Below are 504,174 nucleotides of genomic sequence, written 5' to 3'. Positions count from 1 at the left end.
TTCCTTAATTTACACTTGCTTGACATAAACCGGTTTACAACTGGTTATTTCTCTAAAAAACTGGTTCTATATCAATTTCCCAAACAACCAGTATTTTCAAATATTAGTTTTCACAATCAGTTAGATATTGTCCAGTAAACAATGTTCACTAATCTCAGTTTTAAAGATAGAAGAATACATTTAATTGTCCAGTTTATTTCAAATAATATGAGTACGAAAATGAGCAAAATTTAATCCAAATGAGTTTGATAGATGGTAAATTATTGGCTTAAGAGAAGCGTGACGTTCATTTGTGGAAATTGCCAATCGCAAAAACCGTAGTCGTAGCGCAGGAGTTATTAGAGCGCGGCCTGAAAAAAGTCTTGAACGATGTGTGAGAAGTTCACCAACCAGTGGTTTACAGAAGCAGGTTTCTTACTATGCAAAATGTTTGCCACAGAATCCGTTGGGTTTGAGAATGATAGTCTTGCGTTGTGGAATGGAATGAGGTCGTCTTCTGCTTCTGCAGTTGGTCTGGGATGTAATTGTGTGTGGTGATACATCTAGGAAATTGAGGAATCTCATTATACTACGATCTTTCAAAATCTAGTTTTCCAATAGGATATCTACCTCATATTCAGGAGGTTACTATGGAGTGCCTAGAACGTTCCAATTTAAATTTATTACCACTGCTAATAATGTCTCCGGTCTTAACATCGATGTAATATACTACAGACTTCGAAATGTAGCCCTCCTCCAAATACTTTTATGGAACTTCCACGTGAAATAAAGGCAGCATAGAATAAGATACCTCGATAAGTTAATCAATAATTTATTTATTCAAAAGAAGTAAATTTTTTACAAAGTTGTTATTTTTATTCTGTATATATTGATTTTAAAATACAATATTTTCTTATGCCATTTATTTAAAGTAAGTAACCCAATTGATTTTTCCAGATAATTTGTTATAAAAAGTTTATAGTATGCTATCATTATAAAAATCGAGTTTAGTTGCAGTGGTTTTTCTTGAGTGGTTCACTTCTTATAACATGATTGAATCATGTACAATTTATTTAATCAATAATTACAGAAAAAGTTTGGGATTAATTAGTAATTAACTAATTAATTAAATAATATGAATTTGAAAATTTTTATATATTAAATAATTCAGGGTAAAAAGGTTTTCATACATACACTAAAAAATAAAATAGTTTTACTTTTAATTAACTTTATTATTAATCGTAATATAAAATCTCTAAATTTTTCATGTCAATAAAAACTTAATGTTGGCAATTAAAACATATTTATCATTTATTTTATATTTGATAACTAATCCCAACTACTAAGTTGCTTTATATTTAAATTGAAAGAATTATTATTGAGGTGAATGGAATAAAACTTTATTTGCTTTCGTAAGGTTCAGAGATTTCGTTTAACATTAATTCAAGTCTGTTTTGTTCAATACCTGCCAAGTAGTATTTCATTCCATATCTCGTTTAAGCAAAGAAAATCATACAACGAATGATTCAAATAACTTTTAATTTAGAGTTCATTTCAAATAACAACTTTATAAATGATTTATATAGTTTTTGAATTTAATTTTAATTCAACATATACACCCATATTCTTTGCAACTTAGCTATATCCACAAATTCCGATGAAACGTTTACAAATTACTAAAAATATTATAAACCTATTTTCAATATGAAGTAATATTACTTTTTTGAATAAATTATATACTTTACTCAGATTGTTACAAGTCTCTTTGTAACTAAAGGTATCGGAAAAAGTAATTTACGTAATATTTGAATATATATTTGAAATTATATTTTAATTTTTTTATTATTATTATTAATATATTTGTATTAAATAGTAATGAAGTCGCTACGAATCAAAAAGACTTTATGCAATGAATTTCACAGAAAAGTTGAAAAATATGGAAACGATATTGCCACTTCTCTCCTTTAACGCAACACATATGAGTCTATTAGTAATTGTATTATTATATGCCACGAAAAATAGGTTGCTTACATTAATTCTTGCCGGCCTATATAATGAGTCGAAACTAGTAACCCTGGTGGAAGAGCAGTTTCAACTGAAGAAATATTTTGGTGACTGTATGGTGGACTGTACTTCAAATTTTGCTTATAGACTACCTTCCATGAAATCAAACTCTCAACACAACTGTCTACGGCTCGTCAGTTGCCGAAATTCATAAGAAATTTACTCAAAGACGCGCTTTTTAGTAGAAAGGAAATGCTATCTGCTTCTTCATTGGACATTAAAGGTCGAAGGAAGCTTCAAAATGCTAAATAAGAAGTTCTGTTTCACCTCTCACATAGACCGAAGATTTATTTTTGTTTTTACTCCGTTTGTTTCGGTTTGGTTTTGAGAAAGATGTTAGTTAGATCTGAGATTAATCTTTTCTATAATTCCAATAATCCATAATTCTTTTCTCATGGCATGAATTTTCTTGCAGACGGTTTGCAAATAATTTTTGATAACTAGCTGTACTCGCGACTTCGTCCGATAGCGTGTTGAATACGATCGTTTTCTAGACCTCTGGGGGTCTACCACGAACCCGAGTGAGATATCTCACCCGGTGAGTTAACTCACTTCTGAAATCAACGTGGCAACAGCGCATTTCGTGTTTATATTTGGTAAATTTTAGGGGAATTCAAATTTTAGGTTAATATATATTTACAAATTTAAAATTTGACATCCAAACAAAATTCATACAAGTGCAAAAAATAATGTTTAATTAACTTGAAATGGTTAAAGAAAGGTTTGTGTATATTTTAATCATTAAAATATAATTTGTGAACTATCAATTTGTTTATTAGGTGAGCAAGTTTGAAATGTTTTCAACATCAAGAGTCCGTACATAAAACATATTGAAGCAAAAGATAATCGCAAACAACTGCTTTGTTGGTAGGACACCCCGCTACAATACAACATATTCATTTAGTTCTTTATGAATTAATAAGATATTTTTTTTCGTGGTAAACATGACGAATGTTGAGCCAAATAAACAGCATTTGTGGTCTGTGATATTTTTTTTGTTTAATCAAAGAGAAAGGCATAGAAAAGTGATTAAATACTTATCAAGACTTACGGCAATCGTGCTGTAACCATTAAGTGGCGATTTCAATGTTATTGTCAAAAAATACGAAACTCGACCAAAGAAGTTTCAAAATGAATTACAAGTATTATTGGACAAACATGATATACAAATACAACAAATGATGGTGGAGGAGTTGAATGTTACCTGGTAAACCATTTCCGATCGCCTGAAAGCCATAGGAAAGATTCAAAAGGTTGGAAAATGGATTTCACACAAACTGAAGGAATAACGAAAAACTACGTGACATGATACTTTTACGCCATAACGAAAGGGTATCACAATCAAAAATTAATATATTTTGAAATTTTCAAAGGTAAAAAATAATGGGTAATGGGTAACGCCATCAACATTGATGCGAGATCGGATAGGTTTGGGTAGATGAAGATGTAATGTGTGCGTCCGTTCCCGACAACAAATGATCAATGAACAAGATGAAGTTCTTGTTTGGAATGGTACTCATAAATTTCTTGAGAGATGAGCTAAATATATAGAAAAAGAGCGCCGATACTTTGATTAAAATCCAATCTTGTCATTGTTCTCTCGTCCCAATCCAACGTATGTGCCCAAATACATTTTCAATGCAATTTAATTTTCCAGGATGTATGGTGACATTTGAAATATCTAGAGTTGTTCCACATATCTGCAATTTTGTCAATAATTGATGATGTCTTTAATAAGTAAGCATAATTACTGAAGGATTGATATCTTTTCAATTCGTACAAATGCTACATGTGTGCAAACAGTACGTTTTGTGATTTCTGGGAAATTATATTTTTCAGAAAAAACAAGAATATATACATTATAATGTTGTACTTACAATTAAGTTTTACTATTTATCTTTTTTTATAAATGTTTAACCCTTCAACATTTTGAAGATATCCTTCTTATCTTGAGTGTTAATAACTTAAGCTGACGTATCTATCATATCAATGTATTTTTTACTTTTTGAAGCAATTACTAATGGGAAACTTATAAACTAATTACATATGATTTCTACTTGAAAACTAACTAAGATATAAAAACACAAAGCTGCAAGTAGCTACAATTTTCAAATTATATATTAACAAATGAAGCATAAAATTAAATTTACCTTACACAGGTAAACCTTTGGTGTTGAGCTAAGGATTTATAAAAAGATGGAATATTTCAACAATATATGAAAGATATCTATTAGTACCCCACACAACTTAATAAACTCTACCTCACTTAATTATATGATACATTGTACAGTATAAATTAAATTTTATTCGTTAAGGTTTGACAATCTTAATTGAAAACATAATCAAATCATTTGTTTTATTAATACCTAATAAACAACGGAATTATTTTATATTAAATATTTTTTATTGCTACTGACGTAACATGGTCATAATAGATCCAAAAAATATATAATATCAACAAAACATTCAACTTGAACTCACGACAAATTAACCTAAATTTAAAACTTTATATATTCCTAATTGATGTAAATAAATATAATAATGTCTTTAAAACACTCAAGGTATCAATATATATCAAGAAATCCACATAATCCGAACTCACGCAAAATGTGACAAATCTCACTCACTCAACACCAACCGTGTAAAGTCACCGGTTTTGGGTGAGATATCTCACCTGTAATACAAGTCACCGGCATTGTAAAAGGCGTTTGGACACCCCTACAAGAATAACGTCATTCGAACCGAATAAAATATCTCAGAGATTTTCGTAGAAGTTCTCCTGGACTTTTTTTATTACCAAGTAATAATTATTAATACAATGATTCAATTATTTTTATTATTTTGGACTTTATAGTGGAGAAAATATTGTAAACAAAGACGAAATGCGCTGTTGCCACATTGATGTCATAAGTGAGTTAACTCACCGGGTGAGATATCTCACTCGGGTTAGTGGTAGACCCCCTGTCTCGAGATTCCAAAGATTTTTGAGCCCTTAACAATGAATGGCGCGTTAAATTGTAATCGTTCATTCCTCTCAGAACTACTCTCATTCGACCTAGACATGGACATCCGTAATCTACAATTTGTAAGACAACTTTCCCTATCTTGTTCAGATTCATTTTCACGTCGCAATTTTTGGCTTTTGGCCTTTCTCATGTTTTTAGAGAGATTTGACTTTCTTTTAGACATAACTAAATATTAGAAAAAAAAAACAACTATCTACGCTACTAACTAAATAAAATAACCTATAAATAATTTATCAATTTCAATGTAAATCTGAATATTGAACACAAATGTACTTAATTTATAATTATTTATAATTATTACTTAAAGATAAAAAAGGAAAGCAGTAAAAATGTAACAAATTATTTTGAATGAAGATAAGATAAGATAAGAAGAACGGATCGGTAGAATTATAAAAGATCGATCAAAACAAACTATCAATCAATCGTTGGTGGGAGAAGTGGAGGGAGGCGCCCGACGTGACGGCCCACTGGTGCCATGCGCGTGAGCTGCGCGTGGTACTGGACAGTACTTGGACATTGCAACATTACTTTATTTTTCTAAAATAAAAGAATTTTTCTAAAATAAAAGTAGCCTAAGTTACTCCTTATTACATCAGCTACCTGCCTATAAAAGTCCTGTCAAAATCGGTCCATCTATTTCAGAGAACAAACAGACAGATAGACAGAGAGACAAAAATTGTAAAAAATGTTATTTTGGTGTATGTACCGTATTTATATTCATATGCATGTAATAAAAAACGGTTATTTCAATATTACAAACAGACACTCCAATTTTATTTATATGTATAGATAACGTTGATTATTTTGTTACATAAAAGTTATTTTAAAAAATGTTATGTTATTTCAAAGTTAAACGTTAGAAACGTAAATTACATTTTCCTATATCAAATAACTATTATTTAGATAAACGTATTTTTACAAACGGGTTGAGAGGATGCAAAATTCTAAGCAAATAATGTCTCCTCAAGCGACTCGAAATCGAATACTCGGTATTGTGAGCATAAAAAATATTGTAATCACAATGGCATTTCCTTTGAACGACATTACCGGATCGTATCGATAACAATAGAAATTGTGGAATAGACCTGTAAAGGAGCAACGTTGAAAGAAACGCAACATAATTTCTGTCTATCTCCGGGGTTCTTTCGGAAACGGTGCACATCACAGAACACCACATTATAATAAATGAATTGCACCCTGCAAGTTGTAGACTGGAATATTACCTAGAATCTTCGCGCGCGATCAACCACGCGCGAGATATACGTTTTTTTTCCACGTACACGTCGCTACATATTGAACTCCGTTGCACGTCGACAATGATTAAACAAAATTCTGGTGAATTATAATTTATTAACGATTTTTCCCTTTTAATATCTCACTTACTGTGTTGGGGGAGAATTGGGTGAAAGGAAAATAAACTTTTAATCAATTTTTAGGTCGATTATATCTGATCAAAAACGATTCAACAACAAAAAGTTACTTTCCGAGATGTGTTATCAATAACACACTCCATTTCCTGACATCGTTTGAAATGTTGGAAAACTCTGTATTGTAAAAGTGGCACATGCGTTATGACTCAGCTCATTTATTTATAATTGACAATAAATATTGTTATGTACACTCCTGGATAAAAGTTTGGAAACCTTAGGATATAATTGTTTAAAATAGCAAATAAACAATAATTATTAAAATATAAAATAATAATAATACAAAGTGTATAGTGCATTTTATTTTGGGGTTATAAGAAATAGACAAAGACCCAGTTTTTTACAAAGACATAAGTTTGGAAACCTCTTAAATTTCATTTATTTTGACCATCTAAACAGTAATTGTTTAGCTTCTCATTTTAGTCTGTTTAATATTAAAAATATTAGTTTTAATCATACCAGAGCGAAAGCAAATCCCAATGGCCTTACGAAAACAGATTGTAGACTTTAGAAATGAATCGTAGAATCGAAATTCTGAAATTATGCACGTCTATAAAGGGACCATATCCAAAATTGTGAATAAATTTGACACTCATGAATCTGTTGCGGATCGTCCTAGACAATCCTCGAAGTACAAATACAATTCTTCATAGGTGCATACAATGTATCCCTAAAAAATCCCAGATTGATATCCATCAAGAATTACTGCAGGATAATGTACAAAATTTATCAGTCAAGGCTGGACAAAGAAGATTGCGGGACATTTCCGGGAACTGTTTGGAAGAAAGCCCACAAAGAAATCTCTTATGCCAAAGATAAGTAGAAAGAACAGACTTAGTTTTGCAAGAGAGTATCTTTCATGTTCCAACGAAAAGTGGGGATTGGTGTAATTTAGCGATGAAAATAAGTTTAATATATTTGGAAATGATGGAAAGTGGTTTGTAAGGCGAATAATAGGCAATTGGTTACATAAAAAATACCAATTACCGACAGTTAAACACTGATTGGACAATGTTATGTTTCAATTGATACGGCGTTGGTCCATATTATCGAATAAATGGATCGATTTGTTTATGGAAACATATTAAAGGACCACATGCTACCTTTTGCGGAGGATATGTCACTAAGGTCGTTATTTCAACAGGATGCAAAGCATTCTTCCAAGTACATCAAAGACTATATAAGGAAATTGTTCTTAATCAATAGTTACTAGAATACATTCCTCCTAATTTAGGAGCTAAAAATGATGAAGTAGTTTTCACCAAAATTTAGTTCCATAGATATAAGGTATCAAGATTATTGTTGTGAATATCAACAGTTTTCTCAGCACAAAAAGTGAAAATAACTGACATCAGTTTGCTCTATAATATTTTAAATTGAAATTAAAAATTGTATAATAATAATAGTAAGGCTCAGTTGTGGCTCATCTACGAAAAACCCTATAATACGTTTTTTGGTTAAATGGACGTATTTATTGAATGCATGATACTAGATGTGTTAAAAACTGGCATTAACTCTAGAAAACTATTAATTTTCGAATTTCATGAAAATTTCACTAGTATTATGCAATAAAAAATCAAAAATATCTTGGAATGTATGACTATAATCATAAACTCTGAAAACTAATGGATCAAGTCAGAGATATCTGATATTCTGAGATTCTGGTTAATCAGGCTAATAATATGATTTTTTCTGATTAAGTACGAAGAATACTAAATTCAGTGGGGAACTAATTTTCTCATATTTTGATTGTAGAAAATGATGACATATAATTACAAAATATTCTGTTAAGGCAAGGTGAATTACATTCCAAAAATTAGTATTTACCAACTGTCGCAATTTAAATTTTAGTTCTATCTGCTACTTCATTCATAGTGTATTATTTAACAAGCACATAATGAGGTCTATTGAGTATTCTCTGTTCAGAAACTTTCTTAAAAATCCTTAGAAAATAAAAGAAAACTTTAAATTCAAATTTTCTAACTAACAAGTTTTATAGTACAGTAAATTGAGCTATAGATAGACACTGACGGTCAAATGAATCAAAATTTACGAAATGTTTGTAAGAAAAATAAAATAAAATTAATATTGTGTTTTGTTACTTTGATAATAATAATAATAATAATAATAATAATAATAATTATTATTATTATTATTATTATTATTATTATTATAATTATTATTATTATAAGATAAGAAAAAATTTAGCACAGTAGTTTATTATAGAAAATGTCGTACCGTTTGGAATGTCCTTAAGATAAATAAATAAATTATTAAAAAAATTTATCATAGATAAATTTCATCACAATTGCTTGTTAGCTCCCTTAATAAGCGGCACATTTTGGATGAACTACACTTATTAAGACGCAAATTACATGCGTTCCTTTGTGGTCATTATTCTAGTCCCTTGGATTCAGTGATATAAAGGCGAGCAGATGACAGTCCATTTGAACACTGTTGTTTATAGTTTTAATTAAAGACGTGCTGTTAATTTTACGTGTGCCGTAAACCGAAAGATATCACTTTATATTATGCACTTTACACTGTGTATTTGGCGACAGTAATTTTAATAAACCGGCTTGTACCTGTTGGGGATTTTAATTTGACGTATTTGGGTCGAAAATGGATAGTTTGTATGTTGGAAAATGACCTAAACAATAACAGTATTATCCATGTACTAAAATTTGTTATGCAGAAGATATTCCATGAGCGCTTTGTGATTAATTTTATGTCAAAAGAGTATTTATTAATTTAAAAATCTTTTACAAGTATAAATAGTGTAATAAAATATCCACAAGATGAAAGTAACGAGAACGGTAATAAACTTTGAACTGTAATATTGGGGAAACAAGAAATTATTATCACGCATAACAAAATGTCTAGTAAATTGATTAAACTAATGTCTGTTTCAATGTTTTTAAATTAAAAACTGGGATAATTCTGTTATTGTGATTATATTTAATCATTTTTGTCGTCTGCACCTTAAACCAATTAAGAAAGATGACAAGTTGAAAATTACCTTATGAAATAACTTGGAGCTCTATCTGTTCAATATCATAATTAATTATGATGTGGGATAATTTGTGGAACATTCAACTAAATTTTCACTTTTAAATAAATGTTTTTAATTAATTCTAAATGAGTTCTTAATATTAATATTAACTTCTCGAAATAAACATTATTAAACGTATATTCAAACACTCCATTATTAATTATTTTGCTGAAATAGTAATCTAAAATTGAAACTTCTTTTAATATGGCATACTCGTATCTGGTTAACATTTAATCTGTTGCCTTGACAAGATTATTTTGCATCGCTGTTTTATCTCGGTTAGACATAATTGTAAGTCGTTTGACTAATTATAAATGCATTACCCAGTGGCACCATTTTTCTAATAAGTCTCATTTTAGTAATCTTTTATGATTCCTAATTTCACTTTAGTTTATCTGAAGAAGATTATTCTAAAAATAATGGGTTTTTTAAAAACTTCAAGGATTCGTTAATTGTCTTTGATAAACTGCAGCAAATTTTGTGTATTTCTATTTAAATTAACAATTCCGCTACATAAAATACCTCTTTTGATATCATATTGCCACATTTTTTTATCTATAAAATCTATAAAATCTGTAAAATCTATAAAATCTATAAAATCTACAAAATCTATAAAATCTATAAAATCTATAAAATCTATAAAATCTATAAAATCTATAAAATCTATAAAATCTATAAAATCTATAAAATCTATAAAATCTATAAAATCTATAAAATCTATAAAATCTATAAAATCTATAAAATCTATAAAATCTATAAAATCTATAAAATCTATAAAATCTATAAAATCTATAAAATCTATAAAATCTATAAAATCTATAAAATCTATAAAATCTATAAAATCTATAAAATCTATAAAATCTATAAAATCTATAAAATCTATAAAATCTATAAAATCTATAAAATCTATAAAATCTATAAAATCTATAAAATCTATAAAATCTATAAAATCTATAAAATCTATAAAATCTATAAAATCTATAAAATCTATAAAATCTATAAAATCTATAAAATCTATAAAATCTATAAAATCTATAAAATCTATAAAATCTATAAAATCTATAAAATCTATAAAATCTATAAAATCTATAAAATCTATAAAATCTATAAAATCTATAAAATCTATAAAATCTATAAAATCTATAAAATCTATAAAATCTATAAAATCTATAAAATCTATAAAATCTATAAAATCTATAAAATCTATAAAATCTATAAAATCTATAAAATCTATAAAATCTATAAAATCTATAAAATCTATAAAATCTATAAAATCTATAAATCTATAAAATCTATAAAATCTATAAAATCTATAAAATCTATAAAATCTATAAAATCTATAAAATCTATAAAATCTATAAAATCTATAAAATCTATAAAATCTATAAAATCTATAAAATCTATAAAATCTATAAAATCTATAAAATCTATAAAATCTATAAAATCTATAAAATCTATAAAATCTATAAAATCTATAAAATCTATAAAATCTATAAAATCTATAAAATCTATAAAATCTATAAAATCTATAAAATCTATAAAAACGTCGACCTATAAATACGAAAAAATGCACATATTCATAGAATAGGCCACAAAAGCTTTAACCTTTACTTCTATGAATCAGTAAGATAAAACTTATCAAATTATCTCATCTTATTATCGTAATTTTATATGGATTAGAGCAGTGTTTTTCAACAATTTTTCATGGCGTGATCCCTATACTCTACTGTTTCTTATCTACTATACTTGAATAATTAATGGAATCAACTAATTTGTTAATTTCTGTTAAATAAGTTCTAACCCAACTTATAAATGTTTTTTCCTATAAACATTTTGAACTGGAGTGCATATTGCTTTATTTTAAAAGTTATTTTAAGGAAATCACGCTAATTAAATTTTAAATTAACTGCGATCCACTGAATTTGAAATATGCATGTTGAAAAACACTGGTTTAGAATATGAAATAAAATTGTGGACAATATGTTAAAATTGAGATTGTCTAAAACAGATAGCAATTGCAATTCGTTTGGAAACAAAATTATCTGGTAATTTAAAATCTTACATTTCAGTATTAAACATTTCCTTTTAAGAAATGGTAATATTAAATAATAATTAAATTAATTAATAACCGGTCAAATTGTTATACAATAATAAAATAATCTTTAATTGAAATAATATAAAATGTCTACAAATATCAAACATTTTATATATATTAAGACGAACTGAATCAGATTATATGTAAGAAAATTATCGAACATGGACACATATTTATGTAAATCTATAAGATGTAATTAATAAGTATTTTAATGTCTATTCGAACACAAATATTAAATACTAAAACAGTATTAAAAGCAATAAACAAAATAAAACCAAATTTAACGAATACCATAAAATCCAAAATTTAAATTCCACTGTAAACGTGACACATTGAAATAAAGCAAAATCAACGAAGAAATATAACATGTGATGAATCAACTAGCAAGGCACATATTAAAGTGTCCAATATTTAAAAAAATAAAATAATGCTTTTCATAAACAATATAAACGTGTAACAGAGACTTGTTGTCTGGAAAAGAATATGTAAATTAAAACAACTACACGATGGAAGGTATTGCAGAAAAAAGTAAGAGCTTCGCGAGGTGGCCATCTTCAAAATATAATGATATACCAGAAATACAATTAACATGCGAAGACAAAGTGTTTGAATACTGCTGTATTCCGCTTCAAGTCTTTGATATATGCATCAAATTTTTGAATGTGTGTGTTCGTACAGCCAGGTAAATGATCTCCTATATAAATTAGAGGAGGCTTTTACCATTGTGCGAGATAGAAGTCGGCATTTTAGAATTAGATTAAGTGGCGAACTAAATATATATTCTTTGAGAGATTCCAGTTTTAAATTCATTTTAATTTATATTGTAAATTCCTTCTATCTATCTTCAGTTTTTAACGAATCAACCAAAATTCAGAGTGCTTTAACAATGTGATTTCTGATAAGAATACTTTTCATAGTTGGTAATTAGGTCAGTTAATTTATTTGTCCAGCAGCAGTTCATTATTAATATTTTGGGCCGTCATCATTAGCGTTAACAATTAATGTATATTTTGTATACACTTAATTTAACTATAAACTATAACTCGAACCATAGAAATTTATAAATGTGTATTTATCATGTAAGTATGATTTAAGCTAGATGTTACAAAAGATACTACTAAAGTACACTACTTATCAAAAATAACATTTTGAAACCTATAAAATATGTAATACATAATACAATTAATATTATAATAATAATTATTATTATGTATTAGTATGTAAAGTTTTTATTTTAATGCAAAAAATGAGTTATTCGTGTTTTACAAATGTATTTATTTATTTATTTTCATTTTCAAAAAAAACAGCGACTAAACAATTACAGAATAGCTTAGTCAACATTTTCATATATAGGTTTTCTTACATGAAGCCTAGTAGCGATATATAAGCATTACCAGTAGGGGTGGTCTTTATGACATTTAATTGGAAAAATCCTTAGTAACATGTACTTCCCTTTAGAATTTAATATGTTGTAATCATGTACAACATCATAAAGTAAATTGTGGGGGTTTTCAGCATTATTCTAATCAAATCAATCAATCTCAAAAACCTTGAGGAGTTTACCTGAAACAGGAGAAATTTGATTTATCGAAGGTTGTGCCAAATATTTAGTTCGAATTATCAAGATATTCAAGTAAAAATTACAAATAATTTTAACCCTGGACGCCATTGTTAACCAATTTGCTTTGACTATATTAAAAAATAAACAAAAATAAAAAATAGAAATATTCAGAATTTAAATTTATAAAAATATGTCATGACCTTTTTTACTTTTGACATTCTATCAGTAATAATGGACAGGAAACATCTATAGTAGAGTATTAAAAGCATGTTCAAATTTTAAAATTGTAAATAAATTGGTATAAAACATTATAGAGATTTCGCATAAATTTTAAGAGCCTGATGTATCTGAATAATTCAAAAGTTACAAGTTATGCTCCATGTCTCGAATTTAAGGAAGTAAGTAAATTGTTGTAAGCACTAATATTTTTTTGACCATATAACAAATATAAATACCTACATATTTTAATTTACACTTCTTTATATAATAATAACCGTAATAAATTTTCTTGATTACATACAGGACAATTACAAATAACAATTCAAGTTTAATGGGAACGGCCCTTGGATTTTAATCTAGTTTATGATGATCCTATCAGAAAACTTCTCCAATACTTTTCTCCTTTTTTGCCATCATATCACCATCATTTTCTGGCTGTCTCTTCCGCAACGTCCTGTTAGTTTTTATTATCCTCTGGACTTTATTGTATTTTTGGGCAATAGATCATCCATTATCATCCGTTACACATGTTTTATTATATTTACAATGTTGGATGTGGGAACGATTCCTCAGGGAGCTATCGACGCGTGTTGAGACCTAGAACTTTCAACGTCGGACCCTTAGATCTGTAAATTGTCATGGTGACAGGTTCGGTTTTAACTGAGTTTATTCCCGTAGGCTACGGGATAATTCGATGTTAATAATTAATCTCTCACTTTTATCTAATCCATTATATAATGTTATTATTATTATATTGTATATTCGGTTGTGTCAATTATTATTATTATGATTTATTAATATGTATACACACTTTTATGCTCGTGTAATTATTAACAATATACGTTTCATATATCACATATAAATGCAATTACTTCAAATTTAATGAATACTAAGTAACGCTTATTAACCTTGCCGAGTAAGAGCCATGACACATTAAGTTTAAAATAAATATTTGAATTGCTCAAGATAATTACTATTACGGTGTTATCTGAATTGGATATCCCGAAAATTCCACACCGGGGTTTTTTTTAATTGCAGGGGTAATGTCGCGTGAAAATATCTCCGACTCTTTTGTTGGCGAAATTTATGAATGTGAAAATTCTTCTGCAGAAACTTTCGTGTATCAGATAGCGGGAACGAAAAATATTATAAATCTTGAAGAGGAAATGTTATTAAAATTTTAACGTAAAAATTTAAAAAAGAAATCGATAATGTTCAAATATTCACATTTTAAATCAAAGAAGTACGTGAATTAACATGAATTTAATTAAGATCACTATAAATTGTCACTAGATATTAATATTTCAGTTTTAAAAATGCTGGTTTTACTTTTTTAACTTTCTGTAAAGTGCTACAGTTACTATTTTGCATCAGGAAGCGATGCATAAAGTAATCACCGATTATGGAAACTGCATTTGCTAAAGCTGAAGTAAATTAATTAGTATAACTTTTTAGTTAATTTTTATCAAAGTTTTTAAAAATACCTTTTAAATTTGTGTCAATTTCTTTTTTAGAATAAAAAGTTCACTGAAAAATTTATATCCATCATGCAATATATTTAAATAATATGCTAATATTTATAATTATTTTTGTAAATTATGTAAGTATTAAGTATTTATTAACTCGTAATCTCTTATAATTATTTTTTTATATTCTTATTTGTATTTGTCATACTAGGTAATAAACTAAAATTATAATATTAAATTATTATTATAACAATATAAAAATTAAAAGGAATGTAATTAAAAATATATACTTACATCGATTGGTAAGTAATTGGAGGTTAGTTAAATCCTTATATGTATGTGGTCACTGTATATCTCTTTTTTATAATATACAGGGTGATTTTTTTAATTTGGAAATTTTTAAGTTTATTGAGTAGTAAGTATGTAAATTACCCATAATTAAAATTTAACAATTTTGTGGGTGAAATATACTAGTGTTTAAATTACTACTTCTGCTCCTCAACTCGATATTGGTTATTTATAATGAAAGAGTAGTATTTTTTTATTACATGTTGCAGAATCGTATGTGTATATTCTCAGTAGGAGAAATTGAAGAAAATAAATAAATTTTGTCAAATACAGCTCTACCACAAATAGAAAAAGGGTTTCAGACAAATCCTACGTATTTTTAACCGTAAAACTCAAATCTGCGATAAAAAATAAGAGTGCCTAGTTAAGATCTGAAAATTACTTAGTTCACTTAGGAGAGGTAGAAGTGGTACAAAATTAACACTAATTTATTTCAGCAGAGAATGATTAATTTATTATATATGTTTCATAGAGTGTTTATATTTTGCGATATTAGAAAAAAATCAATCTGGGTGTGTAATGTACCAGGATAATTTTTAATGACTACCATTTTGATTAAAAATTAATTATTATATACTTATTGACGTAGACTTACTTTGCCAGATTTAATTTCTTTACTCCTTGATACTACAGTTTTTATGTCTCAAGTTAATAACAAAAGTATTTGTAATATATCACACTTTTATAAGTTTTTAATAAAGACATATTTTAATAAAAGTATCTTATTCAATTCCCATTTCTAACTGCATTCGCACAAAATGTTAAAAAACTTGCCTCCTTGAAATATGAAATTAAATATTTAGATTTAAAAGATGAGAATAAATATTTAATAAATATGTATTGCATTCTATGTTGAGTAAAATAAATTTAAATGTAACTATTATTTATAATTTTTTTTACGAGGAAGATGTGTGTAATAATATATTACAAATGCGATTTAATTATTACATTGAATTTAATGTTAAAATTTTTATTTTTATTTATGGAGAGTTTTAAATCATTAACTGAATTTTGAAATTGAATTAGACATGTTCTTGTTACAAATATTGTTTTAGAATATTATATTAATAATGTTAAATTTGGTAAACCTATCAAATGGTGAAGTGAAAATTGACATAAAATTAAAAAAAAAGATTCAAAATCGACAAAGTTGTGTCATAAAAAAATAATTTAATAACAATTTATTTAAAAATTCGAAAAATATTTATTATAAAATTATAATAATATTTATTATAAAATTATAATAATATTTATTATAAAATTCGAAAAATATAAAAAATATCAAAAGATTATTTGAAATTTAAAATTTGATAAATATTTATAATAATGAAATATGGAAAATTAACAAACATCTAAAAGACTTCAAATATTGTTATAAAATTTGAAATATACAAAAAATTTTCAAATTTGATAAACATGAAAATATAACAACCACATAAGAGACTAAAAATAGTTGAGTGGTTATGTCATAAAATACGAAAATTACAAAAAAAAAATAATAATAATAATAAGAAAAGGAAATTTTACAAACGTAGAAAATTTCAAAAGCTAAAATTAAGAGCATAATAAAAAAATTTAATTGAGCAAGAATATGTAAAATGAAATGAAAAATAAACGTTACATGAAAATGCCAAAATTAGTAAAAAATTAAATTAAATTTTTTATTTTAAAATGACGATATGGTATAGGATAGGTAGATAAAAGGGCTGTCAATTTCATACGCCTATAAAAAATGTCCGATCTAAAAAAGAACAAAATTGAATGTTTATAAAAACATAAATTTCTATATGTGTGAGTAAAAAACATGCGAGAATGATTAATCACAATATGGAGAGAGCGATTAGTCCATAGGGACCGGTATTTAAATTTGACACAGTTGATTTCAATAATAATTATGACCATCCAGAACATATGTAATTGGCTGGTATCACGGCACGCTAATCCTTCCGAAGATATCCTTACACAAATGACCACTGGGCTCGACAACGACCGAGTCGCGGTCGACAGTGTACGAGAGCGCGAAAACGTTCTTATTATCAAAACGAAGCTTAGCTCGCGTTTCAGTCTGTGTCGAGGCTCCACTTTTGCAGTTTCAGAGGCTTTTCAGTGGAACCCTCAACTCGCAGGCGCGCGCTTTTCGTACACCAAACGCCGACTAAATCGCGGAGCCTTTGGTTTAACTCCCGGCTCATTGACTTGGTCCCTATGGTTTACTAGTTATTTTCATCGCTTTATCTGTGTGTAGTAGTTTAATGGACGGACGGTAGAATTTCGAATTGTTGCAGCGTTGTTTAGATTGTTTTTGCTGTTTGAAGGTAAGCAACAGTTTCTTTTTGTTGCCCCCGACATGCTGCTCGATAGGAGTGTTTATGTTCATTTGAATAATTTACTTAACACGGGTTATTCCACACGTAACATCCATTTAATTTTTATTTTACTGAATTTAATTTTTCAAAAAATAATATTATTTACGAATAATAATAATAATAATCAAAGAAAATGTTATATTATATATTTTTTAAATAATATTCACACTTATATAACAATAACAGAATATAATAATATTGAATCGTTATAATAAAACTTGGCCGTGAAGGTGTGAGGTTGAGCTCTTGCAAAACTGATGCAGTTTGAACTTGACACGCATAAGAAATTATTTTCTCATAATATCACTAAATTTTATTATTTATCGATTTTATTGTTTTAAATATTTTAACGTTTTTACCTTCCAATTAAAAAATCTTTCCCACAAGAACTAATAATATTAAAAATCATTCGTGATTAAATTTATTTACAAAATTGAAAAATGAAATCATAAATTATTCTTGCGATATGCGAATACATAATAAATAATTAACAACTAATAGTTTATGGTAATTAAAAAATATATTGATTTTATTGATTTAAATATCATGTTGGATTTTATCGTTTAATAATAGCAAATTTAGGGATAAAAATCAACATTTAATTAACTACATTTTTAATTTTGATTATTTTTTCTAATATATTTTATTCTAAACTATATAATTGTATATAAGGTGACCCATTTGATATGGACATATTTCCTGATTTTTATGTATAATTCAATTTTATGGTCAAAATAAGAAGCTACGTACATTTCATGAAAAATTTTTCTCGCATCATAATGATATTTTTGTAGTCATAAAATAAGAAACTTGATTAGAGCATTTATTTTAAAAAATTATCATTAAAATTCAAATTATTGTAGATTGGTATAATTGTGGTAAAATTAAAATTTACGTTCTTCTAATATGTGAAAAATATCTCAGACAGAAACTGAACGTATTAGTTCTCACAATCACTTTAATGTCAACAATCTGCACAAGTTCAATTTTATCTGTTACACTACATTCAATAATGACACCACTTAATTAAACGTATAAATATATTTTAATAGACATTAAAGTGATTATAATGAATAATTCTTCATGTTCTCAAATATTTTCACATTTTATTTCATGATTTAGATAAATTGGTTGAATAGAGGACATAATTTCGTCAGAAAAATGTGACTTTAAATTGCAGACGTTAACGTGCGTTATATTTTTTATGAAATTTGGTATAAAAGGCTAAATTTAATGGGGAACGTATTTTCTTTCGTAAAAAAGCACTGGTCAATTTTTCTGTAACAAACTAATATATAATATAATAACTGTCCATTTTCTGAGCCATAATTCATAAAAATGGTGTTATAAATAAAAAAGTTACACAGGTGTTTCCATGTTAAATGGACCACTCTGTGTATAAATCTATCTGCAATTAACAACGTGAATAAATTGTTTAATAACTTGGGCCGCAAAATAAAAAGGTAATTTCGAGATTGGAAAAGACATTTCGCAACTGTCGTGTTAACAATATTTTATGTGAAAGCGGGACAACCATATTATTTTAGGAAATACTATCCTTCGAAATTGAAGTTGTATTACATTATTATTATTTTAAAATACGGTCGAAATTGAATATATTATTTTTAATATATCACTTGTGAATTTCATTAAAAGGCCAAGGTCGAAAAAGTGACATTTCACCGTCTCCGGATGGACGAAAACGGTTCTGTTATTATTATTATTATTATTATTATTATTATTATTATTATTATTATTATTATTATTCAGCAAATAATGCATTATTATTGTAGTGGAATCACCCGTGTTAAATGCAAACCCCGATATAATGTTAAAGATTTAATCAAGAGAGAATTGAGCAATTTCCTCATTGTCAAGTTTTGTGTTGTCGCTGTCTTATTTTGTTTGTCTAGAAGATTTATGGCCAAGATCCAGTTTATTGTATAGATAGACTTCTTGCATTGTGATAGCGAATTAACGGATAGATAAAACGAAATGAATCAGTTTTATGATTTTGTCATGTTCGTGTAAAATGTTTTGCTGAACGTTATTTTAACGTCTGTAAAATAATTGCTTTTCTAAAAAGGAAACGGACTCCACGTTGGCATTTCACACTGGTTTTAATCTAAAGAATATATACACATTAAGTAAATACTGCATTCCAAATGTTCCACGTTATTTTTACCTTAACCTAGGCCAACTTTAAATTTTACGTAACAATATTTAAAAATTCATTAACATTCGCTTAAAATTCAAGACATTAATTTTAGTTCTGCATAATATTTAGTTGAGCCGCACTTATAAATAAACGTATACACACACAACCTGTTTAAATGTTTAATGTTTTCGAATACTTAAATTGCCATTGAATTAAAAATATTGGAGAATTATGTAAATGTGTGAGAAAATTACCTTTGTGATTGTTGTTTCTCTTATGAATAAGGTTAATCGAAATTAAAATTATATCCAATTAAAAGATTTTTTAAAATAAAAACAAATTATTGTTGGAGTGTATATTTAGATGTAAAAATTAAATTAAATCATGTGGCAAACAATAATATTAGGAGATTTGTTTATTTTTTCTGCCGTCAATGATCTATTTATACTTTGTAGATCACAATTGAATTGTCAAAATATAACAGTGTTCACGATTCCAGAACAAAAGTTTCTTAACCAATTTCGTTCATTTACGAAGTTTCTAACACTGTGACAATATAAACCATTTATGGCTTAATTGTGGGTCAAAAGTTTTTCGAATTAAGACTTTCATGAACTGTCACATGAAAGAATTAAGAACTTGTACAGAAAAAAAGTTTTTTTTTTCAAAGGATTTATAATTTATTAATATTTTCAGAATAAAGTTTGCACCTTACGATTCAACAAACTAATTAATTCCTGAATATATTTAAATAAAACAATCCATATATTAATTAGAGAGAACAAGGAAGGTAAAGATAAACATGTTGACTGTGAATTTAAAACAACCTTCAAATCTACATGCAATTTTACTTGACATTGAAAATATGTATTGTATTATAATATTTTGCAATTGAATCAGAGAAATTAGTACATAAAATATTTTTAAAATATGTTAATTTGATGTAATTAAAAGAGACAAATTTAGAAAATGCAAACCTGTTTTACTTACACAATATAATCATACTCGTCTGTTTGTGCATATGCAAGAAATGTTCTTATATGTCTTCCAAGCAAAAGCAACGAAGACGATGTAAAAATGTCGCTTGTAAACTTTTATAATGACAACAACAAATTTGATTAAATCAACTGGAGTCATATTTATTTAGTTAATATTGACAAAATTTTAAAGCTTCTCGAATTATAAAAAAAATGTTTTAAATTTATGACATTCTCCGACGAGTCTTTATTTCAAACATTTTAACATACGCGAATAAACAGAAACAGGAGAAGATTGCAAGGAAAATGTATGTTTTATTTACTGTAACAATTTCCATATTAATGAAATGTACTCGTTTATTTTTCTCTGGTTTTACACAAAACAAAGCGGAATCAAAATCTGTGTATGTACGTACGTTAAATGACAATGTGAATTAATATTTGTTATAAAAATTACATTTCAACCTATTTTATTTTAATGTATATATTAAAATATAAACAAATTATTTGGCAAATAAGTAAATATTTTCCAATAATTGATGAGAAATATAATCCCGTTAGGGACCATTACTATTTTGTTTTTTGTAAATACCCGCTTGTATTCTGAATTGTGTCAATGAATCAAGTAATTGTTGCCTATACATAATAAATTATTCCATCGTTATTTATAATAATTGAGATTCAGTTCCGGTATAAAGTTTCACTTTATTTATTTGCCATAATAATTAACTGTGTGCCAACTGTATGATACGACAATCAATTTATTTGTCATTATGTGTTTAATTTGTGAGCAACATGTGACTATTACCAACACTATGGGATAACAAGAATATATATCTAAAACAAACAGTTTTTGTTTAGTCAAAATCGTGTGGAAAAAATTGTTAATTTCGTATTGTATTGTCTCATTAGCATAGTTTTTATCTTTTAAAATCTCGACGAATCTTCAGCTTTTAAAATAATCAATAAGATTAACATCTTAATTTAATACGATAAACATTAATCACTGGATAATGAACAGACACTTAATTGTTTCATACAATTTAATTTGCCAAAAGGTTAATGCACGTCAAGGATTGACACGGAACTTGAATTTGCTTACAACAAAGAATTAATTAAACAAACACAGTACCATCGACTGTTCAAGTTTAAGGTCAAAATTGAAATAATTTGGAAATCGATTTGAAATCAAATTGACGTAATACATTGGAAATCATGAGTATGGTGTTTGTAATGATCAATTGCACAATTTTCAGCTTAAAACTAAGGTTAAATCAATTCTTACAAATTTCAATACATTAACCGAAAAAATGATGATAATTACTTAAGTATATTTATGTGAATAAAAAATTTCACTTCAATATCACTTACCAAACATAATTTCCATTGTGTATGTTTGTTGAATAGGCATTTACGAGATTACAGTACGGTTTTGATTTAACTTAATGGAAAAAACACATTTGATACTGTGCTGGGTTAATGTTTTTTATATTTTCTTGTACGAATCTGCTGTTACATTTGAGAGCTCCTTTAATCACACAAACGTTTGGGTTTTTCACTACAATATGATATTCAAAATTAATATTAATTATAAAGTTAATGCTTTTAATTAAATTTGAAACAGGATACATTTCATAAAAGAAAGTTCACACACAAATAGGGATGTGTACAATGAATGAGCTCGTGTCTAGGTTCATAGGTAGACAATTGAAGTTTATTATTGTTACTTCCTGGTCCCTTGTCAATAGCACTCTTCGAACAAAAGTTCTCTGTTAATTAACTTAACCCTCGCAAGCATAAATTTTCTCGAGCACAATTTCTTAACGAATGCGGACACTAATAAGAAGGAAGGGTGAAATATGTTTTCGGCACGTATATAATTTCGTTTACATTAAAATCAGTTATTAATGAATTTCGACTTGGTGCTTTTTTGAACGCTACGTGTCCGAAGTAATTTTAACAGTTCATACGTTATTATACAATATTTGTGTGATATTCTATTTTAAATAATCGTAATAAAATGTGTGTATTTGCTGTAGTTATAAATTCATAAAGTATACTTTCAGTAACAAATATGTAATTACAAATGACAGAATCAATAATGCGATTGTACATACGAATGTAATCGGATATTATTAGTTTTTATTATTGTTATAAATATGAATTCACAACTTTGTAATGCTAGTTTTTATAACAATAGAAGTTCCATGTTTATATTGTTAAAAACCTACACCTCATTAATTTTAATATTACATTTGTTATAGACAGAGTTTAATATTACTTTGTTCTTGTTTAACAATTGATTTAAAAATAATATTTATTTTTAATATTTTATTTTAAACTAATGAGGGAATTGATATTTTCGTTTTATTTTATTGGTTACATTTTAATTAAATTTATATTTTAAATAAAAAATTTACACGCATTGATAAAATTATCTTGATATTTTTAATGTATGAGGCAGAATCAATATTTCAATTGTTTTATATTTATGTACTTGCAAATTATTAAATTTATATTTTTAATAAATATATTTTGTTTCTTTAATTGCACTGTATGTTTTATTTTATATAAATGTTTTATTATTGTTACACTTTGATTCACAAACTAATAAAATGATTTTAATAATATATGTATTTTTACTTTAAATTATGATTAAATTTAATATCTAATAAATTAGTTTTTCCTGTTTAAAGGAACTTTTTAGATTTTTCCAAATTTCGTCAGTAAACAACCTAAATACACGAAAACTCTAAAGTAGTAAAGTGTTCTACGAATCTGTATAAAATTACATAATAATAAGATTTTCATTAAAATTAATTACAAAATTTATTAAAATAATTATTGATTGATTATCGGCTTAAAAAAATTTAATCAAAATGTACATTTAAGGAAAATATAAAATATATTTTATATAACATATTACTTTAAAAGTGAGACAAATTTTATAATTTTATAAACAGATATACAAGATGTTTCTAAAATATCTGGTTAAAATTCAAGAACAATTACAATACGTTTATTAGTGAAGAAAACCTAAATAGAAATTTTTCTAAAATTTCTCCTGTATAAAATTTAGCCTTTCAAATTTAAATGTTAAAAATTGTTTCTTTCTCATATTTCAGTAACCTTTGGTCCAATCGTGTTTAAATTTGATATGCATTATCCTAAAATTTATGCCTTCAATTCAATGAAGTAAACTCTATCCACAATGATACAGTGACGTAGATTCAGGGTTATTTTTTTCACCCTGTTTTCTACGCCGTGGAACCATTTTTAACTATTAAGCTTTTCATAATCTTTTCACAATTTATTAAATTTATATATTTTTAAATATAAATTTGAGAAAAAAAAATATTTAGGTTTTCTTCATTATTGAACGTGTTACAAGTAACTTTTTCTGTTCCATTTTAATCACATCTTGTATGTGAAAATTATGCACACATTTTTATTTAATTTTGTATTTAATTTTATAATAAAATTCGAACTGTGTTTTAATTTATTATACAACTCACATAAATTCTGTTGTCATTGATTTTTTTTGTGAAAAATATTTCGTACAATAAATCGAATTTAACCGGCTGTTAAATATGGACGATACGCAATTTAATTTTTAGAACATTCTGGCAAATTTCACGATTTACAAAATAAAAAATGCCTTTGTTGAAACAATCGTGTTTGAACTCGTTCACATGAAAAATAACACATATTGCTCTCAAATACAAGTGCATGGTTGTTATATTCATTACGTATAATACGTATGTTGTACGACCATTCTGCAAACAATCAACCTCATTAAGTGCCAACATAGTACATGGAGACGCTTACGGCATATTGGTGTTTGCCGAAGACAATAAAAGTTCCAATCCTTTTTGTCTACCACTATGATAAATACGGTAATAATTATTCTTACCCCGGGATATCGTAAATGGATATTTACGTATATGGTTTTACATTTCTAATATTTAACTTTTGATTAGTTCAAGATATGTCTTGATAATGTTAAAGAAAATTAAAGTAATGCATATATTTTTTTTTGCCAAATCACATTCAAACAAAAGTGAAATCACTTGCAAGTTGGCACACACTCATTCAATCAATTACTTTCATTGTATTATTAAACCATTTACTATACGCTGCATCTACCATTACACAAGAACCGTCGAAACCGTTTTCTTTTTTCAATTGTCGATTAGCAACGTAAAATCTATATTCCGTCAACAATGACAGATTTTTTTTGTTTTTGTAATTGCTAGTCAAGGTGACCGTATTTTCTACACCTACCTAGTACAACAGCGTGTAATAGCACTAAAGTATTTTTGCATTACGTAACCAGGCACCTGTATTTACTGTTTTATTAACTACTAATATCATTTGAAATATTTTATTATTAAAATTTGCATTAGTCATTGTATCTGAAATAGTTTTGGAATTTTATTAAAATAACCATACCTTATTAATTTCAACAAAATAAAATCTGGACAGGTGAACAATTTCATCATTAAACTATAAACACACTGCATTAAAATACTTTATTAATTAAATTAAAAACATATTGTGCATTATTTTATTTCGTATACTAAAAACTTAAAAAGTCAATATATATTCACATAGTGAACAATTAAGTAATAGCATTTTAAACAAATGCATAATTATTCAATTAAGCAGCGCGATCAACTATTTTTAATCATACAGATTGTATAATATCTGCAAAAAAATAATATTTTTAAATTTATAATTTATTATAAATATATATAAAACAAATATACAATTAAAATGTAAATAAGATTATTAGTTAAAAATGTTTTTATTGTTGCTACTATTGTCTGACATTGGCCATATGCAAGTGGGTAATATAGGTTTCTATACCAATATCTTCCTTGTAAAAATTTTAATTTTTTATCATTTAGAAGCAACTAAGTAGCAAATTATTATTATTTCCAATTGTCAAAATAATAATAGTATTTACAGTTCCATTTTCTTGTTCTTAATGTGTTTCAATTAGTTGAATCATTATTATTAAATAATAACCTGAGGGATATCTTAAAATGTTGAATAGCAGCATGATTTCTTAATGAAATTTCAGTCCATTTTTTTATCTTATAGAAGTAGTTCTGCTATTCAGCTTATTACTCTTTATACAAATGTCAAAACAATAAAATACCAGTGTAAAGTTCACATTCAAATTAATACAATAAAAGGCGGTCTTTATTAATGTAAATAAACGGATATATATTTTTTGCCCGTTATTACAATATATCACTATTTTAATACCAATTTCTGTAATAGTTATCTTGACAATCATGATCAACTTGTAATGAGCTTATAAAAGTATCTAATCTGCAAGTTTTGGTACTATGTATTTTTTCAGATAATATATATTAATTATATTTATTAAATTAGCAAATCTAACTTTTATAAATTTTCTATCCAACGTTAAAATCTTAATTAAGGGTCATTAAATATTATTAGATATAAATCTGTTCATGAGTCAAGTACAGTTAGCCTCTCAATGCAATTTTCATGATTAATGGCGTATTTAATAGCGCTTGCTAATTCGTACGTATGCAACGATATTAATGTTGATTAAATATTAATTATGTCATTCCAATATGGAATTTGTTAATGAATCAGTGGTATATGGGAAGGTGTGCAAAATCGTCACTCTACTTAATTGGTATTGTTTATTAATAACATGACAATTAACTATACTGGTTGCGTTTCATATTGTAACATACAATTTAGTGTTTTATTATTATATTTAATAGTTATATACGACTGAGGCATAAAAATAATTGTTTTTTTATATGCACTAAAACCTTGAATATGATATTACTGGAGAGAAAAAAACACTACTGTTTTTCCTTCATCACTAAATTTTACGTTAGTTATATGTGAAATCGACAAAGTTGCTAATTAAAATTTTTAAATAAAAAAAGCAGTTTGTATTATAAAAATTATAATTATTACATTATTCTTATTATTGAGAGCAGTCTTTAGATCTGCAATTCAACAAAAATACGGATTTATAAAACTGGAAATTTACGTCGAAATGAAATTATTAAACAACCAGTTTATAAAACTGTGAATCCATAAAATTGTGAATTTATGAAACTGTGAATTTATGAAGGCAAAATATCACTTTGTTTCTGTTTGCTTTCTTGCAATTCCTTTATTTCTCTATGGCAAAAAAATAATATAAAACCGGTAGCTGGAATATATCATTTGTGCCCTGAAGGGCCCTTTAAACGCTGCTTTGATGCAAATTGTGTGGCAAATCTATATTCAAATTTTATAACACTGGAAATAGAAATAAACAATAAAATCTAATTTAGATTTTTCATATTCAAACGAGAAAGGAAATAAATTCATATATTTTTGGTGAATATTAGTTTTTTTAAATTAATATGTTAGACGGCGGAACACTCGCATTAAACATTTTATAAACTCATTGAATCATTAAATTCATTTTTCCTTCATTAAAAAGTAATTACTGTTGGCTGATTAAATATATATTTTTTTGGTAATGGTTAAAGGTGAAAAATATTCCGTTCAGAATCACCATGAAAAACTGCCTCATTACTGCAAAACAATTTTGTTCTTAAGACTCCTACTCATCGGTATATATACGGTTTAAAAACCTCGTTTTAAAACAAGTTCCCTTCTTTTGTTGAAAAATGATATCTACTCTCTATTCGCTAATGTGTGAGCTTGAAAGAGCCTTAAGATAAGAAGTTGAAATTTGTGCGAGCTCCAAGGACTAGATAAACGCGAAGCACCCCGTTTTCAGTGTTAAAAACTGCACCCAAAACGAATATAAAAAAAGTTGCAGGGCGTGTAAAGTTAATAATGTTAATAAATAAATTTAATTGAATCTTTATTTAATATTTGGCCTGAGGCTTGGGGATGTTTAATCCATTTCTTTTGTTAACGATTAATTAATTTTTTAAATTTACTTGTATATTGGAATTGTTTTAATACAAAATAAATTTTAAATAATAAAAGACTATTAAACGATTTACAGTTTTTGAGGTAATTAATGTCATATTTTGATATTTTAATTTTTTGTTCGTCTACAATTAAAAATTGAATAAATTAGCTAGCTACAAGGGGCTTTTTAATTAAAGTCGTTTATTTTCAATTAATTGGAATTATTTAAATTGCAAATATACCATTCAAAATTTGTCTTCCAAAACAAATAGTCGTTTTGTTGTATTGTTTGAAGTTGGTTGGAGTTAATTAATAATATTTATTTCTTTCACTTATTTATTTAAATTATGGTTAAAGCTGGATAATTTTGTAAATGCTATATCCAACGCTGAGTGTTATTTACTTACAGGGTTTTATTTACGAAAAAACATGAAAATATGCAGTTTGAAAAATAAAAACAAAATTAATCAATAGTACTAAAACTAAAATTTTTGTGCGGATATACTTTTTAATTTATATCCTAATTAAAAACAAACATTAGCATCGACAATAATGCGTTTAATCAATGTTATAACGAATAAATAAATACGTTGTTCAAATTTGACCCACAAAAATTATTTGAAACTTCACTAAATTCAATTATTGGAAATATGTGAATTACATCAATTTTAATTCTCAAATAAAATATTTTCGATATTTTGTATACGACCTATTCTAATGCTTTTTTGTGAACTTTCAGAAGAAATTTGTTTGATTCTTTAGTTTTTTATATGTGTTCGAACTTTATGCGAAACATTAAACAGACGGTGGAACATCACATTAAAAAAATAAAAGAAAAGAACTTTGAGAGATTTGAATTATTGATATATTTAAGTTTGAATTATTTTGCTACAATTTTTTTTTTAATTATTTAATGTATTTTTAAAACTATGCAGTAAGTATCACACCCAATTAATTTGAAATCAAACGTTTAAACGAAAATAGAAATTGATTTCAATTTTAATACACGTTTTCAATGTAAAAAAATACTTTTTCTTTTATATTAGCTTTGTTTAACAGTATATTTTATATATTGAAAATTAGCCTAATTCCTTTATGCAACTTCAAGCCATTATTTTGTCCATTTTATTGTATAAAAACATATAATAACACTGTTGCTGACATTGTTTAATCTGAAGACTGGCTTAAGTAATACTGGTGTGCAAGTAAGGTCAAGTTTTTTAATTATTTTAATGCATTTACGATTTCGCTTCTGTGACCACAAATCACATAAATTTAAAAAACGCAGGTGTTACAAGGTTATATCAATATTTCCAGTCTAATGACTGTCCAATTAGCGAGTTCATGCCTATTTTTTAGTATGAAGGAAATGTCATTACATAAAACATTGCATAAAAATGTTATTTTTTTAAATAAAAAATTGATGATATTTACAATAACAAATAACGTCGAAAGTAAATAGTAAAAATGAAATAAGCTTTAGCATCATATTTCATTTCCTTTTCAAGTACCAGGTAATAAACAAATTCATGCAGTGGTATTTTACTTAATATCCGCGTATATATTTGATGTACAATAAATTGTGGAGAGATATTGCTGGTAATTAAAAAGTCAATATGCTACTGGAATGTTTGTACTAAACAGTTAAAAATTAAAGTCAACGGTAATACTTTCAAATTAAATGCAAACGTAATTTCGCAGCGTAACATATGCAGACAAATTGCAACCAATTCAGATATAAAGTGGGTAATTCGTGTAATCTACTAAAAGTTTCTGCAATAAGAGCCGCTTTTAGTTTTAAATACGGTGGTAACAATACCCATTTTCCCTTTAATATAATAGGAAAAACAGCTTATTCTTCCTCTTGAACGCCCCAGAAATGCAAACCGTCTCGCACTCAACTTGCTTTTATTATTTCGATTGCAAAACTCAAAATTTATACCGTGAACTGCAGTTTCGCAAGGCATTTGCATAATTGAGCGAAATATTTTTGTTGATGCGGTCAGGGAATTTGTCAGAAATCACCTCAAAATAAATAATGCAAAAGTGAAAATTACTTGACGGAATATCAGAACGGTGTAAACTTTGTATGTAGTGAAAGTAAGAACAGAGGGACGATTAGATATGAGAATAAGTTATTTATAGTGTAATGTAACCATCTTACAAGGCTGGATATTTTATGAGGAGTGATGATATAAGAACACCTAAAATGCAATAAAAATATACATGTATTTGGGTACATTTGACGACCATAAACCCTTGACAACCATAAATAAGGTATAAGAAATCTTTCACTTAAATAAATATTTATTATTGACCATAAATCATACCATATCTAAGTGAGAAAAAATTAGTATATTTTTCATATTTAGCTAAATTATAAGTGTGCAAAAGAAACTACTAATGTTTTTTAAAAAAAAATGGATAAAATGCTGGTTCTAATTGTAAAATCTAAAATAGAAGGAAAAATTGGCATACGATGAGATTTCTTGAATTAAAGGCAGGGAAGAATGAATGAATGTTTAAATGTTTCATTTGTAAAAAAGAGAAAAAATGAAAAAATGAAAATGACAATATTTAAAACATTGATAATTATTTTTTTTCTGGAACATAATTTTAAAAAAAGTTAGTAAAAAGTAGATATTTTTATTGTTCTTGTAAAGTATATTAAAAAATAAGTTACTTGAGAGTTATTTGATGAATTTTTGAAGGAAGAATAAGAAAAATGAACAACGTGTTTTCGAACAAACCATATGTTTTTGCTTGAATAAAAAAATTCAATTTGCTAGGGTTTTATAACACAATAATAAAGAGATAAATAAAATGAGAAGCTCTATGAGTGCAATAAACACTGTTTTTAGTTGTAGGAATCTCTTATTACATCATTTGTAATAATAAACAAAATGATTAAAATATTGAAAAAAGTAATAGTAAGGTTATGTTAGTTGATTTTGCATCCTTTAATGTGAGTGTATAAATAAATAAAAAAAATATACGTGGGTCACATTGTGCACGTACATATGTATAAATTTTATTAAAAAAAATTAAATTATTTTATTTTAAAAAACATAATTTTTATGGCGAAAGTCAATCACAACGGGTAGCATCAAGTAAACAACTCAATTAGCTGTGTCAAAGTCCATGGATTGAATTGTAATTTGCGGGCTTTACGAGTAAATATTTTTTAATTCATTCAAAATATCCCGGTGAGATCTGATTTAAAACACCAATTAAAAAAAATATTGACGGGATGTTTTAAGTCAAGACAAACATTATTTAAATAAATAAATAATTTGATTTGAAATATTTAGAAATTAAAAATGGACAAAGAATAAATCATGTATGCAAAGAAAATATTACAGTTTGTAAATATTCAAATGCCTGCTGCAGTATTTATTGCAGCCTAAATTTAAAAGTTAAGAATTAAGATTTAATGTAAATAATGTATATTATATATAATATATAAGATATTTTTTATAAATATTATTTTTCGAAAATCATTCAGAAATATTTATTTACTGAGAAAATGTCAACACTCAATTTTAAAAAATTGATCTCTGGACAGTTAAATCATTTGTTCTTTTGGCTTGGAATTACTTGCAACAGTAAAAACCAATTAATTTGGGACATGCTATTGTTATTTTAAAATATATAATTAATATATATGCAAAATCATAAATTTCAAAAATATGTGTGTGTTAAAATTTAATGTACTTTATTTGTATTTTATATTACTTTCAGTTTTAATTTATAAAATTTGCAATAGAGTAATTGACAAACTTTCAATCAACATTTGAATACTTATTAGGAGTGTCATAATAAATAAATATATATCGCTTTTAAATCTGTTAATTATTTTGATTTATTTAAAACGACAAACACGTTCATCATTTTATTGCACCTAACTAATTATAGCTCTTCGGAACTTTCTTATAGGAAGCATTAGTACTGTTTAATCTTCTGTATTCTAATCAGTAAAATAAAATTACCATTCAGTTGTAACACATTAGGTTAGTGAGGCAATAAATAGTTTACGTACATTACAACAATGAAACGCATTCTTCCGCAGTTTTTACTTACACTTAACCTACATACAAGTAATTTTTGCTCGCCCTCAGTGCGTACAATTAATGGACTATTTCAAAACTAAATATACATTAGGTACGTTTATTTGGTACACTTTGGGTAAACTAGAAAGTATAACAAAAGGAAACACGCGTTTACAACAATATAAATGAGTCTTACGAAAGTCGCTTTGTTTATGGTTAAAATGTTTAGCAACGATTATCAATGATATTGACTATTTCATTAACACCTTATGTAAATATTATGCAAAAATTCAAACTGGTTTTATTGGGTATAAAAGATTTGTAATAGTGCTTATTATTCTTTCTATATGGTAAATATTCAGTTAATTCATTGTAAGTTATGACTTTGAATTTCATTTGCGGTTTAATATTTTATTAGTAAAGTCCTACTAAATAAAGTCATTTTTTGACCTTGCTTATGATATTCTATGTTGGAATAATTTGTCAATGTTTTGTAATTTTCACGACCTAAATCAATAACACTCAATTAATTGTGGTGGTAGTCTGGCACCGCAGACTGGCACTACATTGAACATTAACTATTAAAATATAAATGTTTTAATGCATTGAAAATATACAGGGTTTGCTTATTTGTCGTTTATTTTCAAAACAAAAATATACAATATTTGAGACCTCATCATCATTCTAAAGATCACTTATTACCAATTTTGTTAAAATTGAATATATTATATATTATATATTATATATTATATATTATATATTATATATTATATATTATATATTATATATTATATATTATATATTATATATTATATATTATATATTATATATTATATATTATATATTATATATTATATATTATATATTATATATTATATATTATATATTATATATTATATATTATATATTATATATTATATATTATATATTATATATTATATATTATATATTATATATTATATATTATATATTATATATTATATATTATATATTATATATTATATATTATATATTATATATTATATATTATATATTATATATTATATATTATATATTATATATTATATATTATATATTATATATTATATATTATATATTATATATTATATATTATATATTATATATTATATATTATATATTATATATTATATATTATATATTATATATTATATATTATATATTATATATTATATATTATATATTATATATTATATATTATATATTATATATTATATATTATATATTATATATTATATATTATATATTATATATTATATATTATATATTATTATATATTAATCACCTTTTCAATTTCAAGGATTCATTAAAAGTTAATATAAGTTCTCATCTCATCTGAATTTTATTGTCTTGAAAATTACATAATTTTGACCTATTATTTTAAGTAGAAAACATTATTTTTCTGAAAACAGGTTTGTGTTGAATATCTTATTTTTTCTAACGAAATTAATAGTTTTTTTAAATATTAGGAAGATACCCTGTATATTGTGTGTAATTGTTAAGTCAAAGAGGAATTATTAACCATAATATAATACTGTTTGTTTATCTTCTTAATTTTTCGCCAGGAATTGCAGCTTAAAATTTTTAAATTTAAACAGTAACATGATTCAAATACAAGATGTTTACAAATAATAGGAATTTGCATATTATGACGGTATTTTAAAAATTCAAAACAGAAAAGCAAGAATTCTTTCACAATTTTAAAACAAATTTTTGTCACATAGTTTCTACTGGCCAACAGGTAATATTTTTGAAACGTTAAATATAAAACAAAATCTTATATAATTATACTATATAAAGTTCTTATTGCGGAATAAGAAATTTTTTTTCGAAAAAAAGTCTAAAAATTTTCCAGTACCAAATTCTTAATGTGTTACAATTGAAATTATTGGTATATTGTTCTGAAAATTGGACAGCTTTCTTTTAAAAGGAAACGTTTTTGGAAACAAGTTTGAATTAAATATCTCCTTATTTTTTCTCAACTAATAATTGTATAAAATTTTTTTATTATATTTGGAATGCACTCCCATTGTAGTACTGATAATTTGGATAATATTTAAGTTAATCTTTTAAATGGATATAAATTTAAACCAAATATCTCTTTTTTTCTCAATAAATGACTGCTTAAATTATTTGGGCAATTTTAAGGATATATAAGGACACCCTCTATTTTTTTTCTGAAGGAACGGTAACATAATTCAAATACAAGATGTTTTCATAAACAATAGTAATTTGCATATTGCGACAGTGTTTTAACAAATCAAAACAGAAACGCAAGAATTCGTCTACAATTTTAATATTAATTTTATTGTGATATGATAATTTCTACTGGCAAACCCAAACACGACTAGAAACAAAACAAAGGAAGGTGTACAACCAGCGCTCATGCAATGTCAATTCCAAGGTCGACTGGATGGTCTAATATTATTATCAGGGATCCCGAAGGCAGTAATTAGTAATCGGTGATGTTACGGCATCTAATTAATATGTAATAAAGTGAATGTAACTTTGCTGGCATCATTTTACTTCATGACGTGCATGCATCTTCGAGCGTTCTGTAAATAAGTAAATAAATAAACAATTGCAGTTTTTCTATTTGTGGATTACGGGAAGTAATTCTTAATACTTGTTGTTTTTATCGCCTACTAGAAACTGGACGAACATAATTAAAAAAAGATATTTCAAATATTGTTATCTGAGTTAAAATATTTGTGTTAATGTTAAATATGCAAATGCGTTAAGTAATAATGTGAACAAGTTAGAGAAGCAGCTACCGCAAATCAAAACCTAACTAGTTAAAAAATTTGCCTAATTAGTTGTGAAAAAAATAATTTGCAGCTCATTTTTTACGTAAAACTTTCCCATAAAAATAGCTTTAATTAACACCGATTTTCTTCGCTGGGTTCATAATTTACCATTAATTAGTTGTGCAAAATTAATGTTTTGTCAAATTTTAAGTACTTTGCTATCTCCATAGGAACAATTTTGTTTCAACGTATTTGTGTGTATTTACTCATTTTAACTTTATCCTAACCAAAAATCTTATTTTAACAATTCTAACATAAAAGAAAAGATTTTTTTTGGGTGTTAATGTCATAAATTTTATTTCTATATAATGATTTTACTTGTCTCTTCACAATCTCCAGTTTCTATCAATTTTAAAAAAAAATTGACTAAAATTAGCATTTGACAACTCTATGAATGTTTTTATCCCTCATATTCTCAGTTTTCTGCCCATTTTTAACGAACTGTAATAGTATCCTTTATTTTTCTCTATAAAAAAATATTTAATATTAAAATTATCCAAACATACTTATTCTTTTCCAAAAATTCCTGTTTTAATTTTTCTAAGAAATTAATTAATGAAAACAACTCTTCTTCCTTTCTTTATTCAACATAAATAATTTAAACATTCAACATAATAATTAGTTAAAATTGGAACTTACGACAATGACGGATTAAGAATCTTTTCTTCTTTCCAACCTTCATTTTCTGTCAATCTTAAATAAACTCATATATTTCTTCGTTTTCTTTTTCAGTGATTTTTTAGCGAATATTTATATGTATATAAAATTTTACATTACATTTATTGAATAATTTTTAGGTATTGTATAATTTGTCTTCTAAGATTTCCTGGATAGTGTTGGGTATGTTGTTATCTGTTTTTTCTTCTCTGAATTGTTCACATTCGGTCAGTATATATTTTACAGTAAGTCGACTATGGCAGTTCTCGCAAAATGGTGGTTCTTCGGCGCTTAGAAGGTATCCATGTGTGCGTTTTGTATGACCGATTCTAAGACGGGTTATTATAATCTGTTCTTTTCTTGTCATCGGTTCTTTAGGAATGCTAAGTACGTGGCGTTTAATTTCATTTAATTTCGTTGAAAGGTTTTCCCAATTTGTTTGTCATAGATATAGAGCTGCATTTTTAATTCTGTTTTTTGTATCTGCCAGGGTTACCTTGGTTTCTTGTTGAGCTTCTCCTGAGGTAATGGCATTTTTGGATGTATTGTCAGCGATTTCGTTACCGACGATGCCTATGTGAGAAGGGACTCAGTTGAAACAAACTATTTTATTTTTTTATTGAATTTCATACAGACGGTTTTTAGAAGTCGATCTTTGCTATAAAGTTGTTTTATACCCATAATTGAACTTAGTGAATCTGTCACGATTAATGCTTTGCTCATTGTGTCGTTGTTATTTATGCATTGTATTGCCTTTAATATGGCGTATAGCTCTGTGATGTATATAGAGGCGTCAGGTGATAGCTTAAAAAGATGTTGAGTATCTTTTCAAATAAATGCGGCGCCAACGCCTTCTGGAGTCTTTAGTAGATCGGTGTATACATGAATGTAATTATACTGTTTGGCTGTGATAGACTTAAACTCATTTATGATTCCCATTTTGTAAGACTTGAATCGTATGAAGGAGACCCGAATATCCAAGGTGGTTGTTGGTTGTTTAAAATTTTGTGTTAGTTTTTTCAAGTCTAGCGCATTTTTATACTTAGATATTTTCTTTCCAAAGTCTTGGTTTGTTGGTAAAAGATTTGTAGAATTTTGTGGTAGTTGCTGTTATAGAATTTGGGTGGTCTTTCGCCGATGTAACTGTAGCAGTATATTTAAGTGATTCGTTGGCTTGACTAAGAATACTTTCGATGGGGCTTGTATAAAAAGCTCCTATCACTATCCTCAAAGCCTCATTCTATATATTTTGTATTGTTCGAAGGATGCAATCCTTGGTTGAGAAAATTTTTGATGAAAGCTGGCAGGTTTCCATTATAGTTCCATTTTTGTAGTTTTTAATGATTAGATGTTTCCACACTGCGTCATAGGCTTTTTTATGTCAAAGAATACAGCTACACACATTTGATTGTTTGCGAAGGATTCGTTAAGAAAGCCTTCTAACTTTAATATATTGTCTATGGTGGACCTTCCTTGACGAAAACCACTTTGTTAGTTGATTGTTTATTTCTAGGGACCACATTAGTCTTTGACCATTTTTTTAGTAATTTGCACATTGTTGATGTTAAAGCAATTGGTCTGTAAGATTAAGGATCACATTGGTTTTTTCCTGGTTTTAGAATTGGAATTATGTGTGCTTCGTTTAGAAAATTATAGTCAACATATTATTATATATGTCAAGCAAACATAGTAATGCTGATTAGGGTAAGTTTTGGAGAAATAGAAAAGGTATGTTGTCTGCTCCTGGACTGTTATTTTTTGAGTTTCAGTAAATTGTTTTTAAAAATTTGTTTTGTATTTTTGAAAATTAATTTAATATTTAATATTCATATTGCTAACATCAAATAACAATTTTTATTTTAACATTTGCGGGCATAAATTAATCAAACCAATTCTAATGGCACCCTTCTTTCTTCCTTTCTTCTATCAACAAAATGTAAATTGTTGTTTAAAATGATATTTGTCTGAAATTAGAAATTAATAAAATTAGTTGTATACTTTTTATTAATTATTTTTATTTTATTTAATGTTTGTATTGAGTTAAATCAAACTTATTCTTTTACAGACATTTTTATTTTAACTTTTACGAGACGTAAAGGCAACTGTACAAAAAAAGTTATTTTTACAAGTGGCTTTGCTGAAGCAAAATTGATAGAATAAAAAAAGTAATTGATCAACACAATTTATTTTTTCATAATTAATTAACGACTAATTAATTAAGGGCAAACGTTCTCTCGGTGGTTGCTTCGCTGTTCATGATAATAATTGCTGGTATTTGAAACCTCATTGATTATTTTCGAATAAGAATTTCATTTGGTAAACTCGCTAATACGGCGACTCTTAATCAATGGCATCAAAGTCGAGATCTGCAGTCCTTATCAGCGTTCCAATAAGAAGTAAAAAATAAGAACTAAGAAATAAACTAACGCGATAATTCACTTGCCTTCAGTGGACAAGATTAAACAATTAATTTTCAGCCATAGTATATTACTTTTATGCTAATTTTTGCGACAAGTTGTTTAATTAAGGGAAATAATTTCCTTTTCTTAAAACAATACAACAGATAGAAGAAAATAAATTAAACATGCTAATTCAAAGATAATTGCGTGTCTAGTTATTGGATTTTAAAATTTAAAATGCAATTTCAGTATTCTGCGGTTTGTAAATCAATAAATTTTCCCATAATTATAATTAGAAACAAGTAAAAATTTCCACAAAAACTTTACGACTATAAATACGACTTCGACCTGACTGTATTCTGCTGTGTTCAAATTGTTTTTTTCTCCTTTTAGGAAAGGGTTTTATTAAAATTTCAAAAGGAAAATCAAAATCAAGGTAGAGTTATAAATTTATTTATTTTTTTTAACCAAAACGCACCATTAATCAATAAAAAAACAAAACCTAATCAATTTAATTACAATTATAATAATCATTGAAATGGAACCTCATTAGTATTTAAATTTGTGATTCCACATATCGTGTACATGTATAATTTTCATTCTCTATATTTTATTTCATTATATTTATATAAATTAGTAGTGTAATACATTCAATATAATTAAAATTTATTTATTAGCATCTCTAACTCTTTATATTGCAATCATGATTTCAGTGATGCAATAATATTCATCCTTCATGTTTTTTACCATTCATTTTTAATAGTATAATAGAATTGTTTACGAAAGCTGCGGCAAATTGTATCAATTGATTATTCCTCACAATCACTTATTTAAATTAAATGTTTTCATTCTGTGCAATATTGAGCAACAATAATTACTTAATAATTAACTATTTATTCTAATACCTTGAAATCATCTTTGTATTCAAGTACATAAAAGCACATGTATGTAGTAAAAACAATAGAATATCTATTATTATGATTATTATTATTATTATTATTGTTATTAGTGTGAAGAAAAATTAAACATGATTTGTTGTTTTTTTCTGTTCATGTTCTGCTTTATAAACTTTAGGTTTGCCAAGGAAGAAAGGTTTATTGAACTATTTTTTGTATCTGTATGATTGTATTAACAATCATCTCGTCAAGGTTATGAATAATAGCGTACGCTATCTTAAAAGATTAATAGTAATCATCGGTGCCAAGTTCAACGATTCGTTGAATAAATAAATTTAAATATTTTGTTTTGAAAATAAATTCGAATAACTTTGATAAAGTTATTATTTTTATTACTGGGTAATCAACATTTTAAACAATTCGAATAACATAATTTCGCGTATTTTCCCAATTGGTGTTAAGACTAAAAGTCGTATAGGCAGAGTTTATGAAAACTTGGATAACAGCAGGGTGTTAAATTAATTAGGGGCTTAAAATTTTGTCGGTATCAACTATGAGAGTTCTCTGCTAACATAATATTTACGAATTTATAATTATTAAAATACGAAAAGTTTCCCAGTTTTAAGGCGTTATGCAAATGAGACTTTATCCTTTTTAAATAGCAACGTTTTTAGAAAGTTATATAGTTTTTCTCGCCTAAAAGTTTGCTCAACTGAATTAAAAGGATTCTGATTAGTAAACGAGTTTTATTTGTATAAAATATGCTAAATATTTTAACACGGTTGCAAGTGATTTTTTAAGTGCATTTATAATTTTAGAGTTTTAAGCTATGAACGTATTTTATTTATTTTATTATGATACAGCAAATACTCTTACTACGAATGAAATAAAAACTTATGTAATATGGTTTAGTTCAAGGTTTAACTTTTTTCCACTTTTATTGTTTAAAAATACTAAGAGTTATTGAATTTCAAATTAAATGAAAGCAAATGTATTTTTGTGTTCATTTCCCAAATACAAAACAATCTGGAATACCGTATATTTTAATGTGCTTTTATGCAAAATACTTTTCAACATTTAGTAATACTGGTTGAGGCAGGAAAAATGCATCACGTGGAAATGAACATTTATTTGGTAAAATTTTACGTAGAATTGGAAAATGTTAATGGTTTTTAAGTCAGCTACCGTTTTTGAAATATCACAAACATATTTTTACTAATGTTTTTAGAAACGGTATTTCTATGATATTTTAGTCAGATTTTTTTAAAAATTGCTATCATTTATAGGACTCCATAACCTTAGTATTTCGGTAAATATGTGTAACTGAATAAGAGAGACTAATAATTTTCCATTACAGAAAAGAGATCAAAACCTATACGTTTTTACTTGCTTTTACTGAGATCTCTTTTACGACCACTTTGAGCCCTTAGACATGTATCTAATATCTCACATATGTTCAAATCGGACATTTTACTGAAACAGTGTGTTATACTATTTTTCGTACATTTTCTATTTTCATTAAAATAAAACTTGATTATTTCCTTATTTTTTATATTTTCATGCAATAATTATGGTTTGCATGATACATTCACCCAGATTATTATCTCAATAAGCAAGATTATGTACACTCAATATGTCTGTAAGAAAAGAACTCAAAGTAAGCTCATGAATGTTGTTCATGCAGCTTTTATCTGAGAAAATAAAGTTATATTAAATTCTCTCTATATAAATCTCGATTGCTGTCGATAATTTTTTGAAAACAATACATTAATAATTATGTAAAAATTTTTAAGAATTTATTGTGAAAATAAAGCATCAGGTTTGTTGGATCGAGAGAAAAGTACAAAAAAATCAGTTCACATACTTTCCTTGATTAAATTTTATTTATGGCACAACGTCTACAAAACGTATTATAATATAGAATATAATACTTTTTTTGTATTTATCGACCGTCAGATTTTAGATATTGGCCACAGTCAAGATATTCGTAACTTATACCATTAAATTGTGAAAGTTTTTTGTTTTTTTCTGTGATTCTAAATTTTTGAAAATTAGAAAATACGAAAGAAAAAACGATAAAATAATTTTATGTATTTTAAGTTCAATTTATTATGGTTATAAAGTGGTTTGATTGTTTAAAATGTTCTTTTTTACTTCGTCTATAACTTTTAGAAAACTAAAAAATATTCTCATAAAAGATACCGATTTTACGGATCAATATGCTACTTAACTCTAAAGCACCTTAAATTTCTCGAATTCTAATTTTTACACCAAAAATTATTAAAATAAATTAGTGTAAATAAATATTAGGAACTTTACTAAAATTTCCGTTGTATTAATTAGATTTTTTCTAACTTGAAACATAATAAAATATATGATTTTACATAATGATTACAATTATTGTAGTTATATTTATTACATCATTTATATTTACACTTTTATTGGCAATTTATGATTTACCTATAAATTTTACTGAAATTTCGCTCTAATTAGTGTGAAGAAACAACATAATTGCAATAATAATTATAATAACAGAGTAATTTCAACGCTGCTAGACTATAAATAAATAGAGCACGTGGTTATAGATCAAAATGAATACGAGAACACCGAATATGTTAGCATTATACATTAATAAAGCGTTATTTTTAATAAACAAACACACAAAAACAGCCAATGTGTTATAATAATAAAGGACAGTCAAATTAAAACGTATTTTATTATTTTAAAATATTTATAGGTTTAAAACAGGGAATTGCCATTTCCACTATTATGTGCAAACATCCCACTAACTGTTAATCAATATTTTACGCCATAATTAGTGTCCGTCGGAATTTTCGCATTTGAATTTTATGGGCCAATAAACGTTTTTCGGGAAAAGTCGACTGTGATTGCAAATACAGGCCGGTGTTCATATGCGAAAGTGTTATTATTATTCAACAAATATTTAAATATTTGCCTTCGATTTTCTATTTTATTCCATTTGATATTTTTGATAAAAAACTGCACCGTTGTAGAGGAGTACACACCGATTTAATTTATCATGTACCATTGTTTAACATTTAAAGTACACACCAATGTAATTAACTGGTTAGTAGTATGGGATTTAATTTTCCTAGTCTAATTTTATTTTTATTTTAATTATATTGTGTGTATGTGCTTTTAACACACACGTATTAAATTTAATTAGACTATTTTAAAGCAGATACATCAACGAAAAGCTGAGCGTATTTCTTTTGGTAAAACTCTGATATCTGAGCTTAAAATATCCAAAGGTATTTTCTCAAGTCCTTTTCATGAAAATACTGATTTTTGTCAATTTTCTACTTTTACTCATTTATCTGTCATCACTTGAAGTTGAACTCTTTGATTATAAAATTTCAGTAGGACTTTAAGCGATGCCAGATAAACGAGTGCACTTGTCGTTAAATGTAGATTTTTCTGGTGCGATAAGTAGATATTTTTAAGGAAACATTTCTGTACACTTACAATCAGTTGATTTGCAGAAGTATTAAGAAGATAATTAATTTTATGTAAAACTGTTAGGAATTTAAACATTTAAAATTAAAGAAACTAAGATCTTCTGAATTAAAATATTATATTTTTTATTCTAATTCAGTAAGGAAAAATCAAATAATGTGTTATGGTTGATAAGATACAAAAATTTTTTGATTAATTCGGTTATGTTTGCTTTTGAAAAAAGTATATTTTAAATTTAAATTGAAGATAGTTTGAAGCTTTTAAAAATATTTTACGTAAAATATGTAATTGATCATACATTTTTAATAATTATAATCAATATGTTTTAAATAAGTTAAATATTTGATATAATCCAGTATTAGCCAAGAGGGCGTCCTATAAATATCAGCATTGAAATATTATTTATATATTTTGAGTTAAAATAACACTAAAAATGCTTCTAAATATTTTTTTATTTATTTAATTAATATTTGGTAGGTCTACTTTTTCTTTAGGAAGGCTTCTTACAAGTCTACCGTTCTGCAAAAATATATAATTGACTTATTCCATCAGCTGCCACGCAGTGTCATATCATAATATTAATTACGACTATAGATATTGTTTAAAACTTTATATAAATGTAAAATAAAATTTTCATGAAAATGAGGCTTGTTAGATCACGCAATGTTTAACCAATCTCTTCTCTAAAATACTTTAAATCTATTGTAAACAAGACTTCACATTGATCTTAGTTCTCTACAAACCAACTTCACCAAATCTTCCTCTAATGGTCCTCTTTGGCCCATCAACTTTAACTGACTTTTTCTACGATTTGTTGTTCAATCGCAAATTAAAATACAATCATCACGGGCCGAAGTAATTTTTTTCTTCTGTTTTTTTTCCTAATATCGTGTCCCTGTTTGCACAAAACGTTTAATAACAGTTTGCACTGCTTGGCGAGATTGGTTCGTAGTTTTGACAGTTTCAATTTGAGATTCGTATAATAATTGCATACGTGTTCGTCCATTTTTTGTTAATTTAGGTCTTTTTAAAAATTTCAAAATATTATTCTATTCTAAAAGTCAAAAATGTACTGGTTGAATTATAATTCAATTTAAAAGTCACGCACATATTAACTCATATAAAAAAAAACAACAATGATACAGAAATTAAATAATCGCACTTTAAAATTGCCAAAGACAATAGCAGATTAATGTTTTTAAATAATATAGCAAGCATTTATTGATTTCTCAGATTCTCGTTTATGGGCATGTATGATTCGTTTGGATTAACTTTTTTAATAGTCAAAGAAACAGTAAATTCCATTAAACGAAGTTCGAGAGAATCGTTATTAAATTACTTGAAAAATCGAAGGGTGCTTCATTCTTTTAGGCTTTAGCTGTATTTTAAAGTTCATAAAAAGTGTTTATTAAAAATCGATAATATTTGAATATATATTAAAATACTTTTTATGTTTTTATTGTATTTCCTTATACCATAATTCAAGTATTAATGTAGATTCAAATGAAATAAGCTATTAATTTATGATACAACATTTACTAAAACTGAAATATAAATATTAAATATCCAATTCCCAATAGTTATATAATTTGAATTAGACGACAAAAAAAGTATTATTGTTATAATACATTATTAAGTATAAACTATGTTTATTTGACGGTCGAAATAATTTTTAACGTTTGAAAACAAAAATACAAAATTGTCGAAGTTGCAGAAAAAATATCTGATAGTAATTTGTTGCAATTAGTAGTTATAAAGATAAAAACACACTGTGACCGCAAATCTGCCATTTTTACTGCGTCTAGATAAAAATTTAATTTATTTCATTGACCATAACAGCCCTATTTTGGTTTGACTTAAACTATAGTTACTAAATCATTTCTTTTTCAGATAATATTTAAATTATAGAACTATATCATGTGGAAATGGCGAATTTTAGATCGAAATGTGATACATATGACGAATGCGAATATGCGAATCCTCGAAATAAAGGGGCGCGAACAAATTACAACTTGCATGATAGTTTTGAAACGTTTTTCCCCTCTTTGACATTAAAATAAAGGTCGATAATTTAATTTAATCGATAGATGGAGGAAAAATGGCACCAGAGAACAACGCGACCTACTTTTTATTTATAAAATCTGTGTGAAATTTTAAGTATAATAATTTAAATTTGCATAAATGAATTTTAAAAATTAAATTTTACCTGAAATTAAAAAAAATTGTTAATTTCCAAATCGTATTTCTAAAGTTTTATTTTTATAAGGGTTTTAACTGAGTATGACAAATTGGTTTTTGCACTTTTTTCATGAAACGGCAGAAAAAAAAAAATAAAATATTGATTATGTCATTAAAAATTAACTATGAAAGAATTTTCCAAATGAAATATTAAAGAAAAAAAGTAAATTGGAGGGCGTGCTAAATGTGCTAAATGGAAGCAACAGACGCGCCTCTCAATTCTACTTGTTTAAATGATCATTTTAATGCGAACAATTTAAATATCTGGGTGAAATGCAACCTTGCACTTCCAATATTGCAACAATCAGGCAGATCGTGCAAAATAACAGACCAGGCCATGCCATTTAATAATCTTTAATAGTCAGATTGCATTTGCTATGACTATCATAACCTTCTGTGATGAATTTGTTTGCTGAAAGCGATAATCCGGTACACGGCTCTTGTAAACAATATGAGTTTTGTACAACTGTGTCAATTATTATTTTTTTAATGACCATTGAAATTGGTTTTATTATAAGCAGGAAGCACGAATGCTTTAAATAGAAGGAGAACTAGATTTTTTTGTCTTATTTCTAATTAGTTTTTATTCAAAGTGTATACCATTAATTTTTTTGCGTATAAATAAAATTTTAATAATTTAATCATTAATGCAAAATAAATATTTTGTTGTGTAGTGTTTGTTCCTTATTCTAGTTTATTTTTAAACAATTTAATATATTATATATATATTAGTAGTTTTAAAGGAATATTTAAAAAGGTAATAAATTAATCATTTATAATTGACTTAAGTTTATGCAAAAAATAATAATGGGTTTTTACTTTTGGCTAGCTAAAGTTAAATTTACTTAGTTATTACTGATAAAAATTAAAACTACTGATCCATATCGGTCCAAATTTATTCCGTAAATCATGTTTGCTAAATATTTGCGAATAACGACATGACACAGCCTTTCAACTACACTTATGAACATTTTAAATAATTTTATTGAACTTAATCTGCTGTGTTTACTCACTAAACAAATTCAATTATGTCCAATATAGTTGCTACTTCCCCTTAGACACTTGCATATTGCCAAGTCAACGAATGAAGAATATACAATTTGTATACGATTTTATACCTGAACATATTCTTTACAATTTGTCATACTAAAATTGTAGCAATTTAAAAAATAAGGATGTTAATTTATGTATATTAACAAAATAAATGTATCGTTATTGTTATTTTTTCAATTTTATTTTTATATTCAAACATATGGTATGTTTTTTGTTAAACTGTGGGACAATTAAGGCACAATTTTAACAGAAGATTTTATTGTAACACATTAAACATTTTAATTATTTTATTATAATTTACTATATATCTACTTAAATATTGTAAATTATAATAAAGTAAGTTATAACTACACATGTTAATCTTTTATATTATTTTTCTTTTCCATAATTTTGCACATGTTCATAAAATATATTAGGTAAAATTTTGTTAGATTATTCATTTCAACGAGAGGAAACTTTATTCCAAACAATTTGGAAAGTGTACTGGTCGACTTGTAATTCAACTTTAAAGGAAGAGATATTTTAAAACACTTATTTTCTATTTTTGTACTTCTCATAGCATTCTTGAAAGGCGTATTAATCGAATTCTAATCCAACTTAAATAGGATACACATATTTTAATAGTTTTATTTGCCATTTTATACCTACAGACATCATAAATTTATGACTTAATCTCTTGTATTATATTTATTAAATCTTTTTTTGTTTCTTATATTTTATTTTAATAATTTTGAATTTATTTACAAAATGAAAATGAAAAGTTTTTCGTTATATTATACGTCAGTACTCAATTTTAACGAAAAAAGATTTCATCTCAAACGCTCTAGAAAGAATTGTAATTCAACTTAAAAGGGACTTTATTCGACTTTATTTTTATAATTTTTAACTTGTTCACAAAATAAATATGAAATGTTTTTTTGTTAGATTATGGAAAAATATGACACAGTGATCTTATTCCAAACGCTTTTAGAAAGTATACTAGATATATTCTAATTTAGGAGCATAAAAATTGTGACACTTGATTGATTTTCATTTACAGTTCGAACATTTTTAATATTTGTATAAAGTAAATTTAAGAATAATAAAATAATAGTAAGTAGTAGTAAATAATAAATAATATAATTATTACACATTTAATTGGAAGATTTGATGATTTTGCCAATGACGTAATGAGGACAAAATAAATTAAAAAAAATTACAATAGTGCCACATATTTGTTGGCCAATAGTAAAGCTACAATTTAGCAAGTATTGTAATTCAAGTCAATATTAAATATTATGTTATAATATCAATAAACATTCAGGAAGGGCAAAAACCAAAAACGTAATAAGGACGAAATAAATTAAAAAAAACTACAATAGTGCCACATATATGTTGGCCAGTAGTAGCTACAATTTAGCAAGTACTATAATTCAAGTCAATATTAAATATTATATTATAAATCAATAAACATTTACGAAGGCCAAAAACCAAAAAATATATATTATATTATTTAATTAATTTACCCATTTAATAAACCGCAATGTTTATTTTATCTTTACATTAATTTAAAAATATCATTAAATTGTTAAAATTAATTGAAATTCAATATATTCAATTTGTTTAATTTTATTATTAATTATATTTAAAATGCCTTATTAACATTTTGATTATTTGGATTCTGCGGCCAATTTTATATTTGTTTTGAGGGATGTTTTGTTACTAATCAATATATTTTCGAAATAACTCTTCTTGTTTTAATTCATTCTCCGTGAGTTAAAAATACTATAAATTGTGAATTAAATATTATTTTGTTACACGTAGAATTTTTTGTTAATATTCAAGTTCTTATGGTTTAATATAAGGAAGAAAAGGTTGCATTTTTCCAATTCAGTTAAAAAAGCATAAAGAAGTGGTGCGTGTTAAATGCTTATTTGTCAAAATGATTGTTCCATAATTTTCCAATAACCTGATGGCAGTAAATGAACGATTTAATAATGGTCTCTGTATATGTGACGTGCCGATCGCGATGGATTTCCTGCTCGTTTCGTAATGTGTAACAGCTGAATAGAATATCGCCAAGGACAAAATGTGCCTCTTTCATTAAAACACAACAACGTTTGTTAATTAAGGTGTGTACACAATTTTTGCCCCAGCTACCATTGTACCGAACGGAGTCGGTCTGAAAGAAACGGGCCGTCACGAAATCACAGTGCACGCCACACTCCGCATTATGCTAATGCCACTGAATTATTTGGTGATGCACGACTTTAAAGTGGTCTTGTATCGCTTCACGAGACAGGCTATTAGGATAAGTCGCAGTTTTTATTAGCCTGATGTATGTTCAAATGCTCGTGTACATCAGCTGCCAACATTTACGTGTATAAATGTTAAATCGTCTTAGGTGGTTACTTAAATGTTCGGAAAATGTAAGCAACATGGGTTGGGTTATTTATTTCACTAGCTTTAAAGGTATTATTTATAATGCTCTTGATTTATTCTGAACATAATATATTTATTCAACTGCGTTTACATTTTATTCAATATAAAATTATATTTTATGTTGATATTAAAAATTATAAATATTAATGGCATACTTAATAGTAATTTTTTATTTGTTTTAACGATGACAAAAAATTAACAGTGTTTCTTATATCACCAACATAGGTTTATTATAAGATTTTTTTGACAAAAAAGAAGAAACATAAATTGAACACTTTTTGTGATAAAATCATGGCATTTATCATCCTTGTTTATCATTTCAATTAATAACTCTATTTTGACTATAAGATATGTACTTCAAAAAACAAATAAACAGAAAAATCTTAATAGACACTGGTTTTCAAGTCAACAGTTTAGGTGATATGGAAGATTATTTATTTTTATAACACGTTTTTTAATTTGCAAAAGTTTGTAATTTTTATCTCAGTTGGATGCACAACTTTTCGTCTCTAACTCAGAATTAACCGACATTAATGAGACTGCCATTAAAGCACGACATCTTTATGGTGAAGCTTATTGATATCACCAACTTGCTCCACGTCGTATCTTTGGAAGAATTCCAAGACCGGTTAATTAGTCAAATAGTGCTGTTTATCTGGAAGTGCAAAGTCTGTATCTATTCCAAGAGCAGAAAAAGAAATTCTATCACAGGTAGAATATAATATATAAACGAGTGAGTGGGAAATATGAGTAGAAACTACTCCTCCTCTTGTGAATAGAATCCTTCATAAGCAGCTGCTTTGTTTTTGCCATGCACAAAGAACACAACTCTTAAAACCACTTGATAATCAAACACGATAACATTTTTAACATTTAGATGAGTATTTTAGGTGACATTCAGCTGGTACAGCTTACCAATACAATAGGTAATCTGTTTGCATAATATTTCTTTGAAAAGACAACAAATGTGGTTCCAGAATGATTTGCAAGTAGATGGATAAACAGGGAAGGAATAATATTATGTACTTCAAGTTCGTCTGTTTCTAATTCTTTAGATTTCTTATTTGGTAATCACGAGGTGGTGCATTTATGACCTAAGACAAGTATTCGTACTTAAACCTATTTGACACACCTCATATGTTTTATGGGTTGTTTAAAAAACACGGTAGTACCTTTATACAATTTAATATTTCAAGGTTGACTCCAACCGTAATTTACTGAAATAACAATAGTAAGTCACATTCATTACACAAAAATATAAATATAACGTCATACCTTTCATTTTTTAAATATTTAATATTTTTTATTTTAATTTGATTTTTATGTCGAAGATTAAATCCGGTAAGAAGTTTATATACATTTAAGGTGTATTTTTGTATTTCTAAAAGGTCGCAAATTTAAGTAACAACAAAAAAAGAGGAGCACAAAATATTACTTAGAATTTAAATTCCAATTTAATGAAAAGTGCCAAAGTCGGTATATATTTTTTAACGTAATTGGTATTCCATTATATTTAAAATGCAATTTTATTATAGAATATTTTACACTAAGAAATTTAAAAGGATTTCTTATCTATATGGGAACAAAAGAAGGATAAAATAAAACTGTATCTGAATCATTTGTTGAGCATATTATTATCGTAGGTTGAAGATTCACACAGAATTTAAATAAAAAAGGAATTGTACTCAATTTTTGTGTTCCCATAATAAAAACTTATGAATTTTTTAAATTAAGTAAAATTCATCAAACAAAATAGAATAATAAAATGTCTTAAAGGCATTTAAAAGGTAGCATTTGTTTACCGGAAATATGAAACTGGGTTAAACAAAATTAACAGGTTCGCATTAGTTTTATGCAAACAACTTTTTTATTCTTTTTTGCTTTTCTGACAAACTCGACTTTAGTTGAATATAACGTTTGTTTTAGAAAATTAATATTTGCCTTACAACTATGGAATAAATTTTAGTTGGGAATTTTCCAAGTAGATATACAGAGTGGTGGTTAAGAGAAAACCGTCACATAACTTTCCATATAACTTAATTTTAATCACCAATGGCTGGCAGATTTCTTCGTAATAAATCGAACTTGAAAATAAGTTACAATAAAAAAATAATGCTTCAATCCAATTCGCTTGAAATGTTTTTGAAACTATTTTTTTTAAATCAGCCTTTCGAGTAGAATAGAATTACTTCTTAAAACACTTCTAAATTAATGATTTATTTCATTATTCGTATATAGGGAGGAGCACCCTGTATATAAATCCAATTTTGATGAAAATCATATGATTGAAGATACTCGCCATTTAGAAATTAAATCAATAACAGGAGTGCATCAAGCAAATGAAATTTGTAATTCGACATTATTAACATAAAATCAAAAACACTAATAAATTTATATTACACATAAAATACATGTGAACTAACATAAAATCATTATCATATACAAATTTAATAGACATTAAATATTTATTACACAATCAATATTAACAAACGTTGCACTTTGAATACAAAGCATAATATATTCATTGATAATATGCATGTCTTTTAACACAATTTGGAAAATTATAGAAATTTATTAACATGGTTAAAACAAAAAAAAGGAAATAAAATCACAATAACTAAATACAGAAATGGAACTAATGGGAAACAAAAACGTAAAATCCTATTCAGTCGTTTTAGTGTTATAACCAATGTTTTAACAAATTCATTTGAAGTCCTAAATGACATAACATTAAATATTCATACTTGCTAATTGAGTGCAAAAGCTCAATTTTGTCTTCAAATATTGGATAAATTCCCTTTGTCTGTGGATTTCCATACTGATTGTGGGGGAGACTTTTCCATTATTTAGTACGTTGTTACTCTAACATCAATGGAAAACAAACAAGTTTTCCCTTTCTGCTTTCATTTAGCATGCACAAGTTTTAGTGACACTTCATGGGGGAAACGTGGGGGTCATTATTTATCCATGTTGTCATATGTGCATATTTTTAGTATAATATTCATGTAATATTTGACAACACGTTTATATTCACATAAAATTAATCGATCAATAATTGTGTTTTAGATTTCGCTGTCTGCATTTTGCTGATTATAAATTAGAATGTTGAGTTTGGTTTAAATGTGAATGTATGTTTTTGTTTAATTATGCAGCTAACATTTAAATTTATATTGCATTAAGCAAATTTGAAAAAATCTTCTCCAAATCATCAGTTAAGGTTTAAGTCACACCACGAAAAACATTAAAATAATTGAATTTAGCTAACAAACATCACATGTTTTGTCTACGGTTTTAAATGAAATTACAAAACAAATTTATTTCATTCGGTTTCATCATGCGACGCGACAAAATTTTACGCGGCCGCAAGAGTACACCGATTGTTCACTTAAAATTTCTATTACTATATGTAAAAACGAGTTGAAGTATTACAATGGAAATTTAATAATAACCACGTAACAATATCAATTTACGTAAGCATTTCACGACTGAACAAGTGTAAACATTAGTTTTGCAATATGCAGTTAGCTGTAATGCAAATGCTGACCTTAGCATCAAATTCCAAGCTATGTAGGTCTAGTCCAGTTTCACGTCGCTAATTACTCATTTCTGAGATATATGTATGTACATTCTTATAATTACAAGGCACAATTAGTATCTATTTCAATTATGATAAAATGAAAAATATATTTATTTTGTCATCTTTATTTCTTCTTCTTTTTTTCTAGGTCTTTTAAAACTAATTTTATTGGTTGTAAATATTATTTTAATATATCTAATTACATATAGTATATGAACCGCTACATTTTTCTAATCAGTACTTTGTCGGTCCTTCTTTGGCATATTCAAAATTAGTGAAGGAATAAATTCTTGATCCATAACTTGTGATTTGTCCCAAGACCATTAGCAAGCTCCTCTAAATTTGGAATCTGGTGGTTCCGAGTGTAAATTTGTCTTTGAAGACGGTCCTATACTTGTTCAATTGGATTGCAGTCTGGAAGACGCATCCGAGTAATGCCATGATTTTGTAACGCCAAATTTATGTCTCTCACAGTTAGGTTGGGCACTGTCGTCTACAAAAACGAAATTTGGTCCTATTTCTTCTGCAACTGAAATAATAATTGGATGAATAATCAAGTCGTGATATGGACGAGCATTCGTAGTTTCTAGGTTTAATATGAGCATTTCGTGTGATAGAGTGCATACCGGAACTCATCTGTGAACAAACAATTATGCCATTCGGCTGCAATCCTCAGGCTATGATCGTTGGCCCATACTCTACGGGCAACCCGATATTCCCTGTTTAACTTCTGGCTTGAAGACTAGCTTGATGTATCCCTTTTCTCATGATAGACAGACTTATCGTGATTCTGTTCGAAGCTCCTTGACGACCATCACCACATCGTATAAATATACTGCCAGTTAACGATTTCAAATGCGATTTACTACACTTTGTTATCATACATCTGGACTACTTGTTATTGACTCAGATTGCTATGTTCCAAAATTGTAATTATAGTCGTAAAAATATTCAGAAAAAAAATCTTTGAGGTATTTTACGATGTTTAACAACATATAAATTAAGAATTATCCGAATAAAATGGGTTTTTTGGAAATAATAATTTTAATAAAATGGAATGTTGTTTATTTTAATGTGAAAATATAAAAAATAGTAAATTTATAATAATGACAGTTAAACATAATGAAAATTTTTGTGAATCTATTTGATTTAGGAAATTCAAAATTTTATTATTTTATTTACTATTTTTTTTGAATTAAGTCATTCACTTATATATATAGGATATATTTCTATTTTTCAAATTATAAACTAGCGTCCAGAGTAAAGGGTAATGTCGATCGAGATAAATGATGAATTTTATTGTAAAGGTAATTCAATTACTCGTACAACGGTACTAAAATTGTATCGATCGAATGAGAAATAGCTGAGTTTTTTAATCGATTGAAAAATAAAGATATACCGTTTTCTAGGTCCAACTGAGAAATAATATGCTTTTCGTATTCACCAAATTATCTTAAAATGTGTAAAAGAAAGATCATGTTTGTTTTGTAAAAATGGAAAACTCGTACCTTAATAAATGATTTTGTTCTATTTTTTTTTTGCAAAATTCATTAACAAAAATTACTTGAAAAAAGCGTGTTATTTGCTATTTTTTTATCTAGTTATAGTTATTTGTAGGAATAAACGTCGTGTTCTAAAATAATTCAAAATTTTTAGTTCCATAAAAAATTGATATATGTGGCAGAGATGTATTTAATAGGGTATTATAAAATAGAATTTTAGCCAAGTCTAAAGAACTCAGGTTTAAAAGTTTGGCATATAATGAAAAGAATATTAATTTGTTAAGGTAAAAATTAACATTGGGCATAGTATTTTTTACTAGCATTTATGTGTTGAGTGTGCATTTCCAGGTCACATTAAAAAAACTTAATTAATCAACGAAACACTAAAACGAACATTTCAAAATAAATTAAACAATCGATAGTCGTACAAACAAGCAATAAAAGCCAATTATAATAAACAATGAACTAGAACCAACGGTTATTTGCTTTCGGGATAATCAGTATAAATAAAATGTGTTATCTAAATGATTCCTATCATCACAATATTTCTTGGTTAAATTAGATCCCTTTTATGTCCCTAGAAATTGGGGTGCTTACACTTAATTTATTTTTGGGCAGAGTCCCTCGGCCAGTCCACCCCTAGCATTGACGAATTGCTATGTAAACAGTAAAATAAATAAATCCCATTTCCTTCTCATACTCATAAAATTCCTTATATAACAGATTCTATCTAAACTTACAAAACCGACAAGTTTGTGGATCATCTTCACTTTATGATGCTCGTTCAATTTATTGATTGGAGCTCGTATCACATTTGTCGGTGTTAAATCTTATTTTAACTTTTATTAGTTGTTCAGTTTGGAAATTTTATTTGTTTGGATTTTATCGTTTTAATTGAAAATCCAGAAAGATATTCAGTAATTTACAAAAAAGGTTGTAACATATGTTGCATAACTCCAGAATTCTAAATACGAATCTCACACCAAAAATAATTTTATGAATTTATTTTTAAAATTAAGCAATTTCAGTTTGATTTTTTGCTACAATTTAATGTCTTGAGTATAACACCATTTGGATATTGCCGTTTTTGTCATACAAGCTATCAAATTAAAAGTAATCGTATCGCTCACAAATTTCTTGGACATTGTTTCTCAATCGGATTACTCAACTCACAAATGGTCGAGAATGAGAGAAAAAATACTTTTTAGATTGAAATCTAGACAGCAAATTTATTTAAAGACTAGGGAATTTTTTATATAAAAATAGATATTGTCAATTTATGTCTTTTTCCATGAATTTGATACTTAAATGAATAAAAAAATCTATGAATAAATAAAAAAGTTTTAAAAAATCACGTTTATTTCTCTGTTTTTATATTTATTTCTTAAATTTATATATATATATATATATATTCATATATATATATATATATATATATATATAATTTCATATAATTAAGAAATAGTTTGAGGCAATCTAAAATTAAATTTAAAACCCCTAGGAAAATATTTCATTTTGTTTTCCATGTTTAGAGGCTGTAAACTGACTTTTTATCATAAATACGCAATATTTAAAACTAAATGTGTTTTATTTATAATAATATTTTACATACTATTAAGTTTATGAATAATAATTTAAAATAAAGTTCAAAATTGTGATCTTATCTGAACTTTTGAGTATTCATATATCTACTAGTTTTCAGAAGTTGCACATTATTTCTTTTATGTATCAAGTTTGTTTACGTTATCTTGTAAAATTGTGCCGCCTAACTTTTTTTATTCCACTGGCAAAATTTATATTTAAAAGTTAAGCTATAAAATTCAAGCCATTACTTTTAAGACGATTAACAAGTTAGATAAGGATGTTGTTGAGTGCATTTAAGATAATAATTTGGATCGTGTTGAGTGTATATACTTTCTGGTAAGTAAATAAACTTGTTAATTATTATTATTGAATTTGTTATTGATTGCAATATATAAATTTTGGTACGCAAATGGTATATACTTTTTCTCAAAAACTGCTTTTATCGATGTCAAATAAAAGAGTATATTTTTTATTTTATAGTAAGAAGTTGATAAAAAAATAATATTGTGCTTTTAAAATAGGTGTCAAAAATAAGACTTAACTTAAAGAAAAATCATTTTTGACAATGTGCTTTAGGGATCCATATCGCTTAGGGTGGATTAATTAATGTATTTACAATTAAAAACAATGTATATTTATTTATTTGAAATCACGTATCAATTGTATTTTTAATATTAAATTAATTTAATACATTGTTTTTAATTGTAAATACATACCTAATTTTCATAATTTTGGCGAATGCGCAGCGAATTTATTGATAAATAAATTAAAATTTTATTAGAAACTATATCTATTAATTTGAACCATTTAATTCATTTATTTACTTGTATAATTTTTGTGTATAACAAATACATAATCTTTGCTATTATTTATACTTTTATTTCAACTAAATTTTATTAATGAAATTTGGGTAAATATAATATTATTTTTAATATAATGATCGACAATGAAATGTACGAAACAATATAAACATTTTATGTGAAATGATCAATCTGATGAAATCACACGCTCATTGTGTTGTTTGTATTTTGATGACCGGAAACCCGTTCAAAATCCGGAAAAAAATGACCACAAACGGTTCTCCATTATTAACTTTAATTATGGCGGATCCACAATTTACAATGATTTCCGAAATTGAATAATGCAGTAAGTCACAATTAACATTTATGCGCCACGAATTGTTTTCAGAGTTTTTGGTTTGTTTTCATGTAGCCAACTTTATATGAATGTGCCACAAAGTTTTGATTTTTACTAGTTAAAAATTTTAATTAACGCAATTTTTAATTGTTGACTTCTATTCCACCGTGTATTTTTATTTACAGAAGGTAATTTGTTTTAATAAAGTAGAAAACTATATTTGCCACTTTATTATATTTTGTACTTACTGTTGGATTAAACACAGTCTACATTTTACAACTTCTAATAATAAACACACATACATTTACTTGGTTTATACAGATAGGTAATCCAACCTGCTATAACACTACAACTTGTTTGTAGATGCTTGATTCTAATTAGTAAGCAGTGTTTACTAGAATATTAATAGAGTACACATTATTGGATTGATTGCTTTGCTAATCTACAAATTAAGCATGTGCATCTAGCACAACATTACAGATTATATACAGATTATTAACTTGTCATATTGATCATATATTTATAAAACATGCAGTATCAAGCTTATGTAAATCAGTTCCCGGCCACAAGGATAAAATCAATTTGAATTTATTGCCAACGTCACTAAATAAAGCAAGAAGGAACTGACAAAATACAATAATGGACGAAGGATGGCAAAGAAAAGTAAAAAGTGCTCGTTCAGCCTCTTTTTATACAAGACAATGTCGGTTAAAAGATGGCTAAATATAAGCTTCCTACCAAGTTGCTGTTAAGATTATATTAGATTTAAATATAGTCGTCGTGCTGTTTTCTTTTTGCATCTCTTGTGTGTTGGACAAAAGAGGGTACAGTTCTGTACTTTATTGCGTGAAAGATAAAATTAATTACAATCATTTTTTTCTTTAGGAGTGACCTTTTATTAAAAAAAAGTCTGTTAAAAAGGAGGTTTACTCTATTGTTTCATGAGTGATGAGCATTACTTACACGGATAACGTTATACTTTTATCAGTTTCGGGGATATTAATAGGGTATAATAAATATTTTGATCGAGAAAATTAATTGAACATTTTATGTTTCAGAAATTGTTTAATCCACATAGGAGGTGAGTAAATATCCGATTTACATGTTATTTTAATTTAAAAAAATGTGTTTTTTTAATTTTAATTAAATGACATATATTTCAAAACACGAAATATATTTTAAAGGATTTACATTTAGCTTTTATGAAATTACTAAAGAATGGTATCAATTTTTCTTAATTTATGGGTTTACTTAAGCTTCTGTTTTGAAACGGGTATTTAATTAATCAGTAAAATAAATTAAATTATATATTTTTTAAACAAAAACATACATTTTTGACTGAAGGTGGTGTATAGGAAGAGTATCTATAAGGTTCCTTTCTACATTAATGAAAATTAAACAAGTTTTGTTCTAAATCTTCTTACAAATTATTATATATGTACCTTAAAATAAATGATTAAATATAACATAAAACATAGCATAACACAAAAATAATAAAATTATAGTAAACTTTATTTCATACCTTAAAATAGAAAGTAATTTGATTAAAATTAGGTTTATAAATATTTGTAAATAAGTAACTAATAACTAATAGAATAATTATCAAATTCATATAACAATAAATTTTCTTTTCTTTCTTCATTATAAATTTTCTTATAAATTTATTTTTCTTATATATTTTTGAAGGAAACACATTATTTTAATTTATTCGTCAATATTTATTTAATATTTCTATTTTACTAAAATTAACATTAAATACCAGAAAAAGTAATTTACGTTTTTCTATTTATTTGAATAATTTTTTATATTATATTTTAATATTTTTGTATTACTCTGTATACATTCTTTCAAAGCTTTATGCTCTTTCTTTCAATACCATTTATTTTTCTCCTAGATTGCATTTAAAACATTTTGTGATATTCAAGTGGAATAATTCGTACGAATTTGCTTTATATGTTCAAAAATCACCTTAAGAGCAACTGAAGAGGCACATTCCATTCATACTGCGTTTAGAGAGGAAAATGTCATATGATTTTGGTTTCATTGATTTAAAAAAGCCAATGAATGCATTGAAAATGAACAGCGTAAAGGACGTCTTGTATCCTGTATGAACGATGCAATGAAAGTTTGGAAATTACCCAGTAATGAAACTGCGATGATTCAAGCATTAGATATAATTCTTGTAATGAATTTCATAAAAAAAATGAACAAATTGATTTCACATAAATTAAATCAGGATATAACAATATTAGACGTTTGACAATTATCTCCTTGCAAGCTTGCAAATTGACAAACTTCATGAAAAATTTACTCAAAATTGACACACAAGACTCAAAGGAAGCATTTACCATTTAGCCGACATATTTTTCCATGGGACTATTTATTTTTTGTCAATGTTTAATTTTTTACGGAATAAACAATTGAATTCTGAAGAGGTCAGAACTGTAGTTGATCTTTTAATGAGTTCCAACAACCAAGAATTTTTTTATTATGGTAATTGTTGATTATGATGACAATTATTTGGTTGAATAAAAACTATTTTAGTCATACGTTAAAAACGTACGTTTTCCGGTACCTAATAAATTCAGAAAGATTTCATGAAAAATACGTATGCAAATTATTAAGAAATTACTAATTTTTTGACAGCACATGAATTTTTTATTAAAACAAAGAATTTTCAGCAGTGTGTATTTTTAATTTCTTTTACGAAGGCACTCACATATGAATTCCGGCGGTTGCGTTAAAAAAACTCGCAAATATGCTTATGCGACTTTATGCGCGGCGGAAAGCGTTCGAGGGCTTTTTTGCAAACCTCTAGCCACATTCATTGGGGTTGGTTAAATGCGTCCATTCTATATTAACAACGGCATAAAACTTGTGGAGTGGTTATATAAATTATGCAGTGTTTACGTTGGAATTTTGAGATTTTTAAATAGCTTTTAAATAGAACTTTTACACTGACAACGAAAGATCAACATATTTAAAATGTTTTAATTATATTTACATACTCCATTACCATCTGAGTAGTTGTAAAATGTACTTTTTGCGTTTTTTTCGTTTTTTGATTTAATGAGAATCTGACTTCTGCTGCGTGTTAGCAAATAATATTTTGGCTGATACTATTTAAACGATTATGACTAATAATGTGTGTCAAATTTGAATAGAACCAATTAAAAAGTTAAATCGGGCGGGATCAAACCCCAGATCGCCCGACAATCAGCCGGGTAGCTTGTCCATTAGTCGACCAAGACCAATCGATAGGGAATGAATCTATCTGAACCGCTTTCGAAAATTTTTAGGTTGGTTAGTAAATAAAAAATGTGTGTAAATATATAACTATCTAATTTAATGTATAAACATTTTTTTCCTTAATTCATAAAGTAAGTTGCTAAATTACATTGTTTTTTTTTTCAATTTTGTCATTGATCTTCAATAAACTTTATTAGTCAATAATTTTAATATCTGTTAAACCCTCTCCTTTCCAACTTTAAGAGGAGTATAGGAGTAGGACAGAAGGAAAGGTATTCCTTTCTTATCTTATTAGATAATAATTATATACAGGGAGTCAAAATAGCATTTTGATATTTTTGGCAGTTTCTGAAAACTTTTATCAGATTGTCAGTGGTTTATTTATTATTTTTTAACAAATGTAGCAATTTTGTTCAGACTATTTTCGGGATAACTTTTTTTATTTTAAGTGGAACCTATAATTGCCATTAAGATGACGAAAAAAAATTTTCAGAAATATATAACTCGTAGTACATTAATTTATCTGTACCTAAGATACAACAATATTTCTAGTAAATTTTCAGATATTTAAAACCTCTTTAACGAAAAAGGCGTAACCTATTTTTATGATTCTAAAAGTCAAATTTTATATTCACAGATACTCAGAGAAAAATTGTGAGAAAATTACTAATTTTGAAATAATTAATAGTTGGTCAACCATATTTGGAAGTTTTAAACATTAAATATATCGAAATCAGAAATATTGTCCTCAGTTGAAGGTAATTTAATATAACATAAATGATATATTTTTAACATTTTAAAAGTAAATTCAATTATGCATTTTATTTGAAATAACAAGTGCCACATATTATCTTTAAAGTTTAGTCAATCATTTGTTAAATAAGTAATTAAATGTCATTACATTCAAAAATCAATTTTCGTAGAAAACAAAATGGATTTTGTGGCAAAAAAATGGGCTCATTTAAGTCACTTTTGTGCCTGTTATAGAAAGACTCGTAACAGCCAAAGACAAAATATCTGGGATACCCTGTATTTAGTTTTCTCTTCTTTATATAAAGTTGTAGAAACTATTTTAAAACCCAGAATATTTTCAATATTACAAAATATTTTTTATTTTCCATTTATTAATGAATACTTTTTAATATTATAAATAAATGAATATTTATGTAAAATATATTTAAAAATATGTTTCCCATCCGTCGAAAATGACTGGACAATAGAATTTACTTTCGATGTAGAACCATTTTAAAATAACTGTTCCCAATATACAGGGTGAATCGTAACTTATTCGAAAAATTTTAACCATATACTTACTGTTTATGATAAATCGACTACTTATGCAACAGTGAGTATGTGGTTAAAATTTGTGCGAAGTTGCGAATTATCCTGTATAGAAGGTAAAAAAAGCGGAACAATTTCGAACAGCTTTTATAGATGGGGATGAATTATTTTTTATTTCGTTTCTTGTTGCCTTGTTACATTTTTTTAAATGGACTTCTTACGTAATAGTAACAGGTTACAATTTTTCGGATAAGTTATGAAACACCTTGTAAATTAATATTATAAAATATTTTTTAATTTAAATATTCTTTTATATTTTAAATAAATAAATATTTAGATAAACTCTTCGAAATATTTATAACATATACTATGATTTCTTCATACATATTTTGTAGTCGAAAATAAAAGGTGCAATACCATACTTTTATTTTACCATCGTTTAAGATTTTGGTAAATTTTATAATGTAGGATTACTCCTTGTTGAATGTAATATTCACTAGTGATACTAAATTTCGACATTTAAAATTTTAAGGCGTTGCAACTGGTTTTTTGATCACGTCCCTCTCTTCTAAAAACCTTGTTCGTCTCAATATCCTAAGTACTTACTTGACTTGACAATACACTATAAATTTCTTTGTGATTTAATCACAAAATGTGACAAACGATAATCGTGTGAAGTGTTGTTCTGTTCAATCATGAGATCAGATCAAGAGTGACATATGCGTATTCAGAGATCACTTAAATGCTTTAGAGAATTGTCTCATGCACCACTTGATTAGGCAACACGTATTTTGAATAATACCCAGGGATTCCTTGACACATATTCCATGTACCGATAAAGACAAATCGACATATTGACCTAGGCATATTATTACGTATTACCATGTGCAAATAAACGAAGACAATCCTTTTCCAACGGATATCGTCTCTTAAATCGATTGTTTTGATTTGAGCATGACAATGACATTATTTTGAATGAACCTTTCCTTTTGCACAATTATGTCATGCCAGTTAATAACAGATTCATTATATTCCTCTCTAGCTATCCGTTTTAAAATGACTAGAAATTTATTGAATCAATTTTTAAATTTAGTGTTTCGTTTATTGTCGGTGAAGTAGGATCTTAAATTGGGAAAATAGAATATTTATATTCTATCTCCTCCTTTAAAATGTATACAGAAATGTACAAGTCTTGTATGGAAAATGAATAAAATTACCCATAAATTTAGTCGTGTATCTAGGGTGGTGGTTTAAGGATCACTTTGATGCAAACATAAAAGTTTTATGTTTACTTGAAATTCTTTGTATGAGCTTGGAATCTGCCTAAACAATAGAGAGAAATCTTTATTAACTAAATTTGTCTCTTATTTATATTGTTATTTATGAGTCGTAAATGTAATAACATCAAAATTTTATGTATCTAATATTATTGTCATTTCAAAATGCAGTTTTTTATGATCATTAATTAGCTAAACGCGCGATTCAATAAAAATAGGTACAAAACTCAAACGAATTTATCCACTAAAATAAGCAAAGTAACAGGCATTCGTTCGGTTCAGTTATACGTTCAATTTGGTATTTTTGTTCGAATAAATTCAATTTACCCCACGCTATAAAGGACATTTGTATTTGTTACTTTTTCATTTCATTTTATGACTCACTTTAATGCATTTAAATGGCCCATAATTATTTTCTCTTGATTATGTAACAATTAAAAGTACCGACACATAGTTTACGGTATGGAGAAGGATATTTATTACAATCAGTAAATTCAATTAGGCTGGAGTTCAAACAAGCAATTTATTTTTAAAACATTCGATGAAATTAAAAATGATCTAATAGTAATCATCTTTTCTGAACGTTTCAATTCGGTTATATAATATTTTAAATATCAATGTAAAGTTTAAGGATTTAATTTATAACGTTTTCAGAGACCAGTAATCAACAAAGGTCAATGTAGCAGTAATTGTTCGATTATATCTTTAACATTGACCATCTTATTGAACAGAATTTGAAGTATTTAATTTATAAATAAGTAAGGTCATGGTATTTTTGATTAGTCATTTTTCCGTATTTTTGTTATTTGATTTATTTAACATTCGAATAATTTACAGTGTTCAACGATTTGATTATTAATGCGTTCCATTATTTTAATTGTTTTTATAATAGAATTGATTTTGTGTGCCGAGTTCAATTAGTGGAAGAGAATTTTTAATAATGAAACAAAAATAATTGCTTTACCTACATTTTGTTTTATGCTTTCAGCAAATAATTAAATTCCAAACGCTTTCAGTTCTGTAAATTTTTCACAGAAATTCGTTATCACAGAAAATATAATAGGGCATATTTTGTGCAGTGGAACTCGAGAAGAAATGTTGTTATTGACTTGCACATTCATAAAAGTGCAATAAAAATTTACTACAATGACTTTAAAATTATATATACACACAATAAAATTTGTGCATAATTTTACGTACCCATTCAATTCTCTTTGATCCATTGAAATCAAGATCAAATTCAAATAAAAGTGCTTCGCGACAGTGAGTGCGTAATGAACTTTTCCATTTAGTGCTAGTTTCAAATGAGAAATCCAATTAAATTTCTGCAAAGCTACACACCATGCCCGCACAAAAAAAGATTTTTAACGCTCTCTGAACCAAATTGGCCGAAATTTCCGGACGAAGCCTTGGTGATTACTCACCGAAATTGAAACTGTATTCGCATTTTAATTCAAATATTTGCCGATTCTGTTATTAACTAAAGTTGACGCCAAACTGCATACAACCGTATTGTTTTGTTTTGTGTATTTTGTTTATAAACACCGAAGCCGCCCGAAATCCTCGTATTTTGCTTTTTAGTATCTCAGCGTCGGTATATTATGAAAATATATATGTATTTTTATGCTTTTATTCTACTGTGTGCTTTAATTAAAACAACCCGGTGGTCGTTTTCGTTGAACTTTAAAACGGAAACGTGAATATGTACTTTAAAGACTGTTCAATAGTTAAATTGTTGACGCCGTACAATATTGTTGATAATGGTAAAGTTAATTATCTTTATTATCGATTGCTTTTTATTTAAATAATTAACATTACTCGTTACTATAACTAATGATTAAGCAAGCAAGCAGTGTTGCTTTTTTATACTTCATAAACATTAGTATAGTTTGGAACGTAGCACTAATGTATAACACTACTTTCCAACAAAAGTATGGAAACTTTCTTTTACATATTTTTGGGATAATTCGTGAGTGCCGAACACGAAAATCATATTCATTTTATTTCCATTTGGGCCATTCACCTAGATAATGGCAAATTTGTGTTTTACGGTTCATCATTGTACTTAATGCGTCGTCCAGAATAAACGGCAAGCCCGATAGAGATGAGAGAAAGGTGAGTAAATTATGCATCCAACGGTACCTAATTTGTTCCGATCGGAAGAAAAATAACTTAGTTACAGCTGTAGAAGTTTCAAATTTCATGCAATTTGTGAACATTTTTAGGCACTTCCTCGATTTGAGTATTTTTATCAATATCTCAAGTTTTACGTTTTAATCGTTAGTTTATTCAATTATAAGTATTTTAAACCTCGGTGGAGATTGCATTGAGAAATTAAAATGAAATGATGAATTTGTTCATCTGAAGCCTGGATATCTTGATTGTATTTCAGTCACGTGTTGGTTAAACTTTTCACCTTGTCTATTGCTTTGACCACTTGATTGAATGGAAAATGAATTTTAATTATCTTATTTAATACATTAATAAGAATTAATTAAAACAATTTGTTTCGTCCCAAAAATTTGTTAATGATTCTCTGGAATTTTTCTAAGTCTTTCAAAACATTCATTAAATACATTCTCATTAAACAATGTAATGATACTCAATAAAGAAGATTTTCAAATATCGACTTTCACTGAAATTTGTTTTTCAGGAATCAGATACTAATTAAATAGGGTAATTGAAATTACAGGGAATTTCAATTACCACTTCTTCATAAGTTTACACAGATTATATGAATGAAAAATATCGCCATTTTTTATTCAAACTTGCTCTGTTATTGGTGGAAATGCTTGAAAACTTGAAAATTTAAATTACTTATTGTCAAATTACTACTACTGGAAGTGACTGAAAATTGTCAAGAACTAAATAAAAATTGGAATTTTCTACAGTCAGCTATTTTCTTTCCGATAGAAACGAATTTATGTACAGTTGGATCTCAATCGTCGTTAATTCTAGATGACGTTTTAAGTAAAATGATAAACTGAAAAACACGAAATTGCCGTTATCTAGGCGGATGGCTCAAAGGAAACAGAAATTAATTTTCGTGTTCAGTGCACCTGAATTATTCTAAAAAATATAAAAGAAAATTTATATATTTCAAAAATAAAAATTTGTATAGCAGTATAATTACATACACACATTTTTTTTTATAAATTTTAAGTGAGCATTTAAGATATTTTATTATTTATTTATCTTCAGAATATTTAAACACAATTGAAAAAAATTGCTTTTTTTGAAGAATTTTTAAGCACTATAATTATAAAAAGTAAAAATGATGATATTTAATGAGAAAATGTAAGTTTTGAATGGTACACTTATGTTATAAGTGTGGGAAGTTCTCTACATACTTCGTATTAGAAATTAATTGTATTTTGCAAGATTAATTTATTATTATTGGTTATATTTAAATGAAACATGTGCTGAAGATGTATGTGTAAGAAATTAACACATGTGCATACATACATACATACAAAAAATATATAATTATATTACAGTTCTTTTATAAACAATCAAACACATACATACAATCGTAATTTATAAAATTATAAAATATTGCTTGTTTAAAAATAAAAAGTAATATTCAAAAAAATAATTAATAATATACATTATTGAAAAACAAAATATAATAAAAAAGTATTAAAAATAAAAGGATATAAACTCATACATATAGATTAAAGTTTTAGGGTCCCCTTGTTTTTTATTACGAATTGTGAAAAGTTCTTTTGAATAGTTCAATTTATAAAAAGACAGTGGTAAAAAGTAGGAAGGTGGAATGCAGAAAACGTCAATATAATATGAACCTCCGCATTTTTAACAGCAGACGACAAAAGTCTGAGATTTCCACATGTTACGTCGAGAGTGAGACGGGAGAGCCGCTCTTACTGCATAATTTTTTCATTTCGTCGAAACTACTTTTTAGTGTCCGGTGATATCGCAATACGAATTTATGAACCGACGGTATATTTTATATATTTATTTTACGGTCTCGGTTTATTCCATTATTTTTAAATTAAGCATTTTCATTACTGTTTACAATCCTGAAATACCGGATAAAGTTAAAAGTACCTATTTAAGCATATTTTTATAATAAAATTCAACTACTAACTTTTTGATAGAAGCGTCTAATATTTTTAGTATGTTAAGGTAATTATTTCCTTCATTTTATAAAAATGCTTAATTTTGTAATGGAAAAAGTTTTCATACATGCTTTATATTAATCTAAGCAGTTTGTGATAAATTGTCACTTTATTTCACATACAATAAATAAATAAAAAAGATTATAAATAAAAATTTATAATTAATTGATAAATATTTGATAATGTGAGAGAAAAAAATTAACTTATGTGTACTTTATGAGTTTGTACATTTTTTACTTTTAATTCAATTTTGATACATGTAAGTAATAATAATAATAAAAACAAATAATTTTGTGCAATTTTTATAAATAAATTGTGTTTTATAGCGTCAGATCAAGTTCATAATCAAAAAATGAGGAAAATTGATTAACGGAATATTTATGATAAAAATACGTCACTGAATTTCTTATTATTCAAAATTAACAAAAGTACATATTAACTAATCTGTACTAAAACTAAGAAGCACATTATTATTAGGAATTTGATTTTATTATTTTGATACTTGATCAAACTACTTACTTAAACTATGGAACAAAATGTTAAAATTATCTCAAAACTGTTGCAATTCCAAATAATTGATTATAATATTACAAATTGGTTTCACCACTAAATTAAAACATTTATTCAAATTTTGTCTAATGCTATTCCAAACTGACAGTACTTAATTATTAAAGTTATGTCAAAATGTTAACTTTTACCTCAACAGGTTTCTTTGCGTTTGAACAACTGTAGCTATTTAGTTTTTATATCTTAAATAGAGGAAATGTGTTTTCATTATAAAGTGGATATATTCTAAATATACTTTACATAAAACATATGTAAACATTTTAAATATGGCCTATTAGTAGAACTTGTGGAACATACCTTTGAATTTTTGAGTTTCTAAAATGACCTCCAGGACATCTAATTCCACTGATTTATCAGCAATATTAATTTTTCTTATAATTTACCAACTAAATATGCATATTTCATTATCTTTAAAATATTTACCATTGTCATTTTTTTGTATACTTTACTTTGTTTCAACGAATGTCAATTAATTAATTTTTTTGTTACTGTGTTACATCAGTCGTTGTAGATACTAATTTGACAAAAAATTTATTTCTATAATATCAACTGGAGTGGCATATATTCTACAAGTAAATTATAAAAAACTAAGGAAGTTGGTGAAAGCAATTTGCTATATTCTTTAGACACTCATCTATAAATGACATATAACAGATGGTATGGCACTCCTAAACTATCTAACATTACAATAAATCTACAGACTATATAGAAAGTATTGAAAACTCACACATCTTAAATAATATAATTTTATTACAGTGGTAGTTTACGTATCCAGACTTACAATTAAAGAACACATTGTGCAACAACTAAACAATACCATCACCCGTATTACTACTGTATCATTAATCATTATGAAATAAGTAATAATAATTGTTAGAATTGAAACTGTTTACAGTGATTTTGTGCCCCCTAGTAACATTTTAGAAATTTGAAAATATTTTTTCAAGTCTTTGAATTCATGGTTCCTGAGATATGGCCGTCGGTTTCCACATTCAGCCATCCGGTACATTTAACAGTGAGGCACCATATGTATAGTACACCGGACACTGTATGCTTTAAATAAGTACCAAATGACATAATGGTGACAGATTACCTCAACTCAATAATAATTTACCTTAAAACAACAATTATAGTCATAATATTTCAAAACAGTCGTTAAAACAAACCTGTAAATTCCAAACTTTCTTAAAGCATTGCGATTTGGAATAGCTACTGACATTACAAAACTTTAACTTAAAGTAAATATCGATACTATAACATTAAAGCAAGCCGGAATCACGACAAACATCAGAGAGTCAGTTAACGCATCAGTTCTCACAAATGCGAAATTCTATGGATTTTTTGCCTTAAAAAAGTACCCCAATATTTTTTTCCGGTTTTTATCTATAATAAATAATAAAAAAATAATAGAGTTCAGTAATATAAAATGACATTTTTATTGTATTATTTATATTATTTGTTAAAATAGAGCTAATGAGAAATGAGTTACAATGTGTTTTACTCAGTATTTTAAACACTATTTTGTATGTTTAATTTAACTCAAACTGGAAAATAATAGATTAAAATCAGCTCAGCTATACTCTTTGTCTAACAGACAAAGAAGTCGATCAGGTGCAGTCTTAACAATATTACTGGCAATTTCCTCTCTTGGCTTGATTGCACCTTAAGGGCATATAAATAATATCAACAAGTTTACCTTGTATGCGGTCAATCCTACTTTATGTACATATGTTCATCACCTAAAGACAATTTCTATGCAGCGTTGTCAGGTTTATAGTTTCATATGTAATTAGATAAACTTATTAAATTGATATAATAATGTTAGATTTTAAATAATTATACGACCTTATTAAAAAAGTGAACATAATGTGAGTTAACTTAACACATTATACACTAATTTCCCGTTTTTAACTTTTAAAATTTATTTTAACTGTGAATGGTGTATTCATATGTAAATGCTATGTGCATCAGCCATTGTCAAAAACTGAATTATTTCGTTTTATTTTTTTTTTTTTAAATTCTATTACTGAAAACGTTCACATGGATTCGGATGATACGATTTATACGTTAAATAAAACAAATATTTTCCGTGCCGTGATTCTCGGGAGGCAAGCGGCAAAGTTGTCGAATATTCCCTTTTGACTGTTTCCGCTGTGGATATCGGAAGAGTAAACAACCAAGACTGGGCCATTACATCATGGTAAATAAGATTTCCGACCGGTATTGGGCCGTCGGAAAGGAAAAAAACTGCCTTTATTTGAGACTGAAATTACAGGGATTATCGATAAGTTACGATTACTACCTTGATACAACACAACTTTCAAGCATTGAAGTTTTCAGACGAATCTTCGGCCCCTTTTTCCCAATCGACGAGGGTCGACTGGATTTATTGGTAGAGGGGTGTTTTAAGGATGTACCAATTCGGACAATGGTTGCTAAAAATTAGGCATTGCCCATCATTATGACCAGAAGGGAACAAAGAAATCTTATTAATACACTAGTTACAGCAAAAATAGAAAGCTCTTTTTAACATATTTCTAGACAATCATTTTTCATTAAAAATGTGTGTTAAAGATACAGTTGTTACAGTTGTGGAAAGTTCATATGTTCAACAATTCCAATATCCCAAGTTTTACATTTTTAATCGTTATAAGCTTTTTAAGCTCTGGTAGACCAGAAATAAAAATGTTATGATGCAATGAAAAATAAACGAATATTTAAATTTACTTATATATTTATAGGAAATGTGTAAATAGCTTCGATTTGAACTTTAACCATTTGCCGTATAAAAAAACCAGCGATAGTCCGCCGTCATTAGCTCGTCCTTGAAGATTTGGTATCTTCTTTATGTTATAGTCATGAGTTAGTAAAACCTATCGCTTGACTGAAGAGAAAATGAACCGTAATTGTCTTATTTGAACTTGGAAGTCGAAATTGGATATTTTGGTATGAATATGTCTTAGAATGAATGAGAATTAATTAAAACGTTCCGACTCGTGCGTACCAATTTCGTTGTACTTTTGTAACAAGACTTTGATCTTTTTGATGTAATTGGAACATTCTAATTGTCCCAAAAACTTGTTAGCAACTCCCTAAAATATTCGTAAGTGAAAATCGGAAATTTATTTTTTAGAAAGCAGTTATTATTTCGATATATTCATACTATTGGAATTGAAATTACCAATTAAATTATTATCTGCTTTTGGTCCTCTAGAACTTGAAATATTTACTGAACTGAATAAGGTACCGATTAAAAATTTGCTATATTGATTTTTATTGAAAAATTTATGAAAGTGAGTTATATATATATATATATATATATTGTAAAAAAGGTGACTGAATTGTAAGCTACGTTAAACATATGTATGTAAATGATCCAAACAAAAAAAAAATACAATCAATATGATTTTCGCATTCAGCCCGAATTACCTAAAAAATGTAAAAGAAAAAATTTCTTTATTTCAAAAGTTCGAAATTTATAAACGAATGTCGTACATATAACAATTAACCGTTAAATTAAAGCGAATAAGTAACGATTTAGGGCTACGTTGAGAAGTGTAACGACTCCGGACGTGAATTTACACGATCCGGTTAAAATATACCTTTGGCAAATACTTGTTATTATCATTGTATCAGCACGTGTCTCTGAAACTTTCGCAGCACTTTAGTTCCTGATTAAAGTTTATGTTTGTGTTTCAAGTCTTTAGATCCGGAACGACTAGCCGCAATACAAACAGAGCCGGTAGTCTTCCCGGATCCGACGCAATCCTGAGACATTGTCGCTTAATCAGGTGTGTGTCTGTTGCTGCGGTGTCGTCAAACTGTTAAATGTTGTTTGACGCTTAAATTTCATAATTTCTCTTTGTTCGATATTACAAAGTAAGTCATCTATTTTGGGTATATTAATTTCAATTATCATGTCAATATAAACTTTATTGAATACTTTTTTATTTACTATACTATTATATCTAAAGAAATAACATATTTTTCATTATGCTACTGCGCAATTCATAAACGTTGTGTAAAACTACATTTCTAATCAGTCACTTTTGGTAAAGAACAATTATTTTTTCAGTAAATTAGAAATATTGATTCTTTTAACTTTCATAGAGACGATTTAATTAACACTATACTTACAAAGTGGCATGAATGTTAGAGCTCTGCATAAATGTATGACAACAACTTTCTTGTTTTATGTATTGTCATTAGATTATGTTTAGAGTTTCTCTTTGTTGTTTGTTTGGAGAACACATCGTTACTCGCTTCAAAATAGACGGATTTGAAGTTTTCATGCTCTACATTTTTATTTTATTAAATCACAACACTCCTATAAAATAAAATGGCTGATATTTTACGACTTTCAATTGATTAAAATAAAACACTTATTCTTTGTTTATGAAATATAAACATAATAAATTATAATACCACTATAAACCTATACTTATATAATAAGACAAACATTTTAGTTTTTTACTACTAAATTATTATTTTCCAAAGCAATTGTCTTATATGAAAAATTTATTAATTCATTAACAGCATTCATGGCGATTACTTAGAGATTTTCAAAGAATTTAAAGAAATGAAATTTAAATATAATTAATTTTTTAATTATACATAATAATCTTTATTATTTGTGTTCCTTTTTTTATTTGACATGAAAATTATAATTTTTAAAATGTTGTTTCCAAATAAATATAAATCACTTTTTTATTTTAAATGGAAATCGAAATTGAATTTGCTTTTAAAATATCGCAAACAAGTTTTCGAAAAAAAATAAAATTTATCTGTAGCTGAGACACATAAGTCAGTTTTCTATTTGATCAGAAAATATTCGTAATAGTAAAATGCATTTAGAATACCCTGTACAAAAATATGTAAAAATACGAAATTCTTCTTATATAAAAATTATTTATTTATTATTTACTATACTATTTCGTGGCAAAACACTTATGTCAACTATGAACAATACGAAGTTAAATATCAATAGGTGTAGTTTAATTCTCTTTATTTATCTTATTTTGGATGAAACATTAACACATCAATTAATCCACATTATAATGAAAATATTGTAGACAAATCTTAAAAAGAAAGAATAATATTTACATTTTGCACTTTAATACTTTCACATCAAAAATATTATTTTGTAAACGAAAAATAATTATGTTGTTAAGACGTTATGTACAACATTTTATCAGGCTTGCTCCGACACAGATTTGAAATCCCACTAAAAGCTTTCCAATCGCCTCAATGTCGATATCGAGAAATTCCTCCCTTTATTCACTTTTCACGACCGTAATTCCCTGCAAATTTAAAAAGCGTAACGACGCTACCTAAGGGTAAATAACTTTAAAAGGGGACCGTCACGAATGTCCTGCATACCGCAGATTTACATTTGATCGATGTAGAAGGGTAACCCCTGGTTATAACTTACGTCGGCTTCGAAATGTCTCCAAGGATAAGTGAAAACATCGTTTAATTGAAATACCGCCAGCCGTTCGGGATTCCCTCATGCATTAAATTTGCATCCGACTTGCAATACGGATTTAAATTACAAGATTTAGGATGTCTGTACATGTGTAACACAACTTTTGCTTAATGTTTTGGGACACAATAGATATTATTTGATAAATTATTCCGGTCTATATTGTTAAACTTTCTAACCATTTTCTTACATAATTTGGAAATCTACTCCAGAATATGTAATTTCGGTAATCTAACTAATTCGAAGCGCCAGAAAGGATAATCGATATCTTTGGAACATATAAAACTAAAAACAAAGAATAATTTACTTGCATTTCAGGATTAAGCTAGACAAAACGGGATACTCTTACCATCTCCTGCTCTTAATCCCTCTTTTCTTTTTAATCCTCCATTGTTTAAGATCTTAAGAAGAGTATGTTCTCGCCAATTCCTTACGAAGTACTTAGTAGTCAGGTAAATTATATTGGACGTTGACAGATAATAAAGTACTTAATTAATGTTTTAATAAATTAGTTTTATGAAATAACATTAGCATTTTAAATGATTATAAGAACTTAAGTTCAGTAGAATGTATGCTATTTTACGTTTAGACTCAGGAATATTAATAGGATGGGTGAAAAATCGGTTAAGTACCAACGGTATTGGTAAAAAAATCCATATTTAATCGATAAAAAAAATTATGATAATAAATGATCTTACTCAAAAAAAATCATTTAGGTTTTGTGTAAAGAATATTTTTTTAATTTTTAGCAATCAATTATATAGTTTTTTTTAAAGTGTCTAAAAAGTGGTAAAAAGTTCATCTGACTGGAAGTTGTTGTAGTTATTTTTTATTTTTATTATAATTTTTTGATTATCGTTATTAATGAAAATTTAGTTGGTTTATTTCCATAAAATATACACTAATAAAAAATTAATACCAAAAATTACAAAACTAATTTGATCAGTAGTTACAATTTGAATATAATAAGGAACATAATTATAACTGATACATAGTTTCGCTCTAAAATAGTCGGCTTACAGGGGCAAGTATTAATCTGTATTAATGTTGTTAACCCAGGCGGTAAACAATTTGCACACCTACCTTTATCAGGTTAAATACGTAAATTATATTTACCCAGTCAATATATAAATACTAGAAACGACGCAGTAAATCTGTCCAATGGATTTAAACTCTGGCTCGGGTAATTTCCTTGTAAAATCTAAACACTAAATAGAGTCAATGGTCCTTGTAAAATCGCCCTCGGCCAGAATGATTACCTCGGGCAGTGGGCTCTACTAATGCGGAAAACTACGCCAACCTTTTCATATATTAGGTGCACTTTTTATGGGTCTCCGTCGGCGAGCTTTCCCTAAGCTGTCTCTTTGAAAAACCCGGGCCTTTTCGAAGACCACCTCGGATTCAATGATAGAAAAGAATATTTTATGAGGCTCCCAGTACATTTTAAATTCGTATGGGACTGTTCGTTCTTTTCTATGTGCTCATTGTTGGCTGAGAATCACTTTATGAATGGATTAGAGGTGAATTGCTTTTCACCAAAGAAGTACATGTCGGATGGATAAGATTGAAATTGTAAAAACTTTAATTGAATCAATTACGGACTTTTTTATAATTTCTATAATGGATCTTATAAATTACAAACTCTTCTGTAACTTTAACATTAAGATTACTTTTGTAAAAATTTTTATTATTGAGTAAATATTTTATGTTAAATCTGATATAATAAAACTGAATTTATTGATTTTTTTGTGTTTTAGTTAAGGGCATATGTATATTGATTATTGTGTATAACGTAATTTAATAAAATAAGTATATAACAATAAAACAGAATTTTGATGCAAATCTCTGACAAAAAAAATATCAACTTGCTTTTCGCCAAAATATTTGCATTATTTTCTTACGTACAGTGGCCCGTTTGAAAACCCTATAAAATTTGTATTTTTCATCCGTTTTTGTTAATCTTTTTTTCAATTGCAAAGTATGAATTTATGTATTCATAGATAAAATCTCCACTTATTTGGCATAAATATATTATTTGAACAAAATTGAAGGATATATACCAAATTTCATAAAAAATATAGATTCTGTATAAAAAATAAAAAACTATTTTTGTATGAATTTACATTTTTAAACACGAAAACTGTCAAACTAGGACATACAGTATACTAAAACTCGTAGTACTCATTTTATTTGCTTCAATTGTTCTGGGATAATTACCTCACATGTTTCATTAATTCTTCCAAGAAATGAAAAAGATATGATAAAAGTATTTGGACCACGGTTTGGTGGCATAATATTTGTTAAAAAATGAGAGTCTATTCCCTAGTCTACTTGATTAAAAAAATCACAAGAAGAATATGATTTTTAACTTTTCCACAAAATTAATAAAAATTATGCATTTTTTTATGAAATTTGATATATATCTACTACTCAGTACGTTTTATTATTTAATATTTTATTCCAGAAAACATGACAAACATTTTGTTGATAAATACATATTTTCATGTTTTACGATTACTTTACGAAGTCAAAATCAGTTTCATGAATTTCAAATGAATCCATTCCATTTGAAATTTTTGAAAATATATTGTCATCTTTCATTAAGTCAGACAGGAATTAAATTTTTTAATGTCTAACATCCTCCCCCTTTTTTGTTTCGAAAGGCGTAGTAAAAAGTAATAGAGTAAAAAAAATTGAAAAATTTTATTTTGATACACGAAATGCACTGTTATTGGCAAATTAGCATGAGGATTGAATTCTTTCAGTAAATTACTGGTACTGATATGGGGAACACTTATTAATATTATTTTTATATTTAATTTTATGTATATAAACGTATCTTACTAAGATACTGTTGACGATCTCTACAACTTGTAAACCTGGTACATAATATTATAAAAATTAATTTTTTACATTTAATTTCCTTATAATTACATATAATGAAAAAATATAAAATTTCTAAATAAATGTTTGTTTACTTTTCTGACAAATGGGAAAAGTTGTTTAATATTACATTTTATGATTTAATTAAATGTATATAAAATAAGTTATTTATTAATTAATTTTATTAATAATTAATAACACAAAACATAGAGAGATAATTTTATCTCCATAATTTTCAGTAGATTTCATATATTTTTAATAATGGAATTTATCAATTAGTTTTAAAAGGTTCTGTGTTTTAAAACATTGTGGTTTCATTTTGTAGTATTGTTTAAAATTATCATGTATTTCTATTTTAATTTTCAAATTCCCTATTGTGATTCAATGCATAACTTTAAAGTGATTTAATCATAAAATATGTAGGTTCCATAGCATTGAGCAATAAAAAAGTGTCATATTCGGATTTTTAAAAGTAACAATTCCACTTTTGCCGTAACCACATTACCTGGTAATATCGATAAAATTTAAGGACATTTAACATTGTAGTTGCATCCGAACTTCTCCCTATAATAACCCATAAAAATCTTACGTCTTTGGTCTATTAAAGATAACAAACCTATTACAATATAAACCCTATAGTTGGGCATAAAGGAAAATTTCCTTTATTCTTCTGCATAACAAAAATGGTGGTGTACGTCTCAGAAACCCGGTAATATGAAAATTGAATTTTCCCAACTTTTTCTCTTTTTTTTCACTTTTTCCCGTGTAAATTGCATTTCCAGATGTAATGAAAAACCGGTCTGTTTACTCAATGAAGTTGTTCTTTCTTTTTGCACATTGGTTATGTTATCAGCGTATTCACTTCCGCAATAATTTACAGTTGAGGAACAATAATACAGATTTAATGGATTTATCATGAGAATTTCGTTCGCATTCGGCATATTTTTAAATAATATATAGTAACTATTTCCATTAATATTACATTAAGTCGGATTAAATTTGCCTCTCATTCCAAACATTTTGTTTTATTACATCACATTACAATTATTTTTATGAAATTTTAGATTGTGTTAGTTTTAAATTTACAGTTATAATTTTGAATTTGCTTTTATAATATGCTATAGTTTACGTATGTAAATTATGTTACTATAAAGTGATAGCACGTATTATGGATTGGTAGCTGGTCTGACACATAATAACATAACTTCTATCCATGGATGTGAATTTCTATATTCAAGCCCTTTTTTACTAAAAATATATTCAGATTTTTTACAGAGCTGTAGGGGATATTTTATGTGAATAATGAAGGACTGTGATTGTGTTAAGGTTTATAGCCAATGAAAAGGGGCATTAAGTGATGCTGCAGAATGATTGATGATTATCAAGCTCTGGGAGTGCAACTCGTAAAAGTCTGATAAATTATTCAATTTTATTATTATTTTCGGCACATTTTATTGGTAGTTACTCATTTTAGTTAAACGTGGTTAATCTTTAATTAACAAATTAATTACATGATGATACTTTTTATTATCATAATCGATAAAATAATGTATTGTGCAACGAGAAAAAATTAAGATTAACGCTTACACTAATACGAAATAACGAATTTGAGTGAATAAAATATACATTTCATTTAATTGTTCATTTTATTACTGTCTTCGGCATCGGAAACAGACCCGAGTACATCTGAAATAAAGAGCTTGTAAATTTAACTATTTCACACGTTTTATGACTTTAATTATGTTGCTTTTTATTTTTAGACATTCGTTGAAGTTTTTAAGCCATAATTAAATAGCTCAAGTGCTCCAAAGTCGGTGTAATTTACCAAGTTGAAAATTTGCTAATTGTGCTGTTGTGACAGGACCCTTTAAACTGTTATCATGCGAGGCATGCATCAACCGGCAGCGAAGAGCAATTTACGAGGACTTACTCTATAATGCGGGAAAGTAATGCGTAAATTAATTGAATTAAAATTCTAAAGTTCATTAATTTCCTCCACATAAACTTTCTAAGGCTCTATTAAACGTCAAATTATCAATCATATCTCCCTTTTCATTTCCTGTGGGCCTGAACGAATTCAAGTGGAAGTTCATGGTTAATCCTGAAAAAATTTTAAAATGCGTTCGCTTTTTAGCAATGGGAATTGTTTTAGCTTTAGTATAAAAAGTATTAGTTAGTAATTATAATAGAGTTCATTTGGACTAATTCAGTGTAATTAATTGTGGTTTTTGGCCCATATAAATTGCATAAAATTAGTACGTAAAGGTCTATTAGTCCCAACCGAGATAATCATTCGGGCAACTTAAGGACATATCTCGTTGAGTGTAGATGCAAAATTGCCCGTTGAAAGGAATTCGGGTTATTCAAATACCCTTCAGAGATCCTAATCATGGATTATGAGAACGTTTGGGGATATTAATTCCTCTGCGGGATACGCGTAAATTCGGGCAAATACCTGAACTTCATAAATATCTTTTTTCTATCCCATCAAAAGTATTAAATCGCATGTAAACAAACAATGTTTGTTTTTTTTATTTTAATCTGTGAAACTGACATTCAGTCACGTAGAACAAATGTTCGCATAAATGAGCAATTCAGTAATTTAGTCATACCTTTCCAGAAAACTCACTCTACCGTTCTAATGAAATTAATGCAAAGGGCAGCGTAGTCTCATTTAAAATTCTGTTAGCATTTAATTCATTCTTCTTTTAAAATATGGTCCGCAATTGACTTTGCTACGGGCGTTGGTTATTTGTCAAATAAGTAAGACAAAAGAATCTTAATTTCAGCTTACTAGGCGTTCTGTTTAAGTGCAAGTGTCTGCAGTTGAAATTTTTCCTGAAAATATTACTGAAAATTTTTGCAGTGCTTGCTGTTATAAGCGGCTTTGGGGTGCATTTTTAACACCACGCCACTTCATCATTCCGGAGTGAAACCAAATATTGAAGAATTTGTCTGTGCCTGACCGATTTTAACTATAATTTATGGTGGTAAAAAATATTTTGCCCGAAATAAAAATTATTGTCCATGTCCAATCGCAATAATGCTGTTTTTATTTCTTTTTTACTTCAATTAAAACATTTATTTTTATCGTTTAATATTGGCTAAATTTTTCTTCACACTACTAGTGAAATATATTTAAAATTAATTATATATAAAAATAAAATTAATTTGATGTATTACTGCTTGTTAGTTTTGCCGAATATTCCAAATCGTCGCTTTCAAATTGTTAAGTCCAACGTAAATTAAAAACGGGAAACGACAGAAAACCGCTTATGGAAGTCCTCTATTGATAATTTCCATTGTATAAAATTATTTTCATGTAAATCCCCCACACATAACTTTCCACATTTTAATTTTATTTAAAATTAATTTTATCTCGTTATATAGCAACGTAACGTCTCTGTGGGTCTTTTTAAAAAGATCAAACAAAACTTTTCATATTTCTTATTTCTTTAATTGGAAACGACTGAACCTCGAACAGATTTTTGTTTACGTAAACTTTCCAGTAATTGAAGTTCTTTCCTTTTAAATTGATACGCGGTTGTTGCACCTTTCAAATTATATTCCTTACTTTATACACACAAAATAACTGATTATAACTTTGAAGACTAAATTATTAAATTATTGGTACAGGCATTGCTTTTTTATAGTTATCAGACAACAATAAAAAATCTTTTTACAAGATTAAGTACAAAAAGCTGATTTTCAGAATACTCTTCACATTGCCTTTCGTAATTAACATATTCAGTAATTTGCACCAGTTGATCAGTTGTAACATCAATATATCAATATACCAATTCACGAATGTGTAAGACTACTGAATTATGAAAAAATATGTTTAACTTACTGAAATTGTTTACTTAAGAATCACTATACTGATGACTGACCAGAAAAAGTTCTGTTATCGTTTAAATTCCTAGTATTGACGTGTGGCTTGTACTCATAAATTCACATTAATTAATGATCATTCTTACGTTAATCCAATTATTAGTTTAACACCACTTAACTTAAGAATTCATTTAATTAAGAATTGGCAAACCTCTTGAGAAAACTGTAATTAGCAATTAAAATATGATATCATAAATAACGTCATTAAAATTCTAATAAATGACAAAAAGTTGAAAGTAATACTAATAACAATTACCGACCTACCGTGATTTTAAATACAATCATTTTTGATTGCTCTGTATATTAGTATTATATTTCCTAACAATTTAATATAACAAACGTTGAAATTTTTAGTTTGAGTTTAGTTTTATTAGAGACTTCCTTAAAATTTACTAATGTGACACGTGAATCAGAATATGCCGATATTTAAGTCCCTCCAAAGGAATCCAAAACAAATTAGGAAGTTTCTCTCACATTAATTCTGATAAGAAGGTTTTTAGGAGTTTCCTGTATTTCGGATTTTTTTTATAAATACAATTAGGTTCTTACTACTAATTTTTATTACAATAGTACTACAATTTTGAGTTATATTTTATTTATTTTGTAAACGATTGATTTCATTTGTAAAAATTTTCAATTTACAATTTTATTAATATTTTCAGTTACGTTTATTACAAGTATTTTTGTATTATATTAATATGTAAATATGTAATTAATTTTGTACATTTTATATTCAAAATATTTACGCTATTACAGTTTGTTGGTTAATTCTGTTGCGTATACATTTAACTCCAAATCGTCGCATTCAAATTCTTATGTTCAACGTAAATTAAAAACGGGAAACAACAGAAAACCGCTTATAAAATTCCCCTATTTATAATTTTCATTGTATAAAATTAATTTCATGTAAATCCCACACTCATAACTTTTCACATTTTAATTTTATTTAATACCTTAAAAAAGTTAATTTCATCTCGCTGAACAGAAACTTAACGACCGTGGGGCCTTTTAAAAAGATCAAATAAAACTTTTCATATTTCTTATTTCTTTAATTGGTAACGAATGAACCTCGAACAGATTTTTGTTTAGGTAAACTTTTCGGTAATTGAAGTTCTTTCCATCGAATCGATATGCGGTTGTTGCACGATTCACATTATACTTCGCATTTTTTACAAAACAACCGATTTTAAATCAGTATAATTAAAATAGATTTAAAAATGTAAGATGGAAGTTTTGTTATATTTTTAGTTAATTATTGTTCTATCAGTTGATTTATGCATAATTATGCCGTTGAAATTATTCAAAAATTAAATAAATTTTATGGAATCCAATTAGTATTTCTAGTATGTTTCTATGTTTAAGAAATTAAAATTAAACAACTGAATTTTAAAAATTTTAAAATTAATGATTTATGTTTATTAAAAACAAGCTGTTTGTTAAACAAAGTTGAAAGTAAAATTAATAATTTAAACATATAAAATTTAAATAAAATGGATTTAAAAAAATTAACGTTAATCAATTAGAAAAATAAATTAAGCAATTAATTAAAAAAAATCGTGATCAAATGCCTCTACTATTTGGCTACCAAGTACAATCATTTATTATTTATATTTATTTTAACAAACTTTACTTTACAGATATTTATGGGCTTGATAAATTGACAAATATGACTGCTGAAAATTATAATAATCGTTGATTTGATGTACGAAAATTTAATTAAACTGTTACGGAAATTCTTTTTGAGAAGTTTTTATTAAAATATAAAAGTGACACCAAATTTATTAGTAAACTAAAAACAAAATTTAATTTGTAAAGAAAAAAATCGTGATTTCTGTCTTGGCCCAGCCAAAAATTAACTCCGTAAATCAATCGTCTTGTACACAACAGCGGGTCGTGAAATGTTAAAAACCACAAAAATACCGGGACCAGCCACAAAAATTAGTTTTTAAATTTCCACCTAGTTCGTTGGTAGTCTCTAGTTTACCCCGAGCGGTTGACGCAGTCGCCGCGATCAACACTGGCGGGTTAAAAGTTTAACGGGGACCCGCACCAACTTTACAAATAAAATATTAGATTTAATTTCATGAAAATGTTACTCACCTAATTTATTAGCAGTTTATATTAAACTTTTCGTGTAATTAATCGTTTGAGCGGCGGCATTTTTCATTTAAAGAGTTTTGATGGAATTCCGTAATGGACGGTACGTTTAAGCAGGAATTGCCATTAACATCATATTTTATGGAAAACGCTCGGTAGACATGAAATGATATATCAAAACCTTTATGACATTCTGTTTATTGATAAAAACATTTCATATATTAATAGAAACATTAAAATGTAACATGTAGTAAAGGCGTAAAATTTCTGTACGGTTTAACACAGAAAAACAAATTTATTATTATTCACAAACACGCGACGGTAGTAAAAAAAGAGAGACCTAATTGCCTTGTTTGCCCAAGTGTGTCTGATGCCGATAAGGGCCATTCAGCTGAAAGACAAATAGACACCTCAAGAAACGGGCTCAGAGAAATATTGGAAAAATATCAGAAGTCACGCAAAATTACAGTAAACCTCTTTACAAGGGCCCTCTTGTGTAAAAATGTTTTGTGCAACTGTCTTGTTGGGTGAAAGGTGCGTGAAGAGATATATTTTTATGGTATACAATTAATATTGATGCTTTTAACAATTATTTGTAAAAAAAAAGCAAGAGTTTTGATGATGTTTTTATATTGTATTATACATATTTTTAATATATGATGTTTGTTTTAGGGTCCGCAAAGTGACAAAGAAGGTAAAAATTTATTTAGTATTAATATTTCAACCAATTTTTTTAGTAAATGAAACATAAGTTAGCAATTTTTATTTTTAATTAAATCATAGAATTTAGTACATTGTATGTCCCCCATGACAACCTTCTGTGTTTACCTTCTATCAGGTTACTCTTCTTAGGATCCCTTGCATATATCCTGCATACTGGCTAGAAAATATGTATGGCCATTATAACATATTCCACCCCATATTCAATGGATCTCCCTTGAAATGGGTAAAACTCTTAACGATTCAGTGGAACGCTTTGTCTAGACCACAAGCAAAATCGAAGATCATCATTGTCTAGTCCAATTAAACTTTTATCTGTGAAAAGTATAGTTCTTCCGTCCAGTGAACAAAGTACCTTCCATCATTGTTGGGTAAAGTACTGGAACGATACATACTACTGTAACTTTTTCTAGCTGACCAGCCAGTTGCGAGGACGACGCTGTAGGGTCTCGCTCTCAATGGCAAATATTGGTCTTTAATTACGGCTGTTTTCCTTGGTCTACCACTCCTTGGTCTTTCTGAAGTAGAGTCAGTTTGATAAAAATCAAGTATACAAAATCACAATTTGTACAACATTGAGTCTACCATCTAACATTCTCTCCAACTTCTCTAGCCCTCTCATTAGGGTATTCAGTTTATTGTAATCAAATATAAACTAAATGTATATTGTAATGACTTCTTTAAAAACGCAAGTTTTTCTTGTCTTATTAAAATATATTCAAAATATAACCACTTGAATTTGATGCCAGTTCATATAATGTTTATTATTTCTTTTATTATTGTTGTGTTTGCTTATTATAATTCAGGATTACCAAGTCCAAAAGAAACAAGAAGAAGTGGTTAAGAGTTTACGGCTAAATAAGTCAATCGTTTGTCTTAAGTGATAGCTAAGACAAAATTTTTGTTAAAAAAAACTAATTCGAATGTTAAAAAATAATCCAATCTTATCGACAACTAAAATTAAAGTCAACCGGAAGAAATAAGACTTGTTGACATTAGTTTAAGAACTGTGAGAAAATGGTAAGTGATTGGGTGTTCGTTTTCGCAAGGAAACGCTGATTTCTACTCAAAATGTGAATGTCTAATTTTACTGGATCACAGAACAGTGAGACGAGAATTCTAGTCTAAATTTAATTCAATTATTTTTGGGGATTCGTCAATTCTCCTGGCGTAGAACTCCTTAGACTGATTTATGTACAGGAATATATGAAACAACAATTTGCTTTTTTATACTGAATAAATTATTCTCTTAATAAATGTGTTTCAACATGAAAACGATCCCAAACAAATCTAAAATTTGTCATGGATTGATTAAAAGAGAAAAGCATTGACGTTTTGTCTTGCCCGTCTCTATCTCCAGACATCAACCCTCTAGAATACATAGGGGATGATGTTTATAACCAAATTCGACATAAATATTTTATAAATTTTAATGATCTCTTCACAACATTTCTTGAAGCTTGAAAAAATATAGACTTATATATACTGAAAATAGTCGAGTCTATATCACGGAGACGGGCCAAAATTATTAAACAAAAATGATATTATACAAAGTGTTAATGTTAAATTAAATCAGTAACATTCCCTTTCAAAATTAAAGTTGCTATATTTATGTCCAATTCAGTTAAATATATATATATATATATAACATTTTACAGAATAAGTATAAAAAATAATATAAAATAAGACAATAAGACTATTATAATAGTTCACATTAAATAAAAAAGTTATTTTTATTCAAAACAGTTTATTCCCAACTTTAGAACAAGAGTTTATATAACTGAATGATCGATTCAATGACAATGAAAACAATTTTTATGACAAACCAAGTTTTTATTAGTGTCTCTGTTTTAAGCTATTTTTATTAAAATCGAATTATATTATAAATTTAAAAAAAAAATCATAGAGCTGTTATTATTTAAAATGAACCTCACTTAATGTATAAAATTATCCTATTACTTGTTAAATAAAGGTAATAATACATATAGTACAAGACAATAATTTTATGAAATTAATGTGAAATGAATAAACATCATATTTTACATAAAGATAAACACAATAAAAGGCAAAACAAATACATTTTCAACATCTTACGAAACAAAGTATCTAAAGCAAGAAAACAAAATAAATTTCCAGAGACGATTTTATTTAGATCCCAAACAAGCGTAGTGGGTTTTCTACTGGTCCTGCGGTTTCTTTTTTACACATAATTTTATATGACAACTTAAGCTCCAGCTTACTGAATATACGTATACATAAAACGTTGGACGTAGTACATTATTACATCAAGGATTTTATTGTTCACGTCCTATTATTTTATAATGTTTAAGTATTGCATCAATTACCATACAAAGAGATCATTAGAAGATTTTAGCCTTGATAATTATCTTATTTTAAGTACGAATTCAGTTTAGCTCTATGTTATTTGAATAAATAATACCTAATAGCATCCATTCATTTATTCATTATTTTACATTTACGTTTTAAAATCCCATAGAACGAACTTTTTACCAAATCGTTCTTTTATCTATAGAAATGGTTTAGCAAGTATGGCAAAAGTTGCGGAGTTGATTAAATTACATTTAATGAACAGTCTAATTTAATAAATTTTCTTTTAATCTTTCTCTTGAAAAACGCTTTAATATCGAGTTTAATTCAATCTTAAACCTTTTAGTTTTGATACGGTTTAAAGATTGGATTTAATCATTTAAGAACCTTAGAGTGAATCTCGGACGGTATTGCAGTCAGTTATATTAAAAGAATTAGCTAATGCCACCAAATTGGAATTTAATTTCTTTTTAAAAATTTAACGTTTTATGGGTGTTTATAAAAGTTCCTGAAAGTTTAATAATATTTTTAATTTACTAAAATTTAATATCGTTTAAAACAAAAATAAATTGAATTTATAGTTTATTGAATAAATACATATATTATATTATTTATATGCGCAACCCTCTTTTGCATATCTTTATTTTGCATATTTGTGTCATTGTTTTCAAAATTATTTTTCCAATAATTTTTACTAATTGAATCTATGCCTCAGAATTGACAATGATGCTTTCTGTCACTATAATACCAAGTGCACTGTGCGTATCTAAATAAATGAAGTCCCTGTTAAACTAAATGACGATGGTGCAGCGGAGGAGAGCTTTGTTCCACATTTCAATCGAGGAGGTTGACGCTAATTGACATGCCAAAGGCAAATTTACTAGTATTACTTTGAATAAAGAATTATTCTGAACTCATGTCATATGATAATAATTTCAAATAACAAAGCTTAGACTAATTTGCATAAATGATAATTAACGAAATTTAAATTTATACTGCTCCTATTAAATCAATTGTTCCCTTAATCGTCTGAGAATACATCATAGGAAACATTTCGTTTTGTTTCTTGATTTTGATTAGTTCAGATATTCCAGAAATTGAAACAATGAATAAAATTAAAGATGTAATAGGCAGAACAACTACATTTTGTTGTATATGAAATTAACTACCCTTTTAGCAATTTAATAATGGGAAGTTTAAATGAAATTTACGGCAGCAAATCATATTTACAAGTGGCTTATAAAAACAGTGCAACTACCTCGAAATTTATAAACAATACTTGATATTTTAACTACTAAAAATTTATATTTTTTATAATAATTTAATCCGTTATGTGAGTGCAAGATGAATCATACCAGGATAAGGGAAGGATTTCTGAAGTTTGAACAATTTTGCCAAAAACAAAAAGAAAAACTTACCACTGCACCGCTAAGAATTTTAGTTATTATAAAGATAAACTAAACCTCTTCCACCGTAACTCGACATTACAAGACGGGGTACATAGCTTCATCCGGTTCCTTTTTATGTAGACAATTTGGAAGAGCTTAAAAGAAATTGTGAACAATTCGAAACTGGCAAATTATGTTAAATAACATTACGACTCAGCCTCAAGATTTAGCTTTTCTTAAAGCAAATTAATTGGTGAATTACTAACGAAACTGAAAACACAAGGTTTTCAACACTCTGAGTCTGTAGAATTCATTGAAAACTTAGAACAAGTAGCAACTACGGTAAATTAAAGAAAGTTTTAAGAAAAAATAAAGGGATTTAATCTACTTGCGAAAATGTTTAATATCAAAAATATTCAAATATATACCTCAATTATCAGTAAATTTAAATTTGCACTGATCAGTTGATATGGTAAAAATTTATTCATCCGACAAACATGCATTATGGAATCCCAGACATCTTTTTTAAGAAAGAAATTAGAAAAAAAATTAATTGTAATTTTTGTGTTATATTGGGTTTAATATAAGAATGTATCTAGTAATTTTATTATAAATTTTTGGTCATAATTAACAACATCTCTTTCAAATATATGTGTGTCAAATTTAATTAATCATAATTAACAATTCTGTTAATAATAGGCCTTAACAATAGGAAGTTTAAATGGATTGTTTGTTGACTTCTGAGTTATAAATAAGAAAAAAACTCATTTCATGTAATTATTCAAGTAATTATGACGTGAGTGAATTTTAGTGTGAATAATTATAATTTAAATCATCTTGTACACACAATCTAACGCAGTGAAGACAAAAAAAAAACAGGTGGTTAAAAATATTCTTATTGTATTTCCTCTTACGTCAACATTGCATTTAAATTTTGATAAATGTCCATATGTCATGTTGTATTCATTGTTGAATTAAATGGGATTGATGCTAACATAAAAATGTATATACATTAATGTCGCAATTTATCACAGTTTTCATCACATTTCAACATAAAATTCGCTTTAAACAGGACACATTTTAATTTAAAATGTTTTACAGTGTCTAGTGCTTATAAAGTATATAAATACTACAATTTAAAAAAACATACATTAATTAAGAATATATTCGCACTTATAGAGTTACAAAAATTATCAGAAATAAATCGTAGACACTACCATCAAAATCAGTTTTTTAACTTGTAACTAAAACTAAATGTATAATATTTTTTTCAAAATTAATTTTATATAATTATACATAAAATAAAATCTATGTTCCATAAAAATTATAAAGGAAAAAATAACCCTTTCTAAATATTACTACTTTCCAGAGGTAAAATTAAATGTTCAGTGAATATTATTAAAAAGGATCCGGAATATTTGCATTTTAATAGATTTTATTAAACATCAGATACTTCTGCCAACTTTGAAATACACCATGTCTTTAATTATGAATTTCAAAAATGTATCTTGTGTTCAGTTACTACTAAATTTAGTAGATATATATTATTAATGAAAACTAAGTGACGTAGATTATTATATAGTATATCAGACAATTTCTTTTGTAATTATATTTTTAGGTTTTATTAACACACTATAGGCGGGTAGCAAAATAGTCCAAACTAAGTTTTTGAATGATAACAAAAAATAAGAGATAATTGTTTCAGTTCCGTATGTAAACCAATAGAGTAAAATTATCTCACCCCGCTTTTAAAGTAAATACATTCAAAAAGTTAAAAATTACCCGGCCGGCTAACAATCAACAGTTCTCGAGACGGGTATTTTTACCCGACCCGCTTATAGTGTGTTAATAATTCTTAAAAAGGCATCAAAATAATATCTATTTTTTAATCTTTTAATTTTTTATCCTAGAATAAAGAAAATAATACAAGATACTGTTAAGATTTGATTATATACACATCTTTTGAACAAATATATTATATAAATAAATTTTAATAAACACTAATCTGTAAAGCAGAATATTAAACACTACATTTTTCCCATTAGCAAGCTCTTCCAAATTTTGAGGTTGATGGTTTTGAGTGTAAATATATCTATGAAGGCGGTCCTATTCATGCTCAATTGTATTGCAGTCTGGTGAACGCGTGGCTCAGAGCGTCCGAGTAATGTTAATAGTCTCCACGGTGAAGTTGAGTATAGTCATGAAATCTGATCCAAATTCTTGAACAAATGGCTTCCAGAACCATGTCCAAAAGCAACAGTTGTAGCCATGTTTTACTTATATTTCTCACCGTCCTCACGGCCAAATATGGCAACCGAATGGTATAACCTGGACCACGACTGATCTGTGATCGTTTGTTGCTCCTTGTTTAACGGAGGCTGTCAAAAATTGCTCTAATACCATGCAATATTCTTCTGATGGTAGACAAACTTACGGTTATTCCAATGACTGCCAAAACGAACGTTGGATTTGGTTCAGTAGAATTAATCAGAAAACGATTCTGTCTTCTGGTCTTAGCTCGTTATCGACCACCATCAAGTCGTATATTGGCATTATTAGTTTGCGAGATTACAAGCTCAACTTATAACACTTTGTGAAATATTAAACATTTGTTATATGTTACGGATGCAGATTATATGTTCCAAAATTGCATTTATAATTTAAAAATATTCAAAAGAAAATCTTCTTTGAGGCATTTGAGCTAAACAATAGATAACTTAAGAATGAATCGAATATTCAAATCCACAAAATGCTTTTTTTATCTATATGTAATTATATAAGAAGTAAAATAAATTTGAAGTACTAAAGCTGCCCATATATACTATATATTATTTCTATATAACACTAACCTGGGATACATTTTCAACATTAAGGAACACATAATTTTTTTAGAACAAAATTTTCATAGATCATATTAGATTTTTAAAATAAAATGTATAACCATTAATGCTAATTCAGGGATATATAAAATCAATCTACATTGACTCTTATTCTATATATACACTGCGAATTTTAATTGAGATTTAATTTTAAAATAGTATTTTATTAAATTGGAAAACATTGGTCAGGATCCAAAGTAAATATTGGAATTTTAAATTCTAGTGTTCTGTGTATTTAATGTGCACAGACTGTAATGAATGTATACGTTTAAATGACAGATTTCGGTCTGGGCAAAAATTTTCTGTTAAAAATCTTGGTCGATTGACAGCAGTCAATTAACCTGAGACAACCCTATATATAATTGAATGTCAACTGAACAAGAGCGATATGCGAAAGCAATTAAAATAATCTGTCAATATAATATTAACAAAATACAATACTATATATGTCATAACTCTGTCAACATTTTATTTTTACTTCTTTTATCTTTTAACATCAAAAAAAGAACAATGTTATCGTTATAAATTATAAATTTAATAACGATATATCCTTTTAGTAAATATTAACAGACTTTTTGTGTAATATTACGTTTATTCAAAAATCGTAAATCTATGTCAAAACAACATTAGTATAGCTGTATTTTTAATTTAAAATTCCATATTAACAAAACCATACGCATCTAGTATCACATAAACCGTACATGGAAAAATATACATAAATTTCAATAATTAATGAACTATGTAGAGATAGTACATCAGCGGTACACATCTCGTATTTAAATGAAACCGAAATTCATAACAGTAAACTGAAAACGAGTGCTATTGATCTTGAAAATTTGCATATTTTTTTATAAACAATATTAACGAATATATATTCTCCGGTTCGTTGACATCATATTTAAAACATGTATTGGTATTTTTTAGATGATCTAAAGTCGCCAACAATTTACCGTTTAAAACTTGATTTTTAATCGGGTTGGTTTTTTTTGTAACCACTCGGTGGATCATTTAGTACAAACGGTGATTTTGTTAATGTAAGTGTGCACGTTAACTAGTGTGATCTTATCCCTGGAACAACAGAGGATCAGTTTAAAATAGGTATGTGCACAAAATATAAATTCAAATAATTATTACTCAAAAGCTTTCATTTAAAATGAAAAATACATCAATGTCCAATTAACCTTTTCCCAATTATTTCCGTTAATCAGTCGGTTTCCGTTTACCAGAAAAGTTTTCTCATACTCGATTTGTTCTCTGGCGTTGTCACGTCACATCCGGCTTCTATTGTAAGGAAACATTCCTTCCATTCGTTAAGGACTACTTGACATCCTTTACACCAATTACACCACTAGGGGTTAGAACGATCCAACTTGTACCTAGTCTTCCGTAAGGGGTGCAGTCTGATCCGCTATGAATGTGACTTAATAAGGTTATTAGGAATTAGATAAACTGTCTTCCTTTATTATATACGTTGATTAAATAAGATAATTCAAATTCTCATAGGTTTTTGGGGAAATTGTTTTAACCATTATTCAAATTGTTGCCTTCAACATTATAGTATAATATAAACCGATAAAACCGTGACAGTTTAGGTAGTAAATCGATCACTGTCCAGTAGATATAAAACGTAGTCTCTTATTTAGCTAATGCTTGGAAGTCGGGACCTTAAAAAGGCTCCTTCATCGGATTATCCTTGTTAGCTGTCAGAATAAAGTCTTTTTATTGGGTATAAGTGTCTCTATAAGCATTTTAAATGCATGTATATGTATTTGTAGATTCTCCCGCAGTGATACTCTTTGTTTAGCAGTGATTTAAGTAATTAACTACGAAAATAATTCGTTGTAAGTTTCAGTAACGAAGAAAATAAATTTAACGAACAATAGACCTATAAAAAATCCACATAAAATAGTAATTGTGCTGCACCCGAGAGAGTTTATAAGTTGTAACCACTATATTTTACATTGCACAATCGACTCTTCTTGTATCAGACATGAACATATTTTTTTATTATACAGTGATAAAATAGAACATCACAACTTCCTTATTATAGCTCTTCTTTTTATCGTTTCAGTAAGATGTCATTAAATGGGAAAATGGTGCGTGTATCTGAAAGTATGGTGGTTTAATGGGAGTTAAACTTATAAGTTACTGCCATATGTGTATGTTATAGGGCGCTACTTTGATAAATAACATCATAAAACAAATTGCTATTTGATAATATACATTAATATACTAACTTATCTTATTCTTTTAAGTCTCCTTATAACTTGGAAATTTGAAAAAATATGTTTTTTTTTTCTTTAAATGGTAAATAAAATTAATATTTCTCGTTATTATTAAAATAAGAATTTCATTGTATAATCAATATAATATATATATATATATATATATATACAGTCAGCGTCAGATCTGCAGTTACACCTCGAATTCAAAATCGCTTGCGGTGCATTGTCGGCCCCCACCACATACTTCCCGCTCACTCCGCGTGTTTATGATAACTGATTAAAAACAATTAATCTTGCACTGTCGAAAGGTAAAGATGCCTCGAAACATTTCTGGTGAAACGCGAATGCGAATTATATTTTTACACGAACAAGGGAACAATAATATAGAGATATGTCTAAATTTAAAACTGTTATTAAATTTAAAATTCTAATTATCACTAATAACTACTAGTTTGTTTTTCATTTTTTGAGAATCTTGTATATGAGAAACAGCTCATAATTATTTGATGGAATTCAATTTTAGTTATAATTTTAATGTGGATCATAATATTTATAACATGCATTTTTGGGTGGTATTTAAACTTTTAAACAATAGTAGATTTGAATTATTTATTAAATTAATTTATTTACAATATATTTCATGTATCTTGATCAACAAAAATAAACGATATAAAATAAAAAAAATAAAAAAGTAGAACTAAACCAATAATAAAAAACCAACATTAGTTATTTCAAAATATTTTCAATACTTCTATGACTTGTGAGACTGTAGTTTTTTAATTCAAAATAGCTTGTCTTAATGGAATATTTTATTTAGTATATCCAACATCCAACCTCACTAAAATGTAAGATTTCTTTTTAATATTAAACAATACCAATTATATTTTATAATTTTGTATTTAAATATTATGTTTCATTTTAGTTGTTATTTATAGAAGTATTATACAATATATTTTGTTCAAATAGACATTTAATACTAATAATTTGTTTTATTAAATATATTCTTATTTTTGAATTTAGTTGTGTACTTTAATTATACATTTAACTTTTAATACGAATACGATATGGTAAAAACTTTCGTATGATAGAGTATAATTCTTAATTTCCAACATATTATATGATAATTGAGTAAAATACATTTTAGAATAAATATATTAGAATTAGGACAACAATTATTATACGAATTAAACAATAATAACTGTAACTATAAAACATAACGTGAATAAGCAATATTCTTAATTTGTCAAAAATTAATGATGAGAATCTGTCGCAATAACACATCTGAAAACATTTATTTACTGTGTCACAATTGAACACTCACACAATTTTTACTACTATCCCCTCCAATCTCACACACCCGCCGCAAGCGAATATAGCCTTTAAGGTGTAACTGCAGATCTGACGCCGACCGTGTATATATAATTAAATTACATTAATTTGTTATTATTACGTATTATGTAAATTTCTATTTGATGTATGTAGTTCAATATACAATAAGGATAACGTGTGTAAAATGGTTTGTATTAAGTAATTTTGTACCAACTTTAAATTTAAATCAAAGAAACAACAACGTATAAACATTTCCTGGCATACTAGAATCGGATGGTAAAATAATGAATCACACCTTTTTAGTTTTCTTTCCTTAATTATAAATATTATAAAAATAATCACTGTTGCTTAAGTAGTCGATTTCTCATATTTTTTTTTTTTTTTAAAAAAAGACCTCTTGATCTTAATCTCTATAACTTGTCGTATCATTTTGAAAATATTTAGTCTCGCATTAAACAAAGTGGAAGTTAAAATTTATATTAATAATATTTTATTTAAGAGTATTTTCAAAAATCAAAAGACAAAAACAATATTTATTGAAAATAATCCTAGTGTATAATAATCCTTGAACTAGGGCGCCTCGACGTCGCACGCAGACGACAAAATCTAACGCTCTCTATAAAAAAATTGTTCTAAATTATTATTGATTTTAACACCTGACTCGACGATCGAATGAATAGTGAACCCTATAACACAAATACATACAGGAACTCGATCAGTACAAAGATAATTTAATTGATCCAGTTAAATTAATATGAATAAAGAACAGACGGATAACATTTGTCTTAATTGAAATGTAAATAACTCTTTGGCTTCCTTAATATGATTAAATAATATATTTCAATCAGATATATGAAGTTGTATTATAAATGGGTGCTGCATATATTAAAAATTTCCCACTATTTTACTCTACGTTGAAAAGAAGACTTTTTCAGTCAATCATTCATGATCGCATTATAAATCAGTATCAGGATTTGTGAAGACAAAACGCCAAAAAAATATTCACATGAAGAATAGGCAACGCGAACCCGATAAATTATGGTAATGCGGTGGCTGAAATAATAAATCAACAGCGATATTAGTACAAGACACATAAATAAATACATTCAGCGTATACACGAAATACAAAACCTAAAACTAAACTGTATCTGTCACTTAAAAACATATAAATTCACCGAACCGCCCAAAAAATTCTTTAATTCAAGACCCTTAATACATTTTAATACACTGTAAATCTTAGACGGCGACAAAAGTAAATAGGGGCGAGCGGATAAAAACGATTTGTCGCAAGGCATAGCGGGGTGCCTCCATCAAATTTGCGTGGTAAATTCAGTGCGGAGCAAAGGTCCTCCTACCCTCTCATTATCTTAGTTCGAACACCCCCCACAACTGCGCGACCGACTCTTATCTATAAAGCTTTGATTAAAGGTCCTAAACGCGGTGAAAATGTTAAGTAAAATTCAGACATTAAGATTATAACTTTGTAATGAGTTATGGCGTTATTCTAATAATTCCCAGATTAAAGAGAACAGTATGTAAATGGATCAGATTAATAATAATGCATTGTATCAGCTATTTTATCGATGTATGAGGGGGAGCGTTTACGGTGTGCTTTTCGTTAATTAGTTCGTGAAAATTTAATACCTCGGTGTTGTACTTTAAATAACCGTAACAATAGATATTGTATCAATTTAACATATTAATCGAACTCCCTTATGTAACCTATATTATATGTTTTTAAATTGCGTTAAATTCAAACAACAATAAAGCTTAATCCTGTAGCAAAAAAGGCACTTAATTAAATTAAATTTTGTTTATGGTTATAGAATTACAATATTTTTTGTGATGATGAGTGACCTCGACATTAAGTCGAAAGAGAAGTGATCAAATAGAGGATGTGTATTCCAAATTCAAATTATCCACCTCAATGGATTGAGGTGGATAATTTGAATTTCCTAGATTAAATAGTTGTAAAAATATTTTATTTTTATCACTAATATCATTTGAATATTTGCAGTTGTATATGGTCAATGTATTGTATTACTTTTTATATACTTAATAGTCATAAAAAATAAACAAACATGCCATTTCAAAAATGCGTTTTGTGAATTTGATTTTATTCGGCTTATTCTTAATTTATGTGCCTCAAAGTAAACTTTCCAAACACCTATAATTGCAATTTTGGAGCATGACAATCTAAATTAACAACAGTAAGCCGAAATATAGTAATACCAATATACGACATGGTCGAGAATCGTTTTTTAATTATTTCTACTAGATGAATGATGTTCTTATTTTTTTTTTAATTTTATTAATGATATTTACAAAAAATTAAAACAAAACAATAAACTATGAAATTTGTATAATCAGTTTGGCACATCTATGGAGTAATATTATTCAATGGAACTCCTGCTACTATTTTATGGACAGATATTATACATGTTAGAACTAATTTTCAGTATATAATAATGTTTTCTTCTCCAACTTGCAGCTTGGAAACGGATATGACAATAAAATGTCAATATAAAAGAAATATAATTCTATTGAACAGTATTTACTTTTATGTACTTCACAATAATAAAGAATAATATTATCATAAATACATTATTTAATGGTTATAAATTTCATTATTATTTTTCTTTGTTTCTAAACCACCATTTCCAACAACATACTTTATTACATAATTTTTTACAGGTTTATGCATATATTACCAATAGTTTTCACTAGAATTTATTACAATACATACAAACTAAAAACAATAAAAGTTAATATAATCTATTTCTCTTCCACACAATTAGACTTTTATTACTTTTGTTATGTTTTTATTTTATTAAATGAATTACATTAATTTATTGAAAGTATTATGTAAATAAATACTGTAATAGATTCATCTTTGTACTTTTTAAATAGTTTTAAAGAAATGTCACGTAAAAGATCTCGTAAAATATTTCACAAAAAGAATAGTATAAGATTAGTAAAAATGTCTACCCCTTCATCTCTCGTGAAAACTGCCTAGACATCCACTAGCTAATTAAAATCAAATGAAACCAATGAATTATTACCTACGAAGTAAAATCGTTTTGAAACGACACGCCAGACTTGGCTTTAATTTAAACTAATTAAATTAGTTTTAAATTTAGGCAATTGTTTTTCCAGCAGCAATTAAGGAATTACGAAGTTTCTCGGATTGTTCGAAATGCTAACACTACACTAGGTTTGTAATGCACGAGTAGCCCTTAGAACTTGTTTTAAATTCATTTGTTAAAGAAAAAGAAAGGTTTTTGTCTTACTATAATTCTTGTCAAGTCACGTGTTACGATAAGGATTAAATTATTGCACGAGAAAATTAGTTTGTCCTGTCAAGAAATCGAATAAAGTAACAAATTATTGAAGGATTCGATGTTGAGAATTCGGTATAACAGAGAAAGGAAAATCGTTCCTTTTTCAGTTGATTTGGCTTGAATATGGTCCATTTCCATGAGACCAACGACGTAGCAGGATGTTTTGAGCTGTTGAGACACATAATTGGCCAACATTTCCTGCTTGCCTCGTTTCATTTTCTTTCCGCTGACACTTCACGACATCCGACTATACAATATACAACATAAGTAACAGTGTTACATCATTATATTCTTTTTACTCGTTTAATATAAAAATATGGCAATATTTAGATGCATTATTGCACTTTGATTATAAAAATCAAATATTTCCTAGAGTTTATTAAAGTTTTATAGGTTTCAATTTTGAATTGGTAATGAGTAATAATGTCATGGTTGTAAAATTTTACATGTACGTTAACAATTTAAAATTAACGATGTCGAAGTATTGATTTAATCTTTAATAACGTACAATTTGCGGTTTAATACGTCAACCTATAAATTCCAAATATCCCGACAAAAGTTCTATGGGGTAATTTAGTTTGCAAACAATAGCTTGGTTATATTGTAACATAAAATATTAAACATAATGTAAGTGAAAATTATATTAAATATATTTTATCTAAATTAAATATATAACCATGAAATCTGTCACATTTTTTTTTTTTTTTTGTTTTTTTTGTTTCTCTAATTCTTAAATTTAAACCTTTTTTAATTATATTATATATAAACCGTTTGATTAAAAATGATTTACTGTGTTGTTAAGATTGTTTTTAAGATAAAAACAGCAGTAACAACTTAAATGTCAAAATGTTAGATCATAAATTACTTTAGCTTACTTGAAAAAATAGAATGATTACCCTATATAGAAATTTATCAGGATTTTAAATAACGGTGTATGTCGATAGCATTTGTTTTTTCCCGCACTATATATTCTAGTAGATTAAAAGCATATCGAGTATAGAGAGAACGTAATGTCCAGTTACAGGAAATGAAATTATGATTCAAATATGGCTGGTTTTTAATTAGATTAGATAAAAGCTTCGTCAGCAGGTTGAATCCTATGGGAAACTGAATCAATTGCATTAATTGTCTCAAAATCCATCCGTTTATGTGAACATCTCGAGCGGGAAAACTTGCCTAAATAAAATTCGTAAACTATATATAAGTTCGTTATCTGGGGTGGTGTATTTCACGACTAACTGAAGAGCCATTCAGTTGGCCAATCCTCAAAGTAATTCGGTCTCCCGGCAGTAGTTTTGCGAGACGATATCCGTCCCATAAATCAAGATAGGCTTTGATTTCAGCACGCAACGCTGATGGAGTTATTTGAATAAGGAATACGTGTCTGCTCAAGTTCCTGGTTGCTGGGTTGCTGCTCGTGGCCGACGTAATGCGGCTCAGATTTATATTTGACTTTAATATCTCCCCCATGACGGATTAAATGCGGACTCTATTGGAATTTCTAATAAATTACCCGAATATATCAATCACATTACTCATTTTTAATTTCATCGGTTTTCTGAACTTGTTTTTTTTTTTTTGGTGCTGAATTCGAATTCTATAAAAAGGAATAATTCGAATATATAAATACATATTCGGAAATTTGCATATTCGAATTTCCGAATACTGTGTGGTAAAATTATACTACTATACCCAATAAATTCCAGACATCAAAAAAAAAAAATTAATATTTATTAATGAAACTTAGTATACATGTTAATAGTGGCCAAAATAATATTTTATTAAAAATTGAGATTTATAGGTATTACGTAATAGTCAATTCGATCAAACAAATTTATACACTCAGTTACTCGTCTAGAAACTAGATCAGGTTGGTAATTTGTTACTCAAATAAACTGTCTCATATTACTCGAAATTCATGTCCCAATGCTTCTAGAGTCTTCGGGTCACTGGAATCACCAAATGCGCAGACCAAAAGCCCTTGAAAAAACCACCTTGTCGGAACCTTCAACATTTTCTGACTCTAAAATTACATTCATTTTCAATTTTGAAAATGTTTAATAAAATCATGTAACTAATTAAACATATAACCTACGGATTGATAATATTTGAATAGTTTAATGTGCAAATGGTATTTGAATATTTAAATTATTTATTGTTGAATTAAATGTATTCCTCAAAAAAACATACAAATTTTCATGCAGATTTATTTATTTTAAAGCTCATTATGATTTTAAGTTACATTTGACACAAATACAATTACATTATTTATTCAGATAAATAAAATTATTCTGTCACAAAATCCTCGCTTAAATAAATAGTTATAGAGATTTTTATCGGTTAAATAAAAATCTGTAAATTTAAATAAATTGGTGGCAAAATATCCAACAATATAATAAAAATAGTCGAAATAGAGCAATTTTAAAACATTATTTTTAAATAATTGTAAAATTTTGCAAATTTTACTATAATGAATAAACAATGGGTTATTTGGAGAAGATTTATATGACGCATCTATTACAATTATGACATGGATAAATTTTATTATTTTACATTATATAAACGTCAATAATATATAAAACACGGTGTAATAATTAAAAAAACGAGAAAACTATCGTAAAATATAAAATGTTAAGAAATGAAGAAAAGTTAAATAGGATTCATATTTCTGTTTCTAATAAAAATAGTTTTTTTTTAATACGTTTATAATGTCGCTGGCAAAATTCATTCACCCAACATATTTTCGAGTGAGATATAATTTAAACTTTATTTTATGGGAGAAAAATCCAGAAGTTTGATTTCCAATTTTATTGTAATTTGTTTTTATTTTTATGCCCGTTATATTTTCACGTGCATGAAATAAACTATAAACTTATATGAAAATGTAATTTTTAGAGAGAACAGAAAAATTTTATTACCTTATATACTAAAAGTTGATCTAAATTTTAAATTTAATTTATATTTACAAATATTGGATGTGAAATACATAAATATACTGGTTAATAAATTTATTAAAATTGCTATTATTTATAATTTCGGGTTAATTTTAAAACAAGCAATTTTAATTAATTAATGAAATACATAGGTGGTTAAAAATTTGAGTTAAACTTGCCGATCTTCCTGTATTAAGTTACAATTCAGTATTTAGAGTTAAGACTGATTGGAATTAATTTTAACTGACACTCCAGTCAGAATTAAACTAGTGGTTTACGTTAACTTTTAATATACAAACATTCTTAATTTAAAATTAACATTAAAGATAAGCTATGACACATATATGGCAGCTGTAATAAAATATAAATTAAAATTTTAATTTTTCGAATCCACCGTCTTGGAAGCCCTCCATTCAATGTTTATTTGAACCGACAGAGCTTCAGTGTCTGGGGACCCATTAATAATTCAATTAGACCTCTAACTTTTATTAATTAATTTTGCATACAATATCTGTTTTCCTACTCAGATAATCCCTTGTCACGAATTCAATTACTTTTTGTCCTTAAACACGGTAACAATTGTTTAGATAATAAACAATTTTTATTGCTATGAAACTTTTCAAAAGTGTATTTTTGAACAACATTCCCGCATAGTCATTAAAGAATTTCATTAGCTCGATAACAATTTTCATAATTTAGTCGAATAGAGTAGTTAGCATTTCTTATTTTTTAATGACGAAGCCAAACGTAAAAAGACCATTAAAATGTCGTTTATGAACACAAAGTTTAAAAATAACATTTTTCATGAAACTCGAATATTTTTGCCTAATGGTTTAAATATTATCCAAAATTTACATAACTCATTAAAGTGTGTTTTAGACTTCTTCTCGTATTTTAAAAATGTGACAATTGTGAAGCATAAAAAAGAATGTAAAGACACCACATTTAACTGCAGTAATTGTTTTCTAACAAACACCTTAGAGAATAAATAATTGGCTCATAATATAACTATTGGTATAAAATGGTTTTTGTTTACAGAACTTTGTAAAGAAACGTCATCAAGTCAAAATCTTCTGATTACCAGCGGAAATTTCACTGATTTATGTTAAAGGAAAAAAAAATGAAAAATAAAACAAATATTTACTAATCTCTTCAGTAAAGATTTTTGACAGTAAAGAAAAATGAGAGTAGAAAAATTATGCAAATTAAATTGATCAGCTCACAGACAATGAAGTACCTGTCAAATTCCCAAAAATAATATGACAAGATTACTATTGTAATAAAATAATACAAAAAGATATTAAGACTTTATCTAAGTAAACAAATAAGTTATATCTCAGAGATAATTAAAGTATCTGACAAATTCCCAAAAACAGTATGACAAGATTACCATTGTAATAAAATAATACAAAAAAATATTAAGACTCGTATCTAACTAAAAGAATAAGTTATAGCCATAACAGTCTAAATTACGCTTACATTTATGTTATAGGTGTCTTAAATATGGCATATTTTTAGTATCTTAATTTATCACTTAACGATACTCTTTAAGTCGATCGATCCAAACGGTCGTTACTGTTACATAAGATGTGTTGCATCATATATACAAATAAATTAATTCTTTTAAGTATATTCCAATACCAATCAATTCCTTAAATTATTGTATTTTACTGTTCATTATTTGAGGTCGCAGTTAATTGATTTGTTTTTTATATGTAAATAAATGATATTGATTGGAATTTTTTCGTTAAATAAATATATGAATGACTTTACCTTAATTTTGAAGAATTTATTTCTTTACATTGTCTCGTCTACATTGTTCGCGAAATGTGCGAAGCATTTACCCTCTCAAGACAAAGCCAAGTTTGCGTTAAGTAAAAACACAAAATGTTCACCATTTGTATAATGAGTTTTTGCGAGATGAATGCAAATTTCCCTGGTCGTAATGTTAAGCACACTTTCCGACTTTGCTGAGGTCTTTCAGATGGTGGTCCGCAGACTGAAACACACCCGGAGAGTTTTAGCCGGTTTAACGTTTGTAGCTCGTAGAGACGATCCCGACGTGGAAAATGATGGAAGTGTGAATAAGACAGACCTTTATCGTCTGGAGTAACGATGGCGTCAAGTCGTATATTGTCATAACCCGTTTCTTTATGCAATTTAGATTTAGTTCTTACTTATACTTGAACGTATACTACATATTTTCAGTTTAATGTTTTTAAGTAAGAAATTTTAAAGCTTATTAGTTCGGTAATAAAAAGTTTAATTTATTTTATATATGCAGTAAATAACAGTCCAAACTCCCGTGTTGACTGTTGATAACTTGAGATATGTTTCTAAAGGATACCATACAGTTCTAACTAACATTTTAGAAAGTAAATATAAATAATGTAATGTATAATAATATAATGTAATATCAACATTTTATACTACATTATAACAAACATTTAAATAATTATCTTATAAATTCCGATGTCGTCTTAGAGAGGGTTGTGTTCTACATGAATCCGGGAGGTTGTCCACGTATTGTGTGACACCTTGTATATGTATGTTTGCTATAAGGAAACCACTGCAATGTATCTTTGTTATTGAACAGTTGAGAACAAAACATCCCAAAAGTGATTTGTTGTGTTTTTGATGGGTTATATACGTATTAAATCAAAATTCAGGTAGATAATAAACTTTGTTCGTTATAATGGAAAAACTGAAAATGTTTCAAATTTTTCATAACTTGTATCTGGTTTACTTTAAAAGCCACGTAAAAAGTTTGTACATTAAATTTAATGGCGAAACTAAGATCTGTTGTCACATGAAAAACAGATTTTAAATATTTCATGTGCATATCTTTATATAAGTTGACAAAAATTATTTTTATTCATACCTACACATCAATAAAATTTATAATAGCGTCAAAAGCTTAAATTTAAAAAGTTTTTGATTAGTTTCCTCATAAGGTTTTTGGTACTGCTGATATTACTTACATTTTAAAAATACTTTTATGACAACTATACAATTTTAAATTTGTTAGAATTATGGTATTAACTCTTACTTTGTTAACTTTCTATATTTTAGTTAATTTAATTAATGTTATTTTTAAATTTAATAATAAAATAAATAAATAAAACAAAGAAAAAGAGCCAATTTTAAAAAGCTGTACAACTTTTATTATAAACTATATGGCAGTTACGATAAATTTGAGATTTTTTCAATTTCTCCATTATAACGGACATAACTGATTATTTATTTGAAATCTGTTATAACAGGTTTTCTGGAAATTTCGTTCTAAACAGTTCAGAACAAAGATATATTAAAGTGACAGACACTCTAGATATTTAAAAAATAATGCACTCCTTTAATTATAAAAAATATGAACAAATAGGAGATTGAAAGCATTTGGTAAGCGAAATTCCGATGATGTGTTTGTAATTTGAACTTTTCAAGTTTCTCAAACAGTTATCAACAACACGACAAACTTATTCGCTGCTTCCACCTCATTCACTGAAAAAGTTTAACTGAATTTAAAGACCTCAAGTAATTTTTATTTGCAGACCCACATACCTTCATGATTATAGATAACTAGAAATACAGTTTCTAAATCACAAAATGAATCGCCATCTTTTTTTAAAACTTTGTTAAAGTTTTTATGAAAGCTTTAAAGGATGATCCCAATATTTTTATGTTTGGGAAAAATATTGTAAATATTTAATTTAATATTATATTATTTATTTACGATAATATTAAATTAATTAAAATCTCTTTATTTTCTTTCTAATAGATTATTATGTTTTAAAATTCATTAAAGAAATCTGTAAAAATTAAGAGGATGAAAGACTAACTTCATTTCATAACTTTCAACTTTAATTGAACGTGTAATTTTAGCTGACAATCAAATATCAAGGCTTCAAAAATTGTTTGAAACTTGTAAACTTCCAGTTTGGTTTTATTATTAAACAGTTAATAGGTAATTAATTAAATAAATCCTATATATTCTACTAAATAAATTTTTCGTAAATATATATTTAAATTTCGTAATATGTAATATTAATATTTTTTTTTAATTAAGTTTCTAATAAAAACTTATCTAATATTAAGTTAAAAGTGCTAAATAAATATTTAATAAGAAACCAATTTCCATTTAAAATGTAAATTAAGTTTTCTCACTTTTAAAATTATTTGTTTACTCTCTTTAATATCCAGTTAAGTTCTATTTTTTAATATTATTATCTTATTTCTTTATTCATATTCCTAAGTGCTAAAGAAGTTTTTAATTAGTTTGGCGTAAATTGGTATCTAAATTTAGAGTTCGAAGGGAGCTGTATTTTATGTAAGTTTGATATAAATGTCAGTTGTAAAATTTCCCGTCATTGTTAAAATTTATATTCAAGGAACACAACTTAATAAACCTAAAATGAGATTCACACCTACCTAGTTAACAGCAGAAAAGGCTAATTTTATTTAAATATTAGATTTATTGTTTCCTAGTTTTTCATTGATCCATTCATACATATTAAATAAGTCCCGATGTGAACAATTTTTGAAAAATAAACAAACTGATGAGACGTTTTAGGACATTCCGTAATAATAAAGTAGTAAACACAGACATTAATGAAAAATGCATGCCTTATTACACAAATTATTCACAAAATTATGTTTGCCTGTAGGATTATGCAAATGAATCGTGCTCTGTAAGGCAATAATCCAAATAAATCATCCATATTGCCGCCGCGAGATTCAACAGATTGCTGGAGTGATTCTTGAAACGTAAATTTCTGCAATTCGTTGCGATATTTAAAATGTTCGCTAAGAGAGAATTCCAGTCATCATATTACCCGCAGCTTTGACGACATTAGAAACATTTTTTGTTTAATTAAATGGTTGAGATCAATTTTTTCACAAGGATTTTTTTTAATTGACGAAAACCATTACCATGGACACAATAATTGAAAAAAATAAATTTATTTAATTTATTTTTTTGAAAAATTGCACATTTGGCAATAATTCGAGCGTAATAACTTTTAACTTAACCCTAATTGCCAAAAGGTAGAAAGAAATATGCAAAAGGGCACAAAAGCCAGTTAACCAGAGCAATTATAAGACTTAGAAACCTTAGAATTTTTAAAGAAATTAAATCCTCCACCTTTCCTTTTGGTTATTTTGCGACAAAGATTTATACTTTCAGAAAGTCATTAAAAATTAAGAGTCGTCGTGAATTTTTATTATGCCTTAATTAGTGCAATGAAATCACAGGCAGTAAAATGGGGCTTTAAAAGTCCTGGTTAATTGCCAATTACACAAAATTTCATTTATCTGTTATAACGCTCCATATTATTGCAAATAATTAATATGAACGAGCTAGAAGTCGTCTCCTCCTGTGTGTATTTATTTAACTTTGTAAAGTATTTCGAATAACTAGAATGTGCTCCTCTTTCAGTTTTATAAATTAACAGTAGTCCCGCGCCTCCTTTTACGGCCCAAACCAAATAATTTTAATTATCATATTGCTGTTTTTTGCCACACTAAAATACACTGGCATTCTCTTTGTACATTTACACAGTTTTTCGTACGTACTGATGCTGAATTTAATTCTGACTATAAAAAATTTGTAACATATTGTGTCTAATGTACATACATAAAAACATTAAAATTATTCAAATAGAATCAAATCACGTTATTTAAAGTGCTTCACTGTTCTGTTTTTCATTTCATATTTTCCATAGAAGTTTTGTTGGGAATTAGCCAGTAAAAATCTGCATTCATTGCTTTTAACCATTTGGCGTTGTATTATTACACTTTTTACTGCTGTTTTATTTAAATTGAAATATTAACATATTCCACTTGTTTAAATTTAGTCTGAAACTTAACAAAAGTAACCTATTACAAAGGCACAAAGACTTGAAACCACGAAGACCGTTTTCTTTTTGGAACCATACTTTCTATGTCTGTACGGCATGAAGTCATAAAATTATCTGCTCGTGTAAAACCAAAGAATTAATTTGGTTTTATAAGAGTAACTATCGAAATGTTTGAAATTAACTGGTGTATTCAATTTTATCAATAACATAATCTTTTTAAAAAGGAGATACTTCTTAAATAATGAATGTAGATTTGCTGAAAATTTGTACCATTATAAGGTATCATTGCAAACTAGTTAGCATAGTTAATACCCATTTTTGTGATGCCGTAAAACGGTAATTTTTATAGCATTTTACTTTGATTAATTTTTTAATTGTAAACAAAAAACGGATGAACTTTTTTACCCATTATATGATTCCATAACTATGGGAATTCAATAATTATAAATAATCGAATTAAAAAATGTAATTTTTATCTTCTTTTACATATTTTCTTTCACTTTCTGGCTTTAACAATCACACAAAGCAGATAAAAGCCAATGCTTTCTTTACTTGATTATATAGAGAGTTCTTTTACATTTTGAGTCCATAAATATGCACATAGTATCTCAGGTAGGATAATTAAATTTTTCTGAAACAGTATTTTATACTGCCTTTCGTACATTTTTCTTATTTTGTGCTGTAACAGAAACTAATTTTATTTTTTATATATGTCAATTTCTCCTGGTGTTCATGCAATTATTTGGTTTCAAGGTTTACTAAATTCTTTTACCTCTGACTGGAAAATCTTAATGAGAGATCAGAGTATTATTATATACGTTTAATTTGTCGAGTTCGAAATAAGTTCATGAAAGTTATTAACTTAGTTCTTATCGAAGCCACTAGAGTTATATCCATATTCTCCAAATAAATTTCGACCTAATAAAGAAACAAAAGTCTTTAAATGTTAGTAACCCTGCATTTCAGTATTTTAGCATTGTCTTGCCGAAACTGCCTTCCTAAAACATTAAGAAATGTTTCTTCAAAAACTCTCAAATCGCTCAGCTCATACAGGTAAATGAATTTGTGCACAAATTAAATGAAACTGACTCTCGACCTTAGTTGTCATTTAGTGTTAGGTTATTAGTTATTATTAAAACTATTATGCTATACATGTCAAAATATCTTTAAATAATACATAATAAATACATTTCCTGCACTCCTATGTAGATTAGTTTGCTCTTAATTTAGGAACTGAAAATGATGATCAAGGTGATCATTTTCACCAAAATTTAATTACTATGGAAATAAGGTATCAGGATTATTGGATAGAGTGCACGCTAGATGATTATTGGCGTTATACGAGAAAATCATTATAAACAGTACAAAAATAAAATTCAGCACACACTTTTTTCAGTACATAATAGTGAATATAGTATAATACAATTTTTTGGGTAAATATCCATAAAAGAGCCTTTTGTATAATGAATTTGTGAAAGATGTTCATTAAAATAATTTTAATTTAATTATACTTATCATTTCAATATTTTAAAATATTCATTTATATATGTTTCATGTTGTAATTCAATAGAAAGTAGAGCAAATTCTCATAAAAAATACCACTTTACAAAACGTATCCTTAATGATAAATAAATTAAGGGATTAAATATAAAAATTAAAATCAGTAGTAACTTAAATTACGATGGATTTAATTACACTGAACCCCATTTCTGTATATACCAGTTAACTATAAGAGTTACAAATTGAAATAAAAGTTTGTATTAAATTGAAATGCAATATTGTGACAAAACTAATGAATACAGTTTCCAGCTGAGTCACTTGACGTCACTGTCGTAAGTACAGAATGCGACTTAATTATCTTGGTTGTTGGAGGCCGCAACGTGACGACTGGCATTTATTTTCACCCCTTAGGACCATTTTAACCCGTGTCTTGAGGGGCTCAACTAAACATTTGTCAGACAGTTTAGAGCATTACATTCTTGTGAGCTTGCTAACTGTTATGTGCATACATACCTAGCACAAGAATTTAGAAATGCTCGCTACATAAATTCAATTTCGACCTAATTATATTTTGATAAGATGATAATTAAATGTTTGAATTATAATTGCATCCAGTTTTCGTATGTCATTTAATTTGAAATAATAAATCATTTTGAAACAAAACCGACTCTTTAAATTTCCCACAAAATAAACATTTACTTCTTTAATATATTCAGATACACCCACTTTAGAAAATAAAGATGCAACGTTCGCTTGGACTGCGGAGCATTAAATTGCGGCACAACTATAAATTTTCCTTTACTTACAAGGAAATCGCGGATCTTAAATACAATAATGCGAACCGTCGTATCGTCGTAATTTTGTTTCTCTTCACACTTAAATGATTAAATTCCACATACACAATGCATTACATTGTTTATTTATAAGATTTGCAGAATGCGAGAAATGGGTTTATTTAGTTTTATTCACAATTCAATAACGAGACTTTATGTGTGCATTTGATTTTGTAGGTGCGCTGTATTTATTTAGATCCGTTTAACTGTATTATTGTGTAAATGAAAAATAAAATATTTATTTACGAATTTTGTGTTACTTTTTTTATAAACGTATTACAAAAGTTTAAATTTAAAAAAAAATGGAAAATCTTTCAGTATTAATCGTATTAACTTAATTTAAATTTAATTAGATTTTTCTATATTAATACAGCTGGTCTAGTCCGTTTTAAGTCGAACCGGTGGATTCCGTTCATTATTTTATATTTTGATGGAATTGAAATACGTTGCTCCATGAGGATTTTCATTAGACGCAGCATAAATTGATTTTTTTTTTCATTGATTTTTTCAGACGCACATAATTTCATTAAAAACTAACGAATCGTATATTTAACAAAATCTCTAAAGTAACTCATTATTTGACTACAAACTTTCAAAAATTTGTCGAAAGACTTATTACCTATAAATAAAAAATAATTAAATTTCACAACTTTAAATATTTTTTAATAAATTTAATTTTAATTTTTAATTAACTTATACACAGTTTTTCAGTTATTAATATTTTTTGTTAATTTTTGGAATCTCGAAATATTGTTTCCAAATTTTGGCTTTTTCATTAACAGTCAAGTCAATGAAATTTATAGGTGAAATCAAGTACACTTTTTATTATTAAACTTTAAAAAATCTAAACTCGAAAAATACATTGACTGACTGTTTGTCATTTAGTGATTCATTCTATACATTTTACAAGTAGACAATAAAACTTTATCAATAAAATTTTTATTTATCATTTTATTATTATTCTTCCATGATTCATAACTCGGAAAATATTTTGGCTATTTGTCATTTAGTCATATTGTTATTCAAATTATCTCATATAAGGAGGAACATTTTTATTTAAAAAAATCATACATTTTGAATTTTTATTCAAATTATCTCATATAAGAATAAACATTTTTATTTTAAAAAAATAATTCAAATTGAGGGTTTTGATTACAAATATTTTACAAAAAGTCTATGAAAATTTATGTATGAATTTGTTAGGCGAAAATCAATAATTGTTTGTTTATTATTGTCCTTCAAAGAATAATAATTCACAAAATATTTTGGCTATTTGTCCTTCGTATTCAAATCATTTTATTATACGAAGAAACATTTTTATTCAAAAAAATCATGCAATTTTAATTTTAGAGTATTTTTATTTATTTCTAAATAACACTTTTCAATCCATTGTTGCATAAACAGAGTTATCCATTCTGGCCATTTTACAAAAAGTTAATCAAAATGTTTCAGTGAAATTTATGGATAAAAATTAATATTTATTTATTATTATTATTATTCAAAGAATTATAATTTTGAAAATTTTAATTTCAAAGAATTTTTATTTATTTGTAAATAACAGTTTTCAACTCATTGGTGACACTGGCATTAACAGAGCGATCTACCGTGCACAGTTTACAAAAAGCCAAAAAAAAATATAGACGAAAATCAATTATTATTCAGAATCTTAACCTGAAAAATATTTTGGCTGTTTGATATTTAGTCACATTATTTCTTATTCAAAAGATCTAAGCTAAGACCTAATAAAGAGCAACGTTTTTATATAAAGCTTGAGAATTTTAATTGTGTTTTTATGTAGCAATAAGAAACAATTTTGGACAAATTGTTGACACATCCATTAATAGAAAGATCCACTCTACACATTTTATAAGAAATACAATAAAATTTTTTCAATGAATTTTATGGGTGAAATTAAATAACATATTAGCTATTTGTTATTTAATCTTTTTCAAATTATATAGTATAAGGAGAAAAATTTTATTAAAAAAAAAACATGCTTTTTGAGAATATTAATTGCACTGTTTTTTTATTTATTATTAAATAACAATTTTCGACTAACACTGACGTTTGCACTAACAGAGTGATCATAAATGCATTTTACAAAAAGCCAATGAAAATTTATTAATATAATTTATGGATGAAATTCAATAATTCAGGGAAATGATGTTTTTAAAATATTTAAATTTCAGAATAATTTCCAAATAATATGTGTAGATGAAATTATAGAATCAAGAGTATAAAGTTATTATGTTTAATTATTTCCACTATTAAATAATTAATTATTACTCATTTACTCTGATATTTTAATTAAATTATAGATTCGTTAATATTTTGTTAATTTTAATTGTAATAATGTGTTATTAAAATATAATAATGTTTAGTTAATTCTCAAAATATGTTGTAATTTGTATTTTCAGTTTACTGGCATATCATTAGGCTTATAAATAAACAAATAGTAGAATACAAACTCAACAATTTGGCAAAAAAAGAAGTGGAGATACCCACATATTCGATGCATTTGCGAAGAGAATACTATTTTGCGGAAATAAAAGTACCACAATAAAATTCTCATATTACATAAAGTGCAGTATACTGTTTACAGCAATAACCATTATTTTTCCTTCTTGATTTATTTTGTTGATATTAAAGCTTCTCAAGCCTTGGAAATTGTCTGATATCAGTGTGTTATCGTCCGTAAATATATTTATTCTTTCATCTGCTACCTTTGTCCTCTCACTGTTTGCAAGACATATGTGTTCTGGAATGTCTCTCTATATTGTCTTTTATTTTCAACAAACACATTCACAGTGAGATACATTTAGATGCTTTTTACGAAACTGGTAATTTTAAATTAAATTTTAGATACTTTAAATATGAGCGCCAAATGTTTGAGTTGCAATTGTCCTAATATATCACAAATTTTACATCACAACTACGGTTTTTCCTTTAATATAACACCTATGCTGACTGCATAATATACAGTGCATATGCATTTTCTCATCCTGAGTAAAGAGCCATTCCTGTTTGCGTTCGTGGTGCAGTGCAGACGTACAGAAAATTGTAGAAAACAGTCAGGATCTGTCGTTTCCACAGCTTGAGTTCGGAATCGTAACGGGGAGCATTGGACTTTTATAAATCCCAATAAAATTTGCATGAAAGAATTTATTTTTCCTTGGAATGATGTTTATGTGCCCTGCGAATAATGGTCACATTTGCATATTTTTAAGTTTGTATCAATACAGGCTTGTCAATGCGAAAATGTTAGGATATAATCGCATAAACTTCGTTTTTTCATTTTCCAATATAAATCTAACAGTATTTGTGCTAATAATGTAAATTTTTGATATTCAAGGAAATAACTGAACTTTTAAATCAGCATTAAATCACTGATATCCTCGAAATTAATAAAAGAAAATTAATTAAAATTAAAAAAAAACGAAATATTAACCGCCACATTTTTGTACTTGATCGGTACCCCTTGATTTACAAACAGCATCCTTCTTGGCATAGTCAAAATTAGTGAGCGAATAAATTCTTGATCTATACCTCGGCATTATTTCCTAAGAGCATTAGAAAGCTTCCTCAAATTTTGTGACTGGTGGTTTTGAGTGCAAATTTGTCTTTGAAGATGCTCCCATGCGTGTTCAATTATTGTAGATTGCAGTTTGGTGAATGCGGGCTCCACTGTATCCGAGTAATATGATGGTGTTGCAATGACAAATTTAAATTCTCACATGGTGATGTCTGTCATAATCCTCTACAAAAATGAAATCAGGACCTAATTCTTGAGCAAAGGAAATAATATTTGGTTATGATATCGTCGAGAATTCATAGTTTCTCGGTTTAATATGAACGTGTTCCACCTCACATTGTTATAGCACCACTTCCAAAAGCGACAGTTGAAGTCGTGATATCTCTACGAAGTTCACGCCATGTCCAAATGCGGCTCTCCCTGTGATATAATGTGTACTTAGACGTCTATGAGCAATCAATTACGCTATTCGGTTGCATTCCATAAGCGATGATCATTGACCAATACTCTGCGAGCAACCCGATGCTCTCTATTTAATAGAGAGTATTGGAAACGGTTTCGAACCCTAAGGCTAGTTCCATGCAATATTCTTTTGGTGGCAGACATACTTACAGTGATTAAAACATTTGCAAGAAGCAGGGATGTAGAAGGTGTGCGATATTAGGTGCCAGAAAAAGTAGCTTTTCACAAAATAATCAACAATTTTTATCGACGTTTTGAAAGCAAATTCATAACACTAGAAAAAAAATATGGATTCTTAGAACCAATTTTAAAGATCAGTTGTCACCTCTTCTTTAAAATTAAACCTTTACGTAATGATGGATAAAAACAAAAATAAATAAAAGTACAACGAAAAAATATCTAGTCAATGTGGTAGATGAGGTGTTACCATAAATTCCCACTTATCATTTTGAGTCTCTAAAAAGATATGTAGTCTTGCATTATCATGAAAACGCAGGACGCCTTTTCTATTGATTAAAAAAAATCTTTGAGTAGGTTATTCATGAATTTGATCAATTTGGTTGTTATTCCAATTCCACGCGCAGTCTACCACCAGGATCTTGGTTTAAGATTTTTTATACAGTTCCACCAAGTTTACCAGATTCAACCCATTGACCAAAACTGTCGCAATCAACCCATTTCTCATTGCATATAACAATACGATTAATGAAAGACTCATTTGAGTTGCGTGCCATGAGACAATTGGCAATTATCAAACTCTTAATTTGGTTGTCTTCACTTAATTTATGTGGAATCAATTTGTTCAACTTCTTTGTCTGTGAATTAACCATTTCAGCGCAATTTATTGACTAGCCTATTTCCAAACATGTTGCACGAGGATTTTGCACAACATATTGCTTAATTTCTTCGATGGTACAGGTTTGAGGACGACCTTGACGTCGTTCATCTTCAATGCATTCATTGCCACCTTTTAACCGACGAAACCAAAATCGTGCGACATCATTTCACTTACAACATCTTCAACCACGTTCCAAATTCGAATTGCAGAACTGGAATACACCATATATATCATTACATAGAATTATAAAGTGTTTTCAAAAATAATATGTATTTTTATACAAAACTGTGATAATTATTTAAATTTTATAAAAAACATTTTTTTAAACAACCTTTTTCCGGTGCCTGTAATAGTTGTACTGAGTTATATAAACAGAAAATAGAAAACCATTGAATTGAAGTGATTGAATAATATTGAGTTACACTTTTAATTCATGTCATTTTTTATTTCAATGTGAACAATATACAAAACATAAAAATATAATAATTGACATATTTTATATTATAAATAATATTTATATTTTGTATAAAAAAATGTGGATAAAATAGTAAACAAAATAAACTTTTAGTAATAAAAATAAATATTTAATTTTCAATTTTGTAAAAAATAAAAGTAGCATATAAAAATATATTTTAATTGTAACAGTATAAAATATTTCATCATCAGGAGCATGCATTTAAATATTTTGGACTAATTTTAAACTTTAGATTTATTGTATTTTTTTATATCTTTTTCAATTCAGTATTTTTCTCATATGAATAAACTTTTTAGTTTAATATACATTATTTTAAATTAGTTCACCGTCAAATAATAATAGTATTAAATTATTTAGAAAGACCCACAATTAATAATACCTAAATTCATAAAATCATAACCGGGGGATTTGTTTTTGTGTTTGTGCATACCGCCGACCGCAACCAAAATATATCAATTAGAGTGGCTTAGGGCAGAAGAAACAATTTTTTAAAATGTTGACACAGCAGTAGACAGACCCATTTTGCATGTGCGCATTCATTTTTCATGTGCAAGGCGCTTTGTGTCTAAGGTGACGACCCGTAAAGCCGGATGGAGGTCCGCTACCGTGTATTTCAACACTAGACATCTCCTGGGCATAAACATAACGAGTATTTGCGAAACACCCTTGCACGTAAACACGCGGCATAAGAAGGTAACGTCGGAGTATTAGATTATTCAAAAATTTAAATTGGATATGAATAAAAATGAAGAGGAAATCAGCATTTTCCCGATTTCATCAGAAAATAGCTTTTAAACGGAATTATTAATTCATACTTGAGTTTTAAGTTTGACGTTCAAGCCATTAATTATTCTCCGTTTAAGAACAACATAGAAGCAAATAAGATTAAGTGTGCGTAAAATCAGGTCTTTATGTCTTAAATGTGTACTTTAAATTTTTTACGAAAATTTGGTACTTGGTACGCGTTAGTGCTTCACAATAGATTTATATACGAATAATATTATCGCAAAATTTTATTAGGCCATCTCAATTTATTTTACGGTTGTATCATTTCAGAATGGCTATTGAAATGTATCCAGTTACATAAATTATAATATAAATTTGTACATCTCCCTCTTTCCATGCAATATTAAAATCGGTTAAGTTCGCCCTGGCAAAAAGGACTATCTTTTAAATAATGCATCTAATAAGGGAAATCCCTCCCGCTGATTTGAATAACCATTGTCAAACAACTTCTAAATTATCGATGACTGTTCTCGGGGAGTCATGACAATGGCATAAGATGCCTTCATTTCCAAGACATATCCTTTGTGAATTCCTATAATAAATCCTCGAAAGGAATATTAAAACGGGTTTCTTATTAAGGAAATTATCTTATACATTTATATTGGTTTCTTGGCGAAAGCAATACGTGGATGAAATTTTATCGCTCAGTCGTTCCATTGGTATTTTATTTTAATTTTGCAATTTCCATGCACTAATTTATTTTCTTTCTGTTTCCAGATCATATGATCAAAAACTTTGTTTGATGGTAAGTACAATAAAATTAAATAATTAAGTTACAATAAAGAATCCCAAAAATTGTGTGAGATCCTACTGAACATAAGTAATGATATATCAAATTAAATAAATTTATCGATGCAGTAGTTCGTTAAGACAAATGATACCAATTAGAATGGTAGAACTAGATAGAGAACAATTCAATTTCGAACATCGTTTTCGGATAAGGATAAAAACAAAGTAATAATGTCTAAGATAAATCTCCGAACTATCTAAGAAGCAACTACATTAAATTAAATTTAACTTTTTAATAGTAAAAGTTTTTATTAGATACTAGCTTTTCATAATTTTGTGTTATCACAACAAATTTAATAAAATTCTTATCTTTCTTTTTAGCTGTTGTTACTTTAATAAGTACTTTTGTATATATTTACTTACCACATTTATTCTATGTTATAATAACTTCAAAAGCAAAAACAAACATTCAATCTAATTTGTTCATAAGCAAAAAGGAAATTTATTACGTGTTACAGTCACAAGTTATTTTAAAATGCTGTATTAAACAATTTCGAAGTGCATTCGGAAAAGAAATTTAGGAGACTTATTTCCGTGCTCAGTTGAATGTATAAACAAAGGAACATGGAGATTGTGAGATAGAATTGCAAGAGCTGAACAGAACCGAAGTTTAGCTTTGGGCCAAGGGTGAATTGCATACACGGCACGTTGGGTTTTTGTTTTATTCGTTTTCCTTCTTACACTTTAAATATTGCAACACAAAAGAATAATGGTAATCTGACTGTGGATTTCAAGTACCTCAACTCTTGAAATAAATTGTGGTTCGTTTAGTTTGTTATTCATCACAGTGTTCATTGACGGATTGTTTTAAATTGTTAAGTTTGTAGTTTAAGTAAGCTTTGATAATTACTAATAATATTTCGGTCAGTCTGCAACAACATGCACAATATTACTTCAAAATGAAACTTTCAGCTAACCGACGGCAAAACATGGCCCTTGTCTTAGATGTTTTATTGTCTTCTTTTATTGCCCTTTCCACACTATTCTCTGATGAGTTTCATGAAAATTAATTTTTGACGGCCAAGGACCAAAGTGTCCGTGAGATTTATTATTTTATGCCGCCACCTTATTCCACAAATCGCCTTACCCTTGACAGTATTTTTATTGTAATTTATTACGTGTAATAATTGTTACAATCTTCATACATAAGCATACGTATTTAATCACAAATTTAAGTATCTCTAGACCAGAAAGGGAAAAATTTACTTATTTGCCCAATTTATTTAAAACGTTGATAACCGCAAATCCGAGTTTCATATTGCGAATATTTTTTAAAATAATCCCAAAAACTGACTCCTGAATTATTTCGTAAAAGTAGTAAGTAAAAGTTTTTCTATTTATGTTTCATAAAATGTATATCTTAAAAATTTTGAGACAATATGTACAACTTTTTATAACAAATGGAATAAATGTTTTACAAAAATATATATTTTGTGCCCTTAAATTATCTTTGGCTAAGATATTTCTGATAAATTTAGAAATACTTATTATGTTTTTGAAAAACAAATTTTATATTCACACAAACTATGGAAAAATTGTGATAATTACTAAGTTTCAAACAAATTATTGATGATTAAGATACGTTAACAAACTAAATATTATTTTCCCTATGTTCCATGATCTGTAATATTAAATATCTTGATATTTACAAAAATAATGAAGATATTTAAAATTAACTTAATATTTTCCGATATTTTAAAGGCAAATTCAGTTTTGGTTTCCAGTAATATATCTTAAGTAAAATGGCCCTGTACAAATTGATCTCTGATTAAGTTAGTTTTTCTCCATTTGATCTGAAAATATTCGGAATAGTTTATTTCTACCAGTTTGTGACACAATGTATACTTGCCTAGGTCTCTAAATTTAATTCAATTAATTCGAACATTCAAATATTTGAATATTGGACGCATATTAAAATATTTTAATTAAATGTAAACTCATTTTAATAACTAATTAATAATGTTAAATGGTATGTAAAATTCAATTTGATTGACATAAATATTATAAATTCGATTTGTAATACAATAATTCACATGTTAATTCTTATATTTGAAAATTAAGACATTTGAATGTGAAGAGTGTGTGTGTGTGTGTTCTAATGAATAATATTAAATATTATGCAAAATTCAATTTGATTATCATGCATATTATAAATTCGATTTATAATACAATAATTCAAATGTTAATTCTTTAATTTGAAAATTAAGATATTTGAATGTGAAGAGTCTGTGTGTGTTCTAATGAATAATGTTTTATATTATGCGACATTTAATTTGATTAACATGAATATTATAAATTCGATTTGTACATAAAATAATTCTTATTTTTGAAAATTGAATGTGAAATGTATGTACATTAAAAATGTTAAATAATATGCAATATATTAATTAATTAAAATTAAGGTATTTGAATCTTTCTATTTTAGAATGAATTTTATAAAATTTTGAACAAAATCAACTGCAATTCTCTCGTGACACATTTTACTACCTTCTAAATTGTATCACTATAATCTAAATACGAATATTTGAGTAGTTGAAATTCAAATGTTGAATACTCAAATTTAGTTGAATGAACCCTATTTTCAAACTTTTTAAACCTGCAATACACACGAAATCTGCATCCATATTTTGCAATGTAATAAAAGGTTGATTATAGCATGAGGAAATCGTATTGAAAATATGTAGTATTAAATATTGGAAACCAGTTCACACTGATTTTGAGAACTATTATCTGAATTAAACGCACTTTACCGATGTGCGCTGTATATTTGTTGCATGATCGTTTAAATAATTTTAATAATAGCCCAAAATGCATTCAAGCTGGTCTCTATCCATTCAGCAGGTGTTATATTAAATTCTAAATTAAATTCCATTGTGCAAAATTCGTGCTAACATGTCATAAATACAATAAAACGTTCATTTCATTTGTTAAAATAAAATGTTCGATATTTATCACTTGATTGTTTATTTTTTTATATATAAAGATATAAAAGTGAAATGATTAATACACATACAAATGTTAATTTAAATTTATTAAAACGAAATATATAGTTGTCTGTATAACAGTGTTAATTGTGTTGCAACTGGTGGTAAAAATTATTTAATGATTTAAAAGCAATTCGTTTTATTTTGCCGATACTTTTCTTTAATGGTTATACAAACAAGGAGAAGTATATTGTGTATATTACCAAGCAAAATACAGTTATTAAATGGTTCGGAATTAATTTAGTAAAAGAAAAACAAACATTAATAGAAGTAAGTATTACCAACTCCACCGAGACAATCTCTTAAAAGAACCGTCGTATAATAGAAAGTCTAGCAAGTAGTTTTCTATTTTCTTGTCAATGTATGGCAGGTAGAATGGATCTGTTTTCCAGATATCTCTGAAATGTTTCGTTTTCGATAAAAACATCAATTTAACTAAATGGTTTCCAATGGTGTCTTTCACAATAGTTCGCCCTTATTTTCTCTATTACACCAACAATTAAAACGACTTTCAAACAAGTAAACTTCAAAAATATTCTCCGGAGATTTCTTATCCTCTATGAAGCCATAAATCAATTTTATCGTTGCCGATCGTAGATTTGCTCTTCCAATATTGAATTAAAATTCTGATGCAATTATGGATGTAGACGAAAATTTAAACGATAAGTGGATTACATTGCTAATGTGATTTTCTCAATATTTCAATATCATTAATAGGATCGTCCACCCTATAATTTATTAAACCATATTGGGGGCAAAAGACCTTGACGTTCATCATTAATTATTTCGGGAATCACTTACCTCTACGTTTTATTGATCTAATATTTCTATACCTGGTTCTATTATAAATATAAAATCATTATTTCTATAGTTTTTTTACAATTAATATATAATGTATCTGCTAGTAATAGTTTTTAATTCATTAATAATAGTAGTATTGTGATTTGAATAACAAATAAGGAATGATATTATTAAATTTATGAGAGATATAATAGATAATCAAAATAAAAGATTAATTAGTACGATTAAATTTGCCTCTAAGAACTATTTTGTAAAGTTGTAAATAAACAATACTTTTAATAAGTCTAGTAATGATCATTTATTTTAAAAGCAGAAAATTAAAAAATGAAGTCTTATTAATAATTGACAATTGTCGTCTTAAGTTTTAATAATATGTATGTATCTGTTTGTAATAATCAAATTGATACAACATGAGATTCTGGACAAATTTAACTCTCCACAGTTTGCTAACAATAATAGGGTTTGTATTTAATGTATTTTATTTTAAAAAATTAAAAAAAAACAATTTTATTTCACCATGCGATTTAGATTAACCACATTCAATACTTTCTTCATTATTAGGTTTAGTTTAAAACCTGTATTTTTGCACAAGAATATTTTTACTATATCCAGACTTTGCCAGACTCAGCTCATCTTAATTAATGTCTTCAAAATTTTACAATATGGTGTCTTATCCCTTTCATAATTGCTTTCTTAGGAATAAATTTAAACTTATTTTTACTGCTAGTACATTCAGATAAAAGAAAGTTACTTTCTGAGTTTATTGATATTTGCAATCATCGATTATGATAACATGTATGTTCATTGCGGAATACGTCACGTAATTTATAATTTCAAAGTTTGTCAATATCTTAGCGTTACTGAATAATAAATCAATTCTATCGAGTTGGATTTATGGATACATTTTAAAACAAAATTTAACAAAAATTAAGGCTTATCACCATCCCTGGTGGGGATCGAACCCACGACCTTTGGATTAGAAGTCCAACGCGCTATCCGCTGCGCTACAGGGACAACTACTAAGAGTATCTTTAAAACATTTCTATTCTAATAATTTATAATATTGCTATTATTAACATGTATTTCCAATTCCATATGATAATTTATATTATACAACCTATAACATCAAATTCTCAATGCTAAAATATTACATTTCATTTCTATTGTGTTACATAATTATAGAGAGAGAGATTGTCAAAAATATATTATACATCATTTTTAATTTGTCTTAATTATTGTCTAGAATAATAGCACAATTTTTTGCATTTGGCATTCAGTGATTTTTGACAGTACTGAATTTAACTATGTGGCAAAATATTTATTATATTATTTAATAATTCTTTTCATATCAACTCTATATGTGGAAAGGAATCAGTTTAACTCCACTTACTATTAAGTTTAAATTTATTGTTAACTATCCAGTTATACAGTAAAATTTTAGTGTCTCAGATGAGGTGTTCTCTAATAGAATCGGAGAGGTTCCATATTTTATTGTTTACTAGTTTTTGAAAAGCTGTATTATTAATTTTTTTTTAAATAATTTCATTTGTGTCGATTTTGTTCCATACATTATGAATAAAGTACCTAATTGTATCGCGTTTCGAAATGGATGTTTATTAAATTATTTGAGAAAGTATGAAAATATTTTTGCTAATTAAATTCTAATCATAACTAAACCAAATGTTCAATAATTATTATATATACAGGAGAAACAATTTTAATAAAAGCACAATCACAAATTAATAATTAATTAAACGCACAATCTATTATTCTGTTCAACAATTTACATTGGAATTCCTTCCTCGCACCCAAGTATGACAAGTTAAATTCTTCAGCTAAGTTGTGCAAATTAGTCTTGTGGATCGAAAACTTACAAAAAAGCATAACTGCAGGGGAAGAGATTTTGTTGAGAAAAAAATTGTTTTTGAACAAAAAACTTTATCCCCCTGTCATTCCTCAAATTTTTCAAACGGGTATAGTGATGCTGCATTGAACAGGGATTTTGATTCCCCATACATTGCCACAGTGTGTTTGAAATTCGGTCAACTGTAAAAATGCCAAAATAAAACTGAAATTGAACTGAAATAGTTATAAAATTAAAGAATTATTTTCAACATTTACATCAATAATATGTTTAGTGGTAAAATGTAAAAGCCGAAGTTTTTATAGTAGAATTTTTTAATCAATACAAAATTATGTAAAATGTAACAAAGTCTGTAGACCAGGGTAATTAATAAAGTGATAAAAGTTATTCATAACATTGTGTCTCTCATAATTTGTGAACATGTATACAAATAAAGGCACTCCCTGTGGACATGGACGTATTAAAATATTTCATATGTGAGATATATATGTGATAAGTTCTCGACAATTGTTATATAAAATATATTTTGTTATGTGTAATTAACAATCCTTTCATTTTTAAATGACTATTACAAACTATTAAAATATTCATTCGTTACAGGTATGTGAAACGGAGTTTTTTTATCTTATTTGCAAACCTACAAACTATGAAAATATTCATTGCTCAATTAAACTATTATTTCAAAAAACGTTGCAGTCAAAAACTAACATAGTTCAGTTATAGTTTATAGTGTCTATATATTGCTCCATTATGTATAAATTGCTCATGGTGATCAGTTTCCAGTTTCAATTTATTGCATGCAATATTATCAGTTCCTATTTTGTTAACGGTACGTAATAACATTGGCAATTTAATTAGTAAATAATTTATTCATTGCTGTCAAAGATATCACAATTATCAAATAATTGACAGGATGCCAATTATTCCCTGCTAATTACAGACGCACCTAATATTAATTTGGCACATAATATCGAAGTACATTTTCAGTAGTCAATAAATTCAGAATAATTAATGAACAATCAATGTGCAAAATGCTAGTTTTATTAGACTAATCAAATGCAGGAATGTGATTTAAGCTATTAAATATTTCTAGTAGTGCATGAAAAAGATATATACAGTTATACATTAAATTAAAAGTGTTCTACTATATTTGTTGATCACTTAATTATTATTATTATATTAAAAAATAAATTAAAATATTATAAATACATAATATCAATAATACTTAATTTCTATTTAATTTTATATAATTTTAGTGGTTTCTAATGTGATTATTGGCTCCATATGAAGCATATAATATGGTTATACATGTGGAATTTATCGATCTCGCTGAATTTACAGAATGGGTAATTGTTGCATCGCAACAATTCTATTCTGCATAGTTCTCTATTTGATCAAATTCCTCATGGTGTAATTCTCTTACTGAATTCTCTAATTAAGTTTAAAGATAATTTTCAGTAAATGACACGATTAAAATATGTACAGAAATCCAAGAGGAAATCTTATTCGTGAATTCTGTTCGTCTTGGCAAAAATATAGAAAATAAATTGGATTTTTCCTTCAATTCCAACCACTAAGCACATCAAATATCTAGCAGATCGGACCAGAAATGTGCATATAAACAAAGAGACTCGTTATAACAAAAATTATTGAATCTTTAAAGGGGGAAACTAAAACTGAAAGGGGCCCATTTACACTCGTCACACCAACAATTTCGTATGAAAAGGACAAGTCATTTATTATGTTTCGTGCGAATACAGATAGTCCTGTATAGGACAAATAAAGCGAACTCTGGACACCACAATTAAAGTACATATAACACATTCGAAGGAAAAATTGATAAATGAAGTTTAATAGATCACGCAATATTAAAAGAGTTAATTAATTTACATTAAATGATTTTTTTATGGACGGAAAACTAAATATTTAGCAGCCCTAGAGGTCTCTGTGGAATCTCATTAATCATGCGAAAGAAAATTTATTATGACCTGAGAACAACTAGAGACCACTAGTATAAACATCGTTAAGATCATTAAAATCTAAGATGCCCATGGACAAAGTAGTAAGTAAAATGTGAGTTGGAGATTTTTTTAATATTGAGAAATGCGTGATCCGTCAACCTGAAATAATGTTATTATGTTAATATTGGCGTGGACTATCCTATACACTTTCCATATGGATTGGGAGGAAACACACATACAGCATAAATCTGTGTCAAACATCGTGCGAAAGCAATTTCGCCAAAATTTTAATACCACATATTTCTTGAGATCAATAATTGAATTATTTAAGCTTTCAGCGATTCTTAAAGGTGTTTAGATGTTTAAACACATAACGATTTGACTAATGGTTTAATAAATTACGTTAGATACGTGAAATTGGCAACGTTCTCTTGAATTCGGAAACCACTCAAATTGGTCATCGGGATTCTTATTTTCGGAATGACATCCGTTGGAAATTCTTATCGCCGATCAAACGTGGTTATCATACAAGTATAATCATAATCTCTGGGCGGTATATTATGGAGATCTCAAATACAAATTACCCATCATATCAAGTGCATGCCTCGACATCAATATACTCCCGGAACGAATGAAGGCGTCGAGCGAGGCGGGCGTCCGGGGACGGGGTACGAAATTGGGATCATCTCCCGGCTCCTGTGTTTGGCATTACGTATGACATTTTCGAACTGCTTCAGTCTACAATAACCGTTTAACAGTACATTGGCTTTACTCACTAGAATAAACGGTTATGCTTAATATCTCTATTGCGAAATAGTGGCCATTATTAGGAACACGTGCTTTATACATGGGATACGATTTCCATGTTAATGGACGGAACATTTAGGTGTGTTCCAAAGCGTGAATATTAAACTACTGTGAATTTTATATACTTCGACTCAATCCTTCATTTTCAGGTTTATTTACTCTGCATAAGTGTAATAAAATTATCTTTATTTATTAAATTTATTTTAAGCAATTTACATTTTATTTGAAATAGAATTAAACAAAAAAATAAAATTTGTTTTGTTTTGATTATTCACAATTATTTTATAAGATTTCTTCCAAAATATATATGTTTTTAATTTTATGTGTAATCTGAGATACCACAATTTAAAATGTATAAAAAATGACTCAACATACTAATTTTATTGATATTATATTTTTTTATGGTATAATTTACGTTTGAAAATGATAATTGTTCCAGTTGTTCCTTGTCTGCTATTTAAAGCTTTGATCATCAACAATAATATCCTAAATATTAAAATCATTAAGCTGGAAATACAATTAGTACAAATCAAAATCTTACATTCCATTAATTAATGCTTATTTGTTGCCAATAAGCTGATAATATTGCAATTTTGTCCCTCTTACAGTTTTCGAATTAATCTCATGTTCTGCTAATTTAATGTTAACTCGACTAAACACCGTAAAAAAATATAAAAAAGATTAAACTTGCCAAAATATTTTGTTATTGGTCTTGAAAGAACTTAGTAAAATATATAATAAAATAGCTTATGAATAGTTTAAATCCACATAAAGCAATAATTACCATAGTTTAAAGGGAATAAATTAATTATTAGAAAATTTACCTCACAAATAATCAAATAATGACGTTTAAATTAATTCTGCACGAAAACAACAAATTTTATTGTTGTGAAACGACCCTCAAATTAATTATATAACTATAACAAATCAAATTGTTCGGACCCAATTATTAAGATAGTTTTAGTGACGTAATAAATTAGTTTGTTGTTATACTGGTAATGGAAAAAGTTACGTTGTTAACGTATGTAATCAAAATAATATAAATATTGTCAGATAAAATAATCAATTAATAATTTGTGCCAAGTCAAGTCAGACAAAGCCAAGTCAAGTGGCTATAATGGTAAATTTTTAAAAATTAAATTGAGAATTTTTAAGAGTTGGATTGATCCTTTAAACATTTGATAGATAATTATTATGCAGTTCATCAAACAGCGATCAAAACCTTTCTTGGGTTAAAACTTTCTTAAAGTACTATTTTACCAGATATATCAGCATTATCCCATGACCTAGATTAGCGAGAACTATCATAATCAACCCATTTTCACCACATGTAACAGTATAATTAATAAAAGGGTCATTTGCTTTGCGTGCAAGAGGAGTTAATTTTTGACATTGCCAATGCGATGTGCCGGCTCTGTTGCTTTAAGCTATTTCTTGAACTTGCAAACCAAAGTTGCGCTTGAATATAACATTTTTAAAATTGTTTTAAAAACAATCTATGGAAAGCATAAATACCATAGTTGCAAAGCAGATAAAACGCTTTCAAATAAAATATACAGTTTAATGTGTTTATAAACGCCCATTATAATTCTTGCTTATAGGAAAAAAATTAAATGGTTGGGTACTTTTTTAACTTAATTTGTTGCTATAATGTAGAATTATTTTAAGGGTAATTTAACAATAAAATAATTTGACTTCCGTGAGTATACAAATTTTTTAAAAGCACCTGGTAAATTTGTTTCCCATGTGTATTTTATAGTTCGTTTAACAACGATTTAATGACATTTTTATGCGAATCATTCGGGTCACTTCGATCGGTGCTGCCCTTTATGTGCCAAATCTTGAATTTAGTGTTTTTGCAATTTTCTTGTGAATGCAAAATTTAAAAATTATTTCAAAAGCAACTAATTGACTGACAATAAATAATTTTGTCAAATTTGGTGTTTTCCTAATTTAAAATTAAACTACAGGAACAACAAAATGTGATATTATCAATTAATTGACACCAATTAGTTCAATAGTGATATTAGATCAATAGAGTATATGATATTTTGATTTTTGATGACCTCACATGTCTAGTTATATGAATATATTATAAACAACATTTGACTAGATAATATTTAAATATATTACTTTAATTAAGGCGAAACGTCTTTACTATCATCTCTTTAAAGGAAATAGCACGTTAAATTTTTTTGATCACACATTAATTTGTGGAATGGTGGACGTTGAAACATTTTCTTTCACATTAATCAGAATCTGGTTATCAGAGTACTTTTAGAAACCATTAATTGCAAAATCTTTTCAATACATAATCGTCGAAAATATCTTTTCTTTTTTTTTCAGATGATCGGGCTCATTCAACCAACTTATTTACGTGACTTCCATACCTATGGATGATTTTGTAACTTCTCCTGTCGAGTGCCACTTAAAATGTAGTTCACGCAGTTTAAACTTTTATAGTTGCATAACTAAAACTGCAAATTTCTCCATCAACTTTTAGGAATTTTTAAATATTTAAATATAAAGTAAATTTTAATATCACTATGGCAAGTTACATTAGTATAATGGTATAAACAAAAAGTCGCATATGTATAATTGATAGGGATAATAAGAACATTAATTAACAACTGTCAATATATAAGTTCTTCAAAGCAATTTGTGGCTAACAAACAAATGTTGGTTTATTGGATTGTTTACTACGTAAGAGTCATTTAATACTAATAATATCATAAATCTATTTAATGGTTCAAGTAATGATAATTATGTATTAATTATTATTTGTATTTCTGGAATTCTGTTTAATTACAAACAATTTTCCTTTGAATTGTGCATGTTGTACGCTGTTGGAAATATTAACAGAAATTGCAGTAATCTAAAATTCAAAGGTATATTATCCATGTTATATTGTGTAATACTCATAGAATTCTTGATATGAAATACAAAAAGACTAAAAATATAAGCAAACGATAAAACAATGTTAGACAATTTTGTTAGACGATCTTGTTGTCTTAATAAAATAATATTTTTGTGAATACTTCTTTTTAATATTATTAAAATATTATAACGAAAATTATTTAAAATACGTATATTATATACTATTCATACTTTGGAAATACGAAGTAGAGAATCTCGTTGATTTCAAATTAAGATCTGAAAATTTACAGAAATTTTTAAAATATCAAGTAAAATTAAGAAATTTAATTACATTTTATTATTTCGATAAAAACAGTAGCTATTTATAGGATAATGCTTTCGAAAAGTTTTCGAAACAGGCGAAAAATTTTGTTAAAACTTGACAGGACAAAATTGCAAGTTTTTAAGGTCGGTATATGCAGCTGTAAAAGTTTAAACTGCGTGAACTAAATTTCAAGTGGCACTCGACAGTGTGTCATAAAGGAGAAGTTACCAAATCGGCAATTGCGATGGAAGTCACGTAAGTAAGTTTGCTGAATGAGTCAGATTACCTGAATAGAGCCTCAATAGACATTTCCGACAGTTATATATCGCACAGGATAGTTTTATATTAATAACATTATTTGGTTTTATGTTGTTACTGAGTGAAATTCTAATGTTTTATACAGGATGTAATAAGATTAACGGAAAATATGTCCCAGAAGTGAAAAAGAAGAAATATTTCATTACACGAATTTGCATTTAATTAAGAAAGTACCAAATTTTATACATTTTACTATTGTTTCTTTTTGCGTTAACTAATTTTCTCTTACAAGAACTTGTTTTGTAATTCCTCGAGGAATAATTTTGGCCATTAAAGCCGTACAAATTGAACAATGTACACGAAGATTTGATTTTTCAAGTTTTCCCTTGTAAACTTTGAAATTATATCGTGAACTTACTGCTGCCATTTACTGACCGGCGAAAAAATATAAATACGTAAGTTGAAAGATAAATTTAGAAAGTCATTAAGAAGTTTCTTATTACTTTTTCAGTTTATTATTACTTATCCTAAAGTGAATTTCTTGGAAATATTATCCTGGCGTACTTTTGATAAGATGTAATACTTTCAGCGTTTTAAAAAGTGCACTCAAAATAATCATATTACCACAAGATTGTTTTACAACTTTGTTACTTTTATTTTAATATTAAGTTATTTAAAGTCCACAACTAGAAACTAAACCCTAATTGTCACACTACAATTTATTAATACAGACTATTTTTAATTATTATATTTAACTAAATATTCTTCTATTCTCCTCATGTTTAATTTAAATAATAAGATAGGATGTTTGTTAAAATATGGTAGGCTTTAATAAGATCAACGCAAACCTAAATTTAGACATTTAATGATGTCGTGTACGAACATGCACATTTAAGTAAGACGTAAAATACAGGTTATGTCGCGTACATTTTAAACACCACGTTTTTATCTCCTTTATTTTTTACCTTATTCCACCCAAAAATAAAATATGAGTCTATTACGAGAATCTATTACAGTAAATAACTTTTTCTTGGCAATATTTACCACCCTAGTACTTTATCATCATCTTTCCTAATATCAGCTTTAGCCGAAGTAACAAGTTTATTCTTATTTTATTAGCCGGTTTAAGATTGATTCTCCGTAAATCAATCTTTTTGTTTACACAATGTAACTAATAATATTTTTGCGTTCATACCTATATTGTATTTTTATTTGAATGTAATAGAATAATTTGCATAATTTATTATATTAATATTAAATGTAATTTTAAATATATACATATAATTAATTATTGATAAATTTGTATAGTACATATTCATTTATTTATTGCATGATTCATAAATGATTCAATAAAAGGGAATAAAACAATTTAACATTGTTGAATGCCTATAGTTTTGTTGTCCAGTAGGTAAGCCTGTCTTAAAATTGATTTATTAACTTAAAAAAGCAAGGAAATTAGACAAGAATTTTTTAATTTTATTTAAAAATTGGTTGCATAAAGGATATATTTTTTATATTTCTAAAAGTAAAAAGTTAAAAAACTAAAAGGTTACACTTTTATAATGTCTTTTTATTTTTTATTAATAAAAAGAAATAATCGTTTATATATTTAAACATTATTCAGATTTTATTTTATGTTTATTTTTGTAATAAATTTAAAATAAAATAAATGTGCTTTTTTATTCATTTTTTATAAAGATTTTTACCATAAATATAAATATAATAATCATGATTTTATTTATTTTCACCGTCAATTTTTACATTAAATTTGAAAACAATAACCGATAATGAAGAGACCTTGAAGTAATAATTTTTTTCTTTTTGTACAATGTCATTTTTCAGAATCTAAAATTGACATCTACGAAGACTAACATTAGGCACAAATTGACGTGTTTCGGGATTTTTTATAAAAGATGCCCAATAACTAATAAAAATAACTCTTTCATATTTTTTATTGATTATTTTAGTTGTTGTAATTATGTTTAGTTTTTTAATTGCAGAAAATTTATAAGGGTTTCAATAAACAATGATCAATATTATTTATTTAATAAAGTAAGGAACCTATATCATATAAATTTAAACAAGATTTTTTTCAAAAAATCATGTAATAGAATAATTATTTTTTAATTTCTACTATTTGTACAATACAATTAATACATTATTTTTAATGTTGTATAGCTGAGAACAGATGCATTTTTTGCATATCATGTTTTTTACTTTTTGATTTTTACTATTAACTGATTTTCTATTTCAAATATCAAACATTTTTTATATTTCATAAAATATATTTTATTAAATCTGCGTGAGTTGCTGTTTTTTATGATTCTCGAAGCTAATATTCAGACTTCCTTTTCGCATCCAACAGTTAAAATATTGTATACAAATTCCTTACACAATATTTAACACAGTTTAATTTGAATATTATTTCGAACATTCAAGAGTATTCAACGTACATTATACGTCCAATCATAATTAAATGTGGTTACAAATCTAGTCTAACGAAACTGTTTTATTCTCGTTGAAGACTTATTGTAAGAACGTTCATGTAACAGAATTCATTAATTTCACAAATACATCTAAACCAAAGTCTAGTTTCTAGTCGGAAGTAGTTCCATTTGATTCGTCATAAAACGTAAAGCCTCTAAATCTCTGTCTGCAAACATCTTTAAAGCTTTCAGAACCACATGTGAGGCTTAGATAACGGCGCTAAACAATGACAACAGATGACTTGTTCCATTGTTGAATGAAAAAATGGCTGGCACAGGCACTGTACGAATTCCACATTATCCTCCAATCCTGACGTTTTGGAACGTAAAAGATAAGTTAAATTGGCGAAAATTATTGGACACAATAAATTTTCACAAATTCTTTAGTTTGTACGAAAAAATATTATAATAAAATAAGACTATTATAAATGGTATTGTACTATATTAAAGGATTTTTTATTTATATTTTATGTGTCAATCATAATGCATTGCAATACTAACCACATTTTTTACGATATTTCAACGAAATTTAAGATTCTAATTTATAAAAGAAATAATTAATGTTTTTAAATTAATTTTTTAAAATATCTGAATTATTTTTTGGAAAGCTTTAATGTGTTGTGGCAATATTTTACGAACTACCTAGCTTGTATTATTTCCCCAAATTACAAAACCAATAACTAAATCATCTTGTTTATAACTTATGTAAAAAAAATTAGAAATACTAAAATAAGCATGTAACTGATAAACATATTTTTCAGGAACAACCAAGGCGATCAGAACTCAAGATGGCTGCGTTGATAAAACGCAGCGTGCCTTTCCTTCTGTTGTGGGCAGCAACATTAGGTGTAACTTCTGGTAAGTTTTATTATTTAAATTGCATTTGTTTCTTTCAAGCATTTAACATGTCAATTAATGTTTTTGTAAGTTTTTAAACTTTTGAATGTTTAATCAGTCCGTTAATTACTTCGCTAAACTAATAAAAATCTCTTTGATGTATAAATAAAGTTGCTAAAAGAATAATATTAAGTTTTCTTTTATTTTTTTTATACAACTAGAAGTTCCGTGAAAATCTAAATTTATAAATTTTTAAAGCATGTCTTTTTAATTATAAAAATAAAACTAGACCTTTTATTTATAAGTTAGTTAGTATTCCAACAAATTTTATAAAACAAGTCTTTAATTGATCTACTTACGTTTTAAAACATACGTGTATAAAATGTATATTATTCCATTGTTAATTATAATTATTCGAAAATTGATTGAACGACAAATTGAATTAAACTATGTTATTTAACAAAACAATTTTTTGTAATTACTTTATTCAAATTAGCTATTTAAATATCATAATTTATTAAATAAACTATTTTAATATGTTCAGACAATTATTTTAAACAAATATTGATTTAAACAAATAATTGGATTGCGTCAAATTATTTTTTAATTCATTTAATTATGCAAATACGTACCAATGCGTAAGTATATATTTTGTTGCATTATTGCTTCTTTTCTATACTGGAATTCTCTCTAACATTTTTATCTATAACAATAATATTCTAAATATTAAATTCCAAAACTCAACATAAAATTGTATTATAAGCTAAATATATTATATTAATGTAAATAATTTTTAGGAATTTAATCATCATTAATATTTTATTTTAACCTACCGTAGTTTAATTATTATTTATTATTATATGAATTTATTTCTACTTTATATTAATTATGTTTTCCTAAATTTAATATGTTTGTTAACTTTCGAAATAATTACTTTTTTATCTACTCATTGAATACCCGCAAATTTATGTGGTTGTTTAATAATATATTATTATCCTCACTGTTGAATAATGTTTCTAATAGACCAAGTTTTGATGTACCAGTGTACTATTCATAACTTATATCAATTAAGTAACGAGTCCATTACTCGATCGATTTGTGAAATTTGAATATAAATTTCACACTGATATTCTACAGTATCGTACGGTCAGAAATAATTTCAACACTCGTCATCGACTCTAATATCATTAATAGACCTTACAATCTCTCTCATCATCTACTTGTTAAGAGTTGTTAAATAATAAACCATAACTTTAGTTCTCTTTATGATTTAATCGCGGAGTTTCTATTTGTTTACTTCTACTGATTTAATTTATTTTTCTATAAAATACACATGTCAATATGTTACATACATTATATATTTTGATATTATAGATTTGTGGAGTTACATTACTTTTACTACCTATTGAAAAGGTATAATAAAATTTATGTAATCTTCAATATTTCAATACATTAAAATTTGATATATTTGTTTCTAAAACGTGAACAGCTGTCAATAAATTATTTTTTACATTATATTAATGAGTATGGACAACTAACTAACATATACAGGTTACTTGTAAATGAGACTAATTCATAATTTTGTCTTAAACTGCCGAGAATTCAATCCAGGCGAAAATTCAATCTATATTTTCTTCGCCGATAGCAAAATAAAATGCCAAAAGAGACTTTAATGTTATATTTAACAGGATAATAAAAGGCCTTAAAGGACGGAGTGAGTGTGGCTCAAGGGTAGTCGACTGAGAAATACGCAATCATTTTTCCACATTTTTACCTATACGATATAGAAACATGTCAAAGAATAAATCGGAAAATTGTCTCGCATTGCCGTACACGAAACGAGCTTTCCATTTTCCCTTGACGTCAAAGAATACAATTATGTAAATTACGTCAAGTTTAATATTTATATTTTCGCTAGGTAACTTGATTATTATAAACAATGAATTTACATGAATTAATAAAACAATTTTAAACGTGAATCCGTTTGGATAAATAGGTTAAGGGTAAACGAATAAATTATAAAAATTTATCCAATTAACTATTTCAATTTTACATTTTTGATGTATTCAAACCCTGGAAGCGAATTATATAAAAAAAGAAAATAAATAGCATCATTAATGTTCTGGACGTAATAAAATGAAAATACCTTCTTACGTTCCGATCAAAGTCTTGTTAATATTTAAAATACTGTTCAAGTTGATGTTAAGTGAGTGGGGCAAATATATAAAATACTTTAAATATTTTATAACTACGTCTCTCAGTTTTTATCTATGTGCCGATCTAACTTTGCTCATGAATAATCTAGTCCTTTGGGGTGCATTTACATTTAACTAAAATATTTATGTTCAAAGGGTCCAATTAACAAGTTATCCATAACATAGAGCTCCATTAATTTTTAATTTTCCTAACTAAAGAGCAAATATTTTTAGTTCGATTTATTTACTTATATAAATCCACTTTTATAAAATTTGCAAATTATGAATAATTAAAATTAATATTTGTTTATTATTATTTTTTTCTGATATTTTCACGTATCGTTTGATTGGACATTTGAAAGTTTGGAACTTAAAAAATAAAATATTAAATATTGTTGAGTGATATAGAAAATAATTTTTATGTTACGAATACATTTTTTAATATCTTTCGAGCAATTATTCATTAAAAGATTTTAATTATATTGCATTTCTATATCTCTTAAATAATTACGAAAACTAAAAAATGTGTAATAGCCTTTATAATATTATAGTTTGACAAATGGTAAAAGCTTTCTTAAAATTTCAGGTACATATTATAACCTTTTTATTTCAAATGGATGGTCTTTTATTAGAATTAGAATTAAATCTGTATCTGTATAATATCGTATACATAGTAATTTTCAAACAAATCTTATCAAATTTACCAAACGTATCTAAAAAAACTTAATATATTTTTAAAAATCTTGATTTTTCTTTTGACACTTTAAACAAATCTTAATTTTATTCAATAATATATTGTTATCAACAACCGTTTGACATCGAGTGTGCAAATTTTCAATCTCCGATATCATCCAAATTTTCAAATATGTTGCCATTAAGTAAATGTTGTAGGAATCAGAATAAATGGAAATCTGAGAGTGCAATATTGGGTGGCTATGGTGACTGAGGCAATACTTCACATAAATCATTAATTTTTTCAAGTGATAGTCTTGCATAGAGTGTACTCAATCCAATTGTTCACAATAAAGGTCTTTGATTATCATATAAGACACATTTTTCGTTTCCAGTGATCAGACGATCAAAAAAGGGTTCTGTATGACGTCGTTAAAGCAATACGTTGCATGTGATGGATCAGTTGGCTTTGTCCACTTCAGGCAGATTATAAGGGACCCAAATACCTCTTCTGCTTATTTTTCCAATCTGCTGTAACTGTTCCTGGATGGTCAACCAAGGTTGATCAACCATGTTTCACAGGTCTTCTATTGTTTGAACTGGATTTACTTCCACTTCTGCCCTTAGCATGTCGTTGGTCTTTCTGATCGATAGGACTCAAGGAGATCAAAATTACCGGAACTGAACATGGAAAACCATCTTTGGCATTTACGTACGTCTAATGTACTTAAATAAACATCGCATATGTTTTTATAACTGTGTTACTACCCTTGCGATACTCGAAATACTCTTCTAGTATTTGGCTGGTCATTTCATCCCAAATAGGAAAAAATAGTTTAATATTGAATTATTTAGAAATGAACAAGTCACAATTACTTTAAAATGACTTTGGCACGCCTTCGAGATACACTGAGATGACAAATGACAATCAAATATGCATAAACATTACTTTCCGGTCCCTTATATATTATCTCAAAGTTTTAAAAAGATGCATTTTTTAAGTCAATAATTCAATATATTTTTTTCGAAATTTATCAAATCTTACTTTTCACAGATACGGTTTGCTGCGGTACAATACAATGCAAGACACTTAGTCACTTTTTCTCTGCTTTGGAAATACTCAAATACATAAAATAAACTAATTTTATAATGTAACACATTTAACATATTATGTTTTAGTGTTTTTAAATTTTATTTTATTAAACAACCACTTCATACGTCTTATATGTTCAACAATATTTTCATATCCTATTAACATTTTTTTATAGCGTCGGCATTGACCATAAAGCGCACTGAGAAAATATATCATACACTTTCACGGTTATTACGCCCAGTGTTTTTGGTAGCGGGTTTGTATTCTTCAAACATCAATATTTAATATACTTTATAAAACACATTTCGTATATAAAATCATCTCTTTCCTTGGCGCGGCTTATTTACCCGCATGCATGCAAATATCGGGAATAACAGAGATCCCGAACTTTATGTTAAAAACGAAGAACTAAGGCAGCTCTTTCTGGATTATCTCACCTGAAAATTCCGGTGTATGCTTTGAATATTTTACTTTAATCAAGACAGTCGGAAACTGTGCTATCCCGTGGCGTTAAACCAAGAACTAGCGTTGTTGGCTTCATAGCTTTATTATCAGAAAACGTTATTTGCTTTACAACTTGGTAACAATTGATGTTACGGTACAAGTTTAAGTACTTCCCTAGCAAACTTTAAATTGAGTCATAATTTATATCAAGCAAATTATGCATGGAAACGTGAAAAGTAAATTTTCATTAGTTTAAAATTTCAAAAAGAAAACAAATCCATTTGTGGCAGTACAATAAAACATTCCATTTTGTCGTCTACGACAAAACAATTACTATCTAACATTAAATACTTGATGGTAATCCTCTTTAGCTTATGTTAAAAGCAGTGAAGAGTGCATGGTTGGAAAACGCAAATCCACCACCCATCTGCTACAGTGTGCAAGAAGTGCGAGCTTTCAGTTAATGAGACAAAGTAATAAGTTGCCGAGGCGTTTGAACTTTGATAAAGTTTTAATAAGTGTGTAACATACTAAACTTGTTTTATACAGGTTTGAGCATTTTAGAATTTAACTTCCTTAATAACCCCTTGGATACCTACACAATTATAATAATAAATTCATGGTTTCTTGGAGACTCAAATTTAGAACCACTTTTATTTATTTTTAAATCTATTAGATTTTACAGTGCAAAGCCAAATAAAAGAGAGAGTGTATAAACAATTGTAACAAAGAATTTTCAATGCATTTAATTAAATTACCGAAGTACAAGGACTGGACCTAATAGTATTTTTATTTCAAAAGGGCAAACATTTATGCATTAGTGAAAATATAAGGCTTTTTGAAATTATGAATGTGAGTGAAATATATGTTTATTAATTTAATAAAAAGATAAAGTAAATTTTTCTCTATATTCTTTAATTATCAAAACTAATCAAAATCTCTAAAAGGGCTGTGATATGGAATACGAATAGTTTTTAAAAATAATCAGTGACATAATCTACACAATTGTATCATTATGGAAAAAGTTTATTACATTAAATTGTAAGCATGCATTTTAGGATAATATATATCAAATTTAAACACGATTGGACCAAGGGTTATAGAAATATGAAAAAAAAAAACGAAATTTTGAAATTTAAATTTAAGGGACTATCTTTACTTCAGGAAAAATTTATTTTAAATTATTTAAATTTTTCTCGTTATTAGACTTGGATTCTAAATTTCCCCACTTATTTTAGAAACACATTATCAATTAATATTTGATATTTTTGAAAAGAATTTAAAAAATATATATGTATTTCTTAATAATAAAGTTAGAAAGAGTTTATTCCCAGAAGAAAAATGACTTTAGAGCTTTCACACTTTATTGACCATAATGGTCACTCTTTTACAGACCAGTCTCTTGTCGATGGAGAGACTAATTGAATCAAACAAGAATCAATATGGTATGGGGATAGCTTTCTTCTCCACATTATTGCCAATTTATTTGAAATGCATCGTGTAATAAAGAAACTAGTTTAAAAATAATAAATAACTCATACAAACAGGGGAATTCAATTGTCTAATAAAAAAAAATATGTTACAGTATGTAGAGAAGCTGTTCAATTTAAAGTGTGACCCACGTACGGCTGTAAAATACATAATTTTTCACTATAATTTGATAAACCAATAAATAAAATAAATAAACACTCGTCAAATTACTGATCACATAAAATTAGAGCCATAGATCTATTCATTATCTTTTATAGTTTTCAAGATACTACCCTGAGAAATTTTGTCATTCATTTGCATTTCTATATAAATTTGATTAAGTTAAGTATATTCTAAATATTTTGAAATTACAAAATAGTTTATATAAAAAATAACAATCAGTATGTTTAATTTAAATGAAATAAATTGTCTTTCGTCTTAATCAATTGCGATATGTGACGACTAAACTAAATTTCGTGTTAAATCCTCCCAAGCCAACAAAATAAGTTAAATCATTGTGTCCTTAATTAGACTACACACTAAACCAAAAGTGACAGTGTTAAGTCAACAGGAAGCGATCGGCCTGGAATAACATGAGACTTTAATCGCTAAAAGTGGCCTCTGAATAAAGTTTGAATTTGTGCAGCCATTCCCAGTTGGTATTTAGATTATTCAAAGTGACATCTGTCTGGCTTGTGTCGCCAAGACAGATTACTACAACACCAAACTGGCATTAGCACCCCCTAATCATCGGTCAGTGCAGTACAATACTGTTACACAACTCAATCAATATGTGACTGCGAGTTGCTGACCAAAATTAATCATTGTCAGTACACCGGTCTTTTGGCACCTATGGTTTACATTATTTAACACAATATCAATGTTGTTTGAATATATAAATTTTTAAACGTGGCAATGATGATATATTGCTTTTAATTGTTCGGACGCGTCTATCGATTTTTTTATTTACATGGTCCCTACTATGTCAAATGCATTTTAATTCTGACAGGATAATTTGGTATGTAAGAGGCTACAAAGCCTCGCCAGATTTATGTGTAAATTTATTAAGAAGACTTTATTACAACAATAAATTAAGTACGTGTGCCGTATTATTCTAGTTAAGTCGGAAATGAATGGAAATTGCTGTTTGTTGGGTGCCAGGGAAGAGCCCAGGGAATGAAGGTAGAAACTGCTGCTTCTAATGTAATTGTAAATAGAATGATTAAGTGGCGAATTAGTTGCGGTATGGCGAATGAATAATTCTTCCTTGATTAATTTCTGGATTAATAAATGAGATTTCATTTTCCAAAATAATATGTCATTGGGATTCTTGTTGAGGTTGCAAGTACAGCATCTGTCGGGAGTTCTCCGACGAATTCAACGAGTAAATTTAATTTGCAATTTGCGAACGAATCCGTGACGTCAGTCCCAGAAAGTGCAAACATTTAAAGAGGTTATGTTTGCACTTTATTTACGTTGGGTTTGGTGTTCCTAATTTATTTGATTTGGTCTTGAAAACATTACGACCGCTCTGTAACAATGAGATCCAAACTCTATTCAGAGATGATGTAACAAACTGAATTTTTAGAAAAAATATTTATTATATGAATCGTGAAAATTGAAATCACTCACTCAAAGTACAACAATATTAAAACTGTCAAGTTTTTCTGAGTATGGACGAGCATTTTAGGAAGATCATTTTTATCTTTGTTTATAGAATATTCACAAAAAAACTAAAAGTAATTTCAAAGGAAACAAACTCCGATGCCTAATATTATTTATAACTAAACCTAGGGTCAATGACCAAAAATATTAAAAATATTTTCCCAATTTTATTTTAAATATTTTGCATATTTTACATTTTATCAGCATGTTGTTTTAAAAACTGCATATATCGATCGCTACATTTGTATATATTTATTTATATTTATTTTTATATTATATTATTTTATTATGTTTATTTTAAATAATGTTTGATAAGAAAATCTGCAAACAGTCGCGAAAACTAAGGCTAATTCTGTCTGCTGCTATAACCCAGAGTGCAGTGCTTTCTTCCACGCTTCGTGATAGTTGACACTAATTGACATGCATAAGGTAAATTCGATATTACTGTCGATAGAGAATTTGTTTTCAACAATAACATTGTATTTCTAAATATTCTAGAAATTTGTCTACGATTTTTATTATTATTATTATTCTTTTTGTTTATTACTATCAAGCAATAAAAAATTCAGATAACTCATCTTACTTTAAATCAGGATTTCTTACTTAAGTTCATATTCGAAAATGACCCCTGACTTCAGCTAGTATTCTATATTCTCTTAATGAGTTCACTGTGTAGGTCAAAACATAAAGTTTTATAAATAAAAATTTGGAAAACTGTACTAATTTTTGGCGTTCAAAACCTTATCTGATCTTCTTTCTGATAAACTGACTACTTGCTTATGTGATAGTGGAATAATTAAGATTAATATTAGCGAAATTCTCCGGTAATCAACTCCATTTGCAACACAAATCGAGGCTAATAGAAATAGCATGGCTGTTGCTATTTTGTATTTCTTACCTTATTTGTACATTTATAATCAGTTTTTTAAAGAGGTTCACTGTTTCTATTAGGGGTATGTGGAATTATAAGTTTCAGAAACCTTTAAAATTAACGTCTAAAACAAGGGAATTTTAACTTGTCCATTGACTTACCTAGCCCACTTACTGAAACTTTCGATACTTAGTTCAAATGTTAATTCCTAAAAGAACTACTTTTCATAAGAAAAAAATTCACACAGTGTTTGATAAAATGAGTACAGTTAAAGAAACAGTAGGCAACGAGAGTGACACTTGTTTCCTATGTATTCTCAACTTATTAATCGGAATTTTTACTGAATTACACAAAACAAATAATACAACGCTCACATGTTCTGCCAGAAAGTTCTTCCAAAAGAAGTATTTTTTACAATAATCTAAACCATCTTTGTAGTTAACAATATAGCGGAAGATGTACATAATGAATTTCAAGACAGATTGATAAATATTTTTATTTATACGGAAACTATCTATGGAGGATTTCGAAACGACAATATTGCAACACTTCCCAAGATTTATCTTTCATCGAAGCAAATTATGGTTCTACTTACGTAACTAGTAACGCAAGTTTTAGAACTTTCTGAATCTATAGAACTGATTGAAAACTTTAAATTGAGGAAAGAAAAAATAAACTGTCTAATCTAGTTCAGATAACTTTTCATCTCAATAACAAATATTGTCGGATCTCAGATAATCTTTTTTAATGCATAATTTACAAATTGCTATTATAATATTTATGATTTTGGTTTTGGTAAAATCTCTGTTAATATCTATTTTGTGTTAAAGGAATACTTACACCAATCGGAAGGTTTTCTAATATTCTATTTAATTATGCTAAAACCTACATAATGTTCCATTAAAAATAGCAAAGTTATTAATCATTTAGGGTGGATAAAATTAAACGATCATTATGAACACCCTGTATAAAATTTAGAAATACTATAATAAAGGCTCCTTATAGACTGGTCCTTAAAAGTGTATGCCAAAAATGAATTTTCCAATATCAAAATTCATGATTTTACATACATTTTAGTTAGACCTTCAATCTATCAAAAATTTTTTGAAATAAATATCTAAAAACTATTATTTTTAAATACAAGACACGGGTAGCTATTTGCTATTGCATGTAAAATGTTTTATCAAAAATAAAAAGTTAATGTCACTCGAAACCGAAAATAACTTTTTACTTCTAAAACATTTTTTTATTTGATTTTGTTTAGATAATTGAGCTTACCCCCCAGAATCTATACGAATAACGAATTATACAATTATACCAATTATATTGATAATATTAAATGCAATGAGTATATGTATGATTAAAATCCGTGCATACATATTAGTATAATTGCGTATGTGCGTAATTTTGAGTGCATATATCATCATATTAACCGTTTAGTAGTATGTACCCACAAATACGTATATAGTACTTGTCCTAAGGGAAGACCATTGAGAAAATCTTAATCCAGATATGCAGTTAGTTACAAACACGTTAATTATTCCACAAGTTGGTTTAGTGAATTCAATGTTAGCGCACGGTCTTCACATTGTACTAATGATAATTAACGAATAGTCCCGGTCCTTGGGTCTCCAAAGCGATTTCTTTAATCACAGTCTCGCGCCGCCGAAAGGAATTAGGGCCGTTTGATCAGTTTTTATTAAACTTATTGTTAGAGCAATTGCACGCTCGTTTGGGAACCAACTAATTGTAAAACGCTCCCGCCTGGCCATTATTAATCGACCTCGGTTGTTTCGCGTTTTGTGGACCCCAAATACTGTAATGTGCCGCCTTTAATTAAACCCCAGAATTGAATAATATAATGCAATAATTATACCTGGATTATTAATGCTGGCGTCGCGGGAATTATAATTCCGATTTATATGTTCATTAAGTACCGAAATAAAATTGTAAATTTTGTTGTGATTAATTTAACTACACCACATAATTATACATGGCTGGTAAAGATTTAAATAGAATTACAGGTTTTAATTGACACAAATTACCAATAATAATATTGTTATTTTGTATTAAATTTAATTAGTTTTTAGTAAAAAAAATATTGAAATAGTGGTCACACTAAGTGGATTTAAAGACTAACACATTATTATTAAATGAGCTTACTTTAACATGTATCAAAAACTTATTAAAACTTTTCCTATTTCCTATTTCCTTCATAAACTATCGTTCGGCACTAACAATCTACTAATTTATCTCTATAGATAAAATTTTCAAACTTGCACATTTCCTATTGTTAAACAACATGCAATTATACAAATTCCAAATTCTTGTCTCACAAATTAGCCACTATAACTACTCTTCTGCGTTTTCTATAAATTTCCTGAAAATGTATAAACCTGTAGCTTACGAGTGGTCTGTAACCTCGGAAGTTACAAAACGCTTAAAATTACAATTATGTGCACCCTCCTGTAAGACTCGGTTTTACAGGGTTACATTTGAACAACTACAACCTCAGCTTTATTTATTTAAGTACTTGCTTTATAATTTATAGGTTTAGGTATTGTTAGTACGCACGAAAAATACAAATTAATGATATAAGTCGTATGTATTTTTTAAAATAGTTATTGTTTATTATAGAAATTGAATCATTATTTCTCTTATGAATATGGGGTAATATGTTATATATTAAATTTATTGTTAATTGTTAGTTATAAAATAATAATATTAATAAAAAATAATAATATTAATAAAAATTTCTAATAATAAGCGTATTGTATATAAATTTAATCAAGTATAGTAGAATAAACTGTCAAAAGTAGTATAGTATTATTAGTATAATATTCCAATATTCTTGAAAAATAAGATAATTTGTACTTTTTTGACAGATTGTTCCATAGCCTAGTTGATTAAAAAAAATAAATACATAAAAATAATTAATAATAATAATGATTTTCAGAATAATGCTCATTTCAGAAGATGCTTAAACCAGTCGTGTATTTAGATCTTTTATAAAAAAAATTTGCTAGTATGATTTCTCCAATTTTCATACTTAAAAATTACCCTGTAGGTTTTGATTCTGAGCCAGAAAACAGTTTTGTTTATAACTACATATTTTCATGATTTACAATTGAAAATCAAGTTTGTCAAAATCGAACAAAAAATACAAATTGTATAATGGTGTCCCGCTTTCAAATTTCTGTATCATTAATACCAAAAACAAATTATACTTATTATTATTATAGCTTTTTCTAGTATTGTTACTTATAAACTAAAAATCATATAACAGAAATTATCAAAATCAAATATGTTATTATCTGATTATGTCATATATAAAAAAATGAAAATAAATTAATATAAAATTTATATTAAAAATCATTTTATATTTTAAATCATATATATTTACAAATTTACAGTTTCCCAGATACTACAGAAAAGCAAGAATTGCAACTTGTATATTATTTTATAGAAATGTATAGTTTTGCTTACAGATAAAGAATAACAAATAACGAGTTGTTAAAACAACCAATTAAATATATTTTGTGAACATATGGTAAATGATTGCAAATAGGTTCTGTTTATAAAATTTGACCCCTTAGAACATGGTGGAATCCAATATTTGGAAAGGATGTGATCGATCTAGAAAACTACATGTAAGCGATATGACAATGAAAAAGATAAAAGATAAATAAAAGAAAAGTTAGCCGGTTCCACCATTATCCCAATGTACACAGCATTTGACGTCAAATAATAGTTATAATGTCCACAAAAAATGAGAGCAGGTTCATCCTAACTAAACTAGGTACACATAGATTATAAGAAAATAGAGATCGCTAAAGTGACTACGGATCCCCTAATTCGGTATTAAGTTACTGTTATAAAATTCAAATGTATTGGCTTTTACTTTCATTGTTGGTACAAAAATATATAAATTTAAAAAACCAAAATATATTATCTCCACTGTACATTGAATCTTTTTGTTATAAACTTTTTACAGTATCTATTAAAACACGGTAGTGGGGCGATGTTAGACATTAGGCAAGATAAAACTTGATAACTCCGATTCAGTATAACGAAATTTGACAAAGTTGATATCTCTAGAAAGAACTTGCTTTGCTCTTTCTTTCATACTTTACGTGAAGTTTGTAAGTGGCCGCTAGAGGGACTGTGATTGTTCAACTTACTGTTTTTATATTCAAAATACTACGGTATATATAATTTATATTACATGAATTTTAATTTTTTAAATTTATTACAAGGAAGCTAATTATTTATGAATATAACTGAGATTTAGATAGTTTAATTTTAATAATATCCAATATTGAACTAAACTGAAGAACTCTACTCACCGAATATATTATTTCATACTAGAGGCTTTTCTTAAACCGGTCGCCTATTTATGCAAAATCTCGTATAAACTTTAATTTTAAGTTCGACATATATTTTACCTGTGTATTCAGTCTTAGTCGCAACTATGTATACGTATCCAAATCCATCTGTGTATATTTTCACTTTATTACTGTCTCATTTATTTCTGCACTCGAATTTTCAAGCGAACAAATATGAAAATTCTCTTTATTGTCCATAAATTGATCATTATCGTGATAATGTTCGACGAAACGTATATTTTTTTACTTTATCTAGCTAACGTAAAAATAACGTTTTAATCTGTAAATATTCAACATCATTCAATATCTAGATATTCACCGTACAGAAAATTTTTAATTACACTAATTCATACGAATAAACGGATCACATGGAAAAATATAGTACATTGTATATAAAATTTGAAAAGTACTTGGTGGCATATACTAGACTATAAAATTTGTATTTTTTTATTGTATTTTAGTCAGTTTAATTAAAAAGACAAATAAATCAAAGTATTATTTGGCTCTATAATCACAGTAATTGGATTATTGTGAGTTATTGAATGTAAAAAGTCAGTTTTGTTTTCGGTATTTCCTAATTCTCAAGCATTAAGAATCATAGATAATATGTCAAAACCAATCCTTTCTTTGCTTGATTGTATACAGGAGTGTTTATGAACATTTTGAGCCCAAAATCGTTTAACACCGTATAGGATAAAAAAGATCATTTTATTGAAACAGTTTCTCATACTATAGTATGTACTGTAACTAAATCAATTCAAATTATACATATTAATTTTTCCTTATTTTATTACATTTTCCTATATTTGCGAATTCTTCTTATTTCGATGTCATTGGGTTTGTTCATACGGAAGTAAAATCATGAATCACAAACAGAAATAATTTGTGCAAAAATCAAAATAGAAATGACCTACAATCTTGGTTGTTACTTAAGACTGTTTTCATGTTTTCTTCGTAAACAAGAGAGTAGACATTTGTGTAAAAATTGTAATCCTGTAGTTTCATCTAAAGTAATTTTTCCTAACTTAAGAATTGACAATCACGAACAAATTAAAAATATCCACCAAAATTACTATATAAATAAAATACCAAAATTAAAGAAAAGAGGATTAAGTGGTTATTGCTGTAGAAACATTTTTACAAGAAACTGATTATGATCAGAACGGAAAACCATTAAAATGTAAAAAATAAAGACTAGTCCTTAAAATTTAAATTTTTGCAATTTTTTTAATCACCACAACACGTGCCTGAAATCGATCTAAGTTATTTTTTTTTTTTTTTGAAAATATCTTAGTAACTATGTAATTGACAATAGAACTCGTTATCATTATTATGATTTTACAATAAAAATATCACTTTGAATATCTTTTGTTTTTTATTTAGATATTCTGTTTTTATTTATTTGTATTCTTAAATTGTAAATTAGAAAAAAATTCACATTACGTCTTTCATTAAAAAAAATTCCCAGTGTTTTCTCATTAAAAGAAAGCTTTTTTGGGGGCGTCGCAAGAAATTTAATTTTTACGAGCAGTCTAATGTCAATGAGCTAAATATGTTATCAGATTTCGACTGTTTTTTTTCACGGTTTCAATATTGTATAATACTAAAATGCTAAAAGAAAAAATTATATTTTTACCTTCAATTACTCACACAACTAAAATAGTTATGAAGTCGTATAATGATTGAAAATGTTCGTCTTTTTTCTGTACAATTAAAAAAGAATTAGTAGCCACAAAAAATACCGCTTCGACAAACCAATACGAGACTTTCAGTACTGCAATTTGCATATATATATATATATATATATATATATATATATATATATATATATATATATATATATATATATATATATTACTTTCTGCGTATGTTTTAAAACCCAGAATAATTTTATAAAAAATACATAAAATTTCTCAAAATCTGTAAATTAGTTTTACCCTTCCACAGATACTGTTGGACGTAACATGGGGTAATTAAAATAGAACGTTCTTGTAACTAATTTTCACCACTACGCCCCCAAAATTTAAACTATATAAATCTATTCCATAAATACAGGGTATTTCGGGGCGCATATTATAAATTTCACAAATACCTGACCAGACTCTGCTCCACATCCTGCGTTACCGTTGCCAGTTAGTGGTTAAAATAAATACACTCCAGTGGCATTAAAAAGGTCTCACTACATCCCTGTCCTCATTAGCAATGCCGCAAATCCACGCAAAACTCCATTTCAGACTTTTGAATACATTAATGTGGATAACATTCCCTGTTTGGGTGTCTGATTTCTGTAAATATACGCCGCACCACCATGAATTGTCGTGGGCGACGGGTATTGTAACCTAGCGAACAAAAGGTTACGGACCTTTTTAATTAGGTTAGCATCTATTAAACAGGGATCTGTATGTTTGAATTAATTAGACGAAAGTTGAATAGATTTGTCATCAAACAAACGGTTTTTACAGATGAAGTTTAAACAGTATTGGAGATTTATGCAATGCATATTAATGCATTTTAAGATTTTTGAATTAATTTAGTTAGTTATGTTTAAACCTTTGCGAGGTAGGATGAAGAGTTTACAGCTGATGAAGAATAGCAAAAAAATTTTGGAAATTTTTCAAGTTATTTTTCAATATAATCAAGCTTCTCAAAATGCTCATTTATAACATTAATGAGTTCGACGTTGTCTTCAAATTTTTAATTTCGTTCCATTTTTAAAGGCTTGCTTATATTACTCAAAAATTATCTTGCTTATTATTATTCTCTTGTAGACTGACAAATTTCTGATCGAAATAATTTTTTCATACAATTTTTAGCCAAATTCGTCTCCCACCTGGTACAAATGTTTTTCGGGCACAAATGTTGATGTACAAATATTTTGTACACCTTCAGTTGATATTTCAAGCTCATTCAATTTAATTTGTTTGCGCTTTTCCACTCTCCACTTCTTCTTTGATATAAAATGGTGTAAGGCATTTCAAATAGAAGTATTTGATGAGGCTATCACAACATCTACCAACAGAGCAACTTGAAAATTGATTCACCAGCTAGTGAGGGATAGTGTCATATGATCACACAGTATATACATATATTAATTGTAAATAAAATATTACAACTGTAAACTCGTTGCTTCTGTTTGATAAATTCAACAAATATAGAAAAATTTAAAAACTAAAAAAAAGTGAAACCATTCAGAAACTCAACACATAGCTTTTCCATACATAAATATTGATATACAAATATTTTTTATACCACGATCCACTCTTCTTTGGTTGAAATGATGTTAGGCAATTCAAGTAAAAGTATTTTATTTTACAAAACATATACTAACTGGACAACTTGAAAATTGCTTCGCAAGCTGGTCAGGTTAGGTTTAACTGGTAAGGGATAGAGTAGAAAACTAGCAAAAGTCAGATTTATTTTCAATCACTATCTCTTTATCGGGACTTATAAAAGATGACAGAAAAATCAAAATCAATCATTTTTAATAATATCAATATATACGGTATAACCCATTTGAAAGCGGGACAATTGAAACTTTTTTTTCAATTGTAGAGCATATATAACTTCTAACTCGGTATATAAATGAGATCTGGTGTAAAAGTCAAATAGGCGTAAATCTTTTCTTTTTTAATGTCACAAATTGTAAAAATATGCAGAGTATTCCATTTAAAAATTCGCAAACGAAACCATTTTCGGTGAAACCTGAAGTGGCCGAAAAGTGAAAATATGCAAAAACTCTCCAAAAACCAAAATCTTCTGATTATTTTTTTAGACTTGCAAATTGAGGAAATCATACTACCAATTTTTTATGGCAATCAGACTATATTACTCAATAATAATAAGTATATAATAATTTTCATATAGTATTATTAGTATAATACTTCAATTTTATTGAAAAATAATATAATTTGTGTTATTTTTGACAATTAATTCCATAGTACACTTAATTAAAATTATATAATTTTTCCATAGAATTATGAATATGTATATTTTTTCATTCAGTGGCATATATGAAAAAATTTACTAGTATCATTTCTTCAATATTCATATCTAAAAAATTATCCAATATAGTAAGTATAAATATAGTATAATAAAGTACATATTTTCATATTTTATAATTGAAAAAAAAAATTATCAAAATCACACGAAAAATAAAAATTTTATGGGCCACTGTATATTAATGGTAAATAAATTATTGCAGTTGTAAACTCAGTGCTACTATTTGATTAATATACCAAAACAAATATAACAAAAATAAAATTTTCAAAAACTAAAGAGTCAAACCATTCTGAAAAATAATATTGATATTATTTTTATATACAATTTATGCCGTTTGCTTTATATGTATTTTTAAAAATAAAGCAACACAAATTTTTAAAAAATATTATTAAAAGGGAAGATTTGTGTTTGAGTTCAACTACACATTGTTTTTTTACTTTAGAATATGGAATAAATTTTTAAAATAATTGAATAATATTTCAATATTTCATTAATACATATATCAAATATTTCACTCCTGATTTAACAGTGGAGCCTGCATTGAATTCACAATGCAATACAATTTTATAGATTTATTATTCGGATGCATGTATGTAAGTAAAAATAAAATATTCCGGGATAATCATATTGCAAAAGTAAACTTGCCAATATTAATCAATTCAATAAATTTTAATGATTCGTTCTCATCGAGTGGAGGCGGCTGAAAATTAAATTATCAGCTTCACGTCCAGTTTAATTCTCAATTAATTTAATTCGGTTAGATGAATATCATCTGTAAATTTAATCTATCGTTATTTTACGAAGTTTATTTTAAAAGTGTATTAAACGCCCGTAATTAATTTTATTGAGTGTTTACAATTTTAAACCTTTGACGGGGACTAGCTAGCAATATTTTTTTCATCGAATCAGATAAAATCCTATGACTTTCCATGTTATGTTATGCATATTCGTTCTCTTTTTTTATACACGCACTTGTTACTCGTACTACTTCATGTCTGAAATTTAATTAATTTTTTTCCTTTAGCATACGTTGCTCGTTGACATCTAGGGGTGATATACGGCGTTATTACTATTCGTTCTAACTAATTGTTTTTTCCCTGTGTCTACGTCAACCATCGCAACAATACCCTACAATTCAAAATAAAATACGAGCTCAAATTATTGCATTATGTACTGCATGACTTTTCCGCGGATATAATTTATCCGCTTACATGAATGTAAACGACCGAATCAGACACGTCTCCAACCTAATTCCCTGTTGTATTTTAATTTGTTCGAATTGTTTTGTGACAAATGCTTTAATTATATTTTATTTGTTAAATTTCAGAAATATATGATTTTGTTGGATTCTAATAACACAAAAAAGTGAAATAGATGGACTTTTGAAAATTTGTATTTTATATTTTTATCTATAAAATTTTTTATATTATCATTTGATTTTTGTAATACATATATTACGAATTGCAAAATTTTTAAGAACTTATAAAATTGTAAAAATCCAATAATTTCTTTTTTCTAAATATGTAAAACAATGTTTTTAGAATTATTTAGTCTTATATTTCTTTTACAAAATTGTGAAAACTACATTTTGTTCAGAATTTTTAAACAATTTGCGTGATTTGTCTATTTAGTATGAAGGACAATGTTTTTACAGATACGACGTGTTTTATAGAAATTTTATTAATTAAATTTATAATTGGTAAATTTATGAAATCAACTGTTTATTTTTCTAAATAGTTAATTAACTAACAAGAACTATTTATTTGAATATGCTGAGGGAGATATTGGTTAGTCTAGCTATTGGTGACCATCTCAACGCTGTCAAATTTTAAATAAAAATACTTATGTAAAACCATCTATATGCATAGCAATAAAAAAAGAGATGCACACAAATTGTGTGCCATAACGGGCAAACGTGTAGATGTCGTTAGAGAAGCGATTTTCTAGTTCTGTATCATGAGGAAGCGACATCAATAAAATCAAACAGCACTTGTTGCAACCGGTTACTCTTTAACGATATTCAGACACGGAATCCAAACTGGCGAATTTATACCACCTACGGAAAACCATCAGGATGTATTTATTTATTTCTGAACAAAACTTTTCACCATATGTTGTTACGGATACATTGCTTCATGTATGAGTCTATTTTTGAACAGTTTTGTTGAAATGTTGTTAACACATTGTACACAACGTTTAAGGTCATAAATTAACTTTTATTCAATAGCAGTGTCCTTCGTGCTCAGACCTTTAAACTTGGAAAAACCAGCCTGCCATAAAAAAGTCAAATGTAACAGAGACATTAGTAAAGAAATCTAATCTAATGGTAGTATTAGGATGTAATTGATGAAATTACAAATCAATCATCAATAATCTAGAATCTACCAGTTTTAAAAAGGTTGCGTCGACAAATACCAAAAATAATAATGTTCTTGTCTTCCTTTGATTTTTTAATTATCAAATGTTATTACCAAATCTAAACAATCTTTCAATAACTTGTTTGTAACAGTGTTTATTCACATACGGCTAGATTGACAAAAATCCTTTTTCTCCAATTCTATTTTATATTATTTTATTTTATTTTATATTATTTTATTTTTCTTTATTATTTGCTGCAATTCTATCTGAACAAAATTAATCATATCGCAAATATTTCTAAGTAAAAACATATTTTTTCCAGAATATGAACGATGATCCAAAAAACTTGTGAAAGCAACGACGCCGCTTAAGATCAATTTTAGGGTGATAGCCACGACAAGTACTAATAACAGATTTATTTTTACCGTAATTGACGAATTTTCTCGCTTCCCTTTCGCCTTTTTATGCTCAGATGTAGGTGCCTAAACTGTGATTAAACATCTCAATAACTTATTCATGACATTCGGTGTGGCTCTCAACATACACATACACCAAGGACAATCCTTCCTTTCTACTGGATCACAAGATATCTTACTAACTCGAAGCATTGGTACAAGCTGAACGCTGTTCTACAACCCGCAAGGCACTAAACAAGGGGGAGCTTCGAAAACGAGATAAAGAATGTGACTATTTGAAAACACAAACTCACATGATACATCCGTGTTGCTGTTCAACTCTTACATTTTCCTAATAACTTTAAATAAAAGAGCATTTTTACAATACTTTTTAAGAAATTATATTAATTTAATCTCCAGAATAAGGTTAAGCATTATCATAATAATTTATGGACATACTATTTTTTTTTTCGGCTTCAGCAGATGCAAATATTATTTATATTTTAATTATTTATTGTCATTTTTTATTTAAAGGATTTTTTACCACGTTCACATTTTATTTGTTAAATTTAAAAATTAGAAGTCAAAAATTCATCTCAAAATTTTTGATTTATTTAAAAAAAAAACCTGCTTTCGACAGATCAGATCAGACCTATTAGGTGGTTTAAATTGACCATACATATATGAAATACACTTCACAACTATTCTTAGAGATCCTAACAGTGATCATAAAAAAAAAATCTGTAATGAAAGTACTTAACACGTTCTATATAAATGACTTGAGGAAATTAGACATACCGGAATCAGTTGACTGCTAGGTACTAATTTACTCCCCCTTTCTTGTACAATTTATTAAGAAATCCGTCTTTCCTCAATTGTCTGCCTCCTAAGTGTTCGTGACGTCATATATTACGTGACCTGAGGGTTTTAAAATTAAGATTCGAGCTAATCATAATTATTATAGACTTTTTTCTTGTTAAGTTTTGCTAATCTAAGGACTAGAATAACTAAAGGCAATACACTTGATATAGGTGATACATCACATGCAAATATGTTAGTGATGATGTAATAATTAAGTTTGTCTTTGTCTTTGGCGCAAAATCAAATTAAAATTCACGAAACATCACCTGAACTACTCAACAACTAGTAGATAATTGGTCTGTGAAATTCGACGCCTTAGAAATGCATCCCAGGTGGGCGTAAGCTACATACTGAAGTGTTGATAGTTGGATGCTGATCAATAATCTAAAATTTGTCTACTAATGATATACCATCATGAAAGTTCCACCTTGTGATTTGGAGAGTCTCTTAAATTCGCTTAATTATTTATAATTAATACAGGGTGTCCCATAAATTAGGCATTAGTGGTGAAACTCGTCGTTGACTTGTTTTGGAAATAATTATTTTCTAAAATTAAGACCTCAGCTTAAAAGATAAACTGTAAATAAACATAAAGAAAAAATACTAAGAGAATTGGCGATTTGTACACTAACTTTATGTAATGTTATTAGAAATAGTACTGACAAGTTTTTGAAATTTCCAATATACTACTACGCTGATATAATACTAAAGAATTTAGTGTATTTCATTTATTAAAATAAGAGATATTCGATGTTAATGTGTTGTTTACGTGTTATTATAACTCATAATATCCATATTTATCAACAATCCATACCGTAACCAATATATACATTAAACATCACAGATTTAACTTGGTACTTGCACGATGTGAATTATCCATTCATTCCGTACATAAGACGGATTAAATTAAACCTAAAGCATCTATTCAAATTGAGATTATCAACGATTCCATTCACATCAGCACCTAATGCAGGTTTATTAGAGCAAAAAGTAATCGTTTTGTCTATTTCATGCTTGCCGTAGTCAACCACGCGAATTAAACGTGGAAATAGGTTGTTTTACATGCAGAAAGCCCAACAGATATACTTAATTGGTTTTATTCAATTTTCAACTTGTTTGTACTACAACTTTGGATGACTAGAAATAAATACAGGAAATTACATTAATTTGCAAATTTAATTATGGGTACCGCCCTACAAACATTTACTACATAAACATTTGGATCATTTGATCGTATGGAACGTTAATGGATTAATAGGTGCACTTTTTGGATTTTTATTTTCCAAATCAAGTTAATTATTAGTATCGCAAATTTCAACTAGATTAAAATTAAAAAAAAAATAACATAAAAGGAAGTCACAATATTGAACCAATTAACATTTTGCCTCAGTAACGGATCCACCAAATTTAGAATTGGAATGTTTTCATCTTTCAACTTGTATGTGGTTGTGCTGGGTTAATGGTTATTATTTTTCAGGAATTCGAAGCAATTGATAATTGGCCGAAAAAAGTGTATCGGGTTGAAAGGAGAAACAAAGCCATTTTTTTCAATTTTTTATTTATTTCCTTTGTTAGCCCTCGGCTAACTTTCTCGGATACAAAATATTTCTGTTGTAGATTTTAAATCAACACTAAAAACCGACTGGAGAAACCTTTTTACGTGCCACGATATAATATATTTTATTTCCCTTTTAAATATTTACACTTTTCATTTCAACAAATCAAATTAATTATTAATATTACCGTAAATTTCAACTTGAGTGAAATTAAAAAATAAAACAACATCAACTACCAAAAAAAAAGAAATAAATACATTGCACCAATTCACATATCATCTAACACTGCCCTCAAAATCAATGAGTTGAACGAAGATCAAATTGCTTCCTCAAGTATCGCATCCACCAAATTTAGAATTGAAATATTTCTTTTTTCATCGATGAAGAGGCGGTGGTGGCGGTTAACGGTTCTTTTTGCACCATTGTCACTGTAAACAGAAATTCAAAGTAATTGATCATTGCTGGGAAAAGTCTATCGAGCTGAGAGGGGAAACAAAAGCATTTTTTTTCAAATTTTTTATTTGTTTTCTTTGTTAGCCCTCGTATTTAAATAAACAGACTTTCTCGGATACAAAATATTTTCGTAGCTTTTAAATCAACACTAAAAAACGACCGGGAAAACCTGTTTACACGCTACGAATATATATTTTATTTGCCTTTTTATAAAATTTCAATTTATATTTTATTCGTATAGACAAAACGATGGCAACAATAGATTATTTTATATTATTTTTCTTTATTTAAAATTCTTATTTACATTTTAATCACGAAAATGATAACACACAATATACAATATTTTGTTGCGACTCGAATCAAATCATATAAAACATTTAAACAGCGGTGTTTCGAGAGCTACCTGAAATTTATTGGCATATAACTGAGAACCCCCTATTTTAAAGTGGTGTCATCGCTAGGAGATCGGCTGAAATCCATACCCATCCAGACACATTCACATTGCGACGCAACACAGCGTATTGAATATGGTTCATACATTGTTATAAGAGGGGTTGGTTGGTGATGGCACGTATGCAATTATCCAATAATAAATTACCTATCGTTGTTGCCAACAGACTGTATAATATCATAGTTCACTTGATAGATGTTGCCGTTATGTGGATTAATTTCGCCAGACAGCCGAACTACGTTGTAATGCATGCAAACACAGAAGCAGTCGCTAATAAAACAAGTGTCTGAAAAATTTATAGGAAACGATCGACGAAACTATTTTCTAATATCCCTGTGTGAATGGTATTTATTGGTGTATTTATCATAAATTCAACACGCTATGTTTAATTTAGTAGATGTAATTATTCATAGATATTGGAATAGTAGAAATGAGAATCGATTTGTTATAATCAATAATGTGGATATTTAGTTTACTATTTATAATATTAATAATAAACAACTATGTTTTATACGTGCACTGGTGGCAACTATATTATAAATGTGAGCTGCCCTACTTGAATTTGATCCCAATACCTAATAATAATAATGTTTTTTATTTTTTCTATTATTGTTATGTTGACTGATCAATCTAATTTTATTCTTTAAAAAATTGCATACTTTTTTATTTTTCAATGGAGAAAATTATAGCAACTATGGTGAAACTATAAGAAAAATTGTAAGTCAAACCTAGAGAAATAAGAAGAGATAGTTACAAGTTTACGGTTAAATAAAGTAATCGCTTCTCGTATTATTAAAAAATTTAGAGAGTGCAGTCAAATGGTAACTACTAAAATTTTTGGAGGAGTTCAAAAAAAGGGAAAATCGATAACTGGATAATACGAATGTCAAAAAATAGTACAATATTATCGTCAACTGAAATTAAAGCAGTAGTTCAAGGACTGTGAGAAAATAGTTAGTGGATGGGGGTTAGTTTGTCCCAAGACCTTCAAGAAAAACTCTGATTGCTACTAAAAATGTGAACGTCCAATTTCGACTTGCTTAGGATCACATTCGCTGGACCACAGAGAAACTTTTACTGACAAGTTTAAATTTAATTTATAAAAATAGATGGTTTTACTAATGTTAGATATTCTACCGGAACAAAACCACACAAAAATATGTTATACTGACAATGAAATATAGTGGCGGTACAATTATGTAATGGGAATGCTTCAATGCTTCTGGCATAGACTGATTTAGATACAGAGAGATATATTAAACAACATTTGCGTCCATATATTGAAGAAATGATGCTCAAACAACAACTCAACTTAACATTGCTGGTCGTTTTTCTAAGTCTATATCGTGTAGGAACATTAAGTACAGATCGCTGTAGAAAAAATTTGATGGTTTTGAAAATACTAGATTTATTTAATTTCAATTGACTACAAATATCTGCTTGTTTAACTTCAGCCTTTTACTTTGATATTATAAACTACTTTAGCAGTAGATTAAATGAACCTCACGATGCATCTTTTAAAATCAAATACATTTATTATTAATATTTTGTATTTGTTTCTCTATTTTTTCTCGGTCCCAGCAGGCAATTTTCGTAAATATTTCAGAGATATTACAATTCTGTTTGCTTCAATAGATTTAAAAAAAATGAACTTAAAAACTAGATTTCGACTATATCAATATTTGCTACCCAATTTTTATTAATTAACACAGTTTTAGTTTAGTTTAATATACAGTTACACATTAATCTTAACTATATGATTGAAATTCATTTTATAATAAATATTTTTATAAAACGAAAACGAGAATGTTAATTCTCTTTTGTAACAACTCTTTGACACGTAAATAATGGAAAATGCGTTATTTATTTATTTTTTATTTTACAGTGTGAAATTTATACTTGTATTGCCAATGTGTATGATGAATATTTTACTACTTTTATAAGTAATTTACGGTTAAATATCAATATAACTATATCTAATTTATATTTAAACTAGACAATGTTTTAGTTTTTGAAAAATATCGATTGAGTCCTACTACATATACTGTAGTATAAACTTAAAAGAATCAGAGCAATATTTAAATAAATTAAGTTCAAGTAAAATTAACCTTAAAAATTTCCCATACATTGAAAATTGAAAGTGACGTGGTTTAGCACGGACTTTAGTAATTAATCCTTCTGTAGAAACCTAAATGAACTTAAATATAATGAAGGAGGGTGCCAGTAACCCTTAATATTGATACCTTTCCCCCATTAAACCACTAAATACAAATACTAACAGAAATTCGAATATTTGCCATAATATACCATAATGAAAATGTTGTGTGTATACTTTTGCATAGTATAAGTTGCACACTACCGGTTTATTCAATAGATGGTATTTGGTGGCAAGAACTATTCCATTCAGGCATTGTTTTCGAATAAACTCAATTGTAATATCTTTGTCTTATCTTTGTGGTATCTGGAAAGTCTAGGTCTATTCTAGGCAAACTTTAGACATAACTATCAGCACTGGAAACTCCAAGATAAGGGAAATCCGACCCGCCACTTTGGAAGTTCGAGGAGATGCATAAATAATATTCATTCGGTTATTTTTTTCCATTATTTTAATACAGCGCATCTAGTTTTATATTTATAAATATCATTAAACTTTAACGGTAAACAAGATAAAAATGACAGCAATTAAATATCTCAACTTGGGATTAAACTAATAGATACAATTTAATTAATTACTAAACAGATTAATCAATAGTGCATCTAATAGAGGATGACATAAATCAAATAGTGCATATTAAATTAGCTTAAACTGATTATTATGCTCAAAATCACCCTTAAAAAACTTACAGTAAATAGTTTTGTTTCACCAATATGGATGTTGAAAATGTAACATTAAATTATGAAAATTATGTCCACAAAAGCAAGTTTTAATTACTTTAATTCATTTCTTTAAAACATTTTTATTGTTCTGTGATGAAATAATATTAAACATGAAAAATCGTTTAACATTTTAAGAAATTTGACCTATTTAATCTTTTTTGTATTGCCTGAATTTTTAGCAAATCAATACTCAATACGCCCTCCGTATTTTTAATTTAAGATAAAGCATATTGATCAAAGCTTGAAAAACTGTTTCAGACAACCTAAATGATGTACCTGAGATTGCAAATTTTAATTTATTTTATGAATTTTAAAACTCGATAATAAATTGGTTTTGAATGAGGTATTTAATTGTTTTGTGTTGGCACATCCGTCATTTTTTGAATTTTGAATAATTGTAATAAAATTATTTTATCCATTTATTTCAAAAATATTAATTGAATTGCAAAAAACATTATTTTGAATTACCATTTTTTTAATTTAATTATTAATTTCCTAGGAAATAAATTAATTTTTTTTTCAATTATTTACAAGTGTGATACTTGGCGTATTAGAGAATTCTATTAATTTTTAATATTTCGTTTTTATACAATACAATTTTTTTTCTCTGGAAAACATTTAATAATTTCTTAAATTTTTTTATGATTTTGTTATACCTATATAATTTATAAAAAAATACCTTAAATATTCTATTAAAAGGTATAGTAAAGGTATAGTACAGTCCGATTTGTCACGGAATGCCCCGAATTGTTTGTTATTAATCAACTTAACTTAATGCATTAAGAAAAATTCTAAAAAGAATATTAATGATTTATAACATCGTTATCGATGTTGTGTCAGTATATATTGAATTGTATATAATTTTTTTCCAGATATTTGTCATGCTTTGTAGAAAACTCGTCAAAAGGTCTTTATCTGTAAATTTATAGAAGTGTCACCTTAAGAAACATTTATCATAATTATATTTATGGGGGCTGTTACATTTGTACAAATACTAAATGTAACTTTGTCATCAATCTTACATTTCTTTTAAAAAAGCTTTACTTTTTATTAAAAAATATCATTTATATCATTCAAACAAAAAATATACTGAAAAACTACCCCCTGCCCGATAAAAATCGTTTTGTTTTATAATTGAATCAGTTAATGCATAAAATGAATATGTCCACTTTTTACAGAAATTAAACATGTCTTGCTACTTTAAACCGTACAAGAGCGGTAGTATACAAGTAGTACAGGAACACAATACGTCCAGTTCATGTTCATTTTTTGGGTACATAACATATATGCGTAATGTTATTTCGGACCAACTGAATTAAAAAAAATTGGCATATTAATTCAAACATAGAGTGCAAAAGAAAAACAGTAAGTAAAATTTCAAAATATCAAAATTGGTCTTACCATTAAATGAGCTTGTACTGGAAAAACTATAAAATAGGTTAGTGTTTTTCAATATAATAGAATTTTTTTTAGAAAAAACTAAGAATCAATTTTAAAAAATATTTTTTTTTTCCATTTCTTCATATCTAGAACATGGTTCACTTCACATCTTTAACATCTGCAACTATTAAGAAACGTTAAATCAATAAAGTGATCATTGAAGAAATTTTTACCAACTACAATTTTAACAGTAACATAAACTAAACAATTATAACTACTAGTTATTAAGGTTTGAATTGTGTGAGCTTTGTGAATTACCTGGATTTCTGTACTTACATCAAGTTTGTCTTTGCAGGTCTGCCTTCGATGAGAGATAGTCTGACAAATCCGATACACGTTTACGAGGGCGAAGACGCCCTAGTTACGTGTGTGGTGAGAGATATTGGGAAAAATACGGTAATGTGGAAGAAAGAGGATCGCGAACGGCACAGCATGAGGGTGCTGACAGCGGGTGCGACGAGAGTGACTGCTGATAAGAGGTTCGCAGTCCTCCATGACACAGGTATGTGGGGAAAGGATTTTTCGCTTTCTTTGATTACCGCGTAGCTCACTGATAACGATGAATGCAACCGTAAAGGCGACAATAGCAAACTTAGGATTGGTGAGGAATTCTGATTTTAAATTAACGCACTTCTGAATAAATTATTAGACAATATTATAAAAAAAATTATATAGTTAATTTTAAATAAACGATTAATCTTGTAATGTACAGCTTAATCAAAAATATGAGACCCCATAAATATCTGTTTTAAAAGCCAAAATTGAACTAAAAATGCTTTTAATTGTTGTTTTTATTTATTTTTGTTAAAATTTGGTGGGTCTACCTCCCGCCTTGATTACTGTAACAATTTTTCTAAGAAAGCTTCTCACTAAAACCCAAAGATTTTCAATTGGATTGAGATCTGGCGATTGGATACACCATACTATCAACTTAATTTGATTTCTGTTAAACCATTGGTGATAGTTGACATGTGAGTTAGAGCATTATCTTATTGTAAATATGTTTTCTTCAGATTTGTGTCTCCATAGATTTTTGTTGAAATTGTTATAAATTAGTTTCCAGTACCGACATATACATTTGTTAATTACACACATTTAAAACTATATATAAATGAAAAATAGAGTCTTTGACTTTGAAATTTGACTTGTCAAACCATGCAATGTTTATCCAATGAAACTTTGCTCTTAGAAAACCATGGTGTCTTTCAGACCTTACATTCTTATATACCTCTTTTCCATGTCTTCTCCTAAGAATTGTGGCGCTCACTAGTCCATCCTATAAATAACGAATCAGCTAAATCGGTTTTTTGCTTTATTTTGTGGTCCTGTTGTTCTGATGACACAAAACGTTTTATAATACTTTAAGTAGTGAGTCCAATTATATTACTTCGTATTTTTAGTAATATCATTTAATAATTATATTGTTGAAATATAAAATTTATACCATAGTTTACGGTAGACAAAAGTCGTGCTAATACTGGACTGGGCCAAGTAAGATTCGTCCAACTTTTTTAATAGTTTAAGAAATAATATCAATCATGATATGAGGTTCTAGAGAATTATTAGATATCGTACCCATGACCATGACTTATTCAATTGATTACAAAATTTTAACACTTCTCAGCAAAAAAGTAAATTTAAATTTAAGTTATAATAATTACATCATAATCTATTTAAAAGGAATGTCAAAATAATCTACATCTCATTTTTAATGTTGCCACGTACATTAACAAGGACGTGATATCAAACTATAATCAAAATTGTAAGATAAATTACATATAAATATATATCACATAATTGAAACATTACAAAAGTAAAAAAATAACCTTCGAGCAGTATAACTAGAAAGAGATACTTTCTTTTAAGCAAAATATGTTCTTTAATATTGGAAGAAGTATCTTCATTAATTTCGAACTAATTAAAATAAAACAAATATTTCATGAATATTTATTGAAAGAAAGAAATATTTTTTCATTTGATATTTACATTTTTGAGTCTATCTGATCTGATCTAATCCGCCATTTAAGATACATCCTGTATATATTTAATATATATGTTCCTAGTTATTATAATAATAAGTTATTATTTTTTTACCATTACTTATACTAATATTAATAAAAATATATTACACAACCTGAATTTTATAAAAATAAAGGTAAATGATTAAATTTTAAATTATACTTAAAAATATAAAATTAAAACGCAGTAAATATTTAATGCATCAGTATTTAATTATTATAGCTTTCATAAAAATATCAGTTGTTAGCTCCTGGAAAATTATTTTTATTAAAATAAAGTTTGATAATTTTTTTATTCATTTAAAGTTGCCCAACTCATGAACACATTCCTTTCATATATTAATATTGACTATTTATTTACTCCTTTATTTAATGTAGAATTCGAGATTCCAAAGAATGGCCAGTGAAAATATAACGAAACAAAATGTGCCTTATTTGAATTTTAAATTGGACTCACAGTCATCTTTGTATGCAGAAATAAAGTAAGCCGAGGGCTTATATTTTCGATCAGTATATAAATGGGCAATAAACATAAAAATAATGTAAAAATTCTGAACGCAATAGCGTTGCTATTATTTTATTCAAAAATGTGTGGAAAAGTTTATATTTATGACCCTCAATATAATAATATGTTAAAAATACTGAGGTCCATGTGTGTTTATACATCCGGATATTTAATTTATAACCAATAAATAATTATAGTACTTAACTCGTCTAATTCAATAACACAGAGTGGAATATCGGAAAAAATGCCATTATATTTTACCCCCATGTAAGTGAATTAGACGAGTTCTCTGCAGTAAAATTCCAATTGCCGCCGTGTTGTTTTTTTATCACTGTGATAAACTGAGATTTAATTTTAGATAGAAAAGACGGACGGGAAAAAACTATATCGGAAAATTTGCAATTGAACTTTTAATAACGAAGTTGAGTGCAGAGAGCGATATCTTTCGTGGCGGATAGGCCATAATAATAACTTGCTGAAAAGTTTACGCTTAGTTACTCGGAATTTTTTGTGCATTAAATTAGAACATATCTGCGGCGTCTTTTAAAAAATCTTTAGACGTGTGAACGGCGTAACGACCTGTGATTTAATTTTTTACATTCAAATTTTAATTAATTTTTTTATTTACAATACATTTTTATGAACATTCTATTCAATTACGAATAAAAATAATTAACACATTTAACGTCACAACATGTTATCTTTAGAAAATACCTATTTTAAATTTACTTTTCATTTACAAGTACGTAATTAAAGACTTCTTTAATTTAAATAATGAACCTTAATTATTTTTAAAATGTATATTAAATAACAAATATAACATTTTTAACTTCCATTAAGAAGTTTGTTGTAAATGAAAATTTTTAGAGTGGAACTGGAAATTTAATGAACGTTATCAAAATTGATTTAAAAGGAATATTACAAAAGTTTTCCCAAGGAAAGTGTTTGTTATTTTGAAAATTATAATTATAATTATTATATTAATTATAAGATAAAATAATTATTAATATACTGAAGAAACTTACGTTTCATATTTTTATGAAATAAATAAAAGTTCATAAATTGCCTTCAAAATTATTCAGTATTAATCAGCAAAATTAATGAATAAAAAATTAGACAACACAAAATTAATAAACCACTTACAGCATAGAAATATTAAATCAAATTGTTCATTTCTCTTTATATCTAACTTATTAGTACATATTATTTTGTATTATTAAAACTCATTATTAGAACCTTCTGCCATTAAATCGGCCAAATTCATTTTAATTTATACGAAAGACCTAAATCTGCATTTCATTTTTAATAATCGCTAAATTAAAAAGACAATGTAAAAGTTACGTAATAACTTCGTTTTTTTATCTGTAATATCTCTTAGGAAGGCCGACAAAATGCTTTATTTGAAAACTTTCAGTAGTACGGAGGTTCATAATGGCCTGAATTCCAATATTTCAGGAATTTATATTGCATTCTATTTACTTCCGATAAATGATCTTTACATTCTTCTCTTACCATTTCTTAATAATTTATGTACACCTTTAAATTAAACATAATTCGGGTAGAACAATATTAATGACAGAAAAAATAAGATAAAACAATTGTGAATCTAATTATTAATTAAAATATAATATATAATGGAATTTTCATCGTTTATTAAAGCAATTTTCATACAAATAACCTGATTTCTTCCTGGAAAAATTAAATCCTTGGAGCCATGATTTTTACTTTTTACTACGCGGCATCCTTATAAATGTTTATTCACAATTTACATTTAGATTGCCAGTTTTGTCGTCTTAAATTAAGTTGTTAACAATAACAACTGTTTTTTAGATGGTTAAATTCGACTGGCTAAATTGAATGGAATTAAAAAGGGGTTTTTGAAATAAATAAACCCCATCAGCCTTTTGTGTAACCATTCGATAATAAACCACAATGGGTAATATAGTTTATTTTGATATATTTATTTGATATTAAATATTAAATTAAATTAAACAATCATTTTTACGAAAAAACATTATTTTATTCTTTCTATAGTGAATTGCAGTATTAAGTTTTGAGGTGGAAATAAACTCTGTAAAATAATACAGAAACGTATTTCTTATTGCAGTGAAGCACCCAACTCACGGGACGTATAAAGCACAGTAACATCGCACTGAAATTGAAATTGAATTTTTTATGCAGATGGACGTCATTATTTCAGTTTTCATCGGGTCTATATACAGAAAACTTAAATAAACAACAAGCTGGACAACATAAGTATGATATAGCTGGATCACGGATTGTGTTTGTGAAGATGTAAATAATAAATAATACGGTTTATAAAGACTACTGTTCTTGATATATATAATAAAGTTTTTTCTATAATGTCAATTTTTACTAGTAATTATTGTTTCACAAAATGTATCCAAAGAGGTTTAGATTGAAGTCTCAAATATCATATTGTTTTGCCTTTCATTTTGTTGATTTTTGTTTTCATTAATTCAATCAATAGAATCATTATTTGCTTTAATGTCGCTTCAAAATTGTCTGCATAAAGATAAGTCACATTATGGATGTAATGATGCATTGTGGTGAAAAATGGTACCTTGAAAAGTTCATAATTTATTAACTAATAAATGGAAATTGGAAATTCTTTGAATATTCATCTTGTTGAATCCATACACAGAACAAGTGATGTGAATTCAAATATATAAAAATTATTTTACATTTTTGTGTAGATGTCATAAACATTACCAAACCTGACAAATAATAGTTATGATTTGCTAACTTTGCCTGAGACAACTTCTTCAAAGTTATAAGTACCCGACCTGACGTATAGGTGGCGGTTTAAAAAAAATACTTTCAAAAATATTAACCTAAAAGAGCTTAAATCTGAAGTTTCTAGGGGCTATATTAATTAGTATAAAGTTGACAGCCACAAAATGTAATCATGCCCGGTGAATTTTGAGAACACAGTAAAACTTCCATCTTTATATTATTCAATAGATTCATTGGAAAGGTTCCAATTCAATCAATATCAAAAAAGGTTGAATTTTACGCTGGTGCAGTCTTTTAAAACAATGAAATATTAAAAAATAGGCAGTATGATCCAGAAAAGGTTAAACAATTCCACAAAATGGTATGATCGTATTGGCCTAATTTTTGTACATGAAAAAGTTGTACTCACTACTGAACTAAAACGTCTCGAGGATATTTCAGTAAAAAAATATGAGGCCACCAATTCATACATGAAACGAAAAACGAGTCAAAACAATGAATTAAAAGAGAAGAACCGCCTCCCATGAAGACAAGAACAATTACATCTTCTGGAAAGGTCTATTTTTTGGCATACACATGGGGTAATTTTAATTGATTATTTCCAATGAATTAGGGTTTAATTTGCTTCTTCATACACTATATTCACCAAATTTAGGTGTGCTAGACATTTTTCTGTAACTAGACATTGTGAAACTCAAAACGGAATAATTTCTGTTCTGTATTTAAAGACAATGAAGCAAACGATTTAAAGATTTAATACATGAAAAATATTGTTCTTAAAAACACAAAACACAATGTGATTGTTGCCTTTGGCATCTCAATTAACTAATACTATAATATAATAAAATACTATAATCGAAATATAGGACATCCACAGTTTATTTATTTAGATACGTCCACTGCACTCTGTACTACAGTGACAAAGCATCAATTTTAATTTTCAGACATACAGATTGATTTTATTAACAAATGTGGAAATAATACTGGAATAAGAATATATAATATATGGAATTTGAACACAAAATATGATTTAAAAGCTATAAATGTGCAAAATTGAATTTAAGGCAAACTAAAGTGCTTCGTTTTTAATTGATGAAGATATCTCCATTGTCACATAATATACCATGTTTAGTTATTAGTTGAGCTATTAGAACTAATAAACTAAAATAAAGATAAATAAAAAACTAGAAGTATCTTTAACTAAATTATATAACTTATATAAAATTAGCACAGTTTATATGTGTTAATTTATTAATTATTTTAAAGTATTTTTTAAAAGTATTATTTTCCTGTTGGTAAATTTGAAACTATTATCTATCATAAAATGACATTCATAACTAAGTGGGACAATTTAGCCAAATAGTTTATGACAATGAGACACTTGAACGTATATTTAAAAGTATAAATATTCAAATTGCATAAGGGAAAATCAGTTAATTAATATCAAATCAAATAATCCTTAATTAAATTTAAATTAATTAAAAGGTGATGTAGATAATTGTGGCTTTTATTTCAGATGAAAAACCGATTCCATCAGGTGGTGATGTATGGGTTCTTCTAATAAAAAGTCCGAAGCCGACGGACTCCGGAATATATGTGTGCGAAGTAAATAGCAACCCCATCGTACGGAGTTTTCATAAACTAAGTGGTAAGCATCTGTATTCCAGTGTGAAGAAGTGAGCTATAACTGTGTATATTTTATTATCGTAGTATTCTTTCAACGTAAATTTTACATTCCGATACTATAACTGTTTTTGTTGGCATTACAAACTACTCATTTCAATATTTATATATATATATATATATATATATATATATATATATATATATATATATAAATTCGTCTTATGTTACAATAAAATAAGAATATTATTAAATTCTAAATAAATTTCGTCTTATGTTAAAAAATAGTTTGTGTAAAATTGTCACTTATTAATGTGTGTATATATATATATATATATATATATATATATATATATATATATATATATATATTGGTATGAGAAATAATTTCTGAAAACAAATTTATAAATCACAATTTAACATCAAGTTTTATGCAAATATTTTTTATTATACATAATTTAAGACTTTTTCATTCAAATGAAATATAAGGCCAGCAATATTTGCTTTTTTACAGTTTTATCCAAATCAATGCTACCACCAAATAACACCACTGAGGCTCCCTTCGATGATGTCAAACCTCAAAGTTTCAATAGCAGAAATCATAATTACACAGATTGTTGTATTGCGCAAAATGTCTCTTTGCCATGCTTAGGGTTCTGCAACATTCAAAGCATATTGGAAGGTAATATAAAAGAAATATATTGAATTTGAAAAACACAAGTTGTAATAAATCTTTACAGGTAGTACTGGTCAAGATCCAGAAAACTGCGAATCGGACTTCCCATCGATAGTTAAATGTATGGCTGACGGTAGAAATCATGTTCCTTGCTGCATACAAGAAAGAGTGCCTGATATTTGCCAGGACGTGTGCAGGGGCGAATACACCGCTATCACTGATAATATTAAGACCCATTTTTCTTGTTCAGCCTATACGGAACAGACATTAGCTTGCATAGTGGAAGGCATTGGTGTGTATTTGTATTATTGTTAATGAAAATATAATCTAAATCCTATACTATTTGTTCAGAACTATTGCCCAGCGCTCCAGAGAACGTAGAAGTGGAGGCGCTGACGGAGAAGTCGCTTATTGTTTCCTGGAGCTCTCCTGAGTCCAACAGTGACTCAGTAACAGAATATTCAATTAACGCGACATCGCTGAAGACATTTGATGACCATATTTTGGAGCCGATCGTCGCCAATAATAAAACATCAACATCGCACATGATTAACGTCAAAGTTCCTGGCAGCCAGTTTTCAACTGTATTAAATAATTTAGTGCCGTTCACTATGTACGAGGTTACCGTAACGGCACGCAACAGACACGGTTCTAGTCTACCCAGTTACAAAGTAAGAGAACTCACTAATTTTGTAAATATGATCATAACACATAAAAGTGGCCCCCCATTAAAGAATATTAATTAATTCTGATCCATTCGCTTCATTCGAAGCTGACCGATGAGAAGAAAAATTAATAAAAATAACAAAGAAAGAGGATTATGGATACTCTATTACTATCATCTAGGCAAAATCTCTACTGATTTCACACACTTCGCGTAGATAACCAATTTAATATGAATATCCATTCGCTTTATTCGAAGTTGACCGATGAGAAGACAAATTTATATAAATAACAAAGAAAGAGGATTATGTATACTCTATTACTATCATCTAGGCAAAAACTCTCCTGATTTCACACATTTTGCGTAGATAACCAATTTAATATGAATTTCTTTTTAGGTAAGATCTTTAACACTGACACCAGGCAAAATGAAGCAAACCAAAGTGGGTCAAGCTCCAGAACTTCCGGACATAAAATCATGTTGTACAAACAAGGGAATCGCACATAGTACTTGCGTCAACAAACTCTGTGACCCAGCTAAAACTGATACTGTCGAAATTACGGATATGATGATTTGCGCTCCGTGGGCATCAGATACCTTTAGTTGTTTGACGAACGGATTAGACCATACACCCTGTTGTAAAGCCAGAGGTCTTCCTGATATTTGTCAGGAATTATGCACAGGGAATGTTAGCAGTATTGATTTTAATTATTTTAAGTAAGTTATTAAATTGATTACACAGATAAAATGACCGAGGTAATTCTTCCAATCGATTACATTATACTTTAACATCTTGATAGAATTAGATATAAGTAACTTCATAGAGAAAATATTAAAAAATATATATTTTACATGTAATTTTTTTCCAAAATCAAATTAAGGAATTTATTATGATATACGATTTGATATTTTTAATTATTCATCGTGGTTAAATTTTATAACTTTTAGAAATGTGTTGTATAGTGTCTTATTTAATCCACATACACTTACAGATGTTTGAGGTACATGGGAGAATACACAAACTGCCTTCTACAAGGTTATGGCGTACTTCCAAGTGCTCCAACTCAGGTTCATATAAGTAATATAGAAACAGAATATGCAATTCTCCACTGGTCTCCTCCAAAAACCTTAGGAGATACAGTAACTCATTATAATGTACACATCAGAATGTTTGATTTAGACGACGGCGAATATAAAGAGATTTCTAAAGTAAGAAATCATATCTCTTCTGTAAATGGGTTATAATCATATTTAATTTGTAGGTTCATAGTCCTTTTGTATTAGAAGATCTTGAAAGTGATACGGATTACGAAGTTTACGTGGAAGCTGTAAACACTCATGGTACTGGTACTCCCAGTAGTAGACTAACATTCAGAACGGAGAGCAAGGTATGTATCATAAAAAATGCTACACTTACTTAATTTGCTGATATAACGTTCACACCTCAAATAAAAACTATGGTAAAATGTGTCTTTAAAATGTTCGCAAAAACTTGACTTTCCAAAAATATATAATTTTGCTTTGGTAAGCTATCGCGATTAAATATTTTGGTTTAATGATATTTTTTAATTATATCAGTTTTATAAATACACATAACCTTTATAATTTGACATTATTTAAAGTTTATTTCATTGTTAACATTTTCATGTATCACATTCATCTTCAAAATTTCTGTATAAATGGAAAACCAAATAATTCCAGCGGAATCTGAAAAGGTGCTCACAGTGGTAAACGATTTTTTAGAAAAAACAGACGTAAAAAGAGAAGAATCGGTTGCAACATACATATCTACTGAAAAAAAATTGTATGAAACAAAGGTTATAACGCTTACAGAAGATGTATTTGGAGTTTTTATGGCCGAAAATGGATCTTGTCAAACTGTGAAGCGATTTACCTGGACAAATCACAACAAAATTCAAGTATCTGTTATCAATTATGGAGCTCGAATAATTTCTATAAAAATGCCTGACCGAAATGGTAAATTAGAGGATATAGTGCTTGGGTTCTCTGATCTCGCAGGTTATATGTTTTATGCACATCAATATTTTGGAGCAACTATCGGTAGAGTATCTGATGTCATCAGGCATGGTACATTTGTGCTTGATAAAAAGCAATATTGGCTTTCGCAGAACATGGAGGGTCACAATTTTAACAGTGGTTTTGACTCAATAGATCGTGCAGTTTGGTCAGTTTATGTTAAGGGAAAAAAAGTAATAATGAGTCACATCTCCCCACATTTAGACAATGGTTTTCCGGGTGATTTATTAATTAGAGTTGCTTTTGAACTTTCAAATAAAAATGAATTTAACATTAATATGGAAGCACAAACTACTAGTCCCACAATCGTGAATTTGTCAAACCTAACATACTTTAACCTTGCTGGTCATCATGCTGGTCCAGATCAAATTTATAAACATGTATTGGCACTGAATTGTAACTGTTTTACACCCAAAATTAACGACTTACCCACTGGTGAAATTCTAAATGTTGTGTACACTAATTATGATTTTCAAATGCCTAAAGTATTAGGTCGCCGTATAGGGCTTCGTGCCAAAGATGGATATAATCAAAATTTGTGTGTAAATCGGGGTGTCGAGCAAGATATATGCTTTGTTGCAAGAGTCCTCCATCCGCCAAGTGGAAGAATGTTAGAAGTTTACAGTAATCAACCTGGAGTTAATTTTTCTACTGCAAATAATTTTGGTTTTGGTGAGCGATGGAATATTTCTCAGATTATGCCGAAACCAAAATCACAAACCAAAACACCAAACGAACTAGAAGAAAAACTGTTATTATTCGCTAAAATTCATGAGGAACTGTTTGATTCGTTAAAAATAGATAGAATGAGAAATTTCGAACAACTTCTAAATCTAATAGTAAAAATTGAGGTAAACGAAAATGTCGATCGCGCTAATTCTCGATTGAATCTGACAAAATTTGAAATTACTCCTCTTCAAAAGAATTATCTTAAATCTATTTATAACTTTGTTTCTAAAGAAGAATATCCGAGTTGTAGAAAATTACAAGATACTATCGGAAAACTTCTTTCAGTGGCTCATGTGATAAATGATGATACACCCGTCACAATATCAACTGAAGATGACACTAATAAAGAAAACAGAAAAATTCAAAATTTGAAAAAGAAACAAGAACATATAAACAAAGTACGAGAAAAACTTAAAGCTCGTTTAAATCACGTACCACCATGGTATAAAAATCCTGATCACATAATAGGAAAGGACGGTGCTAAATATAAAGCACATAGTGGCATTGCACTGCAATCACAAAACTATCCGGATGCAATAAATTTTCCAAATTTTCCTAATTGTGAGTTAAATCCAGGAGAAACTTACAGGCATAACATTACGTACAAACTTTGGATAAAGGCTGGAAATCCTCATAAATGGATGAAAAGAAATTTTCGTTAACTTTTCGTTTATCTGTGAATTTGATATAAATATAAATATTTAAATATGTCCGGTATTTTATTAGCTCATTTTTGAATAGTAACTGATCGCTATATTGTTAATTTTAATTCGAATGTGTTATATGAATCTCTTTAATTTTTTTCAGTTGCTAGAGGAGAAAATCGAAGAAGCATCTACATACAATGTTACAGCTTGCTGCGTTGAAGCTCAGCTAAGTAACGTTTGTTTGCCATTATGTTCTTATGATGCAAACATGAGCGATTTGAAGCTGCTCGCAGGTGTATGTAGTGTTGAATTTCACAAGCTTCTCAGATGTGGAGCAGGAGGTCGTAACCATGGAACATGTTGTACGCGACGTGGTGTTCCACCAAATTGTTTGTCTCTATGTTCAGGTGTCATAGTAGATAGTTTATTAAGTACTGCTACAACATGCATTCCATATATAGGAAATATAGCTCAATGTTTTGAAGAAGGTAAATATAAAAAAGTTGCAATTAAAATTATATATTAATATGATATTGATCTTTTCCAAACTGTAATCACAGTATATCTTATCTAAGGGCGCTAACTTTTTAGGAACTGGAATGCTACCTGGCCCCATTTCTGAATTACACGGAACTGTAGTTGATAAAAATACTATTATGCTAGAATGGGAACCACCAGTTGAGGGCACGAATGTAACCGATTATGTGATACACTACCAAAAAGTTGATAACACATCTATGCATGAAACTTTACTAAAACTAGATAACGTAAGTACACTTAACGAAAAACCACTTGAAAACAGAGTATTCTATTAGAAGCATGATTTAGACAAATTAAATTAAATTGTAAAAAATAAAAACCATGAGATGAGTCACACAACAAGTTAAACTTATGATATATTACAGCAAACTAATACCACTATGACGACTGCCACTATCACTGGCTTGGAAGAAAACCAAATGTATCATGTATTTGTAGTATCAAGAAACGAACACGGCACTTCTCTTCCGTCATCTATAATTGTGATAAAACTAGTCAAAACCAGTAAGTAATAGAACAATCAATAAAACTATTCATACTTATGTTTTCCAAATAGTTTTATTAATTTATTTTGATTGAAGTGTCTTAATAAGTCTAAGCAACGGCCTAAATTGACTAAGAAAATTTGTCTAATTAGCCCTTTTATTTCTCACAATCACTTAAGCACCCAAACTAACCATAAACATTTTGTTTGCAGATGAATGGGTAAATGCAGTTACTTCGCCTCCTCATTCTTTAGCCGTTGCAAGTCACAGTGCTACGTGGGTAACTATTACTTGGCAACCACCTGAATTTAGCCATCCCTCTCAACAAATAACTTATAGGTTCGAGTAGTCGTATAATTGTACAAGTATCAGTCTTATATGATTATAATACTTTCAGACTATACCATAAGTCAACTCAGGAAACTACTTACCACATCACTAATACAAGCGTAACATCACATATGATATCAGATTTGAATCCAAATACCCAATACATTGTATATGTCACAGCAATTACTGAGAAGGGAATGAGTATGCCTTCAGAAACATTGATTGCATGGACTGACCCTGCTTACCCCGCTTTCGTAGAGGTAAATGAATTTAAATACTAGCGTTGGAAACATGTTACTATTTAGATAATCTCATGTTGTGACAATAAAATATGTTTCTTCCAGCCTCCAACAGTTCATCCAATAAACCTTGTAATAGAAGGTAGCAGTATGACAATTCTTTGTATTGCTATGGGTACTCCAATGCCCACAATCTCTTTGTACTTATCTGGAAGACTTGTAAGACAAGAAACAACTAGACATATGGTAACTGTTGTGCATAATGTCACTCGAGACATGGATCAAATCTCTTGCTACGCCGATAACGGTTACGGAACACCCATGCAAGCGTCCAGAAAAATTACTATTAGTCGTAAGTGTGTTTATTTATTTTTATTAAACAAATACACAATGTATATTTGTTTAAAGATGGACCACATATACAAGCCAGCGGAATAACTATGGCACATATGGGCGACTCGGTAACGTTAGAGTGTCGCGTTGATGCTGAACCTGAACCAAAAATGATTTTCTGGAGAAACCATGAAGATAGAACACCAGTAATTCAAGGCGGAAAATATGATATATCGATATCTAAAATGAGAGACGAGGAAGAAAAGTACTTAATGCATCTCTCAATAAATAAAATCACGGACATGGACGTAGGAGAATATTATTGCCATGCTGAAAATGCTTTCGGTAATCTAAATCTATGTTAATCTCTGTTTAACTGAGCTCATTATTGTGACTAATATTTTAGGCAGTGCAACCCAACCTGTATCTGTGCGTATCCGTAATATTGCAGCAACCAACAACGTTACCCAGTGTTGTTTGGAACAAAACGTAACGAATTCATGCATGGATGCTTGCTCCTTCCATTTGGATATAGATGCCGTCATTGATAAGCCCGAATGCTTAAACGATTTCGATAAGCTAATGAAATGTGCTGCGGATGGTTCAGATCATAGAAACTGCTGCGCTCAGAATAATGTTCCTAGAAGATGCTTAGACTATTGTAGAGGTGAACCGATATTAAACAACAAAATGTGCGTCTTAAGCTACACCAAGCAAATAATGAGTTGTTTCCATGAGGGAAGGTTAGTAACAGCTGTTTATATTTCAACGCGCAATCTAATATTAAATTGGAATTACTTGTTACAGAGAAAAACTTCCAGGACCACCACAGAATGTACGCGTCGAATTTGTAGATGCTCATACAATAAAAATCCTTTGGGATCCTCCAGCCAAAAATCCCCATACTGTTGAACTATATCGTGTATTCTGGCGAAATATTGATAAGGCGGGTAAAAATGGTTTTAAGGGTGACACTTCCGACAACTTTTTGATTATTGGAAATCTTACGGATGGTTCAACATATGAGGCTGTAGTTAAAGCTGGTATGTAATTATTTTTAATTCTAACTTAAATTATAAATAATGTGGATGTCAATTTATTTAACAGGAAATCACAAAGGAACTTCCACTTTAACCGACCCTATTAAGTTCACAATGGGTGAAAAATACGTAACATCGTCAGCTAGTCACGGAGATGATGGAGGCCATGCTGGTGTCGTTATAGCCATTGTTTTAGCTTTACTTGTTGTAGCTAGTATTGTATGTGGTGCAATTTGGTTTGTGAAGACGAAGAAAATGCTAGGCATTAAAAATTCCAATGGTATTGCTTTCGAAAATCCTAGTTACCTCCGAGAAGTAAATATGGATCATATTCAGGTTAATTTTATAATTAAATTAAATATACACATTCGTATAAGAGTTATTTAATATTTTATACTAATATTTTTTATATTTAGGTACCGCAAAATCAAAGTGAGAATCCGTTAGTGTCAAACGGTGCGCCAAATGGAATAGCAGTATCAACTGCTTCTGGAGGAGCAGGTTGGAAGAATGAAGCACTTCACGTTCCAGCTACTTCTACTGAAGTAAATCCCACCCTCTATGAGGAATTAAAACTTGGTCAAGATGGAGCTGGATTCAAAAGATTAAAGCCTTAGTATGAGAGTGTTCTTGACGAAGGTCATGAGTCCAGATTTTAGATAAAAAATGATGACACATTGTCATAGTGATAGTAAAGTATAAAAAATTGTTCCAAAAATTATCCAAAATTATTGGGAAGGTTGTGGGCCAACAATACTTTATTCAGTTTCAATTTGAAACTTACAAAGTTACATTAATATTAATGTAATTTAAATTATAAAATTTAGGCATTCAAGTTAAAGGATTTTTTTTAAATATCTTACCCTAATTTTCGTCAAAAAACATTTATATTGTACAAGTAATTTATAAAACGCTGATAATTTTTGGAACATCGAAATATGTTGGTTTTAATATTTTATTTAATATTATTAATTTCATAATATTAAATAAATACCTCATTTAGTTAATTTATTAGCTTAGGTTATAAAAATGTGATTTATTTAATAAAAACTACACGTTATACTTGGGATAATGGATATAGTTATAATATGTCAATCTATGAAAAACACTCTAGAATATATCACGTTGCTAGAATAGTGTAGAACAAAAAAAAACTGCAAAACTGAATATAAGAAAAACAATCAAGAAATATAAAGAAAAGTGATAAAATGGATTATTTTGTATAATAGGCCTAATATTCAATAATTGTTTAGAAACGTTTAAGCAACTAAGAAATATTCCATTCCACATTCCGTCAGAATATATTACTGATTTTTGTAGGTGCAAGAAGAATATGGTTTTTATATTTCTAGATGGAGTTTTGAAGTCTAAAAAACAATATTAGTCTAGATTATCTATTATGATTTATACATTTTATATTACAGGCGCAAATAACCCTTTCTGCCGTTATTTTTACCCCAATAGCAATACTAAACATTTGCTCTTAAATTTGAATGAATTTTAAAATGAATGTCTACGTAAAATACGACTGCAAGGGCTAATGCCGGTTAAAGCCAATATTTAACGCAGTAACCGCTTTGTATATGTCAACGAATCCCTTCAAACTTTGATAACTACTCTTATATCAACAATATCTACCTGATTTCTAGTCGTTTACATAGTAAGAGATTTTTTTGAAATAAATATAATATCAGTCTTTGCAGTCAACTGCTGACTGAAATCTTATTTCAAAGAACTCTATAAATTACTAAAACCATGTTCTTTGTTAATACATGATGTGTAAAAGGTGAATGTCTAAAACGATTACACATCTTGTTAAGCTTAGGTGTTATTTTCTGTAAAATGTATATATTATGAACAAAATATATACATGATTTGTGCCTTCCACAAAAGTAATGTATAGTATATCTGATTTTAATAAATGTGTAGAGAACTTTTTAGATGTAATTTCTTTGTACATAATTTTTAACAATTTGTAAAATATATCACAACATAGATGATCTATAACAAATAGTGATAAAAATAAATATTACATCCCATATTGTTGTTTAATTTATCATTTACCCCAAATTTTAGTTTTTTATTTAATCATACCCGAAAAATAAGACTAATTTTATTTTAAATTAATATTTTAAAATAAGTAAAAGGTAATGGTAAATAATGATATTATAGTTGTTTAAAGAAAAATATTTTGAATAATTTCTTTGGCCAGAATTAAAACAAAACCCATGTTTTACGATGGGCTTCTTGGGAATCGCTAACGGGATCTTCAATTAAAACTCTTTAAAGAGTCAACAGTCAGTATATCATTAAGTTGACATCAGATGTAAAAAAGTAAAAACGTTGTAAAACGCGCTCTTTAGAATGTTGTTGAACGGACTTTACAAAGATATGAAAGGTAAAACTTTGCAATCATTTAATTATTTTTATTCAAAATTATTGATAACCATTAATCCCAATGTGTTAGAATTATGTTTAAAAAAATTAATCATAATTTGTTAAATTTGAGTTTTTGTATAAGTGCAATATAAATTATAAAATATTGTGTATTAAATTAAATCATTAACCAGTAACCCAAATGTATATTATCCGACAAATCTATTGTCGAAACCACCAGCCTCAAAGTTTGAAGGAGCTTGGTAATGACCTTAGAGAAAAATGACGAGCTATCGATCAGGAAGGAAGGGGATCCGACATTGAACTGATTGTAAAAATGTAACGGTTAATATTCTGTTTCTTACTTTTAATTAATTTCGTATTATTAATTTCCCAGGGAAATTTGTAATATTAGTTTTATTACTTGTATAAAAGTTTTTTCAGGAATTTTTATTATATTTATTATTTATTAAATCTTATTTTGATAATATATATGCAATATAATACCATTTATGTTCTAATTTTTGAAATAATTTAAATTATCAAAAGATGAACAGTGTATACTTACTACATATGTAACTACTTAATTTAAATTTCAAACATTCGCCGTCAGCGTTTTTGCTATGGCAACCAATTTAGATTTAATAAGATTAAGAGCTATGTTACGATGATACTCAGATATTTATATAATATTCGTATCTCTGAAGTCTGAATTTCTTTAGAAAATAATGTTCCGTAGTCCCAATCCAAATCTTTCGAGGCGTTGGACACCCGAAACCGCTCGCTCTTGACGATCGGAGTCATTCGGTTACTCCGTTATCAAATGAACTATTGGGCGAGTGTGGAACACTATTGACCATCCGCGTAACTTGGTTAATCGTACACCCGAATAATCGCGATGATCGTGCACGGATTTCCTGCTTCAATTTTACAATTTTAAAAAATGTTAACTATTAAAAAATATAAATTTAAACACAGTGAATTAGTTTTTGTTAACAGAGGACCTTTGCCTGTCCCCTAATATCGAACCTAATTAAATGCACGAGCGACCAATGAATTAGGGCAGTAGAAACCCTAAACAATGCAAAAAGCAAGTTGTAAAGAATCTGCTACTGGCAACGATTAGGTTGATATCTAAATTGCTCTTCTAAATTTAATTAGACGATAGTTTTGAAGAAAGAGAAGTTCTTACCTAGATTTGGTATCATGTCCTCCTCAGTCTAATATGATGATGACTATATACGAAAAGAAGCATTTATCCTTTTTAATAAGCTTCATTAGTCTATTGGTAATTTCGGCATTGGGGTAATTGAGATAACAACTCCCCTTATCTTACTAGAAAATGTAGAATACGGTAAGATCCTTATCAACTCAGACTTTGCAATCGACTCAACTATTCTGATACTGAGTTACTTACATGATCGGGTAACATACTCCTACTGTTATGATAAAATTTATCAAAACCGTATACTTGCAGAATAATAGTTTTTTCTTCCCTAACAGCTTTTTGCTATTTACATTCAGATGAAACATGATTTCTTAAGCTAGCAACGATAGAAAAATCAAACTTTTTTTCCACGGTGGTGGAATCATATGGTGAAACAAAGTAATGGATACAGATACTCTAGGACAGCTATTCTGAACCGCTAGTCCGGCGGCGGATAAATTTTACGAGACCCCAGACAATTTTTTCTATCCGCGAAAAAAATTTACTTATCAAAAAATAATAACTAAATTTTAATTTATAAAATTATGAAATACAAATATTTTAATCTAATTTTAATTCTATGTAATTTTTTGTTGTCTTCCTATGTCCATGAGTTTGTGATTTTTTTATAATTTTCTGTGATTTTTTTTAAAGCTTTATATACTTTATTTTTATATGTATATATAATTATATATCTTTACATTTAAATATTATTGTAAGTAAATGATGTAGTAGAGTAAAATGTTACAATTAACTTATCTAGAGTAGTTCTTTAATACCTAGTAAAATTTTTTTGTTAAAAAATATCACTGGTCCGCGAATTTTTACTGGTCCGCGGGCCAAAAAAGGTTTGAGAAACGCTGTTTTAGAAGATACAGCTAGTCACCAAGATGTGATAGTGTTTCCATTCGATTCTCCATTTTAGAATGCCAACTGCCCATAAACCAAAGTTTTACTGGAAGTCTGTCTGACTATGTTTCAACGATCTTATATGTAACGAACTGTTCCGAAATCGATGACGGATGTAATCCTGAACATGTATGTGCATGATCAGATCATTACAAGCAATGTTCCAGACACATCAGTCCAATCTCCTAAAAATGGGTACTCAACATTCTTCGATATATATAAAATGTCTAAAGAGAATGGCGAATAGATTAGTCATAGACAGTTCCAAGTGAACCATCTGCTTTGTGGAGCACGTGACACAAACCAAACAGAAAAATAAGTTGACAGGCTTCTTTTTAGAGATTAATGAGTCAAATAATGTGGAAATATTATTCCTGATCAATTAGTCTAAGTGCATACGTACGATTTCCTGCCTCTGAGATTATTCATCTTAGTGACTTCCACACGCAGCTAATTTTGTCTAATAATTGAAGAATTGTTTAACGTGTATAAGATTCTATATACAAGTGCAGAAACAATATAGACTATATAATGGACAATATATACAATATCCAAAATATATAGCAGCTGGCCACCCGAAATCACCCGCGGACGAGGATCGTTCTACTTCGCATATTCTGTTATTCGGGTGTACATTTTAGCGAGTGTACGAATATAAAGTCCGTTCACTATACATTCGATTAATAACGAAGCTTACCCGAACGTAAGCGAAGTTATACTTTGGCTCAGATATATATTATGTTTATAAGCTATAGTAAAAAGATCTTAAATATTTATTTATTGCTATTGAAGAGCATATAGAAAATAATATATCCTCGACAGGAGCAATTCAAAAGCTTACACTTATGAATACATTACTTTAGTGCACACTTCACTTTTAATGTTAAAATAATGGAACAGTAAACTCTGAGGTTTTAGTGGACCTAATAAAATAATAATATAGTGTTATTATAACTGGAATTTCTATTAAAGTGTGATCAGATTTTTAATCAATAGTTAACTTAAATGCATTTTAAGCCCAAGCTGATTCATAAAAACTAACATGTATTAATAAATATTGCGATAAAATTAAAAATTACGTTGTTCTAATTAGTTTTTTCCTTCTGATGGAAATCATGGAATAAAGTATTAATAATCCCTGAAAATATCAAATAGTCTCTGTAATTCTTTAAAAAAATCACAAATCAGTTTCCTGTTCTTACACTTTATGGACTATTGCGTGAGTAATTAAAGTCTACTTAAAAATAAAAGTAAAGTAAAATGGTGTTTTTAAATACACTAAACAGATATATTTGTGGAAACAGACTTGTACACAAAACGTTATTCAGCATCAGGGAAATAATTTTTATTAACTTTAAAATTATTTAAAAAACATGGAAAATACAAAATATTTAGTAATGAATGAGTAGAGGTTATAATTGTTTTTAAGATATGCAGATTATTTGTTTATGCAACATGATGTAAAATATAAGAAGATTTTTACTTTAATTGTTATGATTTCTTTTTTCTTCTTTCTTTTAAAAACCTTTTAAAAAACAATAGTATAAATATATTGTTTTAATAAAAATTTTCAATATAGGGATAAAATTAAGTAACATAAGAACTGTCTCAAGAATAAAAACTTTTTGTTTTTATTATTAAATTATTCCAAATGTTTAGGTTTATTCTAAAAACTACTGAAAATTACCAATTGCAAATAAGTTGTTAATTAAGGGTAATATTTTATTACAACCAGAAACCACGAAATATATGTTACAATAAAGAAGAATGTAAATTATTTACTTATTTAAAGTAATAGTATGGACTAAAGCAAGCAGAAAAAATCTTAATAGGTTCGCAAACGACGGGGTTCTTCTATATCTTTTCTACTTTTTTGCTTTTTTTGGTCCATACTATTATAAGAGATATTTTTAGTTATTCTTGTAATACTCTGTAGTGAGTGAGCCACATCTCACTTGAAATTTGTAATTTTTATCTGATTGTAACTAATTTTCTTTGATTCACAATTAAACATGAAAATATGTACTTATAGACCAAATGCCACGTTTTTGGTTCAAAGCAAAATCTACACCCTATTTTTTAGCTTAAGAATTGAGGAAATCATACTGCAAATTATTTAGAATTCAGAAAATATACCAAATTTCATTAAAAAAATGCAATTAATTGTGAAATTATTAAAGATCATATATTTTTATGAATTTATTTTTTTTTTCAGATCTATGTATGGAATAAACAGGCAAAAATAGCACAAATCTTATTATACTATTTCTATAAAAAAATTGCTAGTATAATTTCCTCAATTTCTATGCCAAAAAATTATCCAGTAGATTTTGGTTTCTGGGCCAAAAACGGAAACATTTTGTCTATAAATACATGCTTTACAACAAAAAAAAAAAGTTTGTCAAAAGGGGACAGGAACTTATAAATTTTCAAATTCAAGTAACGCAAATTTAAAGTAGTGGATACTAAAAATATGCTTATTATTATCATCTGCAAACCTGCAAAAGGAAAACCATAAAAGAAATAAACGTATGAATACAATTTATGTTCAACCGGTCGCTTTAGTCAAAATCAATTAACTACATTTTCTAATACCATATTTGCCCTGTCCGAATCGGAAGCAAAATCAAGTGCAATTTTTCCCACAATCCGTTATGTTTTTGCCCATCTAAACGGTGCCGTAGTCGGCCGCATCTAGTCGAGGAAACTCGATGCTCGTATCTATCCTAGAAAGAACGCAATCTACGGTGCATTTCTTTCGTCGCTCGGATGTTCAGTACTGCTTCTCATACAGTCGCCAGGTGAGCGCCATCGCAGTACTCGATTCCGTACGTACACGTGCTGGTTGCTTTTGTTTATGTTTTGACTGTTTATCGCTGTGACTGGTTACTTCGCGAATATCGAATTCGTGTTGCATTCAAAGAACTATTGTGATTTCGTTATTTGAGTATTTAACGAAAGGTAGGAATAGTGTCTAGATGAATTTTGAAGTGTGTAACTGTTAAAATCTTGTCTTTGAATTAACAACGGCGTAACTGATGCTAGGTGATGCTAGAAAACCGCAAGGTTTGCTGCAGATCTCATGAAAGAGGATATCCGGATCCACGTTTAGTTTTTTTTTTCTTCACATTTATAATTCCGAATGTAGTTATCAGCAAATGAGTTGAACACAAATTAAACAAGTTTCTAAATTATTATATATTTTTAATTGTGATAATTATCAACCGTCCTAATTGTCTACTAACTATGCGTTACGCCAAATTTGACAAGAATATTATTCAAGATTATTCAATGCGACAATTATCGCTCGTAAGAAGCAAGATCTCTTTTGCATGTAAGTAGAGTTTTTTTTGTTGTAAATGATGAAACATGGAATGCGACCGATTGAAAGTTTTAATGATATGTATCATCATCAAAAATCACACAACAATAATATTGTTCCTGTTTATATGAGATTTTGTTTTGAATTATTCTCAAGAACAATAATTATCGTACAATAATCTGGGGCAAATCTAAAGATAAAAATAAGAATAGTAGAACTTGTTCAATTTAATGTTACAATTATATTATACTAAAAATCATGTATGGTAAAGTGATGGTCGAAAAAATGTAACAAATCCAACATTTATTTTATTAAAACATTTCATCGAGAAGATCAGAGAACAATATTTAAATTTTATTTTCCATAACATAGGAAATAAAAACCGACGTGTTTAGGCTAATGACTGTGAAGTACTACTACAACTGTTCTATTGAGTATGTCACTAGACGTAATGTACAGGGCACCCCAAATGGGTTATATTTGGCAATTACAATAATTTCCAGATTAAGTAGAAAAAAACTGATTTAAGTGTCTAACGCCTTTTAATATCTCAGAGCATTTCTTAAACTTCCTTTTAACTTATTTAATTTATTTTATTTTTGATAACCTGTAAAAATATTTACTTTTATTAGTTATATAAGCTACTTGTCATAAAAAAAATATCACTATATAATTTCGAGATAAGAAGAAGATATAACGATGTTTTTGATATATTTCGACATATTTATTACGTCTATGAAACAGAAAAAACTATCAAACATAATATTTGACAAACTTATTATTAACATATCATAACCACTGATAATTTGTTTGAGAATTAGTAAATATGTCACAATTTTTACGTGAGTGTGTGAATATAAAACTTGGTTTTTAAAAATTTAAATAAAATAAACAATCAGTTACACCTTCTTCTTTTCAAAGTGACAGACAATTTCAATTATATTTTCCATCTAAAATAAAAAAGTTGCATATATTTTTGAGGTAACCAGTTACATTAAAAATGCCTGCAAACGTCTATTACAAGTTTTCAAAACAAAATTTTGTAAATAAGTTATTTAGCAATAGGTAATTTTTGTAAATATTTCGGAAACGTAATATTTACATATGCAAATAAGAATCAACATTTAAAAAAAAATAAACTCTGAACACTTAAGTATCTATCAAGTATACTGTATTTTTCTTCAATTTATCTTTAACTAGTCCACAACTAGTTGGAGATATCAGAGAGATAATTGAGGAATAAACGCTTTGAAAAATTAAGTTTTGAACACTTAAATCAGATTTTCTCTATCCGGTCCAAAAATACGACAGTCTGTTACAGTGTGGCCCATTTGTAAAAGATGAAATATGTACTTATAGACAATTTTTTACATTTTTTGGTCCAAAACCAAAACCTACAGGGTAATCGTTTAGGTATTAACATTTAATAAATAATATTAACAATTTTTTATAGAAAATCTAACTATAAACTTCATAAAAAAATATGCATATTCAAAATTCTGCAGAAAAATTAAAAATCATTATTTTTATGAATTTATTTTTTTAATCAAGTAGTTTGTCGAATAAACTGCCAAAAATAGCACAAATTATCTTATTTTTAATTTCATCTCATTTTATTTATTGGGATATTATTATTAGTATTAATACTATAACACTATACTTAAGAGTATCAGTATAATTAGTATATTTTTGGTACTATAATATTCCAATATAGTAATTCTTAATCCTAATTTTAATATAAATAATGTAAAGCAGGATTTATGACAAGGTTTCTTTTACATCTTGTCTATAAATTCTTCACAAGTTACAACAGTCTGCAATTCCATTTTATATTTTTATTTTCTACATTTTTTATAATATAATATTGTATAATATGTTTATTTTCATTATAGGTTAAATATCGCTTTGTTTCCTTTATACTGAGACACCCCGTTTGAGTATATGGCAGATACTTGATCGGCCAGTTTATAAAATGGCTGAAATCACTAGCCAGGTTGCAAAATAATAAAAAACAAACCGTGATTTAATAATGTGTGGCTGTTATAAACTGGGTAGCCGTTTTATAAAATGGTGGAATTTACAATGTGTCTGCAACATATATGTATATGCTGTTTATGCATTTTTGTTGTACATAAAAACATTGACTGTATAGATCTAATCTTTCTATGGTCTACTTAAAAACGGTCTTTTGAACCAAACTAGTCGCAAGAAGATAAACAGGAATTTAGAAAACCTTTAATACAAAAATATGTTTTATGTACTTTCATCAATAATTTATAAAACATATATTTTGCTTGTGTAATAAAATTTATTATCAAGATATGCATTTCTTAATATACAGGGTATTATATGTATGTGTGTGAGTTGTGCGCACCAACCCCTTGTGTGTGTAAATTGAAGTAGAATAATTAGAAGCGTCGTCATTAGCAGTTTATTCAGTTTGAAGTTAGTCTCTAATACAATTTTCTAACAAAATAGCTTTTAAATAAATATCAGATGACACGTATGTTGACAGTTGGACATTCACCGCAAAAAACTTAACATTAACCACTCACTGGACATTGTTCAAAGACACTTTCCTAATAGCTGATTTGCTATTAAAGTTATAAAATTTTATTAACACCTAAATTTATTGAATTTAACATTATTTATATACTATTAAAAAATTGAAAAATAACTACACAGCATCTTTTTCGAAAAATGTGAATACCTACGTATTTTATGTTGTGTTATGCATACGAATTTAATTTTTGAAATTGTAAATACTTTTTATTCATACACATACATTTACCTAATGGACTTGAATACAGGATGGATAATAGTTTTAAAAAATGGTTTCATTTAAATTTGAAACATTACCATGAAGAAATCATTTGAACATAAATAACATGGATAATGGTTCTTTTTGAAGGTTTAATAAACACAAGGTGAATGCATAAAAAGAATATAATTAGTAAGATAATAGAAGCTGTATTTTTTACTTATATAATTATTTCCGAAAAATAATAGAAAAAATTGACCAACAATTTGTCAACATCGTAACAAAAAATTATTTTCAGCCTACTAGAACCATACAACCATACGGACGCGCGTTTGTTGAATACATTTATAAAGGAAGCGTAATTATTATCAGGATTACAGCACAAAACATTTTTTAAAATAATTATTTAATAAGTAAATTACCACCTTAGATAAATTATAAAATCACTATATGTTGTCCGAGCGAACACATTGATGATCATGAAATTATAAAGGCTAATTCGTGGATTTAAGTCTTTTTTTCACTACATCTAGCCTGGTGTAACGATCGTGCAACAATTAAAAAAACGAGTGATGATTAAAGAACCGTCCAAGATTGTTATTAAGAACATACAGTTAGCGAAAATGAATAATATAAACCCAACAGAGCAATAAAGCCATTGGCCTATAATATTGCCGAGTTAAGAATTCCGCTATTTATCTGAAAAAATACCCATCCAGTATATTTTATTTTTCTCCAATTTAACTTTAACTAGTTGTCCACAATAAGTTTCTTTTGTTAAGTATTCTGTAACCGTTATTTAATATTTCTATGCTTTGAAATATTTTAATAAATAATAAAAATATAATATAATAAATAAATATTTTTCTAAAATAATCTAATAATTTCTTTTCTTTCTTTCAGTCTGTTGTGAAATCTCGTCGAGTCCACTTTCAGGATGCTTGAGTGCTGAAGAAGTATATTGGAATAAGTAAAAATATGCCTCAAACAGTCCTACATGGACAAAATTATCAATACAACGGTCACAATGGACATCTTCCTATCCACAACCCACAACAAAATGGACACGTCAATTATATTATTCATAATGGGCATGGTCCATATTACATGCAAAACGGACACAGTAAAACAAACGGACATTTAGGTGAGAATATCTTAATGTTATTTTTTCAAGTTCCAACGACTGTCAGAACTAGAAGTGTATCTTACATAAGTACGTTTTTAGAACTACGCATCCCTACCGGTAAAAGTGCATTAAACTTTATAATCGGAAATAAGTTAGTTACAAAAATTAAATGCAATTACACGAATACGTTAATTGCTTATGGACACTTTTACATTTTGAGTTTTCAGTTATTTAAGATGCAAATTTATTCTAATTAAATTTCCATGTAAACACATGACCGACTAATTAACGGTACCCAGTAACTTAGAAATGTGGAATTACTTCTGGTAAATTTATTTACAGAGTTTAGAAATTATATATTTTTTAAAATATGATGCCTCCGCAATTTCGACATAAAAAAATCCATAATCCGAGACGAAATTGTCGCCAGATTCATTAAAAGTTCTAGATTCCAGTTAGTTTTGGTAGTGTCAGTAAAGTTATACCGGGACTATTGTATTAACTGAAACCCGGTAATATGAGTAATAATTTATAACATAAACAAGGCCAGGTTTCTATCAAGGTTACTGGGACCAACATATGTTACTAGTACTAGTATCTTACTACTGACCTGGTGTGAATGACACAGATATAAATATGCATTTAAACACATTTAATATATTAAATATATTTACTTTTTTTATTTGTTAAATATTCAGCAGATTGTTTCGGCCCATTCTCACTGTGCGCCTTTATTCAGGCCAGAGAAGCAGTATTGGAATATATATAATTCTATCTATATCTCTTGAAGATATTGCAACCCTGTATCAGTTCATAGATGATTTTCAAATTAAAACAACATTTAAAACAATACAAAAAGACTATCCAAAAAATGAACTAAAATATAATGGTCAATCTCCAATTTTTAATCAATATTTAATAATTTAATCATTAAGTAGTACTGCCACCTCATGAACAACACAATCGTGAATTCTACGAAGCATGTCTTTGTAAAGGTTATCTATTGCCTTCCCTTTAAACTTGTTGCAATCGTTAGTGTTCTGTCCGGATTGGTCTACATCTATCATGTATCACATATTAACAACACACATTCACAGCATTTCTTATTATCCCGTTTGAATGTTAGTTTGTAAATTAAAAACATGTTTCTCGTTTAAGAAAAAATAAAAAATAACGTTTCTAGTAAATTAGGAAATAAAATTTTTACGGTGCATTATATTTGACGAGTCTGGTCTCCATTCAGTTAAATTTAACATCGCAACAGACGACAATAACTATTTACAGCTTAAAACGTAGCAAGAGAATAATGGGCACTTAGTGATACACAGTTAGGAAAATCATTGACCATTAAAAAAATGTCTTTTGTCAATTTAAGTGATCAGATAATTTTTTTTATTATTTTGGGAACGCGAAGGATATTCCCCTCTGTATTATGACATAATTTGTTACACTTTTTATAAATATTCAATTCACCTATTTACATTTACTTTTTAAACCAATGGCTGATATGACAGCTTTGTCTCCGTTATTATTATTAATTTTTCTATGAAACAGGGCGGAACTCCGTGATGGTTGATTTTTTATACAGATAACAACAACAAGATTTTTTATACAAATAATTTTCAACAAAATTTGTAATTTTTTTACTTATAATTTGATTTTAATTAATAATAGTTCAAAGGATCATCCAATCGAGATGTATTATAATATAACACATATACACAAATACATATATTTTAAAATAAAAAAGATAAACAAATTTTTAAAATATCTTACAAAATATAAATTATATATAGTTCATACTAATTTCGTGTCCTTAAAAATGGAGGTACACGAAATTTAATAAAAAATAAAATTCATTCACGTTCTTCTTATGAATTAATTACATCTGATCAAGTAAACCACAGAAAAAAATGTCTAAATATCGAGTTTGAATCGGATTTTTTTTAATTGAGAAATTAATCTTATAATTTTTCGAAATAAAACAGCTGAAACAATTTATTTTTTCCCTTAAATTAGACAAAATTAAATTGTTTGTTATTGAGTTATGATTCTGAAAACTTAAAATGTGCCCTAACTAACCTGAAATAAAAGTTATATTATTTCAAACAGAACATCTTAAAAATGTTTTCAATTAAATCTATTTTTTAAAATTCTTACACTCATATGTATATAAAAAATGAAACACCACCTCCCTAACGATTATTTGTAAGTAAATCTAAATTCATCAAGTGTATAGTTAATAATGTTATGTTGAACCACTCAACTTTGAATGTTACATTGTTTATTGCATTATTGCATTTATCAATTTCGTAAATGTAAATTGGCCTCTTGGAACATTTACAAAGTACACGTATTTGAACGTAGAAATATTCTAGAGAAGTAGGTCCGATGTTATAAATTGCACCCAATATGGTAATGCACTGCATTCTTTCACTATTCCGATTATACCTTTGGTATTATTTTAAGCATAAGAATTGCCGGTATTTTAGTAACTCAACCTGTTATATTATTGTTAAATGCACATTAATTTCAATAACTGATTGTGAGAGAAAATACAAGACATATATTTGCTCACATTTAGGCATTGTTGACATGGTTAACTTATAATTTAACTACATAACATATATAATTTCAGTTTAACGATATATGAATTTTCTGAACTGAAAAAGTGTATTTTTTAAATGAAACGTTTATCGGAAGTATTTCCGATAAACAATAAAGACATTTTGTTTTGTAAAAATTGGGAATAATTGGTTGGAGTACTTTTTTGTCACTGAATTTCATATGGCTCATAAGAGATTTGTATTTCACAAAAAAAAAAAAAATTATATAATCCTTAATAAAATTAAAGTACATTCCTTTTATGAATTTGTTTCTTCTGATCAAATAAACTACCAAATCAAATATCAAATGTGACTTATAATACTGCCACAGATATTACATTTATATTTTACGACATTTCGTATGTATTCATTTTGAAGGATGTGAAATACAATGAGCTACTTAAAGATACCAAAAGTATCTTAATCAATTATTCCTGACTCTTTACCATCAAAATTGATATAGTAAACGGTTTACAATTTTTTTATTGTATTTTGAAATATTCGAATCGAATCGAATCCTAAACTTTCTTATTGGATAATTTCGGAAAAATGTTAATAAATTGTTCTAAATTTCTTAATTAAAATTAATTATAGATAGATATCTAAAAATATATTAAAATATGTTAAATTCTAATTTCATATGCGTATTTTTTATATTTTTTTGCCTGTAGAAAGTTCGTAAATCGTTAAATTATAATTTAAACCGGTCAACAAATTTTTCCTCCAAAGATCCACATATCATAATACTTCATAGAATTCTAACATTGCATCATCATTCCACTTATTGTTAATTTTCAATACGGTGATAAATTTTTGAAAGAATGCAACATTATCGTTTTTTATCTGAATTCAATTGATGCACTGCTTTTTTACAAATTCTCTAGTCTAATGACAAAACGGTACAATCTAGATATTTAACATAACGTTTCTGGAGCTACTTATTGTGTGATCTGCTCATTAAAATTATTCAAAACCCGGAGATCTAATAATGGCGTAGTTCCGTCCGTCTTTTTAAAATAATAAGACAAAGCCGCCACAAATAACTGCAAATAAAACCTACTTGTGCTGCAATAAATTATAATCTGATAAATGTGAATCGTATTGTTTTCTTGGTGTAGAATCGGTCGGAAATAAAATGCTAAGTATTATTGTATTTTATTATATACATATACATATATGCCAAATAGAGACTGGTGAATATGCTGTTATTGTCTGATGTTTATGGAATTATAATTAAGTTAGTGATAGTGTTGGAACGATTCAGTTAGAGTTTATTTATGTCTTATTGAAAATTATATCTATTACTGTAAGTAATAAAAGGTTTTAAATTGGCAGCACTATTCAGTAACTAGCTTTTCTGAATGATGTTGGAAGGTTTCTTTTGTTTTCTTTAACGTTCTTCTTTATATAATTTCCCTTTTGATTATGAAATATGAGGTTTTAGTTTGTCCTGAGTAGCAATTCGAAATAGTTATTGGGGACAATTTGTAGGTCTTGCTGTCATTATTAGATGACAACTTATCTAAAATTGTTCATCAATTACCAGCAGAGCAAGGATCGTACACTGAATTTCTAAACTTTACGTCAAAAAAGAGGTAGATGGATGGTCGAACTATGAACCGTAATCCTGCTTTGCTGAAAGTTGTGTCCTCTACTTTTCTAGTGATGATACTTGAATTGCTTTCAGCTTATTTGGTTATCTTGATAAATTTACTTATACTAACAGGACTAATTAAATGTCGTATGATCTAAAATGGCATTAAAATGGTAATTAGTCGTAAATGTAAAATATGCCTTTTTAAATTTCAATGTAAGCTTGCTATTTAGAAAATATATGTGGAATTTAAATATAGAAAATCAGGAAAAATAAAAATTTTTACATTCTTTCTTATCATGTTCATGAAACATCCAAATTTTTCGTAGTATTGCGATATCCAATTTAGGTTAGTGTCATTAGCAAGGCGTCAATGGATTCTTGCACATAAATTGGTCAGTACTCCAGTCTTTTCCTCAATGCCTATCCTAATATCATGGGCTCTTGTGCATTGCACAATAGCTACACATTTTGATAAATTTTTCATACTAGCCATATCTAATCAACAAAACTGTGCGTTAGTATTAAAGAAATAAAGATTTAATTGTTGCACCAAAAGCTAATTATTATTCCAACGAATTGTTTTAATGGTCTGTTCTGTTAAATTTGAAACACAACAAAAGTTCCCATGCTCAGCTTGCTCCGATTGTTTTTACGGTCATGGTAGATATCGAGTTCACAGCGTTCAACTGTTCATAACACATAACTGTTACTTTTATGTGTGAATTAATTAATTCGAATTATTCTAGTTTTCATAACACAATAATTATAACGCTTGAATGTAAAATTCAAATTTTAGTTCAATGAATTGTACGAGATGTTAACGAGATCACTAGAGCTCACTACTCATTTTTTTTGTTTTGTTTAAATGTTTAATAGATATCTACCTTGCTTCATCATCACAATTAATACTCCTAAAGGAGGTTCAACAAATCTACCGTCATACCTACCAATCAAATTGTGTTCACCCATTTTTAACACAACTTATATTAGCCTGTTAATAAGCCTTTACGTCGGTTTTTAATAAATCTAATAGTACATACTTAGGTTTTGTTAATCTCGGTTTATTGAAAATTCCTAATGCTGGTTAAAGATATCGTATAACTAATGTTTAGAAGGTGGTTAATATTTTTGTCAGATTGTGTATTTCAATATTATTTGCCTTTACATATTTGACGTTGGACAAAAAAGTGAAATACTTTTAAAATTTACAAATTTCGTAAATAATAAGAATTATCTGTTTTAAATATCTTGAAAAAATTTCACATGGTGAGCAATGTGAAAACATATATAAAGATGGGGTCCAACAATATCAAGATAAATTAACCAGGAAATATTCCAACAGTTCGGGACAGATATTTCTAATCTGTGAGACGTCGGTTATGTGAAGCAGAGCTATTTGGGCGCTTGGCTATGAAAAACTTTATATATCCAAACGACATCGTAAAATCCGTGTTTGCCAGAAATCATATGGACTTCCCACGTATGTGGAATTTAGTACTATGGAGTGATGAAACCATGTATAAGTAATTTGAATCAGATGGTAGGCAAATTGGAACGACACACCATTTTAAATGCCAAATAATAATCGGTGGTGGAAATACCATGATATTAGAATGTTTATCGGCACCTGATATTGGTCTCAGAGTACGAATTAAAGGCAAAATTGATCGTTTTGTCTATAAAGATATCTTGGCAAATCATAAATTACCTTTGGAGAAAACAATTTGCCTGTAGTTTAGAAGTTTCAACTAGATCACGATCCAAAAGCCACATCCAGGCTTGTAAAAAGTTGATTTTTAGATGAGTTGGCGAATGTTCGCCCATGGCCCTCACAAACTTAAATCCAACTGAACACCTATGGCAGCATCTGAAATTATTTAAAAAATCTAACAAAAAACATAACCTACAAAGAGTATTTGTGATTATACAAGAGGAATGGGTAAACATTCCTTTGGAAGTGTGCCGCAATCGTGTCCACTCGATGAACAGACGATGTCGAGATGTTATTAAACAAAACGGTTACGCTAGTTATTATTTAATGAAAAAATATATACAAATAAACCTAATTAAATAAAAACTAAATTAAAATTTATTTGACCACTACTGTAATTAATAATGTGGGATGGGCATTGAATTTTTACTTCCTAATATTTTGTGTAATAATGTGTTTTATTAATTCAGAGCATCTTCGTGGCATAGATTCAACCAATCTGGTAATATAAGAAGTCTCCAGAAGCGCCCCGAAGAGATCATTTAAATTTAGATAGATTGTATGCTTTATTAGTCACACATGTTCTCAATAGGACTGAGGTCTGGAAACTGTGCCGGTCAAGACAAAACATTTATGTTTTGTTCTCGCAACCTTTGTGTAACGGCTTTAGACTTCTGTTTTGGTCACTTATCCAGTAACTATATTTTTTGATAATTTGAAAAACAATTTGATTTATTTAAACACAACTTTTAACATGTCCACTTGTTTTTCAAACTCCTTGAATCATAATTTTTCTCAGAACTAATGAGTTTTACTAAAACTCGATCAAATTAAAATTACTAGAGAAAGAAACAGTACTAAACGAAAAGCTGCTATAATTTTGTTCAATACAAAACCAAAAAATCGTATACACACGTATTAAGGATTAGATAAAACTGGCCTAACGCATTCGGTGGGGTTTGAGTCTGGTGAGATATATTATATATAGAACAGAAAAAAACATAAACAATATTTTATTTTTATTGTCGGTTTTACAACATATTACCCTTCTACCTTTTATATTAAGTTATATTCTATTTTAAAGATTAAAAACATTGAATTGCCTCACCTAAGTAACCGCTACTGAAACTACCAACAAAAATATAAATTATTAAATATAATATACTGAATTAATAAAATTTAATTTGCAATAATTATAGACATTACTGTAATTTACATTTTTTCGATAGATAACTTAAATTAGAAAAGAATAAATCTACTAGGAAAGAAGAGAAAACGAAAAAATTTGTTTGTTTGTATTTGTAAAAAATCGTATCTGTTTAATCTAATCCCTTCATCTAAATGAAATTTTCGGTCGTCGCGATGGTCACTGTCAATCGGTATTCTATAAACGAAACGAATTCGTCGTCGTTTTCACTCGCCGCTCTCACACTTCGCTTTATGAATCGAAAATGTTATTTCGCAGTTGCATTTAATACGTGACTACAACCAACATACAATTTTTTAAAAGGATGTTAAAATATTCAAATTCGAATAAAAAATGAATATTCTATTTATATAATTTTTTAAAAGGATGTTAAAATATTCAAATTCGAATAAAAAATGAATATACTATTCGTTATAATTTTTTCAACTTTTTAAACAATGACATAGATGAATCTTTCAACTGAAAAATGTTCTGCTGGCGACAAAATACTAACACGCAATTTATACTCAGCACCTATTGTCAGCTGAAACAAATGTTTGTTTGAATACCTGATTATGGTATCAATTATTATTAACAATGTGAGGAGCCGAGGAAAACTATCATAACTTACGTAAGTCGAAGGTTACGAATAATACATAATACATGTGTGCATAGTAATTTGACATTGTACATATCAAAGGACGAATGATGTGTATATTTTAATAACTAATTATCGTAATTTTAACTATTACATAGTAGAAAACATTATTAATGCATACTTTTTACTAGTTGCATTGCGCTTCTGTTACTGATCATCTGTGTTCGAGATTCGTGTGTGTACAATGAACCTAAACAACAAAATGATGTATAATTATTCACCCACAATAATTTTGGAAAGTAAGCTCTACTCTAAATTGTTAAAACATCTTTCAGCACTGCCTAACATTTAAAATGTTTACTTCTGTTCAGGTGCAAGGAGAAATAAGAAAATTGCCGACAATGTCTGTACGATTATTAAATTTAAAAAGGATACGGAACCTCCCAAGAAACGGACATCCACACCAGTCAATCACTTAGTCCCTAATTCCGAAATTTGTAAGTTACGTAGCAATATTAATATTATTTACCAAATAACATTAGATATCACGAATTTTTTATTTATATTTATTTATTTTTGAAAATCTACAACTATTTTAATATTAATATAAAAAAATTAACTTAAATTGTGAAATTGATGAATTTATTATCGTGTAATATTTAAATATCTTAATTATTTATTATAAATCAGGTTTACAATGCATTTTAAAGAATAACAAAAATAGCGAAGTGAAATGAGTCATCTTGAATTAATTATTATTTTGATCATGAGCTATAATAAAAAATGATCCGCGAAAATAGAATGCAAAAAATCAACACTAATACATTTTATACATTCTACAAAATTTTTTATACAACAAAATATTTAAATAATTTCAAGTAGTACTTTACCTAAAACGAGTAATTTCTATCAAATATATAAAAAGATAACATTTTGGTTGTTTAAAATGGTTATATATACTTTGGATTTGATAAATATATTACTACATATATACAACATTGTTTTGAAATATAAAAGAAAAATGGAAAATTAAATATATTTATAGAATAATAAATAATTGAAGAATACTTGAAATTACATACATAGAATGACATGATAATTGTTAATAATTATCAATTATTTTTCAGCATTAAATGGAAACGGAAGGACTTGGACAAATGCTCCCAAATTAGAAGATAAACAATCCACATTATCGAGGTAAGATTAGATATAAAATTACTTGTCACTAACCTATATGTTTGTGAAATAAAAACACAGTTAATAATTCAATAATTGTACTATTTTCAAATTAACTATAAATTTACTTGATTCAGATATTGGACAACAGAAAGGCAAAAGACACAAACAAATTATGAGTCTATAAAAAGACATTGTAGGGAACGGGGTGTACTTTATGAAGACCCCGATTTTCCAGCTGGACCGAAGGCACTTTTCCAAAATAAAAGGCCATCGCTGCATCCTATAGTTTGGATGAGACCGCATGTATGTTTTTAGATATTTATGTATCGTTGTGAAATGTTGTCTTAGTAACTAAATTCGTTTAGAATTTTCTTTTTAGGAAATATGTCAAAGACCAAAATTTATAGAAGAAAATTCATTAGAATCGGGAAAATTCACGCTAGAGCCGGGTGAATTAGGTGACCAATGGCTGTTGGCTGCTGTTGTTTCTTTGGCTCTCACGCCAAGATTTTTAGACAGAGTAGTTCCACCTGATCAAGGATTTAATCCAACAAATTCATATTGCGGTTTATTTTTGTAAGATTAAAACAATTTGGTTTGTTTAATTTCTCAACAAATTAATTATTTAAGATTTCGATTTTGGCATTTCGGCGAGTGGAAAGATATTGTAATAGATGACAGACTACCCACTTTTAAAGGACGATTGGTTCATCTGCATAGTTCGAACAATACTCACTTTTGGCCGGCCTTATTAGAAAAAGCTTATGCTAAGTATAAATAGTCGATAAATTATATGAACACAAATTTATATTATTTACTGCTAGATTTTATGGATGCTATGAAAACCTGCAGCAAGGATCCATTACAAGGGCACTACAAGATATAACGGGAGGAATAGTGCAAAGTTTTGTATTAACACATCAAGATCGATTTATAACTTTTCAAGTACTTAACAGTGCAGTTCCCAGATCTAGTCTATTAATTGCGACTATTAATCAGGTATGTATCTAAATTAACTTAGACAGAATGGAGGATACTTTATGACCGATATTTCAAACTAAAGGAGAAAGAGAATAAACGTCAACTTCGATTGCGAAGTGGATTAATAACACAACATGCCTATAGTGTGACAGGACTTGCTCGAGTAAGAGGAGTTAATGGTGAAACACCATTGGTCAGATTAAGAAACCCATGGTCAAGTGCTGAGTGGACAGGTCCTTGGAGCGAGAGATCCTGGGAATGGGACGGTTTATCGACGAGAGATAAGGAATTATTGAGCGTAAGAGTTACCAATGAAGGCGAATTTTGGTAAGGTTCAATCATTATGTTAACTTAATTTTTACTTGAATTTTTTGTGATTTTTATTCCAGGATGTCTTTTGAAGATTTCGCTAGATATTTTACCCACTTAGACTTGGTCCATATTGGTCCAGATGACTGGATGATAGAAGGTGCGCTACATTCTAAACAGCCTTGGAGAGCAGTTTTAGCCCGAAGACGTTGGAGAGCTGGTTACAATGCGGGAGGTGGACCAGCTTTTATTGGTAAATTATTATTATCAATGAATTGATACGACTCGCTAATCCCTAAGTTATAAATCCTGCTTTACAATTTTATTATCCAACCAACATAATACACGCTTTCATTATGACATATCCTTTGACATAGCTCCTGAGTTTCTACTAAAAATAGTTCTCATCATTTTAGAATGATAATAAAAAATTGTCAGCTTTCAAGATGAACTCTATATAAACTAAGTTATTATAAAAAACTCATATCTCTTTCAAATATCGAAAATAACCCAACTCTTTTTTATCCCTAGCATTCTAAATGAACATTTTAGAGCACAGCGTGAACACCAATGATCAACGTTTTTCACAGAAACAACTGCCATGAATCCGCAATTTCACGTCCAGATACCGAGAACGTCGAGCAATAAATGCCACGTGGTCGTGTCAATAACACAATATTACGAGACGAATCCGCAGAAGACGAAGAAGAAACGGCCTTTGTATGCCATTGGGTTCGCGGTTTATGAAGTGCCGCATACCATGCAGAGATTGACACCGCATTTTGTTGCAGAACAGGTAAAAAATTATAATATAAAAACTAAAAAAGTGTAAATGTAAAAAATCACCGGTTAACTTTCTGTTTTAAAGAAATCTTCAATAACCTTTCCATTAATTTTAATTTAACGCAGTTTTGAAAATATTTAATGTATCAATTTGTTACATTATAAGTAATTAAGCCAAAAAGTTACTTTATGAATTATTATATTATCATATGCAAGGATATTACAAAAATGAACAGAGTTGCGTTAAGTTTTTTTTTTCAGTGGAGATTTTGATTAAGTAAATTGCTATAGGGTAAGTGCTCACATGATTGCTAAAAGTTGATTATCATCAGTGAGTAAAATTGTGGTGACAACTAAGAAAATCAGTCATATTAAAGGCTAGGAAATAGAATTGGAAACTTGGTCGAAGATAAGTATTCCATATAAAATCAACTTCATGCGGGGTCTATATAAGTTAATAGACTATAACTGTTTACTAATAAAATTAAAAGTATATACAGAAACACTGTGGCATAATAGACTAATAATAAATATTTAAATTAAATGATGATAAACAACATGGATGAAGCAAAACTTATTTTCAAGTGGCTGGAATTTATAAAAAAAATTATTAAAAACATATTGAATAGAATTGTAATATAATAGAACATACACATATATAGTAAATCTACATATACCTGAAGGGAAATGAGACAAAAGGTCAGTTAATCAAATTCTAGTAGGATATGGTGTTGTATACCAGAAGTAGAACAAATAGTAACGAAAATATGAAAGTAGAAAAACTATGATAGGTGTGCATAAGCGACGAAAATTGAATAATGTAACTTGTTAAAAAAATTTTTCCTATTTTTTATGTTTGAATCTTAACAAACTTGAATGCACATATACTATATTATATTATACAACATGACATCCCATCAATTTATTCTAAACGTACTGATTAATTGATTTTTAATTTTGCTGTTGGAATGAAATGGGAGTTGCTGAAATTAGTTCAAGAACTATGAGAAAGAGGTTAGTAGATGGGGATTTGCTTAGCTGCAGACCTACAAAAAATAGCTTACAACTAAAAATGTGAAGGCTTCATTTGGATTTGTTGAACATCAGACCCACTGGATAATATGCACAACTAGTTTTTAGTGATGAATTTAACTTATTTAAAAATAAAAATAAATCTCCTACTTATGTTAGCCATCCTATAGGGACAAAACGACACAAAAAGTTTGTTACACCTACGTGAAACATGTCTGTGGTTCCATTATGGTATTGGGATGCTCCTTTGCCTCAGAGTTAAATTAAATAAAATTTTTAGAATTCACTATAAAACAATATGAGTAAATTATTATTATTTTAAGAGTTCACATTAAATTTGTTAAACATGTTAAAAGTTGTTGTAAAAAGGAATAATTTCATTAGAAAAATGTTATTTATAATTCTGCCATAGATTTTTTGTAAAATTTGGTATATACCCATTTTGAGCATCAATAATGTTATAATAGACATCTACTAGACGTTTACTGGATATGTAAAACAATTTTTATGGCGTGTATAATTTTCCATTTAATTTTTCATTCAAATATTTTAAATAGAAAAGTTACAGCCAATAAACAGAAAGAAATTTCTACAACATCTACAACATCAGTTGTCTAAGTTGTCATTTAGTTGTCTGAAGATGCTAGCCACCCATGCTAGCGAAACGACAGGAAATAATTCCAACAAACGTAAATCTATAAACCCAAACAAATATAGATATGGAAATAATGGCCACGACAGCTTTAACCTTTACATTAAATCTATGTGTATATTTTAATGCGCTAAATAAAAATAATGTTAACAGTGTAAAATTCTTTTATATTGACCTATGTGAAAACTGCATTTCTTATCTTTTTAAAATAAACCTTTTTTCATAAGAGTCTTAATAGTAGCTTCAGTTCTCTAATGTTTGATAAGAGTTTCTTTTGTTGTTTTTAAATTTTCACTTTAATTTATTATACATTCAATTATTCAAATTCATTAAAGTGCTAATGTTTTTTCAGAAACCGCTAGATGTTACAAATCATTCTCTTGCTCGAGAAGTAGTAACATTTTTCACATTGCCTCCGGGTGATTATATTGTAGTACCTCAAACAAATATACCCAATTTAGATGGAAAGTTTTTACTTCGAATTTTTACTGATGAGCAAAGTAAAATATGGTAAAGGATAGATTAAACAAATGAATAAAAAAATCTAATTATTTTTAATATGTACTTTTTAGGGAAGTAAACGAAGATAACATGATCATACGGAATATTTCCGCAGAATTTATGGAGGAATCGGGAGTCATGGTAAAATTTAAATGTTTTCTGTAATATATCCTTGTATTTTTCCTTTCTGTTTTTAAAATACACATTTTATATATAGTAGATTAAAAGGAAAATATATTTTCGGAATATTTTGATTTAACAATATAATATCAACAAAATTGTTTATTACAGGGGGAAGGAAAATCAATTTTATCGAAAATGTTAATAAAGTATCCACCTGAAATTGATGCTAGTCAACTGCAAAAAATTTTGAAGTCGCAATGGAAGTTGATCCTCTCAGAAAAACCAAGTTTAGAATTGTGTAAAAGTTTGATTATGTTAAGAGACTTCAACATAAGTGGACGAATTGGTACAGTCGATATTCCCATTCTGGTTCATATGCTTCAATTTTGGAAAGTAGGATAAATTATGGTGTTAGTTTTTTTTTGCCTCACCAAATTTATTTGTAGTTGGCATTTCAAAAGTTTGACAAAAATCAGAATAGCGGGAAAACATCCAGTTACCACTTAAGGGCTCTGTTATGGGAAGCTGGATGTACAGTAAGCAACAAAGTATTAGAATGTTTAGTATTGCGATTTGCTAAAAATAAAATTTTGACTATGGAAAATTATATTATGGCATTAGTAAGGTTACATTTATCATATGGTAAGTTTCGTTATTAATATAGTCACACCTACTTACTTACCAATCTTATTTGAATTTCAGAAAGATATCATAATTTGGACACAAAAACTAAAAGTAATCCTTTATCTTTGGAAGAGGTAATCATAATTTTATAATTTTAAATTTTGCCAAGAAACGTTAATGATTTAATTTTCAGATGATTTTGATGACCATTTATTCATAAAATATAAAGTAAAATGTTAAGCTGGAAAACCAAAGAAATGGTGGAAAACTGTATTTTATTTAAAAAAAATATTTATATACTTTATCTATGTGTATGTAAATAATAAGTAATTTGATTCATATACAGTATATCTCATTTAAAATGGAAACACCTCCGTAATTGTTTTACTTTTAATTCAATTTTAATGAGTAAGAATGGTTTGGAGCTGTTTTTCAACCTAAAGTGGGCTGCACTGTATGTACAAATATGTGTATATTTTGATTTATGTAATTAATAGGACAAATAAAAATAATAATGTTTATTTTTTTGTTTTTAATTCTAAATATAAAACAATAATTATAATGAAATTAAAATTATTTAAATTATATATTCTTTTCTTTTGGTGGCCAAAGTAAAGAAACTTCTCCTTTAGCTGATTCAGGCAACCACATCAGGTACTCGTTAAGAAGAACTGAAATGAAAGAATTTTATATAAATATAACGTATTTCTTAAAAATGTAATACACTATAAATAAATATTAGTTTAAAATTAGAAATAATACATACATTTGGGTTCTACTAGGAAAACTTCATCCAGCAGCTTCTTAGTATAAACGCTTTTTCCCATAAGTGCTTTAACAATAGCTTCAGTCCTTGGTTGAAGTTTAGCCCAAGTCTTGACCATAATATTAGGCTGACTTAATAAAAATTGTTTATACTTTTCCAATTTTTTATACACTTTCCCTTCTAATATAAATCTTGCAAACCACTTGTAAACTTCTAAATTGTGTGGATAAGGAATTTCGATGTTGGGCAACGGCCATGCCTGAGGACCAAATGTACCGGTGACAGTGCAGTGAACTTTTCCTGTTTGGGGATTATACCGTGGTTCTGGATCGGTTAGTGGATCACTTAAGTTACACATAGAGGGAACATAGACAGCCAACCACTCCGGTTCAATAGCAGTAACACCGCGCATATACAATTTATTAGTTTCATAGACTTCTTGGTAGACGACATATTCCGGAAGAGTCTTCCTCAATACAGAACCTTGGTGCAAGAAAACCGGTTCTTCCATGTTGTTCGCGTTATATGCGTATTTGTATTTTACCTACAACAATTTATACCATACCATTTAACGTTAAACTTGAGAATAACGGACTTTTTTCAATAACCGACCATTCGACTAACAAGTCAATTGTAATTTATAAGCAGAATGTTGATTCTTTTAAAACACCTAAATAGTTTTTAATACGAGTGATTCCAAGTTATTTTAAAAAATCAATAAATAGGTTATTTATTTGTTGGCTAATCTCATCACAAATTTGTGCTGGCACAAAAAAGGAGCCTAAATTATAAACACTAACCTTGTCTTCACCATCGGGAACATTTTCAGGAGATATCTTTTTAGCGACTTGATCTCCCATGCCGCTTAAAAGAATCTGTCGCAGCAGTTTGCTCTGTAAATCATCTGGTGGTGCCATTTCTGGATCTACCGTAATATTCGCGTCAGGAACGTTTAATCCAATCTCATTGGTCAACTGAACCCGTAGTTTCCGTATTTCTGACACAGCCTTTTCGCGTAAACCGTTTGAATCGCAAAACTGCGTCAATTTGCCCTGGGAATTTGCATATTCGGCTGCACCGACCTACCGAATTAACGAATTATTGCACGTATTGTTTTTTATATTCCGCAATAGTTGCTTAAATATTTAATCTTACCGCTCTCAAAAGTACCATGTTGTCGCCAAGAAGCAAAGAGTTCCCTACTCCGGCCCACTGCCTTCTTGTAGCCGCCCACTGCTGGCGCACTTCCTTTAAGTTTTCAGGATCGGTCGGTACGAGAGGCACCTCGAGCAGTACTTCCTGCACAGAAAGTGCAGCCACCAGACACACTGTGTATGGTAACAAATCTTGTTGGTGGCTGAGAGCTAGCATTTTGCCATATCGGGGCAATACGGGAAATTTACTCACAGCACGACCCAATGGCGTCACTTGATCGTCCTTCAAGGCACCCAAAATTTGTAAACTGAAATTAGAAGTGAAAAATGTTCAAAAAGTATAAAAAATTGGATGTTATAATTACCGTCTCTGTGCAGTTTTGAGTTGAAGTAAATCAGGTGCGGTGGGGAATGGGAAATTAATAACCTTGTCAATATTCATGCACTTCATCTGGAGATACAAGTCATCGACGGGTTTTTGTTGAATTTCTGGCACTGAGAATTCTTTAAAAGTGTCATTGAATACAGCACTAGAATAGAGACGGTAACAGTGACCTGGTCCAGTCCTGCCCGCTCTACCTGCTCTTTGATTCGCTGACGCTTTGCTCGTCCAATCTACTACGTAACTCGTTACGCCTGTGACCTGTAATATGGAAAAATTAAAATACCTCATTATAAACCTGTTTTCAGAAACATAGTTTCGGCTTTTTGTATATAAAAACACAATAATGGTTAAACCAAATAATTTTAAATATTTGAACTTGTACAAACCTTGTCATATAATTTAACTTTAGATTTTCCTGTGTCCACAACATATTTAACATTAGGTATTGTAAGCGATGTTTCCGCTACATTTGTGCTCACCACACAAAGACGACAACCAGGAGGTGGTGGTTGAAAAACCTACAACATGGAAAGGAGGAACATAATTATCAAATAATTTCTAAGTTTCAATATAGATATGTATATATGTTTTTTAACGAACCTTTTGTTGTTTATGTGACGGCAATAAAGAGTATAAAGGCAAAGTCCATAATGGTTGAGCATTAGATATAGTCAAGACTTCATTATCCCAATCATTATCACTATCTGATCCAGAATCATCTTCATCAGAGTTTCTTTCATTGCTTCCCGGTAAACCAAAATCATCTAGATTTATTTGGGGAATGAATTTTTGTTTTTTGTTTTTCTTTAACGCTTTTTTCATTCCTGTAATAGAATTTTTAATTTGAACAAACAATTTTTATTATGAAAAACTACTTTATTTGAATTAACTCAATGAAACGTTCAACATCCTTGTATGTCCCAAAAAATAATTGAGATAATTAATATTTAGTTACCTTCTTCAACGTCTGAATCGGAATCTAAGTCCTTTGGTTCTGTTTTGACTCCCTGTTCCAATATTTTAGAGCTGTGTTTTAAAGGAAATGCTTTTCTTAACTTTCTTACTAACGATTTTACCTCCTGCTGGCCAGTAACAAAGATTAAAATTCCTCCTTCAGGAAGTGTTGTGTTGATTTTAACTGCCTTTTTATAAGCTTCCAACAAATAATTATCGTTCGTGCGCTTATTGAAATGAATAGTAACTGGAAATTGTCTGCTTTCCACTTTAATTACTGGTGGTGTGATTTTAAATAACCTGGTGTTCAAGGTGAAATCCTCTAATCGGAGTGTTGCGGACATTACAATTAGTTTCAGGGGATCTCCACGTTTTTGCCTAAGCGGTATTATCCTAGACAACAACCCTAAGAAGAAAACTTATTTTAGTTTGAATAATTTAAGTGCTTAAAAGCAGATTTTCATCTAATCAAATCTAAAGGAGTACGATTCCTTTTTTGAATAATTGTTAAACAATACCTATTAAAATATCAGTGTAAACAGATCGTTCGTGCGCCTCATCCAAAATAACAACAGAATAATTGGTGAGCAGAAAATCCGTATGTAACTCTTTGAGCAGCACACCATCAGTCATAAACTTAATCCTTGTGTCAGGCGTAGTGTTTCCTTCGAAACGGATCAAATATGAAACCTCCCTGGTGCTTAAGTTCATTTCGGTTGCGACGCGCTTAGACATTGAAATTGCGGCCACACGTCTTGGTTCCGTAACCGCGATCTGTTTTTTTAGTGCGTATCCAGCTTCATATAGAAACTGTGGAACCTGTGTAGTTTTGCCGCTTCCAGTCTCACCTGAGGAAAAATAAAATTTAATACATATTAAGCAAAACTTTATGTTGAATCTGTCAAATTTAATTCAACATTTAAATGGATTTTACACAAACACATACATATAAATATCTGACTAAAACTGAAAATGATTTGAAATACTATAAATTAACTACACTTTTTTATAAGTGAACAATTATAATTATTATTATTAACGTTATATTTACTACATTAGATTAAAATGAAAATATAGAAACTCCCTCTTACATATTTTTAGTGTAATGTTGGTAAGTTTAACATGAAAAATAAATTTACTTTTCCTCATTTGGACCATTCACCAAGTTATTGGCACATTTAATTAAACTAGCGTCCAGAATGAACGGTAAGCTTTATCAAGATGAGTGTAACTTTGTACCCTAAAAAAATTTAAGAGAAAATTTCCATATTTAAAAAATTGAAATGTATAAACCATTATTATAAAAACAACTTCATTACCAGCCAATATAACAACAGAGTTTTCATTAATAACTTCCATTATTTGTTGTTCTTCACCCAATATTGGTAGTTTTAATCTTGTAGCTTGTATTTCTTCACTACGGACAACATCTACATACACTGCTGGTTTTTTGGTAACACCTTTGTCAGCCTCTGTTTTTATATTTTTCACAACTTCTTCCTTAATTAAGGGTGCATTCTCTTTTTTAGGTTCTTTCCCACTGTTATTAACTAACTCACTGTCATTACTTTGTTTTTCTGTTGTCTCTTGAGGTGGGACATTTGTCTACAACAATTTATGTTCTTGTTTTTTATTTTAAGCATTAATAATTAAATTGCAAAACTGTGAGATCACTAATAACTCATTTAATTGCACAATATTTTCTGGGTATTTAATATGAACATTATAAGCTTAATTTCTGCTTACTGAATAAAGTAAATTTACCACACAATTAAAACATTTACCTGAACACATTCTTCCTTAATTTTTTCATTTTCATCACAAACATCAGATTCATCAGAGCTCTCAGAATCTGAACTACTACTATGGAAGCCAACTATATTTGGATTATCATTAACTTTATCAGGTTGAGTAGAAACCAATTTTCGTCTCTTTGCACCTGAATTCTTTAATATATTTTCAGGGGTATGTCCTTCATTTTTCAATTTTGGCTTCTTTGAGTTTGACTCATTTTGCCTCTTTAAACCTTTTGTTTGCACACTGACAAGACTAGTAAGTTGATTTAATTCCTCAGGATTAATTCTTACTTCTTCTAATGCTTTGTACAAAGCTGATCTCTGAAATTTTTACGATTGTCATTAGCAGATAAAATTATTTGCACTTCATTGCAATATTTATGGTTGTCATACTTACACCTTCCTGTTTCTGTTTCTTCTCCAAAATTTTTTCGTATTTCTTACGTTGTTTCTTCGATAATATTCGTGTAACTTTCTCATTTTCTTTTTTCACTTTAGTTTTTCTTTTCTTAGAAGGAAGCACCAATTCGTTACTTTGATCATAGTGACCTTTTACATCGATATCTAAACAAATCTGCAAGAAAAATGTGTAAATTGTTAATATACCGAATTATTAAATGTTTATGTTATGAATACATATTACCTTTTTAGAACTTGAATCATCAATGATAGTATTTACTACTTGTCTAGCCTTCCAGTTATATCCTTTTCCAGTCATATTTAATATATTTTGCTTTTATTTCATGATAAAATTAACATATAATAAAGAAACGTGACTGTTCCAGGTTATATTTGTGTTTTACAACTTTTAGGTTATGTCAAACATAGAAAACCTATGTTAACAACGTTGCCAAGTTTTTTTTTTACCTACAATGGGTACTATTAAATTAGGAGATGCTTCTTTTATTAGTGCAGAGGTCAAGGAAAATCAGGTCAACTTTTTAATTTACAAAATGTATAAAGAAACAACAATTTTAAAAAAATATCTCTCACCTGAGTGGGGAGGAACAGTATTCAAATTTAAGAAACATCAAAGATTTAATTATTTTATATTGGTTATATATTAATCTCTAGATTTTTAGTGGTCCCACTATTTTGCTAAAACCTAAAGTAAAACTAAATTTAGAATTATAATTTTTTGCGTTGTTCTAGGACAATCATTCCAAGTACCTAATAATTTGTTTAATAAGTGATTAATTTAAAAATTACTTAATTAGAAATTTTAAATGCCACCGAAGACCTAATAAATTTTTATTTTTCATCAAATTTTACATACTTAAAATTTATTACATTATATGTTCTCCTTAGGCGTCAATGACTGTTTGACACCTTTTTTACATACCCTTCATTGTTTCTAGTATATGGGCCCATATCGGCGAAATTATAAAATTATTGCTCAAGGCGCCTGAAAAGTATTCGGGCGGTGTTCACGGTTCGCCATCGTTTTAACATATCCCATGCATGCTTGATAGGATTTAGGTCAGGTGATCTCGAGGGAAGTTCGGTTCAAGCCATCCGAGCACACTCCCTGAGGGATGCGAACGAACATTCGTCAACTAAAACGAAGTTCTCGCAAATAGCAACTTGAAAATATCCCTTACGTATATCAGACTAATTATTATGTCTTGACCTATATACATTACAAACCAGTATAAATCGTCTAATTACTATATTGCAACCCCTTTGAAATATGTAAAATTCTTGAACTCTTCGACGATTTGGTACAACACCTCGCCTGTATCAAATGCATACTCCATCATCATTGTATAGCCCAATTATATTTTCATCTATGAAAAGTACTGTTTTTCATTCTTTTCGTCCTGTGAACAGTGCCCCACTCCAATTGTTGTTGCTTATGGTCATGACTCATGAGTGCTGAGCTGACAATTACGAGGAGAAAGCTGTAAGGTTTCTACTGACTCAATCTGTATAAGTCTTGTAGTTTTCATTGATTTCCTTGATCTTTTACAATACAATTAGTTAATAAAATCGAGTACATAAGGGAGAAATAACCTTTTGTGAAGCATTGAGTCTATCTGTAATTTTGATATGACTAACTCCAGATTCCAGCAATCCAATTTCTCATGTGGAATTAATTTATTTATATTATGTACAAACACTGCTGTAATCAATTATAAACTAAATGCAAATTCGGCTTATTATCAATCAAGAAGTATGACGATATTTTTATACAAAAAATGAACTGTCAAGATTCAACTTTTAAGTTTTATTTGCCTTCAAATAAGTCCTCAGATAAATTAATGAAATGTTAAAACAATTGGTAATTGTCATCGTCCATTTGATACGTTCCAAAGAAGTTGAATACCAATGATAAACCAATGGTAAAGAGGAGTTAGGTGAACAACAAAAATATCAACGTGTATACCCAACATCTAATATCAACGATATTTTGAGTAAATTTGGTAAATCCAGGACAGGATTTCATCAAATGGAAATTGTATGGACACCGTTGGATCCCTTACCATTTGTATTAAAAATTCCTCTGCAATGTTTCATACGTATAATATTCTTAGATGTTATATTTTCATCTATTCAACATGATTCCAGGAACTTCAAAATATTTTTATTTTAGTACAAACTTCAAGGTTCAGTTGAATAGATCTGAGATGGATCAAGGACGTTAATTGACAAACAAAACAAAAATTTAGGACAACGCAAAAGGTAATTTTGGCAGTTGTTTAGGCCACTAAAAATTTTCCACTACATCCTCATAAAAAATTACACCGCATATGGTTAATGCCTAATCTCTAGATTGGTAGATGCCTACAACAGAAAAATCTTTAAATATCCATTCCCTTAATAGGTTTTAAAATTTGTGAACATTCGAGGACGAAGCACTCTAAAAATAAAATTTGACACCAACTTCTATAAAATCATTCAAAATTACCCGATTTACAATAATTACTGCAACATTTTTTACAATTATTGACTTATTATCCAATTACTTCAATAAATTCAATGGAGATAGTTTAAGGGTTAAGCTGAAATTTTCCAGAGAATTTAAAAATTTAGGCTTAGAAAAAGATTCATTTTTGAATTCAATTGTTTCATTGAAGATTCTTCATGCAACCAATCATTCGGACACGTTTCCTTTTGATCAAATTTTCGTTCGAACAATTTTCTGTAGAACATATTCCCACCAAACAAATTACTTTCGAATAAACTCATATAAATGTGTTAATTTAACAATAGAAGCAGTGGTTCTTAAAAAAAGCTCCAACCATCTATATCTCATATTTTTTAAAATTACTTCTGTTAATTCTTTGCAAGGCTTATATATTATTAAATATATATTGTCAGGAAATGCTTATTTCATTTTTGAAGAGTTAATATTTGACTCCAAGGTAAAACACTTTGGTAGTGCTCTGATATTCATTAAATTTCGCTGACATTTTGTTAAACTAAAATGCCACCATTAAAATTTTTGCACTATAGAAATATCAATACCTTTCAGTGTTTTCTTTAAAACATAAATAACTCGTTATTAATTAGATAATTGAAGAAAAACTTTCTTTCATAATATTAAAGTTATAAAGAAAAATTAATTTATTACGAATTAAAAAATATTTTTATCTCTTTGTACAAAATTTATTTTAAGATACGTAATGTCTTACTTTAACCTTGAAATGAGACGAAGGAGATCAAGATTGTGTTATGAAATGCTTAATTACTTTGTCTATAATTGTCACGCAAAGGAATCTTCGTGCATTTTAGTTAAATTAGTTTTAAAGTTAACTTGATGTTATTGGCATTATGTTTCCAAAAGTAACGTTCACATTGATATGGATTTTTAATCTATTAAATTCATGTAAGTAAATAATAATTTAACAAGAATTTTATTTTTTAATGAAAACATATGTATTATCAGGAGGTTTTAAACAATTAGTGATTGTTGAGAATGACTTTTTAAATATTAACAAAAAAAATATATTTGACACTTTTACGAAGAATAATGTAAGAACAGGTAAAAATGCTATAAGCGAATGGATAAAATTAGTTTGTAATTTATTGTTATTAATATTATTTTTTTTTCAAGACGTGCTTGTTCTTTGTTCACATTATATTTTAAATATTGACATAAAACAATATCCAGAAGTTGTTGGATTTTAACGTATTGGACAAAATATAAGTATTATATACAATTTAAATTATTTTATTTTAACTTGGATAGTCGAATTTTTGTCCCTGAAGGCTACATGGCTTATTTATTGAGTGCTGTTTGTACACTGCTAACCTCCAGTGTCTACTCTTCTTCTATTTTGATGATTATTCAATAAAGCTCATCTATGTCTCATTACACTGTTAACAGGAGTAGTAATTTCATTAATAAGAAAATATTGTGTAATAATGGTTATTGAAAAACATCAATCTGAGAAAAAATTATAAATTGAGAAATGTGTAGAAATCAAAGCTGCCCAATATGCTGACCTAGTAAATTTTCTGGTTCATAATTTAAAACTATTTATATTTATTTAAAATTTATAATTATGCATTATTAAAAAATAAGTTTTAATATATTATCCAGTTTCAATTTTTATCCACAAAAAAATATATATTTATTTATAAAATTAGGAATTATGTAAAAATTAATAAAATCAATAATGTGTAGGTGCGGTTTGTTAATTTGCACACAGTTGCTCACGCTGCGGATCCAGTATTAATTTGTTCTTGAGGCAAAAAGTCCCATCATCTGAGAAGACTTGTTAGTCTTCTTCCTACCATATTCCACATATACGCAGGGTGTTTTATAACTTATCTTATCTTTTTCTCTCGCTTTCTTTTATTAGATTTTTTTAAGAAATCGACTTATTATTTAGAAGTGAATATCTGGTTAAAAAAATTCGGATAAGTTATGAAACAATCTGTATAAAAGGTGAAACCGTAATATAAGCTATAACTTGAACAAGGTACAGAGCTATTATGCCTCCATAATAAATAAAACCCCCAATTATTATCCCCCACAGCTACATGCCATATAGAACATTTTGAATTACGTTTTCCTCTCGAGGTTCCTTGATATCATTTATTCCTAAGAAAAATAGTTAGGAAAACAACTCATTCACTATCCTGATTCATTTGACATTCCAATCACTGACTTTAATGTTCGAGGGTCAGTGGAAATTCCAATTGAGGATGTTAACTAAGGAGAAAAAAGACGTGACTCGAAGGTATATGGACGATACAGCAATAGGTTGACCAAATAAGACAATTAGTCAACATATAGCAATTTCTAAAACCCTATAATCGCAAGTATCAATCTTGACTTAGTATAGTACCTCTTGGTAGTTCAAAGCCTATGGCACTACCTTCTCACGTAGTTCCAGATAATCCACACCAACAAGATTCGATCAAAATAGACATAAACCGATTAAAAATCTTTCAATCAATTTTTCTGAGGGAGTATTCTCCCTGTTTGCACTGACGAAACTGACAAGTTTTTCCTATTTATATAATTACTTCTTGGTGTTTTTATTTGTAAGTAACATATTTAAATATTTTATAAAAGCACAATTAAAAATGGAAAATGATAATTATAATAAAAAATATTGTTTTAATTTATAATCTTAATACGGTATATTATTTAATTTTTTTTAATTTTCATTATTTTAGGTGTTAGTGTCGGAATTTCGGATAAATTGGATTTTGGTGATGATAAAGCTACAATTGTAAGAAATCACAACCCAGGATTATTTACAAGCACAACAAACCGCAAAATTTTAAGAACTTATGAAAAACCTGTGGAAAATTTTGACAGAGTGCATACACGATGTGATAATGGCTGCCAAAATAATCAAAGTAGTAAAGATGACATTGAGACAGACATAGTCGTTCAAGTAAAAACGAAAGTTAATCTAAATAAATCAACAACTAGTGATACCGCAGATGTACCAGTTGTTCTTGGAACTCAAAGTTCTAATGATGAAGATTCAATAAGTAATTATAATTTAATGAATGAACAGTCTATAAAAGAAGTTAAATTAAGCAATCCTGTGTATACAACATTCACAACTAAAAGACCTTACATCGTAACAGAACAAGACAGAATAGGTTCAAATGGTTTTTATCCAGTTATTCAAAGAAAACAAAGTCAACCAGGTTTAATTTTGTATAATGCGGATAATCAATATGGAATTAATAACAGAGGAGATACTCCTTATTACCCAACAAATGATTTAATAAGAAACTTACTAAATGAAATGAACTATAAGTTTAACATGTATAATCCGACAACTTATAATAAATTTAACACTCCTTTTCGAGAACAATTTATTGGCCACAACTATAATCATGTGAACCTGGGAAATTTCTTAGGAGGAAAACATCGTCATAACACTTGGGATGATAACTCCAATTACAATCATAATCATAGAAATACTGATACCTGCACATGTAAAAATAAAGATGATAATTTAAATATTGGTGGATTCATTTCTATCAAAGATCCAGGATCTCACATTGACGACAAATTAGCACCTTTAAATTAATGGTGATATAGAAATAGATAAATTTAAATTATCTTAGTATGGAAAAAGGGTATAATAATCTTGGTATTAGTTATGTAAGAACTGTTATTTTTGTAGATAATAAAAGAATTCTAAGTAGATTTTTTTATTTCATTGCTAAAATACTATGCCATTAAATAAACTGTTAATTAGCTAAAAATAACCTAAGGATATAAACATATAATCTTAATCTTAAATGGGGATTCTTGTTTCCTCAAATGGTAATATTACAGTAAAATTATTGGTTGATCTCTGAAGCACATAATAACAAATTGTTTAAATTTCAATACCAATGCTCCTGTACTTTTGAGGATTGTCAGAGATTATCAAACTATGTTTCAAACCTTAACATTAGTTACCATTATATTTTACTATTGATATACGTAAGTCGCTGCATTAATTAAATTATCTACGATAATACACATTTGATTACAACAGAATAAGTAAAGCCGTATAAGACCCTTTCATCCCTGTTTATTCTTGGCAATAATATTTGTTATACAACAGCTGCCCATTTTTATATCGGATTGCTCGAGCTGTTAACTCGCCAAAATTGTCTATTTCACATTCTTAATAGCACTAAATTCGAATATTAGCGGTCTTAGAAGTTTAAATTATTTAATAATTGTAAAAATCGAGAATATATGTATTTATTTTGGTAGTATTCTGGATATGTATAATATATTGGATATGACATCTTATGACAGATGGAAAACTAGTTCATTATTATTATTTTGATTATTTCATGATTTATTTCTTATTTGGATTCTTGTCACCAGTTTTTTGAAAAGCAGAAACAATATAATACATCAGAGGAATTTTCACTGTTCTCCCGTCATCCATGACATTAAGCTTCGATGAAAGAAGATCTCTGCCAAGTCTTTCAGTGCTTTGTCCCGCTTCATCAGATAATACTTTTTCAGAGTTGTTGTACCCGTTCCAGGCAAGGTACTCACGAATTAATTCATTGATTAACTTGACTTCATCTGGTGCTTCAGGAGGAACAAAACTTTTTGAGTTCTTACTCAAAATTGACGTAACTGCAGCCCTAGTTTGACCTCTTAATGATCGCAAAGTGTCACCGTTCTCCAAATAATCTTTAATTGAGTCTAAAATAAATTTTTCTGTTTCTTCTACCATTTTGAGTATGTAAAAACTTGTAAAACAATTTGTATAGTATAATTTCTATGGGGATTTAATATTTGTAAAAAATATGAATGTTGTTTTCAATTATTTATAGCCATGGCACATGTTAATCACATGATGTAATAGAATAGTTTTTGTTTATTCATTCTATAGTTTTACATAACATTGTTTGTAGCAATAAACATAATGAGGAAAATGCTCATTATTTAAGTAAAGATTGTTTGCCACCTGTTTTTTTTTTATTACATGTAAATATTTTAATTTTTTAATTGACTTTATTTTTGTTTGTTGTCGGTCATGATTTAAATTTGATTAGAGTTAATTTACAATTATTTTTGACCTAATTATTTTATTTGCTTTCGGCAAATAGAATGTTTAAAACACAACTCAAATTTAAACAAAATATATTTGAATTAATGATTTCTGATAAAAATTCACAAATAAAGCAAACATGATATTAAAAACAAAACAACTAAAATAAAATGAAAAAAATGTTAAAAACAAGAATTTACTATTTACTAACTTATGTATCAATGTATTTTGTGTATTCAATAAAAATGTTTACTTTTTAGGTTTAATAAGCATAAAATTCTTGATAAATTTATTTATTGCCTTTTTAATGTTTTCAAGATACATAAAATTTTTAGACACAATCACATTTTTGTCAAGAACATGCCCAAGGAAAAGCACAGGGAGATAGATCATGAAAAAGATCCTAGAGATTTACAACAGGCAAACTGTATAGTTTAAATCATGTTACGTATTTATATTTTAGTTACATTTTTTTGTTTCCAGTAATTCATTCACATTTGCATTTTTTGTTTTAAAATAATAAATAACATTACTGGACACAATCAAATGTAATATGCAAAATCGTAATAATTAAGAAAGAACTTTATTAAAATATAATCTGATAAGAATGTTTAAAATTGTATTATTCAGCTGAAACAAAATCATTAATTTTAAAAATTCTGTGAATATCAACTGAACCCAAATAATCTACGTATTATTTTGTAATAATTAATTCTTTATACTTTATAATAATATAATAAAAATCATCTAGTTTTAAATGACCTATGTACACCCCTGGACAAAAGTTTGGAAACCCTAAAATTGAATTGTTTATTATTCGAATAATTAATAAACAATTAATGATTTAAATAAAATTACTGTTCTGTATCCTGTATAAGGAATGAATAAAAATGCTCCTAGAAATTTTATCCACTTTTATTAAGATATTATAAAGTAAAATAGAATTTTATACAAAACTAAACCTTTTTATTTGAACATATGTTTGGAAACCTTATTGCATAATTTAATTTTCGAATAATAGACCAAAAACAAATAGAAGCATTAATATGTTATTTTGTTGTACGACTGCTGCACACTATTTGTTCATCAAATCAAGCAATTTTCTGGTAACTTCTGGAGGTATTTTTTTGCCATTCCATATGAGGCCATTTCAGTATTCAGTCTTATATTTTATTGTGTGCTGTCGTATATTCTTTTATTAAATTATCCCAAAGATGTTCTATAAAGCTTAGATCCAGTGAAGGCCATAGCAAAACATTTTTTTTTTTTTCGAACCAGTTTATGTACTTGGAAGTATGCTTGGCATCGTTTTCCTGTTGAAACAACCATCTTAGTGGCATCCTCCACGAAATGTAGCATCTGGCCCATTAATATATTTTCATTAACAAATCGATCAATTTTTTGGCTAATATAGACCAACGGGCCAAAGTCATATTAATGAAAACAGCCCTATATCATAACATTGCTTCTTCCGTGTTTAACTGTCCGTAATTGGTATTTTTTATGGAACCGTTTACTTAGTGATCGCTTTACAAACCCCTTACCATCATTTGCAAATAAATTAAACATAATTTCATGGCTAAATAATCAATGCTCACTTTTCTTGTTCTTTCTTTGTTTTCAGTATAAGAATACACAGGGATACACTTTTTATACGCCTTTCTAGAATTGTGTCCTTACTGTGAGGTCTGCCTGCTCTGATCCATAAGTGTAAATATTATTATTTTGTATTTTAATATACAGAACGTTTACTTTAATATTATTTTTTATAGTTATTGTTTATTTGCTATTTTCAACAATTATACCATAGGGTTCCTAAACTTCTGTCCAGGAGTGTATTGTATTAGTACAATTTAATGTAAAATGAAATATGCTTACTTACAATTGTTTTATCTCTCATTATTACAATAAACTAATAAATTCATTATTTATAATCCATTAAAAGGAACGGCTTCTTAAATGTTTGAATAAACAATGTAAGTATAATTTCCTTTATAAACTTACGTTTTTACAACTTCACCTTGCTGATCAAACAAGTTTTTAAAATAATTAATTAATTTGTGTAAACGTATATTAAGCAACAAACAATATAACAGCTTTTCTGTAAAATGACCGGCTTTTAATTAAATTATTTAAATGTCTAAAATTTAAATTAAATCAAACGACAAATTTTAAAAATAAATCTTTACTAAACATAATAAATAAAATAATTATTAAGAAACATTTTATATCTTTTTCAACTACTTAAGACAATATGACATAAAAAATCACGGGTCATTTCAAATAAATAATAACTGAGATGTTATTTATATGGGTTAATTTGAATTCAGACGCATGCGCGTATCCGCCTAAACTACAAGGTTACCTATTATTTGTATCTACTGTATACTGGCTCTATATGCATAGAAAACCTATATATGAGTTTTACCAAATATTTTTATCGAAAAAGTGGTCTCAAACTTATTTACAAGAACTCTATAAATATAGTAATAAATATTTATGTCTTCTTGCGTGCCACAGATATTTCAAGCAATTTTGGTTGTATGTGGTTATTTGTTTGAGATATGTTGGCAATCCTGCTACAAATAAAGAATGGTCTGTGGCTACTGTGGAATGGCTTTAGGATATGTCAATATTTTTAATGTCATTTCGTAATATCTCTATGGGATTAATGGAAAACAATAATTATTAAACGGCATGTAACTAAACAATATGATAATGGATATGTATGGCTTTTTAAATATATAAATATTATTTCGGCAACAAATACTGCTTTACAATGGACGCTTCGTATTGTTTATGTGGTCAGCCTTATGATCCAAATATATTTATGATACAATGCGATGCCTGTAAAGATTGGTTCCACAGTACGTAAGTAAAGAAATATATTTTTAATAAACCAAAAGACGTCCTAATGGTTTTTACTCTGTTTTAGATGCTGCAACTTTCAGGAACATTTAGCTATAGAAATAGACAAATACCATTGCCCAAGATGTGTCTCACTTTATGGGCCATCAATATGTAAGTTTAATATAGAACTAATGTAAATCATTAAGACTATTTTAAAATTTTTTAGACAAACCATACCGAAATTGGCATAGGCATGACTTCTGGGATGAAAATGCATTAAACAAGCCAGTACAAACTGGAACAACAGTTTTCATTAAGGAGTTACGTGCTAGACACTTTGCTGGTGAAGGAGATATTGTGTTACATATGCGTGGTCAACAATTGACTGAAACAGTATTACAACAACAGGGTTTTAATTCTCCCATAGTTATTGATGGAAAAGATGGCTTAGATATGAATATACCACCTGAAAATTTTAGTTTATATGACGTTGAGTCTTATGTTGGGGGTGATAAAGAAATAGAAGTTATTGATGTTATGAGACAGAGTAACTTAAAAATGAAACTAAGAGATTATGTGGAGTATTTCAACAGTTTGAATAGAACTAGAGTTTTTAATGTAGTCAGTTTGGAATTTTCAAATACAGGGTATGTGTGCTTGCTACTTAATATAATTTTATACTAGTCACCTAGTCGCAACTTTATAATGCATCAATAAGAGAATATTGTGATTTATAAAAGTATAATCTACAATCATTTTGGGAAAAATGATTTATATATATATATGTTTTTTTTTTATTGATATAGGTTATCATCATTAGTAGATGCACCATTAATAGCAAGAAAATTAGATTGGGCTAATACAGTGTGGCCTAGTGACCAACCAGGCAGACCTCAAGTTGGAAAGTATTGTCTAATGAGTGTGAAAAACTCATATACAGATTTCCATATTGATTTTGGTGGCACAAGTGTTTGGTATCATGTCTTAAGGGGGGAGAAAATATTTTATTTTGTCAGTCCAACTCCAGCAAATTTAACTTTGTATCAGCAGTGGATGACATCAACAAACCAAAGTGAAAAATTTTTTGGCGATCAAGTCGACAAATGTTATAAATGTGTTCTCCGTCAAGGACAGACAATGTTAATCCCCACAGGATGGATTCATGCAGTATATACTCCAGTTGACTCTCTTGTGTTTGGTGGAAATTTTCTACATAGCATGAATATACCAATGCAATTAGCGTAAGCAAATTACTTATTTTACTATCTCACTATAAATCCACCTCTTATGACAAAATAAATTAACTAACTGTATATTTTAGAGTTTACGAAATTGAGAAGAAAATTAAAACTGAACCTAAATATTTGTATCCGAATTTTGAAATGATAAACTGGCTTGCAGCCGCTAAATTATTACAACAAATAAGTGAATTAAATTTAGATGAACGGAAGTGTCCAAGTTACTTATTGTTGGGTTTAAAACAGTTGTTATCAACACTTAAACACTGGAACACAGAAAAAGATGTAAGGCAACTATTAATATTTATATTTTAATTATTCAGTAATTTATTTTAGTACAACATTTCTGTGAGAGAACAAATTCCATTTACCATTAATATTACAAAATTGTTTAAAGATATTGCGAAAGAAATTAGACACGCAGAAAGATTTATTAATCATCTAAATCCTCCAAAACCAGAAAGAGAGTCTAAAAGGAGACGAAAGAAACCTGTAAACAAAGACTTTGTTGATTATTCTTTATCACCCAAAGCTAATAATGAAGTGAGTTGGATCAAAATTTAATTATTCACAGATTTAATTTTAATTACATAATATTTTTACACCTTTAGTTATTCCAAGTGACAGAATCTCCGTCCCTATATCAAAAAGAAAAACAAGCCATAAAAATGACAATTCCAAAGCCAGCCATCTTAATACCAGGTGCTGGCAATGATAACTTTTTTACCAGTTCTTCTGAAACTAACCAGTTAGACTGGGATTACAAAAGACCTGAAGAAACCATTGCCATCCATAGAGGTGGGACTATATTAAAATTTAAATTAGGGTAATGCCTGTAATATTATATTTACAAGAATTTATTATTAGTATGTAATATTTTAGAACGAAAGATGTAATACCGCCACTGGAACCAAATATTTATGATTTTCACGATGAAAGTGATAAAGACGAAGGATGCGTTAAATTCACCATTGACTTGAATCCTCCTCCTCCTGCAAAGAAACCTAAGAAACAGTCAGGAATTAAGATGAGATTACCCGTGAAATCACGAAAAGCGAAGTCAGATAACACGCAGTCTTTGCCAAAGAATGGCATAGAATCTCTCCTTAAGGCATCAGCTATGAGGTAGGATTTTGGTAAAAACATAAATTTAGTGTAAATTTGTATTTTCCTACCCTCATTGTTTTTCTTATGTTAAAATTAATTAGTTATTTATATTTTATTATAATAAACTGTTGTAGTACCAATCCTGGACGAACGTCGCCGTCTACTCAAGAAGCTATAGCTGGTATGCTTTCTATAGGTCAAACATATGTACAACCAGAAAAATCGCAAAAATCTGTGCGGTACAACGACACTTTCACCTACGAGGAAGAAAACGTTAAAAATGTACATCAGGATGATGACTTTGGTAAAAGAATTAATTAAAAATTAATATCAATAATAAATCAATCTTTTGTGTTTTTAGTATATTTGTCATTAGATAACTCTGATGATGAAGAAGTACATATATTCAAACCACGTGGTAAATCTAAAGTGGATGAAGCTTGGAACCCCAAAGCTAGAGTTGGTCCATTGCTACCTAAAATGAACAGACCTGCAAGGGAAGGCACAAAGAAGCAAGCGGTGGAAAAAGTTTTAGAAGCCGCTGCGGCTAAAAGAGCGAATGATTCTTCTGAAAAAGTAAATTTTGTTTTAATTGGCAGAATGGTTAATAAAACAATTGTGTTTTAGTCGATAAAACGTCAGTACCGTCGTAAGAACGTTAAAGTTAAACCAGAAATAAAAAGTTCCTCTGCCAGTACTACTTCTAATCCAAGTACCTCTGGAGGATCTCCAGTGTCTGCCGCTACTAAGCCTCGAAAAGGGATGAAGACTGTAAAACAACGATTAGGAAAAATATTGAAAATTCACAAAATGATTCACTGATATTCCCGATAAAAACACAGTTTTGGTTTTAATATTAGTGTAGAAAATTGTGTCTTAACAGTTTAACTGGTTAACTAATTTAAAACGGTGTTCAAAATTTTATACATTCCTGAAATTTATATTTAAGGTATAAAATTCAAATTTTACTTTCCGATAAATATTCTACATATTTACTATAAACATTTTGTGGGCCTTCAAATAGTAGCCCGCAAAGTAGATATTTAAGCTCAAAAGATGGACGAATTTAAAAAAGGAAAGGATTAGCATGCGTTGAAGTGTGGCAGGCCATATGTCTCAGTAATTCAATAGTTCTTTCTTCTTTAAATTGTATCCATAGGTTTCAATTGCCTGACTCTCAGTGCCTCAAATTGGTTTATTAATCTATTAATTAGATTAAAGTTTTTAGAAACTACGTTTTTATATTTCGGACTATATCAATAATTTCTATCTAAACTAACAATTTTTTCAGTTATAAAAACTGATTCAGTTATTTTAAAAAATTAAAAATCACAACCCGTCTCGCTAAAAGCGAGTCCAGTGTTTCTTTTTATTTTATTTTTAAAGGGTATTAGTTTGGTAAAACAGTATTTTATACCTTACAATATGATGTTCAACAATGAATGAAGAATATTTTTGTTTATCTGCATTTATTGTATAACACTTAATAAATGAACAGTTGTCAACTATTGTACTTTTTACATCTACATTCGTATATGAGTGCTAAGTAAAATTCTTTCATTTCTGTGATCTTGCAAAAATGCATTTAGTATAAATTCTTATCATAACACGTTATAGTTATATGTAAATTCGCTATTATGTACATGTTTTATTCTAAGTTTTTTTTTGTAATAATTTGTGATTGTTATGAATTAGTTCTAATTATTATTTTAAGGATAGTTTTACTAACATAAACCCACCTCTATTATTTTAAATTTTCACCTATCTAGACAATTTAAATCTAGTCAGATTTTTATATATATATTTTACTCATGCAAACGGATACTAGTATTATTTCATATTTGGAAAAACAAATATTAATTTTAGAAGAGTTATTTTGCACGATTACTTTAAAATTAAAATCGCAAAATGGGTTGGCTAGTTGGTAGGTGTATCTTCAAAAATTTGCCTTACACAATGTTAAAATACAGCCCATACTGAATTGACTCGTTTAAAAAATTCTCACCATTATAGGGAATTTAATCTGAGCAGCATATTTGTGTAAAAAAGGCAACGTTAGGTGAGTTATTTGACATAATTACTCAAAAAATAAAATTGATGTATAACTTAATATATTAAACTAAATATTTTCGAATTTAATTTGAGCAGCATGTTACATTTGCATAAAAAAGGGCATCGTTAGGTGAGTTATTTGGCACAAATATTCAAAAAATAAAATTGATCTACTACTTAATATTCCTGTTTTCTCAAAAATTTTGATTAACACAACACTAAAATTGAATTATCTGAGGAATTCAAATCTAGTCAGAGTTTTATGTATATTTTACTCCATGCAAACAGATATAAATAGCAGTTTATATCGTAGAAAAAATATCAATTTTAGTTAAGTTACTTTTCGCAATTACACAATAAGTTGAAATGATGAAAAATATTTCTTTCAATTAAAATTGCACAATCGGTTTGCTAGTTGGTAGGTGATTTAATATTTTAAAATAATTTTTTCTGATGAAACTATAAACAATTAATCTTTCTATAAAATATTTCTGGATGATTCGATAAAATAACATATAATTATTCTCTTAAAAAATAAAGATTGACCCTTTCATCAGAAAGAGTAAAAAAGTTCATATATTTATGTTAAGGGGTGCTTTTTGTATTCTAAATTGTTTGACACGCGTATAAAAGAAAATTTGTGAAATTTAAGCATCCAATGTTTATTGAAGATCACAATTGTGTTCAACTATTTCAATAACTATTCCAAAATTAATAACCATATTTTTTTTTATTTAAATTAAATTACTTATTTATTTTTATTGTCGCTGTAATAATATCCTATTAAAAACTTGATATATGAGTGCTATACACATGTTTTGTAAAGTTTGTATGTCCCGTTCAGAAATGTTTTATTGATTACTAAACGTGTGCACATATCTGATAAAGTAGGTAGTGCCATCCGACATGCTCAGAGATGACATTATCTCAGAACTAGAGAACACCATCCAATATTGTCCAGTAACATTACAGACACTGTTTGTATAATATATCGGATATCTTTATTTTGGTTGCCGTGTTATTTGATTGAATTATGAAATTATGTTTACTTTAATTATTGTTTCTTTGAATAGAATAAGTAATTTATGAAGTGTTGTCATGGAATATATCATATAATACAAAAAACACTTTTTTTTACCCTTAAGTATATAAATGTATACCACAATATATATGGAAAATTTCACCTTTTTACTACTACTTCAAAAACCAATTATTACATGTTTAGAATGTTAGTATATGATAATTGACGTAATGTTACCGTTCTTAGTATTCCAGAATACAATATGGTAAACCTAATGTACAATATAATACATCCAAAATGTGAAATTATTTGCTTAATAATATCATATAAAGGCAATTTTTAAATTTTCTATACCGGATTTAAACTAATGGAGGTGGAATGCACTAACAAAATTACTCTTGACTTGACATTATTCAAGTGGTAAAAGTTTTTATAACATAAGGTAAATTTGTATATTCTTTGTGATACTCAAGAGTTAAACCAAACTGTTTAGCTGATGATTTATTTAATTAACTCCTTTAAATTCTTACCAATAAATAAATCGAAACTGTAAGAAAATTAATAAAAATTCACATCTATTTGGAATTTGCGAATGCATCTTGATACTGCAGTTTTTATTTTCAAATAAAATAAGTTCATTTGTAATATATATATTAAATAGAACACATTATATTGTTTAATAGTGTTGCTACACTGATGTATAGTAGTTTAAGTATAAAGCACGTTACTACTCTGATAATATAGAACCAATACAGGTAAGGCTCAGTTAGACTGATTAAAATTCAATTTAATTGCCATTTATTTTTATTTCTCAAGGAAAAGTTAAGTAAAATCATTGGATACAATAAAATGTAATATTAAGTTACAATTAGGAATGATTGTTGATTAAAATGTGTAACACTATATTTACCATTATAAATTAAAAAAAGAAATTTAAACTAAATATTTTTGAATTAGGCTTGTTTCTGCATTTCGTGTGTCATCAGTTAGGACAAAATACAAAATAGTGTTTCTGTCTAAACTTCAGTTTTGAAAATCCTATAACAAGTTTATTTTACAATTAAAATGTGAGATACAAAAATTCAACTCTGTTTCTGTAACTATAGAATATTAAATGTTTTGAAGAATTTGAAGGCTAAACTTTATTTAACAATTATATATTTAATTATGAAACTTTACATTAATTTGATTTAATTAATGCTGTAAGATTAAAAAATATATATATATTTTTAAATTATTTTATTTAAATGTAAATGATTTTAAAATTAGACATTATTCCAGAAGCAACAAGACATGAATAAAAAGAAGACATGATAAAAATGTGTATTCACCATCATCCCGGTGTTAATTGCAATTATAATAAAACAGGTGATACATACGTAACGCTATACCACTTTATTTCATTTATTTATAAGTTATTTTATTTTAAATGAACGTTTTTTTTTAATTTTACAAACAATACAATAATATCTAAAACATCTTATTATGTAACTGGTTTTTATAAATATAAGTTGGTAATAATAAGATTACTAAATAAATAACAAAAGTAATTCCATATTTTCCAAATATATATTTTTAATGAGTACCAGTGACATAAACATAAAAATTAGACAACTTCAAAGGAAATTATACATATTAAAATAATAATATTTCACTTCGAATCAATAAAAGAGAAATATATATATTTGATTTGTATTACAAGGCCTTTTAGAAGTAATTTATAGAATTTTTAAATATATATTTAATTGGATTTGATTTAATTTTAAAATAATATTTAAATATTATTATTTAAAATATAGTTTATTAAAATAAAATTGTTAAAAACTTGAATAACATACTTCAACGAATCTAAAATAAATGCTACTTAATTAATAAAAAAATCTACTTCCTTTCAAATTCATAAAACATTCATTAGGGCACTGAAACTAATTGATCAAAAATCTCGCTGCACTAAACCATACTACCGAATTAATTTAAGGAAGCGAGCGTTCACCCAATCGGTCGATATGCAAATCGATAACAGACAGTTTACGGAGCGAAGCGTTGCAGGGGGTGTTCTGTATGTCACCTCATGAGCGCGAATAGTCGACGCTTCGAGTCGAGTTTATGTAATTATATGTGGAATGGATTCAACTGAAACGAATTTTTCATTAAAATATTAGATTTTATATAGGTAAATCTAAACTATTGATTATAATAATTAATTCAATATTATTATAACGATTAATTAATGTTAAAGTAAATCATATGGACAAACTATTAGTTAAAATATAATATAAAAAATAATCTTTATACTTTTGAATTTGAAGTTAAAAATTGATAAACGAAGCTCTTCAAAAAACTAAAAAAACACTGTTAGCAGCAAATTATCTGGTAATGATGAATAAAACTAATCAAAAATGTATTTCAACACATTATGAACTTCTATGATTTCATTGCGAGTGGTAGATGATGTTTATTTCTGAAAAATTTTTGAATTTTTAAATATATCCCAATTAAACCTGCAACTAATAAGTAGACAAATTTTAAGTCGAAAGTCGGGTATTAAAAAAAATTAAAGGTCAACTTCAAACACTCATTTTATTTGTACGACGGCAGATATATTGTCAGGAAGAAGGTGAAGATTCTTGGGTGAAACATGTCATTGGATTAACCCGGAATCATTAAAAAGGAAGTCTGTTGCGTTAACTTGTAGAAAAATGAAAGAAACCCATATAGCTGAGCGAGTAGACAATATTATTTTAATTACTCATGATGAATATAAAATAAAGAATATTAACTACAGTTACTAATAATGCAAGTAATTTTTGTAAAGCTTTTTAGGAATTCGGTATCGATCAAGGGAACTTAAGCGCGTCTGAAGAGGAAGGTTTAGATGAAGACGTCGAAGAATTTATTTCTTACAAAACTTCAAAAATAAATATTTACCAAAACACTTGAAATGTAGTGCACACACTCTTAATTTATGTGCAACAATTAATAAAACAATTTAAGAAGATGATGTTGTACGTATGTACTAGATTTAAGGACAATTTTTAATTTTTTAGCTCTGAGTCTATTGACGCTGAGGTTGCAGCTTAAGTCATTCTAACTTTAAGAAAATATGGTTTCAATTTATTAATGAAAACAGTCAGTCTTCTCATGTATTTTTTCACCTACTGTTGAAGAAGATTTTTTCAAAATATTTAAACAGATTGCTGCATTCTGTGTTTCAACTTCAAATTATGAAGCTGAATTCCAAATTTTAAACTTTTTAGAAAGCCTCTGTGTGGACTATGTTGAACATATACCCCTAAATAAAAAGTGTTTTTAAAATTTAATACACCTTATAAATACAACCAAAAGCAAACAAATTGCCAAGTAATAAATTCGAACATAGAGCACATATTAATATGTTAAATGTACTGCAAGTTACTTCGTTTTATAAATAAAATAAATTTGGTCAATTTATTATTCTTATATGTTCTTTTTCGTTATATATAAATGTATACCCTACAAAAGCTGTTCAAAGTTTTCTCCATTGACCTGGAGCCAACCGGGAGACGCAGATTATAGGCAGTCGTTGTGATCCGTTCATGCAATTCACCGATATTTTGTATTTCCGTACGATTGGGTTACAATAATTGAAAATATTAAGAAGTAAACACTGCGTAAAAAAGTACAACAGTAAAGTTTGTTATAAACTTTTTTTATCTCGTTTTCTGTTGGACTTGTTTGTATTAGAATTTTATTTAAGAACTTGAAAAAATTGAAAATGAAAAAATGGAAAAAATGAAAAATTGTAAAATTGGAAAAAGGAAGAAAGGAAAAAGAAAAAAGTAAACAAGGAAAAAGAAAAAAAAACGAAAAAGAAAAAAGGAAAAAAAAGAGAAAATGTAATTAATTCATCCTTTCTATATAATTTGTACATTTTTAATTATATTGGTTACTTTTTTCATGTTATTATGAAGATTCATTTATTTATAAATTACAGGAAAAGTTGACTGAAAATGAACTGAAAGTTTAAATCAATGATTTTATACATGACGTTTCATAATTTATCCGAAATTTTTTAACAGGATAATTCTAAATAATAAGTGGATTTCTTAAAAAAATCTCCAACAGAAAACGAGATAAAAAATGTTAAAGTTTGTACATTTTACGTAATTACATAATTTATTATTATAAATAATGAATATTATTCAAGTAAAGTAATCATGGTTAATGACTACACAAATAATCAATTATCATCAAGATAATTACTATTTATATTCATGATTACCACTTTATTCAACCACTGCTCCATTTTGTTTTAATGGCATATCCCACTCTATGAAAGCTATGAAATTTTAACTGGCCACTAAATATATTTTTTTTTTCATCTTGCGGTGACTAATGAGGGTGTTAGTAAATGTAGGTTAAAATATTTTGTTTCAATTTTTAGTACAATTTTAGGTGAAAGTTGAGATTTTTTGACATGTGTTGAAACATTGTCCTCCGAAATTTCAATTTTAATCGTACACAAATTGAACAAGCGTTTAGAAATTGAAATTATTTTTTTATCGATTCTGGTGACCATAATTATAGCAGTTTATTAAACTTTTTACTTTAAACTTGACTTTCATTGATCTCTGTGAATTATTACAATTATTTAATCATTGGTTGAAGTGAAACTGTATAAAAAATTAAATTTTAAAATTATAATTTAGCGTTACGAAGGCTGAAACAAATAAGAAGAGATGGTTAAGTTCATCATTAAGTCAATCGTTTTCCATGTTATTAAAAATTTTAGTCGAACTGACAAAATGGTAGCTACGAAAAAATTTGTCTGAATTCAAAAAAATTGAAAGAAAATCGATAGTTGATTAATGCGAACGTCAAAAAATAGTTTTATCGTGAACTGAAATGAATCGCAACCTGGAGAAAATGGGACTTGCTGAAATTAATTCAAAAACTGTGAGAAAATGGTTAGTGGATGGATGTGGGTTCGATTGACTCCAGATTTACAAGAAAAACTGTTAACTATTAAAAGTAATATGTTAAAATTTAATTTATGGTATGATCACTTCTGTATATTCAAATTTAAATATTGATAATTGCTTAAATTAAAACTGTAACCATAAATTATTATATAGGATTAATTAATTTATCGTTATAAATAAATTAAAGTTTAAATATTGATAATTAATCTGTAAATTCATAAAATATAAATACTGATTAAAACATTTTTTTTTGCGCATGGGCATGAGTAATTTCTTATGTCCACCTAGACTGCTAGATTACCAAGTTAATCATCATTACAGGTGGCAGCGGAACGGCAACGTTTATCTGGCAACGTCATTAAATCCAACGGATTTATCTTCCTCAAGGTCAACATCAACTGTCAAGGGCAATAGCAATTTATAAATGGCGCTCATCACCCAAGAAAATAATCAAATCTGTCGGAGCTGAGTAGAAATCTTGGCTTGGCTTGGCATAATCGTTGGGATCACTGTGTTTCCATACGACTCTGAATTGTTTCACTATTGCTTATAATCGTTGAACTTCTTGTGATGTTATTTATAAACAATATTCGAAATGGCCGATAATCCTGACCGCGCTGCGACAAACCATAATATTTTTACTTATTCTGAAATTTCAAATCATATTTTTCCTATTTTCAAAAAAGTATTAAGTATTTCAAACCATTTCAAAAGTAAAGCGTCAATATCACACATTATTTGAAGAATTACATTTCTGCTATGAGTAGGAGAGTTTGAGAAATTATGAAATTTCGCTAATAATGATGATAATAATAATAATAAACATATTTGAAAATTTTGCGCTTATGCTGCCATCTAACAAAAATCACAAATATTACCGCTGTTTCATATACACATCCTCGTTTTGACTTATCGAACAGCTGGTATTAGAGCAGGTTATGTTCATGTTTACAAATTGTATACACACTTCTTTTTACACCCCGTGTCCAGACGCGTTCGTGACCGGTTTTCGCTGATTTATAAGTGACATTCTCAAAGTTGTTAAATATTTGGTGAAGTTTAAAACTTTTTATAACCACAAATATAATGTCTTCAGGACGGAAATGTAAAAACTGTGGAAGTTCGGACATTGAAGTTGATCAAGCAAGAGGTGATGCTGTTTGTACTAACTGTGGTTCTGTCTTGGAGGACAATATTATTGTTGCTGAAATCCAATTTGAAGAAGGTGCTCATGGTACTTCGAATGCCATTGGACAGTTTGTCTCTGCTGATTCCAAAGGTGGTGCCAGCAAATTTGGAGCATGTAAGGATTATTTTATTTATGTGCATATAGTGACATCTAATTTTATGAACAATGTTATATGTTATAAATTAATTAACAATTAACAGTTAAGTAAAAATAATGTACAAGATTATGCAATGTATTAAATGATACACATATTAATAATTTAGGTTACTCAATCTGTTGTAGTCATTGAGACTTTCCTATTATATTTTATATTATTTTCAGCGTTTCATGTGGGAGGTGGTGTTGAGTCCAGGGAGCTAACATTAAAGAGAGCTCGCAATGGAATTGCACACTTGTGTAATCAGCTTAGACTGAACCAACACTGTATTGATACAGCTTGTAGTTTCTTCAAAATGGCATTATCAAGAAATTTAACCAGGGGTCGCAAGAACACACACGTTCATGCGGCTTGTGTCTACCTTACCTGCCGTACTGAGGGCACAGCTCGTATCCTTTTTAGATATTTCTTAAATCTTGTTTTTGTTGACCATTGCCTTTCTTTTTAACAGCTTATTGAGAATAATAAAAATCATCAAATAAAAATAAGTTGTTAATAAATTTGGTACAAAATCAAGTAAAACGTAAAAATAATACTATGATACTAAATATCTTTGTTTTCTGTTAGATCAGAAAACCCGTTTTAATGTTAGTGTAGTTTTAATTGCATATTGAAATTCCTTAATAAATGTTTAGATCTATTAATTGACATAAGTGATGTCTTGCAAATTTGTTGCTATGAACTTGGAAGAACCTACTTAAAATTATCACAAGCCTTATGCATAAACATACCAGCTGTTGGTGAGTATATTTTTAAATTATTGTATTAGTGTATTTAAACATACATATAAAATATATGTTGATTCTAAATATATGAGACAATCATTAATATTGATAATAAATGTTCATGTTCAAGTTAAAAAATACAGGATTATGTATAACATAATTGACTATTACATCGTTGCATTGATTGGCAAGAGCATATTATATATATTAACAATCCATGTAGAGATAGATGTTCAATTTTTACATTTAATTTTGTACGTTTCTGTGTTTTAACTGAGCATTTTTGTACATATGTCCATATAAACATTTATTATCAAAATACATATGAAATCGGCCCCTAAAGATGGTCGTCACATTTATTTGAAATAATCTTGTCTAATTCTTTATCAGAAAATTTGACAAATTAATATATTGCACGTTCAAATTAAAATGTTATATAAAAAGGGTGTTATCAACTTATGTTTGTTCACTATTCAGGTTTCATTTAAAAAATGTTAAACTATTCTATCAGGTTTGTGAATTTAGACATTTTCAAAAAATAAGTATTTGTTTTCTTGATAAAACGGATATATTTAAACTATAACTCACTAGTATATAACAAATTAAACCAATAAATAGAAAAATTGAAAAAGTTTAAACGAATTCGAACAATCATTGTTAAATCGAATATTTTTTAAAAATTCTATTTGGAATAATAAATATAGCAGTAACAGATCGAAACCACTCAAGACAGAAAATCCAAATTAAACTATGATTACTTACAATCTCGATTTCAATCAATTAAATTTCTTCATAAAAAATAAAATTGATAACATTGAGCTTATATAACTTGGTAATTTTAAAAACCACACACAATGGGAAACGATGATATCCGCAAAAATACTGTGGAAACAACATTGCCACTGACCACAGTTAATAATATTTTTATTTGGGAGTAATTTTAGTTATTTGTTTAAACCTTAACAGTCTAGTAGTGTCTTTTGGACACTCCAATTCGTAAATAATACAGACTGTTACAGTTTCACTAGGAATATCTGAAAAGAGAAATGGAATGGCATGAGTGGGGTAAGTGTAAGTGTTGATAACTTGGGCCGAACATACCGTTTGAAGAAAAGGAAACATGTTTTTAGTATCAATAAGTCTAGTGCCTGTTAAAATATTTTTAGACTTTTATAACTGAGTTCCGATAATTTTGATCAGAAGAAATAAAATCGTTAGAAAATGTGATTTTTTGTTGTTCGCGGACTTATTAAGATTTAATATTTTTATATGAAATTTGGTATACATTAATTTTTAAGTATGTCAGGTGGACGACCATGATTTTTTAAAATTGAGTTACAAATAGAAAAGTTGTGTAGGTAAATTTACTACACTTATTTTCTATTAATTTGGAAGCTGTATCGTTATATAATTTGAAAAATAAATTTAAAAGGATATTTTGTATGGTGATTTGCTGGTTGAAATTTAATATTTTTTCAAATTTTGTAGTTTTAGTTACGTTGAACCGTTAATGTCCAATGATGTTGGATTTTTTATAGTTTTTGTTATCAAATATAAATTGTTAGTCTATTGTTCTGTATTGCGTTGTCTAATATATTTAACCTTTTATTACTCCTAATAATTTCTACAAGATCTTTTAATATTGCTACTAATGCAATAATTTAGAACTTGTTGTTAAGTTGTGCACACAATGTTATAAAACAAAATAATACATAGAGTGTATATTACGTATTCAGTATGTATAATATCATCATCATCATAATATAATATTAAGAAAATCTTATTTTAAAAGATTTATTTAATTGGTTGTCTTATTACAACATAAAGTTAGACAACATGTTGTAATTAAACAAGGAATAACGACGAATTTTTGTTACAATACCTTGTATAAGTATCAGGAGGCCCCGTCAAATGACTATGCGCCAAAACATTTTAATAAAATGATTTTATATGTGACCTCACGTATTCTCGTTCGCGCAGGCGCATTAAGGGCTGGCTATCATGAGATGCTTATTGGAGCGCGCCTCACGATAATGAGGTAGTTCCAGTAGAATGTCTTAGTTCCAACTATCGAGTAAAGAAACTATGTTACCCAGTCACATTTCTTGTTCGTGGAATAAACATTTTTCTTTGTTTCGTTTATACTAATGTCGTTTTTCAAAACTTAAAAATTATTTTAATTAATCTCTTACGTTCTTCTATATAATTTCTCTCACCAGATTTAAATCTCACGAGTCGCTATTGTAAATTTTAATGGCTAAAAAATGGTGTTTGAATATCTATTTAAAAGCAAATTAACCAAACTAAAAGAAAAATATCTAAAATACCTAAAAGTCACACAGGAAACGTAATCGTAACAATGTGATTTTACTGTTTCAACGGTGTAATTCACTTATAACATAAAATTAAGCGTTCCAGTCTAAATCCAATGACTAAGCTGGAAAATGACCGTTACAAAACCAAAACTATCAAATGAGCGTTTACACACACACCCATATATATATATATATATATATATATATATATATATATATATATATATATACGGTACGAAAAGCACCATCTGAATCCTGAAAGAGATATCATGTCATCAATTTATACTTTTCTAAATATACGAAAAATGGTGTACAACATGTGTTTAAAAAATATACAACAAATACAGTGGTGTTGGGGGAGTCCGAGATGATCCAAATTAATAACCATCTAGTCAACTGCATGGGACTGTCGAGTGGATAGTTTTTGGTCTACATACTCGAGCGGATATGTTTTATCCGGAGGGTTATCATAATTCGATTTAGAAAAACAATCGAAACAACCAATTAAGTGCAATCGAACTTGTCCATCGTTAATGACTTCACGGGCTATTTAGATTTAGAATTTAAGTTGCAACGGAATAGACAAACACATAGTTTATGCACACCAAAGAAAAAAATGTTTGAAACAAATTTCACAGCCTATTTATATTTAATAGTAACAGTAGTATTTTGCTCAAAATAACTGTTACATGAGATAATAAGATTTATACCATGTCTCAAAACACTGTAAAGTTTGAATGGTGTGTTGTATGACGTTTTTATTGCAGTTCAGTATTTCCAAACCTATAAAACAGTAAATTTAATACAAAAATTATGTTCATCGTTTGTTACGTTATTTATTTAAAAGGGTGATTAAACAAAACATGTAGAAGATATATAGATATATTTATAAAATAATTTATCATAGTTTATCACAAAACAGAAACAAAAATTGACTGACATAAGCACAACAACTCCTAAAAAAACAATCTGTAATATAGATTTTTAAGCATTCATAAGGTCTAACATGCTCTTTCTATCATATCTACAGGTATTAGTAGTCCAGTAAATGTACATTTTGAGAAAAGCGGGTATATAACAGTAAATGACTTATATCATCAGAATCCAGGTACACAATTGTTATTATTTATTTATTTATTTAAGAGTATTCTAAATTGAATATATTTTAATGAATATCACCTGGAATTGTCGACTTGGAGTGGCTTACTTAAAAATTAAATTAACATTTCCGAAAAATATATTTACAATTATTTGAACACAGTGTCTTTTGGAGATATCCAGTTTAACTTTTGTCTAAGTAACATAATGAAAGGTCCAATGTATAATCACAAAAATAAACGTTTTGCTTGTTAGAATGTCCACTGTTCGACGATTTCGTACGTCCTAGTGTTCTTCATGTGAGGGTCCATAAAAAATCAGTTCAGGAATTTGTCCCCCTTGAACACCGGTCCCGTTGGTGCTTTCGCTCGAACATTGAAACTGAAACGTCACTTGTCCCACAGTCACCTCGCTCATACCTTCTTGACCAAAATAACTCAATTCGCTACCATCTAAAACCGCCGAAGCCGTGTAGAACGTTTCTGGCTCTACCTGAATTGGATTGTCAAAGTACACGTGGAATGTATTGCTCGAACCATCCGAAAAGAACATGGTGTTATTCTCGGACAGCACCCGACCCAGTCGTTTTAACTCGATCTTCACCGAGTAGTCCGCTGCTCCATTAGAAGATCCGTATAGCCCAAAGCCGACAACGAAGATACGACGGTCCACTGAAAACTGGATACTATCACAGCGACCTCTGTATCTCCACTGATTCGAACGGTATGCGCACGATTGAAACCTGTGGCACACCTATATAAACGGATATTATGCAGACGTTTAACTAAAACAAAAACCTATCTCACCTGTGATTTTAATCCGGTTCTGGCTTTGATTGGGTACTGGAGCAGTGGCTTATTGTTTGCCGTAAAATGAAAAAATATGTCTATGGTCTCTTGTTGCGTGAGTATGCCAATTTGTGCGGCACCGTTGGCGAACTCTTCAAGCGTCATCGTCGGTATACGGATGAGGTAGAGAGCGGCGCCCAGGACTGCCCTCTTATTCTGGGGCGTGGGCTCAATGTCTCTACGGTTGCACTCAGCCATCGCCCAATTTAATGCTGCCTCTAGAACGTTCATCTCTTTGCAGTTTAAGGTTTCGCGTGCTAGAACCGATTCAAGCGTCGATATATCGATATCAACGAAACCGTCCGATTTTAACGCCATTTCAGCCTAAAAATAATGGATCCGATGAAGATACACTTAGGTTAAATATTTACTATGTATTCTAATTATTTGTCAACGTTGTTATACCACGAAAATTAATATAAATCAATCGTCAATCTAAAAGAGTTAATATTGCAAAGAAAAATGGTTACTATTAGCTGTAAATTTACATAAAATTTAAAACTTAATTGTTATAAAACTGTACTCCTAATGATGTGTATAGTAAATTCCAAAAATGCTAGAAATACGCATAAATATTGAAATATTTAAAACGTGTTCTTACTTAAAAATCAATTTTTGCTAAATACAATATTGTCTTAAGTTTTCTTTATCTAAATTTCAATTAATATTACACAGTATTTACGTAAAATGTAATTGCACTTTTGTATGCAGATTGTAGGATTCAGTTGACATCATTAGTCAATTATGTGTAAATCAAGGAATAGGGGGCAAAAGGTAGACATTTGTGAAATGATAAATGAATTAAACAGTCCATAATGTTTTTATAATCCATATATTAACAACACCTATACATAATGAGTTTAGCACAGTGTCCACTTGAGACTAAACTGATCATGAGAAGGTACTAAGAGTTTGAGAGGCGAGGTTAGTTGGTCTTCGGATTTATCTCAAGTGGACAAGTATAATTACTTAATTGGTAAATATATAAAAGTCATTTACACCAAGTTATACACAACAATGCTGGAAATATTTGGATTAAAAAACAATAGACGGAAGCAGACAACAATTTTGTAAAAATTAAATAAATAATAACATACACCAACTAATCAGTCTTTATAAACAAGTAATGCATTAAATAATTTGTCATTACAATTGAGGAGTGAAGGTGCCCAATTATAAAAACTATATTGTAAAACAAACATAATTTTTATTATTGTCAATGTTTTGAGGTGTGCTATGGCAAAAATCTCTACCCCTCAATTGCGTCAATTTCAACATAAATCTTAATTACATCTAATAACAAGCTAGATTATTGTACCAGGTGGATATGTTTAGACATCTGAGCAAAATTTACAATGCCTTTTGTAGTTTTTATTATAATGTAATAATACTCATTGAGATTCTTTAGTTAGTGTATGTGTGTACTGAAACTCATGTGTCTTCTCTTTTGAAAGTCGTTGTTAATGCTGGTCAGGTCTAAGCAGGATAGAGAGTGGGTGATGCTTACCTGGGCATCAATAACCTCCCAGCATCGTTGCATTAGTTCCGGCTCCTCGAACAGTCTGGATTGACTAAGCAGCAGACATGCGTTTTTTGCCGTTAGACTAGTCTCCAGAAATGTTACGCAGGCTTTTGCCAAATGTGGAACTATGTATTTTTTTGCCACATACAGTGTGGCTAGAACGTTGTCGTCTTCCAATTGTATTTCATCACAGTACAAATATCTGTTGAGATAAAAATATTTATGAGTTAGGGGTGAAACGAGAGGGAAGTAAACATAATTACTTGAGCATGGCAAGGAATGCGGAGGGTTCCACGTCTGGGACTTCGATTTCCTCTTTACATTCGGCTAGTCCGCCGTGGAACATGGCTTGGAAGACGGAACTGCCTATGGCCAAGACGTATTTGTGCGCCGGTATAACCTGGACCTGTCCAGGTGGTCCGACGACAAATCGCACGTCTGCCATCAGATCGTTGTTGAACATGAGGGCGTTGCGTTCTCGAACGGTTGATTTGCTGGCCTGCCAGTTAGGGTCTAGGGTCGCTGACGGGCCAAGGGGTGAGACGCATGGGCTCGACGGTGGTGTGCCAGGCGCACTCACTGGTTGCATTATTTGCAGGCTTTCACGCTGCGAAATGATGTGAGGCGGCGAAGACAGACTAAGAGTCCCATTGTTTAGTGTTTCTGCTGTAAGCAAATAAGGGTATGAGTGAAAGTACTTGACTGGTCAACTACACATTTTACATATTTCAACACATTTTTTACCTGTACAATTAAATTTATTTAATGACATTAATATATTCTTAACAAACTTGTTGTAACCTAAATTTAAATATATAAAATATGATCTGCAGAGGTAGCCCGTTACTTTACATTCTCTGGTTAATAAGTAATAAGGAAATAAAATAAATGATCTTAGTACAATGGGATATAATCAATTTCCTGGAACTAAGAAACGGCGAAAACATGAAGATTTCCATCCACAAATGCACGTTTAAAAATCAATGTTAACATACTTTTGGCTGAGGCCAGATTGACGAAAAGAACGCTCATAATTACTGACTGACACTATCACCCACTGATCGTGAACGAACCTAAACAAGTAAACAAATACACGTACGGCGTTGCATCTGCGCATTGCCACCATTATTCTATTTTCATCGTAGCCAGCGAACGTTTGTTTCCTTACCGTTCATCCAGGCGTTTGTTTGGGACACCGACATTGTGTCTTGTTGACGTTTCACTGGCTTTGCGACTTTCTTCGAGTGCAGGTTCGACATGGTCTCAGTGCTGCGATACCCTGCCCTGTTTTACGAACCTGTCGCACGCACCTTAGTTTACAGCACAATCGCCATCTTCGCGGATGCAATTCGACCACCGGATTAATCGAGTGTTTGACTTGCGCCGCGCAAGTGTGACACTTCGTTCGTTCGCTGGCGGTGTTGTTCTTGGACATGATTTGTTGTTTTCGTAACTTACGAGTTGTAGATATGTAGATGCGTTCAATTAATTTCTCTTAATTTAGTGTGTAGATATATATATATAAATTAATAGTGTATTCTACAATAGGGTATTCGTCTCCATATTACAAAAAATGAATCGTATAAACCAAATCGATCTGCCCAATCAAGTAAAAGTTCCTAATGAAATATCAATTAAATTTTAACTTACCAGGCAATAGTATGTATGGATTTAATTCAAGAATATAAATAAGAGAGGACATCAATACAGTTGTTCTAACAAATGTCGATATTGATAGCACTAGTTGTTTATGATGCACTACTTGGTAACATAAAAAAATATTCCTCACTATAGTTACGGTAGTTTATATAGTCAGTGACAAAAGTATACCGTACAAATACTTAATGAACATTAAAAAAGCAAACGTAAATAAAAATATATAATGTAAAAATAATTAAAATAATATTTCATTAATGAAAAATCGAATAATGATAATGAAACTAATGTTTTTAGTTATTTATACAATAAGAATGAATTGTGTAATTAATGTTACTATAACGTCTAAAAGAAACAACTTTTAAAATCAAGTTACAACTTTTAATAATAAATAAAAATGCTTTTATTAATTTTTAAATGTAAATAGGCAAAATCGGTATCAATTAAAAAATAATGAAACATTTTTTATTTATAAATAGATTTTAACGAACAATTACTCAAAAGATGAACAACAAATAAATACGTACCAAAATGAGAAACGTTTTTATGAACAATTAATAATAATAACAAAATAAATATTGCATATAAAATGTTAAAAATGTCTGAGTATATCAAATATTGATTAGTTCTTACAACCAGATTAGTGTTAAAAAATCTTTGAAAATGTACAACTGAGGAGTGTCATTGGTGAACAAATAAAATTGAAGTTCTGGTCTGTTTGGCACTAAGAATTAAGTTGTTTGTAAAAAAGTAATTCATGCAATTTACTTGTTTCTAAATCTGTTGTATATTTTCTACTTGATTAATTTATTTTTATTTTGTTTTTTTTTTTTGTTGCATCCGGACATTTTACAGTAAACAAATAATTATTATATATTATATTATTATATGAATATTCAAGTTGTTCAAAAATCTAATTTATAAAGTATATCTTAAACTTAATACTAAAACTATCTTTTAAAATAAAAAATCATTTTATGAAATTTGATAGAGTGCTTAGTTAGAATTAGAACTTATAGTCAGGGTCGTTCAAAAATAATATGACAGAATAAAATTCTTTTATATATATATTTATATATATTTTCCCTTCACTTTATTACCTACTTCAATCCAACTATGTTATATTATTTAGCCATTGAAAAATGAATCACAGGGACTTCCAATTAACTATTTGTTTATAGTTTAGACAATAACATGCCATCGGTACCGCCCAATCACTGCACTACTTAAAATTCACTACATGATTAGTTAATTCATAAGGAATTCAACGAGAGGATGTTATTGTAGATAAACTTACATATATAGGCATATATTAATAATTGTGTAATAATTCATAATTAATTACTTTTTGATATTTGTATTGCTTCTTTTTGAGGTTAACGTACAATATTCGTATATAAAACAGCATTTTAATTATTAGATTAAATAAATAGAAATAATCTATCTCATAGGCTTTAATGTAATACTAAAATCAAAAAAATTAGGACTTAAAATCTATTTTCATGATATGTTATTTTAAGAGTATTAAATTAAAAAGTATACTAAATATTTTGTTTATTTTATAGCCTGTCTATTATTAAAATGTTGTAATACAAAATATTATAAAATAATGTGATAGATAAAATGTGCTTTGTACAGAAATGTATTTGTTTTCAAAAGAATTTATACTGGTATCAATTAAACAAAATAAAATAATGTAAAATCTCACACTATAGTAAAATACCGACAATATAAAAACGGTTGGAACTTGATACGGTTGTAAATCCTATAAATAAAAGTAACAAAACTGGTCGAATTAAAATCGATTAATAAATATTAAAATGTTTCTATTAGATTCTTTCAATAAGGATTTTTTTATTTAAAAAATGTACTATATATTAAAAGTTGTAAAACAGTGTCTTATCGTAAACATTAATTAGATAGGGCTGCGAAAATATTTTTAGCATATTTACTTAACAAGATATAATGGTAGCGCGATATAGAAGTTGTTGTAAAATCGAAAGTAGTTTCGGTATTTAAATTATGAAACCCATTGCAGCCGGTATCGACAATTATCGACAATATTTTGCCAACCTTCGGAAATAACTGAATATTTTATTGATAAATTCTTGATGATTCGGTCTCATTATAGTTTATTGTAATAAATACACATAATGAAAATGCAAAATAATCGTTTTCAATCAGAAATAAGTTTTCCAATTGGTGATTACAGAACTTCGATTTTCGATTTTTAGTCTTGTAATAACGATATACGATATACCCATAGTTATGTTATGCGTTATTTGTCAGGTCTTAAGGAGAAAATGCAGAATAGTAGACAACATGTTTACTATACAATAAACTTTTATTACCATATAAATTTAAAATTTCATTTATACGAATTTGTAGCCAAAATATGGTATGTTCGGAAATTGTTATTATTACTATTATTACTACTATTACATTATACTTATATGCTATGAACAAGATGAGACCTACCAAGCCTTGGCCCCGATCGAACTCCTTCCGTTGAATTCTGGTTGTTATAAGGGTACTCCTGATACTGATCCTCCTCCAACGTGAACAGTTGATCGAGTATGGAACAGCTAGAAGTGGTGCGGTGTTGTTCGCCACTGAAAGTGTGCCCTTTAGACACGTAGTGCGCGCACCTGTACAACAGGTACCAGACGTTGGCCTGGCCCAAAACCCAAGCAAGGGCGTACCGCCCCGCTGACAAACCGGCCTGTTCAGCGCCTAGCATGTCACCGCCTCGCGCCCAGGTTTATTGTTTTGATCATGCCACGTGACGACAGCTTGCGTGTCAGATTCCGACGTTTTAATAATGGACCTGAAAAATAAAAAACACTTATTGAATGATTATATATTGTACTACAATTTATGTATTATGTCAGTGACTATGACATCATGTAGGGATAGTTTTCAAACTATCACAACCTATTTTTAATCGGTTCTAGACCAGATAGAGAAAAACTGTGTTCAGAACTCATTTTTTTTTAAACGCTGATTGCCACAAACTTCATTTTAATCTCTCTAAAATATTTATGAGCAAGTGTAATAACTTTTTTATTTATTTCATGATTAGTTAGATCACATACATATATTCCATCCATTCATTAGAAAATTCAATTTTGCCACAGCTACATCTTATTTCAAATTGATATCCAATATATTTTATATTTTGGTTGGCCCTCATTGTATATCACTACTCATTTTTATTAATTATAATTGTTTAATATTATTAATATGATTTCATATATAATTAAATTAAATAAATATAAAGAAACATTTGCATTCATGCATTTACATACATTTGACTTATCCGTTGTTCAGTGTTCTTTGTTAATGTTTGTGTCTCGTGTCCGGCGCCATATGTGGTCACCATCTATCGCCGTTTACTTTCACTAATTTCAGAGCATATGAGCAGTGCATGTGCAAAAGGTTTCTGACCTAAATGAATATTATTTACAATATTTTAATATAAAATTTATTTGATATTTAAAATTATTGTTTTAATTTTACTGTATAGTGCTATAATTTTATAAATGACGGAATAAATAGTAATAATGATTGAGGTAATTAATTTCATCACACTATTCCGTTATGATTTTCTTAAGCGGTAGATTAACATACATATCTGAACAATCAATTCTGTCCTATATATCTTATAATGTAAACCTCTCCATGGTCTTCTGATATTCCTGAATGCATCCTATGTTTTACTTTTTTATGAAGTATGTCACTCACCATCTGCTGCAGTCTGATTTAAATGAGCCAGGCTTCTGTGTAACAAGTTGATATTACGTGTTCCACAACATCAAGTGACAAAACAAATTGTACTGAATGTTTTCGTGTAATATATGTAAACAAATGTCTCTATCTGATTTCAGGGTAGTTATTTTTGCTCTGAATCTTCCCATTGCTGATGTTGAAGTTGCCAAATTTAAATTACGTTAATGTTAAACTTCTCTCTTATATATTTAGTGGATCTTGATATATATGCCACTTGCTTCTATTGTCAATACGGTATTTGTTACCGGTCATTCCTTGTGGTAAATCCAGTAGCTGCTACCTCCTTTAATTAATTGCTCCCTTTAGATCATTTTTCCGTTGTGAACGCAAAGTGTCAAGTAAAATAATCACTACCCCGCGATTTCTGTCAATCGAACATTATATTAATATTTGATTACAAAAAAATCGTACTTTTCATTGAGAATAATCCTATAAAAAATATAGAAAATATATTTTTTGTTTTGTTTTTTCATTTTATAATTTTTAAGTATTTACAGAAAACCCTCACAAAAATCCTTTCTTTACTCAATCGAAATAGTTTGTTTACAAATAGTTTGAACTTTTATTATCTTTAAATAATGAACTGATCGATACTAATATGTAATGACACGAAATACTATTTAAAATTAGGTATATTATTACAATTTTACTAACACTTGATATATGTACTGCCAAATTTCATCAACTTTCATCTGTTCTGATCAGTCAAATATATTTATCTCATATCAGAAATCTTCTTTATGTTAGGGACACCGTACAAATAGTTTTATAAAATTATTCCTGCACTGTCGATGTACTGTTACAATAATTATTATTGCGTTGCAAAAATGAATTAATCATCGACCAGAGTATTTATTTAGACGGTGCTGCAAAAAATTTGCTGAACTGAATTCTTTATTTATAATTCGATATTAATAAATAATAGTCGAAAGGTTAGACAATAAAGAATTCTATGCACAATTTTTTCTCTATATCATCGGACTGGGCTAGCTGATGTTTTGTTAAAAATATTAAATGTGATTCTGCTTGACAAAATTAAAGACGAAATTCATTTTTCTCGAGAATTTTTATTTACTAATCAAGTGAACCATAGAATAAAGTATGGTTTAACATAATAGTCTACAATTAGTTTAATTGTTAGTGCTAGTATCACACACCCAAGTTGTCTGTTACACTATGTTTGTTATAACACCAGTCAGTCATATACTTTTTAAGATATTTTAAAATACATTAAATAGGCTGTGAAAACTAATGCTTTAAGTCAATATCTGTTAGACACTAATATACTCAGATATTTTTTACTGTTTATTCTATGATTTAGTTAGTTGCTCAAAAGGTATAATTCCATTAGAAAAATGTGATTTCTTACACATTTATTCCATGATAAATTTAGTCAGGTTGTCACATGATTTTCAATTCTGCTCCCTTGTAATAAATTTATTGGGATTAGAATACAATTAATATGTGCTTACCATCTATTCAATTTGTAGCTTTGTTGGTAGAATTATAATAAGGGTCGCTTAACGAGAAAATTGTTACTTGGGAGCTAAAGTTTCTAACCATTTAATTTATTTCTCATTAACTGAAATCATTTAAAATGTGTTTAACAAAGGTTGCGACAATATAATGATTTGCTTGCATTCAAACTGTTATTTTTATTTTATTTTTAGTCTTTATAGATATCGATTAACAACAATTACAGGAGAGTAATTATTTTAAAAGTTGTTTAGCCACTATATATTAAATAACTATATAAATTACAAGAAAATATTTGTTTTAAAGGTTGTTTAAGAACAAATTAATTTTATTTCTCTATTCGACGCATTTGCACGACTTCAGTCGGTGCAAGGCACTGGCTCCTCAAGACCTTGCTCGGATTTAAACTATTCATGCAAATTAGCAGCATATGTATTTGTCAAGTCTGTTCTTTCTCGATTTATTATTTGTTTTTTTAACCGGTAATAAAATTAAGACATTGTCATCTTATTAGCAACACTTATTTACCAATTAACCCTATATGATTTTGATTTCTTGTGACATTACATCTTAACGGATCTTTAAATCTACCTATCATGAAATTGTTGTTAATTTTTTAATACATTATGTTAGATCCTAATAGATCTTGTGATACACATTTGAATGTTATTTTCTGATCAAAATTCTTAAAAACTATTAATATAAACTTCTAAATATGCTTCAAGAGAATCAACATTAATGCTTATGCAAATTATATACAACTTATAAAGTTACCTTTAAAACTAAGCCTTCTAATAAAACATGACTAGTTGATTGCACAAAAATTTTGCAATAATCGATGATTTGTATGTGTTAAACGGAACTCGATAATTGTATAAACAATATCGAAAGTTATATTATTGTTATTATTATTATTATGCCGGCCACGTTTGTAATTGTTAAATCGGCAATGCCTTCTGTTGAAATTAACATCTTAATATAAATAACACGTCCGATACACATATACGCCTTGTTCTCTTTTGAAACATTTTGAAATTGAAATCAATAGGTCCTAACTAAGTTGAATGTGTAGCATAACATAACAATTTTACCGATATTGTGGTACTTTTATTATTTTTATTATTATTATTTTATGTGTTATTTTCAATGTTACAATTCAATTTATTCTTTGTTTATTTTTAATTTATTCTTTATTTTTTAATGGTGGATGAATTAAAATAGTTTACCAAATGTTTTTAATAAATAATTAATTTATAATAAATAAAATATAAATAGGATAATAATGTAGTAATATAGAGGGAAGAGTAAAAGATTGATTGACTTCAATTAATGTCATTTATCCTTTATGTAATATATGATACTAAAAATTGGTGAATGAAAATAACAAATATTATTAATAAAGTAAAAAAGACTTAGATTTTCCATATTTTAATATACATATATAAGATACGTGATTAAAAAAGGTAAAATGTTTACAAAAATAGATATTTCTCGACCTTGCGTCAACTCATCACGATGTCTCTTACTAAGTATTTAATAAAATATTAAAATAATGGGAAAAACGTCATGTGTGGTTGTTGTTTGGATAGGTCAGCGAATTTTGACATTGACTTACTTCCTCAGCATTTGAATTTTAAGTATACTTAGCACTGGTTTCGTATAAAATAAAGAAGTATTTATTTTTTGAATTAAAGATTGTCTTCAAAATTTTCCAAATATGATGATATGATGCGCCAGATGCTTATGAATCTTGAAAAGTATGTAGTCGTCGTTTTAAGGACGAGCTACGAGCCACTCATGTAATTGATAAAACAATGTTTACAATGACATCCACTTCATACACAAAGTAATGATCTGTAGTGTCCCATAAATAGTCACTTGCATATAAAATTGTCGTAATTTCAAATGATAAACAACTAGTTAGTACCTTATTGTTCCCCTAGCAGGACTAAGCATACAGAATCAACCCAACTGTCATAAACCACTACACTTTGGCCCGCAAAATAAAATACATCTTCAAATTCACCAATATCAATCAAATGGTCCGCGTTATTTTCAATAACTGCTGCGCGTATTGTTGTAAGCATGCACGTTTCAAGTAGGTGCGAGTGCACGTGATTCGCTAGACACGCTGGTTAGTACTGTCGGTGCGGGAAATTCTTCTGGACGAACTTACCTGATTCCGACGCGAGTTCTCGTAGAAGGTGGGTGCCGGTCACCCAAGGTTGCACACACACTCGTCGCAGAGGTCGACCGCTCGATGTTGGGTATACTCAGGGTGCAATCTTGCGTTTATGTTTGTGTTTGATGTCTTGTATTGTTTGTCAACATTTGTTGTTTGCTGAAAATTATACGGCTTATTTGATTTATATATTTTAATGGTTGTGAATATGGATGACAGAGTTTGTATAGAATGGCCAAATACTGGAAATCGTCGACCGTAGCTCAGAAACTGTCATAATTGCCGCAAGGGGGCTAAAACTGCTATGAGTATGAGGAAAATCAATTTTTCTTTATAATTTACCAAATGAATGTGTATTTAATATAATTTATTATCTAACTTTTAAATATTTTTGTTTTCATTTTTACAGTATCTCTTAAAATGAGGTGGTGGCGATAACTATAATATGAAAAAAGAGTTTACTTTGTATTTTCTACATTTTATAAAAAATGTGTTGTAATCTTTTTAGACTGTTAGTGACTTCTTATGTAGCAGTGAGTACGTGTGTGAAACACCTTGTATAATATTATGCAGAGATGAATAAAATATAAAAAAAATTAAAGAAGTTGATGAATGTCACATTTTCCTATTTTTTATATTAGATGAAAAAATATGGTACGGAATGTTTATGCATAAACTAAAAGATGGTTGGTTAGTTTTACTTCTACGGAATAAATAGAAATAATTGAAAATTCATATTTTTCTTAAATTAATGTGACATTCGATCTAATTCTTTATTTGAGGGGTAGAATGAGAACGACCATTTTCAGATCTACAATTAAAAAACAATTTTTCGAATAGCTAAAAGAAGAATTTGAAATAAATTCATGTCTAAAAGTTGACATATTCGTTATTTATAAAATGTATCGATCAAATAGGTTTAAGTTTAGACAAAGTTAATATATTTTCTGAGTTTTCGAATAGCTAAAAGAAGAATTTGAAATAAATTCATGTCTAAAAGTTGACATATTCGTTATTTATAAAATGTATCGATCAAATAGGTTTAAGTTTAGACAAAGTTAATATATTTTCTGAGTTAATTTAACTAAATAATATAATAATATTATATATTGTATATAACATACACATATATATCATCTGTGGATGATATATAATCTCCGATAATAAAAAAGATATCAAGATGTAACTTTCACCATCATCTTATGGTTTATTTATTTACATGTGTTATTAAATCTTATAGAGTAGTTAAATTAGTATTTCAAGTAGCCGACGTAAAGTAGCTGTAAAAATTTTTTAGTATAGGAAAAAGACCAAACTCTTTCATTTGATAACAAGTTATCAACTTTCGTTGAGTCAAAGTGGAGTTCTCGACTTTTACTTTCAACGAGTCATTATCAGTTGATTTTAACAGATATAATAGATTTTAATATAATAAAAAATATAAAAAAGAGTCTGAAAATAAATGATTAAATATATTTAGTTGATAAATTAAAAAAAATTTATTAATGAAAAATTTATGCAATTCTTAGCTCTCTAGCAGTTATTTTAGAAAATATTGTCCACGATTTTTTTTGCTCCACTCTTACTAACAGTATTTTCGATATCTATTCTAGTCCAATTAAGATAGAAACTTTCCTGTTACTAGTTTATTTGTAACTCGATTTGACTGAATTAATCTTCACAGTCAGATTAATGCTTGTTAAAATATCTAAAAGTGAAAGACAAAATCAAAGTTGTGGTGTTGTTGACAGTAAGAATTAAATAGTTTGTGAGAACTAATCTCTTAACTTATTATTTGATAATTTTCGATATTTTTTGTTCCATGGTTTAGATAATAAGTATAAATAAATTGAAATATTTAAATTTGGGTCAAAAATATTGAAGATCCTAAATTCAATTTTTATAAAAAAATGTATTCATAAATTTTTCTCAATTTTTTGTTCTTCGGGATGCTATTCAAAACAATTTTTATAAGGTTCACAGAGTTCTTTCTCGTCTATCTGTGGACTTAGTATACATTAAAATTTCTAAATAAATATACCGCATGTTAAGGTTGGTAAGTATCAATTATTCTTTTGATATTTGATAAATAAATAAATATGATTGTGCATAAGAGAACTTATTATCATTGATAGATTTTATGTATGAATAATATGTTCTTAGACACAGTAATATATAGTATATTTATGCTATATGGTGACGTTTTCCCTTAAATTTCAAAAGATAGGAAATATTAAAAATATACAAAATTATAATAATTATGAAAATAACTGGGTATCTGTCATCTTCAAAGCAACATGCTCTCATTCACAATCTAACCAAAAATTTCACTTGTCTATTTAATTTTTAAAATATTTTTTTTCAAAAATTCTCTTAACAATAAGATTTTTTTATTAATTATATTTATTTAATAATATTCAAAAATACAGAAGTATTTACTCTGACTATGAGATGAAGGGTCAGATTTTGATCCGGTTCTGTTTACTATTATTATTATCTACTGTAACTTGAAAACCCTGACATTTTATAGATGATTGTTTACTTAGTTAAAATTAAGAGTCGGAATAAAAATGCTAAATAATTTGTAAGCATTGTCGAGGTGATAGCTCCAAGCATTAAAAATATTGTCTTCAATAATTAGAGGGTAATAAAGCTGATTAATTTTTTGCCAAAAAGTTGCTTGGCCTATTTATCCTTTTTATGTCATTTATTTATATTTTTTTTTCGCTATATTTTGCTTCTGAACCCACGTTTTTTTTACTACAAAGTGTTTAGTTAAGTATCACATACTGCTTGTATATATATATATATATATACATATATATATATACATATATATATATATATATATATATATATATATATATATATATAATTTAAGAAAGATACAACTGGGCTTAGAACATGCATTGTGGACAGAGTGGCGGGTCGCCTCGTTATGGTCCATGGCATGCTGCGCCCCTGCGGAGTTCAATTCAGTATAAGAAAATTAAAAATGATTCCTTCCAATATGACAAATGATAAAAATAATACAGTTACTTACAACATTACACAAACGTACTTAGAATTAATCCAGAATTATTTGATAGCATTAGTTTAACGTTTTGGTTTAGAAATCTAAATAATCTCACTTACGAAAAGGCGTGTCTCTTATTTTGTCGGTACGATGGGAAAATTTTATCATTAAAACCAAAATTGCACTAATAGATGATTTTTGTACATTCATTCGACTGTGACATGACAGTCCGATGTGGGAAAAGTTATTTCTTTAAATATCATCGCCAATTAGCAGGCTGAGCGTGACCGTAGCTAAACATAAAACAAATTATGAGGATAAAGTCTACAATTATTTTCACTAAAAAAGATCGTTCAATGCCAAAAACCTATATAGATGGGCAACTTTCACCCTCTGTGGCACGGGTTAAAATTAAGAGAAGTCTCTGAAATATATTTTATTTTTCATATATATTCTGCAATAATAAGAATATCCTCTTATGTAAGTTACCGTTAGACCACGTGTTCGGTATATATGAAAACAAAAAATATTAAATGAGTTCTGTGTTTAATCTTAACGACAAAGGTTAAAAACTCGCGTTTGAAGGTTCTAAATATTTTCAGTTTAAACATTGACCCTGATGTGTTGAACATTCAATTAAAATTTTTCTAGATCTCAAACAAACCTTAGTTGGGATAAATAAATAGAAGTTATTGTGCTTGATGAAAATTGTAGTTGTTTAACGTGATTAAGAATAATTAGTTTCTAGGTGTTCCTGCACGACTACGAATAAAGACGACGAAGAACATGTAAATTTAATTCGAGTTCTTGATATTGACATTTTTATTAAACTATTTCCTGTTCTGTCGGCCATACAAGGTCAGATTTATTAGATATGACGGAAATACGATGTTTTGAAATTTACTTCCTTTAGTCGTTTATGGAGTACTCTTTGCCATGTCGACATTTTTGTATCACCTTGAAGAAGTGCATTAATTGTACTGACTAAATTATTTGAATAAATGTCTAGTTTTCCGTTGTTTTTTCACTTTATTCAATAAACGTATTCTTGATATTTTGTGACAGTAAGGGTCACGTGAAAGTACTAAATACATTGTCAATACCTTCAAAATAATTGTTTTAGTTTTCACCTTCGCAAAGAGTTCAAAAATTATGTTTATCTAAAACATACCATGACCAACAATTATACTTACTAATTAAATACGTGCGGACATGAGGTTTTTTGTTACGTATATCACTGAATGGTGCATATTGATAGTAAACCTGAACTTCTGAGTTATAGTGTTAGGTACCTCATTGAATTGGCTGTACTTATGTTTTTTTGTTAAAGGTCACTGAGACAATAATGCGGTCTTTTATGTAACCAGTTTCAGGTGATTTGTTATAAACGAGAGAGATTCAAATAGACACATCAATGTCGGTCCCAGAGTTGATTTTCATGACCTGAAATAAAAATTGCAATAAAACTGGGCCAATATTATTATATCATACACCATCTACATCTGAACGTTTTCTAAAAGCAAATAAGTTAAATTCTTGTATATTTCATAACTAAAATTGTATGGTTAATTCATGTTTTATTCATTCGATATTATCGATTAGGGTTGGTCCACTGAATTAATCAGTCTATAGAATTTTCTACCACATAAGGGAGCTGTCTCCTTATTTTCGATAGATCAAGTTGGATATTAAATATAAGTAACACTTTTTCGGAATATTTTGTCATGTGTGCTTGCTACTAATTGTAAAAATCTGAAAATACTACATACATAATAAGTTTATGGAAAGATTAAAAAAATTTGGAAAAGAAAATGATGAGAGAAAATTTAGAAAATTCTTTTTATTATTATTATTTGGAGAAATAATTTGTTATCTCTATTTACTCAAAAACTAGTGTCTGTATGTCTGAAATAGTAATTTAAAAATTTGATAATGGATTTATTATTATTAAAATATTTGTGGGAATTAGCGGTTTACCTATTACTACTATATATTAATATAATAATGCTACAATTTTATTGTCCTTTGGCTTGCTCTGCGATACAACTTTTCAAAATTTATAAATGTCTTAAAACCGATGAATAATATATTATTAATTGCATATTTGTGATACTCGTTTTTTATTTTTAACAATTGAGTTTTAGAAGAACTAAAAATTTAATTAATATGTATATGTATTTCTTATATTAAAACAATTATCGTCTCCACATAAGTAACAAATTAATGTTTTTCATATTGATAATATATTCGAAAAGTGACTTTGTTCAATTTGACATTCAAAATAGTCGAAATTGATGACTGAGCTTTGTATCAATAAAAATATGTATTTTAAAATATACTACATGTAGCAAACAATCTCTGAAAATTTCTGAAAAATATGTTGTAGTTCCATTTTAAAACTATATTAGTTTTATCAAGAAATCTTACTTCAGATGGGTGAGCACACATTTATCTCAAAAATACGTTAAAGTTAGTACCGTTTCTAACAGCAAAATTTTTTATTTGTTCTTGCGCTAAGTGTGTCATGAGGCAGCAACACTATTCTTTTGTATGGTATGTAGTCAAAGCAACGGTAATTGTTACACGACGCCTGGTATAAAGTGATTGGCATAGTTTCTCAATGTATCAGACCGATTTTAATGTCATTGAACTCGCAGATGACGTCCTTCATTGCGGTCCCACTGACTCCACTGTTTGTACCACTGCCCTTTCCAATAAAATTAAGAAACGGGGAGCTCGTAAAATTGTGTAAGACGTTGCAAAAATGAAAAACCGTTTATTGTGCACATTTCGTACCGAGCGTCAAGGTTGTGTGGAACTAGCCTAAAGGCCCTAGTCTCTAAAGCTGAAACACTTCTTGAAACCATTGGTTATCTAAATAGATTAAGGAGTCATTGTTACATCTGATAAACAGTGGCCGTAGATGTAATGTATGTCACTGCTAATGAATTTCCAATAACCAGCATCAGAAAACATCAAAAGAATATCAAAGTGAAAGTGAAAGTAAAAAGAAAACAATAAATTTTGGGTATAAATTCACAGGTCTTTAAATCTTCACTGATAATATTTTCTAATAATAATCTCCTTTTTAGGGTCATAATTTAAGGCTTCCTTCTTGATTATGAACTCCGACATGGGAGTGTCGGTGTGGGCACATGATTTCTTTGTAATAATGTTGATACGATACTGTTTAAATCAACGTTATATTTTTTCTTGTTTACATTTTACAAACAAATTTAAAAGTAAAATCCATGTTCGAAATATGTTACGAAGAAATACTTTGATATTTTTATGTATTTATTGATGAACATACGTATATGTGTATTTATGCGTGAGTTTTTTTTTTGTAAAGTTCAATGAATATAACCACAGAGTAAATAAGTAATATACACAGTAATAGCCATAATTATAGTAACTTTATAAAAATTAAAATAATTTGAGAATTAAACATTATATCACAGCATATGTATAACATATAATTTACTTCCCTTCATGTTTTATTACTCCATAAAATATTTTTAAGTGGAGGACAGTCGCCGGAGGTCTAATGTATGACACTACTACTGAATCTATAATAACAAGATTCAGAGAATATCAAAGTGAAAGTGAAATTAAAAAGTGAAAAATAAATTCTGGGTTTAGATTCACAGGTCTCAAGATCGTCACTGATAATATTTTCTATTTTCTCCGACTATGAATTCCCACATGGAGGTTTCAGAGAGGCCACGTGCTATCTTTTAATATTGTTTCTTTGTTACTACTTAAAACCTAAATAAACAAATTTTTCTTGTTTACATATTATAAATCGCGTTAATCACACCAGTTTACAAGAAAAAAATGGTGCTTTAGTAATTAAAATAATTTCAAAATGTGACGTTATTTCAGGGCATATGCTTAAAATATAACTTGCATACCTTTTGCTTCATTGTTGAATAAAGAAAATCAAATATTTATCGTTTATTTTTAAGTGGACGAGTGTTATGCATATTTAATACCGAATATCTAGGTTGTGTGGGATGTGTGCGAAGGCACGGTAAACCTAGCGCTGCAATATTTCCTAATGTACTGCCGGTTGCTCAGAACGCAACACCTAAAATCCTTGGTTACCTAAACATATTATTTAGCGTTACATCTCATAAACCGTCGCTGAAGCTGTAATGCATGACACTAATCCTGAATCTGCAACAACCAGAACGTCAAAAGAATATCAAAGTGAAAGTGAAAGTAAAGTGAAGAATAAATTCTGGGTCTAAATTCACAGGTCTCTAGATCTTCGTTTATAATATTTTCTGGCTATTTTCTCCTCCTCGGGGTCATTTAATTTCTTGATAATGAAGACGGAGTTTTAGAGCGGACACGTGCTTTCATTGTAATACTGTTGGTTCGTTACTGCTAAAACCATAATAAATAGACATTTTATTTTTTGTTTGTTTAAATCTTATAAAGCGAGTTGAACACACCAGTTTACAATGAAAAAAAGTGCTCGAAACATTTTACGCAGAAATATTTGATATGTAAGAACCATTTTTATTTTTTTATTTTTTAATTTGGGAACAAAAATTACGTATTATGGCTCAATTAAGTATAAGCACCGAATAAATAATAATAAGTAATAGAAGTATAGAATATATTGGAAATAAATACCAAAAATCTGTAGAAAATGTGTGAAATGAATTATTATACACATTTCTTAAGTACTCTTTACATATTCAAAACTGCAATCAGAAATGAGTTAGATACGAGATAAGGCTTTTCACGCCATCAAGTAAACTCATTATGAAGCCCTTTTTGAGTGTAAAGTTAATATGTGTCTATCGGTCTACAAAGAATAATCATACATATACAATCTTGAACAAAATGATAAAGAGGATTTCAAAGTCTTATTTGGGCTCTCTGTTGATGTGACATGAACATTTTTTCTAAACTGATACGTCATTTTAAATATTTCATAGGAATTATATAAAATTTTCAGATTTTATACATTTCCGGTAACACGCTACTACTACTCACTGCTAATAATGGATAGTCGGAAATTTTCCAGTAAGAACAGGAAAAATTCTGGGAACTAAAACAGGAAAAACTACATTGTTAACTAAACTGTTGGATTATCATTATGAAAATATATCATATACAAGAAGAGAGTGAATCATACTTCAAAATATACTTTATTTTAAAAATAAATTTATTTATATTTAGTTTTGACCATAAGTAAAAGTGAATTAATTTAAGTTGAAATTTGCAAAAGAATTCTTGAGAAAATATCCGAGTAATTTTCTAGTAAATCTCCCGGAAATTTACCACTTTCACTAATTGCAATAAGTAATTTAATATGAAATGAAATTTTGTTGGGGTTCTCGTAAACAATCGAAAAAAACTTACACTCTTTACCTGATTGTTCATGAACATGTTAAACTAGAATGTAAATGATACGTCTACCCAAAATAATAATAATAAAGACTAGTAAGTCGCTTTTTATTTGCAACCGCGTAATTTTATGACATAAACGGAATTTTACTACTCCACTAATAATCAATTAACAATATTAAAATTGTGTATTAAAAATAAATATATTTGTACCTCTTCAGTTGAAATTTATAATCGATTTTTTGTTAGGAACTTGAAAACATGTTTTCAACAATAAATTATTTTTAAAAGCATATAATTTAGTTTTAATCGACTTGTATCATCAGACTGGTTCGTTAATAACAAGACGAGAACTTTCCATGATAATGCTACTTCTGATCTGTTTAATGTATATTCCTTTATCATCATGTTCTTTCTGTCAATATGTACACATTACGGAAATTAGTGACAGAATTAATATTTACGGACTACAAATTGTTAAGTTTTGCACTGGTGATGAATACTTGGAAGGATTGACACAATATTATATTCAAAATTGTGGTATCCAAGTGTTGGGCACAAATCTATTCAAAAATTATAATTTAAAAATAGTTAATTTCGGCAATAATCATATAAGAGAACTGCTTTCATTTACATTTACAAATATAAGCGTATCCACCATTAATTTAAATTATAACCGCATCGAGATTATCTATAATTCAGCATTCAATGATTTAAAATCTTTGACAGAGGTTTCGTTATCATATAACATGCTTAAACAATTAAAAAGCACTTATTTTAGAAAAAGTACAGTAAGTTATTTTTCAGCTATCAATAATTACATTGCAACCTTAGAGAAACAAGACCTTAATTTTCTCAATTCACATACAAGACATTTGAATTTAGCTAACAATAAAATAAAGAATATGGACAATTTTGTTTTTGGAAACAGAACAATAAGTATTTTAAATTTGACAAACAACGAAATTAGAAATGTTATGGGGATATTTAGTCGCACGGAAGTTTGGCAATTGTATATAGAGGGGAACAATATTACTGATGAACTAGAGCTTTTCTGTGATGTGCATGCTCCCATATATGGTACGTTACAGAATAAATTTAACCCGGACCTTTGTAGGGTGTCAACTTCGGTGTGGTATTTTTATATGCTGGTTGCATTTTTCATCGTTGCTATTTCAGTTTTATCTATAACAAAATACGTGTACGTTAAAGGTAATTAAAATAAATAATTGCATACAAAATTAATATTAATTATATATATACACAGATGACTAGATCCACTTAGGTGATGACGCAAAACTATTAGATAGAAGTGTAGCGTTTATTAGAGAGTATCTTTGTGACATTTATTTAAATTAAAAAAATTATTAATTATTAAAATATATTAAACGTTTATTTTTTGCAAGATATTTCAATTTCTGGATTCTTAAATGTGAATAAAAACAAACAAAAAATTGAAAACAAATTTACAGAGTATGAGTTTATTTCAAAAAATTATATTCATGACTTAAGGAAAGAACAGTAATTTATAAAAAAATAATGGTTCTGCTTATGTTAAATGTTTTACACAACACAAAACTAAACAAAAATTGTTATACTAACAGTGAAACATGCTGACAATTTTGCGGTGGGTTGTTTTGATTCTTGTGGTGGAGTCTCCCTTTAACTGATTTATGTACAGGGTTTCTTAATAAAGGTGTTTTAACATAAAAACGATCTCAAACAAATCCAAAATTGTGACGGATTGGTTTCTCATGTACGTCCCAGACATCATCCCTATGGAAAACATGGAGGATCACGTTTATAACCAATTTCGACATAAAAATTTCAATGAACTCATCAGAATTTAAGCTTGACGGAATGTAGACTTGTCGTATGTTTGGAAAATGGTCGAATCTACACCACAGGGATGGGCCAACATTATAAAACAAAAAGGGTATTATACAAAGTGTTAATGTTAAATTAAATAACACAGATTAATCATTAAATATCCTTTCAAAATTAAAATTGTTTTATTTATGTCCAGCTCAATTCAGAAAAATATATGTAACATTTTATAAAATAAGAATAAAGTAAATGTATAGTAAATAAAGTATATGTATAGTAAATGTTCACATTAAATAAAAGCTCATATTCAGATATCGAAAGTTTAACGATTGTTAATAATTAATAATTATTTAATTTTTTAGACACTTCAATGCTATTTTCATTACTTTCTTTGATTTCCTATTCAACCGATTAGTGCACCAAATTTTCAGATTGACATATCTTTTGTCGCCAATCAGATAAAAACTTTTAAAACAAAATTTTTAAATTATTATAATTTATACTGGAAATTAAACATGAACTGCACAGACTATAAGCCATACAAATCAGTTTCAATAGTAATTTGAATATGTTTAAGTTTAAATTAATCATTTCAACTATTTTTATTGTATTCAAATGATTTATTATTTGCAATGCATTATAAAAAATGTATAAAATTTCCACATAACAAAGTAATTAATCTTGAAAATGAGTTGCCGCTTAATATCAACGGGTATTATTGTTAGGTAGGTGTCGAAACGATAAATTCATTTTCGAATCGGTAACTACCTATAATGAGTGATATATGGAAATTTCACGTAATTGATTCTCAGTAACGTGCAACGATAAAATCTCAAATGGAAAGTGTATATGTGTGCCAATTATCAAATTACCCCTGAAACGTTGTTATTAGTGGCCGTTGCTATGCATTTTATATGAAATGGTATCAATTAATTAAATGTATTTTGAAATAAAGTAAAAACAATTTTTGTATGACATAATATTGATAATTCTGAAATTCTTAAAAATGTCCAAAAAGTAAATTATTTATGTTCTTTGTGTAAATTTTACTGTTTTCATGATGTACGATATAATATAATACAATATTTCATATTATATTAATATATTAAACACTTTAATGAATGAAAATGTTCAAAAAATAAATATAATAAATTCTATGCGTGATATAAAAATTATTTTCTGTATCACATCCTTTGATAATGATTCATTATAATGTATAATAATACATAATTACAGTGCTATAACCTGAATATTACTATATTTTTTCAGATCCTTGCTTGTATATTCTACGGTTTGCTGCTAACCTAGAATTTGGTGCTAAAACGCAGCAGGTGGCGAACACAGCCCTCCGGCTTGTGCAGAGAATGAAGCGGGATTCCATCCACTCTGGTAGAAGACCTTCCGGTTTGTGTGGTGCAGGTCAGTGGAAAGTTCAATCCACGCCGCGTTTGAATCACCTTTATTTGACGAACATAAACATATAAATATAAAAGAACAAATTCTGTTTACAAGTTCAGGTTTTTCAATGTCACTTCTTTTATGTTGCAACCTCGCTGCGTATTATAATTTCCTTTTAAATGGTTCTGATTGTTGCTATTATCTAAACTTAATTTCATTTCTGGCAATCAGATTAATTTAATGTCACAAAACGTACTTTGAACTTTTCTTCATATCTCATTTATAGTTATATTTCTTCATTTATTGAATTACTGTTGCGTATTGTAAAATGAAATAAGAAAAATCCGAGTACCCTCCCTACTTGTTTTTATAATTGCACGTGCATATCCACAGCTCTGCTAATCGCCGCCCGTCTCCATGAATTCAGCCGAACAGCCCTGGATATCGTCAAGATCGTGAAGGTTCATGAGTCTACCATACGGAAGAGGTAAAGGTTTTATTTAATTGTTTCTTTTGGAAGGACACAAACAAGAAACATTTAATACATACATATATGTATTTACGTGACGTTTACATCTATTGCCATACCCAACAGAATACTCAAATTGCTTTAACATATAACCGATAATTTGGTCCCAAACTAGACTTAACATAATTGAATTAATTAAAATTTTAAGTTTTTAATAGCAAAATATGTAATTTGATTTATAATTTATAGCACAATTACTTCAAGTGGATGTTTGTGTACAGAAATCTAAATTCAGAAGCCGTTTTTATATTGAAAATTTGTCAGAACGTTCTAGTAAGGATTGCACAATAAATCAAATTTATTTCTAGATTGATAGAATTTGGGGATACGCCAAGTAGCGCCCTGACACTAGACGAATTCATGACCGTCGATCTCGAAGAAGAACAGGATCCCCCATCATTCAAGGCCGCCCGTAAAAAGGACAAGGAACTGCTACAAAAGGTAAAATATTTCGATAATATTTTTATTCCGAATTTACGTTTATGTGTGCATGTGTGTTCTTTTATTTTTTTTTTTTTGTATAAATAATAATTTAGTAGAGTTGTTAAAGTACGTCTTTACAATGGACAATAATAAACATCGAGCTTGGCTTATTGTCCATTTGTGACAATATAAATATTTTAATAAATGGCGCAGTTTTAAATAGGAATTTTTCTGTTTTACAGCTTATGGAAGAAGAGGCGGACAGTATCAGCGAGTTACAAAAACAAATAGAGAATCAATTAGAAGATGGAAGGAGAAAGAGTCGCACTAAATGTAAGCATCCATCTATAGCGATCAGAAAATAATTACTTAACTGTTATTACTAAGAGATAGGTTGTTTAAAAGTAGTACTATCTCTTTCCTGGTTTGATCACAGAAATCCGGCCTACACCACTCCTTACTCTTCCCAGTCGAATAATTCCTCTTTCTTTTCAGACATCCCTACTAAAACTGTAACAATCTGTATGTTCAAGTTTACTACTGGTAATTTAATTGTTATAATATTCATTTATCTGGAGTATCATGTTTTTAATTTACGTATAATATTTTTAGACTCGTATACATCGTCCGATCAAGAAAGTCAAGAAACTGATCGGTTCATACATGAGTCAACAATGGGCACTATAGAAAAGATCATGCAGGATCAGTCAATTCAAAAGACGGACGGGTTGCTCCCACAAAAAGGATTAGGTAAGCTTTGCTGGCGAAAATCTGATACATATCAAAGAAAAGTCTTAAGCTGTAATAGCGAGGGAAGCATTTTGACATAAGACAGAGACCGATGATGATTGCGAAGAAAAAGTCATCTGGCACATCAAACATACATGTATATGTTACAATGATTTGGTTCTAATGTTTTTTTGTTAAGCGATTTTAGACTGTAATTTTTGTCTTTTGTAACAGTTTTATTTATAAATAACTAATGCTCTCTTTAGCCATAAGTCTGATAATTCCTCCTTTAATTTTTTGGAAAATAACCATAGTTTATGGTTGGTTTCATTGATTTTATTTTGGGCTAATGGGATCCTGAAGTTATATTGATTACTGTGTCTATGAATTTGTTATTCAAAAATTAACTCAAAATAGTTTTATTTTTAATAATATGAATTGTTACAGGTCCAAACATCGAAAGCATGGGACTGGTTGCCTCCCTGGATGATACATCCAATGCAACAGCTGCGGCTCCTTCTTTGGAAATGAGTCTCACATTCGATGACCTCGACGATGCTGAACTCGATACTTACATCATGTCAGAACACGAGTTCCAGTGTAAGAAAGGGTTGTGGCACAAGCGTAATGCTGATTATCTAGAAGCTCAAAAATGTAAGATACTCAAAAAATTGTTATTATTATAAAAATTTATTATTTTTTATTACCAATTTGTGAGAAAATATTATTTTGAAAATTAATTATTGATAATATTTAACAACATCGTTGAATTTTATTTTACAGTGAAGGCAGAAAAGCTCAAAAAAGAACGGGAGGAAGGCAAACCGGAAAAGAAACGAAAACGAAACCCCAGAAAGAAAGCAATGGGTCCTGCCAATTCGGCTGGCGAAGCAATCGAAAAAATCATACAAGAGAAAAAGATATCATCCAAAATTAACTACGACGTTTTAAAGAGCCTTAATTCAAGCACTAAAAATGAACCGGAAGTAGAAGAAGAAGAAGCTGCTCCAACAACTACAGAATCAATTAAAAGGTTAGTTACAAAGATGTGTTAAGAAAGTACGATGTTTTTGCTAAATATCTTATAACGATATAATTATAATTAATTTTATTATCAGGCGTCGCATTTCTTCGGTATCAAACTATTTAGAGCAAAGTCACTTAGAGAAGAAAAGAAAGAATGCGCCGAAAACAAAAGATGTTGGTATGCCAATTATGGAAACGAATAAAGAAGAAGAAAATGCTAAGAATATTACTCAGTCAGCAGCAAACTGTAAGTAATTTTATAAAAGACATATACACATCTAATATTCCTATTTTAGTATCGGAAGAAGAACTGGATGAAGATTTTGAAGAAGAAACTACTCAGGATGAATCCGTTGATATGATGGGTGTACGTGAAATGTTGCAAATACACCGCGAAAATGAAGGTGGAGACAATATGGAATATGGCTATAGTTATGAAGAAGATTACATATAATTTTTAATATAAGTATTATCTTTCTATCTAAAAATATATTGCATTTGTTGCAATTGAGGTTTTAACTAGGTCTTATAATTATTTATTACTTTATACAATATGTAAATATATATATTAATATATAATATTCATGTCAGTTAAATTTTGTATTTGTTTGACGAAAATAAAACTTGCCACTTATTTTTTGTTTTGTAAATAAATATCTTTTTATCCTTTTCCATACACATGTTATTGTAATTTATATCCCAATTACATGTGTAATATTAATGAGATATTAATTAAAAATCGAATTGTTTATAAGTCCCTCGAATAAATGCTAATTATTAAATCTATTTTTATGTGTGCTCCTTATATAAGATGTCTAATACTTAAGACACCATTATTACACCATCTGAAAGTTAGTTATATTGGAAAAGCACAATTTTGTCACTTTCAATTGTAGTTACCAAAAATCTAAGGACAGAAGTACAAAGTAGTTGTAATGGACATAACGATTATGTTATATAAACTAACTAGTATTTACAATAATTACATTAATTATATACTAATAATTGTGGGTAGTTGGTGTTTGACCTCGATCATTAGACTGTCTGGTGTACCAGAAATCAATCAGTCTACGAGGAGTATGATGGTAACTCGTAACCTAATTTCTGACCCACTAACTTGAGGTTTTATGATGTCCAAGTTTTATTTGTAATATTCTTCAGCAGAAAGGTATTGTGGTTTTTAATAGGTTCCCTTCAGTATACAAGGTGCATACATGATTTTTTTAAATAATTCTCGTGATCTTAATACGGGTATCATGATGTAGATCATGGTATCTGGAGGCGATGCATGAACATCTAAATATTTCGCTTATGTTTTTATAGGAGACAACTATAAATATACGTTGTTCGACATATTCTGAGAAATATACAGAATGATTCATTTAATCTGAAATTTGCAAATATCTTACATGGTAAATAACTTAGTGCTAAAATTAGTCTCGCTCACCTCTTTGTGTAACTGAGGTGGTGTTTATTTTGATTGAAAATTATCCAAACACTATTCTGGGACAATCTGGAATCACGAGATATTACAGGTGTATAGGATTACCAGTCAATATACCAAACATAACGATTTGATTATCTTCTCTAGTAATTGTTGCACTACTAGTATATTTTTTTCTTTTTTTGTTAAAAGGGTTGTAAGTTGTTTTATAGTATGGTAAAATGAAGCACGTGAACGAATTCTATCCGGAAAACGGGCGTATTTACTGACAACATTGTCAAGGTCATTGCGTGCAAAAAAACACCTAGATATAATTGATTTATTCCATTTTTTTAGAAATATTTAAACCTATTACTGAATAATAATTGATTAAAAAATCTTAAAGCATAAATTGTTAGAAACTAATATCTCATCCCACATGAACTGAATCTGACGTCTTTGGTCATAAAGAGTCCGTGGAGGGCGCTGTAAATTAAGCTTCACCCCATTATATCTCATACAAGTGTGGAAAGGTCTGAAGATCTGGGTGGCCAAAACGGACGGCATTATCTTGCTGAGTTCGAGATCTATTCTTATGTGGGGAAGAAAACAAGTTTCCAAAACATCATCCCCATATGGCTGGAACGTCATATGGCCACTAATGAAAACTGAAAGTGACCTGTTACTATAAGTAATAGCACCCTATACCATTTTACCTATAGTGTTATGAATATGACTCTCCACACATTACTAAACATACATACAGTCACGTTAGCGCCTATGGTTTGCTCGTAGAAATAAGTCCAAAAAAGAACGATAAATCCGTAGGCCAAAAGCCCTTATACGGAGATAAACAGATCGAATACCTTCATCGGCAAAAAATTCATCAGCAATCTTCCGCGTTGAACTCATCCTGTCCCTTAGGGCCAATAATCTAGGACTATAGTTTTGTGGCTCTGGGTCTTCCGGAACCTCTTGCTCTACCTCTTCTACCCTCTTCACTCCATGACTGACAGCATTTCTTGTAACGAAATTTCAGCTTCAGTCAGGCCCACTGTCTTATCTCTATCAAACTCTACCTTGTGTATATTTCAGAACAAATCTAACGCATATTTATAGTTGTGGTCTTTGGAACGTTTAGTGACAGGTAAATAAAAAGCAAAAAAAAAAATGGAACAGAAATTTCTATATCTCAAAAATATTGCGTCGAAACTGGACTTTAAAGTACACAAAACCAGACTTATATGGAATCACCGAGTAATTACGAAAAACGGTGTTTCATTGGAAAAAAATTATTTCAAAATAAAAAGGTGTTTATCCAAATTAATTTTACTACAAAACTCTAGACAAAATCATTAAAACAAATTTCATATAGAACAAATAATAAAAGTTTTTTGTTAATCTAATAAACAGTGTTGCCAGTTACTGCAGCAATGCAAGCACGAATTAAATGTGGTATGCTTTCTATTAAATTATTTACATTCCCCATTCTTCTAAAGCTGCCGGTATAAGTTGTTCTGCGTTGCCTGTAAGAGTTCAATGAGATTAAGATCCGGCGAACAAGAAGGCCACTCTAATTCGGTCACATCTTCGATTTCCAAATAATTTTTGGCAATTCTGCTAGTATGTTGAGGAGCATTATCCTCCATCAATAGGAAAGAACCCCCGGAAGTACTTCTCCAGAGACCTACTGCTTCCTAATGGGAAACAAAACATTACCCTTTCTCCTTTATTTGGGCACCGATCGGGCAGCGCGGAGCGTAGCTTGTCTCCCACGACCTCTTAAAACACAGATCCAACAAACATGTGATTGTAGGCCAATCTGGTTTCATCCGAAAATAACACATTTTGCCAATCTTCAATTATCCAGTTTTCATGCTAAATACTGTCTTCTGTTAAATAATTCTCGACCGAACACCAACACACATGAAGCTTGCGCAAGTTGCGTTTAAAGCTCGGGATGGGATGTTGTGGGATTTTTTTTTGCTGTTTAAGCTAAAAACGGTCCTGGTCTTCTTTGGTGACTCTGGGCCTATTTTTAGCGTTCTTTGCTTCAGAAACCCTGAGTAAGTTTTTGAAACCAAGCCCTGTGTGACTATACCGTTGATGCAATTTCCCTCTGTGACATGCGTTGTTTTGACAGAGCAATATTTCTTTCCTTCTGGACTTCTGATAACTCGGCATAAGGCATTTTAAATAAACTTTGCGAAAATAAGTGAGTTTACTTCGCTACTACTATACATGGGAACGGTGAAATTGACACTACAGGAAGAAATCTTACCACGCCTTTACATTTTTTTATCAAAAAAACATTCATTTTTTATTGATGATTTTTATTCATGAAAAACAATTATTTCTTGTGAAAACTGGGTGATTCTCATATGAGTTTGGTTGTGTACATGTTGAGTATGTTGGCGGTGAAACGAGATCATTATCATCATCATTTTGACGGAACACATCTTAAGATATGTCTCTTCTGGAGACATTATATTTTTTTACAAATAATAAAATCATTGGTTACATAAAAATTTTCTTCAAAAACCTGCGAAATATTCGAAATACTACGAAATTAAAAATATTTAGCTGAAAGAAATTCTTTAGTCAGATTTCGGAGAAGGTAAGAAGGAAAATTATTAATGTAAATGAAGATCGTTTTGTGAGAAGATACAGATTACGGTTAGAACAGTTCGAAATCGAAGTTGATGTACTTTCTAGAAGATTAATGAGGAAAGTTTCTTTGCAGCTACACGATGAGAATAGAATTGACCTACATAATAATTCGTATTCGAATGTGGACATCGCGAAGAACATCTCGTCATTGCGCAACTTTTCATGAAATACACATTGAACGCTATTGAACATTGTTGGCAATAGTATGACTGTAAACATATACCTTAGGGATATTATAAATAGAATAATTCGACCACCAGCAATTGAATTTGAAGAGACATTTATTTTTATAGGTGCTAATGCACGACCATATAGAGAAAGATAAGTACACTAAGTTATAAGGGACGTTTAAACTCATCATTTACCGTTAGCTTTATCAACAGACCTCAATCCTATTGAATTGAGCTGTATCAACCATTCCCAACCGTTTTGAATAAATTAAATAATGTTTTATTGCATTTGAGGTATAATTTGCTTCATGAACAATTGGATAATCTCGTAATATGTACGCCACATCGTTGTGGAATCCCTTTAAAAGCAAGGAAAGGGCGTACAAGATATTAAAGGAAAATTATGAATTTGGAATTTTGTACCAATATTCTGTTGTTTTACTTAAATTATAATAAAAAAATAATTTTTTCTATATAACACAAATTGCATGTTTTTTTAACTTTCAATATCCTTTTTTCTTGAGTTTATTTAGGCATAGTGTTAAAAATATAAAATTAAGAATGACCTTCAATAAAAAAACAACGATATAATATTATAACATAATTTATAATAGTATTAGGCTCTGCAGTACCAATTTTAATTTAATTTAATTAAAACAAGAACAGTAACGTTCAGTTAGTGACCAGGCTTTCACCAATTAAATTAAAAAACTGAGATAAATAAACAGGGGCTCTTCCAACCGTATGCCCCTTATCAATGTGCTCGTTTTCAATTATTATGTGCCACAATAGTCAGGGTTATTAAAAATGTGAATTATCCGCGACTGAAATTTCATTTCAATTAAAGCGTGCTCGACTATGTGCGGTCGTCGAGTTGTTTTAAGCGTATTGCAAACTATCATAATTAGGTAAATACAATTAAAATTTCCAATAACGACTCTCCAAAATACTTGACACTACGGTTTTTGCGGGGAGTAAATGCAGAATCGCGGCTGGTTCGTAGGCTGGGCCGCGGGCTACTAATCACCCTCTTTCCGAATATATTAAAGAACTTTTGTTTGAGTTTTAATTCGAGGACTATACATTTTAATAAACCTTCTCCTGGAGAATTTTAAAATATACAAGATAGCCTATTATATTGCATAATGTTGTATGTGGCTATAATACAAGTAAAACTTTATAAAATCTTGAAATGGAATTATTATAAATTAAATTAATAATTAAATTAACACATCACAACCATCATTATTTTTTTCTTACAATGGGAAATATAAAGGTATAAAGTATTCCTATTTTTACGTAAAAATGTGATTCCTTTCTAATTATCTCAAAATAAAACTTAAAACCAAATTCTAAAAAATAGAAAATTAATAATTATTTAATATTGGGAATTCAAATTTTTGGGATGATTTTGAAAGTGGGATATTTTCGATGGAGTTAAGACATTTATCGCATGCGTATACTCATCAGTAAAAAAAGCTTGTTTCCAAACTTATTCTATCAAATTGACATAGCAAAATTTAGCCGAACTGTACGATAATCCAAAGTGAATGTTGTTCCTCGAGTAGGGTTGTAAAATATATTCTCTAATATATGGCCGAATTAATACTTATTCGATGAAGGTATTCGAATAAGTATTAATTAAAGTTTTCTAAATACCATTATAATATTCTTCTGATTACAAACCATTGTCTTAAAGTTGAAAGTTTCAAAAAACTATCTTGGACGGGAGTTGTAGCGCGATATCGTCCTCTCTTAAAAGACATGTACGAAAAAAGAGTTTATTAAATGTTTTGGTCGATCAATTTAAAAATGTTCTATGGATAGTTATCAATAAAAAATGGAAGTCTATGCACTTACTCTGATAAGGATGCTTTTCTTAGAATCCAAGTACTTCAAGTACCAATTATAGTTGGCCGATTCGAGTAGGGATATTAAAAGAGGAAAAGGGCTTTAATGGAATTAAGATCGATTTTTCTCGGTTTGGTCAGTAGTTTGAGAAATGGTACATTTTTACGAAAATTTATTTTTATTATTTTATTTGAGTTTGCTTTAAATTGACAAGAGTCTTTACCCTATTCTGTTATTCCCTCAATGTTATTACTGAAGTAAGGTTCATTCGTGTTGTAATTTTGCTCCGTCTTTAGATAATCTCTAGATTATAGTCTGTATTAGTATAAACTTCAGGATGGGTCAATCTTGTCGTGGTCCTGGAGCTCAGTATCACTTCACTAGCTAATGTCGTTGGGAAGCTAACGGATCCAACCACAATTCCAATTCCTCCCAAGAAAGATTCTCCGAATCTTTCTCATTGGTTTTGTTCTCCCGATCTCAGTCGACAGGGGGGCGGCACCTTTGCCTGTCTTTCGTCCTCTGAGTTCAGCTCATCTATATATGACCTGCATATGTCTTCTTTTCTTTTCTATCCACAGATGAGTTTCTTTATATATGCTATCTATTGATTATGATTCATCGAAGTCGGTACCATGGAGGTAAAAATCCGACACAATCTCCGATTCCACCAGGTCTTTTGAAGATTTTTCCCCTTCATTTTAAATAAACAAAAAATAGTCTAAAATTTATAAGCATCACTATCGAGGTGCCCTTTAAAATTGTAAATACTTCGTGGAAAATATTAATCAAAAACATTTCTACAGATATACAAATTAATATATACATTTCTACATTATACAAATTAGTTGTAAAAATGTGTACTAATATTCTAATTGAAGAATATGTAAAAATAATATAAGAAAAAATACTGTCAGATAGATCATTAAAACACAAACTTAATATAATTAATTAAATTGATGGTAACAACCTACTAATGTATCTCATCAAATCGCCACATTCCGCAAAATAGCAATTTCAATATTTTATTTGCAAAAAACCTTACAATCAATAACCTTATTTACATCAATTATCTTCCAATATGTTATTATTATATTTTATATGCCGATAATTCTAGGTATGAAGAAACCACTCCAGTTAATAACGCGTGCTTCCGTTAGTAAAATTAAGTTTAAAACATTTTTTCATTAATAATTTTTGTTATACATCGTGGTAGCGGGGAAGTACGTGAGAGAATTCTGTAATTTTCATGCGCTAAAACACATCGCAAACTTTTATATACACAAGGTTGCCAATTGCTCTGTCACAATAAACTCGATTAAAATTAAAGAAAAAAAATTGATGCACATTTCTTATTAAAAAATACGCTATTACCAGATTGCGATTTTGACTGTAGTCTTGCCTTCTGTAAAGAGTTCAGATATGTAGTGAGTAGCCTACTAATTTTGTCTGTGTCTTTTTTAATTTAATTTTCTGAGGTTGGTACACTAATTGTTTATAAGAGGCTAGTTGCTTAGAAGTGCAGTACCCAAAAGCGTTGTTCCTTAATTTTACCTGAAATGTTTACAACTGTGTTTGTAGGCGACTTGAATAGAAATGTTCTCAAACGAGATTTGGAGTTAGTCTTTAAAAAATATGGCAAGATTAATAGTATCATCATAAAAGACCGCTACGCGTTCATTGACTATAATTATCATCGTGATGCCTTAAAGGCAGTTGACGAACTTAATGGAAGCGAAATAATGGGAGTACGAATTAGAGTGGAGATGGCGAAAGGTGTTCTAAGAGAGTTTCGTAGATCAAGTTCTCATCGGGAACGATCTCATTCCAGACGTTCGAGAGGTATCAGAAGTGATTTCAGAGTCTGGGTTCACAATGTATCTCACAGAGTGACTTGCGAGAACCTAAAAGAATATATGGACACTGCTGGTAAAGTTGTTTACATACATATATGCAAAGATGGAGATGCACTTGTGGAATTCGATTCTTTGTCAGATATGTTTAATGCTGTTCATAAATTAGATGATACAAAATTAAAGCATCGTAACATACGACTAAGTGTGGATTGCAGTTATAGAAGATCTACAAGTGATGATATGTAAGAAAATCCGAATATGTGTATATAGAGTAGTTAAATTTCGATTTAAAATTAATATTGTTAAGTTCTTACATGTATTAGTATAATAAATTTTTTTTCAAATAAATATTTAATTGAGTATAACTTTCTTTTTTGCATTATGTCAACAAATACCGTAGTAGTCAAAATCAAGTTTAACATTTATAAAAATATTTATTACTTATTGTGCAATCGCTCAAAGATAACATTCTTTGTTTAATCTTGGCAGTTTATGCTCATTTATCTCATAATTTTAAAAAACCTTTCTCTACTATCATTAGTTTCTATTAAATTTGTAATCTATTTTTGACATCGTCAGGGTATTGCGGTTAATTACACAGAGTAATTTAATAAGACTAGTAATTAGTATATACGAGATGAATGAAAAATTTAGTAACTTTTTACTAGAAATGACTTCACAAACATAAATTTGTCACAATAAAGATATTTGTCCCTCTCAGCTACCAGTCAGGACGCAGAATTTGATTAAAATGTGATTCGTTTTAAAAAGTTTTTTACTGTTTTTAACATTTTTATATAATATACTACATGCAAAAAAAAAACGAAACACCTAGATATACTTGATTTATTTCTTATTTTTCTAGAAAAATATTAACCTATTACAAAATAATAATTGATTAAAATTTAAAATTTTCAAGCATGTAATAATGGGCTGAACCCCCACTTTGAATAAGACACTCATTAACGCGTCGTGGCATTAATCTAATGAGATTATCGACATTTTCTTGTGGTATGTGCCTCATCATATCCCACACGTGTTCGATTGGAGAAAGGTCTGAAGATCTGGGTGTCCGAGGCAGTAAATGCACATGGGAGGCTTCTAGGAAATTTAATGTATTTCTGGCGACTTGGGTATTATCTTGCTGAAAAAGTGGCCCGAGATCTCTTCTTATATAGGGAAGTAAATAGGGCTCCAAAACGTCATCCATATATAGATGGGACGTCATATTGCTTCTAATGAAAAGTGAGGGTGACCTGCTACCATAAGCAATAGCGTCCCACACTACTGAACCCATGTCGTCGACTTACCATCGTGCATGCCGACGCAAATGTGACATTCTTCACCAAATACAATGTGATTCCATTCCTCATTCCACTGTTGACGTTTCATAGATCAGTCACTACGTTGGCGCCTATGGTTTGATGTTAGAGTTAAGACCAAAAATGGACGATAACGACGTAGGTCAAAAGACTTTATACGGAGGTAAACCGGTCTACCTTTATTAGCAAAAAATTCATCAGCAATCATCCGCAATGAACTCATCCCTTAGAGCCAATAATCTAACAAATTATGACAAAAACTAGGTACAAGTTTGTTTAAGATACTTTAAAGAAAAACCGACAATATGTTTTTCGTTGACCCAAATTTTAATCATTTCTTATTTCACCTACTCGTATACCAAATTTAATAAACATATCTTAATACGTCTTGGTGTACAACTTTAAATATATTCTACGTGTTACTGTAAAATTGCCTGCTGAGATATTGTAGTGCCAATGAGAATTTTACAATGTCTGTATCCGATCATATGATCGCCTTAGAATAAAGTTCTCTCTGACATACCTTCAGAAGATTGAATATCCGATTCTAAGAATTACTATGGACTGTGACTTCTGATGTTCACTTCCATTGCTTTGAAAATTCGACTTACACAAGAACGAAGTGAAAAGGTTTCATTTTAATAAAGGAAAATATTTTTTGGTGTTAAGATTAATATATTTTTTATAATGGTGTTCTAATGCGTAAATACCATTTTTTAATATGATTTAACAAACTCCTCGAACTACGCATTCGCCATATTTTTAATTAGGAATCTGGTGAATTCGCGGATGAAGGAACAGTTAGAACTTCAATTTATTGCTTTTGGCTATCGCTACGATCAACATATGGAAAGGTGTGTTGTCATGGTGAAATAGTGCATTTTATTTTTTTTGTACACAGTTCTTCAAACGTTGCAATAACAGCGTAGTTCTATTGATCAGTGATGCCTTTAGCCCTCCACACAGTTAATTGCTTTTGTCATTACATTATACACTAAAAAAAAATATTTACAATTATAAACCTACACAATTTTTGATGGAGCCTAAGCCAACGCTGCACTTACCTAGCTCATTGCTTCTCGTTTCTATCTTCTACCACAATTTTATGAATTTTTTAGATCATTTCAGCAGTTATAATTTTAAGAGAATGTTCATCACGTGGTACGATATTGGTGCTCGTGTAACATTTCTTAAATTTAGAAACCTAATATGATTGAGAAAAATGAATTAATATTATGGAGAAAAATCTTCCAGTGATGTAGTTGATGACCACACACCTCTTTTTCATTTTTACGTAAGTGACCAAGATGTCTTCTAAAATAAGCTTTCATATAACAAAACAGTGCAATCCACCTGAAAATTGGTATGTAAAGTATCCAGGGATCAAGAATACCATCAAAAAGTCAGATCTGATGACACCATGTGTGAATCATGACATTTTTCACCCGTGTATACATTTTACATATTTATAATTCTATTTTTTATATCTGGCTATACTGTTATTGATAAAACAACTTTCTGTACTTATAAAGATAAATACTTGAATAATCATGATTTATTAATGGTTTAGTTTGTACTTAAGTTTAATAATTGAGTAAGTACTTACTATACGTAGATAGAAGATGGTGAATTGGGCGCTGCCTCTTGCGAAAGTATATGGACATTGTTATTCTACCGTCTTAAGCAAACTAGAGCTTAGGACTTGCTTAATGTATGTGAATTTATTTGTTGTGTACAATAGGTGTGAGGAGCTCTGTTTGGAGATAAATCAATTATCAGACCACATTTAGTCAATGCGACATTGTAAAGGTCAATTAGAATTTGCAATTCATGGGGGCGACTCCACCGCGGAACGAACGGTCGACGTGCCATAAATTTGGTGCGCGTTCCGCAACTTAGTTCGATCAATTAATTTGGTTTAGTTCGGGAAGCTGCAATATGCTGACGAACTCAATAAATTTTCCATTTAATAGCTCATTCACTGTTCATTATTTTTCTCTGCCCACTTTCCAATTATGCGAACACGCCACTTCAATGTTTTTATTTCGCAACATAGGTGGCTAGGGTCAAAACTTTCTAAACAATAAAGCCGTACTTTACCAATAAAAGGCAAAAAGTCTTTATATCCCGAACGTGAGATTCATTTTAAGTACGAAATCAAAACTGATGATATTGAATGTAATAGTTTTTACGTGATGGAAACAAAAATAAAATTGATAACTAAATGGTGTTATTAATACAACTCAGTTGTATTTTGTTTTGTACATAGTACTAATAAAAAATCCACAATAATCATTTCAACAAAATTAAAATTCAGAACAAGGTATTAGATGTTATATGTTAATATATCAATATTAAATAGATTGTCACATATACAGGTCTGCGTCCGAAGGATGAGGTTTTCAAGTTTATACGAGAGTGGTCTGAAAAGTTTCCGACCTCAAAGAAGGCGACACTCGTCACTAAAAGCTAGTGAATGTAGTTGTGCATCTTTTGACAGTTACTCACCAAACGGTCATTTTGGACGCGCAGTTTTTAGTTGACAGTCGTTTGAGTGAGTCAATGCGAGTGTTTTTGTGAAAATGAAAAAAATTGCCTTACTCACCAGATGTTGCCCCTAGCGACTTCTTTTTGTTCCCTCATCTAAAAACTGCGCTCAGAGAAGAGAGATTTTCGTCAAATGAGGGGGGAATCACATTTGTGAACAATTATTCTACAGAGAAAATCGCCGACTACTATTTGGACGTGTTAGAGAGATGGGAGCATCGCTGGGAGATGTGTATAGAGTTACAAGGAGTTTATATAGAAAAATAAATAAAAATTTTACGAAAAAAATTGTAGCATTATAAGGTCGGAAACTTTTCAGTCCAACCTCGTATATATCTCCAGCTTCTTTCATTTGAGTGGCACAAGTTTATTGAGCAAACTATATATCAGGAAAACCAAGGTTGAATCTACTCCTACTTCTCTTGTTTACCTTTTCACTCCTAATTTTTTCGCAAACATACAGAAGTTCTCGCTTTTCTCCACAATTATTTTTATAGATGAGACCCAGTTTTCCCGAAATGAAGTTATTGAATTTTAAAATACGTTTAAAATATGTTTAGGCTGATAAAAATCACCAGGCTGTGAGATAATTTAGCAAGCACATTTTTTGCTAAACATTTGGATGGATGTTGCAGCCGACAGCTTTTCGGACGTACTGTTTTACGAAACAGATTAACAGATATGATGACAGATTAGTCTAGAAAAAAAGTATGGAAAATTATATTAATATTCATAAAAAATAACAATAACTCAAATATTTCAATATTTTGTGGCCTAACCTTTGGCTTCTATCACTGCTTGGTATCTTTTAGGCATATAATTTACCAGTTTCCTGTATGGCTTGAAGGAGTTCGTGTTTGTTTTTGATGTTTTTTGTTTAAATGCGACGGTCTAATACTTCCCAAAGGGTTTCAATAGGATTTAGATAGGGGACTGAGACGGCCATTCAAGTTTTGGACGTGTATCTGACGTGGCATGTCTTCCTTGGCAAATGGAAATATGGTGTTTTCCAGTATGTGTCCGTATTGAAAATGATGTTTACCATATTTAACCGTAGGAATTGGTATTTAAAATGATATCGTTGCTCTACTGGCCGCCTCTCAAATGTTCTACACAGTGTTTTGTGAGGATCTTCGAGAAAGAGCCTTTTTATAATTTTGTCTATCGTGGGGCAGCTCTTTTCTGGATGGCCTGGCTTGCGTAGTTTTTCAACACAACCTTGAGCGTGGAATTTACACAAAATCTTCTAAAAAGTATTTTGAGTAATATTTAATGATTTTACCATGTTACATATCTTGGTGTTGCGATTTCTTTGTTAGTGAGTGTATATGAAAAATCCCAGGTGATAAAAATCCGATTTTTAAAAATATTCCATACATTTTTCACCACCGTATATAATCCTCTGCAAGATCGTCTGATTTTTCTAAAAATATAAATATAGGTAATTTCATTTGTTTTCAAAATTAAAAAAATTGTACAAACAATAGATATGTTTTTTAAGGTAAAAAGAAGTTAAAAAAAGTTTGGCTGTAGGTACATAAGTCAATTTTACTCTGTCTGGTCAGGAGTTACTCGTAATACAGAAAATCCAATTTAATTTGGAACACCCTACGTATAATTCAAAATTAGTGTTGTAGGGAAAAACGGAGTTTAGTTCATTCAATCCACAGGTTACTTTCGCTGGCAGTAATATTCTAGTCAGAATGAATGTCTGTGACTTCTGAAACTAACTAGTATCCAGACAGTCGATGTGACGAGACACGTGAAGAGAAGCGTGATCTATTCAACCTACCTTCTGACACTGCACAGTGCAGGATCTAAAAATGGTTACATGAACAGATTTAATAAATTTAATCAAGGTGGTGCATTGAGCTTATGTTTTTACGTAACGACTAACAAACGAGAGTAACAACAATAAATAATAACAAATAAAATGGAAACATTACAAAACAGAGATAATATAACACTTGTCAACACTGAACTTTTTCGTAAAATTTAATTTATCTGATTTGTTTATTAATTAATTTCATTTTTTATTTGAAATTGTAATATTCTCCAAAAATATCATTCTCTTGCCTTTTAAAAACTGTTTTATATTCTTCAATTTATTGGCCAATTTATTGTTTTTGTTTATTTCTCTTTTGCATTTTTATATTAATATAATAAATTCGCCGTATTTTATTTGATTAACATGAATTTATCAGACAAGTATCAATTAAACAATAAAATAAAATTTAATTTATCTGATTTGTTTATTAATTAATTTCATTTTTTATTTGAAATTATAATATTCTCCCAAAATATCATTCTCTTGCCTTTTAAAAACTGTTTTATACTCTTCAATTTATTGGCCAATTTATTGTTTTTCTTTATTTCTCTTTTGCATTTTTATATTAATATAATAAATTCGCCGTATTTTATTTGATTAACATGAATTTATCAGACAAGTATCAATTAAACAATAAATTTATATATGTACATCGCTATAAATCGAAGGACACAAAATTAAGCAATAAATTGGTAATTAAATAAGCTACAGCGCTATGAAAGTTCCTTTTATACAGTAGTTAATCATCAACCAACTTCTTTGATAATGCATTTTTCGTGTATCTTTCACATGGATTTCATTTATACTATATCACTTAAATACCTATAGTTCTTATAAATTTATCTAAAAACGATGTAAATAATGAATCTTGGTACTCAAGTTGCAGCCAGAGTCAAGTTGTTGCAACTGATTGTACAATTTGTATAGGAAGTTTAAGTAGCATCTAATTTTATAGATTTCATGGTTTAGAAACTTAAAATGTTCTAAAATATTTTTTTATTACTATTTTTTTTTAATGAAAAGCTAAAATAAAATACCTATATGTAAAACTGATGCTGTAGAAACTGATAAATTTTAGATGCTTTCTATAGTAGGAAGATTCTTGTAGGCCTACAGACTGTACCTCTATCAAATAAGAGAATAGACATAATTTTTTAATACTCTGTACTAAATCACCTCGGGTATTACTTTATTTAGCATTCACATGCTGCTGGTTTCCATGTACGTCTCCAACTTATTTAATTAAATTTAATTAAAATACAAGTTTACAAGTAGAAGTGTCACACATATGTCTACAATTACCACCACATATAATATCCTTTTAATATAAAATTTATGTGGGAGAGAATAAATTTTAATATTTAGGCAGCAGTAAAGGCACCGGCCATTATTCCGTGCATATCTTGCTCACCGAATGGAGAATAAGTATACATATTTTAGTGCCAAACAAAGAATATCAAAGGTAGCATTTCAAAACGTTGTTCACTTTTAAACTCTGCCAACATACGGTAGAATACAAAAAAGGATTTTGTCTTGTGAAAAATGTGTTACTTGTCAGATGATTCAAAGAAATAAAAACAGCCACATTGTGATTATTTGCTTATTTATTTTGTGTTCTTTGAGTTTTTTAAATTTTCTAAAGGTTTCTTCAATAAAATATTGTCCTTGATTTTAATATATTTTTGATACAGTTCGTATGATTTGCGAATTTTTGTCAGACACATAAAATAAAGTGAATTATTTATTTACATTAAATATGCACATTGGTATCAGAGTATTTAGTTACTTTAGTGCCTTGTATTTCCAAAAAGCATTATTATCTAATTAGTATTTTGTTTTCTCTGTCTGGTTGACATCTTCTGACCTAAGGCGTGAAGATCATTTGTGAAAAATATAATATTTAGTGGTAATAGTTATCATAAGAAATGAAGAAGTTAGACATTTAGATTTTTGGTTTGCAATTTATAGTTAAATAAAGGTTTATTATAATTATATATTTTAATTATATTTTGTATTCATATAATTACTGTAATTAATACATTTTATTTATTTATTAATTTAATGAATTTAAAACTTTTTTTATTCATTTATTTTTCTGTTGCACAATTAATTAATAATATTATTATATCAGTAACCTTGAAATGATGAGGATGAAGATTCAGATCAAGAGAAACTTCATAAAATATAAATAACACAGATCACCTTTAATTTTTTGTTTAGTACCGGAAAATTAAGAAGTAATTTCGGATATTCGTAAACGTGCTGATTCTAGGAATGCCATCAAATTTCATTTGTCAGCTTCAGTTTTTGAGATACAGAATATTTGAATTTAATTCTGATAAAGGACATAAGTAAAGAAATAAAGATCGTTTATGAGGTTCAAATAGAAAATTTATATTTATATTGCACTTAGCCAGACAAACCTGGAATTATTCAGACTGTTCACCGACCTTCTCATATCATCATTACCTTCTGCCTTGGTCGATTCAATATGTTACTGAGTTTTCGTTAATAGAGTTATGCTATTAATTTGTGTAGAGTTTTGGCGTTGTCCAGCATAAAAACATCGAAGTACAACAATGGTAAATATATTTAAACGTAGCTGTGCAATTTATCCAACGAAGGAGCTTGGAAATTGAGTAAACTCTGATAGAACGGCAGCTACAAGCTAACGTAACTATATAATGTCTTTTGTTATGTATGTGCCAATACACTGTTGAAAAAATAGGAAACCTATTTCTGACTTTGTGGAAAGCATATTTTGGCAATCATTTGAGAGACCAGAATTAATCACATCCACAATTCGCATTTGGGTATTGAAGATTAGCGACAGTGCACCATCACAATGACTCGTAAATATCAAAGGAATTGATTAATAGGAACAATATTTTAATCTAGATTCAGTAATAAAATCTGTAGCGCATATTGAATCAATATTCATTTTATCCTTCAGCAGAAACATCTCATAAAAGATTTGAACCTCTCTTGTGTCGAGTTACTTGCATACAGATTAAACGAATAGAATCTACTTTATCCAGGTACCAATATTACATTTTATCCCCCATCAGGATATTAAAACTAAGGAAGATCAATATCAGCAGCAATGAGATAGCCACATATTAGCCGATTACTGTTGGGGTCTTCAACGAAATTGTTTAATTAAGCTCTATATTAGAAAGACGCGTAAAAATAAGTCTTGAAATAAATAATTAACTATATATTTTCATTGTTTTAAACAGCAGTTGGTGTCAATATATATATAGTAATAATGAGAAATTCACATAATTTAAAAAATAAAAAGATAAAACTTTTTAACACTAATTTACACTAATTACTTAAGATTAACGGGATGATGAATGAGAGAGAATAAGATGATCGTGTAAATTAACTATGATTGGCTTAATAATGATGTCTAAAAGACGGCATGAAATATTTTTAATGAGTTAAAAACTCAGGACCACGAGTTTCTTATTCTCTATCTCATTCATCTAACTTAGTGTTAAGTTAGTCTTGTCATTTGTATCACATTATAGTCATCTGTATTATATAATTTAATTATATTTTTATATTTCTTAAAGCCCGGCATTTGTCTGAGTCGCCACTCTAATCTCGTAAGAATGATTAATATTATTAATTCTTTTAATTTAATAATAAAAAAACCTTATGGTGCACAACCTTATTTAACTACTAAAAAACAAAATTTTTTGGAACTATTCTGTTTGTAAATTTGGATCTACTTCATCTAATTTAATTGTTTTTTTTTCCAATAAATTTGATTTATACGATTTATAAATTATGAGACATTTAAATCACATTAAAATTGATTTGTAAATATATGTATATAAAAATAAATATATAATAAATTCATGTTGCAAATAAGTTATAAAAATGCATAACTGAGTCTGGAGCATACGTTAAGTTGTGAAAGCTAAGTAAGTAATTCTACGACCCGAATGAAGCATGTGAACTACACTTACACTGATGAAATGTTAAAGATTAGAAAATACTGAAAAATTTGCCCTTATGAAATGTAATGAGTGTGGGCGTGAGTCGTTTGATTTGTATCGTTGAATTACTGATCTTTCACAACCGAATAGAGGACTCTACTAAATAAATGAAAAATAAATAGGATAGGGTAAAAACATTAGCGTCATATGAATTGAACAAGAAATTTTGATGAGTTACAGCCCCATAAACACAACAACGCGTATTAAAAATCCATCCGTTTGCCGCGGATAACAGTCTTAATTTTAATTCGCGCCTTAAACTCATTAGTAATAAAATTCGTGTGCTAAATTAGGCATTCATTTTCTGTAGCTGATATAAATGATATACGCCGGGTCGTATATTATACTAATACAGGCTCTCATTTATATAATGCCTGCAAAACTTATATCTATATTTTACAACGAAATTATACGTAATTTACAGTAAATTCTTAAAGTCGTTATGTTCCTCTGTAATAAAAATTTCGCTGAAGGAGGCAACATCTTGTAAATCTACACTGTAAAATCCAAGTTTATTTTAATCCAAAAAAATGGTTGAGCTAATGCGCTTGGTAGTTATCGGATCAAGGTATTAAATAATCTTGCACACATTTTCCCGGAGTGTTTGATCTGTATTGAGGCAACGTTTTAACAAAGGCTTCATATTATGGAATATCTACGAATAAACTTGTTTGACTGATTAAAATTTATGTTAAGCAGTAAATTAACACTGTTATTATATCAGTGACTTTTGAAAGAATAAGGATGAAGTTTCAGATCAAAAGAGACGAAATGAATTTTTTTGGGTAAAATTAAGAAGTGATTTCGAATATTGTTAATATGCTGATTTCATGAATGCAGATTTCGTTTATCAGTTCTGCATTTCTTGATACAGGACAATTGAATTGATTTTATTTCTGCTAAAGGGGGCAAGTAAAGAAATAAATATATACTGCATGCAGAAAAACCTTTGTTTTTAGAACTATTAACCTATTAGAAAATAATAATTCATTAAAAAATGGGTTGGACCCCTCTTCTTATGTACTGAAAAAGATAAGGCTCAAAAACGTCACCTACATATAGCTGGGACATCATATTGTCTCTAATGAAAACTAAAGGTAACCTGCTACCATATGCAATAGCCCCCATCAATGTGTTTCCATTCATCCCTCATCCCACGTTGGCGCCAATGGTTTGATGATAACATCAAAGATCAAAAAAGGGCTATAACTCAGAGATAAACATCGTCAAAACATTCATCAGCAATCATTCCCGTTGAACTGTCTGTCCCTTAGGGCCAATAATATAAGACGATGGTCTTAAGGCCCTGTGGTAGCTCTGGGTCTTCAGGAACCACTTGCTCTACCTTTTCAGTCCTCTTCTTTCCATGACTGCCAATATCGTATCACAATACTCACATTTCTGCTCAAATACCACGCTATTTCACGAAACAAAATTCATGCAAACCCACTATTCTATTAAACTCACTTAATTCGCTAAAATTATTTGTTATAAGTATACCAAATTTTATAAAGATATATTAACACATTCTGGGTGTTAGTTTTTTTCATCATAGTTGCTGAGGTTGAAATAGAAACTTCATTTTATATTGCACTTAGCCAGAGAAACCTAAAATTGTCCAGATTGTTAGACCGACCTCATATCATACATTCCTTACCTTCTGTCTTATCCGACTGAATATGTTACTGAACTTTCGTTAGTAAAGTTATGCTATTATTTTGTGTAGAGTTTTGGAATTGTCCAGTATTTAAACACTGAAATAAAACAACAGTATGCATAAGCTGTGTAGCTGTAGCTGTGTAAATTATCCAAACGTTTATGTTTTGTTTAGTTCTGATAAAAGACATAAATAAAAAAAAAAAATAGTTTTTGAGGGCGAAATAGAAAATTATATTACTCTGATGTATTATACACAAATAAAAATGAAAAATCCTTATTAATTTCTGGAGGATCTACATTTGGTAGTAGGATCAGTTCTTTAACATACTTATGATAATAAGTTCTATAAATAACAGGATGGTCTACTTATAGTTTCTCGATGTCTTCAGTTTGGTGTTGTGGTACTATGGTACTATCTAGGAATAGAATTAGATCTATTTTTGAAACATGTGAAGAACCAATACACAACCATTACTATTACCATGGAAGTGAAAACTGGCAATCAATTAATAGACACCCAAATTAAGGAACAAGAAAAACCGTTCCTAAATTTACTCAAAACTATAACTCAAATTACAGTATTTCAACGAAAACAAGACCAGCAAGCAACTGGTCACTAACACTAACTGATAGAACAGTTTTGTACGCTGCAGCTTAGTAACAATAAAACCGCAGACACGAAACAGTGCGATTTGATCATTTCCCGCATACCTTGATATTTGTCCGAATAAATTTTCTTTTTAAAGTCGTCAGCAGTAGGTCATTTCCATAGTTTTGTTCTCATGCGTCAGCAATTCAATGAATGTGAACGTGTGCAACCAAATCGTCAAATGCAAACAATCATCCAAAATGGTCTCATTATTGCCGAGATAATGTCAACAGTACGAACACATGTTTATAAAATGTGTTTACTTACCGAGATTTGTTTACGAGTCACGAGTTTACATTGTTTGTTATTACTGGGACAAAATTAATGCAAAACGTTGAATTAAAAAAGGTTTTCGCAGCTCATTAATTTACCAGATAAAAGCTTGACTTAATGTATACAAGAGTTAGAATTTATTGCACACGCGGCCTGCAAATGGATCCCGCCTGTTGCATATAAATCGTCATACATACATGGATAAGCTGGCGTTTCGGATTTATCTTTGACTTACGCAAACTACCGGTGTCCATAAGGTATTTCAAAATTAACGTGCTATTTTGTTTTCTATATATATATATATATATATATATATATATTTTCTTGAGGTTTCTTTCCACCTTTGGCCTCCACATCAAAGTATTCTCCCATTTCCTGTGATCAATGTACTAGTTGCTAAAAGTCAGTGTCAATATGATGTTATAATTTAGAACTACCTCATATCATCTGTATTGAGATACTGCGAAACAAGAAGTCTAGTGATAAAATTTTATACATCTTAAAATCATATTCTCAAATTTCTCGTCAATGCAACTTGATATAATTTTAAATAGTTATTTAAATTACATTTAATCAGCAGTAAAGAAATAATAAATAATAATATGTACCTTTTATGTAATGTTCACCTAATTGGTTTAGACAAATCCATTGTGGGACCCTGTGATCACTAGAGTAATCCAACGTGTTCGTCGCAGATGTGGAGCGGTGTTACTTGGGGAATAAACTATTAATTAAACTTTCAAGGTTTTTATATTATATGAGTAAAAGTGATTTTAAACCACCTGGCGCCCTTTTTCTAATCTTTAAATTACGCCCTGGTGATACGTTAAAGGTGGGTACAATCTGTTTAAAAAAATGCATGAACAAATACGCTCCGCGTCAAAATTAACGCATCGTTTTATAAATGAATTGTGAATTTTTTAAAATAAATCTCAAGTATTTCCTCCTGTGTCATTAATTATAGCTTAACAACGACGTTTTATGCTGAGAATTAGTGACCAAATTTAGTCTTGAGTGATCATTCCAAATTTCGACCATCTTAAAAAAACATGTTCTCCATGGGATTGAGATCAAACCATAGTAGCAATTTCGACCTTTTGAAGCTACTGTTGCACAACTTTAGCTACAACTCGTGGTGGAATAATATGATTTTCTAAAATGTACCACCCTATATCCACTGTACTTATTTCCTACGAGCGTTTACACTTATGTCACACCAGACCATTACAGAGCCGTCTCCATAACTCATTGAACCCAAAATTTGATTTTTGTCTCCAGTACTTCCTGGTGGGCCTTTCTTGACCTGATAACATATTCTGCAAGTTTTCTTCTAATTGTTACTAGATTTATTCTAAAGTTACAGGAACTCTACAAATTCGATTTGTAAAGAAGTACTGATTACGAACCTTTGCCTCAATATTCGGATTCGATCATGGTTTGTAATCATCCCTCTACTCTAACCTGGTCTTCTTGTGGTATATAAAGAAGCACAGTCACTTTGATATTAACACGTTACTAGAGACTGTATCCATGGCCATAATATATTATAAAACACTACAAGAACCATCTATACAGATACATATAGGCAAATTACTTAGTAATAAATACACACAGTGCATTAAATTATTTAAAAATTGATCAATACTATATACGATTTTTAGCCACTTAACACAAGATATTTATCAAACGTAAAGCTTAATTTCTACAGGAAACAGTAAACAACGGTATTTTCTCAGTGTAATTTGAAATGTTAAACTGGATTTAAAAGCAGTTAGTCAATATGGAGATATTTGATGCTACTCCACACTTATCACATGCGAATATTGTTACTAAAGTTTAATTTAATATTGATCCAAAACAGGAGCAACAGATTGTGTCAACTAAGAGGGATATGTTGGATCACACGTAATGGAGCAGTCTTAATCAGTTACAGCAGCAACGGAAATGCTGAAGCAATAAAACAAGTTGTCAATGAAAATTTGTCTGATAAACACGATATCAAGCAAACGTCATAGTTTAACTTGTTGAAATAACTAAGAATACACTTGAGGAAGGCATTTTTAGATAAAAAACATTTTTTATACAATAACCGTATAAATTTTTTTACTTTATATATCTATGAAATCATATCGAAAATTTATGGATGTTACTAAATTGCTTGTGGGATATGATTTGATCCGTGTATGATGCTGTCACTCTATTACGTTTACATTTTAATTGTTCAGGGTATAATCACATAGTTAAAATTGGAAAAAACACTATTTATTGTTTGCCAGGACCGCATTCTATAAAGGACTGTTCTTTTGAAATTTTAGTTAAATTCTGTGAATTTTATTCAATTAAATTTATTCTAAACAGTTCAGTTTTATATTTCTTGTTGTTCCACTATCTAGTGCTATTAATGAGAACATATTGCATATTTAGGAGTGTGGTTATATTTTTTTTCTCTCCTCCAATTCTGTGTCACACACTAAGTTTCTTTATTTCGGTCTGCAATTAAATTTTGAATTAGATATATATTTTCTTGTGTCTGTGGAAATTCGTGTCGATATCATCAGATGTCTAAATTTTCAACTTTAATTTCTTAATAATGGTATCCCTTTTTCTAGCTTTTGTCCGTACATTGTTTGACATTAATCAATATACCCGCTATACTGAAGATTGATAAATTTTGTAATTTTATGCTGCTCGTGGTCATAGTTCTAACTGTAATTCTCCCAGCCAATACACATAACTGGTAAGGTAATGGTCCAGTACCGATTTCGTCGGTAAATTGATGGCAACATTTGCCAACAATGTATCTGCTTTGCCATGAATATTATAGTATTTTTAAACATTTACAATGTATCATGAGGGCATGTTGCAAAAACACATAATTTATAAAAAATAAATCTTAATCTTATAAATTAATTTGTAAAAATGGTACTTAATATATACTTTATATTTGATTAATAAGGAAAAATTTTGGAAAAAAATATAGATACTTTATTTAAAACTGAATTGGCATGTTGATGTTATTAATTATACCGGTTGATAAACATATTGGCGTAAGTTTATTTGGTGCAATTTGTCTACTAATGTGAATTTAAATTTTCTATAGAAACTTTACAGTTAGAAAATGGGGAGTGGATGTAAAAATAAATAAAATATGAAAATGAATAAAATCAATTTTTTGACTGATCACTACCTTGTGTATGAACATTTATGTTTTACATTTTAAATTTATAGCTACCGATACAATAAATTATTGAAAAATTAACAAATTAATTTGAAATGTTTCAGTTTCAAATATTATTTTCTTAGAATGATAATTTATAATGGGAAATTACATAAATTTAGAATATTATTATTGCTGTGAAGAATTTAAATTTATGTCGAATTTGGTATAAATGTGATCCTCCATGTTTTCTATAGGGTTAGTGTATGGAGATTTGAGATGCTTTTAACCAATCACAATTGCAAAAGCACCATTTGTTCAATATATGGAAGCATTTTTATAAATTAAATCTAGACACGTCACAAAAAACCACTCGTTTCCACTGTTTTGTGGTCCAGCGAATGTGATCATAAGCCAAAATTGAAACTTGTCAGGGTTTTTCTTGTAGATCTGGGTTCAAACAAATCCCCATCCATTAACTATCTTCTTGAATCATTGAAATTTTAGCAAGTCCCATTTCCTTTATGTTGGCTTTAATTTTAGTTGACGTTAATTTAGGATTGCGTTTTTATATTTAAATTATGCAGATATCAATTTTCTTTCATGATTTTCGAAATCAGTCAAAATTTTGCGTAGCTAAAACTTGGTCGGAGGAAATGATTTATTTAGTCGTAAACTTTTAGTCATCTCTTCATGCTTCTCTTGGTCTTAGTAATGCTGAATTATAATTTTTCGTACACTTTCACAACCAGTGATAAAATAATAATAATAATAAGAAAATTACCACTAGCAAATAATCTATTTAAACTCACACAGACCAATAAAAGACCACTACAAATTATTTTTTAAAGAATAATAGATTGAACAGTTGCATAATAGACACAACAATAACAGAAAAAACAATAAACATTATAGGCACTAGCATCTATATTTTTAATATATTTAATTTTGTTCCTTAACTATTGTAAATTCATTATCACTTCACAATTATTGTCATGTATGATATAAAAAATTGCCAATGATTTGTGTATTGTAGAAAACGTCGTATTTACTCATTTTATTGGCTAAATTCTAAATAAATTTAATTTATATTGTGTGTTAAAGGATATCCATGTAAAGAAATGCCTGCAAAACAGAACTAATGTGTCTTTATATTTTCTGAATATAGCCAATACTGGTTTATTGTTGGGCAGTGACTAATATTTCATTAGTCCTTGCCACCAAATTGATATAATACTTTTAACGGACCGTTACACATTTCATTGTTGGACCATCATGGACAATTTTGTTAACTTCCCAATGTTGGCAGTCTGTTGGATCGATAGTCATTTGCTGGCTTTTGGTAATAGACCTTTAAAGAGGCTAACATCGGCGTGGGTGGTTGCTATAAGACAGGTGGTGGCGGGCTAATGATTGCAATAAACATAGCATTAATTCATAAAGATTATATCTCGTAAATGAGTAAAACAGATTCTGTGATATTAAAAAGTCGATATAGTTGATACAGTTCCGAACATAAATATTTTAGTTTGTATTTCTTTGTTACTCACATACCCCTTAGAGCACATATACAATAAACAGACTTAATTCAAGTAAATCACACTAATATTAGAAGATTTTAATGTACCTGAATATTTAAATTGTAACACAGTTCTTTATTAAAATGCTATTGTATATTTCAGCTACTTTTTTAATTTAAGTCAATTTAATCTTGTCCTCAACAGATTATTGGACAATCAATGTTCTATTAAAGGAAGACTAATCCCGCAATTCCTGTAATGTTAAACACAGGTATTGAATCAAATAATATCTATACATGTACAGAATCTCAAATATTTAATTACAAACAGGAATTTTTTTTTAAATCCATTTCACTCTACATATTAACTGGTTTACTGTGAACGTATACATTTAGACTTTGATGATACTTTACTTTTTTAAAACATATTTCATAATAATCACATACCATTGAAAAACTTTTTAATAAAATAAATTATATTATCTGGTGTAATCATATTATTATTAAAAATTGTTAGAATAATGTATACCGATTAACAATAGGCAACTCACATTACACATGTGTATGTCATATAGTAGATGGCGAGCTGTCGTTCAAAGGGAGAATTTTTTACAGATGAACAAGAACCGCCGAAGAACATGTTGTTGCATGTTTTGTTACTGAGCTAAATAATGTATATATGTACTTCGGTGTTTAAATTGAGTTACACAAATTTGACTGCTTTTTAATATCAGAAGCGTGATTCGTAAATATTAGTGAGATTGCTTTTTGTGATCTGGGATAGCAGTAGCAGGCTGTTGTTGGACAACGAATACAACAGGTTTTGCTAAAGATGGTTTGCAACACACGAGTGGTGCTCGCTGCTACGAGCATTCATAGTGTTCACAATTTTGCGATTCCCAATACATGACTGCAACAAAACTATTATTTTTATTCGTCATTTAGAAATAACATCCCACGGCGCGGGACTCGGCGAGCCAACCACTTAGGAAGTCGACTCGCCAAGTCGCGAACCTACCATTCCCACGGCGCGTGGACCAACGGGCTAATTGCTGAATTGCTATGAAGAATCGACGATTTGGAATCGCCGCGCTTGCGCTTTCTTATTTATCCTTTGACTCATGTTACATTTACCGACAGTAGTCGGGAAAGACGAGCCGAGCCAAGCCTAGACGAGCCTCCCCATTCCCACGACTCGTGGCTTGACAAGTCATGAGCCAGGTTCGCCGAGTCCCGCGCCGTAGGATGCCGATAGTTTATTATTGTGCTAAGGCCGCTTCCATATATTGAATGTATTCGGGCGAAGAAATAGAAATGTTGGAGGCTGCCTTCTTAAGCCGGAATCCCACGGCGCGGGACTCGGCGAACCTGGCTCGTGACTTGGCAATCCACGAGTCGTGGGAATGGGGAGGCTCGGCTCGGCTCGTCTTTCCCGTCTACTGTCGGTAAATGTAACACGAGTCAAAGGATAAACGAGATAGCGCAAGCGTGGCGATTCCAAATTGTCGGTTCCTCATAGAAATTCAGCAATTCGCGCGTTCTTCCACGCGCCGTGGGAATGCTACCACTTTTGTAGGCTCGCGACTTGGCGAACCTACTTCTCAAGACTTGGCTCGCCGAGTCCCGCGCCGTGGGATTCCGGCTTTAGGGAAAATAACTTTTTAGGTCAGTATTGTGTTCTTGTTACTAAAAATGGAGATGTGAAGTTATGAATTGTCTATTAAGAATTAAACGAATCTCCCTTCAAATTCAAGACAACATCGATGTCTTGAGTGCTTCTTATGATGTTGTAGGGTGAAAAGTAGAAGCTGCACCCATATATCAGCAAAGCACTGGTTTAAATTAAGGAGAAAATCTCACGCAATAATATACATTAGCCAATGTATGTGCAACTGTACTAGAGAAAACATTGAATCCCTAGGTGGTCGTTGATGGATAAGTGTTAAAAACTGAATTCATATGAACTACCTCAATCGCAATGGTGTTATTAACTAAGTTAGTTAATAATCCGTTATTATGTTTAAAAAGCTTTAAAGGGCAATTAAGTGATAAAGTTTTTGCTTGAATTGATGGGAATGGGGAATGTTTAACATCCGAGATTGTCAGGAAGATAAATGTATATTTATCCAAACCGATATTATATAAAAATTAAACTATTACATATTTTTATAAGATATCTGTGCATTTATTTATTTATTTATTTTTTCAATGGAGTAGAATGCTATTAATTTTCGCATTAAGAGTAAAACAATGTATTGTAGATGATATAAGAGATTTAAAGTTTAAAAACGTTGAAGTAAGTGTGCTTATTTTACAAAAGAGTAACTGAAATGGTAATAAGCTTAGAAATAGATAAATCTGGTAATTTAAAAAAGTTGTTGAAAATGAATGTTTCTATATTATCGATACCTTGCTTTGAATTGGATTTCTGTAGGAATGGTGTTACGTACGTACTGTTCACTTGGCAGTGTGGGGATGACATAAAGAGCCTACTACGCTTCCTCGTTTGGACTGTGGGCCTAAGATGGTAATGTATCTTCTAATTCTTAGCCGTTTCTCTTTTATAATATAGTTTTCCGCTTTCTAGATTAAAGGGTGGTAATGATATAAATCTTCAATGGTGCCTTTTTCACAGATTATAATGTTTATAGTAAACCTTTTGGTATTCTACTCCATGAATGATAATGTTTTTAAGTTTCAGATATGTTTGAATTGAGATTTACATTCTACTTGATGCTCTATTCCAAAAGAGCATTTTGCATAAATATGTCACTTACATTTAGTCATAGTTACTGCAATATGTGACGTAAAGATGAAGAATTAGGAGAACTGTTGGTCTGGAGAGTGTAGTTTTTGTGACTTTTTAAGATTGATCCTATATAAAACTTAATATATGCTAAAGTAGTGTGAAAGCTACAATAATATAATTATAAAAGTTTTGTCGAAGAGAATAAAAAAACAAGTTGATATATTCACTTAAAATGTTTTAGAAGATAAAGGTGAATTAAGTCCATTATATACTACACCTATATATAAAAGTGAAAGATCAAATGCTGATTATAGCAAAATAACAGTCTTCTACACAGATCACATTAATAAACTGTCCAATAAGTTTTTGAAATAGTAATTCATCTTCGCCTCTTTATTTTATATACTTAGATATTAAGACTACCGAAAAATATCAATAAGGAGAATCGGTATACGAGATTATACAAAATTCGTCATATGTACATGATAATTTGAAAATGAATATAAATCTTTAAGTTAGTTATTAGAGAGTGGAATGGTCATAAATTAAGCTTCAGATTAGACTTAGTTTAATTTAATAGCTTCCCACCACTAATAATTAAAAAAAAACAAAATAAACTAAATTTAAAGAAAAAATGATTATTTTACAATTTGACTGATTTTTAATGTATAATATTTGTGTTCGTTGAGTTGAAGTAAGTGAAAAATTAATTACGTATTTTTGATATGCAATATTTGCTTTATTATTTATTATTATTAATTATAATTGTTATAACCGCAAGTCAGAATAATTTACTGGTGTGTTTAGTCAATAAGACTGACTAGTAGCAACCATTGTATTATAGTTGATAGATTTTTTGAGATACTCAACTGTAAACTGAGCGTACTACAAATTCCCAAACAATATTTTGCTTCATGTTGTAAACATCGAAAAAAGTAATGGAAAAAGCTTTTCAGAGTACAATTTTATTCCTTAATGCCAAAATTCGCATTTTTAATTGTCTACGATTTTGGCGTATATAAATTTATTTTTTAATTTTTGAAAATAGCACGATGATTGATTTATAATGATTTAAATGATTTATCTTTTCCATTCATTTTAACTTTCAAACATTAAGAATCACAAAGACGAACCAAACAAACCTTTTATTACTTAATTACAATAAATACAGACATTTTGTCGTTGTTGATATATAACATATAGTAGAAAATGATGTGTATCAATTGTAACTTAGCATGCCCTCATCCCTATATTCCTGTTACTTTATTTATTTGCATGGTAATTAAATTCTGTTGAAAACGTTCACTTTGATCATCACTTTCAGTTCCTAAATTAGGATGAAAGTAAAATACTGATACTGATTGTATCAAAAACGAAACACGTACAGCGATGGACAAACTTTATCCGCTACTATATGGGAAAAGTGCTACTATAACGAGAAATCAACTTTCCTATTATCTATCTGTTTGGGGTTATGCAGCTGAATCTCAATAATGTCAAAAATATACTGCTTAGAATGGTTGTAAATGCGCCTTGTTTTTTAAGTATACATGGATATTAATATAAATGCATAAATTACCAAGATTTCATTAAGAAAAATAATGAAGAATGGAGCCGAAGTGTGAGTGTATTGTTTTTTACATTCCCACATCATTACACTTATACGTAATTATTTAAGAAAATTTTTCTGATTCTGCATGCAAAAGATCAAGAATAGTTGTACGGCAGCTATCCGAAGTCAGCGTATGAACTGTTTCACTAATTTTCTATCGTCAAGTAACTACAAGTTTTCTAGAGGTGGGGTTTACATCTTCTACAACTTGTAAATACATGTATAGACAGTACGTTATAAGGTCTAGTGGTAACAGATTCTGTGGAGGCAAAGAAAAATAATGAAGAACGGATTATTTTTCCCTATTTTTATATATAATCATCCAAGATAATTTCTTTATTCTGCATGTAAAGGATCAGGAATAGTGTGAAGTACTGCAGTCATCCTAAGTTGATATACGAACTATTCCACTACCACAAGATTCCTTAAGGTTATGCACATTTTATTTCATTTTCTCTAAAATTTACGTAACAATAATGTAAATGAGATTGCAGGAAATGTATTTGTAAGGATACGTTGGTACATAATAAATTCGTAACAATGTTTACATAATTATAATTTCCTTTGTTTCCTAGAAAATCATGCATAACTGCTTCAGAGGAAAACAAAAATCGTGTGTCATTTTCTGCACAAATCATCAGATTATATGTTTTGAAAAGACAGTTGCGTGAAATTGGTGATAAGATATTAAAATGTAAGGCCACCAATATCTAATGCATTTTGTTTGTTTTTGGTTACGCCAAATTTTTTGAGGTGACAGTGACATAATAATTTCGAGTTCTTTTCTTCAAATAGAATATATTTTCTGATCTTGCTCTGCGATTTATGTGACAAATAAATCACAAAAAAACCTCACTAATCAGTGACTATTGCAAGAAAATGGATTTTTTTAAAAAATAATATCAAGTTTTTATTTGATTTAATTTCTGTTATAGCACAAAATAACGAAAACGTACAAAATAATAATCACTGAACTACCATTTTTATGTATAGAGGCAAATATAATGAAAAATACGAGTTTTGACATAGTGTTATAACTTATTCTTTTTCCTACTTTCCTGAGTTGAAAATATTGTAAATGATATGATCCATAGCCCTATGCTAAGGTGCCAAAATTCAAAACTGTATTCCTTCAAGTGGTTGCATCATGCGGGATGTGGATCGCGGTCAAATTTATATTTAAATTGAGGATAAGCGGTTGTTTCATTTCAAAATTCATCCCATCGAAAATTTCTACATTTGTTTCTACATATGTTTCAATTCAACAATGAAATACAATTTGACAAATCATGAAAAACCTGCATGTTTATTTATTACAATGTTTATTAATATTTTAGAGGAAGTATAAGATACTTAGGATGTATGTTTGAAATCTTTAGACCAGGTTTGTAATTGAGTAGACATTTTGTTTAAGACTTCCATTGTCTTAAAGTTTTATTCTGCGACGCCTTGATTAGTGTTGAATCTCCAGTCATTTTCAAGATAATAAATGGAGACAATATTTGAGGTATGTCTATATGTAGGTGTTTCTCTTTACGGAACTGTGGTTTTGTATGCCGTCTCTTGGAACTTGTACAAATGTTCCTCTTTGATTATTACTTTGTCTCTATAATATTTTGTAATGTATTTGGCTACTTCAGATTTATTAGTTTCTATCATGGTTGTATGTTTTCGGTGGTCTTGCAACCGAAAGGATAATGGATTTTTTGTTTCGCTGATATACGATTCCCTACATTCGTATGGTATTTAATATATGCAGTTCTTAGGGTTGTGTGATTCATAGGGTCCTTGTTTTGACGCGAATATGTTGTCTCCTCATTGGTCTTTAATATAAGGGATTTACAGTATCTAGTATTCTCGGTTTTTTTCTATGGTCTCCCAATGTTTTGTGTAAGATATTTTCGAGGAAATCTTAAACAAAAACACCACCTAATTCGCAAATAAAATAAGTCGAAATTTTATTGTTGAGGATGTTAAGTTGATCTTATAAATGTGTATTTCCTGCTTGTTTTTCTTTGGTATATAAATTGCCAACAATTATGAAAATGTTTTGTTTGATTTAGTTTCTGGTATAAATATTGGATTGTTTTTTTTTGTCATCAAGGTTCCTTATCCAATTTTTTTAAGGAAAATCATATTGTAAAAAAATATGTACTTAGGAAACAAACTTACACTTTTCTCTTCGTTATGTCGCTACAGGTAGAGTTCTATCTACGTCTGACCCGGCTCCGGAGGCAGCGTGACGTACACCCTCACACAAACAGGGAGGCGGCACAATGAGGCATGCGCTTCCAGACCAGGGCCGCCGGCTGAGGGCAATCCGAAACCAAATAGCGCCAGTACGTAGGGCGCCAACTAACCGATTGCCACCCCTTAAAGCGCGTGCAAAGTTCGGTCGTTCGGGAACACGCGAGATCCGTCGCTCAAACAATCCAAAATCCGTAGCCACTTGACCAGACAGTTAACAGGTTTCTTTAACTCATCGGTGTTATCTGCACAGTGTTTAATATGTAAACATCTCTACAACACTGATTATTTTGTTGTTAATGTGAACGCATTTACAGTGCGTAAAAAATAAAATAATTGATGTGTTTGTGGTTTTAGTGGGTGATTAATGTGGTGAATTTATCTCAGTAACTGATCAAACATTCGATTGTTGGGGATTAAGCGTTGGTGTCAAGATGTTGCCTCAATCGTGGATAATTTTTTCGATTTTTGTTTTCGCAACGGATTATGCTAATGCAGCGATGGATGGTGAGTCTTTGCTTTTGTTATCTACATTAGGAATTGCGCGTTTGTGCAAAGAAAATCCGTGTTACGAGCGCTCTTTTAATACTGGATCCAAATCTACTCCACATGTTTTTTTTAGGCGGTACCGCGACTGATGAATACCGTTTCTTTATTCATATTTGTATGACTCGGTTGGCACCATTCAGAAGTGTTAAATGGAAATGGTTTTGCGTTTTATAATTAAAATCCGTTCATTCTTTATCACTCGATAAATCTAATATCAATGCTACATTGCTCTAATAGAGAATAAATATTTTTATTTCTTACATTTAACTTTTATGTTATATATATTATTATACTTATAAATTAAAATTTATTCCTTTGGTAATTTAAAAAAATTGTAAGTTTTGAATAATTTGAATTACAATATGAATTATTTTGTATTAATTTTTGCGAAAAATATAAAATAATTATTTATTACAACATTTTATTAATTTGTTTCTTGGTCTTCAAAAGTTTTGATTTTAATTGGACAAACGAACCTGGTTTATTGGAAAAACATTTTTGCATCGTAGAGGAATTAGGGAATTATCTCAGAAACCTGATGACACCTACATCCATTAATATCAATGAAGGAAGTTCTTAATTTCTTTTATCATTCTTTATTTATTTACACCAATCAATTAATTACTTAAAAGGTGGAATTGAACTTTTAATAATAATATTTTTAGGACGGGATAGAAGAACACTATTTATATTGGCTAATAATAATAAATATAATAGATGTATTACATACAAAATGTAATTAAACAATTATGGAGTGTGCCTATTACCCGTGTACATTTAAAATTTATTTACTTTGTAAATAGAACGTGATATAGTAATAAATTATATATTCTAACTCGATTAAAGGCTATTTCGCCTATCTAAAAGGATCAGGTCAAATTGAAATAAGGTATATGACATGTGTGGCTTTCACCTAGCACCAAATGAAACTAATTTACTTTAAAAATTAAACTTCTGGAAGTTAATTTCCTGTCCCAACGATACATTATTCATGGTTTCGATTATAATATGGAGGAAGGAAATTACAATCAAAGTCGATGCATGGAACCGACCAAACCTTTATTTCTTTTCTTTAATAGAATAGGTTACGTTAAATTTGTGTTTCGGCTAATTTTGTCTGCCATCTAAAATGAAAACGAATAGAATAATGAATGCACTTTTAAGTTAACCACAATTTGATTTGAATGCAGTTTATTATATTTATTGTTAAATGTAGAAGTGATGCGAAATGTAAATAGGATAGACAGATACAGTCTGATCCTTTCAAGATGGACATTCCTTTGTAATTTTTTTAGTCTTGATTTTAATAAATATTCAGAAAATAAGACGCCAACCGAGCTCTACTAAAAACTTATCTACAAGAAAGAACAAAAATGAAAATAATTTATTAGGCCTCTTTTTAAAATGACTAAATATCTGAGAATATCAAATCTAACATATTAGTTTTCATAATTAGATAAATACTTTTTAAAATATCTTTAAAAGTGTATAGCTAAGCAGCGTCACTAGTGTTTAAAGTAAAAAAAACTTATATGGAATAAATATAGATTTTAATTTTTGAGTTATTCCATCGAAAATAGGTCTAGTTGTGAAATTATACTTTGTTTGATAAGGTTGACTGAAAGTTTATGTTTAATCTTTTAAGGTTTGTTAACTACAAATAACTTGTAAATACAACAAATATATAATATATGCTTATTCCTTCATGAAAGTATGATGTTGGAAACATTGTTTTCAATGAACATTCTAGAAACTATAATTTTTAAAAAGTATAAAACTAAATACTAACACTACTTTCATAGGTGTCGATAATAAATATTACAGGGACGATACCTACGCTTGAGTATAAATAATATGCATAAGGCAAATGTTTGCATAAGCCTTTATATCTCATAAGTATTAGGGGTGTAAAAAATTCAAGAAAAATGGCCCTTTTATTTATAAAATATCAGTTTCATTTTAAATATGCAAACAGTTCTGAATTGTGGAATTCAATTTCCATATCATTACGGACAAAGTTTATGTTAGATTTAAAAGAGAAAAAATTCATTTTTAAAATCAATAATAGTCGGTCAATTGTTCCAATTATTTATCCTTGTGTTTATTTGTCAACTCGGAAATTATGGAGTAATTTGGAAATCCGTGGTTAAAAGAATTCGTGACCGGTATAAATAAAATAGAGGTCTATTAAAAGAGCGTCAACACGAGGAATGACTAGGGAATGCTTGAGGCATTCCATGACCAGTGAAACTGGAATCCGTCCCAGTTTTCCGGGGTAGGACGCAATCAAGTAACGCTAACGTTGCACGGGATGTTTCCTCTTTCCGAGCACCTCCTCCCCACCGATTAAAGAAAAGTTCTCGCCCTTCGTGTACCGTCTCGAGGCTATCTGTCTAAATCTGAGCAGAATTCCTCTAACAATAAGATAATTGATGTTCGGTATAAGAGAAAAGTACATTTTTATATCGACCACTGGCTGGTCTGCCTCACAAATAGTAGATGCCTTAGCTCTGGGTGTTCTCTGCTTTAATATTAGATCCCCCACGATAGGGATTTATTATAGTTTAGAAATAGCAACAACACAATAATAAGATTAGAGGCAGATATTTATTGAGGGCTTTTTATGTAATATTTATTGAAAAAAAATATATAGCGGAATGTCGAATTATATACTGGATTGAATTATTTTGTTCCAAACTAGGGGATATAATTTAGAATTTAAATTCAAAATAATATAACGGCAGTTAAGTAAACAACTATAATTATTCAAGAGTGAAATGTATTTGTTCAGTGTTGAAGTTAATTTGGATTAATATTATTTAATTATTACATCAATATTATACTTTGTGAAAAAACTTTCTTTATATAATAATAAAAATCTTGTAATATATGGATTACATATTTTTGTAATAAAATTTCTGTTCTAGTAAATGTGCTTACGGTTATTTTATACATACCAATTTATCGGTGGAATAACTGGCCAATAAACCCGCCAACCAATATCAATTTTTTAGCCTATTTATCGGCGATAGATGCAGTGTAGCTAACATGTCACCACAATACTAGAAACAACCAACACGACTTGTTCTAAATCCACCTATTTATTGCTTAACTAAAAGCTGATCAGTTTCATGGACAATTTCCGTATTAAGTTGGAGGTCACAAAATTTATTATTATTATATTATTATTGATTCAAAACAATAATATACTGCATTGTTTTATGATATAAATCATATTAAAAAAGCTTTTGGTATTCATTTCAAAACCTGATGAAATACTTGTGGAAGTATCTGTAATCTAAAACTTCATCCTTCCTTCCTAGCACTCTATAAAGCACAAAAAAAACTAGACGAGCTGTGGCCCCGAATCTTGGTTCATCCTTTCAATTATAAGACCGTGTTCCTTAAATTTCCCTACCGCGAACTTGACATTACGTGACATTTCGTTTGTAAAATTTTTCGAGATCATATTTTTGTTGTCGTTTTTTGTCTTACATTTAAAATGTATTTAAACTTTTCTGTTTTATATAATATATTGCGAACCATTTACTATTAAATATTAATAATATTATATTATGTAATATTAAATTTTTTATTGATACTTCTTTAAGTATTGTATTTTTTTGCTCGCCTATTGTTCTTAATTTGATTTTTTATTATATTATTATTTTTAATGGTATCATTGATTATATTCGTGCAATCTTTTTCATGAAATCTCCATTCCACATATCTGATTATATGAAACGTAAAGATTCACCTTTCATATGCCTTTCGCTGAATACATTTTTAATAAGATTCATTAAGCTTATTGGTTTGAACAGAGTATAGTTTTTGAGACATTTATAGAGCAGTTTAACAACTAAATTTTTTCTTTTGTTCAAGCACAAACTAAATGTGGTAATTTGGTTCTTCTAGTTTTAAATAAAATCTCAATAAACCTTTTTTGAGTGACCAAAGAGTTCTGGAATTTGGTAACATATTTTTTACAGTTTCGTCCAATCAAGTTTAGTACTATTTAAAAGAATTCTAAACGTCTCTCTTGTGTCATATACACAATTTGACTTTTTAATTTGTTAGTATCATAGATTAAACTGGTATTTCTAATACAAGTAATACATTAATGTTCGGCTATGATATTACTCAGTGTTAATGAAATGTTTATAAATAGGGATTTTCCATTCCGTCGGAGAGACGGTTCGTTCACTTTTGTTACATTACCACGCTTTGTCTTAATTAAAAGTGAATTTAACGGAGATATTGTTTGTAAATATATTATTTGTTTAGGTAAACTTCTAGAATCGTCTATATAAAATTAATTTAATATTCAAATTAATTCTATGAAGCTTTAGAATTAGTTCCAATTCTTTTGATGAATTAAAGAACGTACGATTTGAAAAAATTCCGTTCAATTAGTATATTGTTCACATCATGAATTCAAATAATACAGAGAATACCACAGATTTATGAATAATACATGTAACAGACTGTTGGGGAGAGAATAACGGAGCGTTGTCTACTCATACTCGCAACGGAAGCTTTTTATATATTCAAAAAGACATTTCTATACGATTTCGTAAGTGCAAAACGCTGTGATAATTTTTTACCGTGTTGTATGCACATTCATATTAAAAATCAATTTATCCGAATGTGAAAAAAATATGGTAATATTTTTTAAAATTATTGACAAATAAAATGCAATTGTATCAATGAATCTAAATTAAAATAAATACCACATTATTCAGTTGAGTTTAATTAAATTAATAAATAGGTATTTTCACATTGTGGGGTTCATGCAATTTGTCATCGAAATGGTGCGGGTTGGACGGCCTACAAAAACAGAGAAACCGTTTAGCTGTCAGCGGCAAGACCAATATACATTTTCTGCTGCATGAATGTACATGTAAACAATGATCATCCCATTTAGCAAAACGCAGTAACTTAATGTTTAGCATTAAAGTAAATACTCTTTTGTATATTTTTGCTTCTACCTAATTACGACATGAAATATATATTTCTTGCCGCTCTCTGGTTTCATTTGAAGTATTTTAAATGAGTTAGGAGATATACGGATTGTCTGATAGTGGTCAGGAAACGCTACCCATAGATGTGAGGTATATATTTTTATAAAATTTCGTATACGTACCAACGTATTTTGTTTTTTTACCTTCTTTAAGATATCTCAACCAATCGTGTACTTAGTTTTTAATATACTAAACGTTTAACATGTCTAGAGTAGCAAGAACTTTGTTTCGAGAAATACCGCGGCGTTTGAACAGAAATGTGAGTATTGTGATGCGATGTTGGCAATTATGGAGTGAAGAAGGCAGTAGAGGTAAATCAAGAGGTTTTGGAACACCCAGAGTTACTACAGAGCCACAAGACCCTCGACTTAGATTATTGGTCCTAAGGATTAGGATGAGTTCAACGCGGATGATTGCTGATGAAATTTTAGCCGATGAAGGTGGGTTAATGAGTACTTAAACTTTTTATCTCCGTATAAGGTCTTTTGACCTACGGTCTTACTCGTGCGTTAGTAAGATGGCGGCGTTGGGAAAGGGTTTAATGGTATGGGGAGCTATTGCTTATAGTATGCAATGTGACGTTTCAGTGATATGGGGATGACATTTTGGAGCCTTATGTTCTTCCCTACATAAGAAGATATCTAGGACTAATTTTTCGGCAGGATAATGTACGGCCACATATTGCTAGGAATACATTAAACTCCCTAGAAGCCTCCCATGTGATTTTACTGTGTTGCCCACCCAAATTTTCAGATCTTTTCCCAACCGAACTTGTATGGGATATGATGGGTGATGCTTAAGCAATGTACAGCGCTCTCCGCTGACTCTTAACTAAGACGTCAGATTTAGTTCGTTTGAGATGAGATAAAACAAGAAAATGTTGATAATATCCCTAGATCGATGCCACGAGGCGTCAATGAGTGTCTTAATCAAAGAAGGTTTTCGACCCATTATTAGCTTCTGACAATTTATGCTTTAAGATTTTTGTTTAATTTTTTAATCAATTATTATTCTGTAATAGGTTAATATTTTTCTATAAAAAAATGGATTAAATCAATGTGGTAAAAGCTTCTAATATAGTTTCGAGGTTAAAATAATATTGTACTGATAATTACTAGTTTGTTAACTAGTAATAACTAAACAATAATAATAATAATAATATATCATCAAAAATTTACAATAAATCTAATTGTATGTAAGTACGTAGCAATTTAATTTAATTAAAAGGATACGGGTTTAGTAATATATGTTATACGTATGTAAATATTCGAATAAAATGAAATAAAATTGTCTGGCTAGATTTAATCGTAATCGTTCCTTTATATTCCCATACACGAATAATTTATAAATATGAGTAAGGTCTACTACATATACTATACATTTGATTAAAAGCAATTCGACGTCGATGAGTGGCAAGGTGTCATGTCGAGGCATGACATCGATAAACAATTGATACTTCAGACAGCAGACTCAGCTTAATTTCAATTTTGCGAATAATTCTAATGTAACGTCATAATTTTCACATCGTTCCTTTTTCGCTGAGCAACAGCTAGAATTAGAGGAAGACCGGAAAGTGGCAGGAAGGATAATGCAGATGAGATATTATTTAGCGTTGAAACCGGTTTACATCTGTCACCGATGCCCCCTGATTGGTATCGTGGCATCCTTTAACCGCTCACTTGTCATTTGCTTGCTTGCGACATCGATACATGACGCGATGTCTTCGATTAAGGGAAGGGGTTGAGTTAATTAATTTGGCCTGTTGATTTGATGTAGAGCATCACCAGAAAACGATCGTTTGCATTAATGCGTGTGGTTTTGCATAGAAATTTATCCGACCGTAATGAAAGAACCTATTATAAATTTTAAAGCAAGATAATTAAATAATTTAATTCAAAAGTAAATACACAAAGCTCTCTTTGAAGTTCATAATTGGAATTAATTTAAAACTGGAATACCAGGGGGATTATATTTCTAATAATATATTATGTGTATAAATTGAAGAAGTTACGGGGCAAGTGGAAGTTGATTAAAAAAAATCCATTCCAAGAGTCAACTCATATAATAGCCAATTTGAAGTAAATAATCCCGATTAATAAATAAGAAATAATTCTAAGAAAAAGAGTGGTGGATGCTGGTTTATTTGAAAACAGACCTGCAATGAAACCATTTCTTTCCAAAAAAAGTGAAGCCCCAATTGGTTTTTGCTCAGGATTAAATTCATTAGATGTCAGTACGAAATGTTTTTCAAAGTAATAACGATTCAAAACATAAGTCTCCAAATCTCAGTCTTATTGAGAACTTGTGGTATTATCTATCCAAATTTAAATTAACTTTTGGATGCTTCAGAAGAAGTGGAGTAATATAGACGTCTTATTAATGTTATATTAACAAATTGGTTGAGTCCATGTCACAAAGGTACGACGTAGTAATAAAACAAAAGGGATATTACACATAATATTTAGTAAAAGTTGCTACAGTTTTGTCAAATAATAATAATAATAATATTATTAGACTCAGCGGAATCACAAAATGCAAGTGGTACCAAAACGGCTTACAAGACGGTATATTAATTATAAAGCAACTGGTCGACCCAATGCATTATGTCAAGGAACAGCCAAGTATCCTGCTTTATTTCGTCTCTCTGTAGTACCCTTTGCTCATCTAATGTCTTAGTAACATTTTTCTTCCACATCTACAGGCCATGTATGCCACCATTCCACAATAATAGACACAGACCGACTAATTATTCTAGCAATTTATCTAATAGAAAGACCTTCCCTAAGCCCTACAATTCGTCCTTGTTCAAATGGGGATAGTTGACGAAACTCTCGACGTTTTCTTACTGGGAAAATTAGAGGATGATCACTTTGGCTGCACGAAACCAATCGAACCGTAATATTAAGCCAAAAGACAAATTGAACTAAATAAAAAGAAAAATAAAATAACTAAACAATAATCGTTAGTTCCAATCATGTACAAATTAATCGAGAATTTTTACTGATATAGGTTCATTATTACTTGATTTTGTCGAACCTAACCCAACAAAGAAATAATAATTTGAACTTCCATTAACTGAAATTAAATTCCATTACTGTATCAATATCAAGTGCTACATATTATCAATGCATGGTAAAATTTTTATTACGAAAGTTAGAGATATTGTAAAACTTCAATTAATAATTGGCTAGTTTGGTTTTGTTCAACTACTCTACTACTTTATAAAATTATTCCAATGATCACCACAATATTAAAAACTACTTTACATATTCAGATAGATCTTTAGACGATGTTCGTTTTATTGTCTGTCGAATGTCAGATTAGATTCAAATTATAATGTAGTTTATTACTAGAAATTCCGCATACAATACAATTGAAACCCATCTTAGCTCTGCGGTTAAAATTATATTGCTGCATTATGGGGATTATATTTGTAGTTTGTAGATGCAAGTTTGAGCACCCTTATTGATACAAAATAGGTTTAATTGTTTGTTTGTGTGTATGTTTTATTCATACGTTAAATCGAGTATACATAGATTAATTAGTAATAGCATTAAATTCGAATGGGTGTAATACAACGAAATGCGACAGACAGCGGACGGCATATTAGATTGGCACGGTTTGTTGGAATCGGACCCTTTTAGCCGATTGTTGCCGGCGGACAATAGAACGATGTCGTAATATTTTCAATTAAATTTAATATTACTACGTTGATGTGCCTGCTCTTGTTACTCATAATGGACGCATCACCTCAAATGGAAAAATTAAATTCTTTCAATTTTTACCGGCACTTCACAAGGAAAGTTTAACGAACGCGAAACATTTAATCTGTCATATTTCTATTATTTAATGTGTTTACTTTTTATATATTTTATACAAATGAAATTATACAAGATTGTAAGTGGACCCTTTGAATAAATAATATGTAATTAATTATCAATAAATATTAGAGATATTTTTTCATGCTCGTTACTAACTCGTTACGTCTAAGTAATCAATCATTAATCCCTTACAATGTCGTTACTTTGATTACTATTATGATCCCGATAAAAAATGTCATGCATGATTACTGTATTTGTATAAGTATAATTATACTTTCAGGTAATCGAAGCATATTCATTTAAATGACATTCTTATTATATGTTACACTTTATAAGATAAAATAAAATATCATATCAAAAAATATAGAACAATATATAATAAACATAATAAAATATAAAAGTATTTATAAAACTTGAATATAATGTACAACTTTGTTAAAGTCTCACAGGGTGACGTTAACTGGAATAAATTTGTTACCGGGAGCTAAAGAATTTTTCGAAAAATTCCCCAGACACGTCAACGTTTGAATGTCTTTATCCGTCTTCCATCATCATCATTCCACAGATACGTCAGCGTTTGAATGTATTTATCCATCTTTTCCAAGGAATATGAGAAATGTAGTCCTTCAAGGAGGGCGCAAACCACTCTCACCTTTTTTCAAATGCTGCCATATTGTTGCATTTGAAAAAAACTCTCAATGGAAAGGTGACAGAACGACGAATCCAGTGTACTCATCACATTTGTATAATATTACAACGTAATTATTAAGTTTAATTAAATTTTAATGAAACAGTGTGCACCTTCATGTAAGATTTCTGGTTTTATTGTCATGATTGTGTAAGATCTGGAGACCATGAAGAGCACTTGATAGTACCTCATCGCCCTATCCATTCTAATATTGGCAAATTATATTTGTCGGTTAAATTACGGTTAAATTACGGATTTGGGAATATAGACATAGAATTGGCAACTTCGTCCTGGAGAAAACGAAGATGTCTTGCTCCATTGAGATCAAAGAAAAATGGTTCTATAACTCCATCTTGTCTTATACCAACCCACACAGGTAAATGTGAATTTATTTCATCCAAATTGAGTCATTTTCAGCCCAATAATGGCAATTTTCTCGAATTACGTTCCCATAATGTAGAAGGAGCCTTGTCTAAAAAATATTTAATTTTAAGATCATGGTCACGGGCCAGTTGGTGAGCTGAAGTAACTGGATTTTCTTTCACAGCAACTAAAAAATTTAACACTACTCTATTTTACTAATATCTTGATTTATAGGTGGAAAGTCTCAGAATAGACGAACAACCGTAGATATCTCCATATACAAGGATCATGAAAATTTCGAGTTTTAGCAATTCACTTTAATAAGACATTTTTACAAGTTTGCAACAAAAATTCGATTCTCTAAATAGGATATACAAACTAATTTCCAGTGTCTAACTGTGTAAAAATACTAGCAAAAGTAGCAATCAGTTGTGGAAAAAATTGCATGGGTTTCTTATTGCGAAATTTCTAAAAAATGCGGTTTTGATTAAAAAAAACTCAACCTGATGGAAAGAATAAAAAATACTTAATGAAAGGGACGAGACAAGTAAATGGCGCACATTTTGAATAATTGTTACATTAAAAATAATTAAACTTGACAATTATGTGTTTTATGAAACCCCTTTTAAAGAATATTAAATGTAATCAAAATGCTTGATTCGCCTCTCTGTCACCTTTCCAATGAGGAGTTACACACTCTATTGTTGCATTTGAAAAAAAAAAAAAAAAATTTTTGGGGGTGGTTGCATTCAAACATTGATGTAATTCGGGAATTTATCGAAAAATTATTCAGTCTCTCTTAATGAATTTATTTCATTTAATGTTACCACCCTATATATTTATTATAATGTAATAAAATATATATCTTGAGTATTATTGTGTGTAACATTGTTAAGGATCGTCATAATTTTGTTTTAATCGTATAGGATTCTATTTACTATGTAAGTATAAAGGACCTTCATAAAGGTATTGGAAATAATTTATTAATGCATTTATCCACTAGTATTATGGAATAAATTGTCAGTTTTCGTCTAAGTCATTTAGATCTAAATTCAGATTCAGCAGAATAAAAGTTGCCAATTATTTGTCTCTAATATGGTTTCGGTGTGTTTAACGAAGTTGTTGGAACACGAGGAGCATTTTATTTTGTTTCTATCATTATAAAAGAAAAGTTTTCATGTAATTCAAGCAATATTGTGTGATGTTACGGATGTTAGGAAAATTGTTGCACTTCATATAAATGTAGCTTCATTTGACCATGACCAAATATGGATTACCGCTTAGTTTTTCACACATAAAAATAAAAACAAATATGTTTAGTAATCATAATCAGTTTCATTTATCATAAAGACAATAATTAAGTCATTAATTGCAAATTGATTTAGTTTTTTTAAGAACACAATTTGTAGTAAAATATTGGTACTCATATTAAATTACTTTACCCTTATGCATGTAAAGAATAGTTTTCTTGACTGATAAGAAGGATCTCAACTGGACCAGTCAGGTGTTTTTAACTTCTTTGAATAGGAGGTCCGGATTCTTAATTAGTACTTATGTTATCTTGTGACTTTTATATAAGGTATGTTTGGCACACTGGGGTGATAAGAATGCAACTGCCATCATTACGTCCCTTTTAAATAATTTAGTGTTCTGCAGCTGATTTATATTTAATATTCCCAATATAAATGTTTGTGTATATCAATGACGTAGCCTTATAATATATGCATTAGATAATAAAACCTCCAAGATTAAAACTGTCTCAAAAAAAATTGCTCGATCCCGAGGGGTAAGGACACGTGACGCAAAAAAACGATATGTTTAATCCTAAATGTTTTATTGTTTTCCAACGGCGGGTTAACTTATAAAAACGACAGTGAGCCAAGTTATCATGAAATATAACTCGAGCCTAGATCAATTTTCTGCTGTCATGTGTCCCTAGACTATCGTAAATTATATTAAGCTATCGACAAACACCCGTTGTTGTTAAGCTTTTTAACGTCTAATATTGAAAATATACCGTAAGGTATGGATTCGATTGAGTGCTGCGATCGCCGCGTACTGCCTCAATGAATTTCAGATGATGGTATTTTCATTTATGCATCCGAGCCCTGCGAATTCCCTACTGGAAATAAGTCACTAGTAGCGATGGGGACCATCGGATAATTACTAAATAATGGTCATTTTTTCGTCATTAATGAGACCTGTGAGTTATTTAAGCTTGGGAGACAACTTTGGTAAAGACGAAAGTCTTAATTTAAACATAAAATACGCTTTCCATATACAGGGAGTCCTATAAAGATGATCACATCTCAAAAATCTTATTCATCAGTAACAGTAACATGAATGTAAAAAAGAGATCTTAAATAAATACACTGGTTTTTATACAAATATCTAATTTTGAGACTTAAAATGTCATTTATATGTTTACTTACTTTAAGGGCGCTTTTAATCAAAATTAAATTAGTTAAGTGATTTTGTTAGACAAATAAAAATCTAAAATCCGTAAGGAGTCGTCGGATTCAGGGAGCAACTTGGGCCACACTTTTAAATTCATTATAAAGTAGATACAGGTGTATCATTAAAGGCTTTTCATATTTTAGATCGTTTTAGGAAGTGATAAAAAAGTAAATAATTGGTGTTAAAAAGTTTTTAAATAAAATTACAATATTTCAATATGGATGTAAATAACGTTCGATTTCGTCTAGCAGAAATAATCAGAAAGCAGTCCTGGCTTCTGGTCGTAGCTCGTTGTCGACCGCTACCATGTTGTATATTGGTATTATCAGTTTTCCGATAACGATTTCAAACTCGATTTACTACACTTTGTTAGACATTATACATTTGGGTTACTTGTTATGGATTCAGATTGCTGTGTTCCATTATAGCGGTAAAATCTTCAGAAGAAAATCTTCTTTGAGCATTTTATTGTGCTAAACAACAGATAAATTAAGGAAAATATTTTTAAATAGATTTAAATAATCTTGGAAATTCAAATTATGGATAAAAATTGCACATTTTATTATAGTTGACGAGTCATGGACATAGGGAACCATATTGCTTAGCAATAATGGATTCCATTACATTTTTAGAAAGTTGAACTAATAGGTCGACAGTTGTCGACTGAGCTTGTTACCTTTGTTATAAATAATACTAAAGTTAATTTCCACTTCACTAGCAAGGGGCAAATAATTTTTTCATTATTTGCAAACAAATCTACTTAAAATGTAAGAGTTTATGTAATTTTGGTTATTTAAGAGATTGTAATAGTGTAACTGCACTTGTGTTTGTTTTAGGGTAAAGTGGATACTTTTGAGATTAAATTTTCATATGCTGTAATTTCAGGAAAAATTTAATTTCAGTCAACATACTTATATGTGTAATATGTACGTATGTTTAATATTACATTAATATTACATTAATATTATATATATATATATATATATAATATGAATATAAATTCATAAATGAAATTTTTTTTGTAAAATATAAGAAATAGTTAAAATCTCGTTTATTTTTTTATTATCATTCCACTAATATTTTCTGTAAAAAGAATTTTTTGTTATTCGTCTTACAATAAACCCACGTGTGTGCATGCGTTAAAATAAAAAAAGAAAAATGGAATGCGAATTGTATAAATCTTTTCACGTTAATTTCTTCCGTAGGCAAAAGTGCAAAGAATTGTTTTCGTACGTACAAGCAAATTTTAGTCAATGCCTGTTACTTCTGACATAATTGAATGGCTTGCCTTCTTGCCGTGTTTCCATCGTTTGTGCTTCCAACTCTTTGTTACACGACATCCACTAATAAATCCAACTCGTGTTTCAATTGTTTTTGAATTTTTTTTCCTTTCCTTCCTTAAGTTTGGATTGAAAACACTTTTTGAAAGATAAGTTGCAAGTTATATGTAGCAGACACTTCATTGATCTGAGCTATACGTAGAGTATTAAAATTTCAAAATATATTATGGGTAATTTCTTGTGAAAAATAACCCAATTTATTGATTTTATTCTGTAACCACTTGTTGTATCCTCTTAATAATAATAATAATAAAAAATATTTCATTGATAAGCATGCCGGAATTTCCTAAACTACAGTTTTAGATTAATCAATTAATGGAATTGGTACCAAACACACGATAAATTCAGAAGTCTAATCAAATTCTTATTTTGTTGTTATGTTTATAAATATAAACCATATTTTTTGACTGAATATCCAAGTCTTTCATAATTCTAACAGCTGTATGATCCAATAATCCTGGTAAATTTACTTGAGCGCTACATTCATTATATTCAATATGTTGGGAATCGGGAATATAAGCTACCTTGCCTTGTTAGATTTTACAATATAATGGAAATATATCAATATGTTAAGGGTTAATTATTATATTGCGACAAATCAAAATTTATGTCCCTACAATGCAAGCTGATATACAATTCGTTCTTCACCTAGTAACTTCATATATATATAATCTAATCCAATCTGCATATTTTACAAAGTATATTTATTTCAGATAATAGCACTAAACATAATTCGAATTTTTATTTTTTATCCTTCCAAATTAATTTTCAAAGATTCGTAATACGCTTTAACAATGTGCTTTATATCAAAATAAACTAAAAATAAGTTATTATCTGTTCGCACAAGAAAGTTCAATCGAGCGAATTATACAAAAATATTGGTTTTGTTATGTTGGAATTTCTTGAATTGCTGAAATCGGGACAACAGATATTTCCATGGATAGTCGATGGGGAGCAGGACAAAAGGCTCCAAAACGAGACATCAATAAACTCCAAATTCAAATCAACAGATTTGTTGAAATAAAATTCCGACTTTAAATGTGATTTTCAACTTTCTTATGTAAACTGTTTCACTATTAGTATTAAAATTATATATGAAATTCAATGTTTATTTACAATGTCGACAAATAGTTTATTTTTTTAATTAGGCATTTTACAAGAGAGATAACATAAGAACAATAATATAAATTAATATTTACATATGAGAAGCATCTTCATCGCGGGTATCTTGATAATATTTTGAAGGGTACTGCTACATACACACGGAAGATAAATATATCAGTCAGAACAAAATGTTCCTGAGTCACAACACCATGATGTTTAATTAGTGATAATGTAATCCTAAATGGGCTTAAATATACTTTTAGTATGGTGGGAAATAAACATTTCGTGACATAATTGTTTACTTTAGGAGAAAAATCAGGGATCGGATCATAACCACGCCGGGCACGTAGCCAATCTCCGGGTGCAAAAAACTCCATATACGATGTGAGACGTGAATCTGAATGTTTTGTTTAAAAATAATTTCGACAAACGACAAATTCACCACTTTCTTATGGAGTTTAATTATCGTAAAGGATTTTTGTTGCGACGTTCTGCCAGTTTTTTTAATACATTGCTAATGGAAAATAATTCGTCTATATTTCATTTCGTGTCAACAAGAAAGTAAAAGTTGGCATCCTGATTATATTAATTAAATATATTAAAAATGCTAGTATTGAAGAAAGGCATAAGTTAATCAGTAGAGCGTAGAGGTAGAACGTATCGTAACGGTTTTGAACATTATGGGCTCTTAAAGTGATGACGTCAATCTCCTTCACAGTATTACAACTATTGCCGTTCCTTATTGTAGTGTGGGAGTGAGCGAGATAAAAAATTTTAGTCTTAAATTTCTCCAAAACTGTTAGAGCAAAAATAGTTCAGCATTCTCACGTTTTATTCGAAGCATTTGTACAGTTATCTACCTTTTTAGAAATTTAAATATATTTTAAAAGCTTGTTAGAGAAACACCATATCTTAATTAAACGTATGTGCTTTCCTGGCTATATTACTCGACGCCTTCGTTGTTAATATTGTTGGTTTGCTCTTGAAATGTTAATTATGTTATATAAAATAATTAATAAGCTTAATGAACTATTTGCTTTGTGGCATTAACATTTAAATTCGTAAGCATACCGGTGTGTGACTGTTCTGTGTTAAGACATAATTAAATAACTTTCAGGAGTTATTAGGATATTATAAATAACTAGCAAGAAATTCGTGTTATTTGCAAAGTACGAGAAGTTATAAAATCTCAAGTTTGTGCTTTTTAACCCGAATTTTCTCTATTTATTAAATTTTATTTATGTATTCCTAGCCCTAAGACATAAATGCAAAAAATATGCAAATAGGTATTTAACTATTACTTCTTAAATTACTGCATTTCAAGAGAACGAACGCTTTAAGAATGCTTGTTGAAATACTTTTTAAAAGCTTATAACTAAGTGAAAAACACGATGTTTACAGACAAAATTTTCTACTTATTCTTCTTGTTGACACTAAGAAGTAATGTATTAAGTCACTACCTGACATTTTCAGATATTTTAGACATATTATTCATTCCTTTCTTGTTTCACATAAAGAAGGTTTAATTTTTCTACGAATTTATATAATATTTTATTTTGAATTTATTAAAAAAATATAACGGCGGATGTGGATGATGGATTATTACAACACGGTTTTTAATACATTTTTAACCTTTCAGGTTTTTATAATATGTATAAAAATGTATTTGATTTTCTAATATTTAAACTGCAAATAAAACGTGTGTCGTTTTAAACTTATAGCCTTCCACTATAATAATGTTTAGATAAACTAATTTGTTCTGGTTATTAAACTTGACATGCAATTTATAAAAATTTTGAAATTTTTTATCTAATAAAATATGAAGGAGCATTTAAAAAAGAAATTAATGTTTACATACACCTAAGTTTTTCTTTAGCGAAAGTTATAGAAAATAAAAAAATAATGTATTGGTAAAATATCCTATATTCAAAACACACAAAATGGAGCAGACTTTGCCTAGATGAAAAAGTCTATGCTGCTTCAACACAGATAAAGAGTTCCCTGAAGCTCCCTGAACAATGTCGACAAGAATATGTGAAGCTTTCGTTAAAAAAATACAAAACACAGATATAAATATATGTTATGTGTAATATTACATTATTATATTACAATATTTGCCATTGTTTCGTCGAGACATATTTTAGGCGGTATCCGCCAGGGGCAAGAATGTGCAATGTGTAACAATAATAAAACCGGAACTTACGGGTGCTGTACCGGAAGAACACTCATATCATTCGGCAACTACTTCCCGGGCCGACGGACATTGGATTACGGACAATATGACTGTTCGTTTAGTATATTCTTTGGTCTGTTCCAGCATAACTATTTTGCAAGCTTCACGAAACCAATCAATTTGTTCTATTTGTAGTAAATTCAATCGTAATACTAACCTCCGTTAAGAAAATAATTTTCTGAATAATTCACAATGATTAAGATTTATTTTTATTATTAATCAGTTCGGCAGTAAGATTTTGATTTCAAATTGTTTTTATAATGCAAAAATGATCGCTTCACATCCATTAAGGTAACTTTGAATGCTGTTCACAGCTATTGTTCTGGCAAAAGTTTCTCCGTCTCATTAATAAAACTATCAGTTTGAGACAAAGATTTTAAATGGTTTCAAACTCTTCTTTAGTTTTCGAAGAAAATACTTTTGACTATGGGGAGTTCATTTGGCGGATTTTATATAATGCAAATATAATACAATCCGTTGTCTATTAATAAGTAACTGCAAAATAACTAAGATTAAAAGATAAATAAAAAATTATTAACTAATTATTCTCATAACATAACTCGTAAGTTGTAAATATGGAAAACACTAATTAATACAGATGGACCAAATTTGATAGATACACATCATAATTTAATTACACTAATAAAAAATTATTTTTAACAAACAAATCATATCTAATAGGGTCTCTAACACCAGATAATAATTAACTTGTTAATTAGTAATCACTGTGTTAAAATAATTGTCTTCTAAAAGTTGTGACATGGGGTAAAATAAGGGATTTAGCCACGTTGAGTGTTAGGCGGTTTCTGTTAAAGATTTTAAGCAAATTTAAGGTACACAATGCAGTGCATATGTCTTTCCTTAGATTTTGTATATTAATGATTAGGTATTTTATCATGACTTTTTTATCCTTCTCTGACCATCTGAATATATGTATATATTCCCGGATATATTTTATTTTCACAGGCAACTATATTTACCATATTTATATTCTAGATTTTATTGTACGTGTTCTCAGTGTCTCAGCAAACTGCTATGATATGGACAATAATTTGGTGAAGGTTAACATCTCTTGTACATACTTTTAACTCTAAGCATTTTGTAAAAGACATTATTAAGTAACTAATGATGACTAAATAATAATTCTTATATATATATATATATATATATATATATATATATATATATATATATATATATATATTTATTCAATAATATAAATTTGTCGCTATTAAAACTTTGACAAATAATATGTTTAGATTCCGACGAAGATGTAGAAACGCTGAAATATTATGTATAAAAACTATTTGAAATTTTAACCCAAATATGCAAGAAGTTGGGCAAAACATGCAGATGAAAATGTATAAACCGGTGTCTACTAATATAATAATAAAATGATTAATAATGAATAGTTAATTAATGAAATGATCCGTAAGCTGTAAATATGAAAACGCTAATTATACAAATGGGCCAAAATTTGATCACAATTTAATTAGACTAATAAAAAAAATAATTTTTAGAAAGCAAATCATGCCCAAAGGGGTCTCGGCAACCCCAAATAATAATTAACTTATTAATTAGTAGTTGCCCTGTTAAAATAATTGTTTTCGAAAAGTTCTAACGTGGGGTGAAATAGGGGTTCCAGCCACGTCTTGATCGTTAGGCGGTTTCCGCGGTGCATAATTTAGGTTAGTAAAAATCACACAAATTCAATAAAAATTAAGTGTTTTAGATAAAATTATTTACATAAAAATTTGTTTAGTATGAATTCTAATTAAATTTAAATTATTTTTACTATAATATTTTTATATAATGTGGGGCTCAAATATTTTTGTTATATGTTTAGCAATGTGGACATATGGCAACATATTTTTCTTTGATTAACATGATCTTCTGATGATTCTTCTCTTGATTTGTTATTCGGTTGGATAGGGTAATATCATTTTTATCCCTTTTTCTAGGCAAGATTTTACCAATTTTATTAAAAAAAAAAAAATTCCAGTTAATTTTTTGGTAAATTCCGGTTAGTAATATATATATTTATTAAAAATTAAGTATTGTAAATAAAATTATTCACAAAAAATTCCACAGCTCTATTGGCTTCATCTTGGCTTAATTTACGACGAGGCATATTTTTTCTGATCACAAAGTCACTTACAACTCCGTTTATTTCGATAAAAATAAGACATGGAATGAACGATTCGTGAGTATTTTTATTTACTTATTTATTGACTCAGTTTAGAAGTACAATTTTATTGTATTATTATTTATTTAATTTTAAGTCAATCCCTAACTTTTGCCACGCAGTTTATATGCCTAAACCCTCATATAATTTTTTGCACAAAATATCTCTGTCCATTTAGTTTTTGTCATTTGTTAAGAAAAAAGGTAAAAAATTTGTTACTTTCATTTTCACTTCATGCTTTTATCATGTTTATTTTTCAAATATTTTGGATATTACTAATTATTTATATTATAGTTTATCAAGCGTTTGCATTGATCGTTCTTGTTTACAAAAACGTCACTGTTTCGATTGACCAATATTTTAGATAGCCAAAAATGGTTAGTAGCTTAATACGAACATTTTATATCTAAATCACTTTTACACATACTTTACGCACAGTTAGTCACGACCAAGAATATTTAACAGAGGGTGGATTGGATTGAGCGTGTTTTTGACAGAAAAACGATAAACGAAAACTTTTTGAAATATATTTTAAATTTGTGAATTTCTCGTATAATTCGTCTCACTTTCTATGATTAAAAATAACTTTCTAGAAAATATTATATATTTTGTTTGACTGAATAAAAAAACTAACAATGTGAGTGTGGCACAATTATATAAATTAATGTTAAATAAATGACAAAATTATTACACATTTACAAAATAAAATAAACTTTTCGACACTGATATATTAATAAAGCCAATTAACTTTATATTACTACGGCTTTACAACACATATTAAATTCAAATTAGTATCCAGAAAATCAATTTCTTAGCAAACTTATATATTTAATTAATTTTCGAGGAAAATTCATTAAACAAGAAATACTGAATAATCTACGGTTTATATTTTAACATAAATTAAAATTTAATAAACTAATTAAAAACTTGTATGTAATTTTGTAAGACTTTGTTAATGTGAGAGTAAATATCCATCTTACGCGTACAGACTCGCTTTGCTTGATTCAAACGGTAGAAAATAAATTTATCTTTGACCTGTTTATATCGATTGCCCTAAACTCTGAGTAATAATACAAAATGAAATTAACTCTCCTCTATATGAGAAATCATGTTAGCAAAAGTATACATGATGAACTTTTGATAATATATTCACTACAAAGAACTTAAAGAAACTGTTAACTGTTAAACATTTTTAACGGTTGGTTATTATATATTGATAGAACTATTATTAGATTTAAAATTAATATTCTAATTTACCTATGATATACCACTACGTTTATCTGAATAATTTTATTAAGGATTTCTGTTATTTTGATACTGGACAAAGTAGAACATTGGTATAAAATGAGGGTCCTGTAAACGACATTCCCGTCTTTATGCTTGAAAACGATTAGACACTGCAACGACTGAAGTGATACAATCAGTCAACGTGAGACAATGAAAGTTCTTAATAAATCTATTTGATTTTCGTCCTGTGATGAATAAAAATTCTCATTTCTCATTTCATGGTACATTATAAAACAAATATAAAACCTTTAGTTATGCTATAATAATTCTATATATTCTCACCACTATGAATCCAATATAAAATTTGAAATGAAACATAATTCTCTCAAAATTCAGTTGGAACAAACGTTTTTCGATTGGTATATATGGTCAATAGTAAAGTGGATTTTGTTTTCAAATGAGACTTTTTGATAACTAAAAACCTACTTTTTGATAGTTAAACCTACTCATTGATAGTTATTTGATAATTAAATGATACATAAGCACGTTGACGGTTGTACACTCACCTCGAAAATTCTCACATTTGATCCATATATTTCATTAAATAATAAGCAAATTCTTCTGTAAAAATAACTAAATTAGGACTAAACAAAATACCTATAGGAAAGAAACTAACCGATATGAGAGTTGCATCAAACTTTATTCGAATTATGTACGAATAATTAGTTTATAAATCCCCAACTTTGTTAAGCTAATAGTACAGGCTGTAGTAATAAGATTTGGAAAGTTCCTTACAAGGGCGGTTCTAAGCAGAGATAATTCCATTTAATCTGCATATTTTATGTGTGTGCGTGAATGTGTCGCTAACTGTCTTACACTACGGAAGCTTCATGTTACCGTTCATTTGACTTTGTGTACCGAAATACATCAGGTTAAATGTAATAATAAATTATTATTAAATAGTAAATTAAATATTTTTAATAAAATTTTTACATAAATTGGTAATTAAAATAATGAGTGGTGGTATACTTTTCAAATTATTAAACAATTTTGATAGTGTCATAAAAATATATTAAAAATTAAATATCTTTTGCAGTGTGAACGAAACTACATAATGCTTCATGACATTTTAATTTACAATTGGAGCAGATTGATATTTTAAACATTTAGATTTGACATATTAATTCTACTAGTATAACCAATTCATAATTTATGTTGTAAATTGATGAAATCGCTATTCTTTTTTTGTATATTTTACATAATTTTACTGCAATATAATTTCGTAATACACAGAGCAATCAAAATCAATAAAATAAACAGCATCAACTGGTATCCACTATTCGAAATATACGACAAATTAGATTTACACTTTTGAATAAATAATAAGATCTGTATTAATTTCATCTTAGCAACTTATAAGATATGCAGTCATAAGACGAGACGAGACAATAATAATATCAAAATATCAGTCTTCAAATTTAGTCCAAAATTTTTGACAAAACATAAATTTGTTAGTTAATATCGATTATTTTTCATAAATAAATTGAAATGTAGTGTCCACAGCTTATCTATTTTTTGGCTACGATCTGGATTTAGGAAATGAGAGCTCGGGAAATAGATTCTATTAGTCTGACCTCATTTATGAGTTGGCACTACAGCATTAGTTTCCAAACAGTCTTTATCAAGAGGTAATATACATTATACAATTAGACGAATTTAGGTGGGGAAACAGTGGAGGACATAAAATACCATACCTATTATCTTTCTTCATCAATTTTCCTAAATCGTAATTCCATTAGGTATCAAAATGAAAATGAAAATGAAAATATCAAAGTTTATTATAATAAAATTACAAAAAATTAAGGATAAATGGATAATGCAATACATAAAATACCTAAGTAAAAGATTCTAGCCACAAATCTTTCAAATACCTTTGTAAAAGCCATCTGGGAAACCAGGGTGAGAAGGTGGATATTTCTGGAGACAGGTCTTGTTTTTAATTACAACACAAACACTACCACTCGGTGCACCCACACACCCTTTCTGGGTGATCAGACACTTCTAACCCTTAATTTTCCCGGTCAGTTTTTGGCACTTTAAGGTCGTCTGCCCGCACGTAATTGTCCAGAACAACAGTCCCAGATTGACTAACTTCTTTCCCATTTTTCCGTCCTTCCCTTCGTTTCTAACACTCCCCATCAAAAGTGTTTTTATTTTCAATATTACTTTTTATTTACGACATACCTGTGGACTGTTGTTTATAGAGAAATAAATTCTGCATGCAAAATTTATCAGTTTTTTTTGAAGTACCTTTTATTTATGGCCTCAGAAATACATGCTAAATTAACGACCAGATAATATAAATATTATGTGTAAGATTTATTACATTTTTTATGGATCATGACAACAACACCGCATTTTTCAGTTAGCGAATGATCTGTAACCGCTTATCCAGGAATCTGGAATATTTCTCTAAACATCCATTCATTGTAATGTAAATACATTCTAGTCGGTCTCCATCTCTTTCTGTTGGGCTTATTTCATTTATTTTGTTTTCGTGAAATATTACCCTTCATATATTTATTATTATGCAGCTGAGACAAAGCTGTAATGCACCCCAGACACGATCCGGGCTATTGTTGTTCAGTTTATGGCAAATACTATATCATTGGATTTCTTTATTATTGTTCCGTTTACGAAATGTATAATGTCTAGTCGGATTTATGGTAAAGTAGTCCTAGTGCGATGATTTTGTACGCGATTATATTTTTTAAACATCCTCACAGACTCTTAACATAGTGGCAATCTGGTCACAATTCTATTTTATATGATGCAGATTGTATTTTAACAACACATACAGTGTTAAAATTGCTGGGACCCAGACCTAACATGTAATGTAAATGTGAAATTAAATCAATTTGCCTTTTTTATTTATTATAGTAATTTTTTAAAATATCAAATATTTTAGTTCTTTTATTTAATGTGAACTGTTAAAATAATATTAATTTACTATTGTTTATACAGTATTACTCAAATATTCTTATTTTATAAAATGTTACATATATCTTGTATAATATTCCTTTTTATTTTATTATTTCGGCTCATCTCTGACTCCACAAATTTCCGAATATAGAATACGTTTATATTCCTTCAATTTTTTGAATTGCCCTGAATCCCTTGTGTTCATATCTGAATATTTAAACGGGCAAGACAAAACATCGGTTGTTTTTTTAACCGTTAAATCATAATTTTGGATTTGTGTTTAAGATCATTTTCATGTTGAAACTCATTTATTTAGAGCATCATTTCTTCAATATATAGAAGCGAATTGTTGTTTAATACATCTCTGTATATAAATCAGTCTACGGAGTCTTCGCTACAAGAATTTGAGCCATCCATCATAATTGAGCCTCATCCATGTTTCACTCTTGGTTTAAAAAATTTTTTAGTAGTCGTTTTGTTCTAGTAGTATATTTAACATAATCAGAACCATCTTTTTTTATAAATTAAATTTACATTAGACTAGAAGGTACTCATCCCCATTGTTCTGTGGACCAGCGAATGTGACCTTAAGGTAGTCAAAATTGAATTTTCATCTTTTTGTACAAATATCAAATGAATCCCCATTTACTATCCATCTTCTCATGGTCCTTGAATTAATTTCAGCAAGTCCATTCAGGTTTGGTTTAATTTTAGGTGACGATAAGATTGGATTGTTTTTTAAATTTCAAATTATCCAGTTATCTATTTTCTTTTTCGTTTTTCGAACTTGATAACAGTTTACAGTTTCATTTCGACTAATGATTAAATAATTATAATAAGCAAAATACATTTAATTAATAAGTAAATTAAATGCACACAAAGCAATGAAATACCATAAAGTAAAAAGTTGCTTTCAGTTCATAACAGTTGGACTGACAAGTTTGTAGGCTAGCATAGAAAAAAACTTTTTTTGATAGAATTTCAGTCTGCAAAATACCCTTCCTTGAGTTGATTTGAAGTTTTCGGCCACCATGAAATCAGCTGTCAAAACAAAAGCATCATAATCTTTTTTGCGACAGCACCGCATTTTGGTGGTCAAGGTGGTCACTTTTCAGCCCACCTGTTATAGTATAGCTCATATTTTACTATATGTATTGTATATAAATTGTGTCCAATTAATATATTAAAATATATGTGGTAGCTCTGCAGATTTGCTAGTCAGTAAGCATGGCATTAAGCAGATTTACCTAAGAAATTCAATTCTGCGACCATTAAAAGTTCTGTTTACAATGTCGGTGTCAATAATCTCAGAATCACTTTTCTTTGGACCCCATTACATTTGGGTATCACCGAAAATGATTCTGTTGATACCTTATCCGAAGAAGTGATTTCTTCAAATATTAATGACTGGAAGATATGACATCAATTTTTTGGCAGGTTTCAGAACCAAAAATGGCAACAATTATGGAATAATTCGACAAATGAATTCAAGACATCCAAACCTTCAGTATAACTATAAGAGTCTGTCCCCAAATATTGCCACTAACAAGTGCTACTAAGCGGATTACGAATTGGTCACACAAAGCTGACTCACGATTACTTGTTAAAGGAAGTCAACGCACTTTCCTGCCTCTCCTGACCAATTCGTTCACACAAAGCTGATTCACGGTTACTTGTTAAAGGGAGTCAACGCACTACCTTGCTTCTCCTGTAATACCACCTTAACAGTTGCTCATATTTTGATTGCCTGTAGATATTCAAATAACATCAAAGAAAATCTCACGAAAATCCTAGGATATAATTCGGACTTCTCCCATACAGGGACTTCCTTTAAACCAATGAAGTCATGTGATCTAATTCAGATGTGTCTACTTTAACTTGTACCTCTGTAGGTGCTAATGACCCTCTGAGGTTGATGAAGTATTTGTTCAAATAGAAAAATAATTTGTTTGAAATTTCCGGTAAATAACATTATTTCCACTAATACAAATTGGAACTTAATTGCTTTCCGGAAGTGCTGGTGATAATGAACGGACCTAATTATTTGTTTTATATGAACAACAAAAGCAACATAATACCACCAAACTTACTAAGAGATTAACAGTTAAACACAGGTTGAATTGGTGTCTCGGGAATTAAAATAATTTTTTGTTTTATTTTAATATTTCTTAAAAAGAAACTTATAAATAAACAACATTATATTAAACGGACATATAATGTATTTTCTAAAACCATTGAAAAAAAAAACGTAGGTTTGGTTATATGCTACGTAGATATGTTTTTCTTTTCAATTGTTCTGCTTTATAAAAGACTAAAAGATATATCTGATTTACAGATCCTTCCCTGTTTGTTTCCTACAGATCTAATGTCAATAATTCTGAAATTTCGTGGGCACAATTGCCGCACTGTCAAATCCACTTATCGGTCTCCACAAGGGAGATCAATCCTTATTGATTTCAATTCCTGTTGCCCGGGCCGTGTACGTCGCCTTATGTGTATAAATATTTTGTATGTTTGTGCACACGATAGAATGGAACCGATTCTACTACAAGGCTCCAGAAAAACCCCGTTACCAGGCTTATATTTTTCTATTCAATGTTTCATTATTGCGCTTGATTGGTTAAATCTTTCATACAATTGTCCAAAGGAGAACACCATTTCTTCTCATTCTTATATAATGGGATACATTATATTAGCTCTTGTTGACAAACACAATAGAATTTCGAGTTGAATAATCTAGACTTTCAAAATTACATAATAATACCAAGTTACATACATTATTGGTCAACGAACAATATTTGTTTTTCAATACTGTTAAGAATTATAATTATTTTCAGGACAGATACTTTATTGATTAAAATAGGGCTTCTTAAAATGTGGGTCGCGATTCTATTCGGGGTTGCTCAGCGAAATCTTGGGGTAATAAGATTTTAATGTAAAGAATTTAAATACATTTGTGAGAATTTGAAAACTACATTTGTTGGTTTACGAAAAAAATTACAATATAATGAAATAAGTTTAGGAAGCCCTGAACTAAAATATAAAATATATTAAACTGATAACATTAGTTTCAGTACAATTTATGCTGAAATCGTATGTATATCTAATACTTTAATTATAATGTGTTTTGATTCATACTCTCAGCACATATAAGGAAGTATACACAGTCTAAAAACTAATTATTTTATACGTTCCCTTTCTGTGACAAGTTATCGTAATTATACAGTTTCCAGTTTCTTACTCGAGTACCTGGCAAAAAAGACCCTTCCCTAAATTAAAATTAAGTTGTCGGAACGCTGCACAAAATTAAAGCACATTACTTTTAAAGGCCACATTTTGTTTAATCATTTCTTAATAAAATATCGCCTTTGTAGCCGAACTCTAGGACATTATTTAATTATGCAGTTTATTACTTCCGTTGTTAACTTAATTAAAAGTTTAGGTTGGTTCCGGTTAGAAAAACAAATTCAACGCGGGTTTTGTTAACAGATTCGCGTTTTCACTCTTAACCAATTCCGAGTTAATTTTTTTAACCTACTTCGATGCCGCAATCTCATTCGATTCTTCTTGATGCTAAATTATCTTAATTAATTCTTCAAGACCCTAAAATTTACACACGCACATCACTTGAGGAAAACTCCAAGGATAGTTTTGCAAATATCAATAAAAAAGTGTCACAAAAAAGTGAATTAGTATTTTTTCATAGTACTTATTAAATTTAATAACAAAATATAAATTTAAAAAAATGTGGGAAAATAACAAATGACTTTTTAAAAAACTTTTTTTTTATTAAGAAACAAGTTTACAGGCTGTCGACGAAAATCTTATTGCTAATACAATAGGCAAACAACTTAAGATTGCTGAGCTTGCTAAGATAATAAAGCACAGGGCATAAATTATGCGTTGATATAACGTAACATCCCTAGAGGAGAACTTTGGGGATGTAGAGGATCGAATGGGTCGTTGATGTTGGTTTGAAGAAGGTCCATATTCCTTTTCCCTAATTGCATTTCTCAAAAATATATAGTAGTAGGAGAATCAAGTTGTATCAGGCTGATCCGTAAAAATCCATTTGTTATATATTTTGGTTTATTTCGTCAATTTTAATGAAACAAATTGGTTTATAACTTTTTATATAGACTCTGAGATTGATTGAGTTTTTTATTTTTCCAATTTCTTTATTTCGGTGATGTGGTTGATTAAGATAAATGGTAATATCATCGATGTGGCTTGATTTATAATATTTGATTGTTACTTTCAATAGTGTACTTTAGAAACCAAAAGGATTTTAATGAGATTTACATTACAAGATTCACTCTTGTATTATTTGTAATTCTGGATTTATTATATACATTTTATTTCTTTGTTATGACGAAAAGGTGATCATCAATGTGTTCGATAGAAGTTTCAGGTTGTTCAATTTCTGTGAATCGTCCGAATGATGGATTTCCATTTAGATTGGCCTAGATTTATTTTCAGAACAATTCTTATATCTCTTTGGGGTCATACACAGGGTGTCCCAAATTCGACAGTCCAAAGAGAACATATGAGCTCCTCTTGAAATAACGAAATTAATTTTTCTTTTCCATTTTTTCGAATCATCATCAATTACTTGAATTGAAAGTATTTAAAGAAGTAATCAACCATTTACCAAAAGTAATAATTCCATTAATAAGTCCTCTTTTTGAAATTTTTATTACAAGATTTTTATGTGTTATTAATATTAATAATATTTAAGGCTCTTCTAAATAATTAAATATAGTATTTAGTGCAAAAGTTCATGATTTGCAGCAACAATTTTACCTTTCCCTAGTTTAAAGGGTAGTTAATCTAGTGTTATCGTTTTGGGGTAGTGTCAAGATCGAGTGTTAGGGCCAAGTTTGTCGTCATTAACATCACTACTGCAGTCTTCATGTTTGTCCTAAATATCCTAAATAAACATTAGTGTTAGCTTTCGAGGTTTCTTCAAAACACTTTCGTAAACGGTAATTTAAATTTAGATTTAGATTCTGATTTAGTTTTCTATTTAATGTAAAGTTTTGTAGAGTGTAGCTTGTTTCTTACATTAAGTACTAATTCTGTTTTATACAATTGTTTTAATTGATTTCGATTCACTCATTCATCGACAACTTTTTTCTTCTACGCTATCGAGTGTGTAAGTGCTCTTTCTATGAGCGTTAATGAAATCGAAAGGTATTTGCTTCGTTACGGAATGGATTGACTTATTGCAGACGAGAATTGCTTATTGCATTAATTGTTCTATTCTGCTTTGTGGGTCACCGGCACGTAAACATCGTGCTCGATTAAAGTACAGTGTAACCTTTCAACAGGCGAGTTTTAGTATAGGGCACATAGAAGTCTAGGTTTATTTTTTGAACCTTTATAAAAACTTTTAAACTTAATATTAATTAATATTTCGTATCGTTGTCTGATGCAATAGTTCACAGATGTATAACAGAAAATAAAAAGTTGTCGACAGTGTTTATTGGATTTTTTTTTGTTTTTAATTTTAATGCATATTTTGAAAAAATCAATGATTATTAACTCAGTTTTTATTACTTAGTAAGGTACTTGCATGAATGATCTGGAATGATGAGTAGTTGGTGTTACGCATAGTTGTATTTTGAAGCTTAGCTTAGTTTGGTATGTTTTTTGAATTTTTGAGTAGTTTGCTAATAGTATATCCTTTTGACAGGTAAAAGCTGATGTTTTTTCACATTTGGGTTGCTTTTTGTGCTTCTTTAACGGAGTGAGGGACTAGTTTGAGGGACATAGATATCTACCACCAAACGACCTCATAATATGTTGCTAATTTACTAAGCTTACACTTTCCAAAATTTGAAGCTAGAAATTGTGATGAAGCTCGTGCGTCGACGCCATGATGCTTTTACTGATTTTATGCATAGAGAGTTAGAGAAATTGTCGTGGAGAATTGCATGTAAAAACAAGGGGAAATAAAAATGTGTAAAAGTATTACTTACTGTTGAAGCGGCCAACTCCAACCGCCAGCATAATTCCCTAATTCTTTTTTTGAACCTTAAATAATGGGGCACTGGTGATAAATCATCGTGACTCTCGCTCTAATGCTGGATCATAGACGACAGCACTGTTAATTTCCTCATTATAATGAATCTCAGCCTTCGCAAAAACGGAAGAAGCGTTTTTTTCAATAAAATCTTTCTGACAAAATAGACTTTGATATTTGCCGTTTTTTTTGAAATTTTAGAGTCGGTGACGACATTCTCTCTCAAAACTGATCTCCATCTTTTATCTGACACATTAATCGGGAATTTCATCTAAAGCGACTAGCAATCCTATCATTAACAGATTGAATAAATAATCATAAACAGAGAAGCAGAAATAAGGAGAAACAAATAAGTATGATTATTTGTGTTCAGTGCAAACAAATGTCCTCAAAAAATTTATATCACATTTTTTTTTATTTTATAGGGTTCGAGCAAAACATCCTGTGTGTAATAATACATGTCCCGGTTTCTTAAAAGTGTTGTTATTATTTTTTATTGGAAAAGTTAGGGATATAATTCTATCGAGCCATATGAGAGGTATCCATGGATATTTTCTGTAGAGGAAAAGAAAATGAGAATCAATAAAATCCACAAGAGACCGAAATATAACTTTATTATTTTAACTTCTGATCTTCATTTCATATAGTACTATCATGGATATTAAAACTTCCCTACAACTATAAATATATTAATTTTAGTGTTGGATTTAAAGTTTTTTACGTTTGGCTGCTGTAAACTCTTCTTTAGGGATTTTACGCTGAAAGAAACACAAATGTACAATTTAAATGCCTCTGTGGAATGCAAGAAGGTATAAGTTAAAAATTCTCAACGTTGTATTTTTAAATATATTTAACAACCAAGCGATTATGAGGACTAATGTCATTGTGTAATATTTTTGTGATTTTAATTCACGCTTCAGAAGAAATAAGGTCAATATAAGAATTTTTAAGTCTGTCACAGACTCATATTAATGTAATATTTTTTTTTCAAAGTTTGGTATGTGTCCTTATTGAAAGACATGAAATTTAATAACACAATTCTTTTTCCATAAAAAGTACTGTAATCAATTTTTCCGAATTTTTTGCTAGAGTTTTTGTTTGACTATCTTTTCAATTCTCATACATTAAAATCCTTATGATCGGTGAAGTGGAAATCATCTTTGTTCGGATATAGAAATATCACAATTGTTCTCAACAGACTGCGATCTAAACTTGACGCGTACTTAAACCTCAAAATTGTCGAGGAATAATCATCCAGAAGCGTAGGTTGAGTATTTCTGATGAAGTAATTTTTGAAATTGAATAGTTCTAACAAACCAAATAATTTGGCGTTTTACTTGGCTCTAACCTTGTTTTTCTTCAGCAATTACTATATAATAGCTAGGGTGAAGAAATCTCTTCCTCCTTCACTGTAAAATTGGTCATACTGTGGAGATAGTTTCCTCTGTTTGGGGCTGTACGTTGAAGACACAAAGTACTAAACTTGAAAGTTGAGAACATGCTGCTTTGTATGGCAGTTAATACGTCTTGGTGGTGTGTGCGGTGCATGAGCTGTATACCCCCAGTCAACCGCATTATAAGATCTTGCGGTGGTAGGTTTAGTGGATAGGTCGCTCAGATTAGTCCCACGTTATTAAGTTGCGCGATACCAGGTATAAGTAAATATTCTTCACTTAACAATTTTTTTGTATATAATATATTAGTCATTATTAACATAAAAAACGGATTATATTCAGTACACGTTCCTCTATTAACTTATTATAAACAAGGTTCCTTAGATTTACTAGAAAGTAAGGAAGTGTGTCTTGCCGTTTTTGTTTGACATCTTTTATTCCGACACCAGGCGTACAATATTGATACAAGTCCGACAAATTTTAAATCTATAAAAATATAATTCCAACAGTCGTTGTTCGGAATGGACAGTCTGTACAATAGATTCCTAAACCACTTCCATTCTATTTTTCAGTCACGATTTCGATGAAGTTTTGACGAATTTATTATTTTGTTAGATAAAATATAAATACATTTATATAAAACGAATTATTATTTAATTTAACTTCTTTCAAAAGACACCCAAGTCAAATTGAATATTTATTATTATGATTGCCATGATTCCCTACAAAATATTGATGTGCTTTGCATTGAGTCATATCGTGTTTCGAGTTCTTTGAGGTAATTCGATTGTTCTATTTTCGACTTTAAATACAAGTTTGATGTAGTAAAATTAAATTAATTTTAGGACAAAGTATGTCATTAAATCTTACACTACTGCACAATCCCAATTACAAGTATTGCTTGTATAAATAAAAAATAAATTGTGAAAATAATAATTTAATTAGACTATAAATATATAGAATTCTGATATTTTTAAGGAGTATAAGAATACTGTTTAAATACCACATTCACTCAGTTCAACATCATTGTATTGTATAATTGCACAAAATTCAGCACAATGTATGTATATTCATGACAACAACTTGTTAGCTACAACACTAGTCAACTGTAATGTAATAATGTAATGTAATAATGCCTTCGATATAATTATGCTTACTGAAAAGGATTGCTAATTAGAACGCAATATGTCGCAACCATGACAATGCATGATAACATAATCAGTTCCACATATTACAATTCTTGGCATTACTTCATACAACACCGGTTCAAAGAGGACGCTCAATTTAATTTTGTTTTGTGTTTATTTAGTCGTACAAGTCTCAATGTGGCTGGGGGCGTCTATCACAAAAATTATTTCAGTTTGTGAGTAATCCCTTGAGTGTAGAGCGGTTGGCGTACAGACATAATTTTCGCCGAGTCAGTTTGTCCATGCTTGTTTTATTAGTAATAAAAAAAATGCAATTTAAATTGCATACACATAGCAAGGATTTATTTTTTTATTAGAGGTAAAATCCGTCAAAAAAGTCGTGTTTGGTATTTAAGCGGAACAAAGATCCGTTCGTCGCACAAAAGTTTAATGTTGGTCATAAACGGTGTATGAAACAAGTAAGACAAAAGAGAAAAATAATTTAACTGAAAAGTATCAGTTTATTCATTTTTCTGAGCATTTAAAATTTTTAATTTGTTCATAAATTACGTATAATATAATTTAAGGGATACATTGTAGCAAACATTTATTAAGATTTTTGGGGGCCGTTTTGTATTTTTTAATATTGAATTTTGTTATTTAATAATACTGAAAAAAAAATAAAAGGATCAAAAATAGAGCAACTATAAAATGAAACAACCTTACGTGCATTTAACCTTCCTTTATTTAGTATCTAGTAGCATATCCATAATTTTTAATAACTTCTAAATACCTTTTTTCATTGGTTTTAATAGTTTTTCAATATAATCTCGATATTCCTTTCCATTGATTTTGAACTTCTTTGCAGAGTTCATTCAAGTTTAACAGTCTTTTTGCAAGGATTTTCTGATTAGTTTCATACCAAAGGTTTTCAATTGGATTGAGGTTTGGGCTTTGTGCGACCTAAGACATTACACGTACTCCTTGAGAAGCGAACCAATCTTTAACTGTCTTAGACCCGTGTTTCGGATCGTTATTGTGTTGGAAGGTTCACCTTAAACTTATGTTACCTTCGACAAATGGAAGCATATTATTCTTCAGAATCACTATAAACTAAACGATCTGTAATCCCGTCTGTCTTAACCAGCGAGCCCATGCCAAACCCAGAAAATCATCCCCAAACCATAACGCCTCCTTCACCATGCTTCATAGTATGTCCAGTATACTTGGGATTATACTTTTCATTAATTGCTTTTCTCACCTATGAAATGCCATCAAATTTGAATACTTGAAACCCATTTTCATCGTTTCATTGCCTATCTATTCCGTTCACTGCTCTGTTAGTCTTGCCTTTTCTACCACTTTCGGGAACTCCTTCCAGTGTATTCATTCTGTTAAAATTAGAAATAGTCCTCGAAATGATCGATTTGTTTAGATTTAAATCGACTACAATTTTACTCTGCTTTTCACCGCTCTGAAACTTTTTTACAATTTGTTGTTTAATTTGTATCGATAAATGGATACCTCTAGGCATTTTTAACTTTAAGGAACGACAGAAATAAATTATAAAACAAACTGTATTGAATGTATGGTTTGGTTGCTTTACTTATGAACCCTGCTCGAAATAAAAAGTTATATAAAAACTTTGTTCTAACTAACAATGAATGTTTCATATTGTATGAGACAAGTGTTTTATTACAATCAAATAGAATTTGAATCCGTTGATACAGTAACAATACAGTTTCGATGGGAACTGAACTAGCAGATCGTAATTATCTATTATTATTATTAATCATCACATCCCCTTTGAGGATGGATACAATACTGATCCTTACCTAATTGTTTTGCTAATGATTCTCAAATCGTTCAATCCAATATTTTATTCAGTGTGCTTTTTTTATATATTATTTGTATTAATGCATGTGTGTTTACCAAGTACAAGTACAAGTGCAAGTACGGTGGTGATTCAACCATTCAGCATGTAGTACAATTCAAGTAAATGTTACAATAAAGTATAATAAACATAATGTGTTTCTGCATAACACACTAATCATTTTCATGTAATGTAAAAAAATACACGTGGGAATCGTCCATATCTCCCTTCCCCCATGTGATCATTTGTGATGTCTTCTGAGTGCCCCCCTCTTCCCATTCTGGTCTCACGTGATTAATGGACAAACCCCCAACGTTATCTTTACGTAAATATGTTGCTTTTTTCTACTGTGGTTTTTATTATGAACATTTTTCTTGATTCGAATTAATTACATCCCATAAACGAATAAAAAATGTAAAATAAAAATCAGAGTTTTTATGTTTTTAGGTTGATACTTTTTTAAAGAAAAAGTTATACAATTATTTTTTAAGAATAAATTCTCAAAATGCGTGAACATATTTTTTTAGGTGGGGGAATGGTAAAGGTGAAACTAAACCTGTCACTGTGTGGCGTGATGTCTACCCTGCAAAAATGTTAAGTTAATTCGTGAATGAATAAGATTAGTGATACAGCTCTTGTGCGGTGATGCATCCATTACTCCCGAATCATAATATACAAATTTAGGGAAAACAGACTTACACACTCTGAACTCTTTCAAGTTTAACACCTTGAGTTTTGCATCCATATACTCAAATAGAGTAGTCATAAGTTAAATGACTCCTTGTTATAGTCTGAATTATTTACAACTTAACTAGGAAGATGGTGCAGTGGTTTTTGCACAGAAGCGGGTTTCTTTCCTGATATCACTTCGCCTTAGCTTTTCCTGACACCAAACAAGCAAAGTCAAGGATAACATCAAAATATTTGGCTTGATTGGATTCACCAAAACTTATTCCATTAGGAATATTTAGCCTACGCTTCTGGGGGATTTTTGCTTGGCACTCTTTTGGGTTAATTTTCATCTTCCACAAGCACCAATCTAACTCAAAGATTAATGCAATCTCTTCTGAACAGTGTGCTATTTCTATAGATGGGCAAAACTCTGTGTTCTATACATTTTTAAGTATGAACATATCTACAGTATAAATTTTATATAAAATAGGGGGCAAAACTCTCCTTTGAGAAGTGGCCGCTTCACACTTTGAAATACTTGATATCGACCCTTCGATCTTAACTCTAAAGGATCTACCCTGGAGAAAACTGTAAATGAGCCTACGAAAATCCCTCTCAATACCAAAGTTTAGTATTTTGGCTATTAGGTCATTATGCCACTCTGTCAAAATCCCTAGCAACATCCATGAAGATCGCTCCCGTAGCCTCGTTCCTGTTGAAATTACTGCGGATTAGTTCAACAACCCTTAAGACTTGAAACTCAGCAGAGTGGTCAGACATAAATGCATACTGATAGTTGAGCACCATTCCAAGCGTAGCAGTATACTGCTTAAGTCTAGTAACAATAACTCTTTCCACCAATTTATAGATGGAAATAAGAACAGTGATGGTCGTGTAATTTTGAGGAAACGTTAATTTTGGCAAGACCATCGGTTTCTTTTAAATCTCAAAAAAAAAAAAAAAAAAAAAAAATAGCTGAAAGGAAGCATAATATTAATTAATAATTTTGGTAATATATAGCCACTCTATGTCTTTTTTACACTTCCTTTGCAACCGTTCCATGCTTTTAGAACAAAATTGATAATTAACGATTATTAATATTATATGATTCAAAAATTAAAATATATATAACCATGATGAATTTTTAACATTGTTTTAGAATGACTAATTTGTCAAATTAATTTGAGGTAAGTCTACATGTATACTACGTGCAAATGAAGAGAGGAAATTAGAAACAATTTAAATGTTAAACATCTTTCCTAGTGTTGATTTAATGTTGGTAGATGAAATAAATGCATCATTACACGTAATAATATTATTTTGGAATATCGTTATCTTTGGTTTGGTTAATTATACGATGTTTCGATTAGTGATCTCCTGTTGTTACGGATCACTCGTGGTGGCGTCTTTGTTTTGCAACGAATCAGGATTGTATTTATTGAGTTCTTAATAGCGAGAGAGAGTTTAACATCAATGACGTCCTTGAGCTGAATTACAGAGTTTATTTACTCAAATAAATATTTAAAAAAGTATTTATCCACACAATATCATTAGAATCACTAACACCTTATTATTCTTAAAATACGTATGCACTAAAAGAATAAGGTTGTAAAAAGTTAGCACTAATAAACATTATTCGTAAAAGTTTGGAGTACTTTAGTGACCCTTGGGAAATTGCGGTCTTTCTGCGGGATCATAATAAATCATCAAATCGCGATTTCGTCGTCCGTTTCCGTCCTCCAATTCTCGCGTCCACTATAGTTAAAGCCAGCATTGATTGAGTTTGATATATTGCACGGCTACATCCAGCTACCGGTAAGTGACCGTGTCCGAGAGATTGACACGTCAATAAAAACCATGAAGAGATTCTTAGATAACAAGTTGTTTGTTGAATCGTCACTTTCTGACGGTTACGCCATCTTTATAGTTCGATCTTTTGCCACTTAAAGGCCATTTATCTAATCGATATGGTAAAAACGGAGATTGAAATAAATGTATTTCTTTTTGAAAAGGCTTTATTTTTTAGCTTATGCTATAATGCTATAACAAGTGTTCATGAATTGAATGAACATTTCAGCTTCTGCCGTCAAATCTGCTGATGCAACAATACCAAGCTACAAATATGATAAATACAAAGCTTATTTTTTAAATATACCTGTTTATTTTCATGTTGTCTATTATATTTTTTCATAATTTAAATGTCAAAGAATCTATAATTACTATATAATTTGATATTGAGAGTAAATAATCATTCATAATATCAGTCAGAGTTAATTGTAAATTAAAATTTAATTATTGTGCTAAAAATAATTAAAGGACTATTAATTATGAAGTCGCAATATTAAATATAAAATAATTCAATTTATACAATCATTAATTATTGGATCTGTGAATACAACCCAAATTTTCAAAACTCGTCAAGATATTTGTTGGTTTTCCTGTACATTTGATAAACCGGGCATTTTATTGGGACATTGGCATTAATTATTGATCGTTCAGTTGTTGCAGAATTGCAACCGACGGTAAAAATCGACTTTATTTTTTCAGTAATTGGAACTTATACGGAAAGAACTTGTGCTTTTTTAATACCTGCTGGATATTTGTACTGTACATTACAACTTGCTCCAATATTATTTCCTCAGGTTCATTTAATACAGGCTGTTCAGCCTGCCTCTTCTTATTTTCAACATAGGCTTATGAAATTTCACCACAAATTAAACTATGTTTTTAGTGGACACATGTCGTTGTTTAAATTGCTCACAAGAAGTTCCCATTTTAATCATTTATAAACGTGAAGTTAGTAAAGAACCGCAAGTCAGAAGAAAATTAGATGGAAAATTTATCGTTAATTAGTCACTAATTCTGAAAAAAATATTGAATGGCTTCATTGTTTTAATCCTGTGAATTATTTTAATCATAATTTTCAATTGATTAGCTTTAAAAATTTTATGATTTAAAATTTTTTATTATAGTTGGACGATTTTTTATTCTAGTTCGCAACTTTGTGATAATCTCTCTTACTAACATAATTTTTTGTGTCCTGGTTTTAAGGACTTTTGGTATCTAATTATTTAAAGTCATATATAAAGTAGAGCAACAAACTATCTCTATTTAGTATCAGAGAGCCCTAGCGTATGAAGGGGTGGCTTATTGGTGTATTTTTGCCAGATATCAAGTACAAAATAATCCCTAAATAATTGTCCCCAACTGCCCTTAACACAAACAATTTCCTTTAAAACTACCCTAAGGCAAAAAACACTACAAATCATCATACCACATGCTACGGTTCTTTGATTTTGAATAGGGGAAGTTTGAGTGACAATCAACTTTATTAGTTTAATTGCACATATTGATCTACTTATTAGACACTAATTGAATGTACAAAAATCAATTATGTTTTTTAGGTGCTTTGTTAACTTCATATGAAATAGTTTTATAAAACAGAAATGAGTCAAAACTCAATATTTTTCATGTATTCATAAAAAATAAAATATGCTTTAAAAAAAAATGTTTAAAATTAATTAAATTATTTTTTCCATCAATTTTTTGGCGTTTCTATACAAAATAAATATTTAATTTTCGTGTTTGCTAAAAAAATGTTTTGTCACAAATTGTAATAGACAGAAATTGGTTGAAGCAAGCCTAAAAAGGCTCCTAATTTTCTCTATCACATAAAGTAATCAGTTTCTTCGCGTTCTATAATAAAATAAATGTTTAATATATGTTACATATTTAGTTACATCTAAATTATTCTTTTACAAAATTCTTTGTTTTACCACATGAATATTAATCGAATGAACTTTAGTGAGACTCTTTTTTCTTTATTCAGTCATAATCAGATAAATTTTTTCTCAATAGAAAATTTGGTTAGGATTAGATATGTATTTTTTCAATCATTTTGAAAATATGTAATATGCACATTTCCGAAGAAACCTTTTTCATAAAATGTCTTATTTTAATTTTTATTAGATAGGAATTAATCAAAACAACTGATATAAGATATAGTTAATTTAAATGTAATTTGGTATTTGAAAATATAGTAATACGGTTTTACGTTGGTTTTTTGTCAATTTTCACGATTTTTTTATTGTATTGATTTTGTAAATATACCACGAATATTCCATGATTTTGAATGATAATTTCATTGAGCTTCTTTATTAGGTTAATTTATAAATTAATTTCAATTTGACACACATCGATATAATTATTATTCTTTAACACCAGGAAATAAAATAAAAATTGCAAATTTTTGTCACTCAGTGACAAAGAAATTGCAGCACCAAGAAGGGAGTATTTAAATTTAATATTGTTTTGGTAAAATATATAAATTATAGCAAGGAGTAAATTATAAAAATTTGGAAACAAAATATCAAGGATGTTAGATTTTTTTTATAATTTAGTAAATAATGAGTTTTTCTATCGAGGTTATCTAAACACTTCTCATCAGGCCTTGGCATTGACTCAATCTATTTCCTCTTGAGGTATAGTATCCCAAGCTATTATGTCTTAGAACCTCCAAAGTCCATGAAGGCTGTGGTAAATTTGCTAGTATTATATTGCTAAAATATTGGATTACTGGGCCGATTAAGGTAAGAAAGAACATAAGGCTCCATTACTTCCTGAAGAGGTTGACGTGTTTCTCCCCGACGTCGTTTGACTCTTTTTCGCCCGTCGTGCCCACATAAGCAGAATCGTGATTCATCAGAGAAGACGATTGGATGCCATTCGACATTCCAATGTTGTCGTTGTCTACATCAGTATAGACGTTCTCTTCGATGCTCAGCGGTCGGTGGTAGCAAAACACGGGACCGTAAATGCTGCAGTCTAAATGACCTTATACAGCTGTAAACCCTTCGGACAACATGCCCTTGTTCTCCTAACCACTCGTAAGCCAAAGATCTAGTTGTCGAAAATCAGTTTCTGAGGGCTATAAGTCTTAGACGACGATCTTGAACTACATCTATGCTCCTTCGACGTCCGTCAAATCACGCTTGACAACAGCTTAACAAAGTCTGCCAGCTAGCTGGTAATAAATTTAACTTATTTACGCTCTAGGCATTTTAACATTATTAAATATCGATATTGAATTCAACAAAATTTTTTAATAGGTTAGTTTAGGAATTAATTTCATTTTAGATAGCACGTAGATGGTATTACCAGTGTGCTAAACAATACTTTTTTTTCTCTATGTCGATCATCTAGATATAATTTCAATAAATAAAATTATAACTCCAAATTTGTAATCACATATTTTTATAGTTGGGATAGCGGCAACTGAAAAGGCGAAAAACTAAATTAAAATTGATAATAAAATATTTAGACAAAAATTTAAAATTAATTTGTACTAGTCAAAGGAAATTTTGTATTTGAAACAATATTTTTAATAAGTATGTTTCCAAAGTAATGTGAATAAATTAAATAAGTCAATAATATTCTTTTTCACAGATTGCAAATTTGAACAAAGTTACGCAATTTAAACGTAGCATCTTAAGAACTCGGTATACATACCAACACACATGGAGAGTTACTAAATGCATTCGCAAAAAATAATTTATATTATGCTCCAGCATGCACTAGCAGAGCGCATTATCTCCGGAGTAGGGTCTTCCACTATAACTGTCTCTGTCGTGCAAGTTGTCTCTTTAAAATTCCAGATGGAGAGGACACTTCTTATACTGTACATATGTATCCTCTGACTAGTTTGTATAATTTGAACGCATGATGTTACAAAAATTTCATTGGGACATTGTATTGATATAGTTGGCTATGAATTTGTAATGGTGTCACTAATTTAAAATACCCAAATTTGATTAAAAACTAAAATTTTTATTTACATTAACTTTTAACTACTAGATAAGGGCAAAGCACCAAAAAATAATATTTGATTTGATTTTTACAAAATTAGTTAGTTACTAATTAATGACAAATTATGAACTCGTGAAAAACGTTTTAAAAACTATTATTACAGGAGGTTTTTATTGAATGAAATCAATGAAAACCTAAAAAGGTAAATTTTTAAATATTAGCGATTTATTTTTTTGCAATTTCCAATGAAAATGTCAATAAAATTTCAAGGTTTCTATTAATTTCGAAAATAAAGCGGCACTGTACACTAAATCATTTAATGCTGATTCTGATTTGATACATTTTGGGGAATCGACACACTCGCTTAGGAGGGTACAGACTATAAATTTTACGTCAAAATGTATTCCATGTGTTTCATGTAGTGTCATGTTTTCCCAACAGTTTTTGGTAAATATCTTTTCGTTGAACCACCCTATTCATGGTGTTCGAAAATTATTATGACAAAGAGTTCGAATTGAAAGTTTTCTGTAATGAACATAATTTAAAAGAGGAGAACGTGAAAAACAAAAGTGTATGAAGTTCAAATTATTAGTTCCGAACAACACTGGAACAGAATTCAAAATTCCCTAATCGAATTTGTAGTTCAATTTTGTGTTAAGAATATTATTTATTAGTATTTGGAAAAACATTTCTATCCTCCGAGACTATGAGAAATACGAATTTTTCAAGAGTGAAAAAATTAATACAATAAGTAAGTTGTTCTGCTAAAAAAATCTGGACTGTATTACCACCCGTAATTTTTTTTAATTTCCGAGGGATGAGGTTGATTTTAACCCTTATATAACTTCTTTTGGGTTTCTTTGATTACTGAAGGGAGAATAATCCTCTAATATGCACTTTCATTAAATTTGTTTCTCGTATTTCTGGACAACGTGCAAAAATTTGATTTTTTAATTAAATTTCTCACTGACAAAGGATATATTCTGACTAATATAATTAAAATACTACTGCTGCATTAATATTAAGAAAACTTGGGTTAGTTTTAATAAGTCTTTTATTCAGTATTAAATCATTGGGTTATTACTAGCCTGTCTTAGAATCTCACTAATCATGTACCTTTCTTTCACTCATACATCTTAATGTAAAAATATTTTACTCTAGACATTGGGCTTTTAGTTTATACTCCCCCTTCCAAAATAGAAAGTAGTTTAAATACCATCAACATTGAAAATATTCTTACTCAAGTATTAGAAAACCACACAATTGTAACTGGATTTTTATAGGTACCAGACTGACTGAGTAACTTCCTCCAAACACACACGATAAATTATATTAAAATTATCCAACGAGCATTATTTTTTACCTGTTGACACTTTTGTTGTGTCCAAACGCATTCTAAAATATTACATTAAACAAAACAACTATGAATATATCATACACGTATAATATGTTTTTAAATAACACCTAAACCTATCATATGTATACTATTTATCAGTATAATCTGAACATCCGAAAAAAAACTTTTATTAATTAAATTTAGTATATTTGTTAGTCATTTTCAACAATTTGTATCTCAGCTTCTATGTTATATAATTTAGAGATCCCGTTCAAACGGTAAGCAAATTTTCAGGATCGGAGCTTCCGGAACGAACATGCACGCCAAAACTCGAGCCCAGTATTACACAGACACATTAACTTATCTAATAATTTCTTCGACGTAAAGATCACTTTTTCTAACCCGATAATTCCTTTCCTTCAAATTGATTTAACTCGAGGTATTAGCAAATAATCAATTTGACAGAAACTATCCGAACCGCAGTTTTTATTAAATCAAACAACAAATTGAAAAAAGTGAACAAAAACAAACAAAACAAAAACATTTCATTCCATTACAGTTGCTTCCCATATTTAATAGAATGATGTAGTCATGTACAATCGATAACTGAATTTTTTTGTACAATTATTTCTTGGTGTTTTTATTTATAAGTATTGTATTTACATTAAAATGTTGTAAAAGTGATAAAATTCAACCTAAAAAGTTTTATCTAACAACCTATTTTATCAAAATTAAAAATTTAGCTTTATCTTAATTTCTCTCCGTTTAACATTATTTTAAGATTTTGTTGCTATTAAACATTTAATAGCAACAAAATGTTACATATCATTTTTTCATAATATAACTGAATTGAAATAGAATTTTTCATATTAATCTAGTTTAAATAACTAGTAATTTAATTTAATTTAATTAAAAAACAATATAAATGGTTGAAAACTTTAAATGTCTAATAAAAAAAAAACTCGATGTTGCCATATTGTGATATTATCTGACATGCACTTGATATGCTTTTGTGTAACGAAAAGAAAATTTTGACATGGTGGTATATTATGAAACGAGCTCTTTTCACACCTTTCAAATTTTGTCGGGGGGATTCAGTGACCTGTAGAAAAATATTTAATCAAATTATTTCTTTTTTGCTTCAATATTCATTAGGGACTTTTTTTAATTGCTAATTATTTACTTAATTAAGAGCCGTATACGTGCATATACAGGAGTTTCATTAACATCTTTGACTTTTTATGCTTTAATTATATATAAAAATATATGACATTACATCTACTCTATTGGTTCTTTCTGTAATATGGCCGACGGTTTCCACTATTTGGCCATCTAATAAACGTAAACAAAATCAACAGTATCCACTACAGTTTTTACTAATAAATAAAACAACTCGGCGTCACATACACTACTGTCGCAACACTCTTGTCACAGTCCACTATAAACCGGACGCAGGTGCTCCGTGCAAACTCGGAGACTGTCCTGGTAGAGTCGACTCTATACACCAAACATAGTTCACCAATAAAATACAAAACTAACCATTTGTAAGTGAATGTACATTTGTTACAAATATGACATAAAAATCCAGGCATTGTCGGAAACAGAAAATTTTATGGTACCGTCGTAAGTCTCATTATTAAATATTCGAAAGTTCAGCTGGCGAAGCATATGTTTGCATTCAACTCCGGGGACTTTATGCAAGAAAAAAGGCAAGAAAAACTGGAAAGAAATAAACGATGGGCGAACTAACGCGCAATAGAGTGGCGTCAGAATGGAGCACGGACTCAGGATACAAAGCCGGGGGAAAGCAGGGTTCATCCCAATTGCTCGAGCACGCATATCTGATATGCGAGCTACTCCTAATCCAGAATTGAAAACTTTTGTATTCTTTAGTGATAGCTCGCATATATTGAATATGTTAGGGGACTCTTACCCTTTCAATCTTGCCAAACTTTTAAACTGTTAGGACTGACGTCGGTCGAAATCTTACTGGGTATTTGTCTTATCGGTTTCCTAAACCATTAACCAAAAATCAAATATCACAATTTGTTTTTTGTACGTCAGTCGTAAATTTTTGGGAAGATGACGAAATTACATCTTTTCTCACAAATTGGTTATAAAGAAAAACAGAATTCTTATCCCGAAAGACAAAAATACTTACCTACAATAGGGGAAGTAATGTATAACTACTCAGCAACTGACAAATAAGCGTAAAAAGGAAAATTATTATTGGATCTAAGAATTAATAAAAAAGCAGTCGAACTTCGGTAACTCGGAACATCATTTGCCACAAAAAAATACGAGTTATCAAGACTTCGAATTATTAAATACATACATAGAAAGTTATAAATGTGTATTAATCGTGTGAGTATGATTTAAGCTAGATATTACAAATAATACTGCTAATGTATATTACTCATAAAAAAAAAAAACAATTTGAAACCTATAAAATATGTATTATATAAAACAATCAATACTATTATTATTATGTATTATATTAAGTGAAGTTTTTATTTTAATGCAAAAAAGTCAGTTATTTGAGTTTGATAATTTTCTTTTTTCATTTACAAAAAATCTAGGATTAAACCATTCCAAATTTTCATATATAGGTTTTCTTTCACGAAGTTTAGTAGCGAAAGTATTTTCTACCATTGTAGGGGTTGTCTTTGAGACAAGTAAATATGGTTTTTAATTTTAAATTAAAGCTAATTATGTGTTATATTATTATTGAATTGTCGATTTTTAAGTAGATGACGAAATTACATCTTTTCTTGATGAATGTTTATAAATAAAAATAAAATTCGAGTTTCAAAAGACAAATACACACCAACATACATAAGACTTCGGTTCAGTGCTTGAGAAAATAAATTTAAAAGTGTATAATTAGTGAGCAACTAACAAATATGCCTAAAAGAGAAAATTATGCTTATTATTGTATTTACGAATTAATAAAAATTTCTGTTCAGTGTCTTATTCATATTTTGTTCTTTGATACACACATTTTTACTGTTTTCTATCCTCAGTTAGCTTTTTGTATATGATACTTTATTCAATGGCTTTATTAATCAGAGGAGATAATTTTTTAAAATTTTAACTTTAAGCTAAAACATCGCTTTATGTTTTTATCAGAGTTTAATAAATGTTTTTACTAATTAACGTGTATTACGGAGGGTTTACACTATTCAACCGTCGAACTTTAAACTTCGCAAAAACTACCAATGGTAAAACTGAGTACTCAAAACATTATTTACTTTGCTGATTAAACGAAGCCCATGTGTGTGGAAATGGGATATTTGTATTCATTATTTTTAAATCAGAACGATTAGTTAAAGTAAAGTTTGTCGCGACTATTAAACTACCGGGACGCCATTACTCTAAATTAAAGCAGTAATATGTCATCCTTATTTATCGGTCTTCCTCTTCGCCTCCTTCATCCACCAAGCAGCCAGCGCATATTCTTACAACAATTGTTTTTAGTAACTACGAAATTCTTTCGTTGCGTTCCTCTATTGAATTATGTCCCATTTTCGCAAGTTCGTCTTTTAATTTAATTTGATTTAGGAAACTACGAAATGAAAATTTGTTAAGTGGGTAAATTACTAGTCACTTAACTATTTCACATGGATGCAATTTCGTTCTCGCCACAAGAATCGATAGGACGCACATTGGATACGTTTCCATTCGATTCTTGCCACACGTTCTAAGTGGTTATATTAAATATTTTCTCGTACATTTTGTTAGCGTTAGTGTTTAGTTTGCTCTAATTAAAAAACAATAGAAAGAATGACAACTTTTTGCATTTGCATTAATGGTAGAATTAATAATTTATTTTGAAAAACTGAACAATTTTATGGAACAAAAATACGAATATATTCTTTATAATTATGATTAAGTCGATTGTTAACAATTATTTAAAAAAAATATTTTTTTTTGAAAATTTATATATATATATATATATATATATATATATATATATATATATATATATATATATTTGTGGATTTAAAGTCGTATACAGTAGGGCACTATAATTTTAAATTATGTTAATATTCAAAATGTCATTTGAAAGATATTTTTTGTTTAAAACTGGATGAGATTCTGACGATTAAAATAAAATTGTTATTTTTTAACTTATTTATATTAATTTAAATTTATTAAAAATTAATTTGTGTGAAAAATTATCAGGGAATCAGACATTTTACAAGATTCCTGTAAATAGTAAATAAATTTCAAGTTAAATTCTCATATTTAATAAAAAGTGTTCAAAATATGAGTACTTATTAGAATTTTTATCATTATTTAATTTAGTAAAAACACATTATGTTGTGCAATAAAATTAAAATCCTAGTATTATGCTGAAAAAGGAACTTAAATAAATTGAACTGAATTTATAAGATTATTATAATTTATTGTGGGTAAACTATCAATCAGTATTCAAAACAAAAAAAAAGTTAAAACGTTAAATTATTTTGCAGATAAAAAAAGAAGCAAAATTAAAAGATTTAATTAAATTTTAAGAGAGAAAGTAACGTTTTGACAACCCTTACTCCAGAAAAATAATTTCTTTGAATAGGTCATTTTTGATCGCTCTGTACATATGTGAATATAATACCAGAAATACATTAAACTATAAAATTGTTTTGTTCTTATTGGAAAAAATGTTTTATTTAATCGCATCTAAAAATGTAAATGGGCTCATGTTTATTTCATAACGTGAAACAATGGGATAGTTTCAACAATCCTATGATATTAAAAAGACATTTCAAAATATTTTTTATTAAGGGCGACTGAATAAAATTGGTTGGAATCACAGGTGGTTTCACTTAGGTACAAAATTTAATTAATGGAATGAAATATAGTTAAATGAATCAAATACTAAATATAAACCGTTTGAATTGTACTATATGTATATAACATTTTGTCGTTGAGTCGTATGAATCGTTTACGCCCAATTTACCATTCAATTACCTGAACGTGGCTGCTTTAATAAAACTTACTTAAATCATAAGTTAAATATACTTCCTGATGGTTTCAATATCTTTGAAACTTAATTTAGTTGATAATGATCAACATTTAAAACGTTCTAATAGAAATTTAAATGTAATTTTTAAGAAAAAAAAAAAATATGTTTGTGATTTGCCTAAAAAGCTACTATGTTAAATTTATCTTTAAACTTTGCATAAAAAGTTCATATAATTGTTATACTTTGCCGGGGACTACATTAAAAAAGTTTTAATAAGTTGAGCTACATTTGAAAAGCTGCCTGCTCTCGAAAACTTGCAATTTACAAAAAGTAGAACGGTTCACATTAATTTTTAACTAATAATTGAATTAAGAACAAAAGCTTTAATTAACTCAAGATGCATTTCATCATAAATTTAATATCTTTTAGTTTAATCATAAGAATACTGTTGTAAGAAAATATAACAAATAGCTGTTATACAAATATACGACACTATAATGTCAGCTAAAAATGCTATTGTTTAACTAGTATGTATTTGAATTTGAATAATTGATCTAAATATCTATTATACTATTATAAGGTATAACTTATAGATCATAATTAACAAACTTCCATTACTAAGAATTGATAATAACCTTAATATGAATTTAAGAATTTATTTAGTAATTATTATATATTTGTATTTCAGTTTTTAATAATTTGAATTTCAATATTTTTACACCATAAATATAATATTTAACCATGACAAATAGTTAAGTTACACCCTGTATAATTATGTGTATTTGTTATTATTTCCCTTATATATGTGTAGTTATTTTTAAGTTTGTGACCGGTAACATTATCAATGGTGCAAAAGTTGTGCAAGAGCAATAATTGATTACTTAGGAAGTTCATACGGGCAAACTCCACTACCTAATTTAGCTATCTAATGGAGCCCTTTGTTGGTGTACTGCATAATAAATGTTACCAAAATTAATTTGCAATACAATGACAAATTGCAACAGGAAAACCGGTGCTGAAAGAGGTTTCATAAAGTCACTGTCGAAATTCATTATTATACGGAAGTACTCACGTGGAATGAACCACAAAGTCTTTTACATTAAAATACATACGAAAATTATCACGTCGGGTGAATATTATTCCACACTCCATTATATACATATTTGCTGACTACTTGAGTTCCTATAGCAGGAATCTTCAACATTACACATATTGGCATATTACCCTATTTTTTTTAACATAATCGTACTGTTGTAGTAAGTATTCTTAATTAAGTGATTATTATATATATTTTTATAGAACCATAGAAGTATATATAAATTAAATAAATAAATAATAATAAATTGGTTGGTAATAGCGTCCAGGGTGAAAATTATATGTATATTTTTACTTGATAAAAATAATTTCGTTTACTCGAATATCTTAATAACTCGAACTAAATATTTAGCACAACCTTGGATAAGTCGATTTTTTCCTGCCTACTAGGCTTAATGTCAAGAATATTGTGTATGAAAATGTTGAATAAACCCATTCTGGAATGGTTTAGTCCTAGCTTTTTTGAAAATGAAAATAAAAATCGTAATTTAATAATAATAATATTGTTTGTATTATGAATTACATATTTTATAGGTTTCAAAATGTTATCAGTATCTTTTGTAATAACTAGTTCAATCATGCTTACATGATAAAAAGATATTTATAACTCTATATATGTATTTTATTTAATAACTGAAACTCTTGACAACTCGAATTATATTTTGTGGCAAATCATGGGTCGAAATTCGACTCTATTTGGTTATTGTTATGCCTTAATTTAAAAGGACTACATTTGATTCAAAAATGGCAAATTGAATCAATTTATAAAAATTATACAATATTTTTTTAAATTAATTTGAAACTACTTTCCGAATATCTTAAAATGGAAAAGACAAAGAAAAAACTTTACATACTTGACCGTTTAAGAATATTTTAAAACAACACATATCCAGAAATACCACATGAAATATATTATTATGTATGAAATGAAGATAAATGGAAACAATTTTATTATACATACCATAAAATTTATGAAACTAAATGCGCAAAATATTAATTAATTGTTTTTTCGTTCATTTGCTTTTATTACCAATTTGGTAATCATTAGTTAAATAAATTAAGTGTATCAAATTTACCAGCCTGTATTTCGACGCGTGAAAAATAAGCATGTCTACGAATTAATTCTGACAGTAAATTGATGTTCGAATTTAATTATTAATCAATGAAAATGTGTCACGCTATACACCATTATCGTATTTAGTAATTGTCGGTTTGTTCCCTTAAGTGTTAAAAATGTACAAATTACTTACTCACTTTTTTGTTTATTGCGTGTTGTAAATTATTTTTAATAACAGCACATATGCATTTTTAATAATGAGTTGCTGAACATTCTTTTAATTTTTGGATGGTTTTAACAAAATATTACATGTAAATGGAGAATGCCGGAGATACTATGGAGGCACGCAACACGTCCGGAACATTTTGAAAATGTTCAATTTGAGAGTGGAGAAATGATAAACATCGTTCTAAAAGTTTGGAAAACTCGTCATGAAATTCAATTTCATCTTTACCACATCTAACCGGTGAATACGCTTAAAGATTTAATTGTTTGACTCGAACAAGTTTCGCAAATCATTTGCAAAAGGTTTGTGTCGCCTCTGTTGTGTTCAAATTTTTGTACCAAGCCTTAGAACAACAAAACATTTGGTGTAATCTATATTTGTTGACTATGGTGAACTAAAATTAGTTTATTTATAAATCTCATTGCAAACCTAAACCACAATGTCGTTTTAACATTGATTTAGTTTAGTTTAGTTATTTACTTAGTATTATTTAATTTAGTATTATTCATTTCGAGACTTCAGGAATTCAAATTGTCGACAGTCAACTGAGTTTAATAAGGTATTGATGGCATTCGTAGGATTACGGTCTTTTTTCCAAATATTGCTTTTAGAACGAACAAAAGTGTGACGTTGTCAGGCATGATTTCAGGAAGCTCGAACACAAAGTGCCGGTTCAGAGCGAGTTCGCAGAACAAGAGAACGCCGGGATAGTCGCCCAAGATTGTTGGTTTTAAGTGATCGTTTCGCCACCACCAGAGTAATTGCGAATCAATAGTTTACAGAACATGAAATAGTTGTTCAATTGCGATGTGTGTAAAGACGGATAAGAAATTTTGAGTTTTTTTCATATCGACCTAATTAGGTAATGATCTTAGCTCCAGAATATTGAAGTAATCGACTTGAGTCGTGTAGAGAATATCTGGAAGTAAGAGTGGGACTCCAGTTAAGAACCCCGTTATTCTTAGGGTTATTGGTTATTGGATTTTGACCTTCATATTTAAAAATCCAATTTTTTAAGAAACGTATCAAGTGCTTCGTTGTATTATGTTGAATAGTCTGAAACAAAAAACTATTGCTCAACGTATATAATACTCTAGATAGTACATACCGGCCTAGTTAAACTCTCGACATAAAATAAAAACTGGTAAAGAAACATCTTACAAGGATCTTGATGTATGTAACTGTATACAATATTAGAAGACATGATGACTTAAGAATTAATTATTAAAATTTACAAAAGAAAAATTGATAACTTAAAACTGACTATTGCCTGACTCATATGATGCTTTTAAAAATTTTTATTCTAATATACAAAATATAATTAAAGGAAAATTCCTTTAGACAACAGATTCCAACAGATACATTATGCTGGCAGTGCTATTTTCAAAGGGTATTAAACTGGCAGAATAGAGAACCTCCATATAATTCTTTAACTTAAATATAAAGTAACCTACCGCAGCCAGTAGTCGTTAATGTAATTCTCGATGCAGACTTCGTTTGATTACCACAAATAAATTGAATTTGGCCAAATGAGACGTGTTTTCTAAAAAGTTAAAATTCTTTCTTAAGTAAGGAAGGGCCATGTGTAGATTGGCCAGCAGATGTCCAGTTCAAGCCTTCTCGCGAGGTTTCACACAAAGCTTCAGACATTCCATAAATACAAGCACGTTTTTAAGTTTGTGTATAAAATAAATTAAATATAATTTTCTTGTTGTGGTGAATAAAAAGTATCATTGCTTCTATGTGTTGATTGTCATAGCTAAACAATAAAGTTGTCATACTGTATCAATAGGTTAGAACTAGTGTGAGATACCATCAACATGTGTACCATAAACTTATCTTCAGGCATCAGTCACATCTCTATAAAATATAAACTTCTTACTGTTGGAAATGAGTCTCTGCAAGAGTAGCACTCAACGAAAAACTTTTATCCAAGATATTTTCGAGATTTTAGTCATTTTGCAATTATTTACAGCACTTTGATATTTCTTTATTGTTGACAGTTGATTTATCAGTTCAATTTATGTACATGCAATAAAGCTGTCCGCTTTAATGGAACTTTTCTTTCACTGTGCCATTGTCATTCTAATTAATTTGTAAAACAATGACAAATTAAAACAGGAAAAAGGGCTTAATAAAGTCGTTACAGAATTTTATTTGTATGTGTATGGAATATTCATTTATAACTAACAAGTATTTCAATATTATCGACATCTGTCAAGTTAATCAATGAAATTATAAAGAAGGTATGTAATTTGCCAGTTGGATGTCATTTAAATACAGTACACATAATTGAGTTACAATTTTATTCAGTTATTTGCTGTATAATTTAATTTTTTTAAATCTATAACAAAAAGTCCAAAATGAAATGTTATATTATAGAATTGCATTTGTTTTTGATACCACTTTTGTATAAATACAATTAATAATAAATTAAGAGTTGCTAGTTTTATCGTTGCTCTACACTTAATGTTTGGCTTTGAATTGTTAAACTGTCTTAATTGTCGATTTTGAGCCGGATATTACAATATGAAATAGTTATACGCAATTGTAATTCAAACTCAAAGTTGTTGAAATAATCAAATGAAATTCTCTTAAAATTCTGTTGCATAGAAGTTTGAACATATTGGCGAATCCGCAGCGACAGATAACTTCACTCGGGCACTGGTGGCTTGGTCCAGTTGATTATTTGTGTTGTGTATCATCTAGGTCTCGGTGTAGTTAATTGAACTCGCTGCATTGCTTATCTGATATATTGTGTTTTGTTCAGGTTGCATTTTATGCTATTGCACGATCAGCAACTAATAGTATAATAACGATAGGCAAAGTTTATAATTGAGAAGTGTTTTTATTTAGAACTCCATTGTCTTATCGGTTTTAGTTTGCGATGTTTTTACTGGTCATTGTCAAGCGAATGACGTAAAATGTTTTTTCTTTGTTGAAAATTGAATTTTACTTTTATTTTTTTTACGAATTTTTATTTGTTATGTTCCTGTTTCAAGTGATTTTCTAACGATTTGCATTTTAGATCATTAGTCGATTTTCGTGAGTGATATTTAAAAATCCATTTATTATCGTTTTCTTGAAGTGTACTTATTGTATGATTTCGAATTCGGATACTCTACCTGATATTGGGCTTTATTTATTTGACCAGAAAAAATTGAAAATTCTTTTTTTGTTGAATTTTTTAATCACTAACATTATGTTTTTTGATAACAAAGGGTTTGTTCTCACAAATGTTGTTCTATTATCGGATTATATATAATTAAATATACCTCTTCATGTAAAAAATCTGTTTAACATTTGTAAATATTTTTACCACCACCATGAGCCCCTGGTTTGTTTCTCCTACCTTTATTTGTTCATCTGGTAAGAGGATAGTCTCTAATGCAGAAGTAACTCACATCGCTAGTAATTGACCTATTATTGTTCACTTCTTTTTGCACAACATAATACACATTGCTTGCAATGTTTTATTGTTCTTATATTAATGATTTGAAATTTATTATCACTATTATCCCCCATGAACTGGTGAATTTTTCTAGTTATAAGAGCAATTTAGTGTTTTGACTTTACTGCAATTAATATTACATCATTTTTCTTGATTTGTTTTAGGTAATGTTTAAATTCATTCAGAAAAACAAATTTTTGGTCCAATATTATAATTTTCTTTCTAATAGTTTCCAACTCCAGTTAATGAGTCACTTTTATCATTTATCTTGCACTCATTCATAAAGTGTATGCAAAAAAACTATTCTTGAGATGATTGCAGACTGAGCATTTTTTATAGAATTTTTATAGGTCTAAGGCTGCCTTTTTTCTCAGATAATTCTTTAATTCATGTTCGTTATAGACAAACCAACTTGGGCCATTTCCCTTTAATTAAAAATGATGTTTGTTGGATTGTCCTTTTTTTCCAACATGCTAATGATCTTTGTTCATTAGCTAGCTGTTTATCAACTCACTTGCAACAAATATTTTCCATTTTGTTACATTTCCTTTTATCCATGAACCTCAAAACCTGTCAACCATGTTTCTTAAGCCTTTTGAAGGTTCTTTTCTGATTAACTTTGCTTATATCACAACCACACAATGTTCTCACTAAACAAGTTGTTTTTATCTTTGTTTCTTAGATCTCTTGTCGATTTCGTTTGTTGATGAGTTTCTTTTAGTATGAACATTTTTTTCATTTATCTTAACTAATTAATTAATCTATATCAAGTTTTGAGTCTAATTTCAGAAATTCTCACTTTTTTCTTATATTTCTTGGTCTATGAATTTTGCAATAGTTAATATGATAGGTTAGTTTTATTATTTATTTTACACGTATTTATTTAGTGCATCTAGTGATATTTTCAATGCATTTTGTATAAATATCACAACTTTTTCTTTTGATTCCTGAGGTAATATTTTTCCTGTTTTTTTATTTCTATTCATTATTTTTGAAGTAGTAGTAATCTTTTTTCGACTATTTCTGACCTTGTAAACCTAATTAATAATCTAGATGATACAAATTTTAAAAAGGAAATAATCAAATAATTTAAATAAATATTATATGAAATTTTCAAACTTTTTTGGAAATATATTTAGTTATTTAAATTTTAAAATAATTAAATGCTAAGAAAAACGACAAAATTTATTCTAAATATTTTATCATGGGACTGATATTTTAGAATTGTGTAACCTTAATGCCATGGTATTTAGATACGAACTCAATTTATGTGAATTATTAAAATTATTAATACAAGAAATAACGTACAATTTTTCGAGAAACTTGGTTAGTTTCAATATGCCTTTTTAAGACCCCTGCATACAAATTAATTAAATCAGTTCTTGCCACTGTCACACTAAGTTTCTAAACAATTTTCTGGGAGACAGCAATTCACAAAACGTATCGAGGGGTTTCAAGTTCGCAGCCGTTCCATAATCCGTCTAATCCAGCGTTTATATTACAATGTCATTACAGTCGATAGACTGGGTAACAAACTAAACTCAAACCTGTACAATTTATGCGAGAGACTAATGAACATATAACTACACATGACTAACTAGTTAGATGGTTTCCACTTATTCCTCCTGAAGAGGAAGCCCAATAAAAAAAATCTGGGCATCCGGTTGTAGCTTATAATAAGCGACGAAGAATCACATTTAAATATTGAAACTCACTTTTCTTTAACTATTTCAATTAAAAAAATTATATATATGTATCTACACATCTATAGCGTGGGTCTTTTAAGGTGGAAACACCTTTGTAACTTTTTTATTTACAATTCGATTTTAATGAGTAATAGCTTAAAAACATTTGCGAAAGCAACGACTTAATAAATTCCAGACACTTTAAAAATTACCATGGTGCGAGGATCAAATTGTATTTTTTATGAGGACCCGTCCTAAATTCTCTATAAATTATGTATAAAGTTTTGTGGGTTCTATCACATACCAAGCATTTAATGTTCTGGATAATTATAAATTATGTATGCTCCATAAATTCACCACTTGTCGAAAGATAAATGTGGCACACATTTTCTTTATTTATTATGTCTCTTACAAAAACTACATTATTAAATCTTAATTTTTTCAATTGTACATTTTCAAGATAAGCATTTTGAAACATATTTTAAACGTACTGATGCAACGTAGCGTAGATTAGTGGTAGCGATAATCTGATTCCAAAGATTGTTGAAAATATTTGATCTACAACAAAGTTTTAAAATATTTGTTATTTGAAATTTAATCCACTGTTTTAATGAATTTTATAAAAATTACCAAACAACCCTTCAAAATTTCAACCATTGAAACTTCAAGCACATAAGAGGACGTGGTTTAACTATCGTTCGATAAGTGAAAAATACTCCAGAGGATACTGGCACGGATCCCGTGTTTCTCTGCAACAAATCCACCAACCTCGAATGCCGAAAAACAACGGAAATAAGCCCTAACAAAATAACTGCATTTGAGTCCAAACTTTACTTAGCTTAGATTTTTTGTGTGGGACACACATATGTATTATACAGGTACGTAAAGCTGAAAAACTCATTTAAATAAAAAGTGCTATATTATGTACGCTAATATTATACTGGGAGCTACCAGGCCAAGTTTAGAGAAATCTATTTAGTTGATGTGTTCGGGTAACAAGATTCTAAATTGTTTAGAACTGTGCAGAATTGTAGTCGCAATAGTTTAGTTCTAAACTGCCCTGAAATTCGTAAAATATTTTTAAAAAATTCTACGTTAATTCTTATAGTTATCTGTATAAATTGTTTTTTTCTGTCGTCTCCCATAACATTTAATTATTTAAAATGTCTCATAATATCTCATATATATCATTTGTGGCCTACGTACGTGATACAGTCACATGTTGTTTTCCTTATGATTAACAGTAAAGATACTATAAAAGTCATGAACTAATTTATGGCAATTTTTTTGAGAATTTGTGTAATTTGTGGCATGAGATCACTATAGAAGTTGTAAGTGCAACGTTTATAAGTCTGCAGAGTCGTAATCTCAATAGTTTAAGTCCTTAACCATTCTGGAAAATTTTTGAAGAAAACCGAAAGATTTTATGTTCATTTTGATAACGATCTGTATAAGTTGCTGCTCTATAGCGTCTCCCTCAACATTTAATTACCTAAAATATTTCATAATATCTCATATGGACTCATTTGTGACTAAACTGGATGTGACATATTTACAGTGATGGAAAATGTATGGAATCTGTTGCAAATCTAAACAAATCTAATTTACTGCAAGATTGTTCCATTAATCACAATGATCATTACACTTACAGGTTTTTACTTTTTTTTATAAAAAATCAGTTTGATCGGGAAAAAAGTTTGGGATATTTTATTATTATTCATAAAAATAGACAATAATTCAAATATTACAATATTTTGTGGCGTAAGCTTTTTTAGATATATAATCTACCAGAGCCTGCAATGTGTCAACATTAATTTGTTCCTGCTCCTGATTGGTTTGAAGAAGTTTTGTTTGCTACTGATGTTTTTGATTCGGATGCTTCTTCCCAAACGTGCTCAATATGATTTAAATCGAGGGAGTGAGCACAGTTTTTCAAGTTTTTCTTTAGGAACTACTTTTTAATAATTGGCATCTCTTCATCGACTAATGGAAACATGTTTTTCAGCATGTTCCTATATTGGTAAAATGGATCAATTTTGGCTTCTACTTGAATCAAGACTCCTCACCCTATTTAACCATAGAATTTTGGTATTTACAATTCTATCGTTTCCTCACTGGCCGTCTCACAAATGTTCTACCATCTAACCCAAACAAATTAACGTTAGTTTCTTCACTCCAAACGATAGTGTTCCATTTTTACCAAGACCATGACTAGTGGGATATTGCAAATTCTGCCATGTAGTCCCGCATCAATAAGACGATTTCTTCCGTGATTTATCTTGATATTTAGCGAGGCTTTTTTATAATTTTGTCTACCTTGAGAGTGGTTGTTCGTGGACGTCCTGGCTTGCATCAATTTTCAACTTCACCTTGAGTGTGATTTTTACAAAATCTTTGAAACACTAAGAAATATTTAATGTTTTTGCTACGTCACATTGTGTTCGGCCACTTTCATAAAGTTCAACTACTCTTTTTCTAAATTGAAGTGAAAAGTAAACGTGTTTAGGCATTACTACGTTGAAACCGACCGAAACTGATCGCAAATAAAATATAAAAAAACGTATCCGATAAAAAGGCCAAAACAAAAATGGGCGGCAATAGTAGTATTAGCACTAATACAGTAAACACAAACTAGCGAATTTTTTTAACACCATTACAACAGATATGAAAAATTCCAGGGGATAAAATTCAAATTTTGTTGTCGTCACAGTAGCTTTAATTCTGAATCGTTCTGGAATTAGTAAAATATTTGAAAGGAACCAGAAAAATTTTATGTTAATTCTAATAATCTTCTCTATGACTTGATCCTCTTTAGCGTTTCTCTAACATTTAATTATCTGAGACATCTCATAGTATCTCGCATATATGGTTTGTGACCTAACTTATATAAATACTACAGAAATCATTAATTAAATGCAGGACAGAGTTTTTGTGGATCTGTGCAATTGTTTGCACTTACTACATCTAGGAGTGGTAAGTGCAGTGTAACAAATCGTTAGATATAAATTTTCTTCCGGGCAGATTGAATGTTAAGGGAATTTTGCTGGAGACGTTATTTGACAGGAGCTGCTAATTGCTACAATCTTGGTACAAACCTAATCAGGATCTTGAAGTAGCGGGAACCCGGCCTTAGCGAGGACTAATTGACCGAAGCTGTTAAAACTTAATTAATAATCTATAATATCCATCACTTCTTTTCATTCTAGATTGGCCATAATATTAAAATAGAAATTTGGTCACCAACTATTTCAATGGTTTTTGACAAATTTCTTAGTTTATAACGATAATTGCTCTTATTGAAAGGAACTTAGATTGAAAATGTTTTCCAACTTTGATTGAATCAAGTTTTCAATCGATAATTCCTGAATTATGTCTTTAATATTTGGCTCCATTCATCTAGTAAAATGTAATGAATGAACATATTATGTGGTGTTCAAGGCTTCTTGTAGGAAATAGTATTTCGGAATTTTATGGCTTTTATAGGGAGGATTATTATACATGTAGAAAAAATTAAATCTAATAAGAATTTTATGAATTTCCTTGTTTTTATTGATGATATTTTGTACTTAATAGGATAATGGTGCTTCAATAAACAGTAGAACAATAAAGTTAAATTAATAAGAAAATTAAATATGATGTTAGATGGTGCGAAACAAAGTCATTATATTATTATATATGGTATTTATTATACTTTTGAAAAATCTTGAAACGTAGTTTATAAACAAATCTAAATATGAATGGAGTCTAAATAAAACAATTAATAACAATTAGTAAGAAAAAGATTTAATGAAAATATTTTTATTTAATTTAAAAATATATATTAATAATAATATGATGAGATAATGAAAAGAGTTGGTACCTCAGTTCTAGTTTTCTTGACAATTCTTACTTTTACCATTTTATTTATTAGTAATTGTATGTTTATTTAAGGGTTTGACGAACATATTTCTTACTTAATTTTTCTGAATGCGTTTGTTTCCTTCAAAATTATTCAAATTAGAAAATGCATAGGGTGATTGACTTACAATTAGTCTAATTATTATTAACCACAAACCGTGTCTGTTGTCGACGACTTATTCACTTCTCTAATTGTAAGTTGCAGTGACGACATCTGTTGTCGAATAGTAAAACTAGGAACTTGCAGAACTTTTGAACGATAATTTAAAATTTTTCATTTTTATAAGATGTTACATATCATACAGTATAATTTCTATTTTAATTACACTGAACAACATTGTGAGTGATTTAGTATTTTTTTTTATTTGAATATTGGTACAAGAACAAGAAATCTAATAAGAGCTGTTTTGTATTATAGTTATAGCATATTAAAATAAAAAGTGATGTAGTATTAAAATACAAATTTTTAGTTTGTCCTTTTTTTCAACACTATTTAAATATGTTTATCCTAAATCAAAACTCATGTTTTCATAGGTTTTCGGGTCAATTCGGATCCGGATTTTATATCGCTTAAGCTAATGGAATCACGTACAGAATATCGCAGATAATGGTGATATCAGAGCTACAAGCCCCTTTTTCGATGTGTTGAACGCGAATTTATTTTTGTATTCAACTTTATGGTTTGCATGAAAAGACCGGCTTCCACATCTCTCGTAATGCATCTTGTAATACTTTCGTATTCAATAATTCTCCTTCATTCCAATGATTTTTCCTGTCGAAACACGACCACACCACATAATTCAAGTCACATTTTTGTAATTATATTGAGTATTTATTCATTTATTTAACTATCTCTGTATAATAGGACCATATAATATTTCACCCAGTTATTACTGAAAAGAAAGATCAATAGTAAAATTTATAATAATATTGAAAGTTTGGAGCATTTTAAATTTGTTCGTGCTGCTGATAGCACTTAACTTTAAAATATTCTTTTATAACAACTATAAAACTGTTATTGTTTAGAATTGTTGAAAATCATATAAGTTTGACAATTAAATGTTTTTATTTTTAATTGAGTCATATTTATTAAAACTAACAAAAATTCACTCTTTTTTATTTAACATTTAAAACGGTGAAATCATAAATTTTATAATATTTATAATTATTATTTTTCAAATTCTTTCGTCCATCATTATTTTTGTACATTTCTTGATATAATTCAATATACGTCTAACATTTAGTGTAGTGCATTCTTCGTAATGCTAGTTAATCTTACTTTGTTAATTTTCTGTATTTTATGCCTTAATGATATTTTTTAAATTAACATATATGGGTCCATTATTAATAAAATAAAAACAGTTAATTATCAGACTAATATAATTATCAACAATTCTAACCAATAAAAAGTTTAGGGTTGACACAAATCAATGATGTTTTGAAGAAAACAGTAAATAATATAATAATAATATTTTTTACAACAGTAAATGATATTGTAAAAAATATCATTGTACTAGTGGCAATAGATCTTATTTAAATTTATATCTAATATGTACTAGCTTTTACAGTAAATGAGATACCAATCTGTATATGAATTTTTCCAGTATCAAGAATAAAGTCGATTATCTATGTGAAATTGGATTTAACAGACAGATAACACATCAAATGCACTATAAATCACGTTCGGGGAGTTTCAACAGCTCAATCACAAAGATACAGTGGAGTGGCCCTCTTACAGCAGACGTTCTGTATGGTGGCGATTTTATTCCGTTGATTATAAATAAGAATAAAAACTAACAATAAACTAAAAATAATAGTTTGCACTGACATAAAACCACTATTCACAACACTAAATTAATAATATTACTGTAACATATTTATATAGTTCTATTCGTGCAATATTTATTTCAAGACATTTCGATTGATTTCTTGGTGCCGGGTTGCCTGCAATTTATACCTGTCGGCTAGTCCACTGGAATATTGTGGTATCCAGAACATTCGCGGCCTGCAACGGTTAAACATCCCATTAGTGTGTAATACTCAAAGACAGAGTAAACAAAGCGAAGAAACATCCTCCTTTTTCGTCAAAAGTGTTCACAGTCAGCCTCACATATTGATTTTAATATGTTTTTTGTTATCAAAGAAAAATATCTAACGTGTAAGGAATCTTCTTTGATTCTGTATTATTGTAAATAATCAAATATAGCGTGTTTAATATTTTAGTTAAAAAAAATCTTTAGTTTAAATTCAATATATTAATTAATACAACATATTAGATAATTTTGTTATTTTTGTTACAATAATATTTGGAAAAAAGAATTTTGATAATTATTAATTGATAAAATGTGTCTCAATTCTCAATAATATAACTGCTTTTTATAATTATTGTGAGTTTGTGAAAATTGGAATTTTTGATCCTGATAAAGGAATATAATTATTCCACGTAAAACCTTATTTTCACACATTTTTAGATCTGTTATCTTTTTACATATTAACATAAAAATTAATTATAAATATTTATAATATGGAAATGAAAGAAGACATATTGTTTATTGCGTATTAGGTTCCATTCTAGCAACATATATTCAAAAGGTTGGTCAGATGAGTAGTGACAATGAATTAATTAATTTGTCCTGTCAGTCAATGTCTCATAATTTTCACGCAGTGTTTCAGTAATTAATGACGTATTTATAAATATAATTAACTATACTAATTATGTTTATTTTAACAGAGAAGTTTGAATATTTTTATTCCGAAGAATTAATATCATTCCACTTTGTTTAGGCATAGGCGTGTATCTCTAACGCCTGATGTAAGAAAAGATATGAAATATGGAAGGTAAAGCAAAGAAGATTCCTTTTTATGCTAAATTTATCGACTTTCATGAGCCAAAATGGTGTTATTGATTTTTATCTTTTTCAGTGTGTGACACGACTGTGTTTTAAGAGACACAGTGAAAAGATTTGAATAAAAAATATGGTAAATATATTGAATATAAAATAGTAAATTCATATATCTTTGGAAAATTAGAAATGAAAATTGAATATTTGAATTGAATACACCGATTAATAGTTTCAATCAAAAGTTTTCACTATTTGGTCACCCAGTATATGCTGGTTTTTCAAAATAAGACAATTTTGCAAAATAACTTTAAATAGAGGACTACTTATTAGGGAATCAAATTCAAAGTAATTGAAAATATTATTTTTTATTCACCATATATTACTTATATTTAATAACATTTCAACAATATTTTTACTTAGAACTAGAATAAAAATAAAAAGGTACCAATATTAACAGAAAAGATAATAATAATTTCAACTTGCATTGTGACAATTGTTTATTATATTAAAAAAATAACCTGTCACATTAATAATAGTCGTATTCAATTATAATCCAATTGAATAGGATAATATGGAAAATTTATCTAATTGTAAGATTATAAAGGTACATTAATTACGAATGCCTTAAATATTGTATCAATACCGAATAAATTTCTATTTAGTCGATTAATTATTTACAAATTAGATATTGGCCTCCCCCTCGCGTGTAACACTGTTAATATTAGATCCAAATCCCCCTATTAATACTTGTAAACTGAGCCTATCCTCCCAATATATCATTCAAAATGCCGAAACTCGTATATTAATTAATCGTAGTCCTCGCGCGTAGTTCCTAGCTTATCGCCATCAGGTTTGTATTAACTGCTAATTTGGTCCCCATCCTACTCTCACTACTTGTAATTGTTATTGCATCTGTTATCATCTTTGCAGGATATAATTACTGCCCCCATTATCTTTTCCCCATATTTGTCTTGTGGAGGTTGGAATACTCAGTGTCGATAATTACCGAAAATTATGTGTATAGTTTATAAGTTTGCAACCACGTGATCGATAACGTAGCAAGCGTAGTGGAGTTAGGTAACTTGACTAAATCACAGACACGCAATAAATAAAAACAAACACAATGTGAAGATAAGACTAATTACACATATAACTTGATAATTCGGTACGGGCATGTTAACTTAATTTAGGTGGGTTGGTAACTAACTTTGACAAAAATTATTAGGTGGTTTTAGTTTCTATTAGATAGATTATAGAATGTATACAGTCTAATCCACTTAAGATGTGCTCATAGGTATGTTATAAAATTGTTTTCTAAATCACATGGTAGGGGATTTATTATAATATTTTTTATAACCAACTTTTATGTCGTATTTCGCATCCTTCAAAATTGATTTCTAATAAAAAATTGTGTATTAAGAATCCATGTGTCTAATTTTGACTTGAGTTTTATACATCACAAAATCGAATTGTGTAGACTACAAACAAAATTTGACTTTTAATAAGTTTTGAGGCACAATAGTAGTATAAACATCGATTATGAACCTCTATCCTAGGAACAAAGAGAAGGAAATAACTATTGTGCCTAATAATAATAATCAGGCCGTTCGATGTAGCTGCAAAAAATAATTCGGTGGTAGACGGCAGTTGTAGAGGTCCAACCAATCATGTTTGAACAATTTTTTGTCCGTCGAGACGCGTCACTTGTGTCGTTGCGAGTATTCAGATTTATTTAATGTTCGAGTAAAACGAATGCAAATTAAAATAATATTCACATTAATCATGTAATTTCGTATTATGTAAGCGTGTCAGTGTATTGTAATTACTTACTGCAAGTAAATTTATTTGTTATATTGTAATTTCCCACGGCTTTTTTTTCTTAGTATCATATAAAATAGAATAAAGATCCCATGGTCAGATTTCATTAATTTTTGGTGTCAATTTAGGGTAATAGGTACATTCAAACAGTTTGATTCAAAAGGTCCGCCTAAGTCTGTGGAGGCAGGGCTAAAATTTCCTGTCTATGATGTTTCACATGTGTTATATCAGCGTTCGAAGATCTTGTTGGTTATGGCAACAAATTTACGCATTCCATTTACGCATCATTGACAACAATTGAGAGGAAGCACAAACTGCGGATGGTAGGTAAGAAGTCTAAAAGACTGGATTCTACGGCTACTGTACTATACGAATTTATTTCTTCATATGGACGAGTTATTTTCTATATCACTAACAGTTGTAACAGATCTAAAAACATTATTTTATATTTTGTTTAATTACTGCTATTCAGGTTTTGGCATTCCTTATTCAAGGAAACGATCCACAATTTCCTACATAGCTTTTGTCTAGTTTTTATGATGGGTTTAAATTAAACATTAAACTTTACACAAAACGGAAAGTAATAAATGTCATCACCTTTCTGTTTGGATGTCTACAAAACACTAACAATATTTTGCTATCTGTGACTACTGTCTAGGTTTTAAAGGTTTCATATCTTTTGTTCAGAATACTAATTAGAAAGGCACACTGGTAAAAAGTTATAATTGTCAAGGTTTGTTTTAAGTTAAATTAATCAAATAATAAATAATATATATTAACATAATGAATAAAAAACTGCTGCCAGACTAGTTTAAAGTAATGCATTATTTAAATGTTGATATTGGTAAGATTTATAAAACTGAACGAATTGATTTGAGATAATTGTATTTGTAAGTACATTGGTTTTTCCTTATGCAAAAGTTAATAATTTCAGAAATTAAATTAATTGAATTACATGAAGGTTTTTTAGACTTTAGAAGTATACAGTTATTTAGAAGTTAATTTGGTAACAATGTTGAGAAAGATACAAAAGGAACATTTGTTTAAGGGACATAAGTCACCATATAGTTCATCCCCTTCCTAGAAATCGAGTTTATGAAAGCTTTGGGATTCATTTTTAGATAGATTTTACCAAAATTTTTCTAGTGTCACGATCGATTGTCGATTGTCAAAGTATTTGTTTAAATATTCGTTCAACTTCAATATTGTTGTTAAGTACTTTAAATCAATTGATTTGATATTTTTATTTGTTTTGTTTTTGTTTTTCTTATATTTATTTGTTAATATAGTTATTTTAACATGAGTTTTAATTAGTTCTGAATCGTTAATTTAAGAACAGTGAGTAAATTAGCTAATATTTCAGTTTGGTGCGAAGTGTGAGTATTGTTTGAGTATTAGTTGAAGACAAGTTGTTCGACGCAAGTAAAAGTTAGTGATATTGAAATTAATATTGAGTATAAGTTGAACAGTCGAACATCATCGATATTTTGTGTAAAATAAATAGCTGCCTTTAATATCTAGAGTAATCAAATTACCACCGGTAACCCGTTACACAGCGAGTACGTTTATAATTAATTTATATTTCATTTTACCTCTATTTATTGTTAGTGACATATAAAATTAGAAAGGACAAAACATCGAATCGACAAGGACATTTTAATAGACACAGTCGCGTTGGTTATACTCTTTGGATTCTATTACAGAATACTCGATTCAACCAACCGTTCAACTTCTCGCATTCGTGTCAGCGAGTAACCTAAATTCGAAATAATTCGTATTAAAATCACATAATCGGATTAATACGCATTAAATTAATATTCGGATTCGACAGTAATTTTCCAATCGGTAGCTATGCGTCAAGTATGATACGTTTGATTTGATAAAATTATATACTCGGAACCTCTCAATTTTATTTTACCACTATTTAAAATTTTTTTCGTAATATTTTTAAATAATAATGACACTTTTAAACTTTTAATTTTGGGAGAATGAGCTTTTACCGAAATGCAATGGAAAAAACAAATATATAAATTTTTAGATCGTTGTCATAATCCTTCTGTCAGATTTCAGAGGGCTGAAGACAATCCCCATCCAATTTACACACCACAGATGCTATATTCACAAAAAGTAACTGTGGTTCATTTTTTATTCGCAGGATTATCAATGCAAATTCATATCACGAGATTCTCACATTAAGGTGGTTACAAGGTGACATGTTGAATAACGATTGGTTTCAGTAGTTAAGAATTATCTTTTTTACTAATTTGTTCATTACATGATGAACACGTTTACCAGATTGCCTTTAAAATATTTCTCCTGTTGGTAACCAGCACTCATCGATCCTTTTAGCATCGACAGGAATGTTGTTCGATGTGGTCGAGTCGAGATTTTGAATGTTTAATTTAGTTTTATTTAGAGTTTATTTATTTTATTTAAAACGTTTTACTTAAAATAATATTATTTTTGTTTAACCATTACGCAAACACCGTTTTAAAATTATGGCGTACAAACAATAAAACTTTGAAAAAAAAAGTTTTACGGTATGTGTTATTTATTTTTCGGTAATCTATTAAATTAGCAACATATACACAGATATGTGCCTATTGTTTGCTTGAAAAACGATGTTGTTTAAAGTTAGATTCATTCATATTTAATTCGATATTAAATAAATATATGTGTTTTATTTCAGTATGTAGCTGCGAAGTTTCGAATGGTCCAAATCATGAGTTATTTTTAAATGAATTAATTTTCAGGAAATGAAATTATTTTAAAAGTAACTTTTTTATCATTTTTAATTTTACTAATTCATTACAGAAAAGCTTTCCCCCCTATAGTAGTGTCATCTTATATATACAGAACACATAACCAACTCGAAAAGTTAATCATTAAAATGTTTACTGTAATCCTCTCTCTGTGTCCCAGAAATCTCATCGTCTAAATTGGTTTAAATTACCCAGCTTACTTTAAATAAAGGACTTTTCCGACTCTCAAAATTTATTCCACCGATTACAATACAGTACAAAGTATTTCTAACACGTCACTGCCGTTTACATAACAAATTACCATTAGTTATAATATCCTTATTTAGACTGTAACCCGTAATGTTGTTCGTGCAAAAAAGGTAGTTTTAGTTAAGTAAAAACTTAACTCATATACCGAGGTGAGGGTGTGACCCGTAACTGCCGGTGAGTTATGGAGGAGTTTCGGTTCTGTTGTGTTGTGTAGGTTGGCGAGGATAAGTAGTTATAAATTTTAATTGTAATTATGTTTGCAGCTGTTAGTATCCGTAAATTAAGCTTGAATATTAAGAAATAAGATAGTAAGTAACCTTGGTTACATAGTATAGAATAAAAATAAGTAAACTTTTTGCTTGAGTGTTAGTTTACATATTTATAGACGAAACTAGAACTACTATAAATTTATTAAATCACTTTTTTTACATTTTTTTAATGTTAGCGTATAAAAAACTGCGATGTAAAGGTGTTGATTTAAGTAGAAATTTGAGAATTCGGGTTAATAGGAAGTGTGGCACAGACTCATTTCCTTGGGCCCTGTTATTTACATACAGCAGACAGTAAGCAGAGTACAGTGAGTCGTTTTAAGGATGGTAGGTGAGGGCACATAATTGAATAGCATTCGCATTCGAGTTGCAAATATAAAATTTCATTTTCTCCCAACAGCCCTTCGCACCTATAAAATGGAAAACAAAGGAATAAATGAACAAATTTCCTTTTTCGAGTACCATATTTCTCATTTATAGCGTATCGTTGACTTTTAGTAGCCATCAAATATTCAACACATTTGTTTATTGTAAATTTTACAGCGTTTTTCCATTTCTAACCCTACCATGTAAATTAACATCACTAGATGTTTTTATTGACTTCTGTCGCAGAAATTGACGAATAGCTGAATTGGTCTTTTATCAAGTGATAATGGCTGTTGTAATGATCAAGAACAAACTTTTAATAAAAGAATAACATGAACAAATAGAGTATAAAAGGTAATAACTTAATTAATTACACCGAATATAAAATAAGAATAAGGAACTGAATGAGGCATGCGAATAAACTAAGGTTTACAACTGCTAGTTAACTTAGTTTTTAAGTGGAATAATTTAGAACTATAACATATTTTTAATAAGTAGAAATGTTTCCGTTCTAAGTTTGCACAAAACTTTATATTTAATTAAACTACTACGTCCAACTAATTAAAAAGGCGAGTTTCCGTTTTCAAGAAAAGGATTGTTAATCCACATTTAATCAAGATACTAGAATCTTAGTAGATTTTATATAAAATTGTCTGTATTATGCGAGTATAATGGAAAAAGGAATATTCTTACTTTTTCCATAATAAGTTACAGTGTATAGTGTATATTTTACAACAACTCATAGTTAGACATTCGATTTTAATAACCTAAAAACTAAACTAAATAATATTTTATTAACTGGAAATTATCTCTTTTTTGTTTCAGCGCTTTTGTTACAAGTTAGTCAACTTCACTTTTAAATGTCGCTTAGCTAATTTAAAAAATATTTTATGTCGTTCTCTTGGGTACAAGTTGCCTGAGGAGATATTAAATGGAGAAAATAATTTTGGACGACTACGCATCCAGCGTTGAATGTACAGCTCACAATAATATCCAATAAAAACTAATATGTATTTAACTGCCCATAAAAAGTTGGAAAATAAAGAGTGTTTTTAAGAGATACTTAAACTAATAATTTTCAAACAGGGAAAATGAGGAAGTTGATTTATGATATATATAAAGTAGTATGTAATAACTAATTACATCTCTTTTCGAATACAGCTGTTTGCGTTTTTTCTGAATTTTGTATTATTCTGCAGTCCAGCCTGTGAATTATATTGGTGTTTCTGGAACTAGTCACATATAGATACTCTTCACACATATTATCTTCTAAGAGGTAGAGGACAGCTCCTTGTAGTAGTTTTGAATGTTAATTACAAATGAAACAAAGTACCTCAAAAGTTTTCCGCAATTGACAAAAAAAATTGGCTATAAAAATTAATGGGTCAGGATTAGGGAACATTTGAAATGTATACTTAAGTTATTGTAATTCTTTTGCCAAACTTATAGTTACTTCATTTCAGAGTGGAATGACCATGACAATAGATAGATTTGTGATACCGACCATCACAACGTTTAGTCAAACTACCTGTGCCGTCCTGCTGAGTTTCGGGTGACGTTTACCATATTTTACACTTGGTTAGCAAAAGTTATACCCCATCCGGTGAGGTTGTATTAATATTTCGGGGCAACATAATAAAGCCATATGATCTGTCCCCTGAGACGTTGTATTGTTTCGTCCAAAGAGACACATGTCAGCACCATGCGTCTTAAACCGTCCGATGATCACTTTGATCCCCTGTCTCCCATTTCCCCTTGACGGTGTTTCCCTTTTCCTCAGCCGTCTAGTTTCTTATTCCTATCCGACAAGTTTTTGTTAACATCTTGTATTTCCATTCCATTGACAGGGAAACGTAACAAATGACTGACATTGGATGAATCCTTTTTTACTTTTATTAAATGCCGAATTGGCGAATTTGTATCATTAAATGAATTTTAATTTAATTGACTGGGGCAGAATATACAATCAGAGACATAACACTGAATATTTGAAAAAGTTATAAGGCACTTTCAAAAATAACTGATTTAATTTTCTTTATACTTGCGCAGGAAGGAATGGGTTAGCACTGAAAAATCACATTAATCATAAAGTACATTTTTGTAACATTATTACATTATTAACTTACTATTTGTTCTCATACGTATGAAAAAGAAACAGTGATGAATAATGCTGCTTACGCCACGTTCGGATACGTATTTCATATCGAATTTCATTTAACACTATTAATTTTCAGTGTGTGCGTGTGTGTCTGTCATGTTTCCCCCAGGTATAAGGGTTTAGAAGTTGTGAGTCCCCTTAACAGCTCGAAAAAGCAGCTGTTTCCCGGTTACCAGAAAAAAATCGCAATAACAACAAATTATTCTGTAACCTTTTTCATAAATGTATCCTCGAAAAAAGTCTGTGGGGCGCGTATAACTAATCAGGTCTAAAATTATTTTATAACGGAGGTCGGTTAGCATAATTACTTACATAAAATATCACGATAATAATCGATAACAAGACAATGAAAGTGTATGAACAATTAATAAAAATGTTGATTTTGATAGAAAATTATTTGTTAAATATTTTGGCATTCCCACGGAAAAACTCTCTAAAAGTTAAAACCCATTTAGCTAATTAATTAACTAATTTTGGTTATTAAGCAGAATTGCCACACATTTTATTAAAAAACACACAACATTCATCATAACATGTCAATATAATACCACGATCGAAAACAGAAACAAAGAGAAAATAAAAGAACTTTTGCCTAATAATAACAATTATGCCGCTCACTGAATAGAAAGTTCACCTGCATTGAACGTTTCCAACAAATGGGTTTTATATAACAAAAAAGAGTTCGGCGAAAGATTGCAGTTAGCAAACCAGCCGAACAACCAACTGGTGTCTCGTTTTGCCAACGACATTGTTTTAATAGTTAAAGATAGCGTTTTCAAAACTCATAGGGATTTAATTAACGACAAGAGCTCTCGAAATAGTTGAAGATTCGTGTAAAAGAACAAGCTCGACGGTAATTCCAAATAAAACTAAAATAATAAAGCAGCATTCTATATATTATATATGGTATATTAGAAAATAAAAATGAGACGTATTACAGCCATTAGTACTCAAGAAGCTGGACTGAATGACTAAAATAGGGTAAAATATCTTTGGATGATATAAGCTTAATTCTACGCCTTTTAAAACATAAAGACGAAAGTCAGATCAATTTGTACTCTCAGAGAAGTAATGGACACAAGCTTTACTTTCATACTTGTCCTGTGACTGCATAAAAAGTTACTAATGCTTACCACTGTGGATTGCAACGCAAATAGCGGAGACAAAAACATTCAGCGTGTATAAAGGAGTTTCTTGAGTAATTAAGGGTGTCACTACTCTGTAGAAGAGTATTTGACGGATTTATAAAAATGATATAGTTTGTTTTACAGAAAAGCACATGTTTGCATATTTTGCATTTATTTTTACCCGACACATCTAAGCTCTTCAAAAGACGTCGATTCCATAGTATGGGACGAATCAAGTAAATTAATACTGACTGAAATAGAGCGTGATAAATATATATCTGATTCATTAAAGAGGAAATTAATTATTAAAAATGTGCAAACATGTCATTAGATTATTTAAATCAAGAACGTCTAATAGAATGTTGGATTGGACAACAAAATTGTAAAGATACTACAGATAGTTGCGTTATCAAGGTGAAATTAATAAAATTGAAATCAAGAGTTAATAATAAAAAAATGATAATAGTTATAATAATTCATACAAATTATTAAAATTAGATAGATATTTTATAAGAAAAATCTAAAAAATGAATTAATAAATTTTTATAAGCTCCTATAAGAAATACGTTCGAACGTCTTATCCCGGTCGATGTAGGCGAACATCCAGAAAAAATTGCCTCGCTGGTCTGACAACACAAAAGCCGAAACGGGGCCAACGATCCAACCCATTTACCCTGTTAGTAGTTTTTTAAACATAAGAGAATGAACAGATCGGACAGGCAAATGACGTCCTAAGTATAAAATACTGGCATCGGTGACCATCTCTGATAGATAATTCTATGGCTCTGAACTTAACCGCAGATTCCCATAAATTTACCGAAGAGGTTTTATGCGGAAACTGCTTTCTTTACCACAACTTCTTCACAAATAAATATTGATGGGATACGATGCACAATCCTGGATACCATGCATACGAATATCCTACTTAACACGATCAAATTTTGTGACTGTGAATTCGATTAGGAGAGGAAATTAGGAATTTTATACATGTTTTATATCAATATAATATTAAAAAATATCAATTTGAACATTTTTTATTTTTTATTATCGTTGAACTTTTCTACTGTTTCATAATAGCCATTACATTTTATCAGATCTACTTTTTGAAATAGGCAATATTCATCATTTTAACTTAATACTTTCCACATTATTACTATTGGATCCAAATGCCAGTTAAAAAAAAAAACAAAAAAACATTTCAAAAATAATAATAATAATAATAATTGTGATATTGGTACCTGAATAAAGTAGATTATTTTCATTTAATCTGGATCCAAGTTGTTCGGCACAACCTTTGATTGGTTCAGTTCTTGCTTATTAAGAAACTGGAGAGTTGATAAATATGCTTCAAACTGACCGTCTTTGCATATTTATTAAATATTTAATTAAACAACATTTCTACAAAAGGTGTTCAAATTAGTGACCTTGTTCTTGAATACACATTTCTAATCCTCGTTTAAATGATTGATGGCATCCTCTAAACCATTGCTACGCCAAAATTTAGGCATCGTCTCTGCTTGTAGTGTGGTTTATTTTGTTTTACATACGACATGTGGAGCTCAAATAGCAGGTTGAAGTTTTCTTTATATGCTCTTTTCACAAAGCCAAAAATAAGTGTTGTTTTCTTTCAAAGTGTATTCGCTACACAACGCCAAAAATCAAATAATAGAACTATTTTATTCAGAAAACCTCAATAAATGAGTCTAAACTAGAAGTAGACATAAGGTAACAAGGGCCTAGGGGAAGAATATAAGGGTCAGTTGAAACTTGGCAATTTAAGGTGTATTTGGCTAATTGGATTTTAAATTTCATTCTATGGCAGAACATAGAAATGTATGTTTTTTTATTTTATGTCCATATAATTGTTACAACTGGGGCCAAATAAAATGAGATAGGTCTATTGAATCACATAAAAAATGTGATTGTTACACGTCGAAAGTAGTCCATGCGACACATATTTCATCCTGATTTTATGGTTTTAAATAAATTATATTCTTCACTGTATCTACAGTAGCCTCAGAATCGTAACACAAACACACAGAGAATATGTGTAAAAATTGATTGACACCCACAGGACCCCGTGTATCGTAAAATTGATCTTTTCGCACAAAAATTTTACTTTGTTCCAGTTTTATCTGGTCATTGACGTGAATAAAAAATGAGCTGTTTTGTATTTCGGGATGTGTAAAACATAGAGAAAATTTATGCTTTATATAGGATATTGATCTGAAAAAGGGGTTAGCGGTTCGTTTGGACGATAAATTTCTGGGTCTATTGCACACTAGCTTAAATTTAAAAGTAAAACGGCGATCCGTTATGAATATTGCAAAAAAGGATGATACGATAGTATTACTTTTACTGTTTGAACAGCACAAAGTATAAAGATCAAAGAAAAAACCACCCACACTTTGATACTAATATTTACTTAGTCACAACTATTAAATTTTATATTTTTTATTTCTATTATAATTTTATAATAAAAACTATTTTTTTATAAAATGACGTGATGATGGTTATTTATGTCGTTATTATTACTTTATTAAAATTTTAATCTTTAAATCACCCTAAATTAAAACGTGAGTTAAAATGAAATTAAACCATACATTACTAGAATAGTTTTTCAACTTTATAGTATGTCATAAAGAGTGACACGAAATATTTTGAATGAAATAATTGCCCCATAATGGTCTTTGATGAATCAAATTGTTCTCGATATGAAATTATTCATTATTTTATTATTATTACTTTTGTATTTACATCGACAAATATATGTAGATAAAAATCTCAAAAACTAAAACTGGTCAATACAAACTAAAGTCTATATGCACGTATAAAATCATGCTATACATTGATGCAAACATCAAACGAAACACATAATTATAAAGTTGGATTTTGTTATGCAATTTAATTTTACGTGCGTGTACACACGTATTACTCCTCGAATTATTTCATGTCGGACACAATTTGCTACACCATGGCGAGCCACTGACCCCTATCGGACTATCCGTGTGCCGTATAACTCATTTAAAGCCCATTCACCGAGAGAAAAGTACAAGGGCGGGGCTAATTTCTGATATAATGGACAAAGATAACAACTAACTTAAATATTTTATCTTGCCATTATAGTGATAATAATTATTGTTAATTGTACATAAGTGGTAACAAAAAAAAGATATCACTCAATAATAATATAAAAATATTTTATTTGTATCTTTTTATGGAGACGACAGTTAATTTCACAAAATAGTAAAATTATATCATAGAACTTTTACAAACTTATTACCAATATTTGACTCAGTTTTAAGGATAAATCCTTCTATTAATTGTATTGAAATAAATTCACAACAAGCCAATCTCCAATGACACCAATTTTAATATCTAGAAGTATATCTTGATAATACTAACTAACTATAATATGTTTTCATTATTGTTACTATTCATAACATTGTTGTTATAATGTTCTTTGAGTTAGGACTAAATAGTTACAAAGATGTCAGTCGCTATGTAAATTAAAATTAGTTGTTTCTACTATACAGTTTAGATATTTTCCTATTATGTTCTATTATTGTATTAAGATTGATGTTTTATTTTATTAGTTTATGTAACAACTAGCTTTATAACGTGTAATTTACTATTTTATTTATACACGATTGACAACCACCTAATCAGGTTTTATCAATTTATGACATGGCATACAAATCGTAAAATTATTAATATTCTTTATCGAATAATATTACATAGAATAATAAGATGGCACACGGTATATTGGTTAATTATCATAGTAAGTAACATAAATAAGAGTTTTGCCAGAATTTCAAAAGCCAGTAAAGAGAAATAGGATTGAACTTCTCATCTATATTTATAGTTAGATGATTTTTAATTATGCGTGATCCTCAATCATATCAAAAAATATATCTTTGACGTCTTTGCATCTTATTACAATTTTTTAATTACTATGACACACTAATAATTAACAAATTAATCCTACGGCGAAATCCACCTAAATTATTTGAAGATTGATGATTCTGTAATGCAAATATTAATTTATATTCCGCACCGCGTCGTTTCGTTAGGTTAGGGTAGTTTGAGGCGAGTTCCCTAAGATGGTTTAATTTTCGAAGGCACGAAACACTTTCAAAGATGAGAGTATATAGAGACAAGAATTTCAATTACATTTAGTTGTAGGTGTACGATATGAATATTAAGTCTTATGTGTATTTAGTTGGTAAAAACTTCAGTTTAATAAGAAAACTACAAGCCAGGAAATCTTGTGCAGCTCGTTGGCTCTATCGTTGAGAATTCCTGCGCATGCCGAATCACTGTTCCGCGAGTTTCGTCTCGTACTGTAGTGTGTTCCCAGTGGCGTCGCTAAATTATTTATAACTTCCGCTATACCTAAAGGAATGTAATTTTTTAGCACAGTGAAAAATGGTACATCGACGCGCCGATGAGGAAAACGTCTATGATGTTGCCGTTCTGCTGCCGCAGAATTTCCTTTGTAATAACCTTAAATAAAATGCATATTAATAAACTCATGATTGGAAAAATGATCTATTTAAATAGGAACTTTCATATTCTTTATTTAAGTACACTTTCTAGTCTTAACTAAAATAAATTTTAAATCATTGTAGAATAAGTACATATCTATATTTACAAACTATAGACACATATAACGAAAAGGGTAAACATTATTGAATTTATTACTACACAAGAGTTATTTAAGAAAGAAAAGATACTTAAAAAATGATTGAGCCACATGTGTCCTTCGAAATTATCTCAAAATGGTGCTACTACAAATGTAATAGATATATTTATTTCGCCCATTCTGTTTAAATTATTGCTGTTATTGTGTTTATTATGATCTATTTAATATAGAAAATATTGAATAATGGTATGTGAGTATATTGGACACATCTGGACAGATACGTTACAATAAAGTACTAGGTTGTTAAGAGTAGGTGCTTTCTCCCATAAAATGATTGTCTATTGCTTGTACAGTCGATATAAAAATGAAGTACATCCAAAATAATTACAGAAAGTGCTACTTTCACGTTCGTGGTCCATTAGAAGTTTCTGGGCAATGGCAGAGAATAACGTGTTCTACAATTTTTGTTACCCACTAGCATATTGGATAGCATTAGTCCCGGTGGGTTAAGAAAGTATGATCCTAGTAAGACTTGACTAAGACCATAAAGATTAAATTATAATATTACTCGTTCAAGAATTAATGAACAAAGCTTAAAAACCTTAAAAGTGTAATACTTAATAATATCAGATATCCCAGATCGTACTGACCGCTGATTTAAATGTACAACTATTTAAAACAGAACAGAAGAATTAAATAGGTTCGAAGAATTAAAAAAATATGAATTTAAACTAAGTGAGGCTAAATATATCATCATAATTCATACCATTTTTTTTCTAGTATACAAGGTTTAAATACTGAGGATGATGAATTCTACCCATCTGTTATGTCATGTGATTGTGACAATTTGTAACAGTAGAGAACTGGTTATCGAATCATGTTAATAGTTTATAATTTATTATCCAGAAAAAATAATTTCCATAGTGATCACTAATTTCATGAAATTATAACTATTGGAGGAGTTGTTCTGGATTATATGTAGACATCATAGATATATCTGATTTAGATTAAGTTTCCGCTATCAATAATGCATTGCTTCATTGCTTTGCCCTTATTCCCCGCTCTCCCTTCAGGATTTGTCTAAAACATTTTATAAAGATTTCTTTTTTTACATTTCTAAGAAATTTAAACAAACCCACTTCTCAGTTGTGAACTGTCATTTGAAATGCGGATTAATAAGTGGATTGAAATCGAACGCACCCATTTTGAGCACTAACTTTAATTGAAAATAATAGGGCGAGGGAGTCATGTAAATGAAGTATCCTGATAGGTAAATATTTCCCAGTTATTCTCTTAGATACTGAGAATCTTCGTATACGATTCTACACTACGTAATAAATGAAAAAAGGTACAACTCCATTATAAATAAATATATTTTGCAAATTGCGAATAATTGATAATTACTTATTTATCACGGTGCTTTTAAGATTTTAACTTACCCTATACATTACTTGGGGGAGTACTAGTTTTAGTACCAAAGTATTTTTCCACCGAATGATTAAATTTTTATTATGTATATTACTCGAGATATTTGAAAGTTTCTGTTTTGAAAATTATATAAATAGTAAATTATAGGACATCAGAAAAACTTGGGTTTATACAAACCAATATAGGAGGAAATTGCATAAACTATTGCATCTATCGTATGTTATGTTTGCTTTTCTCACTTCTTTTCTAATAAGCATCGAAATTATATTTCTTACTTGAAATAATTACATACATATTCCATTATGTTGCCCAAATGTATTTTTTAATTTTTGTAATTTAACAGATCTGTTGTGAAGCAATAAATAAATAATTAAACAAATGTTTTATTTATCTTTTTGGGGCGAATTAGCTGTCCTAATCCACAGATTAGCGTTGTTGGTGTAATTTAAAGACTCCCCTTATATAAAATACGACTTCTAATTTAATAAATTAACAAAGTAATTTAAAGAAACATTTTTGTCAAACTTTTAATTTTTTATACAACGTATTTTATTGCAGTAAGTGTTAAATCATATTTGAAATTGGTTATAAATAAGTAAAGAAAATGCATTGTATTTTCCGGTTTTCTACATATTCGTCTAAAATCTCTTCTTATCCATAAAAAAATACAGTTTTTCTCGCTGCACAATCAAAGGAGAAACATTTCCCATGCCATTCACGCAATACCGTATTTTTATCTTGAGCAAGCATCTGCTTCAGCTATTTACCTGTGTTTGAGACCGGTGCTTTTCGTGTACGGAGACTGAGGAAGGAAACAGAAACGCGTAACGAGGAACCGAAGGAAATACTCAAATCGAATTTTGATCTGTACATCTTGCTTCGAGTTATTATTCGACAAGAGAGACGATGTTTGCCTTTATGAACTGCCGCAGAAACAAACATAAACCCGATGTTTTTGGTCGCATTTTTCTTATTTTATTTTCAGTTTCTTATAGTTTGGAACATGATTGAATTTCCTATCATGATCATTGTTATCATGTCAATAATATTAATATAGATTTTAATTATACTATATATTATTATATAATATTATTAATACAAAGGATTACGAATTTAAGAATATATTCATTTTCTGTTTTATTATTATTCTTTGTAAAAAAATTTTTGCCTTATTATTGGGGAAAGAGTGAAATATTTATTTAAATTATTTTTAATCTATAATAAAGTCCAGATTCGAATTTTATCAACATCCGTGGACACACAGTCGAATAATTTCACATTAAATAAGTATTGTACTGGTTATTAGTTATACTAAGGTGGAAAAAATTAACTATATTTAAAGTAATATTTTAAAATTTGAAATAATTGATGAGTTGTTAATCTTAAGATCCCAGAAACAAATTGATAAATCACGTGAATACGATTAAAAGTCGAAGTATACTTCAGCAGTGACATATCTCTGCTGTGTACAACATTTGTCACGGGATTATCAGTAGACGGGCCACTAAGCCCCTAAAAATTGATACGAGTTAGATATTTATATATTTGTTGGTTTCCCTTTGGCTAACCGTATCTCGCTTGCGGTTAAATAAATTCCCATGTAGCCTAATTCCCCCATCTATTAATAAGTAAAAATGATGGGAATATGTTACAAAAAGTGTCTCCTAATTCAAACTGTTGAATAAACTAGGGCGTCGTCGTTTTATTATATAAGTAACGGTGAATGAGAAAAATTGTGTAAGTACTTTATAATTTATAACATATAACATGTATTTTGTAACTTATCCCTTGTTTTTTAAAGTCCGTTAAATTCTTCACCATTCAGATATGGTCATCTTAAACCATTAGTTAAAATATTGTTACATGATGCGATTAAATGGAGTAAAATTTGTGTTCACATTGCTATAGTTTTTTTACGTAAATATGAGTGTCACAAATTGGTGGCTACTCAGATGAGGCAGTGCTTCGTCTATGAAAATGATTTTATTGATATAATGTTAATATTAAAAATATATGTTTATTTTTTAAAATTAACGTTTTCTTAATATTTAAACAAAGGTAAAAGGTAATATGTTGTAAAATAGACAATTAAACAAGCAATAACTGTTTTATATTAGTTTCAACACTTGCGCGTGCACTTTAAGGTCCGGCTATTGTTTCAATTGTAGGGAAGCTGAGACGTGCCTCTAGACAATGAGATAACTTCGAATACCGACGGAAACAAAGTTCCCAAACATTTCCGGTTTTTTAGTTTCAAATACTAATATACTTAATCGTATATGTGTCTGGTGGATTCATTTGTGGATATATTTTTTTTAAGATATGGCGTAAACCAGTAATGACACGAAATAATTTATTAATTATTTTTCTTTTCTTCTATACATAATGTGCTTCACCAGATTGTAGCTTCATGATCCGCCACTGGTGTTATAGTTTTAATGAGCTACTAGTTTCTTTTTTGAGTAAGTCACCCATAAAAATACATACGAATATATATGTATGGCTACTAAAGTTTTTACGTCGTGTGATCACCACCAAAACAAATAATTGGATGCATCAGAATTCTATTTTTTCCTGTATTAGTAACTTAGTAATTTAGGAAGGACTGTTTCTTATCCTTTCAGCTGAGAATTCCACTATGCCAAATCAATTAATTGTCGTTTGGTGGTAGTTCGTCACCTACGTTTGCACCTTTCTCGGATTCCGTCGCACTGTTCCGTCTCGGATACGGAGTTGCAAATCATTTTCATTTTGCAGGAAGAAACCCTTACGGACAGGTTAAATTCTGAAAACCTCAAGGCACTTACTTCCTTGTCTAAACTAATAGCAGTCTCTATGGATTGCTCAAAAGATGAGGAATAAATTACAAAATCAAACGATATTCGTTTGTACTTTATAAACAGTATGGCTTAAATCGTCTAACTGATCTTATACTAAAGGAAGACGATATCCGTTCTTTTAGTTGTTTTTCGATACTATTGGGCTTTTATATAGTATTCATCAGTGGTTGTACTACTTGTAGCACCAAAATATTATCTATGTAAGACATCTCGAACGACTTGTCTCAAGTTTGACATCTTTTTCTTTCTTATTCATTGTTTATCAAGATTGTTAGAAAACACTGTTAATCAAGTTGTTCAGTTCCCCTACTCTATCGATAATATATGATATTATTACTATTTTTCAATGTATTTTCAATATGTACACCATTACGTACGACCACTGACTCAATTCAATTTGCTTATCGAAAATGTCATTAACGACATTTCACAAGCACTATAACCCGAGCGGAAGTGTCTCGTCGTGACTTGCTTCTATAGAAATTGCGTATCTCCGGTGCCGCTTGCGGCGGTCAGCATTTTCTATAGGAAGTGCCCACGTGTTGAGTCTCTCGTCCCTATAAGGCACCTAACTCGATGCGTTATTGCTCTTTACTGATATACGGGCATCTGAAATATATTTCGATAGATTCCAAGATTCTTATGTGGAATATAAACAATTCCGCCATATCCTGTTGTCTTTGCTAAACAACCAGAAGTTGGATTACTATTGAAGTCTCAGCGGGTGATTCCCGTCTCTCACGGTTCTCATTCTGTTTGCTGTAACCATTGACATTAGCATTGGCAGTCCTGACCACATAGTCGGAGGATAAATCAACAAATCTCTGCATTATTCCAATAACCACACTAACACCAAAATCTAATTTAGGATCAATATCACTTCTAATATAAATATGCATTTTTCTTTAGTCAATGATTTAGTTATATCAGAGGATTTCGTCCGAGACACTCTGAAATATAACGGGTGTTTGTTTAAACTGGTAGGGACAGTTTTCGAGGGATATTTCTATCTGGGGAAATCCGTTCGCCAAGAGGAATTGTGATTTACCGAGTTGATACAAAATTGATGAAATTTTAGGTTGATTTTTTTTATTATGTTTTGATTTTCATTCATTTTTGTTTGCTCGAAGCTACCAATTTTTTGGCACATCCCATAAATGACTGCTTTATGAGGACGCTATATGTTATATTATTTCTTATACATCATATATTTCAAAAAGATATTTACTAAATTTCTTCAAAATATAATAAGTTTCTGAAAAAAAAAAAATTGAAATTATATTACACTAATTAACATAATTTTTTAAATTTATTAAAAACATTTGAAAATATCAGATTATAACTTATAAGTTTTCCTGTATTACTTGTCACAATCTGTTAAGAGCTTGTTAAAATATCTTTAACAATAGCATCTTTAATTATACTTTAGGTCACTATCAGATATTTCAACGCTTTTTACATTTTATGCAATGTATAAATACACAATGACAACGACAATGAATAAAATATATGAACGAACAACGTTAATATTTAATAGCTTTCCTTCTTATTTCACAGTAGAGAGAAAATTTAATGAAAAACATTTAACGTTAAAATTAATTGAAAGTAAACAATTCTTTTCATTAGTGCCTTTACTGCCAAGTAGATTTGAAGCTCTTTTCTTACCGTAGATAAACGAAATTTAATTGAGTTCAAGTAAACGTCATTTACAATGAATTTTTAAAATATCATATCGAAAAAGCAAGGACATTGTTAATTAATACTTTCGACTCGGATTATTGGAACAAAGCGTTGGTTTTAATTGTTTAGAAATCGCATGCGTATCAAATATTGAAATAAACTAGGAGACTAAAGTTAGAAAACATGAGGAGAATAATACTGTACATATACAGGGTGATCTAGGATATTCTATTTATGTAATACCCCGAAAAAGAAATTTGGTGGATTTACCAACTTGTATTTGAAATTGTAATATTTTCCCTCGTTTTCCGCCGTTACATTAACTTTAAAATTTTATGTGAAACTAGAATATTGACTACTTGTTGTAAGCAATTCGGCGTAAAAATTCTTTAGGAGATTTTTTTGCAAAGTGTACGAAATATTGGGAATAGAATATTATATAACAAATATTAGTTGTTAGCAACTAGTTTTTGATTCATATAATATACTGCGTGTAAAAAAAACGCAATACCAGGATATAATTGATCTATTTCAACTTTTTTTAGTATTGTCACTAATAAAAACTGAAGGCGACATGCTACCATAAGCAATAGCACCTAATACCATTCAACCCATATCGTTATGAATATGATTCTCGACAGCAAAGCGAAGATCACGTCTTTCTCCATGACCATCGTGCATACCCAATCAAAAGCGTGATTCCACTCCATATACCAGTCACTACGAGCTTATGGTTTGTTGGTAGAAGTAAGTCTAAAAGGGCGATATATCTGTAGGCCAAAACACATTATACGGAGGTAAAACAGATCGAATACCAATTGACCTACCTTCATCGGCAAAAAGTTCATCAGCAATTATTCACGTTGAACTCATCCTGTCCCTTAGGAACAATAATCTAAGGCAACGGTCTTGTGGCTTTGTGGTAGCTCTGGGTCTTCCGAAACCTCTTGTTGTACCTCTTCTTCTCTCTTCACTACAACGAAATTTCTGATTTATCCAGGTCCACTACTCTATCTCTATCAAATTCGCTTAACTGGTTAAAATTATTTCTTCTCCGTACTCTAGACATGTTAAATATTTAGTATAAATTATTAAATAAAACAAATTATGACAAAAAATAAGTACACGCTTGTTTGAAATACCTTAAAGATATGAAGATAAAAGAACAAAAAAGCGATAATACGTTTTCCGATTGACTTCAAATTTTAATCGTTTCTTATTTCAACCTGTATTTACTTGTATATCAAATTTTATGAAAATATTTTAATGCGTTCGGGGTGTTGTGTTTTTTTGTACAGTTAGTATATATCTGATATATCCCTAAAGAGGAAATAATCGACTTTTATGCTGCTGTGTAAGTGACCGGAGTTTGAATAGACATTAAACTATATAATTGAAATGGAGTAGTATATTCAAATTTCTTTGTACCTAGATAATTAAATGCATTAAATGCCTTTTTGTGAACTGCTAAAAATTCTAATTCACCGTCGCACAACCGACCAATTTTGCATGAACGTAAAAATCTGAAGTTTGCATAACAATCTCAGTCAATTTTTTTGTTTGTGTTAGGCAGGCAACGAAAGTTGGAATTTTCTCAGAATACTCTTTTTTATTCTACTCCTTAAATATGTGCATTCGAACCAAGAGCGTTTAAGTAAAACAATATAGATTTTTAGGTGGCGGGGTTGTAGTTTTAAACAGGTTTTATAAAAATGTTTCATTCACATTGACTGATCAATGTTTAATATGAAATACTTTTCTTAATAATCCACAGAAAAATATTGTATTTTAAAACGTACGGGGTGCTTATCTAAAAAGTTTGTGAGGGGACAACTTCTGACGTAAAAAGTAGTTTCAACCCCATAAGTAAGGGAGTTAAATGATATCTCATTAAAAAGGGCTTTACATTGATTTTTCGTTTTTTAAAAATCGATCCCTTTGTACAAAACTTTGAAATACCATCAATATGTTTGATGAAAAATTGGATCGATTTTCAAAAATTAGTCAGCAATGATAGGGAATTAAAAGTAATTTTTGGTGGTATCATTTAACCCCAATTCCAATTGAAAACTATTGGGTGATAACATTCTCACTTAGTATATAGTATTGAAGATTTTGCTATGCTTTTAATGTCAAAAGTTGTTTTCCTGATAAACAAACTTGACAAACTGGTTTAGATTTTGTTGAAAATTTCTTTTCCAGTCTATATTAATATCTTGTGGTACGTTTTAGATGGACCACCTTGTATCTACATAATACATACTATATTATACGAGCAAATGAAGCTACGGCTACACTACATTTTTATAAAAAAATCACTTTTAGGGCCATTAAATAGAGCCTATTAAATTTAATATAAAAATAATTAATATAATAAGAGGTCGTTACACGTTGTGAGTTTCGATTTAGGCCTAGGATCAACTGAGCATTTTTCATACTGTCACGTCCCTGCTGAGTCTCACTAATAACACCATTTTAGTATCTCAGTAGTAGTTGAATTCAGTATAAAATCACAATCAAAACATAATAATTTTATGGTACTTACATGAGATTAGATTTTTTGTATTGGTGTTTATATCACAACTAATAAAACCTATTATAGTTCATATGTTGATTCGACTGCATTATTTATATTTATTTTTTTTGTACTACCATTACATAGTATGCATTATGGCAATCTAGTTCAGAGAATAGATAACTCCTGGTTATTTAAATCTGCTAGTAAGCAGTAAACTTTGATGGTGTTTAATTTTTACAAGACAGTACCAGTCTGGTCATATAATCAACGTACTTTATCACAAATGTGACAATTGGAAAAAATAGCACCTTAAAGTTTTCAGCCCGGTTTGTGATCCAACTATTCACAAACATTATATTTATGAGATACCGCAATTCGATGGAAAAAGCACCGGCACGATTCATAGCAGGAGGCACTGGGGAACGACTGCATGCATCTTTTATTAGTAGTTGCCTTAGTGAAATAGAAAGAGATAGTAGTGAACTGCGACCACGACAGTTTCAACTTTAAACCGTTTAAGTCGCTGCCATTGTACCATTTTTGCGTGCATAATTTATACGTGGAGCTTAGTGCGAACTTGTCGCATTGAACTGTGCTCAACTGTTTAGAAGGCAATAAATCATTTGTCATATATTTAGAATATTCCATCAGCATTAATAAATTGTATTTCTTTTACCGATGAATTGATCACCTCCACTTTGGCATGTCGTTTTATTAAATACATATCTCTCCATCACTCAGACAGCTTAAACGTCGTTCTCTGCGCTTTTCTTTGTGTATGCCCGTCATGTGAACCTGACGGTAACTTACGTCTGTCTCGAAAATAAAAACAAAATTTATTACCTTCTCACATTCTTTGCAATATTCAACCGTGCCTATCGAAACCAATTCTATACAATAATGTATGCAAGTTTAATTCAAATTTGTAATGGACGAGGTAAGATAGAATTCGTTTTAATATCATAAATAAAAACCGCACGGCGAAATAGATGCTCAACTGAATTACACGTAGATAGTAGAAAAAAAGCTTGTCGGTTAAAAGCGCACTTTATTTAAAGCTAGCAGCGAACGAATGGAAATATGTTCTGAAAGGTGTAAAAAAAGAAAATTTCCCCAAGCAATTTATAAAATTCGAGTTATCGACAGTGAGAAAAGCTTTTAAGTGGAAAATATGCAAGATAGGGTGGAAAGGGGCGAACACCCCGGTCGTATAAGCAGTTTCGTTCATTCTATGTTACCTCTTGTTTTCGTTGCATCCTCAAACTGGTATGCCGCCGTACCGCAATGCGGATACGTTTACGAAATTTTTCTGCATTCCTGCATTCTAGTCTCTAATAATCAATGACATATTATTATATCTGAATTAAATATTAAAAATATTTTATATTAAATTTTATTATTGAAATTTTATTATTTTCAAATAATATTATAGTTCCTTTATTAAATATTACTACAAAATTCACAGTATATATAATTATTATGATTGTATTATTTATACGACTTAAATAAATAAAATATATTTTAAAAAAGAAAAATTTATTTGTTTACTTAAACTTAGAGAAATAATCTTATCTATATATACAGAGTGTCCGAAATGTGCATAGAACAAACTATAATGCATAGTACCACGCGGCAGGGGATCAAAAAATAATAAAAAATTTCCTATATTCTAATGTCCGATCGCTTTTTGTTTTCAAGTTTCATGATGTTGAAGTTTTTTATTTATACATTGAATAGGTTTTTATTAAATATTTAATTAAATTTTAACATTTCAACATTTCCAATCGTCGTGTTAATAATTAAGGGCATCTTTGAAATATGTTCGGATTATTACGAAATCAGCAGAATCCACAATTCTTCTCTATAAGATTAAGATCGGGAATTTGAAAACAAAAAGTGATCGGACATTAGTGTATGGGAACTATTTTATTATTTTTTGGTCCTCTATCGTGTAGTGCTATGCATTGTAGTTTGTTCTATGTCACTTTGTAGTGTTGGTAGAAAAAATTTAGCTTCAACAGAGCTACAGGATGTTAACTTTATCTAATACGAATGCGTTTTTGGACAATGTCCAGTGGGCAATGATAACAATGCTAAAGTAAGCTTATAGTAAGTAATAATTTTTGAACTGAATGTACAAATGTCTAATGTACGTTATAGTTATTTAACAATTATTTAAAAATTATTTTGTTAGAAGTTTCTGTTGATAAATTAGACAATATTGTAACTTGATGGTAATGTCCTGTATGTTTGTGTAGATTATTTTAGATTATTATTTGAAAACATCTATATTCATAAGATTATATATAAATATTTAGTTTTTAAAATACTGTATATTATTTTGAAATTATACTATATACTATATTTATAGGATATCTTTGTATTAAATTGAACTAATTGATATTTTTTTGTTACAGGTAAGTTACAACAATCGAAGTGTTTATTTTATTCAGGTATTATAGACTCCCAAAAAACTATTTATAATCATAATGTTAATTAAGTTTATTATATATTATTGTTGTGTAAATAAAAGTTTATGTCAAAAAATGGCGAATGAGCCAATGAGAAAATAATACTAAAAAGCATTACAGATTAATAAATAGTAGTATAGTGTAGTTAAAAATAATTATAACTAGTTGAAATTAATTAAACAAGAAATATTAGAATTAATTTTTCTATTTTTATTTTATTAATGCCTAAGTTCACCTAATCACTGCATTGTCCCCATATTGCATTTAACGAAAAATTCGAATGCATAGTACAACAATCATATTTTTCCTACTTAATACACATGAGAATTTACAATTAGCATTGGACAATCACTGTAGACCAATTTATGAAGGTTATCCAAAAGGAATCCGGAAAAATCTTTGAAAAAACAAATAAATTCGCAGAAACTAAGGTAAAACAGTCGCTTTCACAATACCTTATGGATAAAATTAGAAAAATGTCAAGGTGTCCTGAAATCAAAACTGCGTAAGAACACATTGAGAAGCCACTTGATAAAAACCGCCTTGCGAATATTGAGAAGCGTACATAGAAGTTAGAATCAGAACATAGAGGAAGATACTACAAAATTTGACTTGTATAGAAGAAAGAAATTTGAGCATGTATAGAAGAAATATCGTAACAACCAATGTGCAAAGACAAAAATCCTCTCAAATCAAATTGAATGTAAAAAGAGAAAGTTGCTTGAAACCGTATACATCAGTCATAACGTCAATGTTTCTAGCAACCCGGGAGGGAGATTCCAGGTATGGAAACCTACGTTACGGAAGAGTAAACAGATTCGGTTCATTGAACAGGTTTAGTGTATTACCAGAAGTTTTAAAATATTTTAACCACTTTTCAACTATCACCTGACGACGATTGAAGGTCACTGATCGAAACGTCGTGAATATCATTAATTTGAAGATGATGAAAGTCCAAAACAGCACGTTCATGTCAGCTTCATTTTTATTTCATTTTTAAACACTTACCGATCAAAAGTAGTCAATTCATTCCCGAAAGACAATGCTGCATATTGGCTAAAAACTGTTCAGGATGCGTGTCGTACGAGCTAAGATTTGTTACTGCAATAAATATTTATAAATAGCCATTGTATATTCTCCCAAAAGCTCATCCATTTATTTTTCTGAATTTTTATCTAAATGTGTTACGAATTTGAAATATTGTATTTTATATACTCCTCCCCTTCAATATTCTCTCGTGGCTTACCTTGCTCTATGTGTCGGAACTTCGCTATTATTGTATTGCACCTGGCGAAGATCACAGTATTGTGTGCTGCGATCGGTGTGTTCATTTATAAAACCAGAGGGATAATATCAAAGGTGTAAAACCGAGTATGTAAGGATCAAGTATCAAGTATCGATTTCGGGTTGCCTCGGTTCTTTTCGTTTTCCGAATCGAAATGGATTTTTTGTATGTATGAATATTTGTGTAAGGTATGGCAGAGAAATTGAAATTTTTTGTGATTGTTATCATCCGATGCTCTAATGACAAAAACAGAGATGCAGTTTAGAAAATTTAATGTTGCTGGAAATTTTTGTCACATGGCATCCTAATAATAATAACTAAGGCACAAATTAATTAAATCTGTTGCGTATTATTCCAAAAAACTAAAGATTGCAGATATTCATTGTGTTAAATATTGGTTGAAATTATTAACTTCTTGGTTTGAAATCTATATTCGAAGTTGACATGTGAAATATTTTTGTTCCTGAAAAAGAAAATCTCTAAAAGCAATTCGACAATTATAATTAAAACAATACGGCGAGACAGAAACAAACATAATTCAGGAGAACAAACGACAAGTCAGTCACACACCAAAAATGATACATTACTCGGAACCACTGCCAATAAATCAATCAATATCTTCTAATTATCTGCAACCTGTTGATCCGCAAGTGCTTGTATGTTCCCAATCACGATCACTACTTATTAAATTAAGTGTTTAATTTATTAAGAACTACCCCAAGACATTTCACAACAGACATTAATTACTCTCGTAATGGTCTGGTTTTAAATCCTCCTTGGCTCCAAATTTATTCCATGTAAACATTTATATTCAAACGAAAAAGTACAATAGTAAGAGAGGTTACCAAAATTTAAATTCCATTATAAATAATAAAGATTATATTAAATAATACTTTCTGATTGATTTTGCTTTTTCTTTCAAATTTAAATAAAAAATCTTGAAAGCATATTTCTATTAAGTGCAAAAACACAAGTATTATTGATGTCAATATGCGGAAGATTTTGAAACCGGCCAAAATGAATATTCGATTTAATCCCCTATTCCGAATATGTATTTGATGTCATGATGCAAACAAACTGCACACATCCTCCTACAACTAGGATTAACAGAAGATTTCAATCCAAATTCCTCATCACTACTGTATATATCACGTAATAGATTCCGAATCCCCGGATAGAGTATTTAGAGACTCTGCTAGTTCATATCCAAAACTTCATCATATTTCTTTTTAATGAACAGATTTTGTCATGTTTATTTTATAACTAATTTTTAATTAAAAATGGTGAGTTTAATACAAATTAATTTTCCATAAAAATATATCTTAGGACATGATATAATGACAACGTGTGTTGAAAATAATGTCTGGAATTAAATTGCTTGCACATAAATAAATTGTTATCAGTTAGGTCGTATAATAATAGCTAGAGGGTAGAAATGACGTACAACTGATTGATGGGTGTTGCCTTTATGTGAAAATGTATTATTTCTTACAGAAAACATTTCGAATTCACAGGCAAGCAGTTCCATTAAGTAATAAAGTCAGTCAATAAACATGTTTATAGTGTGTGATTCATGGTTAATTAAAAGGCACAGATTATAAACAGAAAAAATAACAGACAAAAACGTTACAGTTGCTATTTGCAGTATTATATTTTATCTTCATATTCCTACTCAACATATTAGATAAATTGGAATTAATTAAAAGTAAAATTAGCTTTTAATCATATGATTTTTGTAATTTAAATGCAGTACAAATATAATTTGGAAAATTACTATGAATAAAAATAACTAAATGAAGTGTTCAAATGTACCACACTGTTGCGTCAATCAGTAGCCCAATTTATTATAAAATTTCTGCCCTACATTAAAGAGTAATGACTTGAAATTGGTCTTAATTTTTAATTTGAAGCTGATTCAAGTCATTAGCCGTCTGATGTTCATGCCCATAAATATTAGACTTAATATAGTCCCACAAAAGTCATTCGGGGTTAAATTGCTTGGGAAAATTCTTTAGTGTGGTGCAGGATAAAATGTAAAAAAAATCATTTTAATAAAATGAATTGCTGTACTATAAGAATTTAAATTTTCATTCTTAACTATTATTTTAGATAATGCAAACCATAAAAAATAATTTCATATGACTAAGCCCGAGTAAATCTTTTTTTTGTTTGTTTTTGTATAGACAGATCCCATTTAAAGAAACAACATTTTTCCTGAATAGAAAAATAAAATACTCAATCTAATTTATGTTATCAGAAAGTTACGTGGGTAATTTAATCGTGTGTGTAATCCACGCTCCCTCAAGCGAGTGTCGGTTGCCGGTGGGACCTATAATGCAACGATTTCGTTATCAACATCCCAAGTTGGGATTCCCATTTTTTTTTTTAACTGAATATACAATTTTGTGTGGAGCCACAGCCAACTATACTACTGATGCTGTACTTATAACGAACGTCCTGACTAAAGCATCTTCAAGTTCTGTACAGGGTGACAGAACAAAGTACAAAGCATATCACCACACGATAGAGGATTAAATAATAATAAAAAGTTCCTATATACTAATGTCTGATTGTTTTTTTTGTTTTTTAATAGGTTTTTATTAAATGTGTAATTAAACAACATTTAAAAAAGGCAGGCTATGATTTTATCTGGCAAGCAAATTTTTTAGAAAACGAACAGAACAGTTTATTAGAGGATGTCTTGTTAAAGAATATGGTACCTGCATGATGCCGCGCCAGCTCATTTTTCTCAAAGGACAAGAGCATTTTAACAAAGAAGACTGGACGAGGGAGGCCTATACCATAGCCAGCTCGTAGTCCGGATTTTAATCCCTTCGATTTTTCATTTTGGGAGTATATGAAAAATGAAGTATATGCCATAGAAATAAATAGAGAAGAGTAATTATGGAACAGAATTGTGGGTCTGCTAATAAATTTCGTAATAATCTGAATATATTTCAAAGATGCCGTCAATCATTAATACGTGTATTCACGAACAAGTACACCAATTTAAACAACTTTTGTAGAAATGTTGTTTAATTAAATATTTAATAAAATCTTATCCAAATTATAAATAAAAAACTTCAATATTTTATAACTTGAAAATAAAAAGCTATCAGACATAGTAGTTCGTTTTATGTTACCCTGTAGATGCATAGAATTTTATAGGCATCCTCTAAAAAAATTTAATATATTATTTAATATCACTGGTAGGAGCCGAATAAAGGTGAAACTTATGATATATTAATATCTATGAATTTAAGAACAAAGGCCAGATTTATCCTTTATTCTAGTCTTAAGATTGTGGTCTAGGGAGAACTTGTTCTACTTGAATTTTTGCAATTTAAACTCAAATGAGGGAAACATTCATCTCTACTTCGTTCATTTCCGCTAGAAATATCCTGTGCTCATTTCTCAACCCATCATAATATCTAGTTCAAATTATTCTTGAACAGCCGTCCGTTCCATGGGGTGCTGCAGTTTAACAAAACAATCCCCCATCCAATGTGAAAAGTCATATCTATAAATTCTAAAAGGTATTTTCGCTTCCAATCTTTAGAAATCATTTTTCGTTGGACGCATATGGGACACGCTTTACTTTTCTTATTGTTTTTCGGCGGATTTAATGCATCATCTCATGATCGATGGTTTATTATTATAACATAATTTTAGTAATTTCAATATCCTGATGGTTTATGTCTTTTTCTAAACCCGAACAATAAAACGAGAATAAAGTAATTTTAAATATAAATATTCTACGTCATTCTTTAGTAATGAATTAAACTAATAAAACAAAAAATCCAATTATTATAAAATAATGGAACACCTCATAAGCTACAAGTTGCAATTTTTGAGCGAAACCAATCAACACTATCGTATCGACATCGTCACGTCTCGCATGAATTGTTGGGTAAATATTGGAATCGTTCTACCGCAGACATATCATGCGATCGAAACCCGTATAAAAATAATCCGGGCGTAATAAAAACATTTAAAGGATGACCACATCACATCTTATATCAATACACTTCGGAATGCCATCACTATATTTTCAATGGTTCGTGAATTGCAGCGGTGCATGCTCCTTTTAGCCTCAGCATTGTAATTGTGCAATGCAGATTGTATTGGCAGCCTGCCTAGGCCAATTTGTTCAGTGTCTGAAGAATACGATGAGTTTCTGTTTGATATTAATGGATGTGGAGTTTAGTTTTCTTCACTATATTAAAGGTGGAACAATTTCATTCATTTTTCAATGCAATCCGTTTCCTCACGGCCTATTAAATATTTAAATTACTGAATTGTACATTTTTTCATACTTTTTATACTTTATAAATGTAAATTTTTAGAAATTTTTGAAGAGATGAATATTAATTAAAATATAACCTTTATTAGTTATTAATAATCATTTGACTTAGTCATTCACAGAATTTAAGTCGTCTTTCAAATGTTTTAAATCTGATCATAAAATCTTATTTGATGCTGATGAATGCTTTTTCAACGTCAATGAGTTAACTAACTACACACCAAACCGAAGATTAATATTCTTATTTAAATATTTATGAAAATACGCTTAAAATTTTCAATTTCTGTGGTCTTCTGTATAATCAATTAATTAATGATATTATATAAATATAAAATTGATTCAAAAACAATTAAGACATAAATTAAATCCTGGAACCAAAACTGAAATAATTACGTAGAAATACAATATCTGATATGCAAAATTAAGCGTAGTGTTAAGTTTCTATAATACATAATGTAATAAAACTTACAAACTTGTGTACGAATAATTAATCAACTTACTTTTAATGTTTCAGACCCATAAATGGATAATTTTTTTTATATTTTTTGAGTTCATCAAATTATGAAATTGTATTTGTATACATACAAAAAGTTAAATAAAAATGTTTGACCGATTTCGCGATTTATAAAACTCTGGACCTTTTTTGTAGTAGTGTTTTTAAACTATTCATTATACTTTTTCAAGTTTCTTATTTTGTCTTTTATAAATATTTTATTATAGCTGTCCACTATAAAGTTAAATTTAACTTACACAACTTGTTATAAAACTATGAATATTTAAAACTTCTAAACCAGTTTTGTAGATTTTACAAAAATTGTTTACTACTTAGGCCTTCTTAACATTTAAGAGTGTTTCTTCCTACTATTCCAGTACCAATATGAAAAAATAAATAGAAAAAATGCTATAAATTGTTGTGAGGTTGTCATCATTTTTAAGGCTAACATTTAACGGGTAAAATCGTAGATGTTTAAGATTTTTTTGAACAAAACAGCGTTGCACCGTTTCCGAGATCCACATATCGTCCTTGCGTCTTTATTATCTTCAAAATGTCAACATTCTATTACAAATGTTAGACTCTTCTTGGCAGTATTAGGACGAAAGTATATCTCGGACGTAATGTTCGCCTTTGTATCTCTGTTATTTTTGTCTAAATTATTTTTCTTAAGCACGCTCGTTTATTTAATTTAACTTCTCTGACAAATATCTACCCGGATGGCAATATAGCTCGACCATATATTAACTAGATTAGATTTTATTACTAATTTACTAAATGGAAAATGTACACAAGACTATATTGTGCCTCAGATAAAATTAAATACTCTCTGTTATTTATTTTTGTCTTTATTAGTTCTGACTATAGTAACAGTTAATTTCAGATAACTTAGTTCTATTCCAATTACAGATAAATCCATATTTTATAAAGAAGCTTAAGAGGAAGTTTTTCTAAATGTTGTTGTTTATGGTTTGTTAATATAAAGTACTAAAATAAAGTACAAAGAAATTATTTCTAATAAAAATTATTTACTTGATAAAAAAGTATTTTGAACAATAATAACCATAGACTAGACTATAAGATTATTTGGATTGTCATTCATATTATCATTTTTGAAATGTACGTAGAATGGCAAAGAGTTTAAAAACTATGGGAAACAATATAAAAATATCATAATTTTTCCATCTTTTGCCGTAATTTCTAAATTTCAAGCAAAAAGAACCATAGAAAACGAATAAAACATCTTGATATTTTATAAACATTTTGAGTGCATAAAAAGTCATTCAGTCATTCTTTTCAGAGAGTGCTTTAAAAATATCCTTTTAAATATACTAACAAGCTATAACCTTTTGAAACTGTTATTGATTATACATGAATTGTAAAATATGGTAACTCGACCTAAATAAATATTAGATTTAAATATTTAGATATTCGAATAGTTTGATTTCTCACTTTAATATTGAATCAAATATTTTAATAATAAATAGAAGTAGGGTGCTCAGAAATTAGCATAAAATGAAATTGCTTTAAGAGAAAACTATCTTTATTTAAAATTTTTCTTTAAAAAAAATATAAGAAAAAGTAGATGAAAATTAAAATTGAATTCCAAACACGAAATAAATAAAAATAACATTTAATGTTATTTTTATGCAAACAAGTAATGCGTTTACTTTTAGGTCACAATTTATCTCTTTCTAAGTTTCTGAATATCCTGTTTACATTAAATAACCGAAAAGTCTCTTAAAATAACATGAAATTTATATATTCATATTTCATTATTAATTGATTTTAATATTATGAACACAAACACATCTGTTGTGGAATAAATCGTTAACCTATTAATAAATCGCTCACGTCTACAACGTCGTTTTGGTCTATTATTGACAAGTTAAATTATGATAATTTGGTATAATAAAGGACCAACTTTAATCGGATGAAGTTTGGTTGAATTACTTTCCGCTCAAGAAAGCTTTAACAAAGTTTATTATAAAAAACTTTCTAGTAAATTAAATTAATCATATTAGTGGCGCCCGACGTGCTTCGGCAATATGAGGCCAGAGAACACTGATCGATGAACAATTTCGTAAAATAAAAAAACGGAACGCCTGTTATGTATCGCATTTATTAGAAAAATACGTAATTAAAAATTAACTCAACAAGCAACAAATATTTTCTGATGGTTATAGTTTTTTCAATTTTGCTAAGTAATTAAAATCTCTCCTAAATTGCTTAATGTATGTTAAGAACGAAAGATAATTGTACAGATTAATAGTTCAACATATACAGGGACGGACTCTAACTAACAAAAAAAGTTTAAAAATTTGCTTTGCACAATATACTGGTAGATAATACCGGAATGTATAATTGATTGACTCAATTCTTTAAGAAGCATTTAACATGTGCTGCAATTAAAATAAATACTGTTTTAAATCATCAATTAGATATCAATTAATGCTCAACTTCATAGAATCAACATCAAAGACTTCAATTAACATATATCTATGTATATATATATATATATAATTGAATAGCAGTAAATTAGATTTCAGTATCTGGTATTAGCAGTCTGTGCGATATTAATTTCTACCTGTTTATAAATGAGCTGTGTCGAACTCGGGAGCAGAAGACAAGTGTCGGCAGTAGAAATTAAATTTGGCAAAGGTACGGTAGTGAATGAGCAAGTATGAGAATTATTTCTGAGTGTAAATTAATTAGGTTCCGGGAAAAACGACCGCGTCTAAAGACGTTTCGCCTTAATATGCTGAAAATTAATCCGCATCAGTTATTTTATGGGACATGAGCAGATAACAGATGTAACCTAATGAGTCTCGCAAGGTGTTACAACGACTAAAGTCATGTGAATTTATTTTAATAGATTTTGGAGCTATGCTGTGGCGCTGAATTAACTTTATGTCAACGAAGTCTTAGGCGTGTAGCAGTCCCGAACAAACGCTAAACTTTGTTAATGTTCCCAGTTGCTTCCTTTCAATAGACTTCGAAAGTTATGACACCTTTGGAGACAACGGCACCGAAAGTGGCCCTTTTCATTCATGTGGGAAACTTCAATATACCTTTAAGAAAATTTTATTACCTTCTCAGGGAAATTATCTGAAGTCTTAGTCATTGTTGAATATTTTTTTAATTTACTTTAGTTATGAATTTATATTGTATTCAATAGCGTACAGTGGTATTTTTGATTAATTAATACTGTATTATGTAGACGGTGTGAATTTATCACTGCAGACAGCCAGCCTGGATTTTACGGTGTTGTACTTTATACAGCCCCTCCCATACTGCAATGTATTGGGCCCAGCCAAAAAGAGACCATTTATACGCATTTCAATTCCCTTAATCTGAATTTATGGTTGAGATCGAAAAAAACACGTGTGTTTTTACATATTTACAACGTAAAAATAACTGAAAATATGTTTCTTTGTGATTAGAAAAAAAAAATCAGAGTGATGGCAGAATTTCGATCATAATTCAGTACCCAAAATGCTATATATATAGCGTATAGTTTTACATATAAAACAATTGTAATTTAACGGTACTATTTTATACAGTGTTTTAATTTATGTATGATTTATACTTGGATAAAAATATATTTTTATATAATTAAAGTTTAATCGAGGAACGTTAAAAACTGTCTGGATTTTCGCCATATGTAATTCAAAAGAAATGTGTTCATACAAACAAGAATAAAAATAAACACAAATTTTATAAAACACACTGCCAATATAGCAATGAATTGTTAAATATCGAAAAAACACTAGATATAACATATTAGGTACCGGAAAAAGCAATTTACGTTTTTGATTCATGATTCATTTGACTAAATTTTTAACATTTTTGTATTATTATTTGAAAGCTTTTTTATGCTCTTCCTAAATAAGCTGTGTACTTCCTACATTGTATTTAAAACATTTTTTTGGGTTAAAAATTAGTATATTCAAGTGCTATACTTCGTACAAATTTATTTTATGACTTCAGCAGCTTAAAGCAACAGAAGCTGCTTGTCGCATTCGCAATGAGTTTGGAAAAGATGCTGTAAGTGGTAATGAGTGCATTGAAGATGCATAACGTCAAGGGCAATAACATCCTAAAACCTGTGGCAAAGAAACGAAATTAAGTAATATCCCCTGCAACATGTTTCGAAATAAGCTTGCCAATAAACTGCGATCAATCAAACCTTAAAAAAGGTTTCAAGCAATGAATTTCATTAAAAAGTTGAAGCAATGAATCTCTCATAAATTAAATGAGTATAATGATATTAGGTGTTTGACAATTGCCAATTCTCTGCTCTCTTTGCAATGAAAACTAGTTGATTGCAGCAATTCCCGTTGGTCTGGTCACTGGGTTGAAGTCGGTACTTAGTGGAATAATACAACTAATTCTTAATCTAAGAAAGAAAATAAAAAATATTTTGATGATGATGGTGAGAGATGTTACCTCATCCTCTACATATTCCACATATTTCTCCAAATGAGCTTTTTTTATGGATCGTATTGTCATATGTGACGAAAAATGTATTGATTACGACAATTCTATCAGGTCTGTTAAATGGGTTGAAGCTGAAAAAGAGTACTTATAAATGTTTACATATTGCCTTCCTGCTAAGAGGAGTCGAGGATCATTACTCAACAGAAAAGGTGTTCTTCATGGCCATGTCACATTAGACATTCAAGGGAAGGTTCAACATATAAATTAAAAATCTACTTGATTCACTATACAGGGTGTCCTAGAATATATGGGCAATCTCCCGGATTTAGATAGAATACATAAAAATTAAAAATAATAGATTACAATTTTTTTTCCTACGGCGTTTTTTACGGAGATACGCGCCCATAATGAGAAATCATTTGTTTTATATAACTTTTGAAGTACTAGGTGGTACAGGTAAGTCTCATTAAATCATCGGGCAAGATTTAATTGAACCATTTCTTCTACTAAGAAAGTTAACTGGAGAACTTTATTTGGAATTTATTCAAAAGAATTTGCCAGAACATCTATCCCTGGCCCTTGATCACTTGACCCAAATCCATTAGATTTTTTGTGGGGCTATTTAAAAACTTCGAGACTTCGACAATCGAGGTAACTCATTTTCATTGTGACAAAATAAGGGCTAATGTTGGGGTATTCCGGAGGGTCCAACAATCTTTAATTCTTAGAGTTAGGGAGTGCATAAGAGTAGAAGGAAATCATGTTGAAAAAACCATATTGTACATGTTTTTCGTAAATGGTTTACGCTGTTCAAAAATATTATTGTAGTAGGACTAATCTATTCCTAGGAAACTAAATAAGGTGAATGTGATTTAAACGGCTATTTTAAGGAGACTTACCTATTATTTTTATGTGTTCTATCTGAATAATCTGCATAATCGAAATATTGCTCTATATAACTATAATATATTTTGCCATTGTATATGTTTTTTTTGTATATATAATAAATAGTATAATTCTAAAGAAGGCTCACATTTATATTTTCTTCAGTTCCAAGAACCCAGAATTTTTTTCTCGGAGCATGAATTTACTTGTGCAACATTGGCAAAAAATTGTTTAGTATAATGGGTATTATTTTGTTGTTATTTTAATGAAAATTATGTTATTTTAAACTAAAACGTTAAAGAGGCAAATTATTTTTTCCGGAACCTAATATATAAAATACCTCGTTTACTTTTCATAGATGTGTATGCGCTTTATAAAGGACCCTTAGACCTTGAAATGCGGCTGATGGCGAGACCTGAATTTCAAACACCTTGTCGAATCCATCACGCCCCCTGCCGGTAAATTAAATTAGCTACTATCCCCGTATCATATATCTCATGCCAATTTCCTCCTTTTTTCCTGTTCTCTGCTACGTTTTGCCATTCATTGGGGCGAGCGCACCACTAACTGGGATCCTCAGGGCTGTGATCTATTACTTGTTGGATTTTAATGGCGAATATTTTAAATTTGGAAAATACGTGTATATGCGAAGGAAACTTTTCTAAACTGAAACTCTAATTTCCTGTGATCTGTCACAAACTTAATTTATGTATAACTGTAATCTTTAACTGAGTCATTAAGATATATGTACCACATATTCGAGATAATACCCATATATTTACATAAGAACCTACCTACTTCTTTAATATAGAACTTTTTATTAAAATTAATGTCTTCACTGAATAAAATAAATTCGCAAAAATCAATTTATACTTAAGTTTAATATTAAGAAATTTATTATCGCAATACATTCCGCGTCTTTTGAAACAGTTTATTTGAATTTCAAAAATCAACTAAAGGCAATATAATTAAATTATTATTTAACTTCTGAAGTAAAATAAATATAAAATACTGATGGTCTTGAGCTAAAAATATTTAAATAATATTATTGGTCAAAATAAAATATTTTGATAACACTTTTAATCTAATCTTTTTAATCTATGATTCTGATTATTCTTCATTCCATATGCATATAAAAAGGAGATTTCTATCTTTTTTTTTATAAACTTGTGATCAAATATATAACATAGACACATAAAGAAACATCATTTCTCATATTTTCAATGACAAAAGTTTCTGAAACTACACTTGACTTGCCATTTTCATGGGCATATTTTTATACGTGAAAAATATTATGGAATCCACCCCATGCGATATCGGAGACAAAAACCTTGTTGTACAGTGTTATTGATCTCGTTGCCAATGGATCAGTCAGTTGTTACCGCAATTGTTGAAGTTTTACATATATAAATATATAATATACATAAATTAAATGTTAAATGTATATTATATATATGATTATCAGAAATTATCAATTTATGGAATTCTGTTTGTCCATTTAATAAGCCTCAGAATTATATATGAATGCAGGAATCGCATAAATATTAATAGCTTTAGTTTTATTTATTCTATTATATTTATTAGTGGCGTTTTTTGCTTTCTTGAATTCTAATCCTCTCACTTACACGTATCCTAGGTATTTATATATTTTATCTTGTTCCAGACCTTTATACTTCTCTATTTCGTTTCGTTCTATTTTATGTGCTTCACTCTTGAACCATTTGCCTCTTTATATATTGCGTGTTTTGCATTTGTCCAGTCCAAATTGCATGTTTATGTCCTTAATGAATTATGTAGTGTGCTTTAAAAGTTGTGTCTTATATATCTCTGTACTGTATTCCTCCCAATATATTGTCCACAACTGACTGAAAAGTAAATGGAGTGAGTATTTTTGACGCCAAATGGCATTCTTATGAATTCATAATGGCCAGTCTCGACAGTAATAGTCATCTTTTCAGTGTTGCAAATACTAACTTTTACGTAATTCATCTAATATATCACCGATATTTGGAAAAGGGGCATTTATTATCAATGAACGAATTTTAGAGATTGTAAAATCAAAATTTCTTTTTCTATTGCGCTATCTGAGTGTTATGAGTGAAGTTGGTTTGATGATTTAAATTTTTCCGAATTTTATTAAAGATTTTAGAAGTTCTTAGATTTCCTTGTCTAAGATTACACTACTCCGTTATTAATGTATGTAAATCGCGTTTAACAGTATATGTAGCAAGAAGTGCCGTATTTAAATCAGCCCACTTTGTAATGCTATATGATGCTATTACATCAGCGGCAGTGCCTTTAACTTTGTTTCGTATACATCTCAAGAGAAATATATTTTGAAATGAATTAATACTAACTTCGTCATAAAACTGATCGATTAATTGGTCGTTGGTTTGAAAAAGTTATTCGTTTTAGTCTCAATTTTATCGATATCTTTTAAAAGTTAAAAGCAATTATTGGTGTCTTGTGATTTTTAGATGATCTAATTTTAAAATTGTTTTCGGTATTGTTCAGATCTGAATCACTACCACTAATTGACGTCTATAACTTTTCAGTATCAGAGTTGCTACAAAGGCGATTCGCATGAAATCTTCTCTATGCAATGTTCACAAATTTTCAACTCTGTCTTTATTTCTTTATTTTACATAACAATATGTCGATAATAATAATAATAATAATAATAATAACATAATACAGGCAGGTGAGCGACTTGGAGGCACATAGGAAATAGTTCTACGGGGCTAAACCCGATTGTTGTATGAGGAAGCAAATTAAACTTTCATTCATTGAATTTGATCACTGCAATAACAAATGTGGTTTTTATCCCTTAATGTTTTTTCTTAATTTTATCTTTCAAATGTTGTAACAAATTCGCATAATATGTGCCTTCCATTTCCAGCAGCAGATGGAATTATTTTCCCTTTCTTTGGGGACGGTTTTCTATTTTTAGTCCATTGTTTTGACTGTTCTCAGGTGTGAAATGGTGGGCCCATGTTTCATCTATTGTTAAGAATAGACGCAAAAATTTGTGTTTGAAATATCTTCTCGGCGCTGTTTTTGTTCAGTTTAATGCCTACAATTTCTGCTATATCACCCATTTTTAGTTGACGATCACCTCAAACCATTTTGTGTTTTTTTTAACCATTTCAGTGAGGTCACCTATCGTTTAAACTCTGGATTCCAATATTTAGGTTTGTATTAGTAAAATCCCATATAATAGAATCCAATATGTCTTAATAATAGTTGGACTGAGACCATTCAAATAATTGAATTACATAACAGTGACCAAGTTTTGATGTTTTTATGTTTACAAAATACTGCAAAAATTGATCGATTTCACATAAACACTAACTTATGGAGCATCTTGAAACTTAAGACTTAAACTTTTTAAGGTTGGTAATTTTTAGTAAAGTGTTTTTTTAAAATCGTCACCTATATGAGAGGTCGTCTATTTTTAGAATAACATTGTATTTCTTTAATGTGGGCCAAAATATCGACTATTTTTTTTAACTTCGGACACTGAAAAATTGGTTCCTACATATCTTTAAAGCATGTTCTCCAAAGATGAGCTCTTAATTTTAAAAGGAATGTCCTCTTTATCTCAATTTTCCATTTTTTCTTCAGTTCCGTATGGTAAAATTCATATCTCGGCATTACTTGATCGTACAGAAAATTTCTGTTTACATTTCTTGTAGGACGCTCTATAGAAAAGGTATCTTACAATTTTTTCAGGACTCTTACCGTTTAGAAGATATCGGAGGTCAAAGTTTGAAGAATTTAACAAAAATTTCTTTTTTACTTCTAAAATTTATCGTACTCGTACAAAAATAAATATTATAAAATGCGCAACGTATATTTTTGTAGGAAAATAAACGTTCTACAAAAATATCTCTTGTGGTTAATCGATTACTCTAACCATTTAGAAGATATTCACATTCGAATCCCAATGTATGCTGATTTTAACAGTTTTTTAAATTTATCCATTTAAAATGTAAATAAAAATTTTCTGTACGATCAAATTAATGGCGAGCTATGGATTTTGCCATATGGGACTAAAGAAAAAATGGAAACCTGAGATGAGGAAGACCTTCCTATTAAAATTAAGAGGTCATTTTTGGAGAGCAGTTTTAAATGCGTTTTTTAAAATATTTTCAAGTAAAATTTTAATATTTTTTCTTCTTACAGATGACTCTCGATATCTTTAAAAATTTAGAAATGCTTCATTTTAGAAATTTAGTTGGTATATTTAATTATGTATACAGTAATAAATAGTTAATAAATAATTTTATTAACAATCAACAATACTTAAATAGTAAGATTTTTTTAATTTTTCGAGGATGCATCGCTGAGGCAAGTGGACATTGTCTAACCTAGTTAATGAAGATTATCTCACAAGGTTTTAATTACTTTTACTTATTAAACGCCATAAAAAAAGATTTGTGGAGCCATATTCCCAACCAATTTAGACTGTTGTTGGTTTCACTGCATTCATAAATTTTTTGGTAAAGTATCCTAGTATTCCTTTGAAACATAATTATACGAACGAATCACATAGATAAATTTGTTTGTGGGTGTAATCGTCTTGGTTTGTTTTCCGCCATAAAATTAATAACGGTAGGCGGTAGAATCAAAACGTCCAGAGATGATTAATCTAACTCGGCTGCAAATTCCAGCTTACGAGGCATGTAAGGAATTAGTGAAAACAGCAACAAATATATCACTAACATAGCCCCGAACCAGTCTGCTTAACAATTTCAAATGCTGCTGCTCAAACCACTTTCAAGCCGCATTCTGCTCGCAATAACTCGTTACTAAACATAGGACAATACACATTTTACAAGCGAAAACATTTTTAAACTTAATCAAAAAATATTTACGAGTTATGAAGAATAATTATTCCAAGCAAAATAAAAAACTAAAAGAAATTTAATTATCTAAAGGTGTGTAAATCCCCTGTTGTGTTAATTAAAATTGTTACATTTTTCTTCGCAGAGTTAAGCTTAAGTCCACTTTACCTTGACACTCATGACGCTTATTTACTTGTACTTAGAATAATTGTCGCACTAAATACACTATCACATAAAGATTGTTAGTAATGGAAATTCATGAAAAAAAGTCCAAATAATATTTAAAATACGCCAACGAGGAGAATTTAGTAAACTATCAAAAAACAGAACTGTTTACCAAACACTTCAAATCAATATACAATGCAAACACAAACAAATTAACACCTGAACGACAACAAATAACACACGTCAAACAATAAAAACCCAACGTTAATCCCTCCTAATACCCTAGCAAATATCCTAACCAGTCTATCTGAAATAAGGTAAATAATAAAAGTGGTCCCAAATAACACCCGGTCCAGACATCATTAAAATATTGTCATCAAAGCCGTCGTGCAAATTGTACGCATAGTTAACGCAATTTTCAAATTTCAATACACCCCATCTCGCTCGAAATCCGGCAACATCATTTTGATCCTTAAGCCGGGCGAGAATTCTAAAACTCCAAATTCCTATCGTCTCCTGGACGCTTTCAGTATAAACCGGTCTGACAAACGACTAAGACTGACGCCACCGGAACAGTTAGGGTTCCGGTCCAAACATGATACCACCCTTCAAGCGGTGGAAATTGTAAGAGAAGCGAGAGAAGTGTTAAAAGTGGTTAACTCGTACCTGCAAGTGAGAACCTTACAGGTCATAATAGATAGCTCAGTATCCCGATCTTACACAATACTTGGCGGTGTTCCTCAAGGCACGGATTTTATACTGAAGGTGTGCTCTTTATACAATTCTCACGTCGCAACGTTTCCGAAAACAAATCTTGCATTGTACAGTGACAACACTACAATATAGGCCCACAATTTCCAATCCCAGGTGGCCATTAACCAGGTGCGAATTCGCCTGAATATGCTGACTCCATATTACGAAAGGAGGAAAATTAAGATAAATCTGTTTGAGTAGTCCTGGGGGCTTTAGCACTATCATAAAGGGAATGGTATTATTTTTCATTATGGAAAAACTAGATATCAAATATTTTTGTTCGATCGGATATTAGTAACAGATTTTAATAGAGACAACAGATATCAATTTAGATAATGCAAAAAATAGAATGCCTAGTGCTGCAGTAGTTGGCAACATCAAATCTATCTTTGTAAGTTTGAATTTCAATATTTTCTCTTCTATGTATAATACTCGTATATTGTTATAAATAAATATGAAAAATAAACAAGTTTAAATTTAATATTACATTGATAAATAATGAGCAAAACTATTGAACAAGTCCGTCCTCTGACCTATCATGTATGTAGTCAGATTGTCTGAAAATAGTCAGAAAAATCGTCTGTCGATAATTTGAAATATAACAGGAAAATGGCGGCATATTTATCACGTGAACTTTCGAAATAACTTCATTTTTCTTGTCTCCTAGAATCAAATTGAAGTCACTTTAACTTATATTGTTAGAAATTCGTGATGCAGAGTGCTTTATCAAATACATTTTAACTTCAAATAAACAGGATACTCCTAGGAATAATAAAATGGAATAATTTTTGAATTATATTAACATAAAGAAGTGAATAAAATATTCTATGCGAGTTGAAAAATCGGATATAAATAAAATAATTGTAATAATAATGTAATTTATTAATTAATGTAAAAAGTTATCGTATCCGATAAGTATTTTTTTCCAAAGAATGAAAGGATTTTAAACATTTGGAAAAATATTAAATACAAAACAATTTAAAATTGGAATTGGAAATAAAGCAATGTTACTGGAAAATTTGTAATTCATGTGATTTCAAGTTAAAACGCTAGTGTTTTTGAATGACACGTCAATTTAAAAATTCATATCCTATTTTGAAATCAATATGAAATATTTGGAGATGCAAAAGTTGCCAAATTAAGATTTGTAACTGAAATTAGTGTTGCTGTTTTGTAAAAAAATATATTATTGAAATTGTATTCTTAAAAAATCGATACTAAAGAATTTCTTACTAAAATATTATTGTTGTGTAAAACTGTAACATACAAATAACAAAAAAAATTGTAGTATGTTGAGTTCTTTTCAACAATTAAGATACTACTAATTAATATATAAATTATATTCATTTCCTGTAAATATGTGAAATGCATTTGCTATTTACCAACTGTTCGTACGCGGTTTTGCACTATCACTGACGATTTGCTGTAATTAAACATGTAATGTCAATAAGTTATTGTTGCGAATAAACTAAACTATGCGACTCATGTATTCATCATGTCACCATTTATGTATAAATGTGCACAGCGTTGCATTATAAATTTTAATTCTAGTCTTTTCACTGTGGCTGTGACAGAACAATTCAAATAAAAGTTATAAAATTTTATCGATAGGTTGACAGTTTTATGTACAGAGTGTTTCAAAAGAGAATAGCAGATTAAAGCTATATATTTTTTATTGGAATATCATGAATTTGTTGTACTATGAAAATACTTTTATCATCTTATCATAAAAATATATAATTGTATATTCTGAACTTCCATACACAGTGTGGACCATTTGGTATACTCGTAATTTTGTTATATATAATTTGATTTTAATAAATAATAGTTTAAAGGAAGTTGATAAATACGCTATTGTACCCTACATCCTGTAGAACAGATTTATAAAAATTTAATATAAAATTATTCAAGCTATTATTATTACGGCTATAGCTGAAAAATCATATTTTTCTAATGGGATTAATTACTAAAACTAAATTAGCTTTTTTGATTGTAAAGCACCTTTCCGTCGGGTGATATACAAAATAATTTTTATGAGATACATAATGTTTCTTTATTTTCTGGTCTATTATTCATTAAAATCAATTTATAAATAACATCATTTTGAGGATATTCGTTCCATCTTAATCTTATTGATTAAGTTATTGTTGTTTTTAATATTTAAATGTGGACATGCAAAACAGATAAAAATAATATTACTAATATTAATAAAGTTTTGAAATGAAACCACTATCAAGAAAATTAAGATAAAGGAATATAACAGAAAAAAGTTTAAATATTTAGAATAATGAAAAACATACAAATTAATAAGAAAATGTTCGTAAAGATAATGTAATAAAGGGAAATGCTTTACCTGGTGGTGAAAATAGTTTGGGAGACGTTGACAGGAATGCTTGGATTTACGTTGGCATGGCAGATGCCGCCAGCTTAATAATGTAATAGTTTTTTAGTACAATATTAATGTGAAAATTACAAATTTGCCAACAACGTTCAAGATCATAACTCCGTTATTTATCTTCTGATTTTAATGAACCAAATACCAAATTAAATGATTTTTCATTTATTATAAACTGGAATTTATAGTCTTTTTAGATTCGAATAATACAGGGTGTTTCTAAAATTATATAAATAAGTGATAGTGTATCATAAAGAAATATTTAATTCTCCTTTGTTTTTTATTTGGCTAGATATGTTTAAATTTCAGATATATTTATGGAGTGATTGGAAAACTAAATATAAGATCTGGCTGCGATATATCAAATCACTTTTGTAATGTAGAAAAATGAAATTAAAGAAACCGCACTAGACTATTAAATTTACTATGAAAGCAGGAGAGAATAACATAATTCCATTGTTATAGAACTCATTCTACAGGAAACCGACACATTCAGAGCGGTATATCAATTTCAACCCCAAAGACCACATTTCAATCATGAAGGGAATAATTAAATCACTATGTGATCGAACAGTGGGTGCTTATGCAACTCATGAGAATCTCTTGTAGAATAAATAATTAACATCAAGAGGGAGTCAGAAAGAGAAAACCTCATACCCTATATTATACAATACTACATATTTAAAATCTCTCATATTAAAAGACAAATAAATAAATGTGTAAAATACGTTCATTTAAACAGTGATTTTTTCAAATTTTTTAAAACTAAAAAAAAAAAATAATGACTGAGGTGATCTTCTTATATAAAATATTTTTCTCTTTGAAAAGTATACTAGAAAAGTTTCAGATGTGGCGTCACTCGTATCGATGAAAACAGTGATCATAAAAATATTCATTTCACACACCAATGCGTACTGTGCATAAGTTTTCTTGGCAGATCCATATTAATAGGAAATTTATTTCTCTTTTTATTGAGAAATGCAAAATAAAGTGTCAATTTTCCTAAAATTCGATTACCATAAGCAACATTTTAATATACGGATTTAATAAAAAATGATGAAATATGTCTGAAACTAAAAATGGAATATCAAACAAAAACAAACATCACGATTTATGCTATTTAAATAAAATAAACTTTATTTCGATGAAATGTTTAATATTAAATAATCGTTAACAAGAGACTACCCCAGACCTTTTAGACACGCTTTAAATGATGTAATATGAATTCGCCCCAGTTCAGAGTAAGTGACCATAAATGGAAAACCATCAATAAGTCGCCAACATAAAATACATTAATCATATGTCAGTATATAGCAGAAATCCACCATATTGTTAATATACATTTTCAAATATTGATAAATGCGTCCTCGTTGTGCTATCTAATTTTTTGGAACATTTTAAAAGTGTATAAAGGTTCATTCCCTAAATGCTGATTTTCCTAAAAATTTATGACACGGGTTATAGCATGAGTGACTGAATAACCCATTTTTTCCAATTATGTTCAATTGGTTAAAATTGTAGAGTGATTGGACTTCACCGACAGCGAATTCGTGTTTGGCGCGTAAAAATATATGAAACTGGGAAAAATGACACTCTTTTATTTTGTGTCAGTGTTATTATTAGTGACCGGACTATATGCAACTAGAAACACTCAAAATATACAAGGAAAATGTTTAAAATGTGTACAAAAGTTGTCAAAATTAGCAATAAAATGTGCAAAATATTAAATAATAAAGAGTAATTTTTATTTTTAATTCAAAATCAGAAACTCTTATAAGTACAAAAAGATTAGCAACAAACATAACAACAAAATATGTAAAATATTAAATAATAAAGAAAGAGTAATTTTTCTTTTTAATTCAAAATCATCACAGACTTAGTAAGTTATTGTTTTAATATTAATTAACGATTATTTAACATAACATATTTTTGTAAGAGAAAAGTAATCGTTCAAGTATTTAAATTTGGATGCCACTTTGAGGGAGGTTTTATTTAATTTATTAACTCCAGATAATGCTTATCTATATATTAAAAACTTGAATAAAATGTGTCTTATTACTAAATGCAGAGTCAAAATATACTTCTATAATTCAAAAAATGCGAAAAGTACTGTGCAAAAGGCAATAATGGCATTTTTCGATGTCAATTTAATATATACTTGCGGAGAAAAATGTAACAACCCCGATGTAGTAGGTGCAAACGTAATTTGAGGAACCTCGGCTCGGCCCAATATAGCGAAAATATGCATCAATTTTTGTGCACAATGCGATCTGTGGGAAGCATATGCCCACAAAACAAAATAGCTACAACGCGTTGTGGCCATTTCATTTGTGGTTAATATTTTTTACAGAACGTGAAACAACTAATTTGTTGGAGCCAGGTAAAGTCAAATCATTGAAAATATAAATAGTGATAAATTAGCTTCACTATTCGGTAAGAAATTACAATATTTGTTTCTTCGTCATTGATGAACATTTATGTAAGTATGTCTGTTTTCAATGAAACACTTCTTTTATATATTGTTAAAATATCATTAAAATCTTGGATACTCCTCAAAATGTAATTGATTAATTTGCTTCTCTGATAGTTCAAAAAATTGAATTGAAGACCAAGTTGGTTCACGGCCTGCATTTAGTTATTCTCTTTGTATAGGTAATAATAAAATTGAAAAAAAAAAAACATAAATTGTATTCTCATTAACAAAGAATTGTCGAATAGATGGTCGGAAAGTCGCACAAAAAATTGTAATTAGAAGTCAAATGGTATGATTTTTGAATTCAACCTAAAAATCTAGTTGTGTAAGTTACCATAATGAAAATTATTCTACACAAATTGGGTAATTTTAGATGAATTATTCAGACTCGATTTTCCAGAAATACAATTTAAGAATTCCCAGTCGGTTCCTGACAAACTAATAACCGTAAGAGAGGCAGGTTCATATCATACATGATACATGTAATAAACAGTGAAATAAAAAGAAATGTGCTTGCTGTAACAATAGCAATTTATAGCTATCGAAGTATCGGGGTAGACATGCAGTAATAAATAAAGGTAGAAAATACACATGCATTATTATTTTGTAAAGATCTTGTTTTATTTGTTGCTTCCAGGTAAACATGCCAAAGCTAAGTGCGGAAATAAATGTATCTATGCGATTTCTAAAAATTACCTAACTAATACTTTTTGATTTAAACTTTTAGCAAAGGTAGTTTATGTAAAAAACCAGTGATGATTACTGTGAATTTTTCACATACTGGAACATACTGGAACATCGATTTTTCTTATTTCTAGGCAAATATCGCAGTTAGAATCCATGGGGCATGTTGGTATCCCTTCTCCTATTACTTATTAAGTAAATATATAATTGGAAAACTTCACTGTATTTTAGTGTTACTATTTAAAATAGATGTGATAATTGTGTTGTTTTAGGGTTCCAAAATATCCAAATTAACCATTTGTTTTTTGTTATGCATGATATACTTCAAGTTTTGCCAGTGATTAATTCTTCTTGATAATTTTGATTTATCAATGACATCAATGGGATCAATAATCGTCAAAGTTAAAGTCAAAGAGTTCATTATTTTGTATGATTTTTACTCCACTGTCTTCACAGTAAATGTTTGCCTCTCCAATCTAAAACAAAGAAGAATAAAGTAATTTGATATATTTTATTTTATATCATACCTGTTTATTATTATCTATTAAAAAGTTTTGCAGCTTTAACGCAGAACAGTTGCATGTCCAAGGATTTCCATCAAGTGTTAACAATTTGATTGATCCATTTAATTTGTCCAAAATTTCATCACTGATGAACGATAAATGGTTGCGGTCCAGATGAAGTTTCTGAAATTAAACAACAATTTAATTTAAATTAATATTTAGTAATGCAAATTGATTAAAATTAACTAGTAGTTTACCTGTATATCTTGGGGCGTCCAATTAAAGTTTCCAATTTTATTGTTAGACAAATTTAATTCGGTCACGTTTTCATATCCGTATTGCGGGGAAGGACCAACTTCCAAATTATTGTTACTTAAATTAATTTCTATATTATTGACACGGTAAATTTGATTCCATATATTGACTTTAATAGGAGCGACAAATGTAGGTATATCAGTAAGATTTCTATTGGAACAGTCCATTACAAATGTAGAGTTCAGCGGTTTCCAGAAACAGCCACACCCCTTTGCACATGTATAGTCCTGTGTCACTAAGTCTTTCATTGGGCAATTAATAATATTTAAATGTTTAGTAAGGTCTAGCAGACGAGTGCCTGACGTGCATTTTAATAGTTCATAATTTCTAATATAGAAAATCTGGTTTTCCCTTCTAATATCAGGATAGCCCTTTATAAAATTGTAATTGTAACAATCACAATCAATTGGATTGTTATCCAAGAAAAGTGTTATTTCTTGTTTGTCGTCATCTGAATTGGCATATATTGTACTGTCGATCCTCGAAATTTCATTATTTGCTAAGTTTATTGTAAATCTATGCGTGGGTATATTGGATAAAGTTACCAACTGAAAATATTAAAAAAAAAATAATTATTAATAAATTCTAAATAAATAAATTACTCCATACTCACCGAAATATTTTTAATCCTATTGAAAGACATATCAATATATTAAAATAGAATATATTGATATGTCCATCGAAGTCGGAAATGCCTCATTTTCCAGTAGGTTCCTACTCAAATTGAGATATTTCAAGTCTATTAAATTGTCCAACAAGTTCAGCTCATTCATGGTATCAGTCGTCAGCGTGGCTATTTTGTTATTGGACAAATCAAGCTCTTGAAGTTTCGCATTTACTAGCAAGGGACCTTCGATCTTTTCAATTTGATTCCATCGTAAGTTCAGCTTCATTAAATTACTCTGCTTGCAAAATAACTTTGCACTTATTAAAGATAGGTAATTGTGTCCTAAATTTAATTCTACTAGTGCTTCAAGAGTCTCGAACATATCTTCTGGTAAATATTAAATGTTGTTGTGATCCAGTCTTAGTTTTTTCATTTTAGTTAATGAATTAAACAATTTGGTAGGAATTATTGCTAGATGGTTGTTATTAAACTTTAAATCTTCTAAATTTGTTGAGCCTTCAAACAAATTAATAGGCAGTTTCTGTATTTTGCAATTATTTAGAAATAAAATTCTTAAATTTGTCATATTTTCAAAAGCGTAATCGTGGAGCCTTAATAGTGGATTATATCCTAAACGTAGAATAGATAAATTATTTGCATATTTAAATGTATCTTTGGTGATATCCGATAAATTGTTTTTAAACAAATTAAGAACATATAATTTGTTCATGCCCTGAAAAGTATTCTCATGTATAATTTGTATTTGATTGCTGCTTAATTCTAATAATTGTAAATTAGCAGCACCTTTAAAAGCATTCGCTCCTAATCTTTTAATGTTATTATTAAATAACATTAACGATTTTAGTTGTTGTAAGTTACTGTATTCATTTAAAGGAATTTCTTGCAATCCGGTTGCACTCATCTCTAAATATGTAAGATTTTGAACTGAAGAGAATTTAATATTCGACACATTTGAAATATTACTAAAATGTAAAGTAAAATGCTTTAAGTTGGGCACAGCTTCTAAGATATTATCTTTAATTTGCACGTGTCTAATGCCCCGCATCTCTAAAGATTCAACAAACTTCATTCCGTGGAGTAAATCTTTAGAGAAATTCAACAGGTTTTGGCTGTTGAAAGTACTTCCATCAAGCGCCAGTTCAGAAATTTTTGTCACATTCATCTTTCGTAAAATGGAAAGATAATTCGTCTTTGGAAGCCCGCATTTGGATAAGTCAAGACGTACTTGTTCACCAACATCAATTACAGGAAGATCTGATTCATCTAAAAACGATGTCGAGGAACAATCCACTTTTACGATTTTAGTTTTTTTGTATACATGGATTGTATTTTCGACTTTTTTGCAATAGTATTCTAAATAATCTATAATGCTATCAAAACAGTTGCATTCTGTTTGTTTCACACATTTCATCTCGGAATATGATGACACTGCCAACAATAGTATTATAAATACATATACATACATGATATCTGAAACAAAAGAAACAGAATTTATTTAATTGTAATTTAACTTTATATTATTATAACACTAATTAATGAAAAAGTAATTTATGTTTTTAATGTTTAATTTAAATAAATAACTTTCTTTAAAGTAACATTTACTGAACAAGTTAATTAACATTATAATCAACAATCTTTTGTCAACTTTGCCATTCGAGAAAAGGACTCGAGGAAGGTACATTTGGTCTTGCGTTGACAAGAAGAAACAGTTTCAGCAGCAGAAGTATCTTGCATTGACTGAAGATAGAAGAAGTTTTTTGGTAGATAGTCTATATGTAAAATTCCGCTCATAGTACATCACACAGTCATCTAAATCTTGGGTTAAGCCACGTTTATCAGCTTGAACTTAGTTTCCGGACCCGCGAAAATCAAACTAATTAAATCAATTCATTTCTCGTCGCATATAACACTAAGATCAATAATAAGCTCATTTTTTGGTTATCCTGACTTAATTTATATGTTCATTTGTTCGACTTATTAATGAAATTCATTGCATAAAGCTTCTTTCTAATGATTGATTGATCGCAGTTTAATGACTGGTCTATTGCCCAACATGTTGCACGAAGGTTTTCCGCGATAATTTCTTTGTTGGTGTATACTTTAGGAAGACTTAAACGTTTTTCATCTTCAGTACATTCATTAATTGCCACTTTTAAACCGACGCACCAAATCATGCGACTTCATCACTTACAGCATCTTTTCCAAATTCATTACGAATGCAACGTGCCGCTTCTGTTGCTTTAATCGGATTTTTGAACTCGTAAAGCAAATTTACATGAATTACATCACTTGAATACACCATTTTTAACAAAAAATCTTTAAATACAATCTAGAAAAAAATAAACTGCATGGTTAGGCTTTCAAATAATAATATATGTAATAGTTTAATACTAAAATGTTAAAATATAAAAAAATTAATTAAATAAATCAACAATCTAAAATGTTAAATTTCTTTTCCCAGTACCTAACAATAACTCCTTTGAACCTGATATTTTAGTTCTAAGTTTAGTCGGAGATATCAAATGTACTTTATCAAATGCAGTTTTGCGCATGGGATATTTTTAAATAGGCCCAACTAATATTATAAAAATAACAGAGTATTATAAATATTAATGGAATTATTATACCAAAAAATAGTATTACCTATTAATATTAAGTAATAAAGAGTTGAAATTGTAAGTTTTATCTATCACACAGGCACACACAATTCAACATTGATGATACTTAATTATAAACAGGAACGAACTGAATGAATTTAAGTGATAACTAACAATATAAAGGGTAAACCTGTAGGTTTGGGTCTTTGTAGCTCCCTAATTTAAAAGCCATACCTGAAGTTTAAGAAATAAAAGTTATCATGGGTTTAATTAAATTGTGTAGGTAAAGAACACCTGTAGTATTAAGAATATTGGTGTCCAAGGCATATTGAATATATTTGTTTTAATGTTCCTTGTATTACAGATTTTTAAATACTTATAAGATCATCATCACTGTGTTGTTGTATTTATTTGTGGTTTTACGACGTTTCGAATACTTCGTATAATCTATTCTTTATCATGTAAAAGTCAATATTTTTGTTAACAGTAAATTGTAAATTATTAAATTATTTTAATTGATTATTTCATTTGTTTGATAAAACGTCGACCTAGAAAAAGCCATTTTAAACACCCATAATGTTTATTTTTATATTCAAAAATGGTTTTATTTAGGAAATTAAATATATATATATATATTATCTCTATCCATAAAAAATATATATTTAATATAAACACATTTTATTGTAATTTAGTTACATTTACGTTTTATTTAAAACTTTTAAGGACTTTTAGAATATATTATGTGTGAATCCGAAAGATATATATTCTAGTACAACATGTGACTAACAATATAATATCGTTTCACTTCTTGTAAACCATTTCTAATTTTCTCATTACTCTGGCCAATTTGTTATCCCACCAGGTCCCATGTGTAAGTTAATGGAATTAAAATCGGGGTTATGTGGGTATAGCTTCGGTGGCAAAATAAGGATGGTCCCGTTTCATTGCGCTATAAAAACATTTCAATTATTATTTTTTAAAAATATCATTAATATTTACAATATACATAGTATATAAATGTTACATGAAGTAAGCGTGGAACCTTATATATGATATATAATGTAAAAAAGAACTTGTTGGAATATTATTTTTTTTAAAAGACCTTTAACTTTTTTTAACACAAAATCTTGCCTCCGACAGCACAAACGATTTATAAAGGAAAGAAATAACTTTCTGTGTCAATGGTTCCTTGACTCTTAAACTGCAAAATTAACAACAATATCACGGCAAACAATCATTAGATGCGTATGTATCTGCGTGACTCGAGTCCCATCTATAGATTACGTAATTAACAAATCTGATATATAGGAACAATATATCTACACCACAAAGTAAATTTTTAAATAAACTTTTTCACTTTGTAATATTCTAAAATAGGTTTCCTTTATTTATAAAAATACCGAAACCTCGTGGAAATTCATTAGTCTGATACGCGAGTTCCAGACAAAGTCTCGTGTTCAACCCAGTCTCCAAAGAGCAGGAGAAGTTCTTAACATCCGAAGTTGTTTGTTTGTCAATATGTCATACTAATCTTTTTAGGTGGTCCACGTTCTCATACATCAAACATGCAGAGTTACGTTACTAAGTTATAATGCTACTTAAACAGAGTGGCTGACTGATTTTCTAAATCTCGATATCTTACAAGTGACGGAGAACGTGATTTAAATTGAAATTTGTGTTTGGAATTAACTGAAATTATTTTGCGTGAAGAGTTCTATTTGTCCGTTAATTATGTTCGATAAATTATCAATATTAATTAATTAGATAATAATAGTTAGTCTTAAACATATTTTACAAATCATTTTATAGTCACATATTCAAGAAACATGAAAAATAAATAATATTATTAAAAAGCCAATTACTACTTATTAGAGCCAATTGGGTATTGTCGGAGAGATGCTTGTGGGTGTTGTTTGGGCAATCATCCTGAAACGAATAGAAATACGGTTAAGGACCAGTTCTCATCTTACATCACTTTCCCTTCCACTATACAATTATACAAGAACCTTACAAATATACGCATATTTAATATAATAATATCTTTATAATATAATATATCGTTATATAATATATCGTTATAATATAATCCAATTTCACGTTATAAATAGTGTCATAATTATCTAGTCTAATTCTACTATTTATTTCGCATTAGATTTCGTCTGCATGCATTATACATACAATGTTCCTATCTAAAACGATCTACATTATTCATTTCATTCAGTTTACAAATTACTCCTTAAACTCGAGTTTTGAATAATTATGAGTAGACATATGATTCATTGCTTAAGTGTATGCGAATCAAATAGACAAGTTTTATTGCCGTTTAATATTTAATATTAAAATTATATGCCGACTGTTAATTTCGCAGTAAACTGCACTTGCAACACCAGTTTGAGAAGAATTTTTTTTGTTTAAAATCACCATATTGATTCGATATTTCAATGATTTGGTTGTACCAACACAAATAAATGCTCCAAGCAAAAATACGGTACGAGATGAAAATAGCTTTTAGTCATTCTTTAGGTTAAATATTTTTATTCTAAAAAGTTTTAAATTTACTTTGACCATCATCCACCTGAATTGCTATTCTCTTAAAGAAATTCAAAACTAGTGTGCTGAGGAATAAAATTAGAGTTATTTAACATTAAAATTATTTCTGAGAATGAAACTAGAATACTAATGCTGACTGTTAATCCAGAATACTGCACTGATTGTATAAACTAGACGCCAAATGTTGCATGTCCTTAAGAAAGTAATGGGAGAACTGTAACACAAAAATCTTAAAACTGGGCAAATAGCAAAATTATCATATCTAAATAAAGCTATCCTAATATTTCTCCAATAAAATTTTATTCAAAATGAAAAAACTATTGTTTGTGCAATTTGTTGAATCTAATATAGATTTTTGTAAAATTACTTGATACAAGTACAGAAGAAAAACAAATAGAAACCTTCGAATAATATTACACGGGTAAAACAAATCATCCAAAAGGGAGGAAATAGAACGAAAATTAACAAGGTTGTATTATTATCCTATTAGTTTTTTTTTGTCAATTATCGACTCATTTTCCAAACTTTTTTAAGTTTATCCTATTATTTAAGGAAATTCATTCAAAGTAGTTGAAGGATTATTAAAGTTTTTTAATCATTATAGTCTCTCACAAATATTTATTTCCGATAGAGACAGAAAATTTAAAAACTTTGTCTCGCAGGAAGTTTTAAAACTAGATGGAATAAATATCGATTTAGGTGACGCCGAACTTACTAAACAATCAGATTCCACAATGTAATGTCACTACGTTAATGTTGTACACTATCCAGGGATACAATAACAACATCAATTCATCTACTAGACTTAAACCTATAGATTAATATCTGGCCAGCCAACAGAATCCTTCTGGGCATCAATATTGAAATAAATTTAGCCACGGACTACGTTATTATTCATAAAATTATGAAGACAAAGTCAAACATGTATATAATACAAGTTATTTCCAGAAAACAGAAATTTTACATTACAATTATTATAGCTTATATAATATTTGATGATGTCAGTCGAATATAACAGGAAATAAAACAGTCGACCTGTTCTAAGGAAAGAAATTTACCTGGACAAACTGACAATCGAGAGACATCCCAATTAGTTGCTTGCGAAATGAAACTGTGCCCAATCAGCCTTCAACAAATCCGAAGCCCGTAAATCCCCAAATTCTATTTTAGTGCGGTTGGATTGTCACATCAGCATTTTGTTGTACTTTTTAAGTCCATAAAAACCCATCCCCAATTTAGACTGCAATATGTACTGTTGCTGATAGAAATAAAATTTTGAATATTTGTTATTAGTGACATTTTTCATTTTAAAAAGTAAAAGTTATTAGTTGTGATTTCTTGTATAAGTTAGTTTTAATTAAGTCTAAATAGTATTCTCAAAAAAATATACTAAGTGTCCTAAATTAGTTGATGTTGGTTATTACGAGTGTTTCTAAACCAGATGAAGGAAAAATTTTAGACTAATGTGTCAATGATTAAGGTATGTTAATTATACTTTTGTCAAATGTTACTTTTCGTATATATTTCAGAAAGGGTCGGATATATCAATATAAATGTTAAAAAAATTAATTAATTTTTAACTACATTTTTCTCTATTTGGTTTATAAAAATCTGAAACAGCTAAAGTCAACCAATATGGAAAATCCTGTAGATTAGGAAACAATAAACGAATGACGATCTAATTTGAATTATTTGAACATATTCTATGTAATTCAGTTATGTACATGGAGTTTTGAAAAAAAAAAAATAATTAAAAAATAAAATAAATTATATTTTTTTGTGTTGTTACCAAATTCATATCCTGAAAGCTACCAGTGTTACTCCATACGGTGCCGGAAACAATTGTTGTAAGGTAGCATCTGTTCACATCGCGATACTTGAAAAAGGCAAAGCAGATTCATTAAGACAGTTTGAGAAATATTTTCGGGTAGATAATTTAAATTCTCGTTAGATATTAAATCATGCTGTTCGAAGTGAAGAGGCATTGTGGACGAGCCGGCAATAAATCAGAAATATTATCACAAAGAAATGCAGACACTGGACTATTTGAAACGAACAAAACACTGAACAAAAACAATTATCACGGATAATATAAATCTTGGAGAATAATAAATCCCTGCCAGTAAACGATCACTTCTCTCGCTCTCTTTGGATGCGCTCCAGGGCACTGTAGATTGGGGCAAAAGAGAGAATGGAACGCGATGCCCGAGCAGTTTTCTGCTACGCTCGACCCAATTGCTCACCCAAAGGTGTTATTTTCAGGACGTATTAGTGGAGTAGCACGGAACTAATTGTAAACACTTAGATATACAGAGAATTTTAAATTTATATGTCAGTTTTAAGAGGTGATAACATTTTATAAAAGAATAACAAAGTAATCCTGTGTGCACAATTTTTGTTATCGTTTTATTCAACATGTGCTTCAAATTATTTGTCAATATAACATTATAACTGTTGCTCATCGTAAGTTATTGAAACGACGACCCTGACAAGAGGTTAGAAAAATTCTCGAGGGTCATTATCGTAACTGTGTTCATTAGAGAATAGACTAATGTACTGGTGTAAGTCTAAGTTTACGGTAACGTGCCGTCGGGATTTACGGAAACGAATAAAAATTCTGGCATGCTAGTTATTCCTCGGAGATCGAAAACGATTAAGAGGGAGAATCCTATCGTCCTGCGTCAAATTAAATATGTCCTGGAAATAGTGGCACGATTTAATTAACTAATTGCAATACAAATAGTGAATGAATCACTGCGTTCAGCACGGACTGGTCCATGCAATTAGTGAACTGCTGCAATTCAATTAGACGCCCGGTAATCATCGCTAGCAAGCAGTAAAACGGGTATTAAGGTATGTACCGTACGTCGTTGAATATCCCAATATGTTGTTTATCATTTGAGTGTAACAACATTCGAAATAAAAACGATTCAAAGCTTTAAAGCACTTAAGTTTTCATGTTATAGAGAAATTTAAAATTCAAATATTGAAAAGAGCAGTTATCTAAAATGTACGTTAATTTAAAATAAATATCAAACCCATAATAATTATAACTAAACAATCTAAGGATCATATTTGATGATAGGGATAACCCTGAGCCAGAGTCTATAACAATATATGTTTGTTTTTCAGACGTGGATAGTGTAGTAGTATAAAAAATCACTATTTTACAAATGTTTAGTTAGATTATCCTAATTATTTAACAATATTACATAAATGATTTCATTTTTCCCATTATTTTGCCTTTTATCAGTTTCTCAAATGAGACTACACTGAAAGTTTATGCAGTCCTTAGTCAAGGTAATTGGTTTGCAACAGGTGTATTATAATTTTCTGGGATGATAGTGATTTGTAAAGAATATAATCATGCATTTTTTTCTTGGTACGTGTGCACACATTTATTAAAAACGGTTTTCGTGGAACAAAAAAATAAGTTTCGTTGTACATAATCGTAGTAAAAATGCTTGAAGGCAGTTTATCAAAAGCATAGAAATAGTAATTACACATATTCAGATAGGGTTTTCAATTTTGTCGGGAAGGAAAACTATATGTATCTTTTATATGCTTGTCTGGCGTAAACTTTTAACTTTGCCATTAAAATTCTGTAGATACTTGGATAGCAACCTGGGGCTATACAAGAGTGAAAGGGACTGTGCATATTTATAAAATTGCACCATCTGCTTCCGTATTATGCGAATTCTGGTCGTTGAAGACCATACCGTTCCGTCGAGTCAACCTACAAATTTTTGACAGCCGTATAGTCAACGCCGTTTCATTTTTAACGATTGGATACGTGTATATGAGGAATATGTGATATCTACGTAGAAACGCAAGTGTTGCGACAAACATTGTGAATTTAGATTAGCACTATTAGATGTTATGTTGGATATACAGTACGAAAAATGCTCTCCGTGTCTGGATGTTGTAAGAGATGGATGCACGACAAAGAGAGTAAAGTTTTGCCCGGTAGTAAGAATCCCTACTCTCAGAGACAATGCGCCGTGCTGGTGCGCGCCGGCGCACAATGTAAATTAATCTTTGCGAATGCATTTAGTAAATCTCCGTATGCGTAGGGATGTAGTTCGAGTTCTTCGGATGCTCCATTTAAATTCCGTAACTTTGTATAATTTTCAATCTGTAAAATGAAATATTTTTTGGGGGTATATCAAAAACAAAAATAAGTATTCTCAAAATAAACTACTTTTTTCAAAATAAAAATGTATCCCAAAAATTAAATAAAATATACTAAAAACAACGTCTGCGGAGACGAACCGCATGCTAAACGCAGCAAAACCAAATGATCCCCTCCAGTCAGTTCGGCCCGCCCACATAATTGCATGTATATCTTTCCTTTTTGTTTACAAAGGGGTATTGATGTTCCGTCTCAATATGCGAGTAGACACGTTCATCATTTTTGATACGGTATGTGTAATATAATACAATATATGCACTGTATATGAAGATGGGTACGTATAAATGCAAATGCATATATATGTAATAGGGTATTATGCAGGTAGACTTCAACTGGATTTTCCACTCAGATTGTAAGATACGATGATGTTTGCAAAACTTTGGTAAATGCGTGACAACAAATTTAATTTTAAAAATTAAATACACATTTATGATACTTTAAGTTAATACACATAATAATTTGATAGTTTGATAGTGAGTAAAAAGAGGACCACGTGTAAGGTGAAGTTCATCATGAGATTTTGTACGTAGGTTAAAAATTTCGACTGGCACGTTCCCAGGATAAAAATGGATATATCTAAATATAATATGATATAAACATACAGTTTCTACATATTTATGTACTTTTTCATTTTGGACGTTTTCTCACTCCAATATCGACTGTCGATATAAAAAACTCTTGCCGTGACCTGTAGAGATGCATCTGATGCTAAACGCATCAAGTATTTATGTTACATTTCTGAAAGCATGATTGATCAGCTATATGTACCTAAATTACAAACAAGAACCATCCTTTGTCGATTATGAAGTGTAGATAGGAGTAGAAATTTCAGAAGGTCTAATTTCAATATCGAAATAACAACCGCATTCCTATGGGTCGTAGCTATGCCATTGATTAGGTTGTTTCCCACAAAAAAGGCAACATAAATTTATACTAATTATAAGTGTAACGAAAATACTGTTAACAAATGTTAATATAAAACCTTCTGGAATGTGGTGAGGACATAATATGGTTAAAAGATAATGTAGATTTATGGATGGTATTTTTTGATGGAAAACTGTACATTTTTTGAGAATGAAGAGGCTGCCACCTAGTACAATTTAAATGGAAACCACCCTCTTAGATTTTCTAAACCAATGACTTATTTTAAGAAAATAACAACTTTAACTTTGATAATCAATATCTACTCAGTAATTATTAATTATTGAATATATAGGACACTATACACACAAAAATTAACAATAAGAAGAAAACTTCAGATATAAAAAATAATGGAATCTTGTAGTTAATATTCGAGCCCTGTCTCAGTGAAGTTGGCTCAACTAACAAAAATAGTGAAGAAATTTAGCATGTTATAGGAAAATTAATTAAATTTATTTACTTTTTAAATTATATTTTTAAGTAACAAAAACAAATTAAAAAATTGATGTTCTGAGTAAAATATCTATAAAGCCTCCAATTTTGTTGCTAGAATGGCTATTTTTGGCATACACGTTAACAAAGGACCATCCTACAAAGAATCATTTTTAATACTCCTAAATTTTATACGGGGTGTTTCTTTTTTATATATGCTTCTTAAAACATTGTTAGTTTCAATGGAATATTTTAAATATAAAACAAATCCCACAGGAAAGCAGCATTATTTTATTATTCAATTTAATTTTACTGAAATGTATATGGTATTCTGGCGAAACCGGAAATGAAATTTATAATGAAATGAATCACCCTGTATAAAGCCACTGAATACATATAAAAATACACAGAAATAAATTGTAAATTATTATTGTCGATTCTTTATATTTGTCAAAGGAAATAAAAATGACAATAATATAATAGGTTTAAAATAATTTTTGTTATGAATAAATTATAGAATTTAGAATTAATGCGTACATTTTTTTTTTTTTTTTTGGGACAGAGAGGGGAAAGTGTAAACCCCTCTCCGGGTGCCGATCCGGAGATCATGACCAAATGGGAACCATATGTGCATATGGGAGAAAGGGCGTATATATGACATATACGTGTGAGGCTTAACCAGAAGACGGGACTGACAAAGATGCCAGCCCCCTGTCAACTGGTTCCGGAAGAACAAGCCCAATCTGAGGAAGGTCCTGGAACCTCCCTGGGTGAGGATTGGGCTTGCAGTTGATCCGTTGGCTTCCCGCCACCACTGGCTTGTGGAGCGGTACTGCCCGAGATGATGTTGAATGCGTACATTTTTTTTTTTTTTTTGGGACAGAGAGGGGAAAGTGTAAACCCCTCTCCGGGCACCGATCCGGAGATCATAACCAAAAGAGGAACCATATGTGATAACACATATGGGGGAAAGGGCGTATATATGACATATACGGGTGAAGTTGAACCAGAAGACGGGACTGACAAAGATGCCAGCCCCCTGTCAACTGGTTCCGAAAGAACAAGCCCAATCTGAGGAAGGTCCTAGAACCTCCCTGGGTGAGGATTGGGCTTGCAGTTGATCCGTTGGTTTCCCGCCACCACTGGCTTGTGGAGCGGTACTGCCCGATGAATGCGTACATTTTTTTTTTTTTTTTTTTTTTTTTTTTTTTTTTTTTTCTGGGGACAGAGAGGGGAAAGTGTAAACCCCCCTCCGGGCACCGATCCGGAGATCATAACCAATTGGAAACCATATGTGCTAGCACATATGGGGGAAAGGGCGTGTATATACATACACGGGTGAAGTTGAACCAGAAGACGGGACTGACAAAGATGCCAGCCCCCTGTCAACTGGTTCCCGGAAGAACAAGCCCAATCTGAGAAAGGTCCTAGAACCTCCCTGGGTAAGGATTGGGCTTGCAGTTGATCCGTCGGCCTCCCGCCACCACTGGCTTGTGGAGCGGGACTGCCCGAAGATAAGCGTACAATAATAGCTGTGACATATTGAATAATTTGAACGATACAACATGAGTGAGCTGTGTATCACTTTGGCCACCTTAATTTTCTGAAAGAAAAATCTTATGTTAGTTGCCTTATTTGAAACTGAAAATTGAAGTTGAATATTTTGATATGAATATGTCTTAGAATGAATGTGTATTAATTGAAACTTCCCGACTCGTGCATACCAATTGCATTGTACCTTTGTAACAGTGCATTGATCTTTTTGAAGTAATTGGAACATTTGTATTGTCCCAAAAACTTGTTATCGACTACCTGGAATACTTGTAAGTGAACTGCTTTCAAACATTCGTTAAATAAATTCTCGTTATAATTTAAAGGCCATTTTAAAATATGCACTTCAGTTGAACTTGCTGATAATACGAGAAATTTATTTTTCAAGAAGCTGATAAAGTTTAAATATACTACCCATACAAATGAAATTATAGGAAATTTCATTTAGTTACTTTTTATCAGTTAACACAGTTTACGTGAATATTGAGAAATATTGAGATTTGAGAACAAATTTGTACATTAGATTGTTCTCCCTTTTATTACAAATTACGTATTAATTACGATTCTTAGACTTCACATATTTGTAATTGATTTAAAATTGATAGTTTTTAATAGAAAACTTGGTATATTGGAAGTATTTGTTGTTGAAAAATGTTACTCAAATGGTGGGAGTGTTTGAAAATCCTGAAAAATTGCATGAAATTTTCGACAGAAAAATATTTCTTTATTTCACAAGTTGAAATTTGTAAACCACTATTATTGAATATACAAATTTCAATATTTCGGCCACGTAAGATCGAAAGTCATTTTTCATTCTGATTTTTTATATTATTATACATATTATATTAATATTTTTTCCAGAGTGTCACTTACATTGTGTAAAATAAAATGTCAAATAATAAATGTAAACTAAGTTAAAGACATTTAATCGTGATATATTAAAATAAATTACAAGGATTTTTTAATTAGTAAAAATAGTTACTGTCGCACGCAATACGGACAACCGAACATGCTCGAGTATTTCCTATTCCTTTGTTCTAAGTACCTGAGAATCTTCGAATATTGTTCGACGTACGTGAAACTCCCAACTGGTTTAAATCGTGTTGGACGTTTAAGCTATACGCACGTATCCATACGATTTATTCGTTTATAGTGTGCGAACTCGCGTCAAGGGCTCTAGGTTCGTGTTTAAACGGACGTACAATTTCGAAAATTGTCCTACTTAATACGTACTACTAAAATCAGATGAATACTTACGACTAGAACTCGTACAGGCGAACATGAAAAGATTGATTTTTGGACAATCAATACTCTCGTTTTTAATTAATTTCATTAATTGTCCTAAAACCTATAGTTACAATTACATTTTGATAAAGAACCATAGTATATATGATGTAGAACAATAAATAATAAATTGTAACAATATATAAAACACTGTTTTAAAAATAGTTTTAATATGTATATTTTATTTAACAACGAAAATCATATCCTTTGACATGGTAAATATAATATATTTTTAATTAAATTGGTGGTCGTCCAGTGGTGGAACATCATAAACCACATTATGTTTTTGACATTCATTATGAATATATTATATATGTTTAAATTAATTAGAGAGAATCTATTCTCTATATGCAATATTCTTAAAAAGAAGAAGTTTTTCTTCACATATTAATATACATATAATATCATATAGATATAACAAATAAAAATAATAGGACAAGGTCCTATATTTTTTTTCTATGGTCTTCTTTACGAAGATACGGGCCCATAATGGACATCCCCGGCAATCATTTGTTTTTAAATATATTTTGGAGTACTAGGTCGGAATAAACTATAAACCTTAAACTGAAAAAGTACTCTTGATCGACATCAATAAAATGAACCGTTTAGGAATCCGGGGGATTGCCCACATATTCTGGGACACCTCTGGGACGTTTATTTTAATTAATATATATATATATATATATTTCATATGCAATTTTGAATTTTCTTCCATTGCAATGCTACAATTTCTCCATTTGACTGAATTTATTTAATATTATTCAAGTACGTACCTATGTTAGTGTTAGTTTAAAACTGTAACAGTTTCTGTAGTATTCTCTTATATGTTGCATTTAATAAATAAAACACATCCACTCTACTCTACGTCTATATCCAGCTGTCCTTACAACACCTCTTACCGGAATTACATGCTATCACTAAACGTAACAACTCTGTGACACTACATCTCTTTCTTTTTATATAATTTTGATAAAATAAGCATACCGAGTGACATATCAGCATATATTATCTAATCGCAAGTTTTCCATCGGAGAGGATATTGTTATGTATTATCTTCTGATATGACATAATGCACTGAACTTTTGTGATTCCATACTATTTACAATTTTTATTCAAACTTAATATTTATGTTTGCTTAGATCTAATAGATTTATTTTAACGACATAGTCACTATTAAAAAAAATTGTAATAGAGCAACAGGAAACGAGATAAAAAAATAATTCAATCCATATATAAAAGTTCCCATTGATTTGAATGCTCGCGGATCCAATTTTAGCACACCGCTTACAGGGTGTTTCGCAACTTATCCGACAAATTTTAGCTACATACTCACTGTTGCGATACGATAAATCGTCAACTTAACATATGCAACAGTGAGTATGTGGTTAAAATTTTTCGGATAAGTTGTAAAACACCTTATATATATATATATATATATATATATATATATATATATATATATATATATAATACATCAAAATGTATACAGTACGAAAAATGCTCTTCGTGTCTGGATGTTGTAAGAGATGGATGCACGACAAAGAGAGTAAAGTTTTGCCCGGTAGTAAGAATCCCCACTCTCAGAGACAATGCGCCGTGCTGGTGCGCGCCGGCGCACAATGTAAAATTAAATGAAATATTTTTTGAGGGTATATCAAAAACAAAAATAAGTATTCTAAAAATAAACTACTTTTTTCAAAATAAAAATGTATCCGAAAAATTAAATAAAATATACTAAAAACAACGTCTGCGGAGACGAACCGCATGCTAAACGCAGCAAAACCAAATGATCCCCTCCAGTCAGTTCGGCCCGCCACATAATTGCATGTATATCTTTCCTTTTTGTTTACAAAGGGGTATTGATGTTCCGTCTCAATATGCGAGTAGTCACGTTCATCATTTTTGATACGGTATGTGTATATATATATATATATATATATATATATATATATATATATATATATATATATATATATATATTATATATTTTGATGTATTGTATTTTGATAAATCGATTACTTATGCAACAGTGAGTATGAGGTTAAAATTTTTCGAATAAGTTGGTAAACACCCTGTATATGTATATATCTACCTCGTTGCCTTCATTGTCGTTATAGTCTGCATGTACGTCTAGAAAATTGTATTACATTTCTTGAAGATTTGTTGGTGCGCACTACTTGCGCTGTGTTGCTCTCTTCTTTAGCAGCTTGATCAATATTTGATGTTTTCAGATAAAGCTCTAAGGATCGTAACCTTTTTTCCCAATGGATGCCAACAGAAGCTGGCCCTTCACACTCAAAGGGTTGTATGGCCATTAAATTTGCCATTGTGGGTCAATAATCCCTATGGACAATATTCTATTGTTAGTTCATATTTTCCTTTAACGATGTACGAGCACACATAGATCAATACGTTCTCAGTTTAAATAAGTTTTTGTTTTTACCTTTCTGTGGAATATTAAACTCATAGTGACTTGTTATTAGAAATTTCATTAGTTTATTTTTATAAATCCTAATTTTAAATACTTTTAAGATGCAAATTAAAATAGTCAAAAGTTCTATTTCTCTTATTAAAAGGCCTATGTTTGATGATGTTTTCCTGAGCCCCAAATATGTTATAGAAAATATTTTCAAAACTATACTATCCAATTTCAATAATTAATCAATTCATCAGATTTGTAAAGCATAAAAAATAGCCATTGAGTCTAGGATGAATTAATAAAGTTGTGAAGATATGACATTTAGAGATTGCAGGCCTAAGCCTGCCTAAGCTTGATCTAAATCAACTAATTAACAATGAAGACATGAACAAAAAAAGGGAAAATTAAGAAATGAGTGATTATATGTTCATATTCAATGTTTATAGGTGTTTTCATATTGATCATTGTATAGTAAATTTTTGTTGATAGTCTATTTACAAATTGTGTTGTTAATGTGTGAGACCAAAAATTCTCTCTAAAAAATGTGTAAATTATTTTGCATTAGATTTTAATTTTGTTATTTTGTTTCAGTTCCAATAGTAAACATCCAAGTAGTGCATGGAGATCCAGTGTATATGCCATGTGATATTTCAACGACGGACCATGGTGATCAAGTGCTGTTGGTGTTGTGGTACCGCGAAGACTTGGGAACTCCTATTTACAGGTATTTTGTTAAAATATATTAAATGAATTACCATTCTGTCACTAGAAAATCTTTTATTGAAATGGTATATTTAAAAATATAAAGAAACCATTTGTGTAGGGTCCCTGTAAGTCTACAAGTAGCCCCATTTACTTTAACCGCTCGAAATTTTTCTATAGTAGATATGCTATGAGAATCCTGGATATGCTGAGTAATTCAATGATCAGAAAGGCTGCACGCGAGATAAAGAAAACAATGACCAGAGGGTTGTTGAAAATTGAGTGAATGCGTCAAAGTCTATTTTTGGTATTCACCTCTAGCTTAAATTTAACATAAGGCTTTTTTGACACCCAGCACCTGCCCTTAATATAAGATCTTTTACGGTAGACCATGAAGTAGAGGGGGTCTTGAGTTCTTATATGAAGTATATAAGGGGAGGTGTTGAAGAGGTGGTTTTCGTTAGTTGTACCTTGGGACAACCCTCAAGAACTCAAGACTCCCTCTATTTCATGGTCTACTCTGGGTAGAGGGTAGGAGGTGGATGGCCTTATGTTAAGCTCAAGTTAGTCGTGAATATCAAAAGTAAATTTTTAGCCATTCTTCTGCTCATTGACTCCTTTACCTCGTGTGCAGACCTTCTGGTCATTGGACTACTCTTCAGCAGAATTCGGACACCTTTTCCTATAAAAATTGAAAAACTCACTTCAGATGATAGCAGTCATCAGCCACACTTTCAACCCAGAACTCTCTTAGCTTATTTACTTTCTATTATCCATTTTATTACAGGGAGTAATTGCATAATTATTGGAATACATATATATTTATTTAATTTATTCACTTAATAAAAGTTATTTGAATAGTACTGTGTACACGTATACACCTTGGCTGTAACTCATGAAACTAAGTAAAAAGTATTAACTTTCCAAAAAGAGCAGCTTTTACATTCTGAACAATTTTTTTCATATTTATACAACTAATAATTTTGTAAATGGTTTAGTGACTGAATAGGCATCTTTTCGCATCCGTACATATCCCATTGACCCTAATAAAAAATGTTGTTAAGTATATATAACATATAATAACAATGATAATAATAATAATTTATTGAAGGAATCTACAAATTAATTATATCAAATAGAAATTAACAGTGTTTGGGTACTTATATTATTTTTCTTGTGCTTCTTAAAACTAATTAAAATAAAAATTCGAATTTTTGAATTATTGAACGGATTGTGGAAATTCTAGAACCGTTTTTAAAATTGTTCAAAATCTTCAATCAAAACTTAATACTATATAGTTTGAGAAATTGGGGTTACGCAATTTTGGATTCTCGATTCTCTTTGCTTGAAAGTTATCTTAATTACAGTGCATATCCACAGAATTGTCCGAAACATTTTCTTATAAATAATGGGTTACATTGTTGACATATAATCAGACATTTTCGATTCATGCCTCTACGAGCACTAACGTCAAGTTACTGTTAAGCTCCGCCCTCCTGCACGGTCACTATGCTAATGTGACTACTTATTTCTCACAATCTAATCGTATCAAAGATCTGTAAAAAATGTTTGCCTGTGCACGTATTTTGCCTAAACTGCATAAAACACAATTACCCATTAATGTTTTTATTTTGAAAGGAAAACCAGAATTACTCGGCTTCCACATCTTTATATTATGTTATTTTCTAAATATATTAATATAATATATTTTATACATATAGTGGTGGAAAAAAGCATGGAATATTTTTAAAAATTGGATTTTTATCCCCTGGGATTTTTCGTATCTGTTGCAATGGTGTTAAACAAATTCACTAGTTCAGTGTTTACCGTCCGATATACTGGTATTACCGCTAATCGTCTTTTGTTTAGGTCTTTTTATCGGATCCGTCTTTTAACGGTATGGAATATTATTTTATTTGTGGTCAGTTGTACTGAAATCCTTAACATTTTCTGTCGGTTTCAACGTAGTAATGCCTAAACATATTTACTTTACATTTCAATTTATGAAAAGAGTTGTTGAATTTTATGAAAGTGGCCGAATGCAATGTGACGTGGAAAAAACATTAAATATTACTATGAGTGCTGTTTCGAAGATTTTATGTAAATTCTGAACTCAAGGTGGTGTTGGAAATCGACGCAAGCCAGGACGTCAACGAAAAACCACTACCAAGATATACGAAATTAAAATAAGGCTCTCCCATAAAGGTTTTCGCAAAACATCAAGACAAACCACGGAGAAAATTTCAGCACAATTTAACCTAGGTGTTAGTATCGGAACAGTGAGAAATCGCCTTATTGATACGGGACTGCATGGATGAGTTGCAGTTAAAAAATCACTGCTATCAAAGGAAAAACGCAGCGTCCCGTCTGGCATTTGCAAAATCTTATTTGTCATGGACTCAGGAAAAATGGAACACTCTTTTTTGGAGTGATGGAAGTGGGAGTGAGTGGGACAACGATACCATTTTAAATACCAAATTCCTAAAGTTAAACATGATGATATGATAATAGAAATATTCTGGTTTGGGGATGCTTTTTTCGATTTAAAATTGGTCCATTGATTCAAGAGGAGTGTAAAATGGATCATTTTCAATACAGAGATATACTGAAAAAAAGCCATATTCCCATTTACCGAGGAATAGGTACCACTTCGTTGGGTATTTCAAGAAGACAATTATCTCAAACACACGTCTAAAATTATTAAAGAGTTTTAATGAAAAAATTAACTGTAACTTCCAATGTAAATCCTATTGTCCTATTGAGCACCTCTGGGAGGTAGTAGATTGTCGCACCTGGACAAAAAACATCAAAAGCAAACATGAACTTCTTCAGAGCAGTGGCAACAAATTTCTGTTGACTCACTGGTATATTCTATGTTTATAAGATGCAGTCATAGAAGCCAAAGGTTACGCCTCAAAATATTGAAGTATTTCAGTTATTTTTTATTATTTTTTTAATATATAATAATATGCTTTTCCAGACTAAATTGATTTTTTAATACAAAAGTAAAAATCACTGAATATGTCGTTATGATTAATGGACGGATCTTGCAGTAAATTAGATTTGTTCAGATTTGGGATAGATTAGGAAAAACTTAACACATAACATTTGTAACAAATAAATAAATTTTCCATACATTTTTCCACCACTGTACATTTTGTATATTAGTTTCCATGTTTTGCTACGCAATTTTTATTAATTTAATAAAGTTTTAAAAACTCTTTTGTGGACTTAACTTTGTATATCATATTATAATATTTTTATAAAACGTGCTTAACATTCGCTATGATGGTATTTCTCTCTTATAAAACTTGTAGAGAGGTAAATAATAGGGAATGTGTTTGTTTTTTATATTATACTGTGTAATTTATTTTTATTTTAAAATATTCATTTTATGCTTACATTGCCAATTAATACCATTTGCAATGTATATAAAAAATTTTAGTAAATTTGTAACATTTATAATTGAAAAAAACACATATTATACTATTCATTTAAGTTAAATAGTCATATAATCTAATAGTCAAAATATATCTAATTTATACATAAATAAATTAGTTTTTTAAAACCATCAAAGTCTTTGTGAATGCTCTATAAAAGAATGGCTATAAACCATGTTCCAGAATCACCGCTAATATTGAAACACAAAAAAGATAAGATGGTTAAATTGCATCTTCAAACGTCTTTCATAAACGTTATTAGTTTCATTTATGTTTTTTCTTATACTAATTTAAAAATTTAAAAATATGTATATATATTGTAAAATATAGATGTAATCTGAAAAATGTCGCTCCTATAATTAAACTTCAAAGAAGTAACTGATCCACTTTACTATATAACGCTATTAAAATTACAAATTCTTTTTATGAAACAATAATACTTCAAAGATGATATACATCGAAAGCAGGTTAGAATAATTAATTTTTCAGATAAAAATTCTTCCTAAGAACCAACATTAAAAAATATAATACACATTTTTAGAGGGTCAGTTATATTGATAATGGTAATGTGATTGATAATATGTTTTTGCATACCTATTCAGAGAGTAGTAGTAAAATCTGTAACACAAAAATTATTTTTTTTTTTCAAAATAATAACTACTGAAAAAAACGAGTGCATTCGCCAAAATTTGAACATAATTAAATTATACAAAATCCCTACTACATACATCTTAAATTTTTAAAATAATGAAAAAATGGAAAGGAATTTTTATACTTATTGAATACAAAAAATTTTGAAAAACGTCACTAAAATGACTAGGCGACTAAAGAAAGTCGTGGATGCATTCGCCAAAATTTGAACACATTTAATAATACAAAATCTCTAGTACATACATTTTAAATTTTTAAAATAATGAAAAAATGGAAAGGAATTTTTATACTTATTGAACATAAAATATTTTGGAAGACATCACTAAAACTACTAGGCGACTAAAGAAAGTCGTGGGTGCATTCGCCAAAATTCGAACAGAATTTAATTATTCAAAATCTCTATTACATACATCTTTAATTCTTAGAATAATGAAAAAGTGGGAAAGATTTTTTATACTTATTAAGCATAAAATTTTTGTAAAATGTTTCAAAGACTTAGGCTAGTAGCCAAAAAGTCATGAGGGCATTCGCCAAAATGCAAACATCTAAAGATCAAGGCATTGAAGGGACATTAAAATGATGTTTATTTCTGTTGCTTTCTATAAACATATAAGATAACTAAAGCAAATATAAATTATCCATTACATAGGTCATAGACTTGATGGATTTGGAATCAGTGATATATAGTATTATGTGTTTCGATTTATGATCATTACCTCAAAAGTGGGTGATGGAGTTACATCGATAGCTGTTTCATGTTCAGGTCGTAAAGATACATGAAATTATACTTATGATCCTTCTAGAATACACCCTTTTTTATTTTATGCGTCAGTATAATTATTAACTTACTTATGTTATTGGATATTTTTTAATATCAAGCCAAATATTTATAAACGCGTTAATGATAATACATTGAATTTTTTCACATGAAGTAGGTAATTTGTTGGAGATCTACATTGTCCATGTTGCACTATGGGGTAATATTGTCATACGTGTGAGAGGTGGGTCTACAACTCAAATAAACACAGATTCCAAACATATGAAATAATTTATTAAACATGATCATTACATAGGAAGCAAACAACAATTCTAACTTTTCTAGCTTACACTAATGACCATCATTGGGGATAGGGATGACACGGACTCTCACATCATTGCATTCGCTGCTCTCTAGATTTAATGAATAGAATCTTTCCAATCTGTCTCTCATTCCAACTAATGATGTTATATTATATTTTATTTAATAAAAAATTACTACAATAATAATAGTTCATAAACAAGACCCTGATGATTCACTCATTTAGTAAAATGTCTTACTATCTATATGAGATAATATTAAAAACAATATTTTATTTTTAAGAGGAAATTTGAATAAAAATCGCTTGGAAGTTATTCAAATATTTCTTATTTTAAATTTCTTAATTAAGCAAGGCAAATCAATATCCAAAGATTTTTCCTACAAAGGATGCAATACATATGGGCAATCATTGAACTATGCATAGGGCAAATATATTATTCTCTTTTCTTTAATGTCAATCTTGTTGGACGTCTAAAATTCCTTTCGAGAAACTTTCGATTTCATATATACTCCGTCATAAAAATGTGACAAATTCTGTTTAGCATTTTCGACTTATTTGAAATCTGGAATGTCTGCTTACCTAGACTGAAGACTATGGTTATGCCAATATTGACCACAAAAGGAAGCTTTTGTTTCCGAAAGTGTAAACTCTATGGATTTGTTATTTATCCTATGCAAACAGGACGGCAAAAACGGGCTTTGAGGCGAAAAATGGGGTGTGGCGAAAAACAAGTGTCCGACCCGGAACGGAAACAACGGACCGAGGACAGTGTGAACAGGAAGACATTGAATGTCCGTATGTATGTTTTCGCATCGAGCATAGTAAATAAAACCGGAGACGACATTTGTTTGTTTTCGAGTTATCTCCATGAGTGTTTCGCTGTCCTGATGTTAAAAATGGAATTCAAGATTTTAACTCGAACAAAGAATCAAATAAGGCAATTATCAAGTGTATATGAATATTTTTTACCTGGAAAGTACTGCTTTGGAGCATCTGGTCTTTTAATTAATTCAATATTGCTTATACATGAAGCTATAAATGCGTCTGTTTTTAAGCCTCAGTCTAGACTCGAATGTGCCAGTCTGTTCTGCCATGTTAAAAATATTTGCCTCTTGTTATATTTTTTTCCACATTCATTACATTCTAATTTTTCTTATTCCCTTATGTAGTGTTCTTTAGCAACTTATTTTCTCCTGTCATAATTTAATTTATTTATTTAATATGGAAACTGCCCATAACTTTTTCATTTTTAATTAATTATTTTAATAAATAATAGATCGACAGATTTTATATGAAATGTTTCAAAATGGATGCACAGGGTCTCACATTAGTTGATTTTGGTTCTTATATGTATTTCCAGATTAGACAGTCTTAAGTGCCTACAGTTCATTCTTAATAATCGTATTTAAATATATATCTCTGACTATTTCTAAAAAAAAAATTACAATTTGTAAAAAAATCTTTTTTATGTAATATAAAATATTTACCTTAAAAATTTATATCGATATGAAAATTCATTTTCACCTATAATGTTATATTATATCTTTTCGTAAAATATTTTCAATTCATTGTATTTACTTTGTTTTTTCGAATAAAACCCTTTCAAGTTTATTACATTTTTCTATTATTTTTTACTTGTTTTCTTATATTGATTTTTTTTTTTTTGAGAAATTTAATTTTTTTAAATATTCTCACATATAGACTGACTAACAAAAATAACTATATTATCAACAATGGTAATATTGAAAAGTATATTTATTCAACTAGTGTCTATTTTCAAATTTAAATATATATATTTTTAATTTTTCATTGTCTAATTTTGTCATGTTGTTGATGTTCTTGGTAAATACACAAAAGATCAACTTATTCATAATATTTTTCAAATATGAAATTTGAAACTGTTCATGGCACGCTTGTGACAATAAACGTTTTTTCACATTTTTAATAATATCTCTGTTCATTTTAGATATAGGATACGCTATATCATATCAATAGAGAATAAAATTCTGTGTCGAATGATATGAATTTTATGGTGTCTCCATTTGAAATAAGAATGTTATTGACATTTAAAATGGCAAAAAATAAACGAAAATACGAAATACCCTTTACATCTCTGTAAATATTCATTTTAACTATACTGTTTGCAGCAACAGATAATGAAAATTTTGTGGTAGATCCATTTAAAATAAGAAAGTCATTGATTACACCCTATGTGATATTTTGGAATGCTATTAATGACTTCTGATGAGATAGGCACTTTAGTAAAAAATAATGTTAAATATTAACTCTCTAAAAATATTAAGTCTCTTCTTTAAACTGAATATTTTATCTCACGCATAATTTTGTTTTATTTTTTCAGTGTGGACGGCCGAGACCGTGATTTTAGTTTGGCGGAGCGTTGGTCGGATGAGCATGTTTTCGGCAACCGCGCTTACTTTATGCCAGAGAAACAACCCGCTGAACTGGGAGTCGACCACATAAATGAATCCGACCAGGCAATTTACAGGTGTCGTGTCGACTTCAAAGTGGCTCAGACCAGGAATAGCAAAGTCAATCTGACAGTCATAGGTAAATATAACATATATAATTATTTTGATAATTAGAAGATATAATTATACATCCACATATGAACATATATAATTATTTTGATAATTAGAAAATATAAAAATATGCTTTTTAGTACAATTATTATAAACGTATTTGATAAAATTTTTGATATTATGATCACAAATAAGTAATAAAATGTTTTTACGTACCTTCTTTAAAACAATTTTTATTGAACAAAAAAATTATCATCAACAATTTTTGATGAATTTGTGGCTTCTTGGTACTGATGATCAGTTTCAGTTTTGAAATCCCCTTCAAAATTAAACTATTTATCATGTTAAAAATTGGCCAATGACAAAAATAAATAATATGCCATATGAATATATATCCAGATCATATGATAAATGAGATAACATTTCGTTTAAGTCACACTTCATTATCATCAAAATATTTCTTTTGAATTAAAACTCTTTTTGACATACTGTTTCAATAAATTTACCAGCTTTCGCCCGCTGTCTATGTCTGGGAGAATTGTCGTAATTAATTTATTTTTCGCTGCATGGGATGATCAATAAAAGACTCATTTGCCTTGCGTGCAAGAAGAGAATTGATAATTGTCAAACGTCTAATTTTATTAGTCAGTTTTGATCTGATTTAATTTATGTGGAATCCATTTGTTGCCTGAAACCTCTTTCCAATAGTTAATTTCCTTACATGTAGCACGAGATATTTCTTAAATTCATCGTTGATACATTTTTCAGGACGATCTAGACACTGTTCATCTTCAACGCATTCATTACCACTAAATCGATGAAACTAAAATCATCAACTTTATTAGCTACAGTATCTTCTCCAAAGGCATTGCGTATCACTTTTGCTGCTTTAAGCCCTGAATATAAAGCAAATTTGCATGAATTGAAATTTTTAACTCATTCTAGGAATAAAATAAATAGTATAATTAGTAAGAGTATAAAAAAGACTTAAGTAATACATACGTTTAACATAAAAATGTTAAAGTTTAAAAAAAAATATATATTATAAATCATGATTTAAAAATGTAAATTACTTTTTTCGAAAACTAATAGTGGTAATTTTAAAAATATTTGTACTATCATACTAGCGTATAAAAGTGAAAATATTATAATTCATTTCTAATAGCAATTTACATCAGATTATACACTTAATATTTCAGAAAGGTTCTTACTATATCTAAATAACAATAGAAAAACTTTTTATATATTACTACTTGTTAATCCGTATAAAAATACCTCTGAAGTTAAAATAAGGTTTGGTATGAAATTTAATTAATGTCTTATTAAGATTTATCGCTGACGGACTTCGTTTAAATGATGAACATCCTCAAACAGTGGGTCTTCTGTATCAAATAATTTCTTATATATTTTTCTTTGAAACTAAGAAACATTATGAATCGTCCAAGAATCATTCAATGAATTCATTATATTCTTTTCATTTTTAGAAAGCTAAAGAACCCCTGGGAATTCCTGAAATACTTATTAAATTTTTAAAAAACTGCGACACAAGCGGAGTTAATTAAATAACTCTTTTTAAAAAAGATTATTAAATAACCAGGAATGTTGAATAAAATTAATATTCAAAATCTTTAAGTTCGGTGAACGATTTTACCACCACACCTAACCTGTAATCTGAATAAAATTTGTCGAATATAAACCCACTCGCTCGGCGATTTGCTTTTCTTAAATCGGATTGTGAATGAAATACCTCGTGTTTGATTTAAACTTGCGAACGAAATCGCTGAACAGAATAGGTGTGATTAAAATCTTCTGCTCAATTTTGTTCATATGTCTACAGTTAAATTATAAATAAAATGAAATGTGTAATAAATATACTTTTTTTAAATAATAAATATCAATATTGGACAATTCAATAAAAAGACAAATCAACATATAACTGTATAAATAAATACTATATTAAAATAGCTTTTTTCCGGCATAGATGATTGCTTCGCAATCTTGACAGGTTAATTTGAATATTCCATATTTCTCGAGTATATTTGTTTTACGTTTTGAATTCTAAAGAAGAACTTGAAAATTCCATTTGAAAAATTTGTACAATTTATTGGTAATTATTTTTAGTTGAACTTCGACAAGTAAGTAAGCATTTTAAAACATCAATTTTGAATTTTTTAAATCAGTCTAAAGTTAAATTTAACACAAATTAATTTCGTTGTAAATCTATTTAAACATGGACATGTAAAAAATTTTTTGTTTACTGACGGAATCGTTCACGTTGAATAAAATTACTGCGAATCCATCATAGTTTCTCTCACTTACTTGAAGGTCGGTGCACGAATAAAACCCATTTAAATCATGAGTTAAATGTGAACGAATGGAACTTTTGAATGGTTCAACATCGCTGTTAATAACTTACAATAATTTATTTTAAGTGCTTTGCGAGGTGCTTCTAAATCAAATTAATTATTTTAATTAACTCCTCCCGAAATCTCTTACCTAAAAAATAAATTAAACTGCTCCAAATAACATTGGAAGCAGTCGGTCGTGTCGTCTATGGGTAACAAGCTGTCGTCAATAATAATAATTTTAGAAAATTATTGTCTAGACTTTTAATTTAAAAAAATTAAATTAATTTCAGTATAACTATGAATGAAAATAAATTAAACTGTTTCAAATAACATTGGAAGCAGTCGGTCGTGTCGTCTATGGGCAACAAGGTATCGTCAAGACTTTAAATTTAAGAAAATTAAATTAATTTCAGAATAGCTATTCAGAACGTATGATGTTGTAAATTTTACTTGCGATACTTTAACAGAATATTTCTAGGACAAGTTTAGTCTCTGTATTTGGTTATTTGTGCTTCAACGTTATGCTCGTACATTATAGCAAAACTATGTGTCATTTACCTAGATGCCGTACTATTATTTGATCCACTAATAATTAATTATTCACGTACATTTCGTTGATACAGTGCGATCAAAATAGGCTTACTGTGTCGCTCACTTGAAAATATTTTGCTATTGTTACACATGAGACTCGGCTATACTAACAAGTTTCATATCGATCGATGCGAATCTCCTTCTTCGCCGACTACAGAGGCCGCTAACAATTCTTTTGATAGCCTCTAAAGAAAAAAAACTTTTTGACAATCGATAAAACATTTTCAATTTGCACATTTTAGCAGTTGGTTGACTTTATAACCACAAAGAACTACCTGTTTTTATTATTTGTCTCTATTGTTATTTTTAACGACATATTAAAATAATTCTAAATAAAATTGTATACATACACAATATACAGTCGAATTTCGATAGCTCAAATCATGTAGGCCAATCATGATTTGAATCATTAAATTTTCGTGTTATATAGTTATATATTAATAAAATACATACATAGAAAATTATAAATGTGTATTTATCATGTAAGTATAATTTAAGCTAGATATTAGAAAATTCACTGCTGAAGTGCGCTACTTATCAAAAATAATATTTTTAAACCTATAAAATATGTAATACAATTACAATATTGTTATTATTAGTATTATTAAGTATTCTATCAAGTAAGATTTTTATTTTAATGTAAAAAAGTCAATTATTTGTGTTTCACGAAAGGATTTTTATTTTCATATTCAAAAAAAACTACGATTAAACCACTCTAGAATAGCTTTGTCGACATTTTCATACATAGGTTTTCTCACATGAAGTCTACTAGCGACATATAAGCCTTGCCATTGTAGGAGATGTCTTTAAGTCATTTAAGAGGAATAACCCTTAGTAAAATGTACTTTCATTTAGAATTTAGGAATAAATTATAGGAATTTCCAGTATTATTCTGGTCAATCGATAATTGGTCCTAGAATTGTTGCCAGCAGAAAATGCTGTTTGGACATAAGACAGGTATCATTGAAAAGGAAAAACCTTGAGAAGTTCGAATTATCAAATAAAAATCATAATTAACATTTTCATAACATAATTTTGATCCTGGACGCTATTGGCAACTAATTTGTTTCGAGTTATCGAAGTTCGACTTATAGGAGTCCGACTGTATTTGCACATGGTTGAATTTTACTTATTTAAACATAAAATTTACTATCCTATTTTTTAATTCAACATATTTTGAAAGATATCAAAAGAGACCAAATTGAAATATATTGATTTTCCCTCAGTGTGCATCACATGAGTGATAAGTTAGCTCTCAGGTGTACTGACTATGAATATGGACTACGACCACTGCTTGAGAGAGTCGATAAAATAATCATGAACGTCATGTCTGGTATTAATGGGAACCATGTCATTTCTGATGTAGCTATAAATATTTATTTAGGCTTAGGATATGGGCACGGATCATAGACAATTTTCAGACAAGATAATGAATAATATATTTAAAAGGTAATCATAAGTATTGGGCATCAGTTGAACTAGGATTAAATTTTAAACTCAGTAAAAAATAAAATGTGAAACAAAGATTTAGAATGAGATGTAAATATACTCAGTGGCAAAGAAATTGCAACACCAAGAAGGGGCTGTTCAAGTTGAATATTGTTTTAGAAAAATGTACATGTTATAGCATGGAGTAAATGATTTGGAAATGAAATATCAAAGATTTTAGATTTTTTTTGTCCACCGACGTTATGTAAACACTTCCCAACACGTCTTGGCATTGATTCAGTGAGGTGGTTTGTTTCGTCATGAGGTTAGTTAGTATTCCAAGCTGCCTGTAATTCGTACCCCCTCTTAGTGTTGCAATTTCTTTGTCAGTGAGTATAATTGTCGATTAGGGTTTTGTAATTTTTAATTATTAAAACTCATTACATATATTTTTAACACCCAACAAACAATTTAAGGTTTATGCGGAAAATACGGAACAAATTGAAAAGAAAATTAAAAAATATAAATAACTTAGAAATATATATATGAATATAAATGTACGTACAAGTACATGTACATGTACTTACATGTTTATATATTAAAAATATTCATTAAGGCCGAAGGATAAAACTGTAGTTTTCTTACAAGATGCAGAAATAAAAATAACATTGTATCAGGCCTTGGTTTGGCGTGATCTTTTTGTTTCTTATTGGTTCACCCATTAAGAATAATATCTCACTAATAATTCAATAAATACCATACTACACACTTGAGACAATTAGTGTAATTTGTTGTTAAAAGCCTATTAAAATTTTTAACATTTTAAATTTCCACAAAATTTAAAAAAGAAAAAACAAAATAATTTGCCATTTTCATAAAGCTGTTTTACATGCACCAATTTATTGAAAATTTATTGGCGGCAATTTGTGTATTACACATACCAATTTTTCCCAATTTATTGTAAGTAATTTCAGTGCGGGCAAATTTCCTCGAGATTTTTTTAGCCAGGGCCTTACCTACCATCATTGTTGTTTTACCACTTTCTTAATGCATGTTCCGATAATCAAGCGTATTATTACCCTTTGCATAGTAATTGGTTTTCTTCTCTTTGTGTTTAAACATTTATGGAATCGAACCATTTACAAAACAATTAAAATAAATTAGCCGAATCCAATTCTATTAAGAAAATAAAATCCAGTAAAAAGTGTAAATACCAATGTCATAGTTGGTAATAAATGGTAATTAAAAAGTGTACAATAAATTGGTGTGTGTAAAAACCTTAATTGTAAATAATCGCAACACAAAAAACAGATAATCACTATATGAAATATGTACGTTATTACTTGCAATATTGATTCAGCGATTCAGTTTTTGATAGCGAGTTAAAAACATGTAACTGCTAATTTAGCGTGCCATGACATGCACAAATGGTAAATGACAAAATTGTTTAATATTGTAAAACGGTACTTTTGTAAACACGTCATCATAATTAAAATATATAAACACAATCGTATTATACGGCAATAGTCTATCTCGGCCTTTCATTACTCTAGTGTGACCAGACTTTTATGAGGTTATTAATCTTGTCTAAATTACATATAAAAAGTGCAAACATTAAAAAATCGTATTGTCAATGTTATTAACAAAGTAGCAAATATTGAGAATACAGACTGAGAAATTATAATGTTACATTAAAATATCATTATGAATTATGAACTCTTTATCAAAGTATGCACATTTAAATGCTTTACAACTTTTAAAAATTCCAGACAATACAGTACAAATCCGTACGCCTGGTCAGCTGAAACTACATTAGATTCGTAGGCCCTGTAGGGTAAAACATATACCCCGCAATAATATTTAATTGTGTTTCTATTGTCAGGATTCTTAGGATTTCTTAGCCTGTGTAGTGTAACTACGGTCTGGAAAAGGTTGGATGAGTGTATCTGGACACTTTAAAATGCCAGGTCAATTTCGGATGGAGCAGTCGGCAATAAAATGAACAAGAAGGGAAGGTTATATCTTGCCCGCTTCCACTTGCAACATTCTGATGAAACCACGCCTCTAATACCCCTCTAATTAATCTATCCGATAATAAAATCCATCAAGTGTTAAGAATTAGTGCGTTTTACTTCAGTCCCTGACCTAAACAACGTAATTTTTATAAGTGTCAGGACAATTCAATCTCACAAACATCAGTTTGCTTGTCAAGGGGTTGTAATAATTATCTTTATTAAAACGAGAGTTTTAAATTAAACGAATTTATTGTTTGTTACGTAGTAACAAAAAAGGTTTAATTAACAAACTACCTCGTACTTCTTTATTAAGCTGCAATCAGCACATACGTGCACTGTGTTCACATCATGGTATAGTATGTACAAAGCAATTAAGGTAGGGAATTGTGTCATTTGATGCGACTACAAGCAATATTGTACACTTTTTTATGTTATCGTTTAATTTTCTAGTAAATTTTATAATATGGATGGCTCTTACGGCTGGGAAAATAACATCGTTTCATAGGTTACAGTGTAATTAATACGTAGTGGATCACGTCGTGTATGGTGATATATTAGAAATTGCAATTTTTGTCTATAACTGTTGTTTTCTTCCAAATCCAATAAATGTGGAATCAAAAAAGATTTTTTAAATTGCGACGAAATATTTTAAATCACACCAAAAGAATATGAATCAGATATCAGGTACTGTAAGACTAAAACACTTTTATAAAGAAACTCATATTGGAGCAATAACATATTCTAGTCTGAAAGAATGACATTCTTCAAGTTTTCCTTTTAAATACAGAATGGTCAACTATAACCCAGTAATCATATTTGAATAATCGATGTGAAGAGAAGCTATAATTTCAAAATTTCAAAAAATAAATTTATTTTTTGTGTTTCAGTTTACTTTTAGATTTTAAGCAGGCTTTAGAAAGGTAATTCTAATAGCGGGCTCATAATATGTGTAACACGGTTCACCGTTCCGACACCACCAAGATGCATAAAATATAGTTTTTGTTGGTTTATGTTTCGACCGCTCCACTATATCGTAATATTAGGACATATTATAAAACATACGGGTACATAAGCTTGCTTATAGGATTTTATAATTATATGTGATGACTATTCTGGGTTTAAGCATTTCCGTCCCGGGGCTCTAGATATAATGCTGCTTTCCTATTAACGTTGGCAAAAGGAAACCGAGACTGCATTATTAAATTTAATTTCGTAAAATGCATTATTCATTTTAATTTGCATTTGAATACAAAAACTCTATTTACATCTGCTTTCAATAATAAGCGCGACGACGCGGAGTTACCGTTGGCTTATTTGCCAGCGACATGTGAAATTTAGATTTTCGATGCAAATAAACATTTTTATATAGTTATAAATATATAATGACATGTTACTAATAACACTACACGAAAAAACATTCCGTGGAAATGAACTTTTCTATTGGAATATTTTCAGAATAATTCGAAAATATTATTAGCAGTTAACTCTCATAATTGAAAATATTTCTAAAGATTGGTGCACACGGTGACAGATAGTCTCCTTTAAAAATAGTATTTTTTAGTATTTATTAAAATGAACAATTATATGACTCCATAACTGTGGTAATACGGTAATTATGAGTATTCCAGTATCAAAAAAATATGTATATTATTTTTCAACTTCTTTGCCATATTATTTCTTTCATTAAGAATCACAGAAAACAGATCAAAACCAATTATTTATTTTTGATTGTATAGGGGGCTCTTCTGTGAATATTTTAAACCATTGATGTGCTTCTAGTAATCTGTATAGGACAAAAGCAATATTTTACTGAAACCATGTCAAGTTCTCCTCAGTTTTACGTTTTAATGCAATAATTAGTAACCTATACGTTCAAATTGCTAAGAAAAGGGGTCTGAGAAAGTTCATAATTGTTGCTAATCCAACTCTTATCGAAGCAATTAGGATTATTAACATTAAATTCTTGGACTAATAAAAAAATGAAGATATAAGATGTTATTATCTTATCACGCTAATTAAAAAAAAAAATAAATATTTTAATTATATCCAATTTTACGAATACAAAAAAAATAAATAACTGAAAATTCAAATTTCATACTAGGCCAGTCCCTCTCTATTACTCTATTTATCTTACTTGTTTAAATAAGTCTATTAATTAACGTTTTTACATTTAATTTCTCATAATTATCGGATTATTGTAGCCATAAAGTCCTAAAATGATTTAAAATGTTAGTATATGATTCGTCTATAATTTAATAGAAAATTATGCCTAAAAAAATACTGCTATAGCTAACTAATATGTGACTTGCATGAGTAGTATTTTATATTTCAATATTTAGACCAGAAAAACATTAATATTTTCGAATTTCAAATATTTTATTTGAGTGTTTGCGTTTCGGAAAATGCGTTTGAAATATTTTAAAATCTCCACTTAAATCTATTTATTTAATATTGACTTAAAAAGGTACAACTACAACTCATATAATATATCCTAAAAAAATAATTTCCATACATAGAAAATAAAACAAATAAAATGATGCAATTATCATTATTAGCATTACATTCCGATTACACTTTACAAGCCACATAATTCAAAAAAATAAACATTTTCATTATTTCCATTTTTACAAACACAATAAAAGAAGTAAATGAAAATTAAAATATTGGGCTAAAACAAAAAGATACAGTGCAGGCCAGTCCCCGCCCATGATTTTATTATTTTAGTTGTCTAAATAGACCTACAAAAATATAGGTTATTTTGGTCACTAGTCACAGCATTGTCCTGTATTAAAAATTGGTATTAAACTGATGAAAAATAAACAAACATCCATCCCGACTGTAAAAATACGCATGTTTGATAGGATTTAAAAAATACATAGAATTTTTAATTAATTAATAATTACAATTCAAGCCTACATAACAAAACATAAAAATGGCATGCTACTATAAAATTTAATTAATAAAACAAATTGAATTCTAATTTTAACGTGAAAAACTTAAACCTGTAATAAAAAGTATTTTTTTTAATGGCTTGGAGCGCCATTGTTCGTAAACCAATTGTTCCGTTTAACATCTAAAGACGCATCTTCTAACAGTAACGGCAAGTCATGTTCCAAAAATTGTAAATAAGTTATGCCGATCATGTGAACTAGGAAAATAAATGGTCCGATAAGTGTACCATTTACAATTCCTGCCCACATACATATTTACAGAAAATCTATCTTCGAACCATGTGCGGATTTTCTACACTCCAAACACGTGTATTTTTAAAGTTACTTATATGCCACTCCTGTAAATAATTTCTCATCTGTCACTAAAATGGACCTTAAAGTAAAAGGGGCGTGCTGCTGCATGAGCCATTCAGAAAATTAAACTCGTCGAAAATAATCTTGGGGCATCATGAACTCATCGCAGGTGAAACGATGAAACGAGTACATTTCCATAATCTATGCCACACTGTAGGTTGGCTTAATGAGGACATAAACGATAATTTTTTTATTTGCTTAATTGCATGCTATTAATCGAATTTTTAATATTGACAATTTTTCCCTAGCACTCGAAACGGCTACACAATGAATTAAGTAATTTATGTATATAAAAATTATCACATTGTGCAACGCATCTTTTATTCTTGATGAGAATAAAATATGGATTTAGCGCTTACCCACTATGCCTTCTGCACTAAATATCTTGCTATTGTAACGAATAAATCTTTGGCAACTTATCAGATTGACCTAGTACAAATCCTTTTTCCATTTCCACAATTATAAATCTGATAAATATAATTTATCAAGTGTTAATATTCACTTAACCGCACGGAACAATACCAGTAAGAGATGCAATGAGCTGATGTTGTCAGCAGATACTCCGAGACTCCAGCTCCACCACACTCTCTATTTAAATCTAATCTAATTTATATATCCGAAAAATTTCAACATATTGAAGTCGCCATTCTGTTTGTGATAACTATATCAAATAGGAGAAAAAAATGTTTTCGTTTTTAACTTATATCCTCATTGTAGTTGCCACGCAATATCACAGGTGCTTGTGCCGTCATCTTCGTTTATAATTTTATTCTTTTTGATCGTCTATGATGTGCCTGTAAATCACCTAATATTTATGGCATTTCATGAGAAAGTGACTGTGATATTAAATGATCACGTAACGGAAAACTGTTTACCTACAGAACCTTAATATTATAAACATATTTTTAATTCAATTAATTTAGCCATTAATTTTCAGACCATGCTTTGTTTGATGGTTATAACGCATCATTGTTGATTATTTCATGTTAATGTAATTATATTAACGTCCGAGAGATATTGATTTAATGTGTATTTAAAAACGATAAACATCATATTAATAATCACGTATATTAAATTTTCAAGTTTTTACAACAATTTCATATCCATTACACATCGATCATCACTCCCAGTTATTGGTTTGATTATTAGTGTATTTATATATGACTCATGTATGCGTCGTATAAATTTTTAACGCTTTCGCTCCTATATATATATATATATATATATATATATATATATATATATATATATATATATATATATATATACAATAACAAATAAAATTTTGTTGTCATATGTAAACCAGTTTTATACATTTCATTTCCGCTTGTTTGCACCCGCTTGTAATGGTATTTTTTAAAGTAGAAAGAAACTTTTGGTAAAATTTATTATTAACAGCTTGAAGCTTATTCAAATTTCTAATGGTTTCCTAAAATTTGTTAGTACAGTTAATATAATTTAAGATAATATTATTATTTTATGACGATCATAAAATTGTTATTAGTTAGAATTGTTGACAATAATCTAATTATGACATTTAACAAAAATTCTCACTTTTCTATGACATCATCTCCAAAATTCTTTGTCGTTTTTTTCTCTTTAATAGCGAATTTCGTAGATTTTATAAAACTTATAGTTATTGTTTTGTGCTAGTTTTCTTCATTGGTTACATTTGTATCTGTCTAACAGAAAAGTCTATCTTTTGTCCGTTGGTCTGATATAACATATTTCAATATGCGATTTACTTATACTTTCTTTATTAACTTCATACTAAACTACTACATTTTATGTTTCATTTTTATTTTCAAAATAAAAAGTATGGTACCTTATTAATAAATAAAATAATTTTTAGAATCATATAATGGTCAAAAGTTCTAACTAATTTAGAATTTTATGGTTTTCATAAAAAAATAAATAATATTTTAAAGTTGTAGTGATATCAGCACTGCGATAGCGACATATTACTATTAATATAAATTATACCAAATTTTTCATATTGTAAAAAAAACATTGTATACAATTCGAGTATGATTTTTCGCCAGCTTCAAGAGGATGCGAACAAAATATATCATTTTTTTTTTTATTGGGTCAAAGAGGGGAAAATCTACAAGACGCCTTCTGGTGGAAGTCGAAGGCAGTGTCGGACTAAGCGACTAAAAACCCCTCTCCGGGCACCGATATATGTATAACCATATAGGTTTAGGAAAATAGAGAGAAGGAAAAAATTAAAGAGGTTTGCGGCTAACCGCCACGTACTAAAGAAAAGATGTCCCAGAGAGACGCAGAGGTCTAGACAACCAAGAGACAAGGTCTCTTGCATCTGTCAGATTCACAGGGTTGGATGTCATGCAAGCATGCAATCTCCGGATTAGAGTGTTGAAAGATAGATCTCCGGAGAGTGAGGGCATGTTTGCGCCGCAGCTCCAAAAGAGAGGAAATGTTGTATTCGAAACAGACTTGTCTGTTACGAATATAGTATGGGACACCCAGGGCCGACCTCACTAGCTTCATGTAGCCAAGGGGCGGCGGTGCCCCATATAGGAAGAGCATAGGTGAAGAGAGAGTGGACTGTCGCGTTAAAAACACGCAGCTTAACTGAAGAGGAAAGACGTTTAGAAAGGAAGAAAGATTTCAAAGCAACAAAGGCTGCTAGAGCTTTCCCCTTTACCAAAGCGACCTGGCGAAAGAAACTGAGTTTCTTGTCAAGTATGACACCCAGGTACTTGGCGCTGGGACTCCACTCAACTTGGTGATCATTGATATGGAATTTAGGTGGCAACCTTCGTCGATTTGAGAAGAAGATAGCTTCGGATTTAGAAGGATTAATTAAGGCAACGTCATCAGCATACATTGCCATAGTAACTCTAGGACAAGATGGTATGTCGCTACAATAGAGATTGAAGAGAGTAGGAGATAGTTTGGAGCCTTGCGGGACACCAGCGGTAATAGTTCTCGAAAAAGAGAACTCGCTTCCAACCCTGGAACGAAAGGAGCGGTTGGAAAGGAAAGAGCGGATAGTGCCGATCAGATAAGAAGGAAAGTTTAACGAAGCCAGTTTGTGTATTAGACCAGCGTGCCAGACCCTGTCAAACGCCTGCTTGACATCAAGGAGCAACATGGTACCATGCTGCCCCTTGTTACGCCTTCCAGCCATGTTCTCGGTCACTCGCAAAAGCTGATGACCGGTACCATGGATGGCCTCGACGAAATACAAACTGAGTGTTCGGCAGGATGTGCTGGTCAGCCATAAATTCCTCAAGCCGAGTCCGAATAACCTGCTCCGCCACCTTGCTTAGCAAAGAGAGGAGGCTAATGGGACGATAACTGCCAGCAAGGTGGGCAGGTTTGTTGGGTTTTAAAATGGACACTACCGTCGCCACCTTCCATGCCGACGGGAAGTAGTGGAGACGGAGCATCGCATTTATAATGTTAGTAAATATATCATAGTTTTGCCGTTTACTTTCAGTACAAAATTTGTATGCAGCTTATACAATAGAGAGGGAAGTGGTAAAAAAGTTACTTTCGTTATCAACAGTTTTATAAACAAAATAAATTAAAGATATTTTCTTATAATAGGTAAGTACTTCTTATATGTACTGGAAGGTACATAAAATAATATAAATAACAAAAACAAACAAACTAAAATCCTTATTATTATGTTATTTATTCCAATAATAATTGAAGGCGTGCTAAACAGTATGCCCACAGTAGTAGAAAAAAGGAGAAATGTAAAAATGGACCAAAATATTCTTTATCTTCATTTTATTTTCGTGTTTTCAATAATTTAAGAAATAATATAAGAAATTCTTTCACACTCCCCAAACTAAATGAGTTAAATGCTTTGGTTACTGCATTTAATACCACCTCGCCTCACTTTACCCTTGGCCTTTAAAAGTATATTATAATGTAATATAATGTAAGAACGCAAAATTAAAGAAAAAAAATATTTTTAATAAAATTCCATGCGGATCCGGAATAACTTTGGTGGTGAAAATATTAATTGACAGGGAAAGCTTGTGTGAATACCGGCCTGGCAACACTGGAAGTGTTATAAAGTCGCATTCAAAACATCTCACCTGGAATAATGAACTATGCTTGTCATTTCTCGCAGTTATTCCTTCGACTAAGTAGAATTGAAAGCCATGCCTTTGTTATTACTAGCTTCAGTCGCTGGTGCATTATTAATGTATGAGTGATCCACTTTTTATTGTCCTTTTATATTTATGCCAGTGACTAGGAACACATTTCGAGAGATACACACAGCGTAATTTAATAGAATCTTATAAGATCATTGCTTCAAAACTTGCTTTATTCCTCGTAATGTCGCAGATGCATCACTCCCACAAACTGAGAGAATATTAGACGAAACTTGCTCACGGGACTAGGAAGATTCCAAGAGAATTTTTAATTAGCAGGTCTTATATAGCAAGAGTATTTATCATTTCGCATATATAATTCTCATAAATATACTTATTATTATAACAGTTATAAGAAAATTTGAATATTTATACATTTATTTTCGAACTTATTCACACCCTAAATTGACGTACCTCCTGGGGTTTCTGACATTTTAACGCTATATTAAATAAAACGCACTCTTCGTTCCTTCAATTGTGAACTGGCAAAGGTGATTAAGCGAAATGCGTTAATTGAAATTAAAGCCCCGATATCGTTAATTATTTAAGTCAAAATATGAACGAGTTAAAATTCAACCGATATTAAGTTTAATAAAGCTTGTATGTTTGAGAGAACGGCGAAATCCATCAATTAAAAAATCAAATGAATGAATATTAATAGGTGTGTTCTTAATGAATCGCATTGGCCGTGTCATAAAACGGAGATGAATGTATGTGGAGCGATTTATTATTCAAAGCCAGTCTGAATTACCGCACAACGGATGGTTCGAAAAGTTTTATCCATATTATTATTCAAACCAAAATTGTTGAGCACTGGATGTACGTATATATTTTGTAATAGCTTGAATCTTAAACTAAATAAAAGGTTTAATTAACCTTTCGAAGTCCATTTTTAGTTTGGTTGATTAATTTTTTATGAGGTTAAAGTTAATGAATACTTCCTTACTTTAGAAGGATATAACAAATAAAAGAGCATTTTGAAAACAGGTAAAATTTTGCTAATACAGTGGTTTAGTTGGAAGTTTCTAGCTAATTCGAAAATAACTTTAACGCTAATATTTATTTTTATCTTGAAAGTATAGGGTTCACAAAGGAAAATGCCGTTTGAACGGAATGTGTAAGCTGAGAAACATATTTTTAAAAATGACTAAAAAATTGACAGTTCAAATTTCAAAAAATTCTCCAGTGGCCGGATTTGTTCGAATCGGCCTCAAATTTTAAGGATCATCTTTACTTCTGATGTACTTTCAAGGAAAAAAATCGCCGCCGAAATCGGTTACCCACGCTCGCACACTTTCGTCGAAAAGTAATGAATCTGCCCATATAAGAAAGATTATGGTTCAATTAATTTAAAATATAAACTTATTACTTTAAAACTGAACATAACATAAAACAATTAAATAAGACAAGTGGTTTGTGAATTAGTACCCATCGTACTAAAATATTATAAAACACATGTTTCAACAAAAGAACGTATTTAAGGGTTCCATATCTTCTTAAAGGGTAAACTTGTATCGGGTAGATTGCCTACATATACTGGGACACTCTGTATGTAGGTAGATTCATTGAAATATTTTATTACTTTCTACGGTGGTGCTAGGAGCTAATAGTGCGTACTTCTGGTGCAATTTACAACACGTTGACCCCCGTGAAGGGCTCGTTTAACAGGAAAATTGCATTTCCTCTCCAATTGGTCAACAATCTGTGAGTCCTTGGGGTCCCACACGAGCGGAAATGACACGCGACGAATCTGCCGAAAAAGGAAGCCGAGAGCTGTAGCAGTGAGGATATCCGCCGTTTTGTGTCTCGTTTTTCTATTTGGGGATACTTATTTCAGGTAATGTTTTATACTATACATAGTATTGCAGTATAGCTTAAGCAACAATTTATATATGCGCATTTTTTTTTTGATGAAAACAATTTTTTAAAATGATTTGTTGAATCTCTAACCTAGTAATTATGAGAATCAAAACAAATTATTCTACAAAACAACACATTATTTATAACATAAAAAAATTTCAAAATTTTTCATATTGTAAAAATATTACATCAACATAAATAAATATTCTTAAAATATGTACATGAATTAAGTCCTATAAACAAAAAATAACAGTGTAACAAATTAGCTAACTTATGGGAATTCATACGTTAACAAATAAAGTTGATGAGATAAAGTTATTTTAATACCACGGAACACAAGAAAGGTGCTTTCTAAATTTGAATTTATGTTATTAATTTAAACATAACAGATTTATTATTTATTAATTAATAATTCCTGACGGTTTGGACGGTTTTGTTTGAGTTTAATCAGATTGAGTCAAATTTGTTGTCATATAATTATCATTAATGTAAATACCATACGTCTCTTATAAGTTACAACTACGCTTTGTTTATAACTCTGTTTTAATGAAATTTGATTCCATCTTAAGTGGACAAAACTATGCATATTAATACGTATATTACATCATAATACATACATACATATTAACTAAAATAATTTCTCAAAGTTCATTATCAATTATTGGGTTCTATTATCGATTCTTTTTATTCCTATTTACATTTTTTACATATTATTGTGTATAATAATTTTCATTATATTTAATAGTGAAACATTTACAATTCACAAAATTGTTATAATATGTAAAAGATAAAAAAGTTTAAGACAAATCAATTAATGCAGAACATTTTCCATATAAAGGATTTTCTATTAAGGTTGCGCGTACATTGAATTTAAATAAAGTTGTGTATGGAATATGATATCAGACAAATGGCCATCGCAACTTCGCTTGGTGGCGCATATACCGTACGAAAAATGCTCTTCGTGTCTGGATGTTGTAAGAGATGGATGCACGACAAAGAGAGAAAAGTTTTGCCCGGTAGTAAGAATCCCTACTCTCAGAGACAATGCGCCGTGCTGGTGCGCGCCGGCGCACAATGTAAATTAATCTTTGCGAATGCATTTAGTAACTCTCCGTATGCGTAGGGATGTAGTTCGAGTTCTTCGGATGCTCTATTTAAATTCCGTAACTTTGTATAATTTTCAATCTGTAAAATGAAATATTTTTTGAGGGTATATCAAAAACAAAAATAAGTATTCCAAAAATAAACTACTTTTTTCAAAATAAAAATGTATCCCAAAAATTAAATAAAATATACTAAAAACAACGTCTGCGGAGACGAACCGCATGCTAAACGCAGCAAAACCAAATGATCCCCTCCAGTCAGTTCGGCCCGCCCACATAATTGCATGTATATCTTTCCTTTTTGTTTACAAAGGGGTATTGATGTTCCGTCTCAATATGCGAGTAGACACGCTCATCATTTTTGATACGGTATAGAGGTTCAATTGTCGATGACTCGACCACATACATCAGGACATATAAATATCATTTATTATACTTATGTGTTACTGTTAGAATGTGTAAGACGTTAATATACGCGTCGTGTCCAATTTTGATTAAAATTTTTCCCACTTTCACACTCAGAGTAAAACTCAGAGTAGATCTGTTCCTACAGAGTGGCCTGAATTCAGTAAGTGGTCATAGATATCCGGAAAGAATAATTTGTACACGATGTCCACAGTGATCGTGAAGCAAAGTATTCCACCAAGTTTAAATTTGACAATTAGGATTCATCCAAAAGTATAAACAAATTGTGAAACTTTTTTATATGCTGTAACAAGAAATAGATTCACATTTATACAGAGAATTTAAAATATCCGTGAAGTTTATGATTTAAGTGTTTAAGGTTGCTCCACCAGTATATATGAAGGGGATAACCTTCTAGTTGGGGACAGGTTGAAGAAGATAATCAAATTTGCTTCATTACAATTGGTAGATTTTCTAAATAAAGTTGGCGTTCCAATGATTTAGGATGCTTTATTTTTCGTGGGAACTTTTCTAGGTGTCAACAAGGTGTTGATTTGATATACCAGATACTTCACCTAATCAGATTAGGGACCAAAACTTTAGCGTTTCTCAAGAGTAATGGGATGTTATTGAAAAATTTCCTTCTTACTCACTGCAACAAGTGTAAGTACAACCAAAGTGTGGTTGTCTCAAAAATAAATTTCAATGCGATTTCAAATGTCACGATTCTTTACTCTAACAAGTAATAAAATTACACAACAATTTAACAATGTAACAATAGTAATAATAATATACTATTTATTGTTTATTAATTATATTGATATCTTTGACATATTATATTATTATTCGAATGCTTTATTTAAGTAATGAACCACCTAGTTTATGCACTTTAACGGACGATTGGTCAGCAGATTAACTAGGCAATAGAGGAATCAAAACAGTTTTTCGCACTTAACTAACCCGATCAGGTAATCTGCAAATTAACTAGTTAATCTTCACTCTAACTGATTTACGCACATGACGGTAACATATGCATTAGGCTCGATATCATTGATGGCATTGGTTATGTGGTATTTTAAGACATTAATCTCCTGCTACATACTTGCATAGACATGAAATTTAGACACATAATAATAATAATTATTTATTACATATAAAAATTACTGATTACTGTAGAATTGCTTTTTTACTATACTTAGTATTCAATAAATTAATGAATCAGGGAAAAGATTTTTCCTGATAATATTTGATCAGCTGTGAAAAAATTCCTTGTATTTTATTATAATATATAAATATTATTTTTACAGAATACATTAAAAGAAAAATAATTTTAATAACAGAATACTATTTGAAATTTTATTTTTGAAAATAAATTTAAATTAAACGTAACTAAATTCCAAATGAATTAAAAGTATCAGCAAAATTCTGACAAAAAAATAATATGGAAATAGATAGCGCTTTAGAGAACAAATAAAATTGTATTACACATTTATTGCCGCATAAGTTTTGGGCTGTTTTCCTACCGACCTCCTCTTGGATTAAACTTCACCCCTGAGCATAGACGTAATTGACTGCAGGGGACAGGAATAAGAATAAGAATAAGTTTATTCAATGCAATAAAGATTACACGAAAAATCAATGTTAAAAATGACAAAGAATATAATAAACATAAAGATAAAACGTTATATGCAGAATATCAAATAAAAAAATCACAGAAACACACCATAAAAATGTTCATACAGCATAGAAATTATTTGAGTGAGATATTTGTTTTGTTGGTGAATGATGATGTTGAGATTTTTCAAAAAGTTATTTGGCACTTAGTTATACATACATTTTCTAACGATAGATTTAATCTCTCCCTTGTGTTGTTATAACTTGATGGCGAGGAGGATGCAGTTCTTGTTGATCACATGTTTAATAAATCTGATGGTAACTGTTTTTTATTTTCTTTTTTTATGATCTTTTTCCGTATTAGGTATTTGTCCAACAGATTTAAGAGCTTTTTATTCAACCACAGCGATTACTACGGTTCATCGGCATACAAAAATAAACTAGGCTACCAAATTCATTCGATTTTTATGAGTTATATATGTGTGTAATATTCTGCAAGAATTAAAGCAAAATATCTCATTCTATATAAATTCTGGGAGCATTTTATCATGTATTTATCATAGGCCTAGGGTGGAACTCCTCAGGAGGAAAGGATCTCAAGAAAATGTTTCTGCATTAAAAAAGTTGTACTTTATCTTGTACATATGTAATAAATAAATTAATTATTGTTACTTGTAGTTATTTTATGCCTATTAAATATTAAAATAAGTTTTAATAAATAAATAGTTAATTTGGAATAAAATATACGTATAAATTTATAATATGCATAAATGTCCATGTATGATAATATGTTATTTGAATCCCAAAATAAATAATTAAGTTCTCATCGATGCATTAATCCACACCAATGGATATGCAACATCGATGGCGGATAAAGTTCATGGTCATGTTAAATTTAGCTAATATGCATAGGCCACAAATTGATGTTGCATTTGTCAGACGGATATTTTTCATGAGCCGAATTAATACACACATGATTACTTCTGAACCAAGAAAAATGGTGCATTATTATACGTCACAATACCTCCCCAGGCCGTGTTGTTAAATCTTTTTTTCAGTATTAAAGGTGCTTTAACTAGTAATTAACGACATGAATAAATTTATCGATTTTGTCCAGCAAATATTGTATGTTTGGTCACATTTATTTGAATGTGAATTTTAGATTGTTGCAAATGTTGAATATTTTATTTGGAAAATTAATTATTTTTAACGAATATGTGTAATATTTATTCAGTTTACATAACAATCAGCTTATGAATGAATTGATGGCTGCATATTCTGTATGTGACACTGCGTGTTTTAATTATAATAATTTGCTTAAAACTGAATTTATAAATTAACACGACTAAAAATGTATTATTTCAGAATGATCAATATCGGTTACATATAATACTACAAATAATTATACAAATATTTACGTGAAAATGTTTTAAAAGGATTTTCAGCTTATGAACATTTTTCCTTTAAGGATAATTTTAATTCATAATTAATTTACATTCTACTTTCAACAGTTTACCCACTTGCCTAGGCTCTTGAATAAGACGTTGTGTTGGGCTAGTACCCTTAAGCAATTGGAGTTGTTTAGTAGAAGTATGATGGCATTGGGAAAGTTGTTATGGAAAATAAGCGAGAATGACACAATTATACATATGTGCATATGTATCTACTATTGTTTCCAGTTTGACTCATTACCAGATAATTTAATAGGTTCTTTTTTCTTAGTTCAATTTTTTGTATGAAGGTGAAAAAGATTACTAGATCAAATGATTTTATGATATTGTTTTGAATTTTAGTTATCTTTCTTTTAGGAAATTATTGAGTTATCTTTCAATCATATTATTTTGGAACAAGATGGTGAGCAAGACATATTTGTTAGAGCACTTGTCAACATTGGCAACGTCTAATGTGCAACCCCTCCCTTTAGTTAGAGTAAGTTAACTTTAAGTGAGTTACTTTTAAGTCAGCTCGTGAACAACACACAAGTCAGATGCTACGAGCAAAATAAACAGTAAAATCACAAACTTGACAGTTTTACTAGTCCAGCACATACAAAACATTGGTCCTTCGAGCCGGATCTATTACACATACAAAACAATATTATTAGTGAAAAGTAAGGTAACCACAGGAATTGATAGTGTTGGCAGTATTACTATAAGGGATTAAGGTTTAGATTTTGAAATGAAATGGTTATTTATTCGAAAAATGAGATAAAAATGTAATCACTCAATCTGATTATGGATTTACAGAAAAACAATGTTAGCAGTTCTAACACAATATACAAACCAAGTGACTAATGATGCATTTTCGTTCGACGTCATCACATACAAAAATTGCAATACTTTGAACTCGGTGATCGCCGTAACAATTTTTTGTGGTTTTATTTATTTTGTAGGAGTCGCATTTTTGTTGTTATTGGATTTGATTATTTTTATTATTTTTTCCTATGTTCATACGCTCTCTGGTCGTTGAAAAAAAAATGATTTAACGTCGTAAAAAATACCATTGCTAAAAAATCTTCTGAGACACAATAACCCTAATGACTTACGACAACTAAGTTAGTTTCAGGTGAAATTACGATTGATGAAAAGGTAAAGTGTAAAGAAAAGTAATGTTAAAAATTGTTCATTTACATTGTGAATGGTAGCAACATGAAAGTTTACACTACACTACTTACGACTATTTTATAGACTTTTAAATAGGAATATATCATTCAATATGATGAAGCTAGTGTTACAAACATAATAAAACGTCAGTTAGATTAGTTAGTTGAATTAAAATTGTGCATTGAATATAGAGAGAATGGTTAGTATTATATCTATAGTTGTTCGGGATTATTGGACGTTTGTAGGAATTATTTCCTGGCGTTTTGAAAGCCTTAACCTTTACAGTTAGTGTTAGTTTCAACTTCTAATTGAAATGTCAAATCACATAATAACAAAGTTACCTGAAGTAAAAATTATGCATGTGCCACGAATAGTTTGAATTGCACTAAAAACTAAACTAATTGTGAGAACTAAAGAATTAAATCATTAACAGACATTTTATCCCATGGTTTATTGTTTAGAAATTTTTAAATTCTGAACGTAATTTATAATTACCCCAAATACATTTTGATTAATCTGATATATAAAAAGGTGAAGAATTTATTCGAATTGGGAAATTATTAAGTGAGTGTGAGGTAAATATTTCATTAGTGTATAAGTGTGTTAGAAGTTATTTAAGAAATACCAGACATATGAAAGTCAACAAAAGCAATATAATAAATAAAATATATAAAAATACTTTTTAACTCAACAATATTGCTGTTATTAAAAAATGTGAAAATAAATGGAATATATATATATATATATATATATATATATATATATAAGCATTTATATTACGTACATACTACCATATACATCATTATTCATTAGTTGATATCGAATTCTTATTGATTGCATGTTTGATTGTTTCAGGTTGGTAATCCAATTATATTTATGTGAGTATGTGACTGCGGTATACAGATAATAACAGAGGTACTCTTAGATTTTAAAACTCTGCTCATGGCACATGTTAAACGCTATCAATGTTCAGCCCCTTGTTGATATGCGATTGCCCGAAACACTTAGGCAATAAGCTCTCCGCAATCCTATTACAATATTACTTCCTTCCGGATCGTGACTTGCCAGTGGTGGCCCTAAATTTTTCGAGTCTGCAAGGGGAAAGGGATGATAATCTCCTATAGATTCTTTATCGTTTTCGCCACTCTGTAAGGGTATGCAGCGGTTTGTTTTATAGCAATATACGTTTTTACGAGGATTTTATACACTGCCTCCAAGAGACTAAAGCAATCGCAAAACTTTGTAACAAATTGATTGAGTTTAAGGAGCGGTATGCAATTGCGAGATGAAATGTTAATAAATAATGAGGAATATATTCATAAAACACTCATTGTAAACTTTATTTAGTATTTTTATATACTTTTTAGAAGTAATACAATTTTAACAAAAACAAAATAAAAAAGTTTAGTGACTATGGAGTTTAATTAGTATTAAAAGAGTGAAAAGATAGAGCAAATTTAAAATAAAATAAATTTATCGAATTATTTTAAATTGTTAAACCATATAGTTATGTTCAATAAAATTTTATAATAAAAAAACTTCGGATATAATCTACTAGTAATTTAATATTTTTTTACCTTCTCGTAAATAATACAAATAAACTCTGATTAGAAATATTCATTATCCCACAACCTGGACAGGGTATATTTATCACTTTCATACTTTTTAACCAAAATCCTGAGGATATTGACAATGAGCTTTTTGTACAATTTATATTGAATCTGTACTTGTTAAATAGAAATTGTTGAATTACCTTTCAATTAGATGGTGTTGATGAACAAATATATTTCTGTAAAGCAACTCTTTAGATATCCACAGAATTGATGTGTCCACTTTTGCCACAAGGGATTGAATTGAACATTTTTGAAATGGTTGATTATTTGAATAAGATAAAGAATATGACTCTTCGATTTCACTATACGTTTATATAAAAATACATTAATTTAGGGGCAACACAATACGTAAGCCAAAATCGCAAGAATTTGCGTCAACCTCAAGTATTTCGCAAGGTTCAAACCTGGGACCTCTATTGTTTTTATTTTAATAAATGATCTTACTCCAGGTGAGTTCTTAGTATTCTGTTGTCTATTATATTGTTCAATATGACCTAACTGCTTTGTATCAAATCATAAAGTAAAGTAATGCCATTTTAACACAGGTGGATTTAGTAGACGTTGTCACAGTTTAAAAGACATATACAATAAATCTTGAACACATTATTTTGTAATTCGAGAAAACCATACACAAGAATTCGATTATGAGTTTCAATAGATCATCATTGGACCACCATCTTTTGGGCCATCTTGTTCCATTTTAATAAATTGATCATAAGTTGTCATTATCGTCGCTATATTAAGTCTACACATTAACTCGAAAAACTTTTAATTATAATATATTATATATATAATATTATACGTTCATATCATGGTTATTAGAAAGGGAAAATTAAATATATACAGTTTTAACTCTGAAATTATAATGAACTATTTATACATAGAGGAAATTGAAAGATTAAAGCGTACGTGACATGAATGTCAGTGCACATTGAACATGCTTTCATACCTCCACTCCTTTTTTTAACATAAATGTTTATAACCTGTTTTATCAATATTGAATGACGTTTGGTTAGTGGACATATTTACATTATGTTTCCATAAATGATACTCATATATATAAAATGGTACTGTTTAATTTTTTCTACCTAATTTATGTATTGGATTTGCGTCCTCTGTAGCCATGTGAACACCAATATTTATTTTCGTGATATAATTTTGTACCTAATATGGAAAAAGAATGGAGCAAAATTAAATTTATTTACCGTTCAAAATTAGCATCCTTTATTTGAACTGAAATTGGGGTAACCGAACGTACGAAATGTAACGACCTTTTATTGGTTGTCGTTCGTATGATGCATTGGCCACCTTCATTAAAATGGTAAAATTTAACATAATAGCATTCAATTTGTCGCCCCTTTCTTGCCTTGCTTTTCCCATAGCGACTGCCCCTCTTTAAAGTCGGCTCTGCGCAAATTTACACTTCATTATCAGATTTTGCCTACATTTACTAGATTGTCATCTGCATTTAATAATACAGTATTTTATTCATTTATAAATTAACACCTGCATTTTTTGATGTAAAATATGCTAGATTGTACATCATAAATGAAATTCTGTGTGTTGTTGATTAATAAATTTTATTGTCAGTTGAAATCGATTCATATTTGATCCAATTTACAAAGATACTTGTCTGTACAAAATAATATATTAAAAATACAAGTTTGTGTCTACATATTTTTTGTGGTTTAGGGAGAAATTTTAATCGTTCCTGAACCATTTTTATCTATCATAACAATATAGATGTTAATAATTTAAGACCCTCTCCAAGCTCTTAGCATTATAAATTAAACAAAAAAATGTTAGTGATCAATGCTTAGAGTATTTTTGCAACCTCATACAAATTTAATCGTTTGTTTTTCGGTTAGCAGCGAAAGACTTCTGAAATATTTTCCTAAATTCTGTACTTAGTTTTAATTCTCGGTTACTCAGGAAGTAATAATTAAAAAGTTGTTAAATTTTAAACCACCCTTTTTAAACTAAAAGCTGCAAAATTATATTGTGAGCTAGCCTCTCCGGGAAAATTATTCTTTAATTGTACCATGTTGTTGCGCCTTTATTTTAGTTACAAAGTCGGTGCATGAACGCAAATTATAATTAATATTAATTTTAATAAAAATATCATATTATATCACAATATATTCGTATTTACATGATAAATATAACACTTTCAACACTTTCAATGTGTTATTTATGGTAAGATTAAATAATTAATGAATTAATGAACTTTCTGCCAATTTTGTAATATGTATTTAATTATACAATATAAAGAATGTGACCAATTACTAACACCAGTGTAATTCAAATTACGTTATTGGAAAAAGTCTTTGAAAACAAAATAAAAGCAAGTTTTTGTTGTGAATACATCTCAGGGCAACAAATTGTCGGATATTCGGAAATTTGCAGGTTAATTGATACACCTGTCAGAGCTGAAGCTATTATTATTGATGTTATTTGAAATTGCCACTTAACACGAAATCGGAGTCACTTCTATATAATTTCCATTTACAATCCGCACAAATTGAAATGTTGATATAAAAATGCTATTAGCTTGAAAAGGATTATTTGAATGTACTAAACACCATTATTGTCCATATACAGGAACATCATAAAAAAACCTTTGATGACTTTTGAGTGAAATAAAATATCGACCTCGTGTAAAAACCATGCAAGAATTTTGCCAATCCAACAAAATTTAAAAAGTGCTAAATTGTAACAGTAACTCATGGGTGCAATCATCTATTTTTTGAATAGAATGTGATCTGGTGATACTTGCTTGAAATGTAATTATTTATATTCTCTCATTAATATTCTTTAGCTATCTAAAAAAATAAAATTATTCAGTGTTTATATAAAAAATCTATTTTAATATGTTATTTACTTCTAAAATATTGCTTATAATAGTTATCAGTGGGAGAATCAGGCGATGATTTGCAATCAGACAATCTTTTTGATGGATTTTGTACTATACCGGGTGTCAACGAATGGTCAAATTGTATGGAGGGAGGGGAGTTTTCGCATATTTTTCAGTTTTCGGTCACTTCCGGTTTCACTGGAAATGGTTCCGTTTTTTAATTTTCCGTCCTAAAAGTTGTGCCTCGTCTAATGGATTCATTGACACCGTGTATACTAATGGGACGTACGGTCTGAAAGAGACATCCTTAATGAAAGTTACTTTATCTCAAGATAATAAACATAATTTAGAATGCAATTTATTATTTTACTTTATAGATTTATATTGACAATCCGCCACGACGTGTATGTATAGATAATGAACCCATATAATATTATGTTAAGTATTTATAATGATAGTAACAACCATATGAAAATTCACAGTAGTTTCTAAAGTTAGTCACTACAGAAAATGTCGACGAAGTCTTTGATCTTTGGCCATTGGAGGAGTGTTGGCAAGTGAAAGAACAATGAGATACTCGGTGAATGATTTTAATAAGTTGTATCTTGTTGGCTTCAAGCACGATACTCCAGATGGAAAATCAGATCAAAAATATGTGAATTTTGCAAACGATTGACTGACAATGAGTACGGATTGAGAGAGTTATGCTGGGGTATTAGATTATTTTGATAAGTCCTCAAAGCTTTTCCAGATCTTTGGAAAATTAGAAAAAGATCAAACGTTACTAACATTCTGGAAATCTCAAAACAAATAAACATAAAATTTAATTAAGATTTGATAAAGATAAAAGTGATTTTTCTATACATCTATAATATGTGATAGTGACTGTAAATTTAACGTATATCTTCGTTTCATGATGTCTCAAGTAGTATATCTAGAAGGAACTCGTGGAACGAAATGATCGTACGAGTATTTCATAGATACGATCTAAATTAAAGTTGTTTTAAATCGAAAATCTTTGTCTGTTTACTTAAGAAGTATTAATTCTAAAGATTCTAAACTTATTTAATAACTTTCCGAATTATCATGATCGTATTGTATAATTAATTTTAACAGGTTACTAATCATATTTATTGATAAAAATGCTAAATCAGTAAGTGGAAAAAAAGTCAAATCTTACATGAGTGATGTAAATCATTTATAAAGATTGTCCTAAGGGTACGGTCCTTTCATTACGCGAGTTTGGAAGTAATACGTGCCAAACCGACAAGTGTCGCCCTGAAGTGACGGTTTGGAGTGTGAACTCAAAATAGACTACACTCCAATAACTCGTACCGAAATAGCAAAAAACTCCAAAACTGTGAGCTAGACTGTCCGTGTAAATACGCCGGTCCCTTTTACTATATTCTGTATATTCCAGAATTGAATGAGTTAAACAAGTTTAAATAAAATACATTGTTTTATTTATTTTATTATAGTTGTTTCCGATAAATATACGAATTAATCAGTGTTTAAAGCAAATAAATAAACGAAATGAATATATAAATAATTCCACAAGAAATATTTTAATACATTATTATTTCCATAATCCGGCCTATGTTTTACCATTTTACATTTACTTTTATGATGGGAATCAGCATAATTTTCATTTAATAAATTCAATAAATTAAATGTATTATTTTTATTAGTTTGAATTTGTGCATTTTATAAATTTTTTATTAACAGATTTATTATTTAGAATCCAGCCTGTTTCTTTAAATGTTCATAGCTTCAAGAATGTTATAAGTTATAACCATTGTATCCTAACCAATAACTTAAAATGAAATTAAAATACGAAAGTGACAGAATGAGTTCCCTCTGGAATATGTTGGGCCACAAGAACAGTCATATTTAAATGAGACGTCGCGAGATAGATATGAGATATACAAAATCATAGTTGAGCGCAGGATATATTTATATTTGCATATGGCTTTATATACTGTCTATGTAAATATAAATATACATACGTTAACTTACCTGCCTATCACTTGTTTTAACCATATGGTTGTCTCAAAGGTAAATAGATTTACAATCTAACACTTCATCGCCACGCTTTAGTTAATGTGTTTTCCATTGAATTATAGTAAGTACTATTCTTTAACCTAATGTAAACCACGATAAATAAAGGTACGTAACACTAGCGCTACTCTGGCGCCGCAACACGTCGATACATTGCCAATGAGCTGTAAAATTAGCTCGTATTTTGACATTTCTCTGTTTACGATAGTATATTTGTTGGTTTTGTTTTGTTGATTTTGTATCAGAAAATTAAGAAAAGGGTAGCGTAGTTCCATTTTATTTATTATGTCCACGTATGGGTTAGGTGGTTCTTCTGGCCCTAATAACTCGGGTCCAAACTAATGATGCTCTTTCTTCAAAGGATGTCAATCTCATTGGTTTGATCACAACTCTTTTTTGAATTCAATCTATTTATATTGAGGATCAGAGAAAATTTACATAAAAGGTACGTAAAATTAAATGGTAATTTAAAAACTATTTAGATTTGTCAACGTTCTTTTGTGGACTGGTAATAAATTGAAAATATTAGTACTAGTAGTTTTAGATAAGTTTGTTTTATTAAGACATTAAAATATCACCTCACTTTAAAGCAATATTTAACTTCTGACCTGAAATGCCGCACCGTAATTAACCAAGTTCTGTCATATTACCATCTCTAATTAATTATTATTTAAGGGTTTGAATTTTATTAGAAGTCGAAAGCGGTTCACTAATTAAATCTATTAAATTATATAATTTATCCAGGAGCACAATTGGTTTCGCTTTATGCTGTTAATAATAAATCACTTTATTTAAAGCCGAGATTGTGGCAGGGAAGGGAACTTCTCCAGGATTTACTTTAATTTAGTTAATCTGAACTACCGTAATACCCGGATCCTTGTATAATATACAAATTCACATAAATATATTTTCATTAAAACGTTATTTTTGTAATATATACTATAGAGTAACAAACTTATCAAGCGTTAAATTCTATATTCAAGTAGATAAAATAATTTTATTTAATTAATAAAATATAGACACATACGTTTTTATTTTAAATTGTAAAATTATTTTAATAATTTAAATTTATAACAAAAATTAAATAAAAAGGTTTGATTTCGGGATATGCAAATTATTGTACAATTTCTAGGCACAACGTTTTAACAATAAATTAAAGTTTAACTTAAAAAGAACTAATCTGGTGTTCAAGATGAGTATCTGTTTATTTTGGTCCTGTATTTAGCCATAATAATATTCGCTTCAGTGTGTTTGTTAATTTTTATGCATAACAATATTGTTACATTTATTTATTCTTTTGTCCTGGAATACCGTAAAAGAGGACTAAATAAAAAATTACCATCTTTTTTTAATTTTACTTTCATGCGATGAAGCAATTATAAATACTACTTTAAATCTCCCTTTTTTTATAAAAAATAATAAAAATGCATGAGGTTGATACAAATTATTCATAAATTCACAAATTTTTTTATGTAGTAAAGGGGACAAAATGCAATTAATATTTTATGTGGGTTTTCACTCGTAAAACATATTCCAGTATACAGAAAAAGTAACTTATAATTAGTGTACAATATATAGAATTACAAAAAATACTGGGGTTGAAATGTTACCATAAACCATTACAAAATTCTATTTAACAAATAAGCATACAAAGAAAAGTTTCATCCAATGAGTGTAAAAACAAATAATCAATTATTTTATTAGTTATATGAATATTTTAACTTCGTATATACGTATACGTAATATATAATTATTCAAAATTTGGATTGTTTATTAAGTATATATACATATTTTTAAAAAATATCAATTTTTTGTATTCATCTTCTATTTTAATATAGTTTTTGTTCATTAATTAATATCGACTAACGTAGACAGTTTATTTTCTTGATTAACTTTTTTCGCTTCGCTGATTTGATTTGAATTATTGTGACAAAGATATAATATTTACATAATTTGGCATATCCATTGTCAAGATATATAAAAATAACTACTTTAATTTAGTTTTCCTTTTAGTTTAAAGAACTATAATATCATTATAGATAATTGATTGAAAATCTTTTTTTTTGGACATTCCATCTTTATGAAATTTTTATGAAATTTTGTATTTTTGATTATACACATTTATTGAAATATAATAATATTAATAATAGTTTTGTTCAGACATACATGGCATCATATCAGGTCGGCAAAATTTGTTAGATAATTTTATTAATACTAATTAATAAATTAAAACATTAAACGTTTCAACTTATTCGTTGAATCAGAACATTTTCTTATTATACAAGTTTTTATTTTTGGGATAAGTGAAATGTCTTATGGTACACAGTTAGGAAAGACAAAAAACACGTGGATTGGAAGCAAGGCGTAGTGTAGCTCATTGGATGGATAGATAAACGAACCACTCGCTCTGGTCTAGTTATATGTAAATTGCTCCGCAAATTTTGCAGTACCTCTTTGTAATATTCGGAGTTTACAGGTGTTTTTTCTGGAAAATGAACTTTGGAAATTAAGGACGTCCAACCTGCATGCGTCTTAATTCGATATTTGGTTCGTAGAAACTTACAAACCACATCTTGCTCAAATTTACGCATGACCATCTCAATTGATCAGGCCATCAAACTTATTACCTCAAATCGATCGTGATATTATTAACAACTACTTAAGAATAATTTATCCGTTAGACTACCATCTGCTAACAAGTTAATCTCAGAGTATTTAACGCGCAAAGACATTCAAAAACTTATTAAACAATATTGCCCATAGTCTTCCAGAACATCTGGCACTCTTTTCATCTTGGTAGATGGTACATCATTAAATTGAATTTTTTATGAACCATTTAACAAATATAAACTTTATCGACTGAAGACGGTATTTTTGAGGCAAATGTTCATTAATTTTCTGATTAATAAATGAAGGTCTACTGATTTTAATTGCTATTTAAAAATTCAAAAACAACAATAAATAGTTGTCAATTGTACATATGTTACGTACTCTTCAGCTACGGACTTTTGCATTGAATATGATTGATTAAAAAAAATCAACTAATAGTTTCACTATACATTAACTTCCCTGTAATACGTAATACAATACTAGTGAGGCCATGGGCGCATCGGGCGGGTCTGAATCCTGCAGGATCAATACTCGCAGGACCAAAGCTTCAGGACAGGACTCACCGACCGCTTGCTCCTGTCTTCCTGCTTATTTATGATATTACTCGCTCTTCATCTCTACACTTTGATAAACATATTGTCTGAGCAGACTATAGAATTCAAATATCTTTTGTTAGACAGCATTCCGCTGAAACGTTGTGTTATATTTGACACCATTTTGCAGACATCATAAAGATTTTAATTCCATGTGAAATTATATTATACCGAGTGACCAAAGGTCATCAGATATTTTTCATTTAACCACATACAAAATACTTGTACGATAATAAAACATAAATGTTGAGATAGAGGGTGTAATTTTTTTTTAATTTTTGTTGCCTTCGGCATTTTACAATTTATTTGAAATTCGGTATGTAGGCTCCTTTCATGATGTTGAATTTAAATATGTAATTGTACCTGAAAAAATACCATGTGTTAAACATTTTTTTATGGACTGATCTCCTTAAAAAATAGTCAACGTTTATATAAAAAAAGTTCCAAATATGCACAAATATTGAATAGGACATGAAAATTGTTGAGCGAAAAGACACCATCTACTCCTTATGGGCAATTAGTTTTAGAGTCAATCCAGAATTGAAAGTACTTGGGATTCGTTTTTTGTAAATCTAACATTTACATTTGAAAAATATAGATATTGTTGTAGCAAAATATTGTGAAACAAAACTATTTTTAAAGTATGAAGACTGCACCAGTTACCTAGCTGCTACCCAATTATGTAAATTTAACATTATATAGCAATTAAGTGATGCGCGTTAACACTATCCGTTTTGCATTATTTCCCAGTCGGACTCGTCGATGCCTTTGCAGCTTCATAATCGCAGCTGTAGAGCAATATCTCTGCGTGTGTGTTATACAAAACAAGTATACAAGTGCCTTAAAGGGGGGTGGGATTTGTTAGGTCGAAAATGAACAACATATGTATGACATATGTGCGCCAGCTTTATCGGATTTGCAATTAACACCGCCACACCAGGCTGTCTACCCGGCGAAATTATGAATAACGGTGCAATAACTTCGAGATAAACTAGCAACACAAGGAAAAATTAGTATTTTATTAATTAAGTGAGACCGTTAGATAGGTTTTATGAGCGAATAATATACTACATTTTCATTTGCATCTGCATATAAATATGACCATGCAAATGTTATTTTATACAACAATCAGAAAAACTCGCCTTGTTGAATATTTTGATGTTCTGATGTCTATTTAACTCGATGAAACTAATTAATTAACAAATTTTATTTTTAAATAACCATCTCAAGTGATGTTCTTAAGTGTTTAAAAGTTTTAAAATGTCACTAACTTTAAAGGGGTGTAGTATGGCCTAAAATGTGAAGACAAATCTTAATGAATATGTGTCTACAAATAAACGGTTTCATAGATACCGAGAATTATTCCTTTGTTTACAGAAACGAGCTGAAGTTTAAATATGATGATGATACTTTATTTAATGATTTCTTTTGTGGGTCATTTAAAACATCTAGTCAAATACTGGCGGTTTTACATTATACTTATATCACAAGAAATGATTGTAATTAAACACGAAAAGAAAAAAGAAATTAATGAACTTGAAAATGATATTAAAATATTTATTAGTCTTAGTAACTGTATAGAATTCCACTTTATAGTAATGAGTAGAGTCCATCGGATATCGATTGTGATTATATTTGAGCCCCAATCTTATCCATATAAACAATATTCAAGTTATGTTTTGATAACTATTAAATTTCTAATTCATATAATCTACTGTGTTACATTCATATTAAATTTCTGTGGAACATTGGTCTTTGATATATATCTGCTATGATTTTCAGTTTTCTATTAGTTTTAGACGTAGAACAATAAAAAGTGTCAGCGTTTCAGGAACTCATTGTAAGGTCTTGAAATTGAAACTGCCAAAGCGAAAAAAGGTGCGTCCATCTGACTCTAAAGAATATTAAATAAAAAACTAAGAAAGATATGAATCTTCTCCGTTGCAGCGTTTGAATTTCAAATTTGTTCAGTAATTCTGTTTGATTAGAACCTCTCCCAGGATAAACTCCGGCCACCCTAAGAACTTAACGAAGCGCCTTTGAACTTTCTCAATTTTATTAATAAACATCTGATAATATTGATAGCATATAATCGATGCGTATATTAACTTACAATTAGATCCGACTAGAGAAAGATACATTAAACAAGAAGAGTTTTGAAAAATAAAATCAAACGTGCATATAAATGAGTAAACATTTCCAATTTATAGTGCAAAAGAGAATTGCAATCAAATAGAATACTTTTATCTTTAGAACTGCAGTAAATGTTATATCACCGCGTTGATTCAGTAAAAATAAATAGTTCCACTAAGTGTATGGATCTCCAAACATTCACAATTAGCAGTGTTTTCTATATTTTTTGTAATTCATAAATCAATGGTATATAACAAGTTACTGTTAGATATATTGTTAATAAATTTATTTATTACACAATCCAATTACATGCTGATTTTTGTCAAAAATAAATGAAATATTAAATCATACTTGTTAGCATATTAATAAAGGGGTTTTCAAAATTCCATGCCACTGGAACTTGACAAGATTTTAAAATGATATTAAATTTGATTAAAAACGACATAAAAGGAATATTAGCATAGTTTTTTATCAGGAAATTGAATATGTCCTGACGTTTTTTGTCTGGTTTCGCTTCATAATTTTAACAAGCTCTGGCTCATGAAATATAAAAACAAAAATATAACCGGAATTATAATAGTCGGTTGATTCATTAAAATTATCAATAAGACTTGTTTGCAATCAAGAAAACATTATTAAAGAAATGGTGAAATCGTTTACAGTATCATCGGAAGTATTAAATTCTGAAATATAATTATATTCTTTGTCAGAAATTTTCAATTTTTTTAATCTTAAATAAATGACTAAAATTTATCAGAGTCCGTTGTTATTTTATTTTCTGTATTCGAGAGATAATTGTGTAAGATAGAGAAAATCACGTTTACTTGTAATTATAAAATACGGCGCATCCCTTTGCTCTCTGTAAGTGTTTTTAAATAATATATTTTAAGTTATTAACTATTGTCTTACTGTATCACTTAAGTGGTCCAATGATATCACGTCTGAATAAATGTAGTTATGTGGCAGTAATATTAGAAAAAAATAACTTTAAAATTAACAATATTAGGCCAACGTTCTGCAAGCAAATTCATGGCATAAGAAAAAAATTAGGTTCTCTGCGATAAAGAAAAGTAGACCACACTTATAAACTTTTCTTTAGATTAAAATCGTTTATTCCAACGAAAAAAAAAATCGACAATAATCACATATATTGTTCAGATTGTTTGCCCAGCATGCAATCATCAGTCTTCTCCCAGATTTGGCAGTTTTAACCTATTGTCCAGGTCGGAGGGGACTGTGGTAATCAACCACTTCTAGAAGAGAATCGGCAATTATCAGACACCTAATTTTGTAAATCTCATTTAATTTATGGGTGACGCATTTGTCCATCTTTGTAATGAAATTCATTCCCAACACCTCTCTCTAATTGTTGATTCATCACAGTTTAATGACTGTTTTACGAGGATTTTGTACAGGTGGTTCGTGGGTACAGGTTTCAGGGGAAAATAATATTAAAATATAATGTAAAAATGTATTAATATTTTACAAATTAGGATTTTCTTAATTATTTACCAATTATTTCATTAATAATTTAGTGCAAACAAAATTTAAGAAATTGACTTCAAAGTCAAATAATGGTATAATAAATGATTTCTTAAATAAATATAATTAATTCAGATCTTAAAGGAATAAGTTGATATTACTCATATCATAAAGAGTAAGAAGTATAATACCTTCAGTATTTCCTGCTGGAGAAGTTTATTTGCAATAAAAGCAAAATTAGATAAAGTTTGAACGAATTAATTAGTGCAGGTATAAATGCAAAGAAAACCAAACGGAAGCATTAGAATTTGAAGAATTAACTTTTAAACTCGCGAATTGTAAATAATTTCCTAACTTAATTTAGACAAGAAAAAAACGGCCCAGGTAACAAAAATAATAATATTCAGATTATTATTGAAAAAGTTATTTTACAATTGGGAAAACTGTCACACTATAGGACATTATATATATCATAAGAGTAAAGTATACGATTACGATGAATGTGGCGACTTGAAATGGTCTTTCGTCCGTAGGGTATAAAGTACTTTACCGTCATTTGCGCATGTGTGCTGTCGTCGTTCTTTAATGTCTACTTTACGCCTGCTACACATGATCGTAAAGTCACAACTAGGTTGAGCAAAAGAGGATTTAATGAGTTAAAGGGAAAATTATTAGTAACAATAAAACTTAGTAACCCCTAATATCTTTAAATCCATAACGAATTTAATATTTCGGATAACAATTTATTATTATCATTTTTATTTATTTGTAGATTAGGTAAAGTTAATTGTTTTACAAAATATTGTAAATAATATTAACGTCAACTTGCATTGTACTTTCATTACATTAATGGACATTTCATTAATTGTACCCGAACTCTCTTCAACAGTCTATACTAAACTTGTTGATACTTGCATGCCTGCCGAATAATATTTTATTCAGATGTGACAGAAATTGCATGCCGTTTCTATCGATTGTTGTTTTCTATTTCTTAGTAAAATTCTTGCGTATAACTTGTTGACTGAATGTTGAAAATTTGTTAAGAGTTTCAATGTTCCATTTTTTTAATGCACTTCAAGAATTTCAATAAAGGGACTTTTAAACCAGTCTGAGTTTCAAAATTTTTCTAGAAGGCTTATTCATTTTAAATGCTAATTAAGTATTAATTACAGTGAAACTAATATCTTTTAAGCTAACTTTCAATGAACAAAACACAGAACAGAATGATGTCAATAGTTGTCAATACATCACGATTTGTTATCTGCATGAGGCCATTAACAGTATATTCTAGATGTGCATGAATTAGAATATTATAGGAATGTACATTCACAAGAGAATATTTTAATTCATTTTGATTGGATTTTTGATTTTTTCTTATTTTATATGCTTATCATTTAGCCGTACAGAGCAAACCAAATTACTTCATGTTGGAGACCACATAAAGAATAACTAATCTCAGCGTGCAAAATCCAATTATTCCAAAACGTCGCAACGTAATATGTCGGGTCGTTTCAAAGATATCAACAAAAACTCTCATTTAGATGAAAGCTTAATTTTTTTGTGTAATTTGAAAGACAAATTCAACTAATTCCATTTATAATAATTATATCAAAATTTAATATGATACTTTTTTAAAAATATGAAATTTTATTCCAATAATAAGAAAGTACCTGGAGGAACGTTTTTATTGATTGACAAAAAATATATGACATAAAAGGTTTTACAGTAATTAAAAAAGAAGTCAACTTAAAAATAGTATATTTCCTGGTTTTAATATAATGAATTTTAAAAGAAAGACACTCCAAGTCCATGTTTTTTATTAAATTTACAATATAAAGGAAGACGTGGTTCATGTTTTGCTAAGAACAACGCTTCCGAGCTTTTCATTCTCTAATACGTCTCTCGATGTTCTTTTTGTTTCTTTATACAAATCAATACGAACGAAAAATTAAGTCGACGATTCCTTGATATATAAAATCCTCGCCTACAGCTGCTTATCGCGATATCACAGTAAGCATGGAATTTTTTACAAAACAAGCTTCGCATCTGTTTATTATGCCTCCTGGTTTAGGCATCTAGTTTTAACGTTTCCGCTTCTTATGGTCCGTTTATCTCTTTATCGCCACCATATATCATCCCTGTGCAAGATATAAAATAGATCTAAATTAATTATCAGGGCGTTTATGAAATTAGCGAGCTATATAAAACAAACTGCCTTATGCTCATAAATAGGGTTACTGAGGTTGTATATACTTTCGTCAGTGTTGGTGAAAGAGCCAGGGCGATTGTTATCTCGATATTATGGCGAGGTAGTTAAGAACCACCCCCGATTTTATCTTGACATATAAGTGTCGTGTGCGATTATCTGCCGAGTAGGATCTTGACCCACATTAAGGTTAAGCACCTTTGTCGCGTATATCCACCGACACGTCATTTTGTAAAATTATGTTAAAACTTATCGTAGCTATTTTTATGTCAAGCAAAATATATGTATTATGCATAATATATGTATGATTATATAATAAACTCAAATATTTGTAAAAATGTTTGACTAGTCGACAATTATGGCGTCATAAAAATTATGAATTGAGACATGAAAATGTACTTACGTCCACTGCTGATAATAATATTAGAGTTGCTTGTATTAAATAATGTCTATTTTTTTTTTCAACAATATTTGTCTATATTAACTCGTGTTGTATCCATTCTTTGACACGCAACGACAGTCAATGCATATTTGAACCAGTTTACAACTTTGGAAATAATATTTGAAGATTAAATCAGTTTATCAATTCATCATCGATAAGTATTCAGATGAAGACGTTTGTCAAAGCAAGGATATTATGTTAGAGATAGATATTCGTCTTCATTTTAAGAGAATTTTTCGTATTAATTCGCTAAAACAATATTCTTCTTGACGTTATATACCAAAACATTGTACGGTACAATTCTACATCTAGAAACGTTCTTTGGGAATACCTGAATGGTCACCCAAAAAAGGGGTTGTAGCGACCTATCTAGCATCATCTGCGAATTTAGATCTTGAGTTAACCATATTTTTTCTTAACATAGCTCTGCTCACTAGTTTTGCACACCCTGTATTGGAAGAGAATGTATGACAATATGTCATATTATCATTTAGAAGATGTTACTCCCGTTATTCCAAATTAAATTGTGATCTTATTTGGGTCAGCTCCGTACATTTAATCGGCAGTTTGGTTCATCATTATGAAGGTGCTTTTAAACAATCAAATTATATCGAAAACGTTTAAAAAGGATTCACAATCGCGTAGCAAATATAATGAGTTTCTGTTCAATTATTTAGATAACAATCACATGACACCAATACATGGTGAATATGTTGACTTGATACATTTAATTTTATTCCATATCAATGCATAATGAAGATTGATAATAGAAAACTGGAATTTCGTTAAACGACCAACTTTTTATCCGATTTAAATTAAATTTTAAAATGTACGGTACTTTTTTAATTATGTAACACAGTGGATTCGTTACAAGGGACATTTAATAAATAATAAAGCATATTCTTGCCAGTTTAATTAGGGGAACACTTTCAGTTATTTAGTTTAATTAAGTTTGAAAAGAAATTTTTACTACTATAGTAAATACTTTTTGAATGTATGAAAGTTGAATGATGTAATATGTCATCAATTCAACAAGAAAGCTCTGATTCGATGAGTACGTGTGTAATACAAATTATCAGGAGAGCATTGCCATTGAGGGGCACAGGATTTGCAATCACTGATGAGTGGACTGGAGCATTATTGTTAGCTGAGATGCCTGTGAGATTTTCTCCAATGATCACAGTACTAGAACACTAGAGGAATTCACATTACTCCCGGTATTATAAAGACGAAACATAAAAATATAGAAGAATAGAATTTAAATAAAATCAATTCCAATAGTGCTACTTTTGTTGTGACAAGTACTTTCAACACACATTCAACCCATAAATAAGTTTTTTTAATTGAATATTTAATAATTGATCTATTGATTCAGGTCATCACATGAGAACAAATATGCGTTATAATATAAATTTATCAAAATTTGGTAAAAATAGAGAAGTAAGTATATATATATATAATTACCGATTGTGGTTAAATCGTTTTTTGTATTATTCCTTTAATTTACCCAATAATTTTCTCTTCCTTAAACGGACCATTTTAACCAATATTATATATTTTCGATCGTTTTAGTCTCTTGAGACCGGTTTAGTTGTTTGCAAAATTTATTATGCAACAACTTTGGCTACAAGGCCTGTTTGGGATAAGGTTCCATGAGACGGACGATGTACCCGGTGGGAGGAGTTTCGACAAACCCTTTGCTACCTAAGTGATTTGCAAATAGTCTTTGATTCTGTGCGGGTTCATCTTCACCGTTTTATTGACGATATTGACGTTGGTTATGCTGCATATTTTGCTAGAAGCAACACTCAAGTTATGTGGAACCATCCTGTTGTTCGCAGTTTTTCCGATACTTAACTATCATTTGGATGCAATCAAATGACATTTTAAAATTCCGTCAGCATCCCACATAGGTGGTTTGCGAGAAACCTCTAAGCTGAGTATAGGTCACTTTCGTTGCCTCATTGGTGATTAAATTCTCACTTTCAACGGTATTTTCTGAAATTGAATCAGTTCTTAATCTCCGCCCCTTATATGACCTTAGTTAAATCCCTAATGATTTGTTAACTCTCACAGCAAGCCATTTCCTCACCTTGCCTTATAATTAGTAAACTTTCCTGATTCTTTTAATTATTTACAAATAGTCGTTTAAAAGTGATACTTTACATTGTATTTGTCGTAAACAGAACAATAGTATATAATATTTCACAATTTCTACTGTTTCAGTTATTCGTTATTTTTTTTCTGACACTTGAAAGACAAATTGAACTCTAATGAAAACTCAATATAATACATTTTCGAAAAATATAAATTATTGTAGTAGTAAATTCCATAATTCTCATATCCGAATTCTTTCTCTTATGAAATTTTTTATACTAATAATATCTAATATTATTTTTATATAATCCCAGATGCCTACTGCCAGATGTTGACTATTGCTCAGATGCCACGGATAAACCACCCTTTATATTTTATTTCTTGTATTATGTTTACCACATTTTCTATATAAATTTGACAAAAACGCGTATTCTATTTTTATTTCGTCTATTTTACTGTATCTCACTGCACTAATAACATGTGAGAAGCACCAGAGAAATTTAATAAATTTACTTATTGGAAATATATAAAGTATGCACTATTATTGTCTATACAGTTATTGAAGTGGGTTAGTTTATGGTCTATAGTATTTTCTAATTAGGGAAAATTTTAGACCATTTCTCAATTCTGAAACATTTATTATTTAGTTTTATTGCTTCATATTGCCATATGGATGTATAGCAACATTTATTTATATATTTATTATATTTATATTTCCCTTTTTATCAGATATTTGACCAAAATAATTCATTGGTCAATCACATTTTATATGATATGCATTATTTTAATATGAAACAAGTAAATATTAGATATTTGAATTATCAATTGATTAAATATTAACTTTATTGGTATCTATAAAGAAAACAATAAAAAATATAAATAAAATCGTTATTATATATAAAATAAAAGAAGGTATGGTCTGTTTAACCACATATGAATTTGGAATCGCATAAATCGGTCCTAATTTCCGTCCCCTCTTGAATTCAATTTCAATATTCAGTTTCTTTGAAATCAAAGAAGTTCGTCACTAGAAACAACTTTTTGAAAAATATAAAAATATATGTTTTTCATAAATAATCCGATATTAATTTATGTATTCTTTATAAAATTTTCAAATTACTTCTGGTTATCACTCATGTGTGAATGGAAGAAAGGTTGGGGGCGTTGCAACTTGTTGGTGAGGAGTAAATTTTGTGGGGACACGTAATTTCCAACGCACGTTTACTTAAAATTTATCACGAATTCTCACCGTACATTTCACTTGGAAACTTAGATGAGATGAAACTTAATATATAATGAAAACCCTCTCAGGTATTTTGAATATAGCCTATATTTTCCTTTAAATGCTGGAATTACAATATTAAATTTGTGTTTATATAAAGTGTTACCGTTTTATTAAACATTCTACATACTAAATAGACAATCTACTTGCGAGGCAAACTTTAATGTGAAATTTTTTATCGACCACCTTCAGTATAAATTTGTTTTTTTTTTTTCATCATTAGCCTGTGCAGACGCATGTTATTATCTTTTGCAAACAACGGGGTAAAACAGGAAAGAATATTTTCAATTTTAAATAAGTGGGTTAGTCCAATACAATTTCTTCTTTTAAATAAATTAAAAATAATTGGAACTTTATAACACTTTTAATTAATTGCATACACCGCATTGAGTTAGAATACATCTAGAGTTATTTTTATTTCTTTAAGTAATTAAGATTGTACAGATATTGTGAATATAATAAAACATAAATTGTAGAAAACAATACTTTAAAAAAGTCTTCAAGGAGACTATTTCTAACAATTTACCGAAATGCACCATAAAATGTATAAAACTTCTATAGTTTCTACTGAAAATTGTAGGAAACTTATTCCCATTTTTATATACACGAAAAGGTATTAAATTAATTTATTATGTGGCTACATGATTATTTTATATTATAAAGGAGAAGGAAAATTAATTTTAAATAAAATGTTGGACTATTTCTTAGCGGAAAATAGATAAGAAGGAGGTAATGCAAGAAAGTTATATGGAGGTGTATTGTTATGAGCAAACAATAAACTCCTTTGGACTCGACGTCCCTTGGCCAGACTTAAAACTTTCGTCGAAATGTAAGTGGTTTTACAGAACAAATAGCTTACATATTTTAGAGTATGTGATTGGACCCGGTATCTCGGTTTTTAGTCCGTGCTGGCTCGGGGAGCGAGCAAATAACTGAAAACTTCATGGTGAATACTTTGGAACTTGTTTTATAACTTTCGTCTGAATTTGGCTTTTGCGAATGTTTATTTCACTTCCGAATTTAAATGTCATTTAAAGTTTCAGATGAGACCATTGAAAGGGGCCTCTTTAAAGTTAAAAGAACAAAAATCAACTTAATACACTATTTATAAGACGCACACACCTTGCTTGTCATATCTTAAAATGTTAACCTTATGCAAAAAAGGTACATGACGTGACATGGCATTTTGGGAGATTCTACATCCACAATTTAGGAGGGTAATGATCTTAGAGTCTTAGTTATTTAATAATAACCACTTTAATGTAAGTCATTTTTTTTTCCTGATTTCTATAATTTTGTGTAACTAAAAAAGCTTGCAGGTATTTCTTACTTTATAGAACATCAATATAAAACCAATTTCCTATCATCAAAGTTTGACATTATTTTGCCTTAATGTGTACTAAATTTTATTTAATATAAGCCTCTTGAATATGATAAGAAATTATGTCGATTTTTTTATTACAATTATTTAAACTGGGTGTTAGCAAAACATTATAGTTTATATTGAATTTAAAGTTTTAAGGAGAATATTGAAAATTCATTAATTTTTGGCATTGAAAACTAATCAACTATTATTTTTTATATTATAAAACAAAGATAATAACAAACATGAAAATGTTGGATACAAAGCTAAAATGTTGTTTGATGTTAAAACTATAGTAAATAGTAATTAAATACATGATTAGCTGCTGACATTACTATTTATTAAATTAAAGAATAACATTTTTAACAAAGATAGCTTAACTACAATTTGGAAGGACACATAACCAGTACCTCAAGATGTAGAACTCAATGGCAAAAGGTTAACTAATTAGTTTTCTAACTAATAGTTTAGACAAAACTCTAATAAAGAATGTGTGTGATCCAAAGTGCTTATTCAAGAGTAACTTGCCAAATTAACATCTTTTATTTTTCTCCAATATACTAGACAATGCCTCGATAATTCTTGTTGATGGTGGTAAGGAACAAATTGATATAAAAAAAGGATATTGTGGTTAATAGCATGTCAAACGAACAATCATTACATGATATATAAAAATATAAGAATAGAATATAAAATAATAAAAAAAGAAGTAATCACTTTTTTTCATACAAAATTGAGATTAGTGACTTGTTCTTATTAGTATTCAATTAATTTACTTAAAACTTTTCTGATTTTCATTGTGACGTCACTAATAAAAGTGAAACTAGATTAATTTCTTGACTGTCTTACTTATTTGTACATCTAACAAAAAAGGTATTTATTATTAATTAAATAAGTAGAATCTCGATTACAACCTGAGCTATCTGATAGCAGTCCTAATATCACTACCATAAAAAAATCTGGCTAAGTTGTCTCAAGTAACGAACCAAGAATCTGAAATAAAATTTTAGATCAAAGAGCACTTAATCCGTTTTCCAGATCCTTTATGGAAACACTAACGTCCCATGGGCGGCAGCTTGGCTTCGCTCCAGATTGAGACTCGTAAAAATACAATAAATAAATGCCTTAATTACAGTTTTATTCTTTTTCTTCAGCATGTATCGATTCGTTTTTCCCTCTTTACAATGTTTTGTTTATTGCATATTATTTTTGCATCTAACAAAATGTTTCTCTTCACATCGTGTTTAATATGTTAATCTGTAAAGAAGCTATTACATTTGGCCTCAAACGACGAAACATTCATATCTGTCTTTTACATTTGCAAAAACATTTTAATAAATGCTCCAATACTTCAATGTCCCGACTTTACGAGAAACTCTTCATACTAACGACAGATGTTTCAAATGTGGTACTAAGAGCCAAATTATCAGAACGTAATATCAGTTCAAACAAATCAATTACATTTGCCACAAACAAAGATTCAAGACCAGAACTTATGAAAATCAGAAAATCACAATAATTTAAATTCAAGAAAAAGGATAAATAATATATTTCTTAAATGATAACATTTATCAACGTTTTAATCTTTTTTAATTAAAACGATATATAAAACTAGTCAATACAATAAAAAATTTAGAAGAAAAATAATGTCAAATAAACAAAATCAAAAATGACAGGAAAATAAAACATTGAAGAATAATCAATTACTAAAGTCCTCGAAATTTGAAAATGTTAAGCGAAAATAAATAACAATGTTTTTAATATATAAAAAAAATGTAGAAATATAAATTAAATTAAATTAAATTAAATTAAATTAAATTTGGTCAATTTATTTTTAAACATAACGCAAACATAAAAAGCACTTCAAGCTTTTTTTATAATATAGAAAATTATAAAAATAAAAAAAATATCCATACAAAGGAAGTAAAAAAATCAGTTTCAGATTAGAATTATCACCTTGAAAATATGGTTAACGATTAGAAACGATTTCTAAAAACATTTTATAATAGAAATATTAAATATAAATATAAACTCTGATGATATTTAGAAACAATATAAAATATTCAATATAGCAAATTTTGATAACCACGACAGTATTTCTTTAAATTTAGATCAACTTCAGTCTGAACAAATAAATCCATTTATTAATAAAAAATCAAAAAGAGAATGGTTAATGGTTTTTAATCAATCATAAATCGGATTTCAAGCGATATATATCAAAGTGACTCGCAAAAAATATGAGTAAGCTCTTCCTACACTCTCCTACACAGAAAATTAAAACCAACTGAAAACCATAATAAAGGAACAACTACACATTGCTACAGTTATGAAAAATTATAATCGAAACATACAATACATACAACCAAATTGTTATATAAAATAAATTTAATTAAATCAATGAATAAAGAGAAGATATAAATTCGAGTTGATAAAGTAATGCTCAATACATTCGATAGTTTTCCAATTTTTATTTTTCCCCTTCTGGAAAAATATGAATTTTTATTCAACTCCATTGATGATCCAAATTAATTTTTTAAACTAATTAAATGTGAGTTATTAAAATTCTAAAAAGAAGAATTAATGTGTAAAGCCTTTATTTAAAATATGTAAATCTTAATAAGCAAAAAAACATTCATATATTGAGAATAAATGTCCAAAAATTGCTCCGAGTGAATATGTTTACCTTGATGATGCCCCATGTGAAATTGAGATGCTGGAGAACTACCCAATACCAAATAATTATCAATTATAAAATCAGAAAACTACAAAGTCGACAAAGTTCAATGGATTCTCATTTTTTCCCAAAAGACCATAGCAACTCATAAGCGTGACAACAACCAAGATTACACTTTTTTCCTAGGAAGTTACGTGTTAAAAGTTAACAATAAGGGGTAGTGAACGCCATTCATGTGTTATGTTATAGGTAAACACTCAACTTACTTTGAATGAAATGTCAAAACTAAAACTAGAATTCTCACTTAATTTTATGATTGCGCTAATAATTATATGCCTGTACTATATGTTAAATGTTATCATAAGACAAAATCTGAAACCATCCATCAACAAAACACTTTGATGTAAAACCGGAAAATCCTCGGGTTATCCCCGATATTTCCCTCTAATTCCGGAGGAGTTATATTATAATTCCAAGATGACGCATCACGGCGTGACGCCCCGTTTCGAGAAGAAGTCGGACTCAGCAGAAATTAGTTTATAAATTTTAGTGTAGTCTATTGTCAGATTATTTATTATTTTTAATATTAATTTGTAAATGAATGTTACATTTTAATTAAGTTGTTATTCACTCAGTTTGATTTGCCTTTAAATCATTATATATTTTTTGTAAACAAGTACATAAAACGTTTGTCAATTAGCAAAATAAAGAACAAATTTTTACATCAACTTGATCAAAAGTGGTAATTAACACATAATGGACGTTATATGACCATTGAACATGAATGAGGTAACAAAGTAAGAAAGGAAAGTCAACCATATAAACACCTATGTACAGAATTATTATATATGTTAGTATTAGGAATAATAATTTAACCTTTGGAAAAGCCTCTAACAGTGTTATTTAAAAAATAAATGTGATTTATTACTAAACAACAAATAAATATCATGGCAACAATTCAAATAGAATAATGGACTTATGTATGCATGTTGAAACCATTTAAAATGCATTATAAAAATATATATGATATAAAAATATGTAATGAACTGAGGTGAATATTTTTATGATCAATGTGCATAGTTATAAATCAGTTTTCAAACATTGACGTGAGCAACATATTCAACTTATATACATACATCATAAATTTAAATTTAAACGTATAATTTTACAGCAAACGTTGACTTTCAAAATAGTTACCTTATTTTAGCTCAACTTCTTAATTAAAAAATACTGAGATCGTTGCAGAAATACATCTTTAAACTGTTTTTTTATTAATTTAGTTTTATTCTGGAAACAATTACGAACAATTATCTGCTACCATTTAAGGAGATCCGGCCGTGAGAAAAGGCTTTTCAGTAAAACGTTTGTTAGTGGAGACCCCCTTTGCCACCATCTCATTAAGAGAGCCTTTGTTTGGGTAATAAGTTGCTTAACCCGGTCTTCTGAACGGTTGTGTGGCCAGGTTGAGGAGTACTGGATTTTAAAATTTCGCCATCCGCTTGCTTTTACTACGGCCATTCGGGGAAATTAATTTTCGAGAGAAGGAAGCAAAAAAAAACGAGCGTTCAGTTTCGTTTACACGTTTCCATTCGCCGCCTAATTAAATTAAGTTTTCTTCATAACAAATTTATTCTCGGGTGTTTGGTTACGTAGCGGAATTTCATAATGATAGGACGAGCGCTCATTCCTTTTTCGTTATTGCTAATTTGGGAGTCTGTGTTTAACTGTTAAATTATTAATAAATAGATAGATGAAAGCACCACTGTATTTTGATTCTTTCAAGTGTAGGAATTTCCATTTTGGTACGATGTTGGAATGTCATATTCCGTGATCAGAATTTCAAGAATGTGGTACACTCTTTTACAAAATTTTTTTGAGCGTTAAATTCTTATGATGAAGATGGAGTTCTTTGACAGTAGTTGGTTGCTACTATCTGAAGCGGCTACGAAGTAAGGGTGTATAAGGTTCTTATACGAAGAAGTATCGCTATCTTACTGAAGAAGTCTCCAATAACAGGAACGACTGTGCACGAGGTAAAGAGAAGCCAATTCCTAACCGAGGACCTTTTGTCCCTTATGTCTAGAGTCGGGGTGAATGCCAAAAGGGCACAGCGCATCCACCAAATTTTCAACGAGTTGTCATTGGTTTCTCTTTACCCACCCGTTTACTTCGTGGTCGATTCGGATGATAGTAACTATCTACAGTCACACAGAGTGTCAGTATAATTACTCCATTGAAAATTTTAATCATTGATGTAAATTTGATAGAGATTATTAAATTAAAAGAATTAGGATATTTTAACACTAAGTAAAAGTGGCATGGAATGTGGTAACTCAGAACGGATTGGAACACTTTATTTATCTAATCCAATCTAATTACAATTAATATGTAAGCAAGCAACCTAATTTTCATCATGTTCTTGTTCTTCTTTTGATCACTCAATTTGAATTTGCAATTCATTATCATCGTCTTCTGAAGCCTCACTTTCGTCATCAAATCTATATAATGAGAAGTTGTCCAACGTATTGACTACAAATTGAACTAGAACAACTAGAATTATACACAGCCTTTCTTGCATTTGCAAAATATTGCATTGAACTGTTCATCAGCTACTGATAGCAATAATGTTCCTACATGTTCGAGGGCTTCATTCTTGGAATTCCAAACTATTTCCTATTCAAGTAATCCAAGATAATAACCATGGATAATAAGTTGTCGACCTGCTGGTTTGTTAAGTTTTATTTTGTTATCATCAATGTATATTCTGATTTTGAAGCATTATAATATAATTACAATGTATTTCATATTAAAATCTAATTAATAAAATAAATTAACTAAATATAATTAAAAAAGTGATTTATTTATTAATTAGATTTATATATTGCATGTATTTATTAGTTAATTATTAACATTGCAATTGTTCATTTATACTTATACGGGAAATCTACAGATGACCTAACTAACATTCATCATTCAATTAAACGCGTTCCACTCCCGACGCTTTATCTCAAGAACGGTTAATTGTATAAAATATTATCCAGGACGAAATTTGTAGAGAATTTTATGCTCTATAACTTTTCTAATAACTCCAAAAGTAATTCAGAGGAAAGGAAACGAGATACTTACAAAAAACCGGATTTTGTGACCTTTGACTTTGAATATCTTGACTCGCGTACACGAAATTTCATGAGACTTTTGAGCTAACTTATAAAATGTAAAAATAAAGATTTATAAAAGTTTGTAGCTTTCATTCGAATGTTGAATCCTTATATGACCGGACTAAAAATCAGAAATGCACTTGACAAATGTTGCCATTCGTTAACATTCGCACTATTCGTATTCGTTTGCAGATATTTCTGCAATCGTTTCTCAGCATGACACATATGAACGAATACGAAAAAAATTAGCATATATGGGCGTTCCAAAACTTGTAACCGATCACCATGGGGACTTTCTGCGAAAATTTGACGTCGGATTATAAATAGTTACTATCACAAATATTTCTGTTTAAATAGACATCATTTATCCAAACAGTTATTTCTCTCCTCCTTCCTTTGCGTCATTCGCTGATGTAAAATATTATTTGTGCCTGTTTCGGCAACTGATTGGGATCTTCTCGAAATTATTTTATGACGGGCGATGGAAAACTTTCGTTGGCACTGCTAGTCATTTAAACAGCAATTGTAAATCCTTGCGAACGACTGTCTACACCTTAGGAACGCACACAAAGAAATGCTCAACAATGCAAACGAATGGCGACGTTTGTCAAGTGTATTCCCGGCTTAACAAAGGTAAAAGGATTTCTTGTCAAGACTCCGAAGTCAGAAGTGTAGCGTATATTTTTGTACTTCCAAGGAATTAAGTCTCCATTTGGAAAACTATAATCAAACAAAGGAAATGATATATTCAAATAAATATTTGAATACTGAGAATTTTTAGGGATAGAACTTTTTTTAGTTTAAGGTTTATATATTCACTACAACGAATTTAATTTATATTATGAATAACAAAGCACTGATTATAGAGGCGAAATAGACATCAATATTATTAATATTTTGTAATTTAACCATTGTTATCAATTAGAGCATAACATTGCGTAGCATTGATTCTATTGGCTTAACAGCAGGGTTGGCATTTTCTCATTTTTCCTTTAAATTCGTAAAAAGTTCATTCTTATTAGAGTAGTCTTGTCCCTGATCTTCCTGTCAAATAAATCTGTCCATAATGCCTTCAATCCTAAACTGGGCTAATACTGAAACCAGAGAAGCATCCCCAAACCATCACCGATCCTCCTTCATGTTTGACTTTAGGGGTGTTTGTGTACTTTGGATTTAAGAGTAAATCAAGTGGATCTTCCTTACGTATTAAATACCATCCAAATTGAACATATTAAACTTTGATTAATAACTCCAATTTACCTAGCATAGTTCTGCTGGATCTACAAGCAAAGAAGTTTTCCAATTGATTTAATACAGAATATTTAATATATTTGAGAAGAAAATAATTTGGTACGAACACATATGAATATAATCGAGTACCTATACAGCAATTCTAATAAGAACTGCAGCAAAAAAAATTTTATTGTAACCAAAATAATTTAAACAACTCAAATAAATAAATATATGTTATTTATTTTTATATACTATGTGTGCATCAAAACTAATGTTACTATTCATACACACTAAAATTAGTTAACCTTCTCAAATAGACATTAAACTAACGTTTCAATGTGGGCTAAACATTAGTACAATATTTTTGGTGTGTTATTGAATACAGTGAAGTCTAGCATCAATGTGAATAAATAATTATATCACAGTGGACTGAATTAAAGTGATAGTGAGAGGAACTCGAGGTTTTCGTTAAGTGCTACGTGCAAAATAATTTTAACATCAGAAACGCATAATAGATCTTTCATTTCTGATAATTGTGTTCCATAATTATCAGCAGACAGTGCGGTTTTGTATGCATTTCAATAAAATTATAAAAACATTTGGTGAATCTTCACAACGGTATGAGGCGAGTAAAATCGAGGGAAATGTATCGAAAATGGCTGAACCGGTGGTCATGTTCCCTGAACAGTTTAATATTTTATTAACAAGTTTAGCACAATTCAATCGGGAGTCCAGCCAAAACCAAACCCTTTGCGAGAAGTTTCGCTAAATGTAGTGCTCGATTCGATGATTTGGTAGACTCAGATGTTGACGCGTTTGTGGACTCTATCCAAACATACAGGACTGCGTTCAAATACCCGACGAAAACGCAATTTGTAGACTTTCTATGCTTTTAAATGGCAGTGCGGCAAAATGGTAGGAAGGTGTAAAAAAAATCAATTGTAGACTGGAATAGAGCTATTCAAGTATTGACTGAAATATATTCAAAGAAACTTGTTCAACCTAGTTATTCATATGTAATATACGTTCTTTAATGTTATCCTATGATCCCGAAGAGAATATCTAGTTGGATATAGTGAGCTTATTGCAAAAACTAGAAACATTTAAACTTCTTTCAACTTTGTTTTCATATAAATTCATATATATTTAAAAAAACAGCGCATGTTTTGTAAATATTCTGGACATGAAACATCAGATTGTACTAAGCCAGAAAGACCTGATAAAAATATAAATCCCGCATCGTTATAGAAGTGAAGAATAATTCAAACCAAAACTACTGTGTTATGGTTGAGGTGTAACATATGCAAAGACAGATACATAGAGCCAGTGAAAATATAAAAGATCTATAATCCCTATCTGTGTAAATGGATCAAACGGAATTTTGGATTCTGGAGCAAACACGAGTTATCAGCTGTGTAGTCTTAAAAGTAGGAAAAAAATCTGGTAAACACAATATTTCGTATGCTCATAAACATCAACAAAATGTTTATTGTTTAAAACCAGTTGTTCATATAAACATAATAGAAAAAAAACAATTCGATTTTGAAATCACAATTTTGTCTCATTTAAAGGAATATAAATCACTGCTCAGCATAGATTTTATGAGAAAGGCGCAAATCACACTACATTTCTAACCGTGTTTGGTAGACAAAAAAATTGGTTTAAATATTATGGAATAAACATCAAACCAACTGTTTTAAGTGAAAAAGAAAGCATTCAAATAAACGCTGAGAGAAAACGAAGCGGAAAAATTAAATGGATCTTAGTGAGAGAGATTAAACAATTTATACATCAAAGTATCTTCAAAATGGGGGAGTTCCTACAGAGTTTGTAGTGCATTGGATTAATACAGGCATCCGTGAACCAATTTCAATTCCTCCTTACCCTTTAAGTGGACCACAAAAGGAATTTTTAAAGAACAAAATTGATAGAATGTTAGTTGAAGAAATTATTGAGAAGATATATCCTGAAATTGATCCTCAAGAAGGGCTTAGGATTGGACTAGTATCGACAGTCGATTGTGTGGACTCTCTGCTGGTTAGATATACATCTTCACCAGATCTTGCAGCAATTAGACGAGGATTTGCACACCATGTCAATCAATAGAGACCTTGGCATCGAGTAATCGATGTTTTTTACTTTAGCATATAAATTATGCATAATTTTATTCCCTTCTAGACTGAAAGGGATGTTTTATTTATTTTTATTTATATATGTTTATATAACGTGTAGTATTCATGTATGTAGTAGTGGAAAAACGTAGAACAACTTTATAATAGTACATTTAACGCTATATTTTTAGTACACGCCTATATATTGTTTCATTATATTTACCACTCACGTACAAAAAAATATTTAAATGTATTTTGAAGATTGAAATTAGCTGGAAAAAAGTAAAGCCACTTTTAGAGAAATATGTTTTATTTTAGTCATTTTAATAATATATTGTAATATTATTTTTATTTTACATAGTGTGAATTATTTTTTATAACCTTCCCGCATGATTTGGACACTAATCTAATTAATTTAATTTCGTAAACATTATTGAATTCATATTTGTTCATGATTCTTTTAGAGTTTCTAATAATTCTTTATTATTTTGATAGAATTTTCTCCTATTTTTTTGGTCGGATTAAGATCCATCGACTGCGATGACCACTCCAATACTGCCAATCACTCCAATAATGACAATTTCCTTTAGAAACAATTAACAATACTGGATGTATGCTTTGCATCGTTATCTTGCTAGAAAATCTGTCTTACGGGTATAACCTTGTCAGCATATGATACAATTTGATTTTCCAATATGTCCTTGGACTCTAACTCTATTTTATGAAGTGGACCAACATTATAATCAGAAAAGCGCCCCAGATCATTGTCGACCCACCATCGTGTTTCACAATATGACATGTATATATAGAGTTAACTAACCTTCTCATTGTTAGAATGTTTATCATAAGTTATACCATCACTTTTAATTCAACAAAATTCGTTTAATTTGTAAAATAAGTCGCATGTTTCATTTATAAAGTTAGTTCACATTTTCCCATCCCAAAATACTAATATTGGTATAATATATCAATATGAAATGAATTTAAATATTTTATGCGGGCTACACAACTATTATCAAAACTTATATTATTTTACATTTTCAAAATTCTGTTCTATAAAAATTAAATGCATATAACTAAAATACACTTCATGTTTTAAGTACCTCACGTTATTTTGAAATGAACTCATTAGGGTGACTGCCCCACCTCACCCCACGATAGCTACGCCGCTGGTTCCCTATCTGAAGCGATTTCTTTTTACATGGTGACCGCTCCATCGCGTCGCGGCAGTCGGAGATCTAAATCCCTGATTATGTCGCATAATTAGCACGCTCAAGAACCACCGTTCACGGAAAACTAGCGGGCTTCGACGTAACGACACACGATATAATTTCTGTGTGTATACGAGTAGTTGATTTAATTGCCTTTATATGTTCTAATAATGTATTTATTATGTTAGCTATACTTTCCCCCTTCGGTCGAAATAATTACGTTTGTTGAGGATATTATGGATTTCTTGTCTCATTAATCCAACTAAACATTTTAATTTCAGTTCGCTTTTATATGGTTTATATGTACATTTCTAAATGTGTTAATTTAATAAAAAATACGTGGTAAAACGTATTGTACCGTAACACTGTAGTGTTTATTTATATTTATACCATTTAACATTCCTCTTCACATTACATTTGTGTTTATGCTAATAATTACTATTTTGAAATTAGTTAAACGTGTTAATCGAATAACCAAAATTATGCACCATTGCACAATTATGTTAAACAGAAATTTTCCGTTCCTTGATCCGTAAAGGCCAGAGATACATTTTAAAATTATGAGCTTACATATCTCAAATGTACTAAATTTTCAATTAAAATTGCAAAAGGGTGTTTTTTACATTTGTGAGGTATATTTTATCATATAAATATGTTCATTTTATCAATTTCGAAGTACATTATTTTATTATTAATTTATTAATAACGTTATGCCTTTACAATACATAGATACACTAAATAATTCTGAACTGTGTGCAAAGGATATCGAACATCATTTATGAAATTCACATCATTTAAAAATTTATTATATTTCGCTAAACACAGTTATTAAAGGAAAAAAGATTGTTAGCATTATTCTTTAGAGATCTATATTTGCATTAGAAGGGAAACTTTTAGAAATAATTTCTGTAAGAACTTCCTCTGTTATTTTGAATTCGAAAGATTGTCTGTATGCTGTCGAGAGGAACATATTTTTATTTTATATTGTTATAGTGACGATTAGGATATCCATCATCCTTTATTATCTTAACAGGATCGAACAGTATATAATAAATTTTTATTTGATCTCAATATGTCTGTTTAGATGTCTAAATCATCCAATACAAAATGCATCAATAGTAAAGAGCCAAATATATTTTTTAAGAGACAAAATATGACTTTTTCAATGCTTTGTTTATCCAAGTTAAACGTTAAACGCATTGTGCTACTAATTATGAACATACATTACGTACACAAAAATTTTTAAAAATATGCTTTAAAAATAGCTTATGTAGTAACACAACTTGAAATGCATAAATTAACACAGCTTTTGCAATTGTGTTGTTTTTATCTGAAGCAGGAACATTTTAAAAAATATAAAGCTGTTTTTAAATGACTCCCTTCCGAGTCAAGCAAATTATACATGGTTTTAATTTACAAGTGAAAGTATAAGGTTACCACATACAATCTGTTGCCCCTTTCCCTAACCAGATTCCCTGTTACAAAATTTATTTTCTTGATGAGTATGAAAAAGCAGTACGCAAAATAAACGCCAATTTCGCAGTTGCAAAACATAATCTGGTCAAACAATAAAAAGCAATGTGTTGCAATTTTGAGACATTTAATTTTTAATGCTCGTTTGTTGTGTACTTGATTAAAAGCATTTTTGATGTAGTAGTATTCGTCGAAACCAACCTACCAAAATTAGAAACCCATTTGTTATAATGTGAATTTGTTGATTTAGAAGGAATTTATTATTCAAGGAACTCACATAAATATTGTAAACGCTCTATAATTTTTTTAAAACATTGTTTTGTTATATTAAAATAATATTATACTCAACTATACATTATATTTGTAATTTTAAAACTATTGGTTCATATAGTTTTAAATAGTATTAAATTCTTTAATGAAAATAATGAATATCAATTAAATTAAAAAAAAAAATAAATGTCCAATTCAATATTTGTTAAGAAATTCTTTCCTATTTCAACACAATTTGTATTCTTCATCGAGCTAAAGTTTGTCAAAGTCTGATGAAATCAGTGAATATCTTAAAGATTACGAACAAATTTGCCGACAAATTGAATGAAATTCTGTTTTAAAACAATTGTACAATTATAGTATAGAATTAAGTGAAAATATAAAAGATTTTTCTGGAAAAGATCAGTTACGCTTGAAGCATAATTGTATTTTATTGGGTGTGAAAGTACTTATTTCAAAAGCGTAACAATCGTTTAGGAATGAACAAAGGCGAATCCCAGACAAGATATTTTCTTGTTAGCTTTTAACTGATAAAGATACATAAAAACTGTGCATTTGTAATGAAATTGTAAGTAATCTACCAAAAGCTACAACTCGAGTCTGAAATAAATAAAGTTTGTCTCAGATTACATTAATATTCGATGAAAATTACTTCTTAATTGTTGATTCGGACACTAAGTTTTCAAAGTAAATATTAGTAAAGCAAACTGTGTTATTAAAATTTGTCATTCTTGTTTTAGATTTCCCGGTTTAATCGTATCCGATTACGGACTATGCGCTTCCATTTTATAGTACAACATTTACCATTAAATTTAGTTTAACTGAAAAATATATTTGTCCTTAATAACTGGAATAAATTGAATTTATTGAGACCGTCACAGTATATGATAAAAATTTGAAAGAAAGTTGATTACTACCTGAAAGAAAAGTTGCAGAGTTTTTCATCAAAAAACGTTTTGATTGAATATACAAACGTTTCATTTTAGGTTCCACTGCAAATGATTGAGCAACATGATAAAGTAAATAGTAATGTAAAAACTGAGAACAAGGTTATTAAAAGACATTGCAATCACATTAGGAAAAAAATCTTTATCTTTATTAGTCTCAGTGTCAGGAAACGACAACCTTAATATGAATGTCGAGAACTCACAAAGTAATCAAAAGGGTGGGAATCCCAAAAATGTTTAGTCATTTCCGATTGAGGAAAGGGGATCTGCCTCTGCAAAGCAAAAGACCACTCATAATTTTTTTACCAGAAATGAAAAAAAGATGTAGATTAATTTATTTTGGCAGTGATTTAAACAGATAATTTATTTTTAACTAATTTATGTTCATTGTTTGTTAGACAATTTTTCATTTGTTAAACATTCTCGTCCAAGTGATTGTCTGATTAACATAATATAGTTAATTTATACAATTTACTAAATATACAGTTAGTACTGTCCATTTCTATACACGTTATTTAAAAATGCAGTAGTTATCGTATTTTATGCTAACATCGTTAATAAATAATTTTAAAGAAATAAATTATCGATTTTGGTTTCTTTTTAATATCGACTTTGTATACATTCGGTTCCACAAAGAGAAGGAAAACTAATTATAAACATAACACGTATAGTATATATAGTTTATTTTCGTATGATGCATAAAAAATTGGGATCAATCAATCTAATTTAAGCCAAAATGAAAATATAATTAATCTCCATGGACTGTTTAATTATTATTACAAATATATTGTAACGTTATATTTTTAATTATTTCTGCATATTAATTGATATTAGAGTTAATTAAATTGATCTTTAAATTAGACTAGATAACACATAATATAATTTTCCGGAGCGACGACCAATTTTATGAAAAAGTTATTTTTCCAACTTACCTGCTTGTAACCTGGCTACAGTCCGGAAAATTACATATTTAAATTTATACAAGACTCATTCCATGTTCTCATCTAGAACATAAACACCAGTTACATACACACGTTCGTCTGAGGTCACCGCATAACGAAAAAATATTTACACAAAATTTAAATTAAGTGAATATTAAAACCGAGAGCGTATTCCGGTTTAGGTTAATTATGGGAGACGCGTTAAATTAATGGAAATTACTTTAATAAATATATGAAAATGTTAATGAATTTTAATAAATATAATGTAACATATTTGTGTTAGAAATTTTTAATAATTAATCTAGGAATATATTTTTGCACTGAAATCGATAATCAACATATTTTCACAATTTTAAACGTAATACTCCGTAATTAAGTTCCTAGCGGCTAATTTTATTTGAAAAAGATCTTTATGAAATGATTTTATCGAAGTATACTGAAATACTCAACCTGTTTTTTGTCACTTGCAATGGCAAAAAGGCTACTCCAGCTTGCGTTAATGGCCAAGGGTGCATTCTTCAAAATTTTGAAAACATTCGGGCAGTGCACACTTCTTCAATGAAGTTTTCTGTCACGACGTTAGTTATACGAAACAACAGCATGAATTTACGACCTTGTTAAAAAAAAGGCAATTAAAACGAAAATGTGAAGCAAAGCTGAATGATCACATCCATGTGGTGCATATTATTCATAAATACTTTTCAAACTCGAATAATTTAGTGTGATGTGTCAGTATAAAATATGTTGCCAAAATTAGAAATAACACATATCGGCAAGAAATTATTATATTGCATTTTTAGCTATATTTATAGAAAAGGTAGATTCGAGCTACTATTCAAAAATTTTTCCACTAATTATCATAATAATATTTCATTTTATTCTTAGATTATTTTCTCAATATACTGCATCGGAACTTGTTGAAGTTGTTTTTGTTATTATATGCAAGCAATTTATAAGTTATGAGGCTATTTTTCCTTTTATTTAGCTCAGTGATTTTCCCTACGGTTTCCTTGAAATTATCAACTTGCTGACTTGTGCTCTTTCAAAATCTTAAGTATTTTAATCTCCCCTTGCAACTGTATAATTAGTAATTTCATTTCTGCAATGTTTTCTCCTACAACTGAACATTTTGAACAAGTTCAGCTAACACTCCTCTAAGTCTTAATTGTTCTAATTTCAGTGGAGCTAATATCTACGTGAATGATAAAATTACTTTGATATATTTAAATCAGTCTATTATAATTATAATAAGAGTTGATGTAGCAAATTATTTGAGGTTGTTTGAGATTAGTTAGTTTATCTATTTTAAATAGAGTTTAATTTATAACTTTCATAAGGTATAAACAATGTTTTTAATTCAATTCAGAATAAACTCATTCCACATTTGTTACTGATGTAACCTCGACATGTCCGTGTTGGTCACTGTGTTTCAATTCCAATGCCACAACATTAGGAAAAACATCAATTTGCCAGTAGCGTAACAAAGGCAAGCCTGTATAAATTAGGAAACCTATAAATCGCATCGATTACCAACGAGTCGGAATCTCTTCCAATTTAGATTAGCTACAATAAGCCAACGTTTGTAGCTGCACCGGGCCAAATCTCGAAACCGATGTGTTGCTGAGAGTTATATTAACCCTGCCGCAAATAATGGGATTTGGTACATTCTGGATGGTCCCTGAAAGAGGTCAGAATATCTTTTATGAAAATAACACAACAATATATTGGGCAGTGTCCAGTAATTTATTTCGACATTGATTTACTACGCTCTGTTGATTCTAAAGTTCTGCGATTCGAATAAGTTTTATATGCATTGTGTGCGCATATTCAAAATATTTGTAGAATAATACAGATAATTTTAAAACAAATGAGTTTCGCCACATGCATAATGTATGTAATTTAATAGAATTGAATGTAATGAATAAGAAAAAAGAATAGAACTTCAGATCACTCGATCAATAATATATTATTACCTTTACTTAAAATTTTAAACTAATGAACTTTTAGTATAATTTTTAAAAAATTAATAATACTAAACTTATAATTCAGAATAATTATAGTTGACAGTATAAATTAAACAGTAGACAGTCTATATAAATTGCAAATTCACGTTAATAATTGGTATTTAAGCTAATAAGTTTAAGTTAATAAGTTGCAAACTGTTAAATGTCATTATCGTCATCACATTGAAAAATAAATATTCTTATTTACTATCCATTATTGTAACATTACTTAATATTTAGTTTTATAAATAAAAAAATTTAGGAGCATAAACGTAAGCTTAGTAGTTAGCATTAAGGATTAGGTTTATAAAGACCACTTGAACAAACTGAGATGATTTGAAAATCACCAGATCTGGAGATAGTTTAAGTTAAAACTTTAGTTGTGTAACAGTTACGTACTGAGATCAGCGTTTATTTGAGTGACGAGTAGATTTAATTTTCAAAGTCGAATCACATATGGCGCATTCAGAACTTTAGCCCTATTTATTGATTTTCAAAAAAAAAGTTGTTCTGCCATCATATCCCTTGATGATAATCAGTGGAACAACATTAACAAATTTAGTTTAGGGAGGGGGCTTAATAATACATGGGAAATCTGGAATTGGAAACCTTGGAATGGGATAATAGCATGACCACTTACGCTGCATGATCAGGATAATCTTCTGAGTCACTAATTGATGTTTGCAAATGAAGAGTATCAGTTTTCATCTGGTCTATTTTCCTGTGGATAGATTTATTTTCAATTAGAAAATTAACATTTCTTTATTCAAATATTTTCTCATATTTAGCGCTGCTATCAAAACATGAAATAGAAATAGACAAATGGAGCATGGAATTACAAAAACTATACTATAAAATGTATGTAGGAGTTACTAAAACTAAACTATAAAATGTATGTAATTCAGTAATAACTGACAAAATATTTATCAAATTTCTGTGCTGATATTAACAGATACTGTACAATATCAGTGAACTTATGGAAACTTTATGCTAAATTTGTGTGTCTTAAAATAAAATATTGATAAAACCAAAAAGTGACTTAATTTTAAAATTTACAACATGAAAACCTTCAACTATTTAACAGAACAAACATACCCTCTATATCGAGGTTTTAAACATATTGTTGATGAGAACCTAAAAAGATTGCTACTTTCACAGTTTCAGTAAGTTTCCGAATGTAAACTCACTACAGGAAAAGCTATGTCAACTATTAATCAACTACAAATATAATTTAGAGAGTTTCGAGGCTAGAAATGTGAGATCTGCTTTTGTAGAACAGAAAGGGAGCTTCGCATAGTTTTAAATTTGGACTACAGGGAGTTTTGCTGAAACTACTTTAAAAGTTTAGTTACTCACAACTACTGTGTTGTACATATGTTTACATGTAGGAGTAAACTGCCTTTTTTCAATTTGAAATGTCTAAATTCCTTCAGGGCAAATCAGACAGAGTTAGGATATACGATTTTCTCATTCATATATTATAAATATAAATGGAAAAATTTTTTAAATATCTTGGTATTGAATTATTGAATAAATTTTCAAAAGTACTTAAACCGATAAACAACATCATATTATTTAAATTAAAATTATTTAGTCATATTTACATTATTGAACTCTATTGCTTGAATAAGTATTTAATTCCATTGTAATCAATTGTTTGTGATTTCAGCTGTATTAATTAGTCCATTGTTGTATTATTCTGTAGTTATATCCATTCTGTTTTCATATTATTCCATTGGTACATTTTTCTATTATTTTATTTTATATTACAATACGCGTGATCCTACTTGGGATAATCTGTAATAATAATTATTAGATTTTTCTTAACATGTTTTATTAAACAAAAAGTCTATATCATATATCTATTTTATTAAAGTATTGTGAACCTTGTAATATTAGGTGTTAAAAGCCTATTGTTCCATAAGGATGAATTCGTGTATATGTCGTAGACGTCGTCTAATATTATACTTTTTATAAAATGTCTGAGGATTTTGTAAAAAACAGGCAAAACCAGCCAGCGAACAATACAATTTTCGTCATGACTAGAATAATTTAGGTGAATTGATAAAATGCCGGCAAAATGTGAGCACAAGAATGCATATCTCTTTGTGACTCATTATTTTTAGGAATTTTACAATTTACCAACAGTGACGTAGTCAAAACACACAATATTGCTTTTCCAATACAGTTCGCGTTAACCTTTTGTATAGGACAGACCTTGAACATGTAAAATTAAAACGTGGCTGTTGTTTTATTGTTTACCATATTTACTTAAATAAATTATTTTACAGAATTTTTAATTTATTTGTTACGTTACGTTAAGAAATCAAAATTCTTCGTACACATACACAATACTTTTAATGCGTTGCATAATTGGGTAGATTTGTATAATATGATGTAAAATAAGCCTATTATTATTGAATGCGGTGGTAATTTGAATGTTAAAGGAAATATTTTTATCAAATCAAATCGATTATCAATTCCAGAATAATCCGATTTAGAAAAAAATTAGTCGGAAACTTTCATTGGATATGAAAGGTGTTTTTTTTTGGTTTTGTAGTTATTTGGTTTCTTTTAGATAAGACCTTTTAAATATTTTGATGTTATTGTAATGCTTCAATTTTACTATATATACAGTATTTATCTTAAATATTATATAAAATATTTTAAAACTAAATTATAAAACATTTATTTACACCCGCTACTTTGTCTTTTAGTTTATTTGTTCCACATTTTTCACGTTCAGTAGGAGAGAAACGCGACTAAATTAAAGCGTCTCAAGCAATTTTCAGAACAATGTCTTGTGGTCAACATTTATCGGTGGATTTAAAAAATAAAATTATTGAGGCCTATAATTAAGGAAGATCGCACAAAGTTATAAGCGAACAGTTTTTTGTTTCAAAAACAATTAAAAAAAGTTCATGAAATTGTGGAGAATCGAAAACGAAGTGGACGAAACAGAAAAACTTCTAGAGCTTCCCTGTCTTATAAAAATGCTTATTAGAAATAATCCAAGGATGACCGCAACTCAAATTTTAATAGATTTAGGCAATAAATTAATTAGTTCCAATACAATTCAGCGTCGGTTAGAGAAGGCACAGCTGTCAGGAAAACGTACAGCAAAAAAAAACCTGTCTTACAAAAAAGAATTGAGAATCAAGACTTATTTTGCTCATATTCATCATAATATATTAGATGTGATGCTATCCTATTGTGAATAAGGAATGCCATTAAAATTCATATTTGAGTGTGACAATGACCCCAAACATACTATCAACATACTTAAAGAATTGTTTGTTCAACAAAAAATCAATATCTTAAGCGGCCAGCTCAATCTCTCGATTTTAATCCAATAGAAAGCTTGTGAGAGATTGTGGATAAAAAGATTAGAGCGAATTGCATCACAAATAAAGCAAATTTGTTTGAACAAATTGAAAATGTTTGGAATAATACAGATGAGGAAATAATTTCCATTCTAATCTCGTCTATGCCAAAAAGGTGTGAAGACGTTATAGCCAATAAGGGATGATGGTCGAAATATTAAATATTAGACCATTTAACTTGGATTTATTGTTTTTTTAATTTTTATGAAGAACCGCTCCAATTGTTAATTTTCTGGTTTTTATTTTTTTTATCATCGTTAACGTGACATGTTTAGTTAATAAATAATATAATTTATATATGTGTATTTTATTATTTAATGGAACAAAAATCTGTCTCATAAGTATATATTGTTTAGATATTTAATTAAGTTTTTCTCTTCTCTAGTTAAATTACATGTGTTTACACAAAGTTACAAAGTACCAAAAAGGTCAAGAAATATTCGTACAACTAGGTTCATATGTATATCTACGATCATTTCGTACCTAGGATGCTAATCTTCATTGAATTACATGGATTTTGTAGATTGGTGCGTAAACGTACGACCAGAATTCATACGAAAACGTATCCAATATGCGATCCCTCTAATGCTTGTCTATTTAGTGGAAATTTTAAAGAATATTTAAAACGCTTTTAACTCTACGAATTAGTTTTAGGTTTACATGATGAAATATGTTACACAGACATACGCGATATATATATATATATATATATATATATATATATATATATATATATATAAATATATATATATTTATATTATAATATAATAAATTCATTTTAAATTACCTGTTTATTTTCCTTTTTAATAATATTATTTATAAGCTCTGTTTTTATATATGAATAACTTAATCCAGATGGTTATTTATTAAAATATCAGAATATTATCAGTCATAAATACAATATATTATGCTAAACATTTAAATGAGAATTCAGTCTGTCGTTGCGTAAATAATTTTAAATTAACTGATATTTGTATTGATATAAACGCATTTTATTCTTTTTAATAGCAGTATTTTAAGCTGTTTATCAAAATATCGAAAAGTTATCATTTATGAATATGTCAATTATAATATATGGGTATTGCGTTAAATACAGTTAGAATTATGATTTATCTGTATGTATGACACTTGAATATTTATCTCACAATACTGTACAACTTTTTTCTAAATTAGTAACTGCTTTTATTAAACTAAAATTTAATGTAACTAATATGTTTAACTATAACTCAATTTTTAAGCGTATTTTAGAATATTATGAGATATAGATTAGCCTTAAAGGGAACAACCAAGAAGAACTCTTCCAGTCCCCATATAAGTAAGAGCATCCAAGCTCACATGTATGTTATGACACGTTGACAACTAAGGAGGATTTTATACATAAGTATTTAGAAAAACTTTTGAGAGCGAACACCAGTGGCGTTACACGTGAATATAATGTGTTATGTATATAATGTTACGTACTAATTCCTTTATAAAATTAAACTCATCATAAGAAACGCTATAATTAATTAATAATTCAAATATTCATTGTTTCCTTGGAAAATATACTACTAATTGAAACATAGCGACGTCTCGCAAAATCATGCTATCAAATTTAATTCTAAAATGGACCTTGAACTTAATGCGTTAACATTGCAATGTCCAGAATGTTGCAGTAATACTATCCAAAATTATTAATATCATTAAGTTTATATTTTTTTTTGAATTTTTTATTAGTACTAAATATTATTTTTTCCTTTTATATACACGATTCAGTTTTTTTTATTATAAAACATAAATTATCAAACTTCTTTGCCTCTTTGACGATGAAAAATGTCGGTTTAGTTATTACGCGCGTTTAAAAGATTTGATTAAAACACATCTTTTGGTTTATTTGTACAATTATGAAATTCATTTCTTTGAGTTTTCCAAACTACATACATTTCTGCATCCATATTTTATCCTTGTGCTTTTACCATCGAAAAAGCTTGAAAATCACAATTAAAGATTTATGCCTGAATTTAGAAATTTATAAAAGTTTATTCAATTTCATTTGACAAAATTCTGCGTTCATTCATCGATTTTTCTTAATTACTAAAAAGTAATTTACATACGCTTTTATTATAAAATTTTTGTAGCTATAATATAAACTAAAATTAAATTTCTTTTTCAAACATACTAAAGTAAATAAAGGATTAAGAAATGAATAATGTCATACAGTAAATAAATTTGCTGGAAGTTTCATTTAAATTTATTCTAATTCATCAATATTTAAATATTATAACATGGGAGTCTGTATATATATATATATATATATATATATATATATATATATATATATATATATATATATATAATGCCAACAAAGATGTGACACAAAAAACTCACTGTAATTTTTATAGCGACGACATGAAAATATAAGACAGTACTAACGCGGAGGATAATATTTTCTTAGCTTTGTACCTCTTGGTAGCTACTTGACGTTATGGTAATGACTGTTCAAAGATTATATATAGTATACAAATAAAATAAAAGTGAAATGTCAAAATTATTGATATACTATATTTAGCATACATTATTGGTAGGGTTATGAATAACCAACTTATTTCAATAGCCGACTACTCGACTAACGATTGAATAACCGACTGATCAATCGACCGAAACCAATTGGATACTCCACACTGGTCAATAAGACTAATGTTTACAAAGTTACTTTTCATACATCTGATTTCAATAGTCGGTTTTCAGTCACTTGCATCGTCAGTCGTAAATTATAGGTTGAGACCAATTAATAGGTTTTCATACGAATTATTAAATAGCAATAGCGTGGTTAGTTAGGCATTATTGAGATCGTTTTAAAAAACAACTATTAGGTTATTTGTTAGTCGATTAATCTCATCACTAATTATTGGCATATTTGCATCGAAACTTCGAATTGTATCGTAACATGATTTTCGATTAAATTTTGAATTAAACAATTTTAAAATTTGCTTATTTGTTAAGTATTATGCGCTTAAACTTTGTTGTTTACATCTTAGAAATAATTGTTACATAACCGTTTTAAATATTTTATTATCATCACATTACTTTTGTTAAAACTTATTCGCCTACCGTAACGTCTTCTAGGAAAACTATTAACAGTTTCGTCTTTCTGTATAAGCTAAGCTAACATTTGTGCAGTAGTAGAATTTGTAATTCCAACATCTTATTCTCATATTCGGTCTCTATTTAAAAGCTTTCTTTTTGTAATAATTAATTAAAAATAACATAATTTTATTTATATATGTATTTACTTTTATTATTTTTATCAAACACTCAACAGCATGACGTGTATGTAACTATGTATCATTAACAGAAACGGCATGGAATATTTTAAACAAAAAGCGGCATACGGATTGTCTGATAGTGGTCAGGTAACGTGATACCGCGATGCCAAATTATTAATTTGCCACGCTATAGCGCAGTACCTGACCATTAACAGTCAATCAGAGTGCCGCTTAACTTAGATAAAATATTTCATGGCGTTCGTTGGTCATTAGAGTGTCTGTTTTCTTTTGTTACCAGTTTTTTCATCGACGTTGTAGTTTAAATATTAAAAACTAATACTAAAATAATACATTTTTGCCTCGGTTTTTAGATTAAAACATTTAATCGAACAATTTGCATATACACTGATAGTGAAGCAAACATCAAAGATCTTCAAAGGACCTGACTGAGCCATCTGTTCTTTGGGACTGTATGCAAGCTCCGGCAAGGCTTGGTTAATCGAACAAGGTAATAGTTGCTTGGATGCCGGGCATATAAATTACACTCAATTATACATTATGGTGCCAAGTAGCACAGGACGGTTAAATTAACGTAAATTTAGGTAATATTATGTTTTTCGATTTCGTCCATTTATACCAGTAACTATTATTTATTATTAAACAAAGTGGAGAATGATTTAAGTCACAGTCTCGTTGAAAGAATATAATTACTTAGTGCATTTACTGATTAGTAAACATAAAATTAAATAAGTAAATTTAATTTTTATTAATATAAAGTTTACTTTAACTTTACGTTAACTTTTTAAATTAATTGAATTAATGGTTGATATAGAGACTTCGATTTAAAACCTGTACAAATATTTTTTAACCAAAAATTATGATTAATTTATTTTTCAAAATCGCATTTTATTTTTTCTTTAATAGATATGCCAAAAAAATTGAAACGATTTTATTTCACTATGTATTTAACGTACAATTAAACATCTCTTATTACTGGTTATTTTCCAACTATCTGCAATTGGATAATTTTGTTAAAACTAAATTTTTCATACAAATATGTGATCAATATTACATTGAAGATGATGTAATAATTAGAAAATATACAGAAGTGGCCTACTTTTATCGTTTAAAAAAATTTTTATTTCAAATGCGGTATATTTCTGTTAATAGTGAATACTGAATGCGTTAGGTCACTTTATTTAATGTTTTAAAAAACTGTTTTCGTTTTTTTGGTCTTACACAGAACAAAATAATGACTTTTCGTTTAGTATTTTTTTTTTTTTCTCCTTGTGGGTAAAAGGTGGATCACTTTCAATTTTATTTAATTTAATCAATTGTTTCCCGAAATATAAAATGAACAAGAAATTCTTTGCAAGTGCAAAACACCATTAAAAAACAAATAAATGCATGATTCGCATCGGGAGGTTTCAGAAAAATTATAGATATGCCTTATATTAACAAATTTGTTGAGTCTATGCCACAAAGATACACCGATGTAATAAAACAAAAACACTATATTTATGTCTACTGCAAAATTAATAATTATATGTAGACTTTTTTTAAGAAAAAATGTTTGATTCTATCATATAATAATAAAATACGTCTTCTCTGATATAACGTTGCATTCTTAAATTATTTTGATTTTTAAAATGTTGCTAGCTGTAATTATGACCACTACAGTACGATATGTATATGTAATATTGGTTATTTATTAATCGGGAGAAAAAATGCAGAATTGATTGGAACTATAGAAAGAGCATTTATATGTCACTTACAATATATTAAATAAGTGTATAATTACGGTTGACAACTGTGTGTGTTCAGTGAGTTTTGTCTTGCTTCTTTTGCTGGATCTGTATTTATACAAAACGCTGGCTGTCAAACAGTTTATACGGTTTTATTGAATTCGTTATTTTCCTTTGATCCTTGAATTGCCTACGCTTTTTTGTACGCCGTTAGTCACTGCGTCGGATTCCACAAGTGTGAATAGTATTTTCCTTTCCTCTCTTTTAATTATCAACTAAAATGAACGTTTGCACACGCTTTAATAAGGACTCAGATTTAACGCGTTCCATTGTTCGTTGCGTTTGTAAAAATTCTTACAATATTGATTGTGCTTGTGTAAGTGTTTCTTTAACACGCCAAAGTCGATCCCATTCCGGATTATTTTCGCCTGGTAAATATTGTAAACCATTTTTTACCGCTGATCTAAATTGCACAAAAATACTTATTTTGAAATTAAGATGAGATTAAAGAAATTAAAACTACCGCAAGTGCTCCTATTAAATCAACTTTATCTCTAATGGAAAGTGAAATTATTCAGGCGGTGCCTGAGCGGTAAAACCGAAGAAATAATCTTATTATTTATGGTGTTACCGAAGCGAACCGAGGCTAAGTTCACAGCTGAATAGTATAATTTGGATATTTAATTTTCCAAAAAGGATGAACTTTGTGTGTTTATGTGGAAAATATTAAAACGTTGAAGTTAGATAAATTCAATTCTTCTAATAGGGAACATAAACTATATATTTTCTACTTAATTGAATATAACGTTAAAAATTGCCGTTTGATTTTTTTCTCTAACATTCGAACATTCGAAACGTCTTTACAATAAATTTTTAAAGTTACTAAAATAGGCGGCACCCTCGCGAACGTGGATCAAATTGCTGATGTCGTCGTAGCTCATGTACTTACTTGTTCCAACGTATAGTAATATCGTGCTATTTGTACGTTTGAGTGGGTTTTGATTATAGCTGCGACATAAAATAAAGCTTACAAAATTGTATAATACCTAAATGTAAAATACTGCATCACTGCGACAACAAAATTATTTATAAGTGGTGCAAAGTAATCATAAAAAATATATATTTTTGTTATCAACAGTTAGGATTTTGCTGTGAACATCTTTTGGAGTTAAGTTAACATCGGCATTATAAAATATATTAGTATTTACACTCTTTTTTTATTTTTTAATTTAAATTTACCTCATTTGTTTGACTGTTTTTTAAGATAATAAAGCTTTTAAAGATAATAAAATTGTATTTTTTGTTTATCTTTAAAAGTTATATGTAAAATTAAATAAAAATTATTTCTTGAGCTCCCACATAAGGTTTAAGTAGAAAAATAATTTAACATTTTTATTGCAGTTACGTTTTTATGCATTTAATTAAATTTAAATGTATATAAATTATCCTATTTGGCAGTGCAATCATCATATTCTTGGTGTGAATAAAATACAGGTTTAGTACTATGTACAAAATGAGAGTTATAAATCAGTTCTCATCAAGTTATTTGTTTGATCTTTTTTTTATTTTTAATTAAATAAAAAAGGATAAATATAATTTATCAATCAATCTCCACATATGCCGCAGAACAATACTAGTAAGAGTCACAATAAGTTCTGATGTCGTCAACAGATACTCTTATACTAAAAATACTCAATTGAATTGAAACAAACGCCAACCTATTTGTGCTAACTATATTTAAAAGAAAAAAAAAGAATCTTTATTTTTTAGAATTACATTCCCATTATGTGACTTTGGAATATTTGGAAAAAAAATTTTACAAAATATAATAATTTAAGGTTCAAGAACTTCGATTTCTAAATATCTCAGAATCAAAATTAAATTTATTGTTCATTCAAATCTGATTTTCAGTCTTGACCACTACTCGTTTCCTTGTTGGACCATTCGTACTTATTTGGTAATTCTTCTTTTCTCAAAATTTTTAGATACTTTTTATTTCTTTCTTCATGAAACTAGCATTTATGTTATTAGTTAGATACTGGTCGCCTTGTTTAAATTTTCTGATATTCAGCCTAATTTAGTATTTTGGACCAAATATGTCCTTTCATTATGCCATATTTAATCACCAGAGGTTCGTCCCTACATATAATCATTTAATTCAATCAGTCCCATATCCATTATACGAACAGAAATAATAGTTTTTAGCAGCAATATATGTTGAAAACAATTATTATCTTTTCATAGTTTTGATTATAAATGTTTCTATTTTTTGATGTTTTATTTATTGTTTATGTTCGAGTAACTCAAATTAACTATTATTAAAGGTAATAAATTAAATTTCTTTATTATTTCATATTTAATCTTTAACGTCAATCATTTTTTCTTACCTCTACCGCTCAATCAATGTCAACAAAATTAATTAAAAAAGAAGCAAAGATGTTTTAAAAACTAGTATATTTTATTCATAAAAATATTCATGGTATCACCCCTAATATAAATATAATGTAATTCAAAGGGAGTGGCAAGTAAATCTTAATAAGGTTTATTAAAATAACTCAATTATTTAGTTATTTTACTAATAAATACACGATTTATAACAAAATGATTTGCTGAGAATAGTAACCCTAATTATTGAACTATTTACTGATTCTGGTATCTCATTATTTTATATTCGCTGTATCAAAGACAATTTACGACAAGAGTTCCTGATGACCTGAAATCTGTTAATATACAAATGTGTCTTCACGATTACAACTTTTCTGAGGGAAAGAATTGATAATTAATAATGATGTTAAATACATTCGGAATTATTTCTTTTGTTTCAAAGGTAATTAATCTAAGAACAATTTCCAAAAATAAATTTATTGTTCCCGAAAAACAAAAACATAATCCCATATTTTGTCATGACAAAGTCTCAAAGTTAAACCTCTCAAAAGTTCTTTTACAAATGACTGAAAGGACCAATGTTGACAAGGGTGAATAAATTATTTGGCGTGTGAATTCCAGATTGATTTATTATAAAAAACTTAGTTATTTGTTACAAATTAATTCGTTGGTTCAAGTCATATTTACAAAATTATTACTATTTACAATTATGTGTATTGAGCGTTGAGATGCTGAGGTGCTGAGATTACACCGAAAGTGCTTTATGGTGTAACTGCGATCGAATTTCGTTATAAAATGTAATAAAATAAATATATCAATTTTTGATCCATGCAAAATGCATAAAATGGTTATGGCTAAATTAAACAGTAAAAAAAACATTCATCTATTTTTTAAGCTTATTTCTTTTGTTTATTTTATTAGACAAAAAATAAATTGTTGATTCATATCTTCATTTATAACTATATTAATATTTTCTAAAAAGGGCATTTGACCACGTTTCAAAATATCGATCTTGTCGGAGGGTGGGTCTTGGGTTAACCCTCGAATCGATGTAGTGCCTTTGATGTAGTGATATGAAATAATTGATGTAGGCCAGTTTTGTTTGCTACACGAACGTATTTGTGGCACGACACGAAAGCCATCATAGAACCCAGATAGGAAAGAAAACTCTTCTAAAGATGTTTTAAGATACCTAGTACTCCAGTATACATTGTATATTACAACATTATGTCTTTTATTTTATATTATCCTTCTTTTATTTTTAGACGAGGGAAAAATTATCCGTATATGAAGATCCCGAATAAGATTTCACACGTATTTAACACATTCACGGAAGTAACTGCAGTTGCTGTCATTTAATAACCTTTTAAATTTTAAATACTTGTAATTATTTATTAGATTAGATTATTAAATAAAAAGTATTACAACGATGAGTTTAAAATCAATTTTTCATTTTTGGTTTGAGTAATAAAAGCTAGTTGCTACTTACAAAATAACAACAACAATTCTCGCAATAGAATTTCCAATAATTGGCCCAAACGAATTTCAATACTTCGAATAGATACCAATTTCAACCAGACAAAATGCCATAATAATTCCACGCTAACTTTATTTGGCAATAGACGATAATTTCCGATATACATATGTATACATTGCATGGATGAACGTTTTGCACATTTGCGAAAGTATTTGCATTATCTAAATTGCCCAGAGAAGTGACAACAATTTGAGCATTTATTTCTATGTGATATAAAATTTATAAGGAACATTTTTAGAATTCGTTACTTATTTCAGATAAAAAAAAATATTCTTTTATTTTTCAAATGTTTAGAATCACATTTGAATTCTTCTAATTATCTCAAAGGTTAGAGCGTCAAAATATCTGAGTATATCAAATAATTAGTTCTTAGTTCTAATTTTGTAGTGGGAACAGGACAAGTTTAATCTTCTCTATAATTATATTACATTACAATTAGTAACATACTTTTAATGAGACTTTAACTAGAACTAATTTGATATTTTTTCATGAAATTTAATATGTGTCCATTTTGAAGAATGCGAAATAAAATTACTTTCTTTATTAAAGTTCTCCAACTTTTTTATATATACACATGCTTTATAGTATATATAATTAATAATAATCCCTCTTAAATAATAATAATAAACATCTTAAATGTACAGTCCGCTCCATTTAATATAGAAATTATTTGGATTCTTTCACAAATTCGGAGGGTCTAATATAATTTATAATAGTTTCCTCTATTTTGGGCCGAATTTAATTGCATTTTAAACATTGCAATGGTCCGTGCATTAATGCAATTAATTAAACTGAATTAGTGTTAAGGTACTGCAACATATTTGACAAAACTGGGAATTCAATTTTCAATTGCTAAAGTAAATATAATAAGTTAAATATATAAATTACCTAATATTATAAGTAATATGGTATTTGTGTGGTACCATAATTTCACGAATCTTTTCGTTGTTGTTATTTCATATATTAATTTTATTTAAATTATTAGTTGAGCTTTTAGAGACGAAGTTTTATTAACCAAAGAATGTGATCAATGTATCCAAGATATGCGTCCCCATTAGTATTTCATATTTCTGCCTTTAACACGTTCAAGACCGCATGCCCACCGGCGGGTCACTACGCAACAACATTACGACCCCCCCCCCCCCGCGTGTTCACGGGTGGGCACACTACATGTTTTACTTAGGGACCGCTTGTACACCAGTGGGCATGATTTAAATACAATTTATGTACACTACTCGATTCGCCGCTCCCTCGAAGAGATACTGTAAATCTAGGGATTAAATAATGTCTACCTCAAATTATTCTACACTAAATTAATATTTAAAAAATAATATACGTAATTAAAAATAAAAAAATGCCGGTCCATATGTAAGAAATACACTTTGCAATGCAGTCTTCAACGTGTTAAACTATGAGCTATACATTTCTCGCGGCTGTTTGAAAATAGATCTCTCCATTGGTTCTGCTGGCTTGCGATTTAGGATCATATCTAATTTATTTAATCTATTACGACTTTTAGATGAATTTTTCCACTATCTGTTCTGGATGATTACACTTAATTTCCGTTTGAAGATCATGGGAATAATTGAGAAACCCTTGATATCTTATAAAAAAGTAAACATTGACGTGCAAAAATTTCTCCATTATAATTATAGTTTTATGGAGTGTAACAGATTATTGAATGTTAGCAATTGTGATCGCCGCAATCCAGCGTCGGATGGTTAAAATAAGTATGCATCCGATCTACTAGAAACCGTTAAATCTTTTGTAAATAGCTAGTAAATGTGACCATAAATCCCTCACATAGGAGCCATAGATTTCCAATAAAGCGACATGGCTTCCGCTTTTACATTTTATAACGTCGCTTTTATTTAAGTATTTTTGACCGAGCTCAGATTTATATACGCCTACCGTCCTATCCAATCTATCCGTTATAAATTATATAAAAGAGAGAATAATACCAAATGTACATGCTATATGACACATTGGGAAATTCGATTGTATCTTTGTTGTTCTCTACAGATTTTTATTTCTCAATAGTAATAAACTACACAAATCTCATTTGTTTTTTTACTCTCTTTTAACCGCGTAATGTAAAACTTCTCTTAAAAGGAAAAATACTCTTTATAAGTTTCTCAAAAATTTAAATGTTTTATCGCCAAGCTAGTTCCAATTTGTTAAGGTGGTCGTTTAAATAAATAGCCTTCCAGAAGCGTATCATCAAAATACCATTAGAATAATAACACGTTTGGTTAAACCTATCGTTAGCATTATACTAAAAGTGTCTAATTCGTATTATTTACATTTATCACTAACAATCAAAATTAAGTTTCAGTCGTTTCATATCATGTCAACCATAATTATGGTTCAATTCAAATGTCGACAATAAATCAATTTAAGTACAAACATTAATCTCGTCAGATTCGATTGTGACCCCTAATAAAATAATAGTTTTAGGCGATAGCCCTATGCATGTATAATAATAGATTAGTTTGAATTGTAATTTTTTACAATTGCATAACTGTTTTGCTGCTTTTACCTTAATCTAATTGAGTTTAAATTAAATTGCTTCGGTAGTTTTATAGTTAATTTATTGGAAATGAATGTAATAATTGAAAAAAAATAAAATAAAATAAAAATTATGTTTAATGAAAATAGGAGATTTGTTTAGTCTTTGGTGACTTTGGGGGTATCTAAACTTCATGATTACGGGAGTGGGTAATATACAAGATGTTTAATCAGATACGCATTTATAAATAATAATTCGATTTCTTAAAACAAATTCTAATAAAAGTCCAACAGAAGACGAGATAAAAAATGTTAAAATTTATAACAAACCTTACTCTGCAAAAGCTGTTCAAAGTTTTCTCCATTGACCTGCAAGCAAACTTGGACCTGCCTTATCCAATTTCGTCACACTAGTTTCAACGTTCCTCCTTGCTACTGTTCTCGGAGACGCAGATTATAGGCAGCCCTTGTGATCCGTTCACGCAATTCACCGATATTTTATACTTCCGTGCGGTATAGTTCGGTTGAAACAACAATAATGGGTTACAATAATTGAAAATATTAAGAAGTAAACACTGCATAAAAAAGTTGTAGCTAAAGGTTTGTTACAAACTTAAACATTTTTTATCCCGTTTTCTGTTGTACTTTTATTAGAAGATTTTTAAGAAATCGACTTATTATTTAGAAGTGCATATCTGGTTAAAAAAATTCGGATAAGTTATGAAACAATGAAACAGCCTGTATGTTCAACAACACAGTTGGAGCCCTGCAACTATACCCATTCCGCATCTAGTTGTTGCTTAATCGTAAAACCCATCACAGTCTTCATTGACCAATAACTAATCGCAATCTTAAAAAACAACATTCAAATCAGATTAAAGTTTACCTGATAATATCACGTCTAAATGCTGACAGTTCAATTTAAAACTGTCCAAAGGAGCAGGAAACAACTTAGTGGAAAATCACATAGTATCATTGAGCAAAAAACTTCCGATGCCTCAATCCATCTGCTGTCTGAAAGCATCAAAGAGCTGTTTTATTTATGATCCATTTAAAACCGTGGAACAGGAAATCGATCATCGAGTCTAAAGCCCCAGGGGCGCGATATTTCTGTTACTTGTATCAGTCTACTCCAAATCCGAGCTGATTTCTCAATTCCTTAAGCCACAGATAAAACGTTTTCTGCGTTTGAATATAAGAATTTTTTTGCATTTTCCAAATTTAATTTGTCAATACATTTTACGATGCACACTCACAAAACTGTCGAAGCTAGGAAACGCTCGGGTTGTTTGAGCTAGTAATAGGATCAGTCGATGGAACAATAACCTATTAGTCGGTTTTTGAAATAACCTGAATAATTAGATTATGTGACTAACGACTAACCATTCAACTGATGGAAATCATACACACAACTGATGTATGAAAACGGAACGAATGTTACGACTGACAAAGCAACTGATGCATGAAAACCGATTATTCGATTGACGCTTGAAATCACTTGCATGAAAAGTAACCGAAATAAGTGGTTGTCACCGCAACGGTTTAAGGGATAACTTAAATAAACATTAATCGGATTGACCAGTGTCGAGTATCCAATTGATTTCATTCCACTGATCGTTGGTCGGTTATTCGAATCAGTCGTTAGATTAGAATAGAAAAGTTTTATATTAAATTAAAAAGTATGAACAATTAATAACAGTTATGGTCTCTTCCTCTTTAAATTTAAATGAAATGTAGATAGAACTCGACTCCAAAGTAAACAGGAGTAATCTAGACGTTAAAGCAATGCAAATAGCAAACAACGATAACATGTGTAAGTTAAGTTATCTACTTAACAAAACCGACCATATTAAAATTTATTTTGCTATTATGATATTGTCAAGTATCTATATGAAATAAAATAGGTAAACTAAGATAGCATTAATATAAAATTAAACAAAAAATACAAGGATACAAATATACATTATTTATAATTTTAATGTATATTAACCTCTAGCTTCAATAAAAACTTGACAACGCCTCATTAAATTAGATTTTCGAAAATATGTTGAAGAATTTGAACTTGAAAATATATAGTATTCTTTTTCGTTTCTACATTGTCTCAGGTTTGGATTGGTACTAAAATTTTTGATGCATCAAAAATTCGATGAGAGTATTGATGGCAATAGCAAATTCATTATGCCATTTTCACCTTACCAATGGTTTATAATGTGTCTTGCATTATTTCGTTTTCATTAATGACTGACAAATCTACTTGCTTCCTCAAGGAAATGACACGCCTGACCGTCAAAGTCCTCCTTTAAAAGTTGGAGCTTTCCATATTATTTTAGAGATATCTGGCACATTCTAATTAGCCCTGTTTGTGGGCTCTTATCCATGGAAAGAGGATATCTTGATGCAAGATTAAATTCTATAACACTTTGGCAACACTTCAGTTATCTCTATACAAACTTTGCCAAAAACCTCCACATCGACTCTAATTTCTTGGCATATTTAATTAGCTGCAATTTCTTGCAAGATATTTATAGGAATATCAGAGAATAATGTTTTAGAGTTTTTGTGTCGGATAAACCCATGGCCATAAAACAGATCCATGTTTTCCTATCCATCTATGTGGCAATGACGCATCTTAATGAAGAAATTACTAATCGTGTCTGATGAACAAGTAGGTTCAAGGTTTGTTGTCATTATGCATAATATTTATAAAACCTCGAAGGTTCTTCAGACGAAAGAAGCGCTAATTTCTACATAGACTGACATTCACCTCATTTCTATCTCCGGATTATGTTCCACACGAATTGTTTCTTCTAGATACGATGTAAAGGAAACTGACGATATAATTAAGATTCTCCATAAAGAATCCAGTTTTAAAGTAGAAGGACTATAGATAAAATGCAAGTTAGTTAATTCTGCCATGCAGTACAGAACTATATTAAATGAATAGTTATCATTTATGGTAAAAAAAATAAAAAATGCTATTTTCATATCTCCTAAACTAGCTCAACAGCCTCTACATACAATCTTACACATCTGTTTTATATTTTATATATTCTTAAACCTGTCATATATTCTTCTAGGTACTCTACGTTGCCTTCTCACTCTTGAAATGGTTATTACATCTTCGTTTTTCTGATTTTTTTATTACACTGTATACTTTGTGTTTTGCCAATCTCTATTTTTGTTAAACATTTATGTATTTGATTATGTATTCTAATTTTTCTCCTATCCTCTTATTAATAAGGAAAAAATTATATGGACGTTGAATTACGTTAATTATCCCTAAGTCAACTAAAAGTTAACATGTAACAAAATTGTGATTTTTGTCTCCAAATATTTGACATCCCATGAATACAGTTAGTACTCCAAAACAAATTTAAATAATCATTTTAATTGGTTAAGAGTCGTTCACCAGGCAACAGATTAATTTCTCATTACAGCATTGACTTAAATATAAAACTTTGGCCATGCCAAGTTAAGAACAAGGCATAACGGAGTATTAGACGGCAGTAATTGGTTACACATTACCGCATAAACCTCAGCCTCAATAGGTGGTCCATTGAGAAAATGCAGGCGTCAAGTTGCAAAGCTTTCAATTCCTCTGTGCGGGTCTTCGGGTTCGTTCCTTATCACCAACTGCCAGTTCTAATTCGGAGGATTACAGTTTTAATACAGTTCTTACAACTACCCCGCTCCCGGGTGCCTCTTCGATTCTCAAAGCACATCTGTACCTTTTATAATCCCCCTTTAATATTACAACAAGAAAAAAAATGTCTTTACATGCTAAAGCCACGGCCCGTCGTCCGCTTCTTTCCGATGGGGATTTGCACGAAAAATAAATTGTTAAAGTTTAAAGCACACTTTTACTGGGGTGCAGTCCCTAAGATTTAGATATTTTCGTAGATTGCGAGTGTTTTATTGTACGTACTTATATTTTTTATTCATCTCGGCAGTTTAATGTATTCTCAAAGTTTTAATAGCTGCCTCAGCTACAACCAATTCACATCCATATATTTTTCTGATTTTATCTGCATTGCGTCGCAGCAGGATAATTTGAGTCAAAATTTGTGTGTTGTGAATTGTTACTACCGGCTTTTGTTAGCACATAAAAAACAAATAAATATAAAAAACGCATCAACTTTGCGCACATATATTTATTTTATTATTAAAGTATACGTTGCTTTTATCTAAGTTTTTAGAAATATCTGTGTCATTTTTGCACTTTTGAGAGAATTTCAAAAATGAAAATGCAAGTATACAGGAAATAAAAAAACATTTTCAATGAGATATCACTTGACCATAATGCACATTAAAAAATTGGGGAATAATTCGTTTTAGGAGTGTAATGTTTAGGCTAAAAAATTTTTCTCATAAATTCTCTCACAAAATAAGATTTAATAGTCACCTCGTTTATTGAAATTTATTAAAAATTCTCGCATCTTGCTTTTTAATAATATATTAAAACCTGTTGTTGGCAGTTTGCCTATCCAATTAAATTTGGCCGTACACTCAAAAAAAAAAAAAAAACACCGGGTAAAATTGCTAAAAAATTAATTTGGGTTAAGTCTTTAATAAAGTGCAGAATTATCACTGCACCAATTACATTCGCTGAATGAAAATGCAATTAAGACATTTTCAGCTCAGTTTGGCAGGCAGTTAGTTAAATCAGGTGAAATAACAAGTTGTCATTTTCAGTTAGCACTCTGCAAACTCAAATTATATTTCACACGGCAGGATAGACTTTTAATTTAATTACGTTTGTTGATTAAGATCTACCTCAACTCGCGTGTTAAATTTCCTACGGAGGTACGCATAACTCTGGAGAGGGAACAAAATTCTAAAGGAAAATGCTGCTTAACTATTGATTAAAATAGTTCATAACACAAAAAATATACTTATAATTATATTACAACATTTTAAAAATACCGACATTCCGAAGAAAAATTAATTTAGAACATTTATTTGCCTGCAATTTGTTAAAATATCTAAAGTAGTGCCTTTTTTTCTTTTTAATCTTTTGTGTCGAAAATAAAGCACAATCTGAAGTCAGAACCGGTGCTAAATAATGTTTAGCCAAGAACCTAATGAACTGTTAATTCAAACCTAACAACCTGCTGATTGACTGTATTCTGGTCCATTACACTATTTATTAAGATTTTATCTATTAGAAGCGTAGTGTAGTTTTTTTTCCTTTTTTTAGGTTATCACTAATAGTTATTTCTTTTTAGGTAAGATATAAAAATGCTTAAACAGGTAACTAATTTTATGTATAAATTTGAAGTAGACTTACTGTCTTATACTTCTATTTTATAAATAAAATAATCAATCAAATGTTTGTTCTTTTCACTATTTATAAACAAATACAAATAACTTCACTCATTTAAAGACATTTATTATATTTTTTCTTATTCTATAAATAAAGTACACATATATTGTTATGTATAGGAAATCAAAAAGTAACTTTTATAAATAGACCTTAATTGAAATTTATTGATTTCAAATGATATATTATATTATTATTAAACATTTGCCATTTGAAATTTTATTAATTTATTTTTGATTTGTATTTTGATAGAAATAGTGAAAAACATTAGAAAAAACATAATATATATATATATATATATATATATATATATATATATATATATATATATATAAACGCAAGCATACTTGATTTCTTCCAATTTTATTTAAATAAATATTAACCTATTACAAAATAATAATTGATTAAAAAATTAAACAAAAATCTTAAAGCATAAATTGTCAGAAGTTAATAATGGGTCGGACCCCCTCTTTGATTAAGACACACATTGACTGGTCTTAGAATCAATCTAATGAGATCATCGACATTTTCTTAAGGTACCTCATCCCGAGCGAACTAAATCTGACGTCTTAGTTCATTAAGAGACTGTTGAGGGCGCTCTAAATTCGTTAAGCGTCGCCCCATCATGTCCCACACATGTTCAATTGAAGAAAGGTATGGAGATCTGGGAGGCCAAGACAGTAAATTCAAATGGGAGACTTTTAGGAAGTTTAAGTGGATGGACATTATCTTGCTGAAAAATTATTCCGAGATCTCTTCTTATGTAGAGAAGAAGATAAGCACCAAAACGTCATCCACATATCGCTGGGACGTCACGTTGCCTCTAATAAAAGCCCATAGTGTTGTGAACATGCTTCTCCACAGCAAAACGAGGTTCACGTCTTTCACCACGTTGCCCTATTACTAACCCATGACCACGTGTATGCTCAGGCGTGATTCATCACTAAACACAATGTGATTCCATCCTCATCCCACTGTTGACGTTGCTGTCAGAGGGAAGACCCTCGTAACCCAAAAGACCTTATATGAGGTTAAACTGATCGAATACCACTTTTCCTACCTTCATTGGCAAAAAATTCATCAGTAATCATCCGTGTTGAATTCATCCTGTTCCTTAGGACTAAAAATCTAAGACGACGGTCTTGTGGCTATGTGGTAGCTCTGGGTCTTCCAGAACCTCTTGCTCTACCTGCTCAGCCCTCTTCACTCCTTGGCTGCCAAAATCATATCACAATACTGACATTTCTGTTAATTGACTAAACTAACATTTCTTATTTCAAAAGATGTAGACACGTATACTAATTTTTATTAAAATATCTTCATAGGTTCTGGAAGTGAATTGTGTCATGTATGAGTAAAAATATTGAAAAACGATGCCTAGAAGGAATAAGTAACAAGAATAAAACAATAGCTCCGTATGCTGTACCCGTTTTTTCAAATGTACTTATTCTTATTCAGGGCATATTTTAAGCAATTTTTATTCAACGACAGAGTGTGGTTCGAAAATAAAAAAAATGTGTAGCAAGTGAAAATTGTTTGTGACACTTAAAGATATTTAAAAAAATATCGATTAAAAGATCGGTGGTCGGTGATAAAGCTCCAGCTATATTTATTACAACTAAAAATAGTATATTTGCCCTTTATAAAATAAAATAATTTTCAAGAAAAAACTAGTACTATATCTCAAACTTTTTTGTTTTGTTAATGGAATGCATTCATTGAGTTCATTGCATTGCACAGACAAGTTTTCGATGTTTCCTCATTTTCAATTATTTTATAGTTAAGCACAGATTCCGTAACACTAATATATATGTAGGTAATGATATGACATATTTCAGTGAATTAGTTACAATTTTTTTCACAAATTATCACGGTTACTCTTTTTCGGACACAATGTGAATTATCTTTGTAATAATGTGTAAGATCATCTAACGAACAGCCTTTTAAAATAACTAAATTAATCTTACGAGAATAAATACATACGTATATGGAAATATCGTTATTGTTGTACAACAATCTTTGATATGTAATAATTACATAAAATACTTTTACTTACTTGATAATACTTTTGTAAGAATTTTAGTGGGGGATGCTAATACATATGCCTTAAGGAAAAATTATTAGTGATGCGGATCACGTACGGACGCCCGGATGAACATTGCCTCACCCTACACCTGAATCGTTGCAACAGATTTATTTAATGGACCATTATTCAAAAAGAAGAACATTCAAAGAAGATAAAGATGAGTGTAAACTTGTAGTGTGTAGTGACAAATGTCTCGTGTTAGGAGAGTTTAAGTGAAGCATCATAATTTTCTTCCGTAGTTAAACTGTAGAAGATGGCGTCTGGATCAATGATGCCGTCCCCTGAACTCCTCACTTTTCTAGTGGATAATACTGAATCAAACCGAGTCATACATAAAATCTGATAGCAATGGATCTCAATTTTTCTAAAGAACTTTTTAAAGGGCTTTTGTTTGATGTACCTGATCACCAAGCTCAAGGATTGGCACCTATAACATATATAAGAGATTGTACAAATGAAATACTAAAGTGAATTTGGGATAGTAGTAACTAAACAAATACATTTCTAAACAGATGCTTCTGGCAAATTTTGAATGAAATCCTCAGCTCTGAGCGCGGGTGGCATCATCTAAAGAACTTAAAGGGTAGTAGTTATGAGGATGGTTGAAAGATATTAAAGTTTATTAATTAATTCAAGCAATGTCGCCGATTATTAGACCATTAAATTCAAAAAATTGCAACAAATCATTTTATACTAAATTTTAAATTGGAATGATTAATTCGTATAAGAGAACAACACACTCACGGAGAATATTAGAAACTAGGAAATGTTTTGTGATAATTAAAAAAACATGAGTCAAAGAATTCGATTTTAATACTTTTAATGGACATTTACCAAAAAACAATAAGTTGGCTACTCAAAAATTCATTTAGTAAACAGAGCAGAAAAGAGTTTCGGGGACAGTTAATATCAACGACGTCATTATGTACTCTCACAATTGCCACTTGAAAGGCAAGTTCGTGGAGCCGTGACCAGCGGGCAAATGAATTTAGTCGATTAAACAGTTCCTTTGAAATATGAAGCGGAAACATTTCACTGCAGATAAGGATGAAGCACAGCCCAAGCACGGCAGTGAGACACGGTCAAGCGACCGAGGCATGGAACACTCAGCCGGGGCCTCGAAAGGCTGGAAAGCAGAGATTCATAGACCGAATTAAAGGGATCTCTGGTGTTCTACGAGGGATCTTCTTACCTGCTCCTGCAAAAGAAGTCCCAACTAAACATTGCCGGTTTCAATAAATTAATAATATTCATATATATATATATATATATATATATATATATATATATATATATATATATATATATATATATATTTCTACATGTTCTTGTTAATAATTATAAATTTTAAAATGTTTACTATGCTTTATTAATCCTTAAAAATATTTGTAAACAATTCGTAAAGTTAAATAATCCGATATCAGATTAGATTGAATTTGGATTGAATTATAATTTAATGTGAATCTTACTTAAAAGAAGGCAACTATATAAATGTCGAAAAAAATTTATTATACACACTGTCAAAATGATGTTATTGGTAATAGTTTCAACCTTTCAGTTTATCAATGTGAAAAGTAAACTAAATTGTATCTCCAAATATTCTAGGTTTATCTTTTATTTATAAATGTCAGCATCTGGTGCCTTCTAGAAGTATTCAAACTTAATTGTACAACAAAGTTTAATGAAAGATGGTTCTGCGTTTTCCCCAATATACTTTAATCTTTTATACTATAAACATCATTGAGGCAATGAACATACCACGCCATTCAAAATGATTAACCGTCTTTTACCTACATATTGAAAACAATTACATTATATTTCAATCTGCGCATCAGTTTCAAAATTTTGATTTTATTTCTTATTCTAAAAAAACAAAATAAATTGAATTTATTTTTAATAATAAACTCCACTAAAATATTTACAAAAATGGACTGCAATGTGACAATATTTATTTAAAAATTGTAGTTGAAATAAGAGTCGAAAAGACATTTTAACTTTGATCAGAAACGTAAGTGTATAAAATGTTCAAAATATCTCTGTTTTGTTCATATACAAACTGATCAATAAGAGAGATAATGACATTATAAATCAAAATCCAATTTTTTAAGATTACGTCTTGGAAAACTCAGATATTCAGCGCTCAAGATACCATACTAATAATAGTACGTGATTAAATGGAATTTTGTCTGGGAAACATCTTAAATCATCAGTCAATCATTATTTTTGAAAACTAGATTTGATCAATGGCAATGTTGGAAGACGTGCAAACGACAAATTTCGTATTGAGTATTATGATCAACTTCGACTTCGGAAAATGTTTCCACAGACAATTGAATTGTTTAAATGCGATTTCAATTTCACACCCGATTCGTTTCTCAGTAACATTCTAAGACACCGTGCTCCTTAATATTTTAAATCGCGATACCATTTGCGTCCTTATGACTATCAGAGCAAAAATTTCTTATGTTCAAGAAACAAAGATTTTAGTATGATCGATTTTAAAACATGTCTTTTTATCGGTAGGGATATGACTTGGGTAGCAGTTGATTTGATTTGTTGCATTTGTTGAGTTTTTTTATCTGCTATTGTTCTTTTTTTCCACTCTTGAATATAACAATATGAGAGAATTGTTAAAAGAATGATATACTTAGGTCGTTAATCACAGATTAATCTAGTTGGTTTACTTTTGCGTTCCCGATTATACAACTAGATAAATATTATCTTGCAGTTATTTGTCTGAAGTCTCCATAATTCCTGTTTCATTTAACTAATTTAGGGCAGTCATTATACATTGTTTTAGACTGCAGACAACCGTTAGAGAATCAGTCAAAATTATGGCCTTGTAATTTCCGTCGTTTATTATTCTTAGTGCTTCCAAAATTGCGAAGGATTCGCCTGTGTACTTTTCACTTGGTGCAAGCGAAAATTGTTAGGGTGGTCGGGTATGCATCTGTAAACATTTGCTGAAATTATGGGTATACAAATACAAGCACAAAATATATTAATTAAGCGTTGTTTGATATTCCGGTTAACGTGTAAAGGAGATATCACACTTTGGGATACTCAAGTATCATGATGCGAAATTTAATATCCTGTATATTTATACAGATCGTTACTTAGTAGTCAGTTTTATTTGCGCCATTTTTATTTAATTAAAATAGTAACATTTTCTTTGCTTAACACATTCAAAGGCAGTCACACCACCCTAGAAAGCTGTGTTAAAAAATAGAACCTCATACAAGTAAGCTTTGATAAACAACGGACACAACACAGTAATTAATTACAGTAATTAGTATCTCTTATAATAAGCAAGAATACAAATAAAATTATCCTTCAGTCTGACACCAGCTGAGGGTTGAAACAGGTATTCTGAGTTTGCCACTTAAATACTAGAACGATGACGAATTATTTATATAATCACGCTTGCAACGAAACATTATAAAGACAAATGATATCGTGGAATAGTGTTATTTGTTAATAGAAATGGCCGAGCAAATGATACCAAAGAGACAAATGTAAATATTCATAAAAATTTTTATTCAAGCAATTTTGACGTTACACATTCGTGCAAAATACGTTAACCGCATTTTACTATTATAAATTCACTTAATTAAAATTTCGACCAAATATAATATTCTATAAGTAACACGAACTTCAAAATGCATCAATTCTATAACCTATGAAATAAATAATTTTTTGTTAGCTGTAAAATCTGACAAAATAATTGAAATCATCACAGAAAAGTTTGACCCAAAGATAATAACAAAACTAATATCATATAATAACATCTTCTTAACTGGGCGTGTCATTCGTGAAAATTTTTCGAATGAGAGGTCAGTGGTATCTCAAAACAGCGTTTTAATAGTTGAAATTCGGACAATTCTTAGAAGATCTTGATGATGATGATTGTTCATTAACTTCCAATACAGTACCACAAAAAGGAATTTAGAATTTTTCTTCTTTTTTTGCCCCTCTGTTTGTCTCTAGGAAGAAACTGCATAATCCTTTGTACTTTCCAGATGTATGTTGTCAACTAAACCATACTAATGTTAAGTGTTCATATGTCTATTTAAATAAGTAATGCCCAGTATATTCAAATATCAATAAATATTTAATACAAGGTATTTCTATTTTCCATTTGTAACATATATGTGTAATCCATTTAGTTGATAACTTTTATTTCTTCTTTTATTGAATAAATGAAAAAGTGTAGATGATTTTTTGTTCCTGCCGATTAAACTATAGTAGTTAAAATTCTTATAATAACTTTAGACAATGGGGTAGTACACACAATTGTCTCTACCAAGAAAGTGAAGATGTAGAGTAAATTTTATATCATAGTTTATGCTTTGAAAACCTACTAGTACTGTAAGTTACTATTTAACGATTATTCTAAAGTCACATCTAATTAACTAATAACTAATAATATATAATATAACCAATAACCGACTACACTAATCACTTAATATTTTCAATTTAATTTTATACACAGAATCTGATTTCTTTCGATGAAGAATCTGACAGTAATATTCTAACATTGATACATTCCAATTCCCTTAGTATCTCTTCTCCATATTTGCAATTTCTTGATGGAATCGATCTCCATATTTACAAGAATTCTTATCCGGGGCACTACAAAAAATCCCTAATTTTAATTTTGGCTTCAGTTTATTTTGATAAATTTTTATTTTATGTAATTAAAGGCAAGACTATTTCCATTCATAGCTTTAACGAAGTTTTTAATTAAGCAAAGTTTGAATGTAAAGGCGTATGAAACATTTTATTTGGAGAAACTAAAGGATTGTTGTAATAATGTTCACTCCTGGTGCATATATTGTTTTGGTGGCCAAATTCATCTTTTATGGAAATCCTTTCTAGCTCGACTACTTCACTCGGAAATAAAACAACAGTATTTTGTATAACTCAACTACATGCCAAGTAAAATATTTACCGCCTTCAAATTTACTAAATGTGTCACTCATATTTATTATTTTGCAAAGTTTCCAGCAATAGCTTCATATTGGGATATGTTTCTATAATACAAAACAGCAGAAATTGATTGAAGTATATTGCCATCATTTGGAATACCTTCCATTAAGCCCTCAAAATCAAATGGACTTTCCAGTTTAAAAAATGATACAAGAAATGTATTACGACTTCGATAAGTAAACACTTTTACGTTACAATCAAGTAGGTTGTCATGTTGTAGTCTAACAATAACAATAACAAACAACACTATCAACTCCGTCTTCCGTCTTTCGTTTTGGCAAATCGAAGTCTTTTAAAAAGTACTAAACTCAGATTGGGTTATTCTATGTGATTC

General features: G+C 29.0%; 12 protein-coding genes, 1 long non-coding RNA gene and 1 other non-coding gene across 23 annotated transcripts; 8 read left to right on the top strand and 6 right to left on the bottom strand.

The window, feature by feature from the left end:
* The first annotated feature begins 2,682 nt into the window (after positions 1 to 2,682).
* Positions 2,683 to 3,475, top strand: LOC126266537 (uncharacterized). The gene is made up of 2 exons (XR_007548857.1): positions 2,683 to 2,764; positions 2,823 to 3,475. It is a non-coding gene; the product is annotated as an uncharacterized LOC126266537 (long non-coding RNA).
* Positions 3,476 to 17,314: 13,839 nt separating this feature from the next.
* On the top strand, positions 17,315 to 171,585 carry LOC109608434 (Ig-like and fibronectin type-III domain-containing protein 2). Its single transcript, XM_049961238.1, has 24 exons — positions 17,315 to 17,552; positions 56,542 to 56,564; positions 81,022 to 81,043; positions 112,488 to 112,515; positions 127,663 to 127,759; positions 155,219 to 155,425; positions 161,720 to 161,851; positions 162,341 to 162,508; positions 162,567 to 162,794; positions 162,854 to 163,173; positions 163,564 to 163,883; positions 164,159 to 164,375; positions 164,429 to 164,554; positions 166,740 to 167,067; positions 167,171 to 167,346; positions 167,485 to 167,623; positions 167,817 to 167,943; positions 168,002 to 168,194; positions 168,279 to 168,525; positions 168,582 to 168,851; positions 168,913 to 169,249; positions 169,314 to 169,549; positions 169,614 to 169,882; positions 169,963 to 171,585. The coding sequence occupies exons 4-24, from the start codon at positions 112,513 to 112,515 to the stop codon at positions 170,161 to 170,163; spliced, it is 4,341 nt and encodes a 1,446-aa protein (XP_049817195.1). The 5' UTR covers positions 17,315 to 17,552; positions 56,542 to 56,564; positions 81,022 to 81,043; positions 112,488 to 112,512; the 3' UTR covers positions 170,164 to 171,585.
* On the bottom strand, positions 117,286 to 117,358 carry Trnar-ucu (transfer RNA arginine (anticodon UCU)). Its single transcript has one exon. It is a non-coding gene; the product is annotated as a tRNA-Arg (tRNA).
* On the top strand, positions 164,822 to 166,642 carry LOC109608433 (galactose mutarotase). The gene has a single exon (XM_020024858.2). The coding sequence runs from the start codon at positions 164,846 to 164,848 to the stop codon at positions 166,592 to 166,594; it is 1,749 nt and encodes a 582-aa protein (XP_019880417.2). The 5' UTR covers positions 164,822 to 164,845; the 3' UTR covers positions 166,595 to 166,642.
* A 5,177-nt stretch (positions 171,586 to 176,762) lies between the features above and the next one.
* LOC109608441 (calpain-9-like) lies at positions 176,763 to 195,650 on the top strand. Of its 5 annotated transcripts, none has more exons than XM_049961239.1 (17): positions 176,763 to 176,999; positions 181,025 to 181,265; positions 189,317 to 189,442; positions 190,073 to 190,142; positions 190,259 to 190,427; positions 190,504 to 190,700; positions 190,755 to 190,895; positions 190,949 to 191,123; positions 191,188 to 191,432; positions 191,495 to 191,667; positions 192,005 to 192,210; positions 194,234 to 194,391; positions 194,454 to 194,523; positions 194,674 to 194,898; positions 194,952 to 195,147; positions 195,208 to 195,263; positions 195,323 to 195,650. In XM_049961239.1, exons 2-17 carry the CDS (start codon positions 181,100 to 181,102, stop codon positions 195,347 to 195,349), a joined length of 2,400 nt encoding a protein of 799 aa, XP_049817196.1. In that variant the 5' UTR covers positions 176,763 to 176,999; positions 181,025 to 181,099; the 3' UTR covers positions 195,350 to 195,650. The 5 variants fall into 5 exon arrangements, with proteins under 5 accessions (XP_049817196.1, XP_049817200.1, XP_049817198.1 ...); XM_049961241.1 differs by having other exon boundaries at positions 176,782 to 176,839; XM_049961240.1 differs by having other exon boundaries at positions 176,850 to 176,866.
* On the bottom strand, positions 195,633 to 200,973 carry LOC109608440 (probable ATP-dependent RNA helicase kurz). Its single transcript, XM_020024874.2, has 13 exons — positions 200,828 to 200,973; positions 200,582 to 200,758; positions 200,173 to 200,505; positions 199,708 to 199,993; positions 198,907 to 199,236; positions 198,390 to 198,794; positions 198,035 to 198,258; positions 197,821 to 197,952; positions 197,415 to 197,692; positions 197,051 to 197,357; positions 196,696 to 196,977; positions 195,896 to 196,439; positions 195,633 to 195,800 (listed from the first exon to the last, which is right to left on the bottom strand). Exons 1-13 carry the CDS (start codon positions 200,900 to 200,902, stop codon positions 195,712 to 195,714), a joined length of 3,462 nt encoding a protein of 1,153 aa, XP_019880433.2. The 5' UTR covers positions 200,903 to 200,973; the 3' UTR covers positions 195,633 to 195,711.
* A 2,900-nt stretch (positions 200,974 to 203,873) lies between these two features.
* Positions 203,874 to 206,809, top strand: LOC126264262 (uncharacterized). Its single transcript, XM_049961244.1, has 2 exons — positions 203,874 to 204,013; positions 205,816 to 206,809. The coding sequence occupies exons 1-2, from the start codon at positions 203,959 to 203,961 to the stop codon at positions 206,688 to 206,690; spliced, it is 930 nt and encodes a 309-aa protein (XP_049817201.1). The 5' UTR covers positions 203,874 to 203,958; the 3' UTR covers positions 206,691 to 206,809.
* A 533-nt stretch (positions 206,810 to 207,342) lies between these two features.
* On the bottom strand, positions 207,343 to 207,892 carry LOC109608428 (centrosomal protein 20-like). The gene has a single exon (XM_020024856.2). The coding sequence runs from the start codon at positions 207,846 to 207,848 to the stop codon at positions 207,459 to 207,461; it is 390 nt and encodes a 129-aa protein (XP_019880415.1). The 5' UTR covers positions 207,849 to 207,892; the 3' UTR covers positions 207,343 to 207,458.
* A 2,911-nt stretch (positions 207,893 to 210,803) lies between these two features.
* LOC109608452 (lysine-specific demethylase 7B) lies at positions 210,804 to 217,037 on the top strand. The gene is made up of 11 exons (XM_020024894.2): positions 210,804 to 211,037; positions 211,102 to 211,187; positions 211,243 to 211,663; positions 211,823 to 212,257; positions 212,338 to 212,539; positions 212,591 to 212,797; positions 212,866 to 213,080; positions 213,137 to 213,379; positions 213,496 to 213,665; positions 213,723 to 213,937; positions 213,989 to 217,037. The coding sequence occupies exons 1-11, from the start codon at positions 210,946 to 210,948 to the stop codon at positions 214,181 to 214,183; spliced, it is 2,481 nt and encodes an 826-aa protein (XP_019880453.1). The 5' UTR covers positions 210,804 to 210,945; the 3' UTR covers positions 214,184 to 217,037.
* Positions 217,038 to 222,332: 5,295 nt separating this feature from the next.
* LOC109608437 (transcription factor IIIB 90 kDa subunit) lies at positions 222,333 to 253,298 on the top strand. Its single transcript, XM_020024865.2, has 12 exons — positions 222,333 to 222,698; positions 222,906 to 223,130; positions 223,377 to 223,481; positions 249,829 to 249,978; positions 250,351 to 250,444; positions 250,795 to 250,927; positions 251,152 to 251,242; positions 251,522 to 251,659; positions 252,086 to 252,292; positions 252,422 to 252,671; positions 252,757 to 252,911; positions 252,961 to 253,298. Exons 1-12 carry the CDS (start codon positions 222,482 to 222,484, stop codon positions 253,116 to 253,118), a joined length of 1,923 nt encoding a protein of 640 aa, XP_019880424.2. The 5' UTR covers positions 222,333 to 222,481; the 3' UTR covers positions 253,119 to 253,298.
* Positions 226,648 to 238,304, bottom strand: LOC109608438 (BTB/POZ domain-containing protein 6-B). 6 transcript variants are annotated; one of them, XM_020024866.2, is made up of 6 exons: positions 238,098 to 238,304; positions 233,384 to 233,732; positions 229,513 to 229,915; positions 229,235 to 229,451; positions 227,686 to 228,051; positions 226,648 to 227,632 (listed from the first exon to the last, which is right to left on the bottom strand). In XM_020024866.2, the coding sequence occupies exons 2-6, from the start codon at positions 233,643 to 233,645 to the stop codon at positions 227,165 to 227,167; spliced, it is 1,716 nt and encodes a 571-aa protein (XP_019880425.1). In that variant the 5' UTR covers positions 233,646 to 233,732; positions 238,098 to 238,304; the 3' UTR covers positions 226,648 to 227,164. The 6 variants fall into 6 exon arrangements, with proteins under 6 accessions (XP_019880425.1, XP_019880426.1, XP_019880429.1 ...); XM_020024867.2 differs by having other exon boundaries at positions 229,513 to 229,912; XM_020024870.2 differs by lacking the exons at positions 233,384 to 233,732; positions 238,098 to 238,304 and adding an exon at positions 230,900 to 231,012.
* Positions 253,299 to 260,337: 7,039 nt separating the features above from the next.
* LOC126266511 (serine-arginine protein 55-like) lies at positions 260,338 to 260,880 on the top strand. The gene has a single exon (XM_049970639.1). It carries the CDS (start codon positions 260,338 to 260,340, stop codon positions 260,878 to 260,880), a length of 543 nt encoding a protein of 180 aa, XP_049826596.1.
* Positions 260,881 to 393,062: 132,182 nt separating this feature from the next.
* On the bottom strand, positions 393,063 to 393,965 carry LOC126266508 (protein toll-like). Its single transcript, XM_049970632.1, has 3 exons — positions 393,437 to 393,965; positions 393,204 to 393,362; positions 393,063 to 393,152 (listed from the first exon to the last, which is right to left on the bottom strand). Exons 1-3 carry the CDS (start codon positions 393,740 to 393,742, stop codon positions 393,063 to 393,065), a joined length of 555 nt encoding a protein of 184 aa, XP_049826589.1. The 5' UTR covers positions 393,743 to 393,965.
* Positions 393,966 to 394,498: 533 nt separating this feature from the next.
* LOC109608390 (leucine-rich repeat-containing G-protein coupled receptor 5-like) lies at positions 394,499 to 395,023 on the bottom strand. The gene has a single exon (XM_049970626.1). The coding sequence runs from the start codon at positions 395,021 to 395,023 to the stop codon at positions 394,499 to 394,501; it is 525 nt and encodes a 174-aa protein (XP_049826583.1).
* Positions 395,024 to 504,174: the final 109,151 nt, after the last annotated feature.

The sequence above is a fragment of the Aethina tumida genome, chromosome 1 (genome assembly GCF_024364675.1).
Source record: "Aethina tumida isolate Nest 87 chromosome 1, icAetTumi1.1, whole genome shotgun sequence".
NCBI lineage: Eukaryota > Metazoa > Arthropoda > Insecta > Coleoptera > Nitidulidae > Aethina > Aethina tumida.
This window is presented reverse-complemented; position numbering and strand designations above follow the sequence as displayed.

Coding starts and splice junctions, on each gene's coding strand:
- LOC109608390 (XM_049970626.1), bottom strand. CDS start 395,023: ATGAGTGCAACCGGATTGCAAGAAATTCCTTTAAATGAATACAGTAAC.
- LOC109608434 (XM_049961238.1), top strand. Junction 164,555..166,739: donor CATTCAGAACGGAGAGCAAG/GTATGTATCATA, acceptor AATTTTTTTCAG/TTGCTAGAGGAGAAAATCGA. Junction 167,944..168,001: donor TCTCAACAAATAACTTATAG/GTTCGAGTAGTC, acceptor TAATACTTTCAG/ACTATACCATAAGTCAACTC.
- LOC109608437 (XM_020024865.2), top strand. CDS start 222,482: ATGTCTTCAGGACGGAAATGTAAAAACTGTGGAAGTTCGGACATTGAA. Junction 222,699..222,905: donor TGCCAGCAAATTTGGAGCAT/GTAAGGATTATT, acceptor TATTATTTTCAG/CGTTTCATGTGGGAGGTGGT. Junction 250,445..250,794: donor GAGTCTACCATACGGAAGAG/GTAAAGGTTTTA, acceptor ATTTATTTCTAG/ATTGATAGAATTTGGGGATA.
- LOC109608452 (XM_020024894.2), top strand. CDS start 210,946: ATGGACGCTTCGTATTGTTTATGTGGTCAGCCTTATGATCCAAATATA. Junction 213,081..213,136: donor ATATTAAAATTTAAATTAGG/GTAATGCCTGTA, acceptor GTAATATTTTAG/AACGAAAGATGTAATACCGC. Junction 213,380..213,495: donor CTTAAGGCATCAGCTATGAG/GTAGGATTTTGG, acceptor AAACTGTTGTAG/TACCAATCCTGGACGAACGT.
- LOC109608441 (XM_049961239.1), top strand. CDS start 181,100: ATGCCTCAAACAGTCCTACATGGACAAAATTATCAATACAACGGTCAC. Junction 190,143..190,258: donor AAACAATCCACATTATCGAG/GTAAGATTAGAT, acceptor TACTTGATTCAG/ATATTGGACAACAGAAAGGC. Junction 191,668..192,004: donor AGGTGGACCAGCTTTTATTG/GTAAATTATTAT, acceptor CGTTTTTCACAG/AAACAACTGCCATGAATCCG.
- LOC109608428 (XM_020024856.2), bottom strand. CDS start 207,848: ATGGTAGAAGAAACAGAAAAATTTATTTTAGACTCAATTAAAGATTAT.
- LOC126266511 (XM_049970639.1), top strand. CDS start 260,338: ATGTTTACAACTGTGTTTGTAGGCGACTTGAATAGAAATGTTCTCAAA.
- LOC109608438 (XM_020024866.2), bottom strand. CDS start 233,645: ATGCTAGGCGCTGAACAGGCCGGTTTGTCAGCGGGGCGGTACGCCCTT. Junction 228,052..229,234: donor GGGAGGTTATTGATGCCCAG/GTAAGCATCACC, acceptor CATTATTTTTAG/GCTGAAATGGCGTTAAAATC. Junction 227,633..227,685: donor GAACCGGATTAAAATCACAG/GTGAGATAGGTT, acceptor CCGTTTATATAG/GTGTGCCACAGGTTTCAATC.
- LOC126266508 (XM_049970632.1), bottom strand. CDS start 393,742: ATGAAAGACTTAGTGACACAGGACTATACATGTGCAAAGGGGTGTGGC. Junction 393,363..393,436: donor GGACGCCCCAAGATATACAG/GTAAACTACTAG, acceptor GTTTAATTTCAG/AAACTTCATCTGGACCGCAA. Junction 393,153..393,203: donor TAATAGATAATAATAAACAG/GTATGATATAAA, acceptor TCTTTGTTTTAG/ATTGGAGAGGCAAACATTTA.
- LOC109608433 (XM_020024858.2), top strand. CDS start 164,846: ATGGAAAACCAAATAATTCCAGCGGAATCTGAAAAGGTGCTCACAGTG.
- LOC126264262 (XM_049961244.1), top strand. CDS start 203,959: ATGTTTCCAAAAGTAACGTTCACATTGATATGGATTTTTAATCTATTA. Junction 204,014..205,815: donor TTTTAATCTATTAAATTCAT/GTAAGTAAATAA, acceptor TCATTATTTTAG/GTGTTAGTGTCGGAATTTCG.
- LOC109608440 (XM_020024874.2), bottom strand. CDS start 200,902: ATGACTGGAAAAGGATATAACTGGAAGGCTAGACAAGTAGTAAATACT. Junction 199,237..199,707: donor CTCTGTTGTTATATTGGCTG/GTAATGAAGTTG, acceptor ATTTTTCCTCAG/GTGAGACTGGAAGCGGCAAA. Junction 196,440..196,695: donor TTCCCGATGGTGAAGACAAG/GTTAGTGTTTAT, acceptor AAATTGTTGTAG/GTAAAATACAAATACGCATA.